Raw genomic sequence first — 551280 nt, 5'->3', positions numbered from 1 at the left:
ACCTTGTTGAAGTAGACTGATATAGCTTGCTGTTTGATGTGAGCCAAGGCTCCATGTTGAAAATTGTACTTTGAGATATAATGGTTTACTTTTACAAATTGTGTCTTGGATGGAGAGTTGTCTCATTGGCACTCATACCACATCTTCTTATATCTATATACTGTGACATCAGATGTGAGGTACATGTCAACAAGGCAGCAACCCATTGACAAAAATAACCAATCTTCAGCAAATGAAAGGTGTCTATATACAATATGCCAAGCTCTTAATCCTTCCAATGTCTAGGACTCTTTATGGTCTAAGACAATTAAATAAACCTGTGATGTTATGTTCCACTCACAGTATCTATTATTCATTCTTGTACATACTATATATCATGTTATTAGGCATGTCTTGTAAGCAAAATTGAATGCAGTTATCTTTTAATAAATTTCTGTGAAGTGTCTGTTGGCATATGAATAAAAGGAGATATAGGTTATAAATTGTACATCAAAAAGACAGAAACCCAATGACACAACAAACCCCCAACTATAAGTAATAGTAAACAGGAGGTTGATGACTGATGAATTTGAAAAAGTTCACACAATATAGCATGCACACGTACAGGTTGAATTCAAATTTTATTGCGAAACCAATTGAATCTTTCCATAGATTCACCTGATAGTTACCCATCCATTTAAACTTTTGACAGTTCTATTGTCCCATCTAACAAATACAACAGGTATTGTTGTTCTCTGTATAGTTTATTCACTAGGACCTTTAAATTTCTTCTAAGAGAAATCTATCACTCATTGATTAATCTACCAGAGTAAAACTTTTATCTGCTAAATTAGATGGAAATAACATGATTATTTATAAACCAGTTGCTTCGCAGGGCGCAGCATTATACGACCCCAGATGTAGAACCCTGAACAGATGGGACAAGTATGGACACAACTTTTAAGTTTGATACAGCTTTAAATGGGGATTGTGATTAAATAGTTGACACAACATAGGTTTATGTCACATTATGATTTGGACCCTTTGGACCTTAATGTAGACCAATATGAAAACTGGACCAAAAATTAAGAATCTACATACACAGTTAGATTTGGAATATCAAAGAACCCCATTGACTCAATTTTTGATGAAATCAAACAAAGTTTAATTTTGGACCCTGATTTGGACCAACTTGAAAACTGGGCCAATAATTAAAAATCTAAGTACATTTTTAGATTCAGCATATTAAAGAACCCCAAGGATTCATTTATTGTCAAAATCAAACAAAAATTTAAGTTTGGACCCTTTGGACCTTAATGTAAACCAATTTGAAAACAGGACCAAAAATTAAGAATCTACATACACAGTTAGATTTGGCATATCAAAGAACCCCAATTATTCATTTTTTGATGAAATCAAACAAAGTTTAATTTTGGACCCTTTGGGCCCCAAATTCCTAAACTGTTGGGACCAAAACTCCCAAAATCAATACCAACCTTCCTTTTATGGTCATAAACCTTGTGTTTAAATTTCATAGCTTTCTATTCACTTATACTAAAGTTATAATGTACTGATTTCAATTCAAATTTCTAATGAAGTTTGCAACAATAACTGCTGATTTAAATACATCATACAATATTAAAATGTAATGAAAAGTGCTTGTTATCACTGAATGGTAAAGATTGTTTTAATTTATTAGTTGGTAGTAAAAATGAAAATACATTGTATATTGTATAAAACTATGATTAAAGTTGATTCAACTACTATTCTATACAAAGAAAGATAACTCCAATTGAAAAAAATAATTGCTATTTCACAATATTGTGCAATTAGATATTTCTTGCTATTGTGCAATACTGTGCAATTGAAAATTTCTTGCTATTGCACAATACTTTATATGATAATTTTGAATCCTGATTTGGACCAACTTGAAAACTTGGCCCATAATCAAAAATCAAAGTACATGTTTAGTGTAGCATATCAAAGAAGCCAAAGAATTTAATTTTTGTTAAAATCAAACTTAGTTTAATTTTGGACCCTTTGGACCTTAATGTAGACCAATTTGAAAACTGGACCAAAAAATAAGAATCTAAATACACAGATAGATTTGGAATATCAAGGAACCCCATTTATTCAATTTTTGATGAAATCAAACATAGTTTAATTTTGGACCCCAATTTAGACCAACTTGAAAACTGGGCCAATAATTAAAAATCTAAGTACATTTTTAGATTCAGCATATCAACAAACCCCAAGGATTCAATTTTTGTCAAAATCAAACAAAGTTTAAGTTTGGACCCTTTGGACCTTAATGTAAACCAATTTGAAAACGGGACCAAAAATTAAGAATCTACATACACAGTTAGATTTGGCATATCAAAGAACCCCAATTATTCAAATTTTGATGAAATCAAACAAAGTTTAATTTTGGACCCTTTTGGCCCCAAATTCCTAAACTGTAGGGACCAAAACTCCCAAAATCAATACCAACTTTTTTTTTATGGTCATAAACCTTGTGTTTAAATTTCATAGATTTCTATTCACTTATACTAAAGTTATAATGTGAAGACCAAGAAAAATTATTTGGGCCCCTTTTTGGCCCCAAATTCCTAAACTGTTGGGATCTCAACTCCCCAAATCAATACCAACCTTCCTTTTGTGGTCATAAACCTTGTGTTTTAATTTCATAGATTTCTATTAACTTAAACTAAAGTTATTGTGCAAAAACCAAGAATAATGCTTATTTTGGCCCTTTTTTGGCCCCTTATTCCTAAACTGTTAGAACCAAAACTCCCAAAATCAATCCCAACCTTCCTTTTGTGGTCATAAACCTTGTGTCAAAATTTCATAGATTTCTTTTTACTTAAACTAAAGTTACTGTGCGAAAACAAAGAAAATGCTTATTTAGGCCCTTTTTGGCCCCTAATTCCTAAAATGTTGGGATCAAAACTCCCAAAATCAATCCCAACCTTCCTTTTGTGGTCATAAACCTTGTGTTAAAATTTCATAGATTTCTATTCACTTTTACTAAAGTTAGAGTGCGAAAACTAAAAACGATGACGCAGACGACGACGCCAACGTGATAGCAATATACGACGAAATTTTTTTCAAATTTTGCGGTCCTATAAAAACTGTAAATGAGTTTGAATGTATTATACTTTCAATCTGTTGAATGTAAACACTGATTCAAACATTAATGAAAGTTGGATCCTGAAAAAAATCAACATTATTCCTATTGCGAAAAAAATAATTGATAAACTAAACCCTAAAAATGTTGGTGTTTATATATTAAGGCCTTCTTAAACATATTCTATAACTAAACAAAAACTAAAAGATGCAAATTTTCATACGAACAATACTTTTTTTTTAAAAACAAACTTTTTATGATTAAATATTTATTTTGAACAGATTGAAAAAAATATTTAATTTACTTTAATACACACCAAATCACAGGCATTTTTTTTTTTTATGTGAATTATGTAATTTCCATCAATTTAGCAGATAAACTTTTTACTCTTGTAGATTAATCAATGAGTGATAGATTTCTCTTAGAAGAAATTTAAAGATCCTAGTGAATAAACTATACAGAGAACAATACCTGTTGTATTTGTTAGATGGGACAATAGAACTGCCAAAAGTTTAAATGGACAGGTAACTATCAGATGAATCTATGGAAAGGTTCAATTGGGTTCGCAATGAAAAGCCTTGACTGAGAAAATGTGACAAAAATTTCATACATGTATAAGAAAAAGATGTTGTATGAGTGCCAATGAGACAACTCTCCATCCAAGTTATAATTTGTAAAAGTAAATCATTATAGATCAAATTACATTATCTTCAACAGGGAGTCATTATGTAAGAGAAAACATAAATATTTGTTTAACACAAAAAATTTGAGCTTTGAATCTGCAAATGCAAAAAACATTACAGAATGATCACATAAAGCCAGATACCTAATTCCAGGAAGCACTGATTTGTAGTCCTTGAGAACATATTACAGGAAACTTCATAAATTGCCTATTAGTATTGGGTAAACCAGAAGTGGATGAGCAATGAATTTTAAAATGCATCTAGCAGTAAACATGCTTGCTTTAAGCTTGATACCAAATTTTAGGAAGCTCTGATTTATACTTCTTTCAATATTTTTTTTCAAATGCAACTAAATATGGAAGGTTACTTACAGACACAAACCAGTGTACCCGTCTCTTTAGAAGCGCAGTGACATAGGTTTGTCAATAGACAGCCACAAAATTACCACACATATTCAAATATCACTTTTAATTAAACGGCAAATAAAAACTCAATATGCTCTTGTACAATTTTATTATATGATACAATTGCAATAACAAACAGTATTATCACTAAACAAAACAAGAAAAGAAAAGATGTATTTGAATTAAAAATGCAAGCCACTTAAACAAATAATGTTTGGGAAACTGCCTCTGAAGGTACATGTATAAATTATTTACATGCTGATAATAATTTGTATATGTACAAAAAATTGTTAGAGAAAAAAAAGAGGATGTCCAAAGAGACCAAACCCATACCATAAATATCTGATTGATTTATAATATGACATACATGCATGTAACTTAATATAAGTAGGAATATATGAACTCTATTTTTTTTAGCTTTTATGAATATCCATGAATTTTATTTGTAAATGAACAATTAACCGTAGCTAAAACTTGCAAATCAGAGGTGCCCCCTTCCCCTTTAGTGGGAAAAATTTGGTTAATTATATAAAGAATTACTGAAGCATGACTGGAGTGGCTCTCCCTCAGGTCGGTCCGCGGGCCCAAGCGAAATATGCTACATAAAGATATCATTAAAAAAAGATAATTGACAGAGATAATTTACAATTTTTTATGTAAATTGTTAAAATCAAAAATGGTTTAAATCTAAACCATAGAATACATCCAGTATGCAACAGGAAAATCATCATTTGATTTCATCAGAGTACAGTAATCATTTGTTTACTTTACAGAAACAAATGTAAGAAATTCTTCAAATGTGCAATTTTCACAAAAGAATATTACAATAAATTGTTTAATATTTTCATAATGAACATGGCAAAACCTGTCTCTGCTGATTGAATATTTTAGTTCATAATAGAATACAGATGTTCAAAATGAATACAAGTATAAATTTTTATATTCACTGAATACCAATTATTTTAAAATATATTTAAACATCAAATTGTACAGTTGTAAAACATATGTGTAGGCCTAGGATAATTGTATTATTGTATTAAATGAATATCATTCTGTCACATTGGCTGTAAAGGATGGAATATGTACCTTAAAGACATAAACAATAACCTTTTAGATAAATAATCTGTTATAAAACTTCTTTTTATCATATCCACTAACTCGACTTAAGCTTACAGCCATGGTCAGTAAAGGCTAAGAAGATTAACACTCACAATTTCCTGATACTTATAGATTATCATTGATTATCTCAACGAGATTGATTTTCTCGCTAGAGCTGGAACAGAGAAAGTGAGAAAAGCAATCGAGTTGAGATGACCAATGAAAATCTGTTTATCGCTATTTTACCTATGACGATGTTATCAATTTCAATGTCAATTTCGTTAGCAACGCCACATGGCCTCCTTAGTTTCTAGCGATAATTTTTCCATCTCAAGAGAGAAGCATGATATGAAAATTATCACAAAAAAAGATCAAAGGAAAAATGCACAAAATAGCGATAAATACACATATTAGAATAACAAGGACATTCCTAGCAAACAAAGATATATATCCTATTACAAGCAAATAATTTTTTTTATTTTTATTATTTTCACCTCTACTTTTTCATATGATTTATAAATAATGATCACAATATCGGTAATGATTAATGTACAATCATGACAATAATAACAATTATTTTAAAACATCTTATTATAAGAAAAACTGCTTTTAACCATGTTCAGACAATTTTCACTGTAACCAGTTTTTATTAATCAATAATATTTATCATATGTCCAAAGATATTAAAACAGGTTATGGGTTTACACTTGGTTTAGTTTCCAATGACAAATTTCACTGAATAATTATAACAGTTAAATTAATCACAATATGATCAAATACAATGTAGTTATCATTCAAACAAATAAAATTCATTTGAATCTACAAAATTTTTAAACAAACAAATAAAATTCATTTGAATCTACAAAATTTTTAAAACAAACAAATTCAGACAACAAACTGATTTTCATCTTTTTTGTATTGGTAAATTATATATTAACTATGTATATATTTTGTATCATGCCTCTATGATGGATAAACCTCTCCAAAAATACTAAGAAATCCTTCTTCCCTAATTCACTAATTTATTTTATTCCTGACCCTTCAAGTCCCTTGTATCTTTTAGCAATTGTAATAAAGTCAGAATTTCCAATATCCTGCCTATAAGGCTATGGACAACATATGTATAAATGTTCATTTTGTCACCATTAATAGAAAACTGTGTGTCACCTGATAACCATGATAACAGAATAATAAAAGGGTCTGTAGCAAGGGTTAACAAACTGTATACATTACCGGTACATTCAAACTGCCAAAGTTCTTTTCTTCTTGAAGTACATTCCATGCATTTACCTATTTTCCATCATTTTGTGGCTCTTTTAAACAAGAGCCTGAATCGCTCATCTTAATTTTTTTGGTTAAATCTCTCAACAATGATTATTTTGGCTTTTCAATTTATTTAAATGTTCTTTGAATCCTCCTATTTTCTTCAAAAGCAAAAATAATATTCAAAATAATAACCAAAAACTGCAAAATTTCATTAAAATCATCAATTCAGGGGCATTATACCTGAAAAACCAGTTACCCAATTCGGATGAAAATTTCAGGACAGGTAGACCTTGACCTAATAAATACTTAAACTTCTTGTCTTACTTGCTCTAAATGCTGGAGTTTTTGAGATATAAGGCAAAAACTGCATTTTACCCTGTGTTCTATTTTTAGCCATGACGGCCATGTTTTTGGACGAAATGGAAAATAAAACACAAACTTTATTTTATACACCCTACTGATCATTCAGTTGAAGTTTGGTTGAATTTGGTTGAGTACTTTTAGAACTTATTTGTAGATCTTACTTTGCTGATCATTTTTGCTCTTTACAGTTTATCTTTATCTATAATAATATTCAAGATAATGACCAAAAACTGCAAAATTTCCTTAAAATTACCAATTAAGTGGCAGCAACCCAACAATGGGTTGTTTGATTTATCTGAAAATATCAGGGCTGATAGATCTTGACCTAATGAACATTTTAACCCAATGTAAGATTTGCTCTAAATGCTTTCGTTTTTGAGATATAAGCCAAAAACTGCATTTGACCACTATGTTCTATTTTTAGCAATGGCGACCATGTTTGTTGATAGATCAAAACTTTGGATACAATTTATAAACTAGATACCCTAAGGAACATTCAGTTAAAGTTTGGTAGTATTTGGCCTAGTAGTTTCAGAGAAGATTCTTGAAATAGTTTACGACGACAGACGAGGACAGACGACAACGACGGACGACGACTGACACCAAGTGATGGCATAAATCTACTATTTTTCACAAACATTAAAAATAAACTTTGAAGCTGTTGCAAAGTGAGCTCATGATGTCATTGTTGTACAGTTTATGAATGGAACCACAAGGTACCTTTTAAACTGAGTTTTACTGTGTGTTTCTTTATTCTACATTGGGTAGAGGAATAGGGGAGGGTTGAGAACTCAAAAAACATGTTTAACCCCACCACATTTTTGTGTCTGTCCCAAGTCAGGAGTCTAGCCTTTATTAGTCTTGTTTGTTTTTTAATTTAAGTTCATATATATGTTTTGGAATTTAGCATGACATCCATTTTCAGTGAACTAATACACATACTTATTTTGTGGCCAGCTGTGGACCATCTCCAGGTGCGGGGTTTTCATGCTGCATTGAGGACCCATTAATGGCCATCAGCTGTTATCTGCTCTTAGTTTGGGTTGTGGTCTCTTTGACATATTCTCCATTGCCATTCTCAATTTCATTTACAATGGTACATGTGCCTGAGGTAGGCTTAAAAGACTGAAGCAGTTGTTCACTTATTTGTCCTTTGGTTTTTAATGGACACATGTTTCATTGACAATCATACCACATCTCATTATCATTTCTTTTCTTTCCAAAATCTAATGCCTACAAGGTTTTCTTTCAATCAAAATTCAAACAAAACACTGGCTCACAACAGCATCTTTATGTTTGGGTTTTTAGTTATTCCTCAAACCTTTTCAAAGATAAGTCCTGGAAATTGTCCAATTTCCTTTGAGGTTAAGTTAAGACAAGTTATGTCTGTAACAAAATCTATCTGAAGTCCATTTTTCAAAACAGGTGATACCCCTTTTACCCCATAGAAACTAGCTTGCCCTGTAAATTTTGCCCTAATAGTATAAACTTTTGCATTCTGAATCATTAACGCTGGGCTCACAATAAGTTCGTAAACTTTCGTAGCTCCATCTGTGATCATACTTGTTTTCACTGCATAAACTCTTTTTAGGTCAGAACCTCTAATTCCAGTATCTTCTAGGATTTCTAGCTCTATTTTATAAGAACCTGGCCTCTGATGACTTCCATAAATTAGCATTCCATGTAGTTTAAGATTTTCTGAGGATATAAATGAAACTCCATCTTTGTTGTCTCTGGTGTATGCTTTCCCGCTCTGAGTTGCTTCAAATCTTTCTACAATAATGCGCTGTTCCCTCTCAATAAAATATCCCAATCTAACTCTTTCCCTGTGTTCCATAGAATACCTCTGTACAACTTCAACAGGACGAATACAATCAGTAACTTCAGGAATATCTTGAGATGAACGTGAAGAAGTTGAGGTTTCCATTGGGTTGGAACGAGGATGCAGCACTCTGGTATTATTGCTTTGGGATTGAAATGTTGTAAATGAACTAGGAAGACCTTGGGTGGCTCCATATGAAGTGCTGCTTGCCCCATGATCAAATACTCGACTGTTACTATTGGATGTCAATGTACTTGACACTGAATTTGAATCATCTGGAGTAGCAACCAATCCACGTTTTTTCTTGATAAGTCCAGAGTTATTGCCCAACTCTGCTAATTCTTCCATTATATCAACATAACTTTCACTACTTAGAAACTTTTTACATTTTTCTTTGACATATTTGTGTTCCATCAAACCAAACCTCACAAGTTTCACGATATCTCCAAGTACCTGGTTCTGATGTGGTAAATTTATGCTCAAAATTTGACGAATACACTCTTTTTCTGACCACTTGACCAAAGTCTCAAAGATAAGTTCTTCTTTTACATTAAAACGGTCATCTGCAATTATTGCTAGCAAATGCTGTGGTTGCAATTGTAAGAAACCACTGGTTTCAATAACCTGTTGTGGGAATTTAAATATAAATTCTACACATTTGTCTTTCAGTTGACTATCAGCAGCATGGTTCAGGACGATACATACACTTTCTATGGATACACCAGTTTTCATCTTCTGCATACACAAAGCCTCTAAACCAGATATCTTGTACTTTTTGGCTGCCGCAAGTAAACCTGCTGCATCACTATCATCAACATCAACACTGTCACAATAAATGAAGCTAAAATATAAATTTATAACGAATAAATAAATGAAGGTAAAATATAAAATATAACAGGCTATTATTCAAACTTTGAATTATTTCAAATTATGAAATTTGCAAAGTTTCTTGTGCTTGAAATTTTTCATAAATCCATATTTTTTCTGTATTTTATATTTAATAATTTTTTTCCAATAAAGTGTGTGGTTAATTATTTGGAAATTTTATATAATTTTGTCAATCATTGTCAATACAGAACATTAAAATACAGATGAAACATGGATTTATCAAACATTTCAACCACAAGAAATGCATATATATAGAAGTTTGACAAACACTTATTTTGATCATTGAGAAGATTAATGTTTCCTTACTGAAATTAAAACCTTCAAATGATTTTTATAGAGTTACTGGAGTGTTATGTACCAAACATTGTTAAACCGGCTGCATTTCTTTAAACCTGTTCATAGTCAGGAACCTGTTGTTCAGTGTTTAATTAAAGTTGTTCAAAAGTGTGGTTTTTTTTTACATTTATATAAACAAGCATTCTATAAGTATTGCATGGCAATAAATAGTCCCCTAGAACTGGTTAAAATTTCATTTTAATGGAACAATATTCTGACTTAAAATTGTGAAAATTAATCTTGACCTGTAACTTGTCATAATATAGCAATACATCAAATATCAAATCTTTTCTCTAAGCATGAATAAAACAAGTCTGGAAAACTGATTTGCTGGATAGACAGATAGACAGACTGAGTGCAAACCTCAAGTCCCATTGAACTTTGTTGGTAGGGGACTTATTATACCATTTGTTTCGGTGTTTTTGATTTGTTTTACCCTAGTTTTTTTGAGTGATTTGTAGCTTGCTGTTTGGTGTGAGCTAATGCTCCTTGTTGAAGGCCCTACTTAGACCTATAATGGTTTACTTTTACACATTGTGACTTGCCTCATTGGCACTCATACAACAACTTCTTAATTCTTTGTTTATGATGATTTTAATACTGCTTACAAGTTGTATAGGATTGATCAATCTTCCTATTTCGCCTAACCTACATGTTAGCAATTGTCATACAAGTGAGAGGTTAAATTACAATGTAGCTATAAAACTAGGTTGAATCCACCATATTCTTTATTAGAAAATGCCTGTAACAAGTAAGGAATATAACAGTTGTTATAATTTGATGTGTTTGAGCTTTCCATTTAGTTTTTTTATGTCTTTGAGCTTTCTATTTTTAATTTTCCTCAGAGTTCAGTATTTTTGTGATTTTACTTTCTACATAACCTACCTCAACATTTTACCAAAGACACCTGGTTCAACATCTGGTACACTGATTACACCTGACGATGCTTGGCTCATTAACAAACTCTCAAACACCTGACTACGACTGATCAGAATGGTCCTATGAGCCAACAATATCGTTGATTTGACATTAAAGGTCACATCAGTATGTACAGAGTTGTCAAGCATGTAACGATTGCATTCTATAATAGACTTTCCTGTCCTCCAGTCTTCGCCAGCGCTAGCCATTCTGGCAACCTTGACCTCTGTTTCTTCTGTTATGTTGTCTGCTGCAATTTAGGAATTAAATGCATTAGTCTTTTTTTATTTGCAGGAATTTTTATGAAAATATCTGTTACATAGAATTTCTAAGGGTGTCGATTAAGGTTTGTAACCTTTGTAATTTAAATATTCTTAAGCGACCTTAATATATATAAAATCATACACAAGTTATTGTGCATATAAGAATATTCTTGCAGATATAAGGCTTATAATAAATGTTGTGAACTGTATTGATTTACAATAGATATCTGCACACCAATATATGGAACTGAGTTATTGATTTTAATGAACATTGATGAAACTCCTGTGTTAATTTGTTTGGGTTTTTTCTGTTGTCTTCTGATATAAATCTAAATACCAGTTGTTGGCATGACACGGGTAATGTTCTTCTCATATATGTTATGATGGTATGATACTAAACCCCTAACGGGAAGGATTGTGCCTGATATTCATATGATGAAATCATAATCTTTCAATCAGTTTCATTGAAGTCTGGAGCTGGCATGTCAGTAAACTGCTAGTAGTCTGTTGTTATTTAATATGTATAATTGTCATTTTGTTTATTTTCTTTGGTTACATCTTCTGACATCAGACTTGGACTTTTCTTGAATTGAATTTTAAATGTACGTATTGTTATGCGTTTACTTTTAAACATTGGCTCAGTCTGCACCAAAAACTTTTTCAACTGATAGTCCGATGACCAATATTCTGACATTTTTCTTATTGGGCCAAACAAAATTTTGCAAAAACTTACTAGTCCGAATGAAATTTTACTAGTCTGGGGCATCGGACTAGTGGCTAACCGTGCAGACTGTTGGCTAGAGGTATAGGGGGAGGGTTGAGATTTCATAAACATGTTTAACCCCACCGCATTTTTGCGCCTGTCCCAAGTCAGGAGCCTCTGGTCTTTGTTAGTCTTGTATTATTTTAATTTTAGTTTCTTGTGTACAATTTGGAAATAAGGATGGCGTTAATTATCACTGAACTAGTATATATTTGTTTAGAGGCCAGCTGAAGGATGCCTCCGTTTACGGGAATTTCTCGTTACATTGAAGACCTGTTGCTGATGTTTTTTCTATGGTCGGGTTGTTGTCTCTTTGTTACATTCCCCATTTCCATTCTCAATTTTATTGAAAAATATGTACAACAAAATTAAGGTAAGTTTGTAATTATGTGCACATAAAAAAAAATCTAGTTTAATATCATGTATATGTACTAAAGAGTCAAGTTTTCAGGTGTAAGCACAGCCATATTGGTCAATTCTTTTTGAAGAGCATTAAGGTGGTACCTAACACGACAGGGAGATAACTCTGTAAAATCAGCTAAACGTTTAAATTACGTTGTGTTGTAAGGGGAATATTAAGCTTCTCAAACATTTTAATTACGTTGTATTGTAAGGGGAATATTAAGCTTCTCAATGATCAAAATTGGTGTTTGTCAAACTGCTTTATTACCAGTGTAATTTGTCTGATAAAATGGTTGGTCAAAATTTTATTAAATTTATATATTTTGGTTAACGGGTCAAAGTAAATACTTTGTCTTTGTCAAAATTTTATGAAGATTAAACGAGCCAAATTAACTTTGGTGAAAGTGTTGGGTACCACCTTAAGCAAATTATATTAGCTCTGAGTATTTCCCTTGATATTTATCGGATATATCTTAACAGGATATAACCTGGCATACAACAAATTTCAAAATTTTAAAAATAAAACAAATTGGGAATGCTACAGAAAACCAAGGATTTGTATAGTCTAACTATACAAATCCTTGAGAAAACAAATAAATCTAGTAAATAAAATTAAAAAGAAATCCATCAGAAACTATTTCATGGAAAGATGCATAGGAGGACCTAACAGGAAAGATTTTTGGCCAACAATCAAGCCTTTCCTAACAAACAAAGGTTCACATTTTTCAAAAGACCTAATCCTTTGTGAAGAAAATAAGATAATTAACAATCAAAATGAAGTAGCTGAATTATTTAATAATTTTTTTATAAATGTTGCCAAAGATATCGGCTCAATAGATACTGTAATAGATGAACATCATCCAAGTATTAAAATTATAAAAGAAAATAAACCAGAAAAAGAAGAACTAAATTTTAGCCCAGTAGATCCAGAGTTTGTTAAAAAAACAAATCAATAAAATTAATATCAAAAAGGCAACAGGAAAAGATGGAATATCTTCAAAAATACTAAAATTATCCGAATCTGAAATATCCAATCCAATTTCTAAAATAATAAATAAATCATTTGAATCAGCTGTTTTCCCAGATAAATTAAAAGAAGCACAAGTAATACCCCTGCATAAAAAATCAAACACTCTTGATAAAGGAAACTATAGACCTGTAAGTATATTGCCCATGATTTCAAAACTTTTTGAGAGGTCTATAGAAAATCAACTTGTTGAATATTTTAATTAATTTTTCCACATTTTTCTGTCAGCTTTTCGAAAAGGATATGGATGCCAAACCGCTTTATTAAAAATAATTGAAGATTGGAAAAAGGCTTTAGATCAGAATAAATATGTAGCAGCTATATTAATGGACTTGTCCAAGGCTTTTGACTGCCTACCCCATGACCTCCTCCTACTAAAATTAAAATCTTATGGTGTGTCTGCCACATCTCTTAAACTTTTGGAAAGCTATTTAACTAATAGAAAACAGTGTGTTTAAGTAGGTACTAATTCAAGCTATTGGCAAACAATGTTTAAAGGGGTGCCACAAGGGTCAATATTAGGGCCAACATAATTACATTATTTAATATTTTTTTAAATGACATTTTCTATTTTATTCATAAAAGTGAACTTTTTATTATGCAGATGACAACACCCTTTCATACGCAGATAACAATTTAGATAAATTAATTAAAACTTTAGAAGAAGAAAGTAAAATTTTGATAAACTGGTTCTCAATAAATAAAATGAAAGCAAATCCAGAAAAATTTCAGGCAATAGCTGTAGGTAAAAAAACTCAAGACAAAAAGCTAAAATTTAAATTAGAAGGTAATGAAATAGAGTGTGAAGATAACATTAAACTGCTAGGTGTAACAATAGATTTTAAACTAAATTTCAATAAACATGTCTCTATAATATGTAAAAAAAGCATCCAAACAATTAAATGTATTAAAAAGAATAGGTAAACACCTGACTAAACTCGGAAAATTAACAATTTATTATTCTTTCATAATGTCCAACTTTAATTACTGCCCACTAGTTTGGCACTTTTGTGGGGAGGTAAATACAAAAAAGATAGAGAAAATTCAAGAGAGAGCACTAAGGTTTATCTACGAAGACCATTCAGCAAGTTATGAAGATCTACTCTGCAAATCAAAATTACCATCTTTAAAAGTAAGAAGAATGCGATCTTTGGCGATTGAAGGTTTCAAAATTATAAATAAAGATTGTCCTGTATATCTCCATGATTTGATTCACTTAAAGGAAAACACTTACTCTGTCAGATACCAGAATACAGCAGATCTACCACATGTAAGAACAACTGCATATGGCCTACAATCTTTCAGGTATGCAGGTGCTAGGCTTTGGAATGAGCTGCCAGATGAGCTTCGTAAGCAATCATCTTTAAATCAATTCAAGAACTTGATAAATTCTTGGTCTGGCAGCTCATGCCAATGCTTTGCCTGCAAAACCAGTTAATCTCTGCTTATTATTTTTTTGTTTTGTTGCTTTATTTTCAGCATGGCAAATTTATTCTAATATATTTACTATAGTGCTTCTGCTGCTTTTGTGCTAATTTTAGAAACTTAATGTGCTTTTATGCTTTTTTATGTGCAAACCATTTCATTTGTGCTTTTGTGTTTTTATCTCATAATTGCATGTACCAGTATGTGTTAAACTTGTAAGATGCTTAAAGAACTTTTGTGCTGCATGTTTATATACTGATTGAACTCTTGCTTTATATGTTTAATGTTGTGTGCATGACTCGATATGTATGTTTTGTTTTATTTGTTGTTATGTCGGTTTTAAAAGCTCTTCAGAGCTTATGTGTGTAATTGCTTGCTTATACCGACTCTAAATAAAGCTTTATGTCTTATGTCTAGGACAGCAACCCACCATAAAAATAACCAATAAATTATTATTCCAAAAGTTATTTTATCTGACATGTTTATCAGTTTATGGACTACCTACCCAACATTTATTTATTATGGGGTACTGCAAGAAGACAGGGAATAACTTGTTTTCTGTTTTGTTGTTGAGGGGATGTAGGTTATGCCTTGAGGTGCACTGAACCCGGTTACGAGACTGCTCACACCTAAACAGCTAAAGTAAATGCTGAAATAATACTAATAGATGCAAATACAAGGAAGTAAAAAAGAATTTACATGAAATTTAAGATGAGTCCAGCTTTTGTAGTGTCGTGGGAAGATATATTTGATTCTAAAATGTATTTTCTGTTTACTGTCAGGTCTTAGAAATTATAGCATTTTGCATTCTACAAAATGTTTCTGATTTACAACACAGCGGAAAGAGAGATACTTACTTCCCCTTTTCATGAGTGGTCTCATGAGGTGTCTGCTAAGACCACTAAACCAAGATAAACCAACACGACCCTAAACAGTTTAGACCTTGACGTTGAAAATTCAGAATCAAACACACCTGGGACTTTTATACTAACGTTGGTATAATATCCTTGAAAACATATAGACTTAGTTAAAAATACAGCTGTATATCAATTATTATTTACTTATATTAAAGTTAATATCCGGAAACCATATAACACGTTATAGGTGTCATACCACCAATTACTCCCTCAAATTTAGAACGTGAAAGTAGGCCTACTCGGACAAAAAATAGTGCATTTGATGTCATTGTTCACCTAAACTATCCAATAAATTTTCAGAAATGAAACTTTTGTTGAAAGAGAAATATATCAAGACCATTTTGAGACAAATTTTATCTGTCTAGGAGTTTGCATTTAAAATTGAGGATTAATACACTCCATGGTATACTAATTTAAGATTTTCAGAAAACCAGGGGTTATTTTTAGTGGTACCTCCTTTGGGAAGCTCTCTTCTTTCTTATATGATTTAGAATGTATCTTTCTTATATGATTTAGAACGTATATTGAAAATTGGCATGCAGAAAGGTGACACCTGTACAATTCAGGATATACCTAGTTTCTATGAAGTTAAACTTAAGGTAAAATATTTAGAAAGCTGTGAAAATTGCAAAAATTTGGTTGAACAGATAGGGACTTTTAATTGGTGGTATGACACCTTATATGTCTAACAAAGGTAAAAACAAATATAGCAGGTTTGAACATTAAAATATAGGAACAAATCTTCAGCCATACCTCAAACATAAGTGTAACATCACAAGTTAACATAGAAAGATACACTTTAAATTATCAATTGAAATAACTTAAGGTGGTATGGGTGTCTTCCTCCATCTTGGATTGTAAAAAACAGAGAACCAAAGGTCCATATTTTCTATCAAGTTAGCAAAATTTGATGCAGGAATGCAGATATTTAATGTGAATTTTCTTTAAAAAGAATCAATTTATAGGAATATAACTTATAAATATTAATATTTTTGCAAATGTTGATTATTTTTGGTTGTTTTTATCTTTTTTTTTAAATTGGCATTTTAAGGGGAGGTAACTCTAAAACACTCCATTTTCTGATGGATTCTACATGGAATTTTCCTATTTTGTATTTTAGCTGGAAAAAAACGTACGGTGACCCTATCTTTTCTTTTGATATTCTCAAAGCATTGTCTGAAAGCTATTTTTTCCTTAAGTATTTAACAATTCTATCATTTTGTTTAGTTTCTAATCACAAAATGGTGTTTTTTCCTGTAAAATCCATAAAAAATTGTCATTTTATCACGTCCTGTAGCTCGAAAAAATGCGCGGTGACCTATCAATTTTATCATATTTTTCAACATATATCAATAGATACTACGTTTTGGCAAAGTATGAACAAATTCTATCATTTTTATTTTAGACTCCCATACCACCTTAACTCTTTCAAAAGACTTATTAACACAAGTGAACATTCACTGAACGAATTAATTCGATCTATGGCACAATGGAAATACAAAAATTTTAAAATAAGGGGATGAATAAATAAAGGCAAACAGCTAGAAGTATAAAAATTCCAGAAAGTCAACCGTAACTTCGAGCAAATAACATTATTAATTTTAATACTTCGTCTACTGTACATGGAACCAGGATCCCAGGCTAAATTTGGGCCATGCAGTGCTTGCATATTGTGTGTTTTGTCTCTGCTTTTTATTTCATGGGTCAGTTTTTATTTTGTTTAGCTTTTTTAGTTGCTTAAATCTGCTGTGCTTATCATTTCAACTTGTGATATGATTTAAGATATTCTTTATTTTTCATACTTTTATACGTCATCTATGGTACATCTTAATTACAATGCACAGTATCATTGTCGTTATCACGATTTTTGTAAATGTGTATTTTTTGTGTGTTATTCAGTTGATTTGAAGAGGACATTAGAGTTTCGTGTTTAATGGAGTTTTTTGAATATCGACTTTAGTTAAAAATTTGAATTTAAACTTTAAATGGTTTTGATAAAATTTCTATTTAAATTATTTACATCTATTTCTTGGATACTATATTTAGATTAAATTTTGATTCTGATCTAATTACAGAAAAAAATATAATTTTACCAGCGAAGTCTTGCAAAACCACCTGAAACGATTCAATTTGAGCCTTACAAAATTATAAAAACACAAACAACTCTCTGTTAGATGACGAAAAAAAATTTGGGAATTGCACAAATTCACGTTTTACTCTAGACTAGTTATGACTTCTGTGCACTAAATCCAATGTATGATGGATGTTTTCCGATTGATTTTTAAAAGTCTTTATGTTTTTATAAAAATTGTTGGCTTTCAGACATTTTTTTCAGTTACTACGATTACACTCAGATCTCTATTTTATTTCTCAGTTAGAATTTGTATTAGTTGTGTTGTGCTTTGATTTGATCTGATGCGTTATATTATATAATAAGCCTTTCAACTTTTTTTTATAGATTGTTCTAATGGTCTGCTGTTAACAGCGTACTGTCCCAGATGAGGGTAGGGGTGCAAGCTCGCACATATTCTTTTCACGTCGTTTGTTGCAGTTTATCATAATTATTTTTCGTTTATCATTAAGTAAAGCGTAATTGTTATTGTGTTGTGATTTTTTACCATTGGCCCATATTAGGATAAGGTTAGGCGCCTGCTAACATGTCTAATACCACTCTATATGTGCCTGTCGCAGACCAAGAACATGTAATTTAGTTAAATATATTTGTCGTTTGTTGATGTATACCATTTTTGTTTTGCTTTTCTTTTATTGTTTTGTATAATATAACACGTATACATCAACACATTAGTTCTCTCGTATGAAATCTTTTATACTTGTCATTTCAAATTCGGGACCCTTTTAATTATGGCTTGCTTTGCAGTTATGTGATTTGCTCACTGTAGAAAGCAACACATTGATCTATAACTAAATCTTTTTGTCTCTGGTGGAGAGTTGTCGCATAAGCAATTACGGTCTCATTTTATCTTTAAATTGAAATTAAACTCAATATTTGCTGTGGATCCAAATGCCAAATTTCGTTCCTCTTCTCCGCAACTGAGGACTTTTTCAATGCTTTTTATGTATAGCTCTTTGTCTAATTTTAAAGCGTTTTGTTAGTTTAAGAAATTGGAATTTTGGTTTTTGATGGAAGATCTCTTTCATACTTAGATATATAAATGCAATATTGCACATTGCCCAACAATAAAGTACATTTGTATATTTAAATGCAAAATTTAAATATACTTTATTGTTGGGCAATGTGTTTGCCTGGTCTGTATACGACATCGGGTTGCTGTATTATTGAGATATGCTTATCATATTATGATATTTTTCATTGTTTATTGATGACTCGGCTCATTTTAGCTATTGTACGGGCAGTTTTTAACAAATCATGCTTCTCTTTCATGTCGTGACAGATTCCTTTATTGGTAATTCGTATGATGCTCTTGACTTCAATAATAAAAGGCAACTTAATTTAAAATTGAATCTTTGTTTTCTTCTACTTATATAGAATATATGCATTATACTATGAACTTTCTTTTGTTTGCAGTGCATAGTATAATCTTACCCTGGTGTTGATTCGTGCTGCTCAGTCTAGTTTTCTATGTTGTGTTTTGTACCATGCCTGTTGTTGTCGTAATTAAGCGCGACTTTGAATATCGCTTTGGAATATTCCGCTTATCTTTTTTCTATATTATTTGGTATGTAGCATTAATCTCTGTTTTTTTATGGTAATTAGCATTAATCTCTTGTGTTTTTTGGTAAGTAGCATTAATCTCTGGTGTTGTTTGGGAAGTAGCATTAATCTCTGGTGTTTTTTTAGTAAGTAGCATTAATCTCAGGATGGTTTTTTTTTGGAAAGTAGCATTAATCTCTGGTGTTGTTTGGGAAGTAGCATTAATCTCTGGTGTTTTTTTAGTAAGTAGCATAATCTCAGGTTTTTTTTTTGGGGGGGGGGGAAGTAGCACTAATCTCATTTGTTTGGGGGAAGTAGCATTAATCTCTGGTGTTTTTACGGTATGAAGCATTAATCTCTGGTGCGTCTTCTGATACGGTTCCAATTGTTTGGGAAGTAGCATTATAATCTCAGGTGGTTTTTTTTGGAAAGTAGCATTTATCTCTGGTGTTGTTTGGGAAGTAGCATTAATCTCTGGTGTTTTTTTAGTAAGTAGCATTAATCTCAGGTTTTTTGGGGGAAGTAGCATTGATCTCTGGTGTTGTTTGGGAAGTAGCATTAATCTCTGGTGTTTTTTTAGTAAGTAGCATTAATCTCAGTTTTTTTGGGGGGAAGTAGCATTAATCTCTGGTGTGTTTTTTTTTTGGAAAGTAGCATTAATCTCTGGTGTTTTTTGGGAAGTAGCATTACTCTCTGGTGTTTTTTGGGAAGTAGCATTCATCTCTGGTGGTTTCTTTTGGGAAGTAGCATTAATCTCTGTGGTGTTTTTTGGGGAAGTAACATTAATCTCTGGTGGTTTTTTGGGAGGTAGCATTAATCTCTGGTGTTTTTACGGTATGAAGCATTAATCTCTGGTGCGTCTTCTGATACGGTTCCAATTGTCTGGTGTTTTTTTAGTAAGTAGCATTAATCTCAGGTGTTTTTTTTTTTTTTTGGAAAGTAGCATTTATCTCTGGTGTTGTTTGGGAAGTAGCATTAATCTCTGGTGTTTTTTGAGTAAGTAGCATTAATCTCTGGTGTTTTTTGGGAAGTAGCATTACTCTCTGGTGTTTTTTTGGGAAGTAGCATTAATCTCTGGTGGTTTCTTTCAGTGGGAAGTAGCATTAATCTCTGGTGTTTTTTTGGGAAGTAGCATTAATCTCTGTTTTTTGGGGGGGAATTAGCATTAATCTCTGGTGTTTTTACGGTATGAAGCATTAATCTCTGGTGCGTCTTCTGATACGGTTCCAATTGTTTCCCAAATTCTTATCACTGAACCATTTCCTCCATTCTTGGCGTTTAACGTGTTCGTGGTCGTTTTTCTTTTCTAGCTTAAAGTTGGTATCCTCTATTTTCACGGTATTTCCTTATACTTTCCTATATACTTTGGTGTTTTACATAAACCTTAACCTTACTTAATAAAATACTCAATTAAAATATTTGACTCAGAGTGTTTTATATTAAATATTATTGAAAATCAAATGGTCGTACTCTATAATTCACGATATAACAATGATAACCTACAACAAATAACTAATGAAGCACGAAATATCATGGTTGCAAAAAAATAAATTGCTCACCTTCAACTTATTTTACGAAAATAATATAGTGTTGATGTTTTGTTTTTTTATTATTAAGATGTTACAAAGAAGTTTGATTTTATTTTACAAAGTGTTTTTCGTCTTTTCACATTCATATATATATCTATATAAGAAAAAGTTAAGTAAAGTCCGTATGCTGGTAACATATAAGAAAATTATTAAAAGATAAAAACGGTTTCAATGCATCACTTTTTTACTAAAAATCCTAGTGATGCATTGAAACCGTTTTTATCTTTTAATAATTTTCTTATATCTATATATATATATACATTTATACAATTGTACATTATATATAAAGTTATACATAGTTACTATTCTGTTTCTCCGTTTTCACTATATAATCTTTAATGTTTTTGATATTCGCTTGAATTAAATCTATTAGATAAACTGTTATTCATTGCGTTTAATATTACTCACAAGCTTGCAGTTATAAAACTTTTTACAATCAGTAAAATCTAGTCTGAATCTTTCAATTATGTTTTATTTTCCTCCTTATTTTCACTCTTGAATCGAATTATAAATACCATCTTTTATCTGAACATATTATCCCGATAATCCGTCTTCTCAAAATCATTAGCTTTCGATACTCGCATCTGTTTAATACTTTCGAGTTGGTATTACCGCGTGTTATAAAATGTTGACCGGCGGGTTCTTTGTGATTTTGAAAATTTATTATTCTAATCGAACTTCATTCCAGACACCTTGACGCCAAAGTTCACAGCCCTTAATTTTGGAATTTAAACACGGAACTATTTACACTTTTCAAAATTAATTTTACTCGGATTTCTTATTGACTAATACTAGAAGTAATGTTTCGACAATGAGCTATATCCAAGAAACTTAAAAAAAAAACTAAATATGCCCCATAAATGTAGAAATTAAAAAACAACAACATCACATCACCATATTGTATAATTCGGAGGGTGAAGATGAATTCCATTTAAATATAACATGTACCCAACTTAAGAACTATTTAAAATCATTAGTTTTGTTCCTTCTTCTTTTTCTCTTTAATTTAAGTTAGGAGTAAGGGGAATAACTTAGATGTATGTAAAGTACGTACTTTTAGGTTTGAACAAGATGTGTGTTACGAATCGGTCTTTAAAACAAGACGTATAATTATACTTATTACTTACTTTTGTATATATCTATATTCTACTCAATTAAGGTATTTTCGTTGTTGTGCATGTACCAAAGAAGATAGCCTGTGAATTCTTAATTATAACTTAGGTATACGTTTAAATATAACATGGGACTTATTTATAATTTACTCAGCAATTGGTATCAGTTCTGTTTAATGTGTTGTTTTTATACGTTCCATTTTCCATATTACAAACTGATGTAAGTGTTCATTTTGAAGTGGTTATAATCAATGATAGTCAAATGTCTGGACTTTAGTTCAATAAAACTTACTTATTAATTCATACTATTTGTTTGTGATCACCGAGACATGAGGCTTAATGAAATAGACAGTCCCCGTCCGACCAACCACAACCACACCTACAACTACACAGGAACACACCCGGTCTTATGGGGTACTTTACCCAAACTATTCCGCAACAACTACCCAATGTTCAACTGTTTGCCAGGGTCAGATCAGGTGCCAAGAACGTACGCATCTAACTTGAATGCATCGAGCGATATCTTTGAGAGGATCATAATTGGTTCATTTAGGGTTATCACGTGTTCTCCTTTTTACCAGAGTTGCAATCGGTTCATGCGTTCGCTCTTGGTGCCTTTGTGACTACCTTTCAAACAGTAGTCCTGGGAATTGACCACCTTCTGATGTTGTTAAATTCAAACCTAATTCATCATTTGTAATAAAATATACCAATACTCCATTTTTAGAAACATCTGAAATACCGTTTGTACCAAAATAACTGGGAGGTCCCTCAAATAATGCTCTTATTGTATATACCCTTTCACTTTGTATTCTAATAGAAGGTTCAAGATCGAACTCGTATGGTGTTGTGGAACCGTTTGTTGTTATATCTCTTTCTGACGAATGCATTAGAGATAACTGACCACCGAGATCTTCAAATATTTCTAAATGTATATGATAGTCCCCCTCCCCCTCACAGCTTCCGTAAAGATATATGGAACGAAGATTTACATTATGTGATGTCAAAAACGATATTGATTCTGGTGTGTGCATATCGTATGTTTTGCCTCTTACATATGAGTTATGAGCAAACCGATATATTTTAAATCTATCCGATCGACGAGTGAAAACAGATGGAATTGGCTCCTTTTCTGAAACATTGCGATCACTGTCCGATGTAGCAGATTCGTGTTCTCCATCGACAGAAACGTTTGTACCGTCCAGAACTTCACCCTGACGTCTTAAATATTCTTGTGTTCGAGTTTCTGCTCCACATGTTAAATACGAATGCACACCTCTGGAATTTTGAAATGGTCTCGGTAAGTTCAAAGATTCCGAACCGCGATGAATATTCTCGTCAATATGCGATGCTATGTGTTCTACTATATCAATATATTGTTCTTGCGGTAAAAACTTTTTACAAACGTTTAAGAAAAAAACTCTATCCATTCTACCATAACGAATTAATGTTAATATATCGCCTAAAACTTTCCACTGATTTTCCGGAAGTATATCGATTCCTTGTCTTTGACATTCTCGTTCAGACCACAAAACAACAGCGTCAAATATGTTTTCCTCTCGAGCACCTAGTCGATTGTCCGATATAATTAATTTAATATTATCTGGCGAAAGTTCCTTAAAGCCATCTGATTTTAATACCTCTAGCGAATACCGAAATATATAATCCAAGCAAATTTTTACTGTCCCATCGTCGTCGGCATAACTAAGTATAATACAGACGTTTTCTACGGACATTTTTGTTTTCAATCTTTGTAAGCAACGTCTGACTAAGTCTGTTACTAGGTATTTTCGGGCGGCATACAGAAGTTCATAAGCGTCTTCTTCATTGAGCCTGGTTTGATCATAATACATAAACCTAAAGTATAAAAAAAGAAGTACAAATTTTAACCGTAATACTATGAATCAGAAATCGGAATATTCAAGTCGTTAATTTAATTTTGTAGATCATCACAAATCTGTTCAACCACCATTCTTAAAATTGATACACTCTAACTTAATTGTCATTTGATATAGCAATTATATGTCTACAATTCGTCCTTAGATTATGCTGTAATTATTTAAACGTGACTGTCCCATACATGTTAGCAGAATAGATCGGCGCTCACAAAACCCCGATAGATATAAACGACCTGTTAGTCAAATGCGTTTTGTTTAAATATACTTTTTCACTTTGTTGGTCTTTTGGAAAATGTTGTTTGTGCTGTTTTTAGACCCTTCTACAACGAAATTTGTTTGACATGCACACGTGTAAAAATTGCGGTTTTTATCCAACGCAATCATAGGTTTGAACGTAGTTTTCAATTTAGACTCGTTTTAATATATATATATATATATATGTATATGTCCCATGCATGCATGCAATTTAGTGGAATGTGGTTCAGTGGTTGTGACTGGTTGCTGTTTGTCATTTTAGGTTTGTTAATAATGTTTTAACCTAAATCTAAATCGAGTAGATGGTTCTCATTTTTAATTGTTGACATGATTGTTCATGTTGGGGTCTTGCAAAAAATGATAAAATTAGTACTCACTCTAATAACTTCCGGAAAGAATGTGGGTTTACATCAGGTATTTCAATCGTATCTGAATGTTCGTGTAACGGACCAACTATCATAGCTTCAAACACCTCACTACGCGTTATAAGTATGTATTTATGAGCAGAGATCTCCTGCTTCTCATCTCCAGAACCCACAATGAATATTATATCACAATGAAGTTGGTGTTCAAGCATATATCTGTTGCATTCAGCTGTATTCTTTCCTTTTCTCCAATCAAAGTCATCTGGAGGTTGAATGCCATCATCCATGGTTTACTAATGTAAATTATTTTCTTGTCTAGAAGAAAAGCAAAGCTGGCAATCAAATACAATACATGTAATGATGATAAACATATTTAAACAACGTCGACGATATGAGCTAACCAACCTGACTTTGATTTCAAAAAGTATAGTTTTCATATTTATAAATTATCAGATTAAACACTTCTTATCTTTTTCCATCCAAACAATGGTTGGAAAAAAGTAAAATCACAAAAATACTGAACTTAGAGGAAAATCAATTCGGAAAGTCCATAATCACATGGCAAAATCAAATAACAAAACGCATCAAAACGAATGGACAAGAACTGTCATATTCCTGACTTGGTACAGGTATTTTCAAATGGAAGCTCTCTTTAACAAATTGAACAAAACATACTGTTCATTTGCAAACAGATTTATTACTGAGGGAACTAGTAAATGAACATCATATTTTGTAGATCCTATTCTAACAGAATCAGAGGTTAAGTAAACTGGAAAATGTAAACAATTTATAAATTTGAATAACTAAAATTGAAATCATGTATCTTTGAATAAAGGAACCCGGGGTACTATATACGTCAATAACACAACAACCAAACGACAAAAAACCCAACAGTGATAAAATTAAGAAATAATTGATACAAGCTATACTTTATTGTAGTTTTAACATAGGTAGCCAGGCATGATTATATTCGTAATTATTTTTGCTCGAGCGATAGTGATAGAAAAACCAAGAAGTCAATATATGCATGTGCAAACCAATGTTATTGTATTAAGAAAATGGAAAGAAGCACGTCATATTAGAATAGAGCACTGTGCAGTCTTTACAAAAGATAGGTGTCCATTTATCACAGTAAAACTCAACTTGTTGTCAAAGAGTCTATTTAAGATAAGCTGTGCTAAAAAAATCACAAAATTAACAGTAATTGTCAACTTTTTAAATAAATAGACAGCATACGATGCAATAAACAAATACACTTCAAATCCACGAACATTAACTCATGACATACTAAAAATTCTATTGGCAATAAATCCTCGGTCTGTTTGTCATTTTTGTAGATCTTGTACTGCTGATAATACAGCTTCTACCTATATATAGACCTATACATTCCAGGTATATCATACTTTTCGAGATAGGTGGCAAAAACAAGAATTTTTTTCAACATAGCAATTTAAGGGCTTAACTCATAAAGAAGTCATCATGGACCATAATGTAATAGATCTGAAAGTGTGTATCATTTTACCTGTTAGTGTCTATAGGTAAGCAAAACATAACGGACAAAGATCTTCTGACATATATATAAATATATAAAAAGTTCTATAGGAAGTTGTAACAGAAAACCGGCAGTGAGAAAATATAACTGGCAAATGTTTTAAACTTCTTAAAGTACACTTCCTGATGTTATCTTTATTAAAATTGGGTTTTACTTTAATTATAATAATAGGTCCCACTTCCGCAAGTGGATAGTGGGGGCTGGTTTTAATCAGACTGATAAATAACTAACATACTATTTTTGAATTGCTCTATTTTTTAAATTAAAAAAAAATACAGTATAATAACGAAAGTTGAAGCAAATTAATGACCCTACTTTTAAATGAATGCCGTACAAATCTGAGAACAAATTAACTGAAGTTCGGAAGAGCGACAATTTGATCACTATAGTATGTATTTTATGATACAGGTTTAGATTTCAAGTGAAAAGTAGCTGTTTAATCTAAACAAATCAATCAAGTTAATAGGATAGATATATAAATTTGTAAAATGGAGAAAGTTTGTATACGACAAAGTAAAGAATGCATATTTGATGGAAGTTGATAATTTTCAGGAGGATTTTCAGCTGCCTCTCAGACACTTTTAGATTAAAATTGAATATTTCATTATCACTGAATTTTACGGTCTTACATTTTACAAACAAAATCGAGCAAACACACAACTTACCAGTTTATTGATCGACTTTCCCAATATTTGTTACGTGGTCAGTATTACATGTGTTATATAGTACATGAAATCATGTATATATATATTTTTTGTATTTATATAAACATTCTAAAAAGTGACACATGTACATACGCATCGATCTAAATCAACTGCGTATATTTCAGAGTTGAATATGATCATTATGTATGCAAGGAGTGGTTCTTTTGACTTCTGTTATCAAATATAAACAATTGTCATGATAAGTGGTACTTTTTTTAGGTCACGGATGAGACTACTATATATATGTGTTATAGTAGTCTCAGGTCACGGTAAAAACGAGTCATTATACAATCAAGAAAAGACCGACTCTGTGTTGAAAGAATACGAAGTTGAACGAATAAGTTGTATCATCATCGTTATATTTGAAGCTTACCGTGGATTTTAATAATACAAATAAATGGAGTATTTTTAATACTGGCGTTTATATTGACAACAGACAGACATTTCCAATTCCTTATTTAGTTTTGGGATCATTGATTGCTTGTTTGAAAAAAAATTGACGTTCCAATGATATTTCAAGCAACAAACATCATAAAAGGACAATATATATTCAAAAGTAAAACCGAATGTGTTTACAAACTTCCACAAATTATTCATTGACGGAAAATTTACACGCTTTGTTTTCTTGTACATAATCCCTTGTTTAAAAATATGACTCTAAGTTGTTTCCGTTGTACTGTTTGAGATGATTGTGAAAAGGAAACTTAATTACGTATCGGATTTACCTTTTCAATGAATATGATGAAAATATAAATCCAAAACATTCCTAATTTTTATTAGTCATTTTGATTTATTTTTAGCAAAGGGGATTTTCTTTTTCAAAGCGAGGTCAGATACATCTATAGACCGATTACTTTATTAATACAAACGAATACTACCGTGCAACAGACGAAAACAATGAAAAAAATATCGATATGATGATAAGACATATACACGCATCGGAATCAGGGTAGACGGTGTACATCTCAAAGCCCGGGACTGAAATCGTTAACTCGTTACGCAATTCAATTCAATATTTTATTTAAGTCTCATCTCTCAATAATATATACAACATTACAATTTACATTAAATGTAAAAATATATAAATATAAAAAGAGAGCCATTCTGTACAGAATTACAAGAAACGTCACGCACGCTGTTTCTACAACCCCTATGATTTAAAACAGAATCTTCGAAATTTCCTCCGCAAAACAAAATAAAATATTAACAAACACTACTGTAACCACTATAAAAACTAATTCAGTATATGTTTTCCTTTAGGTCCTTATAGCTCTTGGTCATATGCTTAGTAGTATCTAGTATATTTGAGGATTAAAACAACAAAGCTATGTGAAAAAAACGGATGTCCAACGTTACATTTTTTTAACAACTGTTTTATCCCTTATGTATAGTGAACCTATTTCTTATTCTCTGATCTCCCTGAAACTTGGCAGAAGCAACGAAGTGTGTCAGTTATTGGTTAAATTAGAGCCGTTCTTTTGTCGAATTTCGTTTGACTCGGTGGCTGCATATTAAGCTGGAATAAGAAAAATGTACAATGACGTTTTTCGTTGACTTAACGGCTGAAAGATAGTTTTATAAGTAGACATAGCTAGACTATAACATTAATATTAGATTACAGGCTTTGGCACAGCTACGAATCATTGTATCTGTAAATAAAAACACTAATTTCTGTTTATCATCAAAAGACCTAAAATCACTACTAAAATGTGTCAAATATTTTTTTCTAAAATCATCATACAAAGGACACGATAAGATAACATGGGCAATTATCACAGACTCGATCTTTTAAAATTAATTTTTCATATCTCCCCGTTTCTATTCTTAGTGGTGCTACACCCCATCAAAATTTGGCAAAAGAACTCCTTTGCGAAAATGGCCTTGGAATTTTACAATACGTTTCCGTTTCAAATCTGTTCTTAAATAGATTATATGTACGAAGTTTGTTACCACCTTTACCAGATAAAGCTTTCTCTGATTGTAAATTGCCTTGCCACTGTTCGACATATTTACTAAACATTTTAGACATACCAGTATTGACAACTGAGGTACTATCAACATAATCTGTAATGATACACAAATGTTCTGCATTATACTCAGAAAACGTTCTCCTTACATAAAATTTCCAATTTTTTATACACTTATGTTTTTACTCTTAATGTCTGCCCATATGAAAATTTTTCGGTTAAAACGATCAGAACTCATATTGTTCAAACGGCACCATAGTCGAATTAAGCATTGCCATTGTTTTTGAAAGATAGGTATCCATCCCATATCCCCTGCAACTGCAGCATTTGGAGTATATTTACCCACTTCAAGAAAAAATCTGAAAGCTCTATTATGAATGGCATTTATAAAAGATTTTTTTTTGCAACCCCAAATACCAGCACCATATTCATCAATTGGAAGCACCAAACTCTCATATAATTTTGAAAAGACATTATGAGTAACACCACCTAATATTTTGCACTTGGCTATAACAAGGCCAAGTGCTTTATTTGCAGAAGCTGCAACAGCTTTAGCAGTTACATTATAATATAAAAAATCAATTAAAACTAAACCTAAATATGTATAAGTAGTAGAATATTCAATGATATCATACCCACATTTAAATTCAACATGTGACTTATTAACAGAAGGTGTTATAAAGTGCACAATATAACACTTTTTGGAATTAATGGTCATACAATTATCTCCACACCATATATCTAATGCATTTAACAGAATTTGTAATTCTTTTTCATCGTTTGCAAGTAAAACCACATCATCAGCATAAAGCAAAATACTAACCTTTTCATCATCAATATCAATACCACACCATGATATGATTTCAAGAATGAAACAAGGTCATTAAAATATAAATTAAATAACAAGGGAGATAATGGACATCCTTGTTTAAGAACATTGTTAACATTAAAACATTCTGATAAATGGCCGTTTAATCGTACTGAACATAATATATTTGAATAAAAGACTGTATAGCAGCACAAAAATTTTCAGCCACCCTATTACATTTAACTTGGACCATAGTATGTTTCTATTGATGGTACCATATGCCTGTTTAAAATCAATAAACGCACAAAAAGTAGATTTACGAAGCTTCTTTCTGACTTCAATTATGTTTGTAAGAGAAGACAATTGGTCTATAGTGCTTCGATTTTGACGGAAACCATTTTGTTCGTCGACTAATATGTTATTGTCATCTATCCATTGCACAAGCCTTTCGTTTAAAATATTACAATAAAGCTTATAGGAAACACAAGCTAATGCAATTCATCTGTAAGACAAGGGGTCGCGCGGATCTGTCATGTTTGCTTTATGTATAGAATTGATAATAATTTTGTTCCATAATTCTGGCGTTTTTGGAACCTTAAGCAAAAATCAAATTAATGCTACAAAAACAAAGTTGAGCAATTATTTTGCAAAACTTCAACTGGTAAATTATCAAATACAGCAGATTTGCCTTTCTTTGCTTTGTCAATGACACTAGCTGTTTCAACAAACGAAATGGGTTCCGTCAATAAAAGTCATTTAAAGTATTTTTCGCATATGCATGATTTTGAGTTTCAGAAGCCTTCTTTGAAATCTTTTGATTTAACAAATTACTATATTCCGACTTCCATTTATCTAAAACAGCTGTCAGTTTTGAACTAACAATCCCATCTTGGTCTATGAACTCCATGGGAATTACTGACTTTCGGCTTTCTGCTACCTCAATTTTACCAATTTTTGTCCAGAACTGCTGTTGGTTTCCTTTTGACTCCAACAACAGGTCCTGCTGCATACTAAACCAATACTTTCGCTTACATTTTTGAACCTCCCTGTCAAAATATTTTTCGGTACATAAACCGACTTTAATTCAGAAGCACGTGCACTATTATTAAATTTATTGCACGTTTTTTGGCCTTGCACATATCAACCCATAATTTGTTTAAATCATCATTCCACCAAGGTTTTTTGATAAAATGCTTCTTGTTTGCAAGACTACTACCACCTATACATACAGTTTTACATGTTAGTTTGTCATTCATTTCACCTTCTACAGTTTTACAAAACGATGAAAATATATCATTTACACAACTTTGTTCTTGTTTAATCAAACTTTTCTATAAGAAAAATAATTTCTAAATATATATAATCAGTATTCATAAAATCTGTTGGTATGTTTTTACAATCATATTTATTAAAACTATACAGTTCTAATTCTTCTTTTTTTAGCAATCTACTGAAATAACGCACGACTCTTTTTATATAACGCCCCGTTCATTGAACATTTGATCGACCCCTTGTATCTTGTATAAGTTTAAACATATTGTATTGTCTAAATATCCAATAAGATTGGATACAAATTATAATAACTTAAAATAATTCTATCAAAAAAGTACAATATACAAAATTTCAAGATGATTTTGTTATTTTACATATTATTATATTTAAATTCAATATAATGACAACATCAACCAAATATATTTTAGATATTGAATCTAAATAAGGTCAATGGTAGAAGGGAGATAATCCCAATTAACGTAATAAATAAGGGAGATAATTCATATTGACGTAGTAAAATTGTACTGAAATTTATTAGGACAATACCAGCCAATCAGATTGGAAGAAATTACTCTAAATCAGGATAATGTATTTATCAGAGTTGTACAAAAATCAAACATATAAAAATGTTGTTTGTTTGTAGTTGACAAGTGTTTGGTTAAATATCGTAAGGTCGGTTCGATTGGGATATTGGTTCATGAACGAGTGAACTCAGGTGGTTTAAAGTTATTCGAGCCATTGCAGTTAAAGTGTACAGTAGAATTTTGCCAAAATTAATAATATTATTAATCATTATTTTTTTTAAAATTTGTAGGCCACCAGTACAGGGAACTTATGGTTGGAAAGATTAAATTTGCCGATGGCAAAATCGATATTTTCGGTAGTGCCAATGTAAATTATATTTAAAAATCCAATTAAAACATTGGTGGGCCAAACTTAAAAAGTGTACTTGTAAGTTCGTGTAAAGGTTCGATGAGTTTATACGGGTCAAATAGTGATTTCCATGATTTTATTACAATATTATCGTAGAATTAAGGATGTGAAATTTTCTAAAGGTTCAACCAAATTTACTTTTCAAATATTTGTATCTATGAAAGAATTTATGATCCCTGACATCATAATTTAACAGTGATGTATTGATTACGTTAGTTAAAATCTATGCCATCACTACACGCATGGGCATAACAAACGAGTCACCGTATGATGAACCCTAAGAAACATTCGCCGTTTAAAAAAGGAAAATTAACAATATGGAATGAATAATCGTCTCTTTTAGTGTCCATATCATTTCTTTAAATCTTCAAGATAAGTTTTCAAAAATCAAATTTCAAATGTGACAGCAAATTTTATATTTTATTTTTAATCATGTTGTACGAACATTTTTTTGTTCGCAATCGGATTTATATTAATGAGATTGCTCCTCATTGTGTATTTACAGAAGTCAGTTAACAAACATTTTGCAAATCTCAATACATTAATTTATTTATTCAATTTATATATATATATATATATATTAAATGACTGAATAAATAGTCAACGATAAATCTTACGGGGCGATGGATCATATAAACATGATGCAGTACACTACATAATATAATATATAACAAGTCTAAAAGAATACAACATCACCAAAAACACAATAAAACGAACAATATGTTAGATATTTCGGATAACAGATATCCTTCTTCGGTAATTGCACGATGAAAAATGAATCATGTCAATTCAAATTAAGACTCTATCAAAATCTTGATTTATACAATTTAAGCGAACGCTGGAACAATTTTAAAATTTTCAAACACACCGCAAAGACTACAAAAATATGCCAAAAATAAAAAAAGTTATTTACGATGTGAACTGGCACAACTCTAAATTCCCAAAGGTGTTGACAGTTGAGATGTTAAACAACTGCGTGGAAATACAGTCCCAATAAACAGTCCTGACCGATCTAAACTGGTACGATATTTAAAATATGACAACGGTAGGGCAGTTGCATCAGAGACTGTGTATTTAAACATCTAAAAAATATAGTAATTTGATGATAAGAAAATTGAGTAATAAATGTTTACTAAGGTTAAGTAATAGAACGTGGCTGCGTACTTACACATTCTTGCCAACTGTAATCAAAACTTATATAATTCAAAAATTCCTGAAAAGTGTAAGGGTCCAGTACGGAAGCCGTAGTAACTGGCCACAAGTGATGACAGGAAATTAGTGATGGTAGGAAAAATGAGTGACTCTTCTATGTTTTTTCATTAATGCCCTCTGGGGAAACTGTCCTCAGCTTTCTTATCCAAAAACTTTCCCGAGCAAGTCTGTCGGCCTTTGACCAATCCTCGTTGTGATCTATGATAGTGATGGTAAGTTTTTTAAGATCAGCTTGGGCGTGCCCATGTGATCTTAAATGACGACTTACGGGGAGGTCGGGCTTGCATGTGTAGTCGCTACGATGACCATTCATGCGTTTGTTGAATGGCTGTTCTGTCTCGCCAACATACTGCATGCCACATCGACACTGAAGAATGTATACAACATTCTGGGTTTTGCAAGTTACATTACAAAATATTGTGTACACAGACCCAGTGGAGTGGCAAGTAAATGTTTGAGTATTCACTATTTGTTGGCAAGTCAGACATCGTTTGTTACCACACGACTTGCACCATCCTGTAGTTGAACAGCTTTTATTAGAGGAGACGGCAGCTTTTACAAATAAGTCTTTTAGACTTGCTGGTCTCCGAAAAGCTAAGACAGGAGGATCGGGAAAGATTTTGGATAATTTTGGGTGATTGGCAATACTTTGCCAATTGGCACGGATCAAACGTGAAAGGTTTGAAAAAGCGGGATTGTATGTTAACACAAATGGAACTATTTTGCTGCGCCTCTTCTTTTTGTACTGTAACAGGTCTTTGCGGCTGTTATTGTTAGCACGCGCAAACCCCTTATCTATGTCCCATTTCTTATAACCTCGTTTGATTAGAAATCCGCGAAGTTCCTGTAACCGCTGAGTGACAGCCTCCTCAGAGGAGCAAATCCGCTTTACTCTGAGAGCTTGACTGTACGGGATACTTTTTGTACAGTGTTTGGGGTGACAGCTTTGGGGAGAAAGGTACTGATGTTTATCTGTAGGTTTACAGTAGAGGTCTGTTGATATGACACCGTCCTTTATAGATGTAGTTGTGTCCAAGAAAGATATCTTAGAGTCAGATATTTCATATGTAAATTTAATTGACTGGTGGGCGTTGTTTGCATGTCTGATAAAAGCATCCAATTTTTGTTGGGATTCGATCCATTTCATGTCAACATCATCGATGAAACGGAACCAAGACAGAGGTTTGGATAAAGATGATGAAATAATATGTTTCTCTAATTTGCCCATGAAAATATTGGCGTAAGACGGTGCCATTTTCGTCCCCATCGCTGTCCCGTTTATTTGAAGGTAATTATCACCATTAAAGGTAAAATTGTTGCATTTAAGGACCAGAGTAAGCAGCTGGACTAAACATTCGGTTGGTGGTTCTAAAGTGTTGCGAGAGTCCCATATTTCCCTACACGATTGTATTCCGTCATCATGAGGTATGTTGGTATACAAGGAGGTGACATCTAAAGTGACAAGGAGGGTTTCCGGAGGAAGAGGGTTCATGGATTCCATTTTGCGAAGATAATCTGTAGTGTCTTGAATGTGAGAAGGAAGATTTTCTACATGACATCTTAAATGAAAGTCTACAAATTCGGAGATTTTTTCAGTCGGGTGGCCGTTAGCGGATACAATGGGTCGACCAGGATTGTTAACCTTGTGTATTTTAGGAAGAAGATACAATCGACCAGGCTTGGCGCCAAGCCTGGTCGATTGTATCTTCTTCCTAAAATACACAAGGTTAACAATCCTGGTCGACCCATTGTATCCGCTAACGGCCACCCGACTGAAAAAATCTCCGAATTTGTAGACTTTCATTTAAGATGTCATGTAGAAAATCTTCCTTCTCACATTCAAGACACTACAGATTATCTTCGCAAAATGGAATCCATGAACCCTCTTCCTCCGGAAACCCTCCTTGTCACTTTAGATGTCACCTCCTTGTATACCAACATACCTCATGATGACGGAATACAATCGTGTAGGGAAATATGGGACTCTCGCAACACTTTAGAACCACCAACCGAATGTTTAGTCCAGCTGCTTACTCTGGTCCTTAAATGCAACAATTTTACCTTTAATGGTGATAATTACCTTCAAATAAACGGGACAGCGATGGGGACGAAAATGGCACCGTCTTACGCCAATATTTTCATGGGCAAATTAGAGAAACATATTATTTCATCATCTTTATCCAAACCTCTGTCTTGGTTCCGTTTCATCGATGATGTTGACATGAAATGGATCGAATCCCAACAAAAATTGGATGCTTTTATCAGACATGCAAACAACGCCCACCAGTCAATTAAATTTACATATGAAATATCTGACTCTAAGATATCTTTCTTGGACACAACTACATCTATAAAGGACGGTGTCATATCAACAGACCTCTACTGTAAACCTACAGATAAACATCAGTACCTTTCTCCCCAAAGCTGTCACCCCAAACACTGTACAAAAAGTATCCCGTACAGTCAAGCTCTCAGAGTAAAGCGGATTTGCTCCTCTGAGGAGGCTGTCACTCAGCGGTTACAGGAACTTCGCGGATTTCTAATCAAACGAGGTTATAAGAAATGGGACATAGATAAGGGGTTTGCGCGTGCTAACAATAACAGCCGCAAAGACCTGTTACAGTACAAAAAGAAGAGGCGCAGCAAAATAGTTCCATTTGTGTTAACATACAATCCCGCTTTTTCAAACCTTTCACGTTTGATCCGTGCCAATTGGCAAAGTATTGCCAATCACCCAAAATTATCCAAAATCTTTCCCGATCCTCCTGTCTTAGCTTTTCGGAGACCAGCAAGTCTAAAAGACTTATTTGTAAAAGCTGCCGTCTCCTCTAATAAAAGCTGTTCAACTACAGGATGGTGCAAGTCGTGTGGTAACAAACGATGTCTGACTTGCCAACAAATAGTGAATACTCAAACATTTACTTGCCACTCCACTGGGTCTGTGTACACAATATTTTGTAATGTAACTTGCAAAACCCAGAATGTTGTATACATTCTTCAGTGTCGATGTGGCATGCAGTATGTTGGCGAGACAGAACAGCCATTCAACAAACGCATGAATGGTCATCGTAGCGACTACACATGCAAGCCCGACCTCCCCGTAAGTCGTCATTTAAGATCACATGGGCACGCCCAAGCTGATCTTAAAAAACTTACCATCACTATCATAGATCACAACGAGGATTGGTCAAAGGCCGACAGACTTGCTCGGGAAAGTTTTTGGATAAGAAAGCTGAGGACAGTTTCCCCAGAGGGCATTAATGAAAAAACATAGAAGAGTCACTCATTTTTCCTACCATCACTAATTTCCTGTCATCACTTGTGGCCAGTTACTACGGCTTCCGTACTGGACCCTTACACTTTTCAGGAATTTTTGAATTATATAAGTTTTGATTACAGTTGGCAAGAATGTGTAAGTACGCAGCCACGTTCTATTACTTAACCTTAGTAAACATTTATTACTCAATTTTCTTATCATCAAATTACTATATTTTTTAGATGTTTAAATACACAGTCTCTGATGCAACTGCCCTACCGTTGTCATATTTTAAATATCGTACCAGTTTAGATCGGTCAGGACTGTTTATTGGGACTGTATTTCCACGCAGTTGTTTAACATCTCAACTGTCAACACCTTTGGGAATTTAGAGTTGTGCCAGTTCACATCGTAAATAACTTTTTTTATTTTTGGCATATTTTTGTAGTCTTTGCGGTGTGTTTGAAAATTTTAAAATTGTTCCAGCGTTCGCTTAAATTGTATAAATCAAGATTTTGATAGAGTCTTAATTTGAATTGACATGATTCATTTTTCATCGTGCAATTACCGAAGAAGGATATCTGTTATCCGAAATATCTAACATATTGTTCGTTTTATTGTGTTTTTGGTGATGTTGTATTCTTTTAGACTTGTTATATATATATATATATATATATATATTGAAATGCAAATCGCTAGGCAAAGACCTCTTTTGATTTAAATTTTTTATTCAAAAAGATGTGACGAGCATATTTTATCAGTTGTTGCCACTGTCAATATGTGTTATTTGTCTTGATAATAAGCTAACTTTGTCTAACACCCGATGGACAGTCTTTATAACAATTATTCAGAAAGAAAGTCACAGCTAGAGCTCAAATTCTAATTAGACTATAATAAATTGCTCTAGACCAATGAAATTGAAGGATTTGGTGTTTCCTAATTGTGAAGAATGAATAAAGTCATGTTCTTATAAAAGAATTATCCTATTGTTTAGGCATACTTACAGTTCAGAACAAAGAGTTCTATAAATGCATTACAAATGCACCGAAACATAGTTATCAGCTTGAAAGAATATGTGATTATAACTGACTAAAAGGTGTATTTTGAAACAAACAAAATTAAACAAAACCAGACGAAAATTATTAGTGCTGTGACATTGGTACCCTTAACGTTATCATGAAAATAATAATAACTTCAAATTACTAAAAGGAATAAACAATTTCAAAGCAATTGACTAACAAAGGCAACAGTAGTATACCGCTGTTCGATTCATAAATCAATTGAGAAAAAAAACCCAAATCCGGGTTGCACTAAAACTGAGGGAAACACATCAATTATAAGGGGAGAACTGCACACAATAATAAAAAATAACACACAGAGAAAAAAAAACTTAAACCTTTAGCATATACTCTATTAACATTTCAGATTACTGATAGGCCGATAGTACGGGGCGCCGAATGGGACTCTTTAGGAAATAATTCCTTCGTGTCATGCTCTATGCTCATTTTAACATGGGTAGGCATTATATTTGTCGATATTTTACACTGAGCGTTAGCGAGGTGTAAAATGTGGTCAAATATAATGCCGACCCATGTTAAAATGAGCATAGAGCATGACACGAAGGAATTATTTCGATTCTAATAGGACAAATACATTATTTTTATAGGTCGAAGCGTACGAAAATACCGTAAAAATGTTTGGCTTTTCCCGTTTCCTCCCAGAGGAGTTTGTGCATTACATTTCATATTTGATAAGTTAAAAAAAACTATGAGCAGGGTAAATATATATTGTTTTATAAAATTATATGATAAAAATTTATGCAAACTGCTTAAATGTATACATTTTAAAGGATAGCGATGGAAATAACGTTAATATACACAGTAAGTTCGTTCGCATGTGTCAAACATATTTTTTATGCTCATTAGAACACGGCTTTGTTTACAAAGCGTAATAAGGACGTCATATTAGAATGTGGTTTTGTACAAAATTCAATTCTGTCATAAACAAATCATTTTTGTCTTACAAAACTATGTGATACAGACTTGTTTTATGAGAACATCAATTTTGTGATGACAAAACTCATTTTTGTAGACAAAATTAAGTTTTGTAGACAAAATTAATTTTTGTAGACAAATTTCATTTTTGTAGACAAAGTTCATTTTTGTTGACAAAATTCATTTTTGTAGACAAAATTCATTTTGTAGACAAAATTCAATTTTGTAGACAAAATTCATTTTTGTAGACAAAATTCATTTTTGTAGACAAATTTCATTTTTGTAGACACAATTCATTTTTGTCATGATAAAAGTTAATTTTGTCGAATAGGTATGCAAATATAAATTTATTTTCATACAAAATTGACTTTTGTTACCTGATATGGAAATTAAAACACAAAAGTCAAATGAGTGAGACAAGATATAATTTTGTGAGACAAAATTGACTTTTGTTAGAAAAAATTGACTTTTGTACTTTTGTTATACAAAATTGACTTTTGTCTGACAGAATTGACTTTTTTGAGACAGAATTGACTTTTGTGAGACAAAATTGACTTTTGTGAGACACAATTGACTTTTGTGAGACACAATTGACTTTTGTGAGACAAAATTGGCTCTTCGGAGACAAAATTGGCTCTTGGGAGACAAAATTGACAAAATTAAATTCTGTGAGACTGGCTTTTGAATTTTGTCAATTTTGTCTCACAGCATCATTTTTGTCTCACAAAATTATTTTTGTCTCACAAAATCAATTTTGTGTCATAAAAGTCGATTTTGTATTCAAATTAGTTCACATAATCCAAACTTAATTAATTTGTATACAAAATTGACTTTTGTCGCCCAATTTTCAAATTAGGTAACAAAAGTCAAATCTGTGATACAAAAATTAATTTTGTCATGACAAAAGTACAACTAAAAGATAATTTTGTATGACAAAAATTTTAGATTTGTAGTAGGCTACAAGTTTTGTTAAACTGAACTCATTTTTGTTGAACAAAACTGACTTTTGTCCGTACAAAATTGAATTTCGAGTACAAAACTACAAGAGTCCCATTCGGCGCCCCGTAGATAGTGAGATTGGAAATATCCAATATTCTTATAACATTATAATAACAGAAATTTAGTTTAACTATGCATATAATTTTTGTTAGGCACTGACTTTAAACATGTTAAACATTTCCCTGACACATTGAAGTACTATGATGTGAATGACTGGACTGACGTATTTGCTGTAAAAATAAAATTCAGTTTTGATTTTTTTTTATATGAAATGGAAATAAACAAAAAGATAATTCCTCGCTTAAATAATAATGAATTACATTCATACTCACAATCAGGAAACATTTTTTACTATTCCATTGTACTGTATATCATATTATTTGTAAAACCGAATCAATTAAATTTTCCAAATTCCTTACACCACTAAATCTACTTGTAATCCACAAATGGAATTCATTTAAAAGGAAGTATGGCATTACGTCTAGGTTAGTCTTTTATAGCATGCTGTTCGTAGTGAGCAAATGCTTCATATTGAAGACCGTACTTTGATCTATGAGGGTTTAAATTTTGACTTGGATGGAGAGTTATCTCATTTGTAATCAAACCACATGTTTTTATTTCAATTGGCAAGGTGACCTGGGGTTGGAAAACCCATTTTTGTTTTGACGATCAATGATTTTGAAAAAAAGACTTATGGTTGGAACCCCTCTCCCGTTTTTTTTGTGTTTGAACTTCCTTTTAAAAATGGCTGGATTTGCACCTGCATGTCCCCATAGATAGCAACTACCAAATATAAAAGACACTTCGGTTTATGTTTTTTTTTTGTCAAGGTGACAACTTTTAGACTAATACATATACATAAAGATGACATTTAAAGTATCTTCCGATATTATCTTGGTTAAGTTATTTGAAAATAGTAGGTTGCATTTTTTGTTTCAAAACTTGATTATGATACAAGAAAATCTTGTGTTGTTACTTAGAACACAAAAAAAAGTATAAATTATAAAAGTTAGAAGGCAAATTCAAGCAATTTGATAGAAGTTGTAAGAATGTGGTAATTGCAAACATTGCACTGACAATGAAACTAGTTATTAAAGCAACCAATCAAGAGATCATGTGAGCCTTGAGCACTTTACAATATTTGTAAAGAATGATAATCCCTTTCTTCATATATATTTATTCTGTTCTGTCCATGAGTACAATGTGAGGATTTATCCAAATCACAACAAGATTTTGTTTTTTTGAAAAAGATCAATGGTTGCTATTTAATCAATAGTATACCTTCAATGTGTAAAACTTATCAGTAGACATTAGATAAACATAATATTTGAATGATACCATTAACGGTACCAACATGGCGTTGCAAGTTTGTTTTAGATTTATGAGTTTGACTGTCCCTTTGGTATCTTTCGTCCCTCTTTTTTTATATAGAAGATAAACATTATTACAACGTAAGTATCTCAGTAGATAGATGTTTTTGTGTTCTGTTAAATTGTTCCTCTTAAAATTGTTACACGATTATGACTGCTATACCAATATTTTGACTATATTATTTATTATGTCTGTTTAGTTCACGCATCATTGTAAATATAACGGAATTTGATGAGACTGTCAACAAAGGGAGAGGTTTAGCGCTATAAAACCAGGGTGAAGCCACCATTATCTACAATTGAAAATGCCTGTACCAAGTCAGAAATATGACAGTCATTGTCCATTTCTTTTTGATGTGTGTTGTCATTTGATTTTGCCATATGATAATGAACTTTTCGATTTGATTTTCCTCTAAGTTCAGTATTTTTGTGATTTTACTTTTTCTCTAATGAGATGCTCGATGTTAAAATATTTGAAATTCTAAAAACTAAACAAAATTTTGAGACATTATAAATCAAAAAGGGACCAAAAGTAACGCCGGACAAGCAATTGAAGCTATGTAAAATAAATCTCTTTTTTTAATCAAAAATTATTTCAAAATTTTATATCAGCAAAATGTAACATATATCCTTTTTGTCTGCTAGTACATGGTGTGAAATTAGAAATATTGAATTTGGAGGATACAAAAAAACTAATATTCTAGCAGAGGTACACTTTCAATTAACTGATCCGATAGAGCAATTTAGTATTTTCTGATTTGAAAAATTCATTGGAATGTTTCAGGCTTAACTTATAAAATATTTCAAGAGTAAAAAGAAATGAAAAAAGAGGGAGAATGATATTTGAATAAATGATCTTTTATGATAAAATTAAGAATGGAAATGGGGAATGTGTCAAAGATACAACAACCCAACCAACAGGTCATCAATTAAGCGAGAAATTTCCGCACACGGAGGCGTCCTTCAGCTGGCCCCTGAACAAATATATACTAGTTCAGTGATAATGAACGCCATACTAATTTCCAAATTGTACAACCATTCGGAACGATCCTATACACATTTTCTAGTTTACTTTGCAATAAAATTTCAGTGAGTTGATTGAAAGAAAACTTTAATTAATTTACATTCATGAGTTTACGTAGACTCCAAAGACTATATCCTTTATTCAGCTAACATTTTGATCGTTAATAGTAAATACATGGTCAGAAGTTTTATCTGAGAAAACATCAGAAATAACAAGTTAAAGATCAGAAAATTATGGTGATACTAATCATGTCAACAAACGTTTGCAATTCCTTTCTTGCATGAAATAATTTAATAGAAAAAAAAGCAACAGTAGTATACCGGTGTTCAAAAGGTTTTTATCGATCGAAAGAAAAACAACTCCGGGTTACAAACCAAAACCAAAGGAACTTTTGCAAACAATAATACAGTAAGTTTAAAAAAAACAAACCAATGCAGTTGATATTCATATCAACACCGAAGTGCAGACTATTGGGCTGGTGATAGCCTCGTAATGTGTATTTTATTTAAAACTATTTTGCAATTTTTTTTTTTTTTTATCTTACATAAATAATTACACATACGCATGCATCCGTATTTAGACTACATAATGTGCCATTTGTCAATTTACACATACTTACACAAATATTTGAAAGGAAAGATATATGCAGTATTTTATATAGGCCTTATGATTTTTAAAATAACTGCTACAGCTTCTTTTATAGTGCTAAATTTTCGTTACATTCTAAAGTATTGATTTACGTAAGTGCTTATCATGGATAACGTACCTCTAAAAACATCTTGCATACTTTTGTATTTTATCTTTACAAATGGAAGTTTTTAACGACCTTGACTGGCTATACAGCCCTTGCACGGTCGGCCATTATCTTTCAATTTTTTTGTAAGTTAACAAGACAGAAAAATACCCATCATGCATTATTAATGTTGAAGGGAATCCCCTACCACAAAGATAAACTTACACCAGTAAATATAGTGACGGTTATTCCCAACTTTTTTTTTATCTAGTACATCATAAGATCAAAATGATTAAACTGTAAACCTACTTTTAAGTTCCTTTATCACTTGACTTGATTGTAAATTATAATTTTCATAGTATCATAGCTTTATTTGCCCCCATCAAACATGCTTTGTAGATTTTTTTAAACGTTTATGTCCTACTTGAACGACTTTTAAGAAACTATAAAGAAGAATACGACGCGACAACGGAAATCATAACTCGTTTCTGAATAATTTTCAGAATAGTGACTACTTGCATTTATTTGCAAACAACTCATACGTAACTTAGCTACTGCTTGAACATCAATCCCCGAGGACAAAACCTGCTTAGGAGTCAAACTGTGCTTCGATACTATCATCATTTAAATGGTTTCCAAAATTTCAAGATATTTTTTCAGCGAATCTATTTTTGCCAATATGCCTAAGAATCAGGTAGTGGTGAAAACATGACAAACAAAAACCCACTCAAGATGACATTAATTTATGTTCAAATTGTATTATGGTGCACGGATATAACATTCGTTTCCTTTTCTTTTTCTGGTAATTCAAGATATAATTTGGTTGAAATGCACTAGAAAATAAAAATTAAGGGGAGCTGACTCTGTAATTTGCTATCATTCTAACCAAAAGTTATCTGGAGATTTCTGGAAGTACCAGACACACAGAAACAAAAGATCTACCATGTCTAAATCAGTATGAGGGTAACTTCAAAATAGGATGGTTAGGTCGGTGGTTTTTTTTTTGGTAATGTTTTGATTTTTTCTAAATTGCCTGATTCGTACAAAGACTGGCACTAAAGCAAAAGTTACAACAACCATGTACCTCATTTCATGGTATTTTTATAAGGTAAAACAGTGTATATCCGTTTCTTAAAAAAAACGTGTATTACGTCAGCAGTATGTTTTCCATTCGATCCGTTGATTAATAAAGTATAAGTTTGATTTTGTCAGGTCTTATTAACTTCCGCCTTTTTTGAATGAACAAGAAATCCACATATGTGAATGCCACTACGCAAAGTATTTAGGTAATCTCTTCAAAACATATGAATATAGTTATCGAAGGTACCAGGATTATAATTCAGTACGCCAGACGCGCGTTTCGTCTACACAAGAATCATCAGTGACGCTCATATCAAACTAGCTATCAAGCCAAAAAAGTGCAATTTGAACAGCATTAAGGATCCAAAATTCCAAAAAGTTGTGCCAAAAACGACTAAGATAATATATGCGTGGGATAAGATAGTCCTTAGTTTTTCGGAAAATTCAAAGTTTTGTAAACAGGAAATTTATAAAAATGACCACATAATTGATATCTATGTTAACACCGAAGTGCTGACTACTGGGCTGGTGATACACTCGGGACGAAACGTCCACCAGCAGTGGCATCGACCCAGTGGTGTAAATAGTTATCAAAGGTCACAGGATTGTAGTTCAGTACGACAAACGCGCGTCTCGTCTACATCAGACTCGTCAGAGACGCTAATTATCAAATTCGTTAAAAAGCAAAAAAAAAAGTGTAAAGTTTAACAGCATTAAAGATCCAAAATTCCAAATACGACTAAGGTAATCTATTCTTGACATAAAAACATCCTTAGTTTTTCGAAAAATTCAAAGTTTTGTTGACAGGAAATTTATAAAAAAAAAATTATCATATAATTGATATACTCCGAAGTGATGACTACTGGGCTATTGATACACTTGTTTAATCTGACGAACAGTTCATTATACAAACATGCAGATGAGCTGGCAATATAACGTTTTTTCTAAGGATCTCTGTGAAGTTAATTAAGGAATCCAATACACACATATTAGGTCCTCATATTTGTTGCTCATTCAAATATTGCATGAGGACAAATAAAACCTTTGGTTCGCCAAGATCTTATTCTTATAAAAAAATACTATTTTTTGTAATGGAGTAACTGAGTGTTCATTCATTCCTGTTTCTTTGAAGAGACAGTCGTAGTAATATAATTAACAGACGAGAAAACTGTGTGAGGCCATGAACGCAGAAAACAACAATTTTTGTAGCTTCTTTGTCTCTGAATACCGACAAAGGTCGACGATTTACACAGTGTTTTTACTTGTAGATTTTACACATTATCAGCGACATAATTACTATAACAAATGACAGAGTACCTAGTTCAATCTATGTTTTGTTTTCCCCATGCTGAGGTGTTATCCTCTACGGAATCCATGATTATTAAAATTATGATTCAAATTGATGTGTTGGGGCTCTCCAAAGTTTACACGAATTTAAAAGATTATGATACACATTTAACGTAATCCGAGCTAATGATGTAGATATGAAAGAAAGTAATAAAACACCAAGTAAGGAATCTAGGATTTTTCACCTTTGGACTTTTTTAACACGACTTTGCTTAGATCTTAAGCTTGTATTGAATAAACTTATTACGTTAAAAGAGGCACGAAAGATACCAGAGGGAGAGTCGAAACTCATAATTACAAAAAATAAACTGACAACGCCTTGGCTAAAAATAAAAAGACAAACAGACAAACAGACAAACAGACAAATAATAGTACAGAAGACACAACATAGAAAACTTAAGACTAAGCAACACCAAACCCACAAAAAAACTTGATGTATCTCAGGTGCCCCGGAAGGGTAAGCATATCCTGCTCCACATGTGGCACCCGTCGTGTAGCTTATGTTATTACAAATCCGGTATTTTATCTAATTCGGTAGGTCACATTCGTTAAAAGGGAAAGGGTATTGTAGTTACATCTGTAAAACGGTTATTCCATAACGGTCAACCAAATCGTAATGACGTCCATAAAATTAACAAAGGGTTGATTTCAACTTCACCATTTGGATTTTTTGGTTAAATAGCGTCCTTGTGAGAAGCAATCTTCTATCAAGTTCACTTAAGACTGTACTCAATCCAACTTATAGCCGGGAGTGTTTTTATGCTGTCCTGAAGAATGACAGGATCTTGCTACCCACAAGACTCTCGTCGTTTCAATCATGTTTGTAAAGACCCGGTGATTATGACAGTTGGTTTCATTTTCTGAAAAGTACAGGATTTTACTTGTGTCAATTAAAACAATTTTGTCGTCAAACTTGTGATAGCGTCTGTAAAATATCAGAAAAACAAGTTCAACTTCACCGTTTGAATTGGTTCTCTAGGTTTGATTTGTTTTCTTGTGAGCAGCAACCTTAATTAATTGAGAGATATAAACTCCATAGGCAGCCTATCCTTGATTGATGCTACATAGATATAGGAAGCTCTCGAGAAGCTGAAATTATCCCTATTTTGTTTCAACCGATCCTCATTATCAATTTCTAGATGCAAGTTAATATATAAGGCAGGCTGTATCTGTTGTATCCTCTCAGAAGCTCAAATGTTTAAGTACTAGTGATAGGTTTTACCTGCTTAATTGCTAATGAATGCAGGCGTATTGCATGTTTTACATCTGGGTTTTTGTTTCTGTTGGAAAATTAAAATAATAAGAGCCCATTAACTAGTATCAATCATTATTTCAGTAATTTAAATGACCTTGACAATTGATTCCAAATTTCAGAGATAAATTTGTATTCAGCTTATTCACATTTTGAGTGTTAGAAAATATAACAGTGATTTAAGTACCGGTATGTATTAGTAGAAAAGATCGGAAAACCCAGAGTGAACCTCAGACATTTATAAGAAAACCCTATATTGGTTTATTTAAACAAATGAAAATATGGTTCAATATAAGCATTTTCATTGCTCTTCGACATCGTAATTGATCTTGACGTCATAACTTATTGACCGAGTGTCACAGATAATTCTTATTCACTTTAGTCTGGCATGATAAATATGTTGTGTTTTTTTTTAATTGAAAATAGAAAGCTTTGGCCAAACTCATTACTGCTTCATAAAACGTTTTGTTTCCAATGCTCTTCAACTTCGTTTTTGACTTGGTATTCGTATGAAAATAAGTAGATGTGGTGTGGTTGCCAATAAGAGTACTATCCCCCAGAGACAAAATGAGTTAACTATAGGTTACCATACGGAATTTGACAATGCGCAAATCTCTAAAATATATTACGAATTAAATGATCCCGAATTGGCACAAACAAGAAAGCTAACGGTCTGATTCCTTTTCAAAACAATAAACGAAAAATAATTATGATATACGGCATGAAAGGACCGAACAACAGGCATATGCACAAGGTGGTGGGGTTACAAATGTTTGCCAGTGCCAAATCCTCGCCTTAACATGGAACAGTTGTTAACAGTACAACATAAGAACAAATGAATACACTCAGTTATAATAAGTGCTTTACTCATCGGATCAATACGATACAGAAAAACAAGACCACATCTGGTGTGGCAGGATGTTTATACTTCCCCCACAGCAAAAAAGAAGAAGAAAAGGCACTTAATACAGATCTGAGAATACTTACAGTTTCTGACAGCTAGTTCAAGGCAAATAATTACTAAACAAAAAAAAAACAGTTATCTAAGATTAAAACATCAATAAGTACACACCCACTACTTATTTTATTCGAGCACCATCGTTAAATCTTCTGACGACAAAAAGTGCCTCTGGCGTAAACAGACATAAGCCTTGTTTCCTTGATAAGTTTTCACGATACCATTGCAGAAAAACTATCAATCCTTGATAAAACGATCAAACCAATAGCCAGCAGTATAAGTAAATATATAGTATAGATATACAATCATTTTGTTTTTATTTTTCAGTTTCCACACTTTGTATTTGTAAAAGAATCGAAGTTTGGCCTTTCTATGATAAAATAGATATTCGAACGTTTAATCTTCTTGGGTTTGAACATTCCTTATGAAAGTAAGAAAACAAATGTGATATAAAAGAACACATATCCCGCTGCAAATGTTTGCACCTGTCCTAAGTCAGGAATCTGATGTACAGTAGTTGTCGTTTATTTATGTAATATTTACGTGTTTCTCGTTTTTTATATAGATTAGACCGTTGGTTTTCCCGTTTGAATGGTTTTACACTAGTAATTGTGGGGCCCTTTATAGCTTGTTGTTCGATGTGAGCCAAGGATCCGTGTTGAAGGCCGTACATTGACTTAAAATGGTTTATTTTTTTTTCATTGTTATTTGGATGGAGCGTTGTCTCATTGGCATACACACAACATCTTCCTATATCTACATATATATGAATATCAATATTAATTTTTCTAGCACTTAATGACTCTTTTCTTAAATTCTCCGTTGTTTAATGATTAATAAGAAATTGACCATAGATGAATTTGGCTGATAATTGAGGTCCTAGGTTTGGACATACAGCTCTTTATGTATTTTAAAAGAACTTGTGCATTCGTCGCTGATAGATTTTGTAATTTTAACGTCTCTTATGTATCACGGTAAATCTAAAAAGTGTTTTAAGAAGCATCAACATAGTGCATTGATATTTTCATCTGACATTAGTTATATTTATTAATTAACTGTTTAAAAAACTTTGAATGTTTTGAAAAACTAAGGATTTTCTTCCTCGGGTATAGATAACCTTAACTGTATTTGGCAAAATATATAGGAATCTGGTCTTCAATGCGTTCAACTTCGTACTTTATTTGGCCTTTTTAATTTTTTGGATTCGATCGTCACTGATGAGTCTTTTGTAGACGAAAAGCGCGTCAGGCGTATATACAAAATTATTCCTGGTATCTATGATGAGTTTATTTTATGTTTAAAAAATGTATTTATAGTGATATCAGTCGAAACAAAAAACATGTATTTAATAAGAAGACTTTAAATAAACAAAAGTAGAGCTGTATAATTGTAGCATTTTGATATATTTCAGATTCGTTATTTTCATCAATATTACGGGGACTGCATGTAGACTAACAGATCGAAAAGACATATGAATTCACCAAGTAATTTCAGTACTTTTGTAAGACTCATTTAAAATATATATATAAAAAAAAGGAATATTTATTTGTTCTTTTTCTCGGATTTTGCACTTTTTCGCAACTTTCTTGATTTTCTTCAACTTGAAAATGTAAGTTACTAAGTACGCAAAATAATTAAGCATACTAGATGTTTCCCAATTTGCTTCGGTTGGCACGTAACTCAAACCGTTAATGTTGTTTTGGGGTAACAATTTAATGCATAAATCTTTTGTTCATCATGATACAATTTCAAATCTGAAACTGCATATCAGCTATAACTTGATGATATTTGTTTTTCATTTCACCGTTTCTGAAATATTTCGTTTTTGAATCTATTGGTTATAAAGGTTAACATGTAAAAATTGAGTTGGTTCCAATTTCTTGCTAAATTTTGCAAAGATGTTACTCAATTATGTTCGATAATTACAGCTATGTTTTTATTGAAAAAACAGTGAGAGCTAAGATTATCTTTTAACTGAACACAATGCTAGATAAATCAAATACAAACAAAGAATGCTTGAGTGCATTAATGCTGGAGTATTTCACAAATCACTTGTTTGTCAGCATTTTCAAGATGATTTCCATTTTCCGTGTATAAAATGTTGTGTTGTCCAAATATTTATGACCTCGTCACACCATTCATTTAAAATAGACTTCCCAGACTATCATAATCATGATAATTATTTTGACTAGCTAGTTAAGAATTGTGAAAATATTTGTAAATTTGTGGATCTCGATTCATATAATTGTATGAATTTCAAGATCATATATATTAATCACAAAAATACATAAGTGTTTGTGTTGTGCAGTGCTGTTAATTTGCCCGTGGTTATTCAGCGGTTTATATGTAAATGTACTACTAGTATGCTATTATTTATTTATGCGTCTCTCTTTGTTGAGTGTTCTTATGTTTGTTTGTACTGTATTCCTGTTGCATAGTGTTGTCATTTTAGAGATATCTTTTAACATTGCCATATAAGTGGGAGGTTTGGCTAACTATAAAACAAGGTTCAACCAATCAGTTATTTTTAAATGTCCTGTACCAATTGAGAGCTATTGCAGTTCTTAAAAAATAGGGCGTATCTATGTATGTTTGCATTTATTTTTGTTGCACATCAGTAATTCTGTTATTCCGCTGTTTTCAGCTTATAGCTGACATGTTTTCCTGGGTTAAAGTTTGTAACCCAGAGTTGTTTTCTCTCAATCGATGGACAACTTTTAAACAGCAGTATACCTTTGCCTTTAAGAATGTTCTTAATATTTGTACTACTATGCATAAAAAAATAATTGGGTCTTGCAAAACGGAAAGACCCAGTTTGTGTACCTCCTTACAAGAAAATGACCGATTTGTTCATGTAAAAGCGTGAATTCAAGAAAGTTTGTAGATTTAAACAATTTCGGTGGTCAGATAATGAGCTTGTCAAAGTCATATAAACCATGCAAAACAGATATAAACACATACAATTGCTTTTAACAAAAAACATAGCAATGGACCTCTGAACGACGCTACCGGATAGGCTTTGTTATGTTTTACAGTCGAGACAGACAAATCCTCAATGCGCAAATTATTTTTAAGTATTGTAGAGACGGATTGTCATCCACCCTTCAAGGCAGAATGTAATATTAACATTCTGTCAAAAAACAAAATCAAAATCGGCATATTATGCTTTACATACCGTTCGCAATGCAATGAATTTAAAATTATTTCTTTTCTATTGAAAAAACATTTTAAAAGGTTAAAAGATTCTAATTCTCATAAACCGTCACTTGCTTGCATTTTGCGATAAAATGATTTATTTGTTGATATTGTAATTTTTAAAACTAATCCAAAAAAGCAAAAATTCGAGAATATGTAAAATAAAAAAAAAAAGGTGTCAGAATAACAAATATCATATTTCCGAAAAAAAAATCGGGATTGAAATTCATAATACAAAATCTTTTACACGATTTCAATTATTATCTCTAACATATTGCAGTACTTACAAATTAATCCTGGTGACCAATTTTCTATTATTGTTTGTAAACATAACCTAACAAATAAAAAAAAAACCACATTTGTGAGTCTCATATCAAATTACACTAATAAAACTGCGTATATAATTGACTAAAATATCAAGGTAGCTTGTTATGGATAAACTCCAATGTATGGTTTCCCTTCTTTAAATAATTAGCGGAAAACATTTCGTTTTCTTAAAAATAAACTTGTTTTAAGAAAGTGAAGGTCAACCCGTTTTGAAAAAACAGTTTTTACACAAGTGAATGTATGTTTAAAGGTTGTAATTTGCATGAGATCATTTAAATCATAGACAAGCAATGTTACTTGTTTCTTGATCCTATTTATTTATACTGCACTATCGTAATTTCAGTCATTTTAATAGAATTTAGACGAAAGGCATACATACCCATTACATTCAAATATCTTAAAATATCGATGATTAATGTTATACATTACCCAGAACAACTTTATCTTAACAAGTATACTTTATTCTAAGTAGAAGTTATATATACATAGCTGTAAGACATAAATATAAGAAAATCTATACCTATCCCAGATAATTCATGTTAACATAAATAGTAAGTGTTGTTTCTTTTTTCTTCTTACGAATACCTTTATTTAGATTTCTGAGAATGCAATTGATAGTTAGAAGTCACTGCTGACCACATACAATACATCGCGTTTACAAAATTATCGGTCTTGACATTGCTGGACATACGAAGGTATGAGTGTAATGTCCAAAGTTAGTAATAGGAAGCCATGTTTTGATACATGTTGATAGGATATAACTGACAAAAAAGAAAACAGGTAGTCTTGGAGCTTTTTTTACGATTTTGCCCACGACAAAAATATACTGACTGTAGATATACCATATTAAACAGAAAAATAACAACAACAAAAAAATCGAACTCCGAGAAAATTCAAAACGGAAAGTGACTTCTAACGACAAAATCAAAAGGCTTGCCCAAACACATCAAACGAATGGATTACAACTGAAATATTATTAGTTTTTTTTTCAGTTATATGACTACAACTACTTAAACATTTTCTAAATAAACGGAATAAACAATAGTTGATGACTTTTAATAAGCAAATAAAACATATCAAATCGAAATCAAAACGGAAGATTTACCCTATATGTATGTATTGACATTATTTCATAACAAACAATTCTCAGAAATAAAAAGAAACAGTACTAAAACAGAGGGGCGAAAGATGCCAAAGAGAAATTCAAACTTATAAGTAGAAAATAAAATTGAAAACGCAATGACAAAAAAGACAGAGACAAATTCCCAAATACAGTACACAAAACACAACATAAAGAGCTACAGAGTGAGCAATAAATAAAAATTGGAGGTAATCCCATGTAAAGGAAGTATCATTAACCACGAGATAATAAGTCAATAATACAGCAATTTAACGAAGACGTCTATAGTACAAAATAGTATTATTGCATTATGTTTATAAATAGTTTATTGTCTTTTCAAACTCACATACCGGAAAGAAAAGATAATAGATCACATGAAGCAAAACTTAATCTCTCTAAACAAAAAATATCGCTGTTCAACCTGATCGTGTATGGTCTTACCAGTTACAAAATATGATATTCATTATACTTTAGCGATAATAAGAATAAAATAGTTACAATCATTTAAAAATATTTTTTGTTAAAAAGGAACAATGCATTTAAATGAACATGAGTTATTTATTGCGTTATTTGTATTGCATGTTCACAAAAATAGTTGTATATGCATTTGGTGTAACAGAAAACATAGCTAAAACAACTAGGGCGTTCCATTTTGAACAACACTTTTAACTTATGTACGATTTTACAAAAAAAAGGCTGCTCAAATTTTAACCTATGTAGCAAGGTTTTGGTACTATCCTGATTTTTTCCCTATACTTAAAGAAGTTACAGATTTTACTTCATCTATTAATATCATTTAGGCAACTATTGTCTTTTCTCAGATGCTCGATGTCAAAGTATTTTAGAAAAAGAAAACATAATCCAAGCGGTGAATTGCTGATAAGATAGAGAAACAAGAGGTAAATGAATCAGAACTATGCAATAGAGAAATAAATAATAAGGGAACATTGGCTTAATATGCAAAACATTCTATTTGTGTCTTCCTGAAACTATTAAAATTCAGATTCTAAGACTTATTGGAAAATTATGAAGATGCTGATTAAGCCAAATAGAGGATCTAATAACATACCCCCATTAAAAAATATTCTTAATGATAATCGTTTTGAGGAGTTCGCCGATAGAGACGACGAGAAATGCGACATTCTAAATAAGTATTTTTGTTTCATTTCATCGCTAGCAGATGTTGATGCTCAATTACCCGATTTCGACAAAAAAACTAACAATTTATTGAATGATATAGTGATAAGTACTAGTGAAATTGTTGATATCATAAAAACTATAAATCCCAAAAAAGCGTCCGGCCCGGATGTCATTAGTCATAAGATGCTTAAAATTTGTCCCGACAAAATTGCAATTCTATTATGTATTATATTTAATAAATCCTTGCATCAGTGCAAATATCCTTCCAGCTGGAAAATTGCAAATGTTATAGCCTTATTTAAAAAGGGGGATAGTTCATTACCTTCAAATTATAGACCTATATCACTCATAAGTTGCATAGGCAAAGTCATGGAACGTGTTGTATATAAATATGTTTACAACCACTTACAAAGATTTAAATTAATTTATGAGTATCAATCGGGGTTTCTTCCTAAATGTTCAACGGTTCACCAACTGTTAGAAATATATAATTGCATATTGAACTCACTTGAAAAGAAAGAGATAAGTTGTTTCGTTTTTTGCGATTTCTCTAGAGCCTTTGATAAAGTTTGGCATGATGGTTTATTACATAAAATGAAGGCTTATGGTATAAATTGAAATCTGTTAAAATGGTTTAGAAGCTACTTAAGTGATAGAAAACAAAGGGTGGTTATCAAGCAATCTTCTTCAAAACTTTGCAGTATTTCAGCTGGAGTTCCTCAAGGGTCGGTCCTTGGACCATTACTTTTTATAATATATATAAATGATATTGCAGAAAGACTTATTTCACTGTGCAGACTCTTTGCAGATGACACATCGTTCAGCTGTGCGGATCGTGATGCTTTTCAGATAGAAACTGTGATAAACCATGATCTAGAACAGCTGAACGAATGGTCCAAAAAATGGTTAATGTCTTTTAATCCAGATAAAACAGAAATTATGTTATTTTCTAATGTTGAAACCCCAGAAATGAACTTTATATTCAATGATAAAAATATACCTATTACAAATATGCATAAACATTTAGGGGTTACATTTAGCAATGATGCTAAATGGAATGCCCACGTTGATAATATTATATCAAGCACGTCTAAACATATAAATATGCTAAGGAAGTTGAAATATAAACTGAGCAGGAAAAATTTAGAAAAACTCTATTTCGTTTTTATAAGACCTTTATTTGAGTATGCAAGTGAGGTTTGGGATAATATTGGGGTAGGTTATGTCAATAAACTGGAGCAATTACAGCTCCAAGCTGCTAGGATAGTTACGGGCTTACCTATATTCACAAGCTCAAGGGCTATTTATGAAGAACTTGGATGGGAAACATTAGCTGAAAGAAGAGAGAGAAGAAAAATCCAATTGTTTTATAATATTCAAAATAATAATGGTCCAGAATATTTGTCAAATTTAATTCCCCAAAAAATACAAAGTATGACGGTTTATCCTCTACGCAATGGAAATGACATCATTATTCCATTCTGCAGACTAGCATTAACTGATGATTCTTTTATTCCATCAACCATACGTCTTTGGAATAATCTTGATGATTCAACTCGTGATGTGGAATCAATTAATAAATTTAAAACTGAACTTAAAAACCGTTACCCTCAGAGTAATATTTTTGTTCCGAAGCAATATGAATTTGGAAATCGAAAATTGAATATAATTCTCACCCAACTTCGATGTTTTGCATCATCCTTAAACTATGATCTATATAGGGTCAACATTATTTCTGACCCTTCCTGCCGCTGTGGTGTTAATCGTGAAGATTCCTATCATTTCTTTTTTAAATGTATATTATATTCAAACATACGAAATAAAATGTTTGAAAGTCTTCGCTGGCTTCCAAATGATTGTAAAATTAACATAGAACTACTTACCTCGGGTAGTTGTCTTCTTACTTTAGAGCAAAACCGAAACATTTTCAAAAATGTCTTTGAGTTTATTAAAAGTTCGGAAAGATTTCAAATTGTCTAGGTAGCAAACCATGATCGCACACACATCATCATCTAAGATTTCTTCTCCCTTTTTTTTGTCCTTTTTATTTTTTTTAATTGGGGTTTTGTTTTTTTATTATTATTTTTTTTGTTTTTTTTTTCTGTTTTCAAAATAATTTATTCATTTATATATTTTTATTTTTATTTATTTTTTCTGTATTATTATTGTTTTCTTTTTCTTCAATCTTCAATTTTCCGTCTTTTGATCCATATTTATATATATATTTACTAAATTAGATATACCATTCTTTACATGCATGCTCATACATATATATTGCTATAAATGTTAAATGGAGAAGACTTCATAAGTCTGTTTGACTTGTGTCTTATCCAATTTGTACTTTAACAAATAAAATATGTTTAAACTAAACTAAACTATTAAAATTAATACCATTCCGGCATCTAGTAAAGCTTTCAATAAAACTTAGAAGTATTGATATAAATAGTATCAAGTTTACTGCACCAGATGTTCATTTCGACATTTTTTTAAATTTTATTCAAGATATTAACATATCCCTCACATTCAAATGTTTTAGATGCACATAACATACTTGTTCAAAAAACCTGTCGTTATCTATTTTTATTTCATGCCTTTTCAGTGATGTTCAAAATATTTGTAAATACAAAAGATATACCGTAGATTTATTTGTAATTATTTGTAGTTATTAATTTTCGTTGAAAATATTTAATGTTCGTGGACATTTCATTCCGTGATCTTAATTTTTTTTAATCTATTGTATAGTAGCTGTAAACAATGAGTTTTGAAAAACTATTCAATTTGTTCTTTTACTTTATCCTCGAAATCAATACAAACATTACCTCAAGGTGAAGCATTAACAGAAATATAAAATGGCAAGTAAGTCCTCTTTAAAAATGAAATATTTTTTCCAGAAACTATTTTTGCTTTAGTTTTTTTTTTTATTAAGTGAAAATGTCATATATATATACAAGCCAAATAAATTGATCACGAGATGTAACATGGATCTTAATTATTAATTTAATATCAAACAGAAAACAATAAACTTGCGCGGGGAAGATGGTATACCGCAAACATGAATTGCAAAACTTCAAAAACGCGCGCCTGGCGTATAAAATTAGAATCCTGGTACCTTTGATAATTATTTGTACACCATATCCGGATTTTTACAAGTAATTTATCTTCAGTGATTACAGCAACGGTTATCAGGAGGCCATTTAATTTATCTCAATTTAGGGTTGACTCTTGAATCTTAAAGACTCGAAATAGAATGAACGGATCATATAGACACGAAGGAAAATATGATACAAGCAAAAACGAAAAATTATAAACAAGTCTAAATTAAAAACAACGTTCCAACCTATGATTGCGTTGGATAAAAACAGCAATTTTAATGCGTGTGCATGTAAAACAAATGTCTTGGTAGAGGGTCTAGATAAAGCGCAAACAACATTTTCCAAAAGACAAATATCGGATTGAATATCATATTTTAAATCCCTCTGTAGGGTTGTCATGTCCACGCATTTTTATAGAAATAGCAATCATAAACTACAAATTAGCATTTGAAATATAATAATAGAGGCTTTAATGCTACAACCGCTCTTTTAAGGTATCACTTAATGGTGAATGTTTTTCAGTTAGACTCTCCACTTAATGTCCTGTACCTGAATATTTTATGTCCTCCCCCTTTCAATCTCTTTTGATTAGTATCAGAGTTTTAAAAATCTACTAATGTAAACAACGAGTGGAATAACCTCCTTTGGATAAATATAGAATGTGCGCAATAAATAAGTGAAATACATTAATGGTACTAATTCTATTGTAAATTCTATTCTAAATGTATTAATTAAAGCTAATATTCCTTCTGTTAATTCTTAGTGAATGTTGAAGAAATAGAAAGGAAAACTTACCATAGAAGTCAAGTTTATAATCTAGTTCACCAAACCCGCGTTTTATATGCATAAGACTCAACAGTGGAACTTACGTAATCACGGTTGGTAGGCCAAACTAGATACCAAGTTCAAGAGAATTACACACTAAAACTAATAAAGAAATATACATATATAAACAAATGATATGAAAATAAACATATTCCAAAAAATGGAGATTAAACTTTGTTTGAATAGAAAGAATCTTTATTTTTGCAGCAGTTATTTTGAAACTCTACAATTAGATTATGTATATTGAAGCTCGTCTGGCGTATCGACTTGAATACCAGATATATTTATGACCTTTTGTAAATTCTCAGAGTAAGTAGATAAGAAATCATATGTATGGTATGGAAGTTTTACACCATTGTTTTACTTAAGAAAACTGTTCATGTATTAGTTTGTCTACATAAGAAAAGGGCAACAGAAGTATACCGCTGTTGAAAAGTCATAAATCGATTGTGATCGGGTTACAAACTAAAACCGAGGGAAACACATTAGTTATAAGAGAAAAACAACGAAACAACAGGAACACTAAAGTGCATGCAACAAAAACTAAAACAAACGACAATAGATATAGGAAGATGTGGTGTGAGTGCCAATGAGACAACTCTCCATCCAAATAACAATTTAAAAATTAAACCATTATAGGTTAAAGTACGGCCTTCAACACGGAGCCTTGGCTCACACTGTTTTACACACAGAAACAAAATCTGTAAGATAACAACTGCCATTTTCATGACTTGGTACATGAAATTTTAGGAAAAATGATGGATAGAACCTGGTAATGTTGCTAAACAAACCTCGCGTTTGTCAGTATGAAAATGCATATAGTGATGAAATCCCAGGTATAAACTGACCCTAAAAGACACTCAGCTTAATCAAGTCACTCTAAGATCTTTTTAAATTCAATATTAGTTTTGTTATCTATTATTTTGCATCAGAGAAATTTATAGTCTAACAGACTCGCATGATGCTGTGATGACATTTTGTACAATGTATGAGGGGAAATATATAGTTTAAATTGAATTTCGTGGAAGTATGAGCTTATACAATGCCCCTGACTAACTTTGCTTTCAGTTCTTAGACATTAATGATATGTATGACTTGTTGATGTTTGGAACTATTGATAGAAAAAAGTAAAACACAAAAATACTCAACTCAACTTAAGGAAGATTAAAAAAGGAAAGCCCCAAACCAAATGGTTAAATCGTAAGCTCAAACACATCAACCGAATGGATAACATCTGTCATATTCCTGACTTGGAACATGCATTTTCTTATGTAAAAAATGTTGGACTTAACCAGTGTTTGTAGCTAGCCAAATCTTGTATGAGTGTCGCATAAATTCCATAATATTGATAACGATATGTGAACAAAACAAAAAGACATAATACCTATAAATTTTTAAAATAGGGGTACAGCAGTCAACATTGTGTTTTTATTTTAATCACTATAAAAACAAACAAATATATTAACAAATATTAACCATGTCATTATTAAACAATAACGGTATGTATAAGTACAGAGCCACGTCATAGTTAAAAAAAAAATAAACACAAGCAAGTATATAGACAAATCATTTAAGAAAAAATGAAAGATAAGAATACAAAAGTAATTCGATTATTCGATCGGTTGAAATGTCTATTAGTTGCATGTGATAGAACTTAAATTAGTTTCGCTTATGCAAGTATTACCTGAGCAATTTTATTGAAGAAGCATTGTGTTAATTCCTTATTTATTTCTCGAATAAACTAAATATGATATTCTATTTGACTTTTAACGCAAAGGATATGGATTGATTACCTCTTGATTTGATTCAGTTATAAAAATGATGAAAACAAATGCGATTTATAAAAAAAAAGGTATATTCAATATACCAATATGAGTTAGGTCTAAACAAATGAACGTTGCAAGATTTGGCTTCCGTTAACATGTTTAACCCAGTCACATTATCTTAATATGTGCCTGTCCAAAGTCAGGAACCTGTAATTCAGTGGTTTGGTTGGCGTTAAGTGATGTATTACATAACTTTTTTTGTTATTTCTTGTTTTTAAACTATGTCGTTAGTTTTCTCGTTTGAATTGTTTTATATTTGCCTTTTTGGGGGTCTGTTATAGCTGACTATTCGGTATGGGCTTTTCTCATTGTTGAAGTCGTACTTTGGCCTGTAGTTGTTAATTTCTGTGTCATATGGTACCTTGTGGACAGTTGTCTCATTGTCAATCATACCACATCTTCTATTTTTATAGTGGAAACCACGTTTATCAAAATAATGCAAACTTTACATATCATAAAGAATATTGCACCAATCTTACCAAAATCAATTATTTTTTATTTGCAAGAAAATATATACCGTGGTACAAAAGTACTTTTGGTTTGCAACGTCCTTCTGAAGTTTTCATCATTTTATTTTGGCTTCAATGTATCATTTAGCATCTTGGCCTAGGAAAACGGTAATGATTAGTTATGCTCAAATATCCATGTTACCAGGTATTTGTCTGGTATTTATAAGGTTCGAAAACCAACATTGTTAACGACACTCAAAAACGTGTAAGCCTTAAAAGCCTTTAGTGGTAGCATAAAAGAAAACACCATACCTAAAAATGTGTATCTTTCGGCTGTGTGGGCAAAGCCGAAATACTTAAACGATGCAGAAACAAGGCAAATCCATCAATTACTCCCTTTTAAAGCACAAGTTTCTTGACAAATGTCAAGTTTCAAAAACATATCGAAAATGCATTTATAAACACTACATGATGTACTTACCTTCCCATTCGACTCCCAGATTAGCTGTAGAAATGTCAGTATATATATATAGTGTTGTGCCACACGCACCTTTGGTGCATGTTTCGTAAACGAATTTAAAAATAGCAATGGAAATTTCTAGTTTTAGTACTATTTTTGTCTATGGGTTTTAAACATTAACATTAATAGCAATATGTTTTTTTTACACTTCATTTAAATACTTATACATACATAAAAGCAATGTATTACCTAGATAAATGATCAACGAATATAAATGGAATAGCTTTCAGTTGTGAAATTATATTATATGTGTAATAAAATTGTTTTCCTAACACACTGATAGTCTCAAAGATCGATAAGTTGGTCACATTTTAAATTAAAAAAAAAGACAGCCATGTTTTTATACGGATCAATCTCAATGTAAATCTTCTTAATTTAATAAATAAAAATACCTTGATTGTGCTTTAAAGTGTCAAATGTTTTATATTTCTGGAATTTCCTTTTACGTTATTATAGGTTATTTCTATGCACATATCAAATTTAATGATATGAAATTATACTGGTCGCTTACTCCGTATTTCCTGTTTCAATTGTTTATGTTTATGCAAAAACACGAAACCTCATATTTTTTTTTATCACAATGATGGCTTTATGATCATGATGATGCGCTTATTTTGTCCATATCACCTTATACTGATAGCTTAATAAATTAATGTAAAATCTTAGTTGTGACATGTTCACAAAATTTTATTTATACTGAAATAGATATTTGAACTCTGTATACATGTTTATATCGTTAAATCGAAAATGATCATAGCAGTATTTATGAGAGGTTTTCGAGAAATCGACATATGATATCAAAAGAAATTCATATTTATAGTTTTGTACTTTGTACGTAATTATTATACCATTTATAAAAACTAATCAATATAAATTCAAAACAAACAAATGAAATACAAATTTTGCATAGATACGTAAAATCTATTGCGTAGACATTTTTTTTATGTAAAATCCCATGACGTATAGATACGTCGGTGATATGGATCAGATTCTTTTTAAATCTAACGGTCAATGTCTGAAATGTATGTTAGAATGTTGTCTTTTAAAGACCATGGCATTTTTTGCAAGACAACAGTACAACCATCCAAACTTATACTATCATAGCTAAGAGACCGTAAAATTTCTGTCACTAAATTGTTTTCGGAAAACATAATTTCATTTTTCGATACATGCATGCACATTACGCGCGCAGAAGTGTACCGGTTATCACATCTCCCAAATCAATTTAGGAATGACCATTCAAGCAAAAAACACAACAACATATTTAGGTAAATAGCATAAACTCCTATTAGAGCAAAACAGAGGTTTTAATGGTGCATCGTGTCCTTCTTTGCAAGGCAAATTCAGACTATGTCATAATATGACAATTTAATAGAATGGAAGTATTATTATAGATCCTTCTACTTTTCTAGTATCTGAAGATTTAATTAAACAACGTGAAAATATGTAGCTGGTGAGTTAAGATACATATTGTATTGGTCTAAAAGTTTGTGTCAGTGGTCGTTTAACTAATTAACGAAGTCTTGATTTCAGACACGATGACCATATAAGAATATTAAGAAAACCCTCTTGTTTTGAAATAATTTTCTCTATCTCAATCGAACTCACTGCAATAAGGAGAAGCAAGTTTCACTAAAATGTAAAATATGGGTTATTGCATGACAGGACATTACCAAACCCTGTACATCTGTAAATGAATCTTTGCAAAAAGGAACACATCTGGACAGGTTTTGTATGCATTCTGTCGGAAATAAGAACAATATTCAAGTCTACCAGTAGGTGTGTACAATTAGAGACGACATTCTGTTGATATATCATATTAACAAATTCGTCAAATATGTTGTCGATTAAAAAGTTAATAATTTTTGGTGTTTTTGTTGTTGTAAAAAATTAGGTTTTTCACAAAGTAAAACGATTCATGACTTAAAATAAAGCAATTTGTATTTTAATACATTCCAATTTTTGTTGAAATTGCTCTGCTCTGGAAATTTTTTTTCAAGATCTCATTTGAACAAGTTTTCATTGTATTACAAAATAAGATATGAAGATTTTGGAAAAGTTCTTTGAAGTATAAAGAATCATTTGATAATGACCACATTATTGATATTCATGTACAGACGAGAGACTGTCACTGTCCTTTTAACAGCAAAAAATTACGGATTTGTGATTTTTGTAATACCTCCTCTTTCGTGAATATTGTAGATGAATTTATAATAATATTAAAGGTATCATTTTTTCTGCAACATATGCACTTTCCGACAAAAAAAATTTTCAGCGCAGAATATATAAAAAAATATTTTTTTTGTGAATTCTGACTTCTACAGTAAGACATTCCAAATATTGATGTTTGTGTACAAAAAAATTGTCCGATGTTTTGCCTAATGAAATAACACCATATTTGCTACGAAGAGATGGTTAAGCATCGGGCTTCTTGTGGTATAGAAGCCTAAACCTTTTAGCGCGATTGTAGAAAGAACAATAATACAGTTACAAATGCAGAGAAAATTTTAAAAATAGGAATAAAATATCATCTTTTGATTATACTAATATATATGTACACGATAAAATAAAAACAAAACAAAAAAGAAATATGTTACAATTAATTTTCTATAACGGCTACTGAAAACTTTTTAAAAGTACAGTGTATATGATATTTCATCAGCATCGGTATATACTTTACAACTTAGCAAGTTAATGTGTTGGGATCCTTTATACAAAGGTCTGTTACGTTTGGAGGGCGTTTTTTTTTTAACAAACAATCGGCATCCCAATTGTTCCTCACTATTTGCTGACGTTTTCTTTTATTCTTATTGGGCTGACTTCATACAAAAACTTCGTAGCAAGAAAAAAAATTGAGCAATGTCTTTTAACGTTACTTTCCGCTATAAAAATGAGGTTCTCGCACTAAATAATTCAAAATTTGGTGACTATATTGAACGCATCTATCCCATCGAACTAGAGATAAAGATAAAAGATACAACAGATACAGTTAATATAAAAAGGAAGATGTGGTATGATTGCCAATGAGACAATTATCCACAAAAGACCAAAATGACACAAACATTAACAATTATAGGTTACCGTACGGCCTTCAACAATGAGCAAAGCCCATACCACATATGTCACCTATAGAAGGCCCCGATAAGACAATGTAAAACAATTCAAGCGAGAAAACTAACGGCTTTATTTATGTAAAAAAATGAACGAAAAAAAAATATGTAACACATTAAAAAACGACAACCACTGAATTACAGGCTCCTGACTTGGGACATAAATAATGTGGCGGGGTTATACATGTTAGCGGGATCCCAACCCTCCCCCTAACCTGGGACAGTGGTATAAAAAAGTCTGCCTCAATTCTTGACAGTCATTTAAAAATTGATAATGAAGGTCGGTTGAAAAGAACACTTCACGACAAAAGAGATGATTTCAGATTCCCAATTGTGAGTTTTACATTTCTGTGTGGCAAAATTCCAGCAACACCTGCATAAGAAGTATATATCTCCCAATTGATAAGATATTCCCAGGCTTGAATTTCTATGATATCATACATGTTCTCAAGTGTCGTAACTACAATCCTGTTCCCTTTCCACGAATGTGACCTACCGAATACGACTATTTATCGGGTTTATGACAACATGAACAACACGACGAGTGCCGTATATGGAGCACGATCTGTCTACCCTTTAGTGTCTGAGATCAATACCGTTTTTGTTGGGATTCTTGTTGCTTAGTTTTTAATTTTCTATGTTGTGTCTTGTGTTCTACTGTTTGTCTGTTTGTCTTTTAGCCATTGCGTTGTTAGTTTATTATTGATATATGAGTTTGAATGTCCCTCTGGTATCTTTCGCCCTTCTTTTTTTTGGAAATGAAAATCGGAGTCACTTTCTAATATTTTCGTTTTGATTTGAATTATACATTGAAAGCTCGATGTTTCAAGGACAAACATATGTGTGTAGCAATAGCGGTGTTGACATTAAAATGCCTATGCTGATTTGGGTCTAGATAATTTTTCAATAAAAAAAGTTTTGGTCTATATTTCACTTAATTTTGCAAATAAGATGGTATGATAAGGCCACTTATTAGTCCCTGAATTCGAGAATAAAAATAAAATCATTATAAATATGGCAGTTCTGCATAAGGGACTGGACTTACAATCATCAGAATGTATTTGTATTTCAGAATTGTGATTTACATATCTTTATTAATGCTTAAACTTCTTTTAATTTTGTGCAAAACTGCAAACGACCAAAACCTCATTTGATATAAATATCTACATATTGGTCAAAGCGTTAATAGATAAGACAGTTTAAGACTAATTGCATTTTTACCAACATGCAAATTTGTGTTTTTTCCTCTTATACGTGATGTGTTTCTCACGGTTTTGGTTTGTATAATCAGGATTTGTTTATGCTTTATCAATAAATGACTACTGTTGAACAGCGGTATACTACTGTTGCCTTTATTTGACTAAAGCATTTAGGTTATAATATATTTATGATGTCATAGCTACATCACTATAGTGTCCATTAGAGTTACATAATTTTATCCAGAGTTATGTTCTTGAACTTAGAAAATTCACTTAAATAATCAGTTTCCCACATTTGTTTTGTCATGCTTAAATAGATTTAACATCTACATTTTTTGTAGTTTTATCATGACAAGTTACAGTTGAAGTTTATATTTTATTCCGGTCTACTATGCTTTAGTGAAGATCCTTGTAATTTGAAAATTCACTGAACGTCATGCTTGACGAAATTGACTAATATTTTTACATAGATGTAGAATATTTTTTAACCGGTAGGAGAGTATGTATTTCCAGGCAATACGAATGCTTGTACAGTGTTGAAATGGGATTTATTTACGAATGGTAAGTTAATTCGGAAGTACAGATTCGGGAAAGGAGAACGGGATGTAGTACCGACGTTTGGAACATATCCGTCGTCATATTTTTTAAAAGTTCAATATATATACAAATGTAATACTTAAAATTAAAACAACACGATAAAAAACTTCATACGTCTGCTTTTCTGGATTTTCCTTTATTAGGAACGCTGAAAGCCAATTATTTGAGAGCATATGATTAATTATTACCGAACCGATTGAAGAGCTATCTGACCAAAAAATGACCTAATAAAATAGCCAATTCCATTTAAGGCGTATGGAGTTATAAAGTAAAATTAATAATTTACAAAGACATATAAAAGAATACTATAACACGTTAGTAATGTGATAAAAACCGTCAGTATTTGAAATCTATACTTAAATATAGATTAGACCATTGGGTTTCCCGTTTGAATGGTTTTACACTACACTAGTAATGTTTGGGACCCTTTATAGCTTGCTGTTCGGTGTGAGTAAAAACCCCGTGTTGAAGACCGTACTTCTGGTTCGTCAACTTTCTTCTCAGACACTGGTGACGTTTTAAAAAGTCAAAGTAGCAGCTTTAATGGCATACGATACAGTTACGGTTGACATTGCTAACGAAAATCGTTATTTTCACGACGTCAAACTATGACTTATCGAGAACAGATTCAGTTTTCGACTGATTTTCATCATTCAAACTTATTTGAGTTAACGTTTACTTGAAAACGAGATCATGGACCCCTCTTTTTTAGAATGCCATTTGGTTTTATTTCGCGAGAACATTATTTGTGATAGTTTTCATGAAAACGTAAATAGTGCATTTTTTTTGATTTTATAAATATACAGCAAAATAATTAAAAATTTAAAAGAGTTATTTCTGAATACAAAATGTATAAGTTTTTTTAATACTTATAAAATACAGAAATGACAAATTATCTAATAAAAAACATTTTGTGTTTATCTTTTAAAACATAAAAGCTATTTCTTTCTTTCGAAGGGGAAAATACGGCCACAAATCCGAATTTTGAGCAAATATACAAAATTTCGACCTCATTTTACTCAAAAAGTAGCACATATTTGATTAAATCAGGTAACAAATAGTCTATATGGAAATATTTATCAAAATGTAAATACGGAATTAAAAACTGTGTCGTTTGCCCTTAAGCTCTTGAATACCGAATGAGTTGTATATCACATATGCAGGTGAAGTAAGTATATTGCTACTAAGTGGGGGAATTGATATTATCAAAATTAAAATGGTCTCGTTTGCTATAGATTCTGGTACTGAGATGACCGCTCATGTCTAATTCGAGGTTTAAGTTTGAAAATGATGCAGAGGAAGCCGTGTATTTTGGTTCTGAAGGATATTTTAATGGAACCCAATCAGAAATGTTTGGATTATTAATGGAAAGAACATCATCAATATATCTGAATGTGGAATCAAATTGGCTTCTATCCCATTCTCGTTTTTGACAAGTGTCTTCAGGAACCTCGACTCATGTAAATAATAGAAGAGATCAGAAAGAAGAGGCGCGCAGTTCTTTTCCATAGGAATGCCAACAATTTGTTGTTACAGTCTACCTCTTAAATCAAATATTATAACTGTTGATCAATTGTTCCTCTGTGAAGCATGGTTTACCTTTTTGTTCACTATTAACAAAATATGCCGTAGTGTATACTAAAGTTATGGCATATGCTACCATTGTTATGTTGAAAATCATTGTGGATTACTTCTTTTACACAAATTTTCAATTGCACATTGGAAATGGTGGTATACAGAGTTGAAATCTCAAGAGTTTTGATAGAACGAATTGTTAGATTATTGTTCGTTTCTGTGTGTGTTACATTTTAACGTTGCGTCGTTTGTTTTCTCTAATTTTTGAGTGTGGATTCGCATTGCGATTAGACGTGTCACGGTACTTGTCTATCCCAAATTCATGTGTTTGGTTTTGATGTTATATTTGTTGTTCTCGTGGGATTTTGTCTAATGCTTGGTCCGTTTCTGTGTGTGTTACTTTTCAGTGTTGTGTCGTTTTTCTCCTCTTATATTTAATGCGTTTCCCTCGATTTTGGTTTGTTACCCCGATTTTGTTTTTTGTCCATGGATTTGTGAGTTTTGAACAGCGGTATACTACTGTTGTCTTTATTTACAGAAAGATCAAAATTTAAAATTATCCAAAAGTTCTTTAGAGGTTTTTTTTGGAATCCACATATGGTAATACAACTACGCAAGTTAACAGTTTCAGAGTATTTCTGAAAAACCTCTTTAAACCCTCACTTAAAACGTTGTATCTTATCGTAAACAATAGCATATATTAAATGTTTAAAAATATATAAAAATTTACAAGTCAAAAGGGCCAATGAATCTTAATAAATCATTGTTCCTTATAAGACATGTTGTACAAACGAATCAACATCTAAAGGTGAGAAAGAAAAAAAAACAGACAGATAGATATCAAGGTTAACATATAACCAACCTTTATCTATGGTAAACATAACGTGGGAGACGTTTGCAGTTCTAAAAATATCAATTGCAATCAATGAAAAATTTGTGAAACACGATCTATAAATACACTGTATGCAAAAAAAGACCCATAACTGTTTTTACTTTAATTTCAGAATTTCTGAAATTCTTTCCTAAGACATTTCATTATTTCTATAGATTTAAAAGTATCAGGTGAATTATTCAAAAATCATAGAGAGTCATCGGCATTGAATTTGATGTCTCATAAGACTCATCGGAGTGACGTTTGAATAAACAAAATCAAAAGGCAAAATAAACTTCGAAGTTAAAGAGCATTGACGATCGAATTTTCCAAAAAGGTTTTGCCAAATAAAGCTTAAATACTCTATTACTGGGTAAAAAGTCTTCAGTATTTCGGAATTTTTTGTTGTAATCTGTTAATTTATGGTTATGACCATATCAAAGATAATTCATGCCAACATGTACTGAAGTGTTAACAATAAATGGCCTGGTGATAATCTCTAGTAGTAATCCTCAACCAGCAGTGGTATGTCTAGTATCAACCCAGCGGTTGTAAATAAACTCATCATTGATATCAGGATAAAAAAAAATGTAGGACAGACGCGAATAATCGAGACATCCCAACTTAATACTTAAACAATAGAAAAAAACACCATACATGAAATGGCAACGTAAAAAAACAAAGATACGAAATGATAAATCAATTTGAAATTAAAACAAACATAATATTTACATGATATATATATATATATATACGCAGATTATTTTGCGTTTTTACTTACCTTTAGTAAAATCCAATAAAATATATTTACGTCTCTGATATATGTGGATTCCAAAAAAAAAACTTTGAATTTTTCGAAAAACTAAGGATTTTCTTATCCCAGGAATAGATAACCTTAGCTGTATTTGGCACAACTTTTTGGAATTTTGGATTCGCAATGCTCTTCAACTTCGTACTTGTTTGGCTTTATAAATATTTTGATATGAGCGACGAAACGCGCGTCTGGCGTACTAAATTATAATCCTGGTACCTTTGATAACTATATAAACTATACAAATAAAAAAATAATTATAGCAAAGGAAATCCCCAAAACTATTCTTGGCTATAGATTTTTCATTAAATGTCTGAAATAAATGTAAGATTGCAAACTAATATGGTGTCCATGATATTTGTAAGAACAAACATTTCAACCAACATAAGTTGACAATACATATATTTCCTTTAATGGGAACATTAGTTCACCCCTTGTTTAAGTGTCGTTCCTGTAATTTTTGTCTTCTCTTTTCTTCTTTTTTTTTTTTAGAATAATGCGGTTGACTGTTTTATTGTGTTGTCCCCTTTGTACCTTTTTAATTTGAAAAAAAGTATTTATGTATTTAAAGTACTTGTCATATTTACTTTGAAGATTTACAGTTGTAATATGTTTATTAATTATATGAAATAGATTTATATACATTTGTAATATTTTCCTTATTTACACGAAATAGATTTATATAAATTTGTAATATTTTTCTCAATTACATGAAATAAGGGAGGTGCAGAATATATTTCAAGCAGACAACCATTGATTACATTCAAACCAAAAAGACTTCCTAATATTATTTCTTGGTAACTGTTTGCTTTACCAAAATGCTATTAACATTATTTGTGTTTAACTATATTTACATAAAGGTCCATTGTTTCTCATAAACATTAAATACCTAGATACAGATTTAATGTAGTATGGAAGTAATACGCACATTGTAATCCATAAAGTTAATGTTTTAACTCATCATGTCATAGCTTAATAGTATCAAAGCGCTGGCTACAAGCCAGATAGTCTCCAAGTGATAGTAAAATATAGATTTTAATCAACAATCATATTTTATATGTAACCTTTATCAAGTATCTTCAAAATCCTAACAGTTCAAAGCAAAAACTTTGAAAAGTTTTAGAACTAAGAGGGTTTAAAAGAAATGATAAATTCTCCTATGTTGATTCCTTCCTGAAAATGTTGCATTTTAAAAATACAATATTTTGTAGTTCATTGTCATAGCTCAAATGTATTCGTTAAGTGTAAGTTTACTTGTTTTTTTGTTAATTTGTCTTTTCAATGAGTTAAGTCATATCAATTGCTATCTGTGTTGTGATTTTACGCTATTATTTCAGTATAAGGGTCAAGTTTGGTGACTATTAAAACGTGTAAACCAGCTGCATTTGTTTGCACCTGTCTTAAGTCGTGACCTGTTGTATTCTCATATGGTTCATTCGTGCTCCTCTTTTTTTATATTTAGATAAGACCGTTGTTTTTTTCTGTTTGAGTGGTTTTACACTAGCCTTTTTAGGGGCTTTGCATAGCTGGCTGTTCGGGGTGAGCCAATGCTCTGTGTTAAAGGCTGTACTTTAACTAATAATGGTTTACTTTTACAAAATTGTGACTTGGATGGAGAGTTGTCTCATTGCACTCTTACCACATCTTCTTATACCTAATAATATAGGTATTGACCTGGCAATTTAAAAGTCAAATGTATCCTTTCAATCATGCAAAGTAGTGACCACTAACTGTTGAGAGATTCGTTCTCTTGTGGACGATAATACACCAGCAGCTGAACTGTCTGCATTTTATAACTTTACAGAACCTGAACATGCTGTTTCTAGATAACAACCTCTGAATAGTACCACTTGTCACCCTATAACACCTAATCGAGACAAGATTATCTCTTTGAATGTGGAGAATATGAGGTCAAATATAAAGGCCCAGCAAAGACTGATATTTGGGAAACATTGAGTTATTTCATTTTTTAAAAGGGTAAAATTGTTGTTGATGAGTATTGATGGAGAGAGTATTGTCTCTGTATTCATAATGTTTTATGCCATTTTCTGTATATATTTTGTCCCATCCTCTATTATGTTAACCCAACTCACACCTGTATATATAAATAAACTCATCATAGATACCAGGACTAAATTTTGTATATACGACAGACGTGCGCTTTGTCTACAAAAGACTCATCAGTGACGCTCGAATCCAAAAAAGTTAAGAAGGCCAAATAAAGTATGAAGTTTAAGAGCATTGAGGACCAAAATTCCTTAAACACTCTTTTGGCCTAGAACTTACAAATAGTCACCATGGATTACATTTGGGATTTTAGCTCATTCACCTCATGAGTGTTTTTGAGTTTTGTACTTGATTTTCAATTTCTACAATTTGCATCTAGCTTTCTTTACTTTTTTCAATATATTTTGAAGGTATAAATATATGTAGAAATATCAGTGTTGGTGTTCATTAATCATCGCCAGCCTCCTTCAATTTAAATTATCTTATTTACCTGTTATACTTTTGGAATTCTATTTTATCGAATAATCATCAAGATAGTCTTGTATTTTATAGTTATAAAATAATTATTAACAAGTTATAAGGTAAATTGGTAAGGCAAATACATATCATGTGTAAAATATACAACACAACAGTATATGTTTTTTTTTATATTTAATAAAATCTGATACTTCAACATTCAACAATAAACATATAATAATGAATTATGTTTGGCATACTATTTAAGGCATTCAATTCTTCTTACAACATTGATAGGAATATGGCAGTTATATTATTCTCTCATAATGGTTTGAATGCTGGAGTAAATTTTTGCCATATGATGTGCATACCCATAGAATTTAAAACTGTTTTCATTTTATAACAAGTGAAAATCATCCAGACATTTGAAATTGCTAAATAAAAAAAATATAACATACCAAATTTTAGTGAATAAAATCTGGTAAATGAATAAATTTGCCAACAGTGGTATAAAATCAATTACTCGTAAAATGCTGTTCGTGTAACTTATAAAAGTAAAAAAAATCAAGTACAACTGAAATCACATATAAAATATCACAGATAATGTCAAAAAATAAACAATAGGAGTCACATGACAGATAAACTACTACAGTTTCAGTCCATCACTTCTTTAACAAACCCTGTCCATTATAAGTATGGCAGTATGTAATTAATTATATGTATAGCATATATTTCAATGAATATCACTTTAACATAAAAAAAAAATATATAAAAAATAATAAATAACTGTTAATTTTCATATTGATGTAGAAAATCTACATTGTGTTTCAAGCAATTGAAATAATATAAAATTAATATCAAGACCAAAGAACTGATATCTAAAATACAAAAATAAAAATGTATGATTATTTGTTTTGACAAAAAAACAATCCTTTCAATGAAGAAAAGTTATTCTTATGCAATAGCATTAAATTTCATTAATTCATGTGAAGAAGGTACTCTGTGTTTTGCATAACTTCAAACGTATTGTATGAATATCCAAATTATCTCCCTTGTCTGATAACATTCCAGGGAGATAATCCATTCTCAAGTTACTTGTTTATTAAATCCAACTAATGACTTTTATTTAAGAACACTACTGTTATCATTTTCCCTCATTTTAAGTGTATGTTCTATGAGTGAGATACACACAAACACCCAGTTATACATGTGCTGTGCGGGTACTGATCCAAACTTTGACACCTCTCCGTGGGGCACATCTGAAATAAGAAAAAAAAATATTAGATAATGCATTTTAAGAATCCTTAATATACTTAACTTCATAATTGCTCTAAAGATTAGTTAATATTGTTTCCAAATCCCTGTATTTCTATTGAATAAACTTAAACGCATAACTTTTAAAATCATTTACTATGGATTTTTTTTATTTTGGCTACAGTCAATTATCATCAATCTCCTTCCTATTATTAATTGTAGCCTTATTTCTCATCTGATTACAGCCAAAATATGAAATGAGAACTTACCTTTGAGATGCACTTCAATCTTTTCTGGAGGTATTAGTTGATGATCTTCTGCAGCTGTAGGATCATACTGGGCTATCTTTTGTAACAGGTCATTGTTCATGTACTGTAAAAACAAAAATATTTTTAAAAAATTGTACATAAATTCCACTAACAACACTAGAAACAAAGACGTTCATACAACATTAGAATGATGACTCACTATGTAATATCAAATTAAGAAGATGTGGTATAATCTTTATAGATTTTTACTGCCTTTTATAGCTTACTATGCACTATGGTTTTTCTACAATAAGCAAAACCCATAGTGCATAGTTAGCTATAAATGGCAGTAAAATGAGATCCATATTTTTTTTTAAATATAATACTTTCCATTTTTTAGTACAGAATTTCAAACTACTTCTGTTTTCAGTTGCAATGAACTTCAAAATAATTCATGTAACCCAACAATCACTGCATTTGCTTCTCTTTATTTTATCATATATGTGGTCAATTAGATTTGAACTACAATTTTCTACCCCAAACATCATTGATACATTTGTAGTTACTGTGTATATGACTAATTAAATCTGACTTACTGTTCTGAGATTTGTCCAATCATCAAGTTCTCCATTCTGTACTTTTTCTAGGAAGAATATTGCACTAACAGCCTTCACTATTTTGACAACAATCTTTGGTGGATCGTTATAACTTCTGAGTTCAGCGAAGGCTTTAGCATCAATCTTAGAAACGTTTTCACGAAGTTCCATCAACATAAGTCTGTCAAACATTATATCCATTCGATTCTCATCATCTCTTTCTGCTTCTGCAAGGTTGGAAAAAATCTTTGTATTATTCATATATTTTATTAATACTTAATCTATATCTCAAATTTTTTTTCAAAGACATCACTGCCAATGCTAAGCAATGATAGTAAATTATGTAAAATCATAAATATCCTCTTTTTTTTTTTTAAATCAGTAAATGGAGTCCTGTAGTGGTAAAGGTTTATACAATAGAATGCCAGCTAAATTGTTCTAATCTACAAAACTTGACCAAAAGAGTACATGCAATATTTGAAAATGTAACAATCCCACTAATAATAAATGTAATCAGAGATTTCTTACTGTATAAAAGTGCATAAGGTTTACTTGCAGCCTGATCAATGTATTCTGTCTTGTGAAGATATACATAATTTTATCTTGTTTTATATAATAAAGAATTAAGATGAAATATTTTACAAACTCTTTTTTTCAAATAAACACCAATGATCAACAGTATAACGGCACTGAACTGTCTCTAATGTGACAGGAATTTTCCGCTACATTAAAGACCTGTTGGTGACATTCTGCTGTTGTTTTTTATATGGTCAGGTTGTTGTCTCTTTGAAACATTCCCCATTTCCATTCTCAATTTAACCTAGCACTTTAATTTTATCATCAGTTTTAAGGCTCTTAAGTGATCATGACTAACCTAGCACTATATTTTTATCATCGCCAGCGAACTCTCTTGTAATCTCCTTATGAGCTTGCTGTAGAAGTCGTAACATTCTTTGAACTTCTTTGTTTTCATGTGTTGGTAATATCTTAGTCTCTCCAATACTGATGTCAACAACGGCTATAGCTTTACCATTATCGTCTCTAAGAGGGAAAGCTAAATGTCTTTCACCGTATGCATCTGCTGATATACTCTCTGATGTGTCTACTGTCTTAAATAAATAGTCCCTACAATAAAAAATATGGTATTATAATTAATTTGAAGATATGAAAAAGAAGATGTGGTATGATTGCCAATGAGACAACTATCCACAAAAGACCAAAATGACACAAACATTAAAAACTATAGGTCACTGTACGGCCTTCAACAATGAGCAAAGCCCATACTGCAGAGTCAGCTATAAAAGGCCCTGATAAAACAATGCTTATCATATTGGAATTATGATATCATGCTTAATTGTTTTGAATCATAAAATTTCAATGAAAACAATTATCTCCTTAAATAAAAAGTACAGGCATATAAATAAAAACCAGTTTAACCAGCTGGACTGACATCTTTTGCTGTTCACATCGTCTAAAGCAATTGTTAAATTACTTTGAGGAAATTTTTGTACATTGTTTTTTAAGGGAGAAACTGATTTTGGAGTTATATATAATAAATAATTCATAGTATAGATTTGTGTAAATTTTCACATGGCCTTACTGTTATATTTCATTTTAATTTTATTTCCAGCATGAACAAGGGATAGAATTTACAAAGTATTGGCCCAGGCCTAGCCAAGTGAAATGACATCAAATTTTCAATAATACCAAAAACAAGGACATCCTTTCAATAAAGATAGACTACCAAAAATCATAACTATGAACGAACCTAAACAGATTATCCTTCCTCTCCAGTCTGGGTGGATTGATTAAGTTCTGAACATTGCCTTTAGCGTCTGTGTTCATCATCTTCCTGAGAACATAGTCCTGTTTCTCTTTACCGTCTGGTTCAACCATGTAAGTGGATATCTCATGAACATGTGGATTTCTACGGTGGATCCAAGATACAGCACTTTCTGTGATACGTAAAAGTTTCTTTCTCATATCAATGTGATGGTAGGCTATACTGAAGGCTTTAGCAACACCCTACAACAATAAATTGTGAACTCAATTATAAATTGTACAATTACTGATAAAATTAGAGCAATATCATTATTGTAGGTAGTTATCAGTTAGAACTAAAATATAAAGCCACCCTTCAGCACATATTTGCTGCCTCATGACTAAAGACTTTTTTGGTTTTTGTGTCATATTGTTGCAAATTCACCCTATATCTATTTTCATTCATGAAATAAAGCTAAACAAAAGCTTGCAATAGTAACAAGGTATAGTTTGATTGATCCAATGGTGCTTCATAGCACTTTCAGAATTGTAAGCTTAATCATGAAGGCCAGTTTTTATAATCTACTAGATAATCACATCATTGTATTTGTTTAACAGATTTCTACATTCTAAAATATTATTCAGATATGTATGCTTGTCATCCTGTGCAGAGGAAAAAATTTCATACTAGGCAGAATTATTTTTTTACATGTTCACCGAAAAAACAGACAACATCAAACAAGAAACTAGTGCTATAAAGAAGAACATATATAAATGTCCTTCTGTAATGTCTTCTTTTGGGTTATTTAAGTTTGAAATTATAATTTTCTCATAGCATTGACGCTTTTGTTTTCAGTCCAACATATATATATATTCAATGAAAAACACTGCAATGACTAGTTAAAATTACCTGGAAGTACTGTATTTCGTGAGTGATAAAGATAGTCTTAGAATGTCTGTCGTTTAGTGTATCGACTCCTATTAACCCAAACACTCTCTTTCTCTTGTCCTTCAGTGGTACTACAATGAAGGATCCCTCACGGTCCTATATAATATAAAATATGGTAAAAATACATAAACAGTATACAATTCTATGCAAACAATTAAAAAATATATTGTGAAAATAGTATTTTTCATAAATAGTCCTTTTTAGTCTAAAGATATACATTTGTAGTAGAATTTACTGTCAAATGCTCAAATGGTGCAGTAAAATTTTTAGTGTTATTGTCATTTAAACTAAAATAGTTTTTTCAGAGCTGCTTATTTATCATGACTTATTTATTGTCCATCACTAAACATACATCAATAAACCATTATAAAAGTACCTGCTTTTTAACATTTTCATTTTTTTTAATTGTAACAATTTTTTATTATAAGAAGATAACTTTACCTCTGGTAGTCTGTATGGATTCCAGAACTGTACATTACCATGGTTTGCCACTCTGGGTACATGTATTGGTTGGCCTCGTTCAACAGATGCAAAACTGTAAGTAAATTATCTCCCTTTTTAATAATTTGTCTCAATATTTAAAATGGAATAAAATCTGAGTTTTTTTTTATTTAAGCATCATATATTAATACGTATGAATTATGATGATTTTACATACATAAATCTGACTGCCACCAAACAATCCTTTAAATAATAGAAGAAAAACAACAAGCATAAAACTTAAGTTTATGCCACTGAGGAAAACAAACCAACAAATAGTAGGTGATCAAATTCTGCTAAATTTAGTAGGATGGGACATACAATAATATTGCCCCCCTCCCCTCCCTCCTGTAATTTCTCAAAGTAATGAATATAAAAAAATGGTTTTAAAAGGTTTTGATGTGACAAAGTATGGATAAATTCAACCAAAAGTAGGAAAAGTTTAATTTGATTTTTAAGAGTTTTAAGACTATAAAGATACAAGTCTATAATAATTCTCATTTTACTCAAATTCAAATTTAATCTATTGTAACTAGAAAACCTTGCAAGGATTCCGTCGAACCCAGTGTCTCGCCTTCTTTTGCTGTTCAAGTTTAGTTTAAATACAGAATAGTTTAAGAAAGTTATTAAAATTCGAAAAAACTTAAACCATAGAGTGAATATTTGTGGACGACGCCACTGCTGCTAACGGAATGTAGGATCAGTATGTCTCGCTTTTTCAACAAAAGTCCAAGGTAATTATTTTTACCTAATTCCTTTCATGTCTTTGTAGAGTATTTTACCAAGCAGGAAGTCAGCATCATCAATGGTAGCAGCAACATATCGGAGACAAACTTCACCTCGTTCCTGATCAAAACGATTACGCTCTAACATAGCAATATTAGAGCTTATCTTCTTACCATTTCCATGGGCTTCAGAGTCCTTTAAATTAGAAATAGTTTTATCATACAATAAGGAAATTACAAAATTACAAATTTACAGTTAGAAGAGACATGGACTTGGAATTAATATTCTAAGTTGGTAGCAAGAAAGTGTGTCTGTAGGACACCAGGTCCCACTAGTACTATCCCATGGCCATGTTCAGTGAACCATGTTATACGAATGCAACAATGATAATGTTATAAAAGGGTCAATTTCCTGTGTTTATGTAAACCATATATCTTACTGAATATCCATATCAAATGAAATATTTCAGTTAAAACTTTACAGACATTTTTATTTCAGAAATAATATGATTTTAAGGTAATTTATTTTAACCACAACAATAGAAAATGTGGCAGCATTGACTTCATTCTTATACCTTATACAAAGCCTGGAAGACACTCTTATAAACTGGTTCCATACTGGCCCCACTTGTCTCTGCAGCACTAACAACTTGTTGTAACCATTTCTTCCTTGCCTCTCCTCTAATTCTCTCAGCATAGGTTCTCTGTATTAATAAATTAAAGTTAAAAAATAACTTGTTTTTCCCAAGGGTCTGATTTGTGTTCATTCTCACATTGTATCAAAATTTATTTGTGCAACAAGGGTTCAAATATTTTTCTGACAGTCAAAAGTCATACTTGCTCGATTTCTAAAAATTTTGTCATGGTTTTTTTTATTCATTTAAATGTTGAACATGTGTTGGAAAAAAATATGGCTTTATAAGATTTAAGGCTAATTATTTTCAGATTCCTTCTTGTCAGAAGCTATTCTAACATAATATGTGTATTGAACTTATAAACAAATTTTAAAATTTTATTAGTCTTCCATTCATTTTGATGAAGGTGAATAACTCTTATGTCAAAAAACTCTTACTTCTATTGGTTTAGATATCTATATAGTTATCAAACGAATCAACACAAGATTTTTTCTTTAAAATAGCCTGCCTTTTAAAATCTTTTATAAGGGCACATAACTCTTACCTCCACACTATTGGTTAGGAAATCTATATAATAATCAAATGAATCAGCACCAGAGATTTCATCTGTAACAGCCTGGACAAATGTTCTAAATTCTCTCTTACTGAGTCTGTTGTCCTGTGCATATTTAGTAGTCTTCTTCAACCTAGTTTTAGCTGTAACGTCAAAAGAGAGCTTTTTGTGAATAATATTTATACTAGTCACTGTTCATTTAAGCTCACAATCTGCCTGCGAAAGAAGCATGCATTTTTGTTTATGTACTTTTTTATGGAGAACTAATAGGAGAAAAAAGTTAATATCTAAAAAAAAAAAGAACTTTTTTACAGAAATTGCTTAAATTTTACAATTTAAAAAAAAAAGGGAGATAATATGGGGCTTTTTCAATGATATGAACATTGTAAAAGTCTTCTGGGGTCATAACAAATTATTTTTTTTGGTTGATTTTTGTACTATATTATAACGAACAACTAATATTGTAATAAATATTTTTTTAAAGAAAAAAAAATGTTAAAATATTTGCTGATTTTTGTGTACCCTTGCGCCTCCTTAAAGATTTGGTATAACTTCTATTACATGACATTTACATAGATACACTGTAAGGGGGCAAATTGTATTTAATAATTAATTCTTATTTTGATCAATGTTACACAATTTACTGCCTACTCCACCACCACTTACATACATACCATTGACAAAAGACTATTTCTATACAAATGTTATAATGTTTTTAAACATCTACTTTATAACGACATACCATTTATGGCCTTCTTTTACTTTAGGAGTCCCAACCATTATAGAGTATTACTAAACTATCCCATACCTCAAATCTTCCTCTAACCCATACCTAACCATAACACTAGCCCTAACCATCAAACCTTGACCCTAACCTAAAACATCCCCTAACCTAAACATTACCATGAATGAATCTTCCTCTAAAGTATTGGGGCCCCTTAAAGTAAAAGAAGGCCTCATTTATTCAGGTGTTGGTTTTTTTTCCAAATATTTAACAAACAGGAGGAAAGAAGAAAGAAGATAACATTCAAATACAGACATGGTTTTTCATTTAAAATATGTGTGTTTTTATTTTTATCATCAGACAATCCCAAGGCAAATAACCTAAAAGCCTTTTTTCTTCTAACTAAAACAAGTCCTAGAAAGGTATCATTAAGACTATGTAGGTAAACTAAGACTTTTCAAGTTGTAATGCAAAACATCCCCCCCACTGGTGATTCAAAGTATTGGTAAACAGGAAAAATGTGTCTTACACATAAAAACATGAACCCACACTTTTACAACCCATCAATACTAAGCTGCAGACCATGTGAAAAGACTAAAATCTATTGATCCTTAACAATAACACAACATCTAGGTATAACTATAAACCTATTCCTTTCTACTTTCTAAATAACAACATTTTTTACACCATTCTTACATAAATTTGTTTGCTTATTTTCTTTTATTTCTGGTACTATTGCTAAAATAAACAAATTGTGTTACTTGAGGACAATGTAAAAACGGATTAATAATTCATTTTTTGACCAAGTAAATAAAAATATCTATTATATGTTTTCAGTTTTTGTACAGATGTATTTGTGTTTGCGTCTGTTTTTCTGTTACATATTAAAATACATCCACTCATTCTTTGTTGCATTGAATATGTATTTTCTTTGAAGTGCATTTTCTTACTTATATAAAAATAATGAGATGTGGTACAATTGCCAGTGAGACAACTATCCACTAGAGTTCAAATGTGATGATTGTGAGCAATCATATAGGCAACCTATACTTATATTCAGATTACAGATGCACATGAAATAATTTCCCACAGGGAGGATTTATATCCAATTTTGATAGATGTACTAACCCTTATTGATGGCCTCATTCTCTTGTCCATCTTTATATCTGACCATAATGCCTTCCACATCCTCTAGATCCAGGAATCCTGATCCATCATTATCCCATTTCTCAAACAGCTGATCCATCATATGTTTTCTCTGTGATGACAATGCCTCTTTACGAGCCTGAAAATAAAATATCCAGACATATTACTGTGGATTCATTTATTTTTGTGAAAACCAATTTTAGTGGGTTTAGGCAAACATACATTGTGGATTTTTAATTTCAAAGTCTGCATATAAGCTAATCGCAAATTTGAAATTCATCGAATATTTAACCTAAACTCACGAAATCCATGAAATTGTATCCAAGGAAAATTAAAGAATTCACAGTAACTTCAAATAGAAAGAAAAATTCATATTTTACATAATAAAATTGAGAATGGAAATGGGGAATGTGTCAAAGAGACAACAACTTGACCACAGAAAATACAACAGCAGGAGGTCACCAACAGGTCTTCAATGTAGCGAGAAATTTCTGCACCTGGAGGAGTCCTTCAGCTGGCCCCTAAACAAATATACTAGTTACTACTTGCAGTACTGCTGCCTTAAATGGATAGGTTTCATGTACACAGTCATTGTGGAGTGTATCACAATCATCATATTAAGGATACTCCAAATTATCATATCAAAGATGTTTTGATAGATTGACCAGGCAATAGATAATGCTGAATACTAATAGATCCAAATAAAAAAATGCCCACTGCAATAATTTTTCGTTTTAGTTTAATCAAAATGTAAAAAGGGTCTTCTAAAATAGCTAATAAGTTTGTCTTGCAAACTTTGGTCTGGATTGAAAAATTTACTGTTTGGATTTAGATGAAACAAAATTATGAAAACTTTTATTAAGAATACAGAGTAACAACAAAAGCTGACTTGGTTTCATCGGCAATCACACTACATATTCTTTTTTATTTGGTACTAAAAAAAATTCTTTAATTGCACAACAGACTGAATTAGTATTGTACCTTAATAAGTCGGTCCATCTTTTCTTCTTCCGTCTCTTCATATCCTTCTTTGATAAACTTAGCCAACATAACAAAGGCCTCTTGTTTTGGTTTTTCATCTTTATTGAGGAATGTTTCTGTTAGCTGTACAAACTGTGAGACATTCAGGACATTCTCATCAAAGGCTGAGGTTCCTGATTGTTGACTACGTGCAGTCATTACTGGAAAATTAATACACAAAAATAAAAATAAATAATGTATCAAGTAACTATATAAAAACACCGGTGTTAACTGAGGTGAATATTTATACTTTAGTTTCAAATACTATCTTAACTTCTATTCCAAGATGGTTAAGTACCATCAAAACGATAAGTCATTTAGTAGTCTAAACAAGTGTTACTTATAAATACACACAAGAAATTCCACCCTTAATAATTCCTGAAAACCCTCAAAAAATATTTTTGTGTTGACAACTGGCTTTTTTTCTATTTCTGGTCTTTTTCACCCTTCCCCTAGGCAGTTTTACACTTAAAAAGAGGAAGTGCGATAAGTTCTTCTCTAAACTGGTAAGTTCTGAACATGTTTCAAAGCTATGACACCAGAGCAGTGAGATAAAGGAAGATAATGTATTATACCTACTAGTTGTTTCCCTTTGCTATAGAAAATAATTTATGTTGACTATAGAGACATGTATTGTCGAAATGCGCATCTGGTGCAAGAAAATTAGTACTGTTAATTTTATTACTATCACTGGGTCAATGCCTCTGCTGGTGAACTATTAGTCTCCGAGGATATCACCAGCCCAGTAGCCAGTACTTTGGTACTGGCATAACTGGCATAAAAATACGGATATTTTTTTTGTGTTTTTAAATTTTCTGTTATAAAATGATAGAAATTATTATAAATTAAGGAATGTATCTCCCTCATGCAAAGCTCTGATTCCTTTCACGGATTTGGCTATACTTTTTGGACCTTTTGGATTATAGCTCTTCATCTTTTATATAAGCTTTGGATTTCAAATATTTTGGCCACAAGCATCACTGAAGAGACATGTATTGTCGAAATGCGCATCTGGTGCAAGAAAATTGGTACCGGTAATTTTATTATACTAATTGGATTTTAATTCAATACTGTAGAGTAAAATAGCTACCAGTTCTACACTATCAAAGGTGGTTCTACTGTAAAGTATAACATCTACTAGTTATCTCCCATTGCTATGGCATCTACTAGTTATCTCCCATGCCTATAGATGTCTTTAATTCAGGACTATATTATACCTACCAGTTCTCTCCCTATCAAAGGTGGTTCCTTCAGCAAACTTAACACTTCCTAATTGATTTGTTGTTTCTGAGTGGATGGATTCCTTAGACTGTTCTCTATTAACACTGATATCTATACAAATAATAATCAACACATCAAATTAATAATGTGTATTGATATTTATATATTAGGTGGAACATATACATTTGAAATGTATTGCAGCAATATTGCAACTTGATAAAATAGCACTCCACTTATATATATAATATATTATACATTGATAACTTATAATTGGGATATTTTCAACTTAAAAAACAACAAAACTTCATGCAAAAATTAATTAAATCAAAACAGAAAACAAATAGTAAAATGAATTCATGCAAAGCGTTTTCAGGAAAATTAATCCTGCAGTTCAAGTCTTTTACTTGGACAATTGTTTCTTCAATTTGAACAAGTTTATTCCTTTGATTAACATGTGCATTTTCTTTAAGCACAAATCCAAGCAATCATTTGAAAAGAGTAATTTCTATGGGGCTTTACAATCTACTCATTACCTTCAGATGAAGGTTTAACCTCCTCAGTTTGTTCTACATTAGACACCTCTTTAACATCAGTACCGTTGTCTGTTTTCGGTTCTTCCTCCTTCTTTTCCTCTGGAACTTTTTCATTAGTTTCCTCCACTTTTTTGTCCTCAGATTTAACCTCTTCTGTTGTCTGCTCTGTTTTTGTATTTTGTCCTTCAGTTTTCTCTCCCTCAGTTTCAGACTTTTCAGGCTCTTTTGCTTTGGTCTCTTCAGTTTTAGGTTCTTCTTTAACAACTTCCTGTTCCTGTGTTGGTTTGACTTCAGACTTCTCAGTCTCAGTCTTAGGATCAGCAGGTGCTTGTTCTTCTGTTTTAACCTCTTCTGTAGGTTTTGATGCTTCAACTTTAACCTCTTCTGTAGGTTTAGATGCTTCAACTTTAACCTCTTCAGTAGGCTTTGACGATTCAGTAACAGTAGGTTGAGCCTCCTCTGTGGGTTTTGTTTCCTCTGTAGAGGCATCAGATGGTTTAGTTTCTTCTTGTTTTACTTCTTCTTTCGTTGGTTTAGTTTCATCCCTCTTACTTTCTTCAGGTTTAAGTGTTTCTTCAGTCTTCTCTTTTTCTTGAGGTGGAGGTGTTGATGGTTTTTCTTCCTCCTGTTTGGGAGGAGTTTGTTCTTCTTGCTGTTGAGGAGGTGGAGTTTGTGGTTTTTGTTCAGTTTTAACTGATGAAGATAATAAATAACAAAAACAAAATAAACAACATCCAAAAATAAGTGAACAAAAATAAAGAAAATATAAACGTCATGCCAACAAAATTACAAAAAGAAATAACTTGATAATTAAATCATTTTTTTTAAATGAAATTTTTTAACGTATTGAATGTGTGGAATCTTCATATAGCAGTGCTTATAAACATACATTTAAATGTGTGTGAATTCTGGCGTACAGGGAAATAATAAAAAGCATAAAGTCTAGGCATATGTTTTCCTTGGAGCTGGTAAAAGTAAAATGCTAAACTGTAAATGGAACTTTAATTTGTAGATTCCTTTCTTGGTAAATTGCACAACAGTTGTCGGATCTTAAAAAACTAATTATGGTAGTTTCTATTATGCCTCAGTCATTGTTTTTGGAGTTCTACTAAAGACTTTTGTACTTTTTGGCAGCTTAGATAAAGGGTCACTGAGCACCAAACTTTTCACAGAATCTTTACTTTTAAAAAGACAATTACTATAGCAAACCGTGTAGTGAAAATATCATGAAGAAAATTTCTGTTACAATGATTTTTACCAAGAGAATTTTGAATGATCACTTGTCAAGTATATAAGTTATTATGTCTCCACATCCAATATAATTCCTACAGAAGGTTGGTGGTTTTCTCTGGGCACTCCAGCTTCCTTCACAAAAAAAAAACTGACTGCCACGAAAAGTATTGAATGTGGCGATAACCACCAATAAAACAATCATCCAATATGACATACCTTCTGGTGCCTCTGATACTGTTGTTGTCTCTTTAGAGGGGGCAGGCACCTCAGATTTCTGTTCAGTCTCCTCTATAGGTTTAATGTCCTCATCATCGTTGTAAGTGTCCTCAACTTCATCTACCTCAACCACAGGCCCTGTAAAATTATCAAATTAAATTTGTATACGTTTGCAGTTAGCACAGTATTGTATGCCTCTAACTCTATTCCTTTCTAATGCACATTTCAGCTTTTGAAAATATAAATTAGCTATAACATTTCCAAACATACCATTTGAAAAATTTACCAAAATTCGAAATTTTGAGCCTTTTTTTGGAAGATAACAAGCGTTGTTATCTGGGTCAAATTTTGTGATTTTCACTACCTTACCTCTTTACATCTTTTAAAATCACAAGAATTACTATATTTTATTTTGAATTTCCATTGCTTTTAGTTCAGCTTTTTTAGAAAGATATATTCGATGGAAATCACATAGCCTGGTTAGAGAAATAGGTTAAAGATTACCTTTCAAATACAGTAAATTCAGAAAATAATGTGAGGTCTTTATTATTGCAAAAATGCGACTGAAGTTGTAAAGGCAATAATTCAAACTCTCATTTTGAAATATTTTATATGAATTAAACAGGATTTTTCTCAAAATCGTAAAAATTAAAATCGCATTTAAGTCTAAAATGACATAATCGCATTAATAAATGCACACAATATTTTTTTGAATTTACAGTACCTAGAGAAAAGTCTGTAATAATCATGGTGAATCATGACACAAAATTATTTTCAAGAATTAAAATTTTGGTTTTATAATCTTCACAAGTAAGCATTTTCTTACATCTTCTAGGGTTTCTCATGTGCATCTTTATATTATCTTTGACTGTATCCCAGAAATTCTCAAACAAACTCAAAATCCTGTGTCTGTCCAACAATCCAATCTGTAAAATATTATATTAATATATGTGAATCTTAAAAAAGAAAGTGAAAGTAAGAAGATGTACATCCAATGTATGATAAATACTATCTCTTGACAAAACAGTCTTCTATAGCTGACTATGCAGTATTGGTTTTGCTAATTGTTGAAGGCCGTACGATGACCTATAGTTGTTAATGTCTGTGTCATATTGGTCTCTTGTGGACAGTTGTCTCATTGGCAATCATACCACATCTTCTTTTTTTTTTATATTCACTACATTCACAAGTACCGAAGTCCTATTACAAATAGATCTGGTAAAAACTAAAAGTTATCAAGGACAGAAACTCTTCAAAATATTAAAAGAACTGAGAGCAAAGCTTACAAACTGATACTTACATGTCCTAAATATTTTATGATTTACACATGGGGAAAGAAACCTCAAAATTGTTATAGAATAAAAAAATTAGAAGGTGCATAACTGCAATTGTATACATGTTACAATTTAGTTATTTTTAGTTCAAATGTAGTTATTTGGACTTTGCTAAATAGTTGTTTCATTGGAAAATCTTAACAAATCTCCTCATTTTAATTAAAAATCTTTTCATGATAGATCTAGAGGTTCTGAGGTTGTTACAAAATTAGACTTACACCACTGTGATCACATGAAATGAATAGATTTGACAGAGCTATTCTTCTGTTTTCTTCTTGTGTAGCTGCTCTATAGGATATAGCACACTTGGCTAAATGTTTCATAAATTCATCAAATAAGTCCCTGGTTAAATCTTCAACATAACCACTGAGATACTGAAAACAGAAAATTAAAAATAATTAAATCATTTAAGATTCAAATATGTGTGTGAAATACTTAAACACAAAAAACAAAATCATGGTATCGTACAGCAAATTAAGTTTCTCATATTTCTAATTTTAAGATTGTATTGAAAAAACATTTACAAAACATCCAACAAAAATTACACTTTTTCCTTCACTTTCAGGCTAAAAAATAACCATACAAGAGTGCACACCTAAATATTTTACTCATTGTGCTTAATTTTTTTATCGAAAGTAGTTAATGTCAAGGTTTTACTATATATGCAAGACATATTTGTCCTGTAAAGTCAGCACTTTTTTACCCAAAATATGTTTTTGGTACAAGGTGTGCGGATTATAACACAACTATAGACAGTTTTTCTATTTTACCTAAAATTGTATACCGGTACATAGAAAAATAGGTCCCTATTTAAAAGATTTTTACAGTGTACTAGACTTTTTAATTTTTTTCAAGTATTTTTTTCAACTTTTTTTCACAATATTTTGGAGGATGAAAGGTGGTGCTGTGCGTTGTATACACAGAGGAATACGTTTGCAGGTATCACATAAACTTATCTTTATCAAAGATCAGATAAAACCTTGCTACCAGATGGACATGCTCACCTAACAACCATTCAATACACAAAATATAGCTGAGAATAACTTATAAAAACAATATTTTCATGGAAAGTTAATGAAGTTCTCATCATAATTCTAGAAATAAATTCAAAGTCAAGCAAACCTTGTCTGATATACATGTATGAATTCATGTACTTGCAATACTTCTGCATCCAAAATAAGTGTCTTATTACTAACAATGACTGACAAAGTTGTGTGATAATTTCATGCAATCATTTTACCATATGAAAATGAAGTCAAGGACAATGAACACATGCAAAAAAACATGAGGCATAGATACATGTAATAATAATCTCTGTATGTTCGGTGTGAGCCAAGGCTCTGTGTTAAAGGCCGTACTTTAACCTATAATAGTTTACTTTTTAAATTTTTATTTGGATGGAGAGTTGTCTCATTGGCACTCACACCACATCTTCCTATATCTATGTGTACAAGATATTATGTTTACATGTTTTCTTTCTTTTGAAATACAAATAAAAACTGTATACAATAGTTTAAAATGTCCCCCAGGGTTGGATTAGCATCCATATGTATAGTATTTTCAGAATGAGAACTGACACAACAAATGGTTATATTTGATTCAAGCTTAAATAAAAACATTTCCAGGAGATCAGAACTCAAAAATCCTATTTAGATCTGCTTGTAAACTATTCATGCTACTAGTTTTAAAGAATATATATATAGTAAAATATTTCAAATTTGCACAAATTTCAGTTTGTCAGCAACAAAATAAGTTAAATACTTTGGCAAAATCTTTAACAGTAAGACATTTCCCACTTTCATCAGTTGCCTCCAGACTACGACTTAGTTTAGCAGCATCTCTCAGTTCTTCAGGGAAGGTTGCTTCGGCTATTTCAGAAAACGATCTTAAAGCATTTTGTACCTGTTAAAAATAAACAAAAATACCATGTTACCTGCAGCATATGAATTACAAAAAGAATGCACTTTAACAGCAGAATAAAAGTAGACATATCTATTGTGTTACCATGTACAATAAAAGTAATGTACTACATGTAATAAAACAGGTTAAAACATTTAAAACATATCGCATAAAAATCATTTTGCTCCTTCCATTTATCATAATTTTTTTATTTACTAGATAATCAAAACATGTGTGTTGTGTACACACAAATCATATCATTGTATGCTGTGTGAGCATCTTAATTAAAAACAAAACTTGGTGTGTTTGTATTTCTAAGGCAGGTGTATTCATATCATTTCAACTTTTTATTACATTGTATACTGAAAAGGCATTTAATATTTGCCAATGGACATCTAGATGTAATTAACAATTCAACCTCCTATTGCTTTCCATTTTTATAAATTTTACAATATACAATACCAATGAAAGCTCCACTTTTCCTTCAGGATGAGAATTCCATTCTCTAAACTGATCCATAAAACAATTTTCTCTTCTTTCTCTCTCTTTTTGTTTGATTTGTTCCAATTTTTCCCTCTCTTCTCTTCTTCTCTTTGCCTCGGTTTTAATTCTGGCTAATCTATAGGTTATACAAAATAAAAAAGAAATTAAACGAACATTCTATGCACTAAATATTAATGTGTAAAATAATCTATGTCCTCATAAAAATGGTGTAACCTAGAGATTCTTTGCTAGACTTCAAAATCACAAAGAAAAACATTTATACATGCTTACATCTTCAGTGATCACTAAATTAACCATACATCTATAAATTGCTGAACTGAGTACTAGTTGTTTCAATTCTTATTTATTCCATAGCTCCATATCAATATTGTATATGATGTTATTTACATTTATTTTATTTAGTTCATTTACATGTATTATTCATTTGTAAAGGAGAATATGTTTCAAGTTGACAAAGCTTGTGTACATGTCTGTCAATATTTTTTGACAAATAAAATATGTTTAAAATGAACTAGTGAACACCAGCTAGCTGTCAATACTGTGTGTTCTTATCTATCCTCAAGGTAGGTACATGTATGACAGTATTATTAATTGACTAGAATTGTCAGTTATCCTGTTAAAAGTTATGGTTTCCAACCAGATACTGACAGACTTCCTCCAGACCTCAACCAATAAAAACTGTTATCCATGATATAATGCCAGGACATTAAAGTGGTACCTAACACTACAGGGAGATAACTCTGTAAAATCAGCTAAAAGTTTTAATTACATTGTGTTGTTAAGGGAATATTAAGCTTCTCAATCATGTCAATGATCAAAATTAGTGTTTGTCAAACTGCTATATAACCACGTGTAATTTTTCTAATAAATTGGTTGGTTCAAATATTTTGAAATTTTTATTTTTTTGTCAAAGTGTCAAAGTAAATACTGTGTCAAATTTTTTGGAAAATTAAACGAGGCAAATTAATTTTTGTGAAGGTGTTGGGTACCACCTTAAATACCAACAATCAATCAATATATATAGAACATCACAATCATATTACGGATGATGAATATCGTTCATCGGAAATATTTATAAATAATTACATTTTTATAGTTTCTTTTTTTCGTTTTTGGTGTTATTGTGTACACTTTTTGGGCGTTTATAAATTTTATTCATTGTATATTCAGCACCCTTGTGGGACGTTTTAAACATGTATACAATGTATATATAATTTACCTATTGTCTTCAATGTTGAACAGTTGTTTTCTAAGCCCATCAGCCACTTCTCTTAGTCCTCTTACATATGGAGATGCCTCTGAAAAGTTACTGTACTTTGGATTGTTTCTTAGTAAATACTGTGCCAGAAAATTAATTGGATTAAAATCAGGATCTTCTTCATTTTCTTCTGTCAATCCTTTCTTGTCTGCTTCAGTCAAAAGTTTTTCTACACCTAAAATCAAGGTTGGGAGAACTTTGTCAACAAGGTATGATCTGACCTCTAATGTAGCTTCATTGTCATTTAACCACTGTTTAGCTAAGATTTCTGTTGGAATTTTCCTTGCCATTTTTCTAGCATCATCTCTTGAACTTCTTGTGTTGTTTTTCTTTTCATTTCTCATTCCTACTAATTTTTCCATCATATTTTGCTCATGCAGCCTCTTCCATCTCCTTACTGCACTCCTAACAACTGGTTTCATATAATCAGAGCCTGTTGGTGTCTGTTTCCCACTTCCAGGAGTTATGGACAGTCTACCAGGACTCTGTGGTGTTGTCATGGTTACTCTCTTGGTTGGACTTCCTTCACGTCCAGAGCCTGGCTTGGAAGTTAGAACATCAGCCATGATTGCTCAGCCTTAAAAATAAAAGTGATATAAAAATATATAAATAAAAAATAAATAACACGATGTTTAAAAATCACATCTGTAAAGTTCATTTTCGGATAATGATAGTACTCTTGGTCAATCCTTTTGGTAAGATTGAACAATTTCATAGTCTCTATATTGATTGCAGGATGTTTAATGGAGCATGTCTGACTGCTAGCTGGTTGGAACTTTTGGGTTGTTTGTAAGTTTTGACTAATTTGGCAAAAAGGAACTTTCTTTGATATGGTCCGTTATTTACAAACACAAAAAATGTAGTCACTTAGTTCTGGTGGAACTTTTAAACCAGAGGAAGAACAAAGTAACTTTCCAACATGGGAACAAAAGAGCATTTACATAAACAACTATATATCATGGCTTACATCATTGTGGCATATGCAGTGTTCAAATAGATGTCAAAATTTTCCAAGTTAGAACTGTGATCAGAAATACACCTTATCACTATTTGTCCGCCATCAGGGAGCTACCATTTGATTTATAAGGGAGGGGTTAGGATGAAAAATTTTGCCCTGCATTTTTTTTTAGCTGTAATCTCTGTCCTGCCTTTTTATTTTTCACTCTGTTTGGTCCTGCCTTTTTTTACCTTAATTGTCGTCCTGACTTTTTTTTTTGCAAGTGTCTCATCCTGACTTTTTATTTTACTCAAAACTCCTGTCCTGCCTATTTTTTCAAGTTTCATCCTAGCCCCACCCCCCCCCCCCCCCCCTCCCCCATAAAAATCAAATGGTAGCTCCCTTACTGGATATCACACAGGTTCTCGTAAAATTTTGACGTCATGAAACAAAATATCTGACGCCACAATGGAAAAGTGATTGTTGTATGCGTCAAAAGGTCAAGTGGCCAGGTCGGCCGGCCGAGGAGGCTTATAGTGAGAAGGTGTATGCTATAAGTTATATGGTTCGCTACTGACCCCCTATGGATCCATAGAGGGTTAGTAAAATCCATAGGAGGTGAGGCCAGGGGCCTAGTCCCCTATGGATTTTATTCACCCTCTACGGATCCGTAGGGATTCAGTAGTTAACCGTATAACGAATTTATCGCAGGCTAGACTTTTTCTGCTGCGTTTTGTTGTAAAATAAACAACGAAACATAACAACATTAATATAGGATGTCACAATTACCGCGTCACGAACCCCCTATGAAACCAACTACCCCCCTACGGTCTCATAGGGGGTTCTCACGTGACGGCGTTAAACCAATCACAATGTGATCATTTACCTGTGCCTGTGGTGCAATAAAGATAAATAGTGATACAGTGTGAATGCGATTTTTTGACTACAGTAGATGCTGATTTGGGCAGTTGCCAAATTGATCTTTTTCTATAGGTTTATATAAATTGAATATAAGGGTCAGAGCAAAAAATATGTTTAAGCACGGGCATATATGTCCAGAAATCAGTATCTTCATGACAGCAGGTGCTGCAAACTACAACAAAAACATTGCCCCCAAATATATTTTCCTCCAAAATAATGTAGAGTAATGTGTTCATGCATTCTTAAAAGGGTATATTGTATGTTACATAAAAGAAATATCATACCAAGACTAAAACTTGTTTAAAAAATCAGAATAAGAACATTAAATAAAAATGTTTCCAAACCACCATCAACGTTGCTAAGAGGAAGTGTGCGACTGAATCAAACAGACGTTTTATTTTCCATATTTGAAACTTCCGGCAAAATACGCATGTGACGGAAATCGAACCCAAAAGAAGGAAGAGAATGAGATTTGTTTTTGTTGTTTTGTTATTGTCTTTCATTTGACATGTAGCAATTTCTTATTTTGTATTTGAATATTCAGTCGGATGAGATATGGCCTTGGTAACCGTCCAAAGATCTCCAAGTCCAAGCAATACAGAATCAGTAAGTTTTAGTTGTTGTCAGCTGATTTTTAGCCTAACTCAGTAACTGTCATATTTTTATACATCAAAGAGCATCTTCACGTCAACAGATTGAGACGTTTCATTGATTTAACCATGCCAGTTTTCATATTAATCCTACACTTATATGATATTCAAAGACAATTGCTTTTCTTTGTTAGGATAATCTGATAATAGCCAGTTTTCAGAAATTATTTTCGCCTTAAATTACAACACACCTTACTGCCTTATCGCTATCCCCCCTTGACCAGGCCGCATGAACTTTTGTCTTCAACAACATATACTTTTCCATTGTTGATGTAAGATATTTTGTTTTATGACATAATAATTTTATGGGAAACTGTGATATTCACTCCTGGCTTGACAGGGTTGCAATTGGTATTCTGTATTCTGTAGGTGTCGCTGTTGACACTGGATTGTCTCCCTTGTAATTATTGAAATCTCGCGTGTATATATTTCACTCTGGTAAACAACTCACTTGTACTTTAAAATATATACTTTTAGGTGGCAACTGTTGGTATTGGGGAAACAAACAATACATTAATGAGGGAGGGGACCTGATCCCGAAATCCCAGGCTTAAAAATACAAAATCCTGTAATCCTGGGCCGAAAAACGCCAAATCCTGAGGTCCTGAGAATCGAAAAAAATAATTCCCGGATCCCGAAAGGGTCAATCCAGAAACACCAGATCCTGGAGTCCCGATAAAGGTCCTATCCCCCCTCATTAATTTCGGCCCAAACCTTTTTTTTTTACTCAGACCTACATGTTGACATTTATATATATCCAACTCATGACTGTTTTAAAATTAAAAGATATTACACATGTTGAAAGCATATATTTCATAGCAGCCAAAAGTGAAACTACTTTTAAAGAATGATAATTTTGACTGTTCATTGCTTCTATTAGAAAAAAAGGTCCACTATTGTTTAGTTATACCAACCTAAAGGTTTTTTCTGTAACTGTTGCCATCTTGTTGGGTGGCTTCTAAACATTATTTTAATGGGAGATAAGTACGGTGCAGTCCAGTGCATATGTGCACCTAAGACTTGTGACTTCACTTCATTCAACTGATAAAATCAATAATTGGATAATATTGTGTTAACCCATTCATAACATACTTTTATTTCCTAAAACCTTCTGTTTGTATGGTTGCATCCTCTAAAGTTTGTGTGATGTGTGTCCAAAATTAGGGAATCCCCTGTCAAGAGAGTTCCTCCAATGTCTGGTGATTTCGTTCATGCCTTCCAAAAATAGCTTATTTTGAATAAAAGAAAGATTTTTACACGAAAAATAGCTGAGTTTGAACCAAACATATGTTCACTTCCAAGGATGCAAAGGATAATTAGGGCCCCGACTAAAAGTCTGGTCGCCCTATAGTGATCAGTCTGTCCGTCCGTCCGTCTGTCTGTCCGTCCATCCGTCCGTCCGTAACACTTTAACTTTGTGTCCGCTCCATATCTAGAAAACCATTATGATTTCATACTTTATACTTTACATGTTTATTAACCACCACCAGAGGGTGTGTCATGATGTATGTACAACTTTCTAGGTCAAAGGTCAAGGTAAAAAAACTTTGGTTTCAGTTGACAACCCTGTGTCCTGTGGTGATGATCGTGTCCGCTCTATATCTTGAGAACCCTTATGATTTCAAAGTTTATACTTGACATCCATTTTAAACAACACCAGAGGGTGTGTCATGAAGTATGTACAACTTCCTAGGTCAAGGTCAAAAACTTTGGTTTCAGTTGACAACCCCGTGTAATGTGAGGAAGATCGTGTCCGCTACATATCTAGATAACCGTTCTGATTTTATACTTAATACTTAACATGTTTATTAACCAACACCAGAGGGTGTGTCATGATGTATGTACAACTGCCTAGGTCAAAGGTCAAGGTCAAAAACTTTGGTTTCAGTTGACAACCCTGTGTCCTGTGGTAATGATCGTGTCCTCTCCATATCTGGATAACCTTTATGATTTCAAAGTTTATACTTGACATCCATTTTAACCACCATCAGAGGGCGTGTCATGATGTATGTACAACTTCCTAGGTCAAAGGTCAAGGTAAAAAAACTTTGGTTTAGTTGACAACCCTGTGTCCTGAGTTGAAGATTGTGTCCAATCTATATCTTGGGAACCGTTTTGATTTCAAATATTATACTTGACATCCATTTTAACCAACAACAGAGGGTGTGTCATGATATATGTACAATTTCCTAGGTCTGTCTGTTGGTCTGTCCATCGCTTACAATTTTGATTCACACTATATTTATTTACCCAACGTTATTGACAGCGGGGCCCACAGAGATGGCTTCCATCTCAATGATATCTAGTTATATTTCTGTCTGAAAAAAATTTGACTTAAATAAAACAAATTTTATCTGATGATGTAATGTTTTATGGTATTAAATTGGTCAAATATGGTAAATCACAGGATTGCAGTTATTAATTAACTCTTGAACTTATCAATTTTATTCTTTTTTTATCTTTCGGAAGACAAAAAAAAATAACAAGACGGATGTTGTTTGTGTTACTGTGTTGATATGACGAAATCTGAAAAATGCGCAATATCATGGAGACCAGGGACTCCACTGTACTCATATACTAATAAAGAAGCTAAAACTTTGATTACACAAATGTAAAACTTACATGACTTAATAGCACAACAATTTATACATATATCTTATTGTACTTATAATATGATTTGGGCCTGCAACTTCAGTCATGGTTTAATGACTGAATGTTTTGCATATATTTTACTATCAAAATTACATGATGGCAAAACATGTACAATGTATCTCTGTTAATATAACAACAGCAGACTCACACAATACTATGTTTTTGTAAAACATTTAAGTATCTCAACTCGTCAGGCTTGTATTCTCAGGATGTCTCTGATGGGGTAGTTAATGGTCATGAGTCTGTATTTGATTGTTTATAAGCTGCAGTGTGAATCTTGATTCTAATTGTAATTTCTGTTTTCAGAAGTATTTAGCCCCCCTTTCCCCCCCGAAAAAAACCAGAACAAACCCAAGATTTATATCAGATTTGATGTATGTACTATAACATGATGTATATTTTCAGGAAGATGTAGATACTGAAGAAGGATCTAATCTGAAATCTCCTAACAGGTCCAGAAGGTATGTACAGTTGGTTTTATTGTAATCACATGAAACTGTAGAAATTATGTATACACAAAGTCTGTTAAAATTACCCTCTGTCTGTCATGCATTTGTCGTATGAAAAATGTATGGAGAATTATATGATGCTATGAACATGGTTTGTTGCCCAAATGCCACAAATCTGTCATTTGATTTTGAAGATCTCTCAGAATTACATGTCCAAAGGAATACACGATATTTTATCATGTGTTTTTCTATGTTGTGATGTTATGCTATTTTTCATGATAAAGAGAGAAGGTCTGGTACCATAAAAACGTTTAATCCCGCTGCAAATGTTTGCACCTGTCCTAAGTCAGGAATTTGTTGTACAGTAGTTGTCGTTTGTTTATGTAATTTATACATGTTTCTCGTTCTCATTTTTTCATACAGATAATGAGATTAGACCCTTGGTTTTCTGGTTTGAATGGTTTTACACTAGTCATTTTGGGTTCATTGACCTATAATGGTTTACTTTTTCAAATTGTTGTTTGGATGGCGGGTTGTCTCATTGGCACTCACACCACATCTTCCTATATATATATGAATATATTCAGCATAAAGGACCTTAAAGGTTTTTGGCATACTGTAAGTTTGAAAAAACCTTGACAATTATCACAAAAACAATAGCTTCATTTTACAAAACAACCATTGTTCCATTGTATATATAGCTGGATGCATTATTTAAAAGTTGGGAAGTATATTCCAGGGTCATTTAGATCAGTTTAATTGTTCCATGATGTAGAATGCTTGTTGGTATTAGGACAAACCTACCTTTGCCAGTAATAATTTCACCTAACAATCATTATTTGGTTTTAAGTTCATCAGTCATGTCAGTGTTACCTTCTGCTAAACATTGTCATTTGGTATTAGATTTCATCAGTAACAGTTGTTGTTATATTCTACATGTCATTCACTCTTATTATTATACAAGTAAAAAAAAGTTATTGCAATTGAATTTCTAAAAAAATAATTGAAAGGTTCTGTTATCATGGTTATTGAGTTAATTGACTGGGTGATTCAGAAATTTTCATAAGTGGCACTGTGGGGGCCCAATGACTGTTGAAGCCTGCACCAGTCATGCTTCAGTGATTCCCTATATAATCAACCACAATTTTTTTCCAAGAAAAGAGGGGAGCCTGGCCCCCTGAAAAACTATCTAAATCCACCTTTACAATTAATTAAAAGTTCTAATTTATTAACTGTAAATGTATACTTTCATATAATATATAATAGAGTGTATGAATCATAATTAAACTTTATATGAAAATTCATATGGAACCATAAAATTATAATGGGTATATAAACTTTTGATTTAAGAAGACTAATGCCCAAGAAAATTCTGAATTTAACCAAATGAGAACTTCATCCCCCCTAAAAAAGTGACAGCAATAAAAAATACTATTTTCAGTTCAGATTTGATTTTACTCACCATTATTTTAATTACTTACATGCACTATTTTGATTTAGAACAAAATTTGTCTACAGTTTTATATCTATATCAATTTGTACTTTTCACATGGAAGATAATTAGATTTGTCATATAAAATTCTCAGTTAATAAGCCGAATTAGATTTAACTGTACATGTTTGACTCATTAAATTGTAAATCATAGATTTTATCTGTTATACATGTATGTTAAAACTTGTATACATATATGTATGAACTATATTTATATATTGGCTTATAAATTTTGAAATGAAAGATACCTGAAGGGATTATGTATTGACTTTTTATACTACTGTCACTTTGATAAAGTTGTTAAAATAAAGGGAGACAACTTGCTTGGTTCAGAATACTGTAAATTCAGAAATTAATGTAAGGTTTTGATTATTGTGAAAAATGTGATAGAGTTGTAAACGCAATTGATTTAAACTTGCATTTTGAGATATTATATAGGAAAATATACAGGATTTGTTCTCCAAATCGTAAAAATTAAAAATTGCATCTAAGTCTAAATTTAAATGACAAAATCGCAATAATACAGTATGTGTCTTTGGTGGTTTAAAGTACTTTTTATTAAGACATAGTACATTGTACATGTATATGTATATATACTTACCATTGTAGATTAAGTATACCTAAGGATAGCTTTATAAATTTTATATGAATTTGGTTAAATATACTTACCATGAAATTACATTTATATTATATAGAATATGTTTGCTTTCACAACATGTTCTCATCGCAATTACCTAGGTGATTAAAAATTACATCCATGAGATGTACTCACCTACATCATAGTTCACCTGTGTAACATACACTAGCTTTAGTTTTAATTTTTGCGTTCAAGAGAACGCATGTTTCTCGTCGGCAAGGATTTTTAACAGTTTACTGTTGAAAATTCTTATGTTTTATAAAGACATTATTTGTTTTTGGAATATCGGTATACGATTAATTTAATGTGAATCAGAATACAGCGCTTCTGCCAAGTTTCTGATATGTACGTTTTCGTCATTTTTACAGCTTACGAGTCTGGAAATACGACGACATAGAAAATGACCTTTGTTTAGCCGCCATTTTTAAAACATTAAATCGGGTCCGAGGAAAGGCAGAATTTAGCTGTCAAAATCGGACATGTTACGTGAGTGCTACGTTTTTAAAAAGATATATATTTAAACGGATGTTTATTTCTTTTTTCACGCTCAGGTGACCGGATTTTCACTGCATTCGAGCAATGCTACGAAACGGGTCGAGTGTAAAGTTTGGATAAAGTCGATTGTTTACAATTTGCAGTCTGTACACGAGACTGTGTAAACATATCACTATATTAAAATCAGAATAGGAATTTTGACCAGATCTGATTGTTTTTCATGTGGAAAACGTCGGTATGGGAGCGTATACCACTATTGTCAATAGAACCCCCTCATGAAATAAAATGTCTGAATTTTTGCTGAGTTTTGCTGAATAGGTTCTGGACCCTAGCTGAATGCATGCTGAACCAAATTTTGGGATCTGAAAAAGTGCTGAAGCACTTTTTCCAAATTCTGAACAAATACTGAAAAATTACTGGAATGTTCAGATTTGCTGAAAAAGTGCTGTAACATTTTCTGAAAAGTTCAGACTGTGCTGAAAAATTCAGACATTGCTGAACTGAAGCTGAAAATAATCTGAACTGTTCAGTTATTTCTGAACTCCTCAGACAAACATCTGAAACTATGCTGAAAACTTTTTGATATCTTTGAACAGTGCTGAATTTTTCAGAACAGCCCTGAAAACTTTCTGAACAGATTTTTAAGATCCTGAAATGTTCAGAAACAATACTGAAATCATTCTGAACAGAATTAATACTTGCTTAATTTTTCAGAAAGACATCTGAAAATGTGTTGAACTATTCAGACAGTGTTGAATTGTTCAAAACAGCTAAAAAAAAAACCTTCTGAAATGATAGAAAGCTGAACTGTTCAGAACAGTTCTAAGAGCTTATATGAACAGATTAGTCAGATGCTGAACTGTTCAGACAGAATACTGAAAATCTTCTGAAAATAATACAAACAAGAATGTGTCCACAGTACACAGATGCCCCACTCACACTATCATATTCTATATTTAGTGGACCTTGAAATTGAGGTAAAACTCTATTTTGGCATTAGATCATTAGGAACATGTATACTAAGTTTCAAGTTGCTTGGACTTCAAGTCTTAATAAAAAACTACATTGAACAAAAACTTTAACCTGAAGAGGGACAGACAGATGAATGGACGGACAAACAGACAGACGAACAGACCCACAGACCCGAAAACATTATGCCACAGGCCTCTACTATCGAAGGTGGGGCAAAAACAATATTTTAAAAACTTTTATATCAGATTAGAGCAGAATACATGTACACCAAAGACCACCAAACTGAAGTTGTTTTTTTAATTACACATCACATGTTACAAGAGTTGATCTGAAGTCAATTGGCATTAACAACGTAAACAATTCATTTTTAGAGCAGAGTTATTGATATAACATAAGCATTGTGACATATGATTTTTAAGGGAAAGTTTAAGAATTTGGGTCGTATCTTTTTGAGATATTAGCCAATCAGTAAAATCAAAATATATTCGAAGTGAAAATAGTTTATATAAACAAATAAAAAATTTCAAAATCATTTGGGGGCGAATTAACCAGGTCCGATTTGACTTGGTGCCGAACTGTCTTAGTCCAAATAATTATGACGTCTTGAAAGGCTATTATAATTTTTTTCTTTGACGCCTTACGTCGAAGTAAGGCGTCAAAGAAAAAAATTATAATAGCCTTTCAAGACGTCATAATTATTTGGACTAGAACTGTCTATAACAGTGCCGATTTGACAAGGTGCCGGAATGTCTAGAATTCATTTATATGAAGACTTTAGAGGTAACCAAGGTCCTATGTTATATTAAAATATTGACACCAGAGGTCTTGCCACGTGTCAATGTGTCTTGGTGTCGAAGTATTAATAAAAATTTGAAATTTGAAAAGGGAACTTACGTTGAAATTACTTGCTATTTGTTCGATAGCCTATCCGTTTTTGCTGGTGCACTGCCAGTGTTAATTTTATCTGTAGAAGAAGTTTTCTGAATCTCTCTCCAAGTTCTTCAATATGCCTTACTTAATTGTATTTCGGCATAAAAAAAGAACTAAGAAAAATATCAGATAAGTCAATCGTTGTTGTTGTAAACTAATACAGTGTCATTTACAAGCATTGATAGTACAGTCAGTTATATTGGGAGTTAAAACGTTTTCATGATCTAAGCTGATCCCCTGCTGGCTACTTCACTATGTTCGTAGAAAGTAGATACCAGTTTAATAAGTGAAACCTTTCTGAACCGGAAACGCATAATAAATTACGTCAACAAAAAACTATTTAGGCGCCCTAAATACGATTTGTGAAATGATAGCTATATTTATCAGATAAGTATTTTACAGTTTGAACTGAAATGTTTATTGCTAATTTTAAATCTAATTTAAAGATTATAAGTTTATTGAGACAATCTATAAATACCATTTTTGAGAAAGTCAACACCAGAAAATAAATAAAAAAGAAGAAAATCCTTGAAATGTTTATACTTTTTTCTCTTCCCTTCTAATTTTTCTTTCTTTCATGATATCAAATCAATCAATTTAAAAATGGCATTTTGAAAAAATCATAATTTATATTGAATTAGAAAATAAGTAAGACATTGGATTCTTTGTGGATTGTATTTTCTTGCAGGTGAAAGTCCTGCATCTTCCACAGAAACTTTTTGAAATTCAAGCAGAAATTGAACTGATCTAAGTTTGAAGCTCTGAAACTTCAATTTTGATTAATACAGAAAAAAAGAGAAGTTTACATATATATTTTAATCTGATTTTATTTAATATACAAATGATTCTCAATTTCTGAATTAACAGAATTAAAAGTTCATGAATAATTCATGATTCACATTATTTGAAATAATTATCAGGACGTTGAAATTGGATTGATGATTTTCCCTATTAACATAAGAAAATTTCAAAGGGTTGAAGGACAGGAAAGAGTCCAAAAGACTTCTTTTATTTGTTGGAAAATAGAACAAGACGCATATATTGTTAATGTTACTATTATAGATACGAAATGTTTCAAGTGAAAGACGTGAGATTACATGTAGATTTACTGTAGTGCTCCTTTCGTGTGGTAACCTAACGGTGTACAATACTTGGCCCAAGTATCAACAGCAGCATGGAAGCTTTCACTTGGGACAATTATATGTTTATTATACAAAATATAAAAATAATCAGATGTGGCATGATTGATGCTGAGCAAACAATTCATAGATAAAAAAAAACAAAAAAACCCAGAGATTTAATAAACGGTCCGTTAAAGATTAAAATAGGCAAAATCTATACTGTATTATGTATAACCGACTTTAAAATGTGTCCACTTTCTCATAAATTTCTTATGTCACAATGCTGGGTCAATGATGTCACAACATAACACAAACTAATCATCAGTTGTAAAATGCTTGACTGATCTGATTGCAACTATATAAGTCAATAAGACACAAAATAAAAAGAAATAATAAAAAAGACAAAGACACAACTAATAATTCTACTTCACATATGACACCATTGTATTTCTTAAATAATGTTTATTTGTTTTGGATAAAAAGTGTCTTTCAGACAGAATATTAAAAAGCTCAAATTGTCTAAATACCAATGGAAACTTTCCTGAATTATAACTGAAAATCATCTGAACCTTTCCTGAATTATAACTGAAAATGGTCTGAACACATCCTGAACAATAGCTGAAGACTGAATATTGGCTGAGTATAGATTAATTCAAATTTTTAGTGAATTTTTGCTTATATATAGTTTAGTTTGTTGAACATTTTAGAAAGAAATGCTGAAAAGTTTACCTTAAGAGTCTTAGATGAACTTTAACAGAAAATTTGCTGAAAACCCACTGGAACGTGTTATAGCTGGTTTTTTTTAGAAAATGTTGTTTAAGAGGTTATGAATATTTCAGCAAGTTTTTCAGAAAGATTCAGAAGTAATGCTAATTATTTCTGAATATTTACTGTCAAAAATGTCTTGCTGAATTGTAACTGAAAGTTTGCTGAAAACTTGCTGGAATGTCCCAAATTCAGCCATCTTTAAGCAAAAGGTTTTTTATAGGTTCTGAATATTTCAGAAAGGTGTTCAGAAAAATTCAGAATTAATGCTGAATTATTTCTGAATATTGCTGAATAGTTACTGAAAATGACTTGCTGAATTGTTACTGAAAATTTGCTGAAAATGTGCTGGAATGTGCCAAATTCAGACATTTTTAAGCAAAAGATTTTTAATAGATTCTGTAAAATTCAGCAAGGTGTTCAGAAAAATTCAGCATTAATGCTGAATACTTACTGAAAACGTACTGCTGAATTTTTACTGAAAATGTGCTGAAAACTTGCTGGAACGTGCCAAATTCAGGCATTTTTCAGAGAAGGGTTTACTAAATGTGTTCAGTAAAATTTCAGCATCCAGTTCAGAAAAAATTCAGAAAAATATTTTCATAAGGGACTCAATTGGTTCAGTCGATTGTTTACAATTTGCAGTCTGTTACGTGTACGCCTGGTACACGAGACTGTGTAAACACATAACTATATTAAAATCAGAATAGGTATTTTGACCAGATCTGATTATTTTAATGTGGAAAACGTCCGTATGGGAGCGTATACCACTATTGTGACTAGAACCTCAATTGGTTCAATAAATTTCAATCAGAAAAGGGAATCTGCCCATTTCTGATTGTTTTATTTGGAAAACGTTCCATACAGGGAGCGTAGACCAACAGTGATACTGTTTTTAACAGTTGATAAATACATCACAATCAGAATAGGGATTTTGCCCACAACTGATGATGTTTATTTGGTTAACCTTCCATTCAGGGAACATGAACCATATTTATTGAAAATAAAACGTGCTCAATGGATCACTATAGAATTTAAAAAATAGAATAGGGATTTTGTCCAAGTCTATTTGATTAATGTTGACATGTTTCATACAGGAAACATAGGAACTAGAACAACATGCATGATTTAGAATCTGTAGTTTTCATTCATTCTAATAAAATACAGATTTGATATCTTACATAAAATTAAATCATAACTATTTATTGATTGCACATTGATATTTATGGAGCATAGAATTGCACTGGATGATTGTTGCAAATAAAATAAATTAGAATCAGACTAGTGAATTTAAGTCCAGGTCTATCTGATTTTTCTAGACATCCTTCCAACCAGGGAACATTATGTCTACTTTTATTATATTTTAAAACAACACAAGCATAGCTAATATTTGGTTGCACATTGTTTTTTTTTTTTGTGATGAACCAACAGTTTAGTCAATTAACATATTTGCTCATATTGATAATATATTGAACAAGTGTCTGGAAATAGTCAAGACAGATATTAGAGACACTAAAATAATACATTGTTATCTAGTACAATACAAATGTTATTGCAGTTCAAACTTTAAGCATACCAATACATACTTCTTTTAAATATGTCCAGTTTAAATCAGGACAGTAATTCTTAGAAGCCTGAAATATTTTTCCAGAACAGCAAATTGCTGTAAATATTAATTATTTTTTTTTACTGATAAATAATTCTCCAATGCTCTTAACAGACATGGAGACAGTAAGAATGGAGCACTGTTCTAAATACAGTTGATCGCTTGTGACAACTCTTTTTACTAATATTAAATTTCATGGTCAGTTTACTTATGGCAAGAAGAACATGAATATTATAAGTATAAACTGCTATAACCAATTGTTTATTTTTGTCGGCAGTAAGGAAACAAAGGCTTTTATATGTTTTTATGTAAACATTAGAATGTCTATTGAATAAAGAGTTTAGGGGATGCCATGATGCATTTCACAAAGACTCATTCAAGGTAATGGCTTGTATATTGATTACATAATTCAGAGTGTACATTGCCAATGCATATAATATAATATGTACTAATTCTGTTTTGTTTTGAGTACACAAAAAAGAGGTGATAACGTAAGACTTAAGAGACTATCTTACCCTCACTATATGGGAATCACTGTCAAATTATACATATATCTTCCAATCATGAAAGCAAAAGGAGTTTGGATGCTCTTTTAAAGATAGAAAATTATGCCTTAATTTACATCTTAAGTTTTCTAAGCAATGCCAACAGATGGGCAAATTTCTGCTATAAGGATTCATTCATTGGGTCTGTTTTATTCTTAATGTGAGATTGGTAGAACCCAACAGTTTATGCAATGGCTACACATTGTTTTTCCTAGTGTTAAATATTGATTCAGAATTCTGAAGTATAGAGGACTCAAATATGCTGATTTATAGAAACAAGATTATCATTAATTTAGATCTTGTACAAAAATTAGTAAAATATTGGTAAATAAATAAATAAGATTTAAAGCATTGTGGATGCAGGATTTATTTAAAATGCTAGACATCATCAGGTCTAAGAAATTGAAGTAGTTCTCAAGATTTGAAACTATCTATTATACAGCTCTTTATATAAACCTTTATTTAGTCAGTCTTTACGAGATGCAGTAAAAAAGAAGAGGTTTTTTTTGGAGTAAACACATGAGGTACCAATATAAACATATAATATATATACTTTTCAATTGGTTCTCTAATCTCAAATTTTAGCACCAGTGTAGAAGCAGTTAATCTAACAGCAAAATAAATGAAAAGCAATTTATTCAAAAGACTGATTAATAGTTAGCAAATAGCTTTCAATAGTCTAAGAATAGTACATGGAAGTAAAATATAGTATGATAATTCCATGATTATATCAAATCAAATGCGAGACATTTTTCTTAATATTATACCTAAATATTAAAGTGTCACTGTTTATTTTTATTTTTGCTCATTATAAGCATAAAGTTACAAAAATCTAGTCTGGTCAAAGTCAAGTTGTGTATTATCTACATGCAGGAAGGTTTTCTGAATGCATGTGATTTTAATCTCGGAATTGATGGTATAATTATTCACTTTTCAATTTCCATATTACCAGCCAGAATAATATACATTGTAGATATATAGCATAGAGTTAGTATCTCATACAAGAATATGCTACACAAAATTGAAATGTGTTTATTTTAAACAATTACTTTGAATTTTGATTCAATATATTGTTTTGAAAGATGTGATTATTTAAATCACATTAATTTTGTTTTTGCCAAATTTGGGGACAAATGCAAATTTCTTCTGAGTGACTAAGTTAACCAAATGATATACCAAAAGATGTTTGGTTGATATTATATATTGAATCATATCAGAATGTATAGGATTCAGATGAGGTGAACCAAGACAGAAATAAAATGAGCATTTTTGATAGTGAAACCATTTCTGAAATAACTAAGAACACTTAAGGATACTGCAAGTTAGTACAAGTGTTTTCCATATTGCCAAACAAGTGTTTTTCTTTAAATACAACTATAGAACTATATTTGACAAGTTGCATTTTAGTATTTCTGATAGCGAAATAATTTCTGAGATTAATATAAACAATTGTCAAGAGCAACATACAAGAGTTGTTCATTATGTCAAATTTTTGTTTCCTTAAATTTGGAACTGTACATGGCAAGATATTCTAGAAAGTTAACCGTTGTGAAATGTTAATTAGAAATATCAAAACATTTTATTTTAGACAGATTTTTCATAGCTGGAGAAAATCATCTGTTAGCATTCTTTTTAGATTTATAAGGACAACAATCATGGCTTTAATTCAGCTCAACATCCAAATATTCTGTTGAAGTAGTATATCAATGGAAACATTTATACTGAAACTTTTACACTGATTTGTCCATTTCTGTATTTTTACACTTGAGTAGTCCAATACAAAACTAAAATATTGTTCATGGTTGAAATGGTAGACATTGTATTCAAAGGTTCTATCACTCATAGAAATTTTATCAGATTTTTAAAATTTAGTCAGTTTAGAGAATTGTCATTATACAATATGACAATAGTACAAGACTTCTCTTGATGAAAATATTTTATTCTAAATCTATAAAATATTAAAAGTAGTATATCTAGCAGAGAAGCAAATTCTCAGGGACTATAACTTTAAAAAAAAAAAAAAAAAAGTTTAAAGATTAATCCAGATTTCGCATAATCATGAAACAACTTTGGTTTGAGTCTTTAATAAACTTTGATTGTATTTAGGACATCTATTTACAAAGTATATTTTAATTGATTATAATTCTTTAATTAAGTAGAAAAGAATTTATTTCGAAAGATGTGATATTGATCAGGTTATCAAAAGACGACAGCAATCATATATTATCTGTTATTATATTAATATAGAGAAAACAATGGAAAGGTAATAATGTTTCCAAATAAACTTAAGTTTCAAAGTGGAATTAATGAAATTAAGGTTGGATTAGTTCTTGTCGATTTGTACAAGCAACAAGAACAATCTATTCAGAAATAAATGCTAATTTACTATTGCATCAATATTACAACACATTTAGCTCATAATGAAGGAGCTTTAATATAATTTTTTCTATACTGACCTGCAGATTATTTATCTATCAGATATAGAAAGATGGGGTATATATATACATGTGAGTGCCATTGAGACAACTCTACATCAAGTCTATTAATTTTGCATACTTGTATTTATACAATCTGCAAAGTTTGCCATTGATATACATATAGTTATGCAGCATAGCTTCATTGTATAATAAATTCAGTAATTTCGGTTTTTACTAATATCCGTATTTTACAAAATTTAATGGAGTTACTTTTTAAAAAAGTTTCACATAATTTTTTATATGTTGAAATTGCATGTGTGTGAGAGAATTTATCCTCCACCAAATGAAATACTGCTTGTTAATCAGTAAATATTCTATATAATATAAATGTAATTTCATGGTAAGTATATTTAACCAAATTCATATAAAATGGTAATTTTTGAAATCTCAAGAAGAGATTTTATATGAATTTATAGGGTTAAATATACTTACCACAATCCACCACCACCCCTGGAATAAATTCAGTTTTTTGTTCTTTTAATTGAAATTATTCAATTAAACGACAAATTAAAACTAAAGCTAGTGTATGTTACACAGGTGAACTATGATGTAGGTGAGTACATCTCATGGATGTAATTTTTAATCACCTAGGTAATTGCGATGAGAACATGTTGTGAAAGCAAACATATTCTATATAATATAAATGTAATTTCATGGTAAGTATATTTAACCCTATAAATTCATATAAAATCTCTTCTTGAGATTTCAAAAATTACCATTTGAAGGTATAAATGTTACACAACATGGTTCCATCGTGTGAATGTCATGTAAGGGAGCTAAGCCAGTTCCAAAAACTTTATGATATATTGATGCCATTGCTTAAGGTGCATAATCCAAAACATTAATAAGAAGCAGAAGACAACAAGACAACAAAGGGAAATTAAATTTGAATTCCATCATGACCATAGCAAAAAACATACAACATTCCACATTTAAATTTTAATTAATTATAATGTATTATGTACCTTTAAAATAATGAAGCCTTAGGAATATGCAAACTACATATATACATTTTGTAATAAGGTTGACTTTTATTTGCATTTAATCATAAATTTCATTATAATTTGGGTCAATGAAATACCTTGACATACAAATGACTGAAAGAGAGTTGATCAAATTTCCTTATACCCGAGGACAGTTTGAAATAGAATTTCCTTAGGACATGTCCATTTTGTTTGTGTAAATGATTATTATAATTTAGTCATTTTAATACTTATTTTATTGTTCATAGTGCAGATGTTCACTTGAAGGTTTATTTCAAGGAAGACTGACTCAAATAATGTGGTGTTTTTAATTAGATTATGTAATTACCGGCTTTGAAGTGTAAATAGTCATATGATATATTATAAGTTTTAAAAGAAATGTGAAAATCGAAAGAGTGCTTATTATTGTTTCCTGTATTATCATATTTTTTAATAAAGTTAAAAAGGGAAACTTATTTGTCAATCTTGACATTTTTATCTTCAATAGATTTTTTTTTTTTGATTTTTTTTCAAGTGCATGCAGGGAATTTGTTAAATTAATTGATATATCTTATCCTATTCTTTTTGCTAAAGGAAATCCACATTTAAAAGGAATTTAAACTGTAGAAAGTTTTCAAGTGATATAAATGCACTTTGATTTTGAAACTGTAAAAGCAGAAATTTTTGTGGAGGATTTAATATGGTTTATTTCTTGGAAAGAATATATCCACGAAATTAAAAAAACCCTGAAAATTTAACCTCCATATACATGTAAAACCACTTCCATTTACTGGAAGCCACAAAATTAAATCCTCATGAAATCTTATATACTATAGAGACAAAACCACAAAATGTTAACCCTCACAAAAATTAGTGTTTCTTCATTATGCATAATATGTAGAATGTTTGTCTTCCTGTATTTAATCAATAAATGATTTTGAAAACATTCTTTAGTTTATAAAAACTTTATTAAGTCCCTTTATAACAGTTTGATTTATTTGGTAGGAATTTCCCCCTTTGTTCATTTGGCATCTAATATCAAAATTTTACCATGGGCAACATTAGTTTCCTAATCAGTAAAGTTTACTTTCATGGATTGATTAAATGTGCAAAAAGGAATTGGTGTTTATAAACAAAACATGATACACAGATCTAGAGTTGTGTTATTTAGTTGTTGACAGAAAAAGTCAACTTGTTTTTTCATTTCATTGTGAAAAGAAAAACCTTCAAAAGTGTGACACAGTTAAGAAATAAGTTCAGATATGTTTTGATCTCTACTTCAAATAAATATTGGGTGTTTGTCTTATATACCTCACTGCATCACAATAAATGAAATAAAATTTCTAGTGTTGTAGTTTTTAAATCCCCAGCTTACAAACCAAGTGTTTACATCACAGAACAGTAATTGAATGCATAATATTACAACCTTTGTATTGATTGTGTTGTTACCTTCCGTCACAATATTTGATTAGATTTTTTTTTATCAGATTTTGTGACTTGTTGCTGAGAGATTAAGGGAAATGGTATAAAGTGTTCCATTTCAAAAGCCTACTTATGAATCTATAATATATATAGAAGTCCTCAAAGTTTTTTGTTTATTAAAATTTAAAAATAAAAGAATTGTTTTGAATTGATGATTGATGTTTGGTCACCAATTCATGTACCTGTAGTGTTGATGCACAAGTTCAAGAATAATCTTTTTGTCAAATAATGCATACATATTTTTCTTCTTTCTTCAATATCCTAGAGAACAAAACACTCATGCTGTTCTTTATTGCTTAATTTCCTGTTCAATTGTTATGTTCAAAAGGGATGGTAACCTTTCACCCTTCCAGAGCACTGATATAGAAATAAGATGTGGTATGATTGCAATGAGACGGCTGTCTACCAGAGACCAGATGATGTAGATGTCAAGAATATGTCATTGTACGACCTTCAAAAATGAACAAAACCCATATAGTATAGTAAACTATAAAAAGCCCTGACAAGATGATGTGTAAAACAATTCAATCAAGAAATCAACAGCTTGAATTATGTACAAATCTATGAACAAAAACAAATATGATTTAAAGTAACAAATGAAAACCACTGAATTACAAGTGCCTGACTTAGAACAGGCACATACAGAATGTAGGAGGTTAAACCTGTTTAATGTGGGGACCCAACCCTCCCCTGACCGTGGTGTTACAGCACAACATATGATAATTTTTCATATGCTACTTGCTTGAGATGGATAAATATTGCTAGAAAGTCACATGGCATTGCTAATGAAATAGACCTGAAATTGAAGTTGTCATAGGTAAAATAGCAATAAACAGATTATCATTGGTCATCTCAATTCGATTGCTTTTCTCACTTTCACCGTACCAGCTCAAGCGAGAAAACTAATCTCGTTGAGATGGTAAACACTAATCTATAATTATCGTTAATCATCTCAAACAAGATTATTGCCAATACGGACAAGCAAGAATAGCAATCGAGTTGAGATGATAATCTGTTTATAGCTATTTTACATATGATGTCGTTGTCAATATCATTTTAGTTTCAATAGCAAGGTCACATGCCTCCTTAGTTTCTAGCGATAATTTTCCATCTGAAGCGAGTAGCATGATATGAAAAATTATCACAATGAAGATCAAAGGAAAATTGCACAAAAAAGCGATAATTTCCTTTCTCAGCGGAGTCAAGTGATATTAAAAGTTATCATGGTTATTGGGAGAAAACTAAGCTGATTGTCAATGAAATTAACTATGACGTCATAGGTAAAATAGCGATAAACAGATTATCATTGCTTTTCTCACTTTTACCGTTCTGGCTCAAGCCAGAACAGCAATCTTGTTGAGATAACCAACCATCTATAAATATCAGCTTCTTCTTATCCTGATTATGCATGAAATATTTGCCACAGTACATTAAGCAAACACAAATCAACAATGAATTGCACAAATATGTAGAAAATTTGAAGTTTAAAAAGAAACCAATAAAAGCTATAGAGATTAAATCCTGCAGATCTTATTTTAATGTTTACATGCATAAAAGGCATGTATTATTTAATCTTATCTTTAAATGTTTTTTAAAGCTTTTAAAATATTTGAACTATTATAAAGTGCAAGATAAAAAAAAAAAGTATTGAACAAATCTATAAAATTCAATTCATCGTGAATGATGTTCTTATTACATATTATTAAAACGATTCTATCTGAATGATACGGTTGACAGCACCGTCATATTTTAGATTTTTTTTTACCATTATCAGTATTTCCATAATGTAAATTGGATTAAATACCTACTATAAATTCAGTAATTGTGGGATTTGTAAGTGTGCCAGGTATCAGTATTCCATACGATTAAAAAAGTAGTCTAACTGTAGATAGATTATAATAGTCAGATTCAGTGGATGATGCAGGAATGTAAAAGTTTATGTTTTAACTTATTCACAAATGACAGATTTTTTTTAACCTGTATTCGATATTGTGAACATTTATTATTGTAAAATTATGTTGTTACAAGTATACGCTGGCACGATTTTAAATTGAAAGTATAAATTGTTAGTTTAACATGGATATTTGGAGTATATATTAGAAAATGGTCTGTCGCTCTAACTAGTTATTATTATTTAAACATAAAGAGATATATATGATTGACTCATTAAATCCTTCAAAGAAGACAGTTACACATTGGAAAAGTGTATTTATTTGTGTGCATTTAAATTCTCAACTTTCCTAGTGGATTGCAGTCTTATGCAGGAATACAATATTCTGTTTTGTGGTCTTGTTTGTAAAGTGCAAAAATCAATGAAACACTAAACTTTTGGAATATAAATACCAGGAATATTTTGAATTATAAAAACGTGAATTATGTTGATCATGAGCGATGGATACAACAATAATGTGAAGTCTGTTTACTTTATTCATTTAGAAAACACGGAAAGGTAAGGAAAGTTAAAAAAACATGTCTGGGATAATAGGGGGATTCTTGTAAAACTTTCTTATTGATTTTACTATTTGATATGGATAATGTCCCATTGAAAAAAAAATTAGTTTGAAATGGTAGATAGTAGATATATGTAAGCTGTAAAAAGATACTTAATATGTACATTACAAATTTTAAAATTCAAGTTGCTGAATATATATCATTTGTACATGTATGAGATAGGTTAACAATAACAGAGAATTAGATCGAAGAGACATGATAAAAGTTCTGACATAGGTTTGTGTCAGATTAAAATTTATAAAGTATCAATTCATGAGGGGGAGGGGGACTACAGATTGTTAACGTACACATTTTTCTCTCCCCCTTTTTCCTGCAATGTTTATCTATATCTTAATCAAATATACTTGATTCAATAATCTTGAATTAATATGACTTGCTGAACTTATAGAAAGTTGGGTAGCTTGGATACAATTACATGTATGCCTCACACGGTGTGCTGCTCATATAACTGTAAGTTTTGAAGCCACTCAATACATATTAAACCAACTTTGCTCATTGTTGAAGGACGTACTGTGACCTATAGTTGTTAACGTCTGTGTCATTTTGTAGATAGTTGTCTCATTGGCAATCATACCACATCTTTTTTATATTTTATTAACCTTTGAAGGTTTCTGAACAAGTTAAAGATCTGGATTTAACGAAACTCTATTTACTTGTAATTATATCAGTATTTTATAAGTTCAGACCAAAAAAATCTACTAGATTAACTTGCTGTTTATAAAATTATGATATTAAAAATTATCAGATTGTGTCGCTCATTATTTTTTTAGGAAGTTGCAAAAAACGATTTCATATATTTTAGTCTTAATGTATAGTCTCTACAAAGGATATAATTAACATGAGATATCAATCAGAGAATATACTTTACCTATGTAACATACCTGTAATTACTTGTAACATACCTTTAATTACCTGTAATATGATGACCTAATCATTGATCTCATATTGTTTTATACCATAACATAACACTAGATATGATTTATATATCTTTTATACAACCAGCTAAATACATGTATGTCTGTTGTCTGTATATTAACACTGGTATTCCTTAAAAGTGCAGGTGCACGTTTAATAATTGATAATATTATTAATGAAATTGTGTCATTGATAATATTAATTATTTGATTCTAACAATATTTTTAAAGATTTATTTGGTGTTAATTTTATGAACAAGATAAAAAGAAACCTTCAAAAAATATTCAAAAAATCTCCCCCCTTTTTGTATAAATTTGAAAATAAGGCAGATTAGAATAAAAAAGGGGAAAGTGAAATTTAATAATAATGATAAAAAATAACCCCCTATCAGTAGTTTAAACATATTTATTTTTAGTGGATTGGGGAAACAAGTTTTACAACTTATATTAATCCTTTTCCACTTTGCGGGTGCGAGTGCTGCCTTGTAGCGGCATTAGCCTATTCTTTTTCGAAATCTACAAGGGTGTCTTTAACATGCAAGAGATATGCTGACTCTCTTAATTAACCCTTTCCTCCATTGAAATTTTTTTTTGCATACTTGATTCGCATAGGATTTTTTTGATAAAATGCTGAACTTATGCTTTGAAGTATTAAGGCATTGTGAAAAACAACTATTTCATCAAATAAATTTAAGTCAGATATTCCTATGATATTCCTTTTCATATTGGATACAAACTTTATTAAGTCAACTGCAGACACTTTGTAGTCAAAGTGTTTCAACTGAGGTACTACACAGGCGTCAAAAGGCGTCATTATGGAGTAAGGGGGTGGCGTCAAAAGGCGTCATTATGGAGGAAAGGGTTAACACGGGTCAGCCATTTATCGTCCCCTTCCGACATCCCTATCAGTACATTGTCTGTATCATGAAAATCCAGTCTACTAGAAAGGCAATCCAACAATGCTAATATTAATTTCTTTCTTTTTATTTCTTTTTATAAATTTTAATGTTGGAAAGTAATATTATGACGTTCTCTTTACAACCTATAGAAAATGTTTTGCTAATAAATTACTTCTAAATGCGTTCTCATGATAAAGATACAATAATATAATAAATCATTCTCTCTTAAAAAGAAGATTTTTATACAATTAACTTGAAATATAACATCGTAATAACATATAAAGTGAACATCTATTGAATATTAATATGTAATTTTATGTATTATTATTCCCATACCAGTTGATTTAAAGGCTGACATAAGAATGTCAATATTTTGGTTAAAAGAGTCACATGATGTCACTGTCCTTTTCAAAATAAGTAAATTATATAAAAATAAATAAACTTTATAAATGTACAATTCAAAACATTGTCTGTTACCTTGTGCTTTACTAGTTTGCAGACATCTATTATTCAATAGTAAAAGTATGATTGAAAGCAGTCTAAAAGCGGTCTTACAACTGCTAATCTTCTAGTACAACACAAAAAGACCAAATGCCAAAGCATGTACAATGTACATGTATGAACAGAATAGATAAGAGAACAAATTTAAGACTGACTAGAAAACATAATTAAGACATTAAAATAGAAAACAAATTTTAGACTGAAAAGAGAACAGAATTCGGACAGAATACAGAACAACTTTCAAACTGACTTAAGGGAACATAATTCAGACAAAATAGAGAACAAATTTCATGCTGACTAGGGAACTGATCTCAGACAGTACAGATACCAACTTTCAAACCTACAGAATTTAGACAGAATATAGAACAATTCAAACTTGTGTTCTACAAAATACAAATATACTGTAGTAACTTACAAACTTTTTTTTGAGTTTTGAATTGTTTAACAGTTGTCATTTCATGGTCTTTTATAATCTTGCTATAAGGTATTGTACTTTCTGATTGTTGAAAGCTGTACATTGACCAATATGTCATTTGGTCTCTTTTGAAGAGTTGTCTCTTTGGCAACCATACAACATTCTGTTATTTTTATAATCATTCAAATGTGTTTATTTATTAATTGCTTTAAACTTTTGCAAATTTGCAATTCATAATTGATATGAACTGTAATATATACAAGTTACATCTGCACAGCTACTGAAATCACTAAACTTTAATTTTCCATTTGATCAATTTGATTTTTTCTATTATAATGTATAGGATAACCTTTGAGTTGATTGTTAGACATCTGTAACTCTCCAATGAGACTCATGGTTTAAATGAGACTTCCTACCAGGACATGCTAGTCAGGTTAACATCAATTCAGAATGTGATCAATCATAAATTACTTTTAACATCCATTAAAGGTACTTAAAGTCTAAAACATTTAAATTACTTGTGCAAATTTTATTAAGGCAGGAACTAAATATTGATATTTTTTATAAAGAAATGAGCACTCTAACTGAAGAGTTTTTGTATACAACTTATTTTCTTAAGTCCTGCACAATTGTACCTTTATTTCAAGTATTTCAAATTAGAGAAAAAAGGTAGAACCATGTACGTTATAATGAAAAGAAATAACAACCAAGTGTAAATTGTCTAGAAATCTTTAAAAATATCTTTTTCATTGGTCATTTTGGTGATTTGGTCATTTTGGTGATTTAGTCATTTTGGTGATTTGGTCATTTTGATGATTTGGTCATTTTGATGATTTGGTCATTTTTGAGATTTGGGCATTTTGATGATTTGGTGATTTGGTCATTTTTGAGATTTGGTCATTTTTGAGATTTGGTGATTTGGTCATTTTGGTGAAACCTTGTGCAATCATCTCAATCTCTCAAATCTGTCGACACAATATTTGAATACTTTATAAAAGGAAATCACAATTTGCAGAATAATCAGTGATACTACAATGTACCTGGCTTATTTTACTACAGCTGACTCAGTTCCAACGATGGTGCCTGATTTCTTAGGGTAACAGACAGAAGACATAGATTTGTAAGGAGTTACTTTAGTAAAGTTTGATAAGAAAGCAATATATTTGAAAGCTAGGTATAGCAACCCAACAACAAATTGTATCCAACAATAAATTCAAGACATCATGCTTTATGGCTTATATGTCTATTTACATTTAAAAACATAAACACTTAGTTATAATAAGTGTGCACCTAATTTATTTATTTTATTTGGTTAAGCTGTGAAAATGTAGCTTTTTTTAAAAAGGGAACTATATTTATCATGATGAAACATTGCTTACATTTTATGGACATAAGAAAAATGTTTTATTGATATATGTTCCATGCAGTTCTTAGTTATTACCTAGTCATGTCATTGTTGTTACCTGTAATTTTCCAAAAAATATTAGGGTTTACCTTTTTTGAAATTGTCGTCATAACAACCTCTATTTTTCAGGCATACCGCACAACCGCAAAATCTGTACTTCACTGTTTGATTTCATGTATAATATTGTCCTGAAGACGCCACGCTTGTTGGCGAAACATGTCGACCACAATAAATAATCACCATGCGGTAATTGATGGGTGTTGTTGTCTTTAATATCGTTTATTATCTTTTTTGAAATTGATAGATTTTCGTTAAAATCATGTTTTGAGGAATTTAACCTAAAAGTCTTAAGACAAATTATAACATTCTGATGTAATACAAGGAAGGAAAGTCATCAAATGAATAAATTGTAGTGAATTATACTTTGACTTGACTAAATCCTCTTAGGAACTTCTAGTTTAGGTCATTTTTGAACAACTCTCTTGAAGCTTCACAAATTTCATAAATATGGTAATTCTGAAACTTATCATAATACATAATTATGATCATTGTGAAACTACACATACTACTGAATTGTGAATAATTCTTTCTCAAATGTATACACTTGTACATTTGTACATGTATGTATAGTAAGTCTCTCAAACAAGTAAACTTACATGTATTTATAAATAAAAATAGGTTTATATATACCTTAAATGTATAGCATTTGTGTTTGATTACTGAATCCTCTTTAAAATTCAGGCACATATTTTATATTACCCAATATTAACCCAGTAAAACCCGGGTTTTCCCAGTATTTCCCACTGGGCTGGGCAATACTCATAAAACCCGGGTTTTTGCCAACCCTGATTGTGACAATGATTATAATACATTATTTTGTAGACCCATGGTGAAATATAACTTCTCAAACCTTCATATTAGACATCTTTATATAAGTTGTGTATCATCATCATCATCATTATGTGGACATCTTGTAACCCTATTTTGAAACTCTTATGACATGTATGATGGTTATATGATTTCTTTGCCCAGTTTGAGTGATCTATAACACTATTGATGTGTAAAGCCACCTCCCTTATATTTATGGACTAATTATCATTTCCTTTGTTTACTCCACCATTACTCTGTGTAGATAGTAACATCAAAATAAAATTTAAACATCAAAAAGTCATAAAATTTCACTTTTAGATTAAGATTAAATATTGTTTGTCCTTGAGAGATGAGCCTAACATTGGTTCATGTAAAGTTATTGTCAAAATTATTCATATTTTACTTTATCCACCACACTTTTACTTGTGAAAAAAAACATGGCCTCTTTTTACTTCACTGGTAACAAATGATAATATGTGCAGATTGCAAAAGATTTTAAAAGAATTCAGATGTTTTGAAAGACTTCTGTCCATACAAAACACATACAGTGTCAGATAATATCTAAATGACACAAACTTTACTAGAACAGACCAAATTTCACCAGACATTTCAGATGAACTCTTTGAGTCTCATTGAATGTCATTTCAGTTGCTAAATTTCATTGTTCCAGTCCCTTTTGCAGTTCAATATAAAAGCGTAAATTAAAGCTAGCTGTTATGTTAACTACTAGAATTAATAGCAACTTAGTCTTTGTAGAAAAGGTTGATTCATCATAGATGATATAGCAAATACCTTGATTAGATAATAAAATCAGGAAAGCAACTAATGAAGTGTTTTGTGATATCTGTAATGGGCAGAAAACATGATAATCTATACTTCTCTGTTGAACTTGAGATACTAACATTGTAACTTGAGATACTTACATTGAAATTGAGATACATTGTACTAACATTGAAATTGAGATACTTAAACACAGTCTTCTAAGATATTTGTCTAAAAATGATTCAAATCCACTTTACTCTTGGACATGCATTAAACATGTAAATTAATAGAAATTAATTAAATGTGAATCACTTATTGAAAATTCTGATTTTCCACTATACTTCTATAAACTTTCTTTAAACAAATAAAAGTGTATAATGTGATGGCAGTAAAAGCTTGGTTTTGTACTGCCTTGTTTCTATAAGCTAGTAGAAGCTGGTTAGTAGAGGGAAAAGAATGCTAAAAGGTGGCTTTGCTGTGAACAAAAGGTGATTTGGGCAAGTGCTAAAAAGTAGCATAGCTTAGTGTCAATAAACGATGATGTGGGCAAGCTCTTAAAAAGAAACATAGATATATGAGTTAGAGGGAATGTGGGCAAGCAAATGCCTGAAAATTAATTAAACATGCTGTGTAAAAAATGAATAGTCTCATATAAGGAGATAAAAAAAAAAAAAATCTTGTGCAAGATGAGCTATGCAATTGAAATAAAGAATATGTTTCAAGTATTCTTAACATGTGATCAAAATATATATTCTCACTTGACATTTCCAGATTTTGTTCTTTATGATTTGGGCGTAAACAAACATTTCTTGATCGCCATTAGTGTTTAAATAATTTTGAAATTATGTTATTAAAGATTATTTTGTGGGATTGCTTGTCCAATAACTAAACATAAGGGACAAGTTTTGTTCTTGTATCCTGAGTGTGGTCTGTATACAATCAAAACCTAAAAAAGCATCCTTTATTAGCTGTCAATGCAGGGTACAATTGTATACACTTATTTAGAAAACTTATGCAGCTAATGGTAAAGCTAGATAAGAGTTCAATTATATTGGAATGTAATTGTATTTCAGGATAAGGTGATGGACTGCTTCTGATTTATAGTTAACATGCAGTCACCACTATATATCAGGACATTTTGGTGTGTGTTTGATATTAATATTTTTGCATTTCACATTTTACCACATAAATAAATTACCCTTTCCAAGCATTTCACTGTTCTTTTAAATTCCTTGTAAAAGACTATGAAACAGGAATAATAAACACATGGAAGATTTAACTGCCCATCTCAGGCCCAAACCACTAACAAAACTTGAAAATGACCTGATATACAGTATTTGGTATCAAATGGACTAGTCTGAACTGAATAAAGTGAATAAATTTAATTGTGCAATTCATTTCAGGAGATCCAAGTCAGCACTAAAAAGATTGAAAAAGCTGTTCCATACAGTTAGATTTATTTCTAAATTACGACCTTGGTGAGAATTGGCATGGCCTTCTGTGCTGTCTGCTGCTTGCTATCTTTTATTATATATATATATGTGTAGATGCCATTATCGCTAACATTTCTAACTCTTTTACAGATCTTTAACTTTACCTCTATATAAGAAAAATGTAACTAGAGATGTAATTTACAGCAAAATGCATCGAGTGTGTAGGTAAAGGGAATATCTTTGTTTAGCTTGCTTGTTAGCTGAACCGTGAAGTCATTATTAAGTTAGGTATACTACCCTCCTTTAAGAGTACACTAGTCGAACAGATAACCAATCTATCTGTCTGTAGGACTAGACTACTCAGAAAGGAGGGTACTATACCTAACTTTATAATGACTTTACAGTTAAGCTTGCAAGCAAGCTAACCATATATAATACCTTTACCTACACACTCAAAGCATTTTGCTGTACATAACAATTTTAATTACTTGACCACATTTGAAAATATACAGTGAATTTGTTTCGAATACATATTTATTGACAGATATCATATAGATGACTGCTAATATTTGACTTCTGGTACATATTTTTCGACAGGTATGGATGTATCTCCACTGATATTTTAGCCATTATCACGTACACCAAGTTTTTATAATTAAGCATTTTTAGAGCATTGCGTTTGCCTGCATGCTTTAGTATTTTTACAGACATTTTGAGACACTGTTGCATTGACAACTTTAATTTATTGCATAGTTATTTGGTTCGTTGGGTCTTTGTTAGATAATGTTTTCCTTCATTCCAATCCTGATAATGCTTAAATTTCTACGTAATTCTGCACATACAAGTACATGTATCTGATAGTTTTAAAAAGAAGGAATAGAACAAAAAGCCTCTAGATAGGTAACCAGTCTGAAAAAATGGTAAGACAGCCTCTTGATAGGTTACCAGTCTGAAAAATGGTAAGATTCAGCCTCTTGATAGGTAACCAGTCTGAAAAATGGTAAGATTCAGCCTCTTGATAGGTAACCAGTCTGTAAAATGGTCAGACAGCCCCTTGATAGGTTACCAGTCTGTTGATAGGTCGTCAGTACATTAATAGTGTTTATGATACTTTTTGTTGTGATCTTATTTGGCAATCTTACCCTATCTTCCTTATATATACATAATAGTCCTTATAAGTTATAGTTAATAATGTCTTATACTTGGTAGTGTTTTTGTGTTTGCAAAAAGTGTACATTACTACACAAATTTAATTTTTAGAAACTTTATCAAAAGATAATGTAGATAATTAAACTGATTTAAGTTTTTAAATTTTCAAAGTCTAAAAGGATATTGAACCTGTATTTTTAATCAATTCGGCTTGTGCACGAATCAACGCATTACCATACTACATAATGGAAACTAATATTCACTTTGTTTATTATCTTAGAATTGTATTAATATTGAGGAAGTTTATATCTCTTCCTATTAATTACAATAAATGATGGATAGGTCCATTAGCTTATTACAGGAAATTAAATAATATGATGAATGTCCGATTCTCCAACTCAATAAGATGTGACCCTTTCACCTAGACTTGCTACATGTCCCTTCCTAATTATGTGTTTTCTTCTTTTTTTCAATTTTGCCCCTTTAATAGTTTTACTGCTATAACTAGGAGATTACAATTATACTGACATCTGCAGGAGGAAGGCCTTTCTCATGTTTCTCCAAGGGCAATCAGTAGGCTGGCACTTATCAGTAAACTTATAAATTAGTAATAGAAAAATAATAGAAAGGGACATGCAGCAAGTCTACCTTTCACCCAAACCCATCTTATATGCCATACAAACTTATTATTAAAGATAAATGTCTATGGCAGATCCAGAAATTTTCATAAGGGGTACACCCTCTGACTGCACATAGCGTGCATGGACCCCTGGATCTGCCCATGAATGTGACTTTTCTCTCTCCATTTCACTTTTCAATCTATTATTTCAAAATGTTAATTTTATTTGCCATCAAGGCACTTCCATTTATTTACCATGTTTTACTTGAAAAAAGGGTCTATAAAGCAAGCCAGAGCAATACATAAATGTGTCTGTGTTAGTGTTTTTTCATTAAGATATAATTTTAAGTCATATGAATTCTTCCTGCCATAAAATTGCTGTTATAGATACATTGGATGATGTTCTGTAATTGAAGGCTTTTTGAAGCATAGGAAAAACTCTTATTAGGTCTTATATATATACCAATCGTTTCTATGTAATAATTTAAGCTGAACTGCATGTAATTTGAAGGGGGGAAAATGCATCACACTTAGTCTGTGTTACACATTCATCAATCACGCCAGAAATTTTAAATAAAGCAACATTGGGCCTCAAGTTTCTGTTTTCCAAAATTTTATAAAGAATATTGATAAGTCATTTATCTTATCTTCAGACAAAATTATTGATTGAATTACATAATGACTCACCATGCATTCTTATAGTATTGTGTACATAGAATTGAAGACTTGTGAAATGTATGATCTGTTTTGTTATTGATATTTATTTATGTCAGTTCTAGTAAGTCTTATTCCCAGGAAATTGAATACTTGTCTTGGAATTTAGAATGTTATCAAGAAAATTTTGGCATTTAATTAATTTTAGGCACTAGAGCCCAATCCTTAGTACACGTATATGTATTTTTAACGTTTCTATGCATAACATGTAAAGTTTATGATCTGTTTCTCATTGATATATATGCATGTCATGGAATTTATAATTTTATCAAGAAAATTTTGGCATTTAATTTATTTCAGGCACTAAAGTCCCATCCTTAGTACATGTAATTCTAACATTTCTATGCATCACATGTAGATACATGTACTGCATTAAAAGATATACATAAGACTATTTGACTATAATTGCTAAGAAACCATTGCTTAGTTTAATCATACTGACAAGATTTAACTACAGTCATCTGACAGTTAGTGGAAACAATTAAACTAAAGAAGCAAATCATGTACTATTTTATGGCATTGGAAACCATCTAGAAATATTAAAGATAAACATGATACCATTTGGCTATTAGGCAAGATTTCTCTTTGTAACCCCTTTCATGTATCACTGTCAGTGGTTATTCCATCGATAAGAGGCAGGTTCAAAAGAAAGTCTTTCTGATCAAATTTAAAGCCATCTTAGTTAGAATCTTCCATACAGTTTAGAACAATACTGTCCAAGCATGAACTTTAGTGAAGATACACATATTAAACCAGATTTATAAAAGAGTCAATTTTATTTCTGGTTAAACTTATCAAAGATTTAACGACCACATTGTAATTTTAACATGTATCCTTGAAAATGATTATAATTACCAGTGCCCATGTTATTATCAATTTCCTGCTACATGTAGTTAATGTCCTTAATGATTCACTCCATGAACTATCTCAATAGGTGACTTGTATTAATAGATCAAAATTTGTTTTTGCCAATAGACAGTTTCCTTTTTTATAATGACAGAAATTAGAATGTTTATTTATTTTCTAAGTTGGACTTTAAGGGTCAACAGGAAAATTTATATGAAAAAAATGCGTTGGGGAATGAAGCAGCTCTGACATATCCAGAAATTTTTATAAAGAGGGGGCACTGACTGCCATAAGAAGGGGCCTGTTACAGTCATGCTTCAGTGATTTCCTATATAATCAACAATTTTTTCCCCACTAAAACCATTAATCCTCCCATTTTCCTCTACTTGTAACTGCATATGAGCAGATTGTTTTGGCTTGATTGCCATGATTACAAGCAACATTATTTTATCTGTTGATATTATTTTGCCTTATATAACATATAATAAATTCAAATGGCCTTGGAAAATAAGAAAAAGGCTTTATGATAAATTTGTATGTTACTTATCCTAAATTCCATGTTAGACAAATTGCAAGGTTATCAGAATTAACCTTAACCTCAGAATGAATACTTAATGAATTAAAATATAACACACACAATGCACAAGTCCAAGGCCAAATTAGGCAAGAATTGTATATCAAATCAGTCTAATGCTTGTGATACAGACCTAGCTGTACTTGTTAGCAACTTTAGGAACCAGAATACATCCATAACTGATAAAAGTATAAAAGTTTAGGATACTGGTAAATGGGTCATATATAGACGTATTTACACTTTTATGCAAATTTGTCCGCCATTACGTAAAATCACTCAGTTTCCCGTAAACTTTAACATAAAAATTTAGATATTTGAAGTCACAATTTAAAACTTTGTTGCTTGATGTCAAAAGGTGATTCGGAGTAGATCTAAGGTCATTCGGACGCAAGATTCAGCTAAATACCAAATGTGTGAATATGTTTATTATTTGTATGAACAAGAAGGCATTTTTTTTGAATGTCTGTGCTTTTATTTTCTTATTTTTTGTCTTGTCTGTGACTTAGTTAAGTCTTTAAGCCTTGAGTCTTTGACATGCTGTTTATGGCACTAGGGGGCAACACAAGTTAACAGTTTAAGAATACAGTCACAAAAATCAAGCCATATATCTGAGACAAATGCTAAGTTTAAAAAATATTTGTATAGGAAAGGAAATGGTATGAACACTTGGTAAAGAGAGAAAAGATATTCATATATAATTTAATTCTTGGTACATTTCCATTTCATTGTGAAGTGCACTTGGGGATAGCTAAGATTTTTCTCAAGAATATTGTCATATCACAGAAATGGAGAAGTTATTTTTTTCCCTGTTGAGATATGAAGAGTTTTAGGTCTATGACCTGTACATAGAGATTTCTTTAATAGTTACTAGCGAAATATATAAGGGATCTGTGAACAAGTCTAGGTCTACGACCTGTACATTATAGATTTCTTAAATGGTTACTAGAAAAATATATATTAAGGATTTTGTAAAGAAGAAACATGCCAATCAGTGTTTATAGAAATGTAAAAACAAATAGAATAACTTGTCAAGATATGATTAATAATGTTTTAAATATAGTAAATTATTTATGTCTGACCTCAAGGCTAGATTGAAACCTTATGTAAATTGGTCTCTTTCATTTCATATGTACCAATAGGCTTTGATAGACACAAAGGCATGTAGCAAATGTTATAAGAATTTTGTATGTCAATCGGGTATCTTCTATTGGAAACTTGAAAAACCTTTGTTGCAGTTGTCCTTGTATGTTCAAACTATTATTTAAAAAAAAAAGGAAATCTGACAGTAAAAGCATATTGTTAATTTCATGGCATTAAAATGAAAGAAGATTGCATGTTGTTTGATCAAACTTTAAGGAAAGATCTTAATGTTAATAGGCATATACATTTTCATTTTATATAAAAAAGCAGGGTACAAGAATTTTTCGTATCTGGAAACTTTAATGTATCTACAATTGAAATTGAAATTCTGAATGTAAAAGATCTTTTAAATTTTAGTTAAAATTTTGTATTGGGTCAAAATAAAAGAAGATTGCTTGTTGTTTGTTCGAATTTTAAGACAAAGATTTTACTTAAAATATTTGAAGGTCATTAAATTGATACCACTTAAGTTTTATTTCCGTTTTAAAATTTAAATAAATTAGATATTTATATGTAGGAGTAAGATAGTTTACAGATATGGTTTAAATTGTGTTATCATTTTTATAATGTTTATTTTTCAATAAAATTCAGATAATTTGTTTTCTTATTGTGTTAAGAAGTTAAGTAAGAATACTTCAGACCTTTGACCTCTAGATATCTAAATAATTATTATGAATTCATAAAGATAAAATATTGCATGGCAATTTAAGGTAAAATTAAAAAATTACTGGAATTGAAAGACTGTGATGGAATCAACAACAACAACAACACTACTTATTTTAAGAGGGGTTATTAGAAGTTAAGTTAGAATACTTCAGATCTTTGACCTCTAGATATCTAAATAATGATTATGAATTCATAAAGATAAAATATTGCATGGCAATTTTAGGTAAAATTACTGGAATCAACCACAACAACAATAACACTAACTTATTTTAAGAGGGTTACACAGTTAGCTATATAGGGTGTGTTTGGATATACGCATGAGGCGGCCTTTGGTTAACTATAACTTGGGTAACCATAGGCCGCCTCAGGCGTATATCCAAACACACCCATGATTAAATCTTCCATGAGGCCCTCATCTAATCTGTCTGATGATGCATGGAGTTTGATTTCAGTTTTGAAATTTGAATTTGCTTTTGTATCCTTGACACATAGTAATTGATAGGTAGCTGTCTCGTTTGTAGTTACTTTTGTATCCTTGACACATAGTAATTGATAGGTAGCTGTCTCGTTTGTAGTTACTTTTGTATCCTTGACACATAGTAATTGATAGGTAGCTGTCTCGTTTGTAGTTACACCACATCATTAAAGACATTTTTAAAGTCTTAAAAGTTATGTAGATTCAGGTGTTAACACAATGCATGTTATAATATATATGTTTTACAAATCTAACATGCCTGAAATGTATGTTTAACACATGCTTAGTTCAACAGGACATTTTCATATGCATCAAAGCATTAATTAAGTATCACACAACTTCAAAGGTGCACTTTTAATGATACAAAAAGACATGTGCCTACCTAGCATTTTACAATTGTGAAGTTTTTTCGAAATAGGGATATTCTTTTATTTGAATATATAGACAACATACATAGTCTTGTTTTCTCTAAAATTCTGTGAATAAATTTTAAGAGTAATTAGCAAGCTATAATTAGCTTTTAAGCATTATCAACGCAACTCAATTGCATATAGATATACAAAAGGTGTATAATATTAAATCACATATATGCCAGCTACATGTTTTAAAAAAAACCCACCATAGATTTCAAACAAGATGGGTTATTATCAATAGAATATGTTATTTAAATTGTAAATTACAACTATTTACTTATAATAGAGGAGTAATTTATATACATAAATAAATGAATTAGATTCTATTCTTTTTCTAATGGCAAAGATGTATCTCACTGAAGGTGAAGGTTCTTTCATTATATCAAATACTTATTATACATATGCATGGAAATACTTGTAATTACATATAATGACATTGTGTTATCATATCTTTGCATAGAAATACATGTAATAATACGATTACATGTATGTCTTTGTCAGCATTATTAAGGGATTTCCTTTTGCCCTTATTTTGTAAAGTCTGTTTTATAGCATAATTATTTGAAGTAATTATGTTGCTTGCACCAGTATATGAAAAAGTTTTAAAATAAATTAAATGAATCTGTTTTGAAGGGATTCAAAGAAAAGCGTAAATAAAGTATTCCTAATAAAATTAAAGAACTTTCATACCAAAAATGCCATGTCTGGTTTATTAAATATTGGTACAAATCAATTAAAATGCAATCAATTAAAATGCAGAGATTATTAAAGATATCCAAGAACTTGAAAAAAAGTGCTCTGGACACTGCAAGAGCTGGGGTGCTTTGCGAGATCGACATCCCTATCTCCTGGCAATCCGATTCCAGGGTGGCCTGTCCCTTAGGAAGAACACATATGTATTTGATATAAGATACAAAATCAGATAGTGTTATTCTTATGTTGTATTATCTTGATTTGTTTCATTTTCTTGCCTAATTTAATATAACCCAATATTATGAAATTAATTTTTTTATTGCCTAGGTCCCAAAGTTATGTTATGAAAGGAATTTTTGTTTTATGCTCTGAAGTTGGAATCTTGTGTCATTGATAAGGATCTTCTCTTTGGTCGGGTTGTTGTCTCTTTGACACATTCTCCATTTCCATTCTCAATTTTATTTGAAATCTGTTTCTGCCTTTTGATGATTGCATTGTGAAGTTTTATATCAAATATGTCTATATGATGCAATTCTCGTGTGAAATTAGATTGCTATGTATGTTATCTTTAAGTGTGTGTTAATTGTTATCATGTTACATTGGCTAAAAGTACAAAGTTCTTATGTAAATAAGGAAGTACTGTATAAACTAATTAATATGATCACTTTCACCATTTATCTACAGGGTAAATAAGGTCAAATACATTGTGGAATATTTTTAAATGAATTCAAACGACATTTCAGGGGCTGATTCAGCCATTTTCAAAAGAGGGAGGGTCCATTCATATGTCCCCATTTAAATGCATTGAAAATCCATAGAATTTTTTTTTTTTTGGGGGGGGGAGGGTCCAATCCCAGAGCCCTTGAAGTCCAATGAACTTGAAACTTAGTAAACATGTTCCCTTTAATGAGATCATTCTAATTTTAATTCCAAATTAGAGAATTTATCCCAATGTCATGGTCCACTAAACATAGAAAATGATAGTGCGAGTGGGGCATCCGTGTACTGTGGACACATTCTTGTTTAATAATGCACTGCTTATAACTTTCCCACTTATTAAAAAAAATATCCTATTTTCTTAGATGACAGCAGTCAACAAATTTATGGTTAAACCTGTATGTGTGTAGATAAAGGACACCCTATAAGAAGGGAGGCAAATTGTGTCTTGTGTTCCTTTCATAATCAGCTGCAATTTATACATGTTCATATTTCAAGCTTGGAGTTGAAAGGGAAATTTTAATATATACCTTTATTGGTGTTTATTTTTACTATATAGCTTTATGATATTTGCATATGCAGTTTTGATAGCAAATTTTGCTTTTATTTATCCTCTCAAGAGAATATTTATTTATAGTTAAACTTTTTTATCCTAACAAGAATATATTTATTTCTAGTTTCAGTGAGAGTTACTTCACAGTTAAAGGTGCTGCTCTGATATTGCCTCAGAATGATGTGGAATCAACTTATACCAAGAAAATCTGTAAAAGTAGCCATGGTAACATTTTTTACTGCAAATTTGTCACATACATTTAAGGATTGACTAATATGTTTTCTGTAAAAAATGTGGTGCTCACTGAATAACCTATGTAGCGGGTTATTTAAAGTGTGCACCACATTTTTTATGTTACTTCGAATAGGCAGAAAAAACATTACAGTTATTTCTTTTAATTTAATTCTTAATTCCATTTCAAATCGGAGTAAATCATGAAAAAACGTTGATGAAGTCACGGTCACATGACAAAATTATGCCTAGAAGCTGATAAACAAAACAAAAGTCAGCCAATCAGAAGACGTATGTGTTACATCCAAAATTGAATTATTGCTGTATGGAAATATATTTTAATTTTTCAGTACGTAGTGAAAGCAATGTATTTGAATAATAGTTAAAAAAACCAAAATAGACAAACTTTGACATGTAACATGACAGATATGATTTGAAAGGCAAAAAAACAAACAAAACTACTCTACATTTGTCATGTTTTTATGTATATTAAATGTCCAGTGAGCAATCAGTTCACCATAATATAAGGTAAATATTAATTTGACATGAAAAGGAATCTTACTTTATACCAGACTGGCATTATGTCCTGGATTTTTATTGTGATTCTTAATAGTCAGATCAAAGAGAAACCAGTTCATACTGTTCTGACTACGGACCCTATTCCTAAAACTTACATGTTTTCATTAGAGATACAGCAATTAAACATTTTAAAGTCATTGGTTTGACTCAGATAGGGATCAAACCCAAGAACTCCTATGCTTTAGGTAACAATATAACCACATGACCTTTGAGAGGGGTCATTCGTAAAGATCCTTGGTGAAACCATTTAATGTGTATCATGAGTTTACAGAACTCACATTAAATTAACACAAATCTCTATTGTTGGGTTTTTGCCTCTTTGACATATTCCCCATTTCTATTCTTAATTTTATTCTGATCTCTTTTGATTTATAATTACAGGAGATATCCAGAACCACTTAGAGTCCATGATAGGACTGTTACGAAGACAAGACACAATAGCACTTGTAAGTTCTCAAATGAGGGGGGATAGGACCTTTATCAGGACTCCGAGATCGGGTGTTTTTGAGCTCAGGATTTCAGGATCCGGGAATCCTTTTTTAGCTCACCTGGCCCGAAGGGCCAAGTGAGCTTTTCTCATCACTTGGCGTCCGGCGTCCGGCGTCCGGCGTCGTCGTCGTCCGTCGTCGTTAACTTTTACAAAAATCTTCTCCTCTGAAACTACTGGGCCAAATCAAACCAAACTTGGCCACAATCATCATTGGGGTATCTAGTTTAAAAAATGTGTGGCGTGACCCGGTCAACCAACCAAGATGGCCGCCATGGCTAAAAATAGAACATAGGGGTAAAATGCAGTTTTTGGCTTATAACTCAAAAACCAAAGCATTTAGAGCAAATCTGACATGGGGTAAAAATGTTTATCAGGTCAAGATCTATCTGCCCTGAAATTTTCAGATGAATCGGTCAATCGGTTGTTGGGTTGCTGCCCCTGAATTGGTAATTTTGAAGAAATTTTGCTGTTTTTGGTTATTATCTTGAATATTATTATAGTTAGAGATAAACTGTAAACAGCAATAATGTTCAGCAAAGTAAGATCTACAAATAAGTCAACATGACCAAAATGGTCAGTTGACCCGTTTAGGAGTTATTGCCCTTTATAGTCAATTTTTAACCATTTTTCGTTAATTAAAGTTATCTTTTACAAAAATCTTCTCCTCTGAAACTACTTGGCCAAATTAATCCAAACTTGGCCACAATCATCTTTGGGGTATCTAGTTTAAAAAATGTGTGGCGTGACCTGGTCAACCAACCAAGATGGCCGCCACGGCTAAAAATAGAACAAAGGGGTAAAATGCAGTTTTTGGCTTATAACTCGAAAACCATAGCATTTTGAGGAAATCTGACAAGATAAAAATGTTTATCAGGTCAAGATCTATCTGCTCTAAAATTTTCAGAAGAATCGGTCAATTGGTTGTTGGGTTGCTGCCCCTGAATTGGTAATTTTGAGGAAATTTTGCTGTTTTTGGTTATTATCTTGAATATTATTATAGATAGAGATAAACTGTAAACAGCAATAATGTTCAGCAAAGTAAGATCTACAAATAAGTCAACATGACCAAAATCGTCAGTTGACCCGTTTAGGAGTTATTGCCCTTTATAGTCAATTTTTAACCATTTTTCGTAAATTAAAGTAATCTTTTACAAAAATCTTCTCCTCTGAAACTACTTGGCCAAATTAATCCAATCTTGGCCACAATCATCTTTGGGGTATCTAGTTTAAAAAATGTGTGGCGTGACCTGGTCAACCAACCAAGATGGCCGCCACGGCTAAAAATAGAACATAGGGGTAAAATGCAGTTTTTGGCTTATAACTCAAAAACCAAAGCATTTTGAGGAAATCTGACATGAGATAAAAATGTTTATCAGGTCAAGAACTATCTGCCCTGAAATTTTCAGATGAATCGGTCAATCGGTTGTTGGGTTGCTGCCCCTGAATTGGTAATTTTGAGGAAATTTTGCTGTTTTTGGTTATTATCTTGAATATTATTATAGATAGAGATAAATTGTAAACAGCAATAATGTTCAGCAAAGTAAGATCTACAAATAAGTCACATGACCAAAATGGTCAGTTGACCCCTTTAGGAGTTATTGCCCTTTATAGTCAATCTTTAACCATTTTTCATAAATCTAAGTAATCTTTTACAAAATCTCCACTGAAACTACTAGGCCACAATCATCTTTGGGGTATCTAGTTTGAAAAATGTGTCCGATGACCTGGCCATTCAACCAAGATGGCTGCCACGGCTAAAAATAGAACATAGGGGTAAAATGCAGTTTTTGGCTTATAACTATGAAACCAAAGCATCTAGAGCAAATCTGAGAAGAAGTTAAATTGTTAATCAAGTCAATATCTATCTGCCCTGAATTTTTCAGATGAATTGGACAACTGGTTGTTGGGTTGCTGCCCTCCAATTGGTAATTTTTAAAGAAATTTTGCCGTTTTTGGTTATCTTGAATACTTTTGTAGATAGCGATAAACTGTAAACAGCAATAATGTTCAGCAAAGTAAGATCTACAAATAAGTCAACATGACCTAAATGGTCAATTGACCCCTTAAGGAGTTATTGCCCTTTATAGTCAATTTTTAACAATTTTCATTAATTTGGTAAATTTATGTAAATTTTTACCAAATATAGTTCTCTGTTACTAATGGGCAAAGTTCATGATAGATATAATTGTAAGAAGCAAAATCGTTCAGTAAAGTAAGAACTTCAAACACATCACCATCACCAAAATACAATTTTGTCATGAATCCATTTGTGTCCTTTGTTTAATATGCACATAGACCAAGGTGAGCGACACAGGCTCTTTAGAGCCTCTAGTTTCGTATTTCGGGACGTCGGGATTTACTTTATTTAAATTCGGGACCTCGGGATTTCAGGATCAGGACCCCTCCTATCCCCCTCTCAAATGATGCTAAATATATTTCTTAAACCGACAAAGGAGTAGGTCCGGTAAGACCCCTTTTTGGCCCCAAAATATAAGTGTTTTACAAAATTGTTAAAATGTTAACTTTTAGTTATATATTGGACAGTTGAATGCTTCTGCTACATTAATATGGGCTGTTTTTGACAATACAATGCACATATATAGGGTTGTAGCACCATTAAGTCATGCTAAATTACTGAAATCTTCAAAATTCTATCATTTTAGTTAAATTTTAGACGTTTTTTGTGTAAAACGAAAGTGACCCCATTCGTGTTCATCCTAAATATTGAAATGTAAGTTGTATTTTATGATAATACATAACTGGATGAACACGGATGCGGCCACTTTCATTTTTGACAAAAACCATCTGAAAAGTGACGTTTTTTGGCATATTTGAGATATTTTTCATATTTGAGCTGGAATCGGATCGTTTTTAATGACTGAATCAGTTAAAATCTTTCACAAAAACTAATTGAATCAAGTGAAATAGACACTTTAGTGTTTAGAAAGTGTTCAAAATCTTTCGTCAGATGAAACTGAAATTTGAGGCCAAAATGAGTCCTTACCGGACCTTCTCCTTTAAACACACTGTAGGTGTTAATATAATATTTTAGCTGAATATCTTTGAGTTTACGTTTTGGTAGAGCTCAACTGTTATTAAAACAAGGAGATGTTTTGAATGGAAATACATTTGTACTTATAAATTGTAACTAGGTAACAAAAATTGTCATGGGTAAACAAATTTCAGTCATATTCTAGCAGTACTGTGGATTCGTTTATTTTCGTGGATACTAATTTTCGTGGTTTGAGAAAAATTTACATGTTCGTGGATATTTAATTTCGTGGTTTTGTCAAGGTATGTATTCATTCCTGTAGAGAATTTGTGATTCGTTGAACATTTAAATTTGTGGTTCCTCTGAACCCACAAAATCCACGAAAATTTGTATCCAACGAATATTAATGAATCCACAGTATTATGAAATGAACAATTGTATATTTTCAGGCAGTAAAACTAGAAGTAACAGTTCCAGAGAGACATAAGTACATGGCTGTGGTATCTTGTATGGGTAAACAAGATACAGAAGAGACAGTCATCCTGGGTATAGACTTCTGTGGAAATAATCAGGCCACTATTGGTTTAGTGTTGCCTATCTGGGCAGATACTGAGATAGCGTTAGATGGAGATGGGTAAGGCATTCTTATAAGATGTAGAAACCAGTATGGTCATCAGATTTTGGGCTGTACAACGTCTTGGGTGACTGTTATACATTTTTAGACCAAATCAAGCCTTTTACAAAGATGACAAAGACACCAGTTTCTCTTATTTAGTTATTTCAATATAAATAGGCAGTACATTTGTACATACTACAATTTATGAATTCCTTTTATAGATAATATGATATACACCTTGTACTCACAATACTTTCATTTATTTTTAACAGAAAATTTATTATATTAGAAAAAAAATCACAATAATATTTTGTTTATTGATGGTATATATATTTACAGTGAGTTTAACGTTACATCTGGAGGCAACAGACATATGTTTAAACCCGTTACAGTGCATGTCATGTGGTAAGTAAAGGGGAGATAATTTAAAATTTATCAATTACTCCAGGAATTGTCATTTTTGTATGAAACCTTAAAGTTTATTCCATAAAATTACAAATTATGCATTTATTTGAGAAAAAAATCTTTGAAATAGAACTGTTTTAATCCTTAAAAATTTAACTGTAATGTATTCAATGATTAATTGCTTTTTACAGAACTTTGAGACCTATCATTTTACCAAATGAGCACTTGGAAGCTTAAATTTGATGAAACATTCTCGTAATCTTACATCTTCATCCATTGTGTGTCTCCTTTATATATTTACTTTTTGTTTTTAACATAATTTTTTGGACTTACCCAATAAGCTAATCACGGACTTTGCAAGGGCTCAGAAATATCATTTTGTGAGCTTTGCCTGCTGTACCTATAGTTCCAAAATGAATTTTTATCCTATTTTCAATTTGTAAATATATTTCAGGTTTACTCTACAAAGTTTGAATAAATTAGTGAAGATAGCGAGAGAAAACAAGTACATAGCTGAAGGTCTTTCTCATACATGGGTATCTGTCTATGAGTCCAGTCTCACGTCAGACATTCCTCTCATCAGTGAATGGTAGGTATTGGGAGTTGGTTAAAGCTGTTATCCTAATGCTAGCAAGTTAAAGGTCTGGTTTACTTGCTTGTGTGTATAAATGTTTTTCCAGCATTGTAATTAAGATTGACAGCCGCAATCAATAGATAGGCGGGGCTTCAACTTCTATACATTGGTTAAGTTCCAATAACATTTAAAAGTATAATGAGAAAACATTTTAACTAACAAAGCAAGAAAGTAAACAAAACCTTAAACTTGCTAGCATAAGGATTATAGCTTTAATATGACAATGAAAAATATATAAATTGAACGTAGAATTAGAATGCATTTGAAATAATGCCTACATAGACATATATAAATTATATACTATACTGGTTGACACACACGCCGAAGTATATCTGCGTTATGGAAAATTTCGACTTCAGATAAACCACATAGAATATAATTCACAAAATGTATTGATTAATAACTGTTTATTTGCGAAGTTCAATGTTACTAACATTTTACTCAATTAGATTAATAAACTGATATCAAATGTTAATAAAGTGGTTGTTACAATTTTTTCAGGAATACTACAGAAGATTTATTGTTTTTCAAAGCAGAACCTGTATTACTACCCACGGACGAGTAAGTTACTGGCATGATGAATTATATCTAGGAAGAATTTACTGTCTTCTCTTACTTAACTATCCTTTACCTTAACTTTTATACCCTTACCCACACCTAACCTATACCTAACCCTAACCCTGACCCTAACATATACCTAACCCTAACCCTGACCCTAACATATACCTAACCTTAACACTAGCCCTAACATATACCTAACCTTATCACTAGCCCTAACCCTGACCCTGACCCGAAACCTATACCTAACCATAACACTAGCCCTAACCCTGACCATGACCCGAACCTATACCTAACCCTACCAGTTAGCCCTTACCCTGACCCTAACATATACCTTACCTTAACACTAGCCCTAACATATACCTAACCTTAAAACTAGCCCTAACCCTGACCCTAACCTATACCTAACCCTAACACTAGCCCTAACCCTGACCCTAACCCTAACATATACCTAACCGATACCTATCCCATACCTAATCCTTAACTAGAATATTCCTGTATACAACTATAAATTAACCCCTATCAGACGGGAAGCCTAATGGAATACAAGGATAAATTTATTTTTATTATACCTCTGATTAAGTGCACCTGGTGGATATATATTGTGATTGTTGTGTTTGTTTGTCTGTTTGTTTGTTCATCTTTGCCTTTTGTATCACAATGTTCTCCAAAACTTCAGCTGAATTTCAAAGAAACTATCACAGAATCTTTTAAATTATTTTGAAAAGCAATGTGAACTTTCGATCTAAATTTTAATTTTAAATTAGTTTTGGAAATTCCCATTTAATGAATAGAAATATTTGATATTGACACTAACTTTAATTATTTTTGCTGGTATTCCTTTGATAATTATACACATTTTGGACTATGCAATTTTAGCTGAATTACTTATTTTAAAAACTTTTTACTCTTTGAAAGAGATATATTCTTGATGTATTATATTTTTGATATATTAGATTTAGATTAATTTTATGTAGTGTTTTTCAGTGAGGAAGAAGCATTTCTAAAGAGAATCCGAGTAGAACTGAAGAATGTAATGATGAAAGAAGATTTAGACGAAGCTACCTCAAAATATGTATGTATATTGTAAATATAGGGTTATTGCATGACACATTTGAACAGGTTCATTTCATCTATGGGATGAAAAATCTTACAGAATTATGACAAAAAACAAAAACAAACTTGTATGGGGCTTTTAATATAGGTTTTATTCCACGAAGTTATTTGCATATATACAACATTTCTTGGTCAGGTTTTCGGAACACAAAGACTATGGATTATGTTGGATGTTTTTCTTTTAAAACACAATGTGTAGGGATGGGTATGCTAGTTTACATCCATCATTCCCATCAAATTTTTATCACATTTTTCTACAGAAGTACAAATCATAGCTTTTAGAAATTATGAGCATGCTATAATGTTGGATGCATTTTCACATCCATTACTTATCAACTTTCAGTTTACAGAAAATCAATTGATTTTTATTTACTTTCAGTTGAGAACCAAAGTAGAAGAAAGAATGAATATGAAGTTAGATCAATGGAAAGCTTACATTGAACAGGAGATGTTGATGATCATGGGCCAGCTTGATTCACCAACATTGATTAAAGAATATTTATACTTAGGATCAGAATGGAATGCATCCAATATAGAGGAACTCAGTAGAAATGGGTTGGTTTTATATTATATATAGTATCAAAAGAGAAGACTCAAAATTTGAGTTTCTTTTGTCATTACACACTTACTCGTCTATTGTGATTTAAAAAAAAATGTTGAAGCACAGTTAAATTGTTATTTTGCAAGTTTGTGCGATAAAAGTTGTTTATATGTATTCTAGTCATAGACATGGTCTTTTTATTATATAAAACAATTGCTTTGTTAAAATGTTTAAATTTTGTGTTTAGGTCTGTTTAAAGGGAACCACTATTATCGCTATTTTGTGCATTTTGCCTTTAATGTTTTTTTGTGATTATTTTCATATCATGCTACTCGCTTAAGATGGAAAATTATCGCTAGAAACTAAGCATGCACGTAGCGTTGCTAACGAAATTGACATGAAATTGACATTGTCGTCATAGGTAAAATAGTGATAAAAATTTTATCATTGTTCATCTCAACTTGATTGCCTTTCTCGCTTTCACTGTCCTGGCACAAGCAAGAACACCAATTTTGTTGAGTTGATCACCGATTATCTATAATGATATGTCAGTGATATTTGGTAGACAGTTGTGTATAAAGCATTAGCACATCTCTTTTCTGTAGAGATTAATTGGCCCTTCTCTCTGCCATGGTCTATTGGCTTTGAAACTGCATCTTAGGATTAGGTTAGTTTAATTAGATCGATTTATGATAAGTCATTTATATTATATCTTATTTTCACAGAAATCATTTGGCTCCAAACCTTTAGTCATAGTTCATTTACTGATTATTTTGTTCTTATGCATGCCAAACTATCATGAATATTGCTATTTGAATTTCAACATTTTGTATTTTTTTTTATATAAAAATTACATACAGGCTATAGTCGCCGTCAGCTGAAATTCGTAGCGGTTATCAATTAAAATAATCTAAGCTATCAACCACGTTCACTCGAGATATAGTTTTTCACATTCCATTCAAAATCGCAAAAAGAAAAACCACTACTGACCTACCTTATAAGTGATTGCACTGTGATAATCCTGACCTTCACATTTTCCAAGACTATTTTGAATGGTGGAATCCGCCATTGTTTTTTCCGGAAGTGTTCCCCTGGAGTTCAATTTCATAACATTTGCATAAAGCGCGGGAAACTGTATCACATCAATGAAAAGAACATTTCAGGAAACTGCGTAAATGACGAATTTAACATGTAAACAAATGATCCTCATAGAAACGAAGATGGCGGAATTACAATGGAAAACATTCTGGAAAATGTGAAGGTCAGGATTATTACAGTGCGATCACTTAAAAGGTAGGTCAGTAGTCGTTTTTCTTTTCGCGATTTATGAATGGAATGAGAAAAACTATATCTCGAGAGAACGCGGTTGATAGTTAAGATTATTTTTACCGATAACCGCTACGAATTTCAGCTGACGGCGACTATAGACATATATCTTTATGTGGCTTGTTGTAAGGCAAAATTTCTGTACCTATCTAATATACCCTCAATTTCCAGTAGCAGTCAAAATTTTCCCGACCATCATCCCTTATAGTTACTTTTATGATAAGACCTACCTATTGTATTTATTGTGAACTTGTTCTCATCCTGAATATGCATGAAATATTTTCCACTGGACTTTAAGCAACCAAAAATCAATCAATCTTTTATGTGTTTTACAAAGGTAAGCCTTAAGTTGATATTTTATTTATTTCAGTGTTCATTACATATTGAATATCAGCAGGGAAATAGACAACTTTTATCCTGGTATCCTACACTACTACAATATTAAAGAGTGGGATTGTGAAGAAACTAATCTCCTCAAATACTGGGAAAATACTCATAAATTTATATCCAAAGTTAGGTAGGTATTTAACATATTAACGTTGTGTTTCCATTGTGTCATTTGTTTTCTCTTGTGTTTGAGTGTGAATTCACATTACTATAAGACGTGTCACAGTACTTTTCTATCCCAAATTCATGTATTTGGTTTTGATGTTATATGTGTTATTCTCATCGAATTTTGTCTAATGCTTTGTCTGTTTCTGTGTGTGATACATTTTAATGTTGTATCGTTGCTCTCCTCTTATATTTTAAGCGTTTCCCTCAGTTTTTATTTGTTACCCCAATTTTGTGTTTTGTCCATGGATTTAAGAGTTTTGAACAGCGGTATACTACTGTTGCCTTTATATATATTGTAAAGGAAACTATAATAAGACTTAGGTTGTGCCCTATAGTTCATACTCTGTCAGTTCATCAATCATTACTTTTATTGAGATTTTCTCAAAAGATTAGCTTGATTTTTTGTGCATAGTGTAAATATTAAAGGAATATTTCTTTCTTTTTTTGTTGATGTGAAATATCAATGAAAACAAAGTTTTTGTTGAATATTTTACAATGTTTGGAAAAACATCTTTTTGTGTTAGAATTTCAATGAATATTGATTTTAAAGTAAAATATGAGTTCCAAAATGATTCCTGGTGTCAAAATAATGGAGAAAAGTTAGTTAATGAATATATGGAATAAAATATCTCAAATTTTTGTTGTGATACATGTAGTAAAACCCTAATCTCAAGCAGCTCAGCGTGTACATTTTGGTTATAATATAATATTTGAAGATTGTACCATAACCTAAGTAGTAAACACACTGTTTTTATTATCAACAGAGAGAAGAAGGGCATAGTTCTAGTACATTGTAAGATGGGAATTAGTCGTTCAGCCTCAACAGTAAGTTTAACATGATTATGTACTTCATTTTTGACTCAAATGTTTAGTGGCAAATATTTCATGCATGTTCAAATCATACAACTAATTAAAAATAGAATTGAAAGATTTGTAAGTTCTACACAGTTGGGTAGTTGAAAGGTTGGGATATGGTCTGATACTTCATAACCTTGAAATGTAATGTCTATAAACGGTAAAGGAAGTTTTAGATTTGCCTGCCAATCACTTTTTTCTGCTAGAAAATATTTAACATTGAAAATGTATTATTCGAAAATAAGTTGTTTAACAATTCTTTGCACAACATCATGTGCAACTTCTGATTTTTGTTGGTGTGCTGTAAAGATCAACTACACATATATAACATGGCATTATTTTACATTGTCCACATTTGCTTTATCCTAATTAGAATTGGATAATATATATATATGGATTTTGTGGTAATATCTCGTATATCCATTTACTGTTATTTACATTCTAACAGGTGATTGCATACTTGATGAAGGAGTACCACATGTCACGACAGGAAGGATATGACATGGTAAAGGGAATGAGAAGTTGTATCATGCCTAACAACGCTTTCTGGAATCAATTGGAAACTTATGAAGGAATCTTGAATGCAAGGTAAGTTAAGTAAAACATTGTCTGAACTTACAAGCTATTTTAGCATTCATTCTGTCTCTGGAAAAGGTCCATGAAGGGTGGAAACCAAGGCAGGCTATGTATCATCACTAGGTGCTGTTAGTTATGTGCTTTCATCAATACTTTTACTTTTTATTTGTTATAAATTCTTTTCCCCTGATTAACAGAGAATGGCAAAATTACGAAATCAAATCTCCACGAAAAGCGTTTGCCTGAATCCTAAAAAATTGATTACCTCGAAAATTTATGAAACTACAGTATTAAATAAATCTACAGTATTCACAGTATTTTTTAACGTGAAAAAACACACATTTGTATTTTAATAATTCATTAATTTAAAATTTCTTTTATTCATAATCTTATGATTTTCAGCAATCAAAGACAGATCTTTAAATTGCGTTCTGAAACAAAGATGGATGAAAAAGTCAAAGAAATAGAAAAAGAAGATGTAATGAGCAATGAGGATTTTTTAGGTGTATATCAGGAACCCATTGATGAAAGTTACTCCGATGTGTTCCTTAAAGATATCTCAGGTAACTAGGGATGACATGTGTCAACTATCAGAGATTTATTCACCAAGGTCAACACTTTATTCAAGGTCAAAGATTTTCCATTAAAGTAGAAAATTAATTGGTAAATGAAAATCAAAATTAGTTACTATATTGATTTAGACAACCAGATATGTGTTAAGTGCTAAAAGTTTGAACAATTAAAAATCAGTTATGCCAAAATAAAAGAATACAACTGGAAGTGACATTATTGGGGCAAGATTGGCAATACCAGAACAACTGTAAAAGATGTGTGGTTCTAGACACAAAATCATTTTAAAACAAACAAAATATCTATCAAACAGAACTTACAACCTTAAAAAATATAATAGATTTGTAGAACATATAGAACATACCAAATAGAACTTGCAACCTTAACAAATATAATAGATTTGTAGAACATATAGAAAATACCCAATAGAACTTGCAACCATAACAAACTTAATTTCTTCCAAACAGAATCATTAAGAATAAAATTTAAAAAGTGTTTGTCATTTATATTACATAAACAAATATAATGTGTAGAATAGAAATGTACATCGTAGTGAATGATTTCTTTATTATTCTTACAGATAACTGTTCCTATGACTTTGACATTGAAATAGGGAGTAGTTCTAGAAGTGCTGATTCTAATGAAGAATTTTATCCCGATCTACCTTCCCCACAACCAGATGGCGCTCAAGGTAAAGACATTCCTGACGAGGATAGTGATGGTGATTCTGAATCTTCAGATGAAGATGAGGAGGAAGAAGATGTTCCTATCAGTTTTCCACAGAAAAGTATATCTCCAACATCGAAATCTTCTTCAAGTAGTAATTTTGTGTCAGAAAAGCTTATTTCTACATTGCCAGCCAGTAAACAAACTTTAAACACTGAAAAAGTCCCAACTGAAACAAGAAAAGGTGAATCTCATAGTGATATGGATATAGCTGAGATTGAAGGTGACTGTGACCTTGAAAGTGACAAATCAAGGGACACAACTCCATTGTCAGACTTAGGTATCCATCATCATTATATTAAGGAGAATATACCATGGAGTGCTGGAACTGTTAAGAAAACCAAAGAAAATTTAGAGGGCAAGAGTAAGGATGTGTCAGGTCAAGGTTCAAGGTCAGATGACATTAAAAGAAAATTTAAAGATATTGAAACTAGTCCCGAGTCGAGTCACTTTTTGTTTGATGATCATGTCACAACAACTACTGAAGGTATAACTATTATAGTGACTGATGAATCCGACAGGCTGTTCCATCCTATTGATGGCGTTACTCAATCAGAAACAAATGTGGATAAAGTTCAGGATGAAAAGTCAGCACAAAAGGATGAAAATCAGGATTTAAAACGACCAGCATCCGTATATGATTTGGAGGAGATATCTCTACCTGCTGGTATTGTACGTAGAACTACCCAGGAGATAGAGGATAGGAATAGGTAGGTCAGAAGTCAGGTTTAAGCAAGGAAGAGAAAGAAACACATAAAAAAAAAAATTATGTCCAGTTTACAGCGGATTCCATTGAGTGTGTACGTAGCGAAAGGTAATATCTTTGGTTAGCGTGCTTGTTAACTGAACAGTGAAGTCATTATTTGGTCAGGTATACTACCCTCCTTTCGAAGAAGCATAGTCCAACAGACAGATTGATTGGTTTTCTGTCGGACTAGTCTATTTCTAAAGTAGGGTAGTTTACCTAACCTAACAATGACTTCATGGTTCAGCTAACAAGCAAGCTAACTAAAGATATTACCTTTTGCTACACACCCAATGGAATCCGCTGTAAAATATATTTCACTTTTGATTATGAAATTCAAGAGTCTTTGATAACTCTTGTTCAGAGAATATAATATCAAATGACATAACAATGATGAAATAAATGTTGAGCTTCTAAGCAGAACAAAAACTATCAATAATGCAGCATGACTCGATGACCAATCAATTTAGAATACTGTAGTATGAAATGTATGACTATTTCAGATATATCAGATATTTTAAAATGTTAATAGATTTATTTAGGTTTAAAGACACTGAAATTAATCTACAAAAGATAGATCTAAAGCCTTGATGAGAGAGAGTTGACATTGAATGTATATTCATTCATACTATGACAGTTTAAAATATATATCAAGACCAAGTATTAATGATAAATAAAGAAATGACATTTTAATCAATTTCTTTATTTCAGAATTGACGACCAATCTCCAGACTCTTTACATAAAGCTTTACAGAGATCATCAAGTTTAAAGACAGAGCGAGACACTCCACGTAAAAAACGCAATTTAGAAAGACGTAAAACAATTACTCCAATCTTATCATCATGCTCGTCTTCATCATGTGATGCTAGTCCAACCAAAGATATCAGTGTATTAAACCTCTCAACGTATGACTCAGTGTTTACAAGTCCAGCAGTGTTGTCAAGGCAACTTGATGACGAAAAGAAAGAGTCTGAAAAAACATTAGAGAAAGACAATAAGACAGATTTTGTTAATAATGGTGCAAATAAACTTGATGATAATACTGAGGAGGTTAAATCTATGGAACAGGAGGAAGCAGATTTAGCTGTTTATAAATTTCTAGGAGAAGAAGTTTCTGTGAAAAAAGGAATCGTTAAAAAACAAACTATGGGTAGGTTTACAGTTACTACCGGTGTTTTAACACATATTTTCTTTGGAACAAGTATATTCCTATAACTCAATTTCTTCAAGTTTGACACTTAAATTAATCTACTATGGTCATATTAAAGATTTCTCTAATAGTCTAAAAAAGTCAAATTTCTTGTTTCCTTTTCAAAAGGTACTAAATTTGAAATAAGTATAACATGACAGTAGTTTATTGTAGTTTAAGAAGGGCCAATATTTGTAGTAATATGTTTTGAAAAATATAATACAATCAAAACAGAAGTAAGACCATTATGAATGTGCACTATTCTCTAGGTATACATATGTATAATGATGACACACGTAAGTAAAGATGGCATGATAAATGTTAAATTTTTACAGAAATGCATGAACGACATATATATATATATATATCAATCACAAAAGTTTTAACGAGGTGCGCTCAACATGCTCAATACATCTCAAATTTTGCAGGAATAAGTTGTACTTTTGTCACTATGATCATTGAAAGTATGTGAAATGTTTTAAAATTCACCTGTTAAACCAATGAATACATGTTTATTCAATATTAAGCACCCTCACATTTTTCACTATCCCCCTGCTGCATGTGGTAAACCATATTCAGCATGACGGTGTGTCCATCCATATATTTCCCATTTAATAGATATAAATTTTCATTTCACATGCTACCAATCAGACCCTGTGAAAAATATATCTGGAATCTATATATGTTATAATGAAATTGTGCTTCCTGTATTTGATATCTGCATGTACTTACTGTGAGAAACACAACATGTAACACTTATGCAGGAACCACTTACAACAACTCGAATATCTGAATTTGTCCCCTTGTTATGGTGGGGTTCTTGGTGCTCATTAAGTTTCTGTCTCACCTACAGTAATGGTTCAGCAATGTTTCTGTCAATCAGATAGCCTTTTTTTTTAATATTCTCCAAAGGCAAGATATATCTCTGTGTCAATAGTTTATCTGTATATAGTGCTCTGTGGGATGTTGTTGAATGGATGTCTTTTATTTTTAGACTAAATGATGTTGTGTTTATACCCCCCTCCCCCCATAGCAGAGGGGGCATTTATTTTTCATCTTGTCTGACTGTGTCTGACCATCCATTCTTCCGTCAGTCCATACACCTGTCAGTCCATCCAAAAGTTGGTTTCTGTTCTCTTACTTTAGTTTGCCTCAACCAAAATATGAAACTTAAACACAATGCGTATTACCACAAAATACAAATCATGTTTGAAATTTGTTTGTGTCTTAAAACGTTCAAGAGTTATGCCCCTTTACAAATGGAAAAATTGTTGAATTTTTGTTTCTGTTTTCAAACTTAAGTTTGCCTTTACCAAATGTTATGAAACTTATACATAATGCTTTTTAAAATACCAGAAAACTCAGAACTAGTACAAATTTTGGTAGTTTAACTTTTATCATTTTTCAGATTTATCTGTTTATAACTTTATATGATATTAAAGCGAGGGCATAATCTTGGAATCATTTCTCCTTGATGCATCTCATCTAAAAATTGTGTTAGATGATGTAATTTTTTAATAACTTGTTCAAACTTCTATATGATCAAGACTAGCATCTAAAAGAAAACAGTTTACCCCTATTTTATGTTAAATGAACTCTTTTCTGTCAGGCAACATTACACTTTTAAAATACTGACAGCAGCAATCATAGGCAAGACACAGGGTCCTGATGGACTTTTAACAATTATTTCCTTTATTTTTGTCTAATTGAAAATGCAGAAAATTTGGTTCAGCTAAAATGATAAGACATGGCCCACAGTTTCAAATCAAACCAAACATTTATTTTGCATTGTAAAACTTGTATTTGAAGCTTTAAATTGAAAGCTAGTATAAATTTTGTGTAAAGTTGAAATGCCTTACACAGGGGATAAGTTTCAGAACATGTATTAAAATTGTATAATATTTTTCAGGCATTGAATTAATGAGTCGTGAAAGATCATCTTCTGAAACTGAGAAATCTGAAGTTGGAAGTCGAAGTAGAAAAACATCTGACAATGAGGGCAGTGGATCACATCCTACCACACCGACAGAAGTCAAAAAGTCATACAAAGAAATTGTGGAAGTTACCCCTTCATGTACTGTTAGTATGGACATGCAAAACAAAATAGAAAATGTATTAAGTCTGGAATCCGAGGAAACTAAAAAACCTTCAGAATCAGATGATAGAATTGAAGAGAAAACTCCATTATTCAGTGTAGCGAAAGAAAGTTTTGAAAGGGCAAGTGCTAAAACAAAAGACCATGAGGACTCAATATTTCATACACCAAAAAACAAAAAAAGGCCAGGTTTTGATGCAGCCACCTTAGAATTGATTCGAGAAATAGGGTCTGCAATTTTAAATAGTCCCGCCAAATCTGAAGTTGAGGATTATGAAGAGGAGGAAGCCCAATTAGGATCAGGTTTAGTGAGGCACTATGTCAGAGGTATTGAAAAGAAAACAAGTGTAGCTAAAAAGAAAAAGACTAGAGAGATTATAATTATAGATAAAGAAACACAAGAAAAGAAACACTCTTGGCGATGGAGTAGTCCCCCAGATCAAAATAAAGAATCTCCTAAAGAACTTTCTAAAAAACCACTGATTCAGTCAAATAGCAGTCCTGTTCTATCTACTAAACTGTTCATACAGTCAGGGAAACCAGGTAATGATTCTGATTTATCTCCCTTGAAAGGAAGTCCTCCAAAAAGAGGTGGAGAAATTGGCAAGGCTTCACCAAAAAAATTAGTTGGAATTGATTCAGAATATAGTTCCTCATTAGGGTCTGACAGTAGCGTAGGAGCCAAAGATGAGGAAAATAGCGAAGTTTTTGATTTCAAAAGTTTGGTAGGAAAATATGGAGGATCTTGTCAAGACTGTCTAGATAGTCATGTAAATAGCTCATCATTGTCAGAAATAAAAGAAGTTAATTCTTGTGAATCTCTGAAAAATGTCGGAACAAACCAAACGCAAAACACAGAAACTGAAATTGACAGTTCTATAGATAAACAATCGGATAGTGAAGAATCTACGAATGAGGATTGTGTCAAATTACGTCATATTAGAAATCATTTGAGAAAAACAAGTCATCATACACATCGTCCAAAATCTGTTGAGTTGGTCAGACGGCATTCTTTGGCTCCTAACATGTTTGGAGGAATGGACACTAGCACTGAAGACAATCAGTCTGCCTTTTCATGGGAAGGTAAAAAAGTCAGGAAACTTCAAGGAAAGAGTCACCCATTGACTAAACTAGAATGGCGGAAAAAGTTTTATAACACTATGTAATTCTAAAGAATTCAGGTTTCAGAAATTCATATAAATGACCGTACACATTGGCATTGAAAGAAGAGAACTCTGTGACAAAGTCTGCTTGTAGTGAGAAAAATTTCCAAGTTCTAAGAAATTAGTTTGTTACTTAATTTGCAACAAAAAATGAAAATATCCATTTTATCAAAACTTCAAATGATCTTAATGATCATTTCAATGTTTGATGAGCTTAAATACTGTTATGATCGCAACCTTAACCTACTTAAGGATCAAAGACCTCATAAAAGTGTGAATAACTGAAAGACTTTATGGTCAAGTAATTTTAAAGTTCGCTACTTTAGCATCACCAGAGTAAGAAGGTGTCGTTTCTCATCCGCCAGGTCTTGTATTGGAGTTAGCTCTGTGAAGAAAAGTTTGCATTGTTCTAATTCAAGATGCAACATTGCTTGAAAATAGAAATAGAATGTTAGAGTTATTAAAACTATTAGATGATCTTTAAATAAATTCTGGTGCACTAGAAAGATAGAACTTCTGAAATCAGTTGACTGTTAATGTGATACAATCATTCCATTTTAGAAGCTGTACATTTTGTTTGTTTGCCAGTTTGAGATTTAATATTGTTATATAAGATGTATAATGTCATGTATAGTTTCTGGTAGCTAAACTTTAATGGATAAGATTAAACTTAAACTGTACACTAAAAAACTAATCAAAACAGAATCATCGGTCCTTGACTAGTGTGGCCAGATTTCCATGTGTGTGACAGAGATGTGGCTTTAATAGGTAAAACTAGACAAGCAATTATAAAATGCTGTACCTCATTTATGCAAATTTATTGCCTACTATTTCATGGATCATTAGCATAATCTCCACACCCTTTATCTCTCGTTTCCAAATTTGGGTTTGTTTTTTGAACACATTTAACTGAAAAAGTTAATCGCAGCCAGACATTGTACTGACATTGAATCATTTCTAAAAATAGAATATACATCATCCAGCTGTGATATAGAGTTTGTTTTATTTTAATGTTTATGGCCGAGTTATATTGGTGTTGAGTAAATAATTTAACATTTGATGTTTTTTTTGCAAGTAAGTTTTTTTTAAGAGTACATGTTCTAAAAGTTTTATGTTGGTTTTTTTTCAAATAGATTTGTTTCTATTGTACGATGTTTTTCTGCATATCATTTTCAAAATTGAATTTTGCATTTATAAAATCCTATATATGTTGAAAATATATATTGATAAAAGTTACATGTCAGTTTTATGTAGCTGGTTCTATCATAAACATTCTTTGCAATTGTAATATTTTCAGTTAGGGACATACCAAGTTATGTTGTAATTGAGGCTATTCTTAATATTATCTGTTAAAAGTACTTTAATTTGTAAATACAAAATGTATCCATAACTGTTGTACATACATACCTATCAACTCCTCAATACCTCCATGGCGATTTTAAGTGCTAGAGGACCTAATTATCTCTTGCATGTTTACATTTATTATATTATGGTTTATTATGAGCATATAGATATTAAAATGGCATTTTAAATCCTTTAAAGTCCTTTTTTGGAGCTATTCATTTAAAACAAAGAGAATTTCAAAAATATTTGAAAACTTATGAATCAGGAAAGTTGGTCGTTTTGGGTTCACACGCCTTACAAAGTTGCACACAAAGTTTCTGGTCTAATTTCGGTAATTTTTCCCATGAATTAAAAAATTTGCATCTTTCTGAAATATTAACTTGTTTATTTGATACATTTTTTAAACTTTAGAGTTTTGGAATCAAGCATTCTTCATAGAATCAAATAAAATCCCATATTGATACTTAAAATAACTTGTACTTTTTATACTCCTAATAGGGTATAATCCAAATTACATGTAGTGTAGATCACAGAGGTTCACATTTGTAAAATTCATTATAAAAGTAACAACTGATAACAATTAAATCTTTGTAATTCTTTTGAATGGTAGTTCTTATTAATATATTTCAATCAATTGTAAAAATTAACCCAATATTGTAAACAAAGATATTTTTACCGCATCACATATCAGCGTGATTTTTGCGATTTGCAATAAGGCTATCACTGAACTGTTAAATCTTTCATGTTTCATGTATGTAACATCCCAAATACTTAATATTTTTCTTAAATTTTGCAGAAATGCAATGGCAACCAAAGAAGAAAAACAGATTGTATCAAATATTCCTTTGTTTGTTTGCCATTAGTCAATTGCATTGAGTGTGTAGGTAAATGCAATATCTTTGATTAGCTTGCTTGCTAGCTGAACTGTGAAGTAATTGTCAGGTAGTAAACTACCATCCTTTCAAAGTGACATAGTCCAACAAGCAAGATAAATTGGTTATCTGTTGGACTAGTCTACTCGTAAAGGAGGGTAGTTTACCTGACCTAACAATGACTTCACGGTTCAGCTAACAAGCAAGCTTACCAAACATATCACCTTTACCTACACACTCAATGTATTAGGCTGTAAATATTCCCTTGTTTACCATTAATTCCTATTGTACTACTGTATCTTCTTGAGGTGCTGTAAGCGTGTGTGTTAGCATGAACATCTATTGTGGTGCTTTACCAATTGTGCAATTAGATATTTATCATCTGATGTAAACATTTGTTATAGTCAATAAACATTAAGCTATTTTTATTACAAGAAAAATTCTGTTTTTATTAAAACTTATACCTGAAACTAGTTTCATTTAAAACTTGGACTTGGTCTGTTTGAAAAGTACACACATTTCAATGTATTGAGCTGTCACATGGTTGCAGGAATTTGATTTCCTCAAATTTTTCTGTTTGCATCAAACAGGAAACGTGTATGGGTGCCAATGAGACAACTCTCTCATCCAAGTCACAATTTGTAAAAGTAAACCATTATAGGTCAAAGTACAGTCTTCAACATAGAGCCTTGGCTCACACCAAACAGCAAGATAGAAAGGGCCCCAAAAATTTCGTAAATATTTTGGTTTGAAGATTAATGCAAGAATTTTTAAATCTTATATATGTCACCAATCCTTCATTAGACAATGGCATTGATAGTACTTCTTAATTGTTGTTTTCATCAGTATAGTTGTTATCAATTTTTGAAAAGTCTGGTTTAATGAAAACTGAGGGTTTCAACAACTAGGCAAACAAAAATGGGAACTAGAGAAGAAATTTTGTTTAATTTCTTTCTTTACAATACACATTTTAGCAGTTTGTTAAATCAGCTCCAGCTTACAGTTGCCATGACATTTAAAACCAATAAGAACAAAAATCAATTAACCTAGACCAGAAATCAAACACAAAACAAAAAGATAAGTGCTGTACCTTATTTGAAAAGTTCCATCAAAACCATCAATATTTTACAATCATGAAAACAAGTACTTTCAAAATAATTACAATTGGGCATTTAAATGAGGCTATGTCAGTTGGGTCCTACTAGATGAGCATGTACGCTATACAACCATTGCATTCGCCAAATAAAGTTGGCATATTTCTAATGTAAGTTGAGAATAGACTAAACCATTAAAAATTGGCAATGAACCATGAAAATGATATCAAGGTCATGTAATTCCTTTCAGACCAACATGTGATCACTACAATCTTTCCATACACTAAGTAAGTTTAACCTATTCATTTTACTAGTAAATTAACAGTCTATGACATACATACATACAAGATATCTTTCTGTATCAATTTTGTTGTTAGTAGTTGCTGAACCAAGAAATGAGCAAAAGGATGGAGGAAATATGCAGACAGAATATTTGGAACATGTAACATCTCTATCAATAAGGATATGAAGCATCCAGGTTTTCTACCGTCTGAAATTTAAAGCTTTATACAAATAGTTCACACCATGATGAGGTGTAATTTATGTTGTTTGGTTGTTGTCTCATTAGCTCTATATCTCTTCGTATTCATAGTACAACATATATCAGGTATCAAAGGCATTATTAGCAGCTGTAACTGATTAAATGAGGAAAGGCTTTTCTTGATGGAGTTTTTTATTTTTCTATGTACTGAATTGGAGGGTTGAGTACTTTATTTTATCTCTTTCTGGTAGACCATGTTCTTTTTTGAAGACCGTATGAAAACGAGAAGATATGACTTTCAATAAGACTACAAATCAACTAGCTCAATTATCAACCATTGGCCAACTTAATGTCTTCAACAATAAGCTAACCCATACAGCACAGCAAGCTATAGCAATCCCTGGCATGACAAATGTAAAAAAAAATCAAGCTAGATAACTATTTTTTTATGTAAAAAAAGAGGAAAAAATGGTATTCAGCAACAAAGGACAACCACAGAATTATAGGCTCATGAAAGGACAGGAACATAAAGTATGTGGAAGTGTAAATAGTTATCAAAAGTACCAGGATTATAATTTTATACGTCAGACACGCGTTTCGTCTACATAAGACTCATCAATGAGGCTCGGATCAAAGTAGTTAAAAAAGCCAAATAAATACAAAGTTGAAGAGCATTGAGGATCCAAAATTCCAAAAAGTTGTGCCAAATACGAATAAGGTAATCTACTCCTGGGGTAAGAAAATCCTTAGTTTTTAGAAAAATTCAAAGTTTTATAAACAGAAAATTTATAAAAATGACCATATAATTGATATTCATGTCAACACCGAAGTGCTGACTACTGGGCTGGTGATACCCTTGGGGACGAAACGTCCACCAGCAGTGGCATCGACCCAGTGGTGTAAATAGTTATCAAAAGTACCAGGATTATAATTTCTACGCCAGACGCGCGTTTCGTCTACATAAGACTCATCAGTGACGCTCGGATCAAAATAGTTAAAAAAGCCAAATAAATACAAAGTTGAAGAGCATTGAGGATCCAAAATTCCAAAAAGTTGTGCCAAATACGAATAAGGTAATCTACTCCTGGGGTAAGAAAATCCTTAGTTTTTAGAAAAATTCAAAGTTTTATAAACAGAAAATTTATAAAAATGACCATATAATTGATATTCATGTCAACACCGAAGTGCTGACTACTGGGCTGGTTAAACTTGTTTGTGAGCGCTCAACCCTCTATCTAACAAACTAAGAATCAGTTAAAGAAGGCTGAACACATCAGATCTACGTGAGTAAAAAGAGACCCAAAGTATTCACATTTTCTAAAGCTTGTTCAAAGCCAATAAAAACTTAATATATAAATTACATTTTCCTAAATTTAAGGAATAACAGTAATGTAGTTGAAGAGTTGTAGATTTGACGGTCGCAAATGCAGTTTTATTGGCGACGCGTAGCGGAGACAGTAAAACAGAGATTTGCGACTGTCAAATCAAAATTGACGGTGGCAACTCTTCAACTACAGTACTGTTATTCCGATTCTAATGTACTACAAAAAGTAAAAATACGATAAAACTTGAAAAAATGTCTAAATTTGTCAAATAAAAAAAATCTGCGAATCTTCATGAATGATTTTGGCACAAAGACAACATGGCTAAACGTGACGTCATACAAATGAAAACTTACAAGCTGGAGATTATGACGTTACTTGTACGCTTCATATTCGGATAAAATTACATTAAAACGGCGAATTCGAGGTAGGTGTTGTTTTATTTTCGATTATATAATAGTAATCGAACATTTGTTGATTCATCAATTCAAAATGGCGGGTCCCTCCTTAGTTACGCCTGGTCAACTGTGGATTTGACGGCCACTTTTAGCCAATGAAAAAAATTGTTACATCCAAATTGCATTAGAATATGATATTTATCAAACAAATTTAGTGCAAGACATATAAATGCATATTGTTGATAGTTTCTGACAAAAAAAATACAATAAAAATACACTTGTCTAATTGATACCTGTAAACTTGTGTGTGAATGATATAAAGCTTGGTAGTGTTCTTCTGAAGGTAAATGGTTGTTTGAATGTTGGGCACACTACACGAATATATAAAACAATGAATTAGAACAATAGGATTTATTTCAAAGGTAAAGACATAAACATCATCTGTAAATTTTCTATTAGATTGTATAGACATAAATAAATACAACAGTTTTGGTAAACAGAGCAGTAAAACTAGAGCAAAAAAACAAATCCTATCAATTTTTTACTATCTACTTTTTAAATATATTTATGATTAGCAAAATAAAAATTGTTGGCAAAAACCTCAATTATCAAAATGTGTTGTACAACAATATAAGAGTACAGAAATGTATCATGCAAATCATATTCAATTTTGTATACTGAAAATTCAGAAATTATTGCAAGGTTTTTATTGATGCAAATAATGTGACTGTATAAGTAATGCACATAGTTGTCCATTCTTGAATAATTTAATTTTGGATGTAACACATCTTCTGATTGGCTGACATAATTTTGTTATCAGCCCATAGACATAATTTAGTCATGTGATCGTGACCTCATTGACATTTTTTTCATGGTTTTGTATGGTTTAAAATAGAATTAAGAATTAAATTATAAGAAATGACTGTAATATTTTTTCTGTCTATTCGAAATAACATAAAAAATGTGGCAGAGAAAATGTCCCATTAATAAATGCCTGCACTTGTCAGTTTACTTTAGATTTATGAGTTTGTCTGTCCCTTTGGTATCTTTTAACCCTCTTTTGCGATAATTTCTGAATTTTCAGCAAATAAACAATTTGCAATTTTTAACATTTGCTTCTATTCTGATTCAGTAATTAAGGGGAGTCAATTCAATTTCAGGGGGAGATAACTGTTTACCCAATGTTGAAAGTTTGATGTCCTATTCCGTAGGATTGCTGGTGGGTTGGACACCAAAGAAAAGCAACTATTCTTGCAATCCATGCTAAAAAAGTCTATAGCTTTGTTTTAATAGGTACACATACTAAGAAGTTATTTTAGATAACAACTATTACTGTTTTAGTTGTAATTTTAACACATATGAAAAATACATTTTAACTGTTTCGGCTTTTGAATGTATCATAGAAGTAAATGTTTGCTGTAAAAAGAAGTCAGGGCTATTCCAGAAAAAAATTTAGGGGGGGGGGGGTTGGAAGGCAGTTTTTGTCAGCACCGGCCACCCAGACAATTGTAATTGCGAATTATAGTGCATTATAGTGTGAAAAGTTGCTCTGATACCCATCACCCATGTATTATTAATATAATGTACCTTCCAACCCCCCCATACATTTTTTTCTGGAATAGCCCTCAGCAAAATTGCATGCATGAAATTTGAAAAATAGAGCAAGAAAACTTTTATTTAAAAATATTTTTAACTTTTTTTCTTCAAAATGACATCCATCTATTGACATGAAAATAACAACGAATTAAAAAAAAATCAATGTACTAAAAAAGTGTACCATACAAAAATCAAGTTATAAACATACAATCACTGTTGTACAACTTAAAGAAAAAGAAAATTGAAGTATGAAAATGAACGAGATCAACAGTATAATGCCTTGTTAACTTATAATATCAATATATTTAAAAGTTCTTAATACACAGCCTCTAGAACTTTAACTTTTAAAGGGTGCAGCTTCTTATTAATACATTTATCTTGATTATCTAAACTGTTTTAAAGACAACTTTGCTTACTTATCACAGAAATATATTGAATAAATAACCTGAATGGCAAACTTAAAAATCTAATAATTTAAAGTAAAATCCCTAAAGTCATTTTCGTATACTAAATGCTTCTGTTAAAAACAAAGACTCATAACTTACTAATTTGAATTTTGATTTTTCAATGAATTTCTTCAGTTTTATATCACACAATAAATTTAATTCATTTTCTCTATAATGGGACCGAGAGAAATCATCAGGACCACAACCACATCCTCCTTCCTGTTCTGTTCTATACCCAGGATGCACCATGAATTCACAGAAAGTGTCTCCATGGTTACCACCATTTAACATGTCTGCCAATTTCTCTATGATTGAATCCACAGATGTTTCGTAAGAATCCAGACCAAAAAATCTTTCTGCATACCTACAAAAATGAATAAATATTTGTTGAGACAATAGACCACTTTCGAGTTCATCCGTCACCGGAAAAAACTCGTCAATTATACGCGCCTTTATCACCGTCATTTGTGCGTTTAGGGGCGTCGTCACTTCCTTCCAATGTTGAGTGAGTGGTTGGAAAACTATAATTCTATATTGTACGAATTATTCGGCAAATTGAATTCTCAAAATTGACAATCAACACTGCTGTCGTTAGGAAATTGTCAGTAAGTACCTACAGAGCAACCATTATTTCTAGTTTATCCTGCACAAAGACGATCACTAAGACACTTGATGAACGTAAATAGTGCAGGGATACAGGCGAGCCCCTATATCTGGTAAATGACGTCATAAAGGCGTGCATAATTGACGAGTTTTTGCCGGTGACGGATGAACTCGAAAGTGGTCTATTGATAAAGGACTATGCAGAACTTTAATAACTAACTCAACATATTCTAAATGTGCAAACGATTAATAAATTGATTGGTGAGTTAATTAAATTGAAATAAATAAGAATCTGCTTTGTTTTCTTACACTAAAAAATTATAACTGACAACATTTCAAATCCACCATTGTGGTTTTAAGAACAAGATGACCTAGTGTATCACTTACACACATCAAAACTGTTCTTAATTAATATTCATTTGTTTAAAATAAATGTTCATCTGCTAAAATGGCACTTTAACTCCTCTTAAAGTGTCTGCCTGAAAATTTTCTGAAAATTGGCAAGTCTGTACCAATAAAACATGTATGTTTAAGACAAAGTTCCTTAACTCTAGGAAGAAACAAAAGTTTGGCTATGCTTTCTTCACAACTGCATTTGAATGCATGGTTGTAATTAGTGACAAATTTGGAAAAGGGCGACTTTGAAGGTTTAAGTCTGATTGGATAATTTTTTGTTGTTGCATAAAATTGTCCATTTTCAGGAATTACACCCCCTCCTCTTTTCACAAAACGTAAATCAGCCCTTGGGATTCATGTGTAGTTATGGACACAGCAAATATTAACCCCTATGTAAAGTCTATTCATGAATTCACTGTAAGATGTGATATTTAATAATCATTTTTTTTATCAATATGACTTACTTAATACCAAATCTGTTAAAGACTTGTCTGGCGGAGTGTGAATCATTGATAACTGTCTGTAGAAAGTCTTTGTTTGGTAGATCTGTCTCACTGATATCTTCTATAGGTAACCTGGTTACATAGATACCATTCCTTGCTAACACTTCACTAAATACTTTACTTATGCCTAAAATAAAAGATAATCTGCAAGACTTGACTTTAATCAAAGAATTGTTGTTAATAAACTACTCCTACTTTTTCTAAATACAACACACTTAAATGTAATTTTAACAGTATACTGCACATACTGAAATTTAAATGGCGAAAATATGTTTTGAGTTTTTCTGAAACTGAGGCTGTGCATTGGCCGATCCAGGGAAGGGGGGTTCTGGGGTTTGGAACCCCCCCCTTTTTTTTGGACAATCAATGCATTTGAATGGGGACATGTAGTTGGAACCCCCCCCCCCTTTTGTCTTGGTAAGGACCCCCACCCCCTTTTAAAAATGGCTGGATTCCCCCCTGCTGAATCAACCCCTTTATAGTAAACATAAACAATTTATCACCTTTTCCTTATTATAACTATGATACTTAAGTATATGATAAACAGATTTGACAAAATAATAAGCTTTCAAAGTTAAACCATAGAAATTCAAAATTCAATGAATGAGGGTCAGGGCCAACAAATCTACATGGAGTTGTGTCAATGCTTATACATGTATTACTGCATAGGCAAGCAATATTATTGATTTATGTTTACCTAGTGCAGAAAAATTCCTTAAGCCTCCATTGGGGTAGTGTAAATATTATATAATAATACCTGGTAACAAATGGACATGTTGGTGGCCATCTACATGGAAAGGTTTGACACCCATTAACAGTTCAAACTTGTCTATCTGGGCCTGCATCTCTTCATCAACCTAAAATGAAGTTCATATTTCAGACAAATTCAAGTGAAGATCAACAATATTTAGTTTTAATATAGCATCCCATTAAAAAAAAAAAAAATCAAGCAGGATATATTTCTATAAAAATTAATTATAAACTACAATTTAAAAATAAGAAGATGTGGTATAACTGCCAATTAGACCAACTTCCTACCAGAAACCATATGAGAAACTAGTGAGATAGAAGATTACAACTATAGGTCCCTGTATAACCTTCAACTATTAGCAACATCCATATCCTCATAGACAGCTAAAAATAGGCCTAAAATGAAATGTAAAACAATTAAAACTAGAAAAAGTTACAGCCTGATTTATGTAAAAAAAACAATGAATCACATACAAATATACATACTGTGGATTCATTAATATTCGAACGGTGGATACTAATTTTCGTGGATTTCGTGGATACAGGAGAACCACAAATTTAAATGTTCAATGAATTACAAATCTTCTAAAGGAATTTATGCAGACTTTGCAAAAATTAACAAAATTTAATATCCATGTATTTGCAAATTTTCCTCAATCCACGATAATTATTATCCATGAAAAAAAAATTGAATCCACAGTATATTTTGGAAGTAATTTGTGGTGTGCAAGCCTTGGATAATCCTTATATATAAGCATTTCATTTCATGCTTGCCCTTTTTCTATTATGAAAATAAAGTATGATCATTATAATGTTGGATTAGTGTTTTAAAAATGTCCAGTGGCACATATTACAAGCATACAAGGATGAGTTCAGGTTGACTAGATATGAACCCTGCTAATGAGCTATGTAGTAGATCAACAAAACAAGCTGGATTATCCTTCTAAGCACGGGTTATAATAAGCATCACACTTGATAATCGATACTTAACAAACATAATTGTGGCAAACAGCCATAAAATCCTTCCCAGATGTAGCATTATTCTTTATTAATTCAATGTAGACAAACAGTTGCAGTTGAGAGAAAGTAGTCTCCCTTTCTAACCATCATAGACTTTAAACAGGAAAAAAAAGTTATTTTCCTAATAAAATGGAAAGACCATAAGTATACCCATTGGTATAAAACCAACTGACTAAAAGAAAAATCATCAAAATCATCAATCCTTGTGAGCATTTTGTTAATTTTAAAACATCACATTTTCTAGAAATTTTATATATTTCATTACAATCAAGGGTATGTTTCTTGACAATAACTGTTGTAATACATATAAAGTTCACTATAAAGTTCTCCTAAATAGATATAAATTTAAATAAAGGCCCACGGAAAAAACTATTAAAATTGGATAATTGATAAATAGAGAAAGCATATAAAATATTAAACCTGTAAAATAAAAAAATAAAAAAAATTGTTCCAATAGGGTAGATTTTTTAAATCAAGGCATATAGTACATGGGTCATGGTTAAACAATACATCAGGACATGCAGATACATCTTCTAATGTTGGTAAACCATACAAAAATATAACATGTACTCAAAATAATACAAACAAAACAAGTCAGCACTTACTAATTCTGTTAAATTTCTCTAGAATCTAAAATAATTGAAGGCAAATACTAAAACCCTAAAATAGCTATAGCCAATACATTGGGTTGAATTGAATATTAAAGATACATTCAGGTTTCTAACTAGCTATGAAAGAAGTATAATTCCAAAGTGATTTCTTTTTTCAAAATAGTTCTTCGTAAACATGGCATACAATACATGAACTATTTCTCTCTATGTTTTACATGCTTAGTCTAAACTACAAATAGAAACAAGTGGCTATTTATATCACAAAAACTCAGGTGTTACATTTAAAGTCATGAGAAACCTCAAATTAAAAAAAATAATGCATATGTTTTTTTACAACTCAATGGATAGTTTTCATTATAAAACTTATGTACATATACTTTTTTCTGAAGAAAATTCTTTAATTTATTCATATTTAGAAGAAGTTTACTTTATTTTAATTGCTTCCTTCCAGGAACCAATTCCCCCTACATATTTTCCGTATGCAAAGTGACCTCAGTGTGACCCATCTCGTAAAAATCCTGTGATCGCAATACGCATGGATGTCCTTAAAATAAACTATTATCTGAATTTACATGTTAAACACGTGCTCAATTTCCATGCTTTTTTGTTGATTTTTTGTCAATTGTTGACAAACAGGTGACAATCGTTAAACTTCGGCTTCAAAACACGAACTTTAATTACCTGCCATATTTTCACAACACTGACCGATTGAGAAAAAAAATTGACGAGAATATGAAATTTACACGAAAAAATGATAAATTCGTGCACAGAAGACATAGTTTATGATGTTTGTATGCATTGGGCCATTCAAGTTAATTTCTGACAGGTGGGGATGGATGGGGAGAATTTTGTTTATACATGTCAGAAAAAAACGTCATGAAAAACTACCCATCAGATCTAAAAATCAAGACCTATCAGATGTAGTTTCTGTTCATATTGGGTGGATGGGCTCTCATGGGAAAAAATGACCCATCAGAATTTTTTACTGCAAGGATTGTACCCATCAGAATTTTAAATACAATACCAGATAATGCATGATACGTAACTGTCTGCATTCAAAAGCACCCATAAGATCTGATATAAGCATTTTTGTAACCCCTAAGATGTAATTATTTTTAAATTATTTACTGCTGCAAGACCCTCAGACGTTTTTTGCGTATAAGTGAACGTGTCAGATGGAAAAAAAAAAAATGTCACCCCTAAGATGTATAAATTTTACACCCTCAGAAAGGACCATCCTACCCCCTTTAGCAGATATTAACTTGAATGGCCCATTGCTTCAAGAATTGGAAGAACATTATTTTTAACCGGTCACTCGTTTCTTCTGACTTTAATGTCAGTGTTATTGTTATAGCATTAAATGTAATAAGTTCTGTACAGTGTAAGTTGAAAAGCCAATCAAAATGCTTGTGAGCACTGAATGGTAAAACTTGCATTCATTTTGCAATGGGAACTAAAAATGTTTCTGGCATCAGAAGCCTTTACTACAAATCGTATTGGTTTCAATTATGGACAAAGGTAGATATTTCCAATTTTAGATTTTACTTTTTCACTAATAGCATTGATATTTTTAGAACCGATACTAGATTCACTTGGTTGACAACATGTATACATGGCTAATTATGATGTTCACATCATGTATAGAAAGCTATTTATGATGTTCACAACGGGCTAAGACGGCTACAGTAGTTATGAAGTTCACCTTTTGTATAAATGGCTAGTTATTAGTATCACAACATGTATGAGTTACAAAACATGTATTGACAGCTATTTCTGAGGTCCACAACATGCAAAGACAGCTAGTTATGCGGTCCCATCATGTATACATAGCTAGTTTTGGGGTTCACAACATGTATAGACAGCTAGCTATGAGGTCCCAACATGTATATATAGCTAGTTATGATGTTCACAACATGAATGGCTAGTATGTTACATCAACATTTATGATTTTATCTACAAGAGTAATCCTATTTCTAATGTTCTGCTACATGAGTTTACTACCTGTTTAAAATCAATGTTTCTTAGTTTGTTTTGTTCTCTGATTCCAAGCTTCCCCAACAAACACCCATCTTCTCCAAGTAGTGAGGTAGCTTCTGTAAGAGGTAATCCTTCTGACAAGTTCAGATGTAACCCTATAAATAAATCAAGATACATAATTTGTTTGAATTCTATTAGAATTGAAACAGTTTAATAATAATTGATGTGGCCCATAACAATTTTTATAAATTTTGATGCAAGATATAAGATATAATATTTATATTTGTTAAAATCAATACTGTAAATTCAGAAATTATTGCGAGGTTTTTATCATTGCGAATAATGCCACTGGATGGGTATCGCAATCATAAGAACTTGCATTCTGATAACTGAAACATAGATCTGAACGTAGATTTTTGGAAATCGTGATAATTAAACTCGCATTTTTGTCCATTCTTGAAAAATCGCAATAATAAATGTACGCAATAATTTCTGAATTTACAGTTACTAATATTATATCATCAAAAATGAACTTCTAGTTCCTTGTTCTCTGATCCTTTCAACTTGAATTTGACCTTGAATTGGCACATACAGAAAGTATTGTTTTAAAAAATATGTTCTGAAATAATGAAACGCAAATAAACCCTTCAATTTGTATAAATGGTTCCTGTAACCTTGACCTTACACTAGAAAGTCTCACCTGTAGGGATACGATACTCATGGACTAGGTCAACAGCATGTAGAACTGCTTCACCATTAATTAATATTGATGTACTAGTGATAATTCCTTCAGTAACCTTGACCTTACACTAGAAAGTCTCACCTGTAGGGATACGATACTCATGGACTAGGTCAACTGCATGTAGAACTGCTTCACCATTAATCAATATAGATGTACTAGTGACAATTCCTTCAGTAAAACATCTTAAAATTCCTTCATTTCTAGGAACACTGTAACCAAGGTCATCACCATTGACAACCAAATACTTCATCTAATTTAAAATGTATTATTTTTTTCACTGGTTCCTATGCTTTACTGCTTTATATCTGCAAGTAAAAAGATCTATTTTTCAGGCAAAAGTTTATGTTTTTCACAAGAACATGATGACATTATAGCCCCTTCAGATTTTATAAAGTTAATGTACAATGACTGAGGGGACAGGACTGAATAATATTCATGTAAATGAGATTTGCCAATGCTAATACAAATGTATACCAAATACTATTTACTAACCATAACTTTCTTCTTGAACTGGCCATATCACAAACTTAAACATGTGAACTATGCAAGATTTAAAAGTTAATAGACCATGAATGAGAGGGCAGGGCCAAAACAATCTCCATGAAAATGAGGTCCTAATGCAAATAAAACTTCATACCAAATATCATTGACTTATCAAGTTGATCCCCTTAAAACATGTCCAATCACGAACTCTAACAAATTGTTGACACCACCTTCAGCAGGCCTAATTTTCACTCCTGTAGCACTCCATAAAAAATCATGTTAAAAAAAATATACAATGATCCTGCAGAATGTACCCACACATTTGTAGGGAAGGCAAACTCCTTTTGTTTTTAACTATCCATTTTGAGTTTACCCTTATGCTTGAAGCAGAAAACAGCATCCTTCTATGTAATGGGGTGGAGATAATTGCTCATGATATACTACTGTAATGAATAATGGTTTGCTACTTTGATTTTTTTTATAGTACAATATATTCCCTTTTTACTTTTTGCTTTTTATCATGCACTTTCTATGATGGCTTCAGCTTTGTTCTGGTCTTGGCTTGGTCTTCATGGGGTATTTAAAAATTGGTCTACTAAAGCAGCATATGACTAAGTAACTTCTATATATGATATTAGAACTTATTTTGACAGGTTTAATAAGTAACACAGTCATCTACTCACATGAATAATTTGGGACTACACAATGTTTAACACAATTTCTCAAATCCATTAATAAATCATTAAACTCATTTCCTTGAACTGCTTATTTTCATCTTGCATTTCTTTGTCAAGTTTTCTTACACAGTCCTCAAGATTATGGTTGGTATATTACAATTGCAGCAGATTTTTTGACTTGCAGCAGGCCTGAATATAAAAAAAAGATGTGGTATGCTTGCCAATGAGACATCTCTCCACAATAGACCAAAAGACACAGAAATTAACAGCTGTCACCACAGACATAAAGAATGTCTTATATGCTGTTTTCCAAAACTTTAGTCGACCATTTGATTTATCTATAACATTCACATTCAAAGAATGTTTTACACTTCAAAATCATTCTTTTCTATCATACATAGTGCCGACCTTCAAATGTTAACAAAAAGTTGAGATGTGCCAATGTTATGATTGTTTTCTATTTGACTCTTTTTGGAGCTAAATGACCTACAGCCTTTTAAAGCATACTTTACTGTATTGTTCATTGTTGAAGGCTGTACAAAATCCTAAAGTTGCTTACAATCACATCTTGTAGTCTCTGATGGAAAATTGTCTCATAGTTAATACCACATCCCTTATTTTTATATAGCTCACAAGAAGATAAATCAAACTAACCAGAAACATAATTCTAACTCCAAGTATTTGATTCTAAATACCAAGTTGTAGCAGAGAAGCAGAAAATACCAATTTTAAATATCTTGTTGACTCTGTCAGAATAAACACACTACCTCCCACAATAGAGGCTAACATGTAGAGATATTTAAAACAAGGTGGTTGTTTAAAATAGAAAAAATGTCAGATGTAAGGCATTGCAGTAAAAGAATCTAAATATAAATACAACTTTTATATAAAGGTACGGCAAAAATCATTATGAAATAATTTATCTAAATAAACAAATGGTTACAAATTTTTATAATTAGCAATAACTTGTTCTAATGTTACAAAACTATCTACAAAATCTTCATCTACAAGTCCATGTTTATTATATTGATGTACATATCCTCTTGAAGAAAACATATTCCAAGCTTTTCCCACTGTGTAATCCATTTGGACGATCGGTGATTTACTATTGGACAATAAACATGCCGATTTCTCATACTGATTAAACACTCTGGGTTGTGTCCCTTTCAATAAAGCACCCCCTGGTGGAACCCAAGGAGCATATAACATTGAATCTTCAAATGCAGTGGTGTCTGCTGTGTTCACATCTTTTCCACGGAGCATTAAAAAGTTAGCCAGTGATTGGTTATGTTTGGCTCCACCTCTTGGAGTTTCATCACCGACCTTGACCTGCCAATCAATTCCTACAAAATATAAACAAATAAAAACTTAAAGAGATGTCATTCATTAAAGTACAAAATTAACAAAAATCTTAAATAAACATAAATGTGGATTTTCATATTCCATTATCATTTTGTTATGTTTAGAAAAACTAGAGGCTCTAAAGAGCCTGTGTCGCTCACCTTGGTCTATGTTAATATTAAACATTGTACACAAATGAATTCATGAAAAAATTGTGTTTTGGTGATGGTGATGTGTTTGAAGATCTTACTTTACTAAACATTTTTGCTGCTTACAATTATCTCTATCTATAACAGTAGTTTCTGTGGAAAATGCTAGTGAAAATCTACAAATTTTGTGAAAATTGTTTAAAAATGACCTATGAAGGGCAATAACTCCTCAGGGGGTCAATTGACTATTTTGGTCATGTTGACTCATTTTTATTAGTTCTTACTTTACTGTACATTATTGCTGTTTACAGTTTATCTCTATCTATAATAATATTCAAGATAATAACAAAAAAACAGCAAAATTTCCTCAAAATTACCAATTTAGGGGCACCAACCTAACAACCGATGATCCAATTCATCTGAAAATTCCTGGGCAGATAGATCTTGACCTGATCAACAATTTCAACTCTGTCAGATTTGCTCTTAATGCTTTGTTTTTTGGGTTATAAGCCAAAAACTGCATTTTACTCCCATGTTCTATTTTTAGCCATGGCCGCCATCTTGGTTGGTTGGCCAAGTTACCGGACACAATTTTTATACTAGATACCCCAAAGATGATTGTGGCCAAGTTTCAATTAATTTGGCCCAGTAGTTTCAGAGGAGAAGATTTTTCTAAAAGATAACTAAGATTTACGTAAAATGGTTAAAAATTGACTATAAAGGGCAATAACTCCTACAGTGGTCAACTGACCATTTTAGTCATGTTGACTTATTTGTAGATCTTACTTTGCTGAACATTATTGCTGTTTACAGTTTTTCTCTATCTATAATAATATTCAAGATAGTAACCAAAAACAGCAAAATTTCCTTAAAATTACTGATTCAGGGGCAGCAACCTAACAACGGAATGTCAGATTCATCTGAAAATTTCAAGGCAGATAGATCTTAACCTGATAAACAATTTTACCCCATGTCAGATTTGCTCTAAATGCTTTGGTTTTTGAGTTATAAGCCAAAAACTGCATTTTACCCCTATGTTCTATTTTTAGCCATGGCAGCCATCTTGGTTGGTTGGCAAGGTCACCGGACACAACTTTCAAACTAGATACCTCAATGATGATTGTGGCCAAGTTTGGTTAAATTTGGCCCAGTAGTTTCAGAGGAGAAGATTTTTGTAAAAGTTAACGCCGGACGCAGGACAACGAAGAAGGACGACGACGACGGACGACGACGGACGCCAAGTGATGAGAAAAGCTCACTTGGCCCTTCTGGTATTTTCCCTGGTTTTTTTTTTTAAATGTTGGAAGGGTTGGTTTTCTTTTGTTTAAATTTCTGATGGATATCTTTGAATTCGTAAATATATCTCTTATTCACCAGGGTCAACACTTAGCACTTGTCTGGAATATATCAGTGAAGTTAAATCAAACATTGTTTGAGAAAAATTCTGCATCCTAAATCCATTGTCACAATTGTCAGTCAAAATTTCTGGCATAATTTTAAGAAAAAAATCTTGAAGTTCCTTCATAAAAGAGAGTTAAATATGTGTAAATATGATTAAGAATATGACTAATTGTAACATGTATAAACGCCTGCTTATTGTTGAAGACTTAATGTTGACAATAACAGGTTTACATCGTCTTATCAGGGCCTTTTATAGCTGACTATATGCGGAATGGGCTTTGCTCATTGTTGAAGGCCGTACAGTGACCTATAATTGTTAATGTTTGTGTTATTTTGGTCTTTTGTGGATAGTTGTCTCATTGACAATCATACCACATCTTCTTTTTTATATTAAGGGTTATTCATGTGTGGATTGAATTCTCTAAATTGAATCATATTAGTTTTCATAATGGTAGACAAAAAAATTGCCAAAATCTCAAATAAGGGAAATAACTCCTTTAAGTTATTGATAAATTGTACCAGTCATGTAAACTCATCATGCATTGTTGAAGAAATGATCTATACAACAAGTAGGCCTTGTGAGATGTATTAGTAAAAAGTCTATGCAGTTTTACCACCTGTGGAGCTCCATAAGGAAACGACCTGTATAGATCATGTCTACATGTATACCCTAATAGACCTACCTTCCTCCATAGCAGCATCAGCTATCAACATCTGTCTGAGATGTTTCAGTAACCCATGCCATTGGAATGAACTGAATTGTATAGATGACTCAGGCATCTGTGGGATGTTCTTCATTGTTAACAGTTTATAATCTGATATAGGAACCATGTGCTCCATTATCTCCCCTGAAATGTAAATAAGAACAGTTTATAATCTGATATAGGAACCATGTGCTCCATTATCTCCCCTGAAATGTAAATAAGAACAGTTTATAATCTGATACAGGGACAATGAGCTCCATTATCTCCCCTAAAATGTAAATAAGAAGTTTATAATCTGATATAGGAACCATGTGCTCCATTATCTCACCTGAAATGTAAATAAGAACAGTTTATAATCTGATACAGGAACCATGTGCTCCATTATCTCACCTGAAATGTAAATTAGAACAGTGTATAATCTGATACAGGAACCATGTGCTCCATTATCTCACCTGAAATGTAAATAAGAACAGTTTATAATCTGATACATGAACCATGTGCTGCATTATCTCCCATGAAATGTAAATAAGAACAGTTTATAATCAGATACAGGAACCATGTGCTCCATTATCTCCCCTGAAATGTAAATAATAATAGTTTATAATCTGATATAGGAACCATGTGCTCCATTATCTCACCTGAAATGTAAATAAAAATAGTTTATAATCTGATATAGAACCATGTGCTCCATTATCTCCCCTGAAATGTAAATAAGAACAGTTTATAATCTGATATAGGAACCATGTGCTCCATTATCTCCCCTGAAATGTAAATAAGAACAGTTTATAATCTGAAATAGGAACCATGTGCTCCATTATCTCCCCTCAAATGTAAATAAGAACAGTTTATAATCTGATACAGGAACCATGTGCTCCATTATCTCCCCTGAAATGTAAATAAGAACAGTTTATAGTCTGATATAGGAACAATGTGCTCCATTATCTCACCTAAAATGTAAATAAGAACAGTTTATAATCTGATATAGGAACCATGTGCTCCATTATCTCCCCTGAAATGTAAATAATCAAAGAGCAGAATGCTCTGAGGGATACGATTGCCATAGATTTCATTGACACATGTATAGCAGTTCTGCCAAATTTTCATTAAACAAATGCAGGAGATTTGGCCAAAATTGAAAAGATCAAAGAGGAAAAAAATAGATCCAAGAATACTGCCGCAAAAAAGCATGAATATGCGTGAGTCTCAATCATTTTTGGCTGGTAACCCTGGTACAGCTGGATAGTATTATTCTCTAAACTAATTCAACTGCACATGCAAAATGTAACAATCTGAATAGTCACTCAACTTAAAGAATAGCCAATCCCCGTTACAAGTGTATGAAACATGTACTTATTGTGTTTTATCAAATTATAGTTATCCTGTACCATTGTAAACTCGTACCACTAAAAAAAACTTGTACCAATGCAAACTCGTACCATTGCTCACTCGTACCAACTTATTTAAATGCATTCAAATGATGTTAAATGATGAATATACATGATATACGTTACTTTCACCCAATACCTCTTAAGTCTGTAAAATGTATATAATTTGAAAGTACAATGACCAATTTGTAGCTAATGTTCCTTGTATATTGGATAGAAAATACTGTGGCAGATGTAGATAATTAAAGTATAAACAGTTTCACCCGAAGAAAATTTTTCAAGAATGATTCAGTCTTAGCAGTTAGTCCAAATGATTGCCAAAATTATTGTTACTGTCTATAAATAAATGCAACAATGAAATGTAAGTGATTCCTGTTAAGGGGGTCCGCATTTTCCCCCGCAAAAACAGCACATGGCTTTCAACAATTGTAAACATAGCATTCAATTTGTGATCATGGATTACAGCTTTAATTAACTTAAATTGGATATATATATATTCAACATGTTCAATTTTAATAAGGTACAGTTAAAGCAATGTTTTAACTTTCCTCTGGATTAAGTTCTACAGTGGCGGATCCAGAACTTTTCCTAAGGGGGAGCCTGCTGACTAACCTAAGAGGGGGCCCGCTCCAGTCATGCTTCAATGATTCCCTTTATAATCAACCAAATTTTTTTCCACGAAAAAGGGGGGGCCCTGGATCCGCCTATGTTCTAGTTTGAAAGATCAGTTAAACATTAATGCTTTAAAACATTCTTTATTTTTGTCTAAGTTTTCATTTAACTCCTGTGTAAAATTCAAGTAATTCAACTTTATTTCTATTAAGTTTACAAACAGAAACCCATGAAAACATCATATTTTTTAATATATTTTTCTGAATGGTACGACTTCCCAGTAGTACAAGTTAACTTTTTTGGTTCCAATGCCGTGGTACGAGTTAACTTGCTTCCATATCTTATCACCGCAATTCTAGGAGGAACCCTAAACTGGACCCCTGTTGTGTTCACTTATCGCTACACTGACCTTCGGTGCGAAGCTATATATAGAACGGCGGACCAGTTTAGGAGGAACCCCATTTCTTACTCTTTAATTATTGAAGTTCCTTTGGGTCAGAGGGCATGACTCCTTTCCGTACACACTCCTCTGTTTACATTGAGATCGTTCTTAATATAATACGACGTTTATCGGCATTTACGAGTTAATTCTTCTTGACGAATACTTCGAAAAGGGAGACAACTCCAAACGATAATATGGAAGATTCCATTTCTGCTGAAGGGGTGTTATAGGTAATTTTTACGATGAAACATTTATTTTAATTTAAATTATGCATATGATTTAAAATTATGCAACAACAATAGCCCTCCATACGCAGACAGACATAGAAAGAATCTCATGAGTTTCAAATTAATCAATGAAGCGGGGAAACACTCAATCTGATACCCCTTGAAATCAGGAAAACTACACGCATGTGGGGTCTCACTAATTAGCGACAAAAAGCGTCAAGAAGCGACAAGAAGAAAAATAATATAAGTGACAAAAAGCAACAAGAAGCTATTTATCGACAAGAATACATTTTGTCATCACATACATCAAAATATTTTTTTAGGATTACATTGAAAGATGAAGAAATAAAAAAAAAATCGAGGAAGAGATTGTGTACTTTTATTATCATATTGATAGATGAAGAAATTAAACATGTGTAAGAGCAAAGGAAATGTAAACGCTATAAAATGAAAATAAAAACAAAGATTTGTCACCTTCCTTTTGAAGGATTTAATAAAACAAAAACATGACATATTATTTCCTTCCTAACTGTACAATTATTTTTTCCTGATAGGACCAACATTAGCTGTGGCTTCACTCTAAGGTAATACACAATTAAGAGCAACAAATGAGATTAACTAGGTGTGTGTCCTTTGTTTTATTGCTACAATAACATCCATTAACACCTTCATCAATTACCAGAATATACAATTATTGTACCGAATAGTGAACACCTGTTGAAAACTCAAGATTGTCATCAGTTTCCTTTAATCTTCAATCTATATGCATAAACATGATAAATGAGACAATACACTATAAAAATGATGAAAAATATTCACATTTTAATTATGTTTTCCTCTTGTTTGATTTCAGTTCTTAATTTGTATTTCACAATTTGTGTATGTATTTTCTGGACAATTATGCACAAATAATGCATTTTGCAAGTTAAGTATATATTGTACAAAAATAGTTTTAAAAACAAATAAAAAGACAAAATATATTATTGTTCTAAAACACAAGTAAAAGTAATACCATAAAATGACAGGGTAAAGGTAATACTTCCTGTGATACCTTATAAAATATCATGATGTAAATAAATGTAGCAACTGAATTTCATTTTTTCCCCTATCAAAATGAACTTTCCTGTCGTTGAAATTGTTTTCTTTTGCATATTTTTTTAATATTTATTTCGAATAAGTAATATAAATAAAAATAAATAGTTGACACAGCATAGGTTTCTGACACAGAATGAATGTATTCAAATGAACTTAAAATTTTTGTTTTCTCTTAGAGCAATTCACTATGCTGTTGAAAAAAAAAAAAAATGTTTGAAGAAATTTTCTTTTTATTTATGAAATTTCAAACGAGAAAAATTGAACCCAATTTTTTAATCACATCCCCCTTTCCCTTATTCCAAAACTAATTTCAATTAAAATATTCTAATGGAGTTTGCAACAATTACTACTCATTTAAATACATCATAAAATATGAAGATGTAAAAAAAACTGCTTGTTATCACTGAATGGTAAAGATTATTTAAATTTATCAGTTGGTAGTAAAAAGTGAATATACATTGTATATTGTATATAACAAAGATTTAAGTTGATTCCGGACAAAGAAAGATAACTCCAATTAAAAAAAATTCTTGCAAATATTTCTTGCTTACTATACTGGACAAAGAAAGATAACTCTTAATTAAAAAAAAATTTGCTATTTCACAATATTGTGAAATTAGATATTTCTTGCCATTGCACAATACTGTGCAATTGAAAAGACTTGCTATTGCACAATACTTAATATAATAATTTTAGATCCTGATTTGGACCAACTTGAAAACTGGGCCCATTATCAAAAATCTAAGTACATGTTTAGATTCAGCATATCAAAGAGGCCCAAGAATTTAATTTTTGTTAAAATCAAACTTAGTTTAATTTTGGACCCTTTGCACTTTAATTTAGACCAATTTTAAAACTGGACCAAAAATTAAGAATTTACATACACAGTTAAATTTGGCATATCAATGAACCCCAATTATTCAATTTTTGATGAAATCAAACAATGTTTAATTTTGGACCTCGATTTGGGCCAACTTGAAAACTGGGCCAATAATCAAAAATCTAAGTACATATTTAGATTCAGCATATCAAAGAACCCCAAGGTTTCAATTTTTGTTAAAATCAAACTAAGTTTAATTTTGGACCCTTTGGACCTTAATGTAGACCAATTTGGAAATGGGACCAAAAATTAAGAATCTACATTCACAGTTAGATTCGGCATATTAAAGAACCCCAATTATTCAATTTTGATGAAATCAAACAAAGTTTAATTTTGGACCATTTGGACCCCTTTTTCCTTAACTGTTGGGACCAAAACTCCCAAAATCAATACCAACCTTCCTTTTATAGTCATAAACCTTGTGTTTAAATTTCATAGATTTCTATTTACTTATACTAACGCTATGGTGCGAAAACCAAGAAAAATGCTTATTTGGGTCCCTTTTTGGCCCCTAATTCCTAAACTGTTGGGACCGAAACTCCCAAAATCAATACCAACCTTCCTTTTGTGGTCATAAACATTGTGTTTAAATTTCATTGATTTCTATTTACTTTAACTAAAGTTATTGTGCGAAAACCAATAATAATGCTTATTTGGGCCCTTTTTTGGCCCCTAATTCCTAAACTGTTGAAACCAAAACTCCTAAAAATCAATCCCAACCTTTCTTTTGTGGTCATAAACCTTGTGTCAAAATTTCATAGATTTCTATTAACTTAAACTAAAGTTATAGTGCGAAAACCAAGAAAATGCTTATTTGGGCCCTTTTTGGCCCCTAATTCCTAAAATGTTGGGACCAAAACTCCCAAAATTAATACCAGCCTTCCTTTTATGGTCATAAACCTTGTGTTAAAATTTCATAGATTTCTATTCACTTTTACTAAAGTTAGAGTGCGAAAACTAAAAGTATTCGGAGGACGACGACGACGACGACGACGCCAACGTGATAGCAATATACGACGAAAATTTTTTCAAAATTTGCGGTCGTATAAAAATGTTTTCTTGTCGCTAAATAGTTTCTTGTTGCTAATATTATTCTTCTTGTCGCTTCTTGACGCTTTTTGTCTCTAATTAGTGAGACCACTCATGGGCATTAATACGTAAACAATCCGCGACTTGCGATTTGGAACAAGAACGTTTATTAAATGATATGATGAATGGTTCTGCATTTCTTTATGAGAGTACAGTATCAAATATCAGTTTCATAACGGTAAAATATAGAAATACTCCTCTTCAGTTCTTGTGACAGAAATAGAATTATCGATCGGCTTTCAGAGAACTCTCGCAAGTTATCAAAATTTGGGAATTCCCTCTGACGTGTTTCTAAATTTATAAAAACACTAAATATAAATACTGTTTAATTCTGATTTTCCGTATTGTTACAAACACGCATATAAGTCAAGGAAAATATCACACATGAAGATTATGAGTAAAACATTACAGGAAAGTTGTTTATGTTCAATTGTTTTGCTTGTTTTTACCTTTTAAAGCAAGACAATCATAAGAATCTGAGATGTTGCTGAATGTTTAGAATAAAACGAATGACGTGAGGGAGTGTATCATAGGGTCAACGGTAAAAGTCTACAGATTGCTTGACAGCAATCGTATCCCAAAAACAGTTTATAATCTGATATAGGAACCATGTGCTCCATTATCTCCCCTGAAATGTAAATCAGAACAGTTTATAATCTGATATAGGAACCATGTGCTCCATTATCTCCCCTGAAATGTAAATGAACGATATGCAAAGGAAAAAATCTCATAGATTAATGCCGTGTAATTAGATATCCAAATCACATAAAAGAATCATTGTTCAAAACATTCAAATCAACTCCTCTTTGATAAAAAAAAAAGTAAAATTCTTGCATTTTTTTACTATCTTTACTTGCTATGAGTAACAAAACAGGTGCCCCTTTTGAGGCAGACATTGCTTAGGCCACGGTTTTTTAATTTGTTGGTTTAGGGATTTTCTCCATGAAAAAGTCGGGTTGGTCGGTCGGAAAAAAAAGAAAAAAAAAGATCTTTCAAGACCTAAAACTGATATGCAAAATAAATATATATATTTCACCTTTCTAATAATATGTTTGTCATACTATTTTGTCATCATTTTTTAAATTTTAGTTCGTTGAAATATTATTGCTCAGCTGTAATAAACATCGCATGACATTGTCTAATAATTTCCTGTAAAAAGGGATGCACGGACAAAGACGAAATTAAATCGTCATTTCACAGACAAGAAAAAGATATTCACGTCAGTAGCTCTTAATTAAAACTTGGTGAATAATAATAAGCACGAAAACTGATAAGGACAAATTTAAAAATGTAAAAACGTCGTACCAAAATAAGTTTCAACACAAGTGTCAAAAACGTAATAGACTCGTCCACTGGAAAAATGAGACTATCGGGTTAAATAAACGTAGTCATGCATTCCCGTTTTTTATCCAAATGGACGATATATTTTTTTTATTATCTATGATTTGTTAAAATTCAGTACTTAAACTCGATGTCTTGGACTTCCACCTGTCCACATTTGGACAAGTCTATTTCTATGAGAACATGCATCTTACGGACTGGTGGCAAATAAGGGAAACGAACTTATTGTGTAACTGGTTTTAAACACAGGTTTAAATCTTACTATTATTTTAAATTTTAACTAGTAGATAAGATTTTAAATAACGCAATTTTAAAAATAAACAAAATTTTTAAATGCGGTGACCCTGCAGATTGGGTGTACTTCCTGAAGAAGAAGAAGAAGTTTCGTTCCGTAAAAAAATTTACGCAAACGACATTTCAAGGTCATTAATAATTGATTTGTCTATTTTTAGAAACGTAACTGAAAGTTTCTTTTTTCACAACAGAAAGTGTCACCACTTCTGTTAGTGATTAATGCATTTCATTTCATAAAAAAAGGATACTTTAATAATTTTTTCAGGGATAATACATTTGTTAGGGTCGGCGGGAACAAAAAACCATAAAAGTCAATTTTATTTTTATTCTGGAAATCGGCAAAATCGGGTCGGTGGATCCGTAAACCAACAAATTAAAAAATCCTGGCCTTACCCTTCCAGAGCATCTGAATTGACCCCTAGTTTTATTTTTTTGGTGGGGTTCATGTTATTCAATATTTAGTTTTCAGCTGTGTGATTCTATGTTTGTCTTGTCATTGATGTTTTTTTTGTCATAGCGTCTGTTTTAATGGGAACTATGTTTTTTTTCACCTCTTAGTTATCTTCTCTTTTCCAACTTATCCTTGAATTCTGTATAAACCTTTATTAACTACTTATTTTGTTAAAATTATGTTAACAATTACATTAAATTATTACCTATTGTGTTTGAACATGTGAATCCTGGGTATTTATGTAATGTTCCTGGTGACAAGATACTTAAAAGTTTATGGCAAATGACCTTGTTAATGTCCTTGAAGGAAATCTTCTTGATATTCAACAACTGAGAACAGATCTTATGTAAATGGTCATTCTGCATTACAATGACAGCATCTACAGTTCTGTAGAGATGGGATAAAGTCAATATAGCGTTGTAATTCTGCACGATTACCTCCCCTGTATTATATGGCCATACCACTTGATTAAGAATGAATGCATGAGGAAACTCATCTCGGAGACATTCTGTGATATAAGCACCAACACCTGACCCGGTGCCTCCTGCCAGGCTCATCAAAGACAAAAATCCACCAAGGTTATCACATTTTTCAGCTTCTTTCTGGACCATTTCAATGACTTGGTCTTTAGCTTTTGGTCCATGTATACAGAAACCATGTGCCCAGTTGTTCCCTGATCCACGCTGTTGACTCAATTGCTGTTTTTCAGGATACTGCCATTTTCCTGATTTTTTGGCATCCATACAAGTCTGGGCAATAACCTGTGAAATAAGAAAATGAGTAACTTAGCAAATAATTGATTAACTTATGTAGCTGACTATGCTGTATGTGTTTTACTCATTGTTGAAGGTTGAACGGTGACCAGTAGTTGTTGATTTGCTCTAGTGGAGAACTACAAATGTATTTCATTTATATATAGGAGCCTGTAATTCAGTGGTTGTTGTTTGTTTCTGTGTTACATATTTGTTTTTCGTTTATTTTTTACATAAATGAGGATGTTTGTTTTCTCATTTGAATTGTTTTACATTGTCTTATCGGGGCCTTTTATAGCTGACTGCGGTATGGGCTTGGCTCATTGCTGAAGGCCGTACGGTGACCTATAGTTGTTAATGTTTGTGTCATTTTGGTCTTTTGTGGATAGTTGTCTCATTGGCAATCATACCACATCTTCTTTTTTATAACTTATGTAGCTGACTATGCTATATGTGTTTTACTCATTGTTGAAGGTTGAACGGTGACCTGTAGTTGTTGATTTGCTCTAGTGGAGAACTAAAAATGTATATCATTGGCAACATAGTCTCATATACAGTTTTATATCAATTAAATACAAGCAGACGCTAGCAGATATTGAACCAGATGCTCAGCAGGGCGTAGCTTTATATGACCGCAGAGGTTGAACCCTGAACGGTTGGGGCAAGTATGGACACAACATTCAAGCTGGATTCAGCTCTAAATTTGGATTGTGATTAAATAGTTGACACAGCATAGGTTTCTGACACAGAATGAACGTGTTCTAATGAACTTAAAATTTTTGTTTTCTCTTAGGGCAATTCACTATGCTGTTGAATATTAATCCTCTCAAAAAAATGTTTGAAGAAATTTTCTTTTTATTTATGAAATTTCAAATGAGAAAAATTGAACCCTATTTTTTTAATCATATCCCCCTTTCCCTTATTCCAAAACTAATCTCAATTAAAATTGCTAATGGAGTTTGCAACAATAACTTCTCATTTAAATACATCATAAAATATTAAGATGTAAAAAAACTGCTTGTTATCACTGAATGATAAAGATTATTTTAATTTATCAGTTGGTAGTAAAAAGTGAATATACATTAACAAAGATTAAAGTTGATTCTGGACAAAGAAAGATAACTCTAATCAAAAAAAAATCTTGCTATTGCACAATATTGTGCAATTAGATATTTCTTGCTTACTATTCTGGACAAAGAAAGATAACTCTAATTAAAAAAAAATTTGCTATTTCACAATATTGTGCAAATAGATATTTCTTGCCATTGTGCAATACTGTGCAATTGAAAAGACTTGCTATTGCACAATACTTAATATAATAATTTTAGATCCTGATTTGGACCAACTTGAAAACTGGGCCCATAATCAAAAATCTAAGTACATGTTTGGATTCAGCATATCAAAGAACCCCAAGATTTCAATTTTTGTTAAAATCAAACTAAGTTTAATTTTGGACCCTTTGGACTTTAATGTAGACCAATTTGAAAACAGGACCAAAAATGAAGAATCTACATACACAGTTAGATTTGACATATCAAAGAACCCCATTTATTCAATTTTTGATGAAATCAAACAAAGTTTAATTTTGGACCCCGATTTGGACCAACTTGATAACTGGGCCAATAATCAAGAATCTAAGTACATTTTTAGATTCACCATATCAAAGAACCCAACCGATTCATTTTTGTCAAAATCAAACTAAGTTTAATTTTGGACCCTTTGGACCTTAATGTAGACCAATTTGAAAACTGGACCAAAAGTTGAGAGTCTACATACACAGTTAGCTTCGGCATATCAAAGAACCCCAATTATTCAATTTTGATGAAATCAAACAAAGTTTAATTTTGGACACTTTGGGCCCCTTATTCCTAAACTGTCGGGACCAAAACTCCCAAAATCAATACCAACCTTCCTTTTATGGTCATAAACCTTGTGTTTAAATTTCATAGATTTCTATTTACTCATACTAAAGTCATGGTGCGAAAACCAAGAAAAATGCTTATTTTGGTCCCTTTTTGGCCCCTAATTTCTAAACTGTTGGGACCTTAACTCCCAAAATCAATTCCAACCTTCCTTTTGTGGTAATAAACATTGTGTCAAAATTTCAATGATTTCTATATACTTAAACTAAAGTTATTGTGCGAAAACCAAGAATAATGCTTATTTGGGCCCTCTGTTGGCCCTAATTCCTAAACTGTTGAACCCAAAACTCCCAAAATCAATCCCAACCTTTCTTTTGTGGTCATAAACCTTGTGTCAAAATTTCATAGATTTCTATTAACTTAAACTAAAGTTATAGTGCGAAAACCAAGAAAATGCTTATTTGGGCCCTTTTTGGCCCCTAATTCCTAAAATGTTGGGACCAAAACTCCCCAAATCAATACCAACCTTCCTTTTGTGGTCATTAACCTTCTGTTAAAATTTCATAGATTTCTATTCACTTTTACTAAAGTTAGAGTGCCAAAACTAAAAGTATTCGGACGACGACGACAACGCAGACGACGACGCCAACGTGATAGCAATATACGACGAAATTTTTTTCAAATTTTGCAGTCGTATAAAAACATGCAAGGATTTATGGTTTTTTTAGTTAATAATTTTAATACTTTTTATAAATTGATTGTTTTCTGTTATGTCTACAGTTTAAATTGTCAACTTAAAAAATGATTGATTGTTTTCTGCAAATGTATCCAAGAATAATGGAAGTACTTTCTGAGTATAATAGAGCATGCAAAATCTTTGGGGAATAATCATTATATATAATTACCAACCTTAGGTTCCATATCAACCATAACAGCTCTAGCTCTAGGTAGCTGATTTTCTGATCGGCCATCTTGGTAGAAAAAGGTTGATAGCACATCATTAATGTATTCCTCATTTCTATTTGGTGGAACCTAAAATAGAGTAATAAACATTTCATATCAGGGTAGATTTTGAGAAAATACTTATATAGATATAGGAAGATGAGGTGTGAGTGCCAATGAGACAACTCTCCATCCAAGTATCAATTTAAAAAGTAAACCATTATAGGTTAAAGTACAGCCTTCAACACGAAGCCTTAGCTCACACCGAACAACAAGCTATAAAGGGCCCCAAAATTACTAGTGTAAAACCATTCAAACGGGAAAACCATTGGTCTAATCTATATAAACAAAACGAGAAACATGTATATATTACATAAACAAACGACAACTACTGTACATCAGATTCCTGACTTAGGACAGGTGCAAATATGGCTGAATGATTGAATAATAGATGTGTGTATATCACTATTCTGGACTCATTTCTATAAATCTGGCAAGACAAACTTACATCAAAATTCAATGAGTTCTCATTTCAGAAGATGCTTTCTTTTTCTTTTTCTTTTTATTTTGATGAGTTAGCATTTTCCTTCAGTACCTTTTGAACTATATATATAGCTGCACCTGGCAAAAAAAACTTCAAATCTCTTGATTTGCATAGAAATAATTCAAAGCAATTTTCAAAGAATCTTGGACATGCCTTAGGATCAATAGCCTTATTGTATAAGCAAAATAATTAAATGTGTACATGTATATAAATTGTACACTGCATGTTTGACTTACCATAGTATTTATAGGTTTCATGTGAACATCGTCCATAAGTGACTGGAACATCTGACCGCCAATCTGGTTCCCACATTGTCCTAACTGTAGTGTTATAATAGACATTCTTCTGTTTCTAGTAATACATCAACAATCAGCCATGGTCTTATTTCTCATTTCACAATACTGTAGTGCTTTCTACATCCCAACCAGGTACATGGTTTTGTAGCTCTATTATTGCTTAGTGTCACAGTTTGCTGAAAAAAATCTTCCTTATACAACATATATTATCATTTTCATCTGCAAAAAATAAAATAAAACAACTAATGTTGTCTCATGGAGAACTTTGTAAAAGTTGAATATGAATACAATGCAGATGTAAATCATTAACATATAGAAAGAATTAAAACTGACAGAGAAAAAAACATCTACTATCATCAAAATATAAAATCCTATTACAAATTAATGCATTAGCAGACATGATAATTTAGGAAAAAGTTATTGCTTTCATTTACAATTATAGCTTGCTTTACATGTTTTAGTCAAGTTTCCTTCATCTAGAGCAGATATCATATAGACAAATGTTGATAAAATACTGCATCATGTAACACTTACTAGCCAAGGTTTGTGTCCTGGTTGCTTTAATGCATCAGTTTTAGTCCTACATGAATCAGTACTGACCGTGTGTATAAAACATTTAAATACAAAATGTATGTCTTTTCACTTCTGCATTAAAAGCAAATGCTTTCTGGAGACAAATTATACCAAGTGTTTAACCCTTTCATCCCCGAAGTTGCTTTGAGGTATCGCCTAACGTTGGCCCAACGTTGCTTTAACGCATCCCCTGACATTGGCCCAACGATGCTTTGAGGCATAGTTTTTCAGTATTTTTAAAATCAGTTTTGTGATAAAATGATGGGGTGTATGAACAGAAAAATGGATGTAGTCATTAAGCGTATTTTGAAATTTGTTTTTTATTTGTTTTTAGTGTAATCGTACGGTTTAAAATAAGAAAAAATACAGTTGAAACAATATTCACAATGGCAGAAATTAATGGTGTCCTCCTCGGAGCAACTTGAGTTCAACGGATTTTTATTTCCATGTTATACGTTTTAAAAAAGGCCTTCTCTGGTGAAAAATTGGAAATGTTTATTCCGTGACCTCATTTGCGATCATTTGCATATCAATGTGGATATCAGAGGGCATTTAATACAACATTTCATTGAAAGTTTTTAGATTCAGATGCGCTAACCTTATTGTTCCTTTGTTATTTCTTCATTTGTGCCTGTAAATGTACCATAGCTTTTCTGTATTTGCATGTCTTTGTTGTTCATGAACCGTTTAAGTTACAGCTTTTGCTTGAAAGTGACAAGCTTGTTTTCTTTGACGCTGTGTGCAGTGATAACAAAGTCTCAGATCATTGCGTTGTGTCTCTGGTGTTTTTATGAAGCTCTAGGTCTCCAATATCGCAACATGACTGCAGCTAGTCACAGTGACTAAGTGCATCATATTCACAGATCAAAATAAATAAACTATGGCCCTTGTGATACTTTACAAAATAAATGTGGTTAATCACTAGACCTGAATATACATTTTGTACATAATCAAATCAAATCAAATAATTTTATTGGTGTAAATTCCTATACAGAAATGATACCAGCCGACATTTACAAAATAAAAAATACATATGTTCCAATTACTCATATGGTCTGGAACATTAATATAGCCATGATAGCATGCTTAATAAACACTCTGTCAAATTCATGTGCATTGATTGGAATTAAATTATCATATTTAAATTTTAACATAAAATTGATTTCAGGGCCTGTTATACCTGGGTCTCACTGGGGTCTTAGCGTGATGTAGGATTGTCGATTTTGTAAGCGTGACCAAGTGAAAGTCAAATTATTGTGCCTTGAAAACTGGAAATGAGTTACACAGGAACTTACACAAAAATAAGAATTCCTTACATATATACATGTAGTGTAAGCAGGATACAGGAATCTGACAAAACAGTAAGCGGGATCTGGGATCAGAACCCCCAATGAGCCCCCCTTATAAGGAGACGAAGTCTCGGCTTAGAACAGTAGAATGACACCTGCCTCCTAATAGCTGACTATGTGGTATGGATGGTTGAAGACCATACAGTCACCTATAGTTGTTTATTTCTGTGTCGTTTGGTCTCATGTGGAGAGTTGTCTCATTGGCAATTATACCAAATGCATTAAGTAAGTAAGTAAGTAAATTTAATTTAGAGTCGGCATATATATACATAATAACAGAGAAAACATGAGCTCTGGTGAGCTCTTTAAACGACTATCACATAAAAAAAATGATCATAAAAAAAGGGGGGTTTCATTGAACCCCAAAAACCTTCTTCTTTTTTTTTAAACCGGCGAAATACTCTAAAAAAAATAACAAAATTTGCCAAAGCCTGTTACTGCTAGGGTCCATAGGCAATTTTCTAAAACTCTTTTCTGATTATTCTCATGTATATGATATGTGTAATAAGCCAACCTGAAGTGTACACCTTTTCCTTTAGTGATCATTAGCTGTTGATAAACTGTCAATGGGTCAACTGTGAACGACAGGTTATCATAAAGGTACATTAAACATGAGCTAGAAATATTTTATAAAGCTTGAAAATTCAGTCTGGTTGTACACTCCAACTCTTTATCTTGGTTAATCAAATGTTTGAAAGGAACGAACCTTTTAAATGTAAGCGTGGATACGACGTCGATTTATCCAATATGGCGGCCTCAATGCGATCTAAAATTTGTCCTCTGAAAAACTTAACTTTTCAGTATTTTAATCAATATAAGGTATGTAGAATGCGCTTGTAAATTAGAAAGAAGTTAACAAGCTATAGGGTTGGATTCAACTCCTTCAGTCGAACTTTTTAATTAACATGATATCTCAAGAATAACAAATTTATTTGGCCATGTTTACATCACAAAAATTTAAGGTTCATGTGGACCCTATGGCTAAAATTGCCGTATTTTCACCTCAAAATTTACTCTGAGTACAGACAAACCTGCGCATCTGTAAAAAAATTCAGGCATAGCATGCCCTAGATAAATGAATGTTAAGTATGTTTTATGTTTTAAGGTTCATCATAACAAACGGACAAATATGGCTGTATTTACATGCCAAAAATTACTCTGAGTACAGACTTACCTGTAAAGTTGGAAAAGTTTTAATGCCTAGCATCCACTAGATATAAAAAAGTTAAATCCATTTTGTGTTTCAGAAAGATAAAATCTCTTTTGGATTTTGATGGGCATTTTTTTTCCTTCATGCAAAAGGTGTGAAAATTGACTAAGTTGTGGAACAACTATGAGATGCTCCCTCAGGTAAAAAACCGGTTTGTATTGTTTTCATTGTCCTTAATTGACCTGGACACCAGGTATCTTCACAACTATAGGTGAGTTAAAGAGTTTATCTGAGTCAGTGAGTGGACAGTATCAAAGTAATGCAGGTGTTTGTTTATTTTTGCACCTACTGAAGAAAGGAAAAAAAATGCCCAGCATAAACCAAGAAAGATTTTATCTTTCTTAAACACAAAATGCATTTAACTTTTATATATCTAGTGGATGCTAGGCATTAAAACTTTTCAAACAGCACATGTAAGTCTGTACACAGAGTAGTTTTTGAGGTAAAAATATGGCCATATTTGTCCATTTGTTATGATGAACCTTAAAAAAATAAAACTTACCAGGATTTTGCTGTGCACTTTTTTTCACTCCTCCAGAAGGTGCCAAAATAAACTAAGTTGGGAAACAGGTTTAAGAACTTCCCCACAGGTAAAAATTAAAGTGAGCATTTTTAATTGACATGGACATTAGCTGGACAATAGATACCTGACAACAATTGGTTATTTAAACTGTGTACCCGAGTGGACCATATCAAGGTAAACTCAACTGTTTGTTAATTTCATCATCTTCTGCAGAGACGAAAAAAAGTGTACGGCAAAATCCAGATAAGTTATGAATTTTCTAAATCATACAACACATTTGAATTCTATTTATCTAGGGCATGCTATGCCTTAAAACTTTTCCAGATGCACAGGTTTGCCTGTACTCAGAGAAAATTTTGAGGTGAAAATACGGCCATTTTAGCCATAGGGTCCACATGAACCTTAAAGATAGAGAACACTGGGGACAATATCATGTTTGGCATTGTAGGACGTGTTTTACCTGTGAAAGAGACAAATTTGGTAAATAAATAACTTGGTGACGGTGCTGAGCTTCACCAATGGCAATGTCACAAATTGCAACTTTTATTTCTTTTGTGGACAAAATTTATGCAGCTGCAAAAATTATCGATATTTCTGATGGCACCATTATATCATGTCAAAATTTCTTGATTGTAACGATAGCAATATTGATGAGGGTGGTAATGTCCTTTATCATGTTTATCCTCAGGCAACAAATGATAATTTTCAGCCAACACTAGCATCAAATTCATTGGTTAAAATTTTACTACAATTCTTCTGAGGTATCAAATAATGATCTGTACCGTTATTGTTTGGGTAACAATAGTGTGATTCGTCAAATTTAACTGATTTTTGTATTGTCTAAAAGAAAATGTACATTTTATTGTCGTGTACTAAAAATTACTGTTATCGTAATTTGGCAAGAATTTTTACCGTTATACATTACTTCATTAAGGTACTCCCATTACTATTCTATATTCTGTAGGTGTCGCTGTTGACACTGGATTGTCTCCCTTGAAATTATTGAAATCTCGCGTGTATATAGTTCACTCTGGTAAACAACTCACTTGTACTTTAAAATATATTAGGTGGCAACTGGGCTTAACATATTTTGACAAAAATTTAAAATATATACATTTATTAATTAAGGGGGAAAAAATATTAAAAGAAATAAAAAAAAAAATATTTCATTAATCAAAACGGTGCGACTCGCAAATAAAGTCACCCAACAAACGCATTAGTGTTTCATTAGAGACGGAGACATTGTCGTTTTTTTCCATTGACAATAAAAGTTCCAAATCAATATGCAACGATCCTGTATTAAAGTATATCTTGTGTATAAGTTTTTTGTCTTGCCTCTTCATAGTTTTCACAAAATAGTAAATAATGTTCCACAGTTTCTAATTGACCACAATCACACTTGGGGTCAATATTTTGATTGATTTATGTTTAGGTAATTTTTTAAATAATATCCGGATCCATTACTACACTCATTGATCTTTTGCAGATATTTGTCAGGACAGGATTTTTTGACAGATTTCGAGGTAAAGACTCATTTGAAGAGGAGCTAAAGAGAGAACAGAGAGAGGATAGAATAACATTTAAAGAAAGATTCCAGGGACTGAAGAAAAGATCGTAAGGAAATTCAAAATAAAAGGAGATCATACATGTATATTATATATTATAAGTTATCTACGTTCATATCTGTAGATATGGATATTTTAACACCCTGAAGTACCCCGTACACCATGATGCGTAGCCAAAGGGTATACAGGGTACTGAAGGGTGTTATTTATCCCTGGTCTTAGTCCGAATCGAGCAAGTTTTATGGAAATTCATGTACATAACACCCTTCAGTACCCTGTACACTCTTCGGCTACGCCTCATGGTGTACGGGGTACTTCAGGGCGTTAAAATATTCATATCTACGGATATGAATGCAGATAGCAAAATTTATCCCTGGTCTTAGTCCAAATCGAGCGAGTTTTATGGAAATTCATGTACAAATTGGAACATGGAAACAACGTTTTTCTCATTATCTAATAAAAATTTATTGAAATTTGAAAATTTTACATATTTTTTACGGGGTTTAGGGTAATACCTTTAATAGAACCCTACAGGTAGTCAAATATAAGATGTTTTTAATACGGAGACAGAGAAACTGGATTGGGTCAAATTTGGCGTTCAATGTTGTGAGAGTTACGTCATAGATGGTTTGAATTCAACGTGGATCATTTGCATAGCTACATGTAGGTCAGTAGTCCCATTCCTTGAAAATGTGGCAGTCAAGTGATGCATTTAATGAAATGAGTGTAAATGATCGGCATAATAGGACAAAATTGTTAACGAATTAAATATGTAATTACAAACATCATGGATAATCTACAGAATTCAATATTTCACATTGAGCAATCATGGAACTAAGGAAAACTTGCTTTAAGTTCCCCGGGATAATGGTTAGCAACGTCCGGGGATATGGGTTAGCAACACCCAGGGGCTATGGGATTTTGTAATGACGTGCGTTAACCAATCAAAATCCTAGATATATACTAAGCCGGGGATAAGAAGTATTTGTCTGTGATTCTGGTGATACAGCAACCCAACAACACAAATTATGAAGGACATGACAGTCATCAATAGACCTTTATAAATAAATGGAGATGTGAGGTACACATAAAAGAGACAGCAACTCACATAATAACCAACCACATCTAGAGGGAAACAAATCTTCAACAATAGACTTGTGTCTATCCAAAGTATTAACGTTAACCCATTTAACTTTCTGCCAGATGATAAAAACTTTTACTGAAACCACCAGGTAATTTCGCCACAGTCGTAAAAATGGTGATACATACAACGAATATCAAGTTTTTATTGTCCAAAGTCTGAAGGTACAACACATAATTCTCAAAATAAATTAATAAAAGATATTAAGATGTGATGAGAAAACTACTCACTGACTTAAAAAAATGTAGACCTGTATATTACTATAAATGTTAAATTTTACTATCCTATCTTGTGATACAGTGTATTTTAATTTTAGTGGTATCCAGACAGTGAGAGGTTATAAACCTAACAAAGATGTAGAACAGAAAATACAAACTATAACTAATGATCTCTATGGTAACAGTGACAACTGGTTATCTACTCAACTAGAAGATAGATCTCAAAAATTTAAGGCAAGATATTTACATTTCATGATTTGGCTGGGTCATGTGACCTTAAGTGTCATTAGATATATCACTTTCATATTTGTTGTCTTTTTAAACTTGTGTAACGTGTAGACTGGGAAAGCGTGTCTGTTTCTATTTTAGAATGAGTCCATTACCAGTTTGATACTGGATCCAAAATTGTTCTATTTACAAAATATTTAACAAGAAAACTTTATTCATAAATTAATGTCAATGAACCAAAATATATACAACTGCTCTTTGTGGTCTCTAATAAACTATATATAACTATTCTACTTCAAATATATACAACTGGTATAATAACAGGTATTATATATACAACTGGTAGAAATTTGTACTATTACAAATTTGTCCTGGGTCAGGAAAAAACTTGTCCTCCTTGCAGTCAGAGCTCAGACATAAATAAGTCTGAATCTGCTTTTGACTCATAGAGGTCTAAATTTGTCAGTTTTAGGATTTGTCTCCCTTTAATGTAAGACAAAATACGACTTGAATATGTCCAATATTGTTAAACAAGAAATAATTGACTAGAATCAAAAAGTTGCAAATATCGACTCTTACAAGTCGATGAGTGATCAAAATTGGTTAACTTCAAACCCACGCATATTTATAAGGAGGTCATGCATATAAATCAAATAATGACAACATTGAAAGCCAATGCTTTGTCTTCTAAAGAAAAATATGAATGAGAGTCTAAAAAATCGGAGATAATGTTAATTAACCTTAGGCTTACAATGCAACCACCTGGAATCATACTTAATGAGATAACCCATCTGTGTTTAGTAAGGATGTTCAATAAGATCATTAAATATAGATAGCTCAAGTCCTTGTGAACTCTCAAACAGGTTTTTGCTGTCATAGGTGGTGTAGTTTGGCCTCAAAGTAACATTAAGTTTTTTCACCAACATAAATAGACCTAAACAAGTCTGTCATTTTCTGACTTAGATAAGTCAAAAATTGAAACTACATTTTTATAATAAATACATGGTTCGACTTATTCAAGTCAAAACAAAAATCGACTTGTTTATGTCTGAGCACTGACTGCCTTGAGTCCTGGTACAATAATGTACCCTCAAGTTTACACACTTGTCTTTGTTCTATTGGTACAAATATCATAGGTATTTTACAAGGTGGTCACACAGACTCACACTTGTCCTATATGGTACAGCTTGTAAATGTACAAGTCTGTATTTTTAACAGGCACCAAAGTTCCTTATTACCCTTTTAAAGTAATTATATCTAATATATAAGAGACAGCGATCTCGAATATAAACATACCATATCTTGGTCTTATGTCTTTGAAGACTTCTGACACTAGACCCTGAGCTAGGAATCTATCCTGCTTTTATACCCCAATGGTAGCCATAGCATTTTTGAAGAAGGGGTGTTCTTCCAAAGTGTCTCGTTACTCGTATTGACAGTTTCCTTTGGAACACCCCTTCACATTTGACCTGACCCAAAGTTTACCCACGAAACATCTTACTCTTTTCTATGTTTATTCAAGTATCATATACATGTATAAAATAAGGCTTCTGGCGAACTATTACCAATGTAAACAATTTAACCTTTGATACAAAATCATCACTCTTGTTTCCCGCTTAATCGTGAGGCGGGAGTAAGCCAGATGTGACAGGAATACAAAAAAGATTTCAACTATAAAAACTTCATACAGTTACATTTGAGAATGCTCTCAGAGATATTCATTTAATTTCAGTATTTTGCCTTTTTACTTCATTAGAATTGCTGAAATGCCAGGCAGTATATCAACACAAAAAGAAACATATAAATTTAATATTCATATACATTTTGTATGTCAATCATGTTTTAGAATTACACTTTTATAAGTTTAGAAATTGCAAGATTAAAATGGTCTACATATTTAATGATGTTCTTAATTTCTTTCCAGTTTCTTACAAAATGCCAGACAGAATTTGATCACATGGTAACAAATATGGATTTGAATTCAATGAACACTGTTGAAGATGTGGTGACCTACTTTAAAACTGAGGTCAAGGACTCTTGTGCCTATGAAGATATTTCAAAATTGGATTTACCTAAGAATTTACACATGAACATGGAATATTCAAATGTGTTATTACATTCTGATCTTGAAGATCCAAATGATGGATACCAGCACTACAAAAAGGATGAGAAAAATATTAAATATCGTCGAAAATATAAGGCACAAATTGACAAAGAGTTAGAAGTATTACAACATTGATTATCTGTTTTAATAAATTTAATTGTGTATATGAAAACTAGCAACTGATGAGTCTCTTTTAAGTTTATTTGTACTTGGTAATTCAGCATTTATATAAGGGCCTGGATTGGGTAAGATAAGACTATAATGGGTTAATACTACACAAAAATGAAACAAACAATCATTCTGTCCCCTTTCGCTAAAAAAATTATTGTATTGGAACAAAATTCTAAAAGAGGGACGAAAGATACCAAAGGAACATTCAAACTCATAAATCTAAAACAAACTGACAACAACATGGCTATTAATGAAAAGGACAAAGAGACAAACAACAGTACACATGACACAACATAGAAAACTAAAGAATAAACAACACTAACCCCACCAAAAACTGGGGGTGATCTCAAGCGCTCCTGAAGGGTAAGCAGATCTTGCTCCCCATGTGGCACATGTCATGTTGCTTATGTGATAACAAATCAGGTAAATAGTCTTAATTTGGTAGGTCACATTCATGAAAGGGAAGGGGATTGTATTTACCAAGTAAGGAACATATCAGATATCATTTGTGAAACGGTTATTCCATAACGGTCAACCAACTCGTGATGGCATCCGTAAAATTTACCAAGGGACAATTTCAACTTCACCATTTGGAACTCTTGGTCTAGCTTGATCTATATAACTTGTCATGGTGTAAGCTATATACATGTAATAAATATCAAGTCAATATCTTCAAGCATGAGGAAAAATTGTTGAAAAGTTGATTATTTAATTGAATTTACTACATGTGTAAGTCCAATGACTAAAACTCTGCACAAAATCATCAGACCAGAACAAAATTCAAACTTGAACTAACTGTTCATGATAAAACTAAATTACAAATTATCAAATCAAAATTTCAAGATTTCAAGATTTTATTGTAAAACAACACTCAGACACATAAATGTGTAACATGAGGTACATATATACAATGGTAAACATGATTTATAATACAAAGGTAACATTAAAAAAATTTAATAATAATAATAAAATAAAAAAAAATAAAAAAAAACAATAAAAAAAATAAGACAAATTAATATACATATCACAATAAGTTATTCAGCTTTTTCATCATGACAGACAGAGTGACATACAGACAGACAGTCATGCACAGACAGACAGGCGGGCATACAGAAAGACGGAGGTATATTTCCTTTAAATAATCCATGAATAGATTTTGGGACTATTTACATAAAGGGCACCTTTTTTCACAGTTGTTATTACCGACATTTCTGATTTATAATTCTACATTTATTAAAAATGAACTTATTGTGCACAGTCTTCAAAAAGAGGAGCAAAAATACATTGTACAAAAGGGACAGTCAAGCTCATAGATTGAAAACCAACTGACAAGGCCATGGCTAAAAAAGAAAAACACAAATAAAAGTACACATTGACAAGACACATCATAGAATATTAATTATATATAAGGACTAAGCAACATGAACCCCACCTAAAACTAGGAGTTCTATATCAACATCTGTAAGATAATGTGTAAATAGATCTAAAGTTTCCAAATTTATGGTTGTTGACCATGTAGAGATCTATTTTCTGTTGCATGAAATAAGATATTGTCCTACCTTGTTTTATAATGTTTCCATGATCAATTATAGGCAACTTATTATCATAATTGTTAATGTCTTGGTTTTTTGTGGCAGGTGTTTTAAGTCAAATAAAATAGTAATTGTGTTTCCTTGAAAAAATAAGGTAGGTAGATAGGGATTTTTTTTATTTTATATGTGTTTTTCAACATTGAGTCTATGGGAGAGAAATTTTGGCTTTAACAGTGCTTAGTGAAATGACAAAAAAAGAAACTTTAAGGTAGAGCTTCAAATATAGGATAGGTAGGGAAATAGGAAACACATATTATTTCATTTGGCCTTGTACATATTTTAGTATATTTCAAACTGGCCAGGAACATATAATCTATATATTTATGAACATAATAAGTATTGTCAAACTTTAATCCAAAACATCAAAATACAAATCAATATGACTAATTGTCTTTATATATATTTAAAATAAGAATGGAAATGAGGAATGTGTCAAAGAGACAACAACCAGACCATAGAAAAAACAACAGCAGAAGGTCACGCACAGGTCTTCAATGTAGCGAGAAATTCCTGCACCTGGGGGCATCCTTCAGCTGACCCCTTAACAAATATATACTAGTTCAGTGATAATAAACGCCTTACTAATTTCCAAGTTGTACACAAGAAACTAAAATTAAAATAATGATTTTGACTTCAAAATATATATCAACATTAGGTATCATCATGTGTTAAGTCGATCTGGTCAGTTTCAAAGATTCTATTTTTCGTAGCAATATAGACAATAATAGTATCTCTTCAAGGTGTTGATTATATTTAAATATCCACAACTCATTTATCATGTTTATAAAAATAAGAAGATGTAGTATGATTGCCAATGAGAAAGCTCTTCATTAGAAGTTTTAACAACTACTGTGGATTCATTTATTTTCGTGGATTCCAATTTTTGTGGTTTAAGGAAATTTGCATATTCGTGGATATTTGATTTGGTGGTTTTGGCAAAGTCTGCATTCATTTCTTTAGTAAATGTGTTATTGGTTGAACATCTAAATTCGTGTTCTCCTGTACCCACGATATCCAAAATTGGTATCAAACCAATACTAATGAATCATCAGTATATGTCATCACTAGTCCAAATAATAATGACGTCTTGAAAAGCCTTTCTTTTTTTCTTTGACAGCTTACATTGATTTAAGGCTTCAAAGAAAAAAAATATAATAGCCTTTCAAGACGTCATAATTATTTGGACCAAGGTCACCACATGACTAGTGTCAAGCTATCCAGCAATTCTCATCCTGCAATTCTCTTTACAAAAATCTATCCTGCAATTCGTCATCCTGCAATTGCGTTTGGTAAACTACTTGAGCGACAATTTTTTTCTTCTTTAAAATCATAGTTTTTGACTTTTTTGTTCACTGCAAGATTTATATAGAAAATAAAAAAAGTTTTATATCCCATTAACAAAATTCTAAATTTAGTTTGCAAATTTCTAACTCATATTTACAGTTTTGTAATTAGCATTTACCGTTATATCGATTATCTAACTTCAGGATGTCATCAAAGCATGTTTAATCCACATTTGTGGTTTTCAAAACCCATATTAACAACCAAATATAGAATTTTGATGTAAAATAAATTTGTCATGATATATATACTATACTGGTACCCACAACACAACCTCTTTTTAAACCATGTAAACAAGGTCACTTCACTTGTTCAAACCCATTGTCCCGGCTGTTCTTTGTGGCTAGGGATTATAGACTCTGCTCTAATGAATAGCTATTGGGTAGTGTTACAACGAGGGAATAAAGAATTTCTGGGGTAAGCAATGGCTAGGCATTATAGCAGCTACTCTTATGAATAGCTATTGGACAGTACTACAACGTGAGGGTAAAGAATTTCTGGGGTAAGTATTCTTAAAGGCCGAATTCTTCGTCCGTAACACAAAAAAAAGAGTCAAATTTGATAAGATATGCACTTGGGTCACCTCACTTGTTCAAACCCATTGCCCTGGCAGTTCTGTATGGCTAGGGATTATAGACTCTGCTCTAATAAATAGCTATTGGGTAGAATTACAACGAGGGGCAAAGAATTTCTGGGGTAAGCATTCCTAAAGGACGAAAATTGCGTCCGAAATATGGAAATAAGCCTTAATTCGATAAAATACTCATTGGGGGTGCCCACTTTCCGACCTATTGTCTCGGTAGTTCTTTATGGCTAGGCATTATAGCAGCTACTCTTATGAATAGCTATTGGACAGTACTACAACGTGAGGGTAAAGAATTTCTGGGGTAAGCATTCTTAAAGGCCGAATTCTTCGTCCGTAACACAAAAAAAAAGAGTCAAATTTGATAAGATATGCACTGGGGTCACCTCACTTGTTCAAACCCATTGCCCTGGCAGTTCTGTATGGCTAGGGATTATAGACTCTGCTGTAATAAATAGCTATTGGGTAGAATTACAACGAGGGGGCAAAGAATTTCTGGGGTAGCATTCCTAAAGGACGAAAATTGCGTCCGAAATATGGAAATAAGCCTTAATTCGATAAAATACTCATTGGGGGTGCCCACTTTCCGACCTATTGTCTCGGTAGGTCTTTATGGCTAGGCATTATAGCAGCTACTCTTATGAATAGCTATTGGACAGTACTACAACGTACGGGGCGCCGAATGGGACTCTTGTGGTTTTGTACAAAATTCAATTATGTCATAACAAAATCATTTTTGTCTTACAAAACTATGTGCTACAGACTTGTTTTGTGAGAACTTCAATTTTGTGATGACAAAATTCATTTGTGTAGACAAAATTCATTTTTGTCATGACAAAATTCATTTTTGTAGACAAAATTCATATTTGTCATGACAAAAGTCAATTTTGTCTTAAAGGTATGCAAATATAAACATATTTGCATACAAAATTGACTTTTGTTACCTGATATGGAAATTAAATCACAAAAGTCAATTGTGTACGGTAAGATTCAATTTTGTGAGACAAAATTGACTTTTGTGAAACAAAATTGACTTTTGTGAGACAAAATTGACTTTTGTGAGACAAAATTGACTTTTGTGAGACAAAATTGACTTTTGTGAGACAAAATTCAATTTTGTCATTTTTGTTGAGACAAAAATCAATTGTGTCATTTTTGTTGAGACAAAATTCAATTTTGTCATTTTTGTTGAGACAAAAGTCAATTTTGTTAATTTTGTTGAGACAAAAGTCAATTTTGTAAATTTTGTTGAGACAAAAGTCAATTTTGTTAATTTTGTTGAGACAAAAGTCAATTTTGTCAATTTTGTTGAGACAAAAGTCAACTATGTCAATTTTGTTGAGACAAAAGTCAATTTTGTGACGACAAAATTCATTTTTGTGATGACAAAATTCAATTTTGTAACAACAAAATTGACTTTTATGAGACAAAATTGACTTTCGTGAGACAAAATTGACTTTCGTGAGACAAAAATCAATTTTGTTGAGACAAAATTCAATTTTGTTAATTTTGTTGAGACAAAATTCAATTTTGTTAATTTTGTTGAGACAAAATTCAATTTTGTCAATTTTGTCGAGACAAAATTCAATTTTGTCAATTTTGTTGAGACAAAAGTCAAATTTGTCAATTTTGTTGAGACAAAAGTCAATTTTGTCAATTTTGTTGAGACAAAAGTCAATTTTGTGTAACAAAAGTCAATTTTGTGTAACAAAAGTATTTTTGTGTAACAAAAGTCAATTTTGTGTAACAAAAGTCAATTTTGTGTAACAAGAGTCAATTTTGTGTAACAAAAGTCGATTTTGTATGCAAATTAGTTCACAGAAACCAAACTAAACTAATTTAAATACAAAATTGACTTTTGTCGCTCAATTTTCAAATTAGGTAACAAAAGTCAAGTCTGTGTAACAAAAATGAATTTTGTCATGACAAAAGTGACTTTTGTCCGCTGATAGATAATTTTGTATGACAAAATTTCAAATTTGTAGTATGATACAAATTTTGTTAAACTGAACTCATTTTTGTTGAACAAAAGTCACTTTTGTCCGTACAAAATTGAATTTTGAGTACAAAATCACAAGAGTCCCATTCGGCGCCCCGTACAACGTTAGGGTAAAGAATTTCTGGGGTAAGCATTCTTAAAGGCCGAATTCTTCGTCCGTAACACGAAAAAAAAAAAGTCAAATTTGATAAGATATGCACTGGGGTCACCTCACTTGTTCAAACCCATTGCCCCGGCAGTTCTGTATGGCTAGGGATTATAGACTCTGCTCTAATAAATAGCTATTGGGTAGAATTACAACGAGGGGGCAAAGAATTTCTGGGGTAAGCATTCCTAAAAGACGAAAATTGCGTCCGAAATATGAAAATAAGCCTTAATTCGATAAAATACGCATTGGTGGTGCCCACTTTCCGACCTATTGTCTCGGTAGTTTTTTATGGCTAGGCATTATAGCAGCTACTCTTATGAATAGCTATTGGACAGTACTACAACGTGAGGGTAAAGAATTTTTGGGGTAAGCATTCTTAAAGGCCGAATTCTTCGTCCGTAACACGAAAATAAAAGTCAAATTTTATAAGATATGCACTGGGGTCACCTCACTTGTTCAAACCCATTGCCCTGGCAGTTCTGTATGGCTAGATTGTTATCTGGGTACCACCGACCATCGGCAAGTCAGTCACTGACACAATTTGAAGTTTCAGTATCATGCCCATCATTCCTTTATATTTAAATCTGTGACAGCAGTAAGCCATTTGTCGGTCTCCTTGTGTCTTGCAAATGCCGTAAGACAATTGAAGCATACTGATGGGGGGATTTTGCAAGATGACTGCTAAAAAAAAAAAATTAATAAGCGGGAAACGGGAAACCACCAAAATGATAAGCGGGATACGGGAATTCGAAAAAACAATAAGTGGGATCCGGGATCAGACCCCCCCCCCCCCAATGAGACCCCCTGTAGAGGCTGATTGAGGCAACGAAAATTGGAAAATTGATTTTCCATTTTTGTCAGTTTTGGTTGTTTTAAGTGATAATCTTCAAATAAAGCGGCATAACTCAAATCAGTATTCGGTTTAAAATTGTATGTGTCTTACTAGTACGGTTGTTATTCTCTTTGTTGCAGGTACCGAAATCAAAACATTCAAAGCTAAATTGAAAATTACGATACCTGTATGGTAGTCAAAATTTATGTAAAGGATCAGTTGTAGTTTTCAATTCGTTATGATGTAGATTGCTACTTATTTACACTATCGGCTGGGGTAAGCATTCCTAAAGGACGAAAATTGCGTCCGAAATATGGTAATAAGCCTTAATTCGATAAAATACGCATTGGGGGTGCCCACTTTCCGACCTATTGTCTCGGTAGTTCTTTATGGCTAGGCATTATAGCAGCTACTCTTATATTCTACCCAATAGCTATTTATTAGAGCAGAGTCTATAATCCCTAGCCATACAGAACTGCCAGGGCAATGGGTTTGAACAAGTGAGGTGACCCCAGTGCATATCTTATAAAATTTGACTTTTATTTTCGTGTTACGGACGAAGAATTCGGCCTTTAAGAATGCTTACCCCAAAAATTCTTTACCCTCACGTTGTAGTACTGTCCAATAGCTATTCATAAGAGTAGCTGCTATAATGCCTAGCCATAAAAAAACTACCGAGACAATAGGTCGGAAAGTGGGCACCACCAATGCGTATTTTATCGAATTAAGGCTTATTTTCATATTTCGGACGCAATTTTCGTCTTTTAGGAATGCTTACCCCAGAAATTCTTTGCCCCCTCGTTGTAATTCTACTAAAAAGTAACCCATTATAGGTAGATACGGCCTTTAACACGGAGCCTTGGCTCACACCGAGCAACAAGCCTATAAAACCATCCAAACGGGAAAACCAACAATCTAATCTATATAAAAAAACAAGAAACGAGAAAACATATAAATTACATAAACAAACGACAACTACTGTATACGTACATCAGATTCCTGCCCGATGATTTATTTTCATTACTTAAGAGCCAAATAAATAAAGACTGTTCGTCCATTTGTTTCTTGTATTAAAACATATTACTAGTATTAGATAATTACATTCTTTTCTGAAATTTTGACTGGAGATTATAATGTTAATGAATGATGGTTGTCAACAAATTTGCGGGCCAAGGACAGTATAAGAATTTTTCCAGCACCGTCTTCTATTTCATGTTTTTAGTCTCGTTTTGACCCGGTTAAATATTAAGTAGAAATTTCTTGCCAAGTGACAGTAATATATTTGCGAAGTTGATAAGGAAGCCCGTTCCATCGACACATCTTTATACCTTAATAAGGAAGTGACACACCTCATTGCAGGTTTGGTGACCAGTACAGTAAACTAACCTGTTTATCCGAGGTTACCTCATTAAATGAAGCATTATGAAATTTCACACGGTCACAAGTAACAAACTGACAATTTACCGATTAAGAATGTTGAAACTACAAAGGTGCAAGTAAGAAATTGACAATTTACGAATTAAGCATTATGAATTTACAAATTAACAATTTAGAAATTACACAGTTTCAAGTAAGGAATTGACAAGTTACGAATTAAGAATTTTGACCTCGTTGGCTTTCCATAAATTGTCAGCGCTCATGTCGAAGGTACACCAATCAGAGCATTTCGAAAACACAAAATTTATAAAGTGACGACTAAGTTTATAAGTTGATAAGTTTAGACATAATGAAATAACTAAGATTCCCACACACTTTGGCAAAATATGTTACACGAATTTGTATTTTATTTTGTTGTTTCTTCACTTCACAGTATATGCAATAATGATAATAATAAATGATGTTACCTCTACTCGAAAAAGTGAAATTTTAAAATTTAATTGGCATTTCGATTCGTTTTTTAATAAGTCACATATAACAGGCTTTACAAAGGCATTTTGAATACAGTGGCCGCAATATACTGTAAATAAAAAAAATATAAAAAAGACAAAGCTAGGTATACAATGTATCAATACATATAAGTAGTATACTACTACACGTTCTGGAACACATTCCAGACATTCCAGCAATTGTGGTACACGTTGTAAAACAGTAAGAGGTCAATCAAAGTTCAAATAAGTGACATTCCAGCAATTGTCAGAATGATGTCATCAAGAATGTTGTAACCTTAACCATATGAATGTGTGGAATGTGTGTATTTTGATTTTATGAATATACAGTATACATAGGTATACCTCATTCAGTAATATTTTGTTTGGATAGCAAGTAAATGGCTTGGAAAAAAGATACGATGATTAAAACACATTAACATTTATTCAAAGCTAACATGCATGTTTCAAGTGCCTTTATCATTTTTAAGTTAACATCATGTTTTCAATAAACTATATGTATATATAATATAAAATTGCGATTTTTATCCAACGCAATTATAGGTTTGAACGTAGTTTTCAATTTAGACTCGTTTATATATAATATAAATAAATAAGTCGTCTAACTATCAGCCCAACAAAGTTAGATCTGTAAATTTGCTTTCGCAAATGTTTTGTTCTTCCTTCGTCAGGGTTAGAACTCGTGGCACTGATATATCGTGCCATCAAATCGCCTCGCACTATGTCCGATGCGAAAGACCACTCAACCACTTAGACTTTACTATGGTACATTGTTTTAAAATATGTTACCTGAGGGTTTTTTTCATTGAGAAAATTATGCAGTGTATAGTTGTGAAACATCAATATATAAATATATAAACATATAACCTGATATAGTATTCAAAAATATGTTACCTGAGATAGCTTTGATTTAAAGAAATACACCAGTCAAGGACAATTATGTGATGAATACTATTATGTATTTACACTATATGTTGACATTAATGGCATGATGTGTAAAATAGACGATAAACAACTATACATGTCAACATCAATAATATTCATACATATGATAAAGTCTTTAACATATGTAAAAAACAAATAAAAAAAAAAACAACGATAAAATTGAAAACGTACCTGAAACGAAATATTTTGAGCTCATTTAATCGATATATATATTAAACTTTAAACTATAAATCAAATTTTGAACTGATATAAGGTATGAAAAAAGCTACCTTATTTTTTTCTTCTTTGAAACAGGTTTCTAAATAAAAATAAATAAATTGATTCTTTTTTAAAGAATTGCACCAATATATCAAAGAATCATAGACTAAGTATCAAATGAAATCCATAAAAACAATCAAAGTATACACATGGTCATATAAAAAATTGATAAAAAATATATCTGAAACACGGCAAAACCATAAAAATGCGACAATATTCTGTATACTAAACTTGGATTAACTATTAACTGTGTAAAATGAGACATATATAAACAATCAAAAGAATGACTTAAATATCAAACTGTAATTTATAACATAAAAATTTGTCTATAAACCCATCAAGCGCAAGACTAGAAAAATATCATTTTCATAAACACCATCTATTTTAATTGAAATACCCGACCATGTAATAACTAAAGGTGTGACATATCACATATCACAAAATTGATTTATGTAAAAACACGACACATACCACATTTCCTGTAAAAGAAAAAACAGCAAAAACTTCCTTTCAGAACTGTCTCGAATATCTGGAATAAAAGTGGGGAATGGTAAAAAAAAAGATTTATGTAATAATAGTTAAGTTCTATCTTTACATATTAAAGAAAGGCAACAGTAGTATACCGCTGTTCAAAACTCATAAATCCATGGACAAAAAACAAAATCGGGGTAACAAACTAAAACCGAGGGAAACACATTAAATATAAGAGGAGAACAACGACGCAACACCGAAACGCAACACACACCAAGCAATAGACAAAATGTTGTTAATATTAACAACACTAAGTATGTTAAGGTATATATCATATAAAAATAAGTTATATTAAAAGATCATATATTAAGAAAATAATTGACATAAATAAGTGTTTAAGTATATAGATGAGAACGTTTACAACTTAATGATTTTATATGCATTGGTAAAGCTAGATTTTTAACATGCATTTTGAAACATTAAGGAACTCTTAAAAAGAAGCAATAAGATTGATAAAAAGAACTTCACATACAAAATTTACACAAACAAAATTTTCCAATCTATAGTATTGTATTTATGTACGCTTTTTTTTATCTGTTTCTGAATAAAATATTGTTTACACTAAAATTTGACAAGTTTGGTCTTATAACTGTGTTTTTTTGTTGTCTTTGAGACCTTCTCAGTACTTTCATTTCATTGACATATGGTATTGATTGATTCTGAAGGGAGTATTTGTTTATTCTGAGCAAGTGCTGGAGCAATGGGATGGTCCTGACCAGCCTATGGTTTATCATCTTGTTGTGCAGCAGGGTTTTCTTGGTGGTAAAGTAAACTTTGAAGTCTTTGTACAAATTTTCTTATAATTTCTATGATACCTTCAACAATCATCACCACAGCTAAGATATATTCTGTAAAAATAGTATTATCTACTTATTATTACATCTCTTGTTTCATCTATTGATATTCCATCATCAATTGATGTATAATCCTCACTTTACTTCTATCCAGTTGAAATTGTTTCATTTGAAATTCTTCAATAGGAACTCCTTTTCTTTTGATATTTGATTATGAATAATGTTGAAGTGCTCAAAATGATTATCAAAACTGAAAAATAAGAACAATGTCCAAATATCATGGCTCGCACATTTCATTTTTTTTTTCTACCACAAGATATGATATGAATAGTTTTATTTTGAAGGCACAATATAATATAACTCCAAATGCTAAAGCAAAAACCACTGAAAAGGGAAAAAATAAAGATAGTTATTTTGAACTTACCTTTCTTCTCAGTGTTTTATTGTGTAATTATATTTTCCTTTTCTGTGATATTTTTTTCTTTAATTGTATTTCTTTTGTTTAAGTTGTATTTCTTTTTTATGAATATGTTTTTTTCTTTAACTGTATTTCTTATGTTTAAGTTGGATCTATTTTTTATAAATATGTTTTTTTTTCTTTAATTGTATTTCTTTTGTTTAAGTTTGTATTTATTTTTTGTGAATGTGTTTTTTTTTTTTTTTTTTTTTTTTTAATTGTATTTCTTTTGTTTAAGTTTGAATTTATTTTTTGTGAATGTGGTTTTTTTTTTTTAGCTAAATTTATCATAACATGTCAACAATCTATTGAATACCTACTTCTTTTTTTTTTATTAATAAATTTTATGAACGTTTACTTAAATATATATCCTACCAAGCTAACCCCATAAAATTAAAAAAAGTAACTAAATAAACTCATGATATATTGCAAGAATGAAATTTTGTATTTGCGTAAAACACGCGTTTCGTCTTAAAAAAATCACTTTTGACGCTCGAAGAAACACAGTCGAGCATTATAGTCCATACCAAACGACAGAAATACAGTGTTTTGTGGTCATTTGTAATCGAAATAAATGGATTTTATGTAGATTTTTTAAACAAATGTATGTCAAATTGTTTAAAGGACAAACAAAATATGAAATATAGAACCCCATCTTGAGCCTGATATTACACACCATTTCAGTTCATGGTTTTTTTTTAAGACCTTGCTTTACTTTTTACATCAAAAGAATGTAAAATGTCTGTAAACCTCTTAGTTCATGTTTAACGAGATCAATAATCTATTGTTATGCCAAATATAATTATCTACATGTATTGTAATTGTTTCTATCTTTTCGATTAATGACTGCATTAATTTTATTATATATATATATAAATATATATGAGACCGTTTGTTGTGTTTCAATACAAACTATGATTGGTTTAAATGACAATTATGAATTGTTTACATCTCAATATTTGGATAATGCAGTACTGTTTTCTTATAAATGTTTTTGCTAGACTTTGAAGGGGTTCTTTCAAAACAAATACACATAAAAAAGTTGATAAACAAAAATGAAACTTGGGAGAAGTTTTCGGGGATAAAATTTTCGTTCTCTTATATTCAAAAAATAAAATTCTCTAAATATTCATATTTTATGCAAAACAAACCCATTTTCAATGATCTCAATTTCTAGTAATCAGAATGATTTTTTTTACATTCTAAATATTTAAGAAGGTGCTATATGTATATATAAATATATATGTATTAAAACTGTAACACAATTAAGATATTGTCCATACAATTCTGTCCTTACGGCCCTCTCCATTGGAATAAGTTCCATATCTATATGTTTTTAGAGTAAAAATCAATGATACAAACAAAAATAGTTCATATCAGAAAAGAAAGCAATAAAATGAATAATATGTATATATTTATAAATGTATATGATGAAATAAAGAATTACTAACAAAATAGATAATAAGTTAACGGAAAAGAAATTTGAGAAATTGGAGGTGATTTAACCCATAAAGAAGTCAACCCATTTATTGTTAAAGTATTTTGTAATGGGGGTTTATTCTCTAAAATATTCCTTTTCATGTAAGAATTCTTTAAACTTACTGATTTTAAGAAGATGCTAATATATATATATATGTATTTATTTTTTTTAGAAATGTTTGTTGTTGCAATAAAAGAATCGATAGTAGTTTGTATAAGTTTTATGTAGATTGAAGGTGTGCGAATATTTTGGTAGCTGCCTTGTCAAATCAAACATATATAGCTACAGGAAACTTTTGACAATATTCTGTTACGCAAAAAAAAAAAACCCAACTTGTTGAAAAATCCCTAACGAAAAAAAACACCGTTATAATATGAATAATTTTTAGAAGCAGACGAATTTCTGACTAAATTTTCGTTGTTCTTTTATTAGACATTTAGTTAGTAGAAATACTGGTTTGCCATATTATTGGCTTTCCATCCTTGATGATTTTATTTAATGAACAGACTCGTACCAATACTGAGTCATACTTGAGTTTTGAGATTTCAGAGCTTCTTGTTTGAAATTATTTTTGTGGAATTCAAAAAGGTGCATACGGACAGTTAACACAAAGTCAGTATTGAAAACATCATAAACTGTACAATACCTTCAAAATAGACAAGATGAAGGCATCTCACTAAAGTTCAATTAATTGAATAATTCCCCGAATTAAAAAATATGTAGCTACTATTAGAACAGACCAATTGATCCTTCTAGGAAATCAAATACCGTCATATATAAGACCTTAGGATTTGTTAGACATTATCGGTCCATTTTTTTTTGTTTAAAAGTTTTCTTTCTTTCTAAATCTAATCTGCCAAAGCCTGATATCTTGTTTATAATGGTTACTGTATACTTTTATCTTTTAGTTTGCCTGACCTCACAAGACACGTGAGATATTGCTATGACTTGGAAAATTTTGGAGTGAATAATAATGTATTTCTTTAAGTATATACATAAATAGATAAAGATTATAACATTGAATGGAGTTAACTAATTTATGGTTGAACTATTTTGTGATGAATTTTATTTCTCTGTAAAATATTCCTTTCCATGTAAGAATCTTTGAAGGTTTTTCTTTCCTTCTAAACTTACTGATTTTAAGAAGATGTCTTATGATGTATATATAAATATTTTTAATTTTTGTTGTTGTTGAAATAAAAGAATCGATAGAAGTTTCTGTAGGTTTTATGTAGATTGAAAGTGAGTGAATATTCTTGGTACTGCCTTGTCGGCTGCCAAATCAAATATCGTAATACAATGTCATAGTACGATTAGGGCTTATACGAAGACATCAGTTTTCCATTATTTTTTTTATTAAAAGTTTCCTTTTTTTCTGAATTGAATCAGCCAAAACCTGATTTCTTTTTATAGTTGTTACTGTTTACTTTCACCTTTAAGCTTGCCAGACCATACTAGGTACGTAAGCTTTTGCTATAAGTTATTGTTTGCTGAAATGGTCATAAACCTTTTAAAATCGTCACTTCGAAATCCACTTGAAATCTCCAATTTCCACTAACGTTTGCATAAAGATCCTTAGACTATCTGAAGGATAATGTGTTTGGTTGTTCCTTTCTATGGAAATATATAATAACTTAACCTTTTATTTTGCTCATATCTTAAATAATATGATATAATGTACCTAGTCAGGAATACGGCAATATTAATTAAATAGTTCGTTTCTTTGTATGTTGCATTGTCGTTTATATTTTGTTTCACTTCCGCGTTCTGTTGTTTATTTGTTTTACTCTTATAGTTGATGCGTCCTCGCTTTAAGTTTGTAGTTCGGATTGCGTTTTCTCTCCATCAATTTATGATTTTTTGACAACGGTATACTACTGTTGCCTTAATTTAAAAGATTTCCAATTTGTAGAAGGTATATTGGCATTCGAAGCTAAACATATTTTACAGATATCTACAATATTACATAATAAATACAATGTTCACTAAAAAATCCGTAATTTCAAAGTTCACTGGTACAATATTGCAATCAAAAGAATGCATATTGTCTTTTTTAAATAATAAAGATAACAATTTTTATATCTGTTCAACCTTGAAAAAAGAAAAGAATATTTTTGATACGTAAGTTTTTAAATGTTCTAAACATAAGCTGCCATTGATTGATTACATATTCAATGTAACAATAAAAAAAAACGAGTGGAAAAAGAATCATTTGATGTATAAGATATAAAGTTATTCCAAAGTCAATTAACCTATATGAATCTACGCCTAAAAAAAGAGTTTATCAAATAATGGAAGAGTTTGTATAAAACTGAAATTATTTTTTACAGATAAAATTTATGAAATAGTTTGTTGAAAATAAACCTTAAGCATATATTAATGTACTTTCAAAAAGAAAAAAGTACAAAAAGCATACTAAATAAGTATAAAATGATCTTAAGCCTTAAGCACTAGAAATAACTGTGGGTCAATTAAAGCGATAGCACATATTTACTTATGGAAATTCATTCAGATGGCAGAGAAGTAGAAATTAGTTATTTCTTTTTGCTCATATCTATGCTAAGATGTTTTAAAAAGAAGCCTGAATGGAAAGAACGCTTGTTTTATACTGTTCTTCCAAACAATATGGTTTGAGGCAAAGTTTTTCACTTTCAATAAGTTACTTGATAAAAGGTTATCCTAAGTACATTTCAGTAATATTTGAACCGCTCGTTATCCTTCAGAAGTAAACTGTGAAATAATTCAGGCAAAACATTCATTCCGCAGTTATATTTAAATAGATTTTGTTATTAGTTATCAAAGGTAGCAGGATTATAATTTAGTACGCCAGGCGCGCGTTTCGTCTACATAAGACTCACCAGTCATGCTCAGATCAAAATAGTTATAAAGCCAAAAAAGTACAAAGTTGAAGAGCATTGAGGGTTGTAAAATTTTTATGAAGGACTTCATCTTTGTAAGTTCATTTTGCACATCACATTTAAATTGTTTGACACAAACCAGGATCAGGACCATAACTACGTTTTGTTCACTGTAAATCTAAATTTTTCTGAATTCATAGTGTACACATGATTAATACAACGTGACGTAATCCTAGCCATATGAATATCAGAACATTAAAACATTTCAGATAGAAAGTCAACATTCTAGTTTTGGAACAAAACTAGAAGTGGGCAATTTTCGAAGCTGTATTTTGGCTATATAATTCTAAAATTATAAACATTTCTACAATTCTCTATGCAAAAGTGGAAATTCATTATGTATATTTTAACTCTTTTGAGGGGGAGGGGGTGACAAACTGATACCGGTAGTTGCAAAAAAAAAAACCCGCAGTTTTATATTTACTGAATGCATATCTAAGGCTTAAGAGAACACAATAATTCTGATAGAAAATGCAGTGAATTTCTGTATAATGCGAAATAAATTAGAATAAAAACTTGTTTCTTTAATCGCAAATACAGACAGGAAAAATAATTATTCTTAAACTCAATGTTGTATTTAATTTTATCATAATTTTCAAGGGAAACTTTTTGTTCACTTCACTTATAAATAAAATAAACTTATTCTTTTCAGAAATTAATAATCAAACAATGTATCTCCTTCCCCTTTTTAGACTCCTGTGGTGTTTTTTTTTTTCAATAGCCTAATAAGTCAATAAAAGTGTGTGTAGTGACTCGTTTTATGATATACACTTTAAAAAAATATCTACCAGATCAAACTCAAAACATGGACAATTGGATGTGGTAAAGACAATTTTATTCAGGTTGACGCACAGCTCACTAAACTAATATCGAACCATTTATCCAAATGAATAGGATTACGTTTTTAAGGTATACACAAATATATAACAAAAATTGGTAATGTGTAAGAAAATATGGAATTAAGAAATCAGTGGATTAAATACATTACTCTCACTATAAAAAAATCAAAGACATTAATCAAAGCTCGCCTGCTGAATGAGGTAGATTGGAGAAGAAACAAATCAAATAAGCCTACATCTGGAATTACAGCTTTACAAAGGAATATATTTATAGCATTCTTACTTGGACATTGTTGCATTGCCTGGTGTAAAAATGCATTCGATTTTATGATTAATAGTAGGCTCAAGTAAAAAAGTTGGCTTTACACGTATGAATGTATGCTGAATTCATATAACAATTCCACAACTTGTGGCATATTCGAAAATATTTTAAACAAAACTAAATTTATTAGTGCATAAAAAATGTTAAAGGAACATATGCAGGTCTTCAAAGCTCAATAAAGATGTTATATGTTTTCAATATATAAAGGACGATGTGATTTGAGTGCCAAGGAGACAACTCTCCATCTGTTTTTCAACCACAAAGACTTCCAACTGGAACATATCATATTTTTATGTGAACTATTCTTTTCCCACCTTCAACTTAATCATATTTGTTTTGTTTTATTTATTGTCAATATATATATGGGCATATCATTTACAATAGTTTCAACAATCGAAAAAAACAGGTTAGAAACTCACAGCAAATTGACAATAAAAGATATGTATAAAAAAAATGTAAAATCGGTTAAATGTCAAATTTTGTATGCTACTTCGAAATGCTAATTGAAAGTACAATATAGTAAAAAATCTCATCATAGATACCAGAATTGAAATTCATATTTGCAAGAGTTTTGTCAAAGCAAGTGTGTCCCTTTACACACTTGACATTAGGGTAAACATTGTATGGACAATTAAATCTCTGTCTTGAATAAAGTACAGCATTCCACAGGAATGTCTTTAGTATGAATCATTGATATTATTTTTTTTTGGGGGAGGGGGAGGGGGAGGATGAGCCCGATGCAAAGATAATGTCAATGCGCATTTACAGTAAAAATGCATTCGATTTTGATCATTTGTATAAATTGAGCTTTAAAATGAATTATTATACGGATTTGAATCATTTGTTTAAATTGAGCTTCAAACTGAATTATTGTACAGATTTGAGTCATTTGTATAAAATTGAGCCTTATATTATTATTATTATATTCAGTATTGATTAAGTAAAAATCTGTTAAAATATGTTCGGATGTGCCATGAGTTGTTGGATTGTTATAATAATCCAGCATACATTTGAACGTGTAAAGTCGAATTTTAACTTAAGCCTACTTTTAATCATAACAGATTTTTTGCAAATTTTACTGTATTTAAAATCGAATGCATTTTTACTGTAAATGCGCATTGACATTATCTTTGCATCGGGCTCATCCTCCCCCTCCCCCTCCCCCCAAAAAAAAAATAATATCAATGATTCATACTAAAGACATTCCTGTGGAATGCTGTACTTTATTCAAGACAGAGATTTAATTGTCCATACAATGTTTACCCTAATGTCAAGTGTGTAAAGGGACACACTTGCTTTGACAAAACTCTTGCAAATATGAATTTCAATTCTGGTATCTATGATGAGATTTTTTACTATATTGTACTTTCAATTAGCATTTCGAAGTAGCATACAAAATTTGACATTTAACCGATTTTACATTTTTTTTATACATATCTTTTATTGTCAATTTGCTGTGAGTTTCTAACCTGTTTTTTTTCGATTGTTGAAACTATTGTAAATGATATGCCCATATATATATTGACAATAAATAAAACAAAACAAATATGATTAAGTTGAAGGTGGGAAAAGAATAGTTCACATAAAAATATGATATGTTCCAGTTGGAAGTCTTTGTGGTTGAAAAACAGATGGAGAGTTGTCTCCTTGGCACTCAAATCACATCGTCCTTTATATATTGAAAACATATAACATCTTTATTGAGCTTTGAAGACCTGCATATGTTCCTTTAACATTTTTTATGCACTAATAAATTTAGTTTTGTTTAAAATATTTTCGAATATGCCACAAGTTGTGGAATTGTTATATGAATTCAGCATACATTCATACGTGTAAAGCCAACTTTTTTACTTGAGCCTACTATTAATCATAAAATCGAATGCATTTTTACACCAGGCAATGCAACAATGTCCAAGTAAGAATGCTATAAATATATTCCTTTGTAAAGCTGTAATTCCAGATGTAGGCTTATTTGATTTGTTTCTTCTCCAATCTACCTCATTCAGCAGGCGAGCTTTGATTAATGTCTTTGATTTTTTTATAGTGAGAGTAATGTATTTAATCCACTGATTTCTTAATTCCATATTTTCTTACACATTACCAATTTTTGTTATATATTTGTGTATACCTTAAAAACGTAATCCTATTCATTTGGATAAATGGTTCGATATTAGTTTAGTGAGCTGTGCGTCAACCTGAATAAAATTGTCTTTACCACATCCAATTGTCCATGTTTTGAGTTTGATCTGGTAGATATTTTTTTAAAGTGTATATCATAAAACGAGTCACTACACACACTTTTATTGACTTATTAGGCTATTGAAAAATAAAACACCACAGGAGTCTAAAAAGGGGAAGGAGATACATTGTTTGATTATTAATTTCTGAAAAGAATAAGTTTATTTTATTTATAAGTGAAGTGAACAAAAAGTTTCCCTTGAAAATTATGATAAAATTAAATACAACATTGAGTTTAAGAATAATTATTTTTCCTGTCTGTATTTGCGATTAAAGAAACAAGTTTTTATTCTAATTTATTTCGCATTATACAGAAATTCACTGCATTTTCTATCAGAATTATTGTGTTCTCTTAAGCCTTAGATATGCATTCAGTAAATATAAAACTGCGGGTTTTTTTTTTTGCAACTACCGGTATCAGTTTGTCACCCCCTCCCCCTCAAAAGAGTTAAAATATACATAATGAATTTCCACTTTTGCATAGAGAATTGTAGAAATGTTTATAATTTTAGAATTATATAGCCAAAATACAGCTTCGAAAATTGCCCACTTCTAGTTTTGTTCCAAAACTAGAATGTTGACTTTCTATCTGAAATGTTTTAATGTTCTGATATTCATATGGCTAGGATTACGTCACGTTGTATTAATCATGTGTACACTATGAATTCAGAAAAATTTAGATTTACAGTGAACAAAACGTAGTTATGGTCCTGATCCTGGTTTGTGTCAAACAATTTAAATGTGATGTGCAAAATGAACTTACAAAGATGAAGTCCTTCATAAAAATGTTACAACCCTCAATGCTCTTCAACTTTGTACTTTTTTGGCTTTATAACTATTTTGATCTGAGCATGACTGGTGAGTCTTATGTAGACGAAACGCGCGCCTGGCGTACTAAATTATAATCCTGCTACCTTTGATAACTAATAACAAAATCTATTTAAATATAACTGCGGAATGAATGTTTTGCCTGAATTATTTCACAGTTTACTTCTGAAGGATAACGAGCGGTTCAAATATTACTGAAATGTACTTAGGATAACCTTTTATCAAGTAACTTATTGAAAGTGAAAAACTTTGCCTCAAACCATATTGTTTGGAAGAACAGTATAAAACAAGCGTTCTTTCCATTCAGGCTTCTTTTTAAAACATCTTAGCATAGATATGAGCAAAAAGAAATAACTAATTTCTACTTCTCTGCCATCTGAATGAATTTCCATAAGTAAATATGTGCTATCGCTTTAATTGACCCACAGTTATTTCTAGTGCTTAAGGCTTAAGATCATTTTATACTTATTTAGTATGCTTTTTGTACTTTTTTCTTTTTGAAAGTACATTAATATATGCTTAAGGTTTATTTTCAACAAACTATTTCATAAATTTTATCTGTAAAAAATAATTTCAGTTTTATACAAACTCTTCCATTATTTGATAAACTCTTTTTTTAGGCGTAGATTCATATAGGTTAATTGACTTTGGAATAACTTTATATCTTATACATCAAATGATTCTTTTTCCACTTGTTTTTTTTATTGTTACATTGAATATGTAATCAATCAATGGCAGCTTATGTTTAGAACATTTAAAAACTTACGTATCAAAAATATTCTTTTCTTTTTTCAAGGTTGAACAGATATAAAAATTGTTATCTTTATTATTTAAAAAAGACAATATGCATTCTTTTGATTGCAATATTGTACCAGTGAACTTTGAAATTACGGATTTTTTAGTGAACATTGTATTTATTATGTAATATTGTAGATATCTGTAAAATATGTTTAGCTTCGAATGCCAATATACCTTCTACAAATTGGAAATCTTTTAAATTAAGGCAACAGTAGTATACCGTTGTAAAAAAAATCATAAATTGATGGAGAGAAAACGCAATCCGAACTACAAACTTAAAGCGAGGACGCATCAACTATAAGAGTAAAACAAATAAACAACAGAACGCGGAAGTGAAACAAAATATAAACGACAATGCAACATACAAAGAAACGAACTATTAAATTAATATTGCCGTATTCCTGACTAGGTACATTATATCATATTATTTAAGATATGAGCAAAATAAAAGGTTAAGTTATTATATATTTCCATAGAAAGGAACAACCAAACACATTATCCTTCAGATAGTCTAAGGATCTTTATGCAAACGTTAGTGGAAATTGGAGATTTCAAGTGGATTTCGAAGTGACGATTTTAAAAGGTTTATGACCATTTCAGCAAACAATAACTTATAGCAAAAGCTTACGTACCTAGTATGGTCTGGCAAGCTTAAAGGTGAAAGTAAACAGTAACAACTATAAAAAGAAATCAGGTTTTGGCTGATTCAATTCAGAAAAAAAGGAAACTTTTAATAAAAAAAATAATGGAAAACTGATGTCTTCGTATAAGCCCTAATCGTACTATGACATTGTATTACGATATTTGATTTGGCAGCCGACAAGGCAGTACCAAGAATATTCACTCACTTTCAATCTACATAAAACCTACAGAAACTTCTATCGATTCTTTTATTTCAACAACAAAAAAAATTAAAAACATTTATATATACATCATAAGACATCTTCTTAAAATCAGTAAGTTTAGAAGGAAAGAAAAACCTTCAAAGATTCTTACATGGAAAGGAATATTTTACAGAGAAATAAAATTCATCACAAAATAGTTCAACCATAAATTAGTTAACTCCATTCAATGTTATAATCTTTATCTATTTATGTATATACTTAAAGAAATACATTATTATTCACTCCAAAATTTTCCAAGTCATAGCAATATCTCACGTGTCTTGTGAGGTCAGGCAAACTAAAAGATAAAAGTATACAGTAACCATTATAAACAAGATATCAGGCTTTGGCAGATTAGATTTAGAAAGAAAGAAAACTTTTAAACAAAAAAAAATGGACCGATAATGTCTAACAAATCCTAAGGTCTTATATATGACGGTATTTGATTTCCTAGAAGGATCAATTGGTCTGTTCTAATAGTAGCTACATATTTTTTAATTCGGGGAATTATTCAATTAATTGAACTTTAGTGAGATGCCTTCATCTTGTCTATTTTGAAGGTATTGTACAGTTTATGATGTTTTCAATACTGACTTTGTGTTAACTGTCCGTATGCACCTTTTTGAATTCCACAAAAATAATTTCAAACAAGAAGCTCTGAAATCTCAAAACTCAAGTATGACTCAGTATTGGTACGAGTCTGTTCATTAAATAAAATCATCAAGGATGGAAAGCCAATAATATGGCAAACCAGTATTTCTACTAACTAAATGTCTAATAAAAGAACAACGAAAATTTAGTCAGAAATTCGTCTGCTTCTAAAAATTATTCATATTATAACGGTGTTTTTTTTCGTTAGGGATTTTTCAACAAGTTGGGGTTTTTTTTTTTGCGTAACAGAATATTGTCAAAAGTTTCCTGTAGCTATATATGTTTGATTTGACAAGGCAGCTACCAAAATATTCGCACACCTTCAATCTACATAAAACTTATACAAACTACTATCGATTCTTTTATTGCAACAACAAACATTTCTAAAAAAAATAAATACATATATATATATATATTAGCATCTTCTTAAAATCAGTAAGTTTAAAGAATTCTTACATGAAAAGGAATATTTTAGAGAATAAACCCCCATTACAAAATACTTTAACAATAAATGGGTTGACTTCTTTATGGGTTAAATCACCTCCAATTTCTCAAATTTCTTTTCCGTTAACTTATTATCTATTTTGTTAGTAATTCTTTATTTCATCATATACATTTATAAATATATACATATTATTCATTTTATTGCTTTCTTTTCTGATATGAACTATTTTTGTTTGTATCATTGATTTTTACTCTAAAAACATATAGATATGGAACTTATTCCAATGGAGAGGGTCGTAAGGACAGAATTGTATGGACAATATCTTAATTGTGTTACAGTCTTAATACATATATATTTATATATACATATAGCACCTTCTTAAATATTTAGAATGTAAAAAAAATTATTCTGATTACTAGAAATTGAGATCATTGAAAATGGGTTTGTTTTGCATAAAATATGAATATTTAGAGAATTTTATTTTTTGAATATAAGAGAACGAAAATTTTATCCCCGAAAACTTCTCCCAAGTTTCATTTTTGTTTATCAACTTTTTTTATGTGTATTTGTTTTGAAAGAACCCCTTCAAAGTCTAGCAAAAACATTTATAAGAAAACAGTACTGCATTATCCAAATATTGAGATGTAAACAATTCATAATTGTCATTTAAACCAATCATAGTTTGTATTGAAACACAACAAACGGTCTCATATATATTTATATATATATATAATAAAATTAATGCAGTCATTAATCGAAAAGATAGAAACAATTACAATACATGTAGATAATTATATTTGGCATAACAATAGATTATTGATCTCGTTAAACATGAACTAAGAGGTTTACAGACATTTTACATTCTTTTGATGTAAAAAGTAAAGCAAGGTCTTCAAAAAAAAACCATGAACTGAAATGGTGTGTAATATCAGGCTCAAGATGGGGTTCTATATTTCATATTTTGTTTGTCCTTTAAACAATTTGACATACATTTGTTTAAAAAATCTACATAAAATCCATTTATTTCGATTACAAATGACCACAAAACACTGTATTTCTGTCGTTTGGTATGGACTATAATGCTCGACTGTGTTTCTTCGAGCGTCAAAAGTGATTTTTTTAAGACGAAACGCGTGTTTTACGCAAATACAAAATTTCATTCTTGCAATATATCATGAGTTTATTTAGTTACTTTTTTTAATTTTATGGGGTTAGCTTGGTAGGATATATATTAAAGTAAACGTTCATAAAATTTATTAATAAAAAAAAAAGAAGTAGGTATTCAATAGATTGTTGACATGTTATGATAAATTTAGCTAAAAAAAAAAAAAAACACATTCACAAAAAATAAATACAAACTTAAACAAAAGAAATACAATTAAAGAAAAAAAAACATATTTATAAAAAATAGATCCAACTTAAACATAAGAAATACAGTTAAAGAAAAAAACATATTCATAAAAAAGAAATACAACTTAAACAAAAGAAATACAATTAAAGAAAAAAATATCACAGAAAAGGAAAATATAATTACACAATAAAACACTGAGAAGAAAGGTAAGTTCAAAATAACTATCTTTATTTTTTCCCTTTTCAGTGGTTTTTGCTTTAGCATTTGGAGTTATATTATATTGTGCCTTCAAAATAAAACTATTCATATCATATCTTGTGGTAGAAAAAAAAAATGAAATGTGCGAGCCATGATATTTGGACATTGTTCTTATTTTTCAGTTTTGATAATCATTTTGAGCACTTCAACATTATTCATAATCAAATATCAAAAGAAAAGGAGTTCCTATTGAAGAATTTCAAATGAAACAATTTCAACTGGATAGAAGTAAAGTGAGGATTATACATCAATTGATGATGGAATATCAATAGATGAAACAAGAGATGTAATAATAAGTAGATAATACTATTTTTACAGAATATATCTTAGCTGTGGTGATGATTGTTGAAGGTATCATAGAAATTATAAGAAAATTTGTACAAAGACTTCAAAGTTTACTTTACCACCAAGAAAACCCTGCTGCACAACAAGATGATAAACCATAGGCTGGTCAGGACCATCCCATTGCTCCAGCACTTGCTCAGAATAAACAAATACTCCCTTCAGAATCAATCAATACCATATGTCAATGAAATGAAAGTACTGAGAAGGTCTCAAAGACAACAAAAAAACACAGTTATAAGACCAAACTTGTCAAATTTTAGTGTAAACAATATTTTATTCAGAAACAGATAAAAAAAAGCGTACATAAATACAATACTATCGATTGGAAAATTTTGTTTGTGTAAATTTTGTATGTGAAGTTCTTTTTATCAATCTTATTGCTTCTTTTTAAGAGTTCCTTAATGTTTCAAAATGCATGTTAAAAATCTAGCTTTACCAATGCATATAAAATCATTAAGTTGTAAACGTTCTCATCTATATACTTAAACACTTATTTATGTCAATTATTTTCTTAATATATGATCTTTTAATATAACTTATTTTTATATGATATATACCTTAACATACTTAGTGTTGTTAATATTAACAACATTTTGTCTATTGCTTGGTGTGTGTTGCGTTTCGGTGTTGCGTCGTTGTTCTCCTCTTATATTTAATGTGTTTCCCTCGGTTTTAGTTTGTTACCCCGATTTTGTTTTTTGTCCATGGATTTATGAGTTTTGAACAGCGGTATACTACTGTTGCCTTTCTTTAATATGTAAAGATACAACTTAACTATTATTACATAAATCTTTTTTTTTTACCATTCCCCACTTTTATTCCAGATATTCGAGACAGTTCTGAAAGGAAGTTTTTGCTGTTTTTTCTTTTACAGGAAATGTGGTATGTGTCGTGTTTTTACATAAATCAATTTTGTGATATGTGATATGTCACACCTTTAGTTATTACATGGTCGGGTATTTCAATTAAAATAGATGGTGTTTATGAAAATGATATTTTTTTAGTCTTGCGCTTGATGGGTTTATAGACAAATTTTTATGTTATAAATTACAGTTTGATATTTAAGTCATTCTTTTGATTGTTTATATATGTCTCATTTTACACAGTTAATAGTTAATCCAAGTTTAGTATACAGAATATTGTCGCATTTTTATGGTTTTGCCGTGTTTCAGATATATTTTTTATCAATTTTTTATATGACCATGTGTATACTTTGATTGTTTTTATGGATTTCATTTGATACTTAGTCTATGATTCTTTGATATATTGGTGCAATTCTTTAAAAAAGAATCAATTTATTTATTTTTATTTAGAAACCTGTTTCAAAGAAGAAAAAAAATAAGGTAGCTTTTTTCATACCTTATATCAGTTCAAAATTTGATTTATAGTTTAAAGTTTAATATATATATCGATTAAATGAGCTCAAAATATTTCGTTTCAGGTACGTTTTCAATTTTATCGTTGTTTTTTTTTTTTATTTGTTTTTTACATATGTTAAAGACTTTATCATATGTATGAATATTATTGATGTTGACATGTATAGTTGTTTATCGTCTATTTTACACATCATGCCATTAATGTCAACATATAGTGTAAATACATAATAGTATTCATCACATAATTGTCCTTGACTGGTGTATTTCTTTAAATCAAAGCTATCTCAGGTAACATATTTTTGAATACTATATCAGGTTATATATTTATATATTTATATATTGATGTTTCACAACTATACACTGCATAATTTTCTCAATGAAAAAAACCCTCAGGTAACATATTTTAAAACAATGTACCATAGTAAAGTCTAAGTGGTTGAGTGGTCTTTCGCATCGGACATAGTGCGAGGCGATTTGATGGCACGATATATCAGTGCCACGAGTTCTAACCCTGACGAAGGAAGAACAAAACATTTGCGAAAGCAAATTTACAGATCTAACTTTGTTGGGCTGATAGTTAGACGACTTATTTATTTATATTATATATAAACGAGTCTAAATTGAAAACTACGTTCAAACCTATAATTGCGTTGGATAAAAATCGCAATTTTATATTATATATACATATAGTTTATTGAAAACATGATGTTGACTTAAAAATGATAAAGGCACTTGAAACATGCATGTTAGCTTTGAATAAATGTTAATGTGTTTTAATCATCGTATCTTTTTCCAAGCCATTTACTTGCTATCCAAACAAAATATTACTGAATGAGGTATACCTATGTATACTGTATATTCATAAAATCAAAATACACACATTCCACACATTCCTATGGTTAAGGTTACAACATTCTTGATGACATCATTCTGACAATTGCTGGAATGTCACTTATTTGAACTTTGATTGACCTCTTACTGTTTTACAACGTGTACCACAATTGCTGGAATGTCTGGAATGTGTTCCAGAACGTGTAGTAGTATACTACTCATATATTAAAATTCACGCCAGCGTCACGCATTAGCGTATAGACCGGCGTGCACCAAATCTACAAAGCAAATTGACCAACGCCATAGGAACGCTAAGCAATCATTAAACGCGCGTTTTATAAGTTTGAAGTATGTCTAAGTACAAATGAATACGCTTGGTGAACGCTAAAAATCGAGGAAAGGTTTATGCAGCACACACATTTGCATCCAGCTTAAGCGTGTGTCTAATGTATACCTGTACGCTACACGCACGTTACATGTATCTAAACGATACATGAGCGTTGAACGCGCTACGTGTAGTTTGAGAGACGTTTAGAGCACGTCGTATACGCTTCGAGATCGTTCGACTTTTACTAAAACGTATGCGAGTGTGTTTGTGACAAACACCCTATAATAGAAGAAGAAGAAAAAGAATTGTTTATTATAGTGCAACCTGATTATAAAGTATGTCAATACATTAAATACATATTATCAATATAAAACTTCAGCCAGCCAAATAGGCGTATGAAATGTATGATCCCCTGTTTGAATCGTTATTTAACATACACGTAATTACGAGACTTTATCATGGTTTATACAATTTAGTGTCATGTTATTTATACGAGCGAATTGCAAAAAAAGATAAAATAAATAATTTCAAATCAAATGTTCATTGTGTAATGGTTCTTATATGATAACAGTCTGCTATAAAATTTGCCATAATAGAACGTCTAAGAAACGACCGGTACGCGTCTCAAATACATTTAAGATACTTTTTCTCTTCGTAACGTGCATTCCATCCACGTTAGACAAACGCAACCATACGTTTCTAAAACTACCGATAAACGCTTATGTATGCTTCTGGTACGCCCAATACGCGATTAAAGCTCGTTGTGCACACATAACAGATAGGATTGACAGGTTGAATGCACGGTGTGACGCCAATATAGAACTAAAAAAAAGACCTATAATTGTTAATTTCCGTGTCATTTTGTGAAGAGTTGTCTCATTGGCAATCATATCCCATCTTCTTTTTAGCATATCTGGTCCGAAGGGCCAAGTGAGCTTTTCTCATCACTTGGCGTCCGTCGTCTGTCATCGTCCGTCGTCGTTAACTTTTACAAAAATCTTCTCCTCTGAAACTACTCAGCCAAATTAAACCAAACTTGATCACAATCATCATTGGGGTATCAAGTTTAAAAAATATGTCCGGTGACCCGGCCTACCAACTAAGATGACTGCCATTGTTAAACATAGAACATAGGGGTAAAATGCAGTTTTTGGATTATTACTCAAAAACCAAAGCATTTAGAGCAAATCTGACATGGGGGTGAACTTGTTTGTCAGGTCAAGATCTATCTGCCCTGAAACTTTCAGATGAATCGGACAATCCATTGTTGGGTTGCAACCCTGAATTAGAAATTTCAAGGAAATTTTGCCGTTTTTGGTTATTATCTTGCATTTTATTATAGAAAGAGATAAACTGTAAGCAGCAGTAATGTTCAGCAAAGTAGGATTCACAAATACATTGTCAGTCAACATGACCCCTTTAGGAGTTATTATCGTGCTTGTTTACACTGCTCCAACAAAGGAGAGATTAAAATTGACACTCCGTAAATTTGATGGACACCATCAAGAATTAGCGGATCCATACAATATATTTGACCAAACTAGACACATCTGAAAAAGTTTAGACCTCAACGCCAAGTGATTTCTTATTTTAAATTGTAAAAAACGACAACAAAATGACGTCATTTGATTTGTAAAACATTTTTACCACATGGTAGATTGTGGTTTGTCATTATGTCGTTTAATCTTTTGATTACCATGCGTGACTTATTCCCGATTGTGACTGTTTTGCTGAGTGTGAATTCACATAACTATAAGACGTGTTACGGTACTTGTCAATCCCAAATTCATGTATTTAGTTTAAATGTTTAATTTTATATTTGTAATCCTCATCGGATTTTGTCAAATGTGTTGACGTCTTTCCTATTATATTTATTTGTTATGGTATAGAACATTAGTCATCGCCTTCATTTATTAGATTTGATTTTCTTCAAAGTAATCAGTACGATATTTTACGTTTGAAGTTAGATTCAAAACAAACCGGACATATCGTTATACTATAGTTAATTGCTACCTTAGTTTGCTATTAATAAGTATTGAAATGTGCATTGTTATTAAACGCAATATCAGTATTTAGTTCAAAAATAATCTTATATCAATCCTAATTCTATCTAATTCATTCATATGTTACGTCATTTTTCATTTTTTGATGATCTGTTTTAAAATTTAAATGACGTCATTTTTTTGTCATTTTGTACAATATCAAATATGACGTAACTTGGCGTTGAGGTATAAACTTATTTGGGTGTGTCTACTTCTTGTGCTGCAAATGTCTGGTTATGAAATGTATTTCAGTTGTTTCCTGTAATTACAATTGCAAATGGAAATGGGGAATGTGTCAAAGAGACAACAACCCATGCATAGAAAACTACAACAGTATAAGGTCACCAACAGGTCTTCAATGTAGCGAGAAATTCCCGCACTCGAATGCGTCCTTCAGCTGGCCACTAAACACATATATACCAGTTCAGTGAAAAAGAACGCCTTACTAATTTCAAAATAGTACATAAGAAACAAAAAATATAAATATTACAAGGCCAGAGGCTCCTGACTTGGAACAGGTGCAACAATGTGGCTGGGTTAAACATTTTTGTGATATTTCACCCCCCCCCCCCCCTATACCTTTAGCCAATGCAGAAAAGTAAAATCACAAAAACACTGAACTTAGAGGAGAATCAATTCGGAGAGTCCATAATCACATGATAAAATCAATAAACAAAACGCATCAAAAACGACTGAACAAGAACTGTCATATTCCTGACTTGGTGCAGGCATTTTCAAATGTAGAAAATGACGGATTAAACCTGGTTCTATAGTGCTAACCCTCTCACTTTAATGACAGTCTTATCGAATTCCGTTATATTTACATTGATGCGTTTAATAAACCATAGACTAGTCAAAATATGGGTACATCAGTCATCATCGTATAACAATTTTAACAGGAACAATTTAACAGAACACAAAAACATCTACTATCTACGAATACATGATTGATTTGAGTGTCTGACGTCAGAAATGTTTTATACGTCATATAAATGTGTCGTTCAATATGCCTACAATCAATTTTAAAATTCATATAGGCAATGTTAGAATACAGTACGCACATTAAAATTCAGCTTAAGAGAAAACAGACTACTAGCAGTTAACTGACATGCCAAATCCAAACTTCAATTAGACTGACTGAAAGATTATGATTTAATCATATGCACATCAGGCATAATCCTTTCCGTTAGGGATTTTGTATCATACCATCATAACATATATTAAAAGAACATAACCCGTGTCATGCCAACAATTGGTTTTTGAATAAATGTGTTTATTTCCGATGCAAAGATCCTAAAAGTGAATCAATAGTAACGCCAAAATATGCAATCTTTCATGACCTGACAACAGTATCGTAACTATATCCCTTCTTTATTAGTCTGTTCAAAGGTTTTGTTAGTTTCTGAGGTGAATACTGACCTAAAAAGAATATTTCCATAAAACATTGGATGTGAAATATCTGAACGTATAACGTGTAAGAAGTCTGCATGTTAAGCTATATTTACGAATGATGTATTTATATCGATGATAAAATTTAGTAAATGTTTTAAATATTTTGTGATATCGAAAACCTGGTGTAATTTTCAGTAAAACATAAATTTCTATCGTTAAAATCAAAAACATTGTTACATACACGAGCGAATCGTACGAGTTGGGATACATAAACATCGAAAGATTGTGATAAAGGAACGTCACCATCTAAAAATGAATAATTAACGATAGGAAATGAAAAAGTATTTTCTCTTTTATCATAAATTTTAGTATTCAACTTTCCGTTAGTGATATAGATATCAAGATCGAGTTAAGGGCAGTATCATTAAATTTGTTTATCAGATGTTGTTTCGATGGGTCTTTGCTTATTTTTGTCACAAATTGTAACTCATAGCAGTACAAAAACAGGTCCGCAATAAGTGGCGAACAGTTTGTTCCCTTTCGAATTCCGACAACTTGGCGATATACAGAATCCCCAAAGCGAACAAAAGTGTTATCTAGTAAACATTCAAGGGCATATATAGTATCAAAGCATGTTTAATTGACATCGTTTTTTTTATTGCTACTAAAAATGACCTTAAAGAGATTGAACATATATATTCACATTCTGACTTTTTAAATGCTCATTTAATTAGGTGTGTGAATTTTTTCTTAATGAGAATGTGAGGCAATGTGGTATACAGAGTAGAAAAATCAAAACTCTTAACAGATTCAAAATCACCAATATAAGCATGCAATTTATCAAGTACTTCCAGCGAGTTCTTGACACTTCAAAAGTAATTAATTCCACTATTTTCAAAGGCGTTATTTGAACAATTTATTATCAGAGTTTTGATTGTACCAAGTGTGCTGGTAAGAAGAAAAGACAATTAAGTAGTGAAAAATGGATTCAAGACGAAATAAATATATATTTGTAAGGTGTTTTGTGTAGCTTCGGAAGCCAATACATAATTGGGACTTTCATTGTATTTGGTTCTGCTTGTAAAGCGGTAGCTAAAAGTTTATGTTTGTTTTAGATGTCGTTTTCGGAAAATGGAGTCAGTTGGAATGTTGGTGAATTGGTGATTTCTTTTTTCTGAATCTCCATGTAAAATTTACGTGAAACAATAACAATAGTATTAGCAGCTTAATCGGCAGGGACAACTTGGCTAGTCTTAGTCCTTAGTATTTTGAATAGTAATTTTATAAAATTCACAGTTTGCGAAAGTATAAATTATTCTAAATGATAGTGTTGTTCTGGTAACTAACAGAAAACCTGGCCGTTTTGGGAACAACTGGTTTGATCTTTTGGTCCTTGATTCTGTTCAACTTTGTACTTGTTTCGGCTTTCACAATTTTGTACCTGGGCGTTACTAGTAGGTCTTTTTTGTAGACAAAATGCACTTATGACGTATAAAAATTTTGAACTTGTTGCCTTTTGTTCGCTGTTGTTCGTGTGTTTCCTTGTCAAGTGTGTCCTCCGATTTGTTTATGTTATAGTCCTGTGGTGTTGCGTTGTCATTTTGATGTTATATTTCACGTGGCCACCAAAGAGGGAGGTTTTGCATGCCACAATATCAGGTTCAATCCACCATTTTTTCCTTTTGTGCGTGTTACATTTTAACGTTGTGTCGTTCGTTTTCTGTTATTTTTTGAGTGTAAATTCACATTGCGATGACGTGTCACGATACTTGTCTATCACAAATTCATGTATTTGGTTTTGATGTTATATTTGTTATTCTCGTGGGATTTTGTCTGATGCTTGGTACCTTTCTGTGTGTGTTACATTGTTAGGTTACTGCCCCTGAATTGGTAATTTTAAGGAAATTTTGTCGTTTTTTGTTATTTACTTGAATATTTTCATAGATAGAGATAAATTGTAAACAGCAATATAAGACCTAAAAAAAGTCAAAATGGTTGATATGGTCAATTGACCCCCTAAGGAGTTATTGTCCTTTATAGTCCTATTTTTTAAAAATTCAAAAATTCATATTATTAAAATAGCTACCTTCGGGATCGTTTAGCGAGTTAAATGGTGCGAGACTGCTTAAACATTTCTACATGCTAAACAGTTAAAAAATATGATCATGCGACTTATTAAAATGACTAGTCAATTAAGTGATCATGCTAAAAAACAACTATACCGCTGTCCAAAAGTCATACATGGTGACGCGAAAACAAATCCATGTTACAAACCAAACTGAGGGAAACTCATAAACAATAAAGGAAAAAGAACGGAACAACAGAGACACTGAAGAGCAATAAAACCAAACACTTACATATAAACTATAAAGACTATTTAATAACAACTGCAATATTTCTGACTTGAAATTAAAATGTTCGTAGTAAGTGGCGAGAAATAAGATCCTTTGCACTTTTCCATCCCAAAACCTTGATGAAAAATTAATATGTTCTTGATTTTATCATTTCCGTTTAAAATATTGAATATAAATTCGTTTTGCCTAACTAAATCATTTAATTTTAGTGGTCTACTAATGGACTATTGCTCTTTAACTTTCAACGCCACGTCGTCTCGATATTTTATAGAAAAAAATATATGATATGATTGCCAATGAGGCAACTATTCACAAGAGACCAAATGACACTTACAATTTTTCACATTTGAGAGAAGTTTTTGAGTGGTTTTTAATGTCATCTTTGTGTGTTATATTTTCAAATGGGTTGCTATCATTGTGACTCTCTAGAGAAATTACAACATTTCAGATTAACCCGAGTTAATCATCAACAAGTCCTCCTAACCAATTAATAAATGTATATGAATATACCAACAACAATTGCCATAGTTCGACAAACGTATTTCAAATCACACATTCAAACTATGATTTATCTTGTGTTTTTGGGATATCTATGTTTTACAGAGTATACATATTCTTTTGTTGTGCCATCAGCTAACGAACCAGGTATTGTTTTAATGATAATTTCTTTGTTGCCTTTAATGTGCGTATTAGACATTACAAAAACGGTCATGTGGACAGTTGTAGCATTGACAATTATACCACATCTTCTTTCTTGTAATTACTGTGAGATTTTGAAATATGATTTTAAATTGAAATATCATCATGCATGTTCATGAGCTTATTTAAAAAATATGAAACAAATATCGAACTCTAGAACAAATTCATAATGGCAAAAAACATGAAAACTGTCAATTTCCAATTCAAAAATTGGTCAGCAACCCCACCAGACATTATAAGTTAATTCAAATTTAACTGACATCCAGTTGCCAAAGCTGTGTATACATAAATCACAGATATACAACAAAACTTATTTAAACCTTTAAAAGAAAACATATACATTAATCAATCAAAGACGGCGATACAAAAGGTGTTCTCGACACATTCATTATTTGTCGTTAATGGTATATTTGCTCAATAAGATAGAAATTATGAATGTTAAAGTACACAAAATAGAAACAACACTGTAAAAAACGCATTGTGTGTAAAACACCCCTCCCTGCACAACTAATGTCGTGGTTTAAATTTAAATGTATAACAAAACATAACAGAACTAATAAATTAAAAGAAAAAAATAAACAACTTGATCCCCTATTATCTATAAACTTAGACTATCTTGTAGTAATCGTTTATATTCTACTGTCAACATCTTATGTTAGATAAACGATTTTTTTGAATTCAAGCAAACAAACAACTGTTTACAAAATAAAAGCATCACAACCTTACGAATAAACAACACAAACCAACCAAAAATATGGGTTAATGTCAGGTGCTCCGTGATTAGGTCATACTGCACATGGGACATCCACTAAAATGAGCATGCGTTATAACTTCATGCTGAATGAAACATCAAAAATAATTATTTGTTGTTATTTGTTTACTTTCTTGTAATATATTACTTTTCACAAAAGTTAAGGTGTAATTGAATTCAACAATTATTTTGTCGTTACGTATGTTTAGATATTATACACGTTTGTTTTTACATTATATCCATAAGCAGTGTGTTGATTAACAATATAGTCTTGAATTACGTGTGATGAAGTGTCACTCTTTTTTTTTTTTATTTCGAAGCTACATTAGTTAAACGATCATCAAATCTCAAGTATTCTAGTAAGCATTTATATCCAAGGTTCTTAAGGTTCATCATAACAAATAGACAAATCTGGCCGTATTTTTACCTCAAAAACTACGCTGTGTACAGACTTACCTGTGCTGTTTGAAAAGTTTTAATGCCTAATAAAAGTTAAATGCATTTTGTGTTTAAGAAGGATAAAATCTTTCTTGGTTTTTGCTGGGCATTTTTTTCTTTCTTCAGAAGGTGCAAAAATAAACAAACACCTGCATTACTTTGATACTGTCCACTCACTGACGCAGATAAACTCTTTAACTCACCTATAGATGTGAAGATACCTGGTGTATATGGTCAATTAAGGACAATGAAAACAATACAAACCGGTTTTTTTACCTGAGGGAGCATCTCATAGTTGTTCCACAACTTAGTCAATTTTCACACCTTTTGCATGAAGGAAAAAAAATGCCCATCAAAATCCAAAAGAGATTTTATTTTTCTGAAACACAAAATGGATTTTTTTTTGTTTTTAAATCTAGTGGATGCTAGGCATTAAAACTTTTCATACTTTACAGGTAAGTCTGTACTCAGAGTAATTTTTGGCATGTAAATACAGCCATATTTGTCCGTTTGTTATGATGAACCTTAAAACTTGAGCGTTTCTGATGAGATAAATCAACACAAGTCTATGGAAGCACTAATTATTTGTACAAATAATTGTTATGGAAAGCCATCGGGGTCAAAATTCTTAATTCGTTACTTGTCAATCATCGTAACTTGTAACTGTGTAATTTCTAAATTGTTAATTCGTAAATTGTTAATTTGTAACTTGTTACTGTGAAATTCATAATGCTTAATTCGTAAATTGTCAATTTGTAACTTGCACCTTTGTAGTTTCAACATTCTTAATCGGTAAATTGTCAGTTTGTTCAGGTAACTGTGCAATTTCATAAGGCTTCATTCGTAAATTGTCGATTCGTAAATTGTATCCTTGTATTAAAATTCAACCTTCTTCATTTGTTAATTGTCAAATTGTAACTTGTAGATTTCAAAATTCTTTATTGGTTAATTGTCTTTTTGTATATTGATGTTTTGTAACTTGTAACATGTGACTTGTCGATTCGTGAATTGTCGATGTGTGAAATGTCGAAGTGTTAAATGTCATCGTTGTATTATGCTAACGATCATTATGACGACAGATTGCACTCGGGTTCGTCTTCGGTGTATAATCCTCCTGTAAGTCGGAGTACCTCCATATCGAATATATACCTAAGTAATTTTAATCTATTTATTACAGCAAATGCGTGTTAAAAGGAAAAACGAAAATTGCATGTTTACAGGATCCCAGTTTTATTTTGTTTAATGATGTGGACTTTCTCTCGAGAACGGAAACTATATAAAAAACATCCCGAGTAGTTGAGGCTCTCCTAATTACGGGGTTAATGAAATAGTCGTTGGACAGTGGAGTATTAAGACTGGATAAACAATAAGGAGATGTGGTAATAAACCGTATGATTGCCAATGAGACAACTATCCACCACCGCGAAGTACAAATAAAGTCGATGTGAACAACTATAGGCAACCTACGACCTTCATCAATGACAAAACCTAATACCATATAGTCGTTTCAAAAGGCTATATTATTACTGAAAACCTCGGGTACTAGTTATACCGATTTCTATAAATCATAAACTGCTATTATCGGTCCATTTTATTCTATCAGAAAAGGGCTGACATAGATATTCTATTTTACTGTTGTCAGTTATATGGTCGGGTTGTTGTCTCTTTGACACATTCATCATTTCCATTCTCAATTTTATGTATTTATATATATGCCTATTGATTTTTTCTGGTCAAAAAGATTAGAAATTGCCGCTACCAGATTTCCTACAATAAAAATGTACAACCAAAAAGACCAAAATATTCACGGGTCCCTCGATCTCAAAAGCTACTTAATGCCCTGTACTCCCGATAAGAACCCCATCTGGTGCAACAGCTCCTTATAGCCCGGCAACCTTACTAAATCTCACATGTTGTCAATCGTTAAATAACTGAAATGATTCACGATGTTAATGAATATACCTAATTTTTTTTTAAATTTGCATGTCAAATATAAAATAAAAAATCATTTGCAATGAATTCGTAACAATATAATCCTAATATCCTATTGCAGGTTGTATTCCGCCTGGCTTTTCTGTTGAACAGTCAGCCATGATCCCAGGCTATCATTTTACTCTAAAAATGACCAACAACATACTCCTTTGGCCAAACCCCAAATAATGTGCAAATATATATTTTCGTGGAGAAATAAAATTAAAGAACCTTAGTGAGCGCGCTTACATGCCCCACGTCCCCACATTGTCACTGGAGAAATAAAATATCTGTTAGAAAAAAAAATTGTATAAGAAAAAAAAATGAAGCATAATTTCCTGTCTATATGTACATCTTCATAGTATGTCCTTATTATCTACAAGGTTTCATGAAATTCTGTGGTGTGGTTTCAGAGGAGTTGCGACGATAAACTGCTGCAGAGGTATATCAAAGCACATAAGTTCAAAAGCGCGTAACTTCTAGAAAAAAAATGTAATTGCAATTTCTTGTCTTTGCAATTTCTTTTCGATATGCAAATCTACTAAGTATGTCCTTATTATCATGAAATTCTGTTGTGTGGTTTGAGAGGAGTTGCGACGGCAAGAAACATGACCTATGGGCTGACGTACGGACGGACGGGTCAAAACAGTACACCCTCCGCAACTTCGTTGGGTGGGGTATGATTGGTGTTAGCATATAAGAGATAAATTTATTGCCTCTTTCATGCAAATGGCGATATGGCTAGATCCTTTCTCTGACAAGTCAGAGGGAGAGGGCGTCAATTTGTTTAAAAGTGGGAATATTAGGAAGGGGGGTTTGAGATTTCGAAAAAACTCTGGCCTTTGTTAGTCTTGTATGATTTTTAGTTTTTGTTTCTTTTGTATAATTCGGAGTTCAGTATGACGTCCGGTATATCACTGAACTAGTATACATATTTGTGTAGGGGCTCGCCTTGACCAGCTGAAGGACTCCTACGGGTACAGGAGTTTCTCGTTGCATTGAACACTAATTGGTGGCCTTCGGTTGTTGTCTGCTCTATGGTCGGGTTGTTTTCTCTTTGATACATTTCCATTTCAATCTCAAATTTATGTAAGTGACGCGTGTAGTAAAAAAATAAACAGTTTCATAGTTTAACGATCATGGTCATTAACAAATATGTAGAAGGGACACCTCCTAGTATATTTCGATTTTGTACCATGATCATTTTAGATCTGTATCTGTAGGAGAACGTTGTAGATACAAATACCGACTTTAATTCAACGGTAGAGAAAACGCCGTCGATGCATTGACGATGCACGTGAGTAGTTTCTGAACGGCTGTCAACGCTCGGTGTACGCACTACGCTTATTCAATGTGCATCTATTCGAATACTATTTTTACGAAAAATGATTGAGAATATTGTTGTATTTTACTCGTTGAAATCTCAAAACACCTCGTGTAGTTTTTTATCTGCACGTTTGTTCACAACATTTCTTGAATGATCATTGTTAAATTGGGCCCTTGACAGCAATTTAGTGTTCTTTTTGGACAAGTTTTTTTTTTTAAGTTGATATAGGAAGATGGTCTGGTTCTATAGCACTGCGACCACTTCGTACAGAAATATTAGCTTGATCGTCTTGTCTGAATGTCTTGTAGTTTAAGTTTTGTGAGCGTTTTTGAGACGCAACCAACTTTTCTGGATTTGTACTCTCCTGTTATAAATTTCACAGGTTGTCGCTGATTCTTTCAAGCTTATTGAAGATTGTAGATGTGTTCTGGTCCTATACTATTGACCATATGATATCCCATTATTGACCTGACCATTAAAATATATGCGGTTTCTCGCATTCCGGTTGACAATATCTAAAATTTTAGGGCCTCGATTAGTTTTCTGGTTCCTTTAGATTTTATTACAAAATAGTGCATATTCAACACAGTTTTGATATATAGTATACATCAACTAAGTGACTCATTTAAAATATTATTTCATTCATTTTGTTTTGCAAAGTATTTTTTTTTATAGATATAGGAAGATGTGGTATGAGCGCCAATGAGACAACTCTCCATCCAAATAACAATTTATAAAAGTAACCCATTATAGGTAAAGATACGGCCTTTAATACGAGCCTTGGCTCACACCGAGCAACAAGCTATAAAACCATCCAAACGGGAAGACCAACAGTCTAATCTTTATAAAAAAACAAGAAACGAGAAACACGTGTAAATTACATAAACAAACGACAACTACTGTATACGTACATCAGATTCCTGCCCGATGATTTATTTTCATTACTTAGGAGCCAAATAAATAAAGACTGTTCGTCCATTTGTTTCTTGTATTATAACATATTATTAGATAATTACATTCTTTTCTGAAATTTTAATATTGAGATTATAATGTAAATGAATGATGGTTGTCAAAAAATTTGCGGGCCCAGGACAATATTAGTATTTTTCCAGTACCTTCTTCTATTTGATGTTTTTAGTCTCGTTTGACCCGGTTAAATATTAAGTAGAAATTTCTTGCCAAGTGACAGTAATATATTTGCGAAGTTGATAAGGAAGCCCGTTCCACCGACACATCTATATATCGTAATAAGGAAGTGACACACCTCATTGCAGGTTTGGTGACCAGTACAGTAAACTAACATGTTTATACGAGGTTACCTCAATAAAAACCCGAGTCCCTTTTATACAGGCCATATAGAACAAACAAAATGAATGTATTTATCTATTTGTTGGCTTTTATATGTATGCGCTGTACATAGTCGATTTATTCTCCTTTGGTATATAATCCATATGGCGGTGCTCCTACTTACATGAGGATTATACACCGAAGAAGAACCCGAGCGCCATCTGTCGTCATAATTATCGTTAGCATAATACAACAATGACATTTAACACTTCGACATTTCATACATCGACAATTCACGAATCGACAAGTCACATGTTACAAAAAACAAATCATCAATATACAAAATTGCAATTTACCAATAAAGAATTTTGAAATCTACAAGTTACAAATTGACAATTAACAAATGAAGAATGTTGAGTTTCAATACAAGGATACAATTTACAAATGAAGCATTATGAAATTGCACACGGTCACAAGTAACAAACTGACAATTTACCGATTAAGAATGTTGAAACTACAAAGGTGCAAGTAACAAATTGACAATTTACGAATTAAGCATTATGAATTTACAAATTAACAATTTAGAAATTACAAAGTAACAAGTAAGGAATTGACAAGTTACGAATTAAGAATTTTGACCTCGTTGGCTTTCAATAAATTGTCAGCGCTCATGTCGAAGGTACACCAATCAGAGCATTTCGAAAACACAAAATATATAAAGTGACGACTAAGTTTATAAGTTGATAAATTTAGACATAATGAAATAACTAAGATTCTTACTCACTTAGGCAAAATATTTTACACGAATTTGTATTTTATTTTGTTGTTTCTTCACTTCACAGTATATGCAATAATGATAATAGTAAATGATGTTACCTCTACTCGAAAAAGTGATATTTTAAAATTGAACTGGCATTTCGATTTTTTTTTAATAAGTCACATATAACAGGCTTTACAAAGGCATTTTGAATACAGTGGCCGCAATATACTGTAAATGAAAAAATAAAATAAAAGACAAAGCTAGGTATACAATGTATCAATAGATATTAAAATTCGTGCCGGCGTCACGCATTAGCGTAAAGACCGGCGTGCCCCAAATCTACAAAGCAAATTGACCAACGCCATAGGAACGCTAAGCAATCATTAAACCCAAGTTTCATAAGTTTGAAGTTTGTCTAAGTACAAAGGAATACGCTTGTTGAACGCTACAAATGGAGGAAATGTTTATGCAGCACACACATTTTCATCCAGCTTAAGCGTGTGTCAAACGTATACCTGTACGCTACACGCACGTTACATGTATCTATACGATACACGAGCGTTGATTGCGCTACATGTAGTTTGAGACACGTTTAGGGCACGTCGTATACGCTTCGAGATCGTTCGACTTTAAATAAAACGTATGCGAGTGTGTTTGTGACAAACACCCTATAATAGAAGAAGAAGAAAAAGAATTGTTTATTATAGTGCAACCTGATTATAAAATATGTCGTTACATTAAATGCATATTATCAATATAAAACTTCAGCCAGCCAAATAGGCGTATGAAATGTATGATCCCCTGTTTGAATCGTTATTCAACATACACGTAATTACGAGACTTTATCATGGTTTATACAATTTAGGGTCATGTTATTTATACAAGCGAATTGCAAAAAAAGATAAAATAAATAATTTCAAATCAAATGTTCTTTGTGTAATGGTTCTTATATGATAACAGTCTGCTATACAATTTGCCATAATAGAACGTCTAAGATACGGCCGGTACGCGTCTTAAATACGTTTAAGATACTCTTTCTCTTTGTAGCGTTCATTCCATCTACGTTAGACAAATGCAACCATACGTTTCTTAAACTACCGATAAACGCTTGTGAATGCTTCTGGTACGCCCAATACGCGATTAAAGCTCGTTGTGCACACATAACAGATAGGATTGACAGGTTGAATGCATCCAAAATTACTAGCGTATTGGCAGCGTACATGATTTTTTAATACGACTGGCGTACCTCGGAGCTATACGCTGATGTGTGACGCCGATATAGAACTAAAAAAAAGGACCTATAATTGTTAATTTCCGTGTCATTTTGTGAAGAGTTGTCTCATTGGCAATTATATCACATCCTCTTTTTAGCATATCTGGTCCGAAGGGCCAAGTGAGCTTTTCTCATCACTTGGCGTCCGTCGTCTGTCGTTGTCCGTCGTCGTTAACTTTTACAAAAATCTTCTCCTCTGAAACTACTCAGCCGAATCAAACCAAACTTGATCACAATCATCATTGGGGTATCAAGTTTAGAAAATTTGTCCGGTGACCCGGCCTACAAACTAAGATGGCTGCCATTGTTAAACATAGAACATAGGGGTAAAATGCAGTTTTTGGATTATTACTAAAAAACAAAGCATTTAGAGCAAATCTGACATGGGGGTAAACTTGTTTGTCAGGTCAAGATCTATCTGCCCTGAAACTTTCAGATGAATCGGACAATCCATTGTTGGGTTGCAACCCTAAATTAGTAATTTCAAGGAAATTTTGCCGTTTTTGGTTATTACCTTGAATTTTATTATAGAAAGAGATAAACTGTAAGCAGCAGTAATGTTCAGCAAAGTAGGATTCACGAATACATTGTCAGTCAACATGACCCCTAATGGAGTTATTATCATGCTTGTTCACACTGCTCCAACAAAGGAGAGATTAAAATTGACACTCCGTAAATTTGATGGACACCACCAAGAATTAGCGGATCCATACAATATATTTGACCAAACTAGACACATCTGAAAAAGTTTAGACCTCAACGCCAAGTGATTTCATATTTTAAATTGTAAAAAACGACAACAAAATGACGTCATTTGATTTGTAAAACATTTTTACCACATGGTAGATTGTGGTTTGTCATTATGTCGTCTAATCTTTTGATTACAATGCGTGACTTATTCCCGATTGTGACTGTTTTGCTGAGTGTGAATTCACATAACTATAAGACGTGTTACGGTACTTGTCAATCCCAAATTCATGTATTTAGTTTAAATGTTTAATTTTATATTTGTAATCCTCATCGGATTTTGTCAAATGTGTTGACGTCTTTCCTATTATATTTATTTGTTATGGTATAGAAAATTAATCATCGCCTTCATTAATTAGATTTGATTTTCTTCAAAGTAATCAGTACGATATTTTACGTTTGAAGTTAGATTCAAAACAAACCGGACATATCGTTATACTATAGTTAATTGCTACCTTAGTTTGCTATTAAAAAGTATTGAAATGTGCTCTGTTATTTAACACAATATCAGTATTTAGTTCAAAAATAATCTTATATCAATCCTAATTCTATCTAATTCATTCAAATGTGACGTCATTTTTATTTTTTTTATGATCTGTTTTACAAATTTAAATGACGTCATTTTTTGTCATTTTGTACAATTTCAAATATGACATATATTGGCGTTGAGGTATAAACTTATTTGGATGTGTCTACTTCTTGTGTTGCAAATGTCTGGTTATGAAATGTATTTCAGTTGTTTCCTGGAATTACAATTGGGAATGGAAATGGGGAATGTGTCAAAGAGACAACAACCCATCCATAGAAAAAAACAACAGTATAAGGTCACCAACAGGTCTTCAATGTAGCGAGAAATTCCCGCACTCGGATGCGTCCTTCAGCTGGCCACTAAACAAATATATACCAGTTCAGTGAAAAAGAACGCCTTACTAATTTCAAAATAGTACATAAGAAACAAAAAAATATAAATAATACAAGGCCAGAGGCTCCTGACTTAGAACAGGTGCAACAATGTGGCTGGGTTAAACATTTTTGTGATATTTCAACCCTCCCCCTATACCTCTAGCCAATGCAGAAAAAGTAAAATCACAAAAATACTGAACTTAGAGGAAAATCAATTCGGAAAGTCCATAATCACATGGTAAAATCAATAAACAAAACGCATCAAAAACGACTGAACTCTTAACAGATTCAAAATCACAAATATAAGCATGCAATTTATCAAGTACTTCCAGCGAGTTCTTGACACTCCAAAAGTAATTAATTCCACTATTTTCAAAGGCGTTATTTGAACAATTTATTATCAGAGTTTTGATTGTACCAAGTGTGCTGGTAAGAAGAAAAGACAATTTAGTAGTGAAAAAATGGATTCAATACGAAATAAATATATATTTGTAAGGTGTTTTGTGTAGCTTCGGAAGCCAATACATAGTTGGGACTTTCTTTGTATTTGGTTCTGCTTGTAAAGCGGTAGCTAAAAGTTTATGTTTGTTTTAGATGTCGTTTTCGGAAAATGGAGTCAGTTGGAAGGTTGGTGAATTGGTGATTTTTTCTGAATCCCCATGTAAAATTTACGTCAAACAATAACAATATTATTAGCAGCTTAATCGACAGGGACAACTTGGCTAGTCGCAGTCCTTAGTATTTTGAATAGTAATTTTATAAAATTCACAGTTTGCGAAAGTATAAATTATTCTAAATGATAGTGTTGTTCTGGTAACTAACTAACTAACTGGTTTGATCTTTTGATCCTTGATTCTGTTCAACTTTGTACTTGTTTCGGCTTTCAAAATTTTGTATCTGGGTGTTACTAGTAGGTCTTTTGTAGACAAAATGCACTTATGACGTATTAAAATTTTGAACTTGTTGCCTTTTGTTGGCTGTTGTTCGTGTGTTTCCTTGTCAAGTGTGTCCTCCGATTTGTTTATGTTATAGTCCTGTGGTGTTGCGTTGTCATTTTGATGTTATATTTCACGTGACCATCAAAGAGGGAGGTTTGGCATGCCACAATATCAGGTTCAACCCACCATTTTTTCCTTTTGTGCGTGTTACATTTTAACGTTGTGTCGTTCGTTTTCTCTTATTGTTGAGTGTAAATTCACATTGCGATGATGTGTCACGTTACTTGTCTTGTGTCACGTTACTTGTCTATCACAAATTCATGTATTTGATTTTGATGTTATATTTGTTATTCTCTTGGGATTTTGTCTGATGCTTGGTACGTTTCTGTGTGTGTTACATTGTTAGGTTACTGCCCCTGAATTGGTAATTTTAAGGAAATATCCCCGTTTTTTGGTTATTTACTTGAATATTTTCATAGATAGAGATAAATTGTAAACAGCAAAATAAGACCTAAAAAAAAGTCAATATGGTTGAAATGGTCAATTGACCCCCTAAGGAGTTATTGTCCTTTATAGTCCTATTTTAAAAAAATTCAAAAATTCATATTATTAAAATAGCTACCTTCGGGATCGTTTAGCGAGTTAAATGGTGCGAGACTGCTTAAACATTTCTACGTGCTAAACTGTTGAAAAATATGATCATGCGACTTATTAAAATGACTAGTCAATTAAGTGATCATGCTAAAAAAAAATTAAAATGTTCGTAGTAAGCGGCGAGAAATAAGATCCTTTGCACTTTTCCATCCCAAAACCTTGATAAAAAATTAATATGTTCTTGATTTCATCATTTCAGTTCAAAATATTGAATATAAGTTGTCGTACAGAATTCGTTTTGCCTAACTAAATCATTTAATTTTAGTGGTCTACTAATGGACTATTGCGCTTTAACTTTCAACGCCACGTCTATATTTTATAAAAAAAAATATATGATAGGATTTCCAATGAGACAACTATTCACAAGAGACCAAATGACACTTACAATTTTTCACATTTGAGAGAAGTTTTTTAGTGGTTTTTAATGTCATCTTTGTGTTTTATATTTTCAAATGGGTTGCTATCATTGTGACTCTCTAGAGAAATTACAACATTTCAGATTAACCCGAGTTAATCATCAACAAGTCCGCCTAACCAATTAATTAATGTATATGAATATATTGAATATACCAACAACAATTGCCATAGTTCGACAAATGTATCTTAAATCACACGTTCAAACTATGATTTATCTTGTGTTTTTGGGATATCTATGTTTTACAGAGTATACATATTCTTTTGTTGTGCCACCAGCTTACGAACCAGGTATTGTTTTAATGATAATTTCTGTGTTGCCTTTAATGTTCGTATTAGACATAACAAAACGCTCATGTGGACAGTTGTAGCATTGACAATTATACCACATCTTCTTTCTTATAATTACTGTGAGATTTTGAAAATTTATTTTAAATTGAAATATCATCATGCATGTTCATGAGCTTACTTAAAAAATATGAAACAAATATCGAACTCTAGAACAAATTCATAATGGGAAAAACCATGAAAACTGTCAATTTCCAATTCGAAAATTGGTCAGCAACACCACCAGACATTATAAGTTAATTCAAAATTAACTGACATCCAGTTGCCAGAGCTGTGTATACAGAAATCACAGATATACAACAAAACTTATTTAAACCTTTAAAAGAAAACATATACATTAATCAATCAAAGACGGCAATACAAAAGGTGTTCTCGACACATTCTGTTTTTTGTCGTTAATGGTATATTTGCTCAATAAGATAGAAATTATGAATGTTAAAGTACACAAAATAGAAACAACACTGTAAAAAACGCATTGTGTGTAAAACACCCCCCTCCCTGCACCAATAATGTCGTGGTTTAAATTTAAATGTATAACAAAACATAACAGAACGAAAAAAATAAAAGGAAAACATAAACAACTTGATCCCCTATTATCTATAAACTTAGACAATCTTGTAGTTATCGTTTATATTTTACTGTCAACATCTTATTTTAGATAAACAATTTTTTTGAATTCAAGCAAACAAACAACAGTTTACAAAACAAAGCATCACAACCGTACGAATAAACAACACAAACCAACCAAAAATATGGGTTAATGTCAGGTGCTCCGTGATCAGGTGGTACTGCACATGGGACAACCACTAAAATGAGCGTGCGTTATACCTTCATTCTGAATGAGATATCAAAAATAATCATGTGTTGTTATTTTTTTACTTTCTTGGCACATATTACTTTTAAGAAATGTTAAGATGTAATTGAATCCAACAATTATTTAGTCGTTACGTCTAATTAGATATTACACACGATTTTTTAAACTATATTCATTAGCTAATTAACAACATAGTCTTGAAATACGTGTGATGAAGCTGTAGTAGTTAAACGATCATCAAATCTCAAGTATTCTAGTAGTCATATATATCCATGGTTCATACATCCTGAGAGTTTCTGATGGTATAAATCAACAACAGTCTATGGAAGCACATAATCTATTTAATGTCATTATCATTTTTCTATCACTGGGTTAATTGTTCTACTATTGTACAGATAATTTTCAGCGCTCAAGTCGAAGGTACACCAAGAAGAGCAAGAAGAGCATTTCGAAAACACAAAAAATATAAAGTGACGACAAAGTTTCTTAGTTGATAAATTAAGACATGATGAAATGACTAAGATTTCTACTCACTCAGGCAAAATATCTTACACGAATTTGTATTTTCTGTAGTTGTTCCTTCAATTCACATTATATGTAATAATAATAATAATAAATGATGTTAACTATACTCGAAAAAAATGAAATTTTAAAATTCAACTGGAATGTCGATTCTTTTTTTAATAAGTCACATATAATAGAATTTACAGTGGCCGCAATATACAGATAGTTTGAGACACGTTTAGGGCACGTTGTATACGCTTCGAGATCGATCGATCGTTCAAACGTATGCGGGTGTGTTTGTACCATTTGTATACAAATATAACCAAGCTTCTTTTCATTTTGCAGTATGTCCAGGTATAGAATGCTTGCCTACCCAAGAGATCAATATTTCCACGTGTAGATGTATCTGTAAGGAGAATTCTAAACCTTGTGCTAATGGTACGTGTTTAGTTATTATAAAATCAAAGTACTGAAAAACTAAATATCAGAGGACCTCAAGTTATGTTGAATTATTGATAAATGACGGGTGTTCATGTAATACCGGCCAGACAGATATGGTCACCTTACAGGAGAGCACACATAATAGAATATGCTATCATATCTGAGATACTCACTTGAACTAGGAAACTTAACTCTGTGAATTATCAACGACCACATTGTCAAATAAGAACTGTTATATTGGCATAATGACCATATAGATAAACACATAAACAAATCTTTATCGATAACTTATAATAGAGAATCAACATAGCAAAATATTCTTCGAGTAACTATATAGTAACTCACTGAACTATGAAAAAGAGGTTCGAGACAAACATATTAAAACAAACAAATTGTAATATTTGGGTGAAAGATACCAGATGAACTGCAAACTCATAAATGGAAAATAAACAATGCCATGACTAAAACTAAAAAAGACATACAGACAAATAATAGTACACTAGAAACAACATAGAAAACCAAAGGCTGAACAGCACGAACCCCACAAAAAACTTGGGGATGATCTCAGGTGCTCGGGATGGTTAAGCAGATCCTGGGCAACAAATGACATTTATTAAAAATGTTTGTACATGTGATATCCAGGTCTTCTGTTTTTAGAATCATCTAGCTTTTGGATCAATTTATAATGTTAGCACAACAGGATAATTGTCCCTTATTCTAGATTTCTGTTGCAGTCAACAAACTTTTTAAATGTTCACAAATAGCTTCACTGAGTTATCTTTGTTTTATTGTAACACTTTAAATCAGTCATTCATTATAGTTTTAAAACATCAGAGCCTAATGGTTCTGTTTTCTAATTATTTAATGGTTCATTGTAAATATTACAATATACTATATGTAACTAGCCTTCCGCTAATGATGTCTTTTTTTCATTTTTTATGGTATTTTTGTTATTTGAATTTTACAACATCAGGTTTGTTTTTCAACCGTTAGGTTTTCTTTTAATTTCTTCTGGATTAAATACTTTGGATACCACTGCTTTTAGCAAGGATAACATTTTGCACCATACATATAGAACACATCTACCATATGAATGTGTCGGTCCTTAGTAAGCAGCCTGTAAAACAGGGCTTGCAATTTGTTGGTGTATATCTTGTTTTTCTGTTTGTACATTGATGTGGCCATCAGTTTGTTTGTTTATATTGTTTAACATTTAATGGCTATTTCTAACTGATTTGTGTATAGTTTTTTTTCTGATTGTTAAAAATGTTGTATGGTAAGCTTTATGTCTTTTTCGCACTTTGTCTAGAGCTGGTGTCTGATAACCAATCATACCTCCCTTTTCGTTTTTTTTTTTATCAATAATGACAACAGTTTGGTTTTAATTTTGATTTATGTATTAACATGTGAAAATATAAAACAGTATATATGTTGCAGTAAATAGGTGAAATGAGGAATTACATGTAATTACTAAAATTCAGGAATTACAGGTATTCCCGATGCACTTAGTTAATACAAGTAATTACTGAAACGGCCCAGTTATTACCAGTAATAACTAATTTTAAAAAGAATTTTTACACCTATTTATTGACTTCTAAAACAATGTTGTATTATGGTCAGGTGATTAAAAGTTATGGTAATTCTTACTAAAAGATCAGTTAGTACAGTACAGTAAATTTTGAATGGTTGATTTCTATATAAAAAAATATCTTGAATAAATATGGACTTTGAATATTTGGTTAAATCCGAGTAACTTTAATTTTAATCCAAAATGGTTCAAGTTGAGCATTACACAGATAATTTTGTGACAAATTTCCGCAGACATGGAAAATTCTCCTAAAGCATAATATTTTAATTTTTTAAAGAAAACTTTGAATTTTAAGAATATTTAGACTTACTACCTTATACAGATAAGATAACGTTTTGTAGGTTAAGAACTGGAATGAACTGTTATGGGCATTAGCTTCAAGATATAAAAAAAAAAAAAAAAAATTTTTGTTGTTAAATCATTAATAAAAATGATATAGTGGAATTATAATTCACTGTTAGCAGCCAATCTGGTTATATTTTGTTAAAATAGCCGAGAAACAAGGTTAATAAGTTGTGCACTTGCGAGGGAATATTTGGACCTCATTGAATACGTATTCGTGTGACCTCCAATTCAACCTCTAGCTGGAGATGGGTTATCGATGTATTTAAAAGCTATTAAAGTTGTAAGGGTTTTGCAGAACAAATAGCCTACTTTTGCTGTTAATCGCAGGCTCAACAAAAATGAGGAACAAAACATTAAAATTTTCCTCTAGATACCATCTTTTGACGAGTACTGTAAGAAGCTTGTCAAAATTGGGTAAAAATCCAGGATGGTTTATAAAACTTATGTTTTAAAAACTTTAACTGCATAGTGTATGAAATGTTAACTGGGGAAAAAACTCTAGTCCATTTATAAGTGATATACGAAAAAAAAGGATTCTTTTTACAAACTTTACTTTGGGATATTAACTTATGATCATAAAAAATTTGCTTCTGTCCATGTTTGGTAGAAATCCAGGATATTTGGAGAAAGTTATTTTTAAGTTTTAAACCACAGTGCATGATGGCGATTCTATTTTAACCAAATCATAAAAATCAATTTTAGATAGATATCATTGTCTTGCATGCATAAGTTTCGAAACCTATAAAACAACCATTTTCCAGTTTCAATTCACAAACATTAAAGAGTATGCACTTTTGATGTGCCTTATAGTCCTACATCCGTAAGTAAGCTCCCTTAAAATCCCTATCCCTTTACTTTCTTATTTGGTATCTTGAATTATGTTTTTAATTTTAAAACAAACACATCAAGTTAGTGAATAGCTGTAAAAATGACAAAAAATACATATAACTACTAAATTGGCTAGTAATTACAGGTATTTACTGAAATGTTTAGTAATTACATGTAATTCCAAATTTCACCTATTTACTGTAACATATATATAACATGTATAATCTCATTCCATCATTAATATTGGTCATTGTTGGCATATATTTATCTTTAAGATTAACAATGTACTGTGAAAGTGCTATCTTCTAACATATACTTAGTAATATGGTTATGGAAACCACTGATTCAAAGGACAAGGTTCACTTATTGCCCAAAATGGCCCTATTCTGTATACCATAAAACTCCAAAAAGTTCACAATTTGGTTCTTTAATGGCCCTATTTCAAAAGTCTCAATGCTCAATAAATCAGTTCTTTTTAATAAGAGTACATTTTATGTTCCAAATTAGGCCCATTGTGAACAAATGTGTGTGATGTTGGGCAATTTTCAGACCTGAAAGCTTTAGGAATAAAGATTTGTCCGCCACCTACGATTCAAAATATTTTGTAACTAAAAGAATCCAAATCTGATATATAATTCATCAATATAAAAACTTTTGGATCTTGGATGCATCCTAGGTTAATTATGCCAAAAACAAGTTTTGGACAAAATTGACCTAAAATACAAATAATGTATATAAATCAACCTATAGCTGTAGAATGTAACCTATGAAAATGAAACAAGAGTATAAATCTCTATAACTGAAAATTATTCCATAGTTACCTTTGATATAATTTTCACAATTATGCCATGTTTTTTTTGTGTACGATTTTCGGAAAGAAAAATAAAGATAGCCAGACCTGAATGAGGTTGCCTGATTTTTTAAAGTGACATATGAACAACAGAATCAGAATCGGGGCCACTTAGCAAAACTGCCCACGCTTTGCACCGGCCAATATCAATGAATGTCTAGGGTTGGAATCGAACCCACAAACACCATATCCGTTGTCCCTATATGTTTAAATGAATAAGAAATTGTCAGAACAAATTTAAAACTAGATGTGCCAAAGCGACACCAATGGCCCCGTCCCAAAAAAGTTGAAAAATCCACAATTAAAATACAAACACATGTGGACACAAACATGATGGTAGTCTAACATATTACAAATGAGCTCAAAATCTGGAGGTGTATAGAAAAGTTTTTCATATAACTGTGATTTTTAATTATTTATCAAAGTCCAAATCCCGTATTTTTTTTTTGGGGGGGGGGGGGGGGGTAAAACTTAAACTTGATCTGTTACTCATCATGGTTAGCTTACGAAAATTAGCCCAATATCCGAAGGCGTTTAGGAAGAAACTCCGTATAATGGTTTGTTGCGGAATGACGGAATGCCGGAATGACGGAACTTCGATATGACAAATTTTTGGACAAGGGTGAAACTATATGACACTAGCCAATATAAATGAATGCCTAGGGTGGGAATTGAACCCACACACAATAACTGCGTCGTCCCTTTGTGTTTAAATGACTAAAAAATTGTCAGAACAAATTTAAAACTAGATGTGTCAAAGCGACACGAATGTCCGCGTCCCAAACAGTTGAAAAATCTGCAATTGCAATATAAGCACATGTCGACACAAACATGATGGAAGTCTAAGCTAACATATCAAAAATGAGCTCAACATCTGGAGGAGTATAGAAAAAATATCCATTTAACTGTGATTTTCAATAATTTATTAAAGTCCAAAGCCCGTAATTTCGTCCAAAATTAGTGGAGCGGAACAAAACTTAAAATTGACCTGTTACTCATCATTGTTAACTCACATACCAGAAAATCAGCCCAATATCTGAAGGCGTTTAGAAAACAACTCCGTATAATGGCTTGTTACGGAATGACGGAATGACAGAATTTCGGAGTGACAGAAACTCGGACAAGGGTAAAACTATATGGCACCGACAACTTCGTTGCGGGGCCATTAAAAGGTATTTATATATGTGTTAAAAATTAAACATGAAATTAAACATGAAAATACAAGTTGAATTATGGTGATGAAGATGTGTACTTAGATTGTAGTCATATAGGCTCCACTGTACAGCTACATGTATCATATGTATATATGTCGTGTACATGTTGCGATTTTGTACAGGTTATAACCTGATCTTATTTTGTAAAAATTATGGAAAAGATGATTAATAACAGACTGAGGTGGTATCTTGAGAAAAATCATATTTACTCACCTTATCAGAGTAGATTTCGTCAAAATAGAAGTACGATGGAACAAATAATTAGACTTGATAACGACATACACAAATCATTTTTAAAGAAAGAATATTTAATTGGAGTATTTATTGACTTTCAGAAAGCATTTGATGTGAAATGGAAGTATGGACTTCTAAACAAAATGGTTAAAATTGGAATAAAGGGTAACATGCTCGGTTGGGTTAATAGTTTTCTCACTAACAGAACAATACAGGTCAAAATAAATAACACTCTTTCTGATATTCTCACGATCCAAAATGGTACCCCTCAAGGTAGTTGCATCAGCCCGACATTATTCAATATTATGGTAAACGATCTCCCTTTATTTATTAATAATTGTTCTATTTCCCAATTTGCAGACGATAGTGCAATATGGCTTTGTGGTAAAAATATTGGTTATATTCAAAGGAGAATACAGAAAGATCTCGACAATATAAAATCATTGTGTGATAAATGGGGATTTCTCATTTCCCCCTCTAAAACTGTAGCTATTGTCTTTAGTAGAAAGAAATAGTCTGAGAAGTTATTATAAACGTTAGGGAACAGTCTATTACAAGTAGTCAATGAGGTGAAATTTTAGGAATAATTATTGATAGTAAATTGACTTGGTTAAGACATATTTAATCTATAGAGGCAAAATGCAGTAAAGTCCTAAATTGCATGAAACTTCTAACAGGAACTAAGTGGGGAGCAAACAGCCATTCTCTTAGAAACATATACATTGCACTTATTAGATCCAAAATAGACTACGGATGTGAAGTATATAATTCTGCCTCACATTCTGTAAAGAAAATACTGGACCGGGTGCAAATTCAGGCACTTCGAATTTGTACAGGTGCATATAAAATTTAGCCACAAGTGGACTGCAAGTAGAAATGGGTGACCCACCCTACGAAGAACGTAGGCAGTGCCTTATTACACAATCGTTTTTAAATATATCTAGTCATGAAGACAACCATCCAACTGAGGAAAGTTTAGCAAAAAAGGCAACATTTCTCTGCTACTCCAGAGAAATAAAACAGAATAAAAAACCATATTTTATTGTTTAAAAAGATATGATTAATCAACATGATGTTGATATTAATCAAATATATAAATACAAACAATTCCCAACACCCCCTTGGCATTTGACTAAACCCCATGTATGTACACAACTCTCAAGTCTCATCTCGAAAAAGGATAATCCACACTTAATTCGAAGTGAAAGTAACTTCATGATTGATACGCAGTACCACCAGTTTTTAAAAATATATACGGACGGATCTAAAGATGCAAATTCTAATAAAACCTCATGTGCATTTGCAATACCTGAAATGGGAATGAAAAAAGGTTTTAAACTGCCTAAGAATATGTCAATTTTCACTTATGAGCTTATGGCAATATAATGTCATTGTGTTTGTCGACTCTTTATCAGCTCTCCAAGCCTTAAAGAGTAATTTATTTAAGGTAAAAACATATTTATTATACGACATTATATTTTTATACAACCACTTAGTCAACCTAGGTAGCAACATAATTTTAGGAAACAAAATTGCAGACCAGACTGCCAAAGTGGCTCTTAATAAAGATACAATAGATTGTCAAACTCCCCTATATAAAGAAGACATCAAATGTTTAACAAAAAAAAATTTAAAACAAATTTGGCAAAAACAGTGGTCAGACAACCCAAAGGGTAGATTACTACACTCCTTCCAAAATAATTTATCATTTAGGATTACCATACCACAAATGAATAGAGAAAGTGAACGAATAATATTCAGATTAAGATCTGGCTCTATTAATGTCAATAAATATCTACACAAAATAGGGAAAAGTCCGAGTGAAATTTGTGAAAACGGCAAAGTCACAGACGATGTTGTACACTTCCTATTAGTCTGCTCAAAATATGATGTGCAACGTAAACAGATGTTTGATATGCTTAAAAATAACGGAGTCGTAGATCTCTCGTTGAAACACCTTCTATCCGGATACACACACACTTTCAGTCCCGTGCATAACTATCTACGGGAAACCAATATACTTATAAGAAAATAGGAAGACTCTCAACTACATGTATAAGTGCCATTTAGCTTTAGTTTAAAGATCATAAAACAAACAATTATGTATTTGGAACAAATGTATATGAATTATTTTTCAGATGGTCGCTAAGTTAAATTATTTCATCAATTCAGTATACAACCAGCAAGATTAAAGATAAATGAAAAACTCACCCGAATTTGAAATAATTTCCTTTTTAAATTTATTTAGAACTAGCATAAGCAAGTCACAAGTGCAATGCACACTTCACCTTTGTGTCAGTCCGTTGAGCGTAATCAAACAGACTTTTTCTACCTGTGTCATACATCAGTAAATCATTCACCTTTCAAACACCAGTACTAATTGACCATGAAATGCACGCATTTAATTTTAACAAGTATCAACATTCAATTTAATCACTCTGATCTATTGAAGATTAGTATACTAGATAAGTTAACACTACATATTAAGGGAAAATACAACATCACATTAAGATTCTCAACAATGGACAATTACAGTCATATTTTTTTAAGATATGAAAACAACAAACACATCGCATTATGCTTAGATAATTAAGGTTGATGTGGACCCTATGGCTAAAATGGCCGTATTTTAACCTCAAAATTTACTCTGAGTACAGACAAACCTGTGCGTCTGAAAAAATTTACAGGCATAGCATGCCCTAGATAAATGAATTTTAAGTATGTTTTATGTTTTAGAAAAATAAAAACTTACCAGGATTTTGCTGTGCACTCTTTTTCATTCCTCCAGAAGATGCCAAAATAAACTAAGTTCGGAAACAGGTTTGAGAACTCCCCCACAGGTGAAAAATAAAGTGAGCATTTTTAATTGACATGGACATTAGATGGACAATAGATACATGAGAATAATTGGTTATTTAAACTGTGTACCTGAGTGGACCATATCAGGGTAAACTCAACTGTTTGTTAATTTTATCATCTTCTGCACAGACGAAAAAAAAGTGTACGAGAAAATCCAGTTAAATTATGAATTTTGTAAATCATACAATACATTTGCATTCTATTTATCTAGGGCATGCTATGCCTTAACAATTTTCCAGATGCACAGGTTTGCCTGAACTCAGAAAAAATTTTGAGGTGAAAATACGGCCATTTTAGCCATAGGGTCCACATGAACCTTAACAATAGAAACATTTGCTATAGGCCTTTTCTATGAAAGTGCCACACACGTTTATTTTAATTATTTAACGTTATATGTTAAATAAAGGCAACAGTAGTATACCGCTGTTCAAAACTCATAAATCCATGGACAAAAAACAAAATCGGGGTAACAAACCAAAACCGAGCGAAACGCATTAAATATAAGAGGAGAACAACGACACAACACCGAAACGCAACACACACAGAAACTGACCAATCATCAGACAAAACACCACGAGAATAACAAATATAACATGAAAACCAAATACATGAATTTGGGATAGACAAGTACCGTGCCACGTCTTATCTCAATATCTCAAAAATAAGAGAAAACACAAACGACTCAACGTTAAAATGCAACACACAGAGAAACGAACAATAATATAACAATGAACATCTTCCTGACTTGGTACAGGACACTTTTAAAGGGGAATAAAAGTGGTGAGTTAAACCTGGTTTTATGGCATGCCAAACCTCGCACTTTAATGGCAAAGTTAAATATAATATTGAAATAACAACATAATATTACAGGACTACAATACAAATAAATAGGAGAACATATTAGACAAAGAAAAACATGATTAATAGATAACAAAAAGCATCAGGTTTAAAATTCAATACGCCAAAAACGCGCCTTGTCCACACAAGACTCACCAGTGACGCCCAGATATAAAAGATCGAAAGTGAAAAAAGTACAAAGTTGTACAACACTGAAGATCAAAAGTTGAAAAGGTTTCGCCAAATACGGCATTGTTTTTATGCCCGGGATAAGAACATTCTTATTATATAGAACAATTCATGCTATTGCAAACAATGTTAAAAGTCTTTAAAGCTTAAACGAAAATACAATATGTCCTTTTAGATTTTCATAAACTGACAACTATAGTCATACTCAAATTGACAGAAATTAAGAAAAATAAACAAACACAATCACTACGCTCATACATTATTAGAATAGAAACAAGTCTTAAAGTTAAATCCTTTTCTATGATAAAAAAATGATTAATTCTAAAATTTGTACTAGAGGATGTCAGTTAGACAAACACACATATATTATTGTATAATTAAATATAGGCACATCCCAGCACTTCTGTTTCGCTGACATTCTCTGTACTAAAAATAAAATCAAACAATGTCATTGTTTAAATAACATACTGGTATTAATTTTTTTCATATTTTTCTATTTTTGCTCCATTTATATATATTATATATATATATAACTATAAATAGGCGATTAAGGGCATAGGTAGGGATGATTTCTCGTTCAATGACAGAAGTGATTTTTCTTGTCAGGGAATGAGGAATCACTAAATACCAGTATGTCTTTGGCAATATATTTGGAAAAAAAATGATGCAACTTACCATTATGGGAAAGGAAAAATTGCAATCAATCCTTTCTTAAGGATTCTTTATTTGCTACACCAATCGAGGGAGACGTCCTTACATTGGTAGCATATATACTAGCACATGTCTTGTTATCGGTTTCTAAATATACTTTTTTTATATACATGTATGTAAGTATATCACAGACGACACAAAGGTGAACAACCATATATATTTTCTAAACAATTTTATGACACCTATCAATTTATAAATATACACTAGAACACACCCGCGAAATCGCGGGAATTCAGAGCGTATTTGAAAGGATGTAAAGTGTTGTAGGAAGAATTTTGTAAAAGATTTAATGACTTGAGAATTTCAGGAAAAGTATCAAAAGTCATAGGTACTTGGGGACAGGAAAATGTTTTTTTAACCCTCCTCCTTTATTTCCAAAATTCCCATTTTTTGTTTTCTATTAATTTCATTATGAACATACATTTAGTGTACATGTATTATGAACATTCCAGTCAGGAGCCTGTAATTCAGTGGTTCAGTGATATTTGTTTTTGTTCATTTTTGTACATAAATAAGGCTGTTGGTTTTCTCATTTGAATTGTTTTACATTGTAATTTCGGGGCCTTTTATATCAGACTATGCAGTATCGGCTTTTGTTTATTGTTGAAGGCCGTAAGGTGACCTTTAAATGTCGGTGTCATTTTGGTATCTTGTGGAGAGCTGTCTCATTGGCATTCATACCACATCTTCTTTTTTTGTAAAACATTTAGTGACTTGTGAATTTCAGAAAAGGTACCAAAAGTCATAGGTAATTTGGGACAGGATAATTGTTTTTCTAGCCCGGATCCTCCTTTTTCCACAAAAAAAATCCGCCCACCCGCCTTTTTCTGGAAAATAATTGGTTGTTTATATAGGGAATCACTGAAGCATGACCGGAGCGGGCCCCTGCATATGGATATTTCTGGATCCGCTACTGCGGAGGGGCCCTGATCCCAATATCCCTGGCTTAAAAACATGAAATCCCGAGGTTCTGAATTTATTATACAAATTAAATATCTCGACATCCCGAAATTCGAAAAAAGAAATCCCGGATCGCGAAATGGTCAATCCTGAAAATTCGATTTTAAAAACACCCGTTCCAGACGTCATTAACAGTCAATTCTCAGTTTAATAATTGATCCACAGCGGTTATTGATATATAATTCAGACCCTCTCTATTAAAAAAACCTGTGATTGCCGTGGATAGTAAACTTGAAAATGAATCAGACAGAATACACTTTATTCGTAGTATATGCATTTGTTTCAAAGTAAAAACAAAATCGCAAACCGGAGGTCTAATCCGACTTAAAATGACAGAAAATACACTGTATTTGGTAGTATTAATGTATGTTCAAAGTATACAGGAAAACGCATACCGGAAGTCTGATCTGACTTAAAATTTCGCCCAATGACGGAAACATTTTCGGACGTCTTTTTTCTCGTTTTTCACCCAAAATAACTCAATCTGAATAATCATATGAATGGATGACAAATGCGATTATGCACTGTACCCATAGGACACAGAGGCATGATGATTAATTTATTGTGGAAAGAAGAGAAGCGACACCAAAAATGAGGTCTTCTCGTTTAATAGTATAGATTTCATTAAGAACTTTCATTTGCTCTTGATTTTTTTTTCATCTTCATAGTACGTACATGTACCTTCTGATTTGTGTTTTTTTTTTTTTTTTTTTTTTTTGTCTCTCAACATATATACATTTCCTAGTAATTCAGTCAACCATGTTCGTCAAAGTTTCATAAGTTTACTCGCCAAAACGTAATACTAAAAATGAATTAAAGACTGAAAGTATATAAACATAATATTTAAAATTTAAATTATGTTATATGAATTTAAGGCGCAATTACTACATAAGTAAGCCGCCTTCCAAAACCAATAACAACAACAACAACGTGTACAAAAGTACCTCATACATGTTATAACATGTACAAAATATTGCTCAAAAATGGTTTTAACTTGTACAAAAATTAAGATAGATATAAAGGAAGTAAAATAGACTTTTAAATTTATTAATGAATAATGAACAACAATCAATAGTACGGAAGCGTATTAGCGCCACACATTTTTTTTTTTATTTTTCTTCCTATGTTTGCGTTATAACGCAAACCTTTGCGTTATAACGCAAACCTTTGCGTTATAACGCAAACCTTTGCGATATAACGCAAACCTTTGCGTTATAACGCAAACCTTTGCGATATAACGCAAACCTTTGCGATATAACGCAAACCTTTGCGTTATAACGCAAACCTTTGCGATATAACGCAAACATTTGTTTTATCTTATTTATTATTTAAGATTCAAAGGAAACAGTAGTTATTAATGGAGGAGGCTGGATATAATAAAATTTATCACCTTTGTAGTAATTGCAAAGTAAACTACTTGAATAATTAGATCATATCAATGACTAATAATGAGCATAATAATATAAGAAGATGTGGTATGAGTGCCAATAAGAAAACTCTCCATCTAAGTCACTATTCGTAAAAGTAAACCATCATAGGCCGAATTACGGTCTTCAACACGGAGCATTGGCTCACACTAAACAACAAACTATAAGGTCCCCAAAAACGATATCCAAGTTACTACTAGTATATATATTACAAAGAAAATTGAGTAAATTGAGGTTATACCTAAGAAAAAAATCAACCCTGCTAATATAGCTATAACCGAATATAAATATACTTCCAAAGTAAGCTCTCGTTTGAGAACTGTGTAAAGTAGGTTACATTCAAACAAGCTACCCTTTGGCAATAAATGTATAGAATGAAGATGTTTCATTAATAAAATTATGTTCTCTCTATTCAAATTGCTACCCAAGCATCTTAAAAATACTTCATTATATTGAAATGAAAATTCAATGACTTTCTATCAAAGAATCTTGATCATATTCTGAGATTTAAAAAAATGTTTCCTTATTAATAATTCATTTTAAAGCAGAAAGATCATTTTGTCTATTTGACTTGGAGGTTTCACAATTGTATGACATTATTTTTGATCTTTCAATTTTAATATGACTATATACTATATCTATTTTCTTGTTAAATTATATACTTTTCTGATGCACAAATCAGTCTTAATTTATGTATAATTGCACTTCAATTATTCCATTATTCCTATGCATATTTATTATAATGATTTGGCCTTGTATGTATGTTTCTTTTTTTATCTACTAGTAAATCACATCCGAAATGAATGACAGACGGACATATATACAAAACTTAATGAATAATTGAAATAAAGATATTTGCGTTATAACGCAAAGGTTCGCGTTATATCGCAAAGGTTTGCGTTATAACGCAAAGGTTTGCGTTATAACGCAAAAGGTTTGCGTTATAACGCAAAGGTTTGCGTTATATCGCAAAGGTTTGCGTTATAACGCAAATGTTTGCGTTATAACGCAAAGGTTTGCGTTATATCGCAAAGGTTTGCGTTATAACGCAAAGGTTTGCGTTATAACGCAAAGGTTTGCGTTAAACGCAAAGGTTTGCGTTATAACGCAAAGGTTTGCGTTATAACGCAAACATAGGAAGAAAAATAAAAAAATAAAAATGTGTGGCGCTAATACGCTTCCGTACAATAGTCCATAACGTGTTTTTTTTTTTTTTTTTTTCACAGGAAAATTATCTCAAATTTTCAGAAAAGAATGCTTCATGACATATGTTGGCATAATGTGTTTTCATGTAATTGTATGTTTTATGCAGTCCATCATGGCTAACATCAGTGTGACACTATGCAATAAAAGCATATACAACAATTTCCTTTCTCTTTTATTAACTATAAACGTACAATATCTTTAAAATTCCGAAATGACAATACACTAGATACTAGTAACTAAATTCATCTGAAATTCCTTAACATTGTGTGTAATACTCCTCCACCTCGTTTTATAGCATGCAAAAACTAAAGTAATGTCTTATTTGATTGCTCTGTAAAAGAAAGAGAAAGCTGAGTTTTCATTGAACCACGCTTCATTATAAATATCTTTGAATCTACTTTTCAACATTTTGACCTTCAGCATGATTTGTGTAAATTCATACCTCAAATTATTATTTTTTTGATAAATTGTAAGCTATCATTACATGAAGTGAATATCATTTTGATGTTTTAGATATATAATATCCTCTTCTTTGAAAGAAGGTATTGGTGGACCTTGGCTGTTGTCAGCTCTATGGTCGGGTTGTTGTCTCTTTCACACATTCCCTATTTCAATTCTCAATTTTATTTGTAAAGAAATGTATCTTGGCTATCCTCTTACGTCTTTTAGTGTCAGCTAGAATGAAAATATTTTACTATTACCTTCAAAGTGGACACTCACCATTATAATTCATTGGATCAGAATACTGAATGATGTTTGTTGAATGAATGTGTGTTTTAAAAGGTACAACAAAGCCCTTAAACTATATGCATCTGTTTTATAAAAGCTGTCTTAGGATGATCATATGACATATCTTAATCCTTAGTTGGTGTCACAAAGTATTCCTAAATTAGAACATCTCTTAAAGGGGAGGGTAGGAAGGGTCTCCTGATCCCAAAATCCTGGGCCTAAAAGCATGAAATCCGTAGGTACACAACTAAAAGACATATAAATTCTGAAATCCCGAAAATCAGAAAACTAGAGGCTCTCAAGAGCCTGTGTCGCTCACCTTGGTTTATGTGCATATTAAACAAAGGACACAGATAAATTCATTACAAAATTGTGTTTTGATAATGGTGATGTGTTTGTAGATCTCTCTTTACAGAACATTCTTGTTGTAACAATTATCTCTATCAATAATGAACTAGGCCCAGTAATTACAGTGAAAAATATTTTCTAAAAGTCTACAAAAATTAAGGAAAAATGTAAAAAATTGAAGGGCAATAACACCTAAAACGATCAACTGACCATATTGGTCGCGTTGACTTATTTGTGAATCTTACTTTGCTAATCATTATTGCTGTTCACTATTTATCTCTATCTATAATATTATTCAAGATAATAACCAAAAACAGCAAAATTTCCTTAAAATTACCAATTCAGAGGCAGCAACCAAACAACAGGTTGTTCTATTCATCTGAAATTTCTGGACAGATAGATCCGGACCTGATAAACAAATCAACCCCATGTCAGATTTGCTCTAAATGCTTTGGTTTTTGAGTTATAAGCCAAAAACTGCATTTTACCCCTATGTTCTATTTTTAGCTGTGGCGGCCATCTTGGTTGGTTGGCCGGGTCACGACACACATTTTGTAAACTAGATACCCCAATGATGATTGTGGCCAAGTTTGGTTTAATTTGGCCCAGTAGTTTTAGAGACGATGATTTTTGTAAAAGTTAACGACGACGGACGACAACGACGACGGACGACGACGGGCGCAGGACGACGACGACGGACACCGGACGCCAAGTGATGGGAAAAGCTCCCTTGGCCCTGTGGGCCAGGTAAGCTTCAAAATGATAAAGTGATAATACGAGCAGTGTATTATATAATCATGGTAAGAGGCATTGAGTGTAACCAGTGAGGCCGATTTAATATTGAAGAATATGATATAAAGTTTATTAATAGGTAAACAAAGCTAAAAAAAAAATTGGCTTTTAACTCAAAAACCAAAGCATTTAGAGCAAATCTGACCCGGTTAAATTGTTTATCAAGTCAACATATATCTGCCCTGAAATATTCAGATGAATCTGATAACCTGTTGTTGGGTTGCTGCCCCTGAGTTAGTAATTTTAAGGAAATTCGGCTGTTTTTGGTTATTATCTTGAATATTATGATAGACAATGATAGATAGAGATAAACTGTAAACAGCAATAATGTTCAGCAAAGTAAGATTTACAAATAAGTCGACATAACCAAAATGGTCAATTGACTCCTTTAGGAGTTATTGCCCTTTATAATCAATGTTTTACCATTTTTCGTAAATCTTAGTAATCTTTTACAAAATTCTTCTCCTCTGAAACTACTGGGCCAAATAATCCAAACTTGGCCACAATCATCTTTGGGGTATGACGTTTTAAATAATGTGTCCGGTGACCCGGCCATCCAACCAAGATGGCTGTTATGGCTAAACATATAACATAGGGGTAAAATGCAGTTTTTGGCTTATAACTAAAAAACAACAGCATTTAGAGCAAATCTGACACGAGGTAAAATTGTTTATCAGGTCAAGATTTATCTGCTCTGAAAATTTCAGATGAATCGAACAATCCATTGTTGGGTTGCTGCCCCTGAATTGTTATTTTAAAGGAAAATTAGCTGGTTATTATTTTGAATATCATTATAGATAGAGATAATCTGTAAACAGCAATATTGTTCAGCAAAGTAAGATTTGCAAAAAAATCAACATGACCAAAATGGTCAATTGACCCCTAAGGAGTAAGTGTCCTTTATAGTCAATATTCATAAAATTTGTAAATTTTTACTAACATTTTCCACTGAAACTACTGAGCCAAGTTCATTATAAATAGAGATAATTTTTAAGCAGCAAGAATGTCCAGTAAAGTAAGATGTTCAAGCACATCCCCATCACCAAAACACAATTTTGTCATGAATCCATCTGCTTCCTTTGTTTAATATTCACATAGAACAAGGTGAGCGACACAGGCTCTTTAGAGCCTCTAGTTGTATTATACCGCAGTCCCACTAGGCCACGCACTACGATCTGTGAAACAAATGCAACTTTTGATGACCGTAGAACGATCGTTGTAGATCACAGCAAGATCGTAACGCGATCGTTGTGAGGTCTTCAAGATCTTGATGAGCGGGACCAACTTTGAACATGTTCAAAACACAATCGTGGTGTAGTCGTGCTGAAATCAGGTCTTAGAAGGAGCGTAGTGAGAGCGCATTAAGGACGTAGTAAGATCGCAAAGGTCGCTGTACCATCGTATCAAGAGCGTGATTCTATTCGGAGAGACTGCGCGACGATCTCACAGCGACGTTATTTCGACCTCCCTACGACCATAACGTTCTCACTGCGACCCAACTATTCTGCCAATACGAGTATATCACGCTGTTCACGACCATAATATGATTCTAACAAGCCCTTGCCGTCCTCATCACGCTCTCCTTACGACCGGACTACGTTCATACTACAACCATCATTCCCATTATCATTTTGACATAAGATATATTAAATATTTCCAGGTTTTGTTTGTCTGTATGTAATTAGGACTTCTTAGATATAAGATGTTTTGGTGTGAGTGCCAATGAGACAACTCTCCAACCAAATAACAATTTATACAAGTAAACCATTACAGGCCAATGTACGGCCTTCAATACAGAGCACTGGCTCACACTAAACAACAAGCTTTAAAGGGTCCCACAGTTACTAGTGTAAAACCATTCAAACGGGAAAACCAACGGTCTAAGCTATATAAAAAACGAGAAACGAAATACGCGTATAAACTACATAAACAAACGACAACTTCTGCACATCAGATTTCTGACTTAGGACAGATGCAAACATTTGCAGCCGGATTAAACGTTTTAATGGTACCAAACCTTTTTCTGAAACAAAAGCATTACATCACAACATAGAAAACAGACGATACAATATTAATTGGCATGCTTAACTCATTTAAAAAAAACGTAAATTAACACACTATGAACGAATAAATTTGACCTGCGATATCTGAATGCGAATGCACAGTTTATAAAATATTAGGGACATACATTAAAGACAAAAAATCAAACAAAGCCATGGTAAGACACAACTACGAAATTTTAAACTCTTCGAAAAAAAATCACTTTTGAAAAAACGGTTTTAACAATTTATACAGGTAAATGGAAAATAACTGTCGTTTTAGGTATACTATATATGTTTTTTTTCTCTAACTGCTCAACTATGCTTCTCGTTTTTATATAGATTAGAACGTTGGTTTTCCCGTTTTATATTTTACACTTGTAGTTTTTGGTGCCTTTTATAGCTTGATGTTCGTTGTGAGCCAAGGCTCCCTGTTGAAGGCCGCAACTTGGCCTAGAATGATTTTTTTTATAAATTAGTGCTTGGAGTTAGAGTTGACTCTGTGGCACTCACACCACATCTTTCTAATATATCTAATGATTCATCTGTGTCGTCTCTGCTATCATTCACTTAAATATCGTCATTTGAGGTTTAAGAAACCAGCAATAGGTTGTAATTTAAGTTGGATTTGTTGGTCCGACATCTCTGCCTTATCAATATCGCGGTATGAACGTAGTATAATCGTGGTACGAACGCGCTATAATCGCAGGGGAATCGTGGTAAGATCGTGTTGCAATCAGATAACTAATGGTATGGTCGTAGTGAGAACATGATGAGCGTATGGAGAGAAGTGAGGTCACAGAATAAGCGCTGTGAGAACGTGGTATAATCGTCGTAGAATCGCACTAGAAGTGTAAAAGAGGGACGAAAGATACCAAAGGGACAGTCAAACTCGTAAATCTAAAACAAACTGACAACGCCATGGCTAAAAATGAAAAAGACAAACAGGAAAACAATAGTACACATGACACAACATAGAAAACTAAAGAATAAACAACACGAACCCCACCAAAAACTAGGTGTGATCTCAGGTGCTCCGGAAGGGTAAGCAGATCCTGCTCCACATGCGACACCCGTCGTGTTGCTTATGTGATTACAAATCCGGTAAATAGTCTAATTCGGTAGGTCAAATTCATGAAAGGGAAGGGGATTGTAGTTACGACGTAAGGAACATATCCGATAACATTCGTGAAACGGTTATTCCATAACGGTCAACCAACTCGTGATGGCGTTCGTAAAATTTACGAAGGGATGATTTCAATTTCACCATTTGGAACTCTTGGTTTAATAGCTTCCTTGTGAGCAGTAACCCTCTATCAAGAAAATCATGATAGGAAATGCAAGCACGGGAATATCGTATCAATTGTGAGATATATACCCCGTATGCAGGTACTGCTGGAATGTTGCTACTTAGAAATGGAAAGTTCACAATTGGAAAGCTGAAATCATCTCTTTTGTCGTAAAGTTTTGTCTTCAACCGACCCTCATTGTCAATTTCTAGATGTAAGTCAAGATATGAAGCCGACTTAACTGTATCTGTAGTATCCTTTATCTCCAATTCGATGGGATAGATGCGATCCACATAGTCACCAAATTTTGAATTGTTTAGTGAAAGAACGTCATCTATATATGAAATGAAGACGCAGTAGCATCTTGAAAATAACGAACATTTACATTTTCATGACGCTCAAACCACTACCTCACCACGATTTGAATTTATTTTTGATTGCGGTGATGGTGGTGCGATCGTTGTCTAGTGGGACTTGGGCATAACATATTGTGTATTTCACTATAATGTTTTATATAATTATTGCATTATGATGTTTTTGTATCTTGCCCGACAAGGGCCTATGATAGGTTTAAAAAAATAATGTCTAATGTCTTGATAGGTTTAAAAAATAATGTCTAATGTCTATACGAAGAAAAGGTTGCCGAGATCTAAAAACAAATTGTTGCAATAAGGAATAAACACAAAAAGTAAACTTTTATTTAAAGGCCGTGCATGTTCTCGTTTCTCCAACTCAAATAGCTGGTATTTCAAAATGGCGGCAGGGGACGATGACAGAGAAATTAATTATATATTGTGCAAGATTAAATATTCCTGGTTTTTGTAACGATATCATGATAGACAAATATGGTAAAGTCTGACTAATATAAGAAGAAGAATATTTCCATATTATCAATTTGTATTTAATACAAATGAATTTTCTGAGTATCCATTGAAAACATGAATTTAAAAAATGTAGATTTCCAATCAAAATTACAGAAAGAAGGCCCTCAAGTTTTTGGCCCTCAGGAAGCTATGCACTACCAGCCAGCATGTATGGGTGTCCTGAAGATAACTGGGAGATGTGGTATATCAACTTGAAACTACGATCTTCTTCAAAGGATATGTACTGGAAGAGCAATAAAACAGCTTATTACCGAAACAAAAAAAAATATTATCCACATTCGGAAGTTTTACACATTTTGGGACCCTATTCAAAGAGAGGTGTTCAGCTAAATTTTTGTGTTCACGATAGTAATGATTCTGCTAAACTTCAAACAGCACGTGGAAATTACTGTATATATGATATCGGAAAAGGATGCGCAAATGGTAAGATTTGCATGTTTGATATCAGAAAAGGGTGTAGCAACTGAAGGTAAGTTGTAAAATCATAAAGTAAAGGATATACAAATGACATATAGAGTAAAAAGGTAAAGCGATGATTATTTATGTACGTACAATATCGGTAGCAATAGCTCGGTATGAACTATGACGGAAATGGATTGGGAAATTGTGCGGTCTGTATGTCAGATATAAGAAAATGAACGATATCGGAAAAAGAGAGGTTTCTTTTATTTTAATTCATTAAGATAAGCTTACGTTTTCGCTAAAAAAAAAATCAATATAATTTTGGTGAGCCACTTTTCTTAGTAGGTTTACCTTTCAGCAGTTTTCTTCTGGTTTATTTGAATAATACTCTCCTTTCAGTTAAAATATTTCAAAATATAAAAATATTTGTAACTGACTTTGTTTCCTTATTCTTGGTGGATGTGTGTTGAAATAGTCAAATCACAAAAAAAACAGAACTTCGAGAAAAATTCAAAACGGAACGTCTCGTACCAAATGGCAAAAATCAAAAGATCAAATACATTAAACGAATGGTAAACAACTGTCATATTCCTGTAATGGTACAGACATATTTGCATATTAACATATATGTTCTTTTTCCAAATAATGAATTCATTTTCGAGAATGTATATTTCGTTTCTCTTGATAATTACAATAACAAATAATGCATTCGATTTTATATCAATATTAGGATGTACAATAATATAATAGTCATGCATTATAGTAGATAGATTTTATCCCCTAAATATTAACAAATTACACTCGATATCATTTTTCATCATATATGAATACTCCAATTTCCCAATTTTACATTGCTGCAATTTTTTGTGAAAAAAATCCTTCTCTCTAAAAATAAGATGTATGAATGGTAAGTTATGTTCTTCCGATATAAAAAAAAAAAATTGTAAGTTCCGTATTTACGATTTCACAAAGAGTATACAAAGAATTGTCTGTGTGTTCGATAAAGGAAAAGTATAAAAACGGTAAGTTTTATTAAACGCTATCGAAAAAGTGTATACCAATAACATGTTCTTTAGCTTATTTCTTTTATTCTAATTCCTTTAGTAAACTTACGTTTTTCTATAGCTTTATTATTAATTAAATGTATTCTGCATGCCATTTTCCTTTTTGATCCAACATTTTTGTCTATACTTTAGGACATACAATTCTCCTTATATAAACAATCATCATTTGAGCATTACATGATTATTTTTTCATGAGTGCATGCATAAGGAAATGTAATTTTCATCCAATTGGTAGAGTTTAAAGGAGGCAATATGACCATAGGAGGCTTTGATATTGATATGGTTGGATTTGGTATTCACCCAGAGAGGTCAACTACTGTGTCATTTTGCTGCAAAGATGACAATAACAGCACTTTGTCTGAAGTGTTTCCACACACGTACCCATTCGTTTTACTGAAGGTAGGAATTTGTTTTGATTTAAACACATTTCAGCGTTCAGCAAAATATGAGGCAATGTTGATGTGCGGCTTTAAAAATAACAAAAATGTGGTATGATTGACAATGCGACAACTAAACACACAAATTCAAAATCAGTGGATGCAGGCAACTATACGGCTTTCTACAGTGAGAGAGAACATACCATATAGTCGACTATGAAAGTCCAAGACTAGAAAATATGAGACAATGTAACTGAGAAAACTAAAGGCCGTCTTATAACAAAACAATTTACAAAAAAAAACTTGACAGACACGAACCAATTACAAAACCACCGAACTACAGGGTCCTGTATTTAGAGTCAGGCACATGAAGAAACTGGAGCAATGCATATGTTTGTGAATGCGCAATCCTCAAAGCTTGTAGTATAGCACTAATAAAGACTAGACATTCCAGAGTATGCATACATCACAAAAAAATAAAAAGACACAAAGTTCAAATCTGAGAGTACTCACAGCAATTGACAGCTACTTCAAACCCAATAGCAATTAATGAAAGTTATCGTGTATCGAAGAATAAATTAATGTATCAGTCAGTACTCATCCAAAATTCAATGTTATTACTTAAAAACGTTATAAGCGGTGAGAGAAAAGCATATGACGTTACGCACGGTAATGTGTTCGGATTTCAATTCAATTCAATTCAAAGCTTTATTCATAGTCGGCATGTCACATAACAAATAAACTTAAGCTCTCTGAGCTTTTATAACCGACAAATGCATACATTTACATAACAATCATACACAATACAAATATTAAAACATAAAAGACATAGAACATACATTTCATGCACATTTAGGCTGCACTATTTTATAATCCTGGTACTTTTGATAACTATCAATACTATTAAAATTACAATATATTATGATTTTAAAACAGCATTCATTTGTCTATTCAAAATAAATCCACCTTCATGCATTTATCTTGACATGTTTTTCTCATTTTAAATTAATTCTTTTTGCACATACATTTATTTTATTGATCACAGAAATCATACTTTTACGTTAATAATTGCGTGTCCGACGTAACATTTCAGATTGATTGTAATAACACATAAAATTTGCAAAATTTGGTAAACCAACTTTCTACTGTATCTATATTCTAATGTCATAGCCTTTTTTTGGCGTTGGGTGAAATTTGAAGGAAGTCCCCAAAGAAGTATTCCGCAGAGGAACCTGTCTTTATGTGTCAAGTTTCAAATTTCATTATTATCACTTTAGTAAAAACCATAAGCAAATCATATTGAAACTGTATTCAATAGAAAGTTAAAAAAACGATAAGCATTTTCAAAATTTCAATGAAACATAACACTTTTTCATGAAGCAGCATTTAAATAAATCTCATGTCTAGCCACTATATGCAAACGTTATTTTTTCCATTCATTAGGTCAAATATGTAGTAGAAATAGAAAATGCTCCTTTATAATACGAAATTAACATATTTAAGTGAAAACACCAATACCTCACAACTTTTTTCGGAAAGCATTCCCTATGTCTAGCCAGTATGTCCAAGGGCGTCATTTAGACGTTTCTGCACAATGGCGTCTTTTATATGAATACACACTTTTCCGTCTAAGCAGTTAACATAATTCCGGGAAATGTTCATTCAAAAAAGGTCTGCTGAATCAAAATAACACTCAAGTTAAAAAAAAACACAACACGCACATAAGGAATAAACCCTTTATCTATTTATAGAGACAGAAAAAAGGGTAATGGGCTAGAACTAATTTCTTATGGATAAAAGTTTTCATGAAAATCACACACCTTTATAGATTAGAATGGTCTTATAACATGTATAAACACATATTAAAATACTTATTTGTAAAAAAAAAATAAAAAAATTGCTAAAACAAAATTGAAAGAAATCATTTCAAACAGCGTGAAAAACTCGTACAGACACATACAGATATTAAAAAAAAAGTGAGTTCAATCTCAAAACATCATTCCTACTAAAATCATTATATAAAGATATTATTCATTCTTTTTTTCTGTGGAAAGACTTATTGTTATTGTTCTGATTATTAGGTGTTTTCACTTTTCTGTGGAAAGACCTACATGTATTGTTTTTCTTCTGATTAAAAGGTCTTCTCACTTTTTTTGTGGAAAGACCTATTGTTTTTCCTCTAATTATTATTAGGTCTTTCCATTTTTCCGTGAAAAGACCTATTGGTTTTCTTCTGAGATTTATTTTTGCTTGTTCTTTCGTAAATATGTGGTTTGTCAAGATGCCGCTTTGATTTTTCGAGTATGATATCGAACAAATATTGGGCTTTTGAAACTGACCCTGTCAAACCGTACACTTTACGGTGTAAGAGTTATCTTCCCGAACACTGTTTTTCTCGTGTCCATTACTCCTTTGCAACCGGAAAAGATAACGACAAATTTATTTTACCAAAGAGCTTGCTATGGCTTTAGGATGATGAGTCGGGTTTGCACCAAAGTTCTCCGGAGTCTCCATATGAGAGTTATTTCCCCTTATGCATATAAACTCATAAACCGTAAGCCGATTAAACCTATAGCCGCTGTATTGAAGGTCATAGGGTCCCAACTAAGAAAATGTGGTCAGGTCAAAGGTCAAGGTCATGTTCTAAATTTTGACTGTCACATCAAACTGCTTTTACTAAGAAAAAAATAGGGGTTAAATTAAAAAAAATGTGAGAAAATATTAGTCAAGACATATTCTAAGTCAAGATAATATGTCGAAATGATACGAGTAGTATTTTTTTTTTGTGTGCCACCGAAATAAAAAAAATAACAAATTGACTAATTATAGCTTCAAACTATACGGCTCTCATGATGCGTACATGCAATTATCTGTGTAAAGCATCCAATGCCCACAACCACCCATCTAACACCTTCCACCCCATCCCTTTTTTTTTAGGAATCTCATTTCTATTTTATTATGAAAATGCTAATCCTTCTCTTCTTATGAATAATTTCTTTCTGAAACACAAATATCTTGCCGCAAAACAAAATCTAGTCCAAATTATGTACATGTATTTCTGAAAATGAATCGATACACGTCCTGTCATAGCACCAGCATATTTATTGTGTGCATGCAATGAATGAGTCGACCAGTAGTCAACAATTGGATTTAAGTTTACAGGTAAAATAATTCGAGAAAATATATTTTCCGTTAGCAGTATAAAGAACGTGCAGTCTGTATGACGTTCCAATCTGGATTGAGAAATTAAAACCTATGACGTAGAATTCCCTCCAAAGTTCGTAAATAAAAGTCAAATCCTAGAATCAAATTTCTACACATGCATTTAAATCAAATCTGTCGTGTGTTCCTGTAAATATGTGTACGGAAAAAACATGCATGATCCGACATCAATGACTTGTAGGCGAAAGAAAATTAAATCAGTTTGTACGACTTGCACCCCGCAGAGTAATAGAAAAAAGTAAAATCACAAAAATACTGAACTCAGAGGAAAATCAATTTGGAAAGTCCATAATCACATGGCAAAATCAAAAAACAAAACGCATCAAAAACGAATGGACAAGAACTGTCATATTCCTGACTTGGTACAGGCATTTTCAAATGTAGAAAATGGTGGATTAAACCTGGTTCTATAGCGCTAACCCTCTCACTTTAATAACAGTCTCATCAAATTCCGTTACATTTACATGATGCGTTAAATAAACAGTCACAATCAATAAAATAGTCAAAATATGGGAACATCAGTCATCATCGTATAACAATTTAACAGGACACAACAACATCTACTATCTACGAACACATGGATTGATTTGAGAAAAAACAGTGCATTAACGGGTGTTACATGGACTCTTTTTAAATGATACACGGACTATTTTAAGTTGTTTCATGGACTCTTTTTAGTTGTTACACGGACATGAATAGAACCACTCGTTAATGATCAGTGCGTTCATAGGCACTTTAACTTTCAATAAGATTTGATTTTTTTTGTTCACCGACATATTTCTATTTTAAATAAATTATTTACGTAAGCATCAATATTTTTTTTAAACAATTTTATTGAAGTACTTTTCATATCAATACACTAAGGGATTAACCATTTAAATTTATAATAGGGGGTATGGTTTTGATCCTAGAAAAAAAGATAGTTTGAACCCAAATTTTAATGATTTAAAAAATTACTGTCGTCAAGCAGATGACAAATAAATGTTCTCCATGAGTCCTGATTTTCCTCATACCGTATATGTAATAATGCTAATTAAAAAAATAATTAAAAACTAACTGTCCAGAGAACAATTGAAGGTCTTTCTACCCAAAACAATGTATTTTAATATGAAAGTTGTAAAATTAAGTTTAAAATGTCATTTCAATCGTCAAATAATAGCTTATTGTACGCTGATTCATTGTTTGTGATTCCAAAAATATATGTGTTTTATACAATATTTTTTTTAATAAGGGAGATAAATTGTTACTTCCGGTTTGAAAAATGTCACTTCCGATAATATTTGAATATTAACTTGACACTGATTCCGAAAATATCTGGTATATACTTTTATATTAACAGAGAACAAAAAAAACTTCTCCCGGTTTACACAAGGTCACTTCCGGTTGTTTTGTTAAGGTTAAATGGTTTGATACCTTTTGTAAAACGTCTCCTGACTTTATCATGTATACATATGAGGTAAAAGCAAAGAACAAATCTAGAACATCAAAAAAAATTATGACCTTGAGATCAATTGCAAGGTTATAAACCAAAGATCACAAATCAAAAAAGACCATGGGTCCTAATAATATTTTGTTAATGAGTTAAATCACTATACGCGTATTTTTAAATACAAAAGGGGAGAAAACTCCCTTTTACGCTCAACATACCCTTCCGATCAACATTTACGTGTTACGACATGCCACTAAATTAGAAAATGACGTTGATATTTGATCTTGACCTTATTTTCTTTTTTTGGACCAAGAACTTTAAATCAAAAGATCCTAGGTCTATATTACTTAAGGTTTACAAGATAGCAATGCATATTACTTATATCAAATGCATAAGGGGAATGCATAATTCTCATGTGGAGCGTTCATATTGCTTTGGTCAAAGAAGGACAAATCATGCAAAGTATATAACGAGCAATTTTATAAAATATTTTAAATAAATTTGTCATAATCTTTTACAGTTGCGAAGGAGTAGTGGACACAAGGAAAACAGTGTTTGGGGAGATAACTCATACAAAGAAAAGTATTTCGGTTACGCAGGGTAAATTTCAAAAGCGCATAAACTGTTCGATATTATTTACCAAATATCTATGCGACATATTGTGAAACAAACATTTATCGGAAGAACAAAAATTAGGCGATGGAATTAAAAAAATTAGATCGAGTGTTTTATAAACAATTGTAAACGGTATTTTCCTTCCAAAACATGATTGATTGATTAATTGATTGATCGATCGAGTGATTGTCTCATTACACACATTAGATAGGGTTGCTTGAAACAAGCAAACACGAAACAAATGAGATCTTGGACCCTTATTAAACACAAGGGACAACAACATGCATGCAACGGTTGATTGGTTGGTTGTATCTACCCTTACACTAAAAAAATGTTGATATGCGTTTTCAACTCATCAGCCGTCTACCGTATAAGCCTGGAATAATTTTATTACGAGCCCCGATGTCCTAACTTAGAAAATGAGGTCAAGGTCAAAAGTCAAGTTTCAATTTCTCAAATGTGACTTTTGTTTGTTTTTTGCATTTTTTCCGACACTTTGTAAGGTACATATAAAAGAACAAGTGCTTTATTGTAATAAAGATATGCTTCATTTAGGCTGATGCAACTTGATTGCATTTTAGGTATAGGAGTTAGTGCCCCTGAAATATCTTAATATAAGGTCTTTTGATGATCACTTCAACTATGTTAAGTACAAAGCCATATGACCTTGTACAAAAAATTATGTGGTTTTTTACCTTGAAAAATGACAACCGGAAGTGATTTGACAAAAATAAAAGTATGTTATATTTGCACTTTTTCATATAAAGGTACTCAGAATTTATATATTTTGAAATTCAAATACATTTACTCATCACTTAAGACTAGAAGTGACTTTGTGTAAACCAGAAGTGGTGAATTATCTCCGGGTTTGCAGGTCATCGTAAATAAAACTATATGTTTTGGAATCAGTGTGAAAAAAAACTATCATAGGAGAGAAAAAATGAAATTCACTTGACCGGAAGTAGCACGTTATATCCTTTAGTTCACTTCAAAGCATATCAAACTATTAATTTATAAACACCATTCTAAAGAAACAAGCTTATTTCCAAAATGTCTTTGATGTGGAAAGACCGTCAATTTGGTCTCTGAACAATTTTTTTTTTATTATATTATCGATTGTTATGAAATAAATACAATAAATGTTTAATTTGTCAAATACCTTTAAGGCTATTTTTTATCCTGAAAAACTTTGCTATGCATTCTATCCAAAAAAAGTTGGAAAAAATTGCATTTGTTTTCGCCTCATCACAGATCAGAAAACTAGACTGATCCTTTCTTAGTTAATTGATATTTATTTTATAAAAATTGGTCGCGTAGGTACTTAGCAATATTTTTTTAAAATTCGCAAATTCGCTTTCGATAAGATAATGTCAAAGTGTGTATGACGTCAACATTGTCAATTATTTTGGTCCTCAGTGCTCTTCAACTTCGTACTTTATTTGGGTTCGAGCGTCATTAGTCTTTTGAAGACGAAACGCGCGTCTGGCGTATATATACTAACTTTAGTCCGGTATCTATGATGAGTTTCTATACACGTTACGTCTTGCGACGCAATACCGTGCGTAGCGTCATATGTATATTATACAGTTTTTAAAAGATTAATCAAAATGTCAGTAGACCCTTATCATACTAGATTGATTTTAAAGGAGAATTTAAATATCAAATCGCACATCAACCAATGAAAACTTTCGTAAAATGAATATGATACCTACTGGACATTTTAATTTATACCCCCAAAAAAGTCAACGGCATGGCAATAAGCGAAAAACCACACACAAAAAACCAAACCCAAACACCTTTATACACATAGAAAACTTAAAACTTAACAACACGAACATCATCTAATTTTGTTTTACTGTACTTGATAAAGGCAACAGTAGTATACCGCTGTTCAAAACTCGTAAATTTTTGGAAAAAAAAAAAAATTGTGGTAACAAACTTAAACTGAGGAAACGCATTAAATACAGGAGATGAATAACAACACACATTAAAATGTAACACACAAACACTAAGGTTTCTAGTTTTTTAAACAAGACAGACTTCAGACAATACTGACTGCTAAATATTTTTTGGTTTAAAAACAGAAGTATGATTATCCTGTAGACATATGACCTGGTCTTTAAGTTATGAATTATCACGAGGAATATACTTTAGATTTGTAAATAAATCATTTTAAACTCGACGAATGTTCATTAGAAATAATCAAGACTAGAAAATTGTCAACAGTTGCAGTATTTCGTCCATTTTTTTTCTTTTCTTTATTATTAATTTTAATTGTGATAGTGAGATGATGTTTACTTATATATGTTTATTATTTCTTTATAATATAGGGTCCAAGCACAGACAGTTGTGAACATATAAATTTTATGTCTGTTAGCGAAAACCTTGTGTTCGTGTTGAGACTTGGTATGGAATGGGAATTTCACGGAACGACTCCTAAATTGATAACGACAGATACACATATCGGAATTCCGTTTTGTTTCTACCAACCGGAAAGTTACTTAGATGGTAATAATGATTGGGGTATGTATTTTATCTCTCAAAGACATCTGGGAATCCAAACATATTAACAGAATTTGAAATATAGGAGCACCAAAATTAAACCAGAATAATTCAAGAGATTTTTCAAACATTTGTGTCAAAATATACTGCAGAAAATAAAAGGATTTGACAAATAACTATGCATTTTTCCAAAATTGTTAAAAACTCTCCGTTCGACACATAATTAAACTTAAGGATGAGATTACATCCATTGATTGTTCTTTCGAAGCACAAAGTTTTAACTTAGATTGAGGCAGGGTTCATGCTATCTAAAGATATCAATGTAGTGTTACCTAACTACTGTTTTTCTTTTTACCATAACGCTGTCTGTTCTCATTTGAATAACAGTTTTTAATATCTATACTGTCATATTCTATTCTATCTTTCAAATATAAAAAAGAAGATGTGGTATGATCACCAATGCGACAACTCTCTACAAGAAACTAATTGACACAAAAAATTAACAGCTAAAGGTCACCATACGGAGACAACAGTGAGAACAGCCCATTACACGAATAAAAGGCCAAAAACTCCCAATTGTAAAACAATTCAGCGAGAAAACTAACCTTATTAATGTGCAAATAAATTAACAAATAAAAAAATGTAACACAGCAACTAATGACTACCACAGAATTACATGCTCCTGACCTAGAAAAGGCACATACATACATACTGTGACATAGTTGATCATGTTATCGGGATCCAAACCCCTAACTTTGGAAATTGGTGAAACAATACAACATTAAAACGAACTATACAAATTAAGTCCAAAAATGCTTTAATCATCAAATGAATACAGATAGAAATGCATCTAACAAAAAAAAAAGACTGGACGTGGCCGAGTACATCCGAACAACTCAAAGACATGACGTACATATCTGATGGTTCACGCAGTTACTGACAACTATTTCAAAGCCAATAAAAACTAATAAAACAAATTCTGTATCTAAGACTAAATTATCAATCAGTTCACATCCAACATCCAAAAGTTTTAGTGTAAAGTCATGAACAGTCAGAGAAAAACATAATCTTGTGCAATGCCAAGATACTGGAAACTTGCATAAATATATAACAATAATATCAAGTTAACTTTTGATAACAACATCAATATTAATACAAACAAAAAACTATGCATAGATCGAAATGCAGTTTTAAATTGATAACCTTTTAGAATTAATTTATTTAAAAGATCAATAAGTTTACCAGGATAGGCACGGGAAACAATATCTCCGTAAAAATGAGGTTGTGCTATCCCATTAGAAATAAGTTTTAATGGTACAACCAAACTTTAAAACCAAATATGTATATCTATGAAAGAAATAAGTTAAAGTTTTGAGTAATTTGAAATAACGAAAACTGGTATATCTTCATCTAAGAAAGGATAGATATCAGCGTCTACATCTGATTCTTTGAAAAAATTATGTAAGACGGACTGATATAGACACCATACAATAAACAGCTAAAGCTAATGGTAAAAAAACTTCAAAATTGTATAAGGCTACTTCGTTTCATGATCAGAACAGTACCGTATATGATTGATTGTTGAATGTTCATCGTCTAATGGCCTTTAGATTTGATTAAAATGTGTTTTGTTATTGTAAACCAAAACAAACAATACAGAAGATTAGACAAAGGAGCGACGAAATATACCAGAGGGAGAGTCAAACTCATAGACAAGATTGACTCAGAAAGATATGAATATACACATAAAAACCTAAACAGTCACAAGTAACAGCAGCGGCGTTTGTTTTATTAATTAGGATTTAAAAGTTACATAGGAAAGTTACAAATGCTGTTAGTTGGAGAGCAAAATCAAAACATTGACCTGATATTTTTATCCTCTTATCTCTATCATTGTCAAAAAATAATAAATTCCGCAGTTGTCTGAAGTTGTATTGTTTAGGTTGCCATACATTTCAAGAGCCTCATTTTAATTATCTGAAGATAAAACACAAATGCAAATGTGTATGATTTTAATTTGGTAGGAAAACAAGATTTCTTTTTTGTTTTCACCTCGTGCAATTTAAATAAACAGATATAATAGCATGGCAAATTAAGCATTAAAATTTTAAATAATTCTTATGGCATTTATTTGATATTAAACAGCCATGTAGCTACTTTTAAATATTCTTTTGAAATATATTGATTTCGGTTGAAATGATAGGACAATTTTTTAGTAGGAACTCATCTTCGTCCAATGACTGTATGTACTTAGCTCTTGCAAAAGTTGCCAAAGACTTATCCTACCTCCATGACAAATACTGTAAACCAACTTATTTTCGCGAGCGATTTATTTTCACGACTTTCGCGAGTAGGAGAATAACACAAATATAAATTTTCGCGAAAGGTTTAAACTGGTTTTATCCTCACTAAACTACATCAAGTACATGTAGTTCTGGAATTGCTAAATTGGATAGCCGAATAATGGTCTAGAAAGGGTAAAACGCAAAATAAAGTATCCCCGAAATTAAATTGATTTACAGTATGTTGTAATCTAATCAGACAAAGCCCCAAACAACATCGTTTTTGTGTGTTAAACTCGTTACATAACCTGCTTGATAAACGAATTAGTAATTGACACTTCACTTGGAAACTCAACATACCCCCAAACGACACACTAAAGAAAACATCCTGGATAATCATAGGTCTGTTCTATATTCCTTTAGAATTTCAACCAAAGAAGAAAAACTGGATCTTCTATCACTGGATTTGATGCATAAAATACATAAGTGTCCTTACAAACAACTATATATAGCTGGGTCTTCCAAGTGCTCCACGAAACCTTTTTCTAAATTATTAACATCTTCTCTATCAGCAATCAAAGACGGGCTTCAAAGTTATTGTGAAACTGCCTATTCTAGAGGTGGCGTGAATCAGATGTGGATACTTAAAAATTCTAAAGTTATACATTCATATTTATTACACAGATTGAGTTTGCGTATAAAATATTCATAATATTCTACAGTAAATAAAAAGCATCAAAAGTCCCCCAAAACACACTACAATCTACACAATAATATATCTTCACAAAGGTCTTTTAGAGCACAAACATTCTACCTCACTATCATCTTGCAATAGTATTAAAACTTGACTGTTCCACACCTTACATACATATTCAACATTCCAACTAAAAAACAAATTGAAAGAGTTGATTTTGCTTTCTTCCATAAAAAAGAATGGCCAACGAAGATACAAGTATCTTGTCTTAGAGAGGGATAAATCCTACTTTGTAAAGGATCACTCTGATTCAAACAAAAAAATTCTCTGAAACTGACATTATTAAGATGCTTGATTTTCTAATTGACAATACATTTGTTACGTTCAAAGGACGAGTTTTTCAACAGTTTGTCAGCATTCCAATGGGAACCAATTGTGGCCCTCTTCTTGCCGATTTGTTTCTTTATCATTATTAGTCTGACTTCTTACAGGAACTTCTTCGGAAGAAAGATAAGAAGCCAGCAAAATCCTTAAACTCTACTTTCCCCTATATAGATGACGTTCTTTCACAAAATAATTAAAACATTGGTGACTATGTTAAATGCATCTACCCCATCGAACTAGAGATAGAGAATACAAAAATATAAAATTTAAATCTCCTTCACGTTCATGAATGTGACCTACCGAATAAGACTATTTACCGGATATGTTATAACATAAGCAACATTATGGATGCCACATTTGGAGCAGAATCGGCTTACCCTTCCGGAGCACCTGATATCACCCGTAGGTTTTGGTGGTGATCGTGTTGCTTATTCTTTACTTTAGTGTGGTGTGGTTTGTTCTATTGATTGTATGTGTGTCTCTTCTTTCATTTTTAGCCCAGCGTTGTCAATTAATTTTCGATTTTTTAGTTTGACTATCTCTCTGGTATCTTTCGTCCCTCTTTTTCAATAAACGGTTTTATGTAACACAATATAGATATGCGCTAAAAATAAAATGTATTAATCTATTTTGCATCAAAATGGAAATTAACTCTGCATCTGCCAATAATAGCACACACAGACACTTTTCAATTGATTATTGTTAAAGTATTTTTGTTCTAGAATTTCATAATCAAGAGACATCAGAAGATTATAGTGTTGGAAGGCCTGTATACAGGTCACGCGAGACCTTTGACTTCTTGAACAACCCGATTATTTTCTTCGATACACATAAAGGTAAAAAAAAATACAATACTGTTTTAAATGTATGCTCAATGTTATACAAATTCCTATAGTGCAGAACTAAAATAGACCCAAAGCTTTTTAATATCACAAAAAAAGAAGAAATTTAAATTTGTGTATCTACTTATTATTGTGTCATCGCACCGCAGTAACATCCATATTAAAGGTAAAGTCCGTCTGTTTTAAACAAGATCCGTGTACTAATCAAGAGATTACGGATTTTATGAAATTAATTTAACTGGATGTTAAAAACAAAAAAAATAGTATTTATTGTTCGAGTAATGGGAGATCTATTATGCTACAATATTGTTTAGTATTGTAAAAGTTTGTTTTTACTCACAGAGAATCAACCAGGTGAATTGTGGCCCACAATTAAAAGACATAGACCATGGCTTCAGATTGATCTCCAACAATACATCACCGTCACCCATGTTATAACCTATATATTGTCCTTTGTGAGTAAGTCTTTCACTTATTACGAATTTACTTTTTAAGTCCTGTTAAAAACGGTAGTAATTCATTCTAGAAAATTAGCAATAATTTGCTAAAATAATTATTTACCTTGTATATGTATGAACTTTTATTTAACATCCATAATAGATCATTTAAGAAGAGCTATTTCACAACAAGAGGCTCTCAAGAGCCTGAATCGCTCACCTTAATTCTTTTGGTTAAATCTCTCATCAATGATTATTTTGGCTTTTCAATTTATGTAAATGTTTTTTGGATCGTCCTATTTTCTTCAAAAGCCAAAAAAAATAATCATTTTCTCCTATGTTCTATTTTAGCCATAGTAGCTATGTTTCTTGACATACATGGAAATAAAATATAAAATTTATACTAGATACTCTGAAACTCATTTAGCCTAAGTTTGGCTGAAATTGATACAGCAGTTTCAAAGAAGAAGATTTTTTAAAGTAAGTCAACATGATGAACAAATTGTGAAAAGTCTTTAAAGGGCAATTACTCCTTAAAGGGTCAATTGACAATTTTGGTCAAATTGACTTAATTGAAGATCTTACTTTGCTGAACATTATTGCTGTTTACAGTTTATTTCTATCTATAATTATATTCAAAATAATAAACAATCAAAGAGCCGAATAGCTCTGAGGGGAAAGACGGCCCTTGTTTCTATTTAATTATGTTTTTGGAAAGGGGGGTATCTTTTGATAGTTTCATATGAAGAATGAAAAAGAGAACAGCTAGAACATGTAGAAAGGTTGACAATATTGAAATCAATTGTTGTTTATGTAATTTCATTTCCATAGTTTAGGAATCAATTTGGACCAATGGAAGAGATCTGCATCTTCTAAATCTAAACATTTGATTAAAGTTGATAGCTAATTATCTAAAACTCAACTGAATTCTGTCATTTCACAACAACTACAATATTTTTTGAAATCTTGATTGTGTACCACTGAACTGCAGGCTAGGGCCATTTTCCATTTTTTGTGACAGTACTCTTGGATTTTTAAGTTTTTTCTTTAGAAAGTGTGGCCTGAAAAATCTATTCAGTTTTAAATTTCCATTGTTAAAGTTCCGAGTTACAACTCTCATCACAGGGAAACAGGTACTAATAAAAAAACAATATGAGTGATGTACACTGTGTGAAGCTTGTTTCCAAATCTTAATTTTGAAATATTTGTAAATAATAAATATGTTTAAACTACAAAATGATTTTTTTTTTTTTTTTTTTTACCATTACAATGATTATGTAGGTACACAAAAATTTAGTTTTAATAGAAGACTACTAATCCAATGAAATGTCACATTTGAAGTGTTTAAATACATTATCTTTTATTTTAGTGGATAATTACTCATCAATTGAGGTGCTCCTGAATTAGAGGAAGATTCCCAGAATTTTTACAGAAAAAATTGGTCTCACTAATTAGCGACAAGAAGAATTTTATCGACAAAAAGCGACAAGAAGAATATTTTTTTTCTTGTCGCTAAAAAGTCTTCTTAACGCTTCTTGTCGCTTTTTGACGCTTCTTGTCCCTGATTAGTGAGACCCGAAAAAAGTAATAAAATCGTTTCTTTCCCCTGTCTCATGTAACCCCACGATCTTTGTTTATTTTGAAAGCTGTTGACCTACAAATTAAAGTATTGTATGTTGATGTTTAAATCATCTACAGTAAACAATATTATGTTTAGATTTAACAAATACAAATTTGTAATTAGTGCACGATCTCTAAGAATGATTTAAATAACCAGTGAACTGGTGAAGGATATCCTGCTTCTTCCAAGAATGACGTCACTTTAAAATACAATGTAGGTTGGATATATTTAAAATATTTCGTCATACTATTTTTTCCGGATTGTAAAATAAACGTAAATAGTGTAAAGGAGAGTTCAAGATACGATAATTTCGTGAGAAACAGAAGGGAAATGTGTAAAAAATGTTTAAAGTCAAACTATTCATTTCTGGGTCTCCTTCTCTTCAATCTAAGTAAGATTTGTTGGGGGGTTTTCCACACTATAACATGTATAAAAACAAAATGAATGATGTGAGGGAGTGTCACTCTGGTCAACCCCATAGGGGATTGACGGCTTGAAGCTTGAAGCTTGAAGCTTGAAGCCGTCTTTCCCCAAAAACAGCAAAATTTCCTTAAAATTATCAATGTAGGGGCAGCAACCCAACAACAGGTTGTCTGATTCTTCTGAAAATTTCAGGGCAGATAGATCTTGACCTGATAAACAATATTAAACATGTCAGATTTGCTCTAAATGCTTTGGTTTTTGAGTTATAAGCCAAAAACTGCATTTGACCCCTATGTTCTATTATTAGCAATGGCGACCATTTTGTTGATAGATCAAAACTTCGGATACAATTTATAAACTAGATACCCTAAGGAACATTCAGTTAAAGTTTGAAAGTAGTTGGCCCAGTAGTTTCAGAGGAGAAGATTCTTGAAATAGTTTACGACGACAGACGATGACAGACGACGGACGACGGACGACAGACGACAGACGACAGACGACGGACGACGGACGACGACGGACACCAAGTGATGGCATAAGCTCACTTGGCCCTTCGGGACAGGTGAGCTAAAAATTATCCAATATGAGAAAACTGTATAATCAGACTTATAGGTTTAAATCTTATCACGTTTGAAAAGAACAAAAACACTACCTTAACCAATAAATAGTTAAGTAATGTACGTGATACTGTACATATCAGGTGAAGTTGAAACTCCGTTCATAATAAAACTTCTCCAGCAACAGTTATTGTCAAAGCCAACAAATTACAGCCAAGGATCCATACTTGATCTCTAGAAGAGCTTTTCGACCAATAGAGTTTGAAATCCAACTAAGTTAAACTTTGTCCCTGAGGTTGAAATCATTGCTCCTGAATAATTTATCATAAATAATGAATTGGCTATTGATCCAATGATGTCATACAGATACATGGAGGGTTTCATCAGGTAGTAGTCAATACTTTTGTACTTCTAATTTATTATTATATAATACATTGTTTCTTATACTCCGTTTTCAGAAATTAGATTAAGAACTAAGGTTCCGACTAAGCACTTCCTGTTTTGGAGCATTGTAACGTTTAATTCTTAGTGGTCATCCTCTCTCGAGTAGCACAATTTGAACACATCTGTAGTCCAGATACTCCAAAAATGCTAACCAATTCATAATGGCGTTCCTTTTTCCATAGAGATGTTTCCAACTTAACAACTTAAGCTCTTAGTTTACAAAATTCCTTGTTAGCACCAACTGTCTATACAAAGCACATATTACATTGTATTAAGCATAAACAAAAGACTAGGATAACAAAATTTACTATAGCACAATAACACAATCAAACTGACGAAATATAAGTACATAGCCATGTCATATGTAACAAAGAAACACAACAAGGCATATAGACAAGGAATATATATTTCATATGATAGTTGTTGCCTGTTAGATTGATGTGTTTTATCATTTAATTTTGCAATTTGATAGGCACTTTCCATTTTGAATTTTCCTCGGAGTTCAGTATTTATGTGATTTTTCTTTTTATCTTGCTAGAATGCATATACATGAATTGTTCACAATAATGAACATGAAATCGTCGTTTTCGTTGAAACCTTTTGTACTCAACTCATCCAAACTTTCACAAATTTATTTGGTTCCAATCAAATTAAAATACGCAATGCAATACGAATAACAATAATTGTGCCTTTCCTTATAGATTATGGGCACGTATATGGATTGTACGTCAGTATAAATCAGTGGGATTTTGTAAACAGAGGAGCTATGACATGTTTCTTTGGGATTACAGAGCACAAAAAACAAAATCCTTGTCGGCGTCCTATTACCGGACAGTATGTTACACTAACAGTGGAGGATGCATATATTACTCAACCGACACAATTAAGGCGTGTGAAAGTCTTTGGTTTTCGTAAGTATTTGAAATAGGATATTTTACGCGTCGGAAATATTATTAAAAATCAAATATTGAATTCATAATATGTGATATTTACCTTGCTTACTAATTGATAGTCTGCTAGACAACATGTGAGCTTAATTTCATTGTTATTGAGTCCCATGAGAATTAAGAATTGAAAATTGTCTGAATCATCCCATTGAGGAAAATTAAATTGAAAATTGAAAACATGTCGTATAGTTTTTACATGATATAATTGTGTTACGCTTTAAAAATTCCTGATAAAACGGTAATAATTCGTTCTTGAAAATAAGCAATAATTTGCTGTAATAATTATTTACCTTGTATGAGCTTTTATTTAACGTCTATAAAAGAACATATAAGAACAGATATTTCGCAAACATTATGAAATATGAGAAAACTGTATGATCAGTCTTAAATGATAATTGAATATTAACTCTATCCCAATGTTGATTAATTGTCAAGAAGAAAGTGTTTATGTTTTGCAATAAACAGAGCAGATACAAAATACGGAAAAATTACGTCTTTCTTGATTTGTGTACTGCAATGTCTTGACATGTCAAATCATGATGGTAACTGTCAATTAGAATATATAATGATGAATGCATTTTTTGCTTTATGGTTTTAGAGTATATGTCTTAACTGAGTTTGAGACATATGTTATGGTTTATCTGAATTTTTTTGCTTAACATATTGAAGAAACCACCAAAATACATTGTGATTTGGAAAACATGCACTTTCCTTAGCAATTTTTTACTTTTACTCTGAATACTATCATAGTGACACTATCCCTACTGAAAAAAATAAAAAAAATCCCCCTTTCACAAATGTTAGAAGTTTGAGCAGACTTTATATCTAACCTAACTGTTGTATTTAAAAATAGAAATAATGTTCTATGTATATAAAATATTGTCAGCGACAGGCTGTGGGCGAAACCTTGGAATGATAACGGGTGACATTAAGGATTACCAGATAGAGACATCATCCAACTATAAAGACATTCACCATAGCAGAGCAATGCAAGGAACTGAGGGCTGGTGTTCATCACCTGAAGACATGGATAGGTGGTTAATGGTTAGTTTACAAGACAAAGATTTCATTGGTTCCAAATAATTTCAGTACTTATATATATATTCTATTTTTATTTTATTTTATTCGTGACAACAGCAGTTTATCGATAAAAATATTAAAGGAAGAGGCGACAGTTACCAAAGGAACAGTAAAACTTGTAAATCAAAAATAAACTGACAACTTCATGACTTAAAAAAATATAAAAAAACAAAAAGACAAATAATAGTCCAAAGACACAACATAATAAACTAATAGTCTAATCAACGAGAACCCTTAACAGAAACTAGGGGTGATCTCAGATGCTACAAAAAGGGAAAGTAGAGCATGCTCAACATCTGGCACCCGTCGTATTGCTAATGTTATTTAAAACCCGGTATATAGTCTTATTTAGTAGATCACACTCGTGGTGAAAATGGAAGTTAATTGTAGTTTCGACAACAGGAACATATACGATATCATCTATGAAACGTGTTTTTATAACGGTCATTAAACATGTGATGGCGTCCGTAAAATTTACTAAGGAAAGATTTTAACTTCACCATTTAGAATTCTTGGTTTAAAAGCTTCCTTGTAAACAGCAACCTAAGGAAATCATGATAGGAAATACAAGCCCGGCAATGTCGTATCAATTGGGAGATATATATAAACTTTGTATGTAAAAGAAACTTACAAAGATGAAAATCCAAACCGAGTGTATCGTTTAAACTAAAATACAATTGATATTGATTGTCTTGACAGGGTGAGTAATTATGATATGCATTTCACAGCAAATGTAAAACAGAAAAAAGACGTCGAAGAAATAGATAAAGGATACAGAAGTATACCGATTTTTAAAAGTCATAAACAGAAAAAAAACAGAAAAAAAGACGTTGAAGAAATAGATAAAGGATACAATAGTATTCCGATTTTTAAAAGTCATAAACCGATTTTAGAGAAAACAAATCCGGGTTACAAACTATAACTGAGTGAAACACATCAACTATAAGGGGACAACAACAAAACAACACTGAAGTGCAACCAAAAAAATACTATGCAACTCAACGCACACAGAAACGAACTATATGATAAGAATTGCAAATTTCCTGACTTGGTACAGGCCCTTTTAAGAAAAAGATGATGAGTGAACCTTGTTTTGTGGCTAGTAAAACCTGACGATTTTATGACAATGTTGAATATGCCACTAAAATGACAACACTACATGACAGGAATGCAGTACACGTTAATATAAGAACATCTAGGACAGAAAAATACGCAAATAAACAATACAATAGTCATTTCGAAATGTTAACTACAGAATAGCAACAAACACGTAATGCAAACTATGACAGCACACAAAAACAACAAAACAGAACCACGAACTTTCCATCACATGACTGTTTCAACGCCACACAAGTGACGTCACAGGTAAATTAAAAAAAAAAATGATAGAATTTAAGATAACGTTTGAAATTATGTTATTTGATGTATTCTATAACAATTACAAGAATGGACATTTTACTTTAACTTGAGGATAGAAAAAATAAATAAATAGAATAATAAACTACAAACCATAAGAAATTCAACAATATATATCCGACGAGAATAATTATTACAAAAACAACTTCAAAACTAAATACACCAATGTTGGATACACAAGTACGTCTTAAAGCAATACGAAGTCATATTCAGCAAAACTGTCATATTTGGGAATAGGTCATTGTCCCCGGTATTTAACAAAACAGACGACGTAAATGAAAAACAACACGGAGTGTCATTTTTTTATCTTCCCGCCTCATTACTTTGTTGGAGTAGTTTCTGCGTAAGAATCACACACCTGTATATGATGTCTGTATAGTGTGAACATAAACTATCATAACGTTTCAACTGTGAAAATTAAAGATCAATCAAGTAGTCACCATATTACCTCGAAAAAATAAGAAGTTCCTGCTCCTCCAGTAGAAGCAGTTGATGTGTTGTTTATATTAAAGATCATGAGTTTAGTCTTGTGATGTAAAGGTTTTAAATGTTTTGTATCATTTATGATACTGATTGTCAATTCTTTGTCTCAAAAAATTAGGTAGATCTCATTGTACCTACAGAAGTTCAAGGAGTAATACTTCATGGATGGAATCGAAAGAAAATGATGTTCATTCATTCGTTTGTGGTAGAGTTTGGTCTTAAGGAAAATAGTCTTATACAGTATGGTGAAGATGGTGTTTATCCAAAGGTAATAAAATTGAATCAGATATCTAGCTTGTCTAAATATAAGGTCGTAATGAAGGTACCTGTATCACTTCTTAACGACATGTGGATTTCCTTAATTTGTTCAATGTCAATTATTAATGTGTAAAACAATCAGCATCATGCTCATTTTTTTTTATTTTGGCATTCCCTATGTTTTAACTGGTCAAAATAAGTCTTAAAAAGTTTTTCTTTTTTTCATTGATGATTTACCATTGTTTTTTTTCAGTTTGAATGGTTATAAAGTTTTGGGGCCCTTTCTAGCTTGCTGTTAGGTGTGAGGCAAAGCTCTGTTTTGAAACCATGCTTTGACATCAGTGCTTAACCATTACAAATTGTTACTTTGATGGAGAATTGTCTCATTGGCACTCAAATCACATCTGTATATTTACAGAAACTCAATCTCTTTAGATTGCAAAAACATATCAATACATACATTTTTGTCTTCGTTCCATAAGTACTTCCATTTGTATATTTTCTTATCAGTGTCTCCATCAGATGTGTTATTATTCTGTCTAGTTCATATGAAATAATGACTTTTACAATCGAAGCAGATTTAAGGTAGATCATAAGTATATATTTTTTGAGACAGAATTTTTTTATAATTTGCCAAGATGAAGATTTACTATGGGTTTTTATTTTAAAATGTAATCAAAAGTATGGATCACCGTGCTATTTTTCAAGCTATGAGTCGTTGAAAATCGCCAAAATTTGGTTAGTTTGTTCATTAAAAAACACATTCTTAAATATAGCTCAACATGCAGACTTCTTATACGTTCAGGTATTTCACATCCAATTTTTTATGGAAATATTCTTTATAAAGCACAAAGGTGTCAGTTTTCACCTCAGAAACTTACAAAACCTTTGAATAGACTTATTAAGAAGGGATATAATTACGATACTGTTGTCAAGTCATTAAAGATTGCATATTTTGGCGTTAATATTGAGTCACTGATAAGGTCTTTGCGTCGGAACTAAACACATTTATTCTAAAAACAGTTGTTGGCATGACACGGGTTATGTTCTTCTCATATATGTTATGATGGTATGATACTAAACCCCTAACGGGTAGGATTGTGCCTGATGTTCATATGATGAAATCATAAACTTTCAGTTAGTTTAATTGAAGTCTGGAGCTGGCATGTCAGTTAACTGCTAGTAGTCTGTTGTTATTTATGTATTATTGTCATTTTGTTTATTTTCTTTGGTTACATCTTTTGACATCAGACTCGGACTTCTATTGAACTGAATTTTAATGTGCGTAATGTTATGCGTTTACTTTTCTACATAGGTTAGAGGTATAGGGGGAGGGTTGAGATCTCACAAACATGTTTAACCCCGCCGCATTTTTGCGCCTGTCCCAAGTCAGGAGCCTCTGACCTTTGTTAGTCTTGTATTATTTTAAGGTTAGTTTCTTGTGTACAATTTGGAAATTAGTATGGCGTTCATTATCACTGAACTACTATATATTTGTTTAGGGGCCAGCTGAAGGACGCCTCCGGGTGCGGGAATTTCTCGCTACATTGAAGACTTGTTGGTGGCCTTCTGCTGTTGTTTTTTTATTTGGTCGGGTTGTTGTGTCTTTGACACATTCCCCATTTCCATTCTGAATTTTATAAGTGTGAATAAAAAAAGTCTTTGAATTAGAATTTTTAAATAAATGGTAAGAAGCTAGGTTTCATAATATGTTTTAAGAAAATAAAAGTAAAAATGGTGTCATCGAACTTTTTTTCTTGCTACAAGTTAAAAGAAAAATTTCCCTATTAGCTCAGTTTAAATTTTGTACTAAAAGAGTTATCTCTCTTCAAATGGCTAATTTGAAAAAAAAATGCAAAATAAATGATATTTGTTAAAATATGTTGTATAAAACAATTAAATCACAAGTTTTCTTTATATAGAACAACAGTCTAAATAAAGGCAACAGTAGTATACCGCTGTTCAAAACTCATAAATCTTTGAATCCTTCTCATGATTGAATCCTTCTTTGAGTAAAGACCAGTGGGAAATATTTCCGTGTACGTCAAGTCGATTCGGAAAGACCTTTTCAAATAAATTACGAAAAGATGATTCTTTGAGTCTTGATAAGGGTAGCAATTCTGTCTCCAAATTTGCAGATTTAGGCAAATAACTAGACCGAATTTGTACTGTGTTTGTACAATCCAAGATGGCGGTATCTATCTTAAAGAAAAATAGAATACGTTTTCACCTTAACATACAAATAAACATTACAATATTGTAAATACGGGAAAACATCTTTGATGATTCAAACCTTTGAGAAGTTATATAGTTTTGTCGGGTGCCTTTACATTCACCTATCGATTGGCGACTATATATATTTATCTTACCTGTTATACATTTCTAGGGATATTATTGGTTAAAAGCGTCCGCGTGGATACCGTGTGTATTTTATATTAGATTAGTAGAGAGGCGGGGTTTATTCTGACACACGGTCAGTAGTGTTATTTCGTCCCTTTATAAAAACAAAACGGTTCTCAATTTTTTTAAAGGTTTCTGCAGGCGAAGAAATTGATGATGAAGAGTAAATGAATTCTTAACACACATTTAAAGCTAACAAGTTGTTATTGTTGGCATCTGTTTTTGTATGACAAAAGGAAGTTGTTCGTATTGAAGACTTGCTCATGTTGATAGGTCACTAGTCTAAATATCACACGTTAAGACAGTCGGTTATATAAATACGTTACACAATGTGTTAGTGAATAAAAATGTATATATGGGGTGAGTAAATTCCATATGGATTCGAACTTTGCTCTCACCCCATATAGAATTAACTTACCCCATATATACCGTATTTGGTCACTAGCGATATGATAAACACATGTGTTCTGTTTTATAGAAATGTAATGATTTTGGTCCATGGGTTTTTATTTCAATATACATTTACTACTTTTTATGAAACAATATTTCTTATTTATGAAACAATATTTCTTATTTATGAAAATATATTTCTTATTGATGAAAAAGGTTTCTGATTTTTGTAAACATATTTTGTTTATTTCTATGTACACTTGTATACATAAAAATATTATTTTAACGCGACGTAGATAAACTTGGGTTATAATGTTAAATCAACTAAATCGTTAATCATTTCCAAACATTTTATGAAGTGATTTTGTTTATTCCATATGCCTGAACTATATGTTAACGCCTTGCATTTAGAAAGGAAAACAACTTGTGAATAAAAATCCCTTGGTATACATTGTACTTTTCGTTCGATCAAAATTGTAAATAAAACAAGGGAGATTTACATTATTGGTTAAAAAATAAACGTTGGACGAATGGTACCATAGGGACAGTCAAACTTAAAAATCGAAAATAAACTGACAACGCCATGGCTAGAAATAAAAAGGACAAGTAGACAAACAACACTACACATGACACAACATAGAAACATAAAGAATAAACAACACTAACCCCGCCAAAAACTAGGGATGATCTCAGGTTTCCGGAAAGGCAAGAAATTCCTGTTCCACATGTTGCACCCTTCGTGTTGCTTTTGGTATAAGAAATCCGGTAAATAGTCTAAGGCCGTGTTCACATTGACGTAAACTCGGTGTTGTGTTAGTGTAATCCACACGTACACTAAACACAATTACGTTCCCATTGATAAAACTCAATGTTTACATGTAGTTTAAATCATGTTTTGTCTACATGCAGTCGATAGTCAATTTTGGCCCTTGTGTACGTAAAGTGTACACAAAACTAGCCATTTAGAACCTTAATTTTATCAAGTATATGTAAGGTCAAGGAACAGTAAATGGGCTATGTCGCGGATTTTGCTAAAAATTTGCATATAACCTTGGCTCGTTGAACTACAACTGAAAATCGAAAAAATAATACATTTATCTCTTTTATTATCTGAAAAATTGCAGATTGATTTCTTTTAATATGGGTGAATATTTGTATAGAAAGCACAGACAATCGGCGAAAAACCTTCTAAAATTTGTCTTAAAATCGCAAAATCTCTTATTCTACTCCATAGTTTTTTCTTAAAAAACTATATAGTGTTGACACATACATTTCTGTTTTAATGATATAAAATAATCATAGCGTCACCGACTTCGTTTTTTGTCTAATAATCAATTTGTTACCTTGTTGGTAGTGAAAAACGTCAAAAATCAACGTTTTACGGCCTGCAACGCGATAACTTTACGGTTATTTCGACGTTTTGTTGGATTTTTTCACACAAAGAACGCAATTTGAATGATGTATACCGTAAAAACGAAGTCGGTAACCCTATCTTTATTTTGCATCATTATAACGGAAATTTATGAATCAACAACATATAGTTTTTTAAGAAAAATCAATGGAGTAGAATTTGAGATTTGGAGATTTTAAGACAAATTTTAGAAGGGTTTTCGCCAATTTTATGTGCTTTCTATACAAATGTTCACCCATTTTTTAAGAAATCAATCAGTAATATTTCAAATGTTAATTGAGATAAATGCATTATTTTTTCGATTTTCAGTTGAAGTTCACCGAGCTAGAGTTTTATGCCAAATTTTACAGAAATCTGTGACATAGCCCATTTACTCTAACTTAACCTAAAGGAAGGAATGATTTTTGAATAAAATTGATTGTTGTAGTAATTATTTATAAAGTTCTTTACAGAAATATTTGTCTAAAGATGATATATTTATTTCTTATAAGAAAATCTTTATGTAGCTTTATAAACCCCTAATCAAGACTCAACGAATCATCTTTGCATAATTTATTTGAAAAGGTTTTTTCCGAATCGACTGGACGTACACGGAAATATTTGCCATTGGTCTTTACTAAAAGAAGGATTTAATCATAAATGCATTATTAAAAAAAATGTGAGGTAAATTGCTTTGTTTTTTTCTAGTATTTCAGATCCGTTAAAATACTCTTAGAGAAAAAAAACATAAACTCGTTGGAAGTACTGGATAAATTGCATGCTTATATTGGTGATTTTGAATCTGTTCCAAGTTTTGATTTTTCTACCCTGTATACCGCATTGCCTTGCATTCTCATGAAGAAAAAATTCACACACCTAATTAAATGGGCATTTAAAAAGTAAGAATGTGAATATATATGTTCAATCTCTTTTAGCTCATTTTTCAGTAGCAATAAACAAACAAAAAAACTATGTCAATGGACATGCTTTGATACTATATATGCCCTGGAATTTTTACTAGATAACATTTTTGTTCGCTTTGGGGATTCCGTATATCATCAGGTTATCGAAATTCCAATGGGGACTAACTGTGCACCACTCATTGCGGACATGTTTCTGTACTGCTATGAGTTACAATTTATGACAAAAATAAGCAAAGACCCATCCAAACAACATCTGATACACGAATTTAATAATACTTTTAGATATTTGGATGATATTTTGGCTCTCAATAATGACGACTTATGTATATATATTAAAGAAATTTATCCTGTTGAACTTAATTTAAATAAAGCTTATACTAACAAAGACCACTGCCCTTTCCTCGATCTTGATATTTATATCACTAACGGAATGCTAAATACTAAAATTTATGATAAAAGAAATGATTTTTGCATTTCCTATCGTTAATTATCCATTTTTAGATGGTGACGTTCTCTTGTCGCCATCTTACGGTGTTTATATATCTCAAATTGAACGATTCGCTCGTGTATGTAACAATATTTTAGATTTTAACGAGAGAAATTTATGTATTACTGAAAAGTTATTACACCATATCACAAACTAGTCAAAATATTTACTAAATCTTATCATCGGTATACGGACATCATTGGTAAATATAGCTCAACATGCAGACTTCTTATACGTTCAGGTATTTCATCCAATTTGTTATGGAAATATTCTTTATAAAGCAAAAAGGTGTCAGTATTCACCTCAGAAACTAACATAACCTTTGAATCGACTTATTAAGAAGGGATATAGTTACGATACTCTTGTCAGGTCATTAAAGATTGCATATTTTGGCGGTAATATTGATTCACTTATAGGGTCTGTTTGTCGGAACTAAACACATTAACTCAAAAACCAGTTGTTGGCATGACACGGGTTATGTTCCCAAGTATATGTTATGATGGTATGATACTAAACCCCTAACGGGAAGGATTGTGCCTGATGCTCATATGATGAAATCATAATCTTTCAGTCATTTTAATTGAAGTCTGTAGCTGGCATGTCAGTTAACTGCTAGTAGTCTGTTGTTATTTATGTATTATTGTCATTTTGTTTATTTTCTTTGGTTACATCATCTGACATCAGACTCGGACTTCTCTTGAACTGAATTGTGCATATTGTTATGTGTTTACTTTTCTACATTGGCTAGAGGTAAAGGGGAGGGTTGAGATCTCACAAACATGTTTAAACCCGCGCATTGCTACGCCAGTCCCACGTCAGGAGCCTTTGGCCTTAGTTAGTCTTGTATCATTTTAATTTTAGTTTCTTGTGTACAATTTAGAAATAAGTATGGCGTTCATTTTCACTTAACTAGTATATATTTGTTTAGGGGCCAGCTAAAGGACGCCTCCGGGTGCGGGAATTTCTCGCTACATTAAAGACCTGTTGGTGACCTTTTGCTGTTGTTTTTTATTTACGGTCGGGCTGTTGTCTCTTTGACACATCCCCATTTCCATTCTCAATTTTATAAACATCTCTCTTTGCTAAATACTTTTTGGAGAATAATTGCCATTTGACCAAAAAAAAAACATAAAAAAATATAGTGATCCTTCAAAGAGGGAAGAAAGATACCAAAGGGACGTTCAAACTCATTAATCTAAATAAACTGACAACTCCATTGCTAAAAATGAAAAAGACAAACAAACAAACAATAGTACATATGACACAACATAGAAAACCAAAGAATAAACAACACGAACCCCACCAAAAACTAGGGGTGATCTCAGGTGCTCCGGAAGGGTAAGCAGATCCTGGTCCAAAATTGGCACACGTCGTGTTGCTTATGTTATATCAAATCCGGTAAATAGCTCAACATCTTATTCTTGTTACGTGTCTATAAACGCGCTGCTACAGTCTACTGTTTTAGTGCGTAATCGAGACATCGTCAAAATGGCTTTCACAAAGGAGCAACCACTTAACTTCAAACAATGGGGGAGTGGTGTATATTTTTAGTCAATATTTTTTTCGCACGAACGTTTTTATTCATTTTTTTCGATTTCTCAAATATATTTTTTTTTCAATATTTAACACTGTAATGTATCGGGAAACTCTGGATTCAGAATATTATTTTTATCATCTCTATGACGAGATAGTTTGTTATCAAATTCGGAATCAGAATATTTTTTCAAGAAAAAATCCATCACCCCGCCCGTTTTGAAGTCTGATGGTGGTTCCCTAACTAATAGAACAATTGTCCGAAAAATTTGCAATCGGTTAGAACTACGTTATGAACATTTAAATGACATATAGTTTACAAGTGTAACAAATCTTAAGTACAGGTAATTACACAAGGTTTATAGATGGGAACAAATTTAATGTGAAACCAGTGTACATAAATAAAGGCAACAGTATATACCGCTGTTCAAAACTCATAGATCTATGGACAAAAAACAAAATCGGGGTAACAAACTAAAACCGAGGGAAACGCATTAAATGTAAGAGGAGAACAACGACACAACACCGAAACGCAACACACACAGAAACGAACCAAGCATCAGACAAAATCCCACTAGAATAACAAATATAACATCAAAACCAAATACATGAATTTGGGATTGACAAGTACCGTGCCACGTCTTATCTTAATATCTCAAAAATAAGAGAAAACACACGACACAACGTTAAAACGCAACACACACAGAAACGAACACTAATATAGCAATGGCTATCTTCCTGACTTGGTACAGGACATTTTTTTAAGGGTGAATAAAAAAAGTGAGTTGAACCTGGTTTTGTGGCATGCCAAACTCGCACTTTAATGGCAAAGTTAAATATAACATTGAAATGACAACATAATATTACAGGACTACAATACAAATAAATAGGAGAACATATTAGACAAAGAAACACATGACTAATAGATAACAAAATGCATCAGGTTTAAAATTCAATACGCCAAAAACGCGCCTCGTCCACACAAGACTCACCAGTGACGCCCAGATGTAAAAGATCGAAAGTGATAAAAGTACAAAATTGTACAGCACTGAAGATCAAAAGTTGAAAAAAGTTGTGCCAAATACGGCGTTGTTTTTATACTTGGGATAAAACATCCTTATTATTTAGAACAATTAATACTATTGCAAACAGTAAATTTTATCAAATGAATATGAAAGAGATATACTCAGTCCAGGCCTAAACGCTATTAATAATAAAAATGACGTCACATACGATGGCGAAAAGGCACTAACATTATGCCACATTTGAATTTATGAAATTTAGAAACAGCGTGACGTACCATATAAAAAAACTATAATTCAAAAGTAAGATAGATTTAGGATTGATTTAAGATTATATTAGAACTAAATACTGATATTACATTTAAACACAATGCATATTGCAATACTTATTAATAGCAATTAACTATAATATATATATATGTGTCCAGTTTGTTATGAATCCAACTTCAAAAGTAAATTATCGTACAAAATTAAATATAATTAATAAAGGTGGTGATTATTTTTTCTTTTCGTAACACATAAATACAAAAAAAAAAAAAAGACGTCAACACATTTGACAAAATCCGATGATAATTACAAATATAACATTAAACATTTAAACTAAAGACATGAATTTGGGATAGACAAGTACCGTAACACGTCTTATAGTAATGCGAATTCACATGTACATTCAGCAAAACAGTCACAATGGGATAAGTCACGTTTGGTAATTAAAAGATTAGACGACATAATGACAAACCACAATTTACCATGTGGTAAAAATGTCTTTAGCTAGTTTAGTTAAAGACACATCGTATGGATCCACCAATTCGTGATGGTGTCCATAACATAAGATTTTAATCTGTCCTCCTCATAACTTTGTTGGAGCAGTTTCTGCGTAAGGAACACACTCCTGTGTTTGTGAACAAGCACGTGAATAACGTACCAATTGTGATATGTAAACACCATACGAAGGGGCAGAGGGTATGTTACTGCTGAGAAATGGGAAATTGATAATTGGGAAGTTGAAATCGTCCCGTTTATCATAGATTTTAGTGTGAAGTCGTTCATCTACGCCAATATTGAGGAAAATATCAAGGTATAAAGCAGTCCTTCTTGTATCAGTAGCATCCTTAATTTCAAGTTCATTGGGATATATGAGATGTAAGTATTGTCTGAAGTATGGGTTATTCAATAGATCAACATCAATATATCGGAAAGTAAAATTAAAGAATTTCGCAAAGTGCTTTTTCTTTTTGTCTTTTAGAAGGTTCTGAATAAATTCTGCTTCATACGAGTACAAAAACAAATCAGCCAGCAGGGGTGCACAATTACTATCCATTGAAATACCGACTTTCTGTTGAAATATAAATCCTCCAAACTCAACAAATATATTGTCGATCAAAAAGTCCAGCATTTTAATTATATCATCTTCAGTTTATTTCTGGAAGATTCAGTGTGATTCTTCACAAAATATGAATTATTGTAAGCAAAAACAAGAAATATGTATCTACGATTCCCAAATTTTATACAAAAAGCTCTGTTTTATGAGATGGTGAAGACGATCTTTCAACTGAGCATGGGGAATACTAGTATATAGCGTAGAAAAAGTGTTTATGTTCCTGCAAAATTGCAAAGATTGTGATCAAAGGTTAAGCAGTAGATCTTTCGAATTTTTGAGAATCCACATCTGGTTAACACCCCTGGTAGAATATATCTCCTCACAATATTTGTGAAGCCCATCTTTAACTGTAGAAAGAATAATAGTCAATACACTAGAACGATGTGTTTACATCACTTTAAAGTAAATGTAAACATGTTTACTGTACATGACATTTGTCGTGAACACGGCCTAATTCGGAAGGTCACATTTATGAAAGGGAGGGGGATTGTAGTGACGACGTTAGGAACATGTCCGATATCATTTGTGAAACGGTTATTTGATAACGGTCAACGAACTCGTGATGGCGTCCTTAAAATTTAAAGAGACGATTTCAACTTCACCATTTGGAAATCTTGATTTAATAGGTTTTACTCTTCATTGATTTTTTGCTTATCAATGAAAATAGATTGCTTGTTAGGCAGAATATAATATATAATATAAACTTATATTTTTGTTTTCAGATTTTCACTATCAATACTATCCAAGATGTTTACATTCTACAAAAATTTCTGTTTTTGCATAAAATACTTACAAGATATATAAAGATCAAAGTCATAGAGCCTAGTGAAGAAAGTGCTTGTTTCAAAGCAGAACTCATTGGATGCCCAGTATATGGTAAAACCTATCTATACAAAAATGAAATAAAATTTTTTTACATGTACTTTTATCTCATAAAACATATTTTATACGAAATTTCAATATACAAAGAACGAAAAAGTAGAACAAGAAGCACTTGAAATCCTGAGGCGAGTAAATAGACACAATGTATAACCCAACTATAACGCTCATTTTTGTTTATGATGGTGAGCAAAAATAACGTTAAAAAGTGACAATAATCATGTCAGTATTGTCATTAAGACCGGTTTTGTATTTGAAAGATGTTTAGTTTTTTTTTAACAATCATGGGGTAATGATTTTTTTAATTATAATATCCTGTAATGCATATCATTTCCTAAAGTAAGCCCATTGTTTTTTTCAATGTGATGCATTACATTGGAAAAAGTGCATATAAGTCATGCATTTCATGGCACAATATAGCATTTAGTTTTACCTGATAATGTAACATATTGCTACATATAACAAGAGATATAAGTATCTACTTTTTATTTTCTTCATTTAAGAAAATAAGAAAATTAGAAATAAATCAATGTGTAGTGAAATGATCGAACAAGGTGTAACTAAGAACTGTTATGAAACTACAATATCCTAAAACATAAGAATGAAAAGAAATCTATTTTATAAAATTACTAAAATGTCATCGCTTTTTTTTTTGGCAGACATTCTCATATAAACTTACATGCATTGAAAAACCTATACATCAATATATAAGATGAATGAATGAATGATAACTTTGTTTGCAAGAAGCATATACATGATATGGCAAACGATAGGAAAAACAAAACACAGCAAAGAACAGTAGTTACAGAGTAAACAATAATATTATGACAATATATGTAATATAATTTTCCAAACTGCATTTAAATAGTTACATAGTTTTACTGTCAGAGATTTAGAATGAGCTTGTAATAAATTATCTAACCTCTGCCGATTTGGCAAAGAACAGTAGAATAGAGGCAAACATTATATACGCACAGATCTATACGCTGACATGATAAAACAAAATGATAAACGTCCTTAAAAACATTCATATTGCAACATATACAAATTCTGTTTTCTCTTTTTTTTTCTCTTTCTGAGTATTTAGATAGCGACCAACTTCAACATTTAATCTTAGTGTGCCGCTACGTAGTTTTGTGAATATAGATACATTACAATGAAAAGTTTTTTTTCAAAACCAAATACTTGTTTAAATCGTTTATAAATACAAAGTTTGCTACATTCTTCTAAAGCTGTATTCCAGCTTTGTAAAAATGATCTTTAAAATGTGTTTTTATACAATCAAATGATAATTTACTAGTATCTTGTGAAATCCATACATAATAAAATCCAAGGTTACATAACAATCTTTTTAATCAATCAATTTTACCATTGTTTGCATCTTCGTAAAAAAAGTTTATAAATTTTATATACAATATTAGGTTTATTAATAGTTACAATATCATGAATATGAATCCAATATTTAAGGATTTTAAATTTTCTGAAAATATGCAATGGCAAGTGCCCAAGTTCACACGATGCAGTAGATACGTTTAACGATTGATAATTAAAACCTGTCAAAATAGTCCAAATAATTATGACGTCTTGTTAGGCTATTTTTGATTTTTGCTTTGATGACTCCCTGCGACGTCATAATGCTGAAACCACCATTTTCGGTTGGACTTTGAAAGCATATTTTGCTCTCATCTTTGAGACCCAATTTAGCCATACTATTTTTATTGAAGGCTGTTTTTGTTTTGCAAATATACAAATTCTTACTTTTTTTGTGTCTGTTTGTGCAATATATGTCCAATTAATCCCTATAGTAATTAAAAAAGAAAGTTACAAGTCCATTCGAGGCGGGAACTAGTCGAATGCTTTTTTCAAAACGTTTAACTGATTTCGTTTTAGAAGATTATAAAATAGTTTTGGCACCAAACTCGTTAAAATTTGCAAGACCCGAATAACCGCCTCCTTTGTTTTTTTTTATCCTAAAATTCTAGTCTGTCATGTCACCCAGTTTGGTTCAAAAATATATGTTATCCTCCCAAAAAGAAGCATCTTTGGGATAAATCACCTAAACGTGCAAATAAAGCAGTACATTCCCTCTCAAAGTCTAACTGAAAATATGAGTTCGTCGTTATGACGTCGATGTAAGGCGTCAAAGAAAAAAGGTATAATAGCCAAAAACCACTGATTAGTTTGTATTGAAATCTATTCCTAAGTGAGTTTATGATTTTGATGTAAAATAATAACATTAAGATTATGTTAACAATATAATCATAAAACATAATATTAAAAAAAATTCCTGCATCGTTTCTGATATTTTCTTGCCTGCCCATGAAGAACCATCAATATTGCCAAATTTTGTAAAAAAAATCTGGTATTCAGACAAAAATGAATCAAGGCAAAATGTGGCTACAGGTGCAATTTTCGAATATATTACTCAGTGATTTACTGAAATTTCAACAGTTCAATGTAAAAATTTGAAGAAATTTATAAAAAAAAATTAACACACAATTTTAATTCAAAGAAAGAAACATTTTTTATATTAACTGATACAGACAAAGACTTATACTATACGTTACACAATATGATAACAACAAGTACCGACTTTTTTATTTACTACAGCTTCTCGTAATATAAGGTGTAAACAATCAGAAGCTAGTCTCTTCCGTCAACCGAAGAGAAGCATTGACATGGGATTTGCGTCTGTTCGACATATAACACGAATCCTACAGATTAAATTGCACGATGTATGTGATAAATCAAGTATGACGTTTGATGCATGCCGACAGCTGACTATAGATAACGGATATATTGGAAATGTTTATCAGGAATCTAGAAACAACTGCTGTTATTATAATATAAGTAGCACAAATAGACACTACCAAAATCTTTGGAAAAGAAATGAATTTAAAGATAAAATATCATCCGAGAGACTTTGTTTCTCAGGTAAGGATAATGATGTTTAATCTCTATATAACAAATATCAATTACATGTGTCATATACCATTGAATACTATGTTACAAATATATAACAAAATAAACACAAATAACAACTAAAAAGACAGACACAAGTACACATATACTATGTTATAATGATCATAAATGTTTATACAAAAGGGATTTTGAAATTCAAATGCCTACCACAAAATACAAAAACATCATAACTTCTTCTTCTTCTTCTTCTTCTTCTTCTTCTTCTTCTTCTTCTTCTTCTTCTTCTTCTTCTTCTTCTTCTTCTTCTTCTTCTTCTTCTTCTTCTTCTTCTTCTTCTTCTTCTTCTACAATAGTGCATGTTTAAATCTTTTAACAATTTTCAGACAGCTTTTTTAGACCAGGGATTCAGTTGATTGAAAAGACACAATTTCCTTCTTTACCAGGACATACTGATAATATATTCTCAACAATGTTTCCATCCAATTATCCAAAGGGAATAAATCAACATACAACATTGAATAGCAATCCGAGAACGTACTTGAAGTTAACCATATTATATGCATCTTTTGCCAAAACTGAAACCAAAACAACGCTGCAACAAGTAAGTTGACTCTGATGCGAAAGTTTGCAGCAAATTAAGTTCGATGGTTTTGATATATAACAGAAAAGGAAGAATATGGGATATCCATACCTGATCAAAAATCAGTATACCAGTATGTACAGGGAAAACACAAAAAGGCATGGAACTTCACCTATGTGTTGTTCTTACTCTCAATGAGAAAGTAATGCATTCAACACGATACGAAATAATTCTCACCGCGCTGCCATATACTAATTACAGTAGATTTTTTGCAAAATGACGATCATGCCACTACTGTGAATTAAAAAAAGAGCAATGGATTAACATCCGCAATATCATAGATATGGAAAAGAAATCAAACATATACACTTTCCAAAAGAGTTTAAATAAAAGAACGGTTGATGGCTGATGTACTTTATTTCAAATAGTCAAAGGCATTAAAACTTTTTAAAATAATATGAAAATTTCAACGTCCATAATGGAGTTGTACCATTGTGATTTAAAAAAGCAGCTCGCAGTTCCTATAATGACAACCATAACGGTATAATTGATTTTTTTCCCTTAACAGAGTGGCCATTCATATATGCACTACAGTTCTTGTAAAGACACATTATCTATAGACATGGGAACAGGGATGGAGATTAAAATTACAAGAGACAACCAACATCGATACAGATATGCGTCGTTCATGGCAACTGGAGATAGCATCAAAATAAATTTCATATCGTGTTTTACATACACCTTGTCAGAAAACTTAATGTACCAGCTAAAGATTGAATCAATCGGTAAAATTTTATGTGAAATTTATTGTTGCTTTTATTTACTAACGACATGAACTCCAATTTTATTCTGTTTTAAAGAGAGCCATATTCAAAACCATTAATTCAATAATAAAATATACAGTACAATAAAGGTTGGACCACCAACAGGTTATTTTGTAAGGCTTAAAGCATTAAAGTTACATATGAGAACAAAATATTTGAAAAGGCTCTTACAGATACTAATCTCAATCATCTAAGTTTTAAATATTGAACGAACTCTACTAACCTTTTGAAAGTCAATTGCTGGCTGTGAAATTAATATAGAATACAATAGTGTTGACACTTTTTCTTCTTTTTACTGCAGTCAAAACACTTTCTCTTGTCTTCATCTAATGATTATTTCATTTCTTATTCATGTAACACCCCTTTCTGTCACAAACTGAGGTTCGTTTCGGGATGGACAATGCGTTTTGTTTTTGTATAAACAATTTAGTGAAATTATGGTTGCAATGTTTGGCTGCATAATAACATCAATGACAACAATGTAAGGTCAATGTCCTCATGATAGATATACACAAAACTACTGAAAGGTCAATTAATCTTATACTATTTTCTAAGTCTAATTTAAAAACAAAACTGATATTTTTGGTCGTTGAATTAATATTTATGAATATATTTTTCTTAGCGAACTGGACATCAATTAATAAATGACTCAAAATAAGAATATAAAAGACCAAATTTTTTTTTAATGTAAATGTAAAATACATAAATCTGACACTCATTCACGTGTCAAATATACTTAGCCTTTTGGCAAAATTAACAATAATGTGTCATGTACGATTATCATCAATAAAACGAAAAGAGGAACGTTTTTTTTATATTTTACAATCTACTGTGCACACAGTTTTCAATTTTATTTGGATACGGCATTATTTTTTCCAAACGTATTTATTAAAATACGAATACTTGAAGAAATCCAACTGTCATACACGGCAGCTTAAATAAATCCTTGTATAGCCATTTATTTTTATAAAGACTTAATTTTCCATTTAAAATCAAACTCAAAATCAATTTCAGACTACCCTGGGTGCGGAGTGAACGCCACAAAGTATGCAACATGCATTGCGAAAAAGGCATATATAGCATCTTATTTATATCCATCGTTGTATACAGCATCGGATAGAAATATGTGGGAAATAAGAGGTCAGTATGGACAATATATCGAGTTGCAGTTCATAGAACTTGATGTGAACATCGTATCACTGGTTGATTCGTATGTGGAAGTGTTTGACCTTGATCTCAAGGGAAACCGATCAGAATCTCTTGGACGATTCACCAAGGCTACAATGCCACATATAAGTTTGATATCAAGTTGGCATAAGATGGATTTAGAATTCCGTGTTGGAAATGACTTAAACGGAAGGGGATTTCTTGGTTTATATACGATACACGATGCGGTCATTAAAACCATTTCTAGTGTTTCCGGTAAGATTAATAAAAAAACATAAGCCTCTACTTATACTCTTTCGGTTAATATGAGGCAGGCATTACCTGTAAATGGGGACGAAGTCTGTGTGCATATTTTTGTGGTAACCTAAATGGTCCTAAATACGGTTAAAAAAAAGAAACGGAAAACCGTAACGTTTCCGATTTTGGTTCTGTTGTTATGGATTTTAGTGGTGACGTTATTTAAGATATGACGTCATTGGCAATGTACACAAAGAAACGCTATTATCAGGTAACTTTTTTTTTATATCAAGACCGGAGTTATCAAAAATGAAATTGGTATTGCGTTCCATCCTATTTATACTAGACTGATTAATATTTATATTTTACTGAAAGATTCATACAAATGAGACCGGAAAAAAAAAGTACATTGTAGATTTCTGCGCAGGTCCTGGATTTCAAAACATGACATAAATAAAATTGAACGATTTTGAGTTCATAAGTACAATGAAAAATTCGGGAAATTTTCCCGAATTTTTTTTTTATTGAATTTCTACTGTTTTTGGGAACTTCGTCCGCATATCAGACGCTCCTTAATTCAAAACCTTGTCCTTTCGGTTGTTCACTTTTTTCAGTTTCTGGAAATTTTGCTAAATACGGCTATCACAAACTTTATTGTATCAGTTGATTAATGTCACTCTCTGTACAAAATTTAAATCAAGTTTCATGTTTTCAACGATGACCCGGGCCTAAAAGTTAAGCTCAACAGAAACGGTTAAAAAGAAGAACTATTGCAAAACATGTATATTTTTCTTTATTTAAGACTGTCCAACAACATGGTTCAACTTTAGAACAAGTTGTTATAAGCTGTTTTACAATAAAGATCCGAATCAGCAAAAGGCGGAAATGGCATGTGTAAAAGAGAGTGGTCATCTTGTCAGTATCAACTCGGAGGAAGAAATGACTTTTGTCCATCAACTACTTACTACATCTGAAACAAGAGTTTCTGACAAAGTTTTTATAGGCAGGTTTATTTTCCTTGGCAAATCACATCTAGTTCGACTATAAAATGTAAACTATGAAGTTTGTTTCACATAATTTCAAATATTTTTTTGTTTATGCTTTTGGAACATGATCAAAACTAATATCACCTTCCGTAGCATTTGGGATCATCCTGGATTTTGTTGATATTCAGTAACAAAGAAGTTCAAGTTATGTCTTGTTCTTCGTTTTTAAGTCGTTGTTTCGTTCTTTGGTCATGGCGTTGTCAGTTAAATTTGACAATCAAATTTAAATGTCCCTTTGCTATCTTCCTTCATTCACGAGTATACTTGCTAACCAACAAAATTATGGTCAAATAAACACAGCTTACTTGATCAAACAAAGACCAGGTATTGCACATTTAAAATATAAATTGCGTCGTGATATTGGTATAGATTTTATATATGCCATAACATAATGTTATTATATTTACATTATGTACAAATTTTTTTCAATAATAGTTTGTTCTACTTTATCATTTATTTCAGGTTTGGTTAAAAAGAATAAAGGTTACAAGTTTTCAGATTACCAATGGTTAAATGGTGAACCATTAATTTATACATCCTGGTAATGTAATAACAGAACTTTTTATCGTTAGAAACAAGCAATAAAAACTAAATCGTAGATTAAAAAAATATGATATGAGAAATCTGTGAAATGAAGTCATATGTAGTTCAATATAGATTAATTTAAAATCAAATGAGACGACAATTCTCATTAGTCAATAGATTCAGCGGGAGAAATAATCGTGTGTAAAGCAGCAAATATCCCATAAATCTGAAGAACCAATTCTTAACTTACGAGGAAGTGGGAACAGCGTTAGTAATTTTGTAAGCGCAACAGAGGATTTTGTTTAAAGTAATGGTTAATTGTCTGCCCTATTAGATAAATTTAATGCATTTGAATACCAGCTCTAAAGCTTGTTATCTAAAAAGAAAAATAATAAAAATACCGAACTCCGAGGAATATTACAAAAAGAAATTCCGCAATCTATGATGGAAGGGAGTGAGTGTTTTCTGTGAAATAACAATTTTTCTTTTATACACATTTCCCAATACTGATTTATTCATTTGTTATTTCTGTTTAAGGTCTAACAACGTTAAAAAAGGTGTTTCTCAACCAGATGGTTTTGGAGACGAACAATGTACAGCAATCATACTGAACAGTATCCATAATAAACAGAGCTGGAATGATGTTCCATGTGTTAATAACAAGATACAGCATTTTATGTGTGAAACACAATTAGATGCTTATAACAATCAAGGTATACCCTGATATAGTTAAGCAGCTTACCGCACAAATCATGCAAATGGTGATACAGGCCTGAATCTTTGTAAAACATCCCTTTAAGTTTAGGGGGGTAGCCACGAAAAACAATCACCCGATCGTGGCGGACATCTTGGATTTTCGAAATGACGTCTTCACAGGGAGAAGACATCATATTTATGGCCCATATCACTTTCGGTCAAATATCGATCGTTAACATACTCCTGGTTTTATGAATATCCCGAATATATGACTATTTCATAACCCGAATAACGTCAGTTGTTATATTCCACAAATCTTCGACTAATCTTCGATTGCTACATTAGGGCTGATAGGTTATAGGCCATAAAAGGGCGCAATTTTATTCTAGTTAACCTTTTTGAGAGTGTGTGTTCTCATTGTTATGGGACGTGGCTCGGTATTTGTCTATCCAACGTTCATATTTTTAGAGACGAAGTTTTATTTGCTATTCTGATAGGATATTTATTTGCAGGAATTCTATTCGTATTTAGAACACAATTCTATAATAATAATGTTGATAATATATCAAATAGCTAGTAAGAAAAGTAATCTTGAATTTTATACAATTCTTGAATGTCACCTGTGAAGTTTCTCTCTATTGCGTAAATTTATTCATGTTACCGACACACACTCTTCATGCATTTTTCTAAATGTTGATTAGCTTCACTAGGTTCTTGTTTGCTGTTGCATTTATTGATTGCTCAGATAATATTTGCGATATTGTTCTATAAGTTCATTGTTGATTACTTTTCTTTATATCATAGTTACTTAGGCTTATCAGCTTCTTCAGCAGATAGTTTGGAAACTGATTGGTCAAAATGTTGTTTGTGTCAGGATGTCACAACAGACCTACTGAAATCGTCAGACAAAGGATATACAACGTTAGGTAAAATATCCCTCTCTTTCATGAACAAAATGCCCTCCTTATTCCTCTTGATATTCGGCGATTACACCACGGAGAGTGTATTGAAAGCACAATGAAAAAAGAAAATGCCAAGTACCATAATGTGTGCAGGATAAAGTTCAATAATACTAAACTTGAAAGAGCCTAGAAACGCAATATGTCACTGATACCATCTGGAAGTTCTAGTGATTGTACGTCTCCTAAACTTTTTAGGTGTACTCCTTGTTCTAAAGATCAACAACAAGATCCAGTTGAAAATGTGCATAAATGTTTCATTTTTGATAAAGAGTCACCTTTATCTGTCTTGAGACAGGCAATGACAATTAAACTAAACCAACGACTAGTGGATTGTGCAACAGCTTTTCAGGATAATAAATAACTGTTGGCAAAGCTGACTAGTGGTTGTCAGGCATGTGTATTCTAATAACGAAGATCCTGATTAATCAATAGAATTTGACAATTTCATACAATGATATGAAGAAAGAACAGTAGGTAGACCTCATTCTGAGTTTTGATCTTCGGTTCTTGGTTTTCAGCTGTAGGTTTTTTCGTACATTCGATCATTACGAGAAGCGGATTTTGAGCTTTATAAACAAACGTTGTGTTCCTTGATCCCATACTTTTGTTTTTAGAATAGATCATATCAACGATGCTAGATTGCTTCCTGTTCATCTTCGCGATCTGGCTTCATTAGAAATAAAACAAAAACAGATATTTACAGAAAATTTATTAAAGGGCAGTCCACCGTTAAAAAATCAAATCGTGTTTTCTCAAACATGACGCTAGACCAGGGTCATGAACAGAATAACGCTATTGTTAAAGGACGATGACCGGGCCAGAAATCAGTAGACTGATAAACCAGTTCGAGGAATATTCTTCTAGAACATGTAAAAGAAAGAACACAGATGACAAACATCATGACAATTCTATGTCTATGCAAAACGATTTCATTGACAAGGTGAGAAGTCTTAAGGTGGTATGGGTGTCTTTCGCCATCTTGGATTGTATAAAAACAGAGAATCTAAGGTCCATATTTTCTATCAAGTTAGCAAAATTTGATGCAGGAATGCAATATTTAATGTGAATTTTCGTTTAAAAGAACCAATTTATAAAAATATAACTTAGAAATATTAAATTTTTAGAAGTGTAGATTATTTTTGGTTGTTTTTTGAATATTTTCAAATTGGCATTTTAAGGGGAGGTAACTCTAAAACAGTGCATTTTCTGAAGGACTCTACATGAAATTTTCCTATTTTGTCTTTTAGCCGGAAAAAAAGTACGGTGACCCTATCTTTTCTTTTGATATTCTAAAAGCATTGTCTGAAAGCTATCTTTTTCTAATTTATTATACGATTCTATCATTTTGTTTAGTTTCTATTCACAAAATGGTGCTTTTTCCTGTATAATCCATACAAAATTTGTCATTTTGTCACAACCTGTAGCTTGAGAAAATGCGCGGTGACCTATCATTTTTATAACATTTTTGAGCATGTATCAATAGATACTACATTTTGACAAAGTATGAACAAATTCTATCATTTTTATTTTAGACTCCCATACCACCTAAGTCCTTAAGACTGTCATGAATGATTATGGAAATCCATTTCTTGAGGACTCTGAAGATTTTTTACAAGATAGACAGTAAAAGAGGGACGAAAGATACCAAAGGGACAGTCAAACTCATATATGTAAAACAAACTGACAACGCCATGGCTAAAAATGAAATAGACAAAAAGACAAACAATACTACAAATGACACAACATAAAAAACTAAAGAATAAACAACACGATCCCCACCAAAAACTAGGGGTGATGTTAGAATATTGAACAAGCAGACACAGGGAAACTGTCACAATTTAAACAAATTGGATGCAATCAGTATTCTGACTTTCGAAACAGAATGAAGAACACGGCAATCATCTATGAGGCTATCAAGAAAAATAAGTTTCTGTTGTTAAGTCGCCAACCATAGAAAAATTCATGTGAAACTAAAAGCAAGCTCAACCTCGCCGGAGAAGACTGCAGTTTGTTTTCAAGGCTTTTCATATCCTGTCAAAGTAGACAATGCGACTTGGAAGAGTTTTTCAGCAACGAAAATTAGAAATTTTCTCCATCTTTATCTCAAAATGGAAAAATCAATATTGGCGTCAAATCACAGCTAATGGAAATCCTAGAACCTAAGGGAGATTTACCAAGAGAAGAACCTCAGACAGACATGGTAGTTGATGGTGCGGCTATGGTGTATTCAAGACCACCGCGGGGAACATACACTTTTGATAAATACGCAAAAGATGTGATTTTTTCGTACATTAACCAGCTTACTTCAAAACATGCCAGAGTTGATATTATCTATGATATTAACATAGAAAACAGTCTTAAAGCACGATCACGTAAAGCGAGGGGTGCTGGATCCAGGAGAAAAGTTGTCGGCACCACTCAGACTCCGAAAGCTTGGTGAAGCTTCCTTCGAGTCGACGAAAACAAAACGGAATTGTTTCATTTCTTTGTCGACAAAACTTGCTCGTTTCAATCTGACAAAATTATTTTTGTGACAAAAGTCGAAATTTTTATGACAAATTATGATGATGACCATGATGCTCTCCGTCCGTGTAATCATGAGGAAGCAGACACAAGGATATTTGTTCATATCAAAAGGGGCAGCTGAAAAGGGGTGGAAGAAATCACTGAAAATCAGCTCAGACACTGATGTAGTGGTTTGGCGGTGTCTCTTTTCAAAACACTTCAAGTACAGAAATTTGGGTTGCCTTTGGAAAAGGAAAATACCTGATATGGCTTCTGATTCACACAATTAATCATACTATTGGTCCTTAATCCGAAGCTTTGCCATTTTTTCATGCTTTTACTGGATGTGACACGGTCTCCGCTTTTCATGGAAAGGGGAAGGAATTAGCATGGCAGACGTGAGAAATATTTGATGATGTAACTGATTTTTTTAAACGATTAAGTAAGAAACCTAAATTGGTCAGTGACGCTGATATGGAGTTAATAGAGGCATTTGTTTTTGTTATGTACGACAGAACTACAACGTCATTTGACATCAACAAATCCAGACTTGAACTGTTTGCACGCAAACAAAGACAGTATGACACTTTTCCACCAACTAGAGCTGCACTGCTTGAACATACCAAAACGAGCTTCATACCATGGTGTCCATGTATGGGGACAGGCAGTCATTCATGATCAACATCTACCTAGTCCTGGTGATAGGGAATAGGTTAAGGAAAACGCAGATGGAATGTGGATTCCTCATTGGACACAATTAGCAGCAATTGCTGCATATTGTCAGGAGTTACACAAATGTGTCTGCAAAAAAAACTTGTTCTGGTAGATGTAAGCATTACAAAGCTGGCTTGACCTGTAAATAGATAGATACTTTATTCTCTAAAAACTAGATACAGGTTTAAAGAGAAACATACAATATAAATACATATCATTTAATAATAATTCAAACAGTTTTATTGACATATAAAGCGTTGAAATTGGTTAGGACAGTTTTTCAATCTCAAAGATTGAGAAAAATGATGTCAATTTTGAATTCAAGATGGCCGCCGTGAATAAAAATCGAAAACATGTTGGTTACCCCTCTAATATGATAAAGTACTTCCTCATGAACATATTCGTAAATACTTAAAACAAAATAAGAGTTATATTTAGATGTTCAAATCTCAATATCCATCAAGATGATGCAAGGTAAAAACTTTAAAAGTAGTGAGACTTTTGCGACAGATGAAAGGTCCTCTGGTATCCATTTGAATCACCTGTCATGTGTATCAACCTCGGCCAAAATATCACAATCTGAGATAAGACAAAACCAATATTGAACTGACAATACAATTTTACTGGACTAAGAACATTGACACAGATTGCTTATGCATAAAGATACAGACTATTTATGATAGTGACCATAAACACATCGATTTAAAGTGCCGATTTCAGTAGGTCTACTTCAAAAGCTTTTTTTTAATCAGGAGTACAAAGTTAAGTGCTTGAAAATTAAGGATGCTTTCAAATCTAGCTACATTATATATTTTGATTATAAGATAATTCAATATGTGATTCTAGTATCACAAATCTATAATATAACATAAAGATATCATTTCTGAGTACAAATGTGTCTGGAAAAACAAAGTAATATACAGAAATAGAAATATGACTTATAAACTGTTTCCATTTGAAGTAAAACATAGACAGGACTGTTAAAAAATAAATCATATCTCTGTGTGGATATTTAAGTAAAAATGTATTGTTACATTGAGTCTGTAGAGCTATGTGTTATGATCATACATAATCAACGATAACTCATATATCAAATTTAAAGGTGATATGTTGTGTATACGAATTTTTTGTCCGATATACTGCATACTAACTTATTTTCACAGATACTTAATTTTCATTTCCCCGTTTTTAGATCATTTCGCGACGACTTAAATTGGCGATTCTAAAACTTACGTGATGTCGATAAATCAGATTTTAACATTGTTGCGCTAGTTTTCTCTGCATAAATAGAAAACTGAAATCACCGGCGGAAAAAAGTTAGTTAGTCAGTATCTAATAAATTTCGTTTTAACTGACAGTACCGATCATTAAATAAATTTTCATTTTTTTTAACGATCTGACAATTCAGTCATTTTTAGTTGAAAGGTTCTTGATGGTTTGTACTTTGTCACCCCTGTTACAATAAGACGAGGATTGGGCTCCCGAAAAAAATCAACACCAACACATTTTATCGTGCCTGTTATTAAGAAGTATATATTGTGTATTATATTTGTTTTTCGTTTATTGTTTTGTGAAGAAATAAGCCATTGTCGAGGAAGTGGATAGTGTGCAATATTTTATATATTTTTTCCATCAAAACGCAAATAACAAATGTAAAAAATAATATGTAAAAATACCTTAATGAATGAAACTCAAAATATAATAACACTTACAATTACAGCAATAGGCCATTATCTTCTCGTTTGCGATTTATTTTTATTTGTGATGTGGGTTCACTTTTATTATGTTTTGTTATGTGGTATATGTTTTGATCATTGTTGAAAACCTTTTTATAGAGCTTTGTTGATCATTGAAGCCTTTAAGAAGTATATTTGCATCTTTCTTTCGGTCAATTCAGTTGTAATGTATAATTTATAGCATGGTTACTACGTTTTCATAAGTGATTGCATTCCATAAACTTCCAATTTATCATTTTAACAAAATTTCCGTTCAAAATTTAGGCGAAGTAAATAAATGTATTTGATCATTCAATTCGGAAAAAAATATACATACATTTACTCAATGATTGTTTTCACATATAGTCGTCCATACGATTTGTATGTTTCAATTTCAATTTGATTGGTTAAAGGATGATTCGTCGATATATAACCTTATTAACCAAACAAAATCCCGTCATTACATTGAAGCATGCAGGATAGTTTTACAGTTAGCTGTATTGTGTTTAATGTCAATGTTTCTTTTGCATAAACATAACTGTATATCAGCCATGTAATTGAATTTCAAGAGAAGAACTATTTTCTGTTTCAGCGACAGATGGTGGAACCATAATACGTGACAATACAGGACGAACAATTCATAACCAATATTTATTTACATGTGGAAATTGCGAGGTTATATCACAGCTAGCAGTTTGTGATACTAATAATGATTGTTTTGACAAGTCTGACGAAAATCATTGTAGTAAGATTAATTAATCCTTATTATTTACGAATGTGTTAAATTTTATACCAATGATGATGGAACATAGACTCTTTCACTGTAACCGGTGTATCTTTCCACTCGAGACAGTCAGATTTTGATATTTAAAACTCGAGGCTTTGAACTGTTGAGAGTAAAGAAATGTCGTAATACACGAGTTTGAGTGGTGGAATATGATTCTCTAATGATTTGTACCCTTCATTTTCTAAGATTTGCATTTGCGTATGTATCTGTTTTCTTTATTTGTTACGTCACAAGGCTTGGTCGCCTTTTTAAAGGACGTCACCATAGACAATTCGGAGGAAATCAAGAAAATGTAACATCAGAAATAAATCTCGACCAATCAGTGACTGCGAACAGATATTTTACTAGGGAGGAGAATTCTTTTTCTTGCCCCGCTCAAAAATTGTGAAAAAGCACAAAAATTATAGAAACAAAACACCTTGGTTTTAATATATATATATATGATATAGATAAGGTTTTAATATATATATATATGATATAGATAAAGGAAGATGTGGTATGAGTGCCAATAAGACAACTCTCCATCCAAGTAACAATTGATAAAGGTTAACCAGTTTATTTTCATATAATGTTTTACCTAAATCTATTTATTCAAACCTTGTTTCAAAAATCGTCAGAAAAGCTATTTCACTTTGAGACATTCTGAATTGGAGATGACCACAAATTTCTCTTAAAGTAGTATCAAAATTGTAAGGCCAAGTAGGGTATGTGCACTTGTAGCGAAAATCAAATTTCATGTAGAAGAGATACAAAATTAAATCTAAAGAAGAGGCATTTAAAGTTAAAAATTTACCTGTTAAATTCCAAAGATGCTAGTGAACCACTAAAAAATACATCCGATGTATGAGGGAGTTATTTAACAGTATGTCGTCTTTAGTTTATCACAACGGGAAAAAATGTTAACTAAAAGAGCAAATCATTTTACATTGCCATGTCGGGGCCTTTTATTGCAGACTATGCGGTATATGCTTTGTTTGTTGTAGAAAGCCTTACGGTGACCCTTAGTTGTTAATGTCATGTAGTCTCTTGTGGAGGGGTTTTCTCATTGGAAATCCTACCCCATTTTGTTTTTCATATTTGTCTATATGCTTTTTTGATTCTTTGTTATATAATTGTTTGTTTTTTTAATGTTTAAGATTTTCACACAATGTTGACTACTGTATCTCTTTTTTTAACATTTCTACCTATTATTTATGTTTGTTTTGTGCTTACATCGTTGGTTATATTACGGATTTTTTAACGACTGTCATAGTCAGAGCTGCAGCTAGCTATAAAACCAGGTTAAATCATGTATTTATTCCTTAAAAAATGCCGGTAAAGAGTCAAGAATATGACTGTTGATGTCAATTTGTGTTATGTGTTTGAGCTATTAATTTTGGATTTTTATAGGGACTTTCCTTTTAAAATTATCCTCGGAGTTTAGTTCTTTAGTGATTTTACTTTTTATGCCATTATATACCATTATAGAAAGTGAAATTTCATTTGGAGGTTGAAATATCTCACAGTTTGAACCTTCATTGTTCTTTTTTCATGTTCACCCTAATTTTTCAAACAGCTTTGTTACTTTATAGAATAATTTGATTATAACGTTTAGATGTAAAGAAAGCATGTTTACATTATCAGGCAAAATATGTTCAAGTTCACAATATCAATGTGCAGATGGTACATGTATACATTTTACTTTCTACTGTGACTACATCAAACACTGCGACGATGGATCAGACGAAAATAATTGTCGTAAGTAAAAATAACTATTCGAAACAAGACAACAGGATTGTGTGATGATGATTTATCTTAAGAGGTATACAATATTTTTGTCTAAAGAAAATACCATGCAGGGTGTTACAAACATATAAAACAGCGAGAAGCACTAACCTTTTTGGGAAATACGCTTTTTCCCTTTTAGAATGCTTGCGAATGCCTCAATTATTTTTGATACCTTGATTTATGTCTCCTGATTCGATTTCATGATATATTTATATCGGTAAACTGTTGCCGATATTTTTTTTTTTGGCAAACATAATATAGTTGGCATCCGGACCAGTTATAGAAAGCACTCATTGTTCTCGCCGCCTTTGATAAATAGTAAAACTAATGCTTTGTATTTCTGAATTTTTAAGACCTGGTAACATCAAAGCACGTATTGTCCTTATTGTCTAACATTTCGCTCTAGTATTAACCGCTATCCTTGACCTTATTTCTGAAGATATTCGATTGATTAAAAACTCTTAACGTATTTTATCTATGATATTGTCAGTTTTTTCAAAGAATTGGCAAATTGCATTTGACCTATACCATCATTGCTAGGTATCTTTTTTTGTTTAAATCACCACGGGAAGGCATCTGATAATCTGAGTGAGCGTCAAATCACTGTTATCAGTACCCGATGACAAGCAAGTTAAAGGATAACGAATCAGAACTTTAATCAACATATGTGTTGCGGTTGTCCACGATGTTAGGGAAACACAGCAACGAAAACAACAGAATTTATTTGTTTGTGATGTGTAGTATTTAGTGAAATGTCAGACTCAAATTCTAATGTTTTATTTATTTGCGAAGTCTACTAGGATGTTTCTCCTGAGAAGGAGCCTGTCAGTCGTCTTATACTTTTTTTGTAATATTGAAGGTGATATTAAATATATGAAATGTGTTTAATGATACAGATAGTCTAGGGTGAAATCCTGTAAGTTAAAGTTTTCCTGACATAAGCAAGTATGCAAAGGACATGAAAATAGCCTAATTATGATAATAAAATTCAGTTCAAATGAGTGTGTGTATGTATGGATTTGTGTTTGTAATTTACATATTAAGTGTTAAAATAAGAAGTGAACGAAACCAAATGGACAATCAGAAGCATAAGTCGAAAAACAAACTTACAACGGCATGGCAGAATAAAAAACCGAAAACACAACACTATACATATCATACCATAAACTACATGATATGTAGCCACACAAATCTAATAAAAAACCAGGGTGATCTCTAAGGTCCTCCGGAAGTGTCGGGTTATCATTGCCACATATTAATTCGTCCTTTCTCGAAAACATTATTTGATCTTTCTAATATAAAAGTTCTGTTTTCTTATAGAATTGAGAAGTTGCAAAGACAGAGAATGGCGGTGTGACAATAAACAGTGTATTCCTTTAGTGCAACGCTGTGATGTCACAATCAATTGCCTTGATGGATCAGATGAACATAATTGTGGTAAAAATATATTTAAACTAATTTGCTAAACTTTTAGGGATAACAAAGAATTAAGACATAAATAAATAAAATAAATTTGAAAAATAAAATAGAAAAAATAAATAGAATAAAGAAAATAAAGAAAATAAAGAAAATAAAGAAAATAAAGAAAATAAAGAAAATTAATAGAATAAAGAAAATAAAGAAAATTAATGAAATTAATAATATCATAAGCAAAGCAGATAAAATATGTAACCTTGTTGAGTGTCCACAGAGTAATTATCACATATTCATAAAGTACATCCAAATAAATGATGTCATATACACAATATTCCGTTGTATACAGATTTGCATAATGGCAAATTAATCAACCTCTTAATGACAATTTTGTATTATTTTGTGTAAAAAGATACAAGTTTATTATTCATCTTTACTTCATTTGGAGAACTGTTCCATCAACTAGAGGATTTTTTTCAGTCAGCTATAACTAACTATATATTGAAGCAGATTTGTTTAATAACTTTTTTAAGTGTATTTAATATTTAAAGTTGTATACTCACACAGAATAGCCACCTATAAATGGCCAAAAATGCCTTGTACATGTATTAAAAAAATCAAACATTAAAACCAACGGCTTTATTTATACAAAAAATCATTCCACATCTTCTTATTAAAATATTCAGTTAATTCACACTAATTCAGACGGGAATTACGATTCCGATCGACTAAAGAATAAATGAAAGAAATTAAATGTTTTGAAGCATGTTGATCATGTTGATATTTTTGAATTTGTCAAATATATAGTGTTATTTCGGGTCAATCAAATCATACTATCTTAAAGGTTTCGAGTCAAAATTTACCATTGGTTGTGTTATAATGGGACCCGTTTAATGCGGGGTTCACACATTGCCGATTATTGCTCCCGTTTGAGATCAGACAGCGATACGACACGAAAAGTACAAAAGTCGGATTAGTATCCTCAATTATCTGGAATGTCCAATTATTGTCTGAACGCAGTCGTTTTAGTTCGTAACAGATTCCTACTGGTCGGGAAGGGTCCGAACAGTTCGGTAAAGCACCCCGACAGTTAGGTGCGTCCCGTAACATTCGGGGAAACTCAGCCGATTTTGTCCAGTCGGATTACAATCGTGCCTATGTATTGACGGATTCTGCTGTATCACATCAAATTCCTAACAATGTTCTGTGTATTCGGGACGGTGTCCTGTGGAACAGGAATGATCTGGAGAAATTTTTCATTACTTTTTTTCTGCCGATTGAGTCCAGATTGCATCCAGATCTTGTCGATTGCGAACCGTTTTTGCCGAAACCGTTCCGAAACAGTCCCGTTATTAATTTTAAATTCGTCAATGATACCCACGTCAGAGTCCAGACAATTACAGAATACAATACGACTGAGACCAGACAAAGCCGTTTGCAATGCGATAGAGCGGACAGTGATAGGATAACGTTCCGACAGTACCTGATCATCCCGAGTATGCTGACGGTTTTCGAACGGATAACTTCCGTCAGCGTCGGTTCGCTGTCTTGTCACCATCTGATCTCTGTCGGATCACATTCGGTAGAATCGGGACGCAGTTGTGACAGACTCGGTCGAATTTTACCTGGCGAAAGATACAAATCGGATTAGAAGCGGATTTAGAGCTGGATTGTCGGGATAAATTCGCTTGGAAACGGTTGAATATCGACGCTTCCTGACCAATATCTGATTGTTGTCGTGATTAATTTTTTTTTTTTACAAATTTTAATTAAAGTTTGAATTTCCATCCACGATTCATAGGATCTTGATCAGACTTTTAATAAATTTTAATCGGGAATGGTCCTGTCAAGGACGGCAGTAAAAATCGTGAATGTGTGACCCCAGCTTAACAGGTGAATAAATATATTTATGTGCGGTTCGCGTATGATTTTTGAAGTATGTAATTTACTCTATTGTGTTTTCACAATAGTAGTAAACCGGTTTTGGCGGTCAGTATATAATGAAAGTTTGCACGAGATTTAACTATCGAGGTTTGGGCAGTGACCATTATCGTACGTTTCCTTTGTATTGAAGTTTAATTTCGTAATGTTTGATACCGAGCCTGATAGACTACTTGATACGGAAGATGTAGAGATGCCGGGTCAAGCTGCTTCTGATGAAATTACCAATGCTGATTTGTTGTCGTTGATGAAAACCTATTTTACCAGAAAGTTGACGGGAATTGAGCGAAATTTTGCAGATACCACCCATGATCTTGCACGAAAGGTACAGAAATCTGAGAGTTCCTTCAAGTTCAAGGGTAACAAAGTGCAGTTTGACTTAAATTCTGATTTGTTAGATAATATTGATATTGCCGTAGACTGTATAGAGCACCGGAGATATGAGAAGGCCGTTAAAGTGTTGAAAGAATCTGGTCAATCTTTGAAGAAAAGGAATAAGCTGATTCGTATAGCTGATAAATCTGAAGGTGGGTGGAAAACTGTGGACGAGTATTTGTCGGATGACGTGGCTAGTGATTCAGAGGATGAGAAGCGCATTCGGGCGGCTGATGGCAGAGCAGTGAAGAAATTGAAAACCGTGAAGCAGGATAAGCGTCAAAACATAAAGAAAAGACCCGCGGAATCTGCTGGTGGTCCGTCTAGTATTGCTCACAATGGTAATAATGGTGGTTTTTCACAGCAACAGCCCTTTCTTGTCGCGGGGGCCGCCGCCCCCATCACAACTCGTCGGCACAGAGCTAGGGACATCTGTTACAACTGTGGTCTGTATGGACATTGGGCAAAAGATTGTAAAAAAGGGGGAAATTCAGCAGCTTCCAGAGGAGCACCAAACTGAGAGATCTCCAGATATTCTTAAGGTACAGAATGTAGACAATTTTGACTCTTTTTATGATTATGAATCTGGTACCTCTTGTATAAACGTTAAAAATAGACTGAGAAATTCTTTAGATTTTTGGAAAAATATTCATGCTTCAAAGTTTATTTTAGATTTAATTGAGAATGGTTATAAAATACCTTTAATTAACGAACCAGAAAGCGTTTTGTTAAGAAACAATAAATCTGCTTTAGAACATAAAGATTTTGTAAAAAATGCAGTTCAGGAATTAATTGATGCTAGCTTGATAAAAGAAGTATCGAACAGACCGCATGTTGTTAATCCGTTAACTGTATCGATTAATTCATCAGGTAAAGGTCGTTTAATTTTAGACTTGAGACACGTAAATAAACAAGTTGCTTACAGTAAGATTAAGTTTGAGGACTGGAAAACTGCCAGTCAGTTTTTGACAAGCGATTGTTATGGATTTGCTTTTGATTTAAAAGCAGGATATCATCACATAAACATTTTCCCCAATCATCAGAAATATTTGGGGTTTTCTTGGAAGTTTGGTGAAACGGTAAAATATTTTGTTTTTACAGTTTTACCGTTTGGACTCTGTTCAGCGGGGTACGTATTCACTAAAGTTGTAAGACCTTTAATTGCTCACTGGCGCAAAGACGGTATCAAAATTACAGTGTATTTAGATGATGGTTTATGTTTAGCGGAGACTGAGAAGATATGTTGTGAACAGTCTGTGAGGGTCAAAAACGATTTGATATTGTCAGGTTTTGTTCCAAACAAGGACAAGTGTATATGGACACCTGTTCAAACTTTACTTTGGCTTGGTTTCACTTGGAATTTGAAAAGTTCTTTGATGGAGTTGCCGTTAATTAAAAAAGAAAATTTTGTCAATTTGATTGATGTAATTCTGTCTAAAGCTTTTAAAGTTAAAATTAGGTTATTAGCTAAATTATGTGGAAAAATAATTTCCTTTTCACCAGCTATTGGAAATGTTACTCAAATTATGACAAGGTGTACTTTTTCTGTTATAAATCTAAGACAAGACTGGGATCAGTACGTTGATTTGAGACAGCACTCAGACAGTATTTAAGAAATTATGTTTTGGAAGCAAAACATTCACTGTTTGAAGCCAGTACCGTTATTACGGAATAATTCTGAATTCAATGTTTTCACTGATGCTAGTGATATAGGTGCAGGAGGTTATTTACAAGGTACTGATTATATTGCACACAGACAGTGGTCTGTGACAGAGGCAACAAAAAGCTCCACTTGGAGAGAAATCAAAGCAATTGAATTAGCATTAGATAGTTTTGCGAAAGTATTAGAACACAGTTCAGTTACTTTTTTCACAGATAATCAAAATGCTGTTAGTATTATTAAGAAAGGAAGTAAATTACCACACTTGCAATGTTTAGCTTTATCAATTTTTAATACTTGTGTGTCGTGCAATATTTCATTATATGCACAGTGGATTCCTAGAGAGGAAAACGAAAAGGCTGATGCTTTGAGTAGAATTATTGACATTGATGATTGGGGCATATCTTTTGCATTTTTCGATTTTTTGAATAGCATCTGGGGACCATTCACTGCTGATAGGTTTGCTAACATGCATAATACAAAGCTGACTAGGTTTAATTCGAAATATTGGAATCCTGCAACATCAGCGATAGATGCATTCACTTGCAACTGGCATGGCGAGAACAATTGGTTAGTTCCGCCAATTAGTCTAGTTAGTAACTGTTTTAACCATTTAGTTTCTTGTAGAGCAGAGGGTACACTTGTTGTCCCTAAATGGCAGTCTGCTGCATTTTGGCCTTTGATTTTTAAACAGAACTCAGAATACGCTTGTTATGTTGTTGATGTTTTAGAATTTCACGAAGCGGAAAGAATTTTTGTTGCTGGTAACAATTTAAACTCTTTGTTTGCTAATGGCAAATTTCACGGGAAAATATTAGCTGTACGTTTAAATGCTTCGGTTGTGTAATATGTATATTTATTTTACAGATTTGTATTACCACTGGGTATTGCATTTTGCTATGGTGTGACTGTGTACACGCATTTGACTGCCTTTTGTGGTCACTGGACCCTCATCTTATTGGTCGCTGGACTATTGTTATAGATTGCATTGTTTAACCAAGTCACTGGACTAGTATGGATATAGTTTCAAGGTACTGTATTTTATATTTATAACTTTATTTTGTATATATATATTTTGTAGACAATATTTTCTGTTGGATTTTGGTCACAGAACGAGCAGATTAAACATCCTGAACTTAAATCATTGTTTAATAGTTTATCTTCAATCATTATTGATGCTCGTGCAAAATCTACAGTAGAAAAATAATCTGGATATTTAAAAAGATTCGTTAAATGGACTGAAAAATACTCTGAAATTAAATGTGTATTACCCTGTCAAGAATTGTATGTAGGTCTATATTTACAAAATTTAATTCAATCAGCTAATCATTATAGCGTTATAGAATCCGCTTTTTGTGGAATTAAATGGGCACATTATCTTGCTGTGGTAGCTAATCCATGTGATTCTGAAATGGTTAGATTGATCGTAGAAGCATCAAGAAGAAAATTGAACAGACCTATAGAGAAAAAGAGTCCAGTTACTTCTGATATTATGATCAAATTGTTTTTGAAGTACAATTCAATTGGTCGTTCTCTTAAAGATTTACGCCTATTAACAATGTGCGCACTATCTTATACCGGATTTTTAAGGTATCAAGAACTTTGTAGTATAAAAGCAAAGCACATTTCAGTTTGTAATCAAGATATAGACATTTTTATTGAGAAGAGTAAAACAGACTGTTACAGGAAAGGCAGACATGTTTTGATTTCAAAGCTTGACACTCCACAATGTCCATGCACAATTTTAGACTGTTATTTAAAAGAAGCAAATATTGATTTGTCTTCAGATATGTATATATTTAGACCTTCGTCATTTTTGAAGAAATCAAAGAATTTTGTTCTAAGGAAGAAAAACGAAAGTTTATCGTATACCAGAGCGAGAGAATTAATTAAATGCGCATTATCAGAGATTGGTTGTAACTCTAAAGATTTTGGTTTGCATAGTTTTAGATCGGGTGGTGCAACAGCTGCCGCTCAAAACAATATTTCAGATAGGTTATTCAAAATACATGGTCGGTGGAAATCCGACCAAGCTAAAGATGGCTATGTATTAGAAAGTTTACAGAAGCGATTGTCAGTATCTCAAAATCTTGGTATATAATATGTACTTAACATCAAGTTTGCTTTCTTTGTGCGTCGAGATGGTCATTGCGCCTAACAGTACCTAAATATGTATTTAGTTTTCTATGATGCCTTTATCGTATAAAGGTACATATCTGAATGTGCTCAGATATGTATGTTTTACAAAATCTAGAGAGATTTAGCCCATAAATACTTTATGTTCGTTTGAACAGAGTGAATTTAGAACATAAATATATTTATGTGCGGTTCGCGTATGATTTTTGAAGTATGTAATTTACTCTATTGTGTTTTCACAATAGTAGTAAACCGGTTTTGGCGGTCAGTATATAATGAAAGTTTGCACGAGATTTAACTATCGAGGTTTGGGCAGTGACCATTATCGTACGTTTCCTTTGTATTGAAGTTTAATTTCATTAAGAAATCTGTTTTTTAATGTATTGAAGTTGTATGTAAAGAATTAATGTGTTTTGTATATATTTTGTAGATGTTTGATAGCTGTCTTTTACCGGTATTGTTGATTGTGTGATGTTTGTAAACCGGGATTTGTTTTCATAGATGCATGGTTGCCGTATTCAAAACATGAACTGTTAATGGTGTTTGATATTAGAAATATTGTGATCTCTGAATCTATATTTATTAAAATTGCGCCTAACAGTACCTAAATATGTATTTAGTTTTCTATGATGCCTTTATCGTATAAAGGTACATATCTGAATGTGCTCAGATATGTATGCTTTACAAAATCTAGAGAGATTTAGCCCATAAATACTTTATGTTCGTTTGAACAGAGTGAATTTAGAACATAAAATATAATATCTTCATTTTGTTTGAAGCAGATTTATATTAACTTACCGTCATTTACAAATATCTCAATAACAACGATGATAAGTCGTTTATTTACAGATAACAACTTATAGCAATGAGTGATATGTGTTATCCTGAAAATTATTTATCCGTATGTATTCCCCTTACTACAAGACCTCTCGTTATAAGTATGGCAACCACACGTCGTAAGTACGAGAGGAAAATTGTAATGAAAGAACGTCAACACACGTACCCTTAACAAATAGAAGAACATACTTAATGTGAAAATGCCTGTACCAAATCAGAAATATTGCAGTTGTTTTTCATTCGTTTGATGTGTTTGAGCTTTTGATTGCGCCTTTCTGTATAGAATTTTCCTTGGAGTTCAGTTTTTTTTTTATGTTATTTTATTTTTTATTGCATCACATTAATTGTCCGCTGTAAAGGTGGTTCCCAACACCTTCACTAAAATTAATTTGGCCCGGTATTAACCTTGACCCTTTGACAAAATATAAAAAAATCAAAATATTTGAACCAACCATTTTATCAGAAAAATTACACTGGTTAAATAGCAGTCTGAAAAACACTTATTTTGATAATTGAGATACGTAAGATTCCCTGAACAACACGATGTTATATAAACGTTTGGCTAATAAAGGTATATCCCGCCGAGTTGGGTAACGCCTTGAGACATAGTTAAAATAACTATTGGAACATTTGGAAAATATAAAAATAATATTACTGTTCTTTCAATTCATTCAAGCCATAATGGTCCCCCCACCACCACAAAAAAAAAGAACTTGCGTTAACTTTTCAAATAGGAAAACCAACGGTCTAATCTATATTAAAAAACGAGAAATGTGAAACACTTATGAATCACATCAACTAACAACACCCACTTAACATCAGATTCCAGAACAGTTTCAAAACAATGCAGCGGGTTTAAACGTACTTACCTTCACACTTACCTCAATCATTAGTGTAACATCACAACATAACAAGACACACTATAAAATATGACTTGAAATGGCTTTAATCAACCATACTAACAAAACGAGTGAACATACATTGAACGAATACATTTGATTTATTCCATAATGTAAATACATAATCAATAAAATAAGGGGTGAGATGTTAAACATCATAAGAAAGTTAACCAAAAACTTGGACAAAGGAAAGTGAAAGGTCTGATTTAAATCACATGTCTCTATTTTGTCATTATTCTACAATCACCACTGCACGAACATGAACTAATTATATTTGTCATTTTCGCAGAAACTTGTAGTGATGACACCTATCAATGTTTTGATAAATCATGTATAAGTCAAAATCGTGTATGTGATGGTATACCTGACTGTCCTAGGGGATACTTAGAGGACGAAAATGAGTGCACTAGTAATGTCAAACATAGTTCATGTGAACAATGGTGGGGCATTGGAGCAAGGACAAATGGAATGTATTTGATAACCCATGGCAGAGATGGTATATTATATAACCGCATTCAATATATCTATAAATAAGATGCGATAATAATAGTGTCAATGATAGAACACTTCATACATATTACAATGTGTAAAATATTAATAATCACAGATCACAGTATGGCATTTAACACGGAGCATCTGTTCTTGATCTATAAATAAACTCATCATATATACCAGGTTTGAAATTTTATATTTACGCCGGACGCGGGTTTCGTCTGCAAAAAAAACTCATCAGAGACGCTCACATAACAAATGTTAAAAAGGCCAAAAATTGCTTGTGCGAACCAACTCAATCAGGAAAACTTCTGATCTTGATGAACATCGACGTGAACGAAAACCAATTGTGAACAAAGCCAACACACTCTAATCACGAAATTACAAGCTTCTGGCTTCTAACCTGTGCTTACAAATGCAACTAGACTTGGTAAAACAGCCTCAATATTGAGATGATTATTATGTATTTGTGATAAATACCAACTCAAGTGTCTTGTAGTTATGGATAAAAACATTTGGCTGAAAACACCATTATTTAAAATATAATTCAAACAAGTTAAAGTACATAATGATGTCAATGTCATTTTTTTTCAGAAACATATTCAGTATACTGTGACTTCTACGATACTGGCAATACTTTACTTGTCTCAACATTCTTTTATTATTACTCTTTTTACACACCAACTGCCTATGGTTTTGGCATCATTGGTTTTCCTAGGGGTTTGATAAAGAGTGTAATGAAGAAGGACAACTACCAGTGCTCACAAAATATTAGAGTTACATGCTATTTCCATGACGTCGAGAATATATTTTTCAAAAGCTATTTAGAGGATGATGCTGAAGCCTTCAACACGAGGCAAGTAACTTATCGTAGAGTGATTGAATCGGAAACAAATTAAGGCTAAAAAATAATAACGTCTGCTTGCAATGCTTCTTGTATTGGAGCTCTGAATAGATTACGTCACAACAACGGTGACTTCGTTTATTTAGGGAGCGGTAGCGGGAACACCTCATGTGCAATCCTCATTATTCAAAGGGCCCACAAATGAATGAAATTACAATAAAATGAAAATCAATTCTGAAAATTTGTCTTTTAATTAATGTATCTGATAAATCTAAAACTGAAAATATCCTTAAGGGTCTTTGAAAATGCACCCCAATAGAATACAAATGATTTAGCATATAATCACGAATAAACTCATTTTAACAACGTTAATAGTCCATTAATTTCTGATGAATAGTTCACATTAATCATATACAAAGGTCACATTTAAATTTGGTTCACAAGTTTGTCTAGCTTGTCTTTCTGGTTTCTTTCATCACGCGCTCCTGTGTATTCTTCAGCTGTACAAATTCTAGCGGATATAAAAATGGCGATTTATTTTTCAGTCTTGTTATTCATTGTTATTGCATATTCCTTTCTCCACTTTGAGATCTCTTTGTTCACCAGTGAAGGTGAGTGGTTTTCTATTTTAGATAAAGTAGCGAAACATCTGTTGTATGGCATTTTTAACATGTCTTCTTAAAAATATCTTGAAACTCTTTGTTTCCGTTGTCATCACGTCAATCTGTGCAATACCAAATGATTCTGTCATCCATAACTTCACCTGGTCGCATTCTTCTGTCTTTCTTGATGTCATTACATTCATTATAGATGTTTGCTGGTAATTTCAAATTGGGGAACAGTGAAGTTGTTCTGATAGTAAATTCTTATTTTAGAATTCTCTAGGTCCTTCGCCTCTTATGACATGATTTTCTATAATCGACCAATAGTAGTCGGATGCCATGAGTACTGAGATTGGCAATTTGTTGAGTTCTATTCTTGATATGTATTGTAGTTTTGTAGCTTTACAGATGTAAGTTTTGAGTGGTGCAGCGATTTCCGATACGATCAATACTCTGATCGGCAACTGACCTTCGTCTGTTAGCAAATACATAATACTAGTTTTTAAATGTCTAATTATTGTACTTTCTGATCTGTTCCCAAATCCAAATAAGCTCAAAGTCTCTGTCCCAGTTATTGATAACTGAATTTAGCGGCTAAGTTGTCTGTGATGAACGACCGCTGTGCTCCTTCATCAAAAAGATCACGGCATCTACAAATTGTCGTCCGGATCTTACAGGATTAATTGCTTTTTTGAGCAAAAGATTTGTGGTTGCCTGTGACTGTTAGATTTTGTACGATTACCCCGCGTTGTTTTGAATTGTTCTTACTGCGTGTTTTGCTCAACTTACAATCAACCAAGTTATAATGTACTAAATAGTTAAAAAATAAGCGGTTTCTTTTTACTTTTGACATTCGGTCTTTATATTCAATTACTTTTGTACATTTTACTGAGGCATGTGACTCATGGCAATAAATGCACCGATTTTAGACCAATAGCTATGGTTTTGGTGAACTTTATTTGGGTGGCTTTGACTTGATTGTTGATTTCGCGGTTTCTCAGTTTCTTATGACATTGGATGCTTAGAACTTAGAACCTGGTTTTGATGCGCTTCTTATAGTATTCTGTTTTACACACTGCATAAGTTGAACATGTCAATTCAACGGTTTCAATTGTATATTTCTAATATTAATAATCGGTTCATTTAAGAAACAATGCAAGCATAAGATTTTTTTTTTAATATTGAGAAATTGAAAAAGTTCCTTGGATACAATTTAGCACCCTACAACATGTACAATTAAAAAAAATCATGTTTCATATGGAATTGATTTCATCAACTGTACTGCCATCATCATAATATGTCCTTGTTTTGTAGTTTACATTGTTTTGGAGATACGGACTGGAGTCAAGTAGATATCAACAGAGTGTTAACTGATAATTTTGTATTTACAAAAACCGACAAACTTCCTTTTGCTTTGTATAGTGCTCGGCCCATTATATACAGTCCGGAAGGATTTTTTGATGTGGCAGTGGGACCTGTTATATGTAAATCAGGTAACACATGAAATACAACATTCATCTATGTTAAAATGCTTCAGGCGATAAATTAAATCAAGTTATTATCTTTTTCTTTCGTTGCTTATGTTTGAAAAATAAACCATTCATTATATATTTAGTCTTGACCTTCAAATTTAGTTTTGACTAGTGTAAATCAGCCCCTCTGACTTAATTCAAGCTTATGTAGTTTGATTAATGCTGTGAAATGAAAGAATTCAGATAGGCAGCTTTAATTTTTTTTAAACAAAATGACCTGGGATTCAGTATTAAAGCTTGATATATATCTAGTATAGCTGAATAAGTTGATTTTAAAACATTATAAGAAATTAAAGTGTACTATCTTTGTTTGTTGTTCGAACTGCAAATTCTAGTTTTTTTACCTAGATTATTTCAATTCTGAAATTTGACAGCAATGCAACCAAAAAAAAAAATGACTCGGGATTCAGTTAGCCTAAAATATAGCTAAGAAAGCTGCATAGTTTGATTAAAATCCAAGTTGATTTGAAAAAGTTATTAAAAAAAATGAAGTGTACTATCTCTTTTTTGTTCGAACTGCAAATTTTAGCTTTTTTGACCTAGATTGATTTAGTTCTTAAATTTAACAGCAATACAACAAAAAACCAAAATGACCTGGGATTCAGTTAGCCTATTATATATCTAAAATAGCTGCATAGTTCGATGAAAATCCAAGCTGATTAGAAAAGATATTTAAAACAATTAAAGTGTACTATCTCTATTTTGTCCGAATTGCAATCCTAGCTTTATTCAAGATTACTTTAATTCACAAATTTTACAGCAATACAACAAAAATCTAAATGACATAGAATTCAGTTATCTAAGATATCTGTACGTTTTTTTTTTAATAATTTTCTATGTGAAAGTTTTATGCCACATTTAATTGATAAATCCCACTTTGTAAGAACATCCCTATAAGTGTATGTAATCATATTAGGGGGTAGCTACGAAAAACAATCATCCGACCGTGGCGGCCATCTTGGATTTTTGAAATGACGTCTTCACAGGGAAAAGACATCATAATTATGGCCCGTTTTGCTTGTATTGTATCCAAAATGTTCGATCGATAACACACTCTTGGTTTAATGAATATCCAGAATATGACTGTTTTATAACCCGAATAGCGTCAGTTGTTATATTCTACAAATCTTCGACTTATCTTCGATTGCTACATTAGGTTTGATAAGTTATAGGCCAAAAGAGGACACAATTATATTCTAGTTAACCTTTTTGAGAGTTCTCATTGTTATAAGACGTGGCTCGGTATTTTTATATCCAACGTTTATATTTTTAGTTACGAAATTTTATTTGCAATTCTGATAAGATATTTATTTGAAGCAATTCTATCCGTATTACGAACACAATTCTATAATAATAATGTTGATAATACATCAAATAGCTAGTTAGAAAAGTAATCTTGAGTTTTATACAATTTGTAGAATGTTACCTGTGAGGTTTCTCTATGTTGCGTAAATTTATTCATGTAACCGTCACACACTCTTCGTGCACTTTTCTTATAGTTGGTTAGTTTCACTAGGTTATTGTTTGCTTTTGCATTTATTTATTGCTCAGATAATATTTGCAATATTGTTCTATAAGTTCATAATGATTGTTGATTACTTTTGTTTACATAATAGTTACTTAGGTTTTGAAATGGCGGAAATAATTCGCTTATCAGCTTCTTCAGCAGATAGTTTGGAAACTGATTGGTCAAAATGTTGTTTGTGTCAGGAAGTCACAACAGACCTATTGAAATCGTCAGACGAAGGATATGTAATGTAAGACAAAATATCTCTCTCTTTCATGAACAAAATGCCCTCCCTATTCCTCTTGATATTCGGCGATTAAACCACGGAGAATGTATTGAAATCACAATTAAAAAGAAAATGCCAAGTACCATAATTTGGGTAGGATAAAGTTCAATAATACTAAACTTGAGAGAGCCCAGACACTCAATATGTCACCTATATCATCTGGAAGTTCTAGTGATTGTACGTCTCCTAAACTTTGTATGTGTACTCCTTGTTCTAAAGATCAACAACAAAATCCAGTTGAAAATGTGCATAAATGTTTCATTTGTGATAAAGAGTCCCCTTTATCTGTCTTAAGAGAGGCAATGACAATGAAACTAAACCAAAGACTAGTGGATTATGCAACAGCTTTTCAGGATTAAAAAAAAACTGATGGCAAATTTGACTAGTGGTGATATTATAGCACAAGGGTTGAAGTATCACCCGTTTTGTCAGGCATGTGTATTGTTTGATTTACTGATGTCTGCTTATGAATCTTTTAATAACGAAGATACTGACGAATCAATAGAATTTGACAATTTTATACATTGGTATGAAGAAAGAAAAGTAGGTAGACCTCATTTTGAGTTTTGGTAATCGGTTCTTGGTTTTCAGCTGTAGGTTTTTTCGTACATTCGATCATTACTAGAAGCGGGTTTTGAGCTTAATTAACAAACGTTGTTTTCCTTGATCCCACACTTTTTTTGGACTAGATCATATCAACTATTTTAGATGGCTCCTATTCATCTTTGCGATATGGCTTCATTAGAAATAAAAAAAATAAGGTATTTACAGAGAATTTATTAAAGGGCATTTCACTGTTAAAAAATCAAATCGTGTTTTCTCAAACATGACGCTAGACCAGGCTCATGAACAGAAAAACGCTATTGAAAAAGGTGGACGGTGGCCGGGCCAGAAATCGGTAGGCTGATAAGCCAGTTCTTCGAGAAATATTCTTCTAGAAGAAAAAACACAGATGACAAACATCATGACAACTCTATGTCTATGCAAAACGATTTCATTGACAAGGTGAGAAGTCTTAAGACTGTCATGAATGATTATCGAAATCCATTTCTTCAGTATTCTGAAGATATATTACAAGATAGACAGTAAAAGAGTGACGAAAGATACCAAAGGGACAGTCAAACTCATAAATTTAAAACAAACTGACAACGCCATGGCTAAAAATGAAAAGGACAATAAGACAAACAATAGTTTAGTCAATTGTGAAAAGATGTTAATATGAGTGAAAATACACCTACGTCATGTTATTGTAGTAATTCCAAATATATTTATGGACCCATTTCCCATGTTATATCAGGAGATCTTAATATCGTCCAAGACCGAGAGTTAAAATCATTCCTCAGTTAAGGACCTAAATATCGTCCCCCGTCAATTATTAATTGGAATGAGTGTCGTAATATTATCCAAGACGCACTCCATTCTTACTTTGTGAAATGGATAAAACGGGAAAAAGCTGACAAAAAATCTTTGGACTTTGTTGTTAATTCAGTAATGAAGATAGTTGATATACATATTCAACATTTTTAAGAAAATTTTACTATTAACCATAACCAGAATAAACCTATTTCTCGTATCAAACATAAACTAAAAGAACTAGCCAATGAATTTGTTTTTGTCCCGGCCGATAAAGCTGCTAATAATATTATTATTGTTTGACATAAATTTTACATTGAGGTTCTGAAAAAAGAAATCACCAATTCACCAACATTCCAACTGACTCCATTTTCAGAAAACGACATCTGTATCAAACATAAACTTTTAGTTACCGCTTTACAAGCAGAGTCAAATACATCGAAAGTCCCAACTATGTATTGGCTTCAAAAGCTCCTTCGAGTCGACGAAAACAAAACGGAATTGTTTCATTTCCTTGCCGACAAAATTTGTTCGATTCAATCTGACAAAATTTTTTTTGTGACAAAAGGCGAAATTGTTATGACAAATTCTGATAATGACAATGATGATCTCAGTCCTTGTAATCATGAGGAAGCAGACAAAAGGATGTTTGTTCATATCAAAAGTGCAGCTGAAAAAAAGGTGTAAGTCTTCACTGATAATCAGCTCAGACACTGATGTAGTGGTTTTGGCGGTGTCTCTTTTCAAACACTTCAAGTACAGAAACTTTGGGTTGCCTTTGGAAAAGGAAAATACATGAGATGGCTTCTGAGTCACAAAATTCATCATACTCGCCTAAATCAGAAGCTTTACAATTTTTTCATGCTTTTACTGGATGTGACACGGTCTCCGCTTTTCATGGAAAGGGGAAGAAATCGGCATGGCAGACGTGGGAAATATTTGATGATGTAACCGATGTTTTTTAACGATTAAGTAAGAAACCTAAATTGGTCAGTGACGTTGATATGGAGTTAATAGAGGCATTTGTTGTGGTTATGTACGACAGAACTACAACAACATTTGACATCAACGAATCCAGACTTGAACTGTTTGAACGCAAACAAAGACAGTATGACACTATTCCACCAACTAGAGCTGCACTGCTTGAGCATACCAAAACGAGCTGCATACCAAGATGGCCATGTATGGGGACAGGCAGTCATTCATGATCAACATCTACCTAGTCCTGGTGATTGGAGATGGGTTAAGGAGAACGCAGATGGAATGTGGATTCCTCATTGGACCCAATTGGCAGCAATTGTTGCATATTGTCAGGAGTTACACAAATGTGCCTGCAAAAAACTTGTTCTGGTAGATGGAAGCATTACAAAGCTTGCTTGACCTGTACAACATTGTGTTCTGTTAAGTAAGGAATACATTGGAAAATCTTGTAGATTATTACAGCAAGTCTAAAATAATTATCGATATACCAAACGGACTTTTTTTTTCATATATCTATACCACTATTATTTCACTCGAGAGTACGAACTTTTTCGACCCAATCGGAAGTGGGGATTTTTTTTTTACAATTGTTATCTGTTTGACATATTTTCATATCATTTAATTGTAGTTCAAATAGTTTTTATGACATATATAGCGTTGAAATTGGTAAGGAGAGTTGGGTGAGGAGAGTTTTTTCAATCTCAAAGATTGAGCAAAATGATGTCAATTTTGAATTCAAGATTGCCGCCGTGAAAAAAATCGAAAATATTTTGGCTTCCCCTCTAATATGATAAAGTACTTCATCGTGAACGTATATGACGTTACGCTCGATGTTGGTGTCACTTTTGGTAACGTCGTATGTTAACGTCAAAATCATATTATATATATAGACGTTTTGTAATATTGACGTCCAGTATATTCGTTAAACACTTTGTTTTCTGTTTATGAAAGGGTATATGGGTGTATGCCAGGTGACCTCTAGACAAAGGAAATATAAGATAAATGGGTATTGTGTTTTGTGAAAAGGATGGAATTTGTTGGATTTACGCTACATTCAAATCCACGCGTATGCATTCATGTACAATTTGTTTTAAAATAATTCTTACTGGGTGAAAAAAAAACAAGTTATAAATGTCAAATGAAAATCAATGAAGCAGTTAACATAAATTAACACATTCCAGTATATTTTTTTATTCTCTTCTTCTAGCTGTTAATACGAGCGTATTTTTTTTCAAAATATTGTCATGGCGTACATACAATACGGAAGCCCTTTGGATAATTGATTTTGATTTTTCAAAGGACTGTCATGTAAACCGTGATGTTTTTTTCTTTATGAAATAATGTCCATTAATTACAGATGTTCCTTCAAGGAAAGTTCGGCCTTCTTTTACTTTAAGGGTCCTATACTTTAGAGGTAGGGTTCATTCATGGTAATTGTTAGGTTAGAGGATGTTTAAGGTTAGGGTTAGGATTTATGGTTAGGGCGAGTGTTACGGTAAGATATATGGGTTAAAGAAAGATTTGGGGTTTAAAATAGTTTAGTAATGCTCTATACGTGTTGGGACCCCTAAAGGAAAAGAAGGTCGAAAGTTGGCCCCAGTCACCAATATTTTCTCCTGATAACATAATTATGATTCCCCGATGTAGTTTAAGGAACCTCATCATCACATAAAACTGCAAAAAATTTGACCAGTCTACTTTGACTTCCAACGAAATGCCAACTAGATTTAGTAAACAAACAAAAGTCATGCTCAAGGCACCCGTCGCAATGACACGACAAGGTTCGAACTAGTACCGTTTGTAGATTTTTTGTTCCTACTCGTTGTATAGTCCGTATACCCTTTATTGGTTTAAACGATTTTCTATCTCTAGGAATTTCTTCTACATATTTAGAAATTCGTTTGCAAGCATATGACCATGGTGTTGTTAATCGTGACTGCGTGAATTAAAACAGTTATACAGCCGAACATATCTGAAATTGTCCGCGTATAACGGCAATATCTGCTTGATTTTTCAAAAGTCCACCTGCGGCATACTGTGGACCCTTTCTATGACAACTTTCAAAATAATTCATAATAATTCATAATTATGTGTTTATATCCAAATTCGGCTACATATTCTACTAGGGTATCAATGTAATGACCTATTATTGCTTTTGTCTTCGTCATTAGAACTTAAGTCTTATTGGGTGATAGCTGTATCATTGGCAACCACACCACATCTCCTTATCTATATATTTTGACAGTATACAGAATTTCTAGTAGTATTTTTGTTCTACTATTAAGTATATGGCGTTTAAAGAGCTTGCGTGTTGAGGTGAATATTTGACATGCCAACCTAAATATCCAACATTTTAATTTAATGTCCAAAACTTTCTTCGTCAATATCTATGTAAGGCAACATAAAGTATAGATGGTTTTCATTTGATATATGTATATATACTTTTAAAATATTAATCATATTATCCTATGTTTGGAAATATTAATATCCAATTAGCTGTATGTATAACATATCTCCGTATTTGATAATAGATTGTTTACATATCGATATGTGTCCGTATTCGTATACATGTGTGTAATAACACAATAATGAATATACAACTCGTCTAAACATCAACCCAACAATGTTATATCTGTAAATTTGCTTTCGCAAATTTTTGGTTCTTCCCTCGCCGGGATTCGAACCCATGCTACTGTGATATCGTGACACCAAATCGCCTGCACTGCAGCCGTCCAGCTAGACCACACGACCACCTGGGCTCTACAAAAATAGAGCTTTCACTGGCTATGTGTTACCTTTTCACGTCAGTTTTAATCTAGCGGTGTACTACAGTACATGATATATAAGGCATGAAGATGTTATTGTTACAGATCAGCTAAATTATCTATAGTAAAGGATCCTACAAATTAATGTGAGATACAGTCACAGAAAATAATTATATTCATAAGTACGTCTGAGTCAGTGACAACTCTACAACAGATGTATCAACAATAATGTATACACAATGTTCAACTTTCTTATTCAATCATTTAATTGATACGGATATCTATTATGTATGATATGCTAGTTGTATTTGAGGCGATACTAATGTCTCCACTGAAGATGTTAATTTTGAATAAAATTGAGAATGGAAAAAGGGAATGTGTCAAAGAGACAACAACCCAACCATAGAAAAAACATCAGCAGAAGGTCACCAACAGGTCTTCAATGTAGCGAGAAATTCCCGCACCCGGAGGCGTTCTTCACTGAGCTGGCACTTAAACAAATACATACAAGTTCAGTGATAATGAACGCCATACTTATTTCCAAATTGTACACAAGAAACTAAAATTAAAAAATACAAGACTTACAAAGGCCAGAGGCTCCTGACATGGGACAGGCGTAAAAATGCGGCGGGGTTAAACATGTTTATGAGATCTCAACCCTCCCCCTATACCTCTAGCCAATGTAGAAAAGTAAACGCATAACAGTAAGTTCATTAAAAATCAGTTCAAGAGAAGTCCGAGTCTGATGTCAGAAGATATGACCAAAGAAAATAAACAAAATGACAATAATACATAAATTACAACAGACTACTTGCAGTTAACTGATATGAATTGTATATACATGTATAGTTTTGTTGTTGTTGGGTTTCTGTTTCATTAGCTTTAACAAAAAATGACATGAAAAAAAACCAATTGAGATATTTTTATCAACAAAATGAATACATTTCAAAAACGCCATAACGCAAAAAACGGATACATATAACGGTGAACGTCCAAAACGTCAAATAAGCGACGCTGTGACATTTGGTAGACCACCATGTGACCACTGTAATTTGATCATTTGTACATAAATCTTTATCCTATTTGTATTGAAATGTTCCTTCGATTTGAGAATTTCCGATGATTTGTAACAACTTGTTTTTAGTATTTTAGAAAAAATATGAAGATGCCATTTTTGTGACATTTTGGTAGAGACCCTTCCACAGCATTAGTAATCGAACTACGTTGACAAAAATATAAACAAATGCATACTACCGTTTCTTTTTTATTAGGAATTTATCATATTGGCTTCATTTCTCCGTTTTAAAATGCACAATCCTTTTTTTTTCTTCGTTTTCTTTAAAAATCATCGAAATTACTAACGTTAAACGTTAGTTAAAAGATTTGTGACGGGAGCCCTGTGGGGACTCATATACATAATATGATTGTATGTAATGCTAAAAATAAACTGTGATATGAATAAATGCCGTTCAGATGTTCTAGATTACCGGACATATAGTAGTTTCTGACTAGATAACATGCTTTACATATTTTTACTCGGTATTGATAATTTCAAGTAGCTCATGTTTTTTTAAACGTTGTTGTGACAGTGTTTTTCGGGGCTTTGATTTTGATTATGATGTCGAAGTTCTCATTGAATTCGTTCTTTTAGATTGGGAATGAATGTTTTTAAAGCATTTTCCAAGTTTGTTTTACATAATGATATTTGATATAAAGACTTTGATGACAAACAATCTCGCTATCGATGGATTCTCATCTGTTATGCCGCAAAGGGCTTATATTTTTCCTTCAGTGTCTACAAGCTGAAACGGCCTTTTCCAAGGTCTACTCGATTCGAAAATGGTGTCGATTCGTCCTACAAATATGACATCACAAAGCCCTAACGTTCCTCTTCCAAATGGTATACAATTTTTATATTTTATTAACTTGTGGGTATCCGAAATTAGGAGCAACCCTCAAAAACAATATTAGTATGTTACCCGTCTACACGCAAAAACGTACGATTTGTCTCGGGTTTTTTTTGGAAAACTTATTGACAAAAGTTAATAAAAACTAATAAGCCACCGTAAATATAATGTTTAAAACAAAAAAACATTTGATATTCCCGGTATTTTTCTTATTTTAAGCCGATTATTGGACAGAGCTACATGAAATCGGAAAACGTCACCAACATCGAGCGTAACGTCATATGCGAAATCCCTTGCTTGTATCACAGTTTGCATGATTTTGTCAAATTTCGGTACTACATGTAAGCCGCGCCACATACGTTAGATATGTGAATAGTTAACCATTTTTTATTAAGTAAGTGCTTCGTACTCATATGTTTTTTTCTAATTAGATTATTAAGTTAAATTAGAATGTTTCTTTTTGATTTCACATTGTTTACTGCATGCATCACCTTCAATTTGATTAGTCTTATCAATAGATCTGTTATATTTGAACATTGGTAAACGACTGTTACTTATGTTGAATTTTCAGAAATTTCAAAAAATGTTTCCAGGAGCAAATCTCTTTGCTCTAATGGAAAGTTGTATAACTATACAGATCACTGTGTAATGCGTGTAAATGAAAGGAGAGATATGAATGGTTGTAGGGATATGACTCATCTTCAGCACTGTGGTAAGATAAAAGAATTGTACAATAAAAACATTACGCGTGGAGCAGTATTTGTGTATCCTTTGTTCAGATTCGAAATCTGAAGACTCCTTAAATATGATATAAAGCACGTTTTTTATTGTGATATAATAAAGAGTAATATGTATTAACATATCCAAAACCTACTGGTCGAAACGTCGCCCATCATAAAACGGTGGCAAGAACATAACAACACCGATTATGTCAGGTGTCCCCAGGATCTCCTTAAAGGATGTTGTGAAAAGTACAAAAAAACATATTCCAAACTTTTTTCTATGACGCTGTCAGTTCTTCAGTGAATATGGTATCATAAGCCTTTGTACTTCAATCGATTGAGAAAAGGGATTAAGTTATCACATGCATTGTACAGATCCGAAGACTAAACAACCCTTATACATGATATAAAGCACGTTTAAAATATTCTAGCCAAAAGAAACGATACAGGAAAAAATATTACATATAAAACTATATGAGATATACTTTTTTTTAAATATTTCATTTGAAATGTATGCACATACAATATTTAAAATCAAAACCTGTCGAAAAGTAATTAAATTCTGTGAAAACGATCATAGGGTGCAAATTATTTTTGTGGAAAATTGGATAAAAAATCGACACACAATGTTCTAAGTACTAAATGAATTTCCAAGTTTGTTTAAATTATCCAATATGTTGATCAAGTTAAGTTCATGTTTTAACTTAAGGGTTGAAATATTGGTTTTTTTAAATTTTGGGTTAAAAAGAGTGTTTTATTTAATCTAAAAAAATGCAAAAAATAAATCAATTTCTTCATCTCAAATGAATGCTTTAGATAAGGAAAAAACACACTGACTGTAAATTTGGAACCCTTCGAAAAATAATAAGATTGTTTCCGTTTTTTTTAAATTCAGATCACACATACTGTTTATGGCAAATAAATTCATAAGGTATATACATTTTAACGATTTTTTGTCGGACCGAACTATGCTTTAGTAATAAACGAAGAAACTCAATGATTTAAAGAATTATTGATGGCAAACAAAGTTTTTACCTTTTAATGAGAGGTTGGGATCATTAGTTGGAACTTCTTATTTTAAAATTGTCGATTTATGTAAATTTTGTCTAAAAAGTTAAATTTCGCCAATTATTTGTTTTTAAACGGATTAATATTACCATGGTCATTGTGTATTATAACCTTCAATATGAATCGTATAAACAGAAAACTTTATATTCAATTTGAAAAAAAAAAGTAGTGTAACGTTTCTTTTGTTGACTGGTATACATCGTTATAAGAACATTTTTTTTGGCAGAAAATAAAACTTGCCAGCCAGGATTCTTCAAATGTAAGGAGGGTCACTGCATTTCATCCAGCTTACTTTGTGACGGCAACAAACATTGCAACGATGGCGATGATGAATTATTGTGTGGTGAACATTTCTGAATACAGTTTTTGACAAAATAATATTGTTTTTCAAAGGAAACTCTAATAAGATTTTGTATGAAATATCTATATGTATGACCCCTCCGCTTCCTCTAAAAGAGGTTAAGGACGTTATTCGCAAAGACAAATACATGAACTATTGAGATCAGTCAAGTGTTGTTAGTATCTTAAGGTTCATCATAAGGAATTGAAAAATATGGCCGTGTTTACACCTCAAAAATTACTATGAGTACAGACAAACTGGTCCATCCAGGAAAGTTTTAAGGCATGGCAGGAACTAGATATATAAAAGTTATATGAAGTCTACGTTTCAGAAAATTAAAATCTTACCTGGATTTTGATGTCCATTTTTTTCCAGTCTGCAGAAGATAGCAAAATAAACAAACACCCGAGTTTCATTTGATACGGTCCACTCAGTTACACAGTTTAAACCTGTGAAATCACCTATTGTTTACAGGTGTCTACTGTCCATCTATTGTCCATTTAAATCAATACTACTCACAACATTGATTATATGAGGGGAGCTTCTCAATCGTTTTCACTACTTAGTTAATTTTTGAACCTTCTGCAGGAACGAAAAAAAATGGATAGCAAAATCTAGAAAAGTTTATAATTTTCTGAAACATAAAATGCATTTAAAATTTATATATCTAGTTCCTGCCATCCCTTAAAACTGTTGCAGGTGTATAGGTTAGTCTGTACTCAGAGTAAAATTTGGGGTGTAAATACGACCATTTTAGCCAAAAGGTTATGATGAACCTTAAGATTAAAGACATGAATGATATCTCGGAAAAAAACTGGTATACATTTGATGACAGAATCGAACGCTTACAGTATTTAAACAGAAGTTTAATTCCAGAGCCGAAAACTTAAAGTAGTAGGTTCAGTGAGACCCCTTTTTGGCCCCAAAAGATAGGAATTTTACAAAATTGTGAAAATGTAATCTTTTAGCTATTTTTTTATATGTAGAATACTTCTGCTACAAATATATGGGCTGTTTTATACACTGTACATATATCGTGTACTTCTATCATTAAGTCATGCTAAGTTACCGAAATCTTCACAATTTTAGCATTTTAGTTAAATTTGTAACGGTCCCCATCTTAAATGAAAGTGGCTGCATTCGTGATCATTCATAACATTGAAATGTAAGTTGTATTTGATGATAATACGTAACATATATAACACGTATAAGGTTGAGGATGAACACGGATGCGGTCACTTTCATGTTTGACAAAAACCATCTGAAAACTGACGAGTTTTTGCATATTGGATAGATTTCTCATATCTGAGCTTGAATAGGAGCTTTTTGGTGAATAACTCAGTTGAAAACTTTCACATAAACGAATTGAATCAATTCAAATAGACACTTTAGTGTTTAAAAAAGAGTCCTAAATATTTCGTTAGATGAACCTGAAACTTGAGGCCAAAATCGGTCATAACCGGATCTACTCCTTTATACATGTTACAGATGATAGCTAATACCAATATATCTAACATTTTTTTAATGTGATTACTTTTAGAGAATTTTACCTGTCCTGGATTATACAGATGTCAACAGTCAACCACGTGCTTGTTATTTGATGAGGTGTGTGACAACATAAGACAATGTCCACTTTGGGATGATGAAGTTGGTTGTGATGTCACGTGTCCTTCTAACTGCACATGTGAAGGTTTTGTATTTATATGTCATCAAGAAAAAGTAAAAACAATTTTCCGGGATTTGTCTGTTGAAGTAAGAAAACTAGATTTGAGCAGCTCATTATTTCAAAACAATAGTTTTACCATTCCTGCATATACGTACTTGGCTGAACTTAATTTGTTTAACTGCAGCATAGAAAATATTACGCCATACTCATTTGAACAATTGATGAACCTCCTTCATTTAGATTTGAGCAATAACAAATTAGAGGTTCTAAAAAGTTACACGTTCCATGGTCTAACCAGACTAGTAACCCTAAACTTAAAAGGCAATCTGTTGCTGAAGTTTATCAAACCAAATGCGTTCTTTGCATTACCTAAGGTTAAAGATTTGGAACTGTCTGGAACTAGTATACAAACACTTTTGAATGGGACATTTATTGGTTTGGACAACCTTGAAACGTTCAACATAACAGGGAATGGACTAACAACAGTAGAAGACAACGTATTTGATGGACTTGTATCCATTCTATCAATTGATTTGACACAAAACGATTTGACAAAATATTCTCTTGATATATTTTCCCGTCTTCCTCATTTGACCAAAATGCAAACTGATTCCTATATATTTTGTTGTATAAAACCAGAATCTGTTTCCGCAGAGAACTGTTTCCCAAAAATGAACGAATTTTCCTCGTGTAGCAATTTAATGAGAAACGATGTATTACGTGTGTGCCTTTGGATTATTGCTATAAATGCCTTAATTGGAAATGTTGGAGTTATAATTTATCGTGTCATCAACAAACAAACGCTACTTTTTAAATCAAATTGGTTATTTATTATGAATCTTGGTGTATCCGACATGCTGATGGGTGTGTACCTAGGGATTATTGCTGTTGCTGATATGTACTACTCTGGAAACTATATTATACATGACAGAGAATGGCGAGATAGTACTATATGTAAATTTGCAGGTATCGTTGCAGCAATGTCATGTGAGGCATCTGTTTGTTTTGTCATGTTAACGACTTTTGACTGCTATCTCAAGGTAAAGTTCCCATTTGGCAGATGGCAGATAACATACAAAACCGCGAAGGTCTGCACTTTGGTGTGCTGGCTATTTGTAATCATCATTGCTGTGGTTCCGATTTTAGAAACAACATATTTTTCAAATATGTTTTATTCAAAAACTGCAGTTTGTTTGGCTCTTCCATTCTCCCGACAGAAAGTCAGCGGATGGGAATATTCAACAGCTATTTTCGTGTTCTTCAATAGTATTGCGTTTATTGTAATAGCTTGGTGTCAATTGTCTATTTTTCAAGTAGCTAAAAGTAGCAATAGAATAATGGCGAAGAGGACAAAACAAGACCTAACACTGGCTAGAAGATTGTTTCTTGTTGTTTTGACAGACTTCCTTTGTTGGTTTCCTGTTGGAGTAATGGGTAAGTTATCCATTTACTAACATAAGAATAAGGATGTGTTATTTATAGGTAAAGAAATACCTTTTTTTTTACCTTGGATTACTTCGTCAGCTCTCAAGCCAATATTTGGGTACTGGCTTGATAAGGGTGACTAGGGAGTCTTTTTATAATATGTCGAAATGAAGTTTTTAGCATTTTTTTCAAAAAAATATTAAAAGGAATGGGTCACCGAAATATTCTTCACGCTACAGGTTGTGCAAAACTGTCCGATTTTGTAAAGATTATGCAAGGAAAATCTGATTTGTTATGATAAAAAGAAAACATGGTATTAGAAATTTAAGATAAAATGGGAGAAGATTGCTTTTTTAACATGCTATCAGATAAGAAAAAGACAAAATAGGGTCACTGAACTTGTTTTCTTGCAACATATCAAAATAGGTATATTCATAACGCTTTTTATAATAAAAAAAATACTTTATCTGAGTTATCTCACCTTTAAGTAGAGTAAAACAAGTTGTTTTTTATACAAAATTTAATTCTAGTATCTATTGGTATATATGTGTTAATATAATTATTTGCCTGTTGTAAAATTCGTCACATCAAATATTATTGAGGAATACTAAAAGTCCAGTCAATCTAGCATAAATTTGAACCTAAACCGAAAGTAATTGCAATAGAAGATTTTAAAGTTTTAATCTTTAGCATTATACCCAAAATATACACAGAAAAAAAGTCCAATAAAATCTAACTTAAAGAAGACTAAAAAAATCACCATTTTAAATTTTGAAATTTGCATTGAAAAGGAGATAACTCTTGCAAAAAAGGCTGAAATATCAATAAAAATTGATACAAAATTATAACTTTTCCGCTTCTATTCATCAGAATGTATTGATTTTTGATTTTTAGCAGTCTTTAGATCAAAACAAGCAACTCTAAAGGTGTTTTCATATCTTTCATCAAGCTTTAACCTAGATTTCGTAATTCATTAGTTGACCATTTACTGATTTTTTCAACATGTCAAGGTAAAGAATCTCATATTTAATAAAAATAAGTCAGTATGTATCCTTTTTTTTTGTGGTTTAAAAGTTTCTTTAGATAATTACGTTGCTGAAAAAATATTATATACAGATATAGACAATACCAATTTTTCACATTATTTTTTCAAAATGGTTACAAAGCTAACCCATAACACTTCGGTTTTGTACATTTCATGAACAGAAGATAATATAATTACAAACTTATAACCCCATAAGATTATCATACTTTACATGAATTTGAAGAAAAACAACCAAAAACTGACCAAAATAGACTTATTTTTGCAAGAGTTATCTCCCTTTCCAATGTTAGTTTTAAAAATGCTGATTTTGAGTTTTTCTCAAGTTAGATTTTATGAGACTTTTTTCTGTGTATTTAATAGGCATAATGCTATAGATTAGAACTGAACAATTTTCTGTTGCATTTTACTTGAGGTTAAATCTTAGTTTGACTGGACTATAAATCAAATGCCTGATATTTATACATTCCATGTTGATTGAACTTATCTTGATTTTTTTTAATTCCGATTGTGTCATTTGATAGATAAATTTCAATTGTAAATTACCGGAGTTGGTTTTTTTTTTTGTTATTTTACTTTTCATACAAGTGTTTACAAATATGGTATCTGTCAATCACGCTCTACAGTGATACATCTATTATTCTTTTCTATTCTTTGATAGGTATACTAGCAATGACTGGTCAAGTATTTCCGTCAGCAGTTTATTCCTGGGTAGCGGTATTTGTGATGCCACTGAACGCAGCTTTAAACCCATTTCTTTACACGTTTTCAACATTAAAAGAGGTAATTATGCTAAGCAGTAACTAAACAGTGTATTCCTGGGTGGCGGTATTTGTGATGCCACTAAACGCAGCTAAAAACCCATTTCTTTACACGTTTTCAACATTAAAACAGGTAAATATGCTAAGCAGTTACAAAACAGTGTATTCCTGGGTGGCTGTATTTGTGATGCCGCTAAACGCAGCTTTAAACCCCTTTCCTTAAACGTTTTCAACATTAAAACATCGATAACTGAAAAATTTCTCGAAGTTAAACTTGTATTTGAGGTGTTTTAAATAAGCTTATGTCATCAATTCCGTCTTAAAACATAGACACTACAACCTAGGGACTGCTCTATCAATGTGTTTCTGTTTTATGTATGTTTAAGAATTTTGTCTGGGGTTTTTTGAATTTCCCAGGGAATATTCTAAATTATCAGTAGCATGACATTTTACGATGTTTGATATTTGTTTATTCAGTAAATTGAAGTTTTTCAAACCTCTGTTTTGTACGAAAGCCGGGAAGGCTCACCTTGAATTCAGAATTCTTCATTCGGAATTTTGCATTCAGAAGTTTAGAATTCGAAATTCATAATTCGGAAACATTCATTAGTGTTATAAACTTATTTATTATTGTAATAATTACTATCTGTTTTTATTGTGATATATGTTTTACTTGCCTTTATGTCATCTGCTCTTTATTTAAAGAAGTCCTATTTATTTGTTCATGGCATAAGCTCTTCAACTTCGTACTTCATTTTGCATTTAAAACTTTTTTGGATTCGAGCGTCACTGATGAGTCCTTAGCTGACGAAACGCGCGTCTGGCGTATATACTAAATTTAGTCCTGGTATCTATGATGAGTTTAATTGGAATGGATTTTTTAAGGGGTAAAAATCAAGGCGAGAAACAGGTGACGCCGATTCTGGCATTTTGCTAGTTTTGAGCTTGCTATCTCTCAACACTATATTACAGGCCTCTGATTCTAACTACAATCTCCGTATTCATTTTCCTTATATAAAAGCATGTTTCTGAAGAGTTTACTAGTTCCGTGAAACGTTTTTCTATGAAAAATGTTTGTTTGTAAAAAATAGTTCAGAGATATATTAAAGCCTTTATTTATTTGCATTCCAGTTTCCACTGACGCGATAAGAACGTGTAAATATCCTACTGAGAATGTCGATATCAATTTACCGCGATTTTTAGTGTGGTGCTAGCAGTCAACTTGCATAATACTGAGAACATACAAAAACGCAACACAACAAGTTTGAAAGTTTTAAAACATTAACTTCATTATCTACTTTAACAAAAGCAACAAAAAAACCAATAAGCTTGGGTATTGCAAATGTTTTTTAATTCATTTTGATCGATCAGATTAGTTTAACGAGTGTGCGAATGAATTCTGCTTAACGTACAGAAGCAAATGAAATATATGCATATTTATGATGTGAATATGTGCATGAATGATGAATAAACTCTGCTTTGTTATTGTTAGTCATGTTTAGCCGGACACCAATTTGAAAGTCTTTTGTTTGGTCTAGCTGGCAAAGATTCGAACTTCGATATTTTGTACTCAGACAAGCACATAAACCATGAGACCATCTAGTGTGTTTGGTATAATCATTGATGTTTAAATATTACTACCACGGTATAATATATTTTTCCCTGAACACAGATTTTTTATAAATATCTTTTAAATCTTGTTAATTACATAGATAGTATCATACTGATATATTTCATGGGAGATAAATGATTTCAATCTTTAGATAAAGTTATGTTCCATTTGTTGTGTTTTAATTGATACTCATTATACAAGGGAAATCAATGACCAATCATCATAGACTATCAATTACAGACCTATTAAACTCATTTTGTATGTTTATCTTAAGCCAGCATATTCTCAAGGTTCTAAAACTATAATCTTACATGTCAAGTAAACAACCTGTGTATTCCTTATCTTTATCCTGATCATGTATAATTCAATCGGTCGCTGTTGAAAATTAGCCCTTATATTAATTATAATAATAATAATAGTAACTTTATTTGAAGAATAAAAAAGTTGTGGTATGATTGTAATTGAGACAAATCCTCACAAGAGACCAAAATGACACAGAATTAACAACTTAAGGTCACTGTACGACTCAATTAGCATTTCTACACCCCCCCCCCTTCCACCCAGAAAAATCAAAATAATATAGAACAAATACTATAGAAATTACAAGTTAATGATTGGTCTGATTGCTCAGACTTGTATGTAAAGATTTCTATATTTTTGGACTCATCATTGATAACAACTAGGTAATATCTTTTTAAATATAACCAATATTATTTGTTCTAGTACTTTAAGTTTTGATACTGCAGTTAATATCGTGTATGTAGGAGGGAAGTGTTTTCTTGTAACAGTTGATTTGCATACCGTAAGAAATGCGATGATAGTTTTCATTTTCCACATCACGTATCTTGAATTTTGAACTTGACTGTATTTAACTTGATAAAACAAAGGTTACATATAGAAATAGTTGGCCAAGTTTTGTTATAAATTATTTATTTTTAAAGTATAAAATTCCCCCCTTAAAAAATAGATGCACTATGATATTCAAACGTATACATCCGTCCATCTTAAATAGGCTAAATATGGCGTGTAGTTGACTTTAAACTAAACTTAGTTGTTTATATATACGCTTTGGTCACACCTTGAAGCCTCGGTCACACCTTGAAGCCTCGGTCACACCTTACCGGATAGCTCGAACGGACGCCTAACAGATACCTTTTTTTCAATCCGTTAGACGTCCGTTCTTGTCCGTTAGGCATCCGTTCATATCCGTTTCATGTCCGTTGGGCGTACGTTTAATCGTCGACGTCCGTTCTGTCCGGTGGAAAATTTTGAGCATGTTCAAAACTTTGAACGGACGTCTAACGGATGAAATGTCCGTTGGACGTCCGTTCGGCGTCCGTTTTGTATCCGTTACGAGTCCGTTATACATTCGTTGGAGTTCTTGCAGATAAATTCACCTACGGATTTCTAACGAACGTCTAACGGATAAAACTGATGTTGAACGAATGTGAAAAGGACTTCTACCGGACGTATAACGGATAAAACGGATGATGAACGGATCTGAAACGGATAAATGCCAATTGAAAATTTCTCTTCAGAAATACCAAATAGATTTCTAAAGGTTCGTGAATTCTTATTATTCATAATCGATCTTAGAGTAAGGGCACATCTCCACAATCAAGCAGCTGTTATTCAGGTCAGACACTGCCCTTTAGCGGCATTTTGAAGAACAAACCAAAACCAGTTACACAAAACATTTTCAATATTAATGCGATTTACATGCATTATCATTGTCGTCTTTAATTTTATCGTATATCTTGTTTATCCGTTTTATCCGGTACTCTGTCGTTAGGTGTCCGTTTTATGCGGTACTTGTCAATTGGATGTACGTTCGACATCCGTTCTGTCCAGTACATCTCCGTTGCATATCCGTTGCCTGTCCGTTTAGTTATGCATTCGTTAGGCGTCCGTTTTTGTTGGTCAGTACTTCCACGGACTCCTAACGGATAACAATTTTGTCAATGGACAACTTTTATTTTCATCCGTTAGGCGTCCGTTTGTCTTATCTGGTAAGGTGTGACCGAGGCATTTTGAAATGTTTGATATTTTTGCTGTTTTTCATGGTTACGGCGGCCATTTTGAAAATTCTAACTTCAAAATCCAACTCTGCCTATGCTAGTTACCATTCCTGTAAAGTTTCATCCAGTTTACTCAAAATTCTTATTTTTGAAATTTTTGACTTTTTTGCATTGTTTCCATGGTAACAAGACCTATTTTGGAAATTCCAACTCCAAATGCCACATCTACCAATGTTGCTCATCATTACTGTGAAGTTTTAAGAAGTTTTGAGCATTTTGAGAATTTTGAAAATTTTGGTGTAGTTTCCATGGCAACACAGTAGTTCCAATGATCGCCAAAATCATTCAACACCTGTATATAGTGGGCACCTACATTGTTTTAAAATATGATGATTCTGAGTTGAAGCATATCCAAACAGTTCACCAAAAACCAAAAACAGATTTTTTTCACAATTGTGCCGTTTCCATGGCAGCCATATTAAACTTTTCCATGCCATAATTAAAAAGGGGGAAGGATATTAAAAATCAAATAAGTAACGAATAGGTAACGAATAGGGAATAGGAAATAGGTAACGAATAGGAAATAGGGAATAGGTAACGAATAGGTAACGAATAGGGAATAGGGAATAGGTAACGAATACGCAACGAATAGGGAATAGGGAATAGGTAACGAATAGGGAATAGGGAATATGTAACGAATAGGGAATAGGGAATAGGTAACCAACTTGACGCCCATGGATGACGGGTACGCTAAATTAACACCAATGTGTTGACTTTTAAAATCTACTTGGGGAGTATGAAATCTTCAACAAAACTTAGACGGATAGTTTTAGATACGAGTCCGAAAAAGTGATGCTTTATTTAAGGTCAGTACTGTGAATATATCTTTATCTGACACACATATATTGCTTTTTCAGTGAAGATGTCCACCTTGATTTGCACCTATAGTGAAGAAAAACTGATTATTTGACGTTAAACTGTTGTTTGCTTTTTTTTTTTTAAACAAGGTCAATTGTGGGTGGGTTGGGTAGTATTTATATTATCGTGTAATGGACATATTTTGAGGGATTAAATGGACTAGAAGAAATGAAAAACAGCGTATGGGAAGGTGATGAGGGGACAATTTGAACCAGAGACTTACAGGGGTAGCTTTGACAAGATATGACAAAAAGCAACCCTCTCTACAGATTATGGACAACACAATACATATAAACTATTCATAAAAGGTGAAGTAGGTAACATAAAGACAGGAATACAATTCTCATATCACAATTAAAACATATATCAATTATTACAGTATGTATGTTATAACATTTAATAAAATGTAATGATTTCCAAATTCTGAATACTGAATACTGTTATTCGGTACTTTAATATTAGAAGCTACACTTTTTTTTTTGGTTTTTATTATTGTATGACTGCAGACAGAAATATAAGATTGTTATATTTAACCATACTTTTGTTGCTTAAATAAACCAACCATACAAACGTAACACAAAGAGAAACTATTCGATAATCATTCTGGTAAAAAAAAGCTGCTAAAAGTACTAACCAAATGATGTTCTTTTTCATTATATTGCCATAAACAGGAAATTAAGATGAAAGGCTATTTAGCTTCGTAAGCAAAGTCGGTATTTTTAATTTTCCTGCTATATGAAATTATCTTTTTATTTGTTTTGTAGAAACCAAATATTATGGCAAAGATGTCTGTCAAAATATTTCAGTTTTCCAAAGTTAAAGACCGACGTAAAGGTAAGAACTGAAACTCATGTCAAAGTCTCATTTCGTCTTCTCTAAGAATCAAAACAATTGACAGCCAAATTAATCACGAACTTTTAGAAAATTTTGAATTGAAAGCTCTTTCTGTATCGAAAAGTTGCAAAACAATCTTTTTATTTCTATGACATTTATCCTTGTCGATTATATTTCGTGTTAGCAGTTAAACAATAGATAGTTAAAAAATGATTAAATATCACTCGAATTATCATCATACACAAAAAATGAACTGATAATGCTCTTGGAGTTGATGTAAAAGCCACTTAACAAGGCCTTTTTGTCATTGAGTATTTTAAAGTGTGCTCCTAAATTTACAAATAAAGTTTGAAAAGACAAGACAGAAATGTTCAAATATTCCGCCTTCGTTTCCCTAATTATGAATTAGATTCAACACCAATTTACACACAAGTAACACAGCAGGTACCGTAGGTGGAGCAAGATCTGACTACCTGTCTGGAGCACACGAGATGACTTGCAGTTTTGGCGGGATTTGTGTTGCTCAGTCTTTTCTTTTCTGTGTCTTGTCTTTGTCTCCCTGTCTTTTTGTCATTTTTTGTTTTTTGTGACGTACTTTAAATTGACATATACGCGGAATGTTTGGCTAGCCATGAACCCAAAACTACCAAAAATTCCTGTAACATGTCAAGAATATGGCCGTTGGTGGTTTCCTTGTATGCTGTTGTTTGTTGGCGTTTGTTTTGGTTTCACCTCAGTGTTCCTGCTGTTTCTTTGTTTTCCTATCTTAATTGAATGTGATTCCCTCGGTTTTTGTTTGTAACCAGGATTTGTCATTTTTCAATCGATTTATAACTTTGTGTTACCTGCCTGAAGCAATGGCGTTGTCAGTTAATTTGATGTTTCATTTGAATCTTTTTACTTTCTTTCACAGAACATATTTTGGTGTATGCTTTTTGATTGTGTACTTTAAATCAAAACGTATAAATTAAACGTAGTATACTATTTCAGCTGCATCTGATGAAATGTTCATGTCCTCAATATTCATCAACAATTACAAGATGCTTCAGATGGAGCACACAACTCTTCGAGAACTGTTTGCTACGAGGAAACTAACCGTTCGGGAGAGTATTCGTCTTGTCTCACAACTTGCCGCTGGAATAGCATACTTACATCATCGTTATTTGACACTTTGCAAACCAGTTTCTTTGGATACTTTAGTTGTCGTCATGGATGGAGAGGTAATTTTAAATATTATCAGTGGGGATATTTTTGTACCATATATAGTTTTATCGTACAGTCTTTGGTGTCAGTTCTAAATAAAAAAAGGAATAGAAGTTCTTTGAACATGTATACTGTTCAATTCAAATGCTTTTTTTACTCAAAGAGTAATATTTTTAATTGGTAAATTTCTGCCACGAGATAAAATTCGAAATGCACTTCAAACACTGTACTTAACGTTCAAGATGTCTTCTTTTTTAAATCCTGAAATATAATTTTCGGTATATTTTTTTCGCCACAACGACGCAACTACCGATTAAAACAAATTGATGATATGCAATATTTGTTTGTAAGATAATTTAACTCAGTAGATTACGTTGGATATACACTATATTAAATAATAATCTTTTTATTCGTTGTAATGAGAATAAGAAAACACTAACGAAAAACGTACACTTTACATAAAAAACGTATATTTTAGCATAACAATGAAAACACAACCGTTTTATATTGCAAGTTATACTGTAGCACAAAGATAATCATATTTCAGTGTTCACCGTTATACAATATGCACAACATTTCTTAGGTTATCTTTTCATAGACGGAAACATATCAAAGTCATTTCTTAAAAATAGTCGTTCATTTGATAACAATTTAAAAATTTGTTTTATGCACAAATGTAAAGAGTGCCGTCTCGATGACAAAAATGATCGGGATGATAATGGCAAAACCAAGTCACTTTTACCTTGGTCCGTTGATCGCATTATATTGTACAGAACTGTTCTAGATTTCAAGATTTGCTTACTATACTTCAATCTGGCATTTTTTAATATTGTATCTTATACAACTCAGATAATATGATTATGTAATTCTTAAACAAACATGTTTATATTGTAGACCATCGAACGAATAAAGGTGATTTCTAAAATAAAGAATATTAGAAATGAACTGGATACTACCCAGGATGTAGATAACATCGGACAGATAACTAAACTGGTAATCAGGAATACAAGAAAACTGCCAGAAGATGGACATAAACCATGATCTAACAGAGTGTACATTTTTTGATATTATGTGTTGTTCGTATATTTGTTTGTGTAACATCTTTTTTATTTATGTATATGTATGTAAAGTAACGTATAGATTAAACGTAGTATACTATTTCAGCTGCATCTGATGAAATGTTCATGTCCTCAGTATTTATCAACAATTACAAGATGCTTCAGATGAAGCACACAACTCTTCGAGAACTGTTAGCAACGAGGAAACTTACCATTCGGGCGAGTATTCGTCTGGTCTCACAACTTGAAGCTGGAAAAGCATAATTACATCATCGTTTTTTGACACTTTGGCAACCAGTTTTTTGGATACTTTAGTTGTCGTCATGGATGGAAAGGTAATTTTAAATATTATAAGTGGCGATATTTTTGTCCCATATATAGTGTTATCGTAAAGTCTTTGGTGTCAGTTCTACTTTAAAAAAAAAAAGAGGCTTAGAAGTCCTTTAAACATGTATAATGTTCAATTCAAATGCCTGTTTTTACTCAAAGTGTAATACTTTTAATTGGTTTATTTCTGCCACGAGAATAAAATTCGAAGTGCACTTCAAACACTGTACGTTACGTTCAAGATGTCTTGTTTTTTCCAATCCTGAAATTGAATTTCGGTATATTTTTTTCCCCACATCGATGAAACTAGCGATTAAAGCAAATTGATGATATGCAATATTTGTTTTTTCAGATAATTTAACTCATTTAATTAAGTTGGATATACACTATATTAAATAATAATCTTTTTATTCATTGTAATGAGAATAAGAGAACACTAACAAACTAGAGGCTCTAAAGAGCCTGTGTCGCTCACCTTGGTCAATGTGCATATTAAAGGACACAAATGGATTCATGACAAAATTGTATTTTGGTGATGGTGATGTGTTGGAAGTTCTTACTTTTCTGAACGTTCTTGCTTCTTACAATTATATCTATAATGAACCTTGCCCATTAGTAACAGAGAAAAATATTTGGTAAAAATTTACATAAATTTACCGAATTAATGAAAATTGTTAAAAATTGACTATAAAGGGCAATAACTCCTTAAGGGGTCAATTGACCATTTAGGTCATGTTGACTTATTTGTAGATCTTACTTTGCTGAACATTATTGCTGTTTACAGTTTATCTCTATCTATAATAGTATTCAAGATAATAACCAAAAACGGCAAAATTTCTTTAAAATTACCAATTCAGGGGCAGCAACCCAACAACAGGTTAACCGATTCATCTGAAAATTTCAGGGCAGATGGATCTTGACCTGATAAACATTTTTACCCCATGTCAGATTTCCTCTAAATGCTTTGGTTTTTGAGTTATAAGCCAAAAACTGCATTTTACCCCTATGTTCTATTTTTAGCCGTGGCGGCCATCTTGGTTGGATGACCGGGTCACGCCACACATTTTTTAAACTAGATACCCCAATAATGATTGTGGCCAAGTTTGGTTTGATTTGGCCCAGTAGTTTCAGAGGAGAAGATTTTTGTAAAAGTTAACGACGACGGACGACGACGGACGACGAAGGACGACGACAGACGACGGACGACGGACGACGGACGCAAAGTGATGGGAAAAGCTCACTTGGCCCTTCGGGCCAGGTGAGCTAAAAAAGTACACTTGACATAAAAACCGTATATTTTAGCATAACAATGAAAAACACACCCGTTTTTATATTGCAAGTTATAATGTAGGACAAAGATAATTATATTTCAGTGTTCAGCGTTATAAAGCATGCACAAAATTTCTTATGGTATCTAAAATCAATTTAAAAGTTGTTGTATGCAAAAATCTAAAGAGTGCCGTCTCGATGACAAAAATGATTTCAAGGTTTGCTTACGATACTTCAATCTGGCATTTAATAACTCAGATAGTATGTTTATGTAATTCTTTAACACACATGTTAATATTGCAGACCATTGAACGAATAAAGGTGATTTCTGAAATAAAAGATATTAGAAATGAACTGGATAGATGTAGATAACATCGGACAGATAACTAAACTGGAAATCAGGAATACAAGAAAACTGCCAGAAGATGGACATAAACCATGATCTAACAGATTGTACATTTTTTTTATTGTATGTGATGTTCGTTTATTTGTTTGTGTAACATCTTATAAATTAATGTAAATGATAATAAAAATCGTATCCAACCAAATACACTGATCATGCAAACACTAAAGACAATAAAATAAACACAGCAGGAATTTAACCTAAGACTACAAATAAAAAAACGTTCTCTTTTAAATGATAAGTATTCGATTGGTTAGTGTGATTGTTCAGCCCTATATCTGTAAATGATCTTGTTATTATTCTTTATAATAATAGATTTGGCATGTTTTCTGGTCTGTGCGTCCGTCCGTCTGTCCGTTCGTCCGTCTGTCCCGCTTCAGATTAAATGTTTTGGTCGAGGTAGTTTTTAAAGAAGTTGAAGTTCAATCAATTTGAAACTTATATAATTAGTACACATGTTCCCTGTGATATGATCCTTCTAATTTTTATGCCAAATTATAGTTTTTACTCTATTTTCTCAGTTCACTGAACATAGAAAAAGATTTTACAGATGGGACACCCGTGTACTGTTTTAAGTAAGTTCATTTTTTTTCTTTGGTTTTGTTAAGATGATTTACTTGATCATCTGGTTTTGACACGAGGAAGAATACTTTTGAAGCTATCAACATAGTACATACATAAGCGTCGTCCCTTTTATTTATCTTAACCTTATAAATCTTAAATGATAATTGTGCTGATGTAAACCCGTGATACACTGCTGGCAAAGCATTCAAGAGTACTTATAATGTTGTATTAATATTAATATTATTTGCATATGTCTATTATAATATATCTGTCACATTGAATGTTGTACAATATCTCATATTTGTTGATTATATTGTCATATCTAATTAAAAATGTTTATTGTAAATGACCACTGTGGAAACACGTTTCGAATAAAGAATATTAATTAAAATCTAATTAAATTTTTGTCGACTCTTCTGTTTGCACCAATTACAGGGTCACGAAAAGGCTTCAATAACTGTACTCACATTAAGGTTTTAGTTTTATCTCATTCGATTAAAATATTTGATAAGTGTCCCTCGGTTTTAATTTGTAACCCGGATTTGTTTTCTCTCAATCGATTTATGACATTTAAACAACGGTATACCACTGTTGAATTGACGGCTCAATTTTAATCAAATTGAGAATTGAAATGGGGAATGGGTCAAAGCATAAACAACCCGAACTAAACAGCAGACAACAGCAGAAGTCCACCAATGGGTCTTGAACAAAGCTAGAAAATCACGCACCTGGAGGCGTGCTAAAGCTTGACCCAAATGCAAAAGTCTGAACTGATTTAGTGATAATGGACGTCATAGGCTCCTGAATTGGGACAAGCGCAAAAATGCGGCGGGATTAAATATGTTTTATGAGATCTCAACCCTCCATCAATACCCCTAGGTAATGTAGAGGAAAAACACAACATAATATAACGCAAAGTAAAACTCAGTTTACAGAAAGTGCGAGTTCGATGTTAAAATGATAACAGAAGAATGTAAACTAAATGACAATGATACATACATTAACAAAGGACTACTAACACTTACTGACATGATAGCTCCAGTCCTCAATTAAACTGGATGTTTAAAATAATGACATACGGTCGCAAAAAAAAGATGTTTGTTCTTACTTTTACAGGTATAAAGCCTCCACCTATCTATTGTGCCAAATACGGCTACGTTAATGTTTTCCCTGGATAAGTAAATCCTAAGTTTTCGAAGTGCTGACTACTTGGATGGTGATACCCCCGGAGATGAAACGTCCACCAGCAGTGGCATCGACCCAATAGTGTAAATAGTTATCAAATGTACCAGAATTATAATTTAATACGCCATACGCGTATGTAACAAACTTCAGTTAATTATTTATATGATTTATTTTACACCTAGGACTATATTTTATGTTATCTCTTATTTTCACTAACACCGGTAATCTAGTCAAGCAGACCTTGTTTATCACGTGATTACGCACCTATTGAAATTTAACAGGTGAGTCTCAAATCAGTCGGCACATGATCATTGAGAGTAGCACACGTTTGTGCAGTTGGGTTTGTGGTTTAGATAGCAATTTGGACATTATAATTGTCAGGACAGGACATGGATGTCCAAAGGCTAAGTGAAACAACACTCAGGTAAGTTATTTTACTTATATTTTATGGTACATTGAGGTCAATTTGCTGTCGAGATGATATTTCTTGCTCGCGGTCCAAATGTACGGATAATTGCCATATTATTCATATTTATAGATAACGTAAGTAATTTTTGGGTTCAATTATTATTTTGCAGGGGTTTTTAGGCCCGGTTTTAGTGTGCGTTGGCACGTTGCTAATTGTCGACTGGTCGGAGATAATGGTGTCGATGAATTAATGGTGTCGGGGTTAAAAATGATAACAACTCGGTGATATATTGGTTGGAGTTACAACGCATGGAGGCGGTGATAAATTTATAGTCCGTTTCTATTTATTTGGAGCAAAAAGTCCGTAAAATTATATACATTTTTAGTTGAGAAATCGAGAAGTCCGTGCAGTATTTATGCAGTTTAAAGCAGTTATAGTTTGTTATTCAGCATTATATTTATTCATACAAATTTAGTGTTCTCTTCAATCAATTTAGAAGCAACCAAATATATGTGAAAATTAGTTAATTCGTCCGTTTAATTATAAAGAGAAATTTAAAGGGGAACAACCCAGTTCATCATTTACATCTACAGTACGTACAACGAGGAACGTATCCGGGCAGTGTGCGGAAAGTGTGCAGGCCGAAATTTGTTTGATTTATGTTTATTTCATGACATTTTGTTTTGTTCCGTGTGTGTTTATTTAGTTACATTTGTGTTCTCATTTCATATTACATTTTTTGTTGAATTTACTTTATTTTGTTTTGTTAATTAAATTTATATTTTAATTTGGTTTTGTATGACATTGGCCACCTGACAATTCCCAAAGAACTTACTTCGTTACAATGGTGGCAGCGGTGGGATTGTCACTGTGCCAATTGTTATATTAGAAAATATTGTCAGATAGACAACAGGGATTTTTTTTCTGTTATATATTTTGTTTGAACTTTTATGTTTTATTATTTGTTTACATTATCATTTTATTATTATTTGTATTGTACAGTATGGCAGGAAGTGTATTACCCGCTTGGGTTCCGGAGATGTTAGAGAAGGGTGAAACTTTGGAGACATGTTTAGAAATGTTGAAAAACATGCAGTCTACTGAGAGAGAAGCTAGGATGGAAGAGAGAGAGATGAGAAAGATAGAGATGGAAAAAGAGGTACGTTTAAAAGAGTTAGAGCTTAGAGAGAAAGAAATGGCTCAAGGTGTTGCACCACCACAGACACATTCAAGTTTGAAGTCGAAACTTCCTAAATTTAAGGAAGGTGAAGACCCAGATGTATTTTTAAGGTCCTTTGAGAAATTGGTGGTTTTGCATAAAATACCCAAGTCTGAGTGGGCCCTTAGATTAGTCCCTTTACTTTGTGGGAAAGCTTTAGAGGCATTTTCTAGATTGTCTGAAGAGGACAGTAAAAATTATGATAAAATTAAATCTGCTATTTTATGTAGATACGAGCTTACTGCCGAGGCATACAGGGAGAAGTTCAGAAGTGAACGCCAGTCTTCGGATGAGTCATTTAAGGAATTTTCAGTCAGACTAGTAGGTTTTCTTAGACATTGGTTGGAGCGTGAGTTGATAGGCACTGATTTTGATAGATTTGTTGATTTAGTTACTAGAGAACAGTTAATGGTAAGTTGTAATAAAGAGCTCAAACTTTGGATCAAGGAACAGAAACCGAAAACAATTGATGAGTTGGTAGACAAAGCTGAGGCTTTTCAGCAAGCACATAAAGATGAACAGGTAAGTTCTAAATCAGTTGGGAGAATTGACACCGACCAATCTAAACAACAAGGTAGATATAACCAATCAAAAGAAAGACAACCTGACACTAGGACTTGTTTTATTTGTAAGAACATTGGTCATATAGCTACGCACTGTCCTACAAGGACGAACCGGTCAAAGGAGGATAATTTTAAGCCAGGTAAGTTTGGTTTGTGCATACAGAGTAGACAGGAGTATAGAGTAGATGATTATATTAGTGGTGTGACTGTTAAGTTGCCTGGTGTTTCATGTAATGGCGACAAGGTACAGGTACATGGACTTGATATAGTAGAAGGTAAGATCGATAGTGATAAAATCTCAGTTTTGAGAGATACAGGTTGTTCTACTGTATTTGTTCATATTAGGTTTACTAACCCAGATTGTCTTACAGGTCAGACTAGAGACATATGTTTAGCAGATGGTTCAGTGAAGCAGTGTCCAGAAGTATGTATTAATATTTCTACTCCTTATATTTCAGGTGATATTATTGCATTGATCTTAGATACACCGTTTGCAGATCTGATTGTTGGAAACTATGTGAACACATCAGTACCACATAGTGTCGATGGTTTATCAGTGACTAGTGGAGAAGATATTTTTGTTTCAGGTGACTCAGTCCCATGTCATGCAGTTGAGACTCGATCTCGAAAGAAGAAGCAGGATGAAGCAGATATTATGATTGATCAGACGAATGTTCAGCGTAGTAGCGATATACCTATATCTCATTCTATAGATTTTTCAGACGTATGCCATGATTTTAAGATTTGTGATAGGAAGCAGTTGATTGAGTTACAGAAGACAGATGAGACTTTGGATAAGGTAAAATCTTATGTAAGTGATGTGCATGATAACCCAGCATCTTATTTTATATATAATTCAGATTTACTATATAGAGTGTATACTAAGCCAAGTGGTGAAGTTATTCAGCAAATTGTATTACCAAGCAAGTTGAGAGGAACAGTTCTTTCGTTGGGACATGATATTCCGTTGGCAGGTCACCTTGGGAATAAGAAAACAAGAGACAGAATCATGCAGCACTTTTTCTGGCCAGGTATATTTAATGATATTGCCGAATACTGTAGGTCTTGTCCAGATTGTCAGATAGGTACATCGAAGGGTAGAGTACCACGTGCTCCATTGATTAGCATACCACCTATGGATGAGCCATTTCAGCGCATTGCTATTGATTTTGTTGGCCCTTTGCCTATGACTGATGACAAAAACCGTTATGTACTTGTTTGCGTCGATTATTCCACTAAATATCCAGAAGCAATTCCTTTAAAAGACCAAGAAGCTTCTACAGTCGCTAATGCTCTTATAAGTTTATTTTCTAGAGTTGGCATACCCAGGGAGCTGTTGACAGACCAAGGCAGTAACTTTATGTCAGAGCTGATGGTTGAGGTATGTAGACTATTAAAGATAAGTAAGTTACGCACTAGTCCTTATCATGCTATGTGTAATGGACTCTGTGAAAAGTTTAACGGTGTACTGAAGAAAATGTTGAAGGCATATGCACGACAGACACCAAAAACATGGGATGCATATATCCCCTACTTATTATTTGCATATCGGGAGGTACCAAATGAGAGTACTGGTTTCTCACCGTTTGAATTGTTATATGGCAGGCACATTAGAGGACCTCTAGCAGTACTTAAAGAAGAGTGGGAAGAGCCTAGTACATGTCAAAACTCTGTGTTGAGTTATTTATTAGACACTAGAGAAAAGTTGAGAACAATGGCTGAGTACGCCATTGAAAATGAAACAAAAGCGAAACAAAGACAGAAGTTTTATTATGATAGAAAAGCTAGAGACAGAAAGATTGAAGTTGGTCAAAAGGTGCTTATATTATTGCCTACACATACATCAAAGCTGTTAGCGAGTTGGAAAGGACCATTTATAGTGACTGATAAAGTTAGTCCTGTTGACTATAAGGTCAAGGTTAGAGGAAAAGACAAAGTATTTCATGTAAATATGTTGAAGTTATGGCATGAGCGGGTAGATAATGATCTTGATAATAATGTCACAACAGATATTGCTGCGTGCTTAAATGTAATTTCAGGTCTTAACACAGATGAAGGCACAGATGATAGTGAGATGACTACAGATATAACTCCAGTGTTGAAAAGCAAAGAAAATGTAGATGACGTTACGATCTCACCAGAATTGACAACTGTCGAAAAACAGCAGCTTAAAGAATTACTATCAGAATATGAAGACATCTTTAGTGACGTACCTAAGGTAACAAATATTATAGAACATAGAGTAGTTACAAAAACAGATGAACCGATTTACCAACGTCCGTACCCACTACCATACGCACTTAGAGATAAGGTCAGAGAAGAGATTGACAATATGTTAGCTGCAGGTATAGTTGAGCCGTCTGACAGTCCGTATGCAGCTCCGATAGTACTGATCAAGAAAAAAGACAACACACTTAGATTTTGTGCCGATTATCGTTCCTTGAACAAACAGACTATCTTTGACCCGATTTTTATGCCACGCATGGATGAGGTACTGAATAAAGTCAGCAGAGCACGATATATCAGTAAACTTGATTTAACTAAGGGCTATTGGCAGGTACCACTTGATAAAGATAGCCGACAGAAGAGCGCATTTATAACGCCGTTCGGACATTATCAGTTTACTGTTACTCCATTTGGTATGATGAACTCAGGTGCTACTTTTGTTCGTATGATGGATAAAGTTCTGGCAGGATACGAGGAATTTGCTGACTCGTTCATTGATGATATTGGTATATTTAGCGATACATGGGAGTACCATATTGAGCATTTAAGGGCAGTATTCGATTCACTGAGACAGGCAAACCTCGTTGCAAAACCGAGTAAGTGTTTATTTGGCTACGATGAGCTTGAGTTTTTAGGACATATTGCCGGCGGTGGCAAGATTAAGCCTGTTCAGGACAAGGTATCTGCTATACATGAATTTCCAGTGCCTGTCACGAAGAAACAGGTGAGATCATTTCTCGGTCTGATAGGTTTCTACAGGAAGTTTATACCACAGTTCTCCGACATATCCGTACCTTTGACTGACCTTACAAAGAAAAACGAACCAAATAAAGTTGAATGGTCAGACACAACACAAAAATCTTTTGACAAGCTTAAAGAATGTATTTGTAGTGACTCTGTATTACGGAGTCCAGATTTTTCTAAAAAGTTTATTTTGCAGACTGATGCGTCCGGTAAGGGTCTAGGTGCTGTACTAGAGCAAGAATTTGATGACGGAAGGCGTCCAATTATGTTTATCAGCAAGAAACTCTCTGGAGCGGAATGCAACTACGCAGTGGTAGAAAAGGAGTGCTTTGCCATAGTGTGGGCGGTTAAAACTTTGAGAAACTATCTAGAGGGTAAAGAGTTTGCTATTAATACTGATCATGCTCCTTTACAGTGGTTACAGAGGATGAAAACCAGTAACCAACGGTTACTCCGTTGGAGTTTGATACTTCAGGAATTTAATTATACAGTTTTTTACATTGCAGGCAAGACAAACATTGTTGCAGATGTTTTGTCTAGATGTGGCGATATTTAGATAACCCCTGAGTGTGACGTTATTACAGCGTTATTGTGTTAATTTTGGTTTTATTTTAGTGTTACAGGACTGAATTTTTTATGTTTGATGTGTACATATTTGTTTTTTTTTTACTGATATAGCTTAATTTCAGATTAGATTTTGAAGTTTGTTGTTTCTGGTCGGACTAAATGTTCTTTAGTCTCCTGGAAAGGGACGTTTGTAACAAACTTCAGTTAATTATTTATATGATTTATTTTACACCTAGGACTATATTTTATGTTATCTCTTATTTTCACTAACACCGGTAATCTAGTCAAGCAGACCTTGTTTATCACGTGATTACGCACCTATTGAAATTTAACAGGTGAGTCTCAAATCAGTCGGCACATGATCATTGAGAGTAGCACACGTTTGTGCAGTTGGGTTTGTGGTTTAGATAGCAATTTGGACATTATAATTGTCAGGACAGGACATGGATGTCCAAAGGCTAAGTGAAACAACACTCAGGTAAGTTATTTTACTTATATTTTATGGTACATTGAGGTCAATTTGCTGTCGAGATGATATTTCTTGCTCGCGGTCCAAATGTACGGATAATTGCCATATTATTCATATTTATAGATAACGTAAGTAATTTTTGGGTTCAATTATTATTTTGCAGGGGTTTTTAGGCCCGGTTTTAGTGTGCGTTGGCACGTTGCTAATTGTCGACTGGTCGGAGATAATGGTGTCGATGAATTAATGGTGTCGGGGTTAAAAATGATAACAACTCGGTGATATATTGGTTGGAGTTACAACGCATGGAGGCGGTGATAAATTTATAGTCCGTTTCTATTTATTTGGAGCAAAAAGTCCGTAAAATTATATACATTTTTAGTTGAGAAATCGAGAAGTCCGTGCAGTATTTATGCAGTTTAAAGCAGTTATAGTTTGTTATTCAGCATTATATTTATTCATACAAATTTAGTGTTCTCTTCAATCAATTTAGAAGCAACCAAATATATGTGAAAATTAGTTAATTCGTCCGTTTAATTATAAAGAGAAATTTAAAGGGGAACAACCCAGTTCATCATTTACATCTACAGTACGTACAACGAGGAACGTATCCGGGCAGTGTGCGGAAAGTGTGCAGGCCGAAATTTGTTTGATTTATGTTTATTTCATGACATTTTGTTTTGTTCCGTGTGTGTTTATTTAGTTACATTTGTGTTCTCATTTCATATTACATTTTTTGTTGAATTTACTTTATTTTGTTTTGTTAATTAAATTTATATTTTAATTTGGTTTTGTATGACATTGGCCACCTGACAATTCCCAAAGAACTTACTTCGTTACAGCGTATTTCGTCTACATAAGACTCATCAGTGACACTCAGATCAAAATAGTTATAAAGCCAAATAAGTACAAAGTTAAACAGCATTTATGACCCAAAATTCTGAAAAGTTGTGCCAAAGAAATGTCATTGTAAGTCTGTCAAAATATGCCAGTTTTACCGGATTGTGTATATAACTGATATTTTTCTGTCCAAAAGAAAAAAAAATATTTTCAGAGCGCATGACCTCACCTTGTAAAAGATTATAAAAAAATCATAGTTGGCTTTAATCGTGTTCTAGAATCTACTCGGAAACAAAATATGTACAGATTGTTTGTAGTGTCTTTTTCAATCATTTTGTTCGGTGAGTTTTTACTTTGGCGTTTTCTCAGCCACAAGATATAACATTTATTCTCTATGTTATTTGAATCCTGTTATAGTCATCATCGAACACAAACGTCACTGGCATCAACGTGATGATCGAAACTGCAATTTAGATCATCCCAATATGGCGGACACAAATATAGAGATACTTTATAAGGCTGATTTCTCCACTTTAACAGCTTATTTTCAGATTTTTTTTATATCAAGAAAAATCTTTATTAGCATTGCCATTTTATGTGTTTTTTATAATTTATAGAAAAAACAACCAGAAGAACGATAATCGAGATAAAAAAAATCACGATGAACATCGTAACTTCATCTATGGATGATCGTAACTTGTACTTGTTTTTATAGAAAGATGATCGTAACTCAAAATTTACGAATGTTTTTCTCTTCACTAAATGAACACCATATTCAGCAGTCACAATGAAACAAATATTATGATTTTAATATTAAACCAAAAATAAATTAAAACCATTATTCTAAAAAGGAAATGACATAAGAGGGATCATACTTATATGTAAATATAGCTGATATATATATAACCGGGCGTTTTCCGTGTTATAGTAATTCAAAGACGGAATACCAATACTTTAAACTTTATTAGCAAGGTCCGGACAGTACCAGACCTAAGATCTAAACTCCCTACAAAATAACATACACAAGCATATATAAAAAACAGTATGATACTATCTATAGAAAAGGATTAGTGTCCAACGGATTAACTTGTCATGGTCAGAGTGATTTCCATCACGACAAACATATATCTAACAATAGAATTAATTAAACACAAAGAAGTATAACAGGTTAGATAGACGGATTAACAAATTGTCACTGTAGCACTTAAAATATTATGTCTGATCTTAATTTATTTCTAATCGCAAATAGTCCAAATCTTCCTGGTTATATTCGCCACTACTCCACCTAAACTCGGTCTCCGAGTTTGCCGAATGAATTTTGTTATCGTCGTGGGTATCCTCCTCCTCGCCGATGGCGTTGCTGCGAATTGCCACGCGAGCAAATTGCAACATTTTGGTTTGAATGTTTTATATCTAGATGTTGAATCTCGTGTCTACTGTTTACGTTCTCTGCCTTAAGTCTCTGAATTTCGTCATCCATATCATTTAAGATGCGATTGTACTGCAAGTCAGTATTTTTAAACTCCATTGTTAAGCGTTGTCTAGAGTTCGTTAAATTTAGGTTTTCCTCTTTCAGTTGAACTATTACTCTTTCCAAATGCTCAGTTCTACTTCTATGTTCGGCTAACTCATGTTCTATCTTTTGAATTATCCGGCCATGTTCTAAACGTTCCAAATTTACTTTGTCCAAACTGTTCTTTAAAATAACATTTTCTTTTCTTACGGTATCCAATTTTGAATTTTCACTTTTGAGTACAGCTATTTCTTTCAACGAGTTACTGTGAGAAACTTTTAACTTCTTTAAGTTCTGTTTAGCGGATTCGTCTTGTATGGAGCACGTAAAAACAAAGAGTTCCTTGTCCTCGAGTCCTTGAAACGGAAATTGAGACATTTGTTTCTTCTTAATAAATGTTCTCATGCGGTCGCTGTCTCTTTGCATTTTAGATTTTGACTTCATCTTTGGTTTTGGGTTTTCACATGACTTCACGTGAAAACTACACATACGGGCAAAATGTCCATGATGTCTGCACTGGTAACAATGAGCGTTAGCTGCATAACATCGATGGTAGGTGAAAACGTTCAATGTCTTACCGCAATATTTACACAGAAAGTCCAAACAGGTATTTTCTTTTCTTATCGGAAACGGATGTCCATTTCTGCAAGGATGGTAATTCCAGGTTCCTTCCATAGTGTTGTTTCTGAAGGTATCCATTTACTAGTTTGGGGGAACTAGCTCAGAATCGTGCCGCGGGTACCTCAACCAATATATAACCGGGCGTTTTCCGTGTTAAAGTAATGCAAAGACGGAATACCAATACTTTAAACTTTATTAGCAAGGTCCGGACAGTACCAGACCTAAGACCTAAACTGACTACAAAATAACATACAAAGCATATATAGAAAACAGTATCTATAGCAAAGGATTAGTGTCCAACGGATTAACTTGTCATGGTCAGAGTGATTTCCATCACGACAAACATATATCTAACAATAGAATTAATTAAACACAAAGAAATATAACAGGTTAGATAGACGGATTAACAAATTGTCACTGTAGCACTTAAAATATTATGTCTGATCTTAATTTATTTCTAATCGCAAATAGTCCAAATCTTCCTGGTTATATAAATGTCATTCTCTTGATACAGTTTAAGAATACAGGCCAAAACTTTCACGGAATAAAGTTAAGGAAGGCATGAAGTTACACTATTTTGATGACTTTCTATCGGTTTAAATTGTTTTAAACTTGTTTTAACAGTGCTTAGTGAAATGACAAAAAAAAGAAACTTTAGGGTAGAGCTTCAAATATAGGATAGGTAGGGAAATGGGAAACACATATTATTTCATTTGGCCTTGTACATATTTTAGTATATTTCAAACTGGCCAGGAACATATAATCTATATATTTATGAACATAATAAGTATTGTCAAACTTTTATCCAAAACATCAAAATACAAATCAATATGACTAATTGTCTTTATATATATTTAAAATAAGAATGGAAATGAGGAATGTGCCAAAGAGACAACAACCAGACCATAGAAAAAACAACAGCAGAAGGTCACGCACAGGTCTTCAATGTAGCGAGAAATTCCTGCACCTGGGGGCATCCTTCAGCTGACCCCTTAACAAATATATACTAGTTCAGTGATAATAAACGCCTTACTTATTTCCAAGTTGTACACAAGAAACTAGAATTAAAATAATGATTTTGACTTCAAAATATATATCAACATTAGGTATCATCATGTGTTAAGTCGATCTGGTCAGTTTCAAAGATTCTATTTTTCGTAGCAATATAGACAATAATAGTATCTCTTCAAGGTGTTGATTATATTTAAATATCCACAACTCATTTGTCATGTTTATAAAAATAAGAAGATGTAGTATGATTGCCAATGAGAAAGCTTTTCATTAGAAGTTTTAACAACTACTGTGGATTCATTTATTTTCGTGGATTCCAATTTTTGTGGTTTGAGGAAACTTGCATATTCGTGGATATTTGATTTGGTGGTTTTGGCAAAGTCTGCATTCATTTCTTTAGTAAATGTGTTATTGGTTGAACATCTAAATTCGTGTTCTCCTGTACCCACGATATCCAAAATTGGTATCAAACCAATACTAATGAATCATCAGTATATGTCATCACTAGTCCAAATAATAATGACGTCTTGAAAAGCCTTTCTTTTTTTTCTTTGACAGCTTACATTGATTTAAGGCTTCAAAGAAAAAAAATATAATAGCCTTTCAAGACGTCATAATTATTTGGACCAAGGTCACCACAAGGCCTTCAACAATAAGTTACACCTATACCATTGTGTAAGCTTTAAACTTGAGTGTCTGAAATGAAAAATATAAAACTAAATGGTTTGACATCAACGACCCAGACCTACAATGTACTGCTCACACCACCACACACATCACCCCCATCATCAACACTGAATTGAAAGAGGCAATACAAACAGCCATGCTAGCAGAACGACCTGATACTCCATACCAGCCACAGCAATGCAGTCAGAGTAAAATAAAGGCCAAACAACAAACAGACACCAGTCTGTTAATAGGTTTTTCCAGTCCGCAATATCCCGTAGAATAGCCGATGGGGGGGGGGGGGGGGGGGGGGGTCATAGCCGGACGTAAATCATCCAGGTATCAATTCAAAACTAACAGCCTGGTTTATGTACACAAAATTTGGTATACAGCAACAAATGAAACCACTAAACATGCTAAATAACAGGCTCCTGACTTGGTAGAGTTACATACACAATATGTTAGGGCTAATTACTTCACTCATAAATGAAAAACTGTCAACAAATATACCAAGCACAAGTAAAACAAAGCATTGATGCAGTATTGATATCAAAACCACATAGAAATCAAACGCTTATATCATCGATGATTGGATTGAAGACCACCAAGCAACCATGTTTAAACAACAAGTTGAGCTCTTAACCAAACAACCACGTTACATGTTAATACATTTTACGGTCTAAACTACTAGTATCAAAGATTGCCATCAACACCATATTCCCCAATATGACAAAAATAAACTAAGATCAACTAAGATTAATTTATGAAAAGAAAATCTGTTTCTGGTCAGGTGTTGATGTGCCACTGATGACATTTGTATAGATGTGTCTGACATATTAGAATATAAACATAATAATTTTTCATACGACCGCAAAACTTGAAAAAAAAATGGTCGTATATTGGTATCACATTGGCGTCGTCGTCCAAATACATTTTGTGTTCGCACTCTAACTTTAGTAAAAGTAAATAGAAATCTATGAAATTTAAACACAAGGTTTATGACCAAAGGAAGGTTGGGATTGAATTTTGGTGTTTTGGTCCAAACAGTTTAAGAATTAGGGGTCAAAAAAGGCCTAAATAAGCATTTTTCTAGGTTTTCACACAATAACTTTCGTATAAGTAAACAGAAATCTTTGAAATTTTAACATAAGGTCTATGACCACAAAAAGAAGGTTGGGATTGATTTTGAGAGGTGAGTCTCAACAGTTTAGGGATTAGGGGCCAAAAACAGGTCCCAAATATTCATTTTTCTTGGTTTTTGCATAATAACTTTAGTACAAGTAAATAGTTTATGACCTTAAAAGGAAAGTTTGGAATGATTTTGGGAGTTTTGGTCTTAACGAATTAAGAGCCAAAAGGGTCAAAAATTAAACTTTGTTTTATTGCATAAAAAATGGCCGTCTGAAAATGGAGGGTTCTTTCATCAAAGGAAAGAGCACGTCGGGAATCGGCAAAAAACTTATACAGAATATTAACAGAAATTAGAACTCAAATCATTAAAGATATTTTTGTCATCTTGGTCTATCATAAAAGAAATGCAATTATCTTGATCATTATAGACCATACTCACTTAAGTTTCCGTTTTATTGAAATTATCGTCAATACATGCAGTAAGGAACAACGAAAACAAATGCGTAATGATTTATTTTTGCATTAGAATACAAATTCTTCTCCAAACTTTTCCGAGATTTTGTCAATAGACAATAGACAATATTTTATTCGCACAAACACATTTACATTAAATGGTTATGGCATACAAAATTAAGACAATAAACTGACAATAGAATAGAAGTTTTACTTGAGAAAGATGAAATACGGCGTAAAACTAACATTCATCAAGCTTTGCGTTGAAGTGCTATTGTAATTTACAGTAGCGTTTTAAATGAATACGACCTTTAACTCGTAAACAATGTAAAACAAAAGATGGTACTGTAATAATAAAAAAAACCAATGAAATGGGAAAACATTGTAATATATATAGTAACACTGACATACAAGTAGAAAATATCTAACGATTTTGGTGTTTAAGGTGTATGAGGAAACAAATAAAATTTAGCTAATAAAAAAGCGGTGTAGGTCTTGACTTTTTAGACACACCCTCCCAAAATAGTCAAACTCAAGATTTTGATCTTATTCAACTTTATTCTAGTACGGCATACGTTTTTTAGACACACCCTCCCAAAATAGACTCAAGATTTTGATCTTATTCAACTTTATTCTAGTACGGCATACGTTTTACTGCTAGCAAACTCTTTATCATAATAATGTATCAATGATTTACTTCAGCTAGCTAGATCCACTTTCGCCTCGTCGTAAACTTTGATGATATGCGTGATATATTTGCCACTGGAGCACGGGAGCAATCAATTTATCATTATGTCTAACATGACGTCCCAAGGATTTGTATAGTAAGTAGAACACATAGTTTAGTAGGGGAACAATGGCTTGAAGACAAAATAAATCTTTGTTTGTAATGAGTTAATTGAGATCCTTGTCAGATATTCATGGCCATATGTTTTCCTTTTTGTCATATGAAGAATTGTTCTAAATTAATATGTTCGTACGGGAAACAAGGAACATTATCCTCATACAAAAAATATATATTCAAACTTTTTAAGGTCATTTTTAGTAGTAACAAACACAAGAACTATGTCAATTTGACATACTTTGATACCATAACTGCCCTCAGTGAATGTTTACTAGATATCATTTTTGTCTCTTTGACATATTCCTCATTTCCATTCTCAATTTTATTACACACTATTTAAATAACTAGCATGTGTGAGTTTCTGTAACTGTTAAAAAAATGGAAATGCTGAAAAAAGTATTCTATAACAAATAAACAGCTACGCCATGAGCGCATGATACGCCCGTCACCTTTTTGAAATATTCGATAACTCCTCAATTTCATATCAGATATTTATAAAAGTCAGTCAATATATATATCATGTATATAAACAATACATCAAAATTCATGAGAACTGGTGAAATTTTTTTTGTGTTAATGTCCGAAAACTGGAAAATACCCCCTTTTTAATTAATAAAACCCCTTAACTTGGAAACATAAAATCTAAAATTTATAAAAAGTGAAAGGGAGCTCATGTCAATAGATATAAACAATTCACCGAAATTCCTTGCTAATTTGTGAATTTTTGAGATATTATCAGAAAACTGAAGAAAAAAAACAACCATTTTAATTGAATAAAACCCCATCACTCAGGAACTTAAAATCTTTATAAAAAAAAACAATAGACAGCTCAAGTAAATAGATATAAATAGTTTCCCAAAGTTTTATGTAATTTGGTTGAAGAGCGTTTGAGTGAATGGCCGACATGTTGACAATAGACGGACAAGAATTTACCAAATACATATCTAGATACATAATTCTAAAAACCATAATCATAGAAAATGGAATTCATTACAAAGGATTATTCATGTAATAAGAAATACTATTATTTGTCAAGGACCCGACTTATTTTATTATCTTTATTTACTGTTATCAAGGATTTGTCTAACTATACAAATCCTTGCTGTTATCTGTTGTTTTTTTTTCGATTTAAATTCCTTGTTATCTGTTATAAGCCAAATCAGTTTGCTGTTTTGCTGTTATTGGGACCCCAATTACCCCCCCTCTTCTGAGATTATATTCGAATTCCGAGCTTAATTGTTCTATAATTATGATAATCGGCATTTTTCGGTCAGGTGGGCTAAAATTTAAAAAGGTAAGTTTGTAAATTATCCGGAAATAATTCGTGTTTGTAATATTGATACGGGTTTGGTTCAGTACTTAGACTGCAGGTAGTGTCGAATACCGAAAATCTTCAAAGAAGAATGTCAGACTTTCAGATAGTAATGAGAAGTCGTAAAAATAGAAAAAAGAACACTCCAACGATTAATAAAAATGATGATGCAACAACAGAAAATCACACAATAACTGATATTAATACAATCAACAGAAGGCTTCAAGAGTCCACGTAAGTCATTATCTGATTAAGGTTCATCATAACAAATGGTAAACCATGGCCGTATTTTCACCCAAAATACTACTCAGTGTACAAACTTACCTGTGCTGTTTGGAAAGTTTGAATGCCAAGCATCCACTAGATACATAAAAGTTAAATGCATTTTGTGTTTAAGAAAAATCTTTCTTGGTTTTTGATAGGCATTTTTTTTCCTTTCTACAGTAACCCTAATAATTCAGTTGTTATATTCCGCTGATCTATGAAGGCTACATTAACGCCTGAATGTCTTCCTCGATCAAGACTGTCAACAGGAAAATTCACACCACTTTGCAATATGGGAATTTTGATTTAAATTGGCTACTCAGGAAAGAGGAGTTCCAGATGTTAATTGATGTTAAATGATGTTAATTGATGTTAATTAATTATTATGGGATTTGTGTTAATTGAACACACGTGTTTGGTAAGACATTTACAAGACAGTTGAGCAGACTCATTATCCTGATCGCCGCCAATTGGCTCATTCTCACAGAGAGCAGGCGACGCGGCCAATGATCATAAGGAGTTCAAGCCCTCGTTTGGGAGAAAATCAGACACAGAAAGGGCTTGAATTATTCGAGTTATTTCTGCAGAAGGTGCAAAAATAAACAAACACCTGAATTACTTTGATACTGTCCACTCACTGACTCAGATAAACTCTTTAACTCACCTATAGATAGATATAGTTGTGAAGATACCTGGTGTCCATGTCAATTAAGGACAATGAAAACAATACAAACCGTTTTTTTTACCTGAGGGAGCATCTCATAGTCAATTTTCACACCTTTTGCATGAACATGATAAAGGAAAAAAAATGCCCATATCAAAATCCAAAAGAGATTTTATCTTTCTGAAACACAAAATGCACTTTACTTTATAATATCTAGTGGATGCTAGGCATTAAAAATTTACCAACTTTACAGGGAAGTCTGTACTCAGAGTAATTATGGGCATGTAAATACATCCATATTGGTCAGTTTGTTATGATGAACCTTAATAATAATTTTTTTTACAAATTTAACAAAAAAAGTGAATCTTTTGATGATGACTCACTATGTATGGAGACCAGGCAAATAGATATACATGTACTGTTCCCAGCTGAGACATTATGTGTGCAAAATGGTGTGTATGTTGCATAAAAAAACATATCTACTAAAAATTAGCCATATATGAAAGTGATCTTCAGACCTTGCTATAATGTGTAGCAGTTTAGTACCTGAGTGTTAACTCAGTGTCTTACTAATTGTTCTCATAATACGCAGCGAATAAATTAGTGTTAAATTAATTTTAAAGATATAAAGGCAAATTCCTCCGGGACAAAGACCAAAATCTTTTTTTTTTTTTTTCATTTTGTCAAGGACATATAACTAACATACGTCATTGATTTTGTGAATGATCTTAAAAGTGAATATGTTACCTAATCTGTACATGTTATCATATTAAATATTGATCAGTCAAAACCCAAAATAAAAAAATGTAAGAAAAATAACTGCTAAAAATAAAATTATAATTTTTCCTTTAGTTGCATGTTAAAAGTATTAAAAACTGTAAACTTCCAGTTCCCATGTAAATGTCAAAATAAAACATGTAAACCTCCTTTGTAAAAACACATAAAGACTTAACAAAATATAAAAATAGTGTATATAATGTTGTTGTGTTACGATTGTTAATTTATTCTTCATTTATATATTATTTTTATTTTTTTGGTGTTGTAACTGTTCGACATACGAAGTATGGTTAGTTTACCCTTTAAAGGGTGTTAAGATCCAGAGAAGAAGAAGACAATTTATAGTTTATTTTCTTATAGTTATACAGTCAATGACAGTGTTACCCAGAATTTTTTTGATAAATATCTAAGATACTTTGCAGCTTTCCAACTATCTCCCTCATCACGTGACTTTTACACTTAAGTTGTATATCATAAATGGCCGATTGATTATCAATGAAAGTGAACAGGGTACCGTACATAGATAGAATGGTCATAACTGTTTTGTTTTAATGTATATTTACCCTACAAACCCTGCGTTTTACAGTTAATATAAGTTTTTATACGACCACAAAATTTGAAAAAAATTTCGTCGTATATTGCTATCACGTTGGCGTCTGCGTCGTTGTCGTCGTCGTCCGAATACTTTTAGTTTTTGCACTCTAACTTTAGTAAAAGTGAATAGAAATCTATGAAATTTTAACACAAGTTTTATAACCACAAAAGGAAGGTTGGTAACGATTTTTAGAAGTTTTGGTCCTAATATTTTAGGAATTAGGGGCCAAAAAGGGCCCAAATAAGCATTTTCTTGGTTTTCGCACTATAACTTTAGTTTATGTTAATAGAAATCTATGAAATTTTGTCACAAGGTTTATGACCACAAAAGAAAGGTTGGGATTGATTTTGGGAGTTTTGGTTTCAACAGTTTAGGAATTAGGGGCCAAAAAAGAGCCCAAATAAGCATTATTCTTGGTTTTCGCACCATAACGTTAGTATAAGTAAATAGAAATCTATGAAATTTAAACACAAGGTTTATGACCATAAAAGGAAGGTTGGTATTGATTTTGGGAGTTTTGGTCCCAACAGTTTAGGAATTAGGGTCCAAAAAGGGACCCAAATTAAACTTTGTTTGATTTCATCAAAATTGAATAATCGGGGTTCTTTGATATGCCGAATCTAACTGTGTATGTAGATTCTTAACTTTTGGTCCAGTTTTCATATTGGTCTACATTAAGGTCCAAAGGGTATAAAATTAAACTTAGTTTGATTTTGACAAAAAATGAATTGGTTGGGTTCTTTGATATGCTGAATCTAAAAATGTACTTAGATTCTTGATTATTGGCCCAGTTTTCAAGTTGGTCCAAATCGGGGTCCAAAATTTAAATTTGTTTGATTTCATCAAAAATTGAATAAATGGGTTCTCTGATATGCCAAATCTAACTGTGTATGTAGATTCTTCAATTTTGGTCCTGTTTTCAAATTGGTCTACATTTAAGTCCAAAGGGTCCAAAATAAAACTTAGTTTGATTTTAACAAAAATTGAAATCTTGGGGTTCTTTGATATGCTGAATCCAAACATGTACTTAGATTTTTGATTATGGGCCCAGTTTTCAAGTTGGTCCAAATCAGGATCTAAAATTATTATATTAAGTATAGTGCAATAGCAAGTCTTTTCAATTGCAAAGTATTGCACAATGGCAAGAAATGTCTAATTGCACAATATTGTGAAATAGCAATTTTTTTTTAAATTAGAGTTATCTTTCTTTGTTCAGAATAGTAAGCAAGAAATATCTAATTGCAAAATATTGTGCAATAGCAAGATTTTTTTTTAATTGGAGTTATCTTTCTTTGTCCAGAATCAACTTAAATCTTTGTTATATACAATATACAATGTATGTTCACTTTTTACTACCAACTGATAAATTAAAATAATCTTTACCATTCAGTGATAACAAGCAGTTTTTTTACATCTTAATATTTAATGATGTATTTAAATGAGTAGTTATTGTTGCAAACTCCATTAGAAATTTGAATTGAGATTAGTTTTGGAATAAGGGAAAGGGGGATGTGATTAAAAAAATTGGGTTCAATTTTTGCTCATTTGAAATTTCATAAATAAAAAGAAAATTTCTTCAAACATTTTTTTGAGAGGATTAATATTCAACATCATAGTGAATTGCTCTAAGAGAAAAAAAAAATTTAAGTTCATTAGAACACATTCATTCTGTGTCAGAAACCTATGCTGTGTCAACTATTTAATCACAATCCAAATTTAGAGCTGAATCCAGCTTGAATGTTGTGTCCATACTTGCCCCAACCGTTCAGGGTTCAACCTCTGCGGTCGTATAAAGCTATGCCCTGCGGAGCATCTGGGTTACAATTAAATATGTTTAAAGTTTCAGTTCAGAAATATGATTTTGTGCTTTGAAATAAGTTTGAAAATTGAGGTGACATAGCCACATATCCTGAGCCCTCCGTTGACATATTTGTTAAAACTTGATAAAATTGCAATGGGACCTTTTTGTAAAATCAATTTTCTCAACTAATTTATTTTGACTTATATCCTACCGACCCCTTAAAAGATCGACTTTTCATTTAAATGAAATTGCAAACCATATCAGTTCAAGTATTAAACTTTTTGCTTCAAAATTTGGTTGAAAAGTTCATATTTTGGCAGTCTTCAGCAATATTTTCAGAATGGCGGCCGGCCACTGTTGAAGGTTCAAAACGACACAACATGACGGTATTACTTTAGTTATAAATCAAAAGGTAATATTTCAAAAAAGTTTGATCAAAGTGTGTCTTTTGTACTTAGGAAATTTCTCTTTTTCACATGTTCTTCAATATATTTATTAGAAACTGTCTCTCACACTAAAAATAAAGATGTGGCATGATTGTCAATGAGACTTTTAACTTATATACAGTCCAAATGAAGTTGAATTAAGGTGGTACCTAACAAAACAGAAAGATAACTCTGTAAAATCAGCTAAACGTTTTTAATTACATATTAGGAAATATTAATCAAAATTAGCTCTCATATAACCAGTGTATTTTTTCTGATAAGATGGTTGGTTCAATTTTTTTGAAATTTTTAGATTTTTGTCAAAGGGTCAAAGTAAATACTTGTAAAAATTTTATGAAAATTAAACGAGATAAATTCATTTAAAGCAACTTCATGTCATATAGGTTACTGTGCATTACTTTATACAAATATACATTATTTGATTTATCTCCCCTTATAATGAATATAGCTAACAAATATGAAATAAGGAGATGTGGTATGATTGTCATTGAGACAACTATATCCACTAGAGACCACATGACAAAGATGATAGCAACAGATTTACCTATTTCAGAACAGTGTTTAACATGTTTCTTTTAGCAAAATATAAATAAATGTATGCCCTGTACTATTTCAGGTGTCTCTTGAAAGCTTCAGAATTTTACAGTCAAGTTAGAGGTACATGTAATTAAAATAAATGATTGTAATGTTTGCAGTGGTCAAAATAAGCCTAAACAAAATTTTCTGGTTTGCTGTGACGGATCTAGGTGTGAAGGTTTCTGGAGGTTGGACCCCCCTTGTTTTTTGACGATCAATGCATTTGAATTAGGGACACATTGTTGGAACCTCGCCCCCTCTTTTGAAAATGACTGGATCAGCCCCTGGTTTGCTTATTATTTTTTAAGTAAGAGTTCAACCTTTTTCCTCTAAACCCAAACAAAGCAGTCTGTAGGGCACAGGTGTGAAGTAACTGCTCAGTCCCTTCAAAATTTGCTCCTTGGAGACATATTTTGAAGATAACATACTTTTCATTGTCCATGAAATTATACTTTTATGATTAAAGACTATTAATATGCTAATAACAATATATATATATATGAGCAATGTAGTCAAAAGAAATTTAAGCAAAGTAGTAAATAAGACTTTATTATTTAAATAAGTTAAAAACAAGAATGTCTAAGGAATATATCTCTACCTCAAAAATAAAGAAAAACAACAGTTGTTTACCCTCTGTCTGATAATACATGTATTATGCATTGATGGCCTTATGTGTAAGAATACTTTAAGAGAACTAAGTAAGTAAGACATTGATAGGTTAATTAGTTCAAAGGGTTGTTATCTGCTGGCAATACATATCATGCATGTAGGTCATTGAAAACTGCTAGAAACTGTTTATTTTTTCGCTCTATACATTTTGTTGAAAAATTTAACTTATGAGCTCTTGTATTCAATATTGCATCATAAAAAAAAATAAAAGTAAAATGGAAAAAAAAAAAAAATCCTGTCAAAATGTGTTTGTAAGTTAAACAAATATTTTACCAATTTTTTCCCCCCTTGAACACCCGACCTAGTGTTTTCTGGTCTTGCCTCTTCATAAATAAAGATGATCCCTTCAATGACTTCATTTAATGTTGACCTACATTTCTTTTGTTAGTACCATTTTCTTCCTAATTCTAATACATTTCTAAATGGTAGGATAATGACATCATTGTATCAACAAGTTGTATATATTCTAGATCTTATAGCAGACCATGACATTGAGGAAATAGTGTGTTATGGTATTGGTAACTTTGCAGAATGTTGTATAGCAAGATATCAATTAGCTCTTCTCGTTTTACTGAGAGAAGATACCATTCAGGTAATATTTACCTAACAAACTTCTGAGAGAGATATTTGAGTTTTATATGAGAAGTAATATAACAAAAATACTGAACTCCAAGAAAAGTTCAAAACAAAATATCCCTTATAAGATTGCAAAATCAAAAGCTCAAACAAATCAAATGAATGGATAACAGCTGTCAAATTCTGACTTGATACAAGCATTTCCCTATGAAGAAAATGGTATATTTAACCTGGTTTAAAAGCTAGCTAAATCTCTAACTTGTATGACATTTGCATAAAATTCCATTTCATTGACAACAATGTGTGAACAAAGCAAACAATTGTTTTACCATATGCTATGACTTTCCATTCATGAATACTGTTTAAACTACAAAATAATGTGGGCAATGCTTTGTTAGAAGGAAAAATACCTTAAAAACTGTATTTATATATGAAAGATTGATAAAACAGATAAAGATATCATAGTTTTGAAACTATCAATGTTGTCTGGAACAGATAAATATTTTGATAAACTTAAAATGTATGCTTTGTATAAAGACTGAAAGGGGTTCCTGGTCCTTCACCTTTGTTCAATGTTTATTTTCTCGTAACTAGAACTCTGTCAAATCTAAATTTTAGTCTACTTGAAACAGATTTCAAAGGAGTAACAATTTTTCTTCAATAACACTGAAATGTTGAAAATTTCTATGATAAAATGTATATTCTTCCAGATTCCTAAAAGTTCCTGTTATTTTTATGATCCCAAATTTTACAGTGAAGAAAAGTTGTACTTGAAAGATGCCGGTTTTACTGTGATTCCTGAAAATGAGGTTTGTTGTATATTTATAAACAATTTTATGAAGTTTATATATAGGTTTTCAAAAGCCAATAATTTCAATTACCATGATAACTCTTATTGGTATGATTTCATTGATTGGGAAAATATTAATGCAACACTATCAAGTTTTGCAATAAAAAACATGCATTCATTATTTCAGTAGTGATTTTCTGTTTTCCAATGACATTTTTGCTAGAGGTCAAAGATTTACAAAAATGAATGCATGCATATATTTCTAAATTCATTGTATTTATTACATGGAAATTTTTTTATTAATGAGAATTGCAACCAATATGCAGAGCATGTTTTTTAATATACAAGTCCAGCAACTTTGTCTTAAAGAAGGGGGGAAAAAGGGTATGGTGAATTAATTCATTACACAAAACCTCTGCACTTGACCTAACCTAATTTAGATGCACCATACTTGCATTGCTGTTCTTTATCTGAAAATCAGAGTTAGGAGATGTCAATCAATATGCAATGGAAGATTTTCATAAATTGTTCTGAAATTCTCTACTTTTAGGAAGGAAAGAGGAAAGCTGAGAAGAAAACACTATTTTATATGCCACACTGTGGGAAGAGTCTGTATAATAACTTAATATGGGCAAACTGGAACCCTAGTAGTCTGTCAAAGTGTATTATTGTTGGAAACAGCTTTACAAATATTCTGGAAAGGCGAGCAGATCAGCTGTTTGTACAATGCCATCAATAATTACTATACTATTTTAGGATATATATATGTTTGAATGATCTTTTCACTGATTGGTTGTATAAAGCCTTTATAAATTCCTTCAGAATTTAAGAAAAATATTCATTTGGAAAAAAACTTACAGTAATGTAACTCATGCAACTGCATTCATTCATCCATCCGTCTTTCCTGCTTCATGTTAAAGGTTTTGGTCAAGGTAGTTTTTGATGAAGATAAAGTCCAATCAACTTGAAACTTTTAAATACACATGTTCCCTATGATATGATATTTCTAATTTTAATGTCAAATTAGAGTTTTGCCCCCCAATTTCACAATCCACTGAATAATGAAATGACAGTGCAAGTGGGGCATCCATGTACTATGGACACATTCTTGTTTTGTTTATTTATTATAAAAGTAATTTGTTTTATCATTGTTTATAGGAATCCAAGACGAAAACTGGAAAATTCTTGCTGGTACTTGTTAAATGTATCCTTAATCTTATTCATTAAGATATTGATTACTTAACAGGGGGAGAAGTTTTTTTCTTAAACCAGATAATTAATTGGTAGCAGTAGATCATAATTAATTCAAATATTTGACATATATTTTCAGTTTTCAAAAATAGAATAAGTTGGGTTGAAAGTATATTGATATAAAGAGATCTACAATGTAGAAAAGTATATTTTTTTTCATCAATCAATTACTACTGTAACTTGACAATATTAAAGAGGGAAATTATTTATGATATATCTGCTGCTCACATTTGGTCTTTATTCATCAGCAGTCATCCAATAAGACAGGGAATACTTTGTTACAGTTTGTATCAAATTATAATTTAAGGGTCATATCAAGACTACTTTTAAGGAAAGGGTTGTACAGAAATTTTTATTTACACTCCTTAACTTGTAACAGATAGCACCATTTGCTAAGGAAGAAAAATTACCAGAAAATTTTCAGTATACAGATATATTTAATGACACTGTGATTACATCTTTCCCAGAATGCACTTTAAAGGATGTGACTTTGTCAACATGGGAGCATTCTGAGGAACCAAGCTATAATGAAGATGATTTAGAATTTATAACAAATAAAATAACAAGTTTGTGATGTTTACTTGTCTGCAAGTTATTGTTAATTGGTCACCTACTTTCAGGGTAAAGGGGGCAAGATAATATTTGTTTACTAAGTTTGCTTCGTATGAAATATGCACTAAATGCCAAGTAATGGACATTTATGTTGATCCATTTGGTTTCATATTATCTTGAACTTTCTTTTGAACTCACACACTGAAATCAATTGACCACCTCAATGCTCAGGGGCGGAACCAGCCATTTTACAAAGGAGGGTTCCAGCTCATTTAATCACCTTGAGTTTGGTATGGTGTTGAGTTAATCACAGACAGGTAAAATCAAAGACTTTAAAACTGATATTTGCTGCTTCTCTGTAAAGCACACGACATTGGAAGACAGAGACTGGCTAGCCTGAGTCAGAATTAGTTGTCTAGACTATTAAGTGCAGTTGACTTGTAAACCTGCAATTTTTTACCTTGTGAACTAGCATCATAAAAGTCTTGCTCAGTATGTAGCTAGCACAAAGCAGGGTTCATTATCTTCCCAAATCAAAGTGTTATCTTCTTGACATATAGATATAGGAAGATGTGGTATGAGTCCCAATGAGACAACTCTCCATCCAAGTAACAATTTATAAATGTAAACCATTATAGGTCAAGGCAAGGCCTTCAACACGGAGCAAATTGGCTCACACCGAACAGCAAGCTAGTATAAAGGGCCCCCAAAGTTACTAGTGTAAAACATGTTATACTTGCCCCTGTACATCAATTATTGCCAATCCATTCAGCCCTCAATTTTGCAAAGGCCAGATTTATTCCATTTTAAGAATAATTTTTCTGAACTATGAAGAACTAATATGAATAAGGTGTCTTGGCACAAACTACTAAGTTGACTTGTTTTTCTGCTGAGTTTTGATTACTAGCATACTACAAATCTGACCCAGCTGTAGGTATTACACAACAAGGTTCAACATCATATCAAACCAAAGTGTTCTCTTGATATGTATGTCAACTTGCCACTGGACATCAATTATTTGCAATCAGTTCATCCATCAGTTATGATTTATTGCTTTTTGGATAAGTTAATGATTGTTAATCTGAAGAACAAATACGCTTTTTTTCACTTTAAAAGAGGTGTCTTGCATTGTACAATTAAACATGAACTAATTTTAAACTACTAGGCCAATGATTAAACTATAAGCAGTCATGCTTAAGATATAGAAAAAAGTCAAATTACTGTCAGGCCGATTCATATGAGGCTGACTTCATACATAAACCTCGTCTCATGAAGAAGGAAAGAAGTTAACAGTATTGTTAAGCTTTATATTCCGCTATATTGATGATGTTCTCCAACTAATTACTTCAAAATTGAGTGACTATGTTGACGCTTCTATTCCGTCGAACTTGAAATAAAGGATACAGCAGATGTAGTAAGGTCTGCCTCATATCTTGACCTGCATCTAGAAACATGATATCTTGAATTGCATCTAGAAACATGATATCTTGACTTGCATCTGGAAACATGATATCTTGACCTGCATCTGGAAACATGATATCTTGACCTGCATCTAGAAACATGATATCTTGACTTGCATCTAGAAACATGATATCTTGACTTGCATCTGGAAACATGATATCTTGACTTGCATCTGGAAACATGATATCTTGACTTGCATCTGGAAACATGATATCTTGACTTGCATCTGGAAACATGATATCTTGACTTGCATCTGGAAACATGATATCTTGACTTGCATCTGGAAACATGATATCTTGACTTGCATCTGGAAACATGATATCTTGACTTGCATCTGGAAACATGATATCTTGACTTGCATCTGGAAACATGATATCTTGACTTGCATCTGGAAACATGATATTTTGACTTGCATCTAGAAACATGATATCTTGACCTGCATCTGGAAACATGATATCTTGACCTGCATCTAGAAACATGATAACTTGACTTGTATCTAGAAACATGATATCTTGACTTGCATTTTAGAAACATGATATTTTGACTTGCATCTAGAAATTGACAATAAGGGTCGGTTAAAAACAAAACTACGAAAGAGAGATGATTTCAGCTTCCGGCGGCAATTGTGACCTTTCCATTTCCATGTAGCAACATCATAGCAGCGCTTGCATACGGAGTATATATATCCCACAGTTGATACGATATTCCAGGACTTGTATTTCCTATCTTGATTTCCTTTATAGAGGGTTGCTTCTCAAAAGGAAGCTATAAAACCAAGAGTTCCAAGTCGTGAAGTTTATATCATCCCTTCATACATTTTACGGACAGGAGTTGGTTGACCGTTATGGATTATCCATTTCACAGAGCTAGATGATGGCGAATATGTTCCTAATGTCGCAACTACAATACCATCCACTTTTCACGAACGTATAGACTTATTTCCGGTCCTGTGGAGCAGGATCTGCTAAACCTTCCGGCGCATCTGAGATCAACCCCAGGTTTTGTTGGGGTTTGTGTTGCTCATACATTTTTATATGTTGTGTTTCGTGTACTATTGTTTGTTTTTTTCGTTTTTTGCTATGGCGTTTTCAGTTTATTTTTGACTTATAAAGAGTTTGAATGTTTCTCTGGTATCTTTTGTCTTTCTTTTCATAATGTTACACAACCTCGTCTAGTTTTGTGAAACTCTTAGATTGGGCTTATATTATCTTAGAACACATACCCTGGACCACTTTTTATCCTATACACTAGTTATTATTTTTTTAACACAATGTAACTTCAAAAATGGTATTTTCCACCCATAGCTACAGGTATGGGTGCTAATTTTTACTGGACCAGGAAGTTGAGTGGCTCCCGTTCGTACAAGTAGTTATTACTTGAATGATACACGGATACGAAATATAGATAAGTTTTATTAATAGTAGACATTGATTACAGAACTAATAGACATAACATTAGCCCTACTGAGCTTTTAATCAACATAAATATTGTATATTTTGATACATATCTGTATCTGGTTTATATGCTGCTAGTGATAACATTTACATTGAATCAAGTGCACACTAAATCTCTTTTTATCTAATTGTGTAAAAGAGAAAAAATTACTGCCAAAATGCGTTTAGATTTTGATTTATTAATTTTAACATGTGCTAAAATGAACTAAGCATTTGCTAATTAGAAATTATCAATTGTTAAAATAAATTAAGCATGTGCTAAAGTCAAAAAATGTTGTTGACATGTACTTATCTTGGTCTCGTTTTAAACGAGCATTTAGACTATAATGTTACTGCAAAAGCCGTTGCATCTTCAGCAAATAGGGCTTTAGGGTTGGTAATAGCCAAGTGTAAACCTTTAGGTGGTGTTTGTTTCGATGTATTTGTAAAATTATATGAAAGTTTGGTTTTTAATTAGGCGCTGACCATTGCAAAAAAAAAATCAAAGAAAAAACTATCAAAAGAAAAACAATAGTATATACAAAATATAACATTTAGAAAAATCAAGAGCAACGCGAATCCGTCAAAAACCGACGATGACATCAGGTTATGTAGTACCTTACGGTATGATAATCAGATCTTACTTCACAAGTTAAATCGTTCTGACGCTCATGTAAGTACATAGTCATACCCTGTGATTAGTCCTGTAGATCACAGTCGAGGAAAAGTGGACCAACATGAAGTTACGGCAATTAAAACTTTCCCGTCATGATGACAGCTTCCGCAAAAGTTAAGAAGGGATGCATTTAACTTTTGGAACTCTTGGTATAATAGCCTCCTTGTGAGCAGCAGTCATCTATCAAGGAAATCATAATAGCAAATACCAGATCTGGAATATATCTTATCAACTGGGAACGTCATACTCAATATGCAGGCGCACTGCTATTATGTTGTTGCCAGATCATAAAAGATCACAATGTGACCAATCCTAATGCTTGAAAAATTTTGTCCTGCCTTTTTATTTTTCACTCTGTTCGGTCCTGCCTTTTTTTTTTTAGTTTATCCTGACTTTTTTTTGCAGGTGTCTCATCCTGCCTTTTTTTTTCTAAAAACTCCTGTCTTCCTTTTTTTTTTTTCAAATTTCATTTGAGTCCCCTCCCATAAAAAAATCAAATGGTAGCTCCCTTAACCATAATACCAAATTATTTTCTACCGTTACTATATACTTTACCCATATTTGTCGCTCATAGACATTTAGAAGAAGAGTAACAATAACAGCACTGTTCCTTTTAAAACTAGGTTAATATGTGTGTATTGTCATTTCGAGTCATGAATTGCTACACCATGCGCTTATTCATTGACAATGGTACGACTCTACACGGCGTAAGCAACTATAATAGATCACCGTACGCCGTACGGCCTCCAGATCTTATTTATTTCAGTTCATATTTAATGCATGTGCATGTTAAATTTTAACTTGGCAGATAGTATGCAAACTTTCAAATCTAGAACAAGGTCATCTATCCTATAAGAAGTCTTGAAATCCGGGAAATAGTAGCACTTTTTTTTTCTCCTCAATTTTCCATATCTTTTTAATTATTGATAATACTAATGTAAATTATTTTTGCATCATACTTTCAACTGATAAGTATCGTTCACGACATCAGTTTGATTAAGTTAGACACATCATTGCTAAATTATATTTTTTGAAGTTGAAACCGTAAAAAAAAGTTATCTTAATAAGATATGCAACTTGTAAGAATCTCAAAACACTGTAACATATATATAAATGACTTTTTCATGCATTTTGTAATTTTTTTACTACAATTATGCACATATGTTTTTCAATACAATAGGTGGTGTTTCTTATAATTTTAGCCCTGCCCCGCCCACAACATAGAAAAAAGTTCCTCCGTTAGATTGGAATCTTCTTTCCACAGTTTAACGGCTTCCCAATGAAAAAAACATCTTCTTTAAAAAAAGGGACGAAATATACCAGAGGGACAGCAAAGTCATAAATCAAAAATAAACTGACCACGCCATGGCAAAAAAATGAAAAAGACAAACAAACAAACAATAGCATACATGACACTACATAGAAAACTAAAGAATAAGCAACACGAACCCCACCAAAAACTAGGGGTGATATCGGGTGATTCGGAAGGGTAAGCAGATCCCGCTCAACATGTGGTACCCGTCGTGATGCTCATACCGGTATTATGAATAATCTGGTAAATATTCTAATTCGGTAGGTCACATTCATGAAAGGGAAGGCAATTGTAGTTACGACGTAAGGGAACATATCTGATATCATTTGAGAAACGGTAATTCCAAAACTGTCAACCAATTCGTGATGGCGTCCGTAAAATTTACGAAGGGATGACTTTAACTTAACCATTTGGAACTCTTGGTTTAATAGCTTCCATGTGAGCAGCAATCCTCCATCGAGAGAATCATGATAGGAAATGCAAGCACGGGAATATCGTATCAATTGCGAGATATATACCCGTATGCAGGTGCTGCTTTAAGTGACGACATCAACAGATCAATGTAGAATACAACTCTTGAATCAAATAGTTTGGGGTCGGGGGTTTATAAATTGATGCTACTTTTTTTTTTTTTTTTTTTTTTTTTTATCTAAAATCGATTTTACATATACATCCATATTAGTCAAGCAATTTTATGAAAATAAGGTTTTTTTTTTTTTTTATCCTACATTGAACTTTTGATGTCGTCCCAAAATTCGGATGACTGATTTATACTTATATATATATACATTACCTAGTTGCTGACAATCTTTCTTATTTATAAATGATATTGAATAAGGAATCGATATCTTCAAAAATTTCATACCGTTGAATAGAGCCTCTAATTGGAATATTATGCAGAACAAATCAGGAATACACATATTATACCTTGGACAGGATCTTATTATTTTTTAGCTTACCTGCCACGAATGTCGACCCTATGGGAAATATATACACTGAATATGATGAAACCAAACATATCATATAAAAAAGAAGATGTGGTATGATTGCCAATGAGACATCTGTCCACAAGAGACCTAAATGACACAGACATGTTTCTTATGAGATGCTGACCAAGTGTTGTTACTTTGTAGCCGATCCACCATCCAAGATGGCTGTCAGCAGGGGGTTTGGTTAGACATCGGCACCTTCGGTAAATGCATACAAATGTCTTCTAATAGAGAATCACTAAAAGGAATTAAACCAAACATAGCTTGAATATTCCTTATAAAGTGCTGACCAAGTGTTGGTACTTTAAAGTCGATCTATCATCCAAGATGGCTGCCAGCGGGGGACTTAGTTTAACATAGGACCCTACCGGAAATACATACAAATGTCTTATCATCTTTTAGAGAACCAAAGAATGGAATGGAATGAAGATTAAATTAAATGTGGCCTCAATCATTATTTAAGTATCGGTTATAATTTTTATCTTTTTTTATGATTTCAAAACCCCAAGAAGAGTCAGCTAAGCGATAGAGACTCTTGAGAGCCACTAGTTTTGTGCTTTCTTAAATTGAATTGTATAACCCACCATGCGACAGTGACATCGACCCTTAGTGAGAGCTACAAAAAAAAAAGTGTGCGAATGTATACCTTAATAGATTGCAGCCCATCAGTAGTGGCATTATTAAGTAGCACTTACTAGGTATTTATGACATATAGCTCTTCAACGGTTTCGTTACTTATCCATCTTCGGATTTCAAATATGTGGCTTTGAGTGTTCCTGAAGAAAGTAAATGTATAAAAGCGCTTCGGACGCAAGAAATTATTAAACGTGTTGTTTTCAATTTTTTTCCAGGCAAATGGATAGAAAGTATGTTATCTGGTAAAAAAAGACGGTTGGAATATAGTTTCGTCGAAATATTAATCCAGTACTGAAAACGTGCTGAAAATATGGAATTCCAATAAATCCCTTAAAAATCGTAGGCAGATACTCGGAGAAAATTTTAATAGTCCGTTAGCAAAGTGGCAAATTTCAATTGACCGTAAGCAAAGTGACAAATTTCAATAGTCCGTTAGCAAAGTGGCAAATTTCAATAGTCCATTTGTATATACATCGAGATACCTTACTGAGAACATGACACTCTAGAACGATTATACAATAATGTGACAGTGGCTATCCTAGCTCGCATAAAGGATGCAATTATGGTGTCTTTTTGTAATATGAATTAATCCACGTTGTATCTTTAAATAACATAACACGTTTACCTCTTTACTTTCGTATAATACATTGTTTGACTTTAATTCTGTTTAACATTTTGATGTTGCATGTTTTTTCTTTTGTAAATGCAGATAAGTCAAATCATGACTGAGGATCTTTGGATAAAGACTACTTGTAGAAAGTTATATAACTATGATCAACAATTTACTAATCATGATACCATTCTGTACATTTACGTATTAGCCATGGAGGAGACAAAAACGAAAAGAATAGATAAGATTTATTTTTATTAAAGTGTCACCATCCATTACAGTAAATAACTTAACATTTATGAAAAGAATGGCAGCCGAAAAGACTTTTGGGACATAAAATACGATTATTTTAGGGTTAACCATTTGTTTAAAATGTTTGATCTACAAATGATAATACTTCTACAGGTAAACATGATAATTAAGAATTCTCTAATCACGTTTGTGTCATAGCCAAATCGGTGCTGGGAAAGAAAATCAATTTCTTTCGTAAACTTACAAAGCTGATAAGTTGGATATAAAGATCCTGATTCCAGTTATCCCTATGTAGCCTTCAGATTACCCACAATATGGTTTCAACATCACCTCTGCTTGCCCTTCTTGAAGACATCAGGTATCCCTCGGTTTTTGGTTGTGTTCGCCCTGCTCAGTCAAATTTCTGTATAGTGTGTTTTGTATTATGATGTTTGTCATTTAGTTTAGGGCTTTTTTAGGTGTCAAACCTTTTTTAGGTGTCAGACCTTTTTTAGGTGTCAGACCACCAATTACTCCCTTCAATTTAGAAAGTATGTAAAAGGAGCCCTTACTCTGATACAAAATAGTGCTTTTGATGTCCTTGTTCACTTAAAAACTAACCAGTTTTTGGTGAAAGAGAAATGTATTTAGACAATTTTGACTTAAAATTGACCTGTCTATGAGTTTGCATTAAAGATTGAAGATTAATGCACTCCACAGTATACATGGTATTATACTAATTTAAGATTTCCAGAAAACCAGGTGGTTTTTTTTAGTACCTCTTTTTGAAAGTATGTTAAGGTAAAACATTTAGAAAGCTATGAAAAGCTGTTGAACAGATAGGGATATTTAATTAGTGGTCTGACACCTTTTATATGGCATTGTCAGTTTGATAATATATGAGTGTGCATGGTTTTCCCTTTGGTATCTTTCGTTTCTTTTTAACATTTTAAATTTGGTCACAGCTGTGTTCCTCTTTTAGATTACTAGTACATCACGATCTATTCAGCTGCAATAATATTGGAAGATTTATAAATATTCTAATGGGAACATTGTGGTGGTTCTTTTTAAACAGGTGGATTTGATTCGGATTTGATGCAAACACATCTGAAATGTAAATATTATTGCAGATTATGAGTATACAGAGGAAATTGTTCCAGTAATGTCCTAGTAATGGATTAAATAAATGCATTACATAATGCAAACTAGTTAAAATTTATTTTTAGTAACCTCTTTCTTTTTACTTGTTAGTGTACATATAACATATTGCATGCAGTTTTGTTTGTACTGCTTGTACTTTGACATCATAGATAAACATACCTCTATAAGACATAAGAATTAAGAATCTTCTCTGATTTTTGTTATGAACTACCTACCATAAAGTAATTCAGTGGTTTTCGTTTGTTTATGTGTTACCTATTTGTTTTTCGTTCTTTTTTGTTCACAAATAAGACCGTTAGTTTTCTCGTTTGAATTGTTTAATATTGTCGTTTTGGGGCCTTTTATAGCTGACTATGCGTTATGGACTGTTCTCATTGTTGAAGGCAGTACGGTGACCTATAGTTGCTAATTTCTGCGTCATTTTGGTCACTTGTGGATAGTTGTCTTAATGGCATTCATACCACATCTTCTTTTTTTTTACAGTAACGATATCAATTTTACTACACTGGATGTAAATTCTGACAATCAGTTAAATACGCGATTGTATAATTGTATATTGTTTAATAAGAGATTGCTTTTGCTTGAGACAGTGTACTTTGAATATATATTTGTGCTCCGTGTAAGAAAAATACTATTGGTTTATTTAGATTTGAGTTGTCACCCTTTCATCATGTGATTATTCTTTCTTCTTAGATCAAATGAACAATATCATAAAAAATAATAATCTTAAATTCCATAACGCAAACTACATTTAACAAAAACCCTTTTTATGCGTGAAAAATATTACTAATATATTTTACCCCATTTAATGAAAATTGGTGCGATCTTCTTTTTTTTTTTACTGTAATGGATACTTCTATCTCTGTATTTGATATACCTACATTATATAAGTGTGTCTTAAAAGTGCTTCATGGAATTCCTACTAAATCATTTTTAAATCTGTACAAGTTATCTCAACATCTAGTTTCTACCATTGCATCTTGTGTGATACGAGATCTATCCAAAGATTATATATGTAGTTTTACAGATGGCAGTTTAAATACAGTATTACATATGTACAGTTGATAAACAGCTGTACAGATGTACAGTTGATAAACAGCTTCACATATGTACATTTTATATACAACTTTACAGATGTACAGTTTATATACAGTTTTACAGATGTACAGTTGATAAACAGTTGTACAGATGTACAGTTGATAAACAACTTTACAGCTGCACAGTTTATATACAGCTTTACAGATGTACAGTTTATATACAGCTTTGCAGATGTACAGTTTATATACAGCTTTACAGATGTACAGTTTATTTAAAGCTGTACAGTTGATATACAGCTTTACAGCTGTACACTTTACATACAGCTTTACAGATGTACAGTTTATATACAGTTGGCCGTTTTGGAATATCCGTTTCACAGGATATTGTCCCAACTGTCATGAATACCACAATCCCATGCCCTTTTTCCCAAATGTAACTTGTTGAAACAGAATTCTCACTTGGTTTGTACTAACATAAGCAACACGCTGGTGCAAAATGTGGAGCAGGACTGTCTCAGAATTTCTTTATGAGTATACTTTTATAAACCTTTACATATATATAACTTGTCTATACATCAGCCCAACAATGTTAGATGCAAATTTGTGTTCTTCCCTCGCCGGGATTCGAACTCATACTACTGAGATAACGAGACACGAAATCGCCTGCACTGTATCCGACGCGCTAGACCACTCGACTACCTTGGCTATCTCATTTAGCATGAGTTCGAATCACGGCGAGGGAAGAACAAACTATTGCAAAAGCAAATTTATAGATCTAACATTGTTGGGCTCATGTTTAGACGAGTTGTATATATATTGATAAAGAATGTACACAACCATGTGTCACCATCACTGTTGGATGAATCTGTTGTAGAGTTGTCACTGGTTCAGACGTCCTTAAATATTTAAAGGAAATAGGTAAAAAAAAACTGAAAGAAATGTGTGTGCATGATACTGGTACTAGTTCACTGAAACACAAAGCTTTTGTTGAAAGTAGTTATTACTTAATATATTCGATGATAGTTCATATATATTATTTCAATGTAGTTTCTCTTCAAGCTCAGACCAATTTTGGATAACAATATTCGTGAATAATAAGAAACCCCAGAGGGTGCAACGCGGGGTATTACTATTTGTTTCAGTTACTTTGTCTAAGGGTCATACAACTCAATGCAAAAAACTCAGGGAGAGGAAATATCTCATATTCAACTGTGATTATGAAACTTAATATTCAATTGTAATTTTGAAATTTAATTTTCAATTGTATTTTTTAGACATACCTAACTTATCAATTAAGGATTTATTAAACTCATAAAATATAAAATGAATATCGTGACCAATCTATATTATATATGTGTGCGTTCATTTTTTGACCGGTTAATAAACCAAGTGATTCATAATTTTTTTTTTCTTCTTCTTCTTTAAAATGCAGATGTCTATCAAATAATAAAATATTTGTTCATAATGGCAAATGGTTAATGTACAGGCAGTACATACTTCGTCAATGTATTAAAAATAGACAACTATTTCTTCTACATCTGAATTATTTCATAATATTAATAACTTATAGTTATTCATGTCTCTATTTATCCACTTATGAAGCCAAAGTTTAACGTTTTGATTTACTGCATATGTTATCTCTATTTGTAATAATGACTGTTTTCTCTCAGATTTTTAGTTTACCTAAATGTTAAATGTTAAAGGAAGAGTCTGCATAATCATTATGTAAGAAAGTGCGCTTATTTGTTTCGTCCTCATCGAATGTCTATCTTTAGTACTGTAAACCCTACTTATTTGTGCTGATACTTTTCCCGCGTTTAGTTCTTCCTAACTACTAATTGAATTTCAAGATCATGTCATGTAAGAATATGCGCTTATTTGTTTCGTACTCATCGATAAGGCAGCAACCATTTGGGGATTTTAGGACCATTTCTAAGGGTCACAAACAAATTATTTTTTTCTTCAAAAATTGGAAATAAACTTTTTTTCTCCAAAAAAATTCCATAACACTACTATAGGGGGTTCATACCCCCCATAACAAATGATTATAACCCCCACTTTATGAATTCTTATCACAACACCATCTATCATTATATTAAAACTTTTCAACATTAATTCCAGAGAGAGAGAGAGAAATAGAGAGAGAGAGAGAGAGAGAATAACAATTAACGATTTATGAGCGACGATATATATATTATTTTTCTTCCGTGAAAAATCATCGCTCGGTTTACATTTACATGCAGTAATTTGTCTGCACATGTATGCCTACATGTATCTTTTAACTTTAAAACCCTATGTAATCTTTTTTCATTCATTCTTGTTGTTTATTTTTTTTTTAATATTTTCATTTGTTTTATACTCTCCGATGTATTGCATGTATGGTGCGATTCGCGCTTTAACCTTTTAAATTTCAAAAGGCAAAAAAAAAAAAAACGCGCACATTATTTGAATGAAACTGAGATTTCACTTCACTTAGGTGTCTATAAAACATAGCAGATTTCCACTGTTCTGTAGATTTTAGGTGTTGATACTCCCAAATGTATCATGGGTTGAGGTTTCAAAAACGTTTGGTCACGATAGACACAATAGAGTGTCCCCCTGATGAAGGTTTTGTTTTGTGGTTTCCCCAAGTTTTTGATTTTGTTGTACCCCCGGGAGTGTATTTGATAAAGGTTTTGTTTTGTGGTTTCCCAAAGCTTTTGATTTTGTTGTACCCCTAGAGAGTGTATTTGATGAAGTTTTTGTGTTGTGGTTTTCCAAACTTTTGATCTCGATAACGCCCCAGAGAGTGCACTCATAGACTATTGTTTTAGAAACACGTGTAGCAAGCATAGACATTTAAATTTGAATTCGGTTAATCCCTACTCAACCCTTCGTGGTATACAGGTGCAATATTGTAGGCAAGGCGCTTGCTCATCTGGTTGTAGATGATAACCAGACATTTCGTTATAATAGCAGTAAAAACGGAATAATCCATCAAGATTATAATGTAGATATCATATCTCGCTGTTGTTAACAGATTAATGTGTAATAAAGTAAAATAGAAAAAATTAAGAAGTAATAGAAATAATTTGTGGTTCTACGTCATTTATGATTGCATAATGTATTAGACTCAAATGACTTATCCCTCCTAGTTTATCGGATAAGTAGAGATTTGGGGAGGGGCGTTGTATAACTCAACCTGGATCAACGCGGAAAGTTGTACACATTAATGTCAGGATTTTAAAAAAATTAAATAGATGAGCGGGGAGGGTGAGGAGTCAATTTTATGCACAGTGAAACCTGGCTAAACCGAATCCTGCCAAGGCTCCGTGTTGAAGGCCGTACTTTAACCTATAATGGTTTAATTTTTAAATTGTTATTTGGATGGAGAGTTGTCTCATTGGCACTCACACCACATCTTCCTATATCTATTAAACCGAAAACCTCTATAAGCCAAACATTTTCTGAAGCACTGTCGTATGAAATTGTATGCGTTGTGGACCGAACTTCGGTTAAAATCGAACAAAATCTTTAGTCACGAAGAGTTTCGGTTTCCACAGGTTTCACTGTACTTAGAAATATCCGTATCTTATAATGTTGGTTTAGAAAGGACACAATATGATAAACCAACTTTGATGTCGTTTAGGTGTTTGTGTCGTTGGTTGGCTTTCACATTTATTTATTCCAGATTTTTCTAGGTTAGGCAGCAACCATTTGATTTCCGGGGGGGGGGGGGGGGAGCGGGGGCTATGGTTTTTTTTGAAAAAAGAAGTTTGTTTCCTGGTTTTGGTGAAAAAAATAATTTGTTTTGGACCCTGAGAAAAAAAAATGTTTTTTTCACCCTCAGCTGCCACTGTATGTAATGCTAAAACAGAAAGAAAAGAAATTGTTTTCGGTTTGTCGCCCCCCCCCCCCCCCCGAAAAAAATCAAATGGTTGCTGCCTTAGGACAATTGTGTGACACGATATGTTATCGTAAAGTCATAAATCCGTAGCATTTACTTTAGTCAACAATAGCCATTTTCACGGTCCAATATATATTTACGCATCTTTTGATAACATAAAGGTGTGTTCAATTCCATCTGAAATAGTTTCACTCCAAGGCCATTTTCAAAACGTGTTTCAATCTTTACAGTTCCATGCATTGCTTCATGTTTGCGCTTCCATTTTGTATTTGAATGTATAGACCAATTATGCAGACCTAAAAATAAAAATGACCCAAAAATGTAACTTTGAAAGATATATCTTCCTTTTTCAACTTTCGTTGCAATTTTTATAATTTTCTTATTTTCAACCAATGCTTTAATTTGTTGACGCTAAGAAAATATCCCCATGGCAGCATAGCATGATATAGGGTTTACATGTATGCGATAGGTCAAATACTGGTAAGGATTGTGTACTCTTTTGTTTTTCAATACTAAATGGATTTTGACAGAGATCCACAGGCATTCTCTTACATGTTTTTCTTCCCAGCTTAACACAGTTTTCCTTCTTTTCCCAATATCCCGCTTTTTTTTTCTTTTTTTTTTTTAACTTTATGTCGACATCCAAAAGGCGTTTGAACTTTCAACCCCTCTAACATTTATTGCACAACTATTACAGACCTTATGAAAATATGTAGAAATTTTCAAAAGTCAAATATGATGTAATATTTAACTACATTTTTTATTCTGACATATTAAATCAAAAGATACCTTGATCTATGACTGCACATGTTTATATAACGGTGATGTGTATCAGGCAGACTTTCTTCATACGCTAGCAGATTACGTGATTAATCTCTATAGATTATCAGTATATAAATATTTTTACTGGATATTTTATCAGATTGCATTACATAATCTATAATCGCCTATTAATTAAGCTGCTAACAGTTGCTGAATGGAGAAATCAAACGTATGTCAATATTCGTCTTATAGACTTGGCTCACTTCGCAAAACGGAGATTTTTATAGTCTAAGACCTTATTCTCATAAAAGTTTAGCACCACCTTGATATTACCATGGAAGCACTATATGGTCGTCTTTGTTACTTCCATTGTATTACTGAGTGCCATCTAAGGCAGCAACCATTTGATTTACTGGGGGGGGGGGGGGGGGGGGCTATGGATTTTTTTTCGAAAAAAAAGTTTGTGTCCAGTTTTTTGAAGAAAAAAAAAATAATTTGTTTTTGATCCTGTGAAAAATGTTTGTTTCACCCTCAGCTGCCAGTATATGTAATGCTAAAATTGAAAGAAAAAAATTGTTTTCGACTTGTCGCCAAAAAAAAAAGTTTATCCGGAAAAAAAATCCATTGAAAATGACTACGTCTAACCACGGAAATATTGTCGATGGTGAAATCAAAATGTATATGAATGTATGAATAGTCATAAATTACCATCATTTTTATAAAATATTTCAAGTATTAGAACTTCATTAAATATATCAATATACTATTTTTTCAGAAGAATGGTTTTGTTAATAGTAATCATGCATAAGATTGTTGCATAACTATATACTAATTAATCAATTTCTAAATCAACAAATTATTACATAAAATATATATTTAAAACAAATAATCAATTTCGTAAATCTGAATTTCCTACCACAATTATTTCTTTATAATTATAAAATTCCATAGCTAGTATTTCAATTATTTAATATTAGCACAATATCGATTGTGATTTCTAAAAATATGCATTGTGTTATAGTTTTTGATGATAAAGAGGGTCAGTATGGGTATGACAAAGGATAGTAAAAAGTTCAAGAGACAAATAAGGGAAAACTCTTTTTTATAGATGTCTAAAAGTGTGCATCGATGAGCTGGAGTATTGGAACCTCACATTAGTATCAATACATACATATATAACAAGGGGAGTATCCAAACATTTTCAAAAAGGGGGGGGGGGGTCCCAACCATTCAAATGCATCTTTCTTCCAAAAAAAGCGGTTCCAACCCAAGGCACCCCCTCTCCCTGGATCCGCCTTTGAATAATGAAGTCATTTCTTCTGTTGTCTGTTCGAGGTCATCGGCGAGGGTCAAACGTGAGACTGAACTAACAGAGAATCTATTCTTAAAAGGTATAAAACTGATAGAGAGAAAAAAATAAACATACGCAGTATTTATATGTTTTTGATTATATTTTCTTAAATAATTATTCATCGTCATCACAACTGAACCTAATTATATTTTTTTGGAAAATCGTCTCTCATTTAATCATGTATTCTATTTGCTGTAATTGCCAACATCCTGCAACTTTTTCTGATAAATTAGTACAATTCTAAGTAAGCATACATTTACATCAAGGTTTTATCAATTATCAACAAAAGTTGAAGGTTTTGTAATTAATATAAATGTATATATAGAATGTCTTGAATTCAGTCCAGAACAACGTTAGCAATGTATCCACACAGCGGGCTTTGCTCTCAATTGATTAGACACAACGCCAACACCGACCGCGCTGTACGAAAAATTACATTAATATTTTGTGAAAGATTAAATTTTTTGTCGTTTGTAAATTGCTGCGGTAAAGGATAGAGGCGGACGATACTCATGTAGGAACATTTTAAAAAATCTCATAAATTGACGACAAACGAAACGAACGAAATAAGAAAGCACGAAAATCGACGAATAATATAAATTGAAAAAACTAAAGACTGGGCATGCAAAACGAACTTCACTAAAAACAGTGTGATCTCATTTTTACCCAACTTTTGTACTACATTTTTGTCAATCAATCAGAATAGCCCCTCAAAACCCTCACTGAAGTTCACTTTAAATCTTTTGATAGTCTATTGTCATAATTCATAATAACGATATTTTGTAGAAAATAAGTACTTCACCGAGTTGGTATATTAACCCCATGCTATGATGAAAAAGAAAGTGACATAGTTTTACAAGCCTAATTAACATATCTAACGACCAATTTTTAAAGTCGTAAATTTCCATATCGTGACACAGTCATATTACTGCGAGCTGCATCTGGCCACCCGCACTCTAATTTTACTATGAAAAGACAAAAAAAGTGTAGTAATCTCAAGTCTACGTCACTTCAGTAATTATTCATTTTAAAACTACTAGATTTTAGTCCCAAAAAGATTGATAACTATTGTAAGTGGTGAATGTGATTGTTTGTAAAAAAATAAAGGAAAAAAATGAAAGAAAATCAAATGGCTTCTGTGATACTAAGATAAGGTAATCACACAAAAGTTGAACTTTTCGGAGCCTTTTATAGCTGAATATGCATGCTGTATGAACTTTGCTCATTGTTGAAGGCCGTACGGTGACCTAAAGGTGTTAATGTCTGTGTCATTTGGTCTTTTGTGGAGAGTTGTCCCGTTGGCAACCATACCATATCTTCTTTTTAAAATTAAAGAAATAAAAACAAATCTGAAAGTGTATGATCAATACTCCACATTTTGGGGATATCTGACATGTTACAGGCATTCTACAAATGGAAGCTGTTATCTTCTCTGGGACAATTTACCATTGACTGTCTAGTATAACTAGTCGGTGGAATCATGCATGGATTTAGGAATGATAGTGCTGTTTGAACATGGGTTTACAGCGTACACAATTTATAATTTGTTGGATAGATTTTAATCATGTATCGTGCAGTCAAAGTCAATACAGTCACTGTGTATTCACACAGCAATGGTTGTTTATACAAACTATACGGACGCCAATCATCATAATTATCGATAACTTCAAGGAATTTACATAGCACTGAGTCTCAAATACATAACTTTCATACAACGTCCTCTATATATCGGCTCCTGTAAGGCTTCTCCTCGTCTAAAATAAGGGAACAATCATTTAACTTCTAGGGGGAGGGGTATGTTTTTTTTCTTCTATAAAATATATTCTGAATTCCAATTTAATGAACAAAAATAGTTTGGTCAAGCAGATAATAAAAAAATATATCCGGAATTCTAATCCCCCACCCCATATCTTTTAGTGCTATATTTTGAAGAAAAAAAAATCTGATTAAATGTATGATTGAAAAAACTAAAAAATAATAATTACATACCCCCTTGAAGTTAAATGGTTGCTCCCTTATGCCTATATATGCGGTTGTAAAGGTGATTTCATCTCTAGAAATATTGGAAGCCAATTATGCCTGATTCTGTATCGTAAATATCTAGAAAAAACCCACCAAAAACCTTAAAATACCAGTAACGTGATATGTAAAAAAATAACGCATTTATATATTTTCAACGCAAAGTTATGATCCATGATAAAATTTCGTGAAAGTCGTACTTTTTAATAGTATGTACGAACGAACAAACTATGACGGTCAGAGACTCAAAACAGCAAACATAATGTACCCTACTATCGTAAAAAAAAAATGGGACTATAAAATTAAAAACATCGATTATTTAAAATAAACCACAGGTGGTAAAAAATATGCTGCTTTCTTACCCATGCAACTTATATACATTGATATTGTAACTTTATAAGATGGCATTTGATTTAATTACAATATATATGATATATTTGACAAGGGAACAAAGAATGTTCCTAGTGGGTGATTTCTTAATTTTACTATCAATATGACCAGGTTATCATTGAAAGATAATCTCTGCATAATTTTGTTTAATTTATCAACATATTTTACACTAATAAAAATGTTAAGTAGATTTAAGTGATACACAGTGTGTTAAGTTACATATTTAAAGATTGATAAGAATAAAATGTCAAATAAATGAAGTGGACACTTCAAAACTGCACGGGAACAACTGTGCTTGAACTGTTATTTGTTTACCGAGATTACACATATGATGAAAGGTAAAATATATTTAAAAAGAGATAGTACCAGTTTCCTCTATGGTATTGGAATCTCTCACAGGCCCAAAACCACAAAGGTTTTACAGCTTACTGAAATTCGAATATTGAAACAATTACTAGTACTTCTATATAGTAAACTTACAATTTCTTTTTGGCAATTCAACATAAATGGGTTCCAAAATAAAATCTAAATATTATTCAAATTTCACTAACTTTTACTGCTGAAGACGACCGTGCGAAGGCTGTATAGCCAGTCAAGGTGTTTGAAAACTTCAATCATCATCTGCTGAAGAATTTGTAATTTTGTAATTGGGTTTTAATTAGTTGATTTTAATTGATTTATTATTGTTTGCTAAATTTTCATTAAGATACTCAATGACACTATAAACTATCGATAACGTTTACTTATATCTGGCAATTGTGCAAGGTCATACGTTTGGCATTTTTTTTTACGTCTGTATATACTGAATCCGTAAGTAGTGTACTGATTGATACTTAAGTCTGGGAGAACATGATTTATTTATAAGTTGTAACTTGCTCTTAGATACTGTGGATACTCTTATAGAAGTATAGAGAATATGTAACTGCTGAAATCTAAAATCGTCATGTTGTCATAGATCTTTGCAGTAAGTCGTCCCTCTGCGTCAACATTGAAATATCAACATTTGTAACAGGCCTAGCTTGCCTGATAGTTTTTCTAGTTCATTAAGTTGAAGTTCCCTTGTGTATTGATAACATACTGCACTTTCTGAAACGTTGATGAAAGCGCTGTTCCTTTGGTTTTTGTTTGTGTTGTTGTTTGTGTTGTTGTTTGTGTATATACTGATTTTGTGTCATGGATGGATACCTCATATCCTTTGATATTCTAGTAAAATAAACAAAAGACATTGACTCTTTGTAGAAACGTTGATTTTTTATTCACTCAAGACTGTAATACAATCTGCCCTGATTTTACTGAAGAACCAAAAAGTAAAAGTTACCAAAAACATGCAACAGTTGTTAAAAAGGGGATAAAATTGAAAGATAGATTTCAGTATACACAAAATATTTCATAGAATTCTGATGAATCCACAAGATTGCATTCATCAAGCAGATGTTGATTTACGATTCTCGAAGTCTTCCTAATTTTTCATTTGTGTGTAACATTTTTCAAAGCCTCGCCTGTCTGGTCTCACTGTCTGAATGTCAGAACAGCAATTGATGACGAACCCTTCACAAAACTCTTATCGAGATAACTACGTGTGTGAGTTGAGTAATATAATTAATGACCAATAACCATACGTCGAGATAGACCTCGAAATGAAAATGATAAAAGCCAAATCGTTTTTAAAAGAACTTAGAGTACAGTATGACGGTTGGAATTATTCAAGTTTATGATACTAGTATATTGGTATGAGGTATTTGTGCATCTAATTTCTAAAGTTCCAGAATAGGAAATGTTTATAGATATTAATATCATGTGTGCCTTATTCAATTGCAACGTTCCCGCTATTTAGAGGTATCAAGCTGTCTAACTTTTACATCGCGATTCCCGCTATCTATGAAGATATATATGTTCTTTTTCCATTGCAAAGTGCCCGCTATCTATAGAGATATTTCTACCTTTTTCCATTGCAAAGTTCCCACCATCTAGAGATATCATGATGATTGTCTTTTTCCATTTCAAAGTTCCCGCTATCTAGAGATATCAAGGTGTCTGTCTTTTTTCATTGCAAAGCTCCCTCTATCTAGAGAAATCACGATTTCTTTCTTTTTCCATTGCAAAGCTTCCGCTATCTAGAGATAGTTTTGTTCTTTTTTCATTGCAAAGTTCTCCGTGTCTAGAGAAATCAAGGTGTCTGTCTTTTTCCATTGCAAAGTTCCCGCTATCTAGAGAAATCACGATTTCTTTCTTTTTCCATTGCAAAGCTCCCGCTATCTAGAGATAGCTTTGTTCTTTTTCTATTGCAAAGTTCTCCGTGTCTAGAGAAATCAAGGGGTCTGTCTTTTTTCCATTTCAAAGTTCCCTATATCTAGATATATCAAGGTGTCTGTCTTTTTCCATTGCGAAGCAGCCACTATCTAGAGAAACCATGATGTCTGTCTTTCTCCATTGAAAAGCTTCCACTATCTAGAGGAATCAAGGTGTCTGTCTTTTTTTCTTTTCAAAGTTCCCTCTATCTAGATATATCAAGGTGTCTGTCTTTTTCCATTGCGAGGCAGCCACTATCTAGAGAAACCATGATGTCTGTCTTTCTCCATTGCAAAGCTTCCACTATCTTGAGAAATCAAGGTGTCTGTCTTTTTTCATTTCAAAGTTTCTGTTATTTAGAGATATCAAGGTGTCTGTCTTTTTCCATTGCAAAGTTCCCTCTATCTAGATATATCAAGGTGTCTGTCTTTTTCCATTGCAAAGTTCCCTCTATCTAGAGATATCAAGGTGTCTGTCTTTTTCATTGCACAGTTCCCTCTATCTAGATATATCATGATGTCTGTCCTGTTCCATTGCAAAGCTCCCTCTATCTATAGATATGTTTGTTCTTTTTTCATTGCAGAGTCCCCCGTGTCTAGAGATATCATGATGTCTGTCTTTTCTGTTGCAAGTTCCGCTATTTAAAGATATCAAAGCAAGGCAAAGTTCCTTCTATCTAGAGACATTAAGCTGTCCGCTTTTTTTCCATTTCAATGTTCCTGCTATCTAGAGATATCAAGCTGTCTGCCTTTTCCATTGCTTTTCACCTCTATTAAGGGATATCATGATGTCGGTCTTTTCCCACTGCAAAGTTCCCAATATTTAGATACTCCATGATGTCTGCATTTCTCCATTGCAAACTTTCCGCTTTCTAGAGATATCAAGCTGTCCGCCTTTTCCATTGTTTTTCCCTCTAATTAGAGATATCACGATGTCTGTCATTTTTCAAAGCAAATTTCCCGCTCATTAGGTCTGTCTTTTCCCTTTTCAAATGTTGTTCTGGCTATTTATAGAGATTTCATGACATCTATGTTTTCCATTGCAAAATGCCTGCTATCACAAGATCTAATTTAGTCTGCCTCTTTTCAATGAATAGTGCCGATTTCTAGGGATCGTACTATGTGTCTTTTTTTCCATTAAAAGAGTGCGTTTTTTCTTCCGGAATGAAGTGAATATTTTTTTTAATCGAAATTGATGTGATTTTGATTAACTTCTACGTTTAATTTTATCTGAAGGCTATATAAACAAACACTTAATTGCGTTTTCCAGGCAGTTCAATCTTTTCTCTTTTAATGTTTATAAATATATGATATATGATAAGATAAAAAAAAAATCAGAAATTTCAATTTAAAGCTTGGTTAAAGTATACGTTTTTTTCAAATACAAATTATGATTAATGAATTAGTTCAGGTTTTCATTATTATTAATCTAATAATACTTGTATGCCATATTAATGTTTAGATCTGACAACGATATTTTCATATCTTTTTAATTTAATAAATTGTAATGTTATTATAATGCTTATATCAACGAAGCCATTGCTTGTATTTTACTCTACTGACATGAAAACAAAAGCTACTGGGCTTTGAATCGAATTATAATCTACATTAGTATCAAAATTAGAATACATATATGTGTCTTGATGTTATGATAAGTTTAATGACTCTACAATACATAAAACTCGCAACCCCAGGGTTTTCGTAAAAAAGTTACCTGGACTTGTACCCACGACGACAAGCATCCCTACGACATCGTTAGGTGTAAAAAACGCATATAAGTCCGATAATGGGGATGTTAATAGAGATGTCGCGTTAAAAGGGAGTTACTCAGTACCGCTTTCTTTTTCAACGCACGAAAGAGTCCTCCAAACAACTATTTGGGCCCATTCATTGTCTGCTGCAAGTCAAATGGTTTTTTTATTCAATAAATATATATATATATATATATATATAAAAGTCTATAAAAAGGACCAACCAGCAAATTTACTATGTACCGGATCGTCTAGAATAGGCGATACTATGCAGATAAGGAAAAAATTATATCAGTCTAAAGATTTGCACAACGGTACTGATATAAGGTGTTATAAAACGAAAATGTTGTTATAAAATCGTGTTGACAAATATTTCGGCTCAACAAATGGCCTTCTTCTTGTGTCACAAGTTTTAACAATACTGATACATAATGTACAAGGTGTGAAAATAGATCAGTGATAATACAGGTAAGTTTTGGTCGATTGATTTTAATCCTGAATATCATAATTTAAACAAAACACTGTAAATCAATATACGTGACTGTGTATATTAACAATAAAAATAAGTGAAAAACAAGACTGTTAGTATTTCTTATTGATGCCGTTTGGGTGATGTACATTAAGTTCCTTTATCCAAAAGCTTTCCCGAACCTGTCGCTGTGTATCACTCCAGTGAATGTTCTGTTCAATCACTAGAATTTTCATGCGGTTAAAGTCATCAAGTTTGTGATCCGACTGTCTGAAGTGCTGAGAGACTGGAAGAAGTGGCTTCTTCGAGATATCACTCCTATGGCCATTGAGGCGTTTGTGGAAAGGCTGCTTTGACTCACCAACATATTGGAGGCCACAAACCGAACATTCTAGTATGTAAATAACATTCATACTTTTGCAGGTAACATTGCAAAATATCTTATAGTTATTTTCGGTTGCCTTACTGTGAAATGTTGACGAATGCTGCATCTGTAAACAGCATTTGCAGCGTTTTTCTCCACACGAACGACATTCTCCAGGAGTACTTCTATTATCAGACACTTCAGCCCGCACTAGTAGGTTCCGCAGACTACTAGGTTGCCTAAAAGCTATCATTGGAGGCTCAGGGAAAATCTTGGACAGTTTGGAATTCTTTTCAACTGATTTCCAATGCTCACGAATGACACCAAAGCTGTTTTTGAGAGATGGGTGATAAGTAAGAACACATGGAGTCCTTTTATTTTTCTTTTTAACTTTGTATTCCAATAGTTCACTCCTCGGAATTGACTCCGCTTTCTGAAAGCTCTTTTTGATATTTCTGTGTTTGTAGCCCCTTTTCTTCAAGCGAGTTTCAAGTTTACGCAGTTGTCTTTTAGTTGTTTCTGTGTTGGAGCATATTCGCTTGACTCTAAGTGCCTGACTGTATGGAATGCTCTTGGTAAGATGAGCAGGATGGCAACTTTTAGGGGACAAATATTGATGAGTGTCAGTAGGCTTAGAATATAAATCTGTAGAAACAACTAAAAGACAACTGCGTAAACTTGAAACTCGCTTGAAGAAAAGGGGCTACAAACACAGAAATATCAAAAAGAGCTTTCAGAAAGCGGAGTCAATTCCGAGGAGTGAACTATTGGAATACAAAGTTAAAAATAAAAATAAAAGGACTCCATGTGTTCTTACTTATCACCCATCTCTCAAAAACAGCTTTGGTGTCATTCGTGAGCATTGGAAATCAGTTGAAAAGAATTCCAAACTGTCCAAGATTTTCCCTGAGCCTCCAATGATAGCTTTTAGGCAACCTAGTAGTCTGCGGAACCTACTAGTGCGGGCTGAAGTGTCTGATAATAGAAGTACTCCTGGAGAATATCGTTCGTGTGGAGAAAAACGCTGCAAATGCTGTTTACAGATGCAGCATTCGTCAACATTTCACAGTAAGGCAACCGAAAATAACTATAAGATATTTTGCAATGTTACCTGCAAAAGTATGAATGTTATTTACATACTAGAATGTTCGGTTTGTGGCCTCCAATATGTTGGTGAGTCAAAGCAGCCTTTCCACAAACGCCTCAATGGCCATAGGAGTGATATCTCGAAGAAGCCACTTCTTCCAGTCTCTCAGCACTTCAGACAGTCGGATCACAAACTTGATGACTTTAACCGCATGAAAATTCTAGTGATTGAACAGAACATTCACTGGAGTGATACACAGCGACAGGTTCGGGAAAGCTTTTGGATAAAGGAACTTAATGTACATCACCCAAACGGCATCAATAAGAAATACTAACAGTCTTGTTTTTCACTTATTTTTATTGTTAATATACACAGTCACGTATATTGATTTACAGTGTTTTGTTTAAATTATGATATTCAGGATTAAAATCAATCGACCAAAACTTACCTGTATTATCACTGATCTATTTTCACACCTTGTACATTATGTATCAGTATTGTTAAAACTTGTGACACAAGAAGAAGGCCATTTGTTGAGCCGAAATATTTGTCAACACGATTTTATAACAACATTTTCGTTTTATAACACCTTATATCAGTACCGTTGTGCAAATCATTAGACTGATATATATATATATATATATATATTCCCTCTTTTCCAATAGAAATCCAAATGTTATATTCTACTTATGCATAATAAACATTCGCAGGACCTTTAGTAAGCGAGTAATATAACAAATACAACAGTGGTTCAACTAATAGGTAAAACTAGGGGCAAATGGTAATGAGGAAATGAAAGTTACAGGTCTTATCTATTCGAAGTTAAGTTAATTTAGCTCATACAATTTTAAGCTTGCAGACGATTAGTTAATAATTTTTCTCCCTTTTTCCACGTGCATTGCATCTTTGCGTCCTTTTGCCTAAACCAAGTACGTTAAAAAAAAACAAAAAAACTTTCTGTTGGGTGGATGATACACCTTCTGTTGGGATGAGATTAAAACAATTTCCATAATACAATGATTACCATATTCAAATTTCATTGATCTTCAGTTAGCTGCGTTGAAATTAATGTCGTTTAACTGATGCATAGACCAACATGAACTTCGAGTACCACAGTATGACGTTAAAATACGCCCAAACAGTTTACAAACATCATTTATACAATATTTCAAACGCAAATATAGTCATATGGCATAGAAAAATAGACAGTAGAATGATTGTATCAATTCATTCAAAGCAGCACTTAATCATTTTTATTGAACTTTTCAACATTTTAGTCTGGTTGTAACTTTAATATGGGTTGTTACTTTAAAATGCATGTTAATCAGTATAACAAGTCTTTGAAATTACATCCAGCAGATCATTTATTTCCACTGAAATAAAACAATTAATTGAAAGACCAAATTTATTGTTTATTTATAAAACTTCATTCAGCAAAGGTGTAAAGGTAGCAATAGCAAAGGAAGAACAAAGTTGGCACTTCTTGTATCTCTATAAATAAACAAACAAAAAAGATGTAAATCAAATGATTTGAACATCTATAGTATTCCTGAAATAGTACAATACACAAAGGTATACAGAATCAAAGTAAGTGAAATGCACGGTTATTTTCACTTTTAAAATAAATCATTTCTACATAAAACGATCGCAAATCCAAACTAAATTATGTAATTAACTTGAATATCAGAATATTTCAATTTTGACAGACAACATTGTATCTATCAACTCAAGTGGATATTCTTTGAAAGGTTGTTGGATCATTGATCAAAATAATACAAACGGATTTTCTTTTTAAGAATTACATGAAAAATCATTCTGATCTTTGAGCCGACGCTATTAAAAAATTCTACTTTTGCGAATGGAAACATTGTGGTTTGTTACGATTTTTTGAAAGTTTGTAATGTTTATTAAAATAGATAATTTTACATGGTTTCGCACCTTTTAATGTAGGAATATATGAAATAAACATATATTTGTCCTTTCAAATTTACCTGTTCGATGAAGTATAAGTTTTTTATAATATTTTTGTAAGTTTCATTTTCCACCAAAAATTAATTTAGAATAATTATTCAATTTCTCAGACATGAGTATGAATAGTTTTAATGAAGAACATTTTTAAAGTAAAGAATAAACTCATCATAGATACCAGGATTACATTTTTTTTTGTATTTACGCCAGACGTGCGTGTCGTCTACAAAAGACTCATCAGTGTCGCTCGAATACAATAAGAAGTTGAAGAGCATTGAGGAACAAAATTCTTAAAAGTTTTGCCAAAGAATCCACAGTCTGCATAAGTTCAATGAAGTCAAATAAGAACACTGTTAACCCCTCAAAATCGAATGTCGCATGTGTGTAATAATGTAATTAAAATTGTATGGGTTTTATTCAATAACAAGTCTTTCAATATACCTATTATTTATATTATTTCAGTGCTGGTGTAATACCACCATTGCGTTTCCCCTATACGTCTATGTAAAATTTGCATATAAGAAAAAAAGGGTAAAGAATTTATCTTTGTATTAAATAAAGAGTTTTATCCTGTCCAGTACTATGAAATGAATTCTGATTACATTTCATTGCATATAAGAAAATTTTCATCTCTGAAAGTTAACCAATAAAATGTTCACTTCTTTTCTTTTTACCAGTGTACATGCTTTAGTAACCATGTTACCACAAATTTCCAAAACTTTCTATAGACCCCCCCCCCAAAAAAAAAAAAAAAAATATATAATGGTGCTTTGAAATACCAAAAATATATGTTAATGACCCAGAAATGTATTACAGCAATACAATGTATTATTGATTACCTACAACTGTCAAATACAAGGGCATAATTTTTTCGATCTGTTTCGTTTACAACCGAACTGTTATCTTTCAGTCACATATAAAATATAATTAGTTTTTTTATTGGTGAATAAAACCCAAACAGCGAAAATAATATAAATATAAAGCAAACATAATCCTTGAGTAAAAAGACGAAAAAAATGTAAACCAAATTGCAGCTTGAAATCGTGATAACAATATTTTAGAAGAATTGCCAAGCTTTTCAAAGAAGGGATTTATAATTAGATATCGTTACATTAAGTGTTTACAAGACTGTGTAAACTTAAAAGCTTCAGAAGACAGAATTAGAATGGACTTAGGAACATAGAACAGTAAATGCTTTAATTAAGAGTTGATCATCTGATTTTGACATGGTGTTTACATAAATCATGTAAAAGCATGATGATTTCACCACGATCCATTTGTGTAAGACATTATACAAAGAAGTACGTGGGCACTTGTATAACATTTTGCACTTTTAAAATTCTTAATGAAAATTAAAGTTTAACTTGTTATTGTATTACACAACATAAATTAATTGTGAATCATCTAAATTACTTATGCTTACACACATATATTTTTCGTAGATATGGTATAAAATTGAGAATGGAAATGAAGAATGTGTCAAAGGGACAACAACCCGACCATAGAACCAACAACAGCCAAAGGCCACCAATGGATCGTCAATGCATTTTAAAGCTTGAAATGATTCAATGAATGCCTGTATACAGATTATATCTCAACGACTTGGGACTATATGAAAAGAAAAATCACAAAAATACAGAACTCCTAGGAAAATTCAAAACGAAAAGTCTGTGTTAAATCAAATGTCAAAATCAAAAGCTCAAAAACATCAAATGAATGGATAACAAATGTCATATTCCTGCTGCAGGCATTTTTTCATGTAGAAAATGGTGGATTTAATAAGGTTAATAACTAGCTAAACATCTCATTTGTATGACAGTCACATCAAATTCCATTATATTAACATTTAAGTATGAACAAAACAAACAGACATGATAGGTTATAATGGCAAAAATAAGGGTAAAGCAGTCAACATTATGTTATACTCTTCATCACTATAAAAAAAAAACAACAACTATGTAACAAAGAAGCACAAAAAGGAATATAAAGAAAGCATATTAGCAAAAGTGATAGAAAATAAATACACAAAATTATAATATAACAATAACACAATGGCGGGATGTATAAGTACAGAAGATCGTCATGAATATCAAAGAATCGCAAAAAGACAAACGGCACATCAGCAAAAATGAAAGACATGATTACAAAATTTATTATTGAACAATAACACAATGATGGGATGCACAAGTACAGGGCCACGTCAAATGTACGTCACCAAAAATATAGAATTGTTCATTAGTATATGTTTCACCAGAAATGCAATTTTATGAAACTAGCCATGGACTACTAGCATAGCGCTCATATTAATTTTGAAATTATTCCAACAATCAAAATACTGGATGAGGTCTTTGATCACAGATAAGGTACTCCGATTTATTATAAGTTTTACTTAGAAGTTTTATGACCTCGTGAATGAAGGAAAAATTATGAACTCTACTTGAATTAATTCAATTATCTTAATGATACTGGTAATGTTGTTTTCATCATTTATACAAATGTCATCAAAAACAAAATGTTATACTGCCTAGAAAGGTAAATGATTATTGGGTTTCAGACAAATTGTTACAGCAGTCATCAATTATTTTTCACGTCAAATTATATTTTGTAGAAAGAAAAATATATATCACATGACCCAAAATTGAAGTATCATCTTGTTTCAAGGCAAACAACTTTAAAAGTTGCTAAACCGCTAATTAACGTGAAATCAAAGAGGTGCGCATTACTTTGCCCACATTCCGGGAGGAATTATTCAACGCTTGCCCGCAGTCGCAGAAAATGAAACTCTAAACGACGAACCTACCGTCATTGAAGATGATAAAACTTCGAGTTTTATCGTTAAAGCTTCAAAATGTAACTTATTCAATCTCATGAAAATATCTAAAAGCCATTTATTAAAAAAAGGAGATGTAGTATGATTGCCAATGAGACAACTTTCCACAAGAGACCAAATGACACAGAAATTATATAGGTCTCCGTACAGCCTTCAACATTGAGCAAATCCCATACCGCATAGTCAGCTATAATAAAAGGCCCCGAAATGACAAATGTAAAACAATTTAAACGAGAATTGGGAAAACTAAGCCATTCTTAAAAGTTCCATCTGATATTTTAAAGTCCATTTGATGATAATGATATGTCGGAAGTATCCCAATTCACTAACTACTAGTAATAAACGTTTAAAAATCAATTATAAATATTCATATTGTCAAAACTCCATTCATTTATTATGTAAAACACTTGTCATAAAAGTGCCATTAATAGAATGATACCATATACCTAATTTTGGTTTGAAATTAGTAAATATATTTTTCCTCTTTAATATAAATAATACGATGTCTCGGGTGTAATTATCCTTGAGACAATTTTCCACTAAAACCAAAATTACGTAGACGTTACTAGCTAACTCTATTAAAATAAAATAAAACCTTGGTCGTTTTACTGCCCCTTTCATACTGTTCTAAAACTGGATTAAATGGAAGAAAGAAAGATAAATTTTAAGTAAATTATCCAAATACTTTCAATTAACGTTATTAAGTTTAATCCATGTGTTTATAGGACTAAGGATTCATCTGAATACCGAACATTTTAATGACCAGATGTGGTATGTAGATTTATATTTACACAACCTATAACCCAATCTATCTGACAATATAACGTACAGCAGTCTACATTCGTAGTTAGGAATGCAGTGATAACTTTGTTACTTATGACGAAGTGTAAACAGCCGCTTAACCTCTAACCTTGCCAATAATTAACAGTTAATCTTAGACCAGGTAGATAGCATATACCTGTCATCACATCAAAATTCAAAGACTGGTTATCAAAACGTTTGAATCTTCCTGAGATGGTAGATGTGTCAAAATATGATTACGACATAACTAGCTCAAGTTATTTATCTTTGGTTTAGAGGTTATGCGAAGATGATTAGGGTCAGGAGCACTCTATTAATACGAATATTTTGGTTCTTTCATTTGAACTAGAATTTGTAGATTGCCACGTAATAGTATCTTTTTCTATTCAAGATTGACATAATCATCAACACTAAGATAATTTTTAACAGAAATAGTAAAAAGTTGAATCAATGGTTCTTTATAACAGATTATAAATATGGGAACAAATTTGACGTAACACATGAAAAGAATTCCGCTCTACATGTCTGGTTTCTTGTTTGATATTGCATCTTTTTAGTTTTATGTATTTTATAACCAAGGAAACAAATGTATGCAGTTTGCAAATCTATTTTTACCTGACCTTTTGATGAATTTGATATGACTCGAGAAAACACAATAAGTCAGTGGTGTAAACGAACACACTATTCCTTTCTTGATTGAACTTTTTAATAATATGCCTAACTAAATACTTATTTTAAATGTTTAAAATACCATAGATCAAGATAGTTAAGAAGGCTTTAAGGGAGTTGAAGATATTAAAATTTGACACGGTTTATTTATCGTAAACGATCGATACAGTCTTCCCTCATAAGACCATACATTTTCTCGTTTGAATTGTTTAACATGTTGTCAAATTGAGACCTTTTATAATTGACCTCATTGTGTTGGTTTTGTTAATAGATGGAGCCTATACGAGGTACACTTTCTTACAAATTCTACATTTGGTCTGACTCTCTGATAGATAGTTGTCTCATTCACAATCATACCGCATCTCTCTTTCTTTAAAAAACTCGTGCTTTACTTTCATGGTGAATGTTGATAAAAAAGAAACCAAAAAAATATATTCAAGATTCCACAATATAAACCTCTTTCCACGCATCAAGGAGTTATCAGAATGTTCCTGATTGTTCCTAGCATCATAAACACTTAATATTTCTACTAATTTTCAACTCGTCAGTTCAGTTAAGAGAATACACCGGTTTAGTATAGTCGCGGGTTCTTTCAGTATGAAAATACCACACACACAGTCACATGGTTAGTCTATGTGCATCCGAATATAGTGAATTACAGTTAATTTTGTTCAGGTTAAACATATTTTGAACTCATTTGATAATCAAATCAAAACCTTCTGTTTTTGCTGATATGTTTAGAAGAAAATGATAACCTTTTTATGATAGCGGCCTTGTTTTTACCGGTATTTGATTTCGTTTTTTCTATTTTCTACAATCTTTCCTTGAATCGTTGTTAATCATTAATAGCCTTGAGGAGAACCTGCTAAATATTGAAAAGAAGGATATAATCGGTTATTGACATATTTTAGGTACATTCGTGCATGTCCAATGTAACACAAGACTTTATACACGAGGGTGATACATATTATTACTTGACATTTTAGTGGTGATAAGTAAAAGAATATAAGTATAAAAGACATATACACGTCAATGTATCAAAGGTATTTAGAATAGAAGAAATCATTTATTATTATGGAATAAAGTACTTTTATCTGTTTCTTATTTCATTATATTACGAATAATAGTATTGCAAAATCCGACCGAACAGGCAAAGGCTCCATTCATTTTGCAATTATTGGTCCTTAATGCTCTCCAAATTTCTACTTTATTCGGCCTTTTGAACGCTTTTGGATTCCAGCGTCAATGGTGAGTTTTTTTTTAGACGAATCGCGCATTCTGACGCAAATATTAAATTTATGATACCAATCCTGGTATTTATGATTAGTTTATTAGTTTATTTTGTTAGATTCACAAATCAAGGACTGTGACAGGAACATGTTACACGCGGACACATGATATGCATTTTAAGCAGTTGCACAAAATAGTAAATTGACAATTTATAATTCATTAAACGAAGGAGGTGATATTCTGATCTCCGTGATAAGACTGGCATGGTATACCGTAATTCTGATTTTTTTCTGTTCTCTAATGAATTGAATTATTCCCTTTAGTTACTGCTATCATTTTCGTGTACACTATTGAATGACAGATGCTATGAAATTAACACCATAACCATCATACATAAGAACTAATGGAAAATTAATTAATCGTGTTAAACAGATTAAAGTTAATGAGAAGTAATAATAAATGTATCAATTTTGACCATCAGCATTCATCCAACAAAATGTGATCCCGTCAATCGAGCCTCGAATCGTGACGTATACTGTTAGACCATCCGCGTATAGTCTCTTCTCCTATTCCTGACATGATCTAAATGTAAAACATCACAGTACCCATTAGACAAAAGAGGGACGAAAGATACCAAAGGGACAGTCAAACTCGTAAATCCAAAACAAACCGACAACGCCATGGCTAAAAATGAAAAACACAAACAGAAAAAACAATAGTACACATGACACAACATAGAAAACTAAAGAATAAACAACACGAACCCCACCAAAAACTAGGGGTGATCTCAGGTGCTCCGGAAGGGTAAGCAGATCCTGCTCCACATGCGGTATCCGTCGTGTTGCTTATGTGATTACAAATCCGGTAAATAGTCTAATTCGGTAGGTCAAATTCATGAAAGGAAAGGGAACAACTTTCGAGTTTGATGAATATCCGTCATAAACGCTGGTTTAGTGAACATCATTTGCATGTTTAGGGGCGTCGTCACTTCCGTTCCCATTTTGAGCAATCGGTTGTAAAACTATGATGCTATATTGCACGAATTATATGGCAAATTGAATTCTTATAATTGACAATCAGTACTGCTGTCACAAGGGGATTGTGATTAAGAACCTACAGAACAGAACAAATAGTATTTCTAGTTTATCCTGAACAACGACAATCACTAAGTTGAGACGCTCAATGAACGTTAAATGTGCAGGGATGCAGGCGATACCCCCTATCTGGTAAATAACACCATAAAGGCGGTGATTGATGAACTCAAAAGTGGTCTTTTGCATCGAGTACCCATTTAGCCTCGGATATATGTTATGTTTTCTTTGAGACAAAATAATTTGTATTTTTATGATTTGACTTTATACACGTCTTTCAACATAGTTAAATATGTGTAAATAAACACAAAACGTTCGAAGCAATAACCGAAAAGCAAAAACAACGGAAGGGTCGCCATTGTTCAAATTGTAACAATGTTAGACATATCAATTAGATCGACTGCAACAAATTGCTTCGCACCGTGATGTTTTTATGCATTATAACCCAATATTTCCTGCACAGAACCGTGATAACTATCTACGGTCAAATTTGTCTCCGAGAGCTGTGAGCTTACTTATATTCGCCGTTTCAGAGTCTAATCCATTCTGGGCAATATTTTAAAAAGCGTACACCAAAACACTGGGATTAGCTAGATAAGGCAACATTAGTATACCGCTGTTCGAAAGTCGATTGAGAGAAAACAAATTCGGGTTAAAAACCAAAATTGAGGTCAAAACATCAACTATTAGAGGAAAACAACGAAACAACAGAAACACTGAAGTGCCAAAAGAAAACCCCAAAATGACACTGCAACACACAATGAAACGAAGCTTACATATATGCATCGTCACAAACAATAAAATTCAACCAATGATATGACGTTGTTTTCTTTTTGGGGCTCAAGCAATAAAATTGCAACTGGTTTAAAATTTGCTAGTTCTATTATTTCCGTGTCGTCCCCGATGATGTCACCAGCCCAGTAGTCAGCATTTTGGTGTTGACATGAATATCAATAAGTATGTGATCATCTTTATAAAATAATGATTTATTTTTTCTGTTAACAAAACGTTTTGTTTTTCGAAAAACTATGTATTTTCTTATCCAAGTAGTAAACTACCTAAGCCATTTTTGACACAATTTTTTGGAAATTTGTATGCTCTTCACATTTGTACTTGTTTTGCTTTTTAACTGTTTGGAAATGAGCGTCACTGATGAGTCTTATATAGACGAAACGCGCGTCTGTGGTATTAAATTATAATTCTGGTACCTTTGATAACTAATTTACAATATGAACAGCCAAAATATAATATCTAAATTATGCAAGCAAACAACTACTGGGCGACAGTACTCTAACAAATAAGGTTCTTGAAGTACTAAGCTATATGATATCCCTGAAAAATATCGTTTGACATTCAGAATATATAAACAAATAAGTAGTCATTTGTTTTTCGCTTACCGTAGTAAAAATTATTTGATACCCTATTTATACTATCTTATACGTTCTTAAACTATAAAATCCTGCCCTAACTCATACATGTCAAATAACGATTTTTTTCAACTTGTATCATTAAAAGATTTACTATACTTAATGTGATTTTTTTGGTATCTGTCTGCAGTGATAAATCGAATTACGTGTCCATTGATAAAGTATAACAGTAAATTATTTTAAAAGCACCTGTTGAAGTTTCATTGATAAAACGTATTCCTTTGATATAAACTTATGAATGACTGACGTGATTTAGTTCTCAGTGAACTATGGCCTGGAAACTTTGGTGTCCCAGTAACCACTGCTTTATAGGTGGAATGTATGCCGTAGTTTTCTAGTTTTAGGGTATTTTTCATTATTTCCCATGCATTTATAACTCAAATTACCTTACTTTTGACAATTTGATATGCACATGTCATTTTTGTATGTGTCAAAAAGCTATAAAATAAATGTTGAAAGTGTTGTTTGTCTCTGTCATTACACAATTGATATGTCAGTTTGCACTCGCATCATAATTTAAGCATTTCCGTTTTTGTTGTCATATATTAAAGTTTTAAAGTCTAACTATATATACTATATCTCAACATAGAAAAAAAAGGAAAGAAGTACCCTTTACTTTCTATAACTATTCGCTCATTCTATATGTTAACATAAATGTTGTCGACTTGTCAGTTAAATGAAATGGACAAAAACTCTAAAGATGTTAAATATTTTCTATAAAACAGTTTCATTTCATTATCTGACAAATAAAATTAGTTTCTATGTCATTTTGGTCTCTTGTGGATAGTTGTGTTATTGACAATCATACCACACCTTTTTTTTACATGAACTAAGTGATAATTGTAGACAAACTTATTTATGTATGTGCCTGTCCCAAGTCAGGAGTCTGTAATTCAGTGGTTGTCGTCTGTTTATGTGTAACATAATTGTTTTTCGTTCATTTTTTTTTTACATAAATGAGGCCGTTAAATTTCTCGTTTGAATTGTTTTACATTGTCTTATCGGGGCCTTTTATAACTGACTATGCGATATGGGCTTTGCTCATTGTTGAAGGCCGTACGGTGACCTATAGTTGTAAATGTTTCTGTCATTTTGGTCTTTTGTGGATAGTTGTCTCATTGGCAATCATACCACATCTTCTTTTTTATATTGTCTGACAAGTCGACTTTAATATTAAAAGAGGGACGAAAGATACCAAAGGGACAGTCAAACTCATAAATCTAAAACAAACAATATTAAGCTAATCATGACTACTAAACTAAGTGACAAGTAGACTCAATTAACTGACAAGTCGACTTTAATATTTAATTATGACTCCTTAGCTAAGTGACAAGTAGGGGCAGATATATGCCAACATTAGCTAGTCCTGTTTGTGTATTGTTTTTAACAAGGTTTGCTTTCTTAGACTAGTAGTTGTCGTTGGTCAATGTCTATATTTGTTTTTCGTAAATTGATTTGTTAAGACTTAATGAATTACATTATATTGAATATTTACATGGATTTTTTTACAGTCATGTATTTTAAAATGCGAGATCATCGATATTTCATATTCCATATCATAACTTTTAAAGTCTCATTATATATATATTATATCTTCACGACGAAAAAAAAATGAAGTACCCTGTACTTTTCTAAAACAGTTCGCTCATTCTAATTGTAATTATTACTGATTGTGTATTCTTTTTAAGACGGTTTGCTTTCTTAGACTAATGGTTATCGTTGGTTCAAGTCCGTCATATTTGATTTTGGTCAATTGTTTTGTTAAGACGTAATGCATTTTATTATTTTAAACATTTACATGCTTTTTCACATATCTTAAGATGATTTAGTATCTATATATGTTGTTTGTTCAAGTATATTTATTTGAAAAATCATTTTATAATTTGTTATTCAGAATAAATCATAACAATCCTGTTTTTTTTATATCGTATATCTAAACATGTTATGGGGAAAATAAAGGCATAAATCGATTGAGAGAAAAAAATCCGAGTTACAAACTAAAACCGAGGGAATTACATCAAGTATAAGAGGAAAACAACGAAATAACAGAACATTGAAGTGTAACAAAAATAACAAAATTGCAACTATATATAGAAACGAACTGTAAGTTAACAACTGCCAAATTCCTGACTAGGTACCGGACATTTTTAGAAAACATAAAGGTTTGAACATGTTTTGTGGCTAGCCAAACATCGCGCTTTATGGCAATGTTAAATATATTCGAGCTGGTAGGCTACCGAACTGGTATAATCATCGTGAACATACAGTTCACCAGCAGATAATCGTTTGTCCATGGCAGATCTTTCTGCAGTTCTTCTTGTTGTCTAGGGTTTTCTGTTTCTGCGTGTGTTTTCCTGTAAATATTTGAATACCTGGGTAATTTAAGCTGTTGTTTATTGTCTTGCTTATCTTTTCGGTTATCGTCCCTCTTTCTGTGTACGTTTGTTGTCTTGAATATTTTTGACTATGATCTATTTTCTTTTATGTATATCCACTATTTGATATTTTTGGCTATGGTCTAATTCGTTTTTGCATAAGTACACTTTTTTAGATATATTTGTCTACAATCTATTTCATAATGATTTTTACTCTTTTATATTCCATGTTCAATTATTCTATATACCTTATGGTGATTTGAGTCCGTGGGACGTATAAATACGCTTCCACGTCTTGTCGAAAATAAAAGGGTAAATATTCGAATCCATGTTGAAAGGCAAATATGTTACTGTCTTTCTAGTGATAGTCTCTCTCTCCGAATTTGATTCTGATCAACATAATTTAATTTATAAACATATACTTACGAGTAAGACATACAACCACAGAAAAAGCATGAAACAACTTCTGCTGTGTGTTAGCAATCAACAATACACTATCCACAATAATTTATTCAATCACTCAATGAGTTTGACTACTTCTGAGTGTTTCAACTATTTACCATACAATAACGGTATCCAAATTATTGCAGTTGTTTTTAAGATAAAAATCGCAAAAAACATATTCTATGTTTTTTATATTTACTTTCAGCAATCCTATTTTTTATGATGTTGATTTTTTACTGATAACACATACATTTCTTACCAATATCAATGATGATCATAGTTTTGCTATAATTAAGTAATACTTTTAATTTTGTCGTTTTAGTAGAATTAACCCTTTCGTGCGTCCGTACTTGTATTTAGTGACAAGTCACACTTCCCAAATTCTAGTATACTTTCAGCTCATTATGACTTACTAATAAATTCAATAACTGGACCACGAGTTACATGAAATATGACCTTTCAAAAGCTCGTTCCCCGACAGGGGTTTGATTACAGATAATTCCTCTTGAGGTTTCAAATGGTAACAAGTCGGGTAATAAATACTGCAATGTAAGACTATAGTGATGAAGCATACTACGCCCAACAGTGCGTGTTTGTCGTTTTATTAACAATTAAACAACATTTTATGCAATTTTGTTTGTTTCCTGGACTATTTAGGTTGTAGTCGTTTTGCTAATCTTTTCGGTGATCGCCCTTCTTTCTGGGTATATTTGTAGTCCGGTATTGTTTTGGCTATTGTCTATTTTATTGTGTATTCAACTATTTTATATTTTTATGCCAAATTTATGGGCATTATGTTTTCTGGTCTGTGCGTCCGTCCATTCGTTCTTTCGTTCGTTATTCCGTCCGTCTGTACCGCTTCAAATTCAAGTTTTTGGACGAGGTAGTTTTTGATGAAGTTGAAGTCCAATCTACTTGAAACTTAATACAGATGTTTCCTATGATATGATATTTCTAATTGTAATGCCAAACTAGAGATTTTTCCACATTTTTATGGTCCATTGCACATAGAAAATGATATTGCGGATGGGGCATCCGTGTACTTTGGACACATTCTTGTTGACTATGATCAAATTTGTTAGTGTAAAAGTTCTCTCTTTTAGATTTATTTGTTTATAATCTATTCTATTATGATGATAGCTCTTTTTGATGTGACATGTTCCATTATCCTATATATGGTATGGTGTTTTTTAGTCCGTGGAATTTATAAATATGAACCCACGTCTTGTCGATATAATGCCTCGTATAGGGTCAATGACACTAAATCTCTGTCAGCAAGAAAAGAACCCTTTACCAACTGTCACGGTTTGATCTGTCCGAAGCATTTTGAATTGTGTACCTTTCTTCTAGTGGTTTGCTGACTCTCCTCTCCGACTTTTATACCGATCGTCATACTTAAATTTACAGAATATATAATTACGGGATTTTATGTAAATAAAACACCAAGCCCAGGAAAATGATAGCAATAATTACTACTGGACAGTAGAAAATCAACAATCAACTATCAACATCCAATTATTCAACCACTCAATGATTTTATCTACTTCTTTTTACCCTTTTGAGTGTTTCAACTATTCGCAATATAATAACGTTTTTCAAAATATTACATTTCTTTTTAAGATACAAATCGCTGATAACAAATTCAATGTAAATTTAGGTTTTGATACATACTTTAAAAATGCTTTACTTTATTACAATGACTTTTATCGGTAATAAAAAATGTCTTATTATACCAATATCAATAATGTTTATGCAATACAGTAATTTTAAATGTGGGTTCCTTTGCCATGTAGAATTAACCCTTTCGTGCATCCTGACTTGTATTCAGTGACAAGTCACACTTCCCGATTACTAGACAGTAGTATACTTTAAGCTCATTATTGCTTACTAATAAATTCAATAACTGGACCACGAGTTACATGAAATATGAACTTCAAAAACTCGTTCCCCAACATGGTTTTGATTACAGATACTTCCTCTTGAGGTTTCGAATGGTAACAAGTCGGGTGGTGTTGGATATATTACATACTGCAATGTTAAACTATAGTGTGATGAAGCATACTACGCCCAACAGTGCGTGTTTGTCGCTTAATTAACAATAAAACAGCATTCTTAGTCGTTGTACGAGTCATCTTTTGTTGCATCGTGTGACTCAGGTGTACATTGATATGTCAATCAAAACATATACATAGCTAAGCAAAATATATAATTTGAAATATGTAAACATGAAGTCTGAAAAATTCAGACATTTATTGATGATATATTTGTTTTAAAAGTGTATCGAGGCAAACATAGACAAATAAACTTAAGAGGGGGTCTCATTAGTGGGTTCCGATCCCGAATCCCGCTTATGGTTTTGTCCGATTCCCGTATCCCACTTACACTATGTAAGTTAGCAATTCTATTTTTTTTTGTCATTTCCCGGGTCCCGCAAGGCCTCATTTCCCGTTTTCACGACACAATAATATGAATTTCACTTGTCACGCTTACAAAAAATCGTCAATCCCGCGTCACGCTAAGACCCCAATGAGACCCACTGAAGAATGGCTTTTTTTGTGAATCCATCAAGTGGAACGATAAAGTTTCGAATATTTATTCCTAAATAATCTAAATCCGGCTTCTCTCTAATTGATTAAGATTAGAAGTCTTCCCTAAGATTGATAAACAAAAAATATTTAAATAGTTTTAAAAATACCTACATTCACGTACATGATTAAAGTATAATAGAATATTTGAAGATGTTTATTTCAAAGTCTTGACATTTATAAAATTAGTACTTCGTAAGTTGAAAAGTTTTGATATGTTCATTCTTCCGTAAGCATCAAACAATGAACTAGTATCATAGCTTTATATATATAACATATTATGCAACACTGATAAAAAATTGGGCCGTTAAAATGGATTTTTATCTTTAAAAATTATTTTTAGTTTTTATATTGCATGGAGATTTAAAGTTTGTTTTTCAAATTTACTGACACTGCATGTATCAATTTATGACAGATACTTCTTAAAAATGAGGTTAAACATATCTGTACCTGTATTCCCGTTATATTTTTGCTTCTTAAAGCAAAATAATATTTAACGCAGACTTTTCAGTCATACACGCTAAGTCATCCTCGACTTTAAATGTACCTACATTTTTATAAGGTCAATAACTTTATTTTTGGTAAGGAAGTTGTCCGTAAACATGGCATTCTACAATCAATTTCAAAGTCATGAACTTATTTGACTACAATTAGATTTTAAATATACTTAAACATACGGGTAATTGGTCAAACATAATGTACAAATTGTAAGATCAGACCTGTGTTTTGACTTTAATTTGATCACATCAATAGATACCTTCCAAACATAGACTTGCAATTGTACAAAATCTTGTATCCGATGTTTATAAATCATCTTAGTACTATTAAGATTGTGGATTGAAATACTACAATATTTCCATTATAACATTTAATGTGATGATAACGAAGTTAATGAGAAATTTCAATCTCTGATGAGATAGATGTAATAAATAAACTGTTAAGTTCCTATCAGGTTACCTTGATTTCCTTGTTGTTGATAATCTAATTTGGCCATAATTTGCACTTCCCAGTAAAACGAATTATTCCCCAATCTGAATATGCTTGTTTGATTACTATAAAAACAACTGCATCTTTAATATAAATTAAATGATTCTATTTCAATCTTCTTATAAGAATCCCATATTGAAACCGCGACGAAACGGTGTGCGAGTACAACATAAAAAGTTTCATTAAAATCGAGAAGGTATTGATAAAGGTTTTAATTGAATATGATAAGTAACTTAATCAAAGAATACAACTATACAACATTGAAAACGATTCAAACGTATAATATATTAATATTATTTATAGCGAGCTTTCTTCAGCTTTCTTCAGTTATGTAATTACTTTGTATATTTACATCAAAATATTAGAAAAACAGCTGCCGAAGATTCTTTAATTATTCAAACGCTGTTTTCAAATGAAGTCAATATTTATGTTTTATACACCAGTGTCCAATCAACAATTATTCTTAATGCACCATGTGTTATTGTCTAGACGTAAATAAAGGTAACAGTAGTTAACCGCTGTTCAATAGTCACTACAATATACACAGAATAAGTACATTGCACCAATATCTATATTGCTTAGTAGATTAATCAATTTTGTAACCTCTCCCCTGTCACACACATACATATATCCATGCGAAATAACCCCCCAAAAATTAAATAGTGCCCTATCAAAACGTAAAATCAGACAACACTAATAACGCAAGTACATAGACATCAATTGCGTTCTTTATTTGGCGTTTTAACTTGTTGATAGCAGAGTCATTGATGAGTCTTTTCGAAGCAAAATGCGCGTCTAGTGTACACAATTTTAATCACGGTATCTATAATTAATTTATTTATAAACTTCCTACTTTATTCAATTTATCTTGTGAGATCGGTATTTTTGTTAATAATTTTTAGACAACACAGTTGTTTTATAAAAGTCATCTCAGAATAACATATATGAAATTATTGTTGGATATAATAATCATTCTGTACTTTATTACTTCGAACTGAAATAACCTTAAGTTGTTACGAACAGTGGATGTACTATAGTTATGACAATTGACATCAAACATTCTAAACTAATATTTCTATTATGATAAAGTCATTGAAGTATTTGTCTCATATTCCATACTAATTCATAAACACTAGACAATATTTTTTTCTACTCCATTACCTCTATAAAAATATATAACCACAAATAAAGAGATGACTTTAATATCAATCTTAGTAACAATGAATGTATTTAAATGATCGGTTGGGCGAGGAAACAATATGTCGAGACACTGGCGACATCCTGGGTAGGATAAAAACAAACAAAGGAACAATGAATGTATTTAAATGATCGGTTGGGCGAGGAAACAATATGTCGAGACACTGGCGACATCCTGGGTAGGATAAAAACAAACAAAGGAACAATGAATGTATTTAAATGATCGGTTGGGCGAGGAAACAATATGTCGAGACACTGGCGACATCCTGGGTAGGATAAAAACAAACAAAGCAACAATGAATGTATTTAAATGATCGGTTGGGCGAGGAAACAATATGTCGAGACACTGGCGACATCCTGGGTAGGATAAAAACAAACAAAGGAACAATGAATGTATTTAAATGATCGGTTGGGCGAGGAAACAATATGTCGAGACACTGGCGACATCCTGGGTAGGATAAAAACAAACAAAGGAACAATGAATGTATTTAAATGATCGGTTGGGCGAGGAAACAATATGTCGAGACACTGGCGACATCCTGGGTAGGATAAAAACAAACAAAGGAACAATGAATGTATTTAAATGATCGGTTGGGCGAGGAAACAATATGTCGAGACACTGGCGACATCCTGGGTAGGATAAAAACAAACAAAGCAAGACACATATACGGTTTAGAGATTTTTTATTTTATTCAAAGTCCAATGAAAGGTTTTTCAGTACTATGTACCATTATTTATTTAAAACTCAAAAGGTTGACTGAAGTATAGAAATATAGTAATTCCTTCATGGGCATCTCGCTTCCAACAGTAAATGACATGCAAAAGAGGGGCATACATGTGTAGAAAACAAAATATAAAGATTTGAGAAAAAAAGGAAAGTCACAAAAAACTGAACTCCGAGGAAAATTCAAAATCCGAAAAAGTCCCTTATCAAATGTCAAAAACAAAGCTCAAACACTTCAAACGAATAAAAAAACTGTTAAATTCCTTACTTGGTACAGGCATTTTCGTAGTTAGAAAATGTTGGAATAATCATAGTTTAAAAGCATTGACAACAGAAAGTTGTTCTCAACCTAGCCGAGGCCATCTATTTCTAGAAGTTAAAAAACCTTAGCCTTTTAAACAATTTTAACGTGTTTTTAGCAATAAATTTTGAGAAATTGACTGCATTAAAGTTATTTTATGTCTGACTTAGCACAAGAACACTGATCGCTTAACTGTTGCTACCTCCGAGGACAAAACTCGAACAAGCACTGGCTTAGGCATTGTTATATAGGTGATGAAATCATGCAGGAAAAAAAACCGTAATTGACTTTAGGTACAATTGACCAAATTACATTAAAATCGAGAGGACATACTATTAGTTTTTTCACTAGCAACATAATACATATATCGGTGAAACCGATTACATTCACTCCTTCTCAGACTTTATAAATTACAAAGGCCATCACCAGATGGATGATGACTTTATCCTTGGTTAGATAGCCGTGCATACTTAATATGTTTGAAATCTATTATAATGGAATGATAAAAATTATCTTTTCATTTTCTAGAAATTGACACAATATCCAAAATGACCGAAAGAAGTACTAGTCAAACAGATTGTCAGCAACAAAAATAAGCGAAATACATCTATGTTATGAATTTCATGCGAAGTGCTTTCCTGGATTCATCTGCACCAGGAACGCTTAAACAGAACATTTTAATGACAAGGAAATATAACATCCGAAAACGTTAAAGAGCTACAAACTAAAAGAACTGAAAAATAGCCAAATCAAATTGGGCCAATTTTGCATCAGAAGATATTTGAAATAGCTTCTTACTTCCAATAACTGTCCTACAGTAGAACAAGCTAACAACAATAAAATTGAGAAAGGAGATAGAGAATGTGTCAACAAAGCTATAATTAATGCTGTATACGAACACTCACAACATGTGGGCTTTAACACATATTTGATATGTTGCGTTACATTGATGACTATATCAACTTTCATCTGTTATCAATATCATAGTTTGAATACAAAGATAAAAAAACACTTTCTGAAGTGGTGAACAAGAGATGTAATTCTACTTATACGTAAACGTGTTATATGGTGTTGTTATCAAAATCATGGTGATGTTCATTCTTTTTATAAAACCAAGGAGATTAGGATCTTCTTGCATAACCTCCTTGGTTTATATAATTGTCAGGAATGAAAAGTGTGATTTACCTGCTAATGCTAAACCAACTTAACATTCTGTGTTTTAGAGTATCACAGTCTGTAATAAGCAAAATTACAGTTACAAATTACCAAAAATCAAAACATGGCATTTTATTGTCAGTTTGTTTTCCACTTGTTAGTGGTAAAATCCTTCTGGTATCCTTCGCCCGTCTCTCAATAAGAATGTATCGAGTAAATAAGAGGCAACAGTAGTTTCACTGATGTTTAAACTCGTAAATGAGGTTTAATTATACTGTTCAAGAGACTAATCCTAAGGGAAATGACTGTACTCCAAATGTTGCGATACCAAATGTGCCGTTGGAAACCAAAAATAAACCATTATTAGAGATAATGTCTAAAAACCTTTTACTTGAGTACTTTTTATATCAACTTTCTTTTTAATGACGTTTCTGTGATATTAATCAAGTTTGTTACATTCCAAGAAAAAAAAAAGATGTGGTTTGAGTGCCAATGAGATATTTTTTCATCAAATTCATAATGTTCAAAAACTAAACAATTATAGTCCAAAGGGCGGCCCTCAACTTGGAACCCGGCCCATATCAAACAGCAAGCAACAAAGGATTCCAAAATTACTAGTGTAAAACCATTCTAAAGAAAAACAACGTCGCAATGCATATAAATACTTTAAACTAGAAACACTAATGCACCTAATCAACTAACGACAACAACCAAACAACAGGATCTTAGGTCTTTTTTGTATATTCTGTTTATAATAAGTTTGCATTGGCAAATAAAGAATATTATTAAATAAAGATTATGTATAAATGCTTTGTATGGATGTAATTCGGTGACTCTGCGTTTACTGACGAATTTTGTTGGAGTTCCACAATCTTATTTTTAATGCATTTAATGATCTGTTCTTTTACTCACTTATTGTGATGTTTTCGTTTCTTTCTGATCGATTTGCCACCTTTTTTTTTTATTGCATCAGTATTTGTTTTTCATTTAAGAAAATACTTTCAACTTGAGTTCATTAGTCTTAGCCTTTTTGTTAATTAATTCTTATTAATACAAATACACATGAAAAACCGAACACAAACCATCAATTCGTCAATTTGATACAGAAACATTATATTTTACTTTCCAAGATACGAATTAGAGAAGATGTGGGCTATTCATCACGAGACAGTGTATCAACGGTCATTCTACCATAAAAGAAGAACAGAAACACACGTGTACGTCAAATCTTATCTAAATATGGCAAAATGATATAATTATTAATATCTTTATAAAAATAATAATATATAAAAGTATTACTATATTATAGCAATATAGAAACAATTACCATTATAGAATGATTTCGAGTTTGTATATTTTCAATAATATATTATAGTGTAGGCTGCTAAGCATTATTTCTTGTAATAGACATATACGTCATTTGGTCTATGACGGGGTATTATCTTATAAACAATCATACCACATAGTTTTATTGATATATAGATATAGATATAGTTCAGATATTTAAAGTCACCCAATTGGGTGATATTGTTCACTTTGAATGTTTTGTATTATTAAGTTTTAATTTGATTATTCCCAGATGTTGATGAAGGTTATAATAAGTTTGAATCACGCTTTTGACATTTGTTAGTTTTGTCTGCAGCCAATTACGATGGCTAAGGCGTCTTGATTAAAATTGATAGAATTTTTTATTAATTTGTCAAAATGAGGTTTTGATAATGCTTTTTTCAAAAACATAAAATAAAGTATGGGTAAGGTAACCGGATTTTTTGTCACTCTACATGTTGTGAACAATTCTTAGATTTTGTATATATTATGCATGGAAAATCAAACTTTGTCTGGTAAAAAGAAAACTGTCTGATAGAATTTTAAGATATAATGTGAAAAGATAACTCTTAATTATAACATGCTTTCAAATAACAAAAAGGAAAATGTGGTTACCGAACTAGTTTTCTTGCTACATATTAAAATAGGTAACGTTACAACACTTTATATTATGAAAATAATTTATCTGAGTTAGCTTCCTTAATTTGGCAAAGTTAGAAACATATTATTAAAACACAAATAATATGTTTTTTTTAAAGAAATTACAGCCAATAGTATCGATAAAACACACTATTTTCTATATTTCAAACAAAAGTCTTACACATCAAGTACATGCTATTCTTAAAATTTGCACTTTTTATCAAATATCTGCACCAAAGATATCTGCTACTTCACAATCCAAAATGGAGAAAGACTCCCTAACCATCTTCATATTGACTTTTTATTTTAAACCTATATAACTCCATTGTATATTACTGTTTCACTATTTGCAGTGGTATAGTATACACCATATCAGACCAATATTTCCCGTCGTTCACACAACAACGGCTTGAACCCTATGAAACACTAAATCTAATATGCATCTTGTTGTGTTTAATTATCCTATTAAACAGAAAATTTTAAAAGCGAAACATAACAAATGAAAATAACACTTTAAATAATTGGCGTAAATTTGTCTCCACCAAAAACGCCCTAATTCGATTCTTTGATGTTTAAAAATACCCAATACTGTAGGAGGTAAATGACAGACAATAAATAGTCTTTTACATATAGATAAAACATTGTCTGATGTATTTGCAACCTTAGGTTATTGGTATTAATTTTAAGCGAGAAAATGTTGATTCAATATTAATTTTCCGGGTTATTTATTTCCTTTTTTCTCTCAACAGTTTTTTAACCCGACTTTGTTCCTTTTCAATAAATTTACGAACATTAATATTCAAAAATTTATCAGATCGAACCAAAACACTGATAAACAACATCTAAAAAACATACATACGACAAAAAATAGCGATTTGAAAATACATATGCAACAGATTTTATTTGATATCACAAAAATCAAGAAAAATATTTAATTTAGATCCCTTTTACAAAAAAGTTGTAATCATACGATTCCTGAAAGACTTTGAAGCATTTTTTATGAATCGATAATTATGGTTGATCTACTGCGTAATTGATCAGACATCCAAATTATTTTAATTCTCGACGAATCTCGTTAAAACGAACTTGCAGTTTGTCTCCTTAATGGCGAGACTCATATGTTTGAGGAGGGTTCTTTTTTAGACCTCTATAACCCTTCAGTACTAAATCAGCACATAATGAAAGACTACACAGAGACTTCTAAATTATCAAAGAGAGTATTAATTTGACCCCGTTATTCCACAAAATTAAGCTCAAGTGCATATTCATAAGCAAAACAACAAATTTCTACTTAATAATCTTGAAAACGAAATCAACAAATAATATATAGACACATATACTTGACTTCAACTAAGAGTCAAAAGTAACATGCCCTTTTGACAACCGCGTAGCATTTATATATCTTATCTCAATTCATACGTTAAGCTCGTGCCTATTACAAGTAAAACACTTCATGACTAGCGGTGTGGTTCATCAACAAAAACTGCTCCGTCAGAATTATGAGAAAATCGGGAGAAATCGACACAACATTAGTCTTTCTAAGATTATAAAAATCAAACCCATGAGTTAGCAAAGACTTGTAAAGCCAACAGACATGTACATCAACAGTTATAAATAATAAGTAAGAGACAACACGAACTCCACTACAAACCACTAAATTTACTAGCGTCCTGTTTTCGCACCCTTAGATCTTTTTTTAGGACATTTTGGTCCTCAAGGCTCTTCAACTCCATAATTTGTTTGGCCTTTTCAACTTTATTAGATTCGAGCGTCAATGGTAAGTATTTTGTAGATTAAACGCACGTCTGTCGCAAATACAGAATTTCAATCCTTGTGACCACCACCCCCCACCCCCTTCCCCCTTCCCCCAGTTTTTTTTGTCTTCTATTTTCTCATTCGAGTTCTGAGATCTCACATCGGTAAACTGTTCATGCTTAAATATGTCCATTGATACAAACATAAGGAGATGCGGTATGCCACATCTACTTAAATGTATTTGCCAATAAGACCACTATCTTCCAAAGAACAGAAGAAGATGGTTTGAATTTGTGTAAACTATAATTAAATAGGTCCACGTTATGCCTGACAATATACCTTTTAAATGGGTTTCGCCTCTGTGACGACAGCAGTGTGTCTTGCACGTTTATAAGCTATATATTTAGGAATGTATATATAAAATATGACGTCAAACTCTATAAATCATCTATTACATTATGCAAAGATTAATTCCCTTGATGAGAAATCTACTTTTATTGAAAAGTTTATAAAATACTCTCGATGAATTTGTGATTTAGACATATGTTCATGAAGCTTATTGAACCATTGTGGTTATGTTATTGTTGTTATTAGTGTGCAAAAGGGACATTATGGGGCTACTTTAATTGTGTAAATTCATAACATACAAAAGATTGCCTGTTGTCATTGCAAATCGTTATAAATTGAACTTTTTATCGCTATTTTGTTTTACCAATGACGACGTTGTTCATTTCCTTGACATCAGGCACTTGCGCCCTTAGTTTTCAGCGACATTTTTTCATATCACTCCATTGTGCTTAACAGGGAAATTAACAGTCAGTAAAATCAAAGGCAAACTTCGTTAAATAACGATCAAACTGTTTATATATAAGGCTCTTCATAAAAATGTGAATATCCTATCAAGTCATGATTGTATTTTTACTGTGACGTCACTTTAGTCTTCTATCTTCTCATTCGAGTTCTGAGATCTCACATCGGTAAACTGTTCATGCTTAAATATATCCATTGATACAAACATAAGGAGATGCGGTATGCCACATCTACTGAAATGTATTTGCCAATAAGACCACTATCTTCCAAAGAACAGAAGAAGATGGTTTGAATTTGTGTAAACTATAATTAAATAGGTCCACGTTATGCCTGACAATATACCTTTTAAAAACGTTTCGCCTTTGTGACGACAGCAGTGTGTCTTGCACGTTTATAAGCTATATATTTAGGAATGTATATATAAAAATATGACGTCAAACTCTATAAATCATCTATTACATTATGCAAAGATTAATTCCCTTGATAAGAAATCTACTTTTATTGAAAAGTTTATAAAATACTCTCGATGAATTTGTGATTTAGACATATGTTCATGAAGCTTATTGAACCATTGTGGTTATGTTATTGTTGTTATTAGTGTGCAAAAGGGACATTATGGGGCTACTTTAATTGTGTAAATTCATAACATACAAAAGATTGCCTGTTGTCATTGCAAATCGTTATAAATTGAACTTTTTATCGCTATTTTGTTTTACCAATGACGACGTTGTTCATTTCCTTGACATCAGGCACTTGCGCCCTTAGTTTTCAGCGACATTTTTTCATATCACTCCATTGTGCTTAACAGGGAAATTAACAGTCAGTAAAATCAAAGGCAAACTTCGTTAAATAACGATCAAACTGTTTATATATAAGGCTCTTCATAAAAATGTGAATATCCTATCAAGTCATGATTGTATTTTTACTGTGACGTCACTTTAGTCTTCTATCTTCTCATTCGAGTTCTGAGATCTCACATCGGTAAACTGTTCATGCTTAAATATATCCATTGATACAAACATAAGGAGATGCGGTATGCCACATCTACTGAAATGTATTTGCCAATAAGACCACTATCTTCCAAAGAACAGAAGAAGATGGTTTGAATTTGTGTAAACTATAATTAAATAGGTCCACGTTATGCCTGACAATATACCTTTTAAAAACGTTTCGCCTTTGTGACGACAGCAGTGTGTCTTGCACGTTTATAAGCTATATATTTAGGAATGTATATATAAAAATATGACGTCAAACTCTATAAATCATCTATTACATTATGCAAAGATTAATTCCCTTGATAAGAAATCTACTTTTATTGAAAAGTTTATAAAATACTCTCGATGAATTTGTGATTTAGACATATGTTCATGAAGCTTATTGAACCATTGTGGTTATGTTATTGTTGTTATTAGTGTGCAAAAGGGACATTATGGGGCTACTTTAATTGTGTAAATTCATAACATACAAAAGATTGCCTGCTGTCATTGCAAATCGTTATAAATTGAACTTTTTATCGCTATTTTGTTTTACAAATGGCGACGTTGTTCATTTCCTTGACATCAGGCACTTGCGCCCTTAGTTTTCAGCGACATTTTTTCATATCACTCCATTGTGCTTAAAAGGGAAATTTACAGTCAGTAAAATCAAAGGTAATCTTCGTTAAATAACGATCAAACTGTTAATATATAAGGCTCTTCATAAAAATGTGAATATCATATCAAGTCATGATTGTATTTTAACTGTGACGTCACTTTAGTCTTCTATCTTCTCATTCGAGTTCTGAGATCTCACATCGGTAAACTGTTCATGCTTAAATATGTCCATTGATACAAACATAAGGAGATGCGGTAGGCCACATCTTCTTAAATGTATTTGCCAATAAGACCACTATCTTCCAAAGAACAGAAGAAGATGGTTTGAATTTGTGTAAACTATAATTAAATAGGTCCACGTTATGCCTGACAATATACCTTTTAAATGGGTTTCGCCTCTGTGACGACTGCAGTGTGTCTTGCACGTTTCTAAGCTATATATTTAGGAATGTATATATAAAATATGACGTCAAACTCTATAAATCATCTATTACATTATGCAAAGATTAATTCCCTTGATGAGAAATCTACTTTTATTGAAAAGTTTATAAAATACTCTCGATGAATTTGTGATTTAGACATATGTTCATGAAGCTTATTGAACCATTGTGGTTATGTTATTGTTGTTATTAGTGTGCAAAAGGGACATTATGGGGCTACTTTAATTGTGTAAATTCATAACATACAAAAGATTGCCTGTTGTCATTGCAAATCGTTATAAATTGAACTTTTTATCGCTATTTTGTTTTACCAATGACGACGTTGTTCATTTCCTTGACATCAGGCACTTGCGCCCTTAGTTTTCAGCGACATTTTTTCATATCACTCCATTGTGCTTAACAGGGAAATTAACAGTCAGTAAAATCAAAGGCAAACTTCGTTAAATAACGATCAAACTGTTTATATATAAGGCTCTTCATAAAAATGTGAATATCCTATCAAGTCATGATTGTATTTTTACTGTGACGTCACTTTAGTCTTCTATCTTCTCATTCGAGTTCTGAGATCTCACATCGGTAAACTGTTCATGCTTAAATATATCCATTGATACAAACATAAGGAGATGCGGTATGCCACATCTACTGAAATGTATTTGCCAATAAGACCACTATCTTCCAAAGAACAGAAGAAGATGGTTTGAATTTGTGTAAACTATAATTAAATAGGTCCACGTTATGCCTGACAATATACCTTTTAAAAACGTTTCGCCTTTGTGACGACAGCAGTGTGTCTTGCACGTTTATAAGCTATATATTTAGGAATGTATATATAAAAATATGACGTCAAACTCTATAAATCATCTATTACATTATGCAAAGATTAATTCCCTTGATAAGAAATCTACTTTTATTGAAAAGTTTATAAAATACTCTCGATGAATTTGTGATTTAGACATATGTTCATGAAGCTTATTGAACCATTGTGGTTATGTTATTGTTGTTATTAGTGTGCAAAAGGGACATTATGGGGCTACTTTAATTGTGTAAATTCATAACATACAAAAGATTGCCTGCTGTCATTGCAAATCGTTATAAATTGAACTTTTTATCGCTATTTTGTTTTACAAATGGCGACGTTGTTCATTTCCTTGACATCAGGCACTTGCGCCCTTAGTTTTCAGCGACATTTTTTCATATCACTCCATTGTGCTTAAAAGGGAAATTTACAGTCAGTAAAATCAAAGGTAATCTTCGTTAAATAACGATCAAACTGTTAATATATAAGGCTCTTCATAAAAATGTGAATATCATATCAAGTCATGATTGTATTTTAACTGTGACGTCACTTTAGTCTTCTATCTTCTCATTCGAGTTCTGAGATCTCACATCGGTAAACTGTTCATGCTTAAATATGTCCATTGATACAAACATAAGGAGATGCGGTAGGCCACATCTTCTTAAATGTATTTGCCAATAAGACCACTATCTTCCAAAGAACAGAAGAAGATGGTTTGAATTTGTGTAAACTATAATCAAATAGGTCTACGTTATGACTGACAATATACCTTTCAAAAACGTTCCGCCTCTGTGACGACTGCAGTGTGTCTTGCACGTTTCTAAGCTATATATTTAGGAATGTATATATAAAATATGACGTCAAACTCTATAAATAATTTATTACAGTATGCCAAGATTAATTCCCTTGATAAGAAATCTACTTTTATTGAAAAGTTTATAAAATACTCTCGACGAATTTGTGATTTAGACAAATGTTCATGAAGCTTATTGAACCATTGTGGTTATGTTATTGTTGTTATTAGTGTGCAAAAGGGACACTATGGGGCTTTTTTAATTTTGTAAACTCATGACATATAAAAGATTGCCTGTTGTCATTGCAAATCGTTATACATTGAACTATTTATCGACAACTGGCACTTGCGCCCTTTGATTTTGGCGATATTTTTTCGTATCACTCAACTGTGCTTTTAAAAAAGAGAAATTACCAGTCAGTAAAATCAAAGGAAAACTTTGTTAATTAATTAATTAAATAAAGATCAAACACTTTATGTATAAGGCTCTTCATAAAAATATGAATATCATATCAAGTCATGATGGTACTTTTATTGTGACGTCACTTTAGTTGAAATGTCATCGAGGTTTGCAAGGTTTTAAGCATAAATAAATTAAAAAAATGTAAGAACGTTTGGCTTATTTACAAAGTAACAATCGTCTTTAAAAATAATTTGCAAGTGCTATATGAAATACACTCTTTATTTAAAACATTTGTTGGCGATTGCTATGGTATATAAAACTCTGAACACGTTGATGTCAACTAGTAAGAATTTGCATTCTTCGAAATTTAAGGCTAAATAACTCATGAAATGTTGGGTTTTTTTTGTGTGTTTTTTTGTGTGTTTTTTTTTTTTTTTTTTTAACTCAAAGTGTTTTATTTACGAACATTTAATATTCAATTCTGAGACTGCAAGATTGTTATATATATATATATATATATGATCTCAGAGCCAATTTTGGTCTAAATCAGTATCTGGAACTGTTACAAAATATACATCCATAACAGTATTAATGGTCTGTAATATACAAAACAGAAATATGTATATTGAGAGTTTTAAACAATGACTGTTTAAAAGAATGATATCGAATGATTAAATCAACATACATTAGTTGCATATCAAAAGGCAAAATGACTTTAGAATATGCATGACAGCAAAAACGAATAAAACAATTGACGGATGACCGAATTAATTAACTCCAACTTATCAGAAGCTGTACATTGTTCTTTGATACTCCTACAATATTTCCTTCAATATCTGAAATAAAACAATAATTGTTTTAATCATAACATGAACAAATGTAACATTAACGATTAAGTAACGCATTACAGGTAAACGTCATAGTGCCTTGTGATGCAAAATGATATTGTAACCAAATAAAAAGTTATTAGACCTCATTTTGTTAATTGAATAAGCCCAATCGTATTAGATAAGTAGATAATCAGTAAACAGCGAAGGTGTTAAATTATAGGCTATATTAGTATACAAATACAGGTATTACTAAATGTTAGATGCCGTGACGTACAAGTTATCATATTATGACCGTATGGTTACCATTTAGGTGAGCATAACTATACATAACACGTTTGTTAATCTCCATCAGATAAGGTTTCATATACCTTTTATCTAAGGTTCTTAATTGTCTTTGTTCATATCAACAACATACATAATATAAAAAATAAATAAGCAGTACTGCCAACAGTTCGTACGATTTGTAAATCTAAAGATGAATGCTGCTACCAAAATTTTTTTTTTATAGATTTTATTTTCTATATAGGTTACAGAAAATGTTTATGTTGCTTCTGATGGTTGCTGTTCTTTTAGTTCTTAAATGTTCACCTACCAAAGGCCACTATGATGAAAGTTCTTGACCATCGTTTTTGATGCGTTTTGTTATTTGATTTTGCCATGTGATTATGGATTTTCCGAATGTATTTTTTGCGATTTTACTTTTTACGTAGCTATTAGTTTGATCCCCAGGTTTTGTTTTATCAGTTCTTTCATTGGATGGGAATCTTTATTATATGTTTGCAAAATTACTTTTGTTTCATTACGAATAAATGAAGATGAAGATATGTGATAAATGACAATAAAAAACAGCATCCACACACACACAAAAATCCCCAAAACAAAACCCAACATATTCACATTGTCAAAAATATTTATCTTTTCGAGAAGAAGATACTACATTACCAAATAACAGAGAAAAACGTTATTATTAAGGTTTCTTTTTTTTTCTTTTTTAGTTCAAAGTTCACTTTATTTCTTCTGTACCGTGGTTTTATCATCTTTGTGTATATATACCTTTACAAATGAACGTCTTGTCGATTGGGATATTGTTTTCTCTGACTCTTTGTTGTTTCGTAGGTTTCCTTTTATAGTAGATGTCTTTACCTCAGCTTTAGTTTGTAACCCGGATTTGTTTTCTCGCAACCGATTTATGACTTTCGAACAAATGTATACTACCGTTGCCTTTATTTAGAAGTACATAGATTTGGTTCATGGTGAGTTTTGACTTTCAGAATGAGTTTGGCAAAATACAAATAGTGATATAATCTATGCTTAGCAACTTTATGTGTTTCCTTTTAAAACAGGTAGTCTTCAAATGTACACACTCAATAGGATTTTATTTTCTACTATTTTCAACAGTAATCTTGGAATACAGATAAAAACAAAACAGTCAAACGAGTCGATGATTATCCTAATTGCAATTTTGTATGCGTTGGTTTTAATGTGTGTGAACAGATACCCAAAGTACACTTTTACTCAGAAATCTAGAAAATAAACGGACAATACCAGAGAAAACGAATAACGACAATACAAAAAACAGCAAAGTAAAATTAAAGACTTCGCAACAGGAACCTAATCCAAAAATGGGGTTGGTCTCAGGAGTGATTGTTTTCTGATAACATGTTTGTTTGCATTTGTGTATTATTTTATTATGCTTTATCCAGCTCGTTTTAAATCAGCATAGAACCACACAATGTATATTTTGTTTATTGTTAGTTTCACCTGATTTTGTATAGATGTATGAAATGGTTTCTTAGAAGAATCTTTCTGTATAAGAATAGCTTATTTTTGTTATTCCATATTTTATTCTGTATATTTCAATTCCATTTTCTTGCACAAATATTTGGCATTTTAATCTAAAATTTCACACACGAATGTCATATATAAAATACTGAACAAATACAAAAAGAAAAAGTCACATACGATAAATTGGGTGGGTCAATTTCCATCTTTTTTTTACAACAATGCAGCTTACACTGTTCGACATCTTTTTGTTAATAGAAGAAACTTGATTATTTGTACTTGTGGTATCCTAGTACCATTGGTAATATTAAATGCTACCTGATTTTTTATAAACAAATTTGGAAATATTGTTGTGAGAACTTTTGTAATGCCATGGTTTATAAAATTATCTGATCATACATTTAGTAAAATAAAGAATCTAAGGTTTCAATTACCTCTGGTTAAGTTCTCCTTAGAGGGATCTTGCTAATTCAGTTGGTCCATTTTGGTTACATAGCTCTTCAACTGTTTCGGTTCTACATTATTGGCTTTCGAATGTTCGGCTTTGGGCGTTCCTGATCAATGTTAATCTAGAAAGGCGCTTTTGATGGATACATTTATAAAGGGTGGTTTTCATTTATTGCACCAAAACTGGCAACTGCCATATTGTGCATTAAAACCATTTCCCTTCTCTGGGTTCGTTTCAAATGTTTTTGTTTTTAAATCATTAATGCACATTAGCTTGAACATATCAATATTGCACTCGTTTGCCTAGATACATGTTGCATTAACTAATTCAACAGCAAATAGAAGTACTTATTGTTACTCTATACACCTATAAAATATTTATTTGCACTATTTTGACATTTTTATCGCCTTCAAATATGACATTCATTAATAAATGCAACAAAAGATATGCACCCATTGGTATGGTAATTCTAACGTCTTCTCAATTACAGCTAAATGGCCATGGTTGACATGAACATCTTATCATTCAATAAGTCAAAGTCCCTACACTTATAAGGGTGTTTTTATATATTGATTAAATCTTTAAAACGAGATATCATTTACTGTCATAATGAAATATTATACTTGTTTGAAGGCGAAGATACATTGAAAATAAAGAATATTTGTTTAAAGATTTCCTGTTATGATATTTTACTTTTATTCATAAAATGAGTACTTAGTGATAGCTATTTGACAATAGCGATTTTGATTGTCAATGTTTAATTTGAAAAGATTTGATATATGTCATGAAAAACTTAATACGACTCAATTAAAAACGTCATAATCCTGACTCTATGCATATTAACATTCACAAGGAATCAAATGGACAATACATATAAATGTATGATCAAAAACAATAGATATAGGCATTAGTAGTTTACCGATGTTCATATTTTCATAAACAATCAAAAAACAAATCAAGGTAACAAAACAAAACTGAGAAAAATTCCCTCAAAAGGAGCGAAATCGAATGAAACGACAGGTTTAGTGTCTCCTGATATAAAAAGATACGCACATACACTGAGTCAGAATTGCACAATTAGTAGATGAAAAAGAATTGATCTCAAGACCATACATTAATACAAAAAGGTATGTCAATTTTCTCTGAGTTTGTTTCATAACGGGATCAAAACCAAAGTTGCAAGGCATCATATTTTAAATCTCATTAATCAATTGAGAAACAAGATGATGTCAGAGCGACAGCAATCCGGATTCATTAACATTTATTTGTGTCCTGGGATTTTCAATATCACAAATCATTAACATTTATTTTTGTCCTGGCATTTTCAATACCACAACATTCATACCTCCTGAACGGTGAAAGTGAAAATCGTCAATATCAAATTTGACCTCCATTTTGTCATCAGAAACAACATATTAAAATTTGAAAAGCTGTAGTAGAATGGTTCATGAGTAAATGCAACAACATGACTTGAAACACAATTTTTCAATCTTTCAAGAACCATAACTCCTGAACAAAAGAAAGTGAAAATCGCCATTATTGAACTTGACATTAGTAACAACATATGTACATTTCAAAAGTTTCGGTTAAACTGTTCATGAGTAAATACACGTAGAACATTTGACTGTCGCCCGCACGGCCGCATTACCGCCCGGCCGCACGTCGTACATCCCCAAATCAATACCCGACATTTTAGTCACACAAATCCGATTAAAATGCGAAAAACAAACACACACGGAGGGAACCACGTGAACTAAAAAAGGAGCAAGACCAGTTGCGTGAGAATCTTCTATTTTGCATGCATCATCCACCATAGAAATCCATAGAAAAAAGTTGACAATCTCGATTAGGATACAATCGGTGAAGAAACAGATAGGATATGTCCACTTCATAAATATTTGTGGAAGGGACGCGAAATGAACTTTTTTTCTTCAAAATGCAAATCTGGTGCGGAAAAAATTGATATCGTTTCTGTTGTTTTAATACCAAAGTAACATTCAAACTCATAAGTCGAAAATATAACGCCATGGTAACAAAAGAAAATGATCAAGAGACGAATAACAGTAGAAACACGACATAGAAAATTTAATGCTGAGCGACACGAAGCTAAAACTTGTAGAACTATCGGAATTTCTTAAATTCAAAATTCTGACACTAACAGTTTGTCTAGTAATACTGCATATGATGTGATTTAAATCATCTAAAACATGTATGATTTTATTTCATGTTGAATGATATGGCATATTGTTGTCAGCATTTAAATAAAAACATACACTCAACAATACTTTCAATCTTGGTAAAGATTCAATACCATTTTGAAAATGATCCAGAAAAAATAACATATGTTCTTGGCATAAATTCTCCACGTTAAATACACGGCTATAGTTTCCTTCATATAAATTGCATCTAGTATTAACAGTTTTATGAACTTAATCATTTCCTTAAAAGTTATCATTTCAAAGTTGTAGTGAGCCCATCAAGTATTGTCTTTATCGCTATTGATACTGATTGAATTTATTATAGTTTTATACATAATTTAACATGTATTGCTATACATTTTTCAACGCTTATGGTTCTACAATCCGTAAATACTCATATTTTCCATAGCAAAAAGTCATGCTTTTCTATGCTGCTTTTATCTTTAGACGTCTTTAAGTTTCGTTTTTTTTGTTATTTGTTAGTTTTTTTTTCTACTTGTGATCTAATTGTTATTTTCTGATTCTTTTTAAGTTATGTAACATTCTGAGTTTTTACTAAGTTTGAAGTAACCTTTGTTACCCGTGAGCACTCATAAATTGGCACTTTGCGTTTAAGTTATTTGTTTTGTCTCAGAGTCAATTCTTTCTAAATGGTTTTGACTATTATTATGCTGAGATTGTAGAACTGCTGTGCCAGGGTTAGGAAAATTTGACCGCTAACAAACATTCTAAGAAAACCTTTTTAATGTACCAGTCTCAAGCCAGGAGCTGAAATTAAGCGGTTTTTTGTTTTATGTTCTGTTTTTTTTCTTAGGTATATGATAGCTCACTACACAGTATGGCTTTTTCTTATTGTTTAAGGTCGTAATGTTACTTAATTGTAATTAATTGTTCTTATAAAATGGTAATACTATTTAGATTACAAAGGTTTTTCTACCCTTGTGCATTGTTGGAATCGGAAAGATTATGTTCCAATATTTTCAAAACACAATCTCATAGAAGCATACATTGCAGTAATATAAGTCAGTACACCCTCTATCTTAAATATAACTAAAACCAAAACTGACATTAATTACTTCCAAACGGTGCACTTAAAATCATCGCTTTGTAAATTTTACAGCCATCATCAAGAGTTGGTTGACCGTTATGGAATGACCGTTTCACAGATGATATCGGACATGTTCCTTATGTCGTAACTACAAAACCCTTTCTCTTTTACGAACGTGACCTACCGAATAAGACTATTTACCGGATTTGGAATAATAAAATCAACACGACAGGTGCCACATGTGGAGCAGGATATGCTTACCCTTCTGGAGCACCTGAGATCACTCACAGTTTTTAGTGGGGTTCGTGTTGCTAAGTCTTGAGTTTTCTATTTTGTATCTTCTGTATTATTATTTGTCTGTTTTTATTTTTATTTTTATTTTTAGCCATGGCGTTGTCAGTTCATTTGCAATTAATGAGTTAGACTGTCTCTCTTGTACAACAGGCGTAAATAAATGTTTAACCCCGCCACATTTTTGCGCCTATCCCAATTCAGGAGCCTCTGGCCTCTGTAAGTCTTGTATGTTATTAATTTTAGTTTCTTGTGTACAATTTGAAAATGAGTATGGCGTTCATTATCACTGAACTAGTATATATTTGTTTCAGGGCTAGCTGAAGGACGCCTCCGGGTGCGGGAATTTCTCGCTACATTGAAGACCTGTTGGTGACCTTCTGCTGTTGTTTTTTTCTATGATCGGGTTATTGTCTCTTTAACACATTCCCCATTTCCATTCTCAATTTTATTAATTAAAAAGTGCTACTGACCAGATTGTGTAATTAAAGCGGTTAGTAACACGTAATTTTAGACATTAATTTTTGTTTACAAAAAGGTAAAAATCGGCGATATTATCTTTGCTAAATGATTCAAGGGAGCGAGTTTGCTTTGTTGATAAATACAGCTGCTGAGGTCGCTTTTAAGACTTTTGATATTGAAATAAGAAAGATCTGTTCAAACCTATATTATAACCTAGATAGTGAATTTCTTGTAAATTGAACTTTCACATCATTAGGTTAGTGCATCTAATCATTAGCCTTATTTTACATCTTATGATAAGGAATTACACCAATTAGTAACTTTCTTGATATCTAAATGATATTTGGCAACAAGAAACAGTTACGCGATAATTAGCAGAAAAATATCAATTCAGAAAGTCCGGCATTGTGCTTATCATTAAATCGCAATCTAATCTGATTGACTCATAAAAATATCTTTGCCATTGATTCACATCAATCATCGAAATTAACGAGATTCATACATGAGCTATACGGTAGGAGCTATAGTTGAATCAGGTACCAATGCGGAGCAGTACGGAGAGAGCTACAATGGAATCAGGTACTAATGCTCTCAAGTAAGCTTCGTCTTAAATTGTCGAGATTCGTACATGAGCTATACGACAAGAGCGACAAAAAAATCAGGTCCCAATGATCTCAAGTAAGCTTCGTCTGAAATTGTCGAGATTCGTACATGAGCTATACGACAAGAGCGACAATAAAATCAGGTCCCAATGATCTCAAGTAAGCTTCGTCTGAAATTGTCGAGATTCGTACATGAGCTATACGACAAGAGCGACAATAAAATCAGGTCCCAATGATCTCAAGTAAGCTTCGTCTGAAATTGTCGAGATTCGTACATGAGCAATACGACAAGAGCGACAATAAAATCAGGTCCCAATGCTCTCAAGTAAGCTTCGTCTGAAATTGTCGAGATTCGTACATGAGCAATACGACAAGAGCGACAATTGAGTCAGATACCAATGATCTCAAGTGAGCTTCGTCTGAAATTGTCGAGATTCGTACATGAGCAATACGACAAGAGCGACAATTGAGTCAGATACCAATGATCTCAAGTAAGCTTCGTCTGAAATTGTCGAGATTCGTACATGAGCAATACGACAAGAGCGACAATTGAGTCAGATACCAATGATCTCAAGTGAGCTTCGTCTGAAATTGTCGAGATTCGTACATGAGCAATACGACAAGAGCGACAATTGAGTCAGATACCAATGATCTCAAGTGAGCTTCGTCTGAAATTGTCGAGATTCGTACATGAGCAATACGACAAGAGCGACAATTGAGTCAGATACCAATGATCTCAAGTGAGCTTCGTCTGAATTGATCGTATATAAAGAGTTCCGTCAGATATAGTATCAACTATTCTTTGATTGTTTTGTTTTATTTTCTTACAATGAACAAACTATGTATTTTTCGAATTTGGTATATTCTTATCGATGGTTGCCTGTTTTGAAATGAGAAATATCTTTGAATCTTGTTATGACAATGAGACTGTCATGCAATTTAGAGGTTTGGTCAGCTTTAAAACCAGGTTTTATACACAATTTTCCACATCAGGAAATACATGCCCCAAGTCAGGAATATACCAGTTGTTTTCCATTCGTTTGATGTGTTCAGCTATTAATTTTGCCGTCTTTGTCATTCGGTATTTTTGTAAAAAAAATAATCCTTCGCATTATGCGTATTTTAACACCATTGAACTATTAATAAAATACAAAAAAAAAAAAAACATTTCCGATAAAACCAAACTAAATATCAACAGAAAATATTTACTTTATTCCAGCAGGACTTCTCCGGAAACATTTTACCCGAATAAAAGACTATATTCAAGTAATCATTTGAAAGGGAAAAGTTTAATAATAACGAATATCTGAATTATGAACATAATGTTGTAAAAACCCACAACTCGTTTTACACATTGTGCTTTAACTTGAGACCAAAAACTGTCTCTTCTTGTGCATCGTTTCAAAGCAGGGGTTTAATTATTCACAAACGATACATGATTTACGATTAGTACACCCGAAGGATATGTCATCTTCAAAAGACTTAGCAGGGGCACTCTAACCAAAGCCTTTTGCAAATCTAAAACTTTAAACAAAGAAATTCATTTTCATTTGAACATATATAATTATATATTTTAATTTTGTGTCACCTTCTAAGGTGTCGTGTCAAAGTCGTATTATAGTTGATATGATCTTTTTCACAGGTTATTCAATACATTAAAGTGAAATTGTGTATAATAAGCATATCATAAACGGGGTGGTGCATGGTGCATACGTTTTGTCGAACGTTTCAAATCTGTTCTAATTGAAGGGTAAGCATAATGTCAATATGGTGCAAATTGATTATGTACTGGTACTTCCACCTGTTTGAAATGTATACCAACCATAACAACTTCTTGGAAATAAAAAGCATGCATGTAAATACTACTCTACTAGTCTAATCTGGGGTAATGGGTTTCTGTAAGATTTACAGTACTACTTTTATTGCGTTTCTTACTACAATGCTCTTCATCTTTGTACTTGTTTGGGTTTATAACTATTTTTATTTAAGCGTCACTGGTGAGTCTTATCTAGACTAAACGCGCGCCTGGTGTATTTAAATCACAATCCTGGTACCTTAGATAACTATTTAATAAAGAGTTACGAAAAATGTGTACTTTATTACGTTTTAACTTTTTTGGGATTTAAGCGTCACTGATGAGTCTTTTGTAGACGAAACGCGCGTCTGGTGTATATACAAAATTTAGTCTTTGTATCTATGATGAGTTTATTATTACAGCACTGATTCCCGAATATATCAGCCTGTATATTGATAGTTATAAAAAAGGAAATGTTAAATAATTCCGAATATTAAAAAAAATATTTTTTTTTTAATAAAAACTTCAACTTTTACATTGTACTCGAACTGGAGACCAAACACTGTCTCTTCTCGTTCGTCGTTTAAAAAGTAGGGTTTCAAAATTTATCAATGATACATGACTTATGATATGTAAACCCAAACTCAAAAAGACTTATCAGTGGCGCTCGAATCAAAGGGTTTTGCAAATTTAAATCTTTAAATTTTTACTGTTACACCACCTGTTTGGTATATATTCTAACCTTAACAACTTATTGGAAATTAAAGGCATGTAAATACCTACCTACTAATCAAATCTGGGGTAATTGTTTTTTATAATATTCACAGTACTATTTTAATTGCGATTATTTCTAAAAAGTACAGGAAATATTTATTTTATGCCAGCAAAGAATTTCCCGGAAACATTTCCCCCGATATATAGTCTATATCTAAGTCATTATAAAAATGGAGAACATGAATAATTAAGTATGTCTAAATTTTGAACATAATAATGTAAAAACTACAACTTGTTTTTCATATTGTGCTTTAGCGTGAGACCAGACACTGTCTCTTCTCGTTCGTCGTTTAAAAAGCAGGGTTTCAGAAATTCATCAACGATACATGACTTATGATAAGTACACCCGAATCCTAGGTTATCTTCAAAAGACGTATCAGTGACACTCGAATCAAAAGATTTGGCAAATCTAAATCCTTAAACGAAGAAATTTATTTTCATTTAAATATATGTAATTTTATATTTCAAATTTTGTGTCACCTTCTAAGTTGTCGTGTCATAGTCGTATTATAGTTGATATGATCTTTTTAACATGTTATTCAATACATTAACGCGAAATTAATTACAAAAAGTATATCATACCCGTTGCATGGTGCACTGGTTTTGTCTAACTTTTCAAATGTGTCGTTATTGAAGGGTAAACATAATGTCAATATGGTGCAAATTGATTATGTACTGGTACATCCACCTGTTTGGTATATGTTCTAACCTTAACAAATTATTGGAAATTAAAAGCATGTAAATACCTCTCTTCTAGTCAAATCTGGGGTAATGGGTTTTTATAAGATTCACAGTACTATTTTTATTGCGTTTGATAGAGAGGTGTTTTGTTATCAATCTGTGTCAGATATACTATAAAATGAAAATAACACTTGATAAATTTGGTGCGTTCAAAGCTTTTTTGGATTAACTTCAAATGCAAACGCTATAAAATTAAGAAAATAGTAATAGCCAGGGATGAACATGTATGCCAAAACAACGTTAAAAGAATATCAAACACAGTACAAGGTCACCTTTGCATGAGGGAGTTAAAAATCTAAATCGTTTATACAAATTTGTCTACAAAAAAAGAGAAAAACAAAGGGAAAGAAGGAATATTTTGGTTATACTTATTCTAGAACTGCCAAAATCTAGACTTGATTATAAAATAAGACAATATATGTTTAAATGAAATTTAAGAAAGAAATAATATTCGTATAAACATGCTTTTAAATGATAATATCAGTCTCATATAATTAACAATCGTGCGCATGATATTTCCGACTATTAAGAGCACGTCAGAAAAGTATAAGTTTATTTGTGAAATAACAGATTACAAACAGACGTTTGAATCACAACCACTAAGTTTACTAACCCAGTAGCCAGCGCTTTGCGACTTAGATTTAAATTAAACATTTGGATAAGATCTTTTATGTCATTAGATATGGTTCTGTTTCGCAAGTTTATGGTAGACATTGACATAGCTTTTATGTTGTACAAAAAGTAAAATAACAAACATACCGAACAAAAGGTCCATACTCATAAAGCAAAATCAAAATCTCAAGTACATCAAAAAGGTGGATAAAAACTGACATATTCCTGACTTGTTACAGGGTTTTCTTATGTAGAAAGTGGTTGGTTAAACCTGCTTTTAGCTAGCCAAACCTATCACTTGTGTGATAGATAATATATACTGACAACAATTTGTTAACAAAACAAACAGACATAATAAGTAAAAAATGTCAATAAGTTTACAGCAGTGAATATTGTGTTATAAAATTAATCACTATAAAAACAAATAAATATGTCAACAAAGGTATAGACAGAGCACATAAGCAAAATCGAAAAACAAGAATACAAAAAAGTACCATAGCACAAACACCTAATGATGGGATGTATACGTACCACGCCACGTCAAATTCATATTACTAAAAGTCGAATAGACAGTTATAGTAATAATTTACAAAGACAACTAAAAAACACTATAATACGTAATAAAGATGATAAAAAAAACTACATTTCCTAGTTTCTATACTTCAAGATTAACATGTATTATTTGTAAAGTAAGTATAAAATATTTATATATGTTATATGTTTCTAAATATACTTTTTTGTATAAGTTTATCACAGAACAACCAGATAAATTTTCCAAACAATTTTATGATACCTTTAAAACTGATAATGTACATTTCATTAGGGGCTATCATTTGCTCTTTTTTTCATTTTCCTATTACATGTACCTTCTGATATGTTTTTTGTTTGTTTCTCAACATATATATATATTCTTGTGATTTAGTCAACCATGTTCGTCAGAATTTCATATTATTACTCGCCAAAACGTAATACCAAAAATAAATTAAAGACTGAAAATATATATACATAATATTTATGTTATGTGAATTAAAGGCGCAATTACAACATAGGTAATCCGACTTCCAAAACCAATAACAACAACAAAAATAAAATCAACAATAAAATATTTAACACTTATGTCTTGGTATCTTCTGGTGAAACCTTTTTTTTTTAAAGACGGAGACGTACCTTGGCATAACCCTGGTTCATTATCTTCCTACTCAGACACAAGCGCATTCTGAGTACCAGCTGCAAGGTCTTGAATACCGAATGAGTTTGGAAATATATATCCCATTTGCAGGTGAAGTTGGTAAAAGCCGAAAGAATCATAGTTTTGTTTTAGTTGGATAGTAAAATTGGTTAGATTATATGAGGTTACTAGTGTGGTGTCTTATTACAGAGATTGTGTCAAAGAGCTGAATATATCAAATTTAAAGATTTGTAAATTGCATGGAATCCTTGTAACTACAATTTTGCTCTGTATTTTGAATCCAATGCAGTATCAGCATATAAACCAAGCATAGAAAAGTATGTGAGGAATATCCCCGGGCAAAATAAAAGAGAATTTTTTTTTCTCTTGTATGAAAGCCATGACTTTTAGTTCAAAAGTCGCGTTTCTCAAGTCATAAAAGCCCAATACATCACCCCTGATAAACTAGAGTAGCATCAGTCAAGTACAAAGTCAATGAAAAATACAGGTCCGTATAAAAGCCTTTACCATTTAGTTTATGAGCGATACCATTGAGAATGACCAGAACAGCACACAAGCTTGCCCAGCGGATAAATGATAAGTACGATGGCCGAAGTAAGCCGACAAATATACAATTTAAACTTTGTATAGTACTGTACAGAAAGTTTGTACATAGTACTTTCTTGTCGTTTTACTTCCGGGTAAAAAGATAGTACTCTGTACAGGCAAGTTTGTACATAGTACTATCTTGTTGTTTTACTTCCTTATTAAAAGATAGTACTCTGTACAGGCAAGTTTGTACATAATACTATCTTGTTGTTTTACTTCCTTATTAAAAGATAGTACTCTGTACAGAAAGTTGGTACAGTGTACTATCTTTTTATGGGATCAGAAAGTTTAAGAGCAGAGTTTGTGGAGACTAGCTATTTGATTTATCGACGTATTTTTATCTGGTTCTTTCATCATATTCATTGACTTTCATGATAAATTGAAAGGGAATGCTAGATATAAATTATAATTAAATGCGGTTCCTTCAACCAACATACGTAATAAATCTCAAGAATTTTCACCGGGTTTTTTAAAATTTCATTTAATAAAAGTTTGTTGCCTATACTTAAAATTATAACTAACAGTGTTTTTGTATTTTTTGCTTATACTATAAAAGCATGGGTCCCTTTTCAAAAGTCTCCCAACTATTTCCTTAATTTAACAAGGTATTCTTTGATATTTTTGTTACGTGTATACTCTATGATAGGCACCTAGGTGAAGATTTCACTACATTGTTTGTCTTTTTGCAGATTGCTCCAATGTTTTCTTATAACCTTACTAAGGTTTTTTACCATTGGATTATATTTAGTAATGAGAGTGAGTGGGACATTCTTGTCCTATCGGCCTCCAATAAGGTTGTTTTTCTGCTTGTGGTATTTTTAACGTTTCTTATAACATTCTCTGTTTTAATTTTACAGTATCCTCTTTCAACTAACTTATCTTGTTAGTTAGTTAAATGTCTATCTAACTCATTGATGTCACTATTATTTCAAATATGACGTATAGATTCACACACTGTAATACTTGTGAATGCCAGTGTGTTTCGGATGTGCATTAGTGATTGGTAAATATTGATACGTTTCAGATTTTAATCGGATTTTTGGGACAAAATGTCGGTTTTTGATTTGGGGATGAACGGCGGGCGACCGGGCGGCCGGGCGGTTGAGTGGGCGGGTGGCAATCAAATGTTGTCCGTGGGTTAACTCATGAACCGTTCAACCAAAGACTTTAAAATTTGAATATGTTGTTACTGACAACTAAATGAAGGTCAAGTTCAATAATGACGATTTTGACTTTTACCGTTGAGGAGTTATGGTTCTTAAAAGATTGAAAAATGGTGTGTCCAGTCGTGTCCGGGCATTTTCTCATGAACCATTTAACCAAAGCTTTTGAAATTTGTATATGTTGTTACTGATGACAAAATAGAGGTCAAGTTCAATAATGACGATTTTGACTTTTACCGTTCAGGAGTTTTGGTTCTTGAAAGATCGTAAAATGGCGTTTCCATTCAAGTTGTTGCATTTACTCATGAAACATTCAATCTAAGCTTTTCAAATTTTAATATGTTGATACTGATGACAAAATGGAGGACAAAGGAGTAGGTTCGGTAAGGTCAGATTTTGGCCTCAAATTTCAGTTTGATCTGACGAAAGATTTTGATCACTTTTTAAACACTTAAGTGTCTATTTCATTTGTTTCAATTATTTTTTGTTAAAGATTTTAACTCATTTAGTCATTAAAAACGATCCAATTTAAGCTAAAATATGAAAAATCTACCAAACATGCCAAAAAATGTCACTTTTCAGATGGTTTTTGTCAAAAATGAAAGTGGCCGCATCCGTGTTCATCCTCAATCTTTATATATGTTATGTATTATCATCAAATACAACTTCCATTTTAATATTTTGGATGAACACGAATGCGGCCACTTTCGTTTTACACTGAAACCGTCTAAATCGCTGGAATTGTGAAGATTTCAGTAATTTAGCATGACTTAAAGGTGCTAGTACTCAATATATGTGCATTGTATCGTCAAAAACAGCCCATATTTTTTGTAGCAGAACCATTCTACTATCCAATAAATAACTAAAAGTTTACATTTAAACAATTTTGTAAAACTGTTATATTTTGGGGGTCAAAAAGGGCTCTTACTGGACCTACTCCTTTGATATTGACGATTTTTACATTCACCATTCATCAGTAATGATTCTTGTGATATTGCCAGGACACAAATAACTGTTAATAAATCTGGTTTTCTGTCGTTGTGACAGCCTCTTGTTTTAATATGTGATTTAACATCAAGGATGTTATTATTATGGAATCTTTCACCTTTGTACACTTCGGTATCTAAATACATGTAGGTCATACTAGAACTAGACACCTCAAATGTGAATTAAAGTAGAGGGTCAATTTTGTTCGCCATTTTCAAGAAATCTTCAACCTGTTTTAATGTGCCTGTGAAGACCATAAAACCGTCATCTCTGTATTGACAGTGTAACTTGATGTTTTCTCTCCATTGGATCTTATCTAAAATATTTATTAATAGCACAGACAGATGTAAATCTGTGCATGTCGGAGAAAATATACCACCCATAGGCGCTCCTGTCCATTGAATTCAAATTCATTGTTTCTTAGTATTAATTTAACAAATGCCGTTGAATCTTTTTTGTTGGAAATTTATAAAGTATATTCTTGTGTGTCAATTGATTCTAATGCATTGATAACCGTTTCTTCTAAGTTTTCAATGTTCATATTTGTGTACATGGACGTTACATCATAGGCAATAAGAATGCAATCTTTCTTGACCTCATGTGACTCTATTCTATTAATGAAGTCTTTTGTAACTTGAATGAAAAAGTTATGCCTCTTCAATAATGGTTTTAAAATCAGATCCAGTAATCTTTCAATGCCTCTCGTGGGAGAGTTACACTTTAATATTAATGATTGGTCGGTAAGGAATGTTTATGTTTCCAACTATTTGACCATCTCGAAATGCATCATTAATTATTTCTAGATTGATTTTATGTATTTTTGGAGTTTACAAAATGTATAACACTTTTTATCAGAGGTTTTTCTGTTTTATGCAGCTTATCCAGAAACAAATAGCATATGTATAAATATTATTTGTCACTTTTCGAAGAAAAAACATTGACTTTTTTCAATTTATATATATTTTGTCCAATTACACATATCGTTTCTTTTTTTTAATAATAAATCAAATGATTTGTGTTTCATTCATAAAAAAACAATGATAACTAGGAACACAAACTTTCTGTACAGTTCAAGACATTTTTAAAAGGAAGTTCAACTAATGTAAAAATGGAGGTTAATTTATGTATTTCTTGATTCCATAAAAAGATAGTACACTGTACAAACTTGTCTGTACAGAGTACTATCTTTTTACCCGGACGTAAAACACGAGATAGTACTATGTACCAACTTTCTGTACAGAGTACTATCTTTTTACCCGGAAGTAAAACAACAAGATAGTACGATGTACCAACTGTCTGTACAGAGTACTATCTTTTAACCAGGAAGTAAAACAACAAGAAAGTACTATGTACAAACTTTCTGTACAGTACTATATAAAGTTTGAATAGTATTTTTGTCGGCTTACTTCGGCCATCGTAGATAAGCTTGAGTTGTACGATTCAACTACAAAAACATTAAAACAGAATTATCATAAACTTTTAGTGCTTCTTTGTTCAACATTTGTTTGTTTAATTGTGATTAAGATTATAAGACAAAATTGTCTGCTGTACCCCTTATTTTGACAATTTATCCATTATATCTGTTTGTTTTGTCCATGCACCGTTGTCAATATAACAGAATTTGGTGCGTGTCGTACGAGTGAGAGGTTCATCGCTTTAATACCAGGTTCAACCCACCATTTTCTACATAGGAAAATGCCCATACCAAGTATGGAATATGACAGTTGTTATCCATTTGATTGGTGTGTTTGAGCTTTTGATTATGCCATTTGATTCGGGAATTTCCGTTTTGGGTTTTTCTCAGAGTTTAGCATTTTTGTGATTTTACTTTTTTCGACAATAAGAGTTAGTATTAATGTCATGTCTGTCTAGCGTTTCAATCCGAGTTGCAAAAAAAGAGATAAAGTGTATCGATCCATCACACAAAATCAGTACATCAAATCAGTACATTAAAATCAGTACATCAAAATCAATACATCAAAACAGCACAAACATCAAAGGGAACAGCGCTTTTATTGTCGTTCTTTAACTTAAATTGAAAGTGAGGCCTCTAACATGGAGAAAACTGGGGGATCTCAGGTGCTCCGAACGGATAAGAAGATCCTGCTCTGCATTTGGCACCCGTTGTGTTTCTTATGTTATTATAAATCCGTTAAAATAGTCTAATTAGGTAGATCACGTTCATGAAAAGGGAAAGGGTACTGTAGTAACGACATTAGAAACATATCCGTTATCATCTGTGAAACGGTTATTTCAAAACGATCAAACAACTCGTGATGGCTTTTGTAAAATTAACGAAGGGATAATTTCAACTATCCAATTTGGAACTCTTGGTTTAATAGCTTCAAAGTGAGCAGCAACTCTCTATCAAGAAAACATGATAGGAAATATAAGCCCGGAAATTTCGTATTCAAAATTGGGAGGTATATACTATGAATGTTGCTACATAGAAATGGAAAGTTCGCGATTGGGAAGCAGGAATCATCTCTTTTATCGTAAAGTTGTGTTTTCAATGGACCCTAATTGTCAATTTCTAGATGTCAAGATAGCGCACTTAACTGTATCTGGTGTATCCTTTATCTCTAGTTCGATGGGATGGATTCGTTTAACAGTTACTTAATTGTGAATACAAATTATTCACTGAAACCACGTTACATTAACCATATCATCAAGACCTTATATAAAACACAATGAGAATTAAAATGACACACCGAGATTAAAATGGAAACCACACTCTCAGGAAAAACAGCAAACTAGAATATGATATTAAAAAATCTCAAAACGTCTTGATATCTACCTAATATTTAATATGATCTTCCCGTGATACTGTAAGTAATATGTGGCTTAGAATTATGAGTGATGACGGTTACCATATGTGATTATGTGTACTCAGAATTCACCCACGCTTCTAGGTCATTCACAGTTCGAATCTAATCACTCTTCCCGACACTTATATGCATTGGTAATGCAAACATGGAATAATAATGAATAATACGAGAACTGCTGATGTAAAAGGAGAAATAAGTGAGCGAAGGAGACGTTGTGAAAAGAGAAGGCGGAAAGCTTACGATATGCCTAGTTATATAATGATAAATAAGATGAAAATACATTTGAAAAAATAATTGTTTTTCTGTGGGATTATACATTCACCGACGAATGCACAATAGTTTCATAGATACCAATTTTGGTTTGCAGTTCAGACCTACAAGTTACAAATTTTCAAAATTAAAAGATTTTTTTGTTTTTTTATATGTTTTTGCTTTTGAAATACATGTATCAGTTAATAGTAGCAAGAAAATGTTTATTATAAATAAGCCACAATGATTAATACAAAGTGGAGAAGTTGATGGTCACTTTGACAGAAATTATTAAGTTCATCCTAAAAAAAACCGGACGAAGTATATGGATGGAATGTTGCTACATAAAAATGGAAAGTTCTAGATTGGGAAGCTGAAATCATCTCTTTTGAATCGACCCTAATTGTCAATTTCTAGATGTCCTTTATCTCTAGTTTGATTACATAGACTTGTTTAACATAGTTACTACATTTGGAATACAAATTATTCACTGAAACCACGCTACAGTAACTATATCATCAAGACCTTATATACAGTCCGCCAAAAGTTAAACACTGCCTATTTTTATTACATCGATTTTTTTTTCAAATTTAGAAAAATAAATGATTCCATGATAAAAGAAAACAATCATTTAGAAATGTTACTAATGTATACCATAAACACTAATATAATTTTGGTCACTTATGAAGATTATATGCATGTAGGTTTTTCGTTCATAGAAATAGTGTAAATTACACAATTCAGAAACGAAATTTAAGTTTCACTGTGACTTTTTTTTTTTACAACAATTGATCACCCAATATTATTAAAATTTTCTACACATAGTCTTTGGTATGTTAGGCAAAAATGTCAATATTTGAGTCAATAGCATATGTAACAACACACGACTTATCTTTCCCGGAACAAGCCTTCAAAACTTTAGTTGAGGAAATCTGTTGTATTAAACAACAAATGTCACTTTTAAATCGACAAAATATTGTGAAGGTGAATCTCTGCAATTGAAATTCCCGTTTATGGCATCTCAGACATGTTTGATAGGGTTTATGTATGGAGACATGGACGGATATTTTTTAGTGTAAATGGCTTGTTGCTCATTGGACTCGGTTAGAATCCTTGTCCTGTGTGTTCTAGCGTGGTCGTCCAGTCCATGTACAAGGGTATTGACAATGTTGACGCAAGTGGGGGATTATTAAAATAAGGGACTAGATTTGTTTTAAGGCACCAAATCTCTGTATGTCTGTCTGTTTATGTTACCCTGCAGAATATGAGTACCAGATTATAAAGGTATAAGAAGGAACCCCGTACTGGAACACCACCAGTCCTGAATGCAGTCCTTGTACAAACATTGTCTTGTTTTGTTTCCCCGCGAAATTCGTATCATAGTGTCTACTGGCAGTAAAAGAAACTGACTCTCATCTGAAAAAAGAGTGTTTTGTCAGCTTCTTATGTTCAAGCATAGAAAGTCATTATCCAATCGAAACCTGACGGAAGAGTGCCTTCCTGTCTCTATACACCCCGACTTGCTCCTCTGTTGCCTCTATGAAGTCGACAGACCAATGTACGAACTACCTTGAGGAACGCGTATTTGTAAACGCGCAGATGACCTTTGATAAGACGCGGAGGTTGCTAGACTGATTTATCGGAGTTCAATCTTTTTGGTCGTTATGAATTTTTTTAGTGGATGTTAAAGGTAATTCATAACACCAAACATTAATATTTTTTCGCAATAGTTAAAAAACATATTGCCAGTTTTATTTCGGTGGTGCTTAACTGTTGGCGGACTTTATATAATACACAATGAGAATTAAAAACTAGAGGCTCTCAAGAGCCTGTGTCGCTCACCTGTTACTGTATTTACTGATGTCGGTCATCTTGGTTGGTAGGTGGGGTCATCAGACACTTTTTTTAAATAGATACCCTAGTAATGATTGTGGCCAAGTTTGTTTAAATTTGGCCCATAGTTTCAGAAAAGAAGATTTTTGTACAAGTTACAAAAATGACGAAAAGTTGTTCAATATTGACTATAAAGGGCAATAACTCCTAAAGGGGTCCTCTAACAATTTTGATCATGTTGACTTATTTGTAGATCTTACTTTGCTGAACAGTATTGCTGTTTACAGTTTATCTCTATCTATAATAGTATTCAAGATAATAACCAAAAACTGCAAAATTTCCTTAAAATTAACAATTTTAGGGCAGCAACCCAACAACGAGTTGTCGGATTCATCTGAAAATTAGTGAGGGGAAAGATCTTATTCTGATGGACATTTAAATCTTGAAAGATTTGCCCTTAATGTCTTAGTTTCAAAGATATAATTCAAAAACTGTATTTTACCGCTATGTTCTAAATTTAGCCATGTCGGCCATTTTGTTTGGTAGGCGGGGTCATCGGACACATTTTTTAAACTATATACCACAATGATAATTGTGGCCAAGTTTGGTTAAATTTGGCCATATAGTTTCAGAGAAAAAGATTTTTGTACAAGTTACAAAAAATGACGAAAGTTGTTAAAAATTAACTATTAAGGGCAATAACTCCTTAAGGGGTTGACTGACAATTTTGGTCATGTTAACTTATTTGTAGGTCTTACTTTGCTGAACATTATTGCTGTTTACAGTTTATCTCTATCTATAATAGTATTCAAGATAATAGCCAAAAACTGCAAAATTTCCTTAAAATAACCAATTCAGGGGCAGCAACCCAACAACAAGTTGTCCCATTCGTCTGAAAATTTCAGGGCAGATAGATCTTGACCTGATCAACAATTTTACCCCATGTCAGATTTGCTCTAAATGTTTTGGTTTCAAAGATATAAGCCAAAATATACATTTTACCCCTGTGTTCTATTTTTAGCCATGGCGGCCATCTTGATTGGATGGCCAGGTCACCGGACACATTTTTAAAACTAGATACCCCAAGGATGATTGTGGCCAAGTTTGGTTAAATTTGGCCCAGTAGTTTCAGAGGAGAAGATTTTTGTAAAAGTTTACGGACGACGGACGACGGACGCCAAGTGATGAGAAAAGCTCACTTGACCTTTCAGGTCAGGTGAGCTAATGACACATCAAGATTAAAATGGAAATCACACTATCAGGAAAAACAGAAACTGGAATATGATTCACAGTTCGTAGCATTGGTAATGCAAACATGGAATAATAATGAACACTACGAGAACTGCTGATTTAAAAGGAGAAATAGGCGAGCGAATGAGACCTTGTGAAAAGAGAAGGCGGAAAGCTTGCGATATACCTTGTTATATAATGATAAATCAGATGAAAATACATTTGAAAAGTAATTGCTTTTTCTGTGGGATTATACGTTCACCGACGAATGCACAATAGTTTCATAAATACCAATTTTGGTTTGAAATTCAGGCCTAAAAGATGCAAAGTTTTCAAAATTAAAAGAAATTTATGTTTTTATTTTGTTTTTGAAATATCAGTTAATAGTGGAAAGAAAACATGTTTATTATAAACAAACCGCAATGATTAATACAAAGTGGAGAAGGTGATGGTCACTATGAAAGGAATTATTAAGTTCATCCTAAAATAACCGGACAAAGTTTATTATATACATAACACACATAAATATTTTCAGTGAATGATATAAACAACAGACATAAAGTTCATACTAACAGACCACATATTGGAAAATTTTGCAACATGTTTATTTAAAGTTCAAAATATCTGCGGATGGAATAGTATAAAGTGCTATAAACATAACAATTTACAAACATGCTGGTCGTGAGAAACTTTTTTTAATTTTTTTACGATATAGTATATAGACAGTAGTAAATAGTATTTTTAAAAACAAAACCGCAATGATATTGCAATCTTTTTTATTTTATGACTAAAGTGGTTTAAACTGACCACTAAATAAATTGTTATTATTTTGTTATTTTTTATTATACGATACTAAAGTGGTAAATAGCTCACATATACTGTCGTGGTTAACTTTCATTGGATAGTATCTATGTTACTAAAGATGTTGTAAGTAAACGCTTCAGTGGTTGCCGTTTGTTGCTATGTAACATACAATATTTAGTTTTTTTCCATTACTACATGTACATTAGGCCGTTAGTTTTCTCGTTTGAATTGTTTTACATTTGTCACTTCGGGGCTTTTCATAGCTAACTGTGCGGTATGGGATTGGCTTTTTGTAGAAAGCCGTTAGTGACTTATATACAGTTGTTTTAAAATTTCGTTGTTTGTTTTTGGTTTCTTCTGGAGAATTGCCTCATATCACATCTTCTTAAAATTTCTGATTTCGGAAAGTAATTATATTTCTTTATTAACAAACAACCTAGCATCTTCTTCAACTATACGGGGCATCGGTGGTCAAGTGATCTAAGCAGTTCTACTATTGTAATCACAAGCCAAGCAACACTGAGGTTGAACGTTCGAACTCCGCTTGTGTATGTGCACTCGGACTTCCCAATCTTGATTGACTCCGATGGTTAGTTTTCTTACCGATACCGATGGTCGGTGTTTTTAAAATAGGATATTGGTCAAGTATGTCGTCGGAAAACATCAAGTTCCTCAACATAAGCCACGTGACCTTTGAACGGACAATTCACTTATCACGTACAAGAGTGTGTTAAATAGAAGTATCTAAGTATACAAAAGTGCAAATTTCAATGACAATTGACTCATTTTTGGATATCTGAAACACTTGACAATAGCCTAATAGGCAAATGTATTTCCGTTATTGAATTTTTATCCTTCAAAGGATTAGACCCAGTAATACCAAAATAAACAGACATTTAAGATGTATTTTTAAACCGAACGTTCAATTGTTTGATTAAATATTATGTGACTGTAATGCTAAATTATGTATGTTTTAAACTATAACCACAAAAACTATATACCTGCTTTATTCCGTATAAATATTTTACCCTGAAATAGCCTAGGAATATATTTCATATGAGTACGTTTTCTCAAAATAAGTCACTTTAATCGATTATCTTCTTGATTTTAAATAAGGCACCACGTCTCGCCAATTAATATATTGGTTTAAAGTAAAAGTTGGTATATGGTGAATATTTATGAAAGAAGATGTGGGCAGCCGCCACTGTTCAGGAAAAAACACTTTTATGAAAATAGCCAAATTCCAGCAAAACAAAAAAGATTTAAAGTAAATATCATTCGTTTGATGTGTTTTAAGCTTTTGGTTTTGTCATTTGATTAGGGATCAGTACTTTTGTTATTTAACTTTTCACCTTGACACATGATATATGACGTTGAAAACACACCACTAATGATGCATTAGTATTAACTGAAAGTGTTCAAACAATTTGACATTTGCACATATGTTTCATGAAATTTTCAATGCGTTATCTCAGTTGAAAATTTTCTGATTTTTAGGGCAAACACTACGAATTAGTGAGCCAACAGACCACTTTCAAGTTGTCCGTCACCGGGAAAAAACTCGTCAACTATGCACGCCTTTATGATGTCATTTACCAGATAGAGGGGATTGTGCCGGTATCCCTGTGCTATAAACGTTTAATAAGCGTAATAAGCGTCTTAGTAATCGTACTTTTGCAGGATAAACTAGAAATAATATTTGTTCTGTAGGAACTTAATCACAATTTCCTAATGACAGCAGTGCTGAAAGACAATTGTAGGAATTCAATTTGCAGAATAATTCGTGCAATATATTTTTATAGTTTTCAAACCACTCGCTCTTAATTCGAACGGAAGTGACGACACCCCTAAACGCTCGAATGATGTTCACTAAACCCAAAGTTTTTGACGGAAATGCACCGAGGTCGAACGTTGTCTATTCCGATACTTTTGCAGACAATGGACTATAGATGGACAAAAGTCCATTTGATGGTCGTTAAAAAAACCAAAAAATCTTGATGACAAATACGAACGAAACAAAGGCAATAACGAACAATAATGCGGACAATCAATGAACGACTTAAAAATACATAACAATTACGGCTGAGGGTTTTGCAAACCCATTGAAAACCCCAATTGGCTTTTAATGTTGTTGATCAGCTCAAAGTCAAAACGAATCCTTAAACATAAAACAGATACTCCTTCTTCCTTGACTGGTTATATCTGAACTTTTTGTCTTTTTTGTTTTTGATCAGCTATCCAACATTTGTATAAGGTTTGAGATTTTTTTTTAAAAATGGCATTGAGTACTGGTTGAAATAAGAATCTGCAACAATAAATGGAAGTTTTTAACGACCTTGACTGGCTATACAGCCCTTCCACGGTCGAATAAGAATCTGAAGTTCGGGGTAGTAAAATTTATATGGATATCGTTATATTGTTAAATATCAGTTTTGATTACACCAGTAACCATCAGAGCAGGTAATGGATTTAAGGTAAAAATAGTCCCTATAACTGGTTTTATCGGAATTCTTTCAGAGTTATTTATCACGCTACATATCTGTTGTATTGCAAATAGTTATCAAAGGTATCAGGATTATAATTTAGTACGCCAGACGCGCGTTTCGTCTATAAGACTCATCAGTGACGCTCAAATCAAAGTGTTTATATAAAGCCAAACAAGTACAAAGTTGAAGAGCATTGAGGATCCAAAATTCCAAAAACGGCTAAGGTAATCTATGCCTGGGATAAGAAAATCCTTAGTTTTTCGAAAACTTCAAAGTTTTGTAAACAGGAAATTTATAAAAATGACCACATAATTAATATTCATGCAACACTACTGGGCTGGTGATAACCTCGGGGACGAAACGTCCACCAGCAGTGGCATCGACACAGTGGTGTATATAGTTATCAAAGGTACCAGGATTATAATTTAGTACGCCAGACGCGCAAAGTCTTGCTCACAGTACTTTGTATCTTTTCTGTCTTGAATTTCACTATTAGTATATACTTTGTGATGTAAAAATATAGAAATTAAGGCAACATTAGTCAAATGTTTAAAATCGAGATAAATAAAAAAAAAACCAGCGGAATTGCGTCTACAGATTCAGCGTCTCCTGTTATACGTGCATGCATGGCATGGTTGTTGATACCTCAAAGATTATCAGGCCTAAACAATGAGCAAAACTTTAAAACGATACTACCAACAATCTGAGAATTTAAAAAAATGACAAGGATCTTTTTGATCTCGATTCAAAGAATTTGCTAGATCGAAAATATAACTTAATATGGAGTTTGTGTATAGATTACTAATGATGTCGAGTGATATTTTAGAACATGTTACATACGGTACATCTTTAGTCATATGCTTGAAGATGAATCTAAAGGTTATCTTTGTCCGAGGGAGTTGAAATTTTAGCTTCTTAATAATATCGGCGATTTAAAAAAAATGTTATGAATATTGTCAGTACCGAAGCACTGACTGCATCTATGCATTCCTCAAAGACGTTGAATCTTTTTTAAACTATATATCCCTGACTAAATCATTTAATTACAGTGAGATTTGTGTGACACTGCTTGTTTATGCACATCACGAAGGATTCTACCAATAGTGATGTTGAACATTTCTGAATTCAGCGTGCCCTGGACCTTTCATAGTTTGCTCTTTGCTGTTCTTAAAATTCTTTTTTATCATTCTGACTTCATTTTACCTTGCATTTAAACGCATTTCATTATTTGAACCAATTTATTGTTGACGATTTGTTTTAAAGGCATTGCCTACCATCTTTCAAACAAATATTAACCTTCGATATTTGTAAATTATAGTCCGTGTTGTGAACAGTGTATTGTTTGTAAAAACTTTTCATATTTGTTTATTCATGTTTTATGCCCAAAACAACAAGTAAGGGGGTGAAATTACACTGTACAAAATTTTGGGTGATGAATCTCAAAGTAAAGTAGTGATAAGGTCCAGTTGAAAAATGATAAACATTAAATTGGAAAATGGAAATGGGGAATGTGTCAAGGAGACAACCATATAACAGACATAAGTATGTCTAGAGCTGTCATGCAGAATTCAAGACCCTGTTAACATAAAGCTGTCCATATTTTGAGTTAAAGCTAAAGAAGTTTTCTATAGTTAGTCCAAAAAGTAGTTCAACACACAGTAAAAATATTAATAAAACGTGCAGGTGAGACATTTTTAATTTGCATTAATTGTCAAGTAGAACTGCATTGATAAATAGCTGTGTTCTCGGGTCTACATATTTTCGCACTTTTCCCGTCTAATACTGTGTCAAAATGAAACAATATATTTGATAGAGAAGCATGAAACCAAAATATATATGTATATCAAATACACTGAATATCGTATCAATTTCACTGTAATAGAACATTGAATCAATCCGCCTCGATTACATTATAATGACATCAATTAAGGCGAATAATTCTAGAAATGGAGAGCCGTGATAAAGTGGCTAGCGCATCAGACTGCATACACAAGGTTCCGGATACGATATTCGTTCCGGAAAAAAAATCAGGAACTTCATTTTCGGCTCTCTCTTGACACAATTTGTGACAAAAATCATAAGATTGATTGATTTTTGGTGTTTTAACGCCACTTTTAAGCACCGCATTTCGACTTTTTCATGGCGGCCAATTTTTATTGGTGGAAGAAGCCGGAAACCCAGGAGAAAACCACAGACCTTTGATAGGAAAAATGACAATTCTAGTGAATTAAAATTGGAGTCGAGTGCACCTGCACGAGCGTGGTTCGAACTCATTACCTCGGTGTTGATCGGTTAGTTTTTAAAGTAGTAGCTACTAAGACCACTCGGCCACCGAAGCCCCCTTTAATCTTAAGGAACGATGCTAGTCCGTCGGAAGGGGGCGTAACTGACACCCTTGTAAATTTCGAAAAAGACTGGGCTAATGCCGCTACAAGACAGCACACGCACCCGCAAAGTGGAAAGGGGTTGATATAAGTTGTACTGACTTGTTTCTCAATCCTATATAAAAAAATATGTTTAAACAAAACTAGAAATGGAGATGATTACTAGTAATTAACGGACAGAAGATCTAGACATTGGTTTCCCATTTTGTCAACGTTTGTATAATATATTGCGTTAAAAAAAAATCAATAAATAAAGCACAAGGAAGAACGAAATTCATGAAGTGTAATCTAATCCTCCTTTTTCATCAAAGACTAAAACATCTGAACACTTTAAACCAATGAAACAAAATATCAAAAGTTTAGTAAGACTGCAATGCAATAAAATTTCTAAATATTTTAAATAAATAATTTAAAAAAAAAGACCAACAACGAAGTAGTCACATTTTTAAAAGGTCAGATCTATGTGTTCGTGTCCATTTAAAAAGATTTAATATAAAATACCGCTACATTGGTAACAAATGTTCTAATTGACTTTTTAAACCCTAACCACGATGATATTACTATTATAATGTTTTCCCAATGAAGTACTTTATTTTTATAAAGTGTTTAATGTTCTCACTGACCACTTACTTTACAGTGGTCAGTTTTGTTATTTTATCAGTTTTCTCATCAGGTTTGATTACTGTACCAGTAACCATCAGAGCAGGTAATGGTTTTCACAATAGACAAAATAACAATACAATCTGATTTAGTCACGAGGTGATCGGTGCAAACTGTTACTCCTATAGGGAGCACCTGCATAATATTGTTCAAAATTCAGGTGAAAAATTAATGTTATCTGATCCAAAAATAATCAAAAGTTCTCGGGTATCAAGGGTGTTATTCTTATCAAAACATATTTGAACAATTAATTTGTATATAAACGAGTATTTTGTGGCTATAGCATTTCTAGATTGTGTTGATCTTTTTCTCTTAAGTGTTTTTCTTCTGTTTACAATTAATAATAGGGGACTTTTATAACGAATAGTTGTTATTTTAAAAGCATAGATATAGCATGTTGTAACAATTATCTATTTCTATAGCCTTATATCTAATAAGAAAATAATAAATACAGGTATTCTAAATACAGGTATTCATTAACCGTGTTGATTTTAATCGGTGGGTATGATGTAATTTGTACGATCAAAATGTTAAAATCTTTTTGTTACAAAACAATGAAAATGTGTTAAAATTGATAATCCGTGAGTACCCTACTAGCTTAATAAAGTATAAAATTTGACAGGTAAAATACCTTAAGATCAGATAAAAGTGAGAAACGCTGCCAAGTATTTCATTAAAAACATATCTAAATGGTGAAGTGTCGCTTAAAGCTAACAGTATTTCCCCAAATATTCCATATATATCCGAATCGAATATTTGATTCGAGCAAGAATTTTTCAAAAATGTCAATGAGTGTAAAAATAATGATAATGTATGATGCTTACAGCATATTTGAGAAAATTGCACATTTTCGGTGGTATACCGCAAGGAATTACAGATAACCCAAAATAATAAAACATTCCTTTAGTCAAACGTATCGTTATAACCAAGGAAGTTATATTGATATACATCTTCCATGTTATAACCAAAAATGAGTCAATGAATTTTTAATTTCTGCCAAATCTTTTCAAAATTGATATACTTATAGATTGCAATCATAAACAAGAAAGAAATAGCTTCTGTGTTTGGATGACTAAACTAACTAATTAATGACGCTAATAAAATTCACATTACACGATTTCTTAATATATACATAAAACCATAATTATACTTATTGGTTGAATTCAATATTATGGCTAACAATAATCTTTGTGTTATCAGCTGAGTAACAGAAAATTGATACTTTAAGAATGTATTAGAAATTTTAGCACTTAGATGTGCCAATCAACGTGAACCGATGGTTTATTGACTCAATTCGAGAGGAGGCGTGGCTTAACTACCTACTATACACTTTTAAAACTTCTTGCTATATAAACAGTTTATCGCTTTGATATAATGGAAGATCGTTGCTGAGCTCCCAAAAGTAATACGTTGCTAGAATAAAATTTCAAATCTCCATTCACTACCTTTCACGCGTGTATTATTAACATTGTAATAGTTTAGACGTGGAATTTTATCAGCTGGATACATATATCAACGTTCTAAGTGTTGCATTTATAATACTATTCTGCAGAGATCATTAGATCTAATTGTAATTAAGGACTAGATAATTAATCATCTACACACCAATACACAGAAAGTGACCACAGACGTCGTAAACTTTATTGGTAACAGCTGTCCAGTCGTAAAACTGTAGTACGGTAGAAATGTAGAATGCAACACAGTCAAAGAAAAAACCCAAATTTGTATGGTAAGAACTTTATTATTTATCTATATATATTTATATTTGTGTGTTCATGCAAGTTTCATGGTTATAATAATATACTATTACAAATTATGACTTGGACGGAGAGTTGTCTCATTTGCACTCATACCACATCTTCTTATATCTATTCTATTTGAAATTTGATTAAATGTCTTATGCTAACAAGATGTGTTGAAATAGTACAAGGTCAGCATAAAAAAGTATTAAGTAGTTTAAATTATTTAAAATGCCATAAATTCAAAACTTGACAGCAAAAAATATTTTGACAGGTTTTTGATGTTTGAAGTTATTAATCTCTCTTTACAGCAAGGAGTTTACCACTTGTTGGCACCTAAAAGTAATCATCTTAACTTCTATTCTTGATTTGATTTCAAACAAACATGATAAAAAATTGGATCAAGGACAGGTTCGGTTTTCGTTTGTCGGGTTTTGAATGAGTTTATTCACTTTTGCATTTTTATTGACACCCATCATTTATGGCAAAGGGCTTCTATAACGATACATGTATAACATTTTATTATATTGATGAAAGATCTTATAATGTAATCAGATGCATTGATATATAGAACCATAGATGCAATACACAATGGGTATTACATCTATGATAGAACTTTGTTTCCGCTATAGTATTCCTAACTGTTGCCACAGTCAATATAAGCAACAGTAGTGGATGTTGTAGAATCCTTACTTTTGCCACAGTGGAAATTACTGTAGAATTGAAATCAATGCTTTCGCTTGTTCAGTAGCAGTTTAATAGATATCATAACTAATTTAGGTAACTAAAGGTTCAAGTTTTATTACAAAAAAATGTCAAAAATTTACTGCGGCTGTTTGATGATGTCCAGTCATCACATTGTTTCGTGAAGCATTGAGGTTTGGTTCTAAATTAAATCTCACAAGTTGCAAGATATTACGTTTTTTTGGCCATGACTTTTGTCAGTTTATTTTTGATCTGTGATTTGAATGTCCTTCTGGTATCATTCGCCCCTCTTTTGCAGCTTTTATCTTATTGTTTAATTGTTTAATTGATTTCATGTCTGACGTTTAGAGATTAAAGATTTTATTCACCTCGGTACTGTTTTTTCGTTTAAAATTTGCTACCATTTCTGGATCTGATTTACAGCAGTCATCATTCAAAACAGACAGGAATCAAACAGCATACAAATAAACGTTTCACAAATTTTTCACTTTAGCACATAAAGCATATTTGAAATCAATAATTTATCACTTTGCGGAAGTCAATAAAAACATTTCAACAACATTAAATAGATAGGCTAATGTCTAGATGAGTTGGCAGAACTTTTACTTTTATCAGATGATGGACAAGTTATAGTAGCATTATCTAAATAACTATCAGTTGTGGAACGTTACGAAGAGTAACATCTTTATACCATCATAGTATGTCTGTTCGGCTAAATGTCTGTTTGGCTAAATGGCCTAAATGTCTTTTCGGCTAAATGTCTGTTCGGCTAAATACTATCGGCATATTCCATACAATATGATCACAGGCACTTAACAATCGATATTGAGGTATATAGATAAAAATGAATTTCAGAGACAAGTGCCTGTGAATAATTTCACTGGTTTGGAAAAGTCTGACTTGGAATTCGAACGCTAATGCTGTCATATTATTAATTCTTGTTGACAGGTTCAAACTTTATAACAAAAACAAAAATCATAGAAGAATCATTTTATACTTATGGATTCATATATTTTTTATTCAGTTAAGATGCTAAAAATGCTAAATATGAAGATGTACCATATTGTTGTTTCATCTTTTTTTTTAATTTTTATTTAAAATTAATTAGAATAAATATATTTCCAACATGTACAAAAGTTATCTGCTTTTTCAGATAAAATTCAATAATATAATCAAAATTTGGTCATAGAAGGATAACCCATTTGTGTCGGGTTAAATCAACACATTTGACCTTTTATATAAACATAATTTTACTTTTTATTGCTTACAAATCAACTAGCATTAATTTTTATTTATCTTTTGTCGTAAGATTTTTCAGAAAATTGCCTTCCTTTTATATTGAATTTAACAAGTATTGTACTCTAAAATTTAAACAAATTTGTTTCAATATTTACACATATTTAGTGGGTAGTATAATAAAATGTCTTTTAATACAAACTGTTTCAAATAGCACTATCAATATGCAAACATAGACAAGGACGAGTTAATCTGAACGCAAACAAAACAAGAATGTTCCCTATTGTGGTCCGGTCCCGATTCTTTACTTTACAATTCCTCTTCAGTCATTGCTATTAATTCAAGGATTATTGGCCACAATAAGAAACACCATTTTACGTTACCTGTTAAATAAACAAAAACAAATCAAGGCACCAGTACTCGTTTAACTTCACGTGACAAGAGGGCTTTTAGTGCCTATTAACACCCTAGGTGTCCCAGATTTGTTTCTCGTGGGTGTACGTCTCCTCCGTAGGTGTTCATCACAGGTCATTGTTAAAGGCGAGACCCGGTCGTGTTGACAAACATTTCATTTTTATCCCATTCGGAATACAATCTTTTGTATTGATACGTGGTGACAGGATTAAGAAGTTAAAAGGGTAAAGTGGACCTATCCACAGTCTATTATACTTGGAGTATTAGTCCTGCTGGGTAATGGTCAATTCATTCAAAGCCTCGACAGTGATATGATAACAATGCTAATTTACTTACACACACAATACAGCGGAGGATTAAAGTGTGATTCATCTACTATAGTCCAGTATAACTCATCATAGCAATTAAAAGTTCTTACGTAGATGGTTTATCATCAAACTTATTTATAAATATTAAGTCGCTTCTACATCTTCTATATTTTTTTCGTTGTTTTGTAGATTTCTTATGCTAATGAAGAGTTTATCGAAACAGGAAGGAGTATTTCGTCATTCTAATTAACTGTTTTTGATGCAGTGAACTATTTCAATTTATAAATTCGAAATTACAACACAACGTTCAAGATGAGGATTCAACAATTAAGCAGAGCAACATATGTACTTTTTGTTATTGTTTGTGCAGTATTGGGTGCACCCACTGGAAAACCAAAAAGAAAGGGATGTAGGTGTAAAAAAGTTTACAAAGAACTTCAAGCATCATTTGATGCTAAATTCAAAGCGTTTGAAAATAGATTCACAGCAGACTTGCCAAATTTAAATAAAATAGCTAATGAGACAATGAAATTAGCAGAGTACAATGCTCGAATTTCGAAATTATTTGAAAATGTACAGTTTACCCAAGATGCATTACAAAGAGAAAGTCAGACATTAAAATCTGTCAAAAATCAAATGTTGGAACAGAGGCTCAATTTAAAAGATTTGAATACCAATTTTGCAGTGATAGACGCTGTTGTTAAAAATTTATCGGACGTTATTGATAGACTAGCAAACATTTCTCCATTACCAGCGCTAAGCAACAAAATCAACCAATTAAACACAGAAACAAAACCGTCAATTCCAGCAACACAACCAACGGAACCTACGCCAAAAGCAACAACGCTTCAAGAAATGACGTCATATCCAAAAGGTAATTAAGTTTTCTTTTTCCTTTTCAATAATAAAATATTAGTTTTAATTTGAAATGATCATTTGACATTTAAAAGTGGCAGTAACTCTACTCCAGGGATTATTTTTGTTTTGATCATATTCAGAGGTAATCAAATAGGCGTTAGCATTGCCAAAACTCATGAAATGGTATGGTTTTCTCATTTAGTAGATCAGAAAAAGTAATTATATTGAGAAATAATGTTGTTAAACCACGGGATGTTATCATTGTACCTTTACAGACTAGATAATACCAGTTAATTTGAAGTTCTCATCAGAATTCAGAAGCAACCTTGATTTTTAGTCTACCACAGTCCGACATTGATTAGGTAATTTGTTAATTCGTGTCAGAATTACGCTAAATTTCAAATGGTGGTCTGGTAATACAAAAATTATACGGTTCTTTGCAAATGTTAGTATATCACTGGGCCACATATACTCTGCTGACTGTTTAAATGTATGCCATGTTTTATTCCCTAATAATTGGTGTCAGCATAGATCTATTACAGTGAGTCGCATCTTATATAGGAAAACCACCTTTTTAGTAACTCCACACAAACATGTCGAACGTTTGTTTTTTTCCCCTGTACTTGCTAATATCCACTTATTTTACTGAATTCTGGTGGATAGTTGTCTTATGCTACTTGTACCACATCCCCTTATTTTTATATTCAATTTGATATTACTTAGAAATAGGAACACGCGGAATTAATTCTTATAAGAAGTAACAAAGTAAGATCTTTCAGTAACAGGACATTAATTAAGTTGTTTAGGACAAGAATTTCAAGGGTTAAATGCCACTGCTAGACGATACATCAATTGCAATATTGTAGACTTATCGATTGGGCAATAATATGACACTTTGACCTATACATCGTTTATACGGGATAATGCCTCCTTGATTTATCTCTATCGCAGACAAAAGATTTGTTTAAATTAAGTACTGTCACATATTTCCAGTACTTGAATGACAGTTATAGCATTGTAAAATAATCAGCGGGGTGAAATATTTTCCAACATTGTGTCATTGCAGAATAATAGATAGATATCTGTGTTCAACAAAACATGACTCACAAATCTATTGTTTAACTTGTTAAATGCGTCAAAGGAATGTTAGAATATTGAATAAGATTGCAATAGATATCTAGTCTTCATGCATATTGGGCATGATGATTTTGGATGAGCGGTTAAATCACAATATAATTATGCTAATGAAAATCAAACAATAAAGGTGCTTATGATAAAACAAAATGCATCCGACGTCACAGCAACATCAAAGCATTAATTAAGTTCACTTAACATTCTTTTCTAAAGCTTTTCTTAAGCATCTATACTAAAAGGTAGTGCGTATATGTTTCTGGCGGCCATAATTCAAAATTCGAAATTCAAGGACAAATTGTAAAAAAGTTAACCTGATTTACAAGTTCGAAGATGAAAGGAGGTTAACCTAATTATAAACTCATTACACTTAATTTACCACCATGATGTTCGTTGCAAGAGAAACAATTTTCGATATTTATCAGTTACTGTTGGTATTATGCTAAACCAGTCATCAGCTGATTCAAATACTGTTACCTGAATTAGCTGTAAAGATGGCTACCGATAATAAACAAACGTTTCTTTTTTGTTCAGCTGTTAAAATGTATACAATGATGATTCATATAATTGGGGACATTGTTAATAATTTTTTAACCACTCATTAAATTTAACGAACCAGATCAATAATATATCTGTAAGATGTTATGATACTCAATTCATTTGGTGTGACGCTATTATAAGTAACCTAATCCCGACCATAAAATTATTGTTTTCTAAAATGCTTACAAAATAAACTGTAAATGTGACCGATAAAGTTAAATTGAGCATGGGACTTGTTTCAGAGATGTTAAATGGAGCAAACACGAAGGCTTACACCGAAAAAATAAAGATTCAGCAATATGAAGGACATCTATGTCTTGATTTCATCAAAACTAGACGGATTTAAAGTTTAAAAAATATAAACAAATAACCGAACTGACGATGGGAAAAGAGATGATGGTTTTCCAAGTTCATGAGAAAAATTTATCTGAACTATATATTACAAATAAACTTATAACATTAATTTCTTTCAAACTCAAATTATCAGATGTTCAAACAGTGTTTTTTTTTCTCACAAAATATCTTTCTACTAACATTGTTCGTAAGTTATATAGTGTTAAAATTTTTGATAACTTTTGAGTATTTTACTCATATTAAGAATTTTTATGAAATTGATCGCTATAAATATAAAAACAGAAAGATGTGGTATATGAATGTCAATAAGATAACTTTCAATCAAAAGTTTCTATTTAAGTTCTGAAATCGAAGGTTGAAGTAAAGGATACATTACAGGTTTTATTGAGAAATCTCATAAATACCAAAAGTGATTGTTTTTCACATTTATAGCTTGTAAAGTAACTTAATCAAGTACTTCCTTTTCTTATCAGATAAAATGATTTCCTTACTTTTAATGAAATCGAACGATCAATTATTTGCTTGTAACCTCTTCATGCATGCATACACGAATGTGCATATGTTACGAAAACAGATGGTATAATTGAAAAGTATGTGATTTTAGAATAATTGAAAAGATTACTGAGTAGTACATGTTAGTTTCACTTTGTGCACGATATATTGTCAAAAAACATCACTGATGTGCATTGATTACGAAGAATTGTACATTCATTAATAAGGCCGTTAGTTTTCTCGTTTGAATGGTCATTTTGGGGGCGTTAATAGCTGATTTTGCGGTGTGGAGTATGCTCATGGTAAATAACAGTACAGTGACCTACAGTTGTTAATTTCTGTGTCATTTGGTCTCTTGTTTAGAGTTGTCTCATTGGCAATCATATTACACCTTCCTTTTATACATGTTATATAAGAATATAGAGAAGTACAATGTAGGTGAAAATAAAAGTTAAGAATAATTGAGTGGTAAATTACAAAGTATAGGGAATGATAGAAAAAAGTAATACAGAGTAGAGAAAAAAAGTCTGAAAATAGTGAGCACAGAATCAAAGACATCCATACCCTATTTAATTAGAAAATGACGGCTTTCAGTACTTCTAAATGCACAATCTTCACAAAATTACACTTGCACTGACACAAGGAAATATCATAGCATTCTTTCTTCACACAAATTACATTATTTGTTAGAATAACGAGTTACTGAAAGATTTGGCAAGGTTGTTGTATTTGAAGATGTAAACACTAAAGTAAGAGATTAATAAACCTAAATTAACATCATCACATCTGTTTAAAAAATTAGTGTCTGAATCATCTGATCTGGTACCATGCCAGGAATGAGATGCTGAGCACCCGAAGCTGAGGTGTACAGCTACTTGTTTTGAATTGTCTGCTCCTTTCATTAAGGACATACTGTTTAATTGCAATATGCTTCGTAGTCTGTAAAGTGTTTAACTTGCAAAAAATAGTGTTAGTTTAATGCATTACTGATAGAAGAATGATTGGTAATTTAGAGTTTTTGTGATTTATTTGCAAAGTTTTTGAGGTATCAATGATATTAAGATACATTGATTCAATGTAGACACTTTGGAAAAGCATTATTTACAAATAAACTGTAGCATATGGTCACTAGCTATATACCCTTGGTGTACTGTATAAAACATACTTTATATTTCAATCGTGGGTAAACATATCTTGTTTATTTGAAACTAAACTAATTGTTCATTCTCGAAGTATATTAGAGTTTCATATATGTCTAATCCTAAGGCAACTATTCACATCATACATGTACTTATATAGTATTCTATACCCGGTACATCCCCGGGATATGTCCGAGTTTTACAGGTGTCAGATTATTATAAATCTAACATGTGTAACAATACCTGTCAAGTATCATTGTAAAATAAACAATAATTATAATCCGCCTCCATTAAAAGTAAATAGCACCCGGCGACCTGACAAGATAAAACTTCACTGATCCGATTATTGTTACAGTTTATAAGGCCATTAAAAAAAGTGTAATCGCTACCGCAAACCGTATATCCTAAATTGAAAAAAAAACGTTTATTATTTCATATTTTCCATTTTTATTTTGTTTATAAACCAAATTCGAAGAATTTATAAAAATAAATGTTGATTATTAAAAAATAAAATAAAAAAAGCAACTTGAAAACTGCATGCTTATCAGTAAGAAGCTTGCTTGAAACTATATTTCTTTTTCTATAGCCTTAGTATTAAGATACCCTCTACAGTTTGTGACCACAATATGATTACTGTCACAGCAGGGTTAAATATTTATCACAATATTGTGTGGTTTTTATTTACATAATGAAAGGTTTTACAGTTTACATAGTAGATCAAGTGCAAAAACATTACCAGTTTATACCCTAGACCTACTGTGTAGATTTTTATTATAAAAAGTATTATGCAAATTAACAAATAAAAATAATAAAAAATACACACAACCTTAATTTGCAGTGGAAAATAATTCTATAACAGTGGTGGATGCAGATGATTTTTCATAAGTGGGGGCCCACTGGCTGTCTAAGAGGGGACCCGCTTCCGTCACTTTTCAGTGATTCCCTATATAATCAACCATTTTCTCTCTCTCAAAAGTGGGGGAGGCGGTCCCCCCCCCTAAATCCGCCTCTGTATTAGGTTATTGAAAATTTACAGAAATACAAAATTGATTTCATTAAACAAGTAACGCAACTTTTTTTACAATTATTTAGGAGGATCACATGTCTTCATTGTTTGTTAGGATTTTTAGAATTTACAGTAAACAATTCGTGGAGATAGACATGTATTTAAATTCTAAAGTGCAAATGTACGGCGACAGTTGACTCGAGAAAAATATAATAATACAAAACAATTTGCAATATTATACCATATTAAAAATACGACCTACCCCATCATAAACAATTTACAATAGGTCTTGCTAAATTAAGAATTAATTGATCTAATCCCGGGCTATGCATGCCGCTCCAACAGTACATATTATAATATGATAAACTTAGATAAGAAGATATAAAGGGAAATATTTGGCAATGGATAACTTGATAAAGTTTAATGATCTTAAAAATATTTTATCTTTAAAATTAATATAGGTAATCACCTTGAATATAATTAAGATCTGTTTACATCAGATGCCTTTATCAAGAAACATGTCTCGAATCGGAGTCACACATATGCCTGCGATTTTGATTGCGAGCTAAGCTACAAGTTAAGCCATGGTTATATACAATGTACCTTAGATGTAGTAGACAGGAAGTGAACCTGTTGTTAAATTACAGAACAAAGTCATACGAAAGAATTTGTGCATGTTTTAATTTTGCATATTCTTTTATAACTTTATTTTGGGCGATGGTACAAGACCTTAACACCCATTTACAGTGTTTGAGACTCATCTCCATCATAGTCTTTCCTTATCTATTTTTGTTATGATTTGCCATTACACTAAATTGTTTAGGCATACCCGTAGCGAAAGGGGGGTCGGGGGGTTGTCCGACCCCCTCCCCTCCCCTCGAAAACAAATAAGCACTGTTAAAGTCAATGTTCTGTTCGAATTGTGACTGTTAAAATCGAGTTTGTGAGTCCAACGGTTAACCCTCTTGGAAATTCCTGGCTACGGGCCTGTTAGGATAAGAGCATAATCCCATAATGATCAATAAAGTGTTCTCTTCTTATCAACATGTCCAAAAACTCCTCTCTTATATTCTGCAACCAAATTTCGACTCTACAAAGACGACCTTCCCAGGCAACCGGCTGTACATAGATATTGTTTCTTTGCCTGCAGTAGCTTTAATGTTTACATCAAAAGGAGAGCTGTTACACCGTCGTATTACATAAGATCGTAAAGTATTGGCTGAACGTTTGATACAGAAGAACTCTAGACATGTTGTTTCTGTAAATACTAGTTTGTTGATCCAAGGATATACCTATATGTTTCTCTTGTAAACATTTGATTCGAGCTTCCTTTTTGGCAAATGTCCTGTCAAATCATAATGTATGGCTGCTAATAATCAGAACTGGCCTTCAACTCTAAGTAGAATACTTTAACTTAATCTATAATGGTATAGATATGTCTGTTTGCCTGAATTCGAATTTTGCAATGTGTACATTGAACTTTAAGTACGCGTGTATATACTAGAATTCAAATTTCCATATCTCTATCTCATATCTAACGCCCTTCTAATTACATGCACGACTGTATTGTACATCTTTTATAGAAAAGAAGGGATATGGTATACCGATTGGTGACACGAAATCCCTTTGAAATACAAACATATACTGACAACAAAAGGATACATCAAGATACTTAACTCAGATAATTTGACACGAAATAAAAATTGCGCAAACTATTCGGATAGACTTCATAAACAAATAGACTGAAAGAGAAAAAAATTGCGAAAACACAAATGAAAAATTGTATTGTTACAAGAATAAATACGCCATAACTATAAGAAAAATGAGTGCACACACCTCAAGCACAGGGGAAACTATCAAAGACCTCTACAAAGCTAAAGACACCGTGAAAACTTTACGAAATAAAAAGGAAAAAAAATCATAATTTTTTTTCGCTTCATTTATATTTTGTTTACATCTGAATCGATACTTTTCTGCTCTTTGTGTGGATTGTTGTCCCTTTGACACATTCACCGGTTCCATTGTCTCTTGTACCGATATTTAAGGTATTGAATACTACCTAATTGAACTGTATGTCTGGCGTCAAATATTCTGATGCTTGAGTTTTGTAGTTAACTAAGTTTAAGTGCCTTCTTTTATTCTTGGCAAAATTAAGCTTCTAAAAATACATGATTAAAATTCAAGATTTATATAAGTTGTCAGAGGGTTAAAAGTACTTCCTTTCAGTATGACGCCATTGTAAAATGATTCAATGGCCGCTAAATACACCAATTCAAACAGTTATAGGATGAAATTAAAATTTCATTAACAACAACGATAAGGATAGGGTCAGATTAAAAGTTAGATATGTCAAAAAGTTCAGATCACTTAAAACAAAGGAGATTTATAGACAAAAACACTTAAACCTATCATTATGCACTTGTTCTAAATTTTTAAGCATAGGATGTACGACCTCGCCAGAATTTGTTCTCACACTTTTCCAACAACTGATGACTAGTTGTTTCCCCTTAGTGGTCAATCATTTGACACACCTGTTGTACTCTTAATCATATACATATCATATAACAAGATGAAACTCATTGGCTTGCAGTTTAAGTTCAGTAACTCAATTTTGTTGAAAATATTATTTTTCAATAATTCTGAGCCTATTTTTTAAAATCTGATCGCGTTACCACACCTTAAGCACTCTCCTTTTCGTCTCTGCGGTCAAGCTTTCTCTGCTTCCTCTCTGTGGTCAAGCTTTCCCTACTTCATCTCTATGGTCAAGCTTTCTAATCTTATCTCTATGGTCAAACTTTCTAATCTTCATCTCTATGGTCAAGCTTTTTAATTTTCATCTCTATGGTCAAGCGACCACACACACACAAGTACATATACACCTGGCTGATAAGTCGAATGTAAAAGACTACATGTTATTTGCATTATATGCATGCAATGGCAACTATCCTTGGTATAAATGTCTTGATGATGAAAATCGCACATGGAGAATCAACGTTTTTGTAGCGAGATAAGATTACACGTATATATGAATAAGACATTTCCTGAGGTTTAATTATTTCCCATGGGTATGCCAGGCTCTATTTTAACATTCCAAATGATATTCAAGGTGTATAAGTACAAAAGTGAAAGGTGAGTAGAGGTTTCTGAACTTGTGGTTCGATACTTATAGCGGAGGTTAGAATAACATCTACAAAATCAATTTAGATAAGAGGTGGTTTTATAATCAAATTGTTCTTGATTACCTTTTGATTTGTGGTCAGCTTTGATCTTCGTTCACTGTTGAAATATAAATGATAATTGGTATGGGGCATGCAGGAACAGTCGGAATAAGACTTGTTTTGAATGTGTTATTGTCTCATTAGTACATGTAGATTTAGTCGTAGGGCAGATGTATATATATATATATATATTTACTCTCTTAGTCTTAATGCATAAAATGAGAATGGAAATTGTGAATATACAACGGCTAAAGCAGATGCCATAGGAACTGTGTTGTCGACTTGTATAAAGCAATTGTTCTGTTTGTCGGGAAAACATGGATTTTGCATCCGTATTTAGCAGATTTTGATCTGTTTGACACAATGCATCTGAGATCATCTGCCGATAGCCGGTAATAAGATCTGATGTATGCAAAACAATTGATTTCATTTTCTGGACAATAGTCCGATCGAATGCACGATAAAATGTAAAACGTTCCACAATAAGAATACTGCAGAAAGTAATATTTAAATGAGTTATACCACCAAGAACGTCTGTTATATAATCATCAAATTATCTGTTCATTATTGGCTTACCACACATATGTACGGAGATGACTTAACCAGAGTGTTATGCTTGTCTGTACTCATTTCAAACGATGGGATCACAGTAGGCTTTCATAACATTTCTTTTGATAACAAAGTTTTGGAAAATCTTCCAACAATAACTGTTGTCACTGTTAGCAACTTGATAATATAAATAATAACACCACTAATTTGGACTTCTGTCAGGTCATATTACCAATCATAAACTCAACATCATAAAAAACGAAACAGTGTGCGTTTTGCATTCATAAAATCGCAACTAAGAAAGTTTAACACCAAAAATACACTATTTTTATAAAGTTTATTGTGGCAAAACAACGAATTCGCGAAATTTTTATTTTGATAAACTGTGAATGACACCATTAACAATAGAACTATATGGACATTTAAAAAAAATAGAAAGTATTCTTATTTAACTAAGTTTATTAAACACGTTTCCATATATTTATTGTTATTTGGGGACCTTCTGTACCAAGGCTCCATTACAGCTTATGGTAGTTTGCCAAACCACTGACCTTACTCTATCTATTTATCCTAAATGTTTTTCTGACCCGTTGATAGTAAGCAAGCCCTGGGTGTAATTCTTTTTTGTTGTAATTGACATTTTTTCAAAACATAGAGCTCGTGGTCTTTCACGAATGTTTACGGAGTGGATAACATTCTAGGCGTGATTGGTTAAGACATCCTTTGAAATGAACAGATAGTGCGTCAAACAAAGATTAAAATCTTGATTTGATATGAAGTATCATAAAATTGAAATATTGATGAACGTTTTAAAAGTGTCTGATTTTTATCTCTATAGATTTTTTGTACATAAAAAACATCAATAATTTTTTTTCATGGAACAACGAGATCGCGCAACTTTTTACTAAATACATAACTGAATTATTAATCAAAGGGGAGTAACTCAATTCAAAATAACAAACGTTTGCATCTTATAATTTCAGACTGTCATGAGGTACACAAATCTGGTGGAATGAAGTATGAAGGGGATTACTACATTATGATCAAACCAGAAAAATCATCGAAACCTTTCAAAGTACTTTGCAAAGTAGCCAACGGCACAGGTTAGTTTATTCTTTACTCAAGATTTCTTCAAAGAGATTGTTTTCATCTATTAAACTTAAGCTACAAGATAAGAAACTTCCTGTCTTCAATTGTTTTTAAAATTATTATATATAGTATTTATAAAAAAAAAATATTATAAGTTTTCGTATCTATGTGAACTAAGATCGTCTGCTTTTATGTGTACTCGCGCGTATGTCAGCATATCCGTGACGTAAACGCGGTTGCGAATTGTTGTTTTGTTTAATAGTATATTTGAATACAGCAACTTCAATACTTTTTTTCTAGGTTGGACAGTGATTCAGCGCAGACAAGATGGATCAGTTGACTTTTACAGGAATTGGGAAGACTATAAAAATGGATTCGGAAATCAAAATGGAGAGTTTTATCTCGGCAACGAACATATACATCACCTTACAACTCAAGGTAAGATATAGGCATCAAATAAGTTGTACATTTTTTTGCTACAGTGATAATCAGAGGTAAAGACCGCTGACTTACCAGAAGGACCAACTATCAGTAGCACACAGCAGTTTAAATCTTCTCGCATTTGTGTCTCTTGGGGAACATATACATGTATAATGTTCAATGTTGAAGGTCGTACGGTGACCTATAGTTGTTTATTTAGTTGGTTTCATGGGGAAAGTTGTCGCATACCAATGCAGGAAGATTGCAATTGCAATCATACCACATCTCTTGTTCGTGTTGTATTCTGTTCTCACGACATCTAATGCTAATCCATTAAAGTTCATTGTTATAAGATAAATAGTACCTCATATTCGTTTATTTGTAACACTTATATACATGCACTTGTATTGTTAACATGTATTTGTAAACTATATTGCTATTCGTTATAAGTATATTAAATATAAATCGCTAGTCCTAATGAATTTGTAGTCGAAAGTTGATTAGTATGCATAAAGAGTCCATACATGTAATATACACGATCCTTAATAGAATAAGCGAAGTTATGTGAAAATTATTTTGACAACTTTATTTATTATAAATATCAGATGTTATCAAAACAATAAGATACAACAGAAATCGAGTTTTGTAAATTAGAAATGATCACATATTAGGTAACACATAATATAGAAAGTACTTTGTTATCATAACTATAGTGCTTCTGAAAAATCCTCCTTTGTGCGTAGTTGAATTCATGGTTTCAGTTTTAGAAAAATTGGTAGAGTACGAATAAAATTCTTCTACAGTTTTTTCTATGAATAAGTGTAGTTTTAAAGTTCGATCATAAGTGACACTAAAAAAATCAAGAACTTCAAGTAAGAATAAATGTTTGAAATGTTAGGCTGCTGATTAAGGTCAAATCGTGTTATCCGCCTGTCTGGACGCTTGGACATTCCGTTTACCGTAATTAACGTTGAACTTGTATACTTGACCATCCTCTGAAAAGTAAAATTTTTATCATGTTAAATTAGTTTAAATTGAAAAAAAAACAACATATGTTTTAAACGTGATTTTTTTGTTAGATCGAACTAAATAATGAAAGGGACATTTCAGTTTCCATATGAGATAGCTTGGGTTTACTCATTGTTGAAGGCCGTTTATTGTCTTTTGATCTTTGAGGCATATCCGTGTCATTACTACTCCTTATTTTGTGTTATCGTCACCTCTTTACCTAGTGCAAAAAATCCTGTTAATACTTTACACCTTCCCGTGTCATAACCACTCATTTGAATTTTTCCATCAGTTTAAAAAAAAATCTTTCTTATTTCATAAATTATATCATTATTTACACCCATCATTCAGTAAATTACTTTAAAATTAAATACAAGCTAAATTTATAAGCTAATGTATAATGAGCATACATAATCATGATTTCTAATTCGTTTTGCCCCTGTATTTCAAATTGAGATATCACATAGACACAAATGTCACACTGTGTTTTATACTTTATATAGATCTAAAACCCAAAACTTACTTGGATCGACATATCTTCCTCTGAATTCCCGCGAATCTAGAGTCCTCGGTCTTCCTCCTGTATGGAGTCTATTGACTGATTGTTCTGAATGTGCTCGTCTAAAATCAGGACCATGGCTTTCCCATCGACTTGGGTCCACTGGTGCTGAATATGGACCTTTTGTTCTTTCAACTGTCTTTGAAGGACTCGCAAATGGAGGAGCAGTTCTGGTCACATGACCATCTGGCTCCTCTGCTATAGCACTTAGTTTCCCGCTTTTTAGTGAATCGCGGTCGTCTGCTAGGTCTTCTCTTCCGGTAACTGTGTTAGCAGTCCAAGGATAAGTGAACACAGATTGTTGAGCGGGTTGTATATATGTTGTCTGTTCATGATCACACTTAAGTTCATCATAAATCATAGATGGGAGAAATTTACTGCTGGTTGAAGGAAAACAGTGGCATACATTTGAATCAAAATCTTCATCATAAATACTGTTTCCGTCTGCGTCAACTTTTAATACATTAACCTCAATCCTAGGATGTTCTTTCCTCTGAACAGGGAACCTTTTTGTTGACATCACGTTCTGTGATACTAAGAAACATTATCATCTGCAATTATATACATTTAAACTGTTTTTGTAGATGATTTTTCTAGCCGAATAATATTGTTCCTTAAATAAAACTAAATGAATAAGTAATTTGCTAAAGAAATAAGTAATAACAAAATTACTAGTCACCAATATTTACACACACTACCTACTTTTATTCTGATTGTGTACAATTTGTTTTAATTACATTTGTATCAATACATACTTATACAATACTTTGAATAAGTTTTGATACAGTTCTTTGATAGATACGATTTTGAAAGGGCCTTTCAACTTGTTTGATATTCTTTCAGTTATTCCTTATCGCTCTACATAAAGAAAACGAGGTTAAAATTTAAACATTCTATTTCAGGTGATTACAAACTGCGCATTGACATGGAAGAGTGGAATGGCAAGAAATACCATGCAGTTTATGACATTTTCCGTATAGCAGGTGAAAATGACAACTACCGCTTGCGCATTACTAATTATCATGGTACAGCTGGTGATTCCATGACAACAATGCGTGACGACCATAATGGTATGCAATTCAGCACGTATGACCGTGATAACGATAGACGATCACTGAACAATTGTGCCGTCCATTATGGAGGGGGATGGTGGTACTCGGATTGTTTCGAATCTAACCTTAACGGCAAATATTACACAGACGGACAGCACAACGATTTCTTCCAAAGGAACGGTATCCAGTGGAATAGTATTCATCTGCATTCGTCGCTCAAATTTGTTGAAATGATGATTATGCCATCAGATGGCGCTATGAATAATAATCATATTTGAGACAGAAACTACTTTCAATTTTAAAGTGTAAACAGCGTTTTGATATGAGATTAAACTATTATCAACTATCTGACCTACAAAATCAAGACTTGATGACCACACTCTAAATAAAAATGATACTTCACCTTCAAATAGTTCAAGGTTATCGCCCTGTGTTTCCAAAGCGACAAAGACGTTTTACACTTGTTGATTCAGCATTCAGATGGGTCTTAATGAAATTTGTGAAGGTTGTGAAACCATGTGATATTAAAAATACGCAGACATTTCTTGTTTTGTGATAAATATATTATTTATTATTTACGAAATAGTGCTTCGAGAAAAAGACTGATAAAGTACTTTTTTATAAAATGTTTCGAAAGGACGAAATTGCATTGTAATGTCTTTCAGACATTCACAATAATGTAGAATCTTAGTGTGTTAAAAATCATGCCATTTTGTACGAAATTCAGTCATTAGCATATTTTGTTTGTTTGTATAATTTGCAAATGATATAGTATTAACTGTACATTCAAACAAACTGTTTTATTTATTTTCCTACCATCATTTTCATTGTCGTTATTCATTTACTCTTCATCAAAAAGTTATTTCATTAAAAAATGCTTCACTGCCATATGACCTTTGAACTCAAAGATAAATGTCGCATTGTATAACTTGTATTATTGGCATCAGACGTTTACATGATATGGTATTAACTAATGTAGCAGTAAATGTGGTACACAACACTACAGGGAGATAACTCTGTTAAAATCTGCTGAACAGTTAAATCACATTCTATTATATTGAAAATGTTTTAAAAGCTTCTCATGTTTGTAAAAATGTTATATATATATATATAGATCAAATGAAAATTTTCTGATAAAGTGTTAAGTTTTTTTCTTCAAATTTTCATATTTTTTTAAAGCAAATGTTTTGTCAAAACTTTATGAAAATTAAACGACCCAAATTTGTCAAGGTGTTTGGTACCACATTAAAAACAGAATAGAAGACAGTTTTTATATCTATAGGCACTGTGTCTCCTGTAAACGTTACTATAAAAACAAGTTGTATTTATAATGTGATTATATAAGTGTAAATTAAGAGTATTGTTTTGTTTAGCACTGTAAATAAAAAGGTGCCTATACGATTTATACATATGTTGATACGGGTAGTACGAACATTAAAGCTAGATACCTGATGTTAACTTGGCTTCAGTGTTTTGATTTAGGCACACACACACACACACACACACACACACACAATCAATCACACGCACTCACACAACAAATTGCCCATTTTCAATGATATGATTGTCCATTTCTCACTTGGCAAGAAATGTGAGATGCATCAATTTGTCAAAAAATCTATAATCAATAAAACCAGAACGACATCCGCTGTGTAACATTCGGTCATCATTAGATTTCTTATACAGGGCAACCATCGGTTGTCAGCAGTATATATACACAGGGCAACATTCGGTCATCATTAGATGTCTTACACAGGGTAACCATCGGTTGTCAGCAGTACATATATACAGGGCAACAATTCGGTATTCAGTAACGTGGAAGACATATACCGAGCAACATTCGGTTGTCGGCAGTATATTTATACAGGGCAACAATTCGGTATTCAGTAACGTGGAAGACATATACCGAGCAACATTCGGTTGTCGGCAGTATATTTATACAGGGCAACAATTCGGTATTCAGTAACGTGGAAGACATATACCGAGCAACATTCGGTTGTCGGCAGTATATTTATACAGGGCAACAATTCGGTATTCAGTAACGTGGAAGACATATACAGGGCAACCATCGGTCGTCACGGAAGACCGTGATATTTATACAGGGCAACATTTGGCCTTCAGCGGTTGACATACAACACATCATTCGACCGTCAAAAGTAAATATAGGATAATACGGGGATAATTCTGTCGTCAACAGTATACATCTACAGAGCAACATTCGGTGGTCAGCAGTAAACATATGCAGGGCAACATTCAAGTTTCTGTGGAATTTGTCAGCTTTAAGCATCCTGTCTAGAAATATTACAAATATTTTTTTCTTCACCATTATAAGATACACCTTTTCAACAAAGAGTGTATCAGTTTTGTCTTGGCCGAAAAGAGTTTTTGAAGCGGAAAAATCTTAGAATCGAAAGTTGAAATCGAACTTACCTTCAAACGCACTTTAGAAACGAACATAATCTAGAAATGTTATTGCAACTAAACTTATTTCACTCAAATATTAAAAAAGTTCTCACGAATAAAAACAAAACAAATATATCTCAAATCAATACTTCATTTAACTCAGCAGGGCATTGACAGTTACATGACAATCAAACTGTCATCATAGACATACAACTTAAAACAGAACTATACAAAAAGGTTGAAAAGGAATTCAATCGATAAGAATTCATTCCAACAAACAATATACATTTGTAATATGAGCATGCAGATTTGGTTTTTTTAATGTTGAAAAGAACAGCTTCTATTTGGAGCATACCAGATTGTTTTTGAAATTGAACTAAATGTAAAATGTCATCATTGCTTTCTAGAAAACCTATAAATAGGCCCAATTCAAAACAAGCTGAAAACACTCAACATATACCACCTAACATATCATATTTTTTAAACGAGTGTGCAATTCAATAGAACGATAGAAAAACCGACCGTATAGCGAAGGGAACAAGTTTACACGAATTTATGCTAAAATGTATATCATTTCAAATCAAAAGAAGGGGTATGACATTTTCACCCTTTCCCCATGAATCCTTTACTGTATCTTGCAGCTTATTCTGAACTGACACACAGCACAATCCACCATCAGGATTCCTGATTTGTATCATGTCCATATATGTAAAGACATCAACTTTAATACTTCTCCTAAGGGTTAAATATATATATATAAGGAAAGGACAACGTTGAAATGATATCTAATATATTATGTACAGACTTACTTGTTAATATTTGTGATATTACATTAAATTCCAAATGTCGCAACTGAATCGTTCATTTTTTTGTCGTATAATACGCCATTAAAAAATCTTTATGCAATACAATCTACATAAAATAATTAGACCAATTTCAAGACACTGAAACATTCTTCCCAATAATCAATAGTATAGGAAGTACATTTCAACCAATAATTAGATGTTGACACGAAAAAGGCATAAAACAGTTTACTGAATCACGACTTATCATTTGTTTTCGAAATATGATATGCTAAGTTTGACACCCACTTTTATACATCGGCACCCTAAAGGAAATTACTTGACTTCACGAAAACTAGTACACCAAGTAAAATTATAAAGACAATTAATTATTGACTTTGTGGAAGAGTTTATTGGCTGTTTTTACAATAGTTTTTACCCCTGATCAGATAGTTCCCTGGAAACTTAAAAAAAGGTTGGTATTACTTTGGCATAGGGTTGCTGTCTCTTTGAATTCATATTGGTGAAGTAAATGAATAACAGGGTAAACAAATGACAGTAACACACATACACACACAGCATGTGCTAAAAATTATATATATAAAACATCCACAAGACTATTTTAATCACAATATATTGGACAGTACTACAAAAGACAATCAACACCGAAAAAATCATTATGCTTACAATCAAATTAAAGACAAACTCAATAAACAACCCATGGCCAAGAAATTTTTATAAATATGGTTGCCTTAGCCGTATTTGGCACAACTTTTTGGAATTTTGGGTCCTCAATGCTCTTCAACTTTATATTTGTTTGGCTTTTTAACTATTTTGATGTGAGCGTCACTGATGAGTCTTATGTAGATGAAACGCGCGTCTGGCGTATAAAATTATAATCCTGGTACTTTTGATAACTATTTACACCACTGGGTCGATGCCACTGCTGGTGGACGTTTCGTCCCCGAGGGTATCACCAGCCCAGTAGTCAGTACTTCGGTGTTGACATGAATATCAATTATATGGTCATTTTATAAATTTTCTGTTTACAAAACTTTGAATTTTTCGAAAAACTAAGGATTTTCTTACCCCAGGAGTAGATTACCTTAGCCGTATTTGGCACAACTTTTTGGAATTTTGGGTCCTCAATGCTCTTCAACTTTATATTTGTTTGGCTTTTTAACTATTTTGATGTGAGCGTCACTGATGAGTCTTATGTAGATGAAACGCGCGTCTGGCGTATAAAATTATAATCCTGGTACTTTTGATAACTATTTGAATTTATATGTGAACTCAAAATTGTTATTTATTTTCCATATAAAAGTACTTACTGCTAGATAATACAGAGAGTTGAAAATCCAAAGATATTATGCGCAACTAGCTCGATTTTCCTCTATATTATGCAAATTTGGAACAAAATTCGGTTTGGTACTAGGAATTGAAATAAAACCTCAATAACGTATAAGAGATGGAACCACAGCAAGTGTGTAAATATACAATGGAGATCGGGCTTCAACACGCCTGAAAAACGTTTATGAGTGATAGGTCCTAAATACGTCTGTAAATATTCAATACAGATGGGTCCTAAACATGTTTGTAAACGTTCATTAAAGTTGAGGCCTAAACACTGTTGTAAACGTTAATTAGAGATGGGGCATAACCACATCTATAAACGTTCATTAGAGATGGCTCTTTTACACTTCTGTAAACGTTCATAAGAGACGGGCATTAACACGTCTGTATACGTTCATTTGTGATGGAGCCAAACAATTTCTGTAAACGTTCATAAGAGATGGGCCATAAACACGTCTGTAAACGTTCATTAGAGATGGGTCATTAACTCGTCTGTAAAAGTTCATTAGAGTTGGGGCCTATGTAGTAGAGTGATTTTTATGTTCATTTTATATACTGGTAATAAATCATCAGAACCCTTAGCTCTTGTTGGTGTTATTCAACGCATAGAAAACAACCTACTACAAATGGCGCCCACGTTTCGTTGGGTTGATGGCACATACCAGTTTTTGTGGAGATCCAGATGTGATGTCAGTGACCACCATTAGATGTCTCGAGTCCATGTATGCAGTGACCATGTGTGTTTGTTTACTTCCGTTATGGTACCATGTGATGAACTTTACCACGTGTTTATGTTTACTAACATTCTGACCCATGTGATCATCGTCCACGTGCGTTTGTTTACAGTTTACCGGATGACATTATAGTACCGGATGTTACTTATAGTAACTTGACTTTTTGTTTTTCATTTTTGGAAAACTGAACTTTTATTATTCTACATTGTGAACTATTGTGATTTAATTATACTTTTGTGGAACAGTGTAATTATTGGAATAGTTTTCTAGTTTAAGGTAGGATTTATTTATTTACATTATATACTGTATACCACTTTAAAACATTGAAACTTAGCATACACTTAAAACATTTTCACATTTCGAATTTAATTTTGAAATTTTGCATCCACTTTTGGGACTTTAATTTTTTTTTTGACGTCCTACATTTTGACCTATACTAAAACATTTATACACATTAAAAAAAAAAATTTTTTTTCCCGAGGTTTTACTTGGATTTGGACTCATGTACACTTATATTATTTAGGCATTCATTTATGGTGTACATGTATTACTGATAGTTATAAACATACTTTGTAGATTACAGTAGCATAGCTACATAGTATATAGCATACACTTTTGTATTTTAAATTTATTTTTCGGTATACAGTTGTAGTGTATTATACTTACATTGAACTATAACCAACATTGTATAGGTCAATGCTCAGTTGAACTTAGCAATTATAACACACATTATGTTGTATGTGTATCATTGCTAGTTTGTGTTATATAAATAGTATATATATCGTTTTATAAACGTACTTTGTAAAGTGACTTGGTACTTAAATTGATATGAATTAAATCTATTGTCATATTATTTACATATTAGACATTCACTGAGTTAGATAGTACCTAGATTTTGAGATTGTTGATAGACATTGTTTATTATTTTTTTATATTGATTAAACATTTGCATTTGATCATTAGCATTTAGTGTGGTGGTGTTGACACTTATTAGAATTTTGCATTATTATTTAACTTGAATTAGGGTGAATGCATTGAATGTTTATAGGTACACTAGTTTACACCGTTAGCCATGTATGACCAACCGAATGAGCCATGTTACAACGCCATGTATGACCAACACTACACTACATACGACACTTGTGATCCACAGTACTATCCACCACGCAGAAAACGTCGTCGTCACCGAAGACGCAACAGACAACGTCCATACTAGGACCAGATAGAAGCTGAATACCAACCTGCTCCTACTCCAACTTATGTATCTCAACCATCCCAGAGAACCTGTTATATGCTACAGATGTGGACAACCAGGCCACTATGCCTTTGCCTGCTGTGTTAGACTGGATCACACTAGAAAAGCTTGTAACTTTCAGCAGATGAACACTGAAGCTAAGATGTATCAACAACGACAATCATCAGGTGATACAGAAGGATTACTTGGTAGCCCTAATGAAGTCACAGTAGTCATCAATGGACTTCAAGCAGCAGCACTACTAGATACTGGTTCTACAGTTAGTACAGTTAGCCAGTCATTCCATCGACAGTACCTTGCTGACAATCCTATCCAGACACTCAACCAGATACTTCATATCGAATGTGCAGATGGCCAGAACATGCCATACCTCAGCAGATCTACAATTACCAGGTACATCTACATCAGCAGATCCTCAACAATGCTTACTGTTAGTCGTTCCAGACAGCTCTTACAACCAGCTAGTACCACTTCTACTTGGAACCAACGTCTTGACAGCAGCTATGACTGATGTAAAGCAACGATATGGATCACGCTTTCTACAAACAGCAGATCTACATACACCTTGGTATATCACATTTAGATGTTTGCTTCTTAGAGATAAAGAACTACAAAAGAGATGCAACAGACTTGCCATCATCAAGAGTGCTGAAGGAAAGACAATCCGTATACCACCTAACAAAGATGTCGTTCTACAGGGATACTTGGACCATGAACTACCATACCATCCAGTTTGTGGACTCCTACAGTCAAATGATAGAGCAGCAATACCATCTGACTTAGATATAGCTCCATCACTAGTATCATATGAGTATAGAAACAACAGTATCATACCAGTACATATCAGCAATGTAACTACCAGAACAGTGACAGTTTCGCCAAATGCCATCCTTTGCGAACTTCAACCTGTTTCAGTCACCGACATTGATGTACCAGACACCTATGAACAAGATGCATGGAATAAATCTACATTTCCAGACACACTTAGTGATGATCAACTACATAAAGCCAGAGAATTACTACATCAATTCAGAGACGTATTCAGCACATCAGATACTGATATAGGCCACATCACCGCCGTACAGCATAAGATAGAACTGATAGATGAAACACCATTCAAACAACGACACCGGCGTATTCCACCTGCCTTATTCGACGAAGTTAGAACACATCTTCAACAACTTCTTACTGCTGGGATCATTCGTCGTTCACATTCGCCTTGGTCATCGAATGTTGTATTGGTTAGAAAGAAAGACAAGCTCAGAATGTTTGTAGACTATAGACAACTGAACCAGCTGACAATTAAAGACTCATATGCTCTTCCTAGAAGCGAGGAAATCCTTGACGCATTAGGAGGAAACAACTACTATACCGTCATGGACATGAAGAGTGGTTATCACCAAGTAGAGGTAGAAGAGACACACAAGGCTAGAACAGCATTTACAGTCGGCCCTCTTAGTTTCTATGAATTTAACAGACTTCCGTTTGGCCTCGTAAACAGTCCAGCAACTTACCAACGTCTCATGGAACAGATACTTGGAGATCTTCACCTAGATATATGCTTTATATACCTTGACGACTTGATCATCTTTTCAGAGACGTACGAAGAACATCTTGAAAGGTTACAGATGGTACTACAACGACTTAGAGAACACAACTTGAAACTTTCGCCCAAGAAATGTGCATTCTTCAAAGACAAAGTCAAGTACATCGGCCACATAGTCTCAAAAGATGGTATTTCACCCGATCCAGATAAATTAGAGAAAGTCATCAACTGGCCTCGACCCACAACGCCAGAAGAAGTACGTCGCTTCCTTGGTTTCGTCGGTTATTACCGCAAGTTTGTCACAGACTTCTCTAAAATAGCAAGACCGCTCACAGACTTGATGCCTGCACCAAAGAAGTCCAGTAAACGAAAACTTAAGAAGCAAACAGTAACATCATGGGTTTGGGACAAGCCACAAGAAGATGCCTTCCAGAAGCTCAAAAGTCAACTTGCGATGCCACCTGTTCTTGGTTATCCACGTTACAAGGAACCTTTTGAATTACATACAGACGCATCTATGCTTGGTCTTGGAGCAATACTGTACCAATCACAAGAAGGAAAGAAAAGAGCCATAGCCTATGCCAGCAGAGGACTTAGCAAGACTGAGAGGAACTATCCAGTCCACAAGTTAGAATTCCTTGCTCTGAAATGGTCAGTAACAGAGAAATTTCATGATTACCTTTATGGCAACACATTTCCCGTGGTTACAGACAACAACCCACTTACTTACGTCTTAACAACAGCAAAGCTAGACGCCACTGGTCATCGTTGGATAGCTAGTTTGTCATCTTACAACTTTAACATCGTCTACCGACCTGGTGCCAACAACGCTGATGCAGATGCACTTTCCAGACTTCCAGAACTACTTGGTCGTACCAACACCTCCAACATTAGTACAGATTCTGTGAAAGCCATTTGTCAGTTACAACATGCACAACCATATGTTCAGACGTTATCGATGACAACACCTAAAGCCACTGATGATCCATACTTACCATCACAACACCTAGTCAACATCAAGATGGAACAGAAGCAAGATACTTACCTGAAAGATTGGATATATTGGGTTCATGAACATCGAAAGCCACGTACGGAACAGCTAGAACGATCACCATGGAACACTTTGTTTATTAACAACTACGACAAATTGAAAATGGTTGATGGTGTACTCTACCGTATTATACACGATAATGGGGAACAACATAAACAACTTGCACTACCTGAAGTCTGCATTTCCAAAGTACTTACATCATTACATGATGATATGGGACATCAAGGCAGAGACAAAACAGTATCATTGGTTAGAGATCGTTTTGTTTGGTTTGGAATGAATAGAGATGTTGACAACTGGATATCAAACTGCGACAGATGTATTAGACGAAAGCAACCTGCTAGTCACAGAGCACCACTCATTAAAATCGAGACAACACAACCTCTTGAGTTAGTATGTATGGACTATCTCTCACTTGAAAGATCTACAGGTGGATTCGAAAACATACTAGTAATAACAGACCACTTCACAAGATATGCCTTGGCAATACCAACAAGAAACCAAACAGCAAAAAAAACTGCAGACGCATTCTTCAACAACTTTGTAGTCAACTATGGTTTGCCAGAGAGAATTCACTCAGATCAGATCCAAAATCATCAATGAGTTATGCAACATCACTGGTATGACGAAGTCACGAACAACACCATATCATCCGATGGGTAATGGCATCACTGAAAGATTCAACAGGACATTACTTGGTATGCTGGGAACATTAGAGAACGTCCAGAAGAAAGATTGGAAGTCGCATGTTGCTGGTCTTGTCCATGCTTACAATTGCACTCGTCAAACATCAGCTGGATTCTCTCCATACTTCCTGATGTTTGGAAGACAGCCAAAACTACCTATTGACATTGCTTTTGGAATTGGAGATGAAGCTGAACCTATAACTACAACTAAGTATGCAGAGGAAATGCAAGAAAGACTTCGTAAGGCATATGACACAGCAACAAGAAACATCTTTGCTGCCCAGAAACGACAAAAGACACACTACGACCAGAAAGTAAAAGGAGCTGTGCTGAAACCGGGAGATAGAGTTTTAGTCAAGACTCTAGCTTTTGATGGAAAGCACAAGTTAGCAGATAGGTGGGAAGATGACCCGTACCGTATAGTTAGTCAACCTAATTATGGAATCCCAGTGTACGTGGTGCAGAAAGAAAACAAAGAAGGAAGAAAGAGGACTTTGCATAGAAATCTGTTCTTGCCTATTGGAGATCTGCCCAAAGATATTGATAACGAAAAGAAACGTCCTGCTTCCAGGCAAAGAAGTTTGAAGCAGCCCGAGGAACCGACGAAATCTGAAGGGAACAGTGAGAACAGGACCACTGATGAAGTATCAGATGAGGAGTCGGAGCAGGAGTATGGATATTGGATACTTGATCAGGAAACACAGGACAACACTAACAGTGATGTACCAGATGTGGACCTACAAGAAGAAGGAACTCTTGGTTTCACTGGTGACAGCCATGATGGAGCTGAGAGTAGTGATCAGCAGGGAACTGGTTTAGGAGGGGACGCTCTTCCGGTGGAAATTATTACAGCTGCAGAACCAAACCCTGTGAGTGATGAGGAACCTGAAGAAGCGACTGCTCAGACTACAGAAGAACACACTTCTATTGATCAAGATGAGAGTGCGCCAACAGACTTATCACTAGAAGAGGCAGATGAACCCACCATACATGTAGCTCCGGAACAACGAAGGAGAAGACGTATACTACCGACACCACCACGCGACCCACCAGTATCAACTAGACCTCAGAGAGAAAGGAAACCACCGAAATACCTGGATGACTATGTTTTATCAAAGCAGGCTACTACTATCCAACAGCCTGATTGGTTAATGAGGATTCACTGGTTGGAGTCTGAAGCAAGAAAAGGAAGATTTAAAGGCTTAGAGATGGAGTTGTCAAGAACCATCCTCGACATCATGCGAACTGGTTAATGACGTGGATGACGTGGAAGTCATTTTCCTACAGCGGGGAGAATGTAGTAGAGTGATTTTTATGATCATTTTATATACTGGTAATAAATCATCAGAACCCTTAGCTCTTGTTGGTGTTATTCAACGCATAGAAAACAACCTACTACACCTATACACGTCTGTAAACGTTCATTAGAGATAGGACCTATGCACCGTCTGTAAACGTTCATTAGAGATAGGACCTATGCATCGTCTGTAAACGTTCATTAGAGATAGGACTTATGCACCGTCTGTAAACGTTTGGGACATGACTTTAACCTGATACAACATTGGTTCAATGCCACCCATCCGTTTCTGATAATCAATCATTTCTAAAGTCAACATTATAAATGTTCTAAAAATGTCCAATGGAAATTGATTAGAATGATATTTGTGTTTAACATAAGCTAATGACGTAAAAAAACTTTCCAATAGAATGATGTGTGCGCTGGCCATGGCAGCCATCTTGGTACTATTATATTAAGCTCATCTGCCATTTTTCATCTACTGTCACATTATTCAGTAGCTCCCACATTTCTGAACTTCATTTCGTTCCATACAACTTTTAAAACATCATTATAGCTGTAAAATTTAAATTGTCTTTTTTTTCCCATGGCAAATGCCTTCCGATAAAGAGCTAATTTTAAACTATTTGATAAGCGATTTGTCTTAGTTTGAATCTTACGGTTGATTAACTGTAAATTGCACTGAAATTTATAAGACTTTCGACTAGTTTTTCCCCTAAAATATTTGTTGAAAACATTCACAGGCAAAATACAATTTGTTGTAAATATCAAGATGCTATATTTACCTGAAAAGAACATTTCCTCTGGGCTCATAAATACAATACGTGCACTGCCATCATGAAATTTACTGTCGGCAATAAATTAGAAAAGTTTATGATGGTACTTTAAAACTCTTAAACATGTTTCACAATCTGTTTTATAACAAAGCACTTTAAGAAACTGATTAATAATTCTAAAACATTGAAATGATTTTAGAAAATCGATAGATCACAAGAAAATAGTTGTCGATTTGGAATTCCACGGAAAACGTAAATTAATCTCACAATTATGACGAGCGCAATTTTAATTTTCATATTATTATGGACAGTAAACAAGTTAAGACTATTTATATGTAAGTAGGATGTCAATTAATCATTCATTTACTTACTAAGCAATTATTAAAACCAAAGTAAAAACATATTTTCAAGATATTTCTTGCCAAATGCTGTATGGCATTGCTGAATGTAATGTTTCGTGTTCAATACATCATGTTTGGTTCTACCTTTTAAAATTACAGATCGTCAGTGCAAAATTGTAGGTTGATTTAGTTTTCAAACTAAAAGATTGAAAGGACTTTGGGTACCGAACGTGACTGCTGAAGCTTTTTATTTCACAGGCTTGTTATTCTGTAGTTATAATTGGTTGATATGTCTGTCGTTAATGGTTTTTTTGTCTTTAATCTGACCATCGAGTTTTTCCTTTGAATTGTTTCACATTTTTCCATTTTCGGGCCTTAAAGCTAACAATACGGTATGAATTTTGATAATTGACAAAACCCATACGATGAGCTATAGCTGTTAAAATCTACATGATTTAGAATCCAGTTGAAAGTTGTACAATTGACCAGTCATACAGAACCGTATTGATGATTCTTCAAATTTTATAAGGAATAAAATTGAGAATGGAAATGAGGAATGTGTCAACGAGACAACAACCAGACCATTGATAAAAATCGACTGGGCCTATTTTTTTCACATTACATGTCATGTGGGTCCTGACCTAATTTCAAGGACTGTTGGCAATTTTCTCCATATTTTCTGATTTTATATTGTTCTAGAAACTTCATTTGTGCACCCTGAAATCTTACACACTGAAATTAGTATCATACGTTCTTACTCCCTGAAATTAGTATCATACGTTCTTACTCCCTGAAATTAGTATCATACGTTCTTACTCCCTGAAATTAGTATCCTATGTTCTTACTCCCTGAAATTAGTATCATACGTCCTTACTCCCTGAAATTAGTATCATTCGTTCTTACTCCCTGAAATTAGTATCATTCGTTCTTACTCCCTGAAATTAGTATCATTCGTTCTTACTCCCTGAAATTAGTATCATTCGTTCTTACTCCCTGAAATTAATATCATACGTTCTTACTCCCTGAAATTAGTACCATTCGTTCTTACTCCCTGAAATTAGTATCATTCGTTCTTACTCCCTGAAAATAGTATCATACGTTCTTACTCCCTGAAATTAGTAGCATACGTTCTTACTCCCTAAAATTAGTATTACGTTCTTACTCCCAGAAATTAGTATCTGTACGTTCTTACTCCCTGAAATTAGTATCCTATGTTCTTACTCCCTGAAATTAGTATCATACGTTCTTACTCACTATAGAAGTTCTTTTTTATGTACAGTAAAACAGAACTTTAAAATCCTTGACCTGTAATTTTCTTTAGATGTTCATACAGTGCTAATTAAAAAATAAAAATAGTTTGACATCCACTTTAAAGTTAAGTAGTAACTTTATATTCCCCAATCTAAGTAATACGGTACTTGTCCTATAGTGTCAAATGGAGGCCGTTCGGATATTGTAGTCAGATGTATACTTAGTATTTAGGAACCTTTCAAGAACAATACAGTTAATATCAAGTAAAATTAAACTTTTCTATTTTATGACCTTTTAGGAGGGTCTGGAAGGAGTTAATAATTTCTGTATTCCTTAAATATTTAGGACATTTTTCTTTATCTTTAAAATAAAAGCTTATTCAGAAATTCTTCTGAACACGATGTTGCTATATAATTGATCTTTTTCTTCTATGATAAGTAGTATAATAGTGTTATTATTTATACTTTCGCAACCCATTCTTCTCTATTCTTTAAATTTCGCACCCTTTTAATCTGTATTCTTTAAATTTGTGGTTCATTTTTTTTATTTATGTCAATTGTTCTCTTTTATGTAAACCCCACCACCACCACGACCCTCTTTAAAAGAGGGACGAAAGATACCAGAGGAGCAGTCAAACTCATAAATCTAAAATAATCTGTCAACGCCATGGCTAAAAATGAAAAAGACAAACAGACAAACAATAGCACACATGACACAACATAGAAAACTAAAGACTAAGTGACACGAACCCCACCAAAAACTGGGGGGTGATCTCAGGTACACCGGAAGGTCTAGCAAATTCTGTTCCACATGTGGCACCCGTCGTGTTGTTCATGTTATAACAAATCCGGTAAATAGTCTTAATTCGGTAGGTCACATTCATGAAAGGAAGGGGATTGTAGTTACAACGTAAGGAACATATCCGATATCATCTGAGAAACGGTTATTCCATTACGGTCAAACAACTCGGGATGGCGTCCGTAAAATTAAGGTAACTGACGTTCTGTGGTAATATTTATGAAATAATATTTCAATTGACAACGAAGAATAAGTGTGAGAAAATCTATAAAAAAATATTGAAAAGAAAAGAAAAAGAAAATACTGTCTTAAGGACGACATCAAAAGTTCAATATAGGATAAAAAAAAAAAAAAAAACTTAATTCATATAGTTTTTCCACTGCCCCCCCCCCCCCCCCCCCCCTAAATCCCTCCCTTTCTTAACATAAAAAGGGAAAACTTGATTGACCAATAAGGATATATATAAAAATCGTTACCAATTAAACAAAACTTACAGCAATTTTGATCCCCCCCCCCCCCCCCCCATCCCAAAACTATTTGAAGTAAGTTTTACATGACTATGGAAGTCACTGACGTTTTTCGTGAATAGTTATATGTTATTTCTTCATAGACAACGAAAACTCTCGCAAATTATAAACATTGTGGGTAAATCTATTAAATGATATAGAAAGACAAAGAATAGAAAAGAAACAAAAACTATCAATTATATATCTTTCTATCTTATAACTTACCTAAAATGTCTACATTTTGTCGAAGTTGTAATATATGTTATGTTTCCAATGAAGTTTACATGACTATAGATGTCATTTGGATAGGTAAACATACACAATACTTTGATCAAATTTGAAAGGGTACATTATATATGTGTAAGACGTCGATTTTAAAACTGTATTATGCTTCAATGAACAATCAAAACAAAATTTTGCGATCACTTTACTTCACTTTTAAATAAGTCCTTTCAAATTCGAATTCTCTTTATTAGAACTGATAATTCATGTTTAAATACATTTTGTACATAAAGGATGTGAATTCAAATGTATAACTTTTAACCTTTGTTGTTGAGTGAAAAAGAATTATTGAATATAAAGTATAGAACTATATCTCGTGCAATAGAAATAGAAAAAAAACTATTGTAGCTCTAACTTCGTAATTATATGAATTCACAAAATATATATGTATACTTATATGATTAAAAAGAGATACAAATTTAATGTCACAGAGACATACGTTGATATCATACTGAGGTAACGACAAAATCTACATCTACATCTACATAATACTTCTTAATTTCAATATGTTGAAAATTACAAGAAGGCACATACACAAACATTACAAACATTACATTGATTACGAATAAGAACGGACGTCTAACGAACATAAACGGATTGAAAAAAAAGTTATCCGTTAGGCATCAGTTCGAGCTATCCGTTAAGGTCAAGTATGACGCTTAAAATTCACGAGGAACTGTATACCGGTCGCCGAATGGGACTCTTGTGGTTTTGTACTCAAAATTGAATTTTGTCTTCCCAAAATCGACTTTTGTGATACAAAATTGACAAAAATGCACCCAAAAGTCAATTTTGTCTCACAAAAGTAAATTTTGTCTCACAATTTGAAAGGTCAATTTTGTCTCACACAATTGACTTTTGTGTTTTAATTTCCATATCAGGTAACAAAAGTCAATTGTGTATGCAAATGAGTTTATATTTGCATACCTTTTTGACAAAATTTACTTTTGTCATGACAAAACTGAATTTTGTCTACACAAATGAATTTTGTCATGATTTTGTCTATACAAAAATGAATTTGTCATCACAAAATTGAAGTTCTCTTAAAACAAATCTGTATCACATAGTTTTGTAAGACAAATATGATTTTGTTATGACAGAATTGGATTTTGTACAAAACCACAAGAGTCCCATTCGGCGCCCCGTACTGTATACCCATAACAAATATGAAATTTAATGCATAAAAGACTTTGATACTAAAAGTTTCAGACGATTATTAACAAGCGGTTGTGCCTGGGATTTGTGTATTGCTTTAACTCCTCTGTTCTAGGGGCGGAATGCTCAAATATGTTTAACCTCGTCGAAGTATCCAAAGACCCTAGTGCTTGTAATTTAGTGATTGTCATTTTTTTACTTGACTTTACGTGAATTATATCGTTGACTTATTTTTTTACAAGAATTCAACAAACAGTTGATTGATTTCAGAAATTAAAAATATCTAATATACTACACCGACTTTGGAAAACGTATCTTGTTCTTCTTTCACACCAACTAATGAATACGCCTGACTCTTTTTGGAACACACAAGATTATCCTATAGTTATAATCACTAGTATTTGGAGAAGTTTGAACAATAAAATGATATGATAAATTGAAATTGTTTTCAACAACGGATTTAGTGTAAGTCAAGCCCACCTGATTGACAAAACAAATATTTATTAACATGAAGTCGCTAAAAAAAAATCGACTAATGCGTTCGGTAGTATATATACATTTTTTCTGGATATGTCCCTCGATAAAAGATCCTTCCTTCTATTTTCATATATATATGTTAATCAAGTCAATCTCAATCCAATTAAAATTGAATTTCCACACTTGCTCATTGTTTTATGCTTTGGAGGCGCTGTGTTGGAGCTCCCACGCAGGGACTTTATTCAGAATATTTTATGTCAAAATCACCATTATATACAACTTGCAACAGAACAGGCAATATTGACGTCATCAAGAGTCATTATATACAAAAAAATATACATAGAAACTAATTGATATGGGCGCTAGTTGCATGTTTCTGTATCAGAATGTGTTTAGTAAAGAATTAAATTTCCATTTAAAAACAATAGCGTTTCCATATACATAACTGTAGAAATTTTATAGATAATAAACGGTTCCAAAACTGTTTTGATTTAGGAAATATATGTCTCTTTTAACTTGTAAAATTGTCTTACATCTTACATTTTTTTAACCTCAGTGAAGATAAGGATTTTGAATGTTTAACGTTTCGGATTTTTGCAAATTGGTTAATAGTTTATTGAATGAATTGTTAACATAGGTGACACTTGCTGGTGGAGATAATTCATGATAATTCATGTCAGCACAAAAGTGATGCTGACTACTTGGCTGGTGATACCCTCGGGGAAATATATCTCCACCAACATAACAATTCAATATTTTTTGTAATTCCAGTTATCGGCCTTTTACCAGACCAAATATTTCATGATTGGCAAAACCCGTTCGATAGTATGTATACATTTTTACTCAATCCATTTAAAATTGAACTTCCACTCCTTCTCATTGTTTAATGCTTTGGCGCTGCATTGGAGCGATTTTATTCAGAATATTTTAAGTCAAAATCACCATTATCTACAATTTGTATAATATGGTAATTTTTATAAATTTCCTGTCAACAAAACTTTGAATTTTTCCCCAAAATAAAGGATTTTCTTATCCCATTTGCCGTATTTGGCACATCTTTTGGGAATTTTGAGTCCTCAATGCTCTTCAACTTTGTACTTGTTTGGCTTTATAAATATTTTTGATCTGAGCGTCACCAATGAGTCTTATGTAGACGAAACGCGGGTCTGGCGTATTAAATTATAATCCTGGTACCTTTGATAACTATTGTAACAAATCATGCGATGATAACGTCATCTAGAGTCAATATATATATACAAAAATATACAGAAAAACTCATGGCTGATAATTATGAGCGCTGGTTGCATGTTTCTGTATCAGAATTTGTTTAGTAAAGTATTAAATTTCCATTTAAAACAATAGTGTTTTTATAAACATAACTGTAGACATTTCATAGATAATAAACGGTTCCAAAACTAGTTTGATTTAGGAAAGATATGTCTCTTTTTCTTGTAAAATTGTCTTACATCTGCAATTTCTAGAACCTCAGAGAAGATATGGATTTTGAAAAAACATTTTTTACTGTTTAACGCTTCGGGTTTTTGTAAATTGGTTAATAGTTTAATTGAATGAATTGTTAACATAGGTGACACATACATATGTAAAATGATATAGAATGTTTCATATGGAATACGTCGAGATGCGGACAGTAAAAATGATATATAATAAACCCTGAAAAGTTGAAACATCTTACACAAGGCTATATGTACCGTGGTATACTGAAACATTCAGTTAAAATTATCGTTCTTCTGATAGAATCGCGATTTTAAAAATTTCACAAATGTAACTTTTTCGGAGTTTTGCATAACCGTCAGTAACTTAGCTATAATAGCTTCCTGCAGTATCGGGCATATTTTGGATCTATTTTCCAAATAACGAGTTGTCATTTATTTATTTCATTGTTTAAGTAACTGGGCATCAGGTTGTTAGCTGCGTTATGCAGAATTTTATAATGTTTTAATTTTACAACATATAATCTAGATAAGCATAAGGGGAGGTTTATGTGCCTATAAAACTGGTTAAACCCCAGTACATTTTGAACATGTACCCAAGTCAGGCTTTTGGACCATGTGTTGTTCGGTTTTGTTTGTCTTTTTTTTTTTGCGTCCTTATTTCAGAGGAGCCGTATGGTGGTTGAAGTAGTCTGTAAATGTAGCACTTGCTAATATTTGTTGTGAAGTTCCAGTTATCGGCCTTTTACCAGACCAAATATTTCATGATTATTTGATTATCATGTTTAAATAAACAGCTGCGCCATGAGCGCATGATACGCCCGACGTCTTGTGTGGAAGTTTTATGCAATAATCATAAATAGTTTCTGAGGAAGTTTTAAGCAATAACCATTTATTGTTTTTGAGACACGGCGGGACATGTGAAACCCCCCCACCCTATTTTTTTTTTTACAAATATCACTAAAATAAAATTTTGAATCCTCACCAAAAAGTAAACAGATATTTAAATTAGTATAACAAAGAAGTGTGTACAGTTTCAAGCAATAATCATAAATTGTTTTTGAGATACGGCGCGACATGTAAAAAAAAAAAACCTCCCCTTTTTTACAAAATACTCAATAACTCAAAAATGAAATTTTGAGTCAACACCAAAAAGTATATAGATCTTAAGATTAATATAACAAAGAAGTGTGTAAAGTTTTAAGCAATAATCATAAATCGTTTTTGAGATACGGCACGACATGTAAAAAAACCCTCCCCCTTTTTTACAAAATACTCAAAAACTCAAAAATGAAATTTTTAATCATCACCAAAAAGTATACAGATATTAAGATTAATATAACTAAGAAGTGTGTAAAGTTTTAAGCAATAATCAAGAAACGTTTTTGAGATACGGTTCGACATGTGAAAAAAAACACACCCCTGTTTTAGTTACAAAGTGCCGTAACTCAAAAAGTTTAAATCTTATTTTCACCAAAAAGTATACAGATCATTTGACCATCATAAGAAACAACTATATTAAGTTTCATGAAATTTGGATAAGTCGTTCTCAAGTTACGGTGCGACATGTTTACGCCGGACAGACGGACAGACGGACAGACGGACGGACGGACAGACACCGGACATTTGTATACCATAATACGTCCCGTCAAAATTTTGACGGGCGTATAAAAATTATAATCAATAATTCAATATTTGCAAGAATATTTGTATTAAGGGTTCCAAGAAACCATTTGTCTCGCCTACTTTTGCTATTAGTCGCAGGCTAAACAAAAATGGTGAAACAATGATTATAAAATTTGACTCCAGATACTATCTTTTGATTGCAATAAGCTTCTGTCAAAGTTTTGAAATAATCTAGGATGATTTGTGAATCATAATAAATGTTTATAAAATAATAAATTGTAAACTGTATGTAATGTTATCAGGAAAAAAATATAAGTCCATTTATATATAAATAAGTAAAATCCGGAACAGGAATACATTTTTACAAAACTTATTTCTAGATACTAGTCTTGGAGCATAAACAACCGCTGTCCAAGTTTGGTAGAAATCTAGGATAATTTAAGTAAGGTATTAAAATTTTAAACCTTTAACCACAATGTGAATATAATGTTAACTGGCAGAAAAAAACTAAGTATATCTAAAAGTAAAATACGGATAAATTCACAAATTTAACTTTTGTAAACTATCTTTCTAGGATCAGCTTCTGTCCAAGTTGGTTAGAAATCAAGGATATTTTATGAAAGTTATTAAAACTTCAAAAATTTAACAACAGTGTTAATATTTGTGGACGCCGACGACAAAAGGTAGGATCGCATGCTCTACAAAAAACAAAGTTGAGTTTGTAGGGAATTTTAAGGTAAATTTACAAACTAAAGAGGGTCTGAACGTTTCTGATATTTCAAAAGGTGATACCAAGGTAGCGCTTCGAACACACTTTAATGAAGTGCTATTTTCATTTTTGAAGCATGATCTTGTCAGCTCAGTAGTCAGTGATTAGGCACTAGCATGTTTCAGTTTGTACATAATCTTTCTTTTAAAAATTAATAAAGAAACTAATGTTCTACTGCCCTCGGGTACAGATTGCTATTTTTTATGCTCGTTTTGGTCTTATCACCTCAGACGTCTCAAGTATTGGTGCAACATTGCATTTCAATGTTTTGTGTTTGAAACTTCCCGATGAATGTAAATCCGGAAAAGGGCGCGTAAAAAGTACACAATTTTCTGAGTAAATTTTCATCCTGTAGAAGTTTTTATTTTTTATTTTTAAATTTGCTCAGAAATTTATTTGGTACAGGTTTTTTGTCTTCCTCTTCATAATCGTCAGCATCGTCATCATATTCGTCGTCTTCCGGTACAACATTATTGTCACGTGTGTAAAAATTACCATTCGTCGTCCGCCTACCTTGGAGTCCAGTAATCATAGAGGTTTGTCTGTTTCTGTCGTTAATGTATGCATTCCATTCTCCAAGTCCTTTCCGAAAGTTGGGCGTTATTTCGTATGTTCTCGTTTTCTTCGTTGCTATAATAGACAATCATTAATGAAATGCACAATTTATATAAAAGAATCAAAACAAACGGCGAAAGCTGAAAAAAACAATTAAAATAAAAAGCATGTGTTATTCGATCATTATCGGATTATTAAAGTGTAGTGCTCAATACTGGCAGTATAAGAATGAAAACTATGACACGCTTACCCTTCCGGACTGCGTACAGTCGCACTTCTGGCATAAAACCTAGTGTCACTTGAATTCGTATTGGCAAAGAAAGCTTTTAGAATTATGTCATGGTAATTACAGGTGCTTGCATGTATTGTGGTTGGCTTCATCGTCATTTGACATCAAGTATTTTGCAAAAGTTCTTTTCGATTTGTTTTCACCTATCTTCAAACAGAAATGATCTTGTGTAAAAGTATTTTGTCAAAAAGATATAATATCGAGCAATATCCTTATTGTAAAAGACTATACGGTATATCTCATTTCTTTTTCGAATTAGGCAAATATTCATTCTAATTGTGTACCTATTGCTATGTATAATATCTGCATTAAAATGGACACATTTAGTATGTTTAATAATCAACAACACTGACAGTAATATTGAACAGAACTGATAGTAATATTCAACTGAATTTACAGTAATATTTAAAGGAACTGACAGCAATATTCAATAGGACTGACAGTAATAATCAACGGAACTAACAGTAATATTTAACATTACTGACAGATAATCAACAGGACTGACAGTTACATTCAACAGTACTGGAAGCAATATTGAACAGAACTGACAGTTATACTGAACAGGCTGACAGTAATATTCAAAAGGACTGATAGTTATATTTTAACATAACTGATAGTTAAATTGAACAAGACTGACAGTTCAATTCAACGGAACTGGCAAATATATTGAACAGAACTGACAGTAATATTGAATAGGACTGATAGTAATATTTTACAGGAGTGACAATTCTATTCATTAGATTTGACAGTTAAATTGAACATGACTGATAGTAATATTCAACAGGACTGATAGTAATATTCAACAGGACTGACAGTAATATACAACTAAACTTACAGTTATATTCAACGAAACTGATAGCAGAACTTAACATGACTGAAAGTAGCAAATATCAATTACAACTGGTAATACTATTCAACAGGACTTTAAAAGTAATATTCCATAGAACTCACATTTAATTTAACAGAACTGACAGTAATATCAAACAGCACCGATAGTAAATTTAACAGGACTGAAAGTAATATTGAATAATACTGACAGTAATGTTTGACACAATTGGCAGTTATGTTAAACTGGGCTGACAGTAATATTCAGTAGCAATGATAGTAATGTTGAAGAGAACTGCCAGTGACATTCAACAGGACTGATAGTAATATTTAACAAGACTGACAGTACTCCTTAACTTTATTCTCTGTATTATATTGATAGTAACAAAAGCCATGTTGATTAGATGGTGAAAAAATAATGATGTAATTTTTGAGAGAAAAAAATTCTAAGTATGTCCATAGATCCTGGCTAAATTAGGTCTTATAGGCTCAATTGGTAATAACGTTCAGAAAAGTTTTGTTTATGAATGGACGACAGATCGAAAGACATGTACAAGAAGAGACTGTCAATGGACAGACGCCAACAATGGCATTATATCACATTTTTAAATATCCCTTTTCAATAGGCGACAAAAAACAAACTTGAAGCCAACAAAATAAACCAGATTAAAAAATTAAGTTTAGAAAACAATATTCTAAAAAAAGACGTATCAACTCACCTGTATCATAATAATGACCTTTAAACCTTCTAGGTGACGACTCATAACCTTTCATCGGTCGTTTACTTCGTCGTACCTGAGTTTCATCATAACTGTAATTGTCTTCATCATTTTCGTCACTTATTTCATCTACTTCTGATGTATTACTTTTATATGTGCGTGTCTTTTTCTGACGACTCAGAAAGGGACTTTCCGGTAACGGTGGTAACGAACGTGCCACAGATCTCGCCGATAGACGCTCACGTGATGGCGGAGGAGGAGGGGAGTATCCTATACGTGGAAGGGAAATAGGCATCCCTTTCGTAACTTGTCTAGATTCTGGTTTCGGGTCTTCTTCATCTTCTTCCATAAAATCTAACAGGCCGCCAAAGGGAGTTTCTTTTTCTTTTTCTTGTTTCTCTTTCGCTGGCTTAGTTTTTGGCTTTAGGCTCTTTTTAGACACACTTTCACGCTTTTCTTTTGAAATTAGATTCGTTTTCCTGTCACTTTGCCGAGTATCTCTATAATCTGGTTCACTGTACTCGTCGTCGTAATCCGTATCAGGATCCAGGTTAACAGGTTTGGGATATCCAAGCACAAAATTTGTTTTTTGAGGCATAATACCTTCTGGATCCGGTCCCTCAAATTCGTTTCTCCAGTCATTTGCAAAATTATAAACCCCAGCGTGAGGTTCACCCTTCAAACCGCTGTGTTTACATTCGAGTCCTTCATATAACATGGACGATATGTGTTTGTTACTTCGTTTTGGAAAACAACTACATGGTTCTAGACCATCGGTAATTTGGACGCGAGGCGCTTTAACACGACCATTTGATCTTCCATTATTAGAATATGTATCGGAATAAATAGAATCTTCGTCGTCTTCTTCGTAACCGATGTCGCTCCTTCGTGATTTCGATTTTCTTGAATGAGATTTTATAAATTTATTCCTATTTGCCACTGAAGTTCGTACATTATCATACACTTTATCTTTATTCTTTATATTTTTATTTTCAAGAGTTAAGGCATCCATCGTCCATCCAGTTTGCCATTTCAGAAAAAGTTTCAAACAGTCACCTCTTTAAAAATTAAATGTAATAATAAACATAATGTTTATTGTTTGGTATTTGGAAGGATTAGGTTTTGTTTTTACATTTCATAACATATAAGATTAAATGATTAAGTGTGAATTTTAATTCAGCTTAGCACAAGGTCAGAACAAATCCCATCAGCATGATGTTTACTTGTATGACCCCACGCACGAATACAGTCTTTAAAAGGAACACATACAGAATGTTAATCTTGTTGGCCCCAACTGCACATGACATGCAGGACAACACAATTATTTATATTCCTGTCTATTCTTTGCAGCTTTGTTTGTAATCGTGTAAGATTTGCCATGATGTAACGTCATTTTGATTCGATTTGTACAGAATCAAATATATGGGATTGTGACATTTGTATGCCCCGCCTTAATAGGGGCATTATATTTTCGGTATGTGCGTCATTTCGTCTGTCTGTCCCACTTCGTTTAAAGTTTTTATTCAAAGTAGTTTTTGATAAAGTTAAAGTCCAATCAACTTAAAACGTAGTGCACATGTTCCCTATGATACATGATCTTTTTAATTTGAAAGCCAATTTAGATTTTGATGCCAGTTTCACGGTCCACTAAATAAAGATAATGATAGTACGGGTGGGGAATCAATGTACTATGGACAAATTTTTGCTTGGCATTTGTAACACAATCGGGACCACAAAGGTATCTTGTGAACACAACTTCTCCTTAACTAGTTCGCGAAAAAACCTTTCATATTGTGTAGTATTGTTCGTCGTCATATATTTAGCGTCAGTTTGATTTGAAAAGTTTTGCAGGAGTTAGAAGACTGACCATTTTCTGGACTCTAACAGTTCTTTACCATTCATGAAAAAAAAGAAAAAAAACCTGAATGTTTAATATTTAACTGGTTCAACATCAAAAACTACCTTGACACAAAAACTTTATCCAGAAGCGGGACAGACGGACGGACGAACGAACGAAATGACGCACTGACCAGAAAACATATAGTCCCTTTACTTTAATTTCGTAGTTGGGGGCATAAAAACTTTAACTGCAGACTGTAATGTTTACTGGAAGAAAGTCCATTTATAAGTAAAGTACAGATACAAAGGTACAAAATTTTACAAAATTTCCTTCTAGATACTAGTTTTTGATCATAAACAAGCTTCTGTCTAAGCTTGGTACAAATCCAAAATAGGATAAGAAAGTTGTTAAAACTTTAACCACAGAGTGAATGGGTTGTTTCCTGACAAAAAATATAAGTCCAATTAAAAGTAAAATACGGATAAAATGGATTTATTTAAAAAAAAATTTACTTAATTCTAGATACTATCTTAAGATCATAATCAAGCTTCTGTCTAAGTTTGGTACAAACCCAGTGATGTTTAAGAAAGTTATTAAATTTTTTAAAAATTTAACCACAGAGTGAATGTCTCCCAGCAGATAAACTAAGTCCATTTATAAATAAAATACGGGAAAAATTGAATTTTATTTTTACAAAATTTACTTCTGGATACTATCTTATGATCATAAACAAGCTTTTGTCCAAGTTTGGCAGAAATGCAGAATAGTATAAGAAAATGATTAAAATTTCAAAAACCTTACCACAGAGTGAATATTTGTGGACGACACCGACGGAATGTAGAAAGTGTGATAAACAGCTCTCCAATACGTTTTTGTAATGTTTGCTATCATGTTTAGTTTCATCAGGAACATAAAACATTGTATTATGGTTTAAAATACTATTATATACTGTCATCTTCATTTGGCAGTACTTATGGAAGTTATGTGACTTCGGCCTTTTTTTTTTTTTATCAATTTATATACATTTGATATTTTAATGACACACAACTGATATTTGACCCTTTTACAACTGAAATCTATATGGTATGAGTGCTAGTTAACCATACGCTACCGTCGGTTTGATTTAACTTATTCATGTATGGTAATCAGTTTGTCCAGCTAGCCTGAGAGACATAGCGATCCTACATTCCGCAGTCGATGTCGTCTTCATCGGCAGCAACAATATTCACTGTGTGGTAAATTTTTATAACTTTCTAAAATATCCTGGGTTTGTACCAAACTTGGACAGAAGCTTGTTTATGATCAAACGATAGTATCTAAAAGAAAATTGTGTAAAAATATTTCAATTTTTTCCTTATATTACTTATAAATAAACTTATAAAGGCAGTGGTAGAATCTCTATATGTAGCTTATACACGGATTTAAAAATGTACAGTTATTATAGTTTTACAGATGTACAGTTTATATACAGCTTAACAGATGTACAGTTTATATACAACTTTACATATGTACAGTTTATATACAACTTTACATCTGTACAGTTAATATACAGCTTAAAAGATGTACAGTTTATATACAGCTTAACAGATGTACAGTTTATATACAACTTTTACATCTGTACAGTTAATATACGTATGTACAGCTTTACAGATGTACATTTGATATTCATATTTAGAACTGTACATCAAGATTACTTGTACAAAAGTAGCTGTGTAATTTTTATTATGCAAACATAGCAATACTTTAAACATCTTGCATAAGTTATGCTAATATTCAAAGTCAATGAACCATGACTGATGTACATGGCTTAACAATCTTCATGTAAATGAGATGTGCCAATGTTAATACAACTGCGTAACAAATGCCATTGACTTATAAGTCGTCCCCTTTAAACAAACTTAACGCATACATAAACTTATCAAGGCATTTGTAGAATCTATATATTTAGCTTATACACTATTTAAAAATGTAATAACTTATAAACTACGTATTTAAGTTTCAAAGTCAATAAACCATAAAGAATGAGTGTTGATATATAATCTCCATGGAAACCATACTTGCAAATACCAATAAACATGCATATCGAATATCATTAACTTAACATAAGCAGTGCAGTCGATCTAATCACAAACTGAAACATGTATACTAAGCAAAAGTTTTAAAGTCAATAGACCATGACTGAGGTGGAAGGCCTAAAAAAAATTCCATGGAAATGAGATGTGCTAATGCTTCAACAACTGAATACCAATTACTATTGGCCTATCACTGATAATTCTCATTGAACTTACCTAATCACAAACTTATAAATTTGGGAATTGAAATAGAGAATGTGTCAAAAAGACAACAACCCGACCAATGAGCAGACAACAGCCGAAGGCCACCAATGGGTCTTCAATGCAGTGAGAAACTCCAGCACCTGTAGGCATCCTTCAGCTAGCCCCTTAAACTTAGCAAACTTTTCAAAGTGAATAGACAATGACTAACGGGATGGAGCAAAACTAGTGGTTTTCCATAAACCTACCTAATCACAAACTAATACATTTAAAATAAGCAAAAGTTTCAGTCAATAAACCATGACTAAGGGGGAATGGCCAAATATTCTCCATGGAAATGAGATGTGCCAATGCTTGTACAACTGCAAAATATGATTAATCTACCACTTGTGGTTCACCATAAACTAAACCTTATCAGAAACTAATACTATGTCTATGTCTTGCTTTCTGACTCTGTCAAGGCGAGACAAATGTTGGTAAACTGAGTTAAGACATTTACAAAGGATGTCAAGAGATTCAATGAGATACATTGTATTTGCATTTGTGAAGCTTGAACATCATACTTTAATGCATGAGATACGTTGTATTTACATTTGTGAAGCTTGAACATCGTACTTTAATGCATGAGATACGTTGTATTTACATTTGTGAAGCTTGAACATCGTACTTTAATGCATGAGATACGTTGTATTTACATTTGTGAAGCTTGAACATCATACTTTAATGCATGAGATACGTTGTATTTACATTTATGAAGCTTGAACATCATACTTTAATGCATGAGATACGTTGTATTTACATTTATGAAGCTTGAACATCATACTTTAATGCATGAGATACGTTGTATTTACATTTGTGAAGCTTGAACATCATACTTTAATGCATGAGATACGTTGTATTTACATTTGTGAAGCTTGAACATCATACTTTAATGCATGAGATACGTTGTATTTACATTTGTGAAGCTTGAACATCATACTTTAATGCATGAGATACGCTGTGTATTTACATTTGTGGAGCTTGAACATCATACTTTAATGCATGAGATACGCTGTGTATTTACATTTGTGAAGCTTGAACATCATACTTTAATGCATGAGATACGCTGTGTATTTACATTTGTGAAGCTTGAACATCATACAATAATGCATGAGATACGCTGTGTATTTACATTTGTGAAGCTTGAACATCATACTTTAATGCATGAGATACGTTGTATTTACATTTGTGAAGCTTGAACATCATACTTTAATGCATGAGATACGTTGTATTTACATTTGTGAAGCTTGAACATCATACTTTAATGCATGAGATACGCTGTGTATTTACATTTGTGAAGCTTGAACATCATACTGTAATGCATGAGATACGCTGTGTATTTACATTTGTGAAGCTTGAATATCATACAATAATGCATGAGATACGCTGTGTATTTACATTTGTGAAGCTTGAACATCATACTTTAATGCATGAGATACGTTGTATTTACATTTGTGAAGCTTGAACAGCATACTTTAATGCATGAGATACGTTGTATTTACATTTGTGAAGCTTGAACATCATACTTTAATGCATGAGATTCGCTGTGTTTACATTTGTGAAGCTTGAACATCATACTTTAATGCATGAGATACGCTGTGTATTTACATTTGTGAAGCTTGGGCGTCATACTTTAATGCATGAGATACGTTGTATTTACATTTGTGAAGCTTGAACATCATACTTTAATGCATGAGATACGTTGTATTTACATTTGTGAAGCTTGAACATCATACTTTAATGCATGAGATACGTTGTATTTACATTTGTGAAGCTTGAACATCATACTTTAATGCATGAGATACGCTGTGTATTTACATTTGTGAAGCTTGAACATCATACTTTAATGCATGAGATACGCTGTGCATTTACATTTGTGAAGCTTGAACATCATACAATAATGCATGAGATACGCTGTGTATTTACATTTGTGAAGCTTGAACATCATACTTTAATGCATGAGATACGCTGTGTATTTACATTTGTGAAGCTTGAACATCATACTTTAATGCATGAGATACGCTGTGTATTTACATTTGTGAAGCTTGAACATCATACTTTAATGCATGAGATACGTTGTATTTACATTTGTGAAGCCTGAACATCATACTTTAATGCATGAGATACGTTGTATTTACATTTGCGAAGCTTGAACATCATACTTTAATGCATGAGATACGTTGTATTTACATTTGCGAAGCTTGAACATCATACTTTAATGCATGAGATACGCTGTGTATACATTTGTGAAGCTTGAACATCATACTTTAATGCATGAGATACGCTGTGTATTTACATTTGTGAAGCTTGAACATCATACTTTAATGCATGAGATACGTTGTATTTACATTTGTGAAGCCTGAACATCATACTTTAATGCATGAGATACGTTGTATTTACATTTGCGAAGCTTGAACATCATACTTTAATGCATGAGATACGTTGTATTTACATTTGCGAAGCTTGAACATCATACTTTAATGCATGAGATACGCTGTGTATACATTTGTGAAGCTTGAACATCATACTTTAATGCATGAGATACGCTGTGTATTTACATTTGTGAAGCTTGAACATCATACTTTAATGCATGAGATACGCTGTGTATTTACATTTGTGAAGCTTGAACATCATACAATAATGAATGAGATCGCTGTGTATTTACATTTGTGAAGCTTGAACATCATACTTTAATGCATGAGATACGCTGTGTATTTACATTTGTGAAGCTTGAACATCATACTTTAATGCATGAGATACGTTGTATTTACATTTGTGAAGCTTGAACATCATACTTTAATGCATGAGATACGCTGTGTATACATTTGTGAAGCTTGAACATCGTACTTTAATGCATGAGATACGCTGTGTATTTACATTTGTGAAGCTTGAACATCATACAATAATGAATGAGATCGCTGTGTATTTACATTTGTGAAGCTTGAACATCATACTTTAATGCATGAGATACGCTGTGTATTTACATTTGTGAAGCTTGAACATCATACTTTAATGCATGATATACGTTGTATTTACATTTGTGAAGCTTGAACATCATACTTTAATGCATGAGATACGTTGTATTTACATTTGTGAAGCTTGAACATTGTACTTTAATGCATGAGATACGCTGTGTATTTACATTTGTGAAGCTTGAACATCATACTTTAATGCATGAGATACGCTGTGTATTTACATTTGTGAAGCTTGAACATCATACAATAATGCATGAGATACGCTGTGTATTTACATTTGTGAAGCTTGAACATCATACTTTAATGCATGAGATACGTTGTATTTACATTTGTGAAGCTTGAACATCATACTTTAATGCATGAGATACGTTGTATTTACATTTGTGAAGCTTGAACATCATACTTTAATGCATGAGATACGATGTGTTTACATTTGTGAAGCTTGAACATCATACTTTAATGCATGAGATACGCTGTGTATTTACATTTGTGAAGCTTGAACATCATACTTTAATGCATGAGATACGCTGTGTATTTACATTTGTGAAGCTTGAACATCATACTTTAATGCATGAGATACGCTGTGTATTTACATTTGTGAAGCTTGGGCGTCATACTTTAATGCATGAGATACGTTGTATTTACATTTGTGAAGCTTGAACATCATACTTTAATGCATGAGATACGTTGTATTTACATTTGTGAAGCTTGAACATCATACTTTAATGCATGAGATACGCTGTGTATTTACATTTGTGAAGCTTGAACATCATACAATAATGAATGAGATCGCTGTGTATTTACATTTGTGAAGCTTGAACATCATACTTTAATGCATGAGATACGCTGTGTATTTACATTTGTGAAGCTTGAACATCATACTTTAATGCATGAGATACGCTGTGTATTTACATTTGTGAAGCTTGAACATCATACTTTAATGCATGAGATACGTTGTATTTACATTTGTGAAGCTTGAACATCATACTTTAATGCATGAGATACGTTGTATTTACATTTGTGAAGCTTGAACATCATACTTTAATGCATGAGATACGTTGTATTTACATTTGTGAAGCTTGAACATTGTACTTTAATGCATGAGATACGTTGTATTTACATTTGTGAAGCTTGAACATCATACTTTAATGCATGAGATACGCTGTGTTTACATTTGTGAAGCTTGAACATCATACTTTAATGCATGAGATACGCTGTGTATTTACATTTGTGAAGCTTGAACATCATACTTTAATGCATGAGATACGCTGTGTATTTACATTTGTGAAGCTTGAACATCATACTTTAATGCATGAGATACGTTGTATTTACATTTGTGAAGCTTGAACATCATACTTTAATGCATGAGATACGTTGTATTTACATTTGTGAAGCTTGAACATCATACTTTAATGCATGATATACGTTGTATTTACATTTGTGAAGCTTGAACATCATACTTTAATGCATGAGATACGTTGTATTTACATTTGTGAAGCTTGAACATCATACTTTAATGCATGAGATACGCTGTGTATACATTTGTGAAGCTTGAACATCGTACTTTAATGCATGAGATACGTTGTATTTACATTTGTGAAGCTTGAACATCATACTTTAATGCATGAGATACGCTGTGTATTTACATTTGTGAAGCTTGAACATCATACTTTAATGCATGAGATACGCTGTGTATTTACATTTGTGAAGCTTCAACATCATACTTTAATGCATGAGATACGCTGTGTATTTACATTTGTGAAGCTTGAACATCATACAATAATGCATGAGATACGCTGTGTATTTACATTTGTGAAGCTTGAACATCATACTTTAATGCATGAGATACGCTGTGTATTTACATTTGTGAAGCTTGAACATCATACTTTAATGCATGAGATACGATGTGTATTTACATTTGTGAAGCTTGAACATCATACTTTAATGCATGAGATACTTTGTATTTACATTTGTGAAGCTTGAACATCATACTTTAATGCATGAGATACGTTGTATTTACATTTGTGAAGCTTGAACATCATACTTTAATGCATGAGATCTGTTGTATTAACATTTGTGAAGCTTGAACATCATACTTTAATGCATGAGATACGTTGTATTTACATTTGTGAAGCTTGAACATCATACTTTAATGCAAGATGAACAAATGATGGTTATTTATTACATTATAATTACTTTATACCTTTTTGAAATATTTAAGATTACAAACACTGTTTAATATGTCAAATTCTACATGTTAATCTCATACAGTAGATACAAAATATAGTAACCTGACTACCATCTAATTACCAACATCCAACACAAAAAGAGGGGTGGGACTATTTACCACTGTCCATACTCTATCTGTTGGACCATCTGTTCATTTTGCCATTACACTTATGTGTGGATGTTTTGTTAAAATTACTTCAACTGGTTACATTTTGTTATATGGTTTGGAGAAACCAAGCTTCATCTTGTTATGATGTATTTTGTGACACAATTTATGTTCCTATGATCTACATCGTGTTTGATCTAAACTTTATTCAACAGGGGCCGGTTGTTCAACTTGTCGTTAACTTAACGGTAGCGTTAGCCTTAACGTGTCGTTAAAAAGTTTAACGTGGCGTTACTTAACGGAAGGTTAAAAAGCTGTTGTTCAAGTTGATTTGGGGTATAATTATTGGTTGTAATCAATCCAACTAATAAGATCTTGAAAAGATTGGCAAGTTTGACCAATTTTGCCATTTCATGAGCCACACAAAATTTTAAGCTAATTCTTTGTGGTTTTGATCAAGTACAAATTCGAAATTGAAATGGAATACCATTCAATTTACTTTATATATATATAGGAAGATGTAGTGTGAGTGCCAATGAGACAACTCTCCATCCAAATAACCATATTTTTTTTTTAAAGTAAAAAAAGTAAACCATTATAGGTCAATGTACAGCCTTCAAATGGAGCCTTGGCTCACACCGAACAACAAGCTATAAAGAGCCCCAAAATTACAAAAGTGTAAAACCATTCAAACGGGAAAACCAACGGTCTAATCTATTTGCTTAAAATAACTCTTTCTCTCTGTTTAGTGTGGTATTAATAATAATACTGATTTGATTTGATGATTTATTTTTGTATCACTCAGTGTCATGATGTCTCTCTATTCCTGTCCATATTCAGCACTAGAACATGACCATTAACAAATATCTTGTACCCGGCATACACGATTCTTAACAAAAACAAGTCCTGCAACAACCAACACTAACATATCCTTCAATTGTTCCTTCCTTACCAGATAAAGTCAATGGAGAAAACAATTTCAACTGCTTCACCAACTTGTAAAATAACATGAGCACACAGCATATTATGACAATTTACTTTCTCCTTCATTCAACATATCTATTAACTTGGAATCACTAAAGCTGCCTTCTCCAAGCTAACATTGATCATACAACTTCTATTTTGATTGGTCTATTACACACAGATATGTTTGTTTTATAACACTGTAAACTACACAGGGGTACACCAGTCTTAGAACAAGAATATTTCTTTAGATTTGAACATCCTTTTACACCACAACATGTCTTTGGCTTACAGGGACTGAAAAATAAACATTGCAACCATGGATTATCATATACAAGGTATAAGCAAAACAACTACTATCAACATAAGGTATGGTGATGTTCACAATTTATATTTTAATTTATACAAAAAACTTTCTGTCATAAAGATTGTGTGCTGATAAATTTCAGGATAATTCATGTATAGGGATTTCAGGTAGAAGAATATGTACAAGTTTTGATAAATTATTGTAACACATTTCTCAATGTATTCTGATGACTTCCATGAAATTACCTGATAAAGCAGTCAACATATCAATATAATGAAAACCAATTAATTTTTCTGATACTTTTTTCATGTTTAGCCCTTTTGGCTAATTTTGCTTTAATTCATCTTAACAAATTTCTTAATCAAAACAGCTTGGCAAATAAGACAATATCCAGTTCGACACAGTCATCTGTATTCCCCCTAAGCATTTCATATATTTGAAACAATTGTTTCGCAATTTTTGTTATAGAAGTGGAACTACCTAATTTTTTTCTAGCCTGCAACTTAAAGTTACAGAAAGCTAGACATAGGGAAAGTAATCTGACCAAGGCGGCAGCAAAGGCGGTGGTGTAAGCTAACTTTTTAAAAACCTATATATTTTAGAAGGTAGAAGACCTGGATATTTCATACTTTGTACATAGATGCCTAATGTTACGAAGTTTCCGTCAGTCACATGTCCAATGTCCTTGACCTCATTTTCATGGTTCAGTGACTACTTGAAAAAAGCTAAGATTTCTTGTAATGTTAAATTCTCTCTTATTATAAGTAATAGGATAACTATATTTGGTATGTGCGTACCTTGCAAGGTCCTCATGTCCATCAGACAGTTTTCACTTGACCTTGACCTCATTTTAAGGATCAGTTAACAATGTTAAGTTTTGGTGGTCAAGTTCATATCTCAGATACTATAAGCAATAGTTCTAGTATATTTGGTGTATGGAAGGACTGTAAGGTGTACCAAGATGTCCAACTGGCAGGTGTCATCTGACCTTGACCTTATTTTCATGGTTCAGTGGTTAAAGTTAAGTTTTTGTGTTTTTGTCTGTTTTTCTTATACTGTATGCAATAAGTCTACTATATTTGGTGTATGGAATGATTGTAAGGTGTACATGTCTAGCTGGCAGGTGTCATCTGACCTTGACCTCATTTTCATGGTTCAGTGGTCAAAGTTAAGTTTCTGAGTTTTGGTATTTTTTTCTAAAACTATGTGCAATATGTCAACTATATTTGGTGTATTGAAATATTTTATGATCTTTATGTCAGTCATGCAGGTTTAATTTGACCTTGACCTCATTTTCACAGTTCATTGCTCAGTGTTAAGTTTTTGTGTTTTGGTCTGTTTTTGGTCTGGTCCATAAGCAATAGGTCAACTATATTTGTTGTATGGCAGAATTGTTAATGTCTGCCTGGCATGGTTCATCTGACCTTGACCTCATTTTCATGGTTCATTGGTCAATGTTTAGTTTTCTTGGTTAATGTTGAGTTTATGTGACAGTTTTAATAAAGCTCTATATTTAGGACTATCAACATAATATCAATGATTAGTAAAGAAGGCGAGACATTTCAGTGTGTGCACTCTTGTTGTTATAGGAGTGGAACTTCCTAATTTTTGTGATAACTTCTCTATTTACCAGGTTTTGCTTTAAGAGTACCTTTTGTTTTTAAAGTGAGCACCACTTACCTAGCTTTTTCTGTAGTGAAAGGAAACTGTATCCCTGTTGGTACTGATATTGATATTCCATGTTGATTATTGACATAATGTACTTTGGGAGCAGTACTCTTTTTTGAACTTTTGGTCTGAAAAAAACATGATTACTAACTTTTTGCATTTGTGTAATTTCAAAGGAAAAAACGAAAATAGTAATGATTAATATCTTAGTGCACCATTCATTCTGTGAGCCAGACAATCAGCATATGCATAAATCGGAATATTTCTTCACAAATATTTTATTATGTTAATTTAAAATAGATGCTGAAAGCTCTCTATTCAATTATTAAAAGTAAAATATCTGCAATCAGTTAAAAGCTACCTACCTTTGAAGATCGTATTCTAGTTGAAGACTTTTATTCAAAATGAATTATAATCTTTATCAACAGTCAAGTAAACTTTTAAATGTCAACTGTTCAAAATTTAGGGTAACTGAGATTGAATAATTTCCCTTTGTTTATTTGAAAAAAATGTTCAAATCAACTTTGGTATCTCAATTAGAAAATTTTCCATTTGGGATATCAAATGATATATGATACTGATGCTCAAAGATATTTCAAAACAACATAAAAAAGTATGGGGTATATATTGGTCATTTTCTAATTCAGTATATTTTTCTGGCCAAGAGATTATTATTTTTCATTTATGGACTGTAACCAATTTGACAAGTAACCACAGGGCTCATTCTTTTAAAATGAGTTTGCTATCACAGATTAATTACCTTCATTGATTTATTTTTAGAGTCCTGTTTCTTCAGCAGTCTGTCAAGTGTTTGTTTCTGAAATTAGATAGTAAAAAGTATGTATTGTATGTGTCACAAAAAATATTTCAGGGATCTAAAAATGAAAGTAAATATAGAAATTTTATAAGTAGTCATATACCATGTATACAATTAATAATGCATATTGTACCTTGAGGTTCCTCAGAGTTGAAATTGCTTACTTTGCATAAAGATGCCATTTAAATTTTTTATTTTCATCTTTTGAAGGATCATGGAAATAAGATCTCAAACATTGATAATATACCTGCATACCAAATATCATTGACCTATCACTCATTAGAGCTAATCACAATCTATTATCTTAATGTAGCTGTCACCACTCCAATAATCATTCACTATTTCAGTAGGTGAAATCTTTGACATTAAGCATCTTAAAAAAAATCATTCAGTGCACTCCATGATATGAATTTTAGTGCCTGTATAATGTTTTGAAAACAAATACACAAATACTAATCTACAGTGGTTCAATTAAAGGAGTAGGTCCTGTAAGAGCCCTTTTTGGCCCCAAAATATAGCAGTTTTACAAAATTGTTAAAATGTAAACTTTTAATTATTTATTAGATAGTAGAATGGTTCTGCTACAAAAATATTGGCTGTTTTTGACAATACAATGCACATATATTGAGTACTAGCACCACTAAGTCATGCTAAATTACTGAAATCATCCAAATTCAAGCATTTTAGTTAAATTTTAGACGGTTTCCTTGTAAAACGAAAGTGGCCGCATTCGTGTTCATCCAAACTATTAAAATGGAAGTTGTATTTGATGATAAAACATAACATATATAAAGATTGAGGATGAACACGGATGCGGCCACTTTCATTTTTGACAAAAATCATCTGAAAAGTGACATTTTTTCGCATATTTGGTAGATTTTTCATATTTTTGTTTGAATCGGATCGTTTTTATGACTAAATGAGTAAAAATCTTTCACAAAAAATAATTGAATCAAATGAAATAGACACTTAAGTGTTTAAAAAGTGGTCAAAATCTTTCGTCAGATGAAACTGAAATTTGAGGCCAAAATCGGTCCTTACCGGACCTACTCCTTTATTCAACTCATCTAGATTGGAGTAGATTTAGAGCATAAAATTTACTATAAGTAAACTTCTAAACTTCAATCCCATATTTGAACTACTAGTATATGTAACATTGTAATATATATCTTGTAATTTTTCATTAATAAATACTGTTTAAACTAAGTAAAACAGAAAAATTATGATGCTCTATCTGAATTAAAAACATCTTTTTGTGGTTCAAGTAGAGGAATCTTCATGGTCTTTTTTATGTTTTATATTTCCTTTTTTTCTATTGGTCATGATGTTGTCACACATTAACAAATGATTAATCTAAAATTGAAAAGAAAGATGTTACAACATCATTTGTATGTTCAACCGTTTATTACTTGAATCTGCACTTACTTTATCTTTTTCTCTTTTCTCATGAGCTTGTTGTCTTCTTTTCTTAGCTCTCTGTTGTCTCTTTGCCATTTGTTCTTCTGTTAATTCTACCTGTCTATAACCTACAAAATAAAACAATTCTACCTGTCTATAACCTACAAAATAAAACAATTCTACCTGTCTATAACCTACAAAATAAAACAATTCTACCTGTCTATAACCAACAAAATAAAACAATTCTACCTGTCTATAACCTACAAAATAAAACAATTCTACCTGTCTATAACCTATATAAGGCTGGATATTTGGTCATTTTATTTTGTGTTGTTTATGTTATTGTGTATATATATGTCTGATCAAATATGTGACACTATAATAAAATAAATCATTATTATTATTATTATTATTATTGTAATCAACATGATAATAATTTCACCTGTTTATATATAATTACATAATAATAATTTCACATATCAATAACCTACATAATAAAAGCTTCACCTGTTTAAGTGACAGAAATCATGAAAATCTATATAAAAAAATTAAAGTACCATTTCTGTTCTACTTTTCCCTCCCTTAGACAGTTTGATGCTTAGTTGACCATAAAGTTAGCTTAGTAAGTTCTGCTGTCATATTGTGATGTTGCTTATAACTTCTCCTCTTACATTGTGAACATTCTGATAAGTTCTGCATACTTCTCAAAGGGGGTTGATACAAGTAGTCTGAAGCTACTGATCTAATCTATATTAAGTCATATATGTATTTCATACCTGAAGGGAGCTGCATCAATTCTTGTTGATCTCCATGAAATAATGCTCTCTACAAAAAAAGGTTAAAAAATAGAACTGTTGCTTCATTTAAACCAGTAGCTATATAATTCATGTGGCAGTACTTTTTTTATGTCATCCCTCTCTAAATTATAATCGTGATATATTGCAATTGTGACAAGTGTTTAATGCTACAGATGGTAATATATGGAGATATGATATGAGTGCTAATAAGACAACTATCACCCAGAGTACAAATGATGAACAAGAAATGCTCACTTCCTTTGTTTTTTTGGAATACCAGTAACCATGTACAATCAAAGTGCTTGTAAGAACTGAATGGTAAAGATTGCTTTACTTTATCAGTGGGAAGTAAAATTAATTTTGCATTGAATAAAGCATTGGTTGTAGTTGATTAAACTACTATTCTGGACAATGGGAGATAACTTCAATTTTTAACAATGACATCATTTATTTTTTTAGAACAGATATTAGATTACTGCCCCTTGTGAAAGTTGTAAAATTTTTTTGATAGGTGTAACATTATTGTGTGACTGCAATATCTGAGTATCTATTACATTGATAAATTTCTGGTAATGTTCATGGATAGGATGTTTAGAATGTTATGATCAATGCACTATATCTTGGGTATTAAGGTAGGGATAAGCCACAACAGTTTTGATATCAAGTCAGTAAAATAGGGTTTTGATTTCATTTCATATAATCTCTACCAAAAAATGTATGTATGCATCAGGCACTTCAGCTTTTGAGGCATCATATAGAAAATAAAAAAATATTTTGTTTACATGAGTTTGCCAACATGGATAAAATTAATTAATTTATTAACACTAAAACTGTACCTGTCTAGCAGTTAACATTTTCGGATCTTTACTTCTCCTGAGCATACCAGAATCATCTAAGTTGCCTTTCTCCAGAGCATCCAACCATTGTTTCTCCTCATCTGATGTATCAACATCTGGTTTCTTCTCTGTTGGTTCCTCCTTGATTTCTAACAAATAAAGATATTAATGTCAATGAAAGCTGTACATCATCAGTCTGCATCATTAGCCACTAGTCTGATGCACCAGACTAGTATAATTTCATTTAGACTAGCAAGTTTTTTTCAAAACTTTGTTTGGACCAATAAGAAAAATATAAGATTATTGGTCTTCAGACTAGTAGTTTTTGGTGCAGACTGCATCATACAAGATTTTATAGAATGTGGTCAGTATATTTTGTTTATGTCAGGTGCGTGAAAAGAATTGTTATTTTTTTATACATCATTTGACAGTTTGAAGACATCTGATACTTGTAGCAGTTTTGAGCAACAGCAAAATATATTATTATTGAAATGATTTATGTTAGTACATGTACCACATTTAAAGGATCTCAAAATGATCAAACACATCAAATAGGTGTCATAGCATATGGATTAAATAAATGGGGAATGTGTCCATGGGACACAAATGATGCTTGCATATTATACATGTACCAGTAGTTATAAATGGACATTACTAAAGAATAATAAAAGTGAATCTACCCAAATTTGTAATTGATATGAGTTTTTCAGTACATGTAATAAGCATAGTGTATATGTTTCCAAATATTTGGTTGGGCAAACTTAAGTTAGAGAACGGATACCTAGTTAGGAGATCTATGATCTGACTTGGTCATGTGACTCGCATGTTGGTGCGAAGGAATCATTCTTGATATCAGTCAGTGGTCTCGCTAGCCAAAAATAGAAGGGCACCCAGGTTAATCATGTCATTACAAACAATTACAATGATAAAGACTTCAAAGGTGTTTAGTTAATAACTAGGGAATTTAATTAGGATAATGTATCTTTTTGTCATACATGATACATTTGATGAATGTGTCAGCGAGTGTGTTTAGATTGGGTCGGCATTTTTCGATCTTCAATTCACAATGAAAGTGTATAAATGAAGACTTTCATGACTTTAGAAATGAATTTAAGTTATCAAAATAAAACTATGCCTTCACAGAAATGCCTTCCATCTCAAATTGTTAGCGACAAGCACAGTTTTTAATTAACGCAAACGTTTTGGAAATTGATTTTGGAGTTACTTCCCCTGATTTAGCTTATTACAAATTTGTGCCCTAAAAATATTATCTAGTATCAAAAAATGAAATAAATAACCAATTGAATATATAATAACATAATAATGTTACCCTAAGGATATTAACTGTCTTTGAACATATAAAAAAAAATATTGCAATTTCTTTTTGATAATTATACTTTTACCAATCAATATTCTAAACATTGATAAATAAGTAATACACATGGAAATAGGTATGTCGACGGTGCAAGGGCTGTATAGCCAGTCAAGGTTGTTAAAAACTTGCATTTGTTCAAATAGGTAAGCCAACCCTGCAAGGGCTGTGTAGCCAGTTAAGGTCGTTAAAAACTATCTTTTGTTAAAATAGGTATCATAATCAGTTTAAAGCTCTAATGTTTAATGTAATTATTGTATCAATATAAAAAAATATAATAAGTCATAATGGGTACAGTAAAGTTATAAACTATAAAAACATAACATGTTGATAAAGATGTACTATAAAATTCATAACTACACAAACAATAAAATAAAAACTATGGTTAAAATGCATCTTTATTTAAAAAAAACCAACACATATACAGTAAAAAAAAGAGATCCGTAACTCGTGATACACACAGAAACAGAGACAAAAAAATAAGCAGTGCCTTTTCTTTTCATAAAAAGTGCCCTGCCCTCCACTGGCACCCTGCCCCTTTTGATTTCTAGCTAGATCTATAATCTGATCTTGGTCATATGACTTACCTGTTGATGCCAATGAATCATTCATGACATCTATAATCTGATCTAAGTCATGTGACCTACCTGTTGATGCCAAGGAATCATTCATGACATCTATAATCTGATCATGTGACCTACCTGTTGATGCCGAGGAATCATTCATGACATCTATAATCTGATCATGTGACATACCTGTTGATGCCGAGGAATCATTCATGACATCTATAATCTGATATTGTGACATACGATCATGTGACCTACCTGTTGATGACGAGGAATCATTCATGACATCTATAATCTGATCTTGTGACCTACCTGTTGATGCCCAGGAATCATTCATGACATCTATAATCTGATCATGTGACCTACCTGTTGATGCCGAGGAATCATTCATGACATCTATAATCTGATCTTGTGACCTATCTGTTGATGCCGAGGAATCATTCATGACATCTATAATCTGATCATGTGACATACCTGTTGATGACGAGGAATCATTCATGACATCTATAATCTGATCTTGTGACCTACCTGTTGATGACGAGGAATCATTCATGACATCTATAATCTGATCTTGTGACCTACCTGTTGATGACGAGGAATCATTCATGACATCTATAATCTGATCTTGTGACCTACCTGTTGATGACGAGGAATCATTTATGACATCTATAATCTGATCTTGTGACCTACCTGTTGATGACGAGGAATCATTCATGACATCTATAATCTGATCTTGTGACCTACCTGTTGATGACGAGGAATCATTCATGACATCTATAATCTGATCATGTGACATACCTGTTGATGACGAGGAATCATTCATGACATCTATAATCTGATCTTGTGACATACCTGTTGATGACCAGGAATCAATCATGACATCTATGATCTGATCATGTGACCTACCTGTTGATGAGGAGGAATCATTCATGACATCTATAATCTGATCTTGTGACCTACCTGTTGATGACGAGGAATCATTCATGACATCTGTAATCTGATCTTGTGACCTACCTGTTGATGACCAGGAATCAATCATGACATCTATAATCTGATCATGTGACCTACCTGTTGATGCAGAGAAATCATTCATGTCAGACATCTATAATCTGATCATGTGACCTACCTGTTGATGCTGAGGAATCATTCATGACATCTATAATCTGATCTTGTGACCTACCTGTTGATGACGAGGAATCAATCATGACATCTATGATCTGATCATGTGACCTACCTGTTGATGCCAAGGAATCATTCATGACATCTATAATCTGATCATGTGACCTACCTGTTGATGCCGAGGAATCATTCATGACATCTATAATCTGATCTTGTGACCTATCTGTTGATGCCGAGGAATCATTCATGACATCTATAATCTGATCATGTGACATACCTGTTGATGACGAGGAATCATTCATGACATCTATAATCTGATCTTGTGACCTACCTGTTGATGACGAGGAATCATTCATGACATCTATAATCTGATCTTGTGACCTACCTGTTGATGACGAGGAATCATTCATGACATCTATAATCTGATCTTGTGACCTACCTGTTGATGACGAGGAATCATTTATGACATCTATAATCTGATCTTGTGACATACCTGTTGATGCTGAGGAATCATTCATGACATCTATAATCTGATCTTGTGACCTACCTGTTGATGACGAGGAATCAATCATGACATCTATAATCTGATCATGTGACATACCTGTTGATGCCGAGGAATCATTCATGACATCTATAATCTGATCTTGTGACCTACCTGTTGATGACGAGGAATCATTCATGACATCTATAATCTGATCTTGTGACCTACCTGTTGATGACGAGCAATCAATCATGACATCTATAATCTGATCTTGTGACCTACCTGTTGATGACGAGCAATCAATCATGACATCTATAATCTGATCTTGTGACCTACCTGTTGATGACGAGGAATCAATCATGACATCTATGATCTGATCATGTGACCTACCTGTTGATGACGAGGAATCATTCATGACATCTATAATCTGATCTTGTGACCTACCTGTTGATGCCCAGGAATCATTCATGACATCTATAATCTGATCATGTGACCTACCTGTTGATGCCGAGGAATCATTCATGACATCTATAATCTGATCTTGTGACCTACCTGTTGATGACGAGGAATCAATCATGACATCTATGATCTGATCATGTGACCTACCTGTTGATGAGGAGGAATCATTCATGACATCTATAATCTGATCTTGTGACCTACCTGTTGATGACGAGGAATCATTCATGACATCTGTAATCTGATCTTGTGACCTATAGCTACCTGTTGATGACCAGGAATCAATCATGACATCTATAATTTGATCATATGACCTACCTGTTGATGCAGAGAAATCATTCATGTCAGACATCTATAATCTGATCATGTGACCTACTTGATGCTGAGGAATCATTCATGACATCTATAATCTGATCTTGTGACCTACCTGTTGATGACGAGGAATCAATCATGACATCTATGATCTGATCATGTGACCTACCTGTTGATGCCAAGGAATCATTCATGACATCTATAATCTGATCATGTGACCTACCTGTTGATGCCGAGGAATCATTCATGACATCTATAATCTGATCATGTGACATACCTGTTGATGCCGAGGAATCATTCATGACATCTATAATCTGATATTGTGAAATACCTGTTGATGACGAGGAATCAATCATGACATCTATAATCTGATCATGTGACCTACCTGTTGATGACGAGGAATCATTCATGACATCTATAATCTGATCTTGTGACCTACCTGTTGATGCCCAGGAATCATTCATGACATCTATAATCTGATCTTGTGACCTACCTGTTGATGCCGAGGAATCATTCATGACATCTATAATCTGATCTTGTGACCTATCTGTTGATGCCGAGGAATCATTCATGACATCTATAATCTGATCATGTGACATACCTGTTGATGACGAGGAATCATTCATGACATCTATAATCTGATCTTGTGACCTACCTGTTGATGACGAGGAATCATTCATGACATCTATAATCTGATCTTGTGACCTACCTGTTGATGACGAGGAATCATTCATGACATCTATAATCTGATCTTGTGACCTACCTGTTGATGACGAGGAATCATTCATGACATCTATAATCTGATCTTGTGACCTACCTGTTGATGACGAGGAATCATTTATGACATCTATAATCTGATCTTGTGACCTACCTGTTGATGCTGAGGAATCATTCATGACATCTATAATCTGATCTTGTGACCTACCTGTTGATGACGAGGAATCAATCATGACATCTATAATCTGATCATGTGACATACCTGTTGATGCCGAGGAATCATTCATGACATCTATAATCTGATCTTGTGACCTACCTGTTGATGACGAGGAATCATTCATGACATCTATAATCTGATCTTGTGACCTACCTGTTGATGCCCAGGAATCATTCATGACATCTATAATCTGATCTTGTGACCTACCTGTTGATGACGAGGAATCAATCATGACATCTATAATCTGATCTTGTGACATACCTGTTGATGACGAGGAATCATTCATGACATCTATAATCTGATATTGTGACCTACCTGTTGATGACGAGGAATCATTCATGACATCTATAATCTGATCTTGTGACCTACCTGTTGATGACGAGGAATCATTCATGACATCTATAATCTGATATTGTGACCTACCTGTTGATGACGAGGAATCATTCATGACATCTATAATCTGATCTTGTGACCTACCTGTTGATGACCAGGAATCAATCATGACATCTATAATCTGATCTTGTGACCTACCTGTTGATGACGAGGAATCATTCATGACATCTATAATCTGATATTGTGACCTACCTGTTGATGACGAGGAATCAATCATGACATCTATAATCTGATCTTGTGACCTACCTGTTGATGACGAGGAATCAATCATGACATCTATAATCTGATCTTGTGACCTACCTGTTGATGACGAGGAATCAATCATGACATCTATAATCTGATCATGTGACATACCTGTTGATGACGAGGAATCAATCATGACATCTATAATCTGATCTTGTGACCTACCTGTTGATGACGAGGAATCATTCATGACATCTATAATCTGATCATGTGACCTACCTGTTGATGCTGAGGAATCATTCATGACATCTATAATCTGATCTTGTGACCTACCTGTTGATGACGAGGAATCAATCATGACATCTATGATCTGATCATGTGACCTACCTGTTGATGAGGAGGAATCATTCATGACATCTATAATCTGATCTTGTGACCTACCTGTTGATGACGAGGAATCATTCATGACATCTGTAATCTGATCTTGTGACCTACCTGTTGATGACCAGGAATCAATCATGACATCTATAATCTGATCATGTGACCTACCTGTTGATGCAGAGAAATCATTCATGTCAGACATCTATAATCTGATCATGTGACCTACCTGTTGATGCTGAGGAATCATTCATGACATCTTTAATCTGATCTTGTGACCTACCTGTTGATGACGAGGAATCAATCATGACATCTATGATCTGATCATGTGACCTACCTGTTGATGCCAAGGAATCATTCATGACATCTATAATCTGATCATGTGACCTACCTGTTGATGCCGAGGAATCATTCATGACATCTATAATCTGATCATGTGACATACCTGTTGATGCCGAGGAATCATTCATGACATCTATAATCTGATATTGTGAAATACCTGTTGATGACGAGGAATCAATCATGACATCTATAATCTGATCATGTGACCTACCTGTTGATGACGAGGAATCATTCATGACATCTATAATCTGATCTTGTGACCTACCTGTTGATGCCCAGGAATCATTCATGACATCTATAATCTGATCTTGTGACCTACCTGTTGATGCCGAGGAATCATTCATGACATCTATAATCTGATCTTGTGACCTATCTGTTGATGCCGAGGAATCATTCATGACATCTATAATCTGATCATGTGACATACCTGTTGATGACGAGGAATCATTCATGACATCTATAATCTGATCTTGTGACCTACCTGTTGATGACGAGGAATCATTCATGACATCTATAATCTGATCTTGTGACCTACCTGTTGATGACGAGGAATCATTCATGACATCTATAATCTGATCTTGTGACCTACCTGTTGATGACGAGGAATCATTTATGACATCTATAATCTGATCTTGTGACATACCTGTTGATGCTGAGGAATCATTCATGACATCTATAATCTGATCTTGTGACCTACCTGTTGATGACGAGGAATCAATCATGACATCTATAATCTGATCATGTGACATACCTGTTGATGCCGAGGAATCATTCATGACATCTATAATCTGATCTTGTGACCTACCTGTTGATGACGAGGAATCATTCATGACATCTATAATCTGATCTTGTGACCTACCTGTTGATGCCCAGGAATCATTCATGACATCTATAATCTGATCTTGTGACCTACCTGTTGATGACGAGGAATCAATCATGACATCTATGATCTGATCATGTGACATACCTGTTGATGCCGAGGAATCATTCATGACATCTATAATCTGATCTTGTGACCTACCTGTTGATGACGAGGAATCATTCATGACATCTATAATCTGATCATGTGACATACCTGTTGATGACGAGGAATCATTCATGACATCTATAATCTGATCTTGTGACTACCTGTTGATGACGAGGAATCATTCATGACATCTGTAATCTGATCTTGTGACCTACCTGTTGATGACCAGGAATCAATCATGACATCTATAATCTGATCATGTGACCTACCTGTTGATGCAGAGAAATCATTCATGTCAGACATCTATAATCTGATCATGTGACCTACCTGTTGATGCTGAGGAATCATTCATGACATCTATAATCTGATCTTGTGACCTACCTGTTGATGATGAGGAATCAATCATGACATCTATGATCTGATCATGTGACCTACCTGTTGATGACGAGGAATTATTCATGACATCTATAATCTGATCTTGTGACCTACCTGTTGATGACGAGGAATCATTCATGACATCTATAATCTGATCTTGTGACCTACCTGTTGATGACGAGGAATCATTCATGACATCTATAATCTGATCTTGTGACCTACCTGTTGATGCTGAGGAATCATTCATGACATCTATAATCTGATCTTGTGACTCATCTGATGATTCTTTGTTTATTGTTTGTACACTGCATGTATGAAAAATAAATAAATAAGTCGGTAAATAAATAGGTAAATATATATATCTTAATGCAATAATATATCAAAGGAAACATTTGTCATTTCGGGAGCTCTTATTGCTGACTATGCTGTATGTGTTTTAGTCATTTTTGAAGGCTGTATTGTGACCTTTATATAGTTGTTAATTTCTGTGTCATTTTGTATCTTGTGGAGAATTTATTCGTTGGCAATCATACAACATCTTCTTATTTTTATATAAAATATTTATTTATGTACTAGTAATACAGATTATACAAGATAATATTTTATTCAGCATTGTTCAACAGATGTTATAAATCATCTTGTTGAAATACAACATACTTTTAACAAATGGCATCCTATTTTGTAAAGTTTTCAAAATTAATCAATAATTAGTCTATTTTATTTTGTTCAGAAAAGCATAGGTCTAATATCAAATTATTTCTTTTGTTAAATACCATATGTACACATCATGTACATGTACTTCAAACAATCGTATAAACATATATACATGTGACGTTTTTACTACAATATCTAAATATTACATACAGGTACTGGTGATTTTATACCACAAACCTTTTAGTTCCCAAAGTTTCACCTCCAATTCTCAATTTCAGTTTTATTGATGGTTTTGGTGATGACAATTCTTCGAGATCACCTTCCTTTTTCTTTTTATGCTTTTTCTTATGTTTTTTGTGTTTCTTGTGTGAGCTTCCTGGAGGAGAATCTGTAAAATATAAAATTTTAATCATTATCTACCATGTCTACTGATGTCAAATTTTTAGAAGTGAATTTATACATGTTATACATAACATCTTAAGTACATTGTATCTTACATGTAACTTGATCTTTGATGTTTATCAACAAATACATGTAGAGGTACTGCAAGCAGAGTTCACAAAATGATACCAACTTCTCAACATAAAGAAAGGAGGATCTGTAGATAGAAATGGACAATACATTGTCCAGATAGATACAATGTATTTTCAGACACATCAGACAACCAGTTGTTGGGTTGCTGCCCCTGAATTTGTAATTTTAAGGAAATTTTGCATTTCTTTTATTATTGCCCTTTATTAAGTTATTTTTCACAATTTTTTGTAATTTTTGTATCTTTTAGTTTTTCAAAAAATCTTTTCACACTTATCAGACACCCTATTATTGGGTTTAGCCCCTGCATTGGTATTTTTAAGGAAATTTTTCAGTGATTTGGTCATCATCTGTAATGCTATTTAGCATGATTAGATAAACTGTAAACAGCAAAAATGTTCAGAAAGTAAAAAGTAAAAAGTAAAAAAGTGCATGTTTATTACAAGCTCTACAAATAAGTCAGATGATCAAAATTGTCAATTGACCCTTTCAGGATTATTGCCCTTTAAACTGTTAAACATGTTACAGTAAATTTTTGTAATCTTTAAAAAAGAATCTTCTCTGATCATCTAAATTGATTTTGTCATGAATTCAATTCTTGTCACTATCATATATTGGAGAGTGTCTGTTGTTGAAATTTATCATGTTTATATGCACAAAGACCAAGACGTCTTGAAAGGCTATTTTATTTTTTTTCTTAGTAGGCGTCAAAGAAAAAAAATATATTGTCGTGTCATATGTTTTAGTATCAACCACATGTCGTCGGTTTCGACTGCATACGCGTACAATGTGGCGTGTTTTTCTGTTTCTATATTTAGATCAACATTCCTACTACAACTTGACATATTGAAAACATATTCAACATCGCTTTTTAAAGATGTTAGAACAAATTAAATAAAACCTACATGTACATGTATATAGCCATTTTTATTTAACATGTTTAATGTCAAAAATATGCATCACTAGAATAGTTGTGGAAAAAAATTCTGAAGGGTTAAAAATAAAGTCCAGATATGTTATTTGCAAGTCAGACACCAGATCTTCAAAACATACAATGTATGACCTTCATGTGTTTTTTCTTGTCGTTTTAATTACAAACCAGCGAGTTAAAATTAGCAGGGTTCTTATATAAAATGGTTGTTCAAAATCTTATTATTCAATATTTCATTGACAATATTTGTTAATACATCCTTGATACATGAAGATAAAAACATAGTTAACTTTTCATATGTCATGTATGTAATTGTAAATTTTGAAAACTGCATTTCATTTTAGAAAAAATAATGTATTTTGTACAAACCAGGTGCCACTCTGAAATTAATAAAAATCTAAAAGTTTCAGCACACGAAACACCTACCTAAATCTATTTGCTAGTAGTTTTTAGTACTGAAAAGTATTTAATTTTTTTATGATTCAAGCCATCATCAGAACCACAACTTTAGAAAATATTAATTTCCGAATTTTATAGTCATTTCCTGTCCGTGTACTGATCCAATTTTTAATTCATTTTAAAACATATGACACCATTTTTTCTAAATACAAAAATCGCAAAGTAATCGGAAACAGTAAAAAATCTATAGTTAGCATTGACAAAAAAATAGATCTATACCTAAAATCAATCTACAGGACATGCTTTTTAAATTTGAGTAAACACCTGAATAAAAACTCAACATTGAAAACCGTAAGTAGTAAGTACCGATTATCAGGTTATCTGCATGTTGATATCGTAAAATATCAGCTGCGAGACATAATATGAAGCTTTTTGTCGAGTGAGCGTAGCGAACGAGATCAAAAAGCCCACATATTATGTCAAGCAGGTGATATTTTTCAATATAAATATGCAGATAATCTGATAATCGATTTATCAGGCTATATTTGCGTGTTTCAGAAGAGTTTTCTTTGTTTCACCAGCACACAAAAGATGACTTGATAAGTTCTGGTCAAAGTTATTAACGTCGGTTCAAACATTATGACGTCGCTGATATGTCTGGGTCAAAGTTATTATGGCCAGGTCAACGTATTTGACGTCACAAAGACGTGATACGGAATAATATTAAGAGCTGAACAGAGTGATATCGACAGTGGGACGACCGATAAAAATTGTTATTGGTACGAAAACACATTACATGATGATAATAGCATTTCAAGACGTCATTATTACATTTTGTATAAATTTTGGACTAACATGACTAATAGACCAAGGTGAGCGACTAGACTAGAGCCTCCAATTGTTAAAAATTGCATCTACAAACAGGTCAATCAGAAGAGAAGCACCTACCGATGATTAGTTCTTCCTCTGTACCAGATTCTTTCCTCTTCCCCATATTATTATAGACGGCTAAAAACTTAAGAAATTGTTGAAAAAAGAAAGGACCGGAAGTAAATACAAAGTTTCCGAACAGAAATTACTATGCAGACAAATATCCTCAAATAGGACCAACTTTCCTTAAACCGGATCTTTGTTTTGTGTGTCTTGTATATTCTTCCTCTATAGGAACACCACCATGTAACATGGACAACCCTGATACTGCTTTTAGATATTTATTTCTTGCAGGATTCATATTTTCATAGTAATGACATTCTTATAAAAAAAAATATTTACAAATTTTAACCAGATGCTCCGCAGGGCGCAGCTTTATACGACCGCAGAGGGCGAACCCTGCCGAACAGTTGGTGCAAGTATGGACACAACATTCAAGCTTGATACAGCTCTGAATTTGGATTGTAATTAAATAGTTGACACAGAATAGGTTTCTGACACAAAATGAATGTGGTCTAATGATCTTTAAAAAAAAAAATTACTTTTGAGCAATACACTATGCTGTTGATCCCCTAAATAAAGAAATATATGAAGAAATTTTTATTTTAATTTCTGCAATCTGATATGAGAAAAATTGTACCCCCATAAATTGTTATTCCCCCTTTTTTTACCTCTCCTATCCCTTATTTCAAAAAATAATCTCAATTTAAATGTTTAATGGAGTTTTTAACAATAACTACTTATTTAAATACATCATAAAATATTTTAATATAAAATGACATTTTTTTTTACAGCTAATCATCGTTTCTTGAAAAATAATTTTGAAACGATGTAAGGGAGATAATCACACTTATATTTAACAGTATTGTTTAAATTTGAATTGGATTACCTCCCTCTCACTGCATTTAAATTGTTTTAATTGTCCTTTAACCAGAAAAAAACCTTGTTATCCCCCTCTATTTTGCCCCTAATTACTAAATGATTAAAGTCATCACCCCATAACCATCCCTTTGAAGTATGGGAGCCTGTGGTATTATTCTAGATAGAGTATGCACTTAAACACAAGTAATTGACTGTAAACTACAAAAAGTTAATGTATTGTCTGGAAACTAGAAAAAAAAATTCGTGTTAGTTGGCCCTTTTATGCCCCTAATTCCTGCATGAATGAGATAATAACGCCCAAACTCAATCCCAGCCTTCCTTTAGTGATATGAAACTTTGTAAAATGTCAGAGAGATCCATACACTAACACACAAGTTATTTCTCACTGATGATACATGTAGGTCTATAAGTTATTAAGCATATGAACACTCAAATAAACTCATCATAGATAACAGGACTAAATTTAGCATATATAGATCACTTTATATTCATTTCAATAAAAAAAAGAATTACGATATCAGTGTATTGCTTTGTGTGTATAAATGTCACCGATGCCCGTCACGTATTGAAAATTTTCATCCTGTGTGTATCACATGAAAAGATTCTAATTGCAATATAACTTTAATATAAATAATATAAATAATGCATTCTTTCTGTGCCTGTTCCTAGACAGGAGTATGTTGTTCAGTGTTTGTCGTTAATCCCTGTCCGTCATATTTGTTTTTTGTAATTGATTGCTTTGTTATAAATTAGGCCGTTAGTTTTCTTAATTGAAAATAGCCGACCATACGGTATGTTTTGTTTAGATGATTGTCGAAGGCCGTCGAATGAATCAACATTTATACCAAAATATACAAATCTTCTGATCTGACAACAATATCGTAGTTCTATATCCCTTCTGAATAAGTCTGTTTAAAGGTTTGATTAGCTTTTAGAGAGAATGACGGCATGCTTGTGCGTTTGTAAAGAATATTATCAAAGATAAGATGTGAAATACAGGCCTGAACGTATTTGAAATCTGCATGAACTTTATCTTTTACGAATCATGGTAAAAAAAATAGTAAATGTTTTGACTAGTTCGGAAAACCGTCTGGTGTAATAAAAAAAGTTTAAAATGGCTGGAACCGCCCCTGGTTCAATATTTATGATCCTGGTCACTTGAATATGGATTCAATGACAATCATACCACATGTTCTGTTTTCTTATATCAATGGTGTCGAATTATTCTCTTGCAAGCGAATAATTCTTCAGCGTTAATTTTATTTAGCTTATATTGACAAAAAATGAACAAAACTGGATTCTAAAAGCGAATCATTATTTCACTTTTTCACTTTTATTAATGATTGAAAATACGTTGATGAACATTTCAACCTTATTTATTCAACGTTGAGTGCCTGCTGGGTAGGCACTCCAGTGGCGGATTCAGAGGGGGCGTAGAGGGCGTACGCCCCCCCTTTGCTCGGACTTTTTTTTAATTTTTTTTGGTAAAATGATTAATTAGACTAGACTTCATGAACTTTGCCATTTCCCGAGTATTTAATTTATTTTTATACGACAATTCTTAACTTATAAAGATATTTTTCGCTGGTATTTACTGATTGTCAAAGTCATGTGATTTGCTATGCTAGAGTTGACCAGTGCGTTGAAAAAACGGCACTCGGTCATTTTGAAATTCAAATTACAGTAATACACATTGCTTAGGCTGAGGATGTCATGACAATCAGAAAACCTTCAAGGTGACACCGGATTGAGCAAGAACGTATTGACTTCTATTTCACTATTCCACCAAACAGAAAATAATAGTAAATACTCTATAGACTTTTACACTTTCATGAAAAAAAATTCCACAATCTTATTTACCTACGAAAACATGTTTAACCCCAAATGCCTCAGCCTTTTTTTATAAACAACATAGTTGAATAATGATCCCCAGTCAGTATAAGCTCTAGAAAGATTTCAAGTCTCAGGTACGAACCAATTGATTTGAGGAGGCAGTCTGATATATTTCAGAGAAAAACAATTGACTCTGATTCTTGCCTTAAACAAAAATTCTGGCCGTATCTGGATTGAAAACAATAGTCTTGTCCACTTTTTTGCTATTAAATGAACATGATGAATAAAAACAGGCGTATTTGTTTGTGACCGGGGTTTGTATGTCTGACCGGAATGTCTGTTTCGCCGGATTTATATTTATTGAATACTTTTTTTCAAGACCAGACTGTAACCTGCCTGCCGGGTGTGACCTTTATGTCTCCATTTGTCGACCGTCATTAATAAATTTGTTGTCATTTCAGACACTTTCGTAATCTTTGGTGGATTTGGAACCCCTCACTTCGATTCTCTGAGTTATGTTGGGTGAAACATATCAATCAAACATTTTGATAAAAACTGCTTGTTTGTCTTTTTAACTCGTGTCGGTCGTATTGCAAATTTCATCGAATTTCCATGTCTATTTTTTACTGACAAGTCCTACATCAAATATATCAGTAAATAGCTTTGGATCAATACTATCATTTTATGATAGACAATTAATAGGGAGAATACAGCATAAAAAATGTCCAACCCTTAGGCTTTACAGCAACTATATATAAAATATACATGCCCCAAGCCAGGAACCGTTTAAATAGTGCATATTACACTTCTTTTATGTTTTTTAGCCCCAAATAGGTCCCAAAAAATTTTCGCCTCGCTCCGATCGGCGAAATTTAAAATCTTCGCCCACCCTTTCCAAAATCCTGGATCCGCCCCTGCACTCAGCTAGGCAAATTGTGTTAAAATCAATGACATGACCATCTTCTTCTTCCAATAGATAGTATTTCTTCTCTGATAGTTGCAGTACACCAACCTTACGATGTACAAAAGTTGGTTTAACCCGGCATATATATGAATATGAACAAAAACACATTATAGAATAGAATAGAATAGAATATTTTTATTTCCCAAATTACAGGGCCCAATTAAGGGCATAAAATCAGATTTACATAATTGGTATATATACAATTAAATCCCTGTAAAATATCTTCTACGTACATTAAAATTAGGATCTTAAAATATTTTTTTTCAAGTTTAAGTACTATTTTCAGGGCATGTATACACTAAAAAAGAGTACAGTAAACGAAACACCCATCACGTGTTTAGGGTGTATTAATTCTATAATGGCACTGTCTCACCAGTGATACACACATGTGCTACTTTCAAATTTTCATTGCGAAGCATGAAAAGATACAAGGAAATCCGAACGGAACGTTATATAACAGTATTATTTTGGCCTAGTTGTAGATCTATTACGATACATAACATAGACTTGATGTATTTGAGACAAAGTTCATTTAAACGACTCAAATTAATCTAAAATGACCGATTCTGAAATATGGCCAGAGAAATTCGACGGAGCTGTTTATGGTTTGACAGTTGTTATTACATCCAGCTTTTTATTTTATGTATTGGGTAGAATTGCACATGTTCTTACTCCTGCCAGTGCATGCCACTCTCCCTGGAGATGGAAAAACATTTCAGTTTCATTAGTCCATGCTGTTATTGTTGGTACGTGGGCTTGCTTAAGGTAAATTTTATGTTATGCTATCCTCCACTTTTTTGTTGTTGCTTGGACTTATCTGCTAATGCTATGAATCCCTAATGGGATAATTTCTGTGTCTAAACTCTAAAGCGATTTTCTGACTTGTGCGCCCTCTGCCAGAGCCTGGAGCGGTTTATAAGTTGGACAACAGTTGACCACTTTAGACTCAGAATCAAAAAATGGATAATAAGAACATTGACAGTCAATTAATGTAGAGATATGATTAAGTTATTTAGGTAACCGGTAACCCTGTGTGCAGCGGCGGATCCAGGAATTTTCATAAATGGGGGGCCCACTGACTGACCTAAGAGGGGACCCGCTTCAGTCACGCTTCAGTGCTTCCCCTCATAAGCAACAAATTTTTTTTCCAAAAAGGCCCCCCCCCCCCCCCTCCCTACATGTAAATCAAGGTTATGATGTCTGTCCATTTCTCACAATGGAGAATCCCTCGAGTGATTGCCTATTGGCAGATTTAAAATTTGTTTAAATACATTCAGGTATTGAAACAATAATACATCCATATATGTAAAATATATATGATTAATCAAATATAAATAAAAAGATGTGGTATGATTGCCAATGAGACAACTGTCAACAAGAGACAAAAATTACACAGACATTAACAACTATATAGATCACAGTACGGCCTTCAACAATGAGCAAAGCCCATACCGCATAGTCAGCTATAAAAGGCCCTGATAAGACAATGTAAAACTATTCAAATGAGAAAACTAACTTGAAGAAGTAAAACAAAATATACACATATAAGTAAATTAATAATGTTTAAATAATCTCCCTTTAATTTTCTAAAAAATTTACTTGTATAAGTAAATTTTTCTTACAATCCTATAAATATTCTCAAATTTTGAGATATAAAAGCAGGGCTTTAATGAATTTTCCCAGGTTAGCTCATATTAATTAAAAATTACACCACTCCAGGCCCCTTTGTTTTCCACGTAATTAATATTGCCAATAATTAAGAAGTTCCGGATCTAGTCCGACACTGATACCAATAGTATATTCACCTGTTACCTATTACCTTATCTGTACGTTCCGCATCTGACAGGCGCACCACCAAATGGTGTATTTAGAAATTTTCTGTATACTGTTGGTTAAAAAATACTCCATTCCAGGCCCTTTTGTTTTTCTAAATTATTAATATTACCAACGGCATGACTTTATCAGATGACAATACCAATACTAAAATAAGGTATATGCTTAGTTATATACTTTAATTCAGTCACGGACCCGCAATATCATGGGTGTGTTCTAGTATTTATAAAATGGTCTAGCATTCTACATGAAATTATGACAAGATTGAAAGACAATGCTTTGCCTTTTCAGGAAAATTGTGCATGAGAGCCTAAAAAACCCAGAATTGATGTCATTTACTATACAATGCGAACATCTGTAATCACATAAAATGAAGAAAATAATTAATGTTTAGTAAAAATGTTCAATAGATTTTAAGCATGATAAGATAATTAAATACAGATAGCTCAGGTACATGTGAACTCTATAAGACAGGTTTGAGATGTTATAGATGGTACACTTTGGCCACCAATTAAAATTAAGTCTTTTCATAAACATAAATCGACCTTAACACATGTTCATGTAACAAGTCTGTCATTTTCTAATACTTTTTTGTAATAAATACATTTTTTGACTTATGCAATTCAAAAAAAAACAAAAAAACTTGTTTATGTCTGAGCTCTGGCTGTTTAAATTGTAAATTACTGTTGAATCAGCAGTTTTTGCCAGGTTGCATTTTGTTTGGTATACTTGAATGGCAAGTCTAAATTCATGGTGTCTTGCAGCAATAATGGCTTATTTAATTCTACATTTGTACACTGCTTCTGTATAAAACCATATCATGCATGTGACACTTCTGTTGCCAGGGAAGTTTTCTTAGACATGTACATTTAAACAAATTTCAACTTTTCACCTGCACTTATAAATGAATGATTTATGCATGTACAATATTGCAGTCTGAAGTAATATTTTGTCGCTACAAGCATGACATGCATTGAAGAAAATAAAGATAACATTCTAATACATGTACTTCTTAACCTGATGATAAGCAATGATAAGGGATTTTAAAAACAAGTAAATCAGTTGCCATTATACAACTTGGTACAAACCATACATGATAATGCTTTTCATTAGTATGATCCAACAAGATTTTACTTTAAACATGTTAAATGGTCAATTGACTAAAAGTTCTATAAGATAGTACCTTATTATTTTTCTGTTGACTCTTATGTAAACTTTAAACTGTACTTTTATATACATAATATATATATACACACAATATACATGATATATATGCAGCATGTACAACATTGCACAATCATGACAATATACCAATAGGGAAAATTCACATTTTCAATAAATTGTAATATATTGTTGTTCAAAAAATCAAATTGTTGATATATATCATATCATGTTAGTGATGTACATACACATTAATTAACACTTTTTTCTAAAGAAGCAAGAATAGTTAAAATATGTTTAGTGAATTACACTGGTGTACATGAACATGGTGTAAGAAAAAACATAATTGGCTTTGATATGTTCAATAGAAAAACACACAAAATGTTGCAAAAATTAAGTCCAATAACATTTTTGTACCCAATAATTGAAAATAAATTTTAGTTTACCAACCATGCCAACATTCTCCCGAAAACAAATTTTGTCTAATTTCTTACAAATATAAAATTTTGTCACATTTCCAATAGATATGAAAGAATAGAAAAATAATATTTGACAACACGCACAAGCATGGGCATGATTTGTGTTCACAAAATATGAAGAGGAATTTCTTCATAAGAATTTAAGAATTTCATTCCATAGTCATGACAGTATACAGTAAACAATGGAACTGGTATACAAATGATAAAAGGGAAGTTTCTTTGAAATTATAACTTGCTTTAATCATTTGTTAATTGTGGGAGCACTGAATTTAACAGGGAGTAAAAATCCTTGCTTATTTTCCATTTCTCTGAGAAAATATCAGGTCTTTATCAGTGTTTCTCATGTTTATTATCTGGTTTGAAATATAAATTGCTATTTTATATTTTTTCAGTTTTTATGAAACTCCTAAAATGGCAGAAGATATGATAAAAACATACAACAATTCAGCACATACATTAATAAGTTTTTCTTTTGGTAAGTATATATAGATATAGGAAGATGTGGTGTGAGTGCCTTATATACATAATTCACTTTCAGTTATGATTATCCCCCAGTCATTCAGCTAATTTGAAGTTGCACCATCATGATCATGGGATTTGAAATAGCATTGTTTCCAAAAAAATATATAAAGCGACATATAAACAAATGTTCAGAAATTGCCATGTATAGAGAAAATGATACTATGGTTCTATAAGTCCCTAAGGAAAGCATTGCAAATGTACACTAAAAGCCTATTGGAAGTTTTCAGAATTTTTATTTAAGCAAAAGGTCAGAAGTCCAAGTATCTGCATTAAAGGTGATACAGTTTTATATATTGTAACTACCCCCAAGGATTGACTTTGGAATATAGTCATACTGCCATCCCTGTGACTTCTTCTGGTTATGCTCAAGCCCTGCCAAAGGTCAAAGTGGGGCATCTGTTTGGCTGTGTAGCATGTACATGTATAGATAAGCACTCACTTTCAATATGTTTGTTTCATACTTGTAGGGCACAGAATGTGTATTTTCAGAATATTTTGTGTACAGTAATTGTAATGATGTGATAGAGAATATTGTGTATTTTCACTCAGGATATTTTGTGTATGATACATGTACATGTGTGTGATACTGATATGATGATGTAATATTGTGTATTGTGTATTTTCAGGATATTTTGTGTATGATATGTGGGATATGTTGATATATCAAAGAAACAGACATTCCTTTGAATTAATGGGCCATCATGTTGTGGTAAGTCCTTTTAATTAATGGTCCGCGCTGTTGTAAGACATTTGCTTTAATGGGCGTGGGCCACCCTATGGAAAGACCTTTCCACTATGGGTCACCATACAGTAAGACCTTTGAATTAATGGGCCACCATGTAGTAAGTAACCACTAAGACCTTTGTAATAATGGGCCATCATGTGGTCATACCTTTGCATTAATGGGCCACCATCTGGTAAAACATTTGAATTAATGGGCCACCAAATGGCAATCCTTTGAATTAATGGGCCACCATATGAAAGGACCTGTGAATTAATAGGCCACCATATGGTAAGACCTTTGAATTAATAGACCACCATTTGGTAAGACCTTTAAATTAATGGGCCACCATATGGTAAGACCTTTGAATAAATGGGCCACCATTTGGTAAGACCTTTGAATTAATGGACCACCATATGGTAAGACCTTTGAATTAATGGGTCACCATATGGTAAGACCTTTGAAATAATGGGCCACCATATGGTAAGACCTTTGTAATAATGGGCCACCATGTAGTAGGACCTTTGCATTAATGGGCTATCATGTGGTAAGACCTTTGCATTAATGGGCTATCATGTGGTAAGACCTTTGCATGAATGGGCTATCATGTGGTAAGACCTTTGCATTAATGGGCTATCATGTGGTAGGACCTTTGCATTAATGGGCTATCATGTGGTAAGACCTTTGCATTAATGGGCTATCATGTGGTAAGACCTTTGCATTAATGGGCTATCATGTGGTAAGACCTTTGCATTAATGGGCTATCATGTGGTAAGACCTTTGCATTAATGGGCTATCATGTGGTAAGACCTTTGCATTAATGGGCTATCATGTGGTAAGACCTTTGCATTAATGGGCTATCATGTGGTAAGACCTTTGCATTAATGGGCTATCATGTGGTAAGACCTTTGCATTAATGGGCTATCATGTGGTAGGACCTTTGCATTAATGGGCTATCATGTGGTAAGACCTTTGCATTAATGGGCTATCATGTGGTAAGACCTTTGCATTAATGGGCTATCATGTGGTAAGACCTTTGCATTAATGGGCTATCATGTGGTAAGACCTTTGCATAAAAGGGCCACCATATGTGGTAAGGCTTTGCATGAATGGGCCACCAAGTGGAAAAATCTTTGCATGAATGGACCACTATGTGAAGATTTTTGCATTAAGGGGCCATCATGTGGTAAGATATTTGCATGAATGAGCCACTAAGTGGTAGGATATTTGCATAAATGAGCCACTATGGGGTAAGATATTTGCATGAATGGACCACTATGCGGTACGACTTTTTCATGAATGAGCCACTATGTGGTATGACCTTGCAGGAATGGACCACCAAGTTGTTAGATATTTCCATTAATAGGCCACTATGTGGTAAGATATTAGCATAAATGTGTCGCCAATTTGTGGTAAATCCTTTGAATTAACTTACTATAATGTTTCAGTAAGAAGGATAAAACTTATTTCAAGATCATTCCTCGCTACTCTTGAGTCACAAAGATATGATGTTCCTTATCTCTCAGTATCATGTACATTAATATAAAAGATGAGATGTGGTAATATTATTATTGCAAATGATTCAACTTCTGTGGATTCATTAATATTCGTTGGATACCAATTTTCGTGGATTTCGTGGATACAGGATAACCACGAATTCAAATGTTCAACAAATAACAAATTTTCTAAAGGAATGAGTGTCGACTTTGCCAAAACCACAAAATTAAATATCCACGAATATGTAAATTTTCCTCAAACCACGAGAATTGGTACCCACGAAAATAAATGAATCCACAGTAGTCCAAAAGACATAGATTCATGTATACTTCATAAACAGTCCTTTTACTTATGTTTTAGTAAATCACTGGCTTTCTCCTGGACATGTATTAATTATCATTTATCGCTATTTTGTGCATTTTTCCTTTGATCTTTTTTTGTGATAATTTTCATATCATGCTACTCGCTTGAGATGGAAAAATTATCGCTAGAAACTAAGGACGCCACGTGCGTTGTTAACGAAATTGACATTGAAATTGACAACGTCGTCATAGGTAAAATAGCGATAAACAGATTATCATTGGTCATCTCAACTCGATTGCTTTTCTCACTTTCGCTGTTCCAGCTCAAGCGAGAAAATCATTCTTGTTGAGATAATCAACGATAATCTATAAATATTGAATTTATTCTGCAGCTTGACAGCAGTGATAACTTGTAATTATTTAGCACTATTTCTGATCTGTAAGACACCTGTTAGCACCTACTTCTTGTATGTAAATAATTATAAATTTACTGTATATTTTAGTCACACATTTTTGCAGAACTTGTTTTACGGAAAAGGATGACATCATATTTTAGTTATAAGTTGTAAAGTGTAAATTGTTTTAGTATGTCAAACACACTGAGTACCTGTTTTTTTTTCCTTGAATCATGAGTATATATATATATGTATTCTGAGCACAAAAAATGCATGCAACATAACGTTATAACAGTTACAAACCGGTAGTTAGTTTAACATTTATTCATAAAAAAGGTTGAAAAAAAATAGTTTGAACATTGAAGTGTGTCCATTGTTGAAGGTATGCAACAAAGGCAATTATTTAGTATCTCTAGTTTCCAAACCTTAAGCATGTTAAGATTTGCTTTATTTTATAGTGCAATTAATTGAAGGATTTTTTCTTGCTTGATGCAACATGGGGTTGTAATACAATAACATTAACGGTACCAATTTTTCTGCACCAGATGCGCATTTGGACAATACATGTTTCTTCAGTGATACTCGTGGCCAAAATACGTAAAATCCAAAGCTTATATAAAAGATGAAGAGCTATAATCCAAAAATTCCAAAAAGTATAGCCAAATCTGTGAAAGGAATCAGAGCTTTGCATGAGGGAGATACATTCCTTACTTAATAATAATTTTTATCACTTTGTAACAGCAAATTTAATAACACAAAAAAATCAGTATTTTCATGCCAGTAACGGAGTACTGGCTACTGGGCTGGTGATATCCTTGGGGAAATTGACACCCTTGCAATTGTAAGTATTGCCTTCACCAACGTCAGTCTTTTAATCAGAGTATACCAATTTTTTCTCAAATTTAGAAATCAACAGTTACTACAATAAACATGAATCCTAACTTTATTTAAATATGACTATGCTAATTTAAAGTCATGGCCAAGTGTTAAACAAAGTAGTTAAAAAGAATTTTGATTGTAATAAAAGTTTAATGAAATGAGGTTAAAGAACAGTAAAGAATTTAAACCTTGAAGAGAATTGTCAACATTATTATTTTTAATGAATCTAAGATATGATTTTTTCGTAAGATTATTATTAATAAATTACAATCTTTTTCAAGATTAATACAAATATTTTAGCCTTTTTGTGATAAAAAAAATAACTATATTTAGATTTTATGGTCATTTATTTGACCCAAATTCTCATATTTTATTTTTACATACTAAAACATGTAAAATAGATATATCCAAATACATAAAGTATAAGAGAACAATTAAAAATTTATAAATTTTCCTTTAACCAAATATACACTATAAGTCTATTAAATAGCAAATCAGCACTAAATATAAGTTCATACAGATAACTATAGCATGACAATTGTGCAATTGGACTGCTATTTAAGTCTTGATATCATTTCATTATTCCACTTTTACATGTTTTATAAATGTTCAAATTTGAATAAAATCATATTTTTGTTCATCTACGTTTCTTAGCTTATCATGCTAATTTAAGTTTTAGGATTCAAATGATAATAGGAAATGTATTCTTTGTGTATTTTTAATAAACATCTGGACTTTTTATAAGATCAATTTTTAGAAAGTTAATATGAGAAATGATAAGCAATTAAGCAACTGGAGAGATCACGATTTGTTGTTGTCAGGCAGGAAACCAGTTTGTCATTTATCTAATTGTCATTGGAATCAATAAGTTAATGAGAAAAAAAAAGAATAAAAGAAATATCTGTCAACTAGATAACAACTTCCCAAGGGTTGTTTTTCGATTGACTTTTATTTTTATATCAACCATATTATTTCTTTTGTTAGGTAATTTTTTTCATATCTTTGATATTAAAAATATTTGAAGAGAGGATTCATATTTAGGTACTAACAGTATTTCACTATTTGTAATAAATTAATCTATACATATATATACATGATATATATACATGTTACAAAATTATCAAACGTATTTTGATTGACTTTTGTTTTTATATAAATTATATTTCTTTTGTTAGGTAATTTTTTCATATTTTTAATATTAAAAATATTTTAATGAAGGCTCCATATGGAATCAGGTACAATTAGTATTATATGTAGAGGTACCTAAATTATAAGATGTAAAATAGTATGTTGCTGTATTTTTTCATGGCCAGGTATTGATTTTTACCTTAGGCCTGTTGACTTAATAACACTAGATTGAAAGACTTTTCATTAACTATACCTTTCATCCAAATCTATTTATTATCTTAATATAATGAACTTAGATTTCAGGTCTCATATAACATGTACCAGAAAACCTGCCTACATGGAATTAAGGTTCATTAAGGAAACACTAAATAACGTGTAAAAGATCGTGGCTTCTAAATATTGAATATAAAGAATGGAGATGTGATAATATTACCGATGAGACATATAATAATAATAATAATAATAATAATTCTTTATTTAAAGAGGGTTACACAGTTAGCTATAAAGCTAATCTTCCCTGAGTCCCTCATGAAATACAATGAAATAATATGAGGCAGGCATTACCTGTAAATAGGGACGAAGTCTGTATGAATTATTTTTTTGTAACTTTTAAAATATTTGTTAAAAAAGAAACGGAAATACCGTAACGTTTCCGATTTTGGTTTTGTTGTTAGGGATTTTTGTTGTGACGTTATTTAAGTTATGACGTCACATGCAATGTAAACAAGCTATCATCAGGTAACGTTTTTTTTCATTTCAAGGAATTATTAAAAATTAAATTGATATTGCGTTCCTTCCTATTTATACTAGACTGATAAATATATATATTTTACTCAAAGATTCATACAAACGAGACCGGAAAAAGAACATTGTAGATTTCTGCGCAGGTCCGGGATTTCAAAACATGACATAAAAAAAAGTTAACGATTTTGAGTTCATTAGTACAATGAAAAATTTCGGGAAATTTTCCCGATTTTTTTTTTTTTTTTTTTTTTATTGAATTTTCTACTGTAATAGGGGACTTCGTCCCCATATAACAAACAATAAATTTTGAATATATATCCACCATATGACCAAATAAATAGGATGTATTTACAGTAAAAAACTATATATCACTGTACCTCCTTTAACAATGAGCAAAGGAAAATATTTCAAAAAATTGTAGAGGCTGCATGGTCAGTTCATACATTTTCCTATGTTATATGAATTCATACTATGTATGCTTTCAATCATGTCAATCATGTGTCAATGGAAATTGTGACTTCACAATGCATTCTAAATAGTATGAAATTACCCTTGACATCAGTATACTAACTGTAAATTCAGAAAGGATTGCAATGTTTTGTTTTTTATAATTACGAAAAAATGCAACAGGGTTATATTCGCATAACTAGTATTTTGAATTTTTCCTATGAATTATTAAACAGGATTTTTTCAATATCGCAAAAATTTAAATTGCATTTTAGTTTATAAAGACAAATGGATGACAAAATCACAATAATAATGCATGCAATAATTTCTCTGATTTTACATGTACTATATATACATGATATATTGAAGCTTGTATTATGGAACGCCATCACTGCCTTATAAGAAAAAACTACTATGACATGATGCAAATGTTGCTTACATGATGTGAATTCTCCTTTATATGATGTGAATTCTTCGTTACATAATGTGAATTCTTCTTTACATGATGTGAACTCTTCTTTACATGATGTGAACTCTTCATTACATGATGTGAATTTTTCATTACATGATGTGAACTCTTCATTACATGATGTGAATTCTTCTTTACATGATGCGAACTCTTCATTACATGATGTGAATTCTTCATTACATGATGTGAACTCCTCATTACATGATGTGAAAACTTCATTTCATTACATGATGTGGAAACTTCATTACATTATGTGAAAACTTCATTACATTATGTGAAAACGTCTTTACGTGATGTGGTTGTTTCATTACATGATGCGAAACTTTCCTTATGTGATGTTAAAATAAAAACCCTTATACATGATGCGAATACTTTAGTGTATAATGTGATTATTGCAGTACGTGATTATGGAACGCCATCACTGCCTTATAAGAAGAAACTACTATGACATGATGCAAATGTTGCTTACATGATGTGAATTCTCCTTTATATGATGTGAATTCTTCATTACATGATGTGAATTCTTCTTTACATGATGTGAACTCTTCTTGACATGATGTGAACTCTTCATAACATAATGTGAATTCTTCATTACATGATGTGAATTCTCCATTACATGATGTGAATTCTTCTTTACATGATATGAACTCTTCATTACATGATGTAAATTCTTTATTACATGATGTGAACTCTTCATTACATGATGTGAAAACTTCATTACATGATGTGAAAACTTCATTACATGATGTGAAAACTTCATTACATGATGTGAAAACTTCATTACACTACATGATGTGAAAACTTCATTACATTATGTGAAAACTTCATTGCATGATGTGAAAACGTCTTTACGTGATGTGGTTGTTTCCTTACATGATGCGAAACTTTCCGTATGTGCTGTTAAAATAAAAACCCTTGTACATGATGCGAATACTTTAGTGTATGATTTGAATATTGCAGTACCTGGTGCTAGAACTGCATTACCTGATGTGAACGTCACCTTATAATTATACGTCATGTATACTGTTTAATGAGACCATTTAAGGGTTAAAAACTAGATAGAAGCGTGCTTTGTGTTTTTTTATTATAAGAATTGGCCGTTTTCGGTATTCTTGTGCTCCATAACTCCTTAACCCAAATATTTGCCCCATATTCACTATAAACTACCATAAACGTTTTGTTACACAGTTCATAGGCTTGTTAAGGATATATAGGATTTAAGGCCATTCAAGGGTTCAAAACTTTATGGAAATGTTCTTGGTGGTGTATTTTTTCCAATCACTTTGCGTCCGGCGTCCGGTGTCGTCCGTGGTCTGTCGTCGTTAACTTTTACAAAATTCTTCTCCTCTGAAACTACTGGGCCAAGTTAATTATAGATAAAGATGATTGTAAGCAGCAAGAATGTTCAGTAACTTAAGATGTACAAACACATCACCATCACCAAAACACAATTTTGTCATGAATCCATCTGCGTCCTTTGTTTAGTATTCACATAGACCAAGGTGAGCGACACAGGCTCTTTAGAGCCTCTAGTTATGGCAGTGTTATTGTTACGGAGGGGTCAGTGAAGACACCTCCCGGGACGTGTAGTTGCCAGTATTGTGTCCCTATTCAACCTGATGTCAGATTATGGCTGAAAAACATACAATTCATCAAATGAAACTAATAGTATGTTCAGTCACAAATGTACAATAATTGCGGACAAACGAGAGTCAAAAAACTTTTTTAAATGAAGTTCAAAAATAGAGTAACTTCAAATGTAAAATGAAAAATAAAGTGTTCCCAGAGTTAGTCTTTAGTAAAGTAAATTGGCTTCGCGTTGTGTTTTAAGTAGTAAAATTGCACCAAGAAGAGGTGACTAACTCTAAACTCAAGTGGACTGATACAGTCCGGCGAGTATTTGGAGGCCTGTACAAGGCCGACTCCGACTGAAAAACAATTAAAATCCTTATATTGTCATTAAACCGGATAATTTTTACATTAAAGGTACTGAAGACAAATTGAATAAACTAATATCCATAAAACATTAAAGACACATCAAAAGTTAAATATTAAAACAGTCAAATTAACAATCCTTACTTTTATCTCACTATGGAGTTGAAATAAAAATAAACTTAGAATAAACATTTAATCAACAAATAAATCTATCCAAAAGTAAAGGGAATTAACTAGGCACATTTATTGCACTTTGTCCGTCTGTCAGAACGTCCGTCCGGAAAATTAGCTTTCCGCATTTTTTAGTTTTAAACATATTTATTTATAGTGGATTCGAGAACACGTTTTGCAAATTATATAAATCCCTTTCCACTTTGCAAATGCGAGTGCTGCCTTGTAGCGACATTAGCCTACTCGTTTTCAAAATCTACAATGATGTCTTTTACGTGCAAGAGATATGACACTGTTGTTGGCCATGCTTGAAGATATTGATTTGATATTTAGTATATAATATAACCATGACAAGTTACAGATCAAGTTTTAATTTTGTTACGGTTTGAGGCTTTTTTGCAGAGTTATGGCCCTTGGAATTTACTCCGCAGATAATTGGTTTCCACATTTTGTTTTTTAACGAAATTGACTTAAAATTTGACATAAAAATTATTAGTAAAACCATGACATGTTACAGATCAAGTGCGAATTTTGTTTGCAAAGTAATGGTCCTCGAACTTAGAAAAATAATGCAAGAAATAAATTTTCCACTATTTTTTTGTCATTAACTTACAGATTTAGATTTGAAATTGGGTTTATAGTTCTACCATTACAATTTACAGATCAAGTTAAAATTTAGTTTTGATTTGATGATATTTTGCAAATTCATGTGATCTTTAGACCTAGAAAAATCACACAATGTTCTGCACATGTTTTAGTCATGCTTGTCCAACTACCGTTATATTGATTTGATATTTGGTATCTACTTTTAGCATTACAATTTACACATCAAATTAAAATTTTCTGTTTGAGAATAATGAATTTTAACTGGAAGGGGACTTTGTTTTGCCATGTAATACTCTCAGAATGCTGGATACTACCCATACTGGTCTTTGTCCACACTTTTTATGCTTGTGTATCACTTCTTAGCCATTTTTTATGGATTTATTTTTTTAAGTTAAGTTAATAGATTAATTAATTTGCAAGTGAGATATGTAACAAAGTAACGTAAGTGAGACAATTGTACATTTACCGTATAGCTTCTGGATATACATGATATAGGAGAAGTATTTTCGAATATTTTTTGGAAGGGGTTTGCCAACATTGCTATGTATTTTCTTTTTTTTTATTTTCATATAACATTCTTTGGAAATAGGTTCCTAAATTTATATAAATATATTAAAAAAAAGAATGACTTACATGTATACTTAAAAAGAAAATTTTAAATATGACACGGCCATGCCGCTATATAAGCTCTTAATGTATAGCATCACTCATAATTTACAGAAATTTTATATTCAGCTCCCTTTAAATGCATTTAAGAATGTACTTAGTTGAAATTTTAAAAAATCCAGAAACTAAAATTGATGCTATACGTCGAAAGAGCACCAGCTTAGGAACAAAATAAGCTAAAAAATATTGATGGGTCATGGAGCCCCTTTTTGGGATATTTCAGTTTTAAAAAATGTCGGGAAAAAGGCCGACTTGGACTTTTACCTTGCATTTGCATTGATATTAATAAATGACTTTTTTCATCACATATGTGCAGAAAATAATAACTTTAATAATTTAAATGAAGAAGAAAAAATTCATTACTTACTAAATCCATCATCGCCTTTACAAACAAATAAGTTAGGATTCTTCTTGAAAAAGTCATTAGAACTGAGGGCAGGGGACTCTTAACAACTTGTTTGTTGTTATAAATTTTAATGCTGTTCATATTTTGTGTGTTTAATATGTATGTATATATGTTTATTGTGTTTATTGTATTAATATATGTTGGTCACAAACTGTAAAGTTTATATGACAATAAAATATTTGATTTGATTTGATTTATTAATTGGATCTCAAAATTAGCTATTGAAGATTTTTATAAAAATAAAAATTGGTGTTATGGGGCAAAATATTTTACCCTATAGCTTTGGAAAAAATCCAAGGAGTCTGAATAATAATAATAACGTCCGAGAGGTCCCGTGTTCTTATAAAGCTGTTTTGACATAATGAAGTGTTCACATAACGTCATATGTGTTTCTTACCTCGTATTACCCATTTGACATTACGATGTATATAATTTGGCATAATGTAATAGAAATACGACATAAAGATTTTTTAACATAACGTAAAGAAATTTTCGCATCATGTAATAAAACTTTCAGATTAGGTAATGAAACAACCCCATCACGTAATGAAGTTTTCACATCATGTAAAGAAGATTTTACATCATGTAAAGAAGAATTCACATCATGTAATGAAGAATTCACATCATGAAAAGTAGAATTCACATCATGTAAAGAAAAAATTACATCATGTAAAGAAGAATTCACATCATATAAAGGAGAATTCACATCATGTAAGCAACATTTGCATCATGTCATAGTAGTTTCTTCTTATAAGGCAGTGATGGCGTTCCATATTGTATCCTAATACATGTGTTTTATATACACTCATTTATATCGCGATTGGTATACAGTACAGAATACATTTACAGTTACTACATTTTGTACTACAGTACTAGGAATACATTTGATAAATATTGCAATTATGATTGTTTTTAATTTCCAATTGATGTATGCATGAGATAGTTCAGTATGTTGAGATATGCCATTAGATAATTTTATTTATTTAAAAGTTTTCATATCTTTATGGATTATCTGTGAACTCTTGACATTCAGTCATAATTTTATTAATGTGCCCGTTCTGTATATTATGTAAAAAGTACTTTTACTAATGTCAGTCCATACTGATATTATTCAACCACTGTTAGTAAAAAAAAAATCTGCTAAATGTCTTTTTTGATGACTAAAGATTTGATATTAGACTTTCAAAGAGGATGTGTTCACACCTTTAACGTAGTATTCTTATACTTCTAGGACTATGTTTCAGAAATTCTGCTCTGAAGAATGAGATCTGCTTCAGTGTTACTTTCTAATAAAATAAAATTATTATTTGTGTAGTACCCCCGTAAATATTTTGAAGATGTGTAGTAAATATTTTGATGATCTTCGAAGGTTTCAATTTCTTATATGAATATATGAAGGTGTGGTTGTTTTTATTGAATGTTAACATTTAAAAGTTGTAAAGATATGAAACATTAAAATTTCACAATCCGCAACTGAAGTTCTCTTAAAATGACTTGAATGCATAATTAACTTAATATATTCAAATAAATATACTTTGTAGCTGAGCATTTATTTTATGGAGACCAATTATGTTACATGTACATATTTACGAAGTAAAATTTAAAAAAAAAATATTGATGCATACATATACTGAATGCGGTTAATATTTAAAAAGCTACCGTTACTGCACACTTAAATAACTTGCATAATCCTCTGGTGTGTTTAATATAACACTTTCATCTAAGGCGTTATAAATATACAAAAATTGACTACAGCTGAAATATCACTATCAAGTTTATTGATAAAAAGTAGAAGTGATGTGATATGATTAAAATTGTGTTTGATTGATACTGATATAAGAATTATAATCCAGGGGTGGATGCAGCCATTTTGAAAAGAGGGGGTTCCCAACGTAGTGTAAAAAGGGGGGGGGTCCAACTATATGCTCCCATTCAAATGCATTGATCGTCCCCAAAAAAGGGGGGGTTCCAACCCCTGGATTCCCCACTGTAATCCAATTTAAATTGACCTCCTCAGAACATAAGCATCCTATTAGTCAGGGATAAGAGATATAGACTGCTACAGTCTTAGTATGGCATAGTGCTGTGTTGGTCTTCTCAGATACCCTGTTAGTACAAGAAGATAATAGATAACTGTAGGCACTCTAGCCAGGTTAAAAGTGTCGTTAAAACACCAAAAATTGCTTTGTCATTGTGCAAATAAGCTTATAAAGGGGTATCTTGCAATAAACACAATTATATCATATAAAAGCAAATTTATATGTGACCATTATTATAGTTGTATTAGGATCATATGAAATATTTAGTAGGATAATTAGTGAGATACCCTGGATAAGTCCTTATATTGGGACCTTTTTGCTGGCCAAGGGTGCTTTTTTAGATTTACTTTCTTATTTTATGAACTTCACTACCCAAATATTTATGACATTTTGCACAGCTTTTTTATCAATATTTTTGGATGCCTTTTTGGCAGTTCTATCACATAACATAATATGGTATGCATGTCATACATGACATATAATATTGGTTACTGGATGTAAAGTTTAGCCACCAATATTTCAATACTTGTTCAAAAACGTCATTTGAACTTTGGTGGACATGCATTGTCTAAAGCATGTCTAATTTGCAGTCACACCACATCTCCTTATTTTCAAATTGTTCATCATTTAATTAATCATCCAGTGGTATGTTTGCATAATACAACTAGAAATCTATTCTATTGATAACTTCTGCACGAATGTTCTTGTGTGGACATATGACTGATCATTACTAGAGACTTAGAAGCATTTGTATTGTTGTTAATGCTTCAATTAATTACCATCCCTATTTTATAGAATACTTGTAGAAATGAATTGATTATTCATTATTCTTACCAGGCATAAATACATGTACCAATAACTAACACTGAAAGCTTTTTAATTAGCCTATATGAACTCCATATCTAATTTTGAACAAAGATTGAATATGTTATCATGTTTCTTACTTGTATGGTGTTAGCTATAGGTATATCTATATTAGTCTATATTAGTCTAAGGGTTGAATATCAAAATCAATTTTTGTCCCCGGCGTGACACGTTGCGGGGGACATAGAAATACCAGTCGTCTGTCTGGCTGTCTGTCTGTCTGTCCTTCCTTCAGTCATGTCTTGTGAGAGCTCTCATGGTACAATTAAATAAAATATAAAATAAGTGATATCAGGTGCTCAGGATAAGGGTCTTAAACACACTGGTACAATGTGAGCTGGCAAGGTAAATTTGGTTAAATATGACTGTGATGTACAGAATAGACATTTGTTTTCCGTTGAGGACAACATTGACTTTTAAATGTATGATGGTGTTTTTATACGCCCCTCAAAATTTTGACTGGACGTATTATGGTATACACATGTCCGGTGTCTGTCCGTCTGTCTGTCCATCCGTCTGTCTGTCTGGCGTAAACATGTCGCACTGTAACTTGAGAACGACTTATCCAAATTTCATGAAACTTAATATGGGTTTTTCTTATGATGGTCAAATGATCTGTATACTTTTTGGTGAAAATAAGATTTTAACTTTTTGAGTAACGGCACTTTGTAACTAAAACAGGGTTTTTTTTTTTTCACATGTCGCACCGTATCTCAAAAAGGATTCTTCATTATGGCTAAAAACTTTAAACACTTCTTAGTTATATTAATCTTAATATCTGTATACTTTTTGGTGATGATTCAAAATTTCATTTTTGAGTTATTGAGTATTTTGTAAAAAAAGGGGAGTTTTTTTTTACATGTTGCGCCATATCTCAAAATCGATTTATGATTATTGCTTTAAACTTTATACATGTCTTTGTTATATTAATCTAAAGATCTGTATACTTTTTGATGATGATTCAAAATTTTATTTTTGAGTTATTGAGTATTTTGTAAAAAGGGGGAGATTTTTTTTTACATGTTGTGCAGAATCTCTAAAACAATTTATGATTATTGCTTAAAACTTTACACACTTCTTTGTTATATTAATCTAAAGATCTATATACTCTTTGGTGATGATTCAAAATTTTATTTTTGAGTTATTCGGTATTTTGTTAAACAGGGGAGGGTTTTTTTACATGTCGTGCCATATCTCAAAAATGATTAATGATTTTTGCTTAAAACTTTACACACTTCTTTGTTATATCAATCTAAAGATCTTGATACTCTTTGGTGATGATTCAAAATTTTATTTTAGTGATATTTATTTTTTTGTAAAAAAAAAACCAGGGTGGGGGTTTCACATGTCCTGCCGTGTCTCAAAAACTTCCACATAAGACGTCGGGCGTATCATGCGCTCATGGCGCAGCTGTTTATTGTATTATAGGGTTGTTGTCTTAACAAATATACCACATTTACTCTATTCATATTTGTTATATTATTTAAAATAAACATGATGAAACTCTTTTTCATTTTAATTAAATCTTTATTTTGCAGATATTTGTTTGTTTTGGTATTGCCATAGTAACAAAGTTGTATATTGGATATGCAGTGGTTGCCTTAGTGATAGAAATTAACAGCATCTTCTTACATATTAGACAGTTGTTACAAATCTGTAGATATTCCAAAAATAATAGTGCTTATAGACTCAACAGTCTTATTAATTTAGGTAAGTACAAATATCACACTCAATCATTGTAAATGGCAGTGGAGCTGTTATTTGCGTAGGTGCAACACAAATTAAATGGGGGACCTGGTTGTAAAATGTCAATTGATCAGAAAGAAAAAATAATTCAGCCAAGGCAGGGTTGGGAGTTGCTGCCCTTGATATTTATTTAATGTTTAATAGATGATAACTTGAAAACTACACGTTATTAATTTCATGCATCCAAAGCAATTTCCTGGATTTGCCTTCATTCAGAAAGCTTGAAGTTGAATAAGAATACTGCAAGGAGGTACATGATGTAAAAAAAATGAAACAGATAAAGACCATTATAACCAAAATGGGTCTAAAATAAAGCCAAATCTTTTTAAGGTCAACTTTGGCTAAAGACTTAAAAAAACAAACAAAAAAACTATACCAAACATCATTATTAATAATGACTGGATCAGCATGCTGTCATATATGTCAGAGTTTCTTATTGGATCATTTAAACCATAAGGCATAAGCTGACCTACTCAATAATTCATTTCATTATTAAAAGCTTATCTGTGTCACAAATATATATATTGCTTGTGTTCCAATTACAAGCATAATATAAGTCCACTGATAATGGTTCAAAATTTACTAGTATGTATAACTTTGTTTGTAATGAAAATGTAGAATTTAAAGTTAAAACTGCAATAAATATTATTTAAAAATTAGTGAGGCTTATTCTAAACAAAACATTTATAAAGTTGTTTTTCCAACATTTTAAACCTTTCTACAAACATTTAAATGTACTTTGAATATCATGGTGATCAGACAAACTATATAGAGATCATGCATTGTGTCATATGCTACAAGTAGTTGTAAGTTTCTACAAAATTAAGTGCACTTTCACTTCATTAAACCAGGATTTTGTTTTAAGTGTTAACATAAGATTATACAGTCCGTCATTAAAAAGGTCACATGGGTTAATGACCACTCAAGATTAATAAAATAAGTAAACATTGTTATTTCCGATTTATGATAGAATATGTACAAACTGAATACATACATAATATTAAAAAGAAACTTTACAACTTGGTGCACGTTAATTTTCCAGTTTTTTCAACATTCAAATTTAGATCCCTTTCACAGAAACCAATGTTAAAGGCTTAACATCACTTATATATTTCACCTCCTCATTGTTATAAAAAGGTCCAGCACAATTTGGGTCACACTGATATATAGCAGTGCCTTGGGCTTGTGTGATATTTGTCTTTATTTATTCATTAAATTATGAAATGTTCATATCCAATTTGTCTTCTCTAATAAATCTTTATTTACAAAATATAACACATTGGTAAAAAAAAAAACACACTTTCTGGGAAAAAAAGAGCAACTATAAAAATTGGGACACCAAAAATGAAAAAAAATATCATTCCTTTAAAAAGTATTTCATCATGTTCATGGTAGAATTTGACATCAAAATAACAAATATCAACTAATTGCAATACAAACAAAACATAACTTAATTTTATTGTTTACAGAAGCTCCCATTTCGCTTTAGTTAATTCTTGTGTACCTGAAAATTTGTACTAAGGCAAACTGGGATTAATTTTATATATAAATTTTGACAGCTAAGGCGAAATGAGAATAAGCCTATCTACAATTCTAACTGAAGTCTTGTTCTATTCTAAAACATTTTAATCGCTGTGAATTAGATGTCAAATGTAGATCTATATCTGACACTAAAGCTGACCTTTACAAGGTCAAATGTAAATCTATATCTGACACTAAAGCTGACATATTCCTTGAAGCCTCCATTTGAGATGTTGTATCTTTGGAATTAAGACAACTATGCTCTATGTAAAAAATATTTTCTGTAAGTTTGATGAACATGCAATCTATATATACAATATATGTACACTGCAAAAAAAATATTTGTACAAGCCTTAGAAACAGGTAGGATTTTGAACTCACCTAAATCACTTGGCGTCCTGATCTGGAAATGAAAAAAAGAACAAAAATGAGTAGCAAATGGGAAGAACTTATTTTATTAGATTAATGATTTTTTTAATTACATTAACTGTTATTATTGAACCTCTATTATTGCAGGAACATTTGTTGTGTGTCGTATAACTGTGATGGCATGGATGAGTAGATGGTTGCTAATCAACAAAGATCTCGTCCCGTTGATATTTTATTCCATCGGCAGTGTAGGCTTAGCCGTTATGACAGTTATGAATATTATCTTATTCTACAGGCTTTTACAGAGTGATTTTATAAAGAAAAATGAATCAAAAAAAGAAAATTCCCATTGACAAAGTTTACAGGCAGCAGACATTTTTTCCATGTTTTATACCTCATTTATAAAAGGTCCCTATGTGATCAAAATATTTGGGGGATTGTAATGTATAATTAATGTTCAGAATTGTATTGTAATATATGTATACTGTGATTTATTGTTTTTATATACTTTTGACAGTCTGTATGGGGGTACATCATTTCTGTAATGTTTAATTTCTTAGGCCATTTTTTAAATTGAAGTAACCCATTATTGTTTAATTTTATTTATTTGCCTTTTTTTCTCTATTGTTTATTTTTTTCAATCATTTTTCTGTCATGTCTGTAGTATTTGCTATTGACCCATTATTCTTTATTCTGTTACCCCATCCAGAGCCACACTAATTGTACAAATAATTTGAAAAAAGTGGAATTTAATATAGAATGCTAGCTTTCCTTATTTATTCAAATATCAAAACTTTTTTGTAGTTTATCTTTTATTTGTATTAATCTTGATTAAGATATTTCAGTATTATTCAGATTATTTCATATTTTATTGAGCATTTATGTCTGGAATCCACATCTTCTTTATTAAATATTAAATGAAAACAGTCTAGCAAGAATCGGTCAATTATTTAACACAGCATAAGAAGACGTGTAAGAAAGCCACTATCTTTTTGCAGATACAATTTTTTCAGTTTTATGTTTTTGTTAATTTTTTATTCATTTTATTTGAAATTGTAGCTTTTGAAGAATTTTTATTTTATGTTGGCATTAGTTTTTCCACTAAAAAGCGCAAATCAAAAGTCCGTTTTCATTAAATGTGCTGCGATAAAAAGTATCATAAAGAATATGGATACATTACTTTTAATTCCACTATTCTTTCTGTTCAATCAATTTTTTTACAGAAAAAAATTAAAATCACACAAAAATGTCAGCCATTAATTGATTATCTTTTACTCTTCAACTCAAAAGCATCTAAGGGGCCTCAGTAGCCGAGTGGTGTTAAGTAGTTACTTCTGTTATCACTAGTCGGTCACTAGTCGGTCAACACTAAGGTTATGAGTTTGAACCCGCTAGTGCGCATGCACTCAGCTCCAATCTTAATGGACTAGGATTGTCAGTTTTCCTATCGAAGGTTGGTGGATACTTGGGGCACATTCATACATTAAACATTGCCACCTTTTGGGTTTTAAGATTTTAAAATAGTGCTATTTATAATGATATAAATATGGAAAAAGTAGAGATAAGCAGACAAAACTTTTATTGACACTACATGAATAAAACTAGAGAATTCCGAATATCTGAGTCAATAACAAGATATTAAAGCTAAGTTAACATCTTTAAGCATTTATTGTATTATTTTATTTATGTAATAGATCAAAGAAATCCAAGATATAGTATTTGTGATTATAGTTAATTAAATGGTGTATTAAATGGCAAATATATCTACCTCATGATTATTGTTAATTTATTCCAAATGTTTAATTTTATGATTCTATGTATTTAATTATTATTTAATATTACAAAGAACTTTTTATTTATAAAGCATATGATTTGACTAATGGCAGGACTTACAATGCTTGCTGACAATTCTGTTTTACCTGTACTAACGGGTCAAATTATATTTCATTACTTGACTGTAAATATTGCTGTATGTACAACAAATGATATGGGCAATGCTAGGGTTCCGGCTGTACCAGGTGTTGAACTTTTTGTTTTACATTTTTTAGGAAGACATTTTTTTGCAGTTATTATTTGGTAAAATTATAATCAAACTTGATAATTCAGCTTTAATTTTGTGAATTACATTTATAAACCCATTAATTTCTATCTACTTTTCACCAATGCCCTATACTGCACCAAACAAGAAAAATTCATAACAAGGGAGATAATTTGTATTCAATTTTATTTCAAACTTAGAATCAGGCTTTCCAAATTGAGTTTTAAGAAGTCGTCTTATTCTTTAGTTCATGTTGATAGAAAGAGTCCACCGATGTACATCCATTCAGTTACACCTCTTGTTCATATTGCTATGCAGAGGTCATGCAGAGGTCAGTTGAATGAAACCTTCTTAAAGCCTCTTGTTGTTATGGTCAGATCTCGGTTGCCCTTGTATTCTTTTAGTTGATCAGATCGTAATTGCAGCTTGTTATTTTTGGGGAGTTTTTAAGCACATTTGGTGCATCTTGGACCATGAGATCTTTTCTATATTCCTTTTGATATTTTAATTGTTTCATTCAGTTATAACAATATCTATATTTGTATATAGTGACAATTCCTTTCTATGTGAACTTTCAAAACATTCTTTTTTGAAAGAAACAAATGTCATTAAACATGTTAGATAGTTTAAGGGAAATTTTTTAAAAGATATTTGTAAAACTGTAACATTATATTTTGAATCCTTTATACTCAGGTGGCTAGATGATATTATAGTGCTTTTCATATTGAAAAAAATATTGTTGATTTAGAAATTTCAAATTATAACTAGAATTTATATATGTTTTCATATAAACCATTAACTATAGAAACAGGTAGCCAATGAATTATGTTATTGTAAAAATTGACATAAATGTGTACTCATATATTTAATATTCGAGGTTTATGATGCATATATCTGTATATTTTTCACACTTTGCATATTGTACATTAAGTTTTGTGCACCCAAAAAAATCATGTTATTTGTTGAAGCTTCTTTAATGTTCAACCAACTTTTATAAATACAAATTGATAATAAAGAGATTTTTGTGATTTTTCTTTAAAAAGCCAAAATTGACCATTTCCTGATGTAGAACATGCTAGTTCTTGACTTGACTATCTAAGTTTGTAGAGTATTATAGCTTTAAATGATTGTCTTTCTGTTGTCAAATATAATTGTGAAGTGTCAGTTTTAGATTTGATTTTAAAAACAAAATGAACAAAACTAATGCTTACTGTAACATTACATTATGGTGCTTTTGTAATATATATATGTTTATTTAAAGTTTATTATTTTAATCGCTTGTTGATTACTTTAAAGTTTAACTTAAGGTGGTACCTAACACTACAAGGAGATAACTCTGTAAAGACAGCGAAATGTTTTAATTACGTTGTAATGTAAAGCGAATATTAAGCTTCTCAATTATCAAAACTGGTGTTTGTCAAACTGCTATATAACCAGTGTAATTTTTTTTACTACACGGTTGGTTCAAAATTTTTGAAATTTTAATACTTTTCTTGAAGGGTCAAAGTAAATAAATTGTCCAAATTTTATGAAAATAAAACGAGCCAAATTAATTTTAGTGAAAGTGTTGGGTACCACCTTTATAAACAGTAAAAGGTTATATATATTTGAATTCTGAAGAGCAGAAAAGTTTTAAAAAATTATTGAAATCAAAATAATTTTTTTATTGTCATGTTTCTTTTTTTAATCGTTTTCTGTCACCCTCATTGATTGTTGGGTGCTTAACAATTCAAATAAAAAAAGTTCTTTGTTAAATTTACACAATATTAATTCAGGAAACAAAAAAACAAAAAAAGTATAGGGGTCAATGTGCTGGTTTTGGAGATATTAGCCATTAGAATTTTGGTGGGAAAATGTTCTCTCTTGATTATTCATAGCTTTATTATTGACCAGTTAAAGTTCTCAAAAACTATTAAAAAATAAATAAGACTTTAACTAATGGCTTATAATTATACATGTAAAAGATTTATATAAAGAAAAATGGGGGTCCATGGGAAAGCATTCAAATGGATGAAACCAGAGAATTTGGAAAATCTGACAAAAATTTAAAACATGACAAGCAAACATCCTTAAGACCAATATTAGTCTTAAGTATTTTTGTGAACCTGACTCCAGAAGACTATATAGTTTATATTATAACTTACTATGAGGTTACTTAATGTCTCACTAAAATACATTTTTGTTTTTATGCCACTGTTTTGCCATTTTAGAGGAAGTTGAAAATATAGGATCTAAATGTAATATATTTGTATCTTTCATACCATTTGTAGACATTTTTCTTGATTCAAAATTAGATTTTTCAAAATCTGAATGTAAATGTTATCTGAAAAAAAAAGAGATTTATTTACTTTTTATAAAAAAAATATAAGACTTAGGAAAGTAGATGATTATCTGTACAATGTATGTATCATGGGCATTGACTTAACATTCTTGTATGTTACTAGAAGAAATTTAGTGTATATGAAATTTGTACTCTGAAAATATTTCAGTTGACAAATAGACCTCCAATCAATAAATCAAAAACACATATTTGTAATGATATTAAAGTAGAGTGGTTACTGTAAATTCAGAAATTATTGCGAGGTTTTTATTTTTGCGAATAGTTCGACAGAGTTATAAACGCAATGATTTAAACTCGCATTTTAAAGTATTTCATATGAATTAAACAGGATTTATTTTCAAAATCGTAAAAATTAAAATCGCATTTAAGTCTAAAATGAGAAAATAATAAATGCACACAATAATTTCTGATTTTACAGTATTAAATTCTTTTAAACAAATTTCTAACAGTCATCTGAAAATTTGTATTTTATATTGTATTTATCTTTTATCAATTTGCATACAGTTATAAATTGTTCATTGTTTTGTTATATGTGTAAGACTTTTTAATAATTAAGATGATAGAACAGTCAACATTGTATTGGAAAATATTATTGCTTTTCTTTCTGAAAGTAGATTTTGCCGACACACAAATTTGAGGATATATTTTCATTATCCATAAGTGGGTGCTAAATGTTCCAATATTGAAATGTATTGTTATTTTGTATCAGGAAAAAGTAAACATAAGTCCCTATTAGAAGTTTATGTTTTAACAGTACTCAGGTTGGTCAATACGGTCATTAACATTGATAAATACATATATATATTCTTGTCAAACTTGCCTTGAATCTATTGTTAAGCAGTTATTAGTAGAAACTTTATTTCAAATTAAAGTTATAGATTTATAAATTCATAAAAAAAGATATGTGTAAGGTGCAAGATAAAGTTTTCCTTGAATGCTATGGATGAAATTTAAAAAAAAGAAATGGAGCTATTATTTCAAAACTTATATGTTATTTTATCTAAGGGGCATTACAGGTCTTTATTGATTAGTAAAAGGTGCTAGTGTCTGATAGAAAATATATTTAATTTTTTTACAATCATTGCTTAAAGTTATACTACAAAAGTACTGGAAGACTTATATGGCAACTGTTTTGTATAGTAAGTTTATATGGCAAAAACTGCTTTGCAGGATTCACGACTTTAAATAAAGAAATAAAAAAAAGAAATAAAAAACATTATCTTAACAACTTGTCCTTTATGCATTTACGGATATTTTAATGTAGCAAGTAAAATAAGTTTGAGTTACTTTAAATCAACTATATTTGCAAGCGGTTTATTGTGTCTTTGGTGAGAAGAAAAGTAACGGGAATAGATAAATTGATGTGAATATGTAAAACTTGATATTCTTCTCATTTATCTACATTTAGCAAATTCGAAAATTATGAAATTAAGTAGCAGCAAATAAGCCTAGTAAGGGCAGAACACGAAACAAAATATCTGCAAAAAATTAGTTGTTTACAGTATTCTTGTCTATTTATATCTTAACAATTTGGAACAAAATATATAATCTTAGCCGCTAACCTGAAAAATTTAATGAAAAATACCTGACATTTTCATTTATCAATGTGTATGTAATACATATATCATTTTTGAATACTACATAATCATCCTTTTAAAAAATATACTTGTAATTCAAGTCTCTCATAATGATAAGTACTTTTAACATTCAAATTTAGATAATCTACTAAAATAATGTTGTTTCTAATTTAAATGGTTGTGGCTTTTTTAAACCATACATTCTGAACTTAAAATGGCTGAAAAATTGTGTATGAAAAATGTTATTTTACCCACTGACTATTTCTGCATCAAAATTGATTATTATTTTGTGTATATATATATATATGCTAAGGTGATGCTAAGAAACAATCAATCAATCAATATTTGTTGTAATTTTGTCAGTGCCTTCAGTTGATATATTCAGTATTGTTACTGCCTTGCATATAAATGTTTAATCTTGTGTAAACTAGGTTATATAATAATCATTAAATATTTGTAGAAAAATGTTATTTGTTTCTGTATTTTTGCCATTCAAAAGAACAAGTAGTAAAAGTTTATTATTTAGGTGATAAGACAATGAATGTCATCTACCCAGTAAATATATTTTTTTTTATGCCCAACCTGTGATAGTAGAGGGGCATTATGTTTTTTGGTATGTGTCGCTTCAGGTTAAAGTTTTTGATCGAGGTAGTTTTTGATGAAGTTGAAGTCCAATCAACTTAAATTCAGTACACATGTTCCCTATGATAGGATCTTTCTAATTGTAATGCCAAATTGGAGTTGTTACCCCAATTTCACGGTCTACTGAACATAGAAAATGATAGTGAGAGTGGGGCATCCATGTACTGCGGAGGCATTCTTGTTTGCCTCTTAATTTGCAAAACTGATTTATAGAAAATGCTGCTAAACTCATTTTAATGAGTTCTAAACAATGCATACTAAACTGTAGTGCTAGAGGTTGGTCCAATCCAAAGCCATGCCTACTCACCTGGAATTCTCGAGGTTGTTGCTTCAATCCAAATGCATGCATAATTACCTAAATTGCTATATATCATTGGTTCGATTCCAAGCCATGTATACTCACATAGAGTGCTAGAGGTTGGTCAAATCTAAAGCCATGCATACTCACAAAGAGTGCTATAGGTTGGTCCAATCTAAAGCCATGCATACTCACATAGAGTGCGAGAGGTTGGTCCAATCTAAAGCCATGCATACTCACATAGAGTGTGAGAGGTAGCTCCAATCTAAAGCCATGCATACTCACATAGAGTGCGAGAAGCTGGTTCAATCTAAATTCATGCATACACTCATATAGTGCTAGAGGTTGGTTCAATCTAAAGTCATGCATACTCACATATAGTGCTAGAGGTTGGTTCAATCTAAAGCCATGCATACTCACATATAGTGCTTAAGGTTAATCCAATCTAAAACCCTGCATACTCACATATAGTGATAGAGGTTTGTCCAATCTAAAACCATGCATACTCACAAAGAGTGCGAGAGGTTGGTCCAATCTAAAGCCATGCATACTCACATAGAGTGCGAGAAGCTGGTTCAATCTAAATTCATGCATACACTCATATAGTGCTAGAGGTTGGTTCAATCTAAAGTCATGCATACTCACATATAGTGCTAGAGGTTGGTTCAATCTAAAGCCATGCATACTCACATATAGTGCTTAAGGTTAATCCAATCTAAAACCCTGCATACTCACATATAGTGATAGAGGTTTGTCCAATCTAAAACCATGCATACTCACAAAGAGTGCGAGAGGTTGGTCTAATCTAAAGCCATGCATACTCACAAAGAGAGCTAGAGGTTGTCCAATCTAAAGCCATGCATACTCACATAAAGTGCTTAAGGTTAATCCAATCTAAAACCTTGCATACTCACATAGAGTGCGAGAAGCTGGTTCAATCTAAATTCATGCATACTCACATATAGTGCTAGAGGTTGGTTCAATCTAAAGCCATGCATACTCACATATAGTGCTAGAGGTTGGTTCAATCTAAAGCCATGCATACTCACATATAGTGCTTAAGGTTAATCCAATCTAAAACCCTGCATACTCACATATAGTGATAGAGGTTTGTCCAATCTAAAACCATGCATACTCACATAGAGTGCTAGAGGTTGGTCCAATCTAAAGCCATGCATACTCACAAAGAGAGCTAGAGGTTGTCCAATCTAAAGCCATGCATACTCGCATATAGTGCTAAAGGTTGATCCAATCTAAAACCCTGCATACTCACATATAGTGATAGAGGTTTGTCCAATCTAAAACCATGCATACTCACATACATTGCTAGAGGTTGGTCCAATCTAAAGGCATGTATACTCTCATAGAGTACGAGAGGTTGGTCCAATCTAAAGTCCTGCATACTCACATACCGGTATAGTATTGAGGTTTGTCCAATCTAAGGCCATGCACACTCACATAGAGTGCTAGAAGTTGGCCCAATCTAAAGCCCTGCATACTCACATAGAGTGCTAGAGGTTGGTCCAATCTAAAGCCTTGCATACTCACATATAGTGCTAGAGGTTGGTCCAATCTGAAGTCATTCATAATCACAAAGAGTGCTAGAGGTTGGTCCAATCTAAAACCATGCATACTCACAAAGAGTGCTAGAGGTTGGTTCAATCTAAAGCTATGTACTCACATAGACTGCGAGAGGTTGGTCCAATCTAAGGCCATGCATACTCACAAAGAGTGCTAGAAGTTGGTCCAATCTAAAGCCCTGCATACTCACATAGAGTGCTAGAGGTTGGTACAATCTAAAGCCATGCATTCTTACATAGAGTGCTAGAGGTTGGTCCAATCTAAAGCCATGCATTCTTACATAGAGTGCTAGAGGTTGGTACAATCTAAAGCCATACATACTCACATATAGTGCTAGAGGTTGGTCCAATCTGAAGTCATTCATAATCACAAAGAGTGCGAGAGGTTGGTCCAATCTGAAGTCATGCATACTCACAAAGAGTGCTAGAGGTTGGTCCAATCTAAAGCTATGTACACTCTCATAGACTGCGAGAGGTTGGTCCAATATAAGGCCATGCATACTCACAAAGAGTGCTAGAAGTTGGTCCAATTTAAAGCCCTGCATACTCACATAGAGTGCTAGAGGTTGGTCCAATCTAAAGCCATGCATACTTACATAGAGTGCTAGAGGTTGTCCAATCTAGAGACATGCATTCTCGTCTGTTGTATTTGATAACTTTGGTTGAAACCCAAGCCATGTAACTCACATATTGGACTACAGGTCACTGGTTCAATCACCAGCCATACGTACTCACCTTGAGTGCTAAAGGTCACAGGCATCAGTTTTTCTATGTTATTTGTAACCGAGTCATCTTTGGTTTTTCGTCGCTTTTGATGTGGTGGTTATTTAAGCTTTAACATAAGTAATGTGTCTAGATGTTTAGAAGACTCTACGGTGATAAATCTAGCAGATCTTCGTTTGACCATTTCTATTTGTTTATGTCTTATCTGCTGATAGAGGCCGGCTGAGGGTTCAGACAATACTGTCGTATGTTTAAAGCGGTAGTTCATAAGTGAACATATGCTTTGTAACTCGTGTTGATAGTTGTCTCATTGGCAATCATACCACATCTCCTTATTTTGATTCTGATTATTTGTAAATATATTCATGCACAGAAACCCAAGTGATCTGCTAAAATTAGAAATAGCAAAGAGGGTGGAAGATACCAGAGGGACATATAAACTCGTAGATCAAAAATAAACTGACAGGCCATGGCTAAAAAAAGACAAACAGACATATAATAGTACACAAGACACAACATGAAAACTTAAGACAAAGCAACACGAACCCCACCATAAGCCGTGAATTGATCTCCGGTGCTCTGAGAGGGTAAGAAGATCCTGCTCCACACCAGGCATCCGTCGTGTTGCTCGTGTTATTACAAACCCGGTAAATGGTCGATCTCGGTAGGTCACTTTCGTGAAAAGGACACAGGATTGTAGTTACGAAATAAGGAACATATCTGATATCGTCTGTAAAACGGATATGCTATAACAGTAAAACAACTCGTGATGGCGTCCATAAATTTAACGAAGGACGATTTCAACTTCACCATTTGGAACACCTTTTGATTTTTAAAAAGATTTATTGTGAGATGCAGCCCTCTATCAAGGAAATCATGATATGAAGTACAAGCCCTGTGATATCGTATCAGTGGGGAGATATATACTCCGTATGCATGCAGTCGCTGCTGGAACTTTGCTACATAGAAATGTAAAGTTTACAATTGGGAACCTGAAATTATCTCTTTTGTCGTAAAGTTTTGTTTTGAACCGAACCTCATTATCAATTTCTAGATGTAAGTCGAGATATAAGGCAGACTTAACTGTATCTGTTGTATCCTTTACCTCGTAGTCGATGAGAAACATGGGTTTACCATAGAAACCAAATTTTGAATTATTTAGTGAAAGAACAACATCGATATAGCGAAAAGTAAAAATAAAGAAGATCGTTAACTTTTTGTTCTTCCTTCCTAATACGTTCCTGTATGATTTCAGCATCATATAAAGGAACAAATCGACAAGAAGAGGGGCTATAAGCTACGTGTTTCTTCGTTGTCCGTTTTTGTCGAGCCTGCAACTTTTGTTGCAGAAAGCTCGACATAGGGATAGTAATCCGGCGGCGGCGGCTACGGCATTAGCTAACTTCTTAAAAGCTTTGTATTTTAGAAGGTAGAAGAACTGGATGCTTCATACTTTGTATATAGATGACTCATGTCACGAACTTTCCGTCAGTCACATGTCCAATGTCCTTGACCTCATTTTCATGGTTCAGTGACTACTTGAAAAAAAGTTAATATTTTTTGTAATGTTAAATTCTCTCTTATTATAAGTAATAGGATAACTATATTTGGTATGTGCTTACCTTGCAAGGGCCTCATGCCCGTCAGACAGTTTTCATTTGACCTCGACCTCATTTCATGGATCAGTGAACAAGGTTAAGTTTTGGTGGTCAAGTCCATATCTCAGATACTATAAGCAATAGGTCTAGTATACTCGGTGTATGGAAGGACTGTAAGGTGTACATGTCCAACTGGCAGGTGTCATCTGACCTTGACCTCACTTTCATGGTTCAGTGGTTATAGTTAAGTTTTTGTGTTTTGGTCTGTTTTTCTTATACTACGTATATGCAATAGGTCTACTATATTTGGTGTATGGAATGATTGTAAGGTGTACATGTCTAGCTGACAGGTGTCATCTGACCTTGACATCATTTTCATGGTTCAGTGGTCAAAGTTAAGTTTTTGAGTTTTGGTCTATTTTTCTAATACTTTATGCATTAGGTCAACTATATTTTGTGTATGGAAATATTTTATGATCTATATGTCTGTTACGCAGGTTTTATTTGACCTTGACCTCATTTTCACGGTCCATTGCTAAGTGTTTGTGTTTTGGTCTGTTTTTCTTAATTTATAAGCAATAATTCAACTATATTTGCTGTATTGAAGAATTGTTAGCTGTACATGTCTGCCTGGCATGGTTCATCTGACCTTGACCTCGTTTTCATGGTTCATTGATCAATGTTTTGTTTTCTTGGTTAATGTTGAGTTTATGTGACAGTTGTAATAAAGCTTAATATTTAGGTCTATCAACATAATATCAATGTTTGGTAAAGAAGGCGAGACATTTCAGTGTGTGCACTCTTGTTTTAAAACAAAGCAATGCACACTTTTTTCAATTTGTCTTTTAGTTTGGAATGAGGAATACATGTGTAAAGTGTAGAAAAGTCAAAGTTTTAATACTTTGGCAAGACGAAAGAGTCTTAGATTGTATGTCAAAAAGTTCTCAGGCTGGTACATACGAAATGCAATACAACAAATTCGTATCATTTATGATTCATCCATTCAATATATAATTTCTATAAAGTCATATGATACTTCAAATTAAAAAAAAATAGTTGAATATGTTAAATTTATTCTTTAATTGCTAAGTTTTACTACTGATGACACAAGTTGTCCATGAACTTTCTTTTAAAAGAACACCCTTTAAATTCTTTCTTGGAATCTTCAGAAATGTACTTCTATTAAATCATTGTCTCTCGTACTCTAATCCATCGATGATTTTCCCGTCCGAATCTACATTATAACCCATCAGAACTTTCGTTAGTACTTCGGAAAGTACATAGTTCGAGTGCAAGGGAACCTGTGTGTGATGAAAGAAAAGGTTAACTAACGTAAAGACAGTGTTAATTGATTTCAGTTAACAACTCTTATGACAAAGTTTAATTAAGAAATGGAAAAGCATGGGAAATATAACCATCGCTCTAAATGCATATGTTTGTTATTACGTGATTCATGGTTCTGTGTTGATCATGTTGATTTATGAACATGATGAAATGGAACTATGGAGTATTCATAAGTCAATGACACAGCCACCATACAACAAATTAAAAAAAAAACGTTTTCTACAGTAAGCTGTTAGCAAAATCCCAGTCTTCGACCATATGGACATTGGAATATATCAATGCAAGTTGAAATTATCCGAATCTCACTATTGAAGCTATCGGAATAAAAAAGATAGAAACTATTCAAAGCCCTGACATATGATCAACACTGACCAAATTATTCCAAATATACTGTGACATAAGACGTACCACTTATGAAGTTCCCTAAACAAAACCAATTGAACATCACACGTGTTTTAAAACTACCATGACTAATGTTCAAAACCCAATTCGCATTAAAACCCTATTTTAAAAATAAACCAATATTGAGTAGAACACTATCGGTTGAATAATATTAATCGCTTTACTGAATGTAAGATAAAAGACTATAAAGTTTTTAACTTGCTATAAGAAACGTACATCCCAGCTCCTTTGTTTTAACAGGGGTGATCTGAGCCGGATCACCCCAGTCAAAGTTGAGTTTTACTTTGTTCTGTACCATTTTGGCCGGAATGTCATATCAACTATAAAACTTATAATCAATTATACGGAAAAGACTATCAAAATTCACCTTAGAAAAAAAATCCAGTGTATATGCTGGGATTCGAACTCAAGAACTTTAGCATATTAAGCCATAACACATACCACTACGACTGGATACGAACTAACAGGATTTAACATACTTAAAAGGACGCAAGATCTTTTTTATAAGTTGAGCGAGTTGGCAGACCTTTATGTAGTGGGGTTTAAAATTCATTGTATACAGGGGATACTATTTGAAAAAGGTCTTATTTCCTGGTTACATGATCTTTCATCTTTCACCAGGAATTTTTTTTTTATTCAACCATCTTTTTTGAAAAATTTAAGTTTAACGTACCGGAGTATATAATACACCAACTATTGCCAATTAACTGTGAGACTACTTCTTATATTTCTTCCACTGAATAACTAAATGATTATTCGAAGAATATCTAAATGAAGTAAACAGGCTTCGGATTTTCACAAATATGATCTAGACTATATGAGAAACTTGTCTTTTACTGGTCTATTTTTATTATAACTAAAGCATGTACTAAAATTTGAATTTTGTAATTTTGTAATTACCCTCCTATTACCACTAGTTGTTTTTTTCAACTGCGGAAACGTTTGAAAGACAAATATTTGTTCCGAAAACGCACCAATCTCCTTTTTATTTAAGAATTGAATGCTTCTTTTGTAACTTCATTGTGGTGTACAAGCGTTGACCGAAGTACATTTTGTATAAAGCGCGGAACCGCTACATTCTAAAAAAAGCGCGCATATACAGCTTGTGGACTGTTGTAGGATGATTTTTAGCAAAAGATAGTATGTATGGAAAATTTCATAAAAGGTATAAAAAGCCTTCTCCCTAGTTCAAAAGTCAGATATTTGTTTCCTTTCTGTTAAATTCAAATATTTTCGTGTGTCTGGCCTCAGACCACAATTATTCTTCCCCCTCGGTACAATGCTGCTTTTGGTAAAAGTCAAATAAAATTAACAATTTGCACCGTTTCAAACATGAAATAAATCTAACTGCTTATATATAGATCATTATTAGTCTAATAAAATATGCTTCTAGGACAATCCGTCAGTCTTTTTTCTTTCTTTTGAGAGCCTTATTAAGATGTCAATGGTAGGATATGAATCATGTATAAATGACTAAGGCTAATTTGAAGGGTGGCCGGAGGGGTCCTGATCCCGAAATCCCGCGCTTAAAACCATGAAATCAAGAGATGCAGAATTAAAAGAAATGCATATCCCGAATTCACGAAATCGAAAAATATATTCCCGGATCCAGTAAGGATCAATCCCCAAATCCCGAGCTTAAAAACACACGATCCCGACGCCCCGAAAAATGCTCGCCTACTTTTAATCTCTACCTTACTTTAATTTTTGCCAAGTTACTATTTTCCCTTTCAACAATACATTTTTATGCCCAATTTATGGGCATTATGTTTTCAGGTTAGTCTGTCCGTTCGTTCGTTCGTCCGTTCGTCCGTCCGTCCGTGTCTGTCCCGCTTCAGATTTAAGTTTTTGGTGGAGGTAGTTTTAGATGAAGTTAAGCATGTTTTACTTATTTTATTATATATGCATGTGGTATGACCCCTGAAGTAGTAAAACAGTAGACAGAATCAGGCCCGACTTTCTTTACTAACATAGAAAGTTCCTGAGAGAATTAGATAGTCTCTCTATGTATTAAAGTAGTATAATCGTAGTTTACATGTAGATAAACGCGAAAAATAATTGTCTTCTCTAAGGAGGTATAATAGTTATGGTTCTTGCGATCTAAACACCATGATATGAACCCCACTATCCCTAAATCCCGAGCTTAAAAACACACGATCCCGACGCCCCGAAAAATGCTCGCCTACTTTTAGTCTCTACCTTACTTTCATTTTTGCCAAATCACTATTTCCCCTTTCAACAATTATTTTTTATGCCCCATTTATGGGCATTATGTTTTCAGGTTAGTCTGTCCGTTTGTTCGTTCGCTCGTTCGTCTGTCCGTGTCTGTTCCGCTTCAGATTAAAGTTTTTGGTGGAGGTAGTTTTAGATGAAGTTAAGCATGTTTTACTTATTTTATTATATATGCACGTGGTATGACCCCTGAAGTAGTAAAACAGTAGACAGAATCAGGCCTGACTTTCTATACTAACATAAGTCCCTGAGAGAATTAGATAGTCTCTATGTATTAAAGTAGTATAATCGTAGTTTACATGTAGATAAACGCGAAAAATAATTGTCTTCTCTAAGGAGGTATAATAGTTGTGGTTCTTGCGATCTAAACACCATGATATGAAACGCGACAAATAATTGTCCTCTCTAAGGAGGTATAATAGTTGTGATTCTTGCGATCTAAACATCATGATATGGAGAACGCTCTGAATGGCTTATTTTTTCTCTCCATTTTTGTTATCCATCATACGATTGGTTGTACTTGTGTCAAATATTTTACTTATTTTAATATATATTTATACAACTCGTATGACCCCTTAATAGTAAACATTTCAAAGAAAACAGTAGACAGAATACAGAGTCTCTATATATTAAAGTATTCATAATCTTAGTTTACATATAGATAAACGCGAAAAATAATTATTGTCCTCTATAAGGAGGTATAATAGTTGTGGTTCATGCGATATAAACCCCATGCTATGGAGAACGCTCTGATTGGCTAATTTATTTTTCATATTTAGTTATCTATCATACGATTGGTTGTATTTGCGCATCTTTCAAACCGGAAATCTAATCTATACCTAAAAGTTAGTCCGATGTCTTCTCGTTTAATAGTATAGATATTTTCTCAGTGACCTTGTGTATTGTATTCATTGCTAAAATATTAATTGGCATTTGATA

The 551280-nt window shown here is 32.2% G+C and overlaps 13 protein-coding genes and 2 long non-coding RNA genes across 28 annotated transcripts; 7 read left to right on the top strand and 8 right to left on the bottom strand.

Moving 5' to 3' along the window:
* Positions 1-4285: 4285 nt before the first annotated feature.
* LOC134728351 (uncharacterized) lies at positions 4286-15777 on the bottom strand. Of its 4 annotated transcripts, XM_063592940.1 has the most exons (4): positions 15541-15601; positions 15270-15413; positions 10852-11134; positions 4286-9583 (listed from the first exon to the last, which is right to left on the bottom strand). In XM_063592940.1, the coding sequence occupies exons 2-4, from the start codon at positions 15274-15276 to the stop codon at positions 8236-8238; spliced, it is 1638 nt and encodes a 545-aa protein (XP_063449010.1). In that variant the 5' UTR covers positions 15277-15413; positions 15541-15601; the 3' UTR covers positions 4286-8235. The 4 variants fall into 4 exon arrangements, with proteins under 4 accessions (XP_063449010.1, XP_063449009.1, XP_063449012.1 ...); XM_063592939.1 differs by lacking the exons at positions 15270-15413; positions 15541-15601 and adding an exon at positions 15622-15777; XM_063592942.1 differs by lacking the exon at positions 15270-15413 and having other exon boundaries at positions 15541-15618.
* A 5540-nt stretch (positions 15778-21317) lies between these two features.
* On the bottom strand, positions 21318-56835 carry LOC134728350 (uncharacterized). Of its 4 annotated transcripts, XM_063592934.1 has the most exons (4): positions 56778-56835; positions 50517-50563; positions 24586-24888; positions 21318-23912 (listed from the first exon to the last, which is right to left on the bottom strand). In XM_063592934.1, the coding sequence occupies exons 3-4, from the start codon at positions 24858-24860 to the stop codon at positions 22679-22681; spliced, it is 1509 nt and encodes a 502-aa protein (XP_063449004.1). In that variant the 5' UTR covers positions 24861-24888; positions 50517-50563; positions 56778-56835; the 3' UTR covers positions 21318-22678. The 4 variants fall into 4 exon arrangements, with proteins under 4 accessions (XP_063449004.1, XP_063449008.1, XP_063449006.1 ...); XM_063592938.1 differs by lacking the exon at positions 50517-50563 and having other exon boundaries at positions 56778-56796; XM_063592936.1 differs by lacking the exons at positions 50517-50563; positions 56778-56835 and adding an exon at positions 42431-42451.
* A 13499-nt stretch (positions 56836-70334) lies between these two features.
* LOC134728347 (EF-hand calcium-binding domain-containing protein 5-like) lies at positions 70335-90723 on the bottom strand. The gene is made up of 21 exons (XM_063592933.1): positions 90586-90723; positions 88405-89020; positions 87144-87300; positions 86544-86684; positions 85001-85156; positions 84275-84374; positions 83449-83586; positions 82000-82692; positions 81467-81577; positions 80207-80406; positions 79208-79364; positions 77347-77498; positions 76743-76871; positions 76191-76363; positions 75404-75497; positions 74924-75058; positions 74021-74277; positions 73127-73377; positions 72253-72479; positions 71678-71780; positions 70335-71413 (listed from the first exon to the last, which is right to left on the bottom strand). Exons 2-21 carry the CDS (start codon positions 89007-89009, stop codon positions 71277-71279), a joined length of 4116 nt encoding a protein of 1371 aa, XP_063449003.1. The 5' UTR covers positions 89010-89020; positions 90586-90723; the 3' UTR covers positions 70335-71276.
* On the top strand, positions 86155-536781 carry LOC134728349 (uncharacterized). The gene is made up of 2 exons (XR_010108790.1): positions 86155-86227; positions 536499-536781. It is a non-coding gene; the product is annotated as an uncharacterized LOC134728349 (long non-coding RNA).
* On the top strand, positions 90728-146411 carry LOC134728344 (protein phosphatase Slingshot homolog 2-like). 4 transcript variants are annotated; one of them, XM_063592927.1, is made up of 19 exons: positions 90728-90907; positions 94009-94064; positions 117216-117290; positions 125929-126029; positions 126996-127060; positions 130546-130730; positions 131052-131117; positions 131572-131706; positions 132253-132312; positions 133297-133384; positions 133805-133980; positions 135663-135809; positions 136612-136672; positions 137151-137290; positions 137681-137841; positions 138429-139284; positions 140031-140470; positions 140779-140805; positions 142419-146411. In XM_063592927.1, the coding sequence occupies exons 1-19, from the start codon at positions 90857-90859 to the stop codon at positions 143768-143770; spliced, it is 4242 nt and encodes a 1413-aa protein (XP_063448997.1). In that variant the 5' UTR covers positions 90728-90856; the 3' UTR covers positions 143771-146411. The 4 variants fall into 4 exon arrangements, with proteins under 4 accessions (XP_063448997.1, XP_063448999.1, XP_063448998.1 ...); XM_063592929.1 differs by lacking the exon at positions 117216-117290; XM_063592928.1 differs by lacking the exon at positions 140779-140805.
* Positions 151369-159871, bottom strand: LOC134681462 (carbohydrate deacetylase-like). The gene is made up of 6 exons (XM_063541098.1): positions 159806-159871; positions 157881-157989; positions 157205-157335; positions 153580-153679; positions 152784-152949; positions 151369-151684 (listed from the first exon to the last, which is right to left on the bottom strand). The coding sequence occupies exons 1-6, from the start codon at positions 159869-159871 to the stop codon at positions 151369-151371; spliced, it is 888 nt and encodes a 295-aa protein (XP_063397168.1).
* LOC134728342 (tubulin delta chain-like) lies at positions 160002-177494 on the bottom strand. Of its 2 annotated transcripts, none has more exons than XM_063592924.1 (6): positions 177326-177494; positions 174830-175108; positions 174017-174139; positions 170699-171254; positions 162657-162821; positions 160002-160425 (listed from the first exon to the last, which is right to left on the bottom strand). In XM_063592924.1, the coding sequence occupies exons 2-6, from the start codon at positions 174932-174934 to the stop codon at positions 160022-160024; spliced, it is 1353 nt and encodes a 450-aa protein (XP_063448994.1). In that variant the 5' UTR covers positions 174935-175108; positions 177326-177494; the 3' UTR covers positions 160002-160021. The 2 variants fall into 2 exon arrangements, with proteins under 2 accessions (XP_063448994.1, XP_063448993.1); XM_063592923.1 differs by having other exon boundaries at positions 174830-175065.
* LOC134728343 (uncharacterized) lies at positions 177500-183975 on the top strand. Its single transcript, XM_063592926.1, has 4 exons — positions 177500-177630; positions 180031-180158; positions 181567-181702; positions 183621-183975. The coding sequence occupies exons 1-4, from the start codon at positions 177559-177561 to the stop codon at positions 183933-183935; spliced, it is 651 nt and encodes a 216-aa protein (XP_063448996.1). The 5' UTR covers positions 177500-177558; the 3' UTR covers positions 183936-183975.
* Positions 327421-333951, top strand: LOC134681679 (uncharacterized). Its single transcript, XR_010100659.1, has 3 exons — positions 327421-327522; positions 332813-332882; positions 333873-333951. It is a non-coding gene; the product is annotated as an uncharacterized LOC134681679 (long non-coding RNA).
* LOC134681678 (SRR1-like protein) lies at positions 353546-362493 on the top strand. Its single transcript, XM_063541327.1, has 7 exons — positions 353546-353710; positions 358640-358680; positions 359739-359860; positions 360555-360653; positions 361185-361336; positions 361793-361838; positions 362265-362493. The coding sequence occupies exons 1-7, from the start codon at positions 353568-353570 to the stop codon at positions 362457-362459; spliced, it is 798 nt and encodes a 265-aa protein (XP_063397397.1). The 5' UTR covers positions 353546-353567; the 3' UTR covers positions 362460-362493.
* LOC134728339 (fibrinogen-like protein 1) lies at positions 444016-461947 on the top strand. Its single transcript, XM_063592920.1, has 5 exons — positions 444016-444401; positions 447264-447948; positions 457345-457464; positions 457751-457888; positions 460340-461947. The coding sequence occupies exons 2-5, from the start codon at positions 447387-447389 to the stop codon at positions 460765-460767; spliced, it is 1248 nt and encodes a 415-aa protein (XP_063448990.1). The 5' UTR covers positions 444016-444401; positions 447264-447386; the 3' UTR covers positions 460768-461947.
* Positions 458442-475653, bottom strand: LOC134728341 (uncharacterized). Of its 2 annotated transcripts, none has more exons than XM_063592922.1 (3): positions 475494-475653; positions 459402-459988; positions 458442-458865 (listed from the first exon to the last, which is right to left on the bottom strand). In XM_063592922.1, exons 2-3 carry the CDS (start codon positions 459955-459957, stop codon positions 458783-458785), a joined length of 639 nt encoding a protein of 212 aa, XP_063448992.1. In that variant the 5' UTR covers positions 459958-459988; positions 475494-475653; the 3' UTR covers positions 458442-458782. The 2 variants fall into 2 exon arrangements, with proteins under 2 accessions (XP_063448992.1, XP_063448991.1); XM_063592921.1 differs by lacking the exon at positions 475494-475653 and adding an exon at positions 472382-472501.
* LOC134681677 (uncharacterized) lies at positions 481213-484527 on the bottom strand. The gene is made up of 2 exons (XM_063541326.1): positions 483417-484527; positions 481213-481658 (listed from the first exon to the last, which is right to left on the bottom strand). Exons 1-2 carry the CDS (start codon positions 484426-484428, stop codon positions 481390-481392), a joined length of 1281 nt encoding a protein of 426 aa, XP_063397396.1. The 5' UTR covers positions 484429-484527; the 3' UTR covers positions 481213-481389.
* LOC134728338 (INO80 complex subunit B-like) lies at positions 493682-511146 on the bottom strand. Of its 3 annotated transcripts, none has more exons than XM_063592919.1 (10): positions 511006-511146; positions 508434-508584; positions 507815-507847; positions 506520-506569; positions 499665-499813; positions 498808-498856; positions 498059-498159; positions 496577-496633; positions 495829-495944; positions 493682-494138 (listed from the first exon to the last, which is right to left on the bottom strand). In XM_063592919.1, the coding sequence occupies exons 1-10, from the start codon at positions 511049-511051 to the stop codon at positions 493985-493987; spliced, it is 906 nt and encodes a 301-aa protein (XP_063448989.1). In that variant the 5' UTR covers positions 511052-511146; the 3' UTR covers positions 493682-493984. The 3 variants fall into 3 exon arrangements, with proteins under 3 accessions (XP_063448989.1, XP_063448988.1, XP_063448987.1); XM_063592918.1 differs by lacking the exon at positions 506520-506569 and adding an exon at positions 503701-503750; XM_063592917.1 differs by lacking the exon at positions 506520-506569 and having other exon boundaries at positions 493683-494138; positions 507765-507847.
* LOC134728346 (TLC domain-containing protein 2-like) lies at positions 515074-536781 on the top strand. The gene is made up of 5 exons (XM_063592932.1): positions 515074-515431; positions 518532-518614; positions 519288-519370; positions 533469-533640; positions 535714-536781. Exons 1-5 carry the CDS (start codon positions 515223-515225, stop codon positions 535917-535919), a joined length of 753 nt encoding a protein of 250 aa, XP_063449002.1. The 5' UTR covers positions 515074-515222; the 3' UTR covers positions 535920-536781.
* Positions 536782-551280: the final 14499 nt, after the last annotated feature.

Source organism: Mytilus trossulus, chromosome 8 (assembly GCF_036588685.1).
Source record: "Mytilus trossulus isolate FHL-02 chromosome 8, PNRI_Mtr1.1.1.hap1, whole genome shotgun sequence".
Lineage (NCBI taxonomy): Eukaryota > Metazoa > Mollusca > Bivalvia > Mytilida > Mytilidae > Mytilus > Mytilus trossulus.
Note: the sequence above shows the minus strand (reverse complement) of the source record. Positions and strands in the feature narration are given on the sequence as shown.

What these genes read in the sequence shown, in the direction of transcription:
- LOC134728351 (XM_063592939.1), bottom strand. Translation starts at nt 15,646, where the DNA reads ATGAGACCACTCATGAAAAGGGGAA. An exon ending in ACCACTCATGAAAAGGGGAA is followed by an intron (nt 11,135 to 15,621) that starts GTAAGTATCTCT and finishes CCTAAATTGCAG; the next exon opens with CAGACAACATAACAGAAGAA. An exon ending in GTCTTTGGTAAAATGTTGAG is followed by an intron (nt 9,584 to 10,851) that starts GTAGGTTATGTA and finishes TTTATATTTTAG; the next exon opens with CTTCATTTATTGTGACAGTG.
- LOC134728350 (XM_063592934.1), bottom strand. Translation starts at nt 24,860, where the DNA reads ATGGATGATGGCATTCAACCTCCAGATGACTTTGATTGGAGAAAAGGA. An exon ending in TCTTTCCGGAAGTTATTAGA is followed by an intron (nt 23,913 to 24,585) that starts GTGAGTACTAAT and finishes TTTATACTTTAG; the next exon opens with GTTTATGTATTATGATCAAA.
- LOC134728347 (XM_063592933.1), bottom strand. Translation starts at nt 89,009, where the DNA reads ATGGCTGATGTTCTAACTTCCAAGCCAGGCTCTGGACGTGAAGGAAGT. An exon ending in CATGAGAAACCCTAGAAGAT is followed by an intron (nt 83,587 to 84,274) that starts GTAAGAAAATGC and finishes ATAATTTTACAG; the next exon opens with GGCCTGTGGTTGAGGTAGAT. An exon ending in AGGAAGGATAATCTGTTTAG is followed by an intron (nt 73,378 to 74,020) that starts GTTCGTTCATAG and finishes TTTTTATTGTAG; the next exon opens with GGACTATTTATTTAAGACAG.
- LOC134728344 (XM_063592927.1), top strand. Translation starts at nt 90,857, where the DNA reads ATGGCCTTGGTAACCGTCCAAAGATCTCCAAGTCCAAGCAATACAGAA. An exon ending in GTTCCTTAAAGATATCTCAG is followed by an intron (nt 137,842 to 138,428) that starts GTAACTAGGGAT and finishes TTATTCTTACAG; the next exon opens with ATAACTGTTCCTATGACTTT. An exon ending in CGTTAAAAAACAAACTATGG is followed by an intron (nt 140,471 to 140,778) that starts GTAGGTTTACAG and finishes ACTATTCTCTAG; the next exon opens with GTATACATATGTATAATGAT.
- LOC134681462 (XM_063541098.1), bottom strand. Translation starts at nt 159,871, where the DNA reads ATGTTAGCCTCTATTGTGGGAGGTAGTGTGTTTATTCTGACAGAGTCA. An exon ending in GAAACATTGATTTTAAACAG is followed by an intron (nt 153,680 to 157,204) that starts GTAGTAAACTCA and finishes ACTTCATTTTAG; the next exon opens with GTTGATGAAGAGATGCAGGC. An exon ending in ACATGTCCATTTGTTACCAG is followed by an intron (nt 152,950 to 153,579) that starts GTATTATTATAT and finishes CTTTTATTTTAG; the next exon opens with GCATAAGTAAAGTATTTAGT.
- LOC134728342 (XM_063592924.1), bottom strand. Translation starts at nt 174,934, where the DNA reads ATGTCTATTATAACACTACAGTTAGGACAATGTGGGAACCAGATTGGC. An exon ending in CACATGTTCAAACACAATAG is followed by an intron (nt 162,822 to 170,698) that starts GTAATAATTTAA and finishes TTTACATTTCAG; the next exon opens with GGGAGATAATGGAGCACATG. An exon ending in TGATGCTGCTATGGAGGAAG is followed by an intron (nt 160,426 to 162,656) that starts GTAGGTCTATTA and finishes TATATTTTGTAG; the next exon opens with GAATTGATTGGCAGGTCAAG.
- LOC134728343 (XM_063592926.1), top strand. Translation starts at nt 177,559, where the DNA reads ATGGCGGCCTCAATGCGATCTAAAATTTGTCCTCTGAAAAACTTAACT. An exon ending in CAGGGACTGAAGAAAAGATC is followed by an intron (nt 180,159 to 181,566) that starts GTAAGGAAATTC and finishes TTTTAATTTTAG; the next exon opens with TGGTATCCAGACAGTGAGAG. An exon ending in ATAGATCTCAAAAATTTAAG is followed by an intron (nt 181,703 to 183,620) that starts GCAAGATATTTA and finishes ATTTCTTTCCAG; the next exon opens with TTTCTTACAAAATGCCAGAC.
- LOC134681678 (XM_063541327.1), top strand. Translation starts at nt 353,568, where the DNA reads ATGTCAGACTTTCAGATAGTAATGAGAAGTCGTAAAAATAGAAAAAAG. An exon ending in TGAGAGAAGATACCATTCAG is followed by an intron (nt 359,861 to 360,554) that starts GTAATATTTACC and finishes ATATTCTTCCAG; the next exon opens with ATTCCTAAAAGTTCCTGTTA. An exon ending in TTTACAAATATTCTGGAAAG is followed by an intron (nt 361,337 to 361,792) that starts GCGAGCAGATCA and finishes CATTGTTTATAG; the next exon opens with GAATCCAAGACGAAAACTGG.
- LOC134728339 (XM_063592920.1), top strand. Translation starts at nt 447,387, where the DNA reads ATGAGGATTCAACAATTAAGCAGAGCAACATATGTACTTTTTGTTATT. An exon ending in AATGACGTCATATCCAAAAG is followed by an intron (nt 447,949 to 457,344) that starts GTAATTAAGTTT and finishes TTATAATTTCAG; the next exon opens with ACTGTCATGAGGTACACAAA. An exon ending in CAAAGTAGCCAACGGCACAG is followed by an intron (nt 457,465 to 457,750) that starts GTTAGTTTATTC and finishes CTTTTTTTCTAG; the next exon opens with GTTGGACAGTGATTCAGCGC.
- LOC134728341 (XM_063592922.1), bottom strand. Translation starts at nt 459,957, where the DNA reads ATGTCAACAAAAAGGTTCCCTGTTCAGAGGAAAGAACATCCTAGGATT. An exon ending in AGGAAGATATGTCGATCCAA is followed by an intron (nt 458,866 to 459,401) that starts GTAAGTTTTGGG and finishes TTTACTTTTCAG; the next exon opens with AGGATGGTCAAGTATACAAG.
- LOC134681677 (XM_063541326.1), bottom strand. Translation starts at nt 484,428, where the DNA reads ATGGATGCCTTAACTCTTGAAAATAAAAATATAAAGAATAAAGATAAA. An exon ending in AGGTCATTATTATGATACAG is followed by an intron (nt 481,659 to 483,416) that starts GTGAGTTGATAC and finishes TGTCTATTATAG; the next exon opens with CAACGAAGAAAACGAGAACA.
- LOC134728338 (XM_063592919.1), bottom strand. Translation starts at nt 511,051, where the DNA reads ATGGGGAAGAGGAAAGAATCTGGTACAGAGGAAGAACTAATCATCG. An exon ending in AACAAAGAATCATCAGATGA is followed by an intron (nt 506,570 to 507,814) that starts GTCACAAGATCA and finishes ATCAACAGATAG; the next exon opens with GTCACAAGATCAGATTATAG. An exon ending in ATTGATGCAGCTCCCTTCAG is followed by an intron (nt 498,160 to 498,807) that starts GTATGAAATACA and finishes TTTATTTTGTAG; the next exon opens with GTTATAGACAGGTAGAATTA.
- LOC134728346 (XM_063592932.1), top strand. Translation starts at nt 515,223, where the DNA reads ATGACCGATTCTGAAATATGGCCAGAGAAATTCGACGGAGCTGTTTAT. An exon ending in TAATGGGCCATCATGTTGTG is followed by an intron (nt 519,371 to 533,468) that starts GTAAGTCCTTTT and finishes TTTATTTTGCAG; the next exon opens with ATATTTGTTTGTTTTGGTAT. An exon ending in CAACAGTCTTATTAATTTAG is followed by an intron (nt 533,641 to 535,713) that starts GTAAGTACAAAT and finishes CTATTATTGCAG; the next exon opens with GAACATTTGTTGTGTGTCGT.